Source organism: Podarcis melisellensis (genome assembly GCF_964234715.1).
Source record: "Podarcis melisellensis genome assembly, chromosome: 4".
NCBI classification, from domain to species: Eukaryota; Metazoa; Chordata; class Lepidosauria; order Squamata; family Lacertidae; genus Podarcis; species Podarcis melisellensis.
Genome location: NC_138531.1, coordinates 66,363,509 through 66,940,224, shown reverse-complemented (window position 1 = coordinate 66,940,224; position 576,716 = coordinate 66,363,509). Strand labels below are relative to the sequence as shown.

Here is a 576,716-nt window from a genome sequence, read left to right as displayed (position 1 = left end):
CATTCAAAGAGCAGCTGGAATTTCCCTCATTCTGATTGCCATGCAGATATTACCATTTTAAAACTGGACAGTGACCTCCAAGCAAAGCCATCACGTTTAGTCAGAAGTACTGATACTAATATGACAGAACAGTAGTATAAAAGAAAAGAAACGATTCACATACAAATAAATTTAAACATATTAATCCACAGTAGATTAATATGGCACTGAGATTTGTTGGATCCCTTAAGAAAAATATAAAATTAGGACATCAGAAGACAAAAATGAAAGAAGAGGCATATTGGACTTCTGGAGTGTCAAAATTACAAGGCAGGAGGCCTGGGAAGGCAATTTGGGAAAACAATCTTGCACAAATAATCTTTAAACATAAAAGAACCAAATCTGTCTTCTAGGGAACAGAATGGGCTGATTCAGATGCCATGTTAAACCATAGTTTATCATTACAAGAACAAGTCTTCTCCTTCGCTTTGTGTCCTCTCCGTCCCTCCCCATCCCAATATGTTATAAGTAGAAGCTTGGGATCGTCCACTTCCATTCTGAATCAACCACAGTTTTCCATGTAATTATAAATGTGACAAATTGTGGCTAATCTTAATTACGTTTTTTAGAAACAAGCCAAGTTCAAACCATAGTTTATGAAGCTGCCTTGTCGTAATCTATGAAAAATGAACTTACACTTTCTCCATCACCTGGAACTCAGAGTTCTGCTTGCTAGGAGACACATGAAGTCCCTCCTGTCATTACAACTTGTGTCATAAGGCTAGTGCTCCTGTCCACTCCAGCTTCCAGCTGGCCTGGATACTGAAACATGTGGCATAACTTCCTCACCACTCCATCTGAGGCAATGTCTAGATAGCAATAACATCTGAGGAAATAGTTTCCTTGATGAGTGCCTCATAATTATGGAGTTCACTGCACTTGGAACCTTGTCAAAGTACGGTCATGAACATCCAGAAGCACCATAAAAACTCTCTTTTTTTTTAAAGCTATCTTTCATCTGTGGAGTTCAGCTATAGAGGGAATGCTTTTTGTGACTTTTACCAGGAGCGATTTGCTGAGGTTTTTTATGCTGATCTTTTACAAGTCTTAATTTACAGTTTATCTGTGGATGTCTGCTAGGTTAAGCTGTCCTGATACTTCAGGATTGGGTGGGCCAGCAAATGCAAGTAACTTGTAAACCTAGGTTGGAAAAATGATCCCTGATTTGTGTATCTTTACTATTGTGGGGAATGCATCTATGAGACCGGGGTACAAATTACATATATAGTCAGAGGAAGAGGAACCAAACATCAATATTATTGCTTGGTTGTAAAGTTCAAGAAAAATGTTGGAAAATGCATGGAATGAAACTTGGGGTGTACTCTGTCAGGGAGAGAGGCTTTGGAACTCATCACACCACCTGTGATGGCCAATGGGAGGAGTTTTCTTCATTTTGGGGGTGGCAGTTCCACTTACTGTGTGTTGTGTGTGTGTGTAAGAGAGAGAGAGAGAGAGAGAGAGAGAGAGAGAGAGAGAGAGAGAGAGAGAGAGAGAGAGAGAGAGAGATATGGATGTTTGGTCTCTGACTGAATGTGTGTGTTCTCTTAGAGACCAAAAGAGAGGGAAAGGAGAGATGTTTGTATGGGGAATTAAATATATGAATCCCTGTGGACTCACATGTGTTGGTGAACAACAACAGAATTGGCTGGGTGCCTGGATTCAGAACTCAGGGCCTAGCACACAGAGCGCCCCAGCAGCAGAGTATTAAACACACAAAAGTTACGCAGCAGTATAGCATTAGGAATATAGATTGCTAAACCATTTTTATCCCGTTCAGCTGCACACAACAGCCAACCTCTTTCTACCCTTCTTGCAATGAGCAGACTACATACCATTAAGTTTAGAATTGTTTACTTACACCAGACTTCCGGAGGCGGCGCAAAACGGCAATGGCGGTCCTCTTTACTCAGTGAAGAGGGGCTCCGCGAAAAAGGGTCCTCCGCTACGGCGAAGCGGAGACCCATCCAGATAAACCGCAGGCAGAGCGAGCCTGTGGCCGTGGGACTCGGCGGGTGCCAGAAGCCCCCCCAGAAGCGAGGAAGGGACCTCGTAAGAGGCTCCGGATCGTGAACGGGGGAGCGGCGCTGTGAGTTCATCGCTCTTTTCGCGGAAGTGAAGCCGCGCTGCTGTTGCTGATGAGCGCCGACCTTTCTTCTTGAAAAACATCGAGATTGGCTGCAATCTACCCGTGAGTAAGGGGTACCAAAGAACTGATTAAGGATTAGCTTAAATTTGTCTATTTCGGCTGAAAACGGGAGGCGAGTAACAGGAAGTCCGCCTTCCGGTCCTGCTAATCGGAGCAAAGCAAAGAACCCGATGCGGGCTGAAGCGTTAAAAAGAGATCTTGAAAGAAGTAAGAAGGGGCATTAATAGACTGTGTGTTTCTAGAAATCGAAAAAGAGTGAAGAAATAAATGTTTTGGTTCAGTGTGCTAGAGAATCTTCCTCCTATTGTGAAGAGATGTGGAATTGAAGGGGATAACCGAGTTATTGGACTGCCAGTGTTGCAAATGAGTACTGTCAGGCTGCTGAAACTTTTCTCTTAACATAAACTGTTGCATTGATGGATACACTATCGCTTTAATACTGTCATCGAAACCTCTCTGTTACCTTGTGGCACTAATTTGAAACAGAACTTTCTGAAATCCTCCTTTCTGAACTTGGGGATTTCAGTTGAAGTAGGAGCTTTGATGGTGGAAAAGAAACTTTCTTTCCTTTGAAAACCCCCCCTAGTGGATTTGCGGAGGCATAGTGGCCTGGGAACTGTATCTTATTGGGATTTTTTGTGGTTTAATTGTTTATACTCTGGACTTGCCTTTCTCATGGATTGAAAGACTATTTGACCTTGAACAGCAGCTGGGGAATGAGTGGCCCAGCGAAAACAAGAGCAGCTAAAGCTAAGGAAGCTTTAGCTGAGGAAGCTAAAGAAAAGAAAAAAGACAAGAGAGCTGGACAGCTTGTCCAAACAACCTTGATTCATCATCGTAGATCCTCGGTGCCAACTGTGTTGACGGCGCAGGAGGAGGAAGTTGAAACGCCTGCTACAGAAGAAATGGCAGCTGGAGGAACTGATCCAGTCTTGAAACAAATTTTGGAACAATTGGCACTTTTGAATAAGAAGGTGGACGATCAGTCATCTAAAATTGATAGAGCTACATCTACTATCAGCAAGTTAACAGATCAGGTTTCGCAGCACACTCAGGCTATTGAGAAACTGCAAGGAGCTACGGCGGAGAACTACAAATTAGCTGCGGAAGCCAATCAAAAAGCTGAGCAAGCGTGCAAGAAGGTGGAAGAGATCAAAGGGGAAGTAAGACCTCTGAAAAGACAGGTAGGAGAACAGCAAGCCTACCTGTCAATGGTGGAACTGAAAAGTAAGGAATGTAATCTTAGGCTGAGGGCTGTCCCAGAGTTGGAACAGGGCAACCTAGAGAAATTCTTGACAGAGCTGTTTTCTAAATTCTGGGGGGTTGAAGAAGATAAAGATTTCAAGATTGTGACGGCCTTCAGACTGGGAAGATCGGTTAAAAAAGATAAGTCCAGAGATTGTTTGGTTTGTTTGAGAACAAGAGAGGAAAGAGACAAGATATTAGGCCAACACTTTAAAAAATCCCTGGAAGTCGAAGGTAAAAGGGCAGAAATTTATAGAGACATTCCTAAATATTTGCTGGATCTTAGAGCCACATACACAGACTTGGCCAAATTGTTAAGATACAACGCAATCCCTTATAGGTGGGAATTTCCTCAAGGTCTGTCATTCACCTATAAAGGAAAGAAGGTAAGAATTAAAACACCAGAAGACCACCAGAAGTTCCTACACGACAACGAGGAGGACCTCCAAAAGAGAGCCGTAGATTCTTGGCCTCCACCACCGGGATTACCACCAGGATCCATACCATCTGGAGGCGGCCCGGCACCACAGCCTCCGGAAAAGGAAGACAAATTAGATACCCAACTGTGATACCCAAGAAGTAGACCGGGATGTCTCTACAGCTTCTTAGCTGGAATATAAATGGCGGGAATTCTCCAGAAAAACGCAGAAAAGTATTTCATATTTTGAAAAAAGAACAATTGGACATTATTTGCCTGCAAGAAACACATGTGACAAGACTCCATAGAAAAGTGCTAATTAATAAAAGGTTAGGCCAAGAATTTATTTCATCGGATAAAGTTAAGAAAAGAGGAGTGGTGATCTATGCAAAGGAGAACTTGTCCCCAAAATTTGTATTTAAAGATGAACAGGGCAGAATTTTGGCAATTGAAATCCAGACACAAGGAGAAAAGTTTTTAATTCTAGGAATCTACGCCCCAAATGATGGAAAATCGGAATTTTTTAAGAAGCTGCATGAGATTATGCTGGACTATTTGGACTATAACAACATTATCATGTTGGGAGATATGAACGGTGTCGCCTCAGTGAATATGGATAAGTCACAAAGTGCTAATATAACGAAAGATGGCAGACTTCCAAAAACCTTTTTTGAAATGACTGACAATTTGGATTTGATCGACATATGGAGGATCAAGAACCCTCTAGGGAAAGAAGGAACTTTCTTTTCTGAGGCCCATATGACATGGACGCGAATCGACCAAATATGGATAACTAGAGGGCTGGCACCTAAGACCAGAAAAGTGGAAATCTGCCCAAAAACCTGCTCCGACCACAACGCCTTGAGAATGGAATTGAGACTAAATACAACCGGATCGTTCAGATGGAGAATGAATGACGCCTTGTTAAGAGATCAGGAGATTGTTAAGAAGGCCCAAAAAGTTTTAAAGGACTATTTTGAAATAAACTTAAAGACAAATGTGGAAAAAAGAATAATCTGGGACGCAAGCAAAGCAGTGATAAGAGGGTTTCTAATACAACAGAACACGATTAAAAAAAGACTCTGGAATGAAAAGAAGGAGAAGATCTTGGAGAAAATAAGAGAAGGAGAGAGAAAACTGAGATCCAGGCCTAAATCAAAGGAAGTATTGAGAGAAGTGAAGTTTTTCCAGGCACAATATTCGAAACTGATAAATCAAGAGGTGGAATGGAAAATTAAACAAATGAAACAAAGATCCTTTGAATCTGCAAACAAATGTGGAAAATTGTTAGCCTGGCAGCTGAAAAAGAGACAAAAACTTAACACAGTTACAAATCTAGAGATTGAAGGGAGAATGGTTCAGAAACCCGATGAAATTAGAAGGTCCTTCCAGAGATATTTCAAAGAACTCTATTCTCAAAGGCCACAAAAAAGCTCAGAGGTGGACCAATTTGTTATAACTAATGGATTACAAAAAATACCCCAGGAAATGAGAGCAACCCTGAACTGTAATATTACAACCCAAGAAATTGAATGCGCCATTCAGAACCTCCAACTGGGCAAATCTCCGGGACCTGATGGGCTTACTTCCAAATATTATAAGGTACTGAAGGACTCATTGACACAACCATTGCTGGAAGTTTGCAACCAGATTATGGAGGGGAGGAAGGCACCGGAAACGTGGAAAGAAGCCTTCATCACGTTGATCCCAAAACTAGAATCTGAAAAAACTCAACTTAAAAACTACCGTCCTATCTCACTCCTAAATGTGGATTATAAAATTTTTGCAGACATTTTGGCAAGTAGGTTTAAGAAAGTCTTAAATGAAGTGATTCATAAGGACCAAGCAGGCTTTCTCCCTGGTAGGCATTTATTTGACAACACAAGAAACATCATTGACATTTTGGAGTTTTTACAGATTAATTCAAACACAAGAGCGGTGTTGATTTTTATTGATGCGGAGAAGGCCTTTGACAACATTTCTTGGCTGTTTATGAAGAAAAATTTGGAAAGGATGGGAGTAGGGCGGGGGTTTGAAAATGGAATAGAAGCAATTTATTCAGAACAAAAGGCCAAATTGATAGTAAACAACGTGGTGACAGAGGAGTTTAAAATTGAAAAAGGGACATGACAGGGGTGCCCTCTATCTCCTCTGTTGTTTATTTCAGTCCTGGAGGTGCTACTGAACATGATTAGAAATGACCGGTTGACACAGGGAATTGTGGTCGGAGAGAAACAATATAAACTGAAAGCCTTCGCAGACGACTTGGTATTAACATTACAGGAGCCAGCCTCTAGTACTAAAAGAGCGTTAGAATTAATTTCTGATTTTGGTCGGGTGGCGGGATTCAAGCTGAATAAACAAAAAACTAAAGCTTTAGCAAAAAATTTGACAACTACTGAAATAGAGGAGTTCAGAAAAGAAACAGAACTAAATGTGGTTAAAAAAGTAAAGTACCTAGGGGTGCACTTGACCTCCAAAAATTTGAATTTATTTAAGGACAACTATGAGAAATGTTGGTCAGAGATAAAAAGAGATCTGGAAACATGGTCAAGATTAAAACTTTCCTTGTTGGGCAGAATAGCTGCTATAAAGATGAATGTATTGCCGAAAATGCTATTTTTGTTTCAGTCCCTCCAGATCGTGGATAAGGTGGAATGTTTTGGAAAATGGCAGAGGGATTTATCTAAATTTGTCTGGCAGGGCAAAAAGCCCCGAATAAAGTTTAAAATACTAACAGATGCGAAAGAAAGAGGGGGGTTTGCCCTGCCGGACTTGAGGTTATATTATGAAGCTGCAGCCCTCTGCTGGTTGAAGGATTGGATCCTATTGGAGAACACCGACGTCCTTGACCTGGAGGGATTTGATAATGCTTTTGGGTGGCATGCATATTTGTGGTATGACAAGGTTAAAGTTCATAAATTGTTCAAAAACCATATTGTCAGAAGGGCAATTTTCATGGTCTGGTCAAAATACAAAGACTTATTGGAGAGTAAAACTCCGAGGTGGCTCTCACCGATGGAGGCCAAAGCACGTAAAAGACTCAATATGGAGGCCCACTGGCCTAAATATTGGGAAATAATTGAAAAAATTGGAGATAAATGGAGGTTACAGAGTATGGAAAAGTTAAAAAACAAGGTGCGAGATTGGTTGCATTATGCTCAAATCCAGGAAGTTTTTAAAGCAGACAAAAAAGTGGGTTTTCAGGAGGAAAAATCGAAATTAGAAACAGAGTTGCTTGAGCCAAAATCCAAGCTAATTTCGAGAATGTATAACTTGCTGCTTAAATGGAACACACAGGATGAGATTGTCAAATCCTCTATGATAAAGTGGGCACAGGACTTGGGGCATAACATTATGTTTGAAGACTGGGAAAGGTTATGGAACACCGGAATGAAATTCACGGCATGTACTGCCTTGAAGGAAAACATTATGAAAATGATATACCGGTGGTACATGACCCCAGTCAAGCTTGCAAAGATATATCACCTGTCCGATAATAAATGTTGGAAATGTAAGGAAGAGGAAGGGACATTTTTACACCTCTGGTGGACCTGCCCGAAAGTGAAGGCCTTCTGGGAAATGATACATAATGAACTAAAAAAGGTGCTGAGATTCACCTTACCTAAGAAACCGGAGGCCTTCCTTCTGGGCATGGTAGACCAGAGGATGGCCAAGAAAGATAGAACTTTCTTTATGTACGCTACTACAGCAGCGAGGATTCTGTTGGCAAAGCACTGGAAGACACAAAATCTACCCACATTAGAAGAATGGCAGACGCAGCTGATGGACTATATGGAGTTGGCTGAAATGACTGGCAGAATTCGAGACTCGGGAGAAGAAGAAACGGAGGAAGTTTGGAAAAATTTTAAGGACTATTTGAAAAAGCATTATAAGTTGTATGAATGTTAAAAAATGCTCCTTTCTAGGAGGTATACCTTCAGTATCGGCAAATTTCTGAATTGATAAATAAGACACTATAAGACAGAAGTGAGGTAACGAAATATTTTTATTGTGTGGAAATTAAAAATTAATGCAATTGTATCGAAATGTTTACAACAGATAACACGATAAAATGGAAGATATATTGTTATGTATAAAACAAGTTAACAAATTGCTGAGGTTTTGGTTACACAGGGAATGCAGTGCTCGGGAGATGGGGGAAGTCCATTGGATTTATGGAAGTATGTATTTGAAAGTGGAAATTTGTTTATCAAAAACCTAATAAAATATTTATTAAAAAAAAAATAGAATTGTTTACTTACAGAGTCAAGGTCTCAGTCATGCATTGTTCCATGCAGCGGCAAAGATAATACATATACTTGGGTAGAAAATACAGCAAGATGGCTTCAGACACATGCTCTATGCTCAGGAGTATTTTAAGTTTACCTGATGTAGAGAGAGAGGAAATAGGAAGGCTTCACTTCCTCTCTGAAGGAGAGGAGGCATGACCTGAGTCTACCAATACAACTCTGTGGTCCTTAAGCTCTTCGTCTTCGAACTAGCAGTTGTGCATAGTTATGTTTGACTGCAATTTCCCATAGTTTCTGTGCTCTATGAGAGAGGGGCAGTTGGATGGTTGTGTTGTGTGTGTGTGTGTGTGTGTGAGAGAGAGAGAGAGAGAGTGGGTGGAGAAAGATGAAGGATGGAAAGTAAAATGGATGTGGGGCTGTGATATGTTGAGATGCATTTGTTGGTTTCTGCTCTCTTTCACTGTGCAGCGAAAGGGCTTGTCACAAGACAGGTGTTTACATTCCACAGTCAATTGCTGTTGGAGTTTCTCACGGGAAAGGGAGACTGGATGTGACGTACACTGGTTTCCTGTTTTTCACTGTTCTTTGCAGTTTCAGTTTGTGATTCTCTCTGTGCTTTAGAGGAGAGAGGATGCATTCTCTGCTCCGGCAGAGGCAAGATGTTTTTCTGTAACATACCAGCTTTGAACTGTAAATAAAGCAATATAGAGTATGTAGCACGTACTCCTCATCCTTCCACTGTGCACGGGACTCTGCTTTTCACCAACACATGGTTATGGGCTCCAGAAGTCGAATCGGAGTGCCGGCAAAGGATCGGAATGCAGAGGGACAGATCGGATCGGAATCTGCTCTGCGCGTAAAGATGATTGATGAGGTATGTGCTACTGCTCCGGGCAGCCTGCCAGCTTCTAATTAATGGCTTTATGGCTGGACTTTGAACTCTTAAAGCAGTTTGCCGGGCTCAGGCAAAGGATCAAGTTACTTTGCTGGGGAAATCGAAAGTAACTTTTAAAAGCGCTTTTGGAATAAAGCAGCTGCAGCAATGACGCAGCAAGATTTAAGGCAGCAGAGAGAAAGCCCTTTTGAACAAGGTTTGAAGCAGCTGCAGATAAGCAGAGCAGCACAGACACAGCTTGTATAAAGCAGCCTGATTTAAAGCAGCAGAGATGACGCAGAAGGCTAATGCCAGAGTCATGATGGCTAGCTGCAGAAGGCTGGATGAGGCAATTGGGGAATTTGATACCACTGATCAGCCAAATGCTCAACTCACAGTAGCCTGTGATACTGCCATGATTCAGAATGAAGCAGACCGCCAGGGTGCTAGCTGCATGGGCAACAGGGAGACTTCACAGACGTCATCCCATAGTGCAGTGGAACCACCAGATGGCGCCAAAGCTTTGAAGGCAGTGAAATGCTACTCGTGTGGACGTCTAGGCCATATGAAGAGGGAATGCAGAAATCCCAAGGCCAAGACAGAGCAGCGCAGCGAAAGCTCATCGCGTGGAAAAGGCCAGAGCAAAGGCAAAGGTCCGGTGTCCAGGACAACGCAGCACAAGGCAATGGTCTCACGCTTCACTCCAAAGGTTGCAGAGGTCCAGAAGACGTCTAGATCTTTCTTCGTTGTTGATTCAGCGGCAACCCACCACATGTGCAACGATAAGCGACTGTTCGTGTCTTTTACACCGCAGGAAGGTGCGATTCACCAGGCGGATGACCACACAATTCCCAGTAAAGGCTATGGAACTGTTGTTCTTCACAGTTTGGACTTATCGATACAGAATGTGCTTTATGTGCCAGATGCCAAACATAATCTGCTCAGCGTTGGACAGTTGAATGAGCGGAACATTGACGTTTCCTTCAAGAACAAGAAGTGCACCATCACAAAGAAAAACGATTATGTATTGCATGCTGAATATGTTGATCGTTTGTATGTTTTGTATTATGATGATGTTGTGCAGGATGACACTTGTTGCATTGCAGGATCTAACAAAAGTTTGCATGCAGAATGTATTCACGATTTTCATAGAAAGTTTGGTCATTTGCATTTTGAGGCAGTATCTAAAATGCCTGCCTTGGTTGAAGGTATGACTATTAAACCCTGCAGGTACCACATGAAGTGCAAGGCATGCGCAGCAAACAAGGTGAAAATGGCTGCGAAAGGTAAGGTGTCTAGTAGACAAGCTACAGAACCATACCAGGTTGTTCATGCTGATTTGGTTGGACCACTAGCGCCCTCTTTGGGTGGAAATAGGTACTTCATGGTTCTCATTGATGCATTTTCCAGGTATATTTATGTGTACAATCTCAAGCAGAAATCAGAGGCTTTTCCAAGGTTCAAGGAATTCTGTGCTTGGTTGGAAAATGTGCATGGTAAGAAGATAAAGACTCTTTTCTCTGATCGCGGGGGGGAATTCACTTCTCAGCAGTTTGAAGCTTTTCTGACTGAGAAAGGAATTCAACACGATTTGTCTAGTCCTCGCTCGCCATGGCAGAATGGACTTGCGGAACGGGCAAATCAGACATTGCTTCAAGGGTTAAAAACCTTGCTGCATGATGCAAATCTTCCAGAGAGTTATTGGGCTGAATCTCTCTCGTGTTTTGTTTACAGTTACAATCGCAGGTTATCTTCAGCGATTGGTTGTACCCCCTATGAGAAGATGTTTGGCAAGAAGCCATACATCAAACACATGAAAATTTTTGGTTCTGACATGTGGGTTCACTCGCCACAAAACTCCAAGTTAGACAAGCGTGGATTGCATGGTATCTTTCTAGGTTATCAGAAAGGTTCTTACAGAATAATGATGACTGACTCTAAGACAATTAAGCTCACAAGAAGTGTTGAGTACAATGCCAAGTGGGGGGAGAATGTGGGAATTTTCCAATGTTATCCTGATGACAGTGATGAGACTGAGGATAGTCAAAAGCCACCGCAACAACCCACACCCACTGATGAAGGTTCTGATTCTGAGTCTGAAACTGAATCGGGTGATTCAGAGGATTTCAAGAGTGTGAAAGCCTCTATGCGACCCTCTGAAAGCTCTGATCAAGAATTGGAGGAACCATTGTTCACAATAGGTCGTTTTTCTCCTAAGAAGGAAGAGGAGAGTGCTGAAGACTTAAGGCTAATTCGCAGGTCACAGAGAGCCACAAAAGGCAGACCTCCAAAGAGATTTGCTGATGAGTTTGCTAAGATAGCACTAACAGCTGTTAAAAGCTCCAAGAAGGTATTTGAACCTTCAAGTTTCCAAGAAATCCAGGGTTTGGATTCAAAGGAAGCTGAGCCATGGTTAAATGCCATGAAGGCTGAGCTTGATTCCTTAGAAAGGAACAAAACTTGGGAGCTTGTTCCAGTAGTTCCAGGAATGAAACTGCTGGGAAGCAAATGGGTCTTCAAAGCGAAGACTGATCAAAATGGCAAGATAGTCAGACACAAAGCCAGATTGGTAGCCAGAGGTTTTGCACAGGTACCAGGTGAAGACTATCACGAGACCTACTCACCCACAGTGAGGTATGAGAGCATCAGGCTTATGCTCAAGCTAGCTGCAGAGGAGAATCTACACATTAGTCACCATGGTGTGAATACAGCTTTTCTGTACGGATCTCTAGATGAATCACTTTATATGCTTCCACCTGATGGCGTACAGGTAAAACAGGGATTTGTTTGTGCTCTGAAAAAGTCCCTTTATGGTCTCAAACAAAGTGCACGGTGTTGGCACACAAAACTCACTGAAGTATTGTTTTCTCTAGGTTTTAAGCAAGGGAAAGCTGATCCATGTATATTTGTCAAAGAGGAGGGGCAAAAGAAACTGTATTGTTTGTTTTATGTTGATGATTTATTATTCTTTTGGAAGGATGTCACAATGTACAATAACGCCCTAGCTCAACTGAAAGAGCACTTTGACATGAAAGATCTTGGTGAGGTAAACAACTACCTATCTCTGGAAATAGAGAGAGATCAAGATGGTAACATTCTAGTACACCAGTCACGAAAAATTGCTGATGTGTTAAGCAAACTAAACCTGATGGATGCTAACCCTGTAGACACACCGATGACAACGGGTTATCAGGTAGATGACACTGAAGAAGCATTTTCTGACACTACACTGTACAGAAGTGTGCTAGGCAAGCTGAACTTCATTGCCAGATGTTCAAGACCAGACATTGCTGTTAGCTGTAACTTGCTAAGCAGACAAGTCAACAATCCTACTGTTAAGGATTGGAAAGCTCTGAAACGCATAGCGCGGTATTTGAAAGGCACTATGCATTACAGACTGAGATTTAACAATCAGAAGTCTGGTGGTCTTGAGATATTTGCAGATGCCAGTTTTGGAAGTGACTCTACAGACAGGAAAAGTACGTCTGGAGTTTGCTACATGTACAATCAGGGTCTATTTGATTGGTCATGCAAGAAGCAAACAACAGTTAGCTTAAGTACTTGTGAAGCTGAACTGAATGCACTGTCTTATTCACTTAAGGATTGTGAATGGTTGTTACAATTGTGCAAAGACATGAAAATTCCTGTCAAATGTCCAATCCAGGTTTACCAGGACAACAAAGCATGTTGGTCTGAAGGTTGTAAGCAAAGAACGAAGCACTTGCAATTGAAGTTGCAACATGCTAGGGAACGTATTCAGAAGGGACTAGTAACGGTGTCCTATATGCCAGGTAATGAAATTCCTGCTGATGTATTGTCCAAGATTGTATCAAGGGATCAACACTGTACCTATGTTCAGAAGTTGGGTTTGTACTGATATTGTAGGAACACGCTGCCCAGTGATGTTCACAGAAAGGGGGAGGATGTTGGTTTCTGCTCTCTTTCACTGTGCAGCGAAAGGGCTTGTCACAAGACAGGTGTTTACATTCCACAGTCAATTGCTGTTGGAGTTTCTCACGGGAAAGGGAGACTGGATGTGACGTACACTGGTTTCCTGTTTTTCACTGTTCTTTGCAGTTTCAGTTTGTGATTCTCTCCGTGCTTTAGAGGAGAGAGGATGCATTCTCTGCTCCAGCAGAGGCAAGATGTTTTTCTGTAACATACCAGCTTTGAACTGTAAATAAAGCAATATAGAGTGTGTAGCACGTACTCCTCATCCTTCTGCTGTGCACGGGACTCTGCTTTTCACCAACAGCATTATGTCTCTAGTCTGTTTGTGTACAGTGAGTATGGATGTGTTTGTGTAAGAGAAAAAGTGGAGCAGACGCGTTGTATACTGTTCCTGAAACTGAGAAATGCTCGTCGTTGTTATTAGCCAACAATAGAATCATTGTGGATGTGGGGAAAAACCAATAGTGTGTTCTTCGTCATCAGGATCAGCATGACACAACCAACTTCTAACCACAAATATGAAGCCATCAGGAGGCAGAAGAGAAGAAATAGTGAGTGTACTCTTTCTAAGTTTGTTTAAGCCATGTGTACCCATAGTGGGTGGCGTTGTGGGTTAAACCACAGACCCTAGGATTTGCCGATCAGAAGGGTGGCGGTTCGAATCCCCATGACAGGGTGAGCTCCCCTTGCTCGGTCCCAGCTCCTGCCAACTTAGCAGTTCAAAAGCACATCAAAATGCAAGTAGATAAATAGGTACCGCTCTGTCAGGAAGGTAAACAGCATTTCCGTGTGCTGCTCTGGTTTGCCAGAAGCAGCTTAGTCATGCTGGCCACATGACCCGGAAGCTGTACGCCGTCTCCCTCAGCCAATAAAGCGAGATGAGCGCCGCAACCCCAGAGTCGGTCACGACTGGACCTAATGGTCAGGGGTCCCTTTACCTTTACCTTTACCCATAGCAGACATTTTGTGCTGTCACCCACAAATCCTTTACCAAGAGATGAGTAGCAGCACTTCATTTTTATTTTACAGAAAAAGCACTGTTACAGTAATGAAATGAGGGCTTATTTTTTATTGTTTAAAAAACCCTTCTATCTCAGAGTGTGCAGCCTCCCAATTTGGAGATTATCTGGGGGCAGGGCTGCAAAAGAAGATGTAAATACATTTTCCCTCCCAGAGTGAAGAATGGAAACATTGTCCTCTCTCTGAATTGACTTCATAACATCATCATGTAGCCAAAGCCAATGACTGCCTAGTGTAATCAGGAATTCTATACAGTGAGAGAGCAATGCATGATGTTCTATCAGTAACTGGACTTTGGAATTTCAATTCACCAGATTTTAGACATGTGAGATCATGACATTATTATGTTAACTATTAAGCAAGGGAACACTTGGGAATTGCTCCTCCCTGGAATCATCCTTTCACTTTGGACAAAATGCAATAGATGCTTTCGTCTCTTCCCCTCTCCCAGTGCATAGGATAACATTGAGCAGAGTTAGTGCATCAATGTGCCCAGCAGCTAGCACTACATAAATATATTTCTGTTCTGTTCCTGTATTCCTCATCTGCAAAAGGGACAAGTTGTATTTGCCTCCAAGGAGATTTTGTACATTGATCACATCTAAAATGTATGGAGTGACATACAGTAATATGATTAGATGTAATATACTGGCATTAAGACAAGAAGTACATTAGGGGATTTTGTTCCAATCTATTTGAGAAGCTGCCATATATTTTCATTTTTATGCCATTCCACTGCAAAGAGAAAGTACAGGAGCAATCAGGTCTCTTTATTTCTGTGTTGATGACTCCCATGCACAGAGATCTTGGTACCAGCATGTCCAGCTGTGTTGTTATTGTGTGTGTGTGTGTGTTTTTATAAGCAGATACTAATTTCCAATGTTCAGATCAACAGAACCTGATTTTTATAATTAAGCCACAAAGAGTTGTTGTGCCATATTATTCAGAACTAATTAGAACAGATGGCAGAGTGTGGCACCACAGACCTTTTGCAGAGAAGTTATTAATATTCCACATTGATTGAATTTTTACAACTCAAAAATAACCACTTGGAGCTGCTAATTCAATGTGATATGTTTTAATATAGTTTATTGATGGCTTTATTTTTACTCACAAGCAGAAATAGCGTTTAAGACGATTAATAGAAAAAACGAATGTTGCCATTTGAAAAATGTCGCAAGGTAGGGAAATAATAAAATCCATCCATTCTATATTTCATTTCATTTAGTTATTGTTTGGAAGACGGGGAGGGAAGTAATGCTCCACTCTTTAGTTTTGCGTGTATTTCATACAAGCAAGCCTTTTGTGATGGAGACAGTTTTCTCAGAGTTCTAATTTAAAGGAGAATTAAAGGGAGAGTTCCTTGGCAAGAGGGATTGGCTATTAAACTACTCTGAGAATTGTAGCTCTGTGAAGGGAATAGGGGTCTCCAAACAACTCTCTGCACCCTTAACAAACTACAACTCCCAGGATTCTTTGGAGGAAGCCAAGACTGATTAATACTACTTTAAATATATAACGCAGGTTGGGAGCATGTGGGGCTTGGGTGCATTTTGTCCAAGTCCCCAACTCTCTTTCTCTTATGATTTATGGCACAGAGGAACGCTCCTCAGCCTCCATCCATTCTTCAAGCAGCCACTCTGCTGCTGAAGTAGCTGCAGCAGGAGATTGAATGGGCTTTTCTCAAGCACTATTACCCCTCCTGCATGAACACTCCAGGGAGAGAAGTGGGCTGAGTGTAGTGCCAATCTCTTTCCCTTCCCATCTTTGTGAATGCTTCAAGGACAGACCTTTCACCAGAGAGAGAGAGAGATTGTGCTCAGCCAATATAAGCTTGCTCTATCTATCTATATCTATATCTATCTATATCTATCTCTATCTATCTATATCATCTATCTATCAATCTATCTATCATCTATCTATCTATCATCTATCTATCTATCATCTATCTATCTATCTATCTATCTATCTATCTATCTATCTATCATCATCATCTATCTATCTATCTCTATCTATCTATCTATCTATCTATCTATCTATCTATCATCTATCTATCTATCTACCATCTATCTATCTATCATCTATCTATCTATCTATCTATCTATCTATCTATCTATCTATCTATCTATCTATCATCTATCTATCTATCTATCTATCTATCATCTATCTATCTATCATCTATCTATCTATCATCTATCTATCTATCATCTATCTATCTATCTATCATCTATCTATCTACCATCTATCATCTATCATCATCTATCATCTATCATCTATCATCTATCATCTATCATCTATCTTTCATCTATCTATCTATCTATCATCTATCTATCTATCTATCTATCATCTATCTATCTATCTATCTATCTATCTATCTATCTATCTATCTATCATCTATCTATCATCTATCTATATCTATCTATCTATCTATCTATCTATCTATCTATCATCTATATCTATCTATTTTTCTATCTATATCTATCTATCTATCTATCATCTATCTATCTATCATCTATCTATCTATCATCTATCTATCTATCTATCATCTATCTATCTATCTATCATCTATCTATCTATCATCATCTATCTAATCTATCTATCATCTATCTATCTATCTATCTATCTATCATCTATCTATCTATCTATCTATCTATCTATCTATCTATCTATCATCTATCTATCTATCATCATCTATCTAATCTATCTATCATCTATCTATTTATCTATCTATCATCTATCTATCTATCTATCTATCTATCTATCTATCATCTATCTATCTATCATCTATCTATCTATCTATCTATCTATCTATCTATCTATCATCTATCTATCATCTATCTCTCTATCTATCTATCATCTATCATCTATCTATCTATCATCTATCTATCTTTCTGTACCCAATTCTTCTTCCCATCTTCTCCACCTCAAGCAAATGGCTGGGTGGATGCTGCACAGGACCATCAGCTTCCCCTTCCACCAACATTTTTCTATGTGTTTCTGTGAGTGAAAATTTAATCTGAATGTCAATATTTTAACAGAAAGCTTTGCATTCACGGTTTTGATATGTTTATATATAGGCAAAACATCATAACATTCACCTTGCTTTGAAAAGCATCTTTTTTTGTTTGCCTTTGGGCAGAGACCACATCTTATAAATATTCTCAATAAATACAGAAAGAGCGGCCTTACAAAAAAATCACAAAAAATAATAATGGATTGTGTGTTTTGCTCCTTATTTCTTGGTTATAGTACTAAGCTCCCTTCAACTAATATTTGAAATCAAAGGAAAGCTGTGTTTAATAAATGTGGAGGAAAGAATGTAACAAAGAGGGGTGGAGGAAATTTCCACATTTTGCCTTCTCTCTCAGCTTTGCTTTATCATCCCATCAAGCCAAGAAGATTTCATACAGAAGCAGCCGTTCTACCTGAACCAATTCCTGGATCAGGAACGAGAGCCTGAATTATCCAGGTGTACATCAGAGTGCCAGCGCAGTCTACCTGCACTGCATAACTTTCCATGGGATGCATATAGGAACACACAAACAGAATATGAAAACGGATTTGTATACAAATCTGCATCTCATTGAAAGCAACGTGGTGCAGATAAACAGCAAACAAAGCAGGCCTGCATTTCAGTTTCTGAAAGAGTAAATTACATAAGTTCACCTTAAAATGTGAGTTGAACTGAAGAGCTTCCCCATCCCTCTCTCGAAGATTAAGAGGTCCTTTAGGGAAATCCAGGTTGGTTTAACAGAAGCCTACACATGGTAGGCAGTACAGCATGTCATTGCAAAGGTGGGCTTTTTCATCAACTGTACCAAACTGACTCTATGGATGCATGGTCTGATCAATCTATGGTCAGTTCATTGGATGCAGAACACTCTTACACAGTCTTTTTGTAAATCAAGGCCATCGAAAGGATTGGCTCCGAATAAGGAGGGTCCACTTAACCAAGTCCAAATGCTCAACTGGATACTACACTGGTTCTGTGTTTCATTATATCCCTCCCCATCACAAAGCAAAGATTTGTATTTAGGCTTTGGTTTTGAAATTGATCTAACTGGCTGATCCAGCTCTTATTCCAAGTCTAGTGATATCAGTGCTTATTAAGTGGACAAGATAATGGCCCATAATATTGAAGAGTTGAATGATGCTTCAAGGATCACTTTATAAAGAACTCTCTTTACGAACGAAGGATTAATTCTAAATGGTACCTGACTTTTATCACATAAATACTTCCTGGTGAAAGAGAGTCTACAGTTTCCAAATGGAAACACCTTTATTATTTGTTATATTTGTTCATCACTTTTCAGTCACAGAAGAATGTCACAAAGTCACAGCATAAATGACATCAAAACATCATATAAAACAGATTAACTAAAAGCTCATTCAAGAATATTTATAAAAGTACTCCTATCCAGGCCACTAAAAAGTAAGCACTAAAAGGTTTGAAGACATAACTTGCTAGCATACCATTTAACAATCAAATACCTGTATCAACAGAGATTTTATATCCTGGCACCTAAAAGCAAGCAATGATTTCATCAGGTGTGCTTCCCCAGAGAGAGCATTCTTCAAACAGGGAGCCCCTACTGAGAAGTCCTGTTCTTTTGTTACCATTATCTGTGTCTCCTTTGTTGCATAGTCGTTTAGTCGTGTCCGACTCTTCGTGACCCCATAGACCAGAGCACGCCAGGCACTCCTGTCTTCCACTGCCTCCCACAGTTTGGTCAGACTCATGTTTGTAGCTTCGAGAACACTGCCCAACCATCTTGTCCTTTGTCATCCCCTTCTTCTTGTGCCCTCCATCTTTCCCAACATCAGGGTCTTTTCCAGGGAGTCTTCTCTTCTCATGAGGTGGCCAAAGTATTGGAGCCTCAGCTTCACGATCTGTCCTTCCAGTGAGCACTCAGGGTTGATTTCCTTAAGAATGGATATCAACCCTGAGTGCTCACTGGAAGGGCAGATTGTGTCTCCTTTAGATGACATATACAAAGAAGAGCCTCTGGTGATAAATGCAGTGCCTGGGTAGGCCAGTGTTTCCCAGTTGTCAGTGTTTGCGTGCTGAGGTCCCCAAAACATCCCTTCCCCAAATAACTCACACATCACACAGAATCTTTGTTTAAGGTTTTTGGCATAATTTTGGCCACAACTTTATTATCATACAAGATTGTGAATGGTTGCTTAGGCATTGGTTATGACTAGCTATCCCCCCGCCTTGGGGATAGCACTGACTCCCGGATTCCAGCGTAAGTCAGTGTGGAGGAACAGGCAGGGCAACTGGGGCTGCGATACAGACCCTTCAGTTCCTCCCTGCATGCGCCTTGGGGTCTTACACGGCCCGCACCCGATTCCAGGGGTTTGGACAAGGGGATGGTAAGCCCCAGAATTCCTTTAACGGAATTCCCATTCCGCAGCAGCATTGGAGGGGTAGGCACAGCCAATCCATACCCCTCCACCAACCAATTTAACCAATGCCTAACCGCCACCAGAGCCCTTACGCTCGCCGCCACCATTCACAACGCAAACCACACTCTCAACTTGGATACCACTGCATCCAACCATAAATCATTCCCAAACATGGAAAGATGAACCCCATCAGCCCTGTATAAAACCTCCTCCTTAAAGGAAATACGAGGGTGAGGAATCACCAATCCACCCAAACTCACCACCAACTTGCCCACCACGGAATTAATCCGCTTCCTGACTTTCTCGGTGGAAGCCGGGCAAGGACTGCCCCGCCAAATGCGGCGCTGAAGCAACTGTGACCAAATCAGTGTAACATTAGGCACCAAGGCCGCTAGCTCCCTTAGGTCCTGCAAAATTACAGTACGCAGCGTGAAGCACGGAAAAGAAACCATATCATTTTCCCCCAGCTGCACCACAATCGCCGAGGGTGGACCAAGCAGGAGGACACGCCTTTTCATAAGTGGCAAGAATTCCCTCCAACGCATCCCCCTTCTGGAGATCCAGGACACTTGCACGTGCTGTGGAAGGCCCAGGCCATCTCCTAATCCAGCCTGACGAGCTCTGTCAGCGGCCCAGTGCACAATACTGTGGCCCACTATCCAGATGCGGACAGTGCCCGGACCTAGGGTTAAACAGAAACGTAAGTACACAGCAATTATTACCACACATAAGACTTGAAGGCATCCGACCTCCACCGACCCAAATCCTTTATTCTCTTCACAGATAAACCCCAATGGGCAGCTGTCGTTGCAGCACCAATCCGGAAGGAGTGAGGAGCGAATTCTGATGCCTTAAGCCCACACGCTGCGATAACTTTACGCAGCACCTTTGAAAATTGATGCCTTACCAAAGGGTGCCCATCTTCATGAATCAACAAGGGCCCTTCACCAACAGGACGCAATGACATGTACCTGTTAAGATCCCTTACCGGACACGGGCCAGCTTCCCCAGTGCCAGGAGCCTGATAACCGCTCCCCTACCCAGCTGGTCCGTCTTAGAACTTCTGATACGAATATGTAAATCAGACGGAGATATACTCACGTCCTGCAACAACAAACCCCTGGATCCTCCATCCCGCATAGGCTCAAGGACCACCTCTCCTACCCTTAGGGCCCCAAAGAAAGCCAATGAGAAGGCTGCAGAGAATAAGCGAGTCTCGAATTTAGACCAACAGATGCTACGCAGTTTAGACTGCATCTGTGCCAACAACTCGAATGTGATAGGCCGTCTAAGGATAGGCTTGGAGGGGTTGAGACGCCCCCACCCCTCCAAAGCTCTGCGCACAACAAACTTCCCACACGGATCCTTGTTAAAAAATGCCTTATTAAAAAAGGAAATCGCTGCCGAATGCAATCGCAGCGTCCGGGGCGCCCGGCGCATCTGGAATAGATGTGCCAAATACCTGAGCACCTGGGAGGTAGAATGTGGGGCAGTAACCTCCCCAACCACCGTCTGTCCATTAAATAATAAAAAATCCGCCCAGGCCTTTTTATAAGACCTTAAAGTGGAAGGGGCAACAGATGCAGCTACTCCCTGTAAAACTAAGTGCTGCCAAGGTTCCAGAGATGATCCGGGAAAATTTCCGGACAGTCTCGAGCCTCTGGCGCCAGGGATCTGAATCGCTCCATCTGAAAACGGGACAGAGCATCAGCAATCTCGTTAGAAATACCCGGAACAAAACGAGCAGAAAATACAATATTAGAACGCAAACAATGCAAAACGAAAACCCGCAGCAAGGCCGCTACTCTAGGAGAGCGTGAAGCCTGCTTGGCCAATATCTTCACCACCGCCTGGTTATCTGACCAGAAACACACGCGATGGTCCTTTAAATACTCAACCCACAGATGCACAGCCACTACAATGGGAAAAAATTCAAGAAAAGTTAAATCCCGAGTTATAGCTTTCCCACGCCAAGCAGAGGGCCACCGCTCGGCACACCATCTGCCGTCCCAGAACAAACCAAAACCTAGGGACCCCGCTGCATCCGAATGCACTTGAAAGTCATTATGGAGGTTCAAAGTGTCCTGCCACAACGACACACCGTTGAATTCCTCTAGGAATTCCATCCAGATACTCAGGTCAGCACACACCTGGCTAGACAGGCGCACCCTATGATGCGGAGCCTGCAAACCCGAAGTGAGTTTAGCCAAGCGGGAGCAGAATGGTCGCCCAGGGGCGACCACCCTGCAAGCAAAATTCAAATGACCCAACAGCGACTGCAGCTGACACAGGGTGACCTTCCTCAAAGGAATTAATTCTTCAATAACACATCTCAAAGTGATTATCTTATCTGCAGGCAAGCTGGAGGTTTGGGCCACGGTATCCAACAAGATACCCAAATAAGTAAGCTGCGTAGAGGGACCCTCCATTTTTTCCGCTGCCAACGGAACGCCCAGCTCTTCCGTTAAGGAAGCAAATGCCTGCAACAAAAGAACACAGTCCCCAGTATCACTAGCTGAGGCGACCAAAAAATCATCGAGATAATGCGTGACACCATCCAAACCAGTTTTTTCACGCAAGGCCCACTCCAGAAAAGAGCTAAAGCACTCAAAGGCTGCACAGGCTACAGAGCAGCCCATAGGCATGGCCTTATCAAAGTAAAATCCTCCCTCAAACTGAAAGCCCAACAACCAGAAATCATCTGGATGGATCGGAAGCAGCCGAAATGCTGATTCAATGTCGCATTTAGCTAAAAGGGCACCCGGCCCAAACTTCCGAATCATCTTGATCGCATGATCAAGAGTAGCATAGCGCACCGAACAAAGTTCCGGGGGAATCACGTCATTCACTGATGTGCCTCTCGGGTGAGAAAGATTGTGAATGAGGCGAAATTCTCCCGGGGCCTTCTTGGGAACTATACCCAAGGGCGACACATGCAGATTAGGAAAGGGGGAGACCGAAAAAGGACCGGCCATACGACGTAGCGCCAATTCCTTTCTAATCTTTTTACGCGCCACCTCTGGCATGTCTTTAACAGACTTCTGGTTAACTAAATTTCCAGCTACGGGTGGCGATGCCACCGGAATCCTAAAACCCAAAGAAAAACCCTCACGCAAATAGGAGGCCGCTGCCTTGTCAGGATAAGATTCCAACAAGGCCAACAGCGGCTGCAGCCTCACCGGAGTGTAGGCTAAGGAGAATAAGGTACTATTTTCCGGCTCCGGCGGCTGGCACCTGGGGGGCAGCTTTTGGGGGCTGCTGAGAGCCCCCGCCCTTGCGAAAGGGACGCCGCACCCCTGTACAAACAGATGCTGAGTGGTTCCCTGAGCACTTCTCACAAAGTGCAGGGCCGCCGCTGGCAGGCGCCCTTGTTGAAATCCCAACAATACAACCGGCGACCCCCCTTTTGGGGTAGCGCCTTAAACTTCAGCTGATCAGGGGCCTTCTTGTCAATGCGAGGGGCAACATAAGTAGTCCAAACGTCCAAATCTTTACGATCCCAGCGGGCAGTAGGGATCTTGGCTGCTCTACGCCTGAAATTTTGATCATAAGCCAAAGCAGCGGCCTCTCCAGCCATCGTAAAGGCCGAACGGACTATGGACAGGTAAACCCATAAATGCAAGGACCTCCAAGGATAAGCTGCAGAGACTATGCCAGCGAACACTTGAAAACTGTCCAGCCAACGCTCGAAGGTCCTATCCGCTTTAGCTATAATTGCCCGACTTTTTGTAGCAGAATAGTCCTTCTCCACAGGCTCTTGGCCATCTGGCGGAGGGGCCAAACTAAAAATATCAACGTAACGACCATTCAAAACCCTGGACCGCAATTTGGTCGACAAATGGGCACCAGGAATAAGGTCCCTAGCCGAATTGGTGGAGACCTTAACATCAGGCACCAATACCCCATCCTGGCAATCTTGCACCGCACCATACCTAGCGCGGTGTGAATTCGCCCTACGCTCCCAAACCCACTTAGGGAGCCCTGAGGTCTCACCAAAACCCCAATAAAGCTTCAAGGAAGCTTCCTCATCACTGCTGGAGCTTTGCGAAGAAGTACCTGCCGAAGAGGACGAAGTGTCCTTCCGTCTACGCTTGGAACGCCTCTTGGATCTCTTTTTAAGGTGACGGCGCCCACCAGAGGAAGCCCTCGGGGGAAGAGGAAGGCTGTCCTCAACTGAGGATTCCGAAGCATCACCCTGCTGCACAGGACCTGAAACTGACTGAGAAGAAACAACCTGTGACTGACCCGGAATCACAATCCCCACAGCCGAGGGCTGCGCAGATGAACTCTGCACAACCCGGTCCCGAGTTGATACCCTCCTCCTAGCCCCCAGTCTGGTACGACCCCGACCCCTGGGGACGGAAACCTGCGACACAGGTAAGACCGGGGAATTAGCCGATAGCGAGTCAGGCAAGAAAATACCAGCCGACAATGGATCTTCCTCCACCTCACTAGATGATGACACTGGGGACGATGCTCCCACAGGAGGAACCAGGATCACGGTCGAGGTTGATGGGGTAGCGCGGTGATGCATCAGGCCATCCAAATCCTCTTCCACCCTTGCCAGTAACGCAGGGTCACTAGACAAACTGGAGACCATGGACTGAATGCGCTTCAAGGACTAGCTAGGTGCTGGAGAGCGTAAGGCCTGAGACGGGCCCTTTATAGGCCGCTTCGAAGAACGGACTAGATCAGGCCTCTTCGCAGCCTTCTTGGGCGCCATCCTACTATTGGTGGAAAATAAAATAAAATAAATTAATTAGCAGGATGAGAAAAGAAAATTAAAACTAAAATTAAATACCAGTAGTAATAAGGCGACCAAGCTCAAAAGCATTCCCAGCTGAGCAATACCTATAAACAACAGTACAGGATCACCCACACTGCAATGAAGAGAATAAACTGGAGGCCAGTACCTGCTGAAAACCAAGGTCCTGTGGTTACATGGTTTGACCACTAGATGTCGCCACGCAGTTGGGAAAAGAGGCAAAATGGCGCTCCCGCCAAAATTGGCCTCAAAAAGGCGGACCTCAAACAGCAGCCCTCACCCAAGGCCTGCAGAGAACCGCCTGTGGCCTACAGGCCCCAACGGACCCTCCGACCAAAAGGCCGGGCAAGGGGACGAGGCACGGGATCTACTCCCGGCAGGTGAAATCGCTGACGCAGGCCCCGAGGCCAGCGAAGGCCGGGGCGAAGGCGAAAGGAAAAACACGGGGGGGTGGAGAAGAGGCCCCCCCCCGGCGAAACCAGGCCGCCGCGCGCTCTGGCGCACGAAGGCCTCGTGCGGCAAGGCCCTGCTTTCGCCGCGTCGCGCGCCTCCAAGAGGCCCCGCCCACGCCGCGCTCGCCCGGTGTCGCTTCTACACCCCGGGGATGGGTCCCGACCTCCCCTGACGTCCCCCGCCCGACCCAAAAGGAGGGAAATTGGGTGGGGGTGTTGAAAATTGGGGCCTGGCAGGCGGGCAGGCCGCGGCGCTATTCAAGCGCCCGCAGGCCCTTGAAGACGGAGCGGCCCTCTGGCAGCCCCGCGAAAGCGACGAGCTGGTCCGGTGCCCGAGGAACCAGAGCCTTACAACAGCCTCCGGACGAGCCCACACGGTGAACAACGCCAGATATCTTATGCGCGGGGGGGGGGGCTAGCCGGGCCGAAAGGGCCACGAAGCTAAGACACAGGGGAGGGGGGGCAGGCAGGAAAAAGCTCGCCCCAGGCCGGGCTCCCCGGGGCCGGGAGCTGCTTCCCACCCAATCAGGAGCTCAGTAAAATTACAGAATTAACTGGGAAAGAGAATTAGGGGGAAAGAAAATAAAACCCAAAAGAAAAGGCTACAGCAAGAATTGCGGAATAAAGAAAAAAGTGGGGAAAAGAGAGGGGGAAACTAAGAAAATCAATACGACCCAAGCTCTCGCTGATTTCACTCCGGTGCTGATCCGGTGTCCACAGCGAAAGAGAAAGGAACATTCTGTGGACCCAGTATAAATAACCTCTGATCCCACCCCTTAATTGGCAACATCACTTTTTCCCTGGGAACCACAACCACCAATCCATTCAATTCCCTTTCCACAGCCTGGCTGGCAACTAGGAATGCTTTTGCTGGCCCCAACCGCAACACGTGCTCTCTTTTAATGAGAACACGCTTTATACTACATTTTTTTAGATTTGCCTTGAGACAGTCTTTAAACCTCTTTTGTTGACCACCAGCATTATGCTTTCCATTTTTAAGTTCGGTATAGAGTTGCTTTGGAAGATGATCATCAGGCATCTGCACAACATGACCAGTCCAATGAAGGTGATGTTGAAGAATCATTACTTCAACACTGGTGATCTTTGCTTCTTCCAGTACACTGATATTAGTTTGCCTGTCTTCCCAAGTGGTGTGTAAAATTTTTCAGACAACAGATATTAGGCTATTCCTGTCAAGATAGAGTGGTCCACCAGCCAAAGCTTTCCCAGGCAAGATAATTCAATGGTCTAGTGAGAGTGGTGAAATACAGAACACCAGCTGTTGGGTGAAAATCAGGCCAACTAACGGGGTTGGCATAGCAATTGCATACCCCACAAGTGTCCCTGAAAAAAGGGACACCCCATTTTCTTGTGCAAGACCATGGCAGCCATTTTGGGTGCAATGATTTTGCACCAAGATCTCACCCCCAAGGGGGCTGTGATCTCCTGTGGTGCACCAAAAAAGGTGTTTCTGGCACAAACATTGCAAAGGTGGTGTCAAAGTAACTCAAAAACTCTAAGGCATAGGAAAATTTTATTCACAACAGGGACTTCAACATGTGACATAATACAGTGCAGTCATACCTCTGGTTAAATACGCTTTGAGTTGAGCACATTCGAATTGCGCTCCATGGAGCGTGTTACTTCTGGGTTTCGCCGCTTGCACATGTGCAGACGCTCAAAATGACGTCATGCGCATGCGCAGAAGTGGCAAAAAACGGTGTGCGCAGACGTGCCATCGCTAGTTATGTTTACCTCTAGATATGAACGGGGCTCCGGAACGGATCCCGTTCGTATCTAGAGGTACCACTGTACGGCAATTTTAATCAATATCTGAGCTGGAGTAGTTTTTATTTTAATGTGAACTGTCTTAGAACCCCATTGAAGAAGATAACAGTGATTACCCAGATCTTGTTGCTAGCTGCTCCATAACAGTTCAAGCTTTAGGGCCCCCAAAATGCAGGTCTGCCACTGGTCATTGGCTATATTTTGTGTTTATCTTGGGGGCAAGCAGACCGGTTTCATTTCATTTGCATTGTGGCAGCCCTCCTCATCTTTTGTTTCCAGAGAACAAAGTTCCTCCAGCTTCCTATTCCAAGCAGCTGCATTTGACACCCTTCTCTTGCTTCCCTCTCACTTTTATTCAATGTGCTTTTATCTTTAAACCTAGCACAGCAGTTGAGAAGAAATATAGCCAGTGCCTGCCTGAGTGGCTCCCTTACTTCCCATGTGAATGAATGAGTGATTTATTTCAAAGCTGATAGCTGCAGCAATATCCAATATAAAACAAGCTTCGCATAAATGCAGAATAGGCACAACCTCAAACCTAATAAAATATGTTAAGCAGCGGCAAATGAAGTTGTAAAAACCCCCAAAGATGAACGATGATGCACAAAATAAAGCAGACATTATTCTGTCTCTGCAATGATTTTAGCCACTTGACAAAAGTGCCTATTAGTCACCAGGCCCAACTGAAAGTTTCCTTACAAATGTACAAAGCTCCGAACAGCATGGGACCCTGGTATTGTTATTTATGATGTTGATTTAGAACATTTATAAACCACTAGGTCAACATAATTCTCCAAGTGGTGTATAAGTCTGATTTCATATAAATCATGCCTAAAATACAAATGGACATAAAACCATTATTAAAGCAGGATGAAATAAATAAAACATTAACGAAATCATGTGTCTGCATAGGCTTCTTGAAACAGATTTTTTTCCCCAGTAGGTGTCTAAAACACTGCCATGTCATCCTGCAATGCCAGGTTAGGTCCGTGTTCTGTGACATTGTTATAAGCTGATACTATTCACCATGGCAGCATGCCTTCACTTGTGTGTGATCTGCCATGTTCCTCACTCATGCAGAAAGCTTCAAAATAAAGGAATAATTGTTAGAGGATCCTGGAGGCTCAAAATCACACTTGTTTTGACTCTGATCCAGCAAAACACTTAAGCAAGACCAGGAGTATATGTTCTTGAGCACTCCCATTGATTTCATTGATGCTATTCATGTACCTAAAGCGAAACATGTGCCTTTAAATGCATTGCTGGCTCACAGACAGCAGACAAAGGGGGCAGTCTAACTAGTGCTGCCCTAGTGCAAATTCTATTTAGGCCTTGTACAGGAGCAGCCGTAAGTGAATTGAACTCAAATTAGATTAGACAGCATGATAGCTCTTATAGTTTTGCTAGATCAGTTCATCTTTGCAATAAGGAGAGACTTAGAACTGATCCTTCTGACCTTCTGCATGCACCTAAATGTGGGTCACGTGCTTTCTTGTGCATGACAATCATATATCAGGTTGGGGGTCTTTTGGACAGCTTCCCTGTCAGTGTCCGGTAAGATCTCTCAATGTTCTCCTTGGTCTCTTTGCACTCTAATGCCTGAACTGAGCAAGTCACCAAGCAATCAAATGGCTGCTGATTCAAATACGCAGCCTGTCATGAGTCCCATGGAGATGCCATGGGGGGGATGGTAAGATCCTGAGGAGGAATGGGAGGAGCTTTGGGAACTGGAGTTGGAGAAACCTGGGGAGGTTCTTAGTGGGATGGGGAAGGTGAAATCAGGACCTCAAGAAGTATCTGACTGTGGAAAGAGGGACAGTTGTCTAGGGAGTGGAGAGCTGACCTAGCAGACTGACACCCAATGTCACTTGTTGGATCAATGTCTTAGCTTGCCCTTAGCTATGTCTATATACATCTTATGCACCTGATGAAATCATTGAACAGAAAGAGAGCTGGAAGTTCAAGTTCTTCATCTGGCAGTGGCTAAGCATCATCAGCCTTCATATGGATCTTGGATGCATCCTGGGCCTCTTTGCATTAGACTCTGAAAGTGTGTTAAAATATGAGGGAATGTAAGCTGAGCCTGGGCATGTGAGAAAGTCCCCATGTTGCTGCTTTACCACATAGTCAAGTCTGTTTTTCTCACTGAAAGTGGAAATTTTACGATGCCAGCTTCTGAGAGCTGATCAATGAGACTGTGGTTACAGATGGTTGAGGCATGAGATATTTGCAAATTCCGATAGGAACTGACCTGATCCTCAACTCCCAGACTACTCTGTATTGGAATTTAGTTATCTACCACAGACTTTCACATTCCCAAACATTTTGACAGAGTTCGACTTCTCCCCTCACAAGTATCACAACACATTAAAAAACAACAACACTCAATACCTGTATGTTAGAAAAAATAATTTCAGAGCTGCACATTTGTGTGTGTAAATTTCTGTTAGGTTAAAATATATATATTATGTTATATCACTTAACAGATATCCCCCGGCCCCCAGTGCAAGATTCCTGGGAGCTGAGCTTGTTAAGAATGCTGAGAACTGTTAAGGGACTCTTATTCTCCTCACAAAGCTACAGGCAATACCTCTTCCCAGACAACTCTGGGAATTGTAGTTCTGTGAGCAAATATGGGTCTCCAAGCAACTCTCAGCACCCTTAACAAACTACAACTGCAAGTTTTTGCAGTTACAGGTTGGGAAGTTTCCAAACCTGATCTCTGAATATTTGTACATGAGATAGGACTCTGGACAGTCATCTCCTTCAGCTCTCTCTCCTCTTTATTTCTGGAACTACAGTTCCAAGAGTTCCCTGGGAAGAAGGATTGATTATTAAACTACTACAGCAATTGTAGTACTGTGGTGAAACCAGGGATCAGCTCTCAGCACCCTTAACAAACTACAGTTCCCAAGATTCTTGAGGGGAAGCTGTAGCTGTTAAAGTGGTATAATAGTGCTTTAAATGTATGGTACAGATGTAGACTCTGTATCTCTTCCTCCCCCCCCCCAAATTAAGATGCCTCAATCCATCCAAAATATGCTACTAAATTCTTCTTTTATGCTTGTTTGTTTCTCTGTGTTACACTGACATTGAAACAAAAGCTTTTTACAAGGCAAGAAGATTTCCATAGTTCTTTCATTTCAGGCTCACAGTCGCCATATACATTGTAAATCCCTTCTATTTTAAAACAATACTGACTTGGGTATTATTACAATAGCCCTTAGAACACGGTGACAAATCCTAAGTAAAAATTTGGGGGAGCTAATGGAACACACAACACAATGAGATTAAAGCGGATTTTATTATTGTTAAAGCAGTCACCTTTACTGACACAAATATGACTGAGACATATGGTTCCAGCCTTTGACCAGGCATTTCATTTGAATTATTCTTTAGAATGCTGTTCTCCAAACGTGAATCCAATTACCAGCTGAAGTCAGGCAACTGAATGGCTATAGGAGAAATAGTCTAATGGATGAGAGGGAGTAAATGGAGGGGGGGATGACTATGATTTGTGTGGTAATCAGGAAAAGAAGGTCAGTTGTAATAGAGCAAGCTGGTTTAAAAACATAGCTAATGTAAGTTGCCTTTCTACATTTTTTATTGGGAAAAAAATAATCCACTTTCTGACAGGGTGAATAGGCAAAGAGAAAACGCCTTTTGATGATTCAGTTGATTAAAGCTCCTCCACAGACAGGCAATTAACACATGCAAAACCGATGAGCTGTGTGAATGCTCAAATGTAGAACAAGAGGGAGCCAAGAGCAGGTTCAATAATATCCACGTGGATGCCATAGACTGACGTGGAAGAGGCTTTTAAAAATTTATCTCTCAGTCTGAATAGACAGAGTGTGTTTTTGTTAATTGGTTTACTGCAATTTAAACAAGCAGTGTTCTGCTAATCAAGAAGCAAGGAAAAATGCAACAGACTCTCTCAATGAGACACATTTTATGAGTGTACTCAGTGGTTGAAATAAATGCTTATGCCAAAATTCATTATGAAACTGAGTCGTTCATCACCCAGATCTATTTAGATTTGCTATATCAGATCAAATCAAATAAAGTTGCTCCAAATTTGGTTCAGAAATACAGAGTTGTGACATTAATGAAAAGTACCCAGAATGGTCTACTTACCTTCTTAAATTTCACGTCTCTTTTCAATGAATGTTGGCTTCATATTGGTGCTGCACAAGACATCAACCTGTAGCCTGCCAGTCTACTTCCAGTGTTATATTTCTGTATTTGCATAGTAAAATGTTTTTCTTGGAGATCAGCCAAAGAGACATTGTGGTAATTTCAGAAATATCCAATGAAATCCATGTCTTGCATAGGTCTGGAACCTTGAGTTCATGCTTCTCATATTTGTGTCTTTCCAATATTATAAACCACTTGGCGATTGTAAGCTTCTAATAATAATAATAATAATAATAATAATAATAATAATAATATGCATGCGGTAGTAATAACTGAAAAAAGAAAACACATCTGAAGTGACCTTGAGAGCATTTTTGTATGATACTAGTAATTTTGTCCATTTGGTATATTCACAGCAGAATATGTTGGGGTCTGTATGTTGTGAACAGACTTTTCCTCTGCTCCAGGCCAATCAAAGTTATAACCTGTTGTACAGTGCTGTAAATAGAGGTGCCATTTGATGGCATTAGGTTGTAATGTTGTCAGGGACTGTGCTGAGGAGGGCTGCACTGAGGAGGAATGGTGGGAGCCACCCCCTCCCCCTGCTCCTGCTCCTGAATCTTCCCAGGAGCAGGAGGACAGTATAGATTTGGAACAGTGGTTTGCAGACGGACATAGTTCATAAGGCAGAAGCTGGGAAATAATGGATGAAGAACAGCTATGTGAAGAAACACTGGAAGAGAGAGGGTTAACAGATTCACAGTCACTGGAGAGCTTTCCTCCAATCTCCCCAAGGTCACGAAGAAGTTTCAGAAAAGAAAGCACAGAGGCTACAAACTCAGATTAGAAGATGGAGTGATATAGATTAATAGGGATGGAGGGGTATACGCTTAATATAGGTGGACGCTTTCTTTTGTCCTCCACTGTGTTTATTAAAGAAAGTAACTGGTAAGAATTCCTTTCATTTGCTCATTTACAGCCATGGAGGAGGAAGCCGATTCCCCAAAGCCTGACAAATATTGTTTTTGGTCAATCTGACTGATGGTATATGAGTGGCATTATGACATATATATTACATAGACATGCAAATGCCTGAACATGCAGTATTTAAAAGTGGGGTGGGGGCAGGGGGTGCACACAAATGCTGTGCCCCCAACATCCCCATACCTGTCTGCCCTGTCCACTGATTCCCTCCCACCTTCCCATACTGAGTGGGGAAGATCTGCCAAGGACTTTTAATAGGCTCCTCCACATGATCAGGGACTGCTTTGTCAGGGCCTCTGAACATATGGAAACTTCTAAACATGGTCAAATGAATGTGACTAGAAACCCCCTACAGATCTTCAACATGCAACGCGGAGAAGGTCAAGAACATAAGAGTCTGTTGGATCAGACCAATAGCCCATCCAGTCCAGCATTCTGTTTGCTCAGTGACCACCCAGATGCCTGTGTGAGACTCACAAGCAAAAGAAAGTCTAGAGGGGTTTTGCATACACGCTCTGCCCGATCTGTATTTTCAGCGTTCATCAGTTCGCTATGTCTCCCTTCCCACAATGGCTTTGGAAAGGAATAGGAACTAGCCCTCCAAAGTGATCATCGAGAGGGGGGCATTGGGCTCACTGAACATGTGCCTACCAAAGCTCAAGTTTGTCCTGCTTTTTCTGAGCCCAGTTTGCCTCTTAAACCATCAATTAATTGCAGCGCAGGGGGAAAGGGAACAAAGGGATTTTACAAAGTCTGTTTTCCCTGCTTACTTTCTCCCGCCATTCCTTATTTGTTCCCACATGTAAAACCTTCCTGTATTATAGCACTGTTCTTCAGTTCAGGGTGTTCAGTACAGAAGCAAAATGATTTTGCAGGGCAAAGCTGATATTTACTTAGCCAGAGCTGGTGCTTTTCAGTAAGATGAAACCAGTCAAGACAGGTGTGGCTACATTGATTAGGTTACAAGATTCTTGTGGCAAACACCTTCCAGAAACAACTGAGTGAACAGAAAGTGTGTGTGTGTGTGTAACACACACACACACACACACACTGCACAGTCAGGTGTTCCTGCAATTCCAACCGTATCTGAATCTCACGTAATTAAATGAAGATAAGAGACCTGTTAAAGGGAACACAGCAACACTCCTGCTAACAGCATATTCAGGTGCTGACAGAAGCCGAGCCAAAATGGGACCACTGTAGGGCTGGGGGAGCAGAATGTATCAGCATGCTCTGGGGAAAACCTAAGGCAAACCTAAGGAGGTAATTGGCCAGAAAAAATAATGTTGTTGTTATTCTTTATTACATTTACATCTCAACTTTTTCCAAGTTGCTCAAGGTGGATCTTCTCTTACTCTCTTCTGAGATACGTTAGACTGAGAGGCAGTGTCTGGCCCAAGTTCACCCTGTGAGCTTCATGGCTGAGTGGGGATTTGAACCCTGGTCTCCCATGTCCTAGTGCAACACTCTAACCACTACGCTACACTGGCTCTCTAAATAACAAAACCCAGTGAGGATCAAGCATGCTCAGCCATGGAATGTTGAGTGTCCCGTCCATTAGGGGAAAAGATGGGAACCGGGAGAGTGGGGAGACAGAAGTAGAAATGTCCTGCTTCCACCCATTACAGCAGACAGAAGGAATGGGGAGCCTGTGCTCCTGAAAATGTTGTGGACTCCAGCTCTCATCAGCCCCAGCCCCAGTCAGAGATGATTGGATTTGGAGTCCAATATTTGGAAGGCCACAGATTCTCCTCCCCTGACTATCTTGAAGAACTACATGTCTCAGCAGGTAAAACCTTGAGCAGGAGTGTTCCAGTAGTATTGTAACATTATGCTGGAAATCCTCCTTGTTCATAATACTGTATTAGTAACAACAGAGTTTGGCTTGGGAAGCAAAGCCGACAGAGGATGGAGAGACACTGAATGTATGTAATATATATTATCTGGTCGACGACTTATTATGCCTTCTTAGAAGTAGGCCTTCATGCTCAAAACTATGTTGGACTTCAGCAACCTGCCTCTCTTCAGTTCTTGCCATACAATCCTTTACCCAGTAAAAATCAGTGTCAATATAGCCACCCATGGCCATAAATCCATCACTCCATAACATGCTTTGCAAAGTGCTCTAACACAAAACACGAGGCAGCCATCTGCTTCCCGTGTATGATTGCCGTTCTTTGCACACACAAAATATGGCTCTGCTTCCAGCACTTAAGAGTGATTAGCTGTAACTTATGGTGCTTGCCGTAGCTCACTCCGCTGCTGGGTAATTACTGGAGAAAGGAAGCTTGGGAATGTCTGGGGAGACTGAGAGCAACATGTTGGCAACGCCAGGCAGTTGTGACAAGCTTAGCGTCCAGCAAATCTCTTTACACAGAGAAGAAGGGGATGGCGGCAGGGCCACAGCGCAGAGTTCTCAGGGAATGTTGATCTTTAACGAGACTGCTCCAAGGTCTGTTCTGCAGAGCTTGAAGGGCTGGTTTCCTTTCTCCTTGGCAAAACACTCTTTGATTAAAAGAGGAAAGGTTTTAATTGCTCCTTCTGTCACAAGCCCAACTCAGCGATTTATTTTTCCAGTAGTCGCATCTGTCTTTTATTGACTGTTTGGCGGGCACCTCTGCTGGCTCCACAATACTATTTTCTGTTCTACGTCTCACAGGCTGCTATGGGGATGGGTGTTGGCTGGATCTGGAATGCATTGCTGCCTTGTTGCTATTTTATGCCCGGTTATAAATTTTGATGGTAAGCTCTCATTCAGCGCTTTGAATAAAGTAATATTCAATACCTTTTTATGTCTAAAGAGTCTGCACCGGGAGCTCTCTGCAGAATGGCTAGTTTATAGAGTCCAGTGGTTTATAGAGCATGATTTATTCAAATTTGAGCCCCCGTGGTCCCCTGTTGTGCAGACCTCACTATTCAAGTGAATCTCATTTATGCTTTTTATGTGCATATTGGCTTGCAGTGAAGCAATACAGGCAACACCTCCATTTATGCAGGGTTATGTTCTGAGGCACCGCATGCATACATGAAATCACATATAACTGGAACACCCACTGGAAAAGCCTGCAAATATCCTCCAAATCTCTGGAAACCCTAGAAAAACCCGTGTATAAACCAGCAACTCTACCAGATGGACAGGAATAGTGGCAATGCTGCCACTCAGTCTTCCTCATTGCTGGAGGGTGATTTGCAAACAACAATTGGGGCAGACCAGTACCGTCAAGTGCTCGGCTGTGAGTCAACTTCACTTGGTGGAGCTGGTAGTGTCTTGCAGACGGTGATGAGCAGCTAGCACTTTTGTCTCTTCAGCTGGCCATGATACTCTTAGGCAGCCTCCTGGTTCATGGATGCAGCTTCACCACTGGTGCCAATGTTCTTCAAATTGAAGCAACGTTTGAAGTGGGCCAGTCACCCAGAACTCCTTTGCAGGCTGAGAGCCTTCTCGCAAAAGATTGATGGGGATACACTGGTGGTTCATGTCCTCCAGTCACAGGTTCATTTTATGAAACAACATGTGAACTAAAAAACCCCAAACACAATTCTTTGAAATTTGCAATGGGTTATCCAGCCAAATAATGTATACAAAACTGCGTATACTTGAGTGAAATGTGCATATAAATGCACATATTAGTGAAAATACCTTAGAAAAATGCATTATATTAGGGAAAATTTGTACATTTGGCAAAAAATGCATACAAAAATGTGTATATTGTGAGAAATTCACACTAAAATACTGATCATTTTTCATGGGAACTTTTATATTGAAAAATGCAAACTGATATGGAAATGTGGAGAACTATTCTCTCTTCATCAGTGGATGCTGGTCCATTAGGGCAAATGGATCACTGCCAGTCCCTGCTTTCATATCTCCTCACAATGCGTCTAGCAGGTGGCAGTGGCTGTCAGCCTCCTCCAGTCTCCTTCTTTTTAGAACTCAACAGTGGGGACAGAAGCAGAACTAGTTGGCTCTGCCTGGCATTGCCTGTAGCTCCATCTACTGTTGGCTTCCCTACCTTCACCCGACCAGTCTACATGGTTTCTCCATTGAGATGTTACTGGAGCCGTGCAGAACTGTGGTAACAAATGAACTGTCTGTTGCACAAACATCAACAGAATGCTACACGTTTTTGAGTGAGCTTCATAGTATCTGTTTAAATAGGTTTTCAAAAACTGACAACGTCTCTGTATTACCTCTCTTTCAGGTCTGATTTAAACATGCTATAAGTCACCGTGAAATCACTTACCTAGGTGCATATTCTATGCCACTCTCATTTAAATGCTTTTATTATGTGTGCTGGTTCCACATGAGCACTCCAGTGATGCATGGGCCTGGATGTAGATGCATGGCTTGCTAATGTGCATGCATTTGGGCGGGGGGGGGGCGGAATAGCATAAACAAGATGTGGGTGGCTTTTACTCCTTACCTGGGTAAATGTTTTAACCCTAGCTTGCATCACAAAGTAGACTCCAGTGACATGGCATTCACCCCTAAATAAACTTCACAAATTCAGATTCATGGAATCATTCCTGACATTTCCGATTCTGGCCACATTCAGCCAGCCAGTAAGTTACTCTGTGTAACAACTTCCCCGATAAACTAATTCAACATTTGTTCGTGATATAGTGTTGAACAAATGTCTCTTTCATACTTATTTATGGTAATGACTACCCTCATTACACTGCTAGGTCAGCATATATTACCCTCGTGCCATTTTCTGCTGACAACCAATATATGTAGTCCCTCTCCTTGTGTTGGAGGTCATTTGCTATATGATTCTAACAATTCTGAGGCATATTCTGGATAAATTGGTTCATCCAGCTAATTCCTATTCTCAGCAGGCTGGAAGAACTGAGGGGGCCCTGCAGAGTGTAAGACCCATTAACAGATTCTGGACTCATGCCTAGGGATTCTTTCCTACCAGGGGAAATTTCAGATATGTATTGTTTGTGCCCCTTACCCACCTTGGTTGTGCAAACACCAATGCCTGACCAAGTCTATCTAAAGTTGGCCCAGGGCTTGATTTCTGCATTGCTCCCCCTCTCCCCAGCTTTACAGGCACATGGAGGAGTTGAGATTTCAACTCCTGTGGCAGCTTCTGCCTGGCTCACCTGCATCTAAATGCACTCTCACAACATGTTCCTAAGCATGCTTCATCTGAAGTCTCAGTGGGATTTACTTGCTAATGTGTTCTTAGGAAAGCAGTCTCAGGGAATGCATTGTGGTGAAAGTGAAAGCTGTGGGATATATCCAGCCTCAAGTAACCAACATGCTTAATTATTGCATGAATGGGTTAAGACCATAGAGAAAGCTCTCCTGCCAGGCTTAGCTAGGTGACACACCTTCACCTTGGGAGGGTTATCAAATTCTTTGCTCTCTCCTCTTCTACCATGTGAATCCTACCAGTAAGGAGGTCTAAACTGAATGCCCCAAGCTTAAACTGTGTGGCTTTAGCAAGCCATCTTTGTGTTTCTATACAAATAATTGAGAAATTCTTACCATTTTGAAACTAAGTTGCACCGCCTGTCTGTTCTTGCTGCTGTATGGAAAAGCATATGAAATTGACCCTTGAAGAGTTTGTAAGTTAACCATTTTTAATGTACCAAACATATCATCTCTGTCTATGCTAAGAGAAGTAGGATACCTTGGAAGGAACTTAGAAGTGGATATTTTATAGGTCTAACAGCCTATATTTCCATGCTTTACTTTGCTGCATGTTTTGTGATTTTAAATCTTTGCTGGGGCTCTCTCACCAAAAGTAGTTGTCCCAAACCTGGCTCTAGGCATCCAGGAATACCCTTTCTATTCTTTGTATTCTGTCCTTGCACACTCTACCCCCCACCTGCCCACACTGAATGAAAAGATGTGAAGTTGGTTCAGAAGCATGTTCTGGTGAAGAGAAAGAGAGGAGTTTAAACAGGGGGTTAACAGAAAATGAATTTAAAAATCAAATACTAAGTGAAATGTGTAACAAAAATGCAGTTCTGCACTTACCACAGTAGTGTTGGGACTCCTGAGTTAATAAAAAATGTTTAAGCGGCCTTCAGAGTGATTTCAGTTGTGCAGTCCTGAAGTAGAATATATTTTAATGCAGATTACAGGAAGCAGGAGGCTAGCATCAAGAGGAGTTTAGAGCTGTGTAAAATTGAGCTGTGTGTCTTTTTCATTCAGACATTGCTGACTGTAGCATCACTCTCCAGTGACAAGCTGAGTATTTATCTTCTAGAGGGGAATTCCACCTGCCAACTAGTGAAGTAATTTATCAATAATGAGGTCAGTCTGGGGGCAATGAAATTGATGGTGATTCCATCTTGCTACACTTCTCTTTTGGAAGACTGAGAAGTGAGAAAACAAGAGATGTTATCAAACAGGAATTGAAACCGTTCAAGGACTTGACAAAGGGAGGAGGATAGATGATCATATCTAAGAAAGTCTACATGTATAAAATGATAGCACTGGAAAGGTGTAGTAAGATGCCATTTCCTGACAGTCTTAGTGTCTGATTGGCATCCACTTGTCAAAGTTTTAATTTCCAATGAATTGATTATATCCTTCAAAATATTAATTCTTTAGAAGGATTTGCTTTCACTTACTTTTGGAGAGACTGGGGCCTGTCCAAGACGTTTCGCTGAGTTGCTGAGCAGTGTTCTGGCCATGGGATTCTCCACTGGAGGAATAGCAGAACAGCTTTCTGGGGAGCACAGGAACCTGACTGGGGAATTGGCAAAAGTTACTCCCCATTCTTCTGCTGGACCAGAAGTTAGCCTACATACTTCTGAAGCAGCCCTTTTGTTCATGGAAGTACATATCTGGATCCAGCCCAGAATAATGTTTTTATTATTCTTAGTAAATCCCAGTTTTAAAAAGTATTTGCATCATTTCATTTCAGGGGAAAAAATGCTATTTCACTATTGAATAATTACTGCTATGTATGTACAGCTCTCGTAATAAAAACATTTTTTAAATTAAAAATTAAAAATTGAGCAGCCTTTTGGGGGGGGGAATGGCATTGCTTAATTTAGTGCAAAGAGACAGAAGTGTAGCAGAAATCCCTCTTCTTAGCTTGTGGAGTTCTATAAATATATCCAGATCAATATCAGATTCCAATAAGTTATGACCTGAAAAACTTATCTGGTACTTCAGAAGCTCAAATATTCAGTAAACACCCCTAGATTGGGTGGTTTTGTTTGTTTTTGCATTAACAGGGCTTTTCTTAAGTTGTGAATATTTCCGTTGCCAATATTTCAGTATCTTGATGTGAAGAAAAGGCATTGTAAATTTGAATGATAGCATTACGTATCTAGCTAAATATAATTCAGCCTAGCATTTAGTTTCTCCACCTGGTCCACATGTGTTTCTTGGGTCTTTGGAGACATGCCACAATAACAGATCAGAGAGGTGTTGAACTGGCCTGAATTTCCATATGTGACCCTGATGTATAGAATATCAGAATATTTCCTAAAAAAACTATTCCCCATTTTGTAGAATTATCCGGCCAATTGTTCTTCTGATGTTCATAAAGTAAAACGGCCAGATTACACTGCAGATCCAGAACTAGAAATCATGGCTTTCTTATTTTTACTTTGATACTGCTGCAGGACACTCCAGTTTTGACCAGAGCAGTGATGCGTGGGTGGCCATTAAAACCTATGCATTTGCCATTTCCCTTATCTAAATTATCCCTTACAAGCTGCCAACAGCCCCGCAGAAGCTTTTTCTCCCTCATTGGATTAACATGAGCATCAAATAAACTTTACATTAGGAAGATGGTATGGGGAAAACGGTTAAATACTGCCTTACCTCTGCAGCACTGCTCCAGTAAAATGTGAGCTCCCCCTCCCCACTGACTTCATTCAAAGTAAAAATACAAATTTGAGACTACTAATCACATATTTCTCATGTATTTTGCCCCTAAACCTTTTCATGATGTCTGAGTAAAAGGTTGCTCATTACAGAGTTAAAGGGTTGGCTAAGATTAAAGAGACCTGGGTTCAAATCCCTGCTCACTTCTCTCAGCCTACCCTTTCTAGGTAGGTCGTTGTAAGAATAAAAATCATGTACACAACCTGGCCTTCTTGGAGGATTAAACAAATTATATTGTGGTTTTTTAACTCACTCTGAACCTTATTTATCCTGTAATCTTTTGCTTGCAAATTCAATTAATAATAATAATAATAATAATAATAATAATAATAATAATAATAATAATATCACACCCATCTGGCTGGGTTTCCCCAGCCACTCTGGGCAACTTGCAGCACATAAAAAAATACAAGACACTAGACATTCACAATTTCTCAATACAGGGTTGCCTTCAGATGTTTTCTAAAAGTCAGATAGTTGTTTATTTCCTTGACATCCGATAGGAGGGCGTTCCACAGGGTGGGCACCACTACCAAGAAGGCCCTCTGCCTGGTTCCCTGTAACCTCACTTCTTGCAGTGAGGGAACCACCAGAAGGCTTTTGGAACTGGACCTCAGCTGGACCTCTCAGAGCTGGACCTCACTGAACAATGGGGGTGGAGACACTCCTTCAGGTACACTGAGCTGAGGCTATTTAGGATTTACATGTTCCATGTTCCCAGTGACAGGGAACTGGTTGTAATTGTTTGCTCATTACCTTGCTCATCATGTTAGACTGTCTTGATCCTGCCTACAGCATGATATTATGGTGTGTAACACATTTTACAATATCTTCAATATCCTGTCCAGACTATCAGTGTAACCTTATTTAGTAGAATTCAATAGCTTAGCAATTCAACTCTGAAGTGTGTAAAACTACTGGTTGTTTTCCTGGATTCTTATTTCCATAGTTTAAATGCCTCAAGGGGCACAGTCTGAGTCTTTGGTATTGATTCCTTGACCCCCAGTTCCTTTTCACTAAGTGGATTAAAGTAGTGATTTGGAATGTTAGTCTGTCCAGTGGGAACTACCAATGAAAGCAGTCTCCAGGGGGAACAGAAGGTAAACCATTGCATGGAGAGGTGAAGCAGGTGCCTTTCAAGCAAAGTTGACTGTGAAACCATCAACTACCAAAGCTGGCAGTCTCATGAAATCCATGGCCATGATTTAATCTGAAGGAAAACGAGCGATACATGGGTATTCTTTTTTAAGAAGTATGGATCTTCAATATATGCAGATATAGGAGTTCAACTCCCATGCCAAAAAGCCATTAGCAACTATGAATGCATGTAATGTGACATCTTATAGGGTGACACATGCAGATCAGGGATTGCTACAGTAAATAACTGTAGCTTTATGGTAACAAGGTAGTACAACTAGTATTATCTAAGATCTTTAGTAGACCACAAGCTAAGCATGAGTCAGTAGTGTGATGTGCCCATGGAAAGGTCTGGTGCAATTTTAGGCTGCATCAACAGAAATACAGTGTCTTGATCAGACCTCAGTTCAGGACTCCACAGTTTAAGAAGGATAACAAACTGAAATGTGTTCAGGGGAGGTTGACAAAGATGGCAAAGAGCCTAGGAACCAGGTCCCATGAGGAAAGGTTAGAGGATTTGTATATGCATAGCCTTGGGGAAAGGCAATATGGCAGCCATCTTGGAGTGCTGTCACACAGATGATGGAGCACAATTGTTTTCTTTGCTCCAGAGGATATGATGCAAACCAACAGGTTCAAATTTCAAGAAAGAAATGAATTTCAGCTGAACATTAGAAAGAACTACCTAATTGTACAAGTTGTTCAACACTGGAATAGACAGCTTCAGATGGTCGTAAATTTTATTTTGTTGGAAGTTCTTAAGCAGATGCTTGATGGCCATCTTGGGGGTTGGACTAAATAACCTTGGAAGCATCTTCCGGGTCATTGTTGTGTGTGAAAGGGGAGTGGGAATGCTGTGCTGAGACTGAAAAAATGGCATGTTACCAAATCTGAAACCAATAGCTTGTCCCTTCTTCTGTCCTCTTTGGTCACTTTTTACAGTAGGAACTTCCTACCCATACATAGAAATGCATTATGTGCATTCATTGTCCTGAAACAATGCAGGCTGCATTCAGACAGCACTTTATTCCATCTTCCTGATGTTTCCTTACCTGTTACTTTCTGCATTTTATGCAATCTTTCACATGATGTAAAAGCCACTTCTGGAAGTGTAGTGGAGTCTAGTGGAAGTTCAGTGCGTATTTCCATGTAAACTGTTTCCCAAAAGATCCATTTGCAACCCTGTTAACTCAGAAAATTGTGGGAGTTTTATGTTGTAATTTCACATGACAAAATTTGGGGTGGTATCCTGGCTTACAGCTCTTTCCCACCATTTCAAATTTACCATGACATGGCAGTGTAATGATCCATAACCCACGGTCCCATAATGCGACAGGCACTGTAGTGTAAAACGTACATTGCAAATTGGGGGCAGAAGTGCTAGTGTTGTTACCAGTAAAATTAACACAATAAACCCCACATCGAAATATAGCCTTAGCAGATATTTCTTAGTTTTTCAGTGATGTTTGGGCAAGTGTGTGTGTGTGTGTTAGAATGTGAATTTCAGTGCTTCCCACCTTTGATTTGGGGCCTGATGGATGATTTCTTTCATCGAAGGTCATGTGTGCTGCTAAATATGAAGCCTGTGTGGTCACTGTTTGTTCAGTTGTTGCATATTAGCTCCTCAGTGGTTAAGACGATCTGAACAAATAAGAGGGCTTACGCGACATTATATTACCCTTTATTAGTAGGAAATTGAAGTCTAGAGATTATTATTAAGCCTTAGCCACTGAAGTTTGACAATGCTCTGGTAGAGACCTTTCAAGCTGACCTCTGATCAGCTGTATTAGAAGGATTTTACCCTTGTTACTAATTAAATAAACAGCCCTGTTAGTATTAGTCTTCCTTCCAGCCATTTTCATGACATCAGCTCTCTAATGGACCACAGGACAAAGGGAATCGGGTTCCTGTTTGAAAAGAAATGGTATATTTTGCATATTAAGACTCTGACATGAGGGTCATCCATTGCTCAGCTGCCTCGCTGTGATTAACTCGCTAGTATATCCAATATCAATGAGCTTTTCATTGAAGTTAAGGGAGAGTAAATGTAAGATTTCTAGTCAGTTGAAACTTTCTCAATGGAAGCAAAACAATGTAATGTATTATATAAAGGTCCCCTGAGCATTAGATCATTTCTTTCTTGGGGGTGCTGGGAAATATAGGTGGGAGAAGCTTGATACATCCAAGAGGGTTAAGAGTCAGAAGGGACTTGTTTGTGGAAATAGAGTGTACCTTTTTCCTGTATTTGTTCTGAGTATTACTGACCTACAGGGGGGTTATGCAAATATAGTATCCCTGCTAAATATGGAAATGTTGTTCACAGTGCAATCCTACATGTCTCCGTGCAGTCAAAAGTAAGCCCTATTGAATTCAACGGGACTGATTCCCAGAAAAGTGTGTGTTGGACAGTGGTCTCCATGAAGCCTTTAAAATGTTATTTAAGTAGGAAATTACATAGCTGAAAGGCATGTTGTTGTTTTTCTGCCAGAATATCAGGAGATGTGTGTGTGTGTTTGTGTGTATGTGTGCATGTACAGGAAATATATATATATAACCACTTGTAATTTTGCTTTACTTCTGAAGATCTATTGCTTTATCAGAAGGCATGGGAATTATTGTTTAGCTTTTAATAGCGATTATCTGTCATTGAATGAAATTGGACCTGCTGTCGATAACAAACTGGATATTCAAAGTGTGGGATATGAGTTACATGATTCTCATTCACCAACATTATTAAAGTTAGATAAAATAGGTAAGAAATCAAGAAAGTGAGTTATATTTATTCCTTTTGTTGGCATCCATCTGTTTCAGGAGAGAAAAGAGTGCATCTCCAGGGGTGAAGTTAAACTGGAATTCCAAGGCCTATGGTCATTCTCCATATGCTTTATCAGGAGTTGCAATATATTTTATATTTAAAATAATATGTACATTATGATGTAGTCTCCATTTGGATATATGAACTAAAGCTGTGTTCATTTTTCATGTTTTGGATCCAAAGTTGCCATTCTTCAAACTTAAAAGCTCCTTTAGTTAGTTATTGTTACTAACCATACAACTTTGAGAAGCTCAAAGGACAGGCACTGAAATCATCATCACCATCATCATCATCATCACACACCAGGTCCTGTCCATAACTAGATAACCAGACTATTTTACATGTTTGAGGACTTGGTCTTCACCTTGGAAACATGTTCCAGGCTGAGCCACGGCTGAAATCAATCTCTCATTAAGCCTTGATAATCTTAGTTTAGCAGAAGAGTGACAATGACTTGATCTCACGTAACCTAAAAATACACGAATAACACATTTTAATTAGCATTTCACTTTTTTCCTAGTTTATATGCAGAGAGAGAGAGGGAGGGAGGTGTGGCAACTTTGGTATACTTATGTGAGGGTGGGTGGGTGTGCTACTATAATACATACACAGTGTCAAAATCCATGTTATGCAGTTTATTTTTACATTGCTTAACTGTCAGATACAGTCACCAAGGGGAGAAATAGTGTTATCCAAAAGGAGGCAGTGCTTTCATATATATTTTTCCCTTTCAGCGAAAAAGAGAAAAATGAACCCAACTGACCTTGTTGCTTCAGCAAATTGTGTGTCCACGCTGGTTCTGGCAGCCTGAAGTGCTGAGTATTATATGTAAATTTTAGTATGAAATATAGCTGGGCTGTTAGTGAGTATGACTTCAGTGTTTTGAACCTGCAATAAATCACAACTAGGTAGTTGTGAGGAATGGAAAATGTAAATAAATCTGTGCATGGTTATTAAAGCCATCTTTTACCTCCAGAAATTTCTGGATAAAACCAAAAACCAAAGGTGATAAAGTGAAAGGGAAAATAATTCTCCCAATGCTCTTTCTAAGATAATGTGTGTCAATTTGTCTGCAGTCCTCTCAGGAATTCTTAGACTTCAGATAGGCTGCATGAATGAATTTTACACAACATTTTTGTGCCCAGCTTTAGGGATTCATCCTGCCTTCCAATATACAGGGTAAAGATAACAGCCGACAAGCACAAGTCTTAGCCATAGTTCCACCTGCAGTGTCATGAGCTGATTTAGCTGTGGATTTGTCAAACCACATTCAGAAGTTAGGAGCTCCCCCCCCATCACAACTGCAGCTTTATATATTTGGTTATTTTATACAGAAATATACACTGCCTGTACACAGCCTTGCCATAAGTTAAGGACACAGTTGTAGGGTTGTACATAATGGAACTCCCCTCTCTCCTCTCCCCAACAAACGCACACCCTCAAAATCTCAAAAGAGCTATGTGTGCCACATGGCCAGCCTTGCACCTGATATGCCTGATGCCCTGAGATGTGGAACAGCATGTTGTTCCTTCACTGGTACTGCAGTAAGATTCAAATGCCAGCCTCATCAGGTTGTTTACATAATATGGAGGCGGGGAGACCATCTTGTCCTATACCTCAGGCAGCAAAATGCTGCAGGGCAGCCCTGCCCACTCATCAGTGACCCATTGAGCTTTATTGTTGGCACTGAATGGTCTATTGTCTTTATACAGCTGCTCTGGGCTATCTATAGCTCTGACTCTGCATGCTTTGCCTGACTGTGTGGACCTTTATTATTATCTGCACCATAGGTAGAAAACAATAGTTGCTGTTGGCCCACCGCCAAGGAACCGAGAACAGCTTTTACGCGGACACCTCTTTTGGCCTGAAATGAAAGGGAATCTGCAATGGGCTAATGAAAGGCCTGTGTATGCAAAGCCCGTGGGATTTCATCAGTTACTGGGAAGGAAAATAAAAATGAAATAAATGAACAGCACCGCTGCAGATTGCAGTTCACAGCAGGAATCATAAAATGCCAGGTAAGAAATGCAGCTTTCCCAGGGAAGCGTTAACTGTGAGCCAGGACTGGGCTGGCCTATGCAAGGAAATGTGAAGCATCATCATTGGTAACTGGAGACTCCTTGGCAAAGGCAGCACATTTGGCAGTTGCATATGCAAAGGGGAGAGCAGGCTTTTGCCGTGTGGTACCAGATGTTGTTGGAAGAGTGGTCACAAATTTGTGGCTGGGAGTTTCGTGCCATGACTTTTATAACTTGGTGGCATGCGGGAAATGAAATTCAGAAGGCAGAGGAATGAGCAGCAAGCAGTCTCTAAAGTGATTAAAGTCTGGATAATGGTCGTAGAACGCGTGTTAGCAATGGTTTTTTTGGGGAAAACGGAATCTGCCAAACGTTAATAGAAATGACCTGGGCATGTTTATTAAGCCGAAAGACCCAATTCTCCATCCCCAGCTGTAGGCATGAGAAAAAAGCCAGGTTTTAATGAAGTAGCTATTTTCGAGACTGGCACGATTTCATCTCTCATTTCCTTAGTTATAGAGTCCGCCACCAACGAAGTTTGGTACATTTTTGTGTAAAAAAAAAAAAAAAAAAAGGTGGGAGGAATCCCTACTGTGGAATCCAAAGTATGACTGGAAGGGAAAATAAAACCAATGGAACAGAACAGATCTGTGAAGGGGGGGTCTCAATTTGTGCATTCTTGTGGATACATTTCTGTGCCTTGCGTTTGGCAAATTTGACCCAGTGTGTTAAATTAGACAGAAGGAAGTGCATAAGGGTATGAAAACAAAGTTGACTCTTTAAATCACATTTTTTCATTATTGATCTCTGAATCTTTATGTATACAGTGATGTGTGTTCACATGCTTCCTTAAAACCACCAGACTATATGTGTTTTACAGTACAGTGGTACCTCGGGTTAAGTACTTAATTCATTCCGGAGGTCCATTCTTAACCTGAAACTGTTCTTCACCTGAAGCTCCACTTTAGCTAATGGGGCCTCCCGCTGCTGCTGCACCGCCGGAGCACGATTTCTGTTCTCATCCTGAAGCAAAGTTCTTAACCTGAAGCACTATTTCTGGGTTAGCGGAGTATGTAACCTGAAGTGTATGTAACCTGAAGCGTATGTAACCCGAGGTACCACTGTACTTTAAATTTGGTGCAACTGGATGATAAAATCTATGGATAGTGATGGCGCTATAACTGCTAGCAATGTGCTCAATAAGTTGCTTCATTTAAAGGTTTCAGGTATAGTAAATTATTAGCTATTATTGTAGAATATAGGAAGGACAAAACATTTTCCTAGAAAATTTACTGAGAATAAACAAATTAACCATGCAGTCCTAGGGATGTCTACTCAGAAGAAATTGCCTCTGAGTTCAATATGTCTTACTCCTCAGGCTGATTTCTATATCCATTTATATGGGAGTAAGTTCTATTGAATTCAGTGGAAATTACTTCTGCGCTTACATTCATAGGATGTTATGCATAGTTAATCTAGTTTACTATCAATGAATGGTGGGGGGGGGTTATTGGGTTGTTACTTTTATTTTGATTATATTTTGATTTTATTCTGTGAACTACCCTAAGACCTCTGAGTATAAGGCAGTATTTAAATTCAATGTTGTTGTTTAGTCGTTTAGTCGTGTCCGACTCTTCGTGACCCCATGGACCAGAGAACGCCAGGCACCTCTGTCCTCCACTGCCTCCCGCAGTTTGGTCAAACTCATGCTGGTAACCTCGAAAACACTATCCAACCATCTCGTCCTCTGCCGTCCCCTTCTCCTTGTGCCCTCCATCTTTCCCAACATCAGGGTCTTCTCCAGGGAGTCTTCTCTTCTCATGAGGTGGCCAAAGTACTGGAGCCTCAGCTTCACAATCTGTCCTTCCAGTGAGCACTCAGGGTTGATTTCCTTCAGTATGGAGAGGTTTGATCTTCTTGCAGTCCATGGGACTCTCAAGAGTCTCCTCCAGCACCATAATTCAAAAGCATCAATTCTTCGGCGATCAGCCTTCTTTATGGTCCAGCTCTCACTTCCATACATCACTACTGGGAAAACCATAGCTTTAACTATATGAACCTTTGTTGGCAAGGTGATGTCTCTACTTCTCAAGATGCTGTCTAGGCCTGTCATTGCCCTTCTCCCAAGAAGCAGGCGTCTTTTAATTTCGTGGCTGCTGTCACCATCTGCAGTGATCATTGAGCCCAAGAAAGTAAAATCTCTCACTACCTCCATTTCTTCCCCTTCTATTTGCCAGGAGGTGATGGGACCAGTGGCCATGATCTTCGTTTTTTTGATGTTGAGCTTCAGACCATATTTTGCGCTCTCCTCTTTCACCCTCATTAAAAGGTTCTTTAATTCCTCCTCACTTTCTGACATCAAGGTTGTGTCATCTGCATATCTGAGGTTGTTGATATTTCTTCCGGCAATCTTAATTCCGGCTAGGGATTCATCCAGCCCAGCCTTTCGCATGATGAATTCTGCATATAAGTTAAATAAGCAGGGAGACAAAATACAGCCTTGTCATACTCCTTTCCCAATTTTGAACCAATCAGTTGTTCCATATCCAGTTCTAACTGTAGCTTCTTGTCCCACATAGAGATTTCTCAGGAGACAGATGAGGTGATCTGGCACTCCCATGTCTTTAAGAACTTGCCATAGTTTGCCGTGGTCGACACAGTCAAAGGCTTTTGCATAGTCAATGAAGCAGAAGTAGATGTCTTTCTGGAACTCTCTAGCTTTTTCCATAATCCAGCGCATGTTTGCAATTTGGTCTCTGGTTCCTCTGCCTCTTCTAAATCCAGCTTGCACTTCTGGGAGTTCTCGGTCCACATACTGCTTGAGCCTTCCTTGTAGAATTTTAAGCATAACGTTGCTAGCGTGTGAAATGAGTGCAATTGTGCAGTAGTTGGAGCATTCTTTGGCACTGCCCTACTTTGGGATTGGGATGTAGACTGATCTTCTCCAATCTTCTGGCCACTGCTGGGTTTTCCAAACTTGCTGGCATATTGAGTGTAGCACCTTAACAGCATCATCTTTTAAATTTTTAAATAGTTCAGCTGGAATACCATCACTTCCACTGGCCTTGTTATTTGCAGTGCTTTCTAAGGCCCATTTGACTTCACTTTCCAGGATGTCTGGCTCAAGGTCAGCAACCACACTACCTGGGGTATACGAGACATCCATTTCTTTCTGGTATAATTCCTCTGTGTATTCTTGCCACCTCTTCTTGATGTCTTCTGCTTCTGTTAGGTCCTTTCCACTTTTGTCCTTTATTATGGAAATCTTTGTACGAAATGTTCCTTTCATATCTCCAATTTTCTTGAACAGATCTCTGGTTCTTCCCATTCTATTGCTTTCCTCTATTTCTTTGCATTGCTCGTTTAAGAAGGTCTTCTTGTCTCTCCTTGCTATTCTTTGGAAATCTGCATTCAATTTCCTGTATCTTTCACCATCTCCCTCGCATTTTGCTTGCCTTCTCTCCCCCGCTATTTGTAAGGCCTCATTGGACAGCCACTTTGCTTTCTTGCATTTCCTTTTCATTGGGATGGTTTTCGTTGCTGCCTCCTGTATAATGTTACGAGCCTCCACCCATAGTTCTTCAGGCATTCTGTCCACCAAATCTAAATCCTTAAACCTGTTCCTCACTTCCACTGTGTATTCATAAGGGATTTGACTTAGATTGTATCTTACCGGCCCAGTGGTTTTTCCTACTTTCTTCAGTTTAAGCTTGAATTTTGCTATAAGAAGCTGATGATCTGAGCCACAGTCAGCTCCAGGTCTTGTTTTTGCTGACTGTATAGAGCTTCTCCATCTTTGGCTGCAGAGAATATAATCAATCTGATTTCGATGCTGCCCATCTGGTGATGTCCATGTGTAGAGTCGTCTCTTGTGTTGTTGGAAAAGCGTGTTTGTGATGACCAGCTTGTTCTCTTGACAGAACTCTATTAGCCTTTGCCCTGCTTCGTTTTGATCTCCAAGGCCAAACTTGCCAGTTGTTCCTTTTATCTCTTGACTCCCTACTTTAGCATTCCAATCCCCTATAATGAGAAGAACACCCTTCTTTGGTGTCACTTCTATAAGGTCTTGTAAGTCTTCATAGAATTGGTCAATTTCAGTTTCTTCAGTACAAGTAGTTGGTGCATAAACTTGGATTACTGTGATGTTAAAAGGTCTGCCTTGGATTCGTATCGAGATCATTCTATCATTTTTGAGATTGCATCCCAGTACAGCTTTCGCCACTTCCCCTTCATGGATCACTGCCTTGCCGTGGCGAAGGGGCTTGAAGAACTCAGAGAAGCTATGAACTATGCCGAGCAGGGCACCCAAGATGAACAGGTCATAGTGGAGAGTTTTGACCAAACGTGATCCACCTGGAGGAGGAACCGGCAAGCCACTCCAGTATCCCTGCCAAGAAAACTCCATGGACAATTTAAATTCAATAAATAATAATAATAATAATTTGCTGTCATTATACTATCCTCTACTATCAGGTTGAAGGCCTGATTGGTGTCAATCTGCTGTTTGAGATAGGGTGTGTGGTCATAGAAAACATGGCCTTTTTTGTTGTGGCACCTAAATTTCAGAACACCTTCCTTTGCACCCCTCTCAGTTGACCACTGAGCAGGTGGCTATTCCACAAAACTTAACTCTGGAAAGTGTGAACCCTTCTCCCTTTCTGATGCTGAACTATTGGTAATTTTATATATTTATCTGTTTGGGGGCTTTTTATATAATTATCATTTTCGATTATTGCTTTTATATTTATGGTTGTCTTGAGGAATTGCACTGACCTGAAATAGGAAAGATAATTGTTTTTATAAATGCATATACCTTCAGCTGACAGGGGCCATTTGTTGGTATCTTTCATATAGCAAATTCAAACACAGGAGTTACATAAAGATTTTTTCTCCCTGAACTGTGAATCTCTATATCCTCAAGAAATTGAAGCAAAGCCATCATATTCTAGAAATGATTAATTGAATTCTAAAAAGGATGAAGCAATTCATGGCCAGGAATAAGCAGGAGATTGCTTTTAAACCATTTTTATGGTGCTCTGATAACGGTCAGGTAGTTGAATTCAGGTGCCGCCATTTAAATTTCCCACAATGCCCAGGAACAATGCTATATTTGGGTATCGCGGGAAATCTAAATGATGGATCCCAGACCAAGCCACTCAATACTCATCAAAGCATTTCTGCTGGTGCTACCCAGTAAACCCATTGGAGCCCAATAAGAAGCGGCCCACTAGGAGGCATTTTGCAGAACCCCCTTCCAGTTTGGAGATGGCACTGACCATGTAGATAAAAGTAAACAAAATGTCCAGAAAGTGTGCAGTAAAATGTAGTGATAAAGGTATGACTAATTGGGCTTTCAGGCGTTGTATCTGCATAATGCTTTGGTCTGTGGTATAAGGGTGAACTGCAACACATGCTTTCCTGCCACTGTGTCAGCTCATCTCTCTGAGCCATCAACAGCCACATACCAAAAGTTTGATATTCACACAAGTCCTGGGACCTGAAAGGAACCTTGGGAAAATTCACTCACCAGGTCTTGTTTTCAGAAGGAAAAGCCATTAAGGTTTTATAGACTCACAGCTGTCCATTGTTTCTTTACACAGTGGATTAAGTAGTACAGCTCAATATAGCAACAATACTGTTGTTGACACGCAGATAGCGGTTATTGTGTGGCCACAGAAGCCAGTAGATTTAGAACTGTTGGGATTCTGGAAAATGTTACAAGGATTAAGCTCACACCCATGAGGGTCTCAATATCCTGCATAATTTGCAGAACCATTGCTTTATGTTTTACATGACCATTCTAGTCCCAGCTCTGGGGAACTATAGAGGGAGAAATATGTATGTAATGATATTTTTACTCCATACCAGTAAAACAGAAAGAGCAAGACCAACAAATGATAATTGCCATGACCCAAATCTCTACAGGGCTCTGAAGCATGCATGGAGGTCCAAATGAACAGTGCCTCCCCATTCATTTTGGCAAAGGGGGAAGCTTTGCACACACAATGGAGAGCAGCCTTGCCCTACTTTTCTGTTGCTACCTTACTCTCATTGGTTATAACCTAACTAACGGGTTGTCTCCACCCCCCCTCTCTATCTTTTTCTATTGGAGGAATTATAAAAAGGTAGGCTTGGTGCTAAATTAAAAAGGTAAAGGTAAAGGACCCCTGACAGTTAAGTCCAGTCGCAAATGACTCTGGGGTTGCAACGCTCATCTTGCTTTACTGGCCGAGGGAGCCAGTGTTTGTCCGCAGACAGTTTTTCCAGGTCATGTGGCCAGCATAACTAAGCCGCTTCTGGTGAAACCAGAGCAGCTCATGCAAACGCCATTCACCTTCCTCCCAGAGCGGTACCTATTTATCTACTTGCACTTTGACATGGTTTCGAACTGCTAGGTGGGCAGGAGCTGGGACCGAGCGACGGGAGCTCACCCCGTCATGGGGATTCAAATCGGCAAGTCCAAGGCGAAGTGGTTTACAGATGATAGCAATTAGAGATGCAGCACAAAAAAGTAAAGTGTGCAAAAATGAGGGTAAAAAAGAAATGCATCGTATCTGGGGAAATTGCTTGCAAAAATGTGCAGATGAGACAGTATGGTAGGCAAACCTACATGCAATATGTATAATTAGGAGAAATATGCACTGAAATGCAGATGAGATGTTCATGAAAACTTTTTACAAAAATCACAAACAGATATGTCTTTGTGAAGAACTGATTGGAACAATGAGAACAGAGAAACCAAAACTGTCATATTCATCCATCTCCAGTAGCAATGTGAAAAAGCAGAAGGAATAAATCTCAGTGTGGCTTTCTGTGGGTTATAGTGCATGTTGAAATAGTCATGGGATTGCCACTGAAAATAAACTCCCTGTGTCAACCGATCCCTATCTAGGCCACCGCATTGAGAAGCACTTGCCATGTGGAACTTGGTCATCGTGTTGTGAATGCTTTCACCCTTTCTCCAAATTCCTGTTGGTCACTGGAGGAGGCATGGCTGAATAAGACATCCTGTTTATTACTTGTGACAGGGAGACATCTCTAGTGGTTGATCTGTTTTCCAACTTTTTGTCTGCATGTTATGTTTAACTGTAGCCACCAGAATGTTTTTTAGATGTGTCAGAAATGCAATGCTATATCAAAATTCCATGTTTATTTTGGATGTTTGCTTGTTTATAGAGCTGTGTACAAAGGACCTTTTGAAATTCTCCATCCCAGCTGTGGGCAGAGAAAATGAGATAACCAATTCTCCAAATTTCTCCAAGAATTTATTGGATGCAGGGCTCATCATTGGCAGAGTCGGTAGCACAGCTTCTTTCTGAGAGCCAGTGTGGTGTAGTGGTTAAGAGCGGTAGTCTCGTAATCTAGGGAACCGGGTTCACATCTCCGCTCCTCCACATGCAGCTGCTGGGTGACCTTGGGCCAGTCACACTTCTTTGAAGTCTCTCAGCCCCACTTACCTCACAGAGTGTTTGTTGTGGGGGAGAAGGGAAAGGAGATTGTTAGCCGCTTTGAGACTCCTGAAGGGGAGTGAAAGGTGGGATATCAAATCCAAACTCTTTTTCCTCTTCTTTCTCCTGAACTCTAGGGCAGCAGCAGCAACAATTGTGTCAGAAGCCTGGCTGCCATTTTGCATCCTCTACAATGCAACAGACCTAAGAGCATTCACAGGGCATTCTGGAACAAAGATGGCAGCTGCCAAAAAATAAATATTAGGAAATAGCCAAGGAAAATTATGCAAGTGTCCTTCAGTTTCTGGGGAGGGGAGCATGAAAAAAAAATCAAACACTTTCTCAGAAGGGAAGGTGAGGTTAGTATTCAACTGAACAGTTATGCTATAGCTGTACAATGTAATGTCCTCATCCTCTCCTCTCTCTGTGCACCCCACATGACCTCTTAAACTGCTCCAGGGGTTCCACCACCCCTCCAGAACAAATTTACGGAGTGCATGGGAGTACACAGGTAAGATGAGATGACAGGGAAGTTACATTACACAGCTAAAAGCTGTTGTGCTAGTTGAATGCTGCCTTGTGTAAGTTTGGCTCAGCTCTGTTTTTGTGTGAGTACATATTTTTTTCACCAGCCTGTTAAACAGAAGAGATGGTTGTGACAGTAGCAACAGTAGAAGCATCGGCAGTAGTCAGAGAAAACCACACACTCCCTTCTTTCCATCTTTCTCTTCCTGTTCAGAGGTGAATGTGGTTTTCCAGCTTGGAACCTTCCCTACCATTAGTACTTCTTGTTCTTCAATGGATGTGAACAACTATATAAGGTTGGTGCTGTTATGGAAGAAGCAGGGAGATTTAAATTCCTTCTCACTTTTGCTTTAAATTTCTGTGAAGTTTCTGTACTTGAGGAGATCCAAGGAGAATGTCAATCATAGCCTGATTAGCATGAGCTCCTTAAACTGAAGCTTCATCTTTGACAACTGTGAAATAAACTTATTCTTCCAAGAGTAACCAGAGGACAAGTACCTAGAGGTGTCATCCATCACCTTCAGGTCTACTTGACTTCCTTGCTCTCTGACTTCCAAGTCACTGCTTATATGCCTTGACCCTGGCTTGATTTCTTTAATAGTTTGCCCTTTGCACTGGACAAATTCATTCCAACAAGAAATGTGAATATTTATCTCCCAATACGAAGGGTTAAAAAATATGTGTGTGGAATACTTGTTTTGAAAAACAACTCCTCCCAAAATAGCTCCTGTTTAATTATTTGCATGGATTTAATCACTCAGTGAAGCATCAATATTTCTTACAAGAAATGTGGATATTTTTAGTTGAAAACTCAAGAATAAGGGGCTTATTGACAAAATTAAGCCCCTCAAAGTCCCAATGAATTCAGTGGGAAAGAGACTGAACTTGGTATGTGATTAAAACCCCCTGAAAATAATGGAATGTAAAAGTGCTACATCTGTTTGGATCTTGTCTTCAATTACCCTGGTTATAGCAGAAATGAGGGCAGGGACATGTGGTTCCCCCTTCCAAGGCTGCTCATGGATAATATTGTTGATTTTATCTATATTTTGATAATTTTATTATTTTCAATGTCTATTTATTTTATGAGTGTTTTCTATGAATATCTTCTATTATTTCATGTAAACTACTTCGTGATTTGTTTTTTTCTGATTAAGATAAGTATTCTTACATAAAATAAACAATTTGATGTGAGGACATGAAAAACAACACCATGAATGATTATCCCTTAAAAAACTCCATATCCTTATTAATTTTTAAGGCATTTTAAGTGGGCTTTTTGTTTATTCTTGCTACTTTCAGAAGTCCCTTTTCTTTCCAATATATTTCTGTAATGGAAGATGAGGCTGACTCAAGTTTTTCTGGACATGTGCCTTTGCCTACATGTGATCCTCACCATAGTTTGTTATTCTTATGTGATATAACTTAATTCAGCAAAACTGCAGGCAACCTCTGACAACCTGTCTATTATGGTCACAACTTCCTATCAGACCAGTCCTTAAAAATTATGAACAGGTGGCCATCCTATACAGATCTTGAGCTTGCTGAGTGAACCTCTCTCTTCAATTTGGTAAAACAAGACACATCTCCCTTGATTCACGGGTCCCTAAGGAGCCTGAGCTTGACAGGCATTCTTGACACAGTCTTTGTGTTACTATGAACCCAGAAGGAAGAGGATGCCTGCAACTTCGGGCGTGAGCTTCAGAATTATAGAGAAATATTATCATAGGGTGAAAAGGCCAGATTTTCTTTTCTTTTTTAAATACATAGGTCAAAGCACATAGAGACAAAGGACATAGAGTAAACAAGAAGCAGAGGGGTGGGAGCATAGTCATTTATGAGAAGGCAAAAATGTCCCCAAGGGATGGAAGGAAGAAAATTATAGGGAAGGAAAGAGTCTTTGGCTACAGAGGGCAGAGCTGCCCTCCAGACATTGGTGATGCTGTACCTGGAGCTCTTCCCAGGGAACTCTGAGATTTGCAGCTCTGTGGCGGGAACAGGGGTCTCCTCACGACTCTCAGCACCCTTAACAAACCTCAGTTCCCATGATTCTTGGGGAGAGCCAGAGTCTGTTTAAAGTGGTATGATACTGCTTTAAATATATTGTTATGAGTTTGGCAGGTAGGGGAAGGTAGGCTTTGTGCCTGGGCCCCCTTCTAATTCCTGGAATAGCCAGGTTAGCTTCCTGGTGAAGTAATAGCCTAGCTAATGGGTCGTGCTCTGGTCCATGGAGTCACAAAGAGTTGGACATGACTAAACGACTAAACAACAACAAATGGGCCATTAAGAGAACAAAGGAAGTGCTCATCACCAGAGAGCAAATGGATGGGCCACACTCCATTAACAGGATGGTAGTTCATAGAATCATAGAACTGTAGAGCATGAAGGGTCCCCCAGGGTCATCTAGTCCAACCAATTCCTGCAAGGTAGGAATCTCAACAAAAGCTTCCAGGACAGATGGTCATCCAATCTCTGTTTAAACTATGAAGAAGACCTCAGAACCCACTGAGAGAGTCCATTCCTCTTTCAAACAGCTCTTACTAACAGAATATTTAGTTAGAATCCTCTTTAGTTAGAAAGACAAAAGCCAGTTGAGTGATGTGAGCTAGAAGCAGGAATTAGCAGGCTGGGAAACCAGAGAGACAGGGCAATGCTTGATTTCTGTTGGAATCCAGGGCTGAAGCTATGGGAGAAAGAAGACCCTTTTGGAGTGTGAATGCTGTGAACCCCTCCATCATAGGCTCAGGTTGTATTTATGTGTAAATAAACCACACATCCTAAAGACACCACAGTCTCTGCTGTGCCTCATTTCAAAAGAAACACAACCCCTAGGTAAGCACCTGGAACCCCTGGAACCTTGCACTACTCAGAGATTGGGGTGTCGTGCAACAGTATAGTGTAGCTTGGGCCTCACTAAATAACACCAATAGCAGCAGGAACACAGGAACCAAATACCCATCCCCAAACTGTGTCTTAACTAACTGCCTAAAACTATAGAGATATGGGACCAGCTAGGAGGGAGTTCCACAAAGGAAGAGCCACACAGTCCAACATTCAAGCCACTAAACCACACTGGGTCTCATAAACAGCTTCTGTAATAGTGCTTGCCAGTTATATTCCCTGCTTTCCCCTTAGCATTTCCTATTCTCAGTAATAAGAGTAGAGAAAATTACAAGCTAACCAAATGCTGAATTCACAATGGCCAGCATGCCAGGCCATGATGTGATGATTCACCAGTCTTTTTTCGGGGGGGGGGGTTGCTGGTTCTCCCCACCTAGTCTAATTGACTTCAAAGCCAGCTGCAGAAAGCACTGAGGATCTCAGAATAAGTGGGATTAGGTTGCTAGCAACTGTGATTACTTTTGGGGCTGCAAATTGGTTTCTTTCTGAACGTTTCACTCACAGCCATTTACCTAATACATCTCAAAAATCAGCACTTGAAGGCTCAATTTATTTTGCTTCCTTCCAAACTAGTGGGTCAATAAGAAAACGAGGATCTGGCTGGAAAACACGAACAAGCGCTTGCATGCTGGAACAGTCCTGTAAGCATCAAGAGAGGGTACTTGATCTTTGTGCATGAACTGTCAACGATGCGAACCCAAATGTGTTCCAGGTGTGCACAGCTGTTTGCGGGGGAGGGGGGAGAGACAGGATGGAGTGCAGGAGAAAGGCAGAAGTGCACATGGACAATTATTTTTAAAAGAGTTAATCCGTGTATAGTTTATTTGGTAGGGCTGAAGAATGACCTGCAGGCTATATCTATATCTGAAATGCATTTGTTTATTTATTTACCAATTTACTTAGGGCTGTGTTCCACTAAGTCCTATTCAGAGGAGATACACTGAAATAAATGAAGCTGAGTTTGTCGTTGTTGTTGTTGTCTGACTCTTTGTGACCCCATGGACCAGAGCACGCCAGGCACTCCTGTCTTCCACTGCCTCCCACAGTTTGGTCAAACTCATGTTAGTAGTTTCAAGAACACTGTCCAACCATCTTGTCCTCTGTCATCCCCTTCTCCTTGTTAGCCATGAGTTAGCCATGTCCAATACCTTCAATGGGTGGGAATTGCCTTATGCCACCAGATTATCGGTCCATCTAGCACAGGGATAGCCAGCATGGTGGCCTCAAAATGTTCTTGTATTACAGTTGGCCAAGCCTTCTAAACCAATTACCGGGAATTATGGGAGTTGCAGTCCAAGAACATTTGAAGAGTATCAAGTTGCAATGAATGGCAGCAGCTCTCTAAGGTTTCAGGCAGGAGTCCCCCCCAGACCTTGCCTGGACATGTCAGGAATTGGACCTGTGCATGCAAAGCAGATGTTCTACCACTGAGCCACAGCCATTTAAAAGGGTTTTGTTTCCTTGTGGGCTTTGGAACTAGGAAATGTCAATTGCTGTGAACACAGCAGGGCTGTGGACACATAATACATCTGACCATTGGCAAGACCATTGGGAAACAGTAAGTTTTTGTATGGGTGGGTGGGAGTCCCAGCAAGCCATCCTGGTGCTCTTGATTTTAAGTCAGGCTTATGTTTGGACCTGTTCCCAAAATTACACACTTTCCCAATTCAAACTCAGAGTGATAATCCAACCATTTCTTTGAAGCCAGTCTGCATGACTCTGAGTACAGTGGTACCTCGGGTTAAGAACTTAATTCATTCTGGAGGTCTGTTCTTAACCTGAAACTGTTCTTAATCTGAAGCACCACTTTAGCTAATGGGGCCTCCTGCTGCCGCTGCTCTGCCGCTGCACGATTTCTGTTCTCATACTGAAGCAAAGTTCTTAACCCAAGGTAATATTTCTGGGTTAGTGGAGTCTGTAACCTGAAGTGTATATAACCTGAAGTGTATGTAACCCGAGGTACCACTGTACAGAATTAATGATAAGCTGAGCCTGATGTGCAGAGGATCTGAAATAGATTTTTTTAAATTTAGAAAAGGATCAAGAAGATTGTCTTTTTCTGTCGCACTCCCCACCCCCTTAAAAGCCAGAAAGCCCACACGTGCAAAAGGCAGCTGTAATGAAAACCCGGCACTTTCATTTGTAGGCTCTCCGGTAGGTCCGTCACTCATCCAAAAGAGTGTCGCAAATGTCACCTCCTTCAGCCTTGAGGAGGTAATTGGTGCAGCTGCTTCTGAAGTCTGCCTTTCTGCTGGCAATGTTAACATGGCATGCTGGGGGAATATAACAAGCAAAAGAAGATGCAGGTGTTTCAAAAAGAGGTACTATGCAGCAGGAGACTGGGTCTGATTAGTGAGGACAAAAGACATTTCTCCGTAAATACAAAGACACATTTCTTTGTGTGCATGTCACTGTCAGCACACAGTGGAAGAGTGTTACATTGCTTCACACGTTTACAAGGTTACCAGCAGATAGATGATAATGGTCTCAGGTCTGGGGTGGCCACTGTCATGTTCTGTGGCACATTTTTCAAAAACGGTTTAAGGTCCTCATTGCAAGTTACGGTTGAGAACAAGACTGATGCCTCAGTGCAAATTTACCATGCTCCATAGTGGCACATAGGATGCCTGTACATGTGACAAGCCTGTGCTGTCTCCTTGCTAGATGCAGCAGGGTGAAAAAATATTCATTGCATACCTGTGCAAAATTGAAGTGTGTTTAGTCCCATCCTTGGACAGTTAGGCCAGAGATGGGGAAACTGTGGCCCTCCAGAAGTTGTGGGACTCCAAATTCCACCCACTGCAGCCAGCATGGACAATGGCCAGGGCTTTGTTTATTTTTATTTTATTTAACATTTATATACCACTTGATTGTAATAAAACCTCTAAGTGGCTTGCAAAAACCTTAAAATTATTAATAAACAACGGGTAAAAGTAGGTATTTAAAAACATTTCAAAAAAAAAATTGACAATGAGCTAAAAGATGACAACACATGTCAGCATTTTACATTTTTGCCCTGCATTTGTACTAGTGGTCACAGGGTGGCCACCTGCTCTATTTTTCAGAGGGTTTTAATATTTTAAAGGATCATCAAAGGACAGTCCTCTGTTTTTTATTTATATTTTATTGAGAGTATTACGGTGAGTTAAAGTCGATAAGAAAAAAGAAAGAAAGAAATACATTTAAAAAACATTTATAAAAGCTGAGGAAAGTAACAGTTACCAAATGACAATAAAATAGAACTAGGGTTACATAGCTATGTAGTACATGAGTAAATAGATAAACTTATTGTTTCCCTCAAGTGTACGTTGGTTCATGGGTCCCTCTGGCTTTGATCAATACATTCTAAGTTTGCCCATACATAATTTTTGTCTGAAAGTGATCCATTCACGGGTTGCATGAGTTGTCATGCAGTCTATCCACAGACAGTCCTCTGTCTGAAGGGACTGCCGAGTTGAGAGCTGTCCACCCTAAGTCTTTGTTAAAGACAGAGAACAGCAGAACGAAAGAGCTGGAGCCTTGAGGTTCCCCACCAATAATGAGCAGTACCTGGTCAGCAGACCTAGCAGGCATACCAGTCACCCTGGGTCTTCCCCACTATGGTCTTGTGTACACTGCATTTTTATTTGAATTAGATCAGTTATTTCTTGTGTTAACCTTTGCAAATTTGTGCAAACTGTTCTCCCCTTTTTTGGTTATGCAAATGCTCTTGCTTTTGGGCAATGTGTAACTGGCCACCTTAGGTGTTCATGCATAGTTGAAACAACTTTGAACCGTCATTCTCTGGCCCCATGATACACCAGCCTTAAATGAAGGCCATGTTCAGTCAGGGTTGGAAATTTAGTTATGCCAAGGGGAACCCATCCATAATTTATATGGGGGGAGGGAGTATGTTTTGTTTGGGAAGAAAGGAAGAAACAGTTGCAACAACAGTGCCCATCACCAATTCCTATGCAACTATCAAAAACCTACTGTGAGGTCTGTCCATTAGCTGCTACGCAAACAGACCCATGTGGCTTTGCCATGGGGCTTGCTAGGAGGGAAGATAGCTTGCTTGCTTCTCAGTCATGGGATCAGAGCCTGATTCTTAAATCAATTGTATCTCTGGTTTGCTTGTTAAAGCTTTGCCCTAGGGTGGTAGTGAGAAAGAAAAGAGGCAATATTTTTTTTTCTATTTTCTAAGTTTGTATTGTTCTATTGCTAACAGTTAAATCCTTTGTATGTCCACAGACAGCTTTCCAGGTTATGTGGCCAGCATGACTAAACCACTTCTGGCACAACGGAACACCGTGACGGAAACCAGAGCACATGGAAACACTGTTTACCTTACCGCCACAGCAGTACCTATTTATCTACTTGCACTGGCATGCTTTTGAACTGCTAGGTTGGCAGAAGCTGGGACAGAGCAACGGGAGCTCACCCCATCGGGCGGATTCAAACTTCCAACCTTCTGATCGGCAAGCCCAAGAGGCTCAGTGGTTTAGACCACAGTGCCACCCGCATCCCCCTCAGCCTGAAAGCGAGATGAGCACCACACCCATAGTTGCCTTTGACTGGACTTAACCATCCAGGGGTCTTTTATCTTCTTCTTTTTTACCTATGTATGTCTACTTAAAACTAAGCCCTATTAAGTTCCATGTGCACCCCTAAATTTGTTCTAGGGGTCCCCCAACCCTCCCAAGCAAGTCTGGAGGGAGTGCAGGTCACATGCAGGGGAAGGATAGGGGTACATGAAGTTCTGTTGTGCAAGCATATGTATTTGCACTGAAAAGACACATTAGTTGGATGCCACCCCATGATACTTATTCCCAGGGAAGTGTGTACAAGTTTGTGACCTTTGAAAAGCTTTCATCATGTTAAGTCGGGAAGCCAAATGTTTGAAATAGTAACATAATGCATTCTCACCACACATGAATTGTAAATGCACAGAAAGCATGTGCAGAATCCTGTTTCCTATGGTTCAGGAACATTTTTTTCAAGTTTAAGTGTTGAGCATGTATAAATAAGAGAGAATCAGCAATATGCAGCATTTATGCTGCTTTCTGACTTTAGCTTTTTTGGGGGGAGGGGGATAGAATGGCTTACTGTCAACATTTTCTGCTCCCCCCCCCCTTGCTGCTCTTGACAGAGAGATTGCTAATAGCAGCAGAACCTCAAAATCAGGCTGCGACTCAGGAGGCATACTATTTAAGCAATAACACACAACAGGCAGAGCTTTTCTGGGGGATTATTGTGAACTGCAGGTGTGTTGTGAAATGTGAGGCTAAAGGACAAGTGATTCCAGCTACCTGCAATCTCTGGTAATTCCTTCAGGGGTCCTCTATGAGAAATATCTTTTGCCTATTATTAGAACTGGTTTCCTTTTCGTTGGCTGCGATATACCCATGTATTTTCCATGAGGTGTTGCCAGGAGAACTCCATGATGTAGGAAGCAGGTGGAGGGGAAGAGCTTAACCCATTTCTCTCAAGCTAGCTAATAGGCACTTCAAAATAGATAACTTCTGATCCTGAACAACAATATCACAAACCTGTCTGACATTGTGTATGGTGTAGAGAACCAAATTATGACCTGATTCCTTGGAGTGCAACATCCCTTCCTTTCCCAGCTGGCCCAATGCACCACTGGACAATATAAAACATCCCCAGTGCTTCCTTTTGCAACAATTGACCTGTTAGCAAGTGCAATGCAAAGAATGTTTAGTTGATGGCTGCCAAACACCCTTTGACCAGAACAGGAAGCCAGGGCTTAGGATTTGGGGGTGATTGCAGCATTGAATCTCAAGGGTGGGATTTAGACTAAAAAGATGAGGTCAGGGAAAGCAGTAGAAGGGAGCAGAACAAAGTGATGATTCTCTCTTAGCAGGGTTCAGACCACAAGCCATTCCAGATGGCCTATCAGATATTCCTATCCATGGACTCTGAACAGAGAGGCAGTGGGAATTCATTTTAAATTCTATGTTTACTCACTTTGTTCTTTCACTGGGTTGGATCCAGACTTGGTTATGCTTAAAGGAGACCCAATGGTACTTAGGTTGGCTTTCAGATATGGTAAGCATGGCTAAGGCTGCACTCCTAACCCCAATTAACCAGGACTAAGCCTCGGTGAAACAACTAGGACTTACTTCTGAATAGGTATGGTTAGGCTTGCAGTCCAAGTCTGGCTCGCTCTAGTTCACTGTTTCCATGGCTGCCCCAACACAACAGGTCCTCCAGATTTGTTACACTCTCTTATAAAAACAGAAACACATAAACAGAAGTTATTACATACAGCAGGATCATACCAGAGGTATAGCAACCTGTGGCCAACCAGATTCCTTTGGAAAGCTTACAAGGAGGAATGAATGAAGGGCCAGTGAAGGACATGAATGCAGTGTTTTTTCCTGGTGCTGAGCCCCAACATCTGGTGTCAAGCTATACTGCCTCTGAACTTGAATATTCTACTAATAGGTGTCGACAGAGCTATCCTTCTTCTATGAATTGGTCTAACCCTAAAAAAAAAAAATCATTAACTTTTAGTGCTCATCACTACATCTTGTGCAAGTAAATATCACATTGAGTGGTTTGAAATCATAGTTCCTTTTATTGGTAATTTGTACTTATTTGTAATTTGTACTTTCTTAATGCTTCCAATTAAGAGGGACGTGGGTGGTGCTGTGGTCTAAACCACAGAGCCTGGGCTTGCCAATCAGAAGGTCACCGGTTCAAATCCCCACGATGGGGTGAGGTCCCGTTGTTTGGTTCCAGCTGCTGCTCACTTAGCAGTTCGAAAGCACCTCAAAGTGCAAGTAGATAAATAGGTACTGCTCCAGCAGGAAGGTAAATGGTGTTTCCGTGTGCTGCTCTGGTTTGCCAGAAGTGGCTTAGTCATGCTGGCCACATGATCCGGAAGCTGTCTGTGGACAAACGCCGGCTCCCTCGGCCTATACAGCAAAATGAGCGCGCAACCCCAGAGTTGTCCGTGACTGGACCTAACAGTACCTTTACCTTTAATGCTTCCAATTATCCTTCAACCTGATTCTACTGTCAGGTGCACTGTACTATATCTGATAAACCAAGATACCATTTAGACACTCCAGAAATGTGGGTGGCCACTTATCCAAGGACAACTGCGGTGTGGTTAGGAGAATGCTTAAAGAAACCCAACCACATGGCCATGAACAAATCCCATAGGCTTTCCCCATGCAATTTCTTCCACGTGCTGCTATTGCTCATGGAGAATGTCTAAAGGGAACCTCAGTGCCACTGACTTGCAGGGGCGGGGGAGAAGGGTTGATTCAACTGTGTGTGGAAGGAGGCTGGAACATTCTCCACTAAATTGACCTCTTGTCAACAAAACATTGTTTCATAAACCTGTAGCTAATAAATTTGCCTGGCACCAGCATTGTATGTGAAAGTGAGCCAGGATTGTCCAGACTGACAAAGTTTGAAGTAGAACATTCCAGCTAAAATAGAGACATACAGAATTGTTGTGTCATGGGATTGGCGGCAGACAAAAACAGGCTAAGGGAACAGAACTATTTAGACAAATAGAGAAATGTATGGTTTAGTATACTGGTTAATATTTGGAATAGTCTGCTGGATTGAACTATTCTGTTGTCCGCCAGATAAACTGAGGCCAAGATCTCATTCGTCTCCTCAAATCATTTTATTTGTTTATTTCAGTAATCAAAATCACACTTTCTTCCTCCAGGCAGAACAATAAAGGAACTTTTATTGGAAATGGGTGTGACAAGGCAGAACAGGATATTTTATTTTGTTGCTTGGCTATTGGAAAGACATGGGCTCCCATTTTCACTTAATCAGGTGAGGTCTAGGGACTTAATAATATGTCAGCCATGTAAATCTGTCAGGATCAAAAGGGCTGTGGCCATTAGAGGAGGCAGCTTTCCAGCAGAACATTTTGAGAAGCCACCCAGAATTGCCTGTTTAGTAGGACTTAAGAGCCACAAATATCTTGGCCTATTTGCTACCCTTTTAAGCCAACGGAAACCACATAAACCGAAGGCTCCATTAAGATCTTTAGACAGTGCAGACCAGGCCAAATACAGCTCAGATTCACTGAGATTCATTGAGACAAGATTTGACAAGAAAGAGAGACTGGCCTCTCTTTGCTGATTCAAGTGGAATTTGGGATTAATATGGAGCCGACAGTAGTCTACTCTCAAACATAGTAGCGGAACCATAGAAAAGCCTACAGATCAAGCTGAGCACCACCCAGAGATGTTATAGTGAAGCCAAATCAGGAGCTGTGAGCCAATGAAAGATCTCAGAAAGAAAAGAACTTTTATGGATCCTAATGAAATTACTAGCCCCAGAGAAAACATTTATTCTTAATAAATGCCTCTGAATCCATGATAGATGTCTGGTGGGGAATGTCATCCTCCATATATTGTTAGACTCCAAATGCTATCAGTCTCAGCCAGTATGGTCACTGTTCAGGATGATGGTAGTGGTAGCCCAGCCACATCTGCCTGCTCTACAAGAAATAAAATATTAGCAATTTAAGTCTTTGTATAAGTAACACTTGATAACAAAAAACCTTATTAATTTTGCTTAACCCATATAAATGTAGTACCAATGTAATTCATGAGTGTTTCCTCAAGAAATAATCAATGTAAGGCCTGGTTCAGATGTTAGGACAAGCCATGAGTTGTCATTATGGGCATGAAACTTCAGCTTCCATTCATAGTTCCTCCACCGTCATACCTAAAAGTGTCAGAACTGTGGGATGGAAAGCCAGCTGGCTTGGCCCCAACTGGAGCGTCTCCCTTCTCAGCCTTGCCACTGTGGAGATCCATCAGTCATCCTCCTCTGACGTGCGTCCACGACTCACGCTGCTGTGCATGCATAAGCACACATTACTCAGCAGAGTAAACATACAACAGATCTGGCTCAAGGCATGGATAATAGACTACATTTATTGAACATAAATCAGGACAAAGAAAACATGGCTTCTCTCCTTGTCATTCTTCTCCAAAAGAGAGAAAAACAAAAGCAATACAGAGTGGATGTTCTGCTCATGGGACTCTAGCAATCTGTGCTGGAATGTAAACAGACATGTGACATGTAACAATCCCACATATCTGTAGCAAGGGTGGAATGGAATTCCCAACAAAAAGGAGGACATTAGGAGTTTGCTGTTCATAATGAACTACAATTTCCTGTTTGATCCAAATACAGGAAGCTGAAGTGTATGCAACGTTCTGGTTAAACAAATTCGAATATCAAATCAGGATCTGCTTTTGGTAAAATTTGTTTACTAACTATGGTTGTTACTAACAATAAATAAACTTTTTCTCATCTATGAACCTCACCGAAGGATGGGGTGGCCTCTGAGTCTAAGGCTTGCTGTGGATCATGTGCATAACCAGACATAGTTCATTATGGTTCCAGAATGTGATATGTTGTGCATGCGTCTATAACATGTGGGGAAAGAATACATAAAGTTATGTTTGAAATGAACTTTTGACATTTGCTCGCAACAATTTGAGGAAATCAACTGTAAAACTGCAGCAGCCAAAGACTGTTTGAAACTGTCAGTCATTATTAAAGCCGAAGGAAAACAGAATAGCCATGCCAGATGCCATGTGCCAGTGTTGCACAGACACTCATACTGCTGAAAGCTGTTTAGCCAATAGGTAGGAATGGATATAATACAATGTTAAGCAATTCAATTTTTTTAGAAAAATGCCCACTGCCCCGCTGCCAAAATCCATTCTTCCACAAGAACAGAGGTGCTTATAGGAAAAGCCAACTCTTTGCCATCTCCTTCTGACATTCCCAGCAGTTTGCAGAATACTTCATCCTCTCCATTTAATTCCACCTCTCCTGCTTCCCACACAAACCCAATAGATTTCAGCCTTCCAGTTTGTTTCCTACTGAACTTTAAAGTTTAAGGGCTGGAGATTCCAGTCTGGCTGAGACAAAAGCTTTTCTCTGAGAAGAGCAACAGAAACAACATGACCTGAAGCCTAGTTGAGGTTTCACTGTACGAGGCTTTCTGACTAATTACTAACAAAAGCAAGCTTTTGTGTTTCATAATTTATTGTTAACGTTCAGACAGAGCAAATGTATTACCTTATCTTAGGTAGTGAAAAACTTCTCAGTTGTTTCTTCTTCTCGTTGTTAAAAATAATAATTATTGTACTCTGTCGAGGCTATACACAGAGGGATCCTAGACACACACACAACTTACAAATGGATAGGATCCAATAACATTTTATATCAGGGGCAGCAAAATGTGGTGCCCACCAAACTCCCATCAGACCAGCCAGCAAGGTCAGGGATAATGGGAGTTATCTGGTGAACACCACATTGGGTCCCCCCTGAATGAGACAACCATGTGAAGACAGGGGTGTCAACTTGAATAAAATATTGGGGGGATCAGGTAAACCCTGCCCAGCATAATCAATCACATGATTCAGTGCACGAACACCATTTGAATGACAATGCCCATCAACTCAGGGGGGGCAGCCCCCTCAAATATTTTAGGGGCGGTGAAGCCACCTCGGGCCCAGGAGTTGGCTTCTATGTGTGAAGAAGGACAGTGGAGACTTTGGTTGTGACCCGGCTTTCTCCTCTCCCTCTTCAGTGAATGTCTCAAAAGGGCCCATGAGGCTAGAGCTTCAAGTAATTTTGAGTGTGACCCAGAAGCTATTCCTGGAAGTTGGGTTACTGTTGCTTACTGGGAGGGAGAGGGAAGGGGCAAGGGGCAAGGGGCAGGGAGGTCTGCAGGGGAAAAATGCACCAGCAGTAGCTCTGGATTGCCTCCACCAACATGTATGCACAATGCTGACGTCCCCGCTGCCTCAGCCCTTCCCCTGCTAGTAAACAACTTGCACAACTTGGTTCCCTTCAGCCAAGCCTACCTTCTGGGAAGCAGGCATAGTGTCTCCATCCCACCTGGCTGGCTGCTCCTGTCAGAGATTCAATAGCTCTCACCGCAATGAGACTGTTTGTACATTAAGTTATGTATTTTTTATGCTTTGCTATTGTCTCTGGTCAAGAAAAAAAAGATAATGAGATCAGTGGTAACCCACACAAGAACACTAGTACCCAACATGCCCACTTATAAACATATAACTACAAAAGGTAATGTGGTGTGAAGCATGAATGTTAAATGATACCTTTTAAACATCTTGGGGTAGATTTGTAGTGCATTAATGTACTCATAAGGGTTGCCTTCAATCTTCTCACCCTTCTCTTGTCTGCAATATCCCACTGTTTTCATGAGCAGCACTTGCCTATGCTACATGAAACTTCCATGTTTTGTTTATTTCTTAAATGCTTCTTATTCCAGTGCAAGTATTATGCATAGTCAGGAATGGCACAGGGAAATGTTCTTTAGGGCATTATGTTGTATTCCCTAGAGTTGCCTCTGTGTACTGGATATTTTTCAGATTAGCAAGGCATTAGTTGTTCATTAAAACGGTATCAATGATTTAATTTAGAATTGTAATGAGTGGTGTAGTTGAATTAAGTGCATTTGTGCATTTTGTGTTAAGAATGAAAGGGATTGTTTCCCTAATATAGAAATATTCCCTTATGCCAGACCTGTTTCAGAGAATATGTCCACTTCACTGATGGCAATTTTGTGCAATCTCACATTTGTTAAATGTGTTAAGAATGTGGACCAACCGGATATGACTGATTAGGATTTTTATAGACCACAAGATTCAGTTGGGTCCAGAATCTCACATAGTGAAACTCAGTGAAGTGGATACTTGCACAGGTGAAAGGGGAATGTAGTGTCCGGTGTGGTTTGGGAAGGGTATTCACTATGTGAGCAAATCCTGCAATGGGTCAGCCTTTATACCAGGAAGCAGCAGGAATCAGGAGAACTTTGATAGCTGTATTTGTGAGCAACAGATCAATATCCCAGCGTAGGAGCTAGGACTCACCGAGCTATGAAGGGAACCACACCCACCTAAGGAGGGGGGTGGGTGGGTTCAATTACAGACTGGGCATGCCTCTTAAAGAGACAGGCCGCACAAACCACAGTGAGAAGGCCATGCTTACTGATTCCACCTCGCTCTACAGCCCTCTACATCACCTTCCACACTGTTCTGGATAAATCTCCAACTCTTTCGAGCGGATTTTCTTGCTGGGTTGCATGGCATTTGTAGGGACCATTTTGTGGTTCACCTCAGGTGCCAAAATATCTTGGTCTGGCACTGAGAAGGAGCCTTTCTGTTTGTGAAACATGGTTAATGCCCTCTCTCCCTATACCAAGGTCCTGATCTGGCCTTCCCTCCCTTCCCACTCCAGGCTTCTACTTCAGCGATCAATCGTAGCCAAGTAAGATTGTCTTCCATAAACACAGTTTTAACAGTGGGTCTATAAGTGACTATGGAGGCCAATTCTGGATCCACACGTCCTTCCACAGTGGGGACATAGGTTTCCAGATGGGAGTTGATCATGGTGAAGGTTTGCCAAGCATTCCTTCCTCTTCTTTCTCCTTTCATCCTGAGTTGAGTGTCATCAAATCCCATGACACCTTTGGTAAAGGCTGTTCTCCAATTGGAGCATTCACAGGCCAGTGTTTCCCAGTTATTGGTGCTTATACTACATTTTTTTAAGATTTGCCTTGAGAGAGTCTTTAAACCTCTTTTGTTGACCACCAGCATTACGCTTTCCATTTTTAAGTTCAGAATAGAATTTGGAAGACGATAATCTGGCATCTGCACAACATGACCAGTCCAACAAAGTTGGTGTTGAAGACTCATCGCTTTGACACTGGTGATCTTTGCTCTTCCATACACTGGCATTAGATCGCCTGTCTTCCGAAGAGATGTGTAAAAAATTTCAGAGACAGTGTTGATGAAATCTTTTGAGCAGTTGGAGATGGTGGTTATAAGTGGTCCATGTTTCACAAGCATACAGTAATTTAAAAAAAAAAATTAGGCACACATGGGCTTAAGACATGAATAATGGCATGTCTAGTTGGGCCACCAGACAGCACTTGAAAAGGAAAAGGGGTGGACAGCTTGAGCAAGCCTTATCCTCTCCTACAGCGATATTTTTCTGTTTCAGAATACTTTCTTCCTTATGAAAAAAGGCTGCATACTTCTTGAATGTGATCACACAATGCTTTTTTTGTTTGAAGGGTGACCAGGCAGTTCCAAGGGCCCCTTTTGGCAAGAGCTGTCCTACCCTCTCTGTTACCTGTTGTCACAGTGTTGCTGGAGCATTGAGACTACTGTGATAGTTGTGGCAGGAGGGAAGCCCTCCAAAGCAATGAACAAACAACGTGGAGGTGCCTACTATCTGTGAAAGCTTGGTGACACTGACAGTCCTTCGCTTTCATGCCATTTTCATTTCCTCTAGCACAGTCAGCGTTGATGTCCTTGCGGGCCTGTAAAAAAGAAATCTGATTGAGAAAAGCTGATCCCAGGGCACATCTGCGCCGGGATTTTCAGTCTCCTCATAGCACTTGAAAGATCAGTCAGCTGTTGCAGATGAGGCAGGGACAGCAAAGCAATTTGAGTGATGCCTTAAGGATATCGTTTGTTATGGTAGTACATGTTTACCAAATAACTCAGCTGACCAAGGTATTTATTTATAAAATCTTAATTCTGTCCTTTAGCTTCTGTCTGTCCGTCTATCTAGCTACATAATAGATAGTTTTTAGGTGTTTTTAATGTTTTCAAATGTTCTAAACATGTTTTTATTTCATTATATTGTTTTATGACTCTGCCATCCTGGGCTCCTCTGGGAGGAAGGGCAGGATCAAAATTTAATAGAACAACAACAGCAGCAACAACATATAGCCAGTATGTACACTTTCTCATTTTTCTTGCAATCAAGAAAATTGCCTTAGAGCAATCCAGTAAGAGTCAAAAGATTAAAACAGCAAAGGTAGAATAATACACAAAGGCAAGAACACCAAGCTAAAGAGAATGCAACCAGTATTTTAAAAGGCTTTAGACAGACAGTAAACAGATAGATGATAGATATAGATAGATGATAGATAGATAGATAGATAGATAGATAGATGATAGATAGATGATAGATAGATAGATATAGATAGATAAATAGATAAATAGATAAATAGATAGATAGATGATAGATGATAGATGATAGATGATAGATAGATGATAGATAGATGATAGATAGATAGATAGATAGATAGATAGATAGATGATAGATAGATGATAGATATAGATGATAGATGTAGATGATAGATAGATAGATAGATGATAGATAGATAGATAGATAGATAGATAGATAGATGATAGATAGATAGATAGATGATAGATAGATAGATAGATAGATAGATAGATGATAGATAGATGATAGATGATGATAGATAGATAGATAGATAGAGATAGATAGATAGACGATAGATGATAGACGATAGAAGATAGATAGATAGATAGATAGATGATAGATAGATAGATAGATGATAGCTAGATGATAGATAGATAGATAGATAGATAGATAGATAGATAGATAGATGATAGATATTTGGGACAGAGAGAAGCAGTCACTGCACCTCTCCCCCCCCTCCTCCTCCCAAGAACAAGAAGTTTCAATCCTGCTGGGGTCTGCTTTGCAAGCACCTTGTCTGCAGAGAACACAACCTTCCCACCCAACACCCTACCTTTTGACATCCCCAGATCACCATAAAGCTGGCGGGCATGCAGCTTCCCTCCCAAGCCTCCTTGGGAGGAGAGTGATCCGCACAAAGTCTTAGGAGGGAAGCTGCGCCCCACCAACCATATGGCTGGTGGGAGCACAGGTTCCCTTCCAAGCCTCTGAGGGGATCACTCTCCTCCCAAGGAGGCTTAGGAGGGAAGCTGCACTCTACTCCCAAGGAGGCTTGGGAGGGGCACAACTTCACTTCCAAGCCTCTGCGGGGATTGCTTTTCCGCAGCAGCATGGGGGAGAGTTGCCCCCTCCAATGGCTGGCAGTGTGCAGCTATGGCCACCCCAACACTATCCATGATAATTTGGGGGCGCTGGTCAGATATTTCCACCCCGGCGCCACATCTGCTAAAGACGGCCCTGATTCCAAGGGTTGCAGGTGCTTACCCAGGGCTTGTGCTTCCTTTTGGAAAATGAGGCACAGCAGAGACAGTGGTGTCTTTAGGATGCATGGTTTATTTACGCATATATACAACCTGTCTACAATGGAGGGGTCCACAGCAGCCACACCCCAAGAAGTTCTGCTTTCTCCTATAGCCATAGCGGACTTGGATTTCAGAAGGCCATAGCTATTGCTCTCAAACATTGCTCCCCGACTCCCTTTCCAGTCTGCTGTTTACTCACTCAGTTGCATAACTGCTAACTACTAACTCTGGCATTGTCATTTAAACTAACTCTCAGTTAAGGGAAGGAGGGGCCCACTCATTTGCAAATGAGATAAGCCTTTGATCTTTTTTTCACCCTAATTGCTCATCAGCCCCCACCCCCAGCTATCAGCTCATGCACGAAGCTGCTTCTGACTTAATTAGCTCTTGACACATCACAGGAAGCACCATCTTGGCTTAATCATGTTGATTCCAGAGGGTTAGAAGTGTCTAGCACACATCTCAAATACCACACATCGGTCTAGCACAGCTTTTACACTCTAAGCCTTAATTAAATTCTAACACTAGTTTGATCCAAAATTTAGGGTGCTTTGCACCCACCAATTCATAACAATATGTATATGATAACACCTGCATGTTACTGATATCTTTCCAATGGCTTGGAATGGGCTTCAGTTTGCATGTACTTATGGTAGAAATGGGCCATTTGAAGCAGGAGAAGTAGTAAATTGCTTTAGGAAATAGAGAATAAAAAACTTTGAGACCACTAAGGCTGCTAAATCAGTAGGAATTTTTAATATTAGATCTTGATGTGTTTCATCCATAAAGTATCTGGCTTCAGAAATGTTGATATCGAGTTATATTTTGTTGGAACATAAATGCTTCTCTCATCAAATACTTTCCATAAACTTATTTTTAATAGGAAAAACATAAAGCTAAATGCAAGCTAAGTGTGGCATTCCCTATCCCCTGCATTCATATCTCAGATTCAGCTCCAACATTTTTTATGTTGTTTCCCCACTGAATCACCTCAGATTGCATCTATGCCCTGATAAAACTGCATGCTTACTTTGCATTACTCAAAATACCAAGCCACACAGGAATCATTGCGGTTTTCCCTTTCAAAGGCTACACAGACTACAAAGACTACACATTTGAGAACATAATGACAACTATTTTTTTTTTTTTAGGGGGGAAAACATTTTACAGCAAATGCGCAATTATTTGTAATACATTTCTCCCCTCTCAAATGTGTTTGGGGGTAACATTTGTTAGACCCTAAAATGGAAGGTGCATACTTCAAGCACCAGTTTTTACTGGATGCTTTACCAGTACATACCAGTAATGGGCATGGTCAAAAAGTGAGTATAGCCCACACCTTTGCACACACATGTGCACACACCATACATCACACTCTCAAACAAATCTGCACAGCCCCAATGCAGGTGGAGGAGAGTTCATGAAAGGATCAAACCTTTAGGATCTCATCCCACACATACAGGTAAAATAGCGAAGAGGGGAGGCTGTTTCGCTGTATCTGGCTTATGGTGAGAAGCCATATTTTGGTGGAAGTCATCTCTCCTCCTCTCCTCTACTCAGGAGCAGGTACATGCGCCAATTTGCTCCATTGTTTCCTGAGCACGGGCAATTGTCATTGAGCAACTGTTTGGAGCCAATTGAATTGGCAGCAATCTCTTTTCCTATCTTCCATGGAAGAGGCAAACACTCTGATTTTTCATTTTGGGGTGTTCTGATTGTGTTTCAAATGTAGCAATTTACTTTGTGGTGAATGTAACCTTTGTACTTCAAGGTATATATTCTAGATAACCATTTTGTTGAGAGATAAACTTACCTCCTGACCCAAGTGGCCAATGCCCAGCAGTGTTATTGATGATTATTGCAGCCTGTTTTCTATCTCCCATAGAAATAAACATAAGGTTTGGTGAGACACTTACAGCCAAGCTGTTTCTACCTGTATAGCCTAACACCTTCATCTACATCAAGGATAGGAAAGCTGTGGGCCTTCAGACATCTCTTCCTCTCTGATCACTGGCCATGCTGCCTGGGACTGATGGAGTTCAACATCTTATGGAAAGCCAAAAGCTTCCTATTCCTGATCAACAGGTTTCCATACTGCTAGACATTGTTAGTGATGCCCAACAAAGAGGAAGGGGGAAAAGCTGGGATGGTGTTCATCCAGTTGGTCTGCTTAATTCTTCTGCAGATCAGTCCCTATTTGACCTTGACCTTGGTGCTATTTATATGATCTTTAGCCATTCTCAGCCCTGAAAAGACCACCTACCCCCCAGAGCCTTGACTTGGGTGGCTTTGAGATTCGATAATAAAAGTGACCCACCCAATATTGGAAATAGTGTAGGTACGTGAGTGATTACAAATATTTTACAGCAAGGAAAATTATTTCTTTTTGTAACGTAAAGTGCATTCATTTCCAGTGAATGGGTTATTTATTACACAAACATCCAACAGAGTGTGTTGCTAACCACAATGTATTTATAATGTGAAAATTCCCATTAAAAAAGCTTGCCAAGCAAAGGTTTATTTCATATACTTAATCACCCACTGTGGTGGCATGCATTAACTTTGAATTACTTTGTGATATATTACAGGATACCTTAACATGTTCAACCAAAATTCTGTGGAGTTCAGAGGGAAGGAGGGTGTGAACCAGCATCACAAAGTAATTGGAAGGTTTACCTCTTGTCACCACTGTAATATATCTTGATTGGTAGAGACCCCTGTTATTTACCATGTGGCTTGCAAGCAACTTTAAAATATCCCGTAGGCTACATTAGTCAGTGTCTCTGATGTATTACGCTATGCAATTCTAAGCACCCAGCCACCCAGAAGGATTGCATTAAATTAGTAGGGTTTCTCATGACTAAAAACATGCAATATCTTAAAATTCATGTGGAATTCTATAACAAAGAAATATAGACTGCATTTAAAACTTGTGCTTCACTTTTCCCTACAGGGAGCTCTGGATAGTATGTGTGGGATTGCACTCATTTATAAAGAGCCGGTTGGAATCAGGCCAATGGCCCATCTTGTCCCACATCATTCTGTTCTCACAGTGGCCAGCCAGATGCCGGTGGGAAACCTGCAAGGAGAATTCAAGCAGAAGAGCTCTCTCCCCTCATGTGATTTCCATCAGCTGGTATTCAGAACAATTAGTGCCTCCAAGTGGGGAAGCAGAGAATCGCCATTATGGCTGGGTGCCACTGATAGCCCCCTCCTCCATGAATTGGTCTAATTCTCTTTTAAAGTCATCTCTGCTGATGGCCATCACTGCTTCTTGTGGGAGCAAACACCATAATTTAAATATGCGTTGCATGAAGAAGTACTTCTTTTATCTGTTCCGAATCTTCCAATAGCTCTGCCTTGAAACAAGGCCATAATTCTGTCAAACAGTCTTGACATAGTCATCTTTTAAGCATTTCAGTTGATTATATGTGATAGGAAAGTTAAGTAAACTTTGCTATTGCATTTATCGTATGGAATTACAATTATTATTATTATTTACAGAAACAGAACAAAAGAAGTGAATTTCTCAAGGTTATTAAGCGAGTCAATAGATTATCATGATTTCTCTGTTAATGTTTAAATCCTTATCTACGGAAATTCAATGTTAAATTATCAACTTTCCTCAGTCCTTCAGCTTCTGTAAACAAACCTTTATTTTGTTTGGAGTGGATCATTGTTAACACTCTTACACCACAGAATTATGAAGTGTGGCGAGAGTTGTATAGCATGTTCTCCGATGCTTAAATTATTTCATCAAATGATCACTACTTTGTATATGAGAATAAGTTTCCAGGTATCTGCTTTTAAAACTTAAAACTTTTTTTGAGCTTATCACTTAGCCAGCAGTATAAATTAAATAAGAGGAGCAAGTAGGAAGGGTAAACTTCAATTCAAAATATAAAGCAATTAAAGAACCAATTAGTGTATATAAATTAATAGACTCAATCCACAAATGGTTAAGTAGTGAGGTTTCAATCTGACCCTACAATTAAATTACTTGATTCACATAAAGCAGAGACAGGGCATTTGGCAGGCTCAGTTAACTTCAGGACTTCCAATATGTTTTATGGACTACAAACCCAGCAGTGATATAAAGGAAACTTCTAGCCAACACAAGAAGGTGAACAACTTCTGGAGCCCACCAACCCTGTTCTTGTTACTCTTGAGATCTTCATGAAAAGGAATTCGCTATCGTAAACTTAAAAGGATGCCAATTGTCCTCTTTGGTTTTAGCAGATTTTCTTTTTAACCATAATGGAAGTATTGCTTTTACTAAAGGAAATGACATTTTGCTGGAAAGAAGTCATACTAGTTTTACATATAGGGACAGCTGTTTTGTAAGAATAGGAAACAGAACAAACTGGCTAACATGCTATGCTATGGATCTTCTTTTCAAGGATTTTAAGGAAGGGCAGGAATGATATCTGCTGGGGAGAGTAAATCAAGCCCATGATATCCTCCAAATATCAGCGGACAGCAACTCCAATCATCCCTGATCATTGATGATGCCAGCTAGAACTGATGGAAGTTGACATCTAACAACACCTGGAGGATTCTCCATCCCTGTCTTTTCACACCAGCATTGTGGAGATGATACCCAGCTCTACCTCTCTTTTAAATCAGAACCAGTGAAGGCGGTGAAGGTCCTGTGTGAGTGTCTGGAGGCAGTTGGAGGATGGATGGCGGCTAACAGATTGAGGTTGAATCCTGACAAGACAGAAGTACTGTTTTTGGGGGACAGGAGGCGGGCAGGTGTGGAGGATTCCCTGGTCCTGAATGGGGTAACTGTGCCCCTGAAGGACCAAGTGTGCAGCCTGGGAGTCATTTTGGACTCACAGCTGTCCATGGAGGCACAGGTCAAATCTGTATCCAGGGCAGCTGTTTACTCCATCTGGTGCGTAGGCTGAGACCCTATCTGCCTGCAGACTGTCTCGCCAGAATGGTACATGCTCTGGTTATCTCCCGCTTGGACTACTGCAATGTGCTCTACGTGGGGCTACCTTTGAAGGTGACCCGGAAACTACAACTAAGCCAGAATGCGGCAGCTAGACTGGTGACTGGGGGTGGCCGCCAAGACCATATAACACCGGTCTTGAAAGACCTACATTGGCTCCCAGTACGTTTCCGAGCACAATTCAAAGTGTTGGTGCTGACCTTTAAAGCCCTAAACAGCGTCGGTCCAGTATACCTGAAGGAGCGTCTCCTCCCCCATTGTTCTGCCCGGACACTGAGGTCCAGCTCCGAGGGCCTTCTGGCGGTTCCCTCACAGCGAGAGGCCAAGTTACAGGGAACCAGGCAGAGGGCCTTCTCGGTAGTGGCGCCCGCCCTGTGGAACGCCCTCCCATCAGATGTCAAAGCGATAAACATCTACCTGACATTCAGAAGACATCTGAAGGCAGCCCTTTTCAGGGAAGTTTTTAATATGTGACATTTTAGTGTATCTTTCATCTTTGTTGGAAACCACCCAGAGTGGCTGGGGAAACCCAGCCAGATGGGCGGGGTACAAATAATAATAAATTATGATGATGATGATGATGATGATGATGGAAGCATAGACCATGCTGAGGGGCAGAGGAGCTGCAGCATCAGTTCCTGTCATTTTTCTCTTCATGGTAAAGGAAGAACCTGAAGACTCCCTTTTAACAAGCATTGGGTTATACCACTTGCAGGTAAACTTCTTAGGTGAAGCAAAACTTTTCAGACTGTTTATCTCGCATGTATGTTGTTCAACCTTTCCCCTTGCTTTCGTCTGACCTTCACTTCCGTTAGCTTATTAAAGATGAATTGATCTCTTCTGTATCTGACATTTTCTGAGTTTTAGGTTACTTATTGAAAAACTTCAAGTTGACTACAAGTTCTTGAAACACAACACACCTTTGACACACCAGTTTAAGGTTACTCAGTGATGACACAGAGGGTATCTATCTATCACACTAGTGACAATACACAAGACACTTGACAATTAAGAAACAGAAGGGGAAGGGCCATAGTTCAGGGGTAAAATAACAGAGTCTCCAGCTCACATGGAATGAGTTATGAAGCAAAATGTGCAGGTACCATTCTAAGTAATTGCATTGTGAGAAATTTGCCTGCTCCTGCTTTTCAGTGATTTTACCCAGTGGGTGAAATAAAAAGCTGTTATTGACCTGTGCTAAAGAGAAATTTGGAGTCATAGAAGGCCCCCCAAATGGGTCCAAAATGAACCAAGAAGCCGTGTCAGACAATGGAGAAGATCCTCCTTGATCATTTTGAGGTCATTTTGAGGTTAATCTTAGTACATGTGTCACTTCAGATTATCTCTCTAAATTCTGACAATGGAGCACAATTGCCTGAATCATTTTGAAGTTGATTCCTCCTTCCCCAATCTTCCCTGCCAAATATGTCCTATATTTGTGGAATGCTCTCCCCAGGGAGGCTCACCTGATACCAATACTGACATATTTTTGTCAATAGGCAACAATGTTCTTGTTCTTCCAAGCATATGGGCACAGATACTGTGTTGGTTTCATTCTTGTTCTTCCAAGTATATGGGCACAGATACTGTGTTGGTTTCATTCTTTTTCTGATAGCAATTGGCGTTCACCCTGTTGATAGGTAGGGAAGGGTTTTCCTATGTTGTCTTTGACTTCTGCAGGTGAACTTTTCAGCGTACTGGATTATCCCCCCTTTTTTTAATTGAGTCACTTTGGGACTTCTCTGTTTTATAAAAAGTGATGCTTAAAAGAAATAGCTAGTTTCATGGAACTTATTCCTAGGAAAATGGATGGAGGATTGCAGTCAAATTTACTAAAAAAGAGGGAGGGCTAAAATTGAATGAGCTACCAACTGAAATTGAATCAGCAGTCAAAACTCTCAGATTAAAAATAAATACTCTGTCCTCATCCTAACTGAAATTCAAGATCTTTGCTTGCTTTTTCCACTGCTGGCCACTGCTGATGTAATCTGAACAAATAGTCATCTGGCACCTTGATGTAAGTATGGGTCAGATTGCTCTATGTCATCTGCCTCTGACTCCCAACATAGAATAGTATTATGTATGGAAAACAATGAGTCAACAACACACAATAGACTATATACTATTGGCGGGTCTGCTGCCTTCTCCAAAACATGGGGCAGATAGAAATAAACTTTACAAAAATGCTGTGGCATGCCATAATGTTACTGCCACTTACAGCTTAACATATGATTTCAGACTGCAACAGTCTGAAAATGATAGGCATTCGTTTTATTTGTTTGACCACAGGCCATAACAATGTTTGTAAATGGACTCGTTGCGGGATTAGCAATGTGCTAATGGATTTATCATGGAGTTCTTATATCAAAAACGTTGGAGGATAACTTCTTCTAAAGCTGTTTTTAAATACAGCAAGGCAAACCCTATGAAACCAGAAGAATTACAGTAATCCTTTTAGAATTAAGTTCTTGGCCATCAAAGAATAAATATTTCAGGAAGAGGTACTGCAGTCGTCCTTGTTAAGTGTAGCATGAGTACATTGCTGGCAAACAGCCACTGCAGCGTTGGTCTAATTACAATATGCACTGCCTCCCTGGCACTGTAAAAGATGACCGACACTAAAGAGATCACGGATCACCTAAACCAATTTAGCTCGTATGTAATCTGAGAGTGAAAGTCTTTTAGGAGGATAGAGGTGTCACCTGGGGAGATGAAGAATTAGCATGGGCTTTACGATGGCTGGGAGAACCAGAGTAGAGGTGCTCGCTATGGAGGGCTAAAGTTATTCATACTTACAGTCTCCTGATAATATCTGGCATATGTAAGAAGTAGGGTCATTGTCTTCCTGGAACAGTGGAAGAAGGTGGGCATGAAATTGTAAAATACCTCAACTTTTATTTAATTGTGGGACAGAACAGCATTTACTGTTCAATCTATAAACCTGAGCACAGAAGCAGAAAAGCACAGCATGGGAGAAGAGCCTTTGCTCACGGATATAGTGCACATTGTGCATGCATAAATTTCCACATTCAGCCCTCAGTTAAAAGCTCTAAAATCCCTCATGGAGTTTGAAGAAACTGAACAGTACTTGAACAATGATGCAGAGCTTGGGTGTATGTGAGGTTAATAACTGAGCATCCCACCCCCAGCAAAATAGGCAATATACAGTAGAGAAGAATGGGTGCAGCTTTAGAAATTAAAGCAATATGCTGCAATGGATTGAAATTGGAATTTTGTGCTGGGTCATCTCTTTTAAGTGAGAACTCATATCTCACAGCTCATGCTTTGCATGCGGAGGGTCTCAGGTTCAATCACTGCTGTCTCTAGTAAAAGTATCTCTGGTCATAGTCATCTGCCTGAGACCCTTGATGGCCACCGTCTAGTGCATGGGTAGGCAAACTAAGGCCCGGGGGCAGGATCTGGCCCAACTGCCTTCTAAATACAGCCTGTGGACAGTCTGGGAATCAGTGTGTTTTTACATGAGTAGAATGTGTCCTTTTATTTAAAATGCATCTCTGGGTTATTTGTGGGGCGTAGAAATTCATTCATTTTTTTCTTTCAAAATATAGTCTGGCCCCCCACAAGGTCTGAGGGACAATGGACCGGCCCCCTGCTGAAAAAGTTTGCTCACCCCTGGTAGTCAGAGCAAACCATACTGAACTCAGTGGTTCCATGAGCTTATTAAATATAAGCCAGCCTCACATGTTTATATACTTAAGCTGAGTTAAGTTGGCTGTATTTTTCTTTCTGACCTTCTTCAAAATGTCCAAACTCGCACATTGCTACTGATCTTCTATTTCCACAGAAAACGGATTGTAGTACTGATCTATACTGTTTCAAAAGGTGGCAGATCAAAATATTTCTGATCATAATGTCATGGTCACAAGCTCATTTCCTATTTCACAGAGCTATTTGCCCATACTGAGTGTTACGGATCAATGTTCATGAAGGCTGATTACTTCATTCCACCAACAAGCCTTGTGCTGAATATTGGCATCCCAGCAGATCAATAAGTCAAACACTGCATGGAAATAGATTATGTAGCAAGTCTGTGCAACACAGTGCATATGGTCTACACAATGAATGAAGCCTCTTTCAGGGTCACATGCAGCCTTGAGTAAAGTCGACCTAAACTGCAGTAGGGTCACAATTATCTTTGTTTACCAGTAGCATATATCTTCTGTATTCTAAGTTAGTCCATTCTGGGTATTGTCTCAGGTTGCAGTTTTTGTGTATTTCAGCTGTACTACAGATAAGGCATGAGAATTCTCCCTCACATTTGAAAAATGTGTGCTGATACAATACTTTATAAAATGGCTGGAGACATGAGACTTTGAATGGTAGAATGACAAAATGTGATGGATATGAATTTTGATGAATGAGCAAGGAGCTTTTATATTCGTCCAAGCTCCCTCATCAAATAAAGAATATAAGAAACATTTCCAATTTCTCAGGTCATTTATGTGGACCTATTTATGTAGTGTTCTCGAATAGTGTTCTCTTTGGACAGTGTTCTCCAAGCTACCAGCATGAGTTTGAGCAGACTGCGGGAGGCAGTGGAAGACAGAAGTGCCTAGCATGCTCTGGTCCATGGGGTCACGAAGAGTCAGACACGACTAAACGACTAAACAACAGCATTTATGTAGTCTCTTGGCTCATTCATGTTGATTTCCTGTTCTTCATTTCTCCTGTTGATATTTTCCAGTCCATGTTGTTGCATGGCAAGTTGCTGCTATATTTCTTGTACATTTCATGGTTAACTTGTTTCCCTCCAATAAAGTTGCGTGTTGAGTCCCACAATGCCACCCCCCCCAAAAAAAATTCACACTTCACACATCAATTTTTGTTTAAGGTTTTTGGCAAAATTTTGGCCACAACTTTATTCAAAATACAAAAAATGTGAGTGGTTTCTTAGGCATTGGTTATGACTATCTGTCCTTGCCCTCAGGGACAGAGCTGCCTTCCTGACACCAACGGAAGCCAGCGTGGGAAACAAGTATTGGGTGAGAAAATGAAGCTGGGCATCAGTCCCTCACTTCTCACCCTCATGTTCCTGTGGGGCTTGCCAGGGACAAGGACGAAAAGAATGGCAAGCCCCTGGATTCCTTTAACGGAATTCCCTTTCCACATCATTTGGAGGGGTAGGCACTTACCCCTCCAAGCACCAATTTAACCAATGCCTAACCGCCAACCTTACAAGTTGTGACGATTTGCTACGCAGTAGGCAAAAACCAAATGGCACCAGCCAATCAGCCAGATGGCAAAATTCCTACCAGGCCCCCGCTCAAGGCGGACGACCCCATGACAGGCATAGCAAGGTCAAGCGATCAAGAAAAAACCACCCTATTAAAGGGAGGGAGGGCGGGTGATCCGGTGCAAAACAGCCAAGAGGACGTCCAACGTCTGGCCCCTGTATTTAAAGACTCTGACCCCTCCTCCAAATTGGCAACAATCAAAACTCCCCAGCAATCCAATTTTAACCACTTAAAGGCTTGGGTTCCTCACCAAATCTGCCCAGTAACGGCAGGGTGGCTTGTTCCCCCAACCGCAACACGTGCTCTCTGTTAGGGAGAACACGCTATGCAGACAGCTGAATGTTAAATACAAACATAGTAAAATATAGTAGGACATAGTAGGACATAGTAGGACTCAACAACTGCAAACAGAGGTTGGTGAGTAGCAAGAAGGAATTGGTATCCTCACCATGAACCTTCAAAAGGCACATTGGTTTATGCCAAGTGAATGCAACCTAGATGTTCCAATGTTTTGCACAAATAAGAACATATACAAGTCCTAAGACCCATTGCATTCGAAACACCTATTGCTAGTTGTATAAGTCCTTTTCCATTTATAGAAGCTAAGTCAAGATGAGGGACAAATCCTAAAAGTGAAAGCTCTCCCTCTCTGGGTGGGCTATCTTTTTCATTTCCTCCCACAATCAGTCAGTTACCATTTGACAAGGGCGTCTACCTGCTGGCTTTAGCAGTGTTGTACTTTTAGCTATACCACTTCCGTTGGAAAATCCTGTTTCCCATATATGTTCAAAAGATCACACAGGTTTTGTTCCAACAAGCCTTGATGAGTTCAGTGGAAACTGCATGGCCAGGTTTTCTCAGACAATCCCACAACGGCGCTAAGCATCTTTAACTCACATCTGTTTTAATCAAAGCTTCAGGTTTAAGCTTCACTTATGGATTATCTCTATGGAACAAGAAGCAAGGCCAAGGCATTAAAGTGAGATATTGTGTGACTGTCTTGACTATCACATATTTATGCCAGCTATGAATGAATCAATTCCAAGGTGTTTACTTTGCCAATTCTCTCTCTATAGTTAGTTTAGAATGAGTCAGAGAAACAGCCAGATTGTAAATAGCCTAGCTCGAATGTGTTCAGTACTGTATTAATATGCTGTATATTGCAGATTTCACTTCATCAAAGTGTCAGTTCTATATCTCCTGTTTGACATCAGTGTTACAGCAGCTATCTTCATATATAAAATGCATGATGATCAAGGGCTTATCTAGAGACATAGAACAATTCCACAACTGTATTGTACAATATTGTACTGTACAACTATTGTATTGTACAACTGTATTATACAATAATACAACTGTATTGTTGGAATGGAGACAACGGAGTGTACCTCTGGAAGTCAAACTGCTGTAGAATCACAGCACTTGCTTTGGCTGGAGAGATCGGTAACTCAGCTGTTGCCACCTGTGTTGCTTTTGCTGCATTAGCAGCAGCAAACTGACCTCTCTGGGGTGCAAGCCTGGGCAGTATGCATGGAGGTCCTGGACTGCCCAGACAACAAGACCCCCCTCTTGGTCTCACTGATGTGGTCCAAAAGAAAGCAAAGCAATACATTTGGCACCAGCTTGGCTGCAGGTTTCAGAGGGAGGCATGCAAACTGTTACCGAAGGCAGCTAATGATGCATTTCCCACTGTTACATCTTCCTGGGCATCAAGTCCAGTCGCTGTCTCAAGGCAAAGACTGAAGAGTTCATGGCAAGTGTCTTTTCAATAAAGGGAATATTCTCCCATCCAAGTACTAACCAGGCCTGATCCTGCTTAGCTTCCAAGATCAGACGAGATCGGGCGTGTTCAGGGTAGTATGGCCGTAGACTCGATAAAGGGAATATTCACTTCATGTGGAGTACTCGGTTTCATCTCCCATGTCAGTCTGCTAAGGATCATTAGGAAGAATTCAAAAGCTGTGTTGCTTAATATAAGTGATGTTAATATGTGTTAATGCAATGCATACAGCCACATTTTTCGCAATACTTAAGAAAGAAAGAAATATAGTGGCTCTGCTCAGTGGAAGAAACAATAGGATTGTCACAACAAGTCCTATTACAGCTAGGCAGATATCCAAGGGAAGAGCTTCCATAAGAGAAAACTGAATCCCACGTAACTACTGCACATTTGTTGCACTAAAAATCCCCTCCCTGCTGCAAAATCACTTGCAATTAATCTTTCTTCACTGTCCTGGTCTCTTTCTCTCTGTTACACACATTCTCATAGTCACTTGGAAATCTTAGAAATGTAGGTGTGACCCTTACTAATACATTCCCATATGTGTCTAACACCTTTGCTTAACAGCCACAGACTTCCTCATGCACAGCCCTCCATGGAAGTGTGGATTTATTCTCTTATGAGCTCGTACAAAAAGCTGCAAACCGAAGTGTAAATAACATTCATCACACCAAGTCAATTGGAATGCGGTTGCTGCTGTTGTTAAGGTAGATTGGAGCTTGGGGAAAGTGAAGGATTTCTAGAAAATAATTACCCGACTGGGTTTTTTTAAATGGTGAAGTCTGATATGAGCTCCAAGCTGGCAAAAAAATGCTCAACTTATACTGTGGTAGTGTTGTTGTTTTTAAGATAAATAACTAGGAGACCCTGATATATCCCATGAGCTTCTGGTTCTGTTTTTCATCAGAAGTAGTATGCCATGTGTACCCTGCTTCCTATGCACAGAAATACAAAGCAAACACTACATTTGTTCAATCGTATAATCCAGTTGTGCAATACAGTTGGGGGGAACATTCTTATCACATAGAATGTCAGAGGCACACAAAAGATAATGCAGTCAGGAAAGGAAGAAAGAAAGGAGGCTTTCAGCAGCTGTTCTTTGAGTCTTTCCTAATTTTCTGCATGGGAAACTGTCAAAGTAATATGCAAGTTGGTATAATATTTGACATTTCCTGGTGTCGTCCCATTGTCTGGAATGTAGTTTATGTGGTTTTACCTTTTGAAAGCCCTAATGTAATAGAGGCCAGTTTTTCAGACCTGGGCATCAATATGCATTTAGTATGTCAAAGGCTTTGTGTGCTGTCCATTTTGTCATGTTGGCCAAGTATGATCAATATGTAATTGTAAGGAAAGAGAATGGTGATTTTGGAGAAAGCTTAGAAAACTCTGAGTGGTGAAGCTGCAGTCTGCAAAGCAGATCAGGCTGAACCAAGCCATTCTCAGTGGCCCACCAGCCTCTCTCTTTCTGTTACAGGGCTGGGAGGAAGGGTTATTTTCTTCCTAACCCAGTTACGTGATGGTAGGAAAAACTCTCTCCCTGCAGAGATAGCAACTGTCCTTCCCATTGCAGCACTGGGCTGGGTGCAGAATGACCGCTCCCCACATCAAATGGGGGGGCGTATTTTGCATGGTCTCACGCAGCACCCTGATCCTACACGGCTCCCAGCAGTATTGCCTGGCATTGCCCCCCGCCGGGCTGGATACCTGGAGGTTCCCACCCAACCTTGGACAGTCAACCAATCCCGGTGGGGGAGGCGTTGCCAGGGGAATTGGACAGGTAAGGGGTGGGACTTCCCTACCAACACAATACAGAGTGGAACTTACCTGGGACATCATGGTCGGCTCCAGAGCTCCTCCCACCTCACCCTCCCTCAGTTAAGCTTTCTTTTGCAGGTTAACTTCTTCACAAGTATGCTGGCACTGCTACATATTGGTCGCTGTTAAAGGGCCGGAAAGGAAATTTCCTGCATTGGCAGGTTTTGCCTTCTCTGTAGCAAAACATCACAACTTTGGCAGTTTCAGGCCTTGGGTGGAATCCTTTAGTCTCTCTTCCCTAAAATGGGGGGGCATTAAAGGGGTTGTTCTAAAATGGGGGGGCATTCCCCATTAAAGGGGTTGTTCTGAGGGGAGTCATTGGACATAGGCTGAGACTTTGTCAATGGTCTCCCCTGTGTTGTGGCGAATTGGGGGGTGGGCTCTCTGCTTGAACAGACGTTCTCCAGAGCCAGTTCAATCCCCACTCAATCTGGATAACCCTAATGTTCCCCAGATCCCCGGCTAAACGCCCAAGGCCTAAGCCAAGGTCTCCCTACATAAAGTTGTGGCCAATTTTAATCCCATAACACAGTGTCATGTGTCTCTTTTCCACACGGGAGCCAGCCTAGGGTTGGGGGGGGTCTCCGCCTGTCCGCACAATAAACTTCTCCTCCCAACCCAGCAATGCAATAGGGATCCATGTGTTGTGTGCCTGCATGTGTGTGTGTGCACACATACACAAGACAGTGAGATCACTGGGCTTGAATGCTGTGGGTGGAAACAGAGGTATCTATGGGCAAGATCTGAAACTTCTCCCCCAGTGCTGCAGCCCCAATACTATTTGTGGATCCTATAGCTATGGACTTAAGAAAAACAACTGCAGAAATCTCTTATCACAGATCTCCTGCACTTCATCACATCTATTAATGCTCCAGACAAAACACCTTAACCATCTGGAGACAAAAGATCCAGGTTCAGCCAAATAATTTTCTTTGGGTTTGATGACATGAGATTTGGATCATCACCTTTCCAGGATGAAACTCAATAAAAACCCGAGTATTTTGTAGCCTGAGATGGGGATAATCTTTTCTCACTTATTTATAAGTGCTTCAGAGTAGTGATTGCCAGCTATGAGGTTAACTGTGAGAGGTATAGTTTATTACAGGATGGGAAAATGTCACAACATTTGGTTCTAATTGAAGCTCAGCTTGGCCCACCCAAAGCTTGTTGGATTTTTCCCTCTCATCATTTGCTCATATAGTATTTAGTTTCTTCCTATAACTTGTCATTGTGTGATGATGTACTGTTGCATGAACATGGCCCCGGTGCAAATGCCAATTTCCGAAAGGAAGTCCAAAACATCTGTGCCCTTGTGGGAAGAGCTTCTGTGCTGTGTGCTTGTAGAAGGGGAAAACATTGTCAATATTTCACCAAGTGTCATGATTTAGACAAAGTACATATCTGGCTATTATGGTGTCCTCATACCATTGTGCTTTGAAAAGCTCTATTATTCAGAGGTCATTTGTTTTATGTATTTAAAAATCTATATCCCAATCCCACTTCCCTGAGATACTAATGGCCAAGGAAACTTAAATAAAATTATTGGGTTTTGGTTTTTGGTTTTTTAATGCAGGGAATATGCACCAATCTAATACAAGCTAGACCACCAGCAGCAATAGATATACAAAGACCAGCAAGAATTAAACGCCACCAAAAGCTTTCCCTGTTCAGCTGGCATCAAAAGTGTGTTGAAGAAGGCACCAGAAAGTGCCATGGTATAAAGGTATATAATATACAACTATATAACACAATCACTTTTATTGTAACTCTGAAATTCCATATAGTCATTGCACCGATCCACAATTTTAATGTATTTTTTTAAAGGCACCACATATATACAGGTAGGAATGACATACCCAGAGGGCCACAACAGAAAATACTTACCCCCGGTAGCCATCCACTCAGAATACTTAGGGCCTCAGCTGTCAAGGTCAATGTTATCAAGTACCTGCAGAGGCTCATAGACCAGTGAGACATCTGAAGGCAGCCCTGTTTAGGGAAGCTTTTAATATCTGAAGGACTATTGTATTTTAATATTTTGTTGGAAGCCACCCAGAGCGGCTGGGAAAACCCAGCCAGATGGGCGGGGTATAAATAATAAATTATTATTATTGACATCCTTGAAGCTCCCTTACCCTGCTTCTCAATCTTTGTCACAATGATGGCGACATCTCCATATCAAGTAAAGTGACCTGTGCTTTGGCACATCTACCCTGTACATCCTAACCATTATCATGACATCCCTCAAAAACTCTAGATATAGTCCCAGGGTTCCTTGGTGGTTTTCTGAGAAGAGGATGATCACCATCATTGGTTGCTCCACTGGTCCTCTTATTTGTTCACTAATCTTTTGCATTCATGCCTCAGAGATGGGGAGAGTATCTTACATATGTATGCTTAACCATAATCCTTTGTACGTTGGTAATATTGCTGCGTGTAAGTGGTTTATTTCTGAGCGTTTAGCTAATAGAATGTCTGAGATAGTGAATGATTGTTGTGGTAGCATGGAATGGATAGTGACTGAGATTGGGTGCTCATGTGAATAATGTGTGTCATGTTGGTTGAATTTTACATTATGCTGCCTTCTAATTCTCTGATTTTATTTATTTTTATATTGTTTATAATATGGATATTGTTTATGCATTTGTTCTATTATTATGAAAATAATTTCATGTGTTTTATTGTACTTATTTCATATATATATATTTCATATATATATAATGTATTTTTACCTATTGTAAACTGCTTCGAGTTCTTCCAACAGTAAATGATCTATAAATGCAAATAAAAAACAAACCAACAAACCAATAAAGCTGATTTTGAAATACCGGTAGGTGGGCAAATAAGCATGTAGACGGATGTGGAAAATAAATGAAAGCTCACACCTGCCAAAACATCTGTCTCAGCATCTTTAAGAGAGACTCTCTTTAAACCTGGATAATTGTGGTTCTGGTGAACAGGATCATTGCACAGAATTCAGGAATAAGTGAGACTGCTTTGCACAGAACTAGATTTAAGGGGAGGCAGGAGTTAAAAATAATCCAACATCCCCATTACTTTTTTAAAAGCAGAGGATGTGCTTGACGTCTAAATTTTCCTTTACTAAGCAGGAAGAAGGCAATAGTACAAAAGTTTAAAGATTAGGGACCATCAGCCACTTTAGCATTTCCTGTCCCTGGGATCTGTAATCTCCCATTAATTACTAATGTGCCAGTGTGATGGCTTGGCTAGTGGAACAGCAAACAGAGGCTGATGAGTGTGCCAAGCGAAAACTGGATTCCTTGAGGAGTTTGAGCCAAGGTTGCTGGCTGATGCTATTATTTTATAGCAACCGCATAAGAAAGTGGGGGGAGGGAGGCGTAAACAAAACAACACTGTTTTGCTCATTTTAAAATTTCTCTAGGTTTGGTCCTCTAGGAAGCAGTGCAGCAGTGGCAGATAACTGGTTCACAGGAGTGAGAAACAAATCTTCAGGACCTAGGAGAGCTCCTATAAAGCTCAGGCTTTGCCCTGGCAATAGCCAGAGCTACTGAATATTAAAGTTAGCCAGATCACTATAGCCAGGGAGAGGGAACTTGTGGTCCTCCAGTTGCTGATGGACTCCATGTCCCATAAATCCAGCTGATTGTTGGAGATGATGATATGATGTGGTCCAACAGTGCCTGTAGGGCCATAGCTTCTCCATCCTGAACTAAGTCTTGTCATTTAACTACAAGCTATTATTTAAATGAAGGCTATTAGTTCAGAGTCTTACGTTGCAATGTCACTATATGACTTCTGGAAATACTCCCATCTCAGGCCAGGGCTTACAGGGTAATGTGGTATCTGCTGATAGGGAAAGGGGTGAAGGCTCCATACTGAAGAGGTCTGAGTAGTGAGCTTCAGTACAGTGATGTGAGGAGTCGCCCCAGTCTGAATAATTTGTGGCCTGTTGTTACCAGCACATTATTGCATTGCTTATTGGAATTTGCAGCTCACTTGTTGAGGTACATTCATTGAAGATATGTTTCATAGCGATATACAGAGAGCATCACAAAGTAGCATAATCCCACTATTAGTTGCACATTAATGGGAGTAAACTGAAAAATGCTAGATTTTGCTATCAGGATACAGCAATGCCAAGCTTGAAGGGGGCTGAAAAACAACTGAAACAAACGGCAATTCTACTGAATTGTGTGAATACAGAGTTCTCTCACACAGAGATGAATTATATAGCAATAAGATATACTGAGGCAGACCAATGTCCTATCTGCCTCAGTACTGTCTTCACTGACTGGCAGTGGCTCTATGGGGTTTTAGAAAGGGAATATTTTGTAGCTTGAGAATCTGGGGTATTTGAAGCAGCACTTGATGGAAGTTTATTAAATGATTAACTGTACAGACAGAGGGAATAGGAAGAGGGACTAGAGAATAAAGAAATGTAATACTTCATGCAAGACAGAAATAGTTTGTGGAAGTAATTGTCACAGCATATGGCAATGTCTACAAAGAAAGGTGGTTTTAAAATAGATTAGAATCTAATCATTAGATAAACTGATTAGAAGATCCTCAAGGAATCCAGTTTCAGCTTGGCACACTCATCAGCCATTATATGCACACACACATAAAAGACGTTTGAACACAATATACTTCTAATTAAATAATGCAGGGGATCAAAAAAATGGATTGACCATCACCATATTGACTTTCTTTTGAGTTTCTTGGGGTAATCTCCTTTTCCAGACAGACCACTGGCCTAGAAGGAAGTTTGGTTTGTGGCAATTATGATGCATGATTAGAATGATCTCGTCACAATGGTGCTTTAAAATGAAGAAGTATACAAATGGAAAATATTAACACAGTCTATTTAGTTTCTGTGAAAATTTACCCAACACACTGCAGACAATTTCAAAGATTATTTTAACAGTGCAATTCTATACAAGTCTAATCAGAAGAAAACCTCTTAGGGTTCAATGGGATTTACTCTGAGATATATGTAGAAAGAACTGCAGTGCTTCATGCTTAAAACTAGTGATTTGTTACTCAAGTATCTGCCTAAGTTTAATATTAAGCACCAATATGAGCATGATCATTTCAAGAACGATAACCATGTAATAGTTTTCACTCAGTCCCCTGATTATTATTCTTATTTTATTCTTTGAGTAGTAAGAATTGTGGACAAATTTATTGGGTTTGCATTTGAACCGACCTGGTTTGCACTTCCATAACCAATACACGAACTAAACACAGGTGTCCTTCAAAATTTGCGAATTTTGCTATACACTTCTCTGACCAAAACAATAAGTACAAAAATTCATATATCATGGAAAAGTCTGCACGTATACTAGTTTGAGTAATGTACAAAAATCAATTAAAGGGACAATTGCTTGAAAATGTGTGCATATTCAGCAAAACCATGTACAAAATAGGCACAAAAATGAATATGAATTTTTCTACATCCTTTTTTTTTTTAATCACAATTTGTAGTGGAAAGTGTCTTAACTTAAGACTGGACAAATGACAGATTGAGAGAAAGTGGAACTGGCAGATGTAGTGCCATGATTAATATGTATTTTTTTAAAAAGAAAGAAAGAAAGGGCAACTTTTAGATAGTTATGTTTAAAATGTCCACCAGACAAAAATAATGAAGTCCCCGGACTGCTTCTCTTTTGTTGCAGGCTGGCATCTCCCCTCCCTCTTCCTTATCTGAAGATATTCACTTCTTGTGTAATCTGTGTAAACAGGAATTAATCTCACAGAACATGCCTGGAACAAAGAGAGAGACAGACACAGACAACACGCAGGCAGAGCTGCCCTTCTTTGGAGAGACTCTAATTAATAGTCTAATTACTTTCTAGCGAAAATGGTGCTCCTTTGGGGGAGGGAGGTGGCAATGAAAAGTAGAAGGTCTTGGATAATATAACAAAAGTAGGGGCAAAAGAGAGAGATTTGGCTTCTGAGGATGTTTGTAATGCATCAGTGTGCCTGGAAATTGCTGCTGATGTAACCAGGAGCTGAACCAAAGACCAGTGCCAGAGGTGGCACATTTATAATGAGACCAAATGAAGAGCCTCATTAGTCTCTCAAACGGGAACAAGCTGCCCATTCCTCCTCTCATTATCTCCCTCCCATCATTACTTGAGTGTGGGGTGGGGAGAAGCGGGAAAGCCAGTGCTATCCTGCTCAGGATGCAAGCTGATCTGCATAGACCTACTGGGAAGACCCATCCTTCCCAAACCCGAAATGTTGCAATTTGCAAGAAGACATCTATGGAACGCTTTATCAGGGCAAGGGAGAGGCTCTTTTTCTCCACTGTGAAGCATTGACCAATTCTGCTTAGCCATCACTTTTGCTCCACGTTGTTACCAGTACTGCTCAGAAGCCTTTATTCCTTCCATTTTAATACAAAACAGGAACTCGCCACAGGCTTTTGAGCTGTACTGTGGAAATATAATACACAGCAAAAAAACATTCTTTAAACATTTGAGGTGTTTGCTCTTTAATTTAGATGGCTGACAAAGCGGAGAGGTGTGGGACAGGCTGCAACGTGCAGCAAAGTCACACTCGGTATGTTTTACCAAAACAGAAATGAGACTTGACCCAGAGTGATTGGAAGGCTGCGTGCATGACCCTTGGATGTGTCAAAGCAAAATAGCACTCAATAAGCAATTGCAAGGATTTTTCCTTCTATGACTATAGACCTTTCCACAGACACACACACACATACACACCTCCACCTAGGCAAAAGCCAAACAGACACTCTGAACAGCAATGAACAAACTCCAAAAGAAGCCTTTTCTACAGGACACTTCCAAATTCAACCAATGAATGACTTCCTAATGAAAGATCAACAAGAAAATAATCACACAGAGACACCTTGGTTAACCATAGCTTAGTGTTGCATTGTGAGCCATTGGTCCATCTATTTTAGTATTATGTTCTCAGGCTGTCAGTTACTTTCAAGCATCTCAGGCTTTCCCGTCAGCTGATATTCTGAAGGGTAGAAGATCACTGAGGTTGAATCTAAACGCTTCTTCATGAAAACGTTATGGTTCACATGGCAAACCATAGTACATTATCAAATATGTGACCTACCGCTAGGCTATGTCTGTTCCCCAGACATACTTTATTTTTTTATCTATAATTGTATATGATGTGTGTGACTACTCTATGGAGTTCAGAAACATCTTATTATTATTTTAAGGCAAGGATAATTGCAACATATCCCATCCCACTTCCTTCAGGCCATCTGAATATGGCATGTGGGTTGGATAGCCCTTTAGCAGATTCTGCTACTACAGAGAAGAGGTAACCTAACCTGAGAATTCTTATTTTGCCATTAGGGTTTGACCACAGGCTGTCAGCCAATAGGCTTTAGAATTCAATTAACTGGTAAAGGCAGCTACAATGCATAAAAAGGCAAAAAGAAAACCTGGGTAATGGAAAGCGGAGCTTTCTCCTGTACTCTTGGCAGATGTAATTAAACTAAAAATACCACTTCCTTTGCAGAAACACGGGTGAGGAAATTGAAATTTAATTGGCAGAAGCTTTGTGACTTCTAGCAATATCTTGATGATAGCTGAGAGGGCAATTCGCATGTTACGCGTAAGACTGCCATGTTACGCAGAGTTAGGAGTATGGCTCATTGAAATCAAAGGGCCTCACTTCTGAGTTAGTGTGTTGAGAATTACCCTGCAATTTTGTATTTAGCAGCTGAGAACTCATGTAAGCAGAATAACACGGGAAGACATTCGTATATTTTAGCAGCAGCATCATGCCACCCAACCCATTTTGTTAGTGTTGGCCCCAGTACACATACCAGAAAACCAGAGGTTGAGAACCTTTTTCAGTACAAGAAAGTGCTGAAGTCACAAAGCAGGGCTAGCTGGTGAAGGGTGTGTCCTGGGCAGAGGTGTGTGGCTTACAGAGCCCCAAGGACTGTTTACAGAGGCCTGGAGGGCCACAGTTTATTCCCTAGGCCTAAGGTTCTCTACACCTTTGGTAAACTATAGTTAGTGGTTTACTGTGAACATACTGATCTGAACCTCTTTATTCCATATCACTAGTGCAAAGAAGAAATAAACCATGATTCCTGGTTTAGCATTGTGTCTGGACCAGGGATTACAGTTTGTTTCTTTCAAACAACTCATGAACTGGAAGAAATCTTGGCTACACATCATGGTTTGTTTGGAATGAGACAAACCACAATTCCCATTGTGGATGTAGCAGTAAACCAGAGAACATGGTTTATTTCTTCAGTTCACTAGTAGGAAGGAGCAAAATTACCTATACTGGCACAGATGTATTCTTTTGTGAACTGCCCAGGGACCTTCAGATGAAGGGCGGTATACAGATTAAATTAATAACAACAACAACAATAATAACAATAACATCTACAGTAAAAATATTAACTATGGTTTACTATGACCTTTGAATGAAGTCACTGAGTTTAAAAAGTCATTATAAAGCATCCGTAGATTACAAAATTTCTTAAGAAGTCAAAAATTGATGGAAAGCACTTTCATAGACACCAGTTAGATATTGGATGTTTATAGTATTCATGAGGATATATAAATTCGCTAGGTTTACAATAATAAAGAAATCAGGAAATACTGTATTTCTTGGCATAACTGTAAGGCTTTTATAAAAGTTCCAAACGATTTTTGCTCACTAACCACAGATATATGATATGAGCTAGAATCTTGTGAATCATAGGACTAAGTAAGTATTCTCGTCTGTGTCTTGAGGTTTGCTACTTCCCCTTATGTATACAAGTTGATTTAATATGGGTCTTGAACTATTCCTTTGTGATGTGTTTATAGCAATTAGCCCACTGGAAATCCTGGTCCAAGACTCAAGATGGCCGAATGTTGGCCTGCTGAGCTGAATTTAATGCATAACACACTTATTTGGTTTGCTCTTTCTAGAGCAGGGGTGGTTCTCAAAAAGTTGCTACAACTCCTATCCCTAACTATTGGCAATGCTGTGAATCCTCAATTTGTCATCCTACATGTAGCCCAAATTCTCCTCACTTCTACTATTATACATGCAAATGTAGATTTTTCCCCCCAGTCCATTTCTTCCCTGCACTGTGAACTATACGTTGTTTTTGTGCTGTTCTTCATGCTCACATTTAGACATCTTCATTATGCTTTCATTATATGAGTAATCACCATTCTATTTCTTCTGTTAAGTAGATATCCCTTTGTTAAGTAAATAGGCAGATATCCTGGCTATTGAAGGTACATAGGCATGAATTGAAGCGGCCTGTGAAGACACAATGTCAGAAGATGCAAAGGTGCCTGCATATCATGTTAAACAAGCATGTGGCCCAGTGGTGGTTTTTTTTTACTTGTAGCTTAAAAAAAATATCCTCATGCATAACTACATTGTGGCACAGGCCTCTTCTACCAATGGTTTACACATCAACAGCACTTCCTTCCTTGATAATGTGGCCACATACCACTCAGCCAGCCACCCCATTTGTTTCATAGGGTAATCTGACACCCCCTCAGCCACCAGGCCCAAATGGCTGACAAACATCTGCTTCTCTCTGCAAAACATGCAGAAAAAAGCAATGCCTTTTCCACTGAGAGTTGAAAACTTACATGAAAGTCACCCCTCCCCCCCCATGACTTAATTTCTTAGTTAGCTGGTTCCTCTTCCTCTGAGCAGAGAACAAACCTTGTAAAGAAGCCCATTTCCAAAGGACATGCTTCTGCATCGCTTCAGCAGCAGAATATATGAGAAAGGAAGAAGACTGGATGTTGTTTGCTGCCCCTATAACTTGCCCCCTGGGGCAGTTCTGCCCCCCCCCATCACCTCCCTTAAACTGGGCTTGGAGTGGATAGACATTTATTCATCAATATTTGCTTATCTTTTGGAGTCTTTTAAGGCAGGCTTCTCAGCTCTACTGGCACCAGTGTACTGACAGAGCATTGATCAAGTCAGCATCCTTTCAAATGTGTCATCAAGAAAGACAAGAGCATCTGAATGCTATTGGGGGGGGGGGGAAACAAACCTATTCCTGGAGGAGGGGAAAATACTGCACTGGGTATTTGTACCAATAGGATAAATGGAAGGAACAACAATAGGCATGTTGAGTTTGACACCCTGACTGTCAGTCGTAGTTGCATAGTTTTTGTGCTGTTGTTTTTGAAAAAGAATCCACAAAACTTTCTGGTTCAGTTTCACTGCACAGAGCCGAGCAGTTCCCATTAAAATGAACAAAAGAGCAATGCCTAGTTGCTGCTGAAAGGACACTAAGAAAGAAGATTTTTAAAAATCCAGGAGTCTGCTTATTTTATTGAATCTTAGAGTCTTAAGAGATGGAACGGACCCCAAGGGTCATCTAGTCCAACCTCCTGCAATGCAGGAATCTCAAATAAGCATCCATGGCAGATGACCATCCAACCTCTGTTTAAAAACCTCCAAGGAAGGAAAGTCTGCCCCCTCTCATGGAAACCTGTTCCACTGCTGAATAGCTCTTACTGTCAGAAAGTTTTTCTGAATGTTTAGTTGGAATCTCCTTTCTTGAAGCCGTTGGTTCGAGTCCTACCCTCCAGAGCAGGAGAAAACAAGCCTGCTCCTTCCTCCAAGTGACAGCCCTTAAGATATTTGAACATGGCTATCATAACTCCTTTCAGTCTCCTCTTTTCCAGGCATACTCAGCTCCTTCAAGCAGTTAGTTTCCAGACCCTTGATCATCTTGGTTACCCTCCTCTGCACATGCTCCAGCTTGTCAACATCCTTCTTAAATGGTGGTGCCCAGAATTGGACACAGTATTCCAAGTGTGGTCTGACTAAGGCAGAATAGAGTAGTACTATTACTTCCCTTGAACTAGACACTATACTTCTGTTGATACAGCCTAGAGAAGCATTAGCTTTTTTTGCTGCTGCATCACAGTGTTGATTCCTGTTAAGCTTGTGATCCATCAAGACCCCTAAATCATTTTCACATGTACTACTAGTAAGAAAGGTGTTCCTCATCCTGTATTTGTGCATCTGGGTTTTTTTTGCCTAAGTGCAGAACCTTACATTTGTTCCTATTGAAATTCATTTTGTTAGCTTCTGCCCAGTTCTCCAATCTGTTAAGTCATTTTGAATTCTGATTCTGGCTTCTGCTACCCCTCCCAGTTTGGGGTCATCTGCTAATTTAATGAGCATCCCCTCTATTCCTTCTTCCAAGTCATTTATTAAGACGTTGAACAACAACGGGCCCTGGACAGAACCCTATGGCACCCCACTTGTCACTTTTTTCCAGGATGACAAGGAACCATTAATGAGTACCCTTTGGGTTTGTTTGGTCAGTCAACCAGCTACAAATCCACCTAACAGTTTTCTCATTAAACCTACATTTTACCAGATTCCTCTTGAGAATATCATGGGAGACTTTGTCAATACACTATGTCCACAGCATTTCCCTGATCCCTCAAGTTTGTAATTCCATCAAAAAAGGAAATCAGATTGGTCTGGCATGACTTTTTTTTTTAAGGAACCCATGCTGGGTCTTAGTAATCACAGCATCCTTTTCTAAATGTTCACAGACCAATTGTTGAATTATCTGTTCTAGGACCTTCTCGGGAATCAATGACAAGCTCACCAGTTGGTAGTTACCTGGGTCTTCCTTTTCCTCCTATTTGAAGATGGGAGCAATATTTGCCCACCTCTAGTCTGTAGGAACCTCACCTGTTCTCCAAGAATTCTTAAAAATAATAGACAAAGGATCTGAAATTACATCTGCAAGCTTCTTTAGTACCCTTGGATGCAGCTCATCAGGCCCTGGAGATTTGAATTCATTTAAAGTAGTTAGTTGTTCCCCTACCACCTCTTTTCCTATCTTGGCTGCATCTCCCTCCTTACATCATTTATTCTGTTATCACCAGGTTGGGCATCACTTTCCTTTTGGGTGAAGACAGAGGCAAAGTAGGTGCTGAGTAGCTCCTCCTTTTCTCTGTCAACCAACAGCATCTCTTCATGTTCCCCATGCAGAGGACCTACCGCTTGTTTGTTCTTCCTCTTACTTCAGACATAGCTGAATAAACATTTTTATTATTTTTAACCTCTCTTACAAGCCTGAGATCATTCTGAGCTTTAGCCAGCCTGACTTCCCCCCTGCAACTGTTGCCTACTCATGTATACTCCTCTTTTGTGATTTCCCCTTTCTTCCATTTCTTATACATGTGCTTCTTAGCTCTCACCTCATCTGTAAGCTCCTTATGCAGCCACACTGGTTTCCTTAGATGCTTCCCACTCTTCTTTCTTGTTGGTATTGTCTGCATTTGGGCCTTCAATATTTCTCCTTTTAGAAACTCCCATCCTTCTTGGACCCCCTTCTCATTGAGTATTTCTGACCATGGGATCACAAACAGTAGCTCCTTCAGCTTTTCAAAATTAGCCTTCTTAAGTTCAGAGTGTGTGTCTGACTACACTCAGCTTTCCCGTGCTTCTGTATCCTGAAACCCAGGAGAACATGACCATTTCCTCCCAAGTTTCTGAGCACTTCCACTTCATCAATCAGTTCCTCCCTTCTGGTGAGGACCAGGTCCAAGATAGAAGATCCCCTTGTTGGTTCTTCCACCTTCTGGAAATTGGCAGTGAGGCAATGGAGGAATTTGGCAGACTTCCCAACAGATACTGGGGAAGTTGAAGTCCCCCATGATTACTATTTCTCTCCTTTTTGAATGTTTGGTAATCTGCTCTAGTAAGGCATCATTCAAGACTTCAGTCTGGCTTGGCAGTCTATAGCAGACACCCACTGTAAGGTCAACCTTTTTCCAAAGCAATCTGTTGTATTACATATGAAGAAATAGAGCAATTCTGAAGCCTTCACAAACAGCTGAAAGCAGCAGGTAGAGCATTGTTAGAGCAAAGGTTTGTGGAGTTCATTAGAGAGAATTCTCTTTGTACATAAAAGGCCCCTTGGTCCGCTTTCTTGGCTGAAAAACTGATTACCCATTTTTGCACAAAGTATATTTCTCTCAATGGCATCAATCTCTGTCAACCCTTTTATACATCTGAAAAGTATTCCGTAAGCCACCAAGCAACAGCATGGGTTAAAGGGCTGAACTATACAGAGGTATTGGAATGGAAAGATTGTGTAAACACTGCACTGAGCAGTGTATTCTTAAAGGGATGCCCAAGAACCCCTCACTTCAAAAGAGTTCAGTCTCATAACCAGGCTCATTATGCTGCAGAGCTCTAAACCTATATTCTGATAAGTGGAAAGTCGCCCTACTAAGTGATCAGCAGTCCAAATTTAGCAAGTTCAAAACACACAACCAAAGGGATATGATTACAAGGTGATCTTGGAAGGCTTTTTAAAGGGCTGCTTGTCTGGTTTTATCATTAGAAGTCACTGCTATAAAATAATAATTCCTAATTTGTATGTATATGCTATCCAAACTAGTACACCAGTGATTTATACTGTATCTGTTAACTCACCTGGTGACAATGATCTCGTATGCCAAAGAGGTTTCAATAAGCACAGTTGTACACAAGTGTGGGGTGTGAGTGATCATGTCTATTAGGGTTGATATAAGTCAATTCCCAAAGCATTTTATGGTGATAGATTCAACAGACCTCCATTGAAGCTTCTTCTTCTTATTATTTTTTACAAGATGGTCTTCAATGATGTTTCCAGGGTAACTGACAAGGAAACTGTACACAGAAAGGCAAAAATGTCTCATCATTAAAACAGCAGCAGCAACAACAACCTAATGTCAAAGTAGTGTCAGGTGATACTGTGCTCTGAAGCCCCTGTCAGAACTTCAAATCCTCTGTTGTGATGCTTCAAAGTGCAGCATAGTCCTTTGTAAACATTGCTCTTTAAATTTGAAGGCCCTGTGGTGCTCCTTAAAACTAAAAAAAAAGAGGCACCTGGGTTATTTGAGAAAGAGCTTTCAGACAGCCCAGGGCTGCTCTTTGAACCTGTATCCCCTCTCTTCCTTTCTGAGCTACTTTTGCCTGATGCCCAACTCTCCTGCTGCCTGCTACCCCATCCCCAGTCAGTTCAGATCATTCTGGACCATCCAACCTGACCCATAGCAATCTGTGGCTGTCTGAACGCAACTCAACTGATGCCCCACTCTCTTCAGATAGGCCTGATTTGTGGGTTGGCTGAATGCAGTGCATAGCCCTGCTGAAATAGCATCATACATAGAGCTGTCCTACTTTTTTGTTCTGGAAATTCCCAGACTGTTTGGATGAATAAGGTTCCAGCATTTCAACTTGTTATTGAGCACATACTCCCCACTTCATCGCTAACCTCTCCAGCCTCTCCCTCTTTTGCCAGCATTCCTTTTTGGGCAGAGTTCATGCAGCACATAACCTAGCGAAAGCCTTTTAATGCTAGTCAACTCCAATCTAGAAATGAAATCCAGGCATCTCATTTTTCAGCAATACATAACATTAACCCCGTGGCTATGTGTAATTTATTTAGCAGCAACCCTGAAAGCAACCCAGTCTTAGGCCAATATATATATATATATATATTAAAAAACCCCAAATAGCCAAGTTCAGAAAAGGCAGAGGGGCATGTGACCCTTTCAAAGGCACACAACACCCCCCGCCAAAAAAACCTGCTGCCTATTTTTATCATGTAATTTATTTATCCAGTTAAGCTTATCACAGATGAAGTATTTGATAAGGGTAAAGAGGTTGTTGTTGAACACTTGACTGAGGCACAAAGAGGGCAAACGATTTGCTCAAGGTCATTCAGTGAGTCATAAGCTCCACCAGGATTATGATCAGTGGTAGATCTCTTAAACAATCAATAGGACAGAGGCAGCTGCCTTATGTTTATATCAGACTCTGTCTCTATATAGCTCACCATTGTCTACTTCAAGGCAGTCAACATGGTGCCTTCTGAATGGTGTCGGACCTCACCCCTTGGCAGTGTGGCCAGAGGTCAGGGATGATGGGAGTTGTAGTCTGTCAACATCTGGAAAACCTCATGATGACTGCCCTGGTCCACTCTGTCAGCAGTTCTCCAAACTCTCAGGCAGATGGTTTTCACAACAGCAGCTACTTGATCCTTTAAATAAAAAACGTGGAGATAACAGGGATTTGGATACATATTCCAGAAATGAGTCCAGTGAGGTTCAGTGGTTTAAAGCAGTGGTTCCTAATTAGCTAAGTACTGAAAAACCCCTGTTTTTCAAAAGCCAAGATAGTGGACCCCCTACTTTTGAAAACTTTGATATCTCTATGGTAGTTTTTGTTTTGTGAATGGTGCCACAGGTCCCCTGGGTGGGTTATGTGGACCCCCTGGGGTCCATGGACCACCAATTGGGAATCACTAGATTAAAGAATAAGAAAAATCCATGGAAGATGGTATCTGAAGAAGTGTGCATGCACACGAAAACTCATACCAATAACAAACTTAGTTGGTCCCTAAGGTTCTACTGGAAGGATTTTTTTTTTAATTTTCGACCATGAAAGATGGGTTTGTCTTATCCTACTAGCCACAATGGTTACATTTTACCTCCACTGTCAGAGGTTGGGTGCCTCTGAATACCAGTTGCTCAGAATCATTAATAGGTAGAGTGCTATTGTGTTTATGTCCTGCTTGGCTTCCCACAGGCATCTGGTTGGCCACTGTGGGAACAAGATGCTGGACTAGATGGGCCATTGGCCCCATTCAGCAGGCTCTTCTTATGTACTTACGTTATGGCAAAGACTGAAAGAAGACCATAGCCCCCATCCAATCATATATAGCAACCACATCAGACAGTATGTAGTACTTAGCTATGCTTCTTCTTTCAAGCCCTGCCTTAACCTGACAAGCCAACCCAAAAGGCACCTTTCTACAACATGGACTAAATGATGGCTGGACTATAGCACCTTTAAATTTTTAACATGAAATTGTTGAAGCCAAACGTTTTCACCTAAAGTGACAAATGTCATTTCTTTCCATAAGTCTAGCTACTTAGTCTGCTGCAGCAAAAACAGCAAATAATTTTTGTGGCGCCTTAAAAGACTAACAAATTTGTTTTGGCACATAAACTTTTGTGGACCAGAGGCAACTTAATTGGATGCACAATGTATTATCCTCAGTTGGCAGGTGGGTGTAGGAAGAGAAAAAGCAACGTTAGCAGTGAGGTCAGAAGGAAAAGAATGGTGAGAATAATATAGATGGTGATAATTGCGTTAAAGCTTAAATGTATGCAAAATAGTTCCAGTGACCATTCACAAAGCAGTGTCGATAATAACACAAACAACCTAACATTGGCAAACTAATTAACACCATTGGTTTGGTTTTCACATATACTTCATGGAAGCACCTGAACAGAACAGAACGAAAGTCTTCTGTTGAGTTTGTATCAGGAAGATTGGGTATGAATGGAGGGGATGAAAATCAGTGTTGTGTGTCTTTCACACTTAAGACCTCAGGTTCAGTCACTAGCCTTGTCAGGTAGCGATAGACAAATCTGTCAATTTTAGTTCTCCAAGTTTCTAATTTTTCACATCTTCAATTCACTTCACATTTCTGCAGCAATTTTTGATTTAAAAAATATTGTGAAAATTATTCAGCATTTTAGTGAAATATTATTTTAATAAACATATTTTTGTATGCGGTTTTGACTAATGTACAGCTTTTGGGAATTTTTTGGGAATTTTCCTTAATATAATGCCTTTTGGTATGTTTTTTCACTAATATGTATTTATATTACTATTCTTTATTTATACTAATATTTATGCACACTATAACCTAGTATATGCAAAAGGAATATTGCACATGTGATATATTATTTGACAAACCTTTAACCCAACCTTCACCAGCCTGCTGCCCACCAACTGGCTGGGGCCTAGTGGGAGAAGTAGTCCAGATGTAGCTTGGAGGGCACCAGGTTAGCAAACACTGCTTTATCCAATACAAGCAAACTGGAAGCTGGAACATTCATTCTGTCAGTCTGCTACTCATTTCCACTTGTGGTGTAGGACTTCACTGGACACAGACTCCCAAATGAAATGCCAAGATTCCTAAACTCTGTCAATGATTGGCTTCCCTCTGAATATTCATGATAATAATGTTATGGTACAATTTTGAAGCATGAACACAGTCTGTCTCTCAGATAACCACAACCAAGGATCTTTCCAAGAAGGCGTATTGAGAACCACGAAGGCCCAGAAGGCCTTGATTCCATTTGCACTGATGTTGCATGCAGTTATTATTTTGCACAGAAATGTCTAATGTCTTCTATAATTATGATGTTACCACTTAGCTCTTCTTTTCCCTTAGGCAGAAACACTCTTTATGACAATTTGTCATAAAGTATTGTGGTTCAGTTGTCCCTTCTCTCCTATCTTTCCTATGATGAATAGGAGTACGAGAGCACATGTCCACTTGCAACCAGAGAACACTGATAATCTGCTAACTTGGAAATCATGCACTCGGCACTCATAAGGACACAAGAAAAGCCCTTCAGGAGAAGGCCAAATGCTTATCTAGTCCAGCATCCTGTTCTCACAGCGGTGGAGTCAGATGCCTACACGAAGGCCACAGCCAGGTTATGAGTATGAGGCAGGTAATATCTACATTGTAAGCCCCTCTCATATGTTACAGCCACTGATCATTTATCACTCGCTGCCTTCTGAGTACCCTATAAGAGGTCCCTGTTTATTCCATAGCTTTGTTTAAATAGTATAGCACATTGACAATAGTTGGACAACACAAAGGTATGATGTAAAGGCCCATGAAACTGGTTTCACTTCCCCAGTGTTTAATGCACCACTCACACAGAGGACATATTTCTGGGTAGGAAGTAGTCAGAGCTTCCAACAACCATTAAAATTTAATTTGTTTGGAGGGGAGGGGCATATGAAACACAGGAGATTAAGTTCCATTTTAAGTCCTGACCTTTCATATTTAGTCATTCTTCCCGTTTAATTTAGGTTCATGAAGTACATATTTCATATGGCTCTGGTTATTATTACATACTCCTTATTTTATTAATGCTAGTTATGCACGTATAACAGAGGATATCACTTTCTTTACTGCTGTGTGAAATAGCATCCTGTATCAGTCAGGAAGTACATAAGCAGTGAAGTATTCTATATGGGGACTAAAAAGCAGGATATCAAAAAGATGCTGTTTAAAAATTTTCCTGGCAGAGGAAGGCAAACCATTTGGCAAAGGACGACTTTCTTCTTAAAAGAAGCATCATGCTCACTGCAAAGGACCTCAGATTCGATCACCATCCTGCTCATTTGGATGTCTTCTGTAGACTCACCTCCGAGCAGAGGACGGTGCCTTTAAAAACTTTTATTTTGTGCCAGCGCTTTTGTTAGTGCTTATGATCCTCCTTTCCAAGTGCTTTTGCTTCTAACAAGTTCCCAAATCAATGTTTTCATTACTTGGTTTATTTTTCCCTTGGACTTCTAGCATTACTTATTAAGACTGCAATCCATAAACTGCTTCCTATGGAGCAGCTGCTTAGGTTTAGATGGAACTATTAGGGAAGAAATAGATTCAGGATCCCAACTAGGAAAGAACAATGCCAAAATAGCATCTGGGCAAAAAAATTTTTTTTTTTAAGTATATGAAAGTGTAGGGAAATAGATGCCCAAGTGAGTTTATTTCTTATTTCCCATTCTTACACATACTATTAGAATGAGCAATGATAAAACCATGGATGTAAAGCTTTTTCATTTATACATGTGTAGGTATTTATTTGTTTTTCCACCTCCCAACATTCTTCAATAATTAGGCATAATTGACACATGCACAGTCTGGCTTTTATCCAGCCAAACTCCTACTGAAATCGATAGGACTTAAGTTAGTATGATTGCCTTGCCCCATTGATTTTAATGGGACTTAACACAATGATTGTGCGGGCAGCAATCTTTTCTTCCAGGGTAGGGGGTGGGGAAGAGGGAAAAGGAGCCACAGTTTGGATTCCCACCATGGAGCTGCTGGCGACTGACCTCAGGAAGGGCAGTTGCGGCAGCAGGGGCTCAGAGGCGCCTCGGGAGTGATGCCCGATGGTGTCTGTGGCGGCGGTGCTCCCTGCCAAAGGAAGCGGGGAGTGCCTGGGCAGCTGCACTCTGAAGCAGTTCTGCACTCTGCTGGGGAGGCCACTCATTAACTACCTGGTGTGAGTCATGGAAGGATAAATAGCCACCACCACCTCGTCTTCCCTCACACGGGGAAAATAACCTTTTTTGCTTGAGCAGCACTGGCCTGACTTAGCATGGCCAATGGCTTTTCCCTTCACCCACACATGCACACACGCTCTCCAGGGCTGACAGGAATGGTGCACTTACCTCAGCCCGCTTAAGAGAGAAATAATAACTGTCAATGTGTAAAACGCAAATGAAGCGGTGTGGGTTTATGAGGGAACCCCCCCCAAAAAAACACACATTTGGGCAATGTTAGGGTTGGTCCCAATAAGGATTATTGCCACAAATGTGAGTCATAATCATGGCAACATATAGTTCAGCCCCCCACAAGGTCTGAGGGACAGTGGACCGGCCCCTTGCTGAAGAAGTTTGCTGACCCCTGATTTAAAGCATACAGAAATCACACACAGAATCTTTGGAACTATAGTTTACAGAGCTAACATTTCCATCACCCTTAACAAAACTACAGTTCCCAGCATTATTTGGAGTATGTGCTTCAAATGTATGGCCATGGTGAACTGCCAGGGGCTTACTCAAATCTAGGGTGGTTTCTGTCTCACTTTTCTAACATGCTTGAAGCAAAGGCTCAAATTGCCCATGGAGTGTGATGATGTCATTGCTCTACAGTGATGCCAAGACTCTACTCATTAAGGAAATATCTGTCTAGGGGGTCAGAAATCCAATGGAAATTTAGACTTAACTTCTAGCTTGTACATTTATATGTGCATTTAGGCTAGATCACACAGGTGATTCTTGGTATTTGCTGGTGCAAAACCAAGCTGTTGGAAATATATCCTCATGGAATTCTAAGATAAGAATCTCATCTGCTGTTTATAGCCTCCAGGTGTTAGCTATGAAAGCTCAATCATTGTTAATAACAATAACTAATACCTTCCCACTATAATCAAGCTTGTAACAGAGTGATAGAGAAGCAGTTTTCGGATTCCTCAGTATCATTATCTGAATAAGCACATACATAGTTTCTATTTAGCAAAATCAGTGATGAAGGGTTATGCGACATCTAAGATGATGGCCCTGTTACTGGATTAGTTCAGAGACAAACAAAAACAAGGTGAAACCATTTTAAAACATCCCATTGAAGCTTTGATCTCCTTTTAAAGAGATAATTTCTTAGAGCTATTTTGGCAGAGAGAGAATATATGGTGAGAATTGCCTTACTGCAATCTGTTCACACCTGAGGTCTTAACACATTCTAGAGCCCTAAAAACTGTTTTCTCATTTTCAACTCTTAGAGCACTTTGCAGTCCCAGTGATGAGTCAATTAAGGGTCAGACTCTATATCTTCTGGAGATAAATTTTAATCCACCAAAGACTACCCGACATTATCACTACCCCAAAAAGTTTTCTTTTTTTAAAAAAATAGTAGCAAGTAAATCACTAACTGCAATAACCAATTATGGCAGGACTCAAAGTGATCCATTTTAAATCTGCATCTGAATCTTGGGGGAGGGAGCAAAATGTTCACAAGGATTGTTCAAATACAGTAGTCTCCTGGAGGCATGGAAACATAAAAAGTAAGAAAGAAAAACTCCTAGTTTTTGTTTTGGAGGAAATCAATTCTAAGGGCATGCTTGATCAATTCACCTCCATCCCTCTAGTACTTCCCTTTCTCTGTTCTGTTTTAATCAATTCCCTCTCTTTTCTGAATGGTTTCATGAGGTACTGGCAGCTCCAGCTTCACTTGTCACAATAATTTGGCACTCCAAAAGGGACAATTTCTCTTGTAAGGAATACCTGAACTCTTGGATTTCCAAATCCAGTGATCTCCCATGCTTGACCACCCAGAGCAGCAACATTGTTATGCAGCAGTCTCTGTTCTTGTCCCAGAATTACAATATTTGGTCCAGCCTCAAGCTTGGCAACGGAAGACTGCCAACCCACAGAATAATAAAAAAAGTAAAGTTGGAAGTGGTCCTGATGGTAATCTAGTCCAACCCCTCTGAAATGCAAGAATTACAACTATAGGCTGCTTGACAGATGACTACCCAGCCTCTGCTTAAAAATCTCCAATGAGGGAGAGTCCAAAGTTTAATACAAGTAATTCCAGCTCAGTGTGTTTCACTGCTGCATGTTAGAGCTTCATTCTGTGCTGACTATGTTGTCCCAGCCTAGCAAGGACTAACCTTTGTAAAGTGAGCTCAGTCACAGACATGTTTAAGTTGGTCCCATTAGGGTTGTATCTTTATACAAGCTGTAGGATTGTATCCTACTGCAAATCTTGGTGGGTATGCCATAAATTTATTGAAGGCAGAATAGTCCCACAGCTATTAGTCTGGCTTCCTCAAAAATAAGTGGTTTGAAAATTATATCCCGGCAAAATATAATCTGAAAAAATTAATGTATTATCAATACAGATATATTCTCTGAAAAGACAAAGAAAAAAGTCCTGAGACACAAAGTAATGAGACACAGGCTTAGCTGTCTTGCTGAAACATATTGGCTACTAATAAGCAACAATCTGTTCTTTCCTTGCAATATTATCTGCCTTCAATAATGACAAACATGAAGGTATGCCCAATGACACTGCTGTTGAATGCTGAATTTTTCCATTCATCATCTAACACCTCTGGAAAAGATTGGTTTTAATGCCTTACAAAATGACTGTTATGGTAATTTCCTCAGTTTTCCCATGTGTAGAAAAAGTTATTATAATATTGCTGTCCTAGAGGACTAAGGATTTGCTAATAATAATAGCCCAATAAAACTTGTATTTGCTCAGAGGCAACACATGGTATCATTACAGAGGATGTATGGATTAACATTTAGTTGCTAAAGTGTGAGCATCACACACAGAGGGATATATTGTTGCTTTTTGTTAAGGGGGGGTAAAAGGAGATTCATAATAAAATTAACAGCAAAAGGTTAATGAATGGTTTTTATAGCTCATTCGTGTGCAGTTCTTTGTCTTCTAAAATGAGTGTTACTGGGATTCAACACATTTCTAAAAGCTGCAAGAGCTGAGCTGAAATTATCTCCACTCCAATTTGGCATCCCATTCATGGGAGGTGAAATTGGAGGCTATTTTGGCAACTTTGGGAAAGAGTTTCAGGTGCGGGGCTGACTTAACACTGTCTCATAGCTACAGCTGCTCATCTTGTTGCCTGGATTTCTGCCATTTTCCTTACCTAATGCCCAAGCAAGTGCCACTACTGTCCCCTATTTTGCAGGAAGGATTGCAGTGCATATTGGAAGTTTAAGTTTCTACAAGGAATGTGGATTAAAATGCTTGGCCCCCCTGGCACAACAAATCCACTTTTTAACCAAAATTGCCCTTTTGCAGTAAGGCAAGTGATGGGGAGATGCACTATAAAGTGTGAGATGAATGAATAATTAATGGAAAGGCAAATAACCATCAATCACAGAAGCAAATCAGGGTGAATGCAGGATGACTGCTCATTGTCCTCTAGAATGTATACTCAATAAAGTATAGCTTAACCTCCATATATGCTTTGTGCAAGCAAATCAGGATAAATAATAAACAGGTCATGTAGGGCAGCCCTACATCTTCAAAAGCTTTGCGCGTGGAGAGAAAACTAGTTATGATCACTCCAGAATGACTTAATTTGTGTTTGTGTACCAGAAAAGTGAATGTTTCTATGGGATCTTTTTTCTATTTTTATTCATTTAGCATTTAATTTATATGCTTAAAAGAGTTTCCCTTCTATATTATTTACTTGTTATAATTTCTGGCCATATTATTACAAGATGGGAACTATTCTGGTAAAGTGTCCCATCTTGGGTGGCACATTTTGAAGTACCACTGAAGCAGCACATTGCCAATCGTTTTACTTATTATTGTAATATTTGTACCACCATGGGTATTGTTATTTGGATTTTTGGCACCCTGAACCCTTGGGTTTGCCCTGTTCTGTTCGCTCATGTCTTGCACTTAAGGAGTGGTTGTCATGTTCTGAGCTGAGGAGATTTAAAAAAAACGAATGCCAACATTGAAACCAGAAGCACACTTAGCTAGTTGTGCTGCATCAGGGGAGCTCCTCTCAATTCAGCAGCCAGAGTGCTCTTTCTAGCATTGCTGCTTCCCTTTGCGACACACAGCAGATCTGAGGGTGGTTGTAATATAACGGTAATATTTACCTCATTCTGTGGCGGCAAGTTCGGCTGTGGGATGTGTAAAGATGTCTTTCTTCCATGCCACTTATGTCATACCTGTGAATGTTCCTAATCAGTTGCTCTATTCACACTGTCTTTAGGTCAGCTCTTGAAAAATTGAGATATCTGGCAGCTGTCTCACTTGAAAGTGGGAGCCGCAGCTTACCTTTGGCCTCTCCTTATAGTGTCTGGACAAACAGAGGCTCTGGCAGACGTAAAACACACAGAGAGAGCAGCAACATCTGAATGCTGTTTCCTGTCCATTGTTCCCCATTTTACTCTTGGCATGAGTTGCTTTAACCTTCACCTGGTTCTTTAAAGGCATTACTTTATGAGGATTATTGAGAGTTAGTCTTAGTGGTTTCAAACAGCTACTGAACTACACCTTTTGTATGCACACAGGTTCATATGAGCTCAGCATTTCCTCAAGGCCACAATAATTGCTGGTTTGACTGATTGACATTCTGGTATATAGCCGACGGCACTTAAGACTTCATTTCTTGTTGCAAGCCCCCCTTCTAAAAAACAATGACAACTCCCCAAATTGCATACAAAATAGGACATAGAACCATAAAACCTGATTGGCAGATGCATTACATACACAACTGTCCATGGCACTTTTAACAAAAGGTCAGCCATTGGGGTTGGTAGAAGCCTACTACAACTCTGAGCTGTAGGAGCTTCCTCTGGTCCCCTTTACTTACTTTACTGTCAAAAGCAGCTGAATGATCTTATTTCCCCCACACACCCCTCCATTTGATCATCTACCACAGTGGTGGCCCACCAGCTGTTTTGGGACTACAGTTCCCATCATCCCTGACCACTGGTCCTGTTAGATAGGTATGATGGGAGTTGTAGTCCCAAAACAGCTGGATGGCCAAGTTTGGCCACCACTGATCTATCAAGTACCAGTGTATTCATTTGTTCCTATGCTAAATATGCAATGCAGTAAAACACTTCAGAATTAGTTGTGATGAGAACTTCACAATGCATGATGCTGCCACCCATCCCACAAACAATACACGTATGGAATTTAAAAACAGAAATCTCACAGGGATCTATCTATCCGTTCAGACAACTATATTTTGGAAACAGACAAACAGTGTGCTATATGGAAGAAGAAAAAGCCTAATGTTCTGTTTACTGCAGTTCTTGTACAGGTTAATGTGAATCATCTGATGTCCTTTAACAGAACTGAATTATAGTGAGCATTATGACATCAAGGGGTGGGAGACATCTGTTAAACTGCAAGGTTTTAAAATCCACCTGCTTAGCAGAAGTACAAGTCATTTTGTTTTACAGTGTATTTCCCAAGTGTTTGTCAGATCCATTATGAAAACCAGACCTCAACCATGCTGCCTATATAAAGAGAATTAGCCAAGGACCTGTTGCCTTGGTTCTGCCATTCAAGTGACTCGGCTTTCTAAAACTGATTTGCTTGACTCCAATGTGCTTTGATCTAGCACTGATGTCTAAAGTAGGATCTCCATCATTCATTGCTGTATACACATTATTTCACATTGTATGAGGCTTAATTCCACACTGGTAGAATAATTTTATTTTTAGTTAGACAATTTATAAACCGCTAGCTCAAAAAAAAACAAAAAACAAAAAACCCTCTCCTAGTGATGTCAAAGTTAAGTTATATAGAAAGCATGGCTAAAACCCATGAATCGATTAAAAACAAATACATGTAAAACCTTCATTAAAACAAAGACAAGCTCAATAAAATGTTTAAAACAAATATAACGAAACCATGTGTCTGGCTAGGCCTGCCAAAACACAGAATTTTTTATCTGGTGTTTAAAACAGACTAGTAAAAGTGCCTGCTTAATGCGAATGGGCAGGGCATTCCAATGCACAGGTGCTGCCATACTAAAGGAATGACTCCTTGCAAATGTGGAATGGACTTGTTAAAGTTCAAGTACAAAGTGAAAGGGGCTAAGGCAATCTGTTAAGCAAACTGGTTCCAAACTCTGAAGGCTTTAGATTTCAGCAGTAATGCCTTGAACAAATAAGCAGGCAGTGCAGTTCTCTGAGCATAGGTGTGATATGTTTGACAGATCCTGCAGGGGTGAATTGCTGCCACCCATTCAAATTTTACCATATGGTGATCAGAGCATTACACAGTAGTGCACTGCATGCACACAAACACACCTTTCATTCATGCCTCACATTACTCAGGGCAAAGATGACATCAAAGATATGCATTTGTTTGATGTGTTGGCCCAAGAAACATTTGCAACACTGTTCCATGATTGCCACGAAGGTCTTGAAGTCCTGAACTAGCTCAATAGCAGTCTTTGGTGAAAATCACCCAGTAAGTGCTATACAACCCAAGCAACGGAAAAATTGCCTTAGAAGACAGGGTGCCCCAAAAGTAGGTAGGTATACAGTTGGATCAAAGTGGCGGTTAAATTTCAGGCTGGCAGTTGGAAAGAATAGTGGAGTCAGATAAAAGGATTGTTTTTCTTTTCTGATATTGTGAATGATGACAGCGAACCTGAGTCAAGAACAAAGAAAGTGGATTTTAAAGCAGCCATCCTGTATATACAGAAACTTTACAGTTTCCTTTGACGTAAAATTGAGATCAGTCCTGCAACAATTGTTTCAGGTATATTGGACTCCTCGGCATCTTTGGTGGAAGGTACTGTCTTGCCAAAAGCAAGGTGGCACTTTTAAAATGAGGTTCAGAAGCAATACAAAATACACAAGTGAGTGAGAAGTTTAAAGATTTATTCTAAAACAGCAAACAATGTATACATACCAAGCAAGCACTTCAATCTGCCACTTGGAAGCCCTCAAGAAGTGGCGATGTGACTCTCCCAGGTACAGTGGCGTAGCGTGGGTTGTCAGCACCTGGGGCGAGGCAAGTAATTTGCGCCCCCTAACCCGTGGATTTGCGCCCCCTAACCCTAACCCCCAGATGTTGCGCCCGGTGTGGCCGGCCCCCCCTGCACCCCTCACGCTACGCCACTGCCCAGGTGGCCTCAGTTTGCATGGCCCTGCGGCCAATGAGTCTGTGCACAAACTTCAAAGAAACTGCGCAAACCATCCAATTTTATAGATAGCCTGTGTGGCTTGCCAGACTGGCTACATGCAGATCATCCATTAGCCACCCGCTCCCAATGCCTCACTTTCCCAAAACAATGTCCAACTTCAAAAAAGGTACCCAGCAATATCCTCCACAACTGATTAAGGCAGCTGTGGGAGGGCCTTCACCTCCTCCCGACATTCTCAGGACGTTAAAGACTGTTCTCACACTATCAAAAAACAAGAGTGAGGGAGGGGGAAGAAACAGAGGCAGGAAGGGCTCCATGTCATATTACTAACGCCTCGATACATTTCGTCTTCCGGGGGCATTTCCCATACAGGTACTGTCCAATACAGATTGTTGCTTGTTTCCTGCTCACATGAAAAAAGTGGTGCTAGTATTAGGATAAGGGTAGCAGTCATACCAGCAGGAGAGAAAAGGATCCTTTGGATAGGCTGGGCATCAGGTTGAGCTGAGTTACTGGGGTTGTGAGGCATGGTTGCCTGAAGAGCAGGGATGTAGAGATAATAAATAATAATAATTCAATATTTATACCCTGCCCCTATGACCGGGTTACCCCAGCCACTCTGGTGACTTTTACCTCCTATAGCCTTGCAGTATTCGGTGTACAGAACACAATGGACTTCTCAGCATGACGCAAGACTAAAGTCACCAGCCTGGAAATACATTATTCATTTAAATTACAAGTCAGGTCAAAATTTTGAACCAAATATGCATCGAGGGCAAATGCTGCACCTGGCTGGCAGCCCTCCCTGTCCAAATCTGAAAGCATTCAGTTTACAATGCCTTTGGCTGTCTCTTTTTCAACTCCAGGTTTAGCTGGTGTGCCAGTCAGGTGTGAGAAGAAGCTCATTATCCTTAGGGATGGCAGGGAAAAAATGGCTCAGTTCACCGTTTAATGCATGTCTACCCAATTTGCATTTTCCAAAATGAATAGCTTTAGAGCAGTGTCACACCATTTTAAACATTAAAGATGACGAGAGTTGTTAGGAGACCCCCGATTTCCCCCAAAGAGCTACAATTTCCTCAGCTCCCAGAATTCCTTGGAGGAAGCCACGACTGTTTAAAGTGGTACCACAGCACTTTAAATGTATGGTGTGTACGTGGCCTAGGCCCCACCGCCTCTGCTTTTCTTGTCAACCTTTCTACCCTTTACCTTTTCTACCCACTCCCTGCTGTTTTGCTTCTCAATAGCACACAAATAATTTCACAAAGGACATCTTTATTAGAAGAATGAAGGTAGGTCTTCTCGGGAGTCCTGCTGTCTGGATATTATCCGCGACTGCTAGCAACCAGAGTAGAAAGTAAAAACTAAGCAAAAGCAACTGCCTTGCCCCTTTGTGACCACATCAAAAGAACTATGCAGTTTAGTAAATCCCCAATTGCCAACAACAGATACTCCCCATGATATCATCGGCTGCCTCCTCTCCCCAGGAGAAGTGACAGAACTATAAGTTTATACCTGCCTATGTGCTTTGCACACCAACTGCTTTGAGGGTCACATCTCACAAATCATCAGTGTGAGCTCACTTTAGCTTTTGTTCTAATGGCTTGATATCTTGAAACTCTTTAATGCACACATCAGACATGTGAGAATTAATGACTCTTACGGGCAAGGTATGACACATATGGATGTCACTCCAAGGCAATGGCTTTCTTTCTTTTGGACGTTTTCCAGCGCCTTCTTAAGAATTTGTATACTCTTGAGGGTTGCCGCCTTTCCTTTCCTTTCCTTTTTAACTGACCCCTGTGTGTTTTAGCAGTTTGATCAGGGGATATTAAAAAGCAATAAATGCTTCTTCCCATGATGTAAAAAGAAACATGCCAATTTCTGCCAGTCAAATTGCTGCTGGAAGCACAGGAGAAGGCAAGGCCAGCTGTCATTTTGTTTCAGGTCAGTTGGCAACCCTACCACTCCAATATGTAATAAGACCCAGCCTGACCCAAACTTGCTGATCTGTAGAAGTGGGTTTCTTGGGCAAGCATAAAGCTTTCCCAAATGTTTATTTCAATGGCTCTGGCCTTGGTATGCATTAGGAATGCAGCCTATCTAAAACTTTACACAATGGGGACAAAGTACATTGGTTTACTCTTCCATTAGGATTTGTTCAAGTATAATTCTGTATGCTTTCATATCCTTGTTTCTGAGAACTTAGTGGAAACATAAGAGACACATTTTCAAGAAGAGAAATGAGGATGGGAAAAATGGGAGGTAGAGGGCCCATCCATGTGAGGTATACCTGGCTTCTTCCATGGCCTTACAGGCCTCACATATTTTCAGTTTTATATATGAGCTTTCACATGAAGCAAAAGGCACTTCCAGAAACATAGTGGAATACAGCAGAAGTTTAGCACTCATTTCTATGTTATTGGTTCCAGAAACAATCTGTTTACGAGTAACATGTAAATGAGCACTAAAGTTGTGCTAGATATAAATGTCGAGAAAATGGAATAAACTGCCATGTGAATGCAGCTTCCCTCTACTTTTAATTGATGGTTGGAGGAGGAGCTTTGGGAGTGCTTTCAAACTGCTAGGTTGGTAGGAGCTGGGACAGAGCAACGGGAGCTCACAGCGTCGTGGAGATTTGAACCACCGACCTTCCGATCGGCAAGCCCAAGAGGCTCAGTGGTTTAGACCACAGTGCCACCCATGTCCCTATGGCATGGGAGCTATTGCAGATCTCCTTTTTCCACTGTTACTATAGGGTAGAAGTACCAGGTCACTCAAGAGAGGAATCCATGACCTCGACCAAATTCCTTCCTGCACCAGCACTACACTAGTTTCCAGGAGGGCTTTATACTTTTATCAAAAGTAGCCGCACTCCTCCCATGTCACCTTAAAGCAGCACAAGCTTAAGACCCTTTGCAGAGGCTCACACAGCACTGAGGTAAGATCAGAAAACAGTCGTGATCTCATAAAAATCAAAAATGACATTTTACAGTATTAAAGGCTATGAGATTCCCAGTGCCAGCTCTGTGCCTATGTTATTTACATAAGTGTTCTTCTGACATCCAGAAATTCACGCGGGTGAAATCTTTCCTACATGATGCTGCTATTATCAGAAGCCTGCACCTGTTGAATTTCTGACCTTCTTGTGACTTTTTAAAGGCTCAGATTTTTCAAAGGTTTTCAGGGAGGGGAAAGGTGGCAACTTAATTTCAGGATAATGCTTTTGTGCCCGTAATCTTCACTTATAATAATGAAAAGGGGAGCTGTTTTATGATGGCAGAAATGGGGTTAATCGGCATCTTGTAATTTCCCTCTCTTACAGTACATATGGTCTCTCAAAATCAAAGTGCAGGGACGTCATGAAGTTTGGAAAACGATAAAACCACAAGTCATTTTTAACTAATTCCTTCATGCCCATGTTACTGATTTTTACAAGGTATAGTTTAAAACACATGTGGTTTCATTTAAGCATGTGTTGGAGCTTCTAGGTAATTTTTTAAAAACAGTACCAAGAGGTCAAGGTTCAAAGTATATTGGTACTAAAGTATTTTAGCTCCTTTTTGTTGCTCAGTATTCAGGTCCATTGCATGGCATTTTGCGGAGAGTAACACCTAAATGCTAAATGGAAGTCGGATGTTAATACGGTTAAATGCCTAATTTGCTGAACATGAAAAATTGGCAGAGGGATGGGGAAGACCTGAATTGTGCTTGACAGACACTCTTGGGGTATGTCCCAAAGCCATGTGCATACCAGCACTTCTAGTTCTATGAAATGTTATTTCACGCTGCTGGGTTTTTAAATGATATCTGCCATCATGTTGCTTTTATCTTTATTGTAGAATTCGTTTCACCACTTACATCCATATACAGGGCCATCTTTACCCGGGGGTGCAAGGGGTGGCGCCACCTGGGCGCTGATTTCTGGGTGGGGGGGACGCCAAATGTACAGTGGTACCTCGGGTTACATACATTTCAGGTTACGTACGCTTCAGGTTACAGACTCCGCTAACCCAGAAATAGTACCTCGGGTTAAGAACTTGGCTTCAGGATGAGAACAGAAATCATGCAGGAGGCCCCATAAGCTAAAGTGGTGCTTCAGGTTAAGAACAGTTTAAGGTTAAGAACAGACCTCCAGAACAAATTAAGTACTTAACCCAAGGTACCACTGTATACCTCCTGTATACCGGTCCCTCTTGATCAGCGGCAGTGAAAATTCGTGGAGCAAAAGTCCCCGTCCCCCTCCTCCATCACTCTGTTACTCCATTGCATTAAATATTCCTGATGAGTCAGGAAACAAAAGCAGTTTTTCCACTGTGTCGTTGTTACAGGTAAACAATTCCCGCACCCCAAAAGTCAACAACTTTGGCTTCCCCCCTCCCAAAAAAAGCTCAATAAAAGTTAATTTGGGGGCGCTGGGCAGATCTTTTCTCCCCGGCTGCACATATGCTAATGACCGCCCTGTCCATATTCATAACTTGTTGGCCACAGTATAACCACACAGTCCACAAAGTGGCTTGTAAAGAGTCTAAATAAATAAATATACCAAGGTGAGTATGCTAAAGAAATGTAAGGGCTTATAGGTAGGAGCATACCTGGTCCCCAGTGCCTCACATTCAGTCGTATGGGATGAATCAACAAGATGGTTTTTGAGGAGTAAAACATGCCTCATCGGAATACTTTGTCACAGTAGGCCTGCTGGTCACCACCTGAGTACAGTCGCACCTTGGTTCTCAAACAGAATGCCTTTGACTCCTGGAACTGTTTGAAAACTAAGGCGTGGCTTCCAATTGGCTGCAGGAGCGCCCTACAGCCAATTGGAAGCTGTACCAGACGTTCGGCTTCTGAAAATCATTTGAAAACTGGAACACTCACTTCCAGGTTTTGATTGTTTGGGAGTTGATTTGTTTGGGAGCCAAAGCATTTGAGATCCAATGTATGATTGTACACACTTTTTATTTATGATGACTTCAAAGCAGTCCTATATGGCTTTACATTTAAAAAACAACAACCCAAAGGGGTTTGCAAAAATAAAACACAATGCAACAATAATATCCTAAATTATTCATCCATAATTTGCACTACATCCATAATTTGCACTACATTAGGGTAAAGATCCCAAACTGTATAAAGGCCCCCAATCCCATTTCCTATTGGACACCTTAAATTGTCTGCTTTTCTATCACTCGATCCAGCTCATGGAAATATCAGACAAAAGAGCCCTGCTGGATCAAAGCAAAGGTCCATTTAGTCCAGGATCCTGTTCTCATAGTGGCCAATAAGATACATGTGGGAAGCCCACCAACAGAACCTGAGTGAAACAGCACTAACCCCACTTGTGTTCCCCAACAACTGCTATTCAGAAGCATACTGGATGTAGAACATAGGCATGATGACTAGCAGATACTGATAGCCTTATTGTCCATTAATTTGTCTTATCTTCGATTAAAGTCCTCCAAATTGATGGCTATTGATATATCTTGTGGTACCAATAGCTTTAACTATGCAGTGTGAATAACCACTTTGGAGGGGTTATATTATGGTAATAGAACATCTCATGAAGTGTACCTATTTTAGTAGCCAGGGAAGTTCAAGTAGGGCATTATTGTAGAATTATTACAAGGGCATTTACATTTATTTACAGAAATTACTTTCGGAATATACACCTGAACACTTTTGCAGAGACGAAAGGCACAGGGTAGAAATTGCTACCCGTATGGAATATGGCAACTTGCCTCTTTCCATTACCTGAAATTTGCAAGAAGAGGAAAATATAGCAGGATGGTTTAAGAATCAGTTGTGTGAAATTGTGCAATTATATTATATTCCCTCCTGGCTATGATGTTTCTCATTGCCTTACAGCTCATGCAGTAGTTCACCCAAATGAGCCTTTACATTATGCTTATTCTCATCTCTGTTGTTACAAATCAGGAATAATTGCAATGAATTCAAAAGTGCGGGTGTATTTAACGAAATGTTCAAATATTGGAATAAGAATGACTTGCACACAGCTCTTCGTCATATTTATTCCCGTGCTCTGCGTACCTGATGCATCCCAAGAAGATGGAATTAAACCGACAGTGAAGTAGACTATTAGCAGGGCTGGGGGCAGGGAGAGAAGTGGAATGTCCCTGATAAACACATGCCCTTGTTCATTTCTAATAATTCCAGCCGCTGATGAATTCTATTGCCTGGGGATTTGGCTATGTAAATCTGTCTGCCTAAAGCTGCACAGATTTTTTTTTTTATGAGAGCAGACCATGTCTTTTGTGTCGCCAGACGCAATAGTCACTAGGTCTTGTGACCTTACTCTATAGAGATTGGGGTTTTTAAAAAATGAAATGGGAGACACACACACACAATGCACAGTGGGATATAAATGAGACCCTGGACACTGTTAAAGCAATCGGGAAGCCTATAAGAATAACAATACTTTTTAATATATATTATTAAAAAACCTGCCAATGGGGACGAAATGGGGGTGGGGGGATGAAGATGAATAGATTAAGCGTGGGTACCGATAGTAAAGGAATGAGTGTTCCGAATGATGTTTGCATTTGTTCAACAAAGAGCCAGGGGTGCAGGCCTACCAGAAGGTTGCCGGGAATCAAAGCAGAAAGTCGAGGAAGGTCAAAGCAGTTTACTGGCGGATTGCTCAAAGGATTACAGCAATAGGAGTCCCCGAGAAGTTCTCTGGTGCAATCCCCACTGAGACATAAGGAAGTTACACAAGCTTTCATTCATTAAATGGGGCTTGCTCTGGAGACGCATGCATCCATCTCATCATAACCCATAACAACTGAGCGGCTATTCATAAGCATGTGCTTTTCTTCATTTGGAATGCAATATATAGAATCAATAGCTCACGGCTTTTTTAAATTGTTTTCTCAGTTCTACCTCTCTAAAATATTTTTTTTTAAAAGAAGGCTAGATTCAGGCTCTCAAACTTATCATGTTAATTAAAGGTTGAAGATTTCTACCCCATCTTTGAACAAAAATGTGTCCCAGGTAGCTTACAAGGATTTATAAAGATAATACAGTATACAAAAGAAAAAAAGAATCACAACAGTAAAATACAGCTGGTAGCGGATATTTATTACCATTACCTAAATGTGCCTAATATTAGTTTGGTATTATTTATTTATCTATCTGTTTATGATATTTATAGTAAAGCAAAGAGGTCAGATAGATAAACATGGTACTCTCACAGTGATGAAGATAACTTATTTGCTCATTATTATTTTTTTAAAAAAACATTTAAAGCCCCCTCTTCATCAATACTGATATGAGGGTGGGGCAGAACATAAAAAAGAATAGAGCAACAAAATCGATAAAACAAATAGCAGTCATCAAAATACAATAAGGAGCAGCTAAAAACAGCAAAGATGGGTAAAACAGTAACCCAATAAAAAACTCTTGGCTGAGCGATGGTGAATGCCACATGATTATTGAATGAGCAAAAAAGCTGGCTATTTACATATGGAAAATAATTGCACTGTACTTCTTTAATGTACAACATTGAAGAAAAACCACAACAACTAGACTGCTAGCATAGACCTGCCTCCAGTCAGCTTAATGCGAGACGACATCAAGCAGCTCAGAGGGCCAGGCTATAAATGAGCCATTGACATAATATATTATTTTGGATAAGCTGTATTTTCAGTACCATGGTTTTGATATTTTAAAGATTTGTGTGGTGTGTATGTTTACTCTTTATATGATTTTATGCCGCATTGTATACTGCCCCATGAGCATCAAGTTGAGAGAGGTCTAGAAATAAATAATAAAGGGACAGTATCTTTTCAAATGTGCTATTATATTAATTTACTCATAATTCCCTAAATATTTATTACATGAAAGGTACTCTTGGGATGCAGATGGCACTGTGGTCTAAACCACTGAGCCTCTTGGGCTTGCTGATTAGAAGGTTGGCGGTTCGAATCCCCGCAATGGGGTGAGCTCCCGTTGTTCGGTCCCAGCTCCTGCCAAGCTAGCAGTTCGAAAGCATGCCCTCAAAAAGTGCAAGTAGATAAATAGGTACTGCTCCGGTGGGAAGGTAAACGGTGTTTCCGTGCACTGCTCTGGTTCAGTGTTCCATTGCGCCAGAAGCGGCTTAGTCATGCTGGCCACATGACCCAGAAAAACTCTGCGGACAAACGTCGGCTCTCTTGGCCTGTAAAGCGAGATGAGCGCCACAACTCCAGAGTCGTCTAAGACTGGACTTAACTGTCAGGAGTCTTTTACCTTTTACCTTTTTTATGTTTTCAAAGAGAGATCATGCATGAAAATGATCACAGGTTTGGGTGTATTTTCACTGGAAACCAACAATTGGATGAAAAGAAATGATCACCATGGGATCTACTTCCTGGTAATGGTCTTTAGATTGGAAGCAGATGAAAGAAGTACTGTTTTTGATTTCCAACAGTACTGGTGTTTTTCTGCTACATTTTTATTAGAGGATTGACCATTCAAGATAACACTTGTTTTTGCACAAAATACTGGTTTATAAAGAAATAGTTTTCTCTACTTTTAATGTCAGGAAACTTAGAGAAATGCCCCATTCAAACCACCAGTGCACTGAGATACGTTTAGAAATCCTCTTTAAACAATGTGACCAGCTTTCCTTTAAAAAACCAAAACCAAAAATCCTATTTATAGCAACGTTTGCTGAAGTGATGCTGATATTTACCTTGTCACGCTCAGTCATCAGTGTAAATATCTGTACGGTGCCTCATTCCTATTTTGTCTTGCATGATTTATGATGTTAGTGCAACAGCAATATTAGAGCTTTAAATACCACAACAATATTTAGGATGAAAATAGACACTAATCATGGTTTGAAAAGGTTGAACACTGTGATTCATGTGATTCACTGAAAATAGCAATTTGTATTCTCAAACATTCACATTTGGAATCCTTGTCTCATTAATTGCCAACATTAAGCTTGGTAACATTAGTAAAAGTCAATCGGAGTGACTGGCATTATACAGAAACAGAACACATTGCAAATTGGAACGCATTTCAGTGCTCGGATCGAACATATAGTAGAGATCATTGAAATAATTTTTCTTTTAGCATGCAGTTCATTATTTATCTAATAAGGTGACAAAGAATCCAGTGTCCACAGTCCAAAACAGTTATGTGTGTTTAAGCCCATTAATATCTAGCATAATTAATTCTGTCTTGAATTATGGCCCAATACATTTTTCATCTTAATTGTTTTCCTGGTGAATATGAAAAAATAAGCCTAAAAAGAGAAACTCAGTTATTAATTTACCTGTTTTATTAAAACTCTCGAGCCCTATTAAATCTCTTGGCTTCCACACAGGAAGAATCCTGTTTTCTTAGTGTCAAGAGGCTCTGACCTGCTGCCATCTTTGTGGTGGGCTTTCCTCCATGCTGTTCACATGGCGAACAGGGAAGGAGAAAATCAGGCTCTGTGACTGGCACTGTAGCCATGTTGTAGCAGGGGTCAGCAAACTTTTTCAACAGGGGGCTGGTCCACTGTCCCTCATAGTCTGTGGGGGGCCAGACTATATTTTTTCGGGGGGGTGGGGAATGAATGTATTCCTATGCCCCACAAATAACCCAGAGATGCATTTTAAATAAAAGCACACATTCATGTAAAAGCATGCTGATTCCCATACTATCCATGGGCCGGATTTAGAAGGCGATTGGGCTGGATCCAGCCCCCGGGCCTTAGTTTGCCTACCCATGCAATGTAGCCCTTTGCCAACCCCTGAGCCTGGCTGGTCACAGCCAGTCATGGGTTCTGTCTGCCTGTCAGGAGTGGGGCTTGGGTGTGGACCAGAAGGAAACCTTCCATCCTACCACTCACTTGCACTCTATAATTCAGGGCCTGGGGCCACAGACTTCAGCAGTGTTGTTACTAACATCTCCATATACCTTTCATACGGCAAGAATATTCTTACTATGGACTGTGGTTCAGAAGGGTTTTCTCTCACCACCACAGTTGGCTGAAGACCATATAAGGTTTCTTCCTTATATGACAATTGTGTGACAATTTTATATGGAAGTCGTATTGGTATTGGCAGGATCCACAATCCAATAGATGACCTGGATGGACTGCCGATGCCATCCAAAACCCCTTGTTCTGTTTAATCTTTCTTGATTAGCCAGTAATTTTAATGATTATTTTATATTGGTTTTATGATGTTTTCTGTTTTTATATATGGTTGTATACCACCATGATATTTTATATGAGTGTGCGGTATATAAATATTTTTATAAATAATATAAATAAATTTGTTTGTCAGCAGGTGGTGCTACAGTTGCTGACTGGTTAATTACTGCAACAGTTTCCTTGAACAAATATGAAGCCTCCCTCTGAAAATCAGCCAACCCATCATTCATTTCCTATAGCCGAGGGGCAGAAACCAGTGGCACTGTCAGGCTAGGAATTTTGAGCCCCATAAGCAGGGCTGGCAGTAGGGCAGACTTTCCACATTTTGAAGAAAATGAAGTATAATACATATTGTGAACTATGGTGTGTGTGTTCTGTAAGAACGTTCCATCCAGAATGTAATATTTCATAACCACACCACTGGCAGAAACCATTCATTTCTGGGTAGGGGACATGCAAGAAAATAGCCACAGAGGAAGCCTCAGGAGATCAACAGTGAGAAAACCTTCAGGAAAGATAATTACTTCAGAAACATTCTGAAAAGTATTTTTAATACGTTCAAAGGCTCAAAGAACTATGTGAGATAGAGATAAGGGAATCGTGTGCCTGCAGATCTTTGTTTGGGCTCACTTTAAGTCCAGAGTTATTTATAGTTATATTTTAACTACTTTACCTACATAGCTATTGCTGAAGGTGCTGCCCAACTAGCTAAAAAGTATTTTGAAAACTACAGTGGTACCTCGGGTTACAGACCCCATTAGCTAAAGTGGTACCTTAGGTTAAGAACAGTTTCAGGTTAAGAATGGACCTCCAGAACGAATTAAGTTCTGAACCCAAGGTACCACTGTATACTTTAAATGAACTTACCTGCTAGATGACGTTATAGGTATTTCTTGCCCATGCTTGTTGACAGAAGTAGCTTGCTGGGTAGGGTGGAACTACTCTGCTAGCTTCCCAGAAGATGGGTTGCTGTTGCAGTGTGTATTGCAGTGTGAAATTATGGTTAGAAATCAGTGTTGCAGTGTGAAATTATGGTTAGAAATCAGGACAGAGGCACTACCATTATAATCATCCCCTCTGCTCAACAGTTGTGGAGGGGAGAAGGCAGTCCTGTTGAGGGGGGTGAGGCTCCAAAACCAGAGGATTGAGAGTGAGGCTCTACACTGTGCAAGATCAGAGGGGGATAAGGCTTTGCAGTTTGATTTCCTACATGAAAGTAACTTGCTGAGCATGGCCAGCAGCATTGGAGAAAGGAGGTGAAGGGAGGCAGAGTCAGGGTGCTTGCTCCCTGTGAGCTAGCTGCCTATTCTATGGACATTTCTAGTTTTACAGCAATAGTGAGCTGGTGAGAAAGTCATAACTCATGCAACTTTCTGTGTTAAGGAAGCTGCGAAGAGATTATTTCTGGAATCATAAAACACAGAAACAAGAGCTCAACATGCACTATATTCCATTTGTTTACCGCAAGTGGCTTTTACATCACGGGAAAGCTCAAACACAATACACAAAATAACAGGGAATCATCGGACAAATGGAATAAACTGTTGTGTGAATGCAGGCTTGGTCAGTTTATAGAATGTTTGCAAGCAAACTGGTTCTTCCCAATAAATAAAAACAATTAAACACCAACAGGTTCATACCTTTATGGACTGATATACAAAATAGGAACCTTTGTAAGTCTTGTTACACTATGTTAAATGAACATGGCAAAAAGGCAGAGGCAAGGAAATGTGGTCCATGAATTAATTTCGAAAGTGTAGAAAATGCCATTTAAGGATTATAACAGAAACCTTTCTTTCATGGCTTATGAGCCTGTCAGTATGGAATAGGACCATGGTATGTTTGTCAAAATATCATGCTTTGGTCCCTGGTTAGGGCCAACATGCCCTTGAGAACAGTCAAATTCCACACGCACGCACACACACAGCTGATTAAATTTTTTTATACCTGCTCTTTATCGCAGCCAATTTCTCCCATTTCAGGCATTTCAAAAATAGTTTCCATGCTGTCAGAAAGATAACAAATCCTTTCATTTTTAGTAATTTCCCCCTTCAAAGTTAAATATAACAGAGTAGGCTTTTCTGCCCACATCCCTGCTGGTTGTAAACAGTTTCGCAGCACTGTTGCTTAGCAGCTCAACAATGCTTAACTCGTATGTCCCATTCTAGGAACTACTTAGGATTAAATAATGAGTCATTTACACCACCAGCTTGGTTAATGAAATCCCTGATCACGTGGGGTCCCTGTGGTGTACAGTAGAGTCTTTCAGAGAATCCTTATGCCCACCCAGCAGTGGGCAGCAGGGCAGCATTGCACACCAGTTGCTGTCACTTACCAAGTGGAAAGGTGCAAGGGAGTTCAGTGTGGCACTGGCAAGAGCATCAGTCACCATGCTGAGCTCCTCACCCCTCCTTCTATTGGTCCACAGCAGCAAAGATGGAAAGATGGGTAGCTATATTCATTTTCATTACGGATTACAATCACAGAATTTAAATGCTCTGCTTTACTAAGTTTTGCCTTTTAAAAAGCTCTGCTCCTCTACCGGCTTTGCTGGTTAATTGCTGCTAGGCTCCATTCTAGGTACTGGTTCTGACTTCTAAATCTCAAATGGTTTGTAATGAGACTATCTCAGGAATGATGTTCCACCAGATAAGTCTGCCTCAGAACTTCAGGCTCATTTGAGAGACTTTCCTTTGAGTTCCTATTCTGTAACACAGGGGATTATATGGGAGAGAATCCTTTTAACAAGGGGTGCCCAGGATCTGAAACACCTTCCCTAGGTAAATATGCCTATTTCTTATGCAGGCATTGAAAACAATTTATGCCTCCCATTTAAAGATGCTATAGGTATATTCTGCTTCCCATGCCCTGCTTAAGGCTGGATTTTCTCTTGTTTCTATCACATTGATATTTATGTAATGACAACTGCAAAAGAGAACCTAAAGACCCTCATAGTTGTTTGGGGACCATTTTAGTGGTTCTTGGTAGTTCCACTGCCCTCAGAAAATCAGGGAGGGGGCAGCCTGCAGTGGCGTAGCGTGGGGGGTGCAGGGGGGCCCGGCCGCACCGGGCGCAACATCTGGGGGTTAGGGTTAGGGGGCGCAAATCCACGGGTTAGGGGGCGCAAATCCACAGGTTAGAGGGTGCAAATTACTTGCCTTGCCCCGGGTGCTGACAACCCACGCTACGCCACTGGCAGCCTGTGAGCATTTTCTCTGACACCCCACATTTGTCACCTTTCTTATATAGCATTCATCATGTGCTAAAGACACACCTCTTTATCCTGGCCTTTAACAGCACACACACACACACACACACACACAGCATAGAAATGTAACACCTTCCTTGTGTTACTTTGGGCAGGGAGTAACATGGTATCAATCTATTAATAATAACCTATAGTAATTCAAATAAGTATACTCGAAGAACTCGAGTATTGTAGAATTTGAACTGATAAATGAATCATTAGGCATGGCAGATTCAAGCATCTTAGAAAATGTTGTCCTTGGCCCTGAGTGGGTCCCCCATGCACCCCCGTGTTTCAACCTTGGCCAGTTCACATCTGGTCATCCCACTCACTTCATTGTTTTAACACTCTACACAGTATTTCATCTCGTTAGTTCAGTCATACAGATGCTGACAGGTGGAATAATTTTAGCATAGATAATCTGCTCAAGGTTTTGTAGTAAAAGGCATCTGGTTTTCCAGAATAGGCTGTGCTCTCAGTTTTTAGAACTGATTTGCCCTTGAAGGTGTATTTGACTTTCACTTGCTTTTTTCAGATTTATCAGGGTGAAAACATCCTGCTTTAACAGCAACAACAGATCAAGTTAACACTATACAATGGATGGGGAACTTATGGCCAGTGTGGTGTAGTGGTTAAGAGCAGTAGTCTCATAATCTGGGGGACCGGGTTCACGTCTCCGCTCCTCCACATGCAGCTGCTGGGAGACCTTGGGCCAGTCACACTTCTTTGAAGTCTCTCAGCCCCACTCACCTCACAGAGTGTTTGTTGTGGGGGAGGAAGGGAAAGGAGTTTGTTAGCCGCTTTGAGACTCCTCCGGGTAGTGATAAAGCGGGATATCAAATCCAAACTCTTCCTCTTCTTCTTCTTCCATGTATTGCTGCACTGCAACTCTTATCATCTATTGACTATTCTGGCTGGGGCTGAGTTGGAATCTAGCAACACCTGGAGGGCTTTCCCTGCACTAGACTGCAAACAACAAGTATTGGTGGCCGCAGGTGCACTTGGGTGACCATGAGCAAATCACTTATATTTCCATTCAGCCCAGTAAAGCAGTTGAGAATGGCTATTCAAAAGACTTTTGTAGGTCATACTCTCACCAAGTAAATGGGCATAGGATTACAGCATAAGGCCCACTTATTTGGAAGCAAGCCACACTTGAACTCAATGGTGCTTATTTCTTCTGAATAGCCTAAAACCATAGGGTGATAAGGAATTTCAGTGCTTATGCTGCAGGAAATCAAATAGGTTTAGAAAATGCCCTTTGTGAGTAAGTTTAGAAATTGTTAACTCCTGGTCCTAAAATTTGAAAGTAATGCAGTGTCAGGAACGTGCCCCCCCCCCAAAATGCAGTGGAAGAGTCAGCCTCAGAAATTGAGCTGTACGAGCAAGGGGCCAACTATGCAGAGGAGAGCTGTTTGTCAAGGTTTAGAGAGGACAGTCCGACCCTCCTCTTTTTTTTAAAAAAATATTTTTTATTAATTTACAACAAAAACAAAAACACACAATAATTTCACATCCAATTTTTCACAAAGTATTTCTTTTCTGGACTTCCTTCAGCTTTTCCGTAAATTGTTCATAGTCATTATTTAAGTTACGCATTCCTCAGGTTTGTATTGTCATTATTTGAACCTTTCTTTTTCTATTCCCTTTTAACAATACTTCTCACATTTCACAGTGCTTCTTTAAATCCCTCTAGCATTATCTGTCCCTCACTTATACTTTCCAGATATTCCACAAATTTTCCCCAGTCCTCGATGAACTTTTGGTCTCCTAGATATCTAATCTTCCCAGTCAATTTATCCAACTCAGCATAGTCTAACAGCTTCATTCTCCATTCTTCCATCGTCGGTATTTCCTGTTGTTTCCATTTCTGAGCCAGTAACACTCTTGCAGCTGTCACTGCATACTGAAAAAATTTACTGTCTTTTCTCTTTATCTCATTTCCTAAAATTCCTAGCAGAAAGGCCTCTGGTTTCTTTATAAATGTATATTTTAGTATCTTCTTCAATTCATTATATATCATTTCCCAGAAGCCTTTCACTTTCTTACATTCCCACCACATATGGTAAAAAAAAGCCTGATTTATCTTTACATTTCCAACACTTATTACATGTCTTATACATTTTCGCTAATTTTACTGGTGTTATGTACCATCTATAAAACATTTTCATAACATTTTCTTTTAACGTCATACATGCTGTAAATTTTAAATTCTCCTTCCACAATCTTTCCCAGTCTTCAAATTGTATGTTATAACCAAAATCTCTGGTCCATTGTATCATTACCGATTTAACTTCCTCATCCTTCAATTTCCATTCTAGCAACAACTTATACATTTTGGATAAAATTTTAAAATCATTATTTATTATTTCTGTCTGAAATTTTGAATCCTTGTCTGCGTAACCGCATTCTTTAATGTCTTTCCTAAACATTTCATTTATTTGAAAGTAATGCAACCAGTCTTTAACCTGTTCATATGGTTTAATTTTCCATTTTCCTCCTTCTTTGAATAACAATTGGCCATATGTGATCCAATGACCTCTCATATTGATTTTCCTTACACTCATAACTTCTAATGGAGATAACCAGTGTGGTACTCTAGGTTCTAATAGGTTTTTATATCTATCCCAAACTTCAATTAAAGGATCTCAGAAGATGTGGTTCTCAAAACCTTTATGGATTTTCTTCTTCTCACACATGCCATCCAAATCTGTTATCGAACCCCTCTATGTCTAACAATTCCTTATTTTCTAATTTTATCCATTCTTTCAACCAGCAAAGGCATGATGTCTCATAGTATAATTTCAAGACAGGCAGGGCGAAGCCTCCTCTTTCTCTCACATCTGTTAGTAACTTAAATTGAATTTTTGGCTTTTTGCCCTGCCAAATATATCTTGAAATTGCTCTTTGCCATTCTTTGAAAATCCTGTTCCCCTTAAGTATGGGGATAGCCTGAAATAAGAATAACATCCTTGGAAGCACATTCATCTTAATTGTAGATATTCTGCCCCAAAAGGACAGTTTCATTCTTCCCCACACCTCCAGGTCCTTTCTTATTCCATTCCATACCGGTTCATAGTTGTTCTTAAATAAGTCTATATTTTTAGAGGTTAACCATATTCCTAAATATTTCACCTTTTTAACCACCTCTATCTCTGTTTGCTGTTGCATTATTTCTATTACACTTTGGTCCATGTTCTTTGTGATCATTTTCGTTTTCTTCTTGTTTAGTCTAAAACCCGCCACTCCTCCAAACTGTTCAATTTCCTCCAATACTTCTTCTCCTCATTCCCAGGAAAGAAGCTGTTAGTTGTCAAAGAGAGGAAGAGTTGGAAGTCGGCCTGAGCATTGCCAGGCAACTAGCAGATAAGCCAGAGTCTGTGTTTTTGGGGAGTGGGGAGGGGACGGGCTAGCCATTCAGTCCCCGTACTAGGGGGCTGGAGAAGCTCAGAGAACAACATAAGGGAAGGAGAAGAAAGGTGGGATTTTGGAGTTCTTCCTGTTGAGAGAGGGATGATGAGTCAGACTGAGCAACTACTGTTAATGAGAGCACACAGGAGGCTGTGCTCTGGATGTGTTTTTTCTTGTAAATAAACTTGCATAAAACCGACGGAGAGAATGTTATATGCAGTTTCCGTTTACTGCATTTGAATTTTGGAATAATAATGTAAAAAGTTGCTTCTTTCACGTGACAAACAGGTGGCACCACCTACTAGATGGACAGAGGTGGGTTAGGGAGTAGCCAGGAGGCCTGGGCCTTTGGGGAGATACAGAGCGTGGCACCAAAAGACGCATGGCACCACAGCAAGTGCCAGCCCTGGCCAATCCCTGAGACATTCTGGAATCAAATCAGAAGTCAGGGTAGCTTTTGTAATTCCAGGATTGTACCATTAAAATACGGTTGATTGGAGAATATTCTATTGATTTGCATTATGTGACTGTCTGGAGGGAGTCTGTTAGTCTCTCTGCTTCCAGCATTCGCTGGAAGTAAAAGCAGGCTGCATATGAGAGAAGGGGCGGGGGGAGAGAGAGAGAGAGCTATGGGTCCCTTAAGAATAGTAACATGTCATTGACACAATACAGTGGTACCTCGGATTACATACACTTCAGGTTACATACGCTTCAGGTCACGGACTCCGCTAACCCAGAAATATTACCTCGGGTTAAGAACTTTGTTTCAGGATGAGAACAGAAATCATACTCTGGCGGCGTAGCAGCAGCAGGAGGCCCCATTAGCTAAAGTGGTGCTTCAGGTTAAGAACAGTTTCAGGTCAAGAACGGACCTCCGGAACGAATTAAGTACTTAACCCGAGGTACCACTGTAATAGCACAATCACAAAGATGATTAGTTTGGACCAGTACCAAATAACCAGTCTACTTCCTTTAGACAAAACTATTTTAATACCTCGGCCTGGCATAAATGTTGCTACTCCCATATGAGCACCACCTTCCTAAGGGGTGGTGAATCCTGAGCCCACAGGTCAACGTTGACCCATCAGGGGTTCCAATTTGGCCTGTGTGGCTTTTTTTAAATGAAACCAGGCCCACCTGTCAATCAGGTTGTCCCACTTTGATGGGCAGGTGATGCTGGATGATGGGCAGGTCTGATGGGTACAGTCAATCTCTACAAAAGGCAAGATTGAAACCCATTGCCCACCAGCTGGCCACTGGGGTTCAATCCTGCACACAGCAGCTTCAGGTGGGAGTTGCTCTTCCTGCTCAGGTTTGTTTATACTGGTTCAGCCTCTCTTGCTTTTAGCACAACAACATCTCACAGGATTCCAGGACTGAAAACCCACCCTCCCATTCGCTCTGCAAGCAGCTTCAGCATTGATTGATCTAGAAATTCTAGATGCCTTTTCCCCATTCATGGGGAGGCAGACTAAAATCAGGCATCCCCATACCATTTTGTGGTCCTGTCCCTTTTCTGCTCTGATGCAGCAGCCATTTTGTGTCAAGCCATAATCTCACAGCAACCATTTTGTGACTAGCACCCATGGTACTTTTTCAAAATTCCAGATGTGCCCACTATACCAAAGGGCTGGCAACCCCTGTGGAGCCACTCACAAGGACTAAGGGAACAAGGCATCACTGTCTGCTCTTCCCAGCAGTCACCTCTAAAGAAAGGCAGTGGGTTTTTATTTAATGTATATAGCTAGTGTGCATTTTAAGATTCCACCGACTTCCTCTTTAAAGCACAGGTTACTGCTGACCTTGTCAGTTTATGCCATACTGCATTTCAACTACCCTTTGTGTATGAAAATGTCTTCCTGAATTGCGTATTGGCTAATCCTTACTTCTACAGCTTCCGCACTAGCATCTTGCTTCTGAATTAGTTACTATCATTTAGGCTGACCTTTTCAATCTCTGTGTCCTTCCTTCCTGCAACACAGAAAACCGGAATTGCATGCTATAGCTGTGGTTTTCATCCTACAAGCATCTTAAGTCCTAATGATAGCAGCTCTGCTTATTTATTTACCATACTCCAATGCTCCATGGCATGTTGGCTGCTGGGCTATTGTTCTTTCCCAAACGCTCGGGATGCTAATTGGTTTGGCACCAGCACTGTGAGGCCGAGACGGAAGTTGGCTAGGTGTTAAATATATCTTTATTGTAGAGTTAAAAGCTACCTATTACATTATTATGGATGATCATTTCCAGCTAACTGTGGCTGCTTCTAAGCAGTAAAGTGCTCCCTCTGGATTATGTACTTTAACCCATGTTCAGCATAATGTTTCCTACACCTTCAGCAGCTCTCTGAGAAAAAGAGATTCAACAGGTACAGTACTTCCCAGCATTGAGACAAGTGGCATCTGTCTTTTTTTTCTGCCTATCCTGCAGCTACAAGAACCTTTCAGGGGGTAGTAAGTAACCTGTAGTTTAACCTTTTTCTTTAAAGGCAGCATAAGCCCATTGCCTTTCTTTTGCAATATTTCCCATGGATTTCCCGAGAGAAAGATTATAATCATAGGCTCCAAATATATGAAGAAACAATTTCTTTCATTTTGCATAGTCACACTTTCTTTAAAGCAATACATTTGTGGATGCACATTGCCAGAGTAAAAATGTTGGGCATGAATGAGCACGAGGAATTGGTGAAATTTAATCCAAGACAAGAGATTTCAGAGAGCATAAAGCAAGTCTGGTTTGTTTAAGCCAGCTGTGTGACAACATGTATTCGCTTACTGAAACCTTTGTCTGGCATCGCAAAATTGGCTTTCTTAACAAAATGTAAAACCCGAACTTCTCAGGATGTCAAAGACTGCAGAGAATGTCACATCATACACTGTCTGATTTCCTGTAGAACGCAATAGCAATTCTATTTGTGAATTGCCACACAGGATCCCACATACAGGATCTAAGTTATTTCCTATACTGTGGCTTACTAGGGAGGGAGGGAGGGAGGTGAGAGATGATGGTAAGGTCACTGTGGCGCAAATGTCTTGCCAGTAATGCCAGATTGGCTCCACTGGTGCATTTTCACTGTGCTGATCACAACACTGCCTCTCTCTCACACCCCTTTCCTCCCAGTAATCTGCATTAACTCCCAATAGGTAAAGGTAAAGGGACCCCTGACCATTAGGTCCAGTCGTGACGGACTCTGGGGTTGCGGCGCTCATCTCGCTTTATTGGCCGAGGGAGCCAGCATACAGCTTCCGGGCCATGTGGCCAGCGTGACTAAGCCGCTTCTGGCGAACCAGAGCAGTGCACGGAAACGCTGTTTACCTTCCCGCCAGTACCTATTTATCTACTTGCACTATGACGTGCTTTCGAACTGCCAAGTTGGCAGGAGCTGGGACCGAGCAATGGGAGCTCACCCCGTCGTAGGGATTCAAACCACCAACCTTTTGATCGGCAAGTCCTAGGCTCTGTGGTTTAACCCACAGCGCCACCCGTGTCCCTCAACTCCCAATAAGGGCTGCATAAAACTATTACCGGGTAGCTGTTCCATATAGGAAACAGTCATCTCTGCTTAGAAATATCAGTGCCCAAGTATGAAAAGTATACAAGTGTATCAGGTTCATACCTTAAAAAAACCATTGGTGACCAATCTTAATAGCTGCACATCTATATATTTACTGACAGCCCCACCTAAACTAGATCCATGAAGCATGTGTGTCTTTTGAAATTGTTGGACGGGCTAAGTAAGGTGGCTGGAAGTAGTCGTTTTCAATAAAATTCAATGACATGCAAGAAAGAGAATCTGTTGAAGAAATGAATGCACACCATAAGACATTGCACATATGTTAACTTTTGGAATGGCACACTAAAATTTAAAAGACTGGTGCAGATAGGTGGTTAGGAGGTGTAAAGTTCTGCTAGGGAATAATGCACAAAAAGACATTCAAGCATGTAATGAGAAAATAGCATATGCCTTACCTTTAAAAACACTGGAAATATAAAACAAACACAGATCCTAATAGCATAGCAACATTTCTATATGTCAAGGTGCAAAACGAAACAGCTTGTCAACCATTTGCATTTATCTCTCAACATAACCGAGCAAAAGGATTCACAATGCAGCAGAAGCCAAGACAGCTCTCTGTGCAACTTGAAGTGCATCTCATTTCTTACACAGTGTAAATCAGGAATGGGATTATTATTACTAAAAATTTCTATATTGCCCTTCACCCTGGATCACAGGGTGGTTTACAATATAAAAATATATACCATAGTAACAAAAACAATGCATCCAAACACACAGCTTAAAAGGCCATAATTAGCCAAATACCTGGGAGAAGAGGAATGTTTTTGTCTGGAACCTAAAGATATAAAGATGGCGCCTGGGAGAACATTCCACAAATGGGGAGCCACCACAGAAGAAGATTCCTCAATCGGCCTCAACCACTTTGGCAAGTGGTCAGGGATGATGGACGTTGCAGTCCAACAACATCTGGAGTTCTGCAGGTTCCCCATCCTGTATGTAAGCTTTTTTGATAGATAGGGATGTGCACTTTAAGGGTTTTTTCTTTCTTCTTTCTTTTTTTCTTTGTTCCTGGCAGCCCTGCATCTGTTTAGTTTTCCACTCATTAGTGCATCATTTGTTTTTATTGTTCATTCCTGAGTAACATGCTTGCTTCACTCGTCGTTTTGCATACATTCTCTGTGAAGTCCCTTTCCAAGTTCCCATTGAACACACAATGTTATATTTTCTTTCAGTGCTGGCACACCACAGACACTGCTACGTACTTCATTGCACAACCTATATCCATACACACCTTGAAGCATAGGGACCCCTGACCTTTAGGTCCAGTCGTGACTGACTCTGGGGTTGCGGTGCTCATCTCGCTTTACTGGCTGAGGGAGCCAGCGTACAGCTTTCGGGTCATGTGGCCAGCATGACTAAGCTGCTTCTGGTAAACCAGAGCAGCACACGGAAACACCATTTACCTTCCCGCCAGAGCGGTACCTATTTATCTACTTGCACTTTGACGTGCTTTCAAACTGCTAGGTTGGCAGGAGCAGGGACCAAGCAACGGGAGCTGACCCTGTCATGGGGATTCGAACCGCCGACCTTCTGATCGGCAAGTCCTAGGCTCTGTGGTTTAACCCACAGCGCCACCTACGTCCCACACCTTGAAGCATACTCAACTAGAAACAAGGTTCTGTTTCTAGTTTGCTTAGAATATAAAGTGTCTCCCTTGTGACGAAGTTTTGTTGATAGATGTTTGGCTACTTAAGCAAAGAATTTGGCAGTCTGACTGTCTGTTGGACCTGAGCCCCCTCCCATTGTGTATCCATATTCTCATCAAGGACTTTTTCACCTTTGAACACGGTTGCTTCTGGGTAATGAAAGAATATCATAAACACAATTTTCCTGGCTGCCAAGATAAGGATGCTGGAGAAGTGTTAACATGATGGATACACAGTACATGAGATTATGCCAATGATTAGGTTTTGCTTTGGAGGATAAACACCACTCTGTATTCAGACATGATCTGAACTCTGACCTTAGTGCCTGGTATTCAGTAACTGGCAGGACTGAATAAAATGAATTGCATTTTTTTTAAAAAAAAATACTCATATTTATGTATATCATCGATCAATATTAAAGTTGAATATACTATGAAAAATGCTTAAATGTCCAGTCTTAAGTGTTAACATTTAAGTATTTAAGTTTTATACAATAACATTATTTAACCTCTTGTATAAATAATATTGACATTTAAAAATACAGTGTTTGAATAAAATCTTCCATGATATTGTGGAGAAACTGGTAAAATGTGTGCTGGACAAAGTAATTATTGGGTAAATTTGTATCTGGTTGCCTGACTAAACCCAAAGAGTGATCACTAATGGCTCCTTATCAACTTCGAGAAAATTGACAAGTTGATTGCCACAGGGTTCTTTCCTGGGCCTGTTGTTGTTTACTGTTTTTATAAATAATTTGGATGAAGTTCACTGGGCCTTTTCCTACATGTGCGTGCATCCTAACCATGCTGCAATCCTAATAATGTCTACTCAGAAATAAACTCTGTTAAATTCAGTTGGGTTTACTACCAGGCGAGTGGGATTAGAGTTGCAGCCAATGTTGTTAAGACTATAATTTAGAAGTTCTGTTCCTGATTTAAAGAGTGGAGAACATTCAGCATTTAGAAAAGTTTAGATAAAATAAAAGGATAAGAATATAATAAAAAGATACGGAATAAAAAGATAAGAAATAAAATAAAAAGATAAGAAATAAATTTGTTTTGCTGAAACTTGGTTTCATAACTGCTTACCACTAACTGACAATCATAGAAATATATCTGCCCGTAACAATGCTACAATGCACAATTCTTTCTGTAGAATTATAGGTTTTTGCCAATAATCATGATCTAAGAAAAATAATATATGTAAGCATAAAGATAGAATAGAGCCAATAAATAACAAAGAGATTTCCTGCAACCCTTAATTTTAATAGGTTTTTTTTTTAAAAAAAATAATAATAATATAGTAAAACACATCCTAAGCAAGATACAGTCATACGTTGGTTGTTGAACAGAATCCGTTCTAGAAATCTGTTTGACTTCCGAAACGTTCGCAAACAAAGTCATGGCTTCTGATTGGCTGATTGGCTCCGGAAACAATGCCAACAGCCGAAACAGATGTTCGGCTTCCAAAAAATGTTTGCAAACTGGAACACTTACTTCCATGTTTGTGGAGTTCAGGAGCCAAAACGTCCGAGTACCAAGGCGTTTGACAACTAAGGTACAATTGTATTTGAAAAATACATAGGTGACAATCTAGCAGGAAGCAATGATTACAAGTAATAAGCATCACCTTGATTTTTTTTTTAAGATCCCAGTGTATTTAATTTGAGCAACCCAGCATAAGATAAGAATTTGATATTATATAGGTAACAAAATATTTACGATGTAAAAAGTAAAAATATTTACTATCTTGCTTTCTATTAAAACTTTTTCCAGCAGTTTATTCTGAATCCCACTCTGCACTATAAATTAATTCTCAGTGCATGACTATTTTGTAACATTGGTTTATCTAAATGTTCCCTAGAATTTTGCATAGCAAAATGTATTAAGAGGATTATCTCTTTTCCTTGGAATAAGCTCAGTGTCTTTAGGGGGGAATCAATAATTACTTTACAGGCTGTATAAACTATAGCACGTCCTAACTGTTTTAAAAAGTTAACTTTTTCAAAGACTCACTAAGAAGAGGCATGCTGGAAGAGACTCTTGAGAGTCCCATGGACTGCAAGAAGATCAAACCTATCCATTCTTAAGGAAAGCAGCCCTGAGTGCTCACTGGAAGGACAGATCCTGAAGCTGAGGCTGTAATACTTTGGCCACCTCATGAGAAGAAAAGACTCCCTGGAAAAGACCCTGATGCTGGGAAAGATGGAGGGCACACAAAGAAGGGGATGACAGAGAATGAGATGGTTGGACAGTGTTCTTGAAGTTACTAACATGAGTTTGACCAAACTGCGGGAGGCAGTGGAAGACAGGAGTGCCTGGCATGCTCTGGTCCATGGGGTCACGAAGAGTCAGACATGACTAAACAACTAAACAACAACAAGAAGAGGCAATAAGGAGTTGTCATGGGATAGCCAGATGTAAAAGAACCTAGGGATCCTGAGCCTTTAATATGTGTACAGAAGAGCGAATCTGAGCTGATACAGCAGGCCTGGGGAACCTTTGGTCTGCCAGATGTGTTGGGACTCCACAGTTCCATCACCCCTGAGCTTTGACCATGCTAGCTGGGACTGATGGGGAGTTGGAATCCAACAATATATGTGGGGCAAAATGTCCCCCAGCCCTGACTTATAGTTTGTATGACAAACTTATGACTGCAAAAATTTCCTCATGTACGGAAGTATTAAAGGAGCAGGAGCCCTGTCCTAGTTTCACCTGGCCATCCCAATTTGACTATCTATTATGGTAAATGATACTTTATCTCATGCAGCTGATGAATCCATAGGCTTCTACAGCCTATGATACTTCCTTTATTCAAAAGCCAATTCACCATGCAAGTATTCAAAGATAACGCAAGCGGAAGACAGATCAACAGAAAGTTAGTTCACATCTAACACCAAACCATGATTGGTGCTACAGGAACAAGGCCCATGCATCCTTCCCTTACGTTTTCCCATAATATGCCCTGCTTGGTTACATCTTGCTTTATTGGAAACAATGGTTTGCTGTTACTTTTAGCAAACTATGGTTTGCACTTGACTTCCATGCAAACATAGTTTGAACCTGTTTTGCAATCGCATTTTGGAGAGTAAATTGTATTGTATGCCATGGTAAACTATGGTTTTCTACAAACCAGGAAGTAGCTATTCAAGTAGAGCACTGGTGATGTGGAAAACCTGAACCCCAAGATTAGTATTATATTTGAGCCAGCCCAGTCATACTAAACTAGGAAGGAAGTTGATGAACATGCATTCAAGTACAAAAACATGCATCAAACTAGTTCCACCACGGAATTAACAGCCTGACAGGGAGGGTGTAGATGGGAAGCCCCTTCTACACACATGCCTATTTGTGTACTTCTACCATGTTTCATCAGGTATGCAGAATTAATCAACCTTCACCAGATTTTGCCTTCAACATTCATGCCCACCCCACCCCCCGAGGTTATTCTTGATTCATATGTGCATATGATTCTGCCCTAAAGTAGTGGTGGGATGGGGAGAGAAAAGCTTGAAATAGGTGGCTTTGTTTGACTACTGATTTCCAGTCCTTCCATCAAGGTCTGTTCACACAGGCTTTCCCTGAAGGAATGAGCTAGCAGTGTTGATGTCTTAATCTGACCTACTGATTTGTGATGTATTTTGTATTACTGTGATTTTATTGTTTACTCTATACTGTGTTCAATGCCATGATATATTTTTTTCTTAATGATGGCAATGTAGACTCTCTCTTTCCCCCCCGCCCCCCATTAATTTGTATTTTCTCAATGTAATGAAAAGTAACTTCTGATGTGTGGTATCAATCAGTTATTTCTTTTACCAAGCATTCTAGATATATCATGACATTGTACTAAACCACAAAGATCCTGCAACTCCAACGAGCTTAGCTAGGGAATTGTTATACATTGGAGGACCTTAGCCTTCCTTAATTGGAAAGAAATGCTTCTAAAATACAGATTTGTGGAAATCTCTCTCTTTCCAGGCAGGAAGGAGTGAGGCAAATTGTTTTGTGAGCTAACCTAGTGATACTGGATCTCTATCCTGAGAATAACTTGGTAAAACTATATGTATTGACTTAACACCTTTAGACCTCTTTAAAATAATCCTCCTATATTAATTTTTAAGAGCTACTCAGGCAGAAAATCACGTTTCTGCTCAAATCCTAATTAAAGACCCAGACTTGCATGTAACTGCTGGGAAGCCAGAAAAGTCAAATGGAGAGTTTGACAAGACTGTGCATGCTTTAAGCGATGAATGTTCCCCTAAATAAATCTTCTTGTCCCACAAAAAAAAGGTAGAGGAATCTACTTTAGAAATGAAGGATACTGCAAGGAGTAATATTTCAAGCTTGTGCAAGTCAACCTACAATTAAATCCAGTGGTTTTAATATGGCTTGCTACCAGTTTGTACCAGTATATGTGTAGGATTGCAGTGGCAAAACCTGTGCCCTGCTTTCTCAAAAAAATTCTCCCTAAAAGAGACTTCCAATATTTTCCCTTATTTGCAGGGTGATTTAGAATTTCTTTAGAATGGTGGTGGGTGTGGGGTTGAGCTTCTTTTGTTGGAAGATGATCAAGGATGGCTTGTGGTTTTCTTCCTGTTAAACTTTCTCTGAAGTTCTACAGTCTCCCCAGATGCCTCTGCTTCTTGGTTTGAAATGTCCCATGGGAGGAGTTTTCTCATGACATCTTCCCTTCGTGCAAGAAGCCAGGAAGCCTGACTACCAAGTGCGTGGGATTGGCTGGTTTTTAAGGGAAATCCCTTTGACTTTTTTATTTTATTTTAAAGACTTCATTTTTAAAAAAGCAATGAGCAGCTGTCAGGTGCACAATAGACAGCCTCCTTGCCTTCCCACACTTACAGGAAATCTCAGCCAAGGCTGTCATGGGTATTTCAGGAAGTGTGGGCACCTGAGAAGGCTTTGGAAAGTAAACCACAAGAGAGATTACTTGTGTTCTTACTTTACTTCTGCTAAAGTTGTTTTATTTTCTCTGGTGCTGACAGTTTTCACTGCCAGTTCATGTATCCACCACAAATAGATTTAGTGGTGTTCATGTTTGTATATTTAAACATCTGAAAATTAAGTCCACCATCCTGAAGCCAAGAAATCATGCTGAATCCTGCCTTAGGAGGCCAATCTGCCTATTTGTACATAGACACAACTGTTTCCTGTTTTTCTCGTTCTTGAAGATTGACAGATAATGACATATCGTTGGCTTTCAGGGGCTTGGACTGTTTTGCTTTAGAAAAAAGAATTTTCTAGAATTCTTAGAATGATTCCTGGTAGGCTTCCGCAGCTGCCTTTGCCTCATGAAGCTGCTTCTCCAAGCACAGCAGTTCCTCTCAGGAATGTGTTGCACAGCACGTCAAGACCTGGAAATATGTTGCCTGTGTAATGTCAAGACCTGACTCAATCAGCACTTTCCGTTTTAGTAGAAAGCAGTGGGATCAAAGGCGCCAGGGTGCTGAGCCCTGATGCCTTCTGCTCTCAAACAACCTGCCATCTACATAAATTAGACTGGTTTCATCTTTCTTCCTGCATTAGCCGATGCAAATCCTAAACTGCTGGGCCTACATTTCTTGGTGAAAAGTGCAGAAGGAGATGATGTGTGAATTTCCACTATTTGCCTGTACCTTGTGTATTAAGCTGTCAGTGAGCATCTAAATCACTTCCTTTTCTGTCACTCCACCCTCAGACCACATCCTTGGAGACACAACACTATTCAGAAACAACCTTCAGAAAAGACACCCTTTAAAATGATATGTAAATCCCACGATTCATCATGCGCTGTGTAGTACAGGTTTAATTCTTCCTGCTAGGCCTCAATCTGCTGAAACATTACTCTGATATACAGTACAAAGGAGGTAACAAAGATGTCCATATCAAGCCATTGTGAGCTAGTGGCAGGGAGAGAAATCGGTGAAGCCACGAGGACAATAGCTGCAGTTTAAACAGGCTGCAGAAATTTGCTAAGATGCAGACAAAAGGCCTATGCTGAAAAGCGGCTGCTGTGGCATTCCTTGGGCTCCATTATATTACCTCAACAATCCTCACTCAGAGAGTGGATTTGCATCTCTAATAGAGTTCAGGGTCTGTTTGTGAAAGGCTTTCGCTGGACCTGACCCCATCTCTCAAGATCACATTGATACCCAGCGCCTTGTCTATGCCCTGCCCTGCACCACAGAGAGCAGTATCATGGGAAAATGCACGAACTTAAAAGGAAGCAAAGTAAGGCAAGAGGAAGGAGAGGGAGGGAGGGAGGGGAATTAAAGGCTTGAGGCAGTTTTGGTGGTACTTAGCAGTGAAAATTACTTTGGCAAATAATAGAACCTACTGCTGGTAATTACTGCTAACAAGCTTCTCCCAACCCAAATGTGACACTTGGACTGATATGAGAAAAAGCTGGTATAGGCCAAGCTTATTAAGACTTAAAGAAAAGAGTCTTCTCTCCTCTAAAAATACAACCTTGCCATTTGTTATCACTGTTCGTAACACCCAGTGATAGTCACTTCTCCAAAATTCAAATGCAGGCAATCTTTTCTAATTGATATATCAACACAGATTCCACACACCCTTTCAGCTATCTTGTTATTTTAGTTTATTTTCACAATGACAAGTGCCGTTCAGAGGCATTTCAACCTCAGTATTGTTGTATAAAAGATTAGGTCTGCTTTGGTCACATTTTGGAAACCCCAAATATATGTCAATATAATCAAGCTCAGCAAACGCAAAACTGCTTGGCCAGTTCAGAATTGCTGAACATCTATGGATGCTGTGCCGGTATGACAGTTTTCTGAAAATAGTGCCTATACAACCGTACCTTGGTTCTCGAACAGAATGTGTTCCGGGAGGCCATTCAACTCCTGAAACTGTTTGAAAACCAAGGCGCAGCTTCCGGCTGCAGGAGTGTCCGGCAGCCAATCGGAAACCGCAGAAGCCGTGCCGGACATTCGGCTTCCGAAAATCTTCGAAAACTGGAACACTTGGTGAGCAATGGGAAGGAAATGAGAATGGGAAGGAGGAAGAAAATAGAGGAATGGAGAGAGAAGTCTCGTTGATGGGAATAGTCTGAAAGAGAAAGAATGCCTACCAGTGTGTTGCTGTGTTAAGTCATACTTCTCATCTGATAGCATGCATCGGCTGGAAAACTCATCTGGAGGTACTTGACTATGATTTGTACTTTGGGTTTCTAAATTGAAAGAGATTGTAATTCTGCTGTTCAGTCTGTGGCCATTAGAGCTGGAAAGGTTAAATGAATAGTGATAGTATGGGGATTTCATCCAAGTAAGAGACTCCCATCTAGAGTTCATGAGCCATATGCAACTAAATTGTTGCTTGAGTGGAAGCTGGCTGAAGGATTTCCATAAGCGCAAAGGGACTTTCCCCACATGCGCCCTGAGGCACCCCCACTTCTGCTCTGGAGGGTTGAGGGGGAATTGCCAGAACAGATTTAGAGGGCACTCTTGGGGAGGAGAGGGGGAGAAGGAAAATTCTTGCACTGATGGGACTTTAGCCTTAGCTCTATACTGCATACAACCCCATATTCCTTCTTCTGCAATACATTTGTGGCCATTAAGGCAGCAAGTTCCTGGGATTTAACTTTAGAAACTGCAAACTTCATAGCATAAGAAGAGGTGGGCTGGATCAGACCAAATAGCCATCCATTCCAACTCTGTTCCCACAGTGGCCAACCAGATGCCTATGGGAAGCACCGCTTGAGAGTCCCAGCAAATATGGCATGGTTCATTAACAACTTTTGTTTTGTTGCCTGCATCTCCTCTTGCCTCTTCCAAACTTTGTGGGACAGAGGAGATGGTAGCAGCTGCTTAATCCAGCCTGAAAATAAAAAGGTAAACCTGGGGGTGGCAACAACATTGACAGGATAGTATGCCGGAGCACCTGTTTGGTTATCCATCAGCTGACATTGCAGGAAGGGCAACTGCATGAACTTGAGTGGGTTTGTGGAGCAGGAACACATGCTAGATTAGCTTTGCAAATGGGTATATAGCTTTTCAGTGGTTTGGGATCCAAAATGTTAGACAATACACCTGTTCTTGTGAGGCTGTATTCCTCTCCAATCTATTTTTAACTTGATTTTTCTCTGCATTGGCAGAGAAATTGACTGCTTAGCTAGCCCAAAGGTTTTCACTGATCTGAGAAACATCCTGCATTGGGAGGCAGACTGATATAGAAAATATTCAAAATATAGAAAATATTCAAAATGCATTCTATCTCTTGAATGTCAGAAATCAGGGGAGTTCATTGTTGTGTTAGCACAAGCAATCAGTCAGCACAAGCATTTACAGCTGCCTGACAGAACAATCTCTCCTACTACCCTCTCCCTGTGTGGTGTTTTGAGAGTTCTCTTGATCCCCCAGAGCTAACTTGGGAGGCTATGGTGGTGCATAGGGGTGAGGAAGAAGAGAAGAAGAAGAGTTTGGATTTGATATCCCACCTTTCACTCCCTTTAAGGAGTCTCAAAGTGGCTAACAGTCTCCTTTCCCTTCCTCCCCCACAACAAACACTCTGTGAGGTGAGTGGGGCTGAGAGACTTCAAAGAAGTGTGACTGGCCCAAGGTCACCCAGCAGCTGCATGTGGAGGAGCGGAGACGCGAACCCGGTTCCCCAGATTACGAGACTACCGCTCTTAACCACTGCACCACACTGAGGAGGGGAAGAAAGTCCTGTTGTGCTAGCAGTAGCCCTTGGCTCTTGTTAGCTCAACTACTTAATTGAATCTAGTCCATAGTCATTATTTCCAGGAGATCTACATAAACCATTTCCATGGTGCCTCCACTAGCAACCTTGACCAACAACAACAGACACTGTAATCACCATCATTGTTGTACAGTAGGGAGCATGTTTGATTCAGATATACGATATCTAATTTCAAACACCATTTTCCAAAAAGCTCTCCCTTTGCAATGCCCCTCATGAAGTTTAGGACTTCCTGAGGCTGCAGAAATGTTATAATGTCAGTCACAGTCAGTGCTATTTTCCTAGAGAAAGAGTTGCCAGAGCTCACCGAACTTCTCCCTTGTTCTCTTAGAATGGCAATGGCACCCACCTAAGAGGTGTTGGAGCTGAGCTCCAGTGAACTCCAGCTTGGTTGGGGGGAAGCCCTGGTCACAGTGGAGACTTGTTCCTTAGGCAAAATGGGACATCCCAGCAACCTCAGTCTACCCCTAGCCAATTTCCATCTTCCTAACTTCTTATTTACAACTAGGAAGTGGATCTGCCTATTAGCTTCCTCCTTAGTCTTAGTGTTGTCCTTCTAGAACTCAACAGAGAGGAGGAGAAAACTAGAACTGATTGGCTCTAGCTTCACCTGCTATTGGTCTCTGTGCCTTGTGGGCTTCCTATAGGCATCTGGTTGGTCACTGTGAGAACAGAATGTTGGACTAGATGGACCACTGGCAGATCAAGCAAGTTTTTCTTAGCTCTTGCACCCTACCAATCCCAATGGGCACCAGCCATCACTAGTCAGTCTTTCTTTACAAAGCTGAATGAGATTTGTAAGCTTTGAGAATCTGGAAATCACAAACCAACAAGTGTAATTCTTTAGGTCAAACACTAATGAAAACGCAACACTTTTTAATGAGATCTTTTAAAAAAAATCAGCTAAATAGAAATCATGGCTATAACACTTTAATTGTACTTTTAACCTCAAAACATTCTATATATTTTTTAAAAAAACTAAGTTCGAATCTGGGTCTATAGTCACAGAAGAAGCAGAAGAAAGGATGGGGAAATGGAAATGCCATCTCCAGTAAAAAAACAAAAGACCCTAAAAACAGTCTGGGTTCTATGTTCCATCTATTTATATATTGTTTATTATATATTGTTTACTATATTGTTTGTAGTTTTGCTGTTCACCACTTAGAAACTTCAGTCATTAAACAGTATATAAATAAATGACATAATAAATGATAATACTTTTTAAATAGTAATTTGTATTATACTTTTCAAAGGAAAAAACCTCAATGCAACTTACAACATATAAATCAAAACAATCCTAAAAATCGCCAATAATTTTTTTTTTTAAATCTAACCAACAGATAATAACATACAAGCAACCCAAATCCTTAGTGGAGAGAGCCAAACTCAACCTTTCTTGCAATAAAGTAAAAGTCAGTCCCCACCCCCTCTGCTTCAATTACTTTCTTATCTGTAAATCCCAAGGCTATAGACAGAGTTAGGCAAGGAAGTGTGATTTAGACTTCACAATGTCACAAGCAACTCTAAATTAGTGTTCCGTGCTTGAGAAGTCAAAAAAAAAAAATTTGAAGAGAGAGAGAATTTACTGTTGTAGTACACACCACCCCAAACTCCGAGGGGTGCAAGATTCCAGGGGTTTACCCAAGGTTCATGTCTCCTTTGGAATAAGGGACAGTCAAGATTGTGGTGTCTTTAGGATATGGTTTATTTACACATATATACAACTTGAGCTTGCAATGGAGGGGTTCACAGCATTAACACCCCAAAGGGTGTTTATAGCCACAGCCTTAGATTCAAACAGAAATATCTCTCTCTCCCCCCCCCCTCCAGTCTTTCACTTTTCTTCTAGATTCTAGCTCATATCACCCAACCCTCTCAAGTCTCGCCTTTTGCTTTCTTACTATCAGCCAGTTGAGGGAGGGTGGAGGGAGCCCACCCACTTGGCACCTGACACAGATCCACTTTTGTTTTCCCTTAATGGCTTTTGAAATGTGTTTGTGGGATGGCGTTACCGGTTTGCTTTTGCTTTTGCTTTATTATGTATTTCGTATTCTCATTTTGTATTTTTATGCCGTGATCTTTGGGTGAAGAGCAGTTTACATTACAAATTTAATAAATTCCAGTTCATGGGTAGTTGAGTGGGTTAGAGCATGGTGCTGACAATACCAAGGTTGCAGGTTTGATCCTTGTAAGGGACAACCACATATTCTTGCATTGCAGGGTTTGGACTAGATCAGGTAGATCACAGGACATCTGTGGTAGATCACTGGTAGATCACTGGCTCCCCCCAAAGAAGCTCAACAACTTTGCCTCCCCCCAAAAAGTTCAACAACTTTAACCTGAACCCCCCCAAAGGGGGTAGATCACTGCCAGTTTTTAACTGTGAGTAGATTGCAGTCTCTTGGGAGTTGGCCACCCCTGGACTAGATCTGCAGGATCCCTTCCAACTCTACAATTCTATGATTATAATAATAACTGATATATAAAGAAAATTCATATTTAAGAAGATATACAACACGGGTGGTGCTGTGGGTTAAACCACAGAGCCTAGGACTTGCTGATCAGAAGGTCAGCAGTTCGAATCCCGACGGGGTGAGCTCCCGTTGCTCGGTCCCTGCTCCTGCCAACCTAGCAGTTCAAAAGCATGTCAAAGTGCAAGTAGATAAATAGATACCGTTCTGGCGGGAAGGTAAACGGCGTTTCCATGCGCTGCTCTGGTTTTCCAGAAGCGGTTTAGTCATGCTGGCCACATGACCCGGAAGCTGTACGCCGGCTCTTTCGGCCAATAACGCGAGATGAGCGCCGCAACCCCAGAGTCGGCCACGACTGGACCTAATGATCAGGGGTCCCTTTACCCTTTACAACACATGAGAACACATCAACATGTAGTCTGTTTTCTACCTAAAGGGTAGTGTGCCTGTCAGTTTCCATTGCTTATAAAGCATGAAGCGGTTGGTTCAAAGCATTTTTGCTACCCAGCTCAGTTACTTTTGCAGATTAATACTCAATGGACTGCCAGTGGGTTGACTAAGGACTGCAGAAATGGTTGCAATCCTTTTTAAAAAACGGAGACTAGATAAGATGAGCATATTGCTTTGTATTTAATTAATTTTCATTGATTCTACAATCAAGTTCTCTCTCTCTCTCTGTCTGTCTGTCTCTCTAGCCTTCCCAATTATGTTTAGTGTGTTATATCAATTGTCTACTGGCCTTTCACAATGGAAGAGGTTGGAACTGCCCACCATACTTGATGAGCTAAAATCAATAGAGAACTGTCTGGCAACAAAAATGGGTATTAAATCCTTCAGTAGATGAAGTTACTGCTCCTACTTTTTATCTGTTATATTTTGCTTTAGTTATCTGCAGCTACATTTAACAGACTGCAATCCTATGCACACTTAATGCTGAAGAAAGCCCCATTGAAATCAGTGGGACTTATTACTGAGTAGGCATGCATGGGATTGTGCTGTTAAACTGCTTCAGTCAGATGTCTTGAATCAACAAAATGTAGTAAAATCCTAAATTCACGTTGCGGTTCAAGGACCCGATCTCTGCATAGTGGAATGAAAACACAAGGACACGTGATATAAGGTTAATGGGCAAGAAAAGGCCACAACTTTATTGATTACATGCAAGTAAAAAGGTATTGGCTTAGGCATTGGATTACATCAGCTGACTCCACCCCCTCAGAGAGGGGTGAGTCTAAAACAGGGGGGGTTATTCACCAGTAGGTGGAGCCTGTTGATGCTAATCCAACTATAAGCTCTCCCCTGATGTCCCCGAGGGTCATGCCATGGCCTTCCGCCACGCAGGCATCGGACAGAATACACGACCGCTGGATTCCTTTAACAGAATACCCAAAAATTGAAGGCGTAGGTGATGGCCACACCTAGCCCTTCGACACACCACAACACATTATTCCAATGCCTAACCTACCCACCAATACCACGAAAGTTGTGACGATTGCTACGAGGTAGGCGAAAAAACCCAAAAGCCTAATGTCATATGGAAAAATTCCTACCAGGCCCCCTGGACAACCAGGGCGACCAACTTAAGGTCCATAGCAAGGCCAGAAGAAACTGAGACCCTGAGCTATAAGGGAGTGGAGGGTGGGTGACTCGCAACAGGACGACGAAGAGTGAGGCCGGGAAGATGGCGCCGCAGCAATTTAGGCTGTTAAACATGCCCTCTCGCAGGCACCTGGTTGGGTGCCTGTCCGTGGGCGTGGGCGCCAGCCAGATGAGTGGGAGGCAGGGGGCTAATGCCCCCTGCTTGAGGCGTAGTCCGGATCCCGACCGCAACCACTCCCCTCTCTTGCAGGAGGAGAGTCTTTACTTAAGGAAAGTCCCATTGTCTCAAAGGACAAAACTAATATGACAATTTACTTTAACATCTAGGCCTATGTCAAATGAACAGTCTTGAGGATCAGATGAAGGTCTCTCTAGTCCAGCATTAACAAATCAGTGGAGCTTACACCCAGGTATTTGGGTATAGCATTGCAGCCAGTAGTGGGTGAGAGAGTGGGGTGATGGCACACACCTTTCTTTCCGTTGCCTGTGTTACTGCTGCTTTCCAGGAGGTAGAGAGAGTGGAGTGAGCAGTGGCAAGTTCACCATGGTATAAATGCACTGGCATGATCACAGGTTTGGGTCCGCCAGTGCATTTGCACTGCACTGACTTCACTTATGCCTCATCTCTTCTCCTCTACAAGCAGAAGCAACAAAGGTGAAAGGGGGGCAGCTGAAAGCCACTGCCATGCTCCTCTGATTTCAACTGACTGCAGCTCAGCTTCTACAGCAAGATGTTATTCAGGAACTCACAATAAGACCACTCTGTTTCTGTCCTCAGCATCTGGTACAAAAGGTGCTGTGTTTCTGAACATGAAAACACCATTGAGTTCTTCTTCTTCTTCTTCTTGTTTAGTCATTTAGTCGTGTCTGACTCTTCGTGACCCCATGGACCAGAGCATGCCAGGCACTCCTGTCTTCCATTGCCTCCCACAGTTTGGTCAAACTCATGCTGGTAGCTTCGAGAACACTATCCAACCATCTCGTCCTCTGTCGTCCCCTTCTCCTTGTGCCCTCCATCTTTCCCAACATCAGGGTCTTTCCCAGTGAGTCTTATCTTCTCATGAGGTGGCCAAAGTATTGGAGCCTCAGCTTCAGGATCTGTCCTTCCAGTGAGCACTCAGGGCTGATTTCCTTAAGAATGGAGAGGTTTGATCTTCTTGCAGTCCATGGGACTCTCAAGAGTCTCCTCCAACACCATAATTCAAAAGCATCAATTCTTCAGCGATCAGCCTTCCTTATGGTCCAGCTCTCACTTCCATACATCACTACTGGGAAAACCATAGCTTTAACTAAGTGTACCTTTGTTGGCAAGGTGATGTCTCTGCTTTTTAAGATGCGTTAGTCTACCTATGAGTAAATAAAAAGTTTCTCTAATCGTTTGAAAAAAAAGGATTGGTCAACTTGCTATATGAAATGCATCTGCTTAGGACCAAAGACAAGACCTTTTTAATAGCTGTGCTCAAACTTCAGAACTCTGTCTCAAGGAAAGCCAGCTTTGCTACCCCATTAACGGCCTTTTGCCATATTCTTTTATCAGGCATCTTTTGATTGTCCTTACAACCGCTGTTGTTCTTAATTTCTGTCATACTTTATGGAATTTTATCTTCTTATTATTACTGTTAATTGACTACGGTCAACAACTATGAAGTTTATTTGGGAGCAAAAATATCGTTTTGTTTTAATTAAAGTAAATGAAAGTGATCTAAGCTAGTGAAAATTATCAGAACCTGTGGGAAGGAATGTTGTATGGATATAAATATTTTAGCCTCAAATGGCATGATTCCCCCCCCCCCCGGCTTATTTCAGAGATGGTGGGTTATTTTTTAGAGTTTTGAATTGGACACATTCACCCACTGTGTAATTGAGCACTCATAGGTGAGTGTATAAGGCAAGTGGTTCCATTGCAGTGGGGTATTCAAGAGCCTGCTTATGCAGTGAACTCATAGCATCTCCCACCGGCTGCAATATAAAGAATCAAACTTTCTTCCTAACAGAAATTGTCCACCACCTTTGAAAAAGATGCCGCCTTGGTAGTCATGCGGTGACCTATAAATAGGTAGACCAAATACTTAAATGTATGCATAAATAAGTCTAAAAGATTTGTTTTGTTTAAAATCTAAAACAGAAAATGCACATTCCCTTTTTCTCCCATGCTTTTGCTTACTACAGTTTTTGCCATATAAGCAAAAGGATTTCAGAAACTGATCCCAGGCTTCAACCTTTGGGGGTGCCTAAAATGCTTGAGTTACTAAAAGAAAGATAATTTTGCAAAGTTTGATTTTCTTTTGTAAAGGTAAAGGTAGGCCAGGGTTAATTTTCATTCAGTCTTGTGTATTCAAAGAGAATCAAATATAATTTATTTACAGTCCACCGACCACAAATAAAATGAAAAGTTACATAATATAAATACACAGGTTCATGAAAAGGTAAGGAGAGGATTAAAAATGCAACTGTAGATTGTGAAACTGCTACATTATTTGATTTTCCAGTCGTTCCTATTAATAGCATGAATGAATGAATGAATACACATACATATGTATACATATACATATACATATACACATATACACATTGTGCCAACAAATTTGCTATAGTCTATTGTGGATTTAACTTTATGTATGTTTTAAATTATGGTTATAATTTTTTTAGTGATCATTCTATTTTTTAAATCTTTTTTTGTAAACTGCTTTGAAGGTTTTTCTACAATCAAGCGGCATACAAATTTTATGAAACAAACAAACAAACAAACAAACAAACAAATAGGGAAGTCAGCAAGTAGTAGCTTGATACCAGGCCTGATATCAGGTCTGGCACCATCATACAGCATGATGGGCTGACTGACACTATATCCCTTTGGTTTCTTGGAGATACACACACACAAATACACACACACACTTTGTTTTTAGGGCTTGGATCAGAAAAACACTTGGCAAAGTGGTTACCGCCACAACCATCTTAATTTCTGTAAAATGCCTCTGGGCCCTGAGTGCTTTTCTTATCAATTTCAAGCGAGGATGGGGAAGAAATGCAAACCAGTTTGCATATCAGAGGAGAACCTACCTAATTTACACATTCCAAAACAGTACACGAATGGAAATGCGGCCATCCTTCCAAATTTGCACTTCAGTGAATGTTGCAATGCCAGTTTACAGTCAAGTAATGTTTACAAAAATGCATACTTTTAGATAAAATGTACATAAAATTCATATATTAGTAAAAACGACAACATAAAAATGCATTATATTGTTGAATTTTGCTTTGCAGAATTGCCTATGTTAGGGGAAATGGCATATAAAAATGTGAGCATTGGGACAGATTTGCACTAAAATGCTGATGCATTTTCATGATTTTTTTTTTTTAAAAAATAACACTAAAACAAACAAGCAAAAGAGCGCCGCCAAATGTATTTCCATGAAGAGAGTGCCACCACAGAGAAGGCGCTTTTCCACATAATGTACAAGTCCCAGCAATACTTAGAACGTCAATAAGGTCTTAGGACATGCAGGCTAGTATAGGGAAAGGCACTCTGTCAGGTATTTGGATCCCAATTCATTTAGTCTTATGCCCTCAACAACCCTTTAAAAAAGCTACTAAATTTGGTGGCATTTCACTTACAGTAGGGCAGTACACAAAGATACACCTGTCCCTGAGCTTGACTTTTAATGCTATTTTAACAGTTCTCTTTTGTGGTTTTATTGATGGATTATATGATTTAGTATTTTATATAGTTGTAAACTGCTTTGAGAGGCATTTTTGCCTAAGAAGTGGTCTAGAAAGAAAGACAGTAAGCAAGAAAGCAAGAAAGCAAGAAAGCAAGAAAGCAAGAAAGCAAGAAAGCAAGAAAGCAAGAAAGAAAGAAAGAAAGAAAGAAAGAAAGAAAGAAAGAAAAAGTCCCATGCTATTATTGCTCTTCTCTTTGCACTGGTAATTATTTGGCAGATTCCATTGTGACGTGAACACCTTTGCTGAAGGAGACAATGAGGACCAAGCTTTTCAGGCAGTGCCAAGCTCTCTCCAAAAGGCAACAGTGTACAGGCCACTATAAAATTAGTTTTCATGCAGGGTTCTGTCAGTGTCACTCAGGGCTGTCCAAATAGACAACCCTCCAATGATTTATCTCCTGCTCATCAGTCAATGTCCATTATTTCTTGAACAGTGATGGATCAGCTCCCCTGTTGAATTGACTACGGCCTGCTGGGCATTGTTGAGCCTGAGAGGAAACAGGAACAAAAATCAAAGCATACCCCACTCTGAGGTTGAGTTGGTTTGTTCATTAATTAAGTGGAAGTAGCATAAAGTACACACATGAAGTACAAAGCGAGGGAAATCAAGGAGCCCCTTTTTTAATCAATGGTCTGACAAGTGGAGCACATTGCAGTTAACTTTTTAAATCAAGTATTATCCAGTCTTAAGTCATAATACATTTGAGTATGAAGAAGAGTGATTGCACTACAAGGGGAAAAAAACCTATTATGGCTTTTGGGTATTTAAAATATTTAAAATGAAATATTACAGAGCTTGGATTTTTTGTGTGTGTCCCATAATCTTGAGGCACATTTTTTGCTTTTCCATACTGCTCTCTATGCAGTGCTCTGGTATTCTTAATTTGGCTAAGTAAATTGGCTTTCAGTTGCCACAAACGTTTAGGCATGTAGTGTGGGCTGAGAAGTAAGTAACATGGAGCTTGGGTGAATTCTCAGAGGCCTCCTTTGGGTGAGGGGTGTTCTGTCAGCCCTGTGTCACAATGTCATCCTTATTGACAGCACCCCTCAACATGCCTTCATGATGCCTTCTTGGTGAACCAGGGCGATTTCACTGACCAATTTCCTCATTAGGATAAAGCAGATCCTCAGAGAATATTAGCTAATAAAATTGTGGCCTTTATTTGCACTATAACTTTGCCTCACAGGTGTAGGGTCATTTTCTATTTCAAAAATATTAGAAAGTTTCTCTCATTCCAGATTTGTCAGTAGGTTCTGACTAGGCCAAAGTCAACAAGGAACTCTGGGAAATGTTGTTTTCCAGAGAACCAGAGTCATCAGGAGGGACATCTTGTCAGGCATTCTAAACCGAGAAGTCTCTGATGCTTGAGAACACTTATATGACAGCAGACCATGACTAAGGCCAAGCAGAGGCATCACCATGAGGCCTGCCAGTCACTACCGCCTCCACCACTATCGTATGAGTTTGGGTAAAGAGGATTTACAGGAGAGGACTCGAGAGCCTGAAGGTGGACAAGGCTTGAGGGATAACTGGAGGGCTCATGGAGGGCTAATCCAGGCACACTCACAATGTTCACAATGATGTCATTGGAAGTGCAATGGGATTTCCAGATTACAGAGCTTAGGGAAAGCATGAGCTTTCCACTATTTATTTATTTATTTATTTATTGGGGGAAGGACTTGTATTAGTCAACCACAACCCCAAATCAGACTAGGTAGAGTTTTCCAATCTCTAGAAACAGGTATAGACCAACCAAGCCAACAAAAATGAATCTGCTCTTTCAGCACCACAGTTACGTCTGTAAAATTAATCACCTTGGCCATCTATTTGCTGTGATACAGAATATTTGCTAATTATCTTCCCCGCAGTTAATGATCTATGAATTAGCACTGGTCACAACAATCAGTCTTTTGTGGAAAGGATCACAGTACCTACCACCACATTTTACATCAGTCCATGAATAAAAATTTCTTCATCACCATTTTTCAGTGATCCATATAGCCACCTAATAATTAACTTTCTTGGAGAATATCCAGAGAAGTCTAAACCTAGGCAGTGGATGCATTAGTTCAATATTTCCAATTCTGGCAGTCCAGACAATCTGGGAGTTAGACCAAGCCAAAACGATAAACACATCTCTGAAGGCTCAATAAATGTGACAGCAAGCTACCTTGTTCTGAGTCAGATCATTGGTTCTCCTACACTGTTCCAGTGACTGGCAGGGTTTCAGACAGGCTGGCAATGCAAGGGATTGAACCAGAGGCCTTATGCATGCAAGGTAATTAGTCTACCACTGAACTATGGCCTTCCTCTGTCTCTGCCGCCTGCCTGGGATCACAAAATCACAATGGTTGTGAAGTACCTGACATGAAATTAATATATAAGAGACAGGTGGCATTTGGCTCGGTGGATCACAAACTCTGCAAGCCTGCTCTTAACTAATTGTTCTCCTTCTCATGTTATGTGAATTTGTATCATAAATGGTTTTTTAAAAATGTTTATTATTTCCCCTATACAGTTATCATACAGTATTGACTTGTATCCATTGTCTAGTTTTATAAAATATGCCCTCACCTCTGTAATTAATTATTTTGCATTGCATCTCCAGAGTTCTCTCTCTCTTTCCTGTCACTGAAGATTTAGTCTTTTTTTTGGACTTCAGTGATGCATTTTATATGGTGCCACATAGGAAATTAGTATTCAGACTAGGAAGAGAGGGTGTCAGGCTATTTACCAGGTAATGGATAATGAACAAGTTGAAGAGAAAAAGTCTTCTGACAGTGACTGCTAGATCCCTCTGAAATTTGCCTCCATGGAGGCAGTTCACAAAGGGACCCAGAAGCCTTTCTGCCTCCCACACACCAGTTTATCCCTGGTATCCTTTGGATCTCTTAATTAGAACCTGTCCTTCTATTTATTTTTTATTCTTAGCTCAAACTAATCATACAACAAACCAATCCTGGATCTTTATTGCCTTCTGCTTATCATTTTGTGTTCTTCGTTATTGTTACTAAATTCTGGAACTATTCAGCTTAATGACTTCCAAATATTCCCTCCAATTGTCACAGTTATCTCTTCAGCACTGATAAGCTATCAGAATTATCAGAGTTTTAAAAGTGCTTATTGCGTCACAGTTTGAAAATCAAAGTCTGCTTCTGGACTGACATTATTTTGAAGTTATGATTGCGTCATACATATGAGCAAATTTCGTTTGCACAATTAAGCTTGATTTGGCTCTTCTGTGCAACAACAAACAAAAAACCTATGTGGTGAGGAAAGATATTGGAAAGTGTTGTGGTAATAGTGATTAAAAAATATATCATAGCCAATGAGGATTCAGCTGTCTTGCATAAATGTCATTAGGAAGCAAAACTAGGCTTGTCTTGTGTAAGGCATTAGGATTCTTAAATTACTGGAAAGGGTGGAAATATCAGTCCTTGACTTCTTTTGTTTGCCAGCAGTTTGTTGGGAAACTCCTAAGTTGGGGAGAAGACTAGCATTCTTCTGCATCACTTACAAGCTTTGGAAGCTGCCTTATACCACATCAAACTATTTGTCCATCAAGCTCTGTATTATCTCCTTTGATTGCCAGCGGCTCATCTCAGCCAGAAGTGTGAAAACTGCATCTCTTTCCCCTACAAGACCTTCTGAAGGTGTTCTGCAAGAAGGTCAAAACAGAAGATGAAGTGTCTCGGCAGACGTGTGTTCATTGCATAAATACCTACATGGGATGCTGTTCTGCCACTTCTTGTTTCTGGTAATGTAGATTGTAATCTCCTTGTGGGTCTGCCTTTTCCTTCTGTTAATCTGCTAAATGCTATGTACATCAATAGCTTTTTATGCACTATAGATAAGTAATATTAACAAGAATCCCACTTCAATGAAATGGTAAAAAGTGTTTCTCCTTACATTCTCTTTTGGAGCCAGATGAGCTATCCTTTTAGCCATCTGCTTGCTTACTAGTCACCTAAGAAAGAGATAATACTCTGGCAAGTGCTTGTGAATGGTGTTAACAAATCTTATGATTTATTATCAACACCAAAATTCAAAAGCAGCTCAGATAAGTCTCTCTTTTTTTCAAATATTAGAACTGCACTTGGAGATTTGCTTCAGATTTCTTCATTTTTTTACATGGCATCCAGTTTGTAATATAATATTGTGAACATGACAAAATTAAAGCGGCGTGCCATTTAACAAGAGAAAATGGATCCTCAAGAACAGTGCTTTTTTCCTAGTGAAATAGGTGCCAATACTCACCATGAAGTTGTTACAGTCAGTGCCACACTTTTTAACAACAGAAAGAGGTGCCATTACTGCGTGCCCTTGAGTACGCCCTGGAAAAAAGCACTGCTCAACATACACCACAACCTTTTCCATAACAAAAATATGTAACAATTCAGAAATATAACTCATATATAAATTTCATTCTTTAACAGCAGAGGAGGCGCCTCTCTGATATGTAGTAGAGAAAGTTTCAAAGAGTAGGTGCTGCCACACTGAAGGTCTGATCCTGAAATCATGCAGAATGAGCCTCCTGATAGGATGGGACCTGCAGGAGGCCCTCTCTTACAGAATGTACTGGTCTGTTGTGAATGTAGCCGATGAGAATTTTTTTTAAGCTGTCCTGGTTCCAAGCTGTATAGGGTTTATATACCAAAACGAGCATCTTGAACCTAACTGGGCAGCTAATTGGTAGCCAGTGCAATTCTTGCAGCAGCAACATAATGCGAAGGCAAAATTCCACCCCAGTCAAGATGAACTTTTTTCTGCAACTTTTTTCTGCAACTATTGACTTCTTGGTTTGATAGATGCTTTGACTCAAACATTCACCTGAAAACTTTGTACGGTACTTTACATATGGCAGATAAAAAAGGAACATTTTTTTTGGAAAGGAAAATTATGTATTGACTGAAATGACTTTCAGATAGTTAAATATAGTGGTTCCAGTAGGTGCTGCTTGAATATGGAAAAGTATGCAATTGTTCCAGAAGGCTTTGGCTTTTTGTTTTTGAAAGCACAAGAGTACATTGTTATCATTAACTCAAATGGGTACTTTAGGAAGCAGCTGTTATAAGATTAAACAGTTGCACAAAAATCTTCTCTGCTTTTTCAGTTTGTTTCCAGGTAGTATTATTTTATGAGTTTGCTTCACTTGATTGCTCCTGAAGTTTCTACCTTATAAAAACAGACTACTGCATGAACATAAATTGAAAATGGGGGAGGATCCCATCGGATAGCCTAATATCATTCTGCGCTTATCAAACATGCAAGATAATCCTAGACATGACTTCTCAAAAGTTATTCCTGGTACTTTTGACTAATGTGGCTTTCTTCTTGACAAGTCTGCATATGGTGATTGTTTTTGAACCATCCTTTTGAAAGTACACAGTCCAAATCCAGTTTGCTTCATTACTTGCTCTTGTTGCTGATGTCATCAAAGCTCTGTAGGGCCTCTGGAGATGATACCTTGTCTGTGTGGTGATCTAAGGCCACTCCTTCCACCCACCCTGTACATCTATCTAAAAGGTATCTATCTAAGGGAGTGAGTGGTGGGTGGTGCTGTAGTCCAAACCACTGAGCCTCTTGAGCTTGCCAATCAGAGGGTCAGCAGTTCAAATCTGCATGACGGGGCGTGCTCCCATTGCTCTGTCCCAGCTTTTGCCAACCTAGCAATTTTAAAGCATACCAGTGCAAGTAGATAAATAGGTACCGTTGTAGCGAGAAGGTAAATGGCGTTTCCATGCACTCTGGCACTCATCAGAGTGTTCTGTTGCACCAGAAGCGGTTTAGCCATGCTGACCACATGACCCAGAAAGCTGTCTGTGGACCTTATGCATGAACTGACTAGAGAATGAACTGATCCACTGAGTCTTCAGCTTTTTTCATTGAACTTTATGAGACTTCTGTTGAAATCTACAATGAATGGTATACCTTATTTATTCAAAAGTACAGCTGGTTACGTCTTGTGTGTTTATTGTGGACAAGCATCGGCTCCCTCAGCCTGAAAAGCGAGATGAGCGCCACACCCTATAGTCTCTTTGACTGGACTTAACCATCCAGGGGTCCTTTACCTTTTTTTTTTTAGCTTTTTACATCTCTGTCTCTATTCCAAATGAACATCTGCACAGGAATGTGACTAGACTAATATCAAAAGGTCTGTTTCCATAAATGTGGGAGTGGGGTTGGAGTCAAATCGCAGCAGAAGAAGATGGTCCCTTTTAGGGTTTTGCAGCACCTTGCCTCATTTTCCTTGACTTCTTAAAGCTATTGCATAAAGCTATTATTATATATACTTTCTATTTTAAGACATTGCATAAAAGCATATTATTTTATGTGCTTCCAACTTAGCTTTGTAGGCAAAACAAAGGAATCTCTCAAAAGTGTTTGTAAAAATATATAAAGATGGGCTGATGTAAACTACATCATGTGTTTACACTGATGTAAACACACATCAATAGGTGCTGGTGAATGTGGTGAGGTTTCTGATCTGCACGAATGGTTGCAAGTACAGAACCATCTCAAGGTGGTGGCAGCTACTCCAGATGTGATTAATGTTGGTTATAGGAGTGTAACGTGCAGGGCTTTTTTTCAGCTGGAACTCAGTTCCAGCATTTCTCAGGTGGGTGCCATTGCCATTATGAGAACAAGGGATGCATTCATGGTGAGTTCCGGCACTTCTTTTTCTAGAAAAATAACACTGGCATTGTAACTTAAAAACATAGGTGATGCTGGCTTCTTTTTTGGTGGGACAGATTGTCAATTCAGAATCAGTTCTAACTGACAAGTCAGTGTTCTAGCAAGTCCTTTGGTTTTATCAAACTAGAATGTGCTTGACCATCACCAAAGGTAGCTTTAGGTACAGAATAGGTTATATTTTCAGATACTGCAGTCTCAGATACTGTTTTTACAATGATTTGTTTGCTATTTGCGTTTTAATGTTTCATTGATTTTTAACCGCACAAACTTTTTTTTTTTTACCATGGACGGAAATGCATGGTTGTTAAATCAAATTGCTTAGCTGGAAGTAAGTACCCTTGAACAGTGTCAGATGTCGTTTGAAGTAAGCATATACCAAGATATTTGGAAGAACTGGATATAAATATAGATTCATGTTCTAGTTTCACTTTTTACCAGTTGCTCAATCATTTGCCCTCTCTATGGGACAAACTGCTAATGGGAGGCTGGAGTATGGTTATATCAGGAATGTGGTGTCCTATTGTTCAGCAAAAATAGGGTTGAGTAAATCATAGTGTTCTTGTTTCCTTTGGACCACATCAGCAAGGCCAAGAGGGGGACCTTGTATTCTGGGCAGCCCAAGACTTCCATACACACTGCCTAAGCCTGCACCACGGGGAAGTCACTTCTGTGTTGCTAATGCAGCAATTTGACTTCAACCCGAGAGGCTCACTCCATTGTCTCTTAAGACAGCCAACAACAAATTTGCTGCTGTATTAATTAACACTAGAGTCAGAAAATGGATTTGGGGTGCTGTGGAGTACACACTATATCTGTGGTTCATCCTCCTGAGACAGAAAATTTCAGCTTTCAGATATAAAGGTTTATGAGTTCTCCTTCATCTGAAAGACAGTGATAGGCGGAGTAGACATAGCCTAATAATAACTCCACATTGCAGGAGGAAATATGGGAGAAGGGAGTATCAATTCTTTCCATTCTCGATACTGTAAATTGCTATAATGTCTTTCTCCCACCTCCTTACTCTTCATTTACCCTAAAACAGAAAGAAATAAGAAAGAAAGAAAGAAAGAAAGAAAGAAAGAAAGAAAGAAAGAAAGAAAGAAAGAAAGAAAGAAAGAAAGAAAGAAAGAAAGGGTCTACAGCTTCTTAAGGAAGATATACCATCTCCCTGGTCATTTAGGTAATTCTTGGGTCAATTCCACCAGTTAAGAAGCAGGAATGTTGCGCTTGTGTTCCAATATGCATCAATTTGTGCTTGCTTGACACTGAAGCCCATTGCCCTGTTTGATAGTCACTCATTTTGAAGAGATTCTCTTGCAGCTCTCATTTGCATTGGATTTTGCATTTACAGTGCTACCTCGGGTTAAGTACTTAATTCGTTCCAGAGGTCTGTACTTAACCTGAAACTGTTCTTAACCTGAAGCACCACTTTAGCTAATGGGGCCTCCTGCTGCCACCACGCCGCTGAAGCACGATTTCTGTTCTCATCCAGAAGCAAAGTTCTTAACCAAGGTACTATTTCTTTTTTTTTTTTTATAAATATTTTATTAGGTTTTTAATAAACAAATTTCCACTTTCAAATACATACTTCCATAAATCCAATGGACTCCCCCCATCTCCCGGGCACTGCATTCCCTGTGTAACCAAAACCTCAGCAATTTGTTAACTTGTTTTATACATAACAATATATCTTCCATTTTATCGTGTTATCTGATGTGAACATTTCAATACAATTGCATTAATTTTTAATTTCCACACAATAAAAATATTTCGTTACCTCACTTCTGTCTTATAGTGTCTTATTTATCAATTCAGAAATTTGCCGATACTGAAGCTATACCTTCCTATAGAGGAGCATTTTTTAACATTCATACAACTTATAATGCTTTTTCAAATAGTCCTTAAATTTTTCCCAAACTTCCTCCGTTTCTTCTTCTCCCGAGTCTCGAATTCTGCCAGTCATTTCAGCCAGTTCCATATAGTCCATCAGCTGCGTCTGCCATTCTTCCAATGTGGGTAGATTTTGTGTCTTCCAGTGCTTTGCCAACAGAATCCTCGCTGCTGTAGTAGCGTACATAAAGAAAGTTCTATCTTTCTTGACCATCCTCTGGTCTACCATGCCCAGAAGGAAGGCCTCCGGTTTCTTAGGTAAGGTGAATCTCAGCACCTTTTTTAATTCATTATGTATCATTTCCCAGAAGGCCTTCACTTTCGGGCAGGTCCACCAGAGGTGTAAAAATGTCCCTTCCTCTTCCTTACATTTCCAACATTTATTATCGGACAGGTGATATATCTTTGCAAGCTTGACTGGGGTCATGTACCACCGGTATATCATTTTCATAATGTTTTCCTTCAAGGCAGTACATGCCGTGAATTTCATTCCGGTGTTCCATAACCTTTCCCAGTCTTCAAACATAATGTTATGCCCCAAATCCTGTGCCCACTTTATCATAGAGGATTTGACAATCTCATCCTGTGTGTTCCATTTAAGCAGCAAGTTATACATTCTCGAAATTAGCTTAGATTTTGGCTCAAGCAACTCTGTTTCTAGTTTCGATTTTTCCTCCTGGAAACCCACTTTTTTGTCTGCTTTAAAAACTTCCTGGATTTGAGCATAATGCAACCAATCTCGCACCTTGTTTTTTAACTTTTCCATACTCTGTAACCTCCATTTATCTCCAATTTTTTCAATTATTTCCCAATATTTAGGCCAGTGGGCCTCCATATTGAGTCTTTTACGTGCTTTGGCCTCCATCGGTGAGAGCCACCTCGGAGTTTTACTCTCCAATAAGTCTTTATATTTTGACCAGACCATGAAAATTGCCCTTCTGACAATATGGTTTTTGAACAATTTATGAACTTTAACCTTGTCATACCACAAATATGCATGCCACCCAAAAGCATTATCAAATCCCTCCAGGTCAAGGACGTCGGTGTTCTCCAATAGAATCCAATCCTTCAACCAGCAGAGGGCTGCAGCTTCATAATATAACCTCAAGTCCGGCAGGGCAAACCCCCCTCTTTCTTTCGCATCTGTTAGTATTTTAAACTTTATTCGGGGCTTTTTGCCCTGCCAGACAAATTTAGATAAATCCCTCTGCCATTTTCCAAAACATTCCACCTTATCCACGATCTGGAGGGACTGAAACAAAAATAGCATTTTCGGCAATACATTCATCTTTATAGCAGCTATTCTGCCCAGCAAGGAAAGTTTTAATCTTGACCATGTTTCCAGATCTCTTTTTATCTCTGACCAACATTTCTCATAGTTATCCTTAAATAAATTCAAATTTTTGGAGGTCAAGTGCACCCCTAGGTACTTTACTTTTTTAACCACATTTAGTTCTGTTTCTTTTCTGAACTCCTCTATTTCAGTAGTTGTCAAGTTTTTTGCTAGAACTTTAGTTTTTTGTTTATTCAGCTTGAATCCCGCCACCCGACCAAAATCAGAAATTAATTCTAACGCTCTTTTAGTACTAGAGGCTGGCTCCTGTAATGTTAATACCAAGTCGTCTGCAAAAGCTTTCAGTTTATATTGTTTCTCTCCGACCACAATTCCCTGTGTCAACCGGTCATTTCTAATCATGTTCAGTAGCACCTCCAGGACTGAAATAAACAACAGAGGAGATAGAGGGCACCCCTGTCGTGTCCCTTTTTCAATTTTAAACTCCTCTGTCACCACGTTGTTTACTATCAATTTAGCTTTTTGTTCTGAATAAATTGCTTCTATTCCATTTTCAAACCCCCGCCCTACTCCCATCCTTTCCAAATTTTTCTTCATAAACAGCCAAGAAATGTTGTCAAAGGCCTTCTCCGCATCAATAAAAATCAACACCGCTCTTGTGTTTGAATTAATCTGTAAAAACTCCAAAATGTCAATGATGTTTCTTGTGTTGTCAAATAAATGCCTACCAGGGAGAAAGCCTGCTTGGTCCTTATGAATCACTTCATTTAAGACTTTCTTAAACCTACTTGCCAAAATGTCTGCAAAAATTTTGTAATCCACATTTAGGAGTGAGATAGGACGGTAGTTTTTAAGTTGAGTTTTTTCAGATTCTAGTTTTGGAATCAACGTGATGAAAGCTTCTTTCCACGTTTCCGGTGCCTTCCTCCCCTCCATAATCTGGTTACAAACTTCCAGCAATGGTTGTGTCAATGAGTCCTTCAGTACCTTATAATATTTGGAAGTGAGCCCATCAGGTCCCGGAGATTTGCCCAGTTGGAGGTTCTGAATGGCGCATTCAATTTCTTGGGTTGTAATATTACAGTTCAGGGTTGCTCTCATTTCCTGGGGTATTTTTTGTAATCCATTAGTTATAACAAATTGGTCCACCTCTAAGCTTTTTTGTGGCCTTTGAGAGTAGAGTTCTTTGAAATATCTCTGAAAGGACCTTCTAATTTCATCGGGTTTCTGAACCATTCTCCCTTCAATCTCTAGATTTGTAACTGTGTTAAGTTTTTGTCTCTTTTTCAACTGCCAGGCTAACAATTTTCCACATTTGTTTGCAGATTCGAAGGATCTTTGTTTCGTTTGTTTAATTTTCCATTCCACCTCTTGATTTATCAGTTTCGAGTATTGTGCCTGGAAAAACTTCACTTCTCTCAATACTTCCTTTGATTTAGGCCTGGATCTCAGTTTTCTCTCTCCTTCTCTTATTTTCTCCAAGATCTTCTCCTTCTTTTCATTCCAGAGTCTTTTTTTAATCGTGTTCTGTTGTATTAGAAACCCTCTTATCACTGCTTTGCTTGCGTCCCAAATTATTCTTTTTTCCACATTTGTCTTTAAGTTTATTTCGAAATAGTCCTTTAAAACTTTTTGGGCCTTCTTAACAATCTCCTGATCTCTTAACAGGGCGTCATTCATTCTCCATCTGAACGATCCGGTTGTATTTAGTCTCAATTCCATTCTCAAGGCGTTGTGGTCGGAGCAGGTTTTTGGGCAGATTTCCACTTTTCTGGTCTTAGGCGCCAGCCCTCTAGTTATCCATATTTGGTCGATTCGCGTCCATGTCATATGGGCCTCAGAAAAGAAAGTTCCTTCTTTCCCTAGAGGGTTCTTGATCCTCCATATGTCGATCAAATCCAAATTGTCAGTCATTTCAAAAAAGGTTTTTGGAAGCCTGCCATCTTTCGTTATATTAGCACTTTGTGACTTATCCATATTCACTGAGGCGACACCGTTCATATCTCCCAACATGATAATGTTGTTATAGTCCAAATAGTCCAGCATAATCTCGTGCAGCTTCTTAAAAAATTCCGATTTTCCATCATTTGGGGCGTAGATTCCTAGAATTAAAAACTTTTCACCTTGTGTCTGGATTTCAATTGCCAAAATTCTGCCCTGTTCGTCTTTAAATACAAATTTTGGGGACAAGTTCTCCTTTGCATAAATCACCACTCCTCTTTTCTTAACTTTATCCGATGAAATAAATTCTTGGCCTAACCTTTTGTTGATTAGCACTTTTCTATGGAGTCTTGTCACATGTGTTTCTTGCAGGCAAATAATGTCCAATTGTTCTTTTTTCAAAATATGAAATACTTTTCTGCGTTTTTCTGGAGAATTCCCGCCATTTATATTCCAACTAAGAAGCTGTAGAGACATCCCGGTTTACTTCTTGGGTATCACAGTTGGGTATCTAGTTTGTCGTCCTTTTCCGGAAGCTGTGGTGCCGGGCCGCCTCCAGATGGTATGGATCCTGGTGGTAATCCCGGTGGTGGAGGCCAAGAATCTACGGCTCTCTTTTGGAGGTCCTCCTCGTTGTCGTGTAGGAACTTCTGGTGGTCTTCTGGTGTTTTAATTCTTACCTTCTTTCCTTTATAGGTGAATGACAGACCTTGAGGAAATTCCCACCTATAAGGAATTGCGTTGTATCTTAACAATTTGGCCAAGTCTGTGTATGTGGCTCTAAGGTCCAACAAATATTTAGGAATATCTCTATAAATTTCTGCCCTTTTGCCTTCGACTTCCAGGGATTTTTTAAAGTGTTGGCCTAATATCTTGTCTCTTTCCTCTCTTGTTCTCAAACAAACCAAACAGTCTCTGGACTTATCTTTCTTAACCGATCTTCCCAGTCTGAAGGCCGTCACAATCTTGAAATCTTTATCTTCTTCAACCCCCCAAAATTTAGAAAACAGCTCCGTCAAGAATTTCTCTAGGTTGCCCTGTTCCAACTCTGGGACAGCCCTCAGCCTAAGATTACATTCCTTACTTTTCAGTTCCACCATTGACAGGTAGGCTTGCTGTTCTCCTACCTGTCTTTTCAGAGGTCTTACTTCCCCTTTGATCTCTTCCACCTTCTTGCACGCTTGCTCAGCTTTTTGATTGGCTTCCGCCGCTAATTTGTAGTTCTCCGCCGTAGCTCCTTGCAGTTTCTCAATAGCCTGAGTGTGCTGCGAAACCTGATCTGTTAGCTTGCTGATAGTAGATGTAGCTCTATCAATTTTAGATGACTGATCGTCCACCTTCTTATTCAAAAGTGCCAATTGTTCCAAAATTTGTTTCAAGACTGGATCAGTTCCTCCAGCTGCCATTTCTTCTGTAGCAGGCGTTTCAACTTCCTCCTCCTGCGCCGTCAACACAGTTGGCACCGAGGATCTACGATGATGAATCAAGGTTGTTTGGACAAGCTGCCCAGCTCTCTTGTCTTTTTTCTTTTCTTTAGCTTCCTCAGCTAAAGCTTCCTTAGCTTTAGCTGCTCTTGTTTTCGCTGGGCCACTCATTCCACAGCTGCTGTTCAAGGTCAAATAGTCTTTCAATCCATGAGAAAGGCAAGTCCAGAGTATAAACAATTAAACCACAAAAAATCCCAATAAGATACAGTTCCCAGACCACTATGCCTCCGCAAATCCACTAGGGGGGGTTTTCAAAGGAAAGAAAGTTTCTTTTCCACCATCAAAGCTCCTATTTCAACTGAAATCCCCAAGTTCAGAAAGGAGGATTTCAGAAAGTTCTGTTTCAAATTAGTGCCACAAGGTAACGGAGAGGTTTCGATGACAGTATTAAAGCGATAGTGTATCCATCAATGCAACAGTTTATGTTAAAAGAAAAGTTTCAGCAGCCTGACAGTACTCATTTGCAACACTGGCAGTCCAATAACTCGGTTATCCCCTTCAATTCCACATCTCTTCACAATAGGAGGAAGATTCTCTAGCACACTGAACCAAAACATTTATTTCTTCACTCTTTTTCAATTTCTAGAAACACACAGTCTATTAATGCCCCTTCTTACTTCTTTCAAAATCTCTTTAACGCTTCAGCCCGCATCGGGTTCTTTGCTTTGCTCCGATTAGCAGGACCGGAAGGCGGACTTCCTGTTACTCGCCTCCCGTTTTCAGCCGAAATAGACAAATTTAAGTTAATCCTTAATCAGTACTTTGGTACCCCTTACTCACGGGTAGATTGCAGCCAATCTCGATGTTTTTCAAGAAGAAAGGTCGGCGCTCATCAGCAACAGCAGCGCGGCTTCACTTCCGCGAAAAGAGCGATGAACTCACAGCGCCGCTCCCCCGTTCACGATCCGGAGCCTCTTACGAGGTCCCTTCCTCGCTTCTGGGGGGGCTTCTGGCACCCGCCGAGTCCCACGGCCACAGGCTCGCTCTGCCTGCGGTTTATCTGGATGGGTCTCCGCTTCGCCGTAGCGGAGGACCCTTTTTCGCGGAGCCCCTCTTCACTGAGTAAAGAGGACCGCCATTGCCGTTTTGCGCCGCCTCCGGAAGTCCCTTAACCAAGGTACTATTTCTGGGTTAGCGGAGTCTGTAACCTGAAGCGTTTGTAACCTGAAGCGTATGTAACCCGAGGTACCACTGTACTATCTTGAATAGTTGTGTCTCACCAGCAAGTATAGCTGCATCCCTGTTCATTTGAAATATTACAGAAACACAAAGCAAATTATTCTGTACAGCTTGATTCCATTCCTACTGAAATATTGGCAGTTTGAACTTATGCAGGAGATCCCTAATGTCTCTGGAATTGTACGCTTCAAAGTGCATACCTAAAATGCAAACAGCCTGGATTGATCATTTTCCAAATGTTCAGCAATCTTGTCCCAGTAGCTTTTGTAGTTCTCTGTTTCCTCAGAAATACTGTTATAAAGCTGCATATAGGCATGGGCCATTCTAGGTTATAAATGTACTATAATTTCAGCCTCCAGATGAAAAGTGAGTAAAGATGATAGCTTGGCAGCCAAAAATCTCCCAAGCCCATTCTCCTTCAGAGCACTTTCTATTTGAAAATGTAATTTTGATTGTCTAGGCTTGTGTGAGCAAGTAATTGACATAACATTATGCAAAGGTATGCATGAAAAATTCTGCTTATGCATCTATCTTTCTGTCTCTTTTAAAATATACTTATATGTAATTATCACTCATTTAAATTTGCTGCTCTTTAAGTAAGTGATCAGTGAAATAATCAACCATCCCTTCTGTTGGATAGGCAAAAGAATCACTCCTGAAATTGAGACAGTCTGAATATATTCTACAAATACAAATTGATACAATTGAATACAAATTGATGCGTTTTATCTTTTTGATACTGTGGTCAAATGTATAGTGTGCTCATTATGTTTACAGTGACTTTGTTACCTGGTTGCCAATGTTCAGCCACAAATCCCCTTAGGGATAAAAGGTAAAGGTACCCCTGACCGTTAGGTCCAGTTGCGGACGACTCTGGGGTTGCGGTGCGCATCTTGCTCTATAGGCCGAGGGAGCTGGCGTTTGTCCACAGACAGCTTCCGGATCATATGGCCAGCATGACTAAGCTGCTTCTGGTGAACCAGAGCAGTGCACGGAAACGCTGTTTACCTTCCCACTGGAGTAGTACCTATTTATCTACTTCCACTGGTGTGCTTTCGAACTGGTAGGTGGGCAGGAGCTGGGACCAAGCAACGGGAGCTCATCCCATCGCGGGGATTTGATCTGCCTTCCTTCTGATCGGCAGGCCCTAGGCGCTGTGGTTTAGACCACAGCTCCATAGCTGACATCTAAAATGCTTCTTTTATATATTTTATTTTAGTTCATTCATATCACACCTTTCCATGCAAAGTTGCCCAAAGTAGAGTCCAGTGTCCAATTGTATGAGATTCTGTGCTCATACTATGGGGGAAACACTCTCCCATGTGAAATCCTCACGCTCAGCTATTGCAACCAACCATATTCATAACACAGTTAATGTGGCCAGAGTACCAATGAGTGAATTGTAAACAAAAACAACCGTTGCTTGCTCAGACATTGCTTTTCGCCCAAGTTAGAGTGCACAAGACAGCAAAGGATGGAATAAATGGTGTTCCAACTTCAATATATTTGAGATCTAGATCCTAATTATTCATCCCAAGCTCATCTGTATTCACACAGCACATATCACCATAAAGTACATTAACGGAGACTGATTTATCAGGAATATGTTTGCACATACCTTTATAGATCTTTCTATCTGGGCTCTTGCAAATATTGCTCCTTCTTTTAATCATACTCTCCGGCATTATTAATATCTATAACTTAGTGCTAGGCAATCATCATTTTGTTGCAAGCACATTTATTTTCATTCCATTATCAGATATTATGATCTTTGAAATGGCATTTTCCATCACATTGTAAATGAATAGAAAACAAAAAAGGAACTATAGTTGCTGCATATTCCACTGTAGTATCACAGCGATTGTCAATTACACAGTATCTTTTTGGACAAGATGGCTGCTCCCATGTTCTTCATCAGGCTCTGTAATAAAAGCTTATTTCTTGTAGATGATTTGCCAAGGTTGGTTGGGTAAAACCCTATCCATACATTCAGCTAAGTGGATAATGCTGGTGCTCAGTGGGGAATGTAATTTCATTGGCCCCTTATCCCAGTTTCACCTTAGCACCATATAGTTATGTATCTAAAGGCAATATATGTGTATTAATTCCAATAAGGATACACCAGCAATGATCTCTTATGCCCCAAAGGATTATTCCAGATAAGGACCATTTAACAGCACTCAGATATTGCTGTTTTGCTTTAAGCTACAAGTGTAACAGCAGCTCTGCCTCAAAGCCCCTAGACTGTAGCCCCTAGACTGTAGCTCAGTGGGTTTCCCCTTTCCACATCCTGAAATGTGTGTGTGTGTGTTGGGTTGGGTGTGTGGTTTTCATTGGGACTATGGTACTTAAGGGACGCGGGTAGCGCTGTGGGTAAAACCTCAGCGCCTAGGATTTGCCGATCGCATGGTTGGCAGTTTGAATCCCCGCGGCGGGGTGCGCTCCCGTCGTTCGGTCCCAGCGCCTGCCAACCTAGCAGTTCGAAAGCACCTCTGGGTGCAAGTAGATAAATAGGGACCGCTTACCAGCGGGAAGGTAAATGGTGTTTCGTGTGCTGCGCTGGCTCGCCAGATGCAGCTTCATCACGCTGGCCACGTGACCCGGAAGTGTCTGCGGACAGCGCTGGCTCCCGGCCTCTAGAGTGAGATGAGCGCACAAACCTAGAGTCTGGCAAGATTGGCCCGAACGGGCAGGGGTACCTTTACCTTTTATGGTACTTAAGCATCAGGGCTAAATACACTCTCCTCCCTTGCTATGCTCCTGATCACTTCCCCACTACAGTTGGGATACAGGAGAGGAAAGAAAAGGATTTGATTTCAATTATTATGCATTTGTTAATTGAATTTATATAGCTGCCCAATCAGATAGGTTATCTGGCTCACAAAGCAAATGCAGTAATTAAAATGCATAGAGATGATTCCTAGAGAAGAGTGAGACAGAGCAGCCATAGTGAAGGGAAGAGTTAGAGCAACCTCCTTGTGCCTTCCAGATGTTTTGGAATGCAGCTAACTATCACGGTCTACATGATAGAAGTTGTAGCCCAACAGTATCTGGATGGCACCAGGTTCAGGAAGCCTGGGCTAGAGCAATCTATACAGGTCATAACTTGCCCAACAACCTATTGAACAATTGTGTGATGAATTATCTACATTTGGGATATCGCCCAGCTTCTTTCATTGGGCTATATCCCTTGCTGTGGCTCTGTTCACATAACCTCCTTCTGTGTGTGCAATGGAACTTCCTCTTCAGTTCCGCATACACCCTCGAAATAAGCTCTGGGGAAATAGGGGACCCTCCAGAGCAAGTTGGGGGGTGGGAGGAGGGGAAATGGAAGACCTGTTGTATAAGTGGAGCTCTGCTTACATACTGTTGAATATAAGCCATTACGTGTGGGGGGTTTTTTAAAAAAAGTTAAGGTTTTCTGAGCTCTGTGGGAGGAGGGCAAAGGCTGAGCAAGGAAAACATGAAGGGAGAATGTTGTGCTCACAACACCATCCATCTAATTCACAATGAAAAGTGAGTGGACAAAGTGTCACTATTCCACAGTAATTGTCCAGTTCCAAAGCAGCCAAAAGCAGAAGCAGGCAAAATCAGGAGATGGCTAAAGGCCATTTGAATTCAGCGTATGTGCATTGGAATGAATGCACTATGTTGCCTAAAGATGCTCATCAATGTGTAGAAGGTGAGGCCAGAAATGATGCGCATGAACATGATTCTACCATCTCACTACACTTCATAACTTACTAAGTCAATGATTTTCTTTTAATTCCTCCCTGCATCATGGAATCTATGCCATCCCCTCACCAAACAAGGAACTGGTACATGCCAATGATGTCTGAAAGCATTTTCTACCAAATATAATAAAATTCCTGTTTGAATAGCCTAGGGCAGCTGTGTCTCCACATTTTCCCAGACTGAGACTTCCCAGGGGCTGGCGAGTATTTGCTTTGTGTTGACTGGGGAATAGCATCTTCAAATGGCACATCTTCGGTGCATAGCAGTAAGTGTTTAGTGAAAAGCAATTAGCATGAGTTGATCTTGTATAACACTTACGTGGCTGTAAAGTTTCGCAAAACCAAATAATGCTTTCTCAGCTTATTCCTCTTTTCCTTAAATGGGGAACTGGACTCCTTGGTAGGAGTGTGTCCTGGTTATTCTGCCCTCTTTGTATTTCAAGGAAATTTTCTTCCATTCCACAGATAATAAAGCATGTCTAAAGGGGAGGTCTCTACTGGAAAAAGCCTTCATTAATCATGAATCATTCCAATTTGTCATTTGGCAAAAGAAGACTTTCTCATTTATCCTCTGAATGAAATTAGCTCTGGTCCAGGCTGCAGATAAGAATCTAAATTGCCTTGGCAACTCTCTGTAGCTGTGTATATATGCTCCTGAAAATGGCATATAGGGTTTATTAATGGCAAAGATTGGTTTCTTTGCAATATATATTTCTTCCAAAACAAAAAAAGTTTTTTGTCAGGAGTTATTTTACATCTAGTCTTCAGTAGGGCTATTTTTAAAATATATTTGTGTGTGTTTATCTGTGTAATATCAAATATATCCATTGGACTATACCAACACTAAAATTGCTTTCCAAATTGTGAGCAGCAATAGCACATCTTTGGGATTGTTTCATAAGTGGTACAGTAATGGAAACTTATTGGTATTAACCTTGAGCCTGAAGTAAGGGTGTCTAGCTAATGCTGAAGTGGCCGACACTACTTGTTCCTTGTGTTCCTATTTAATAAGATGAGCACTGTTGAAGAGATGACCTGTGCAATGAGAAACTAGGAAGCAGTGATGTATTATACACATTTTACACTAGCAGTGGTATACATGAGGATGTAGAGGCACTGCTTAAGTGGTCTGTGCTTTTATTAGTACTTCAGCATAAGTATGAGCTTAAGCACTCCAGATCTTCCTCTACAATCACTCTCTCTTTCTCAAAGATTGGAAGGAGAGATTATAGAACCATAGCGTTGAAATTCTCCTAGCCTAACCTTCTGCTCAGTGTAGAATCTGTGATGCTGGATGCAACTACAGCATCCCTCAGAGATGGCCACCTAGACATTAAATTGTTGATTTCAAAAGGCAAAGTTGCAAACTGCATCAACTTGGTATGACAGCTATGACAGGGAATTCCTAGACTGGGAATACTTGGTCACAGTAGTTCATGGGTTCTTTACTTTAAGACTGCAGTGCTGCATTTGGTCCAGAAAATGCAGTTAGTGCAGGGCTGTCTTTACCTCGGGGTGCAAGGGGTACGAGGTACCCGAATTCTATTGGGCACCAGGCGCCCACCGCTGAAGCCGCCTAAGCTCTTAACTATCTACCTGTTATGAAATAATAAATAATTTTGATCAAGCTAGAAAAACAAAATACATATATACCTAGGTATTAGGAAAATGTATATCTACTGTTTCACTAAAGGAATTTCGGTTTTGTTCGCTCATTTACCAAGGAAGTGCCGCCCTTGTCATTCACAACAAGAGATATGGCATAAGCGTGGTGTCTGACATAGCATAATAAAAGTTAATTTGGGGGCTAAACTAAATTTGGGGGATCTGAGCGGATCTTTGTACCCCGGCGGCGCATATGCTAAAGACAGGACTGAGTGCAGAATACTGTGGCACAATTACTGAAAGGAATGAAACCCCAGCAGCGTTAGAACACTGGTGCTTGGAGATCTACATGGGTTGCCAATTTGCTACCACACCAAGTTCAAGGTGTTCCTAGTAGTATTTAAAGCCCTTGGCAGCTTGGGACAAGTTTAGTTGCAAGATTGCCCTTCCCTGTATGCTCACTTGACTGTTTCGACCTGCTAAACTGGTACTATAATAAGTGCCACATTACACTCATTTTGATTTTGTAGGAAATGGATCATCCACACTTTGAAACTCCCTGGCTATTGACATCCAGCAGACACCTGCACTGCACTCTTAATGCTGCCTACTAAAAACACTTCTGTTTGGGCAAGCTTAGCAAGGCATGTAAGATGCTGACCTGTGTTTTGATCTGGTTTTCATCTTTTGCTTCTTGCTGATATTAATTATTGTTTAAATTGTTGCTTTTAACTACTTTTACTGATTATTTTATTGTTTCTTTTTGTAAACTGGTTTGAGGTCCCATCAAAGCTAAGTGTTATACCAATCCTGCAAAATACAATAATAATAAGCATTGCACCTGGAACCAGAAAATAAAAATCAAGAGACAGAGAATGAACCCATTCTAGGGCCACGTTTATTAACATTAATTTCTGCAGGAAGAAGTCAGCAGTGCAGGCAGTACTGTACACCTAAATCAATGCCTTGGGCTAGCCAGAAGAAACTGGAGAGGCACTATCAAAGGCTTAAATAGCCCCAAGGTCTCCCTTAGTGCTGGCATGCCAATGTGTACAATCACCATGCCAGCCCAGTGTCTTTCCCCACTAAATGGCTGGAGCCCTGCAAGGCCTGGAGAAGCAACAAAGCTTGTAATAACTGCACTGGGGGGGATGCTATTAATGGATTCTGAAGACAGGCCAAAGCAGAGCAGTTATTACACGCAGTATAAATTCAATAGTGTAACTGCCCTGGGATAAGGACATGTTTAGATCCACAATTAAGCATATTTTTTATCTTTAATCAAACTCATTAAACTTACTTTTTTTTAGTTTAGGATTTGTTACATCGCTTCCCCATAAACATTTTGGTTACACTTGTGGAGACACTTGACCTGAGTGGAGCTTTCTTCAGAGTAGACATGCACATAATGGTCCTGCTCATATACAAACGGGGTTTGATTTGCAAAGAAGGCATAATATGCATGTGAAGCATCTCTTGCAAAGACATATTTTAAAACTTTCACAGCCTTTTAGCACCAGCTAGACACCACGGGCAGCATATGTAATAACCAAATGAATATAATGTTCATTTCTTTAAAAGAATCCCATAGAACAAGTAGCAATATTCATTAATATCGGGTCTCACCTTTGATGTTGTTCTGCTTATGAAAAAGATGATTGTATCTGCCAGCAATAAGGAGGGGGAGAGGATTATGCTTTGAAAATTCATATTAAGATTTTGCTGATTCTTTCCAAGTTAATCAGATTTGTGCAATGAAGAGTAGTGTGGATTTACTAGGCATTGTTATAAATTGCATTTGACAAGGATGCTGGATATTAAAATGTCACTTGCCTGCTTCTAGGTCATCAAAGTATTTTTACAAGTGCAACATTAATATGGGGGATAGAACATAAAGCCATTTTAATGTCTCTAATGTAATCACTGCAGCCACTTTATGACAAATCTATCTAGTTTATTTCCGCTGCGGATGTTCCACATGAATTTCCAACAATGCAATGGCAGAACACCATAAAAATGTAATTGCAGCAGCCTGCTATCCTTGGCGCACTTTCCTATGAGTTAGCCCTATTGATTTCTGTGTGGCTTACTCAAGAGTAAATAAGTATAGCCATATAATACCAAAGCTTGAAGGAAGAACTTACATGCATTTAAAACAAATATATATTATAATAATAAACATAAGCATTGGGGGGGGGGAACCTATCAATTTAGCTCTAAAAAAAAACCCCTATCAATTTAGCTCTACACAGCAGCAGACCAAAGAACATCTTGTGTAGAAGAGTCTTTCATGAGGCTCCAGGGAAACAATCTTCCACAAATGGGGAAGCAACTAAGAATCTCTCTCTATAAATCAGTGAGATTAATATGCATATAATGGATTCAAAGGGGTATTTTCTAAGACATTTTTAGCTGTTAACATAGTCATATGTCAATGAATTGTTGACTTTTAAAAATAATATTTAAGTAATTTATATTGGAATTATTTGTAATGGATTTGTGGTGGTGAATGTTTGTGGTGAACATCTGAGGTGGATATTTAAACTCATAAATGTGGTTAAATAATCTGAATCAAACTATTAATTATGTGACTTAATCCCAAGTGATTCAGCCTTCCCTTTGTAGAGGGATCATGATGACATCTAGATCGGCCTTTTGAAATCCACCTTGCAGCCACCTGGAGGAGAAGCCCTCACAATAGTAGGACCCACTATTCGAAAAGGCCTCTCCTCAGAAATAAGGCATGCACTCATGCTATTCTGTTTCTGACCAATAATGTATGTTTGTGCATATATTTACTCAGAAACAACCTGAGCCCATGTGCACACTCTACCTTCAAAGCTGAATGATGGATCAACACCCTAAGGTGGCTCCAGTAACAGGACTCTGCCAGGCAAGGGAAAAGGAAGTAGAGTTCCAAAAGTGTGACAGACTAAACGTAGGAATAATAAAAGCAAAAGAGTAAGGTAATCATACAGGGAAGATGAGAATCAGGATGCAATCAGATGCCTTGTCAGATTGTAATGACAATCTGAAATATCTCAGATGATTAGAGGTGGTCAAGCCATTTGTTACCAACAGCATTCATTGCCAATTTTGGCAGCTCTCCATTGAATAATTATTACAAATGCAAGTGCCCATTATTTGATCAGCACTATAGATGGCTGAATAATTAAATAAATTAGCAAGAATCTTCCTGACAGTTGCTCAGGAATATGTTTGAATGTCCTCCTTCTGCCAGCTTTAGAAAATCATTGTGGGGTAATATCAACTATTTCCTATCTGCATCTATTGTGATTCAAGATCATTTCATGCACAGCATTTGCATCCTGACTGAAAGAAGGAAGACGTCAAAACATGAAAAGCAGACTTTAAAAGTGCACAAGAACTTTCATTAGAGCCCAATGTCTTGAGTCAGGAGACTCTTCATTAGAGGTAACCAGAAAACAATACAGAATATCTATGAAAAATACACTCCTATCCTGAAAATGCTAAAATGTCATTAAAAACAGCATCAAAACAGTCATTTATAATGTTCTGCACCACCTCCATTGAAGACACCAGGTGTAAATATGTGTGCAATAAACCATGTTTCTTAAAGTCACTGGTTTTCATTGTGCCTCGATTTTCCACAGCAGAAACAGAACGTAATTCAAACTGTGTGTCACTACGTGTTAGTGGGTCAGCTGCAGTGTGTAGATGTGCCATGTGAACACTCTTATAAGGGGTTAGTTTAACCTCCAGTTTGCTAGTAAAACTGAATCACTGTGTCATGAAATGCTGCATGTTTACAAAATTTGTCACCAACATGAAAAGTTTGGAAAACTCTGACCCAGCCATTTAGGGATATATGGCCAACACTAGCACTTTGAATTGTGCTTAGAAATGAATCAGCACCCAATGCTGTTTTTCAAAAGGATGGGCAAGGTGAGCCCTATATGCCACCCCCCAAAAAGCTTGCAGTTTGGTTCACTGTTGCCTGGATTTTACTCTGTAGTTGAATATTCAGGGAACCTTCAGGCCTGGAGCATCCTAAAGGGAAAGAACCCTCCCATGCCCAGGCTTTCTTGAGTCATTATCTCCAATAATAGAGTATGTGTAAGAATGCAGCCCCATTTGCTCCCTATTTCAAGGCATTAGTGAAGAAAGAGTGAAGCTATGACTCTGAGACTTAATCTGTTCTACTCTCCAGCTCTGCCCCATCTCATCTGTTGCACTGCTTATTTTCATTCCATCAAGCTGAAGGGACTCAGTGCAATGTTTTAAATATTTCTCCTTTAGCATTCCATGAAAGTCCTTCCACTGGTGTTGCAGGAGAATGCCTGAGGTCAGATGGAGCTGAATTAATTATATCGGCAAACAGTTTGTTTTAATACATTTATGCAGCACATGTGCCTTGTGCTGAGCTCGCATGAACTTTCCAAAGAGGGTTTTTTTGTATTCAAATCAGGTGAACGTCAGCCTATATACATTCTCGAATACAACAGTAATTACCATGCTCTGAGGACATGTTGAAATGGCATTATCATTTGTCAGCAGGATACCACCAGCTGCTGTCATAGACAATTTACACTTAGCATCATCGTTACATAGAGTGCTTACTAGTTTCTTAATGATGTGTAACAAACAATGATTTAATAGACTTTGGGATACAGAATATTGTCATGATGGAATGTCACAGTCCTCTTTATCAGTCACTAAAAGTGGCTGAAATATGTTTAGATCAAAAGAAAAGAAAGCTTGGATTTTAAAACATCTCACTGTACATTTCAAGCCTATTCTTATTCTTATTAAAATTTGTATACCACCCTTCATCCAAAGATAAGGAGGAAGAGAGGGCAGGTCTCTTGTATATATAGGGGGTGGGTTAGAATGAAGGATAAAAAAAAAAAGTTTATGGAATGCTATAACTTTTTTATTGTCTCCTATTTCAAGAGGCCAAATTAGCATATCTTAAAAGAGGACTCAACTCTGCTCAGGAAATAATTTAAGGCTCTCCAAAAAAATAAACACATTTACATCTCCCTAATGATTACATATTACTTCTTTCGCAGAGTAGCTTGTTCAACAGTATTTTTATTGGGGCATGTCAGTGTGTTATTGTCAAGGCCCAAATTCCAGCTACCTGGGGATGTGTCTTGCAACACAGTAATCCAGACATTCTAACAACCAGGGCAATGTGAGAGTTGGCTTTAAGGGTGAAGCCCATTTTATTAAAACCCAATCTGTGCATAATGACTGTGGGAAAGGAAACCTGTGCTGCTGTCCAGCCTTTTAAAAAATGGGTTAGATGTGTGCTCCAGCTGTGTGCATAATTTGGAATCTAGGAATCTGCATCAGACCATTGGATCACCTGGCTCAGTATTGCCTGCTCACTGGCTAGCAACAACTTTCCAAGGTTTTGGGTTTGTAGTCTTTTCCAGTTTTAACTGAAGATGTCAGGGATTGAATCGAGGAAACTGTGCATTAACAGGATTCTCCCTGCCACCGAACTAGAAAATTTAAAAAGTAAAGAACTCATAAGATTGACAAAGTACACAGAGAGCACAAAAGTCTGTGTACAGACAGAGAACTGCATCATTCTTCACTGCCTTTCTGTAAGGCTGCTCTCCCTCGTCTGATGACTTTTGGACTACCATTCCCATCAGCCCTGAGCATCTTAGCTAATGGTCATGGAAGCTGTAGACCAAAATGTCTGGAGACCACCAGTTTCGGGTAGGCTTATGTAATAAATGTGGAGTGAGATCCACTCCATGCAAAGGACTTTGGCCCCCCAGAAGTTGCTGAACTGCAACTCTCATCATCCCTGATCACCGGCCATGTTTGCTAGGGATGGTGGGAGTTGTTCGTCAACCTCTGAAGAGCCAGTTTCTCTACACTTTCTTTTTCTTTTCTCCTCCTGTGATGAGGCTGCATTTTAATATTTTAATGTTTCAATATTTTAATGTTGTATTTTAATCTTGTTTTTAAGTTGTATTCATTCAACTTATTTTTATTATTGCTTGTTAGCCACCCTGACCCCGGCCTTGGCTGGGGAGGGTGGGGTATAAATAAAAATTATTATTATTATTATTATTATTATTATTATTATTATTATTATTACACTTGCCTTAAAGGAAAACCACTTAGAGATGTTCTGTGGAGTTTCGTTGTTCTGCCTGGAAACAGTTCTATCCCAAATCCTAAATCATCACCCATCATGTTCTACAAATATTTCCACTGGACTGTGCTCGTGATTCAGTCAAGACTGATTTTTTTTTAATTAAATTTTGTCATTGTTTGCCATCTGCTATTGCATTTGTCACAAAAGAATTTCCACTTGGATGTGCTCCAAATGCAGTTTCGCCGCACTTTAAGATTGGAATAGTTTGATCTCTCAATATGTTTTAGGACACATAAAGATGTTGGCTTTCTCCAGCAGTTGCACAGCTTTTGTGTGTCTGGCAAGCCAGTATGACAGTCCGTATGTTGATCACTTCAAGTCCAAATGGCCTATCAAGATCAGCATTGAAGAAGGGAGAGGAAGGAACCATATAATAAAGAGCAGCGGTGGAGGTAGCTGATCCAGAGAAAAGGAGAATATGGAATGTGGCTTTTTGATTGATATGCCTCCAAGTTGTACTAAATTTTAAACGGGGGGGGGGGGCTGTGCCAGGATACCACCCAAAATTTCATCACGTGACATCACAACACAAACTCACATGATTTTCCAAATTAACGGGATGGCAAATGGATTTTCCCCCAGGAACGATTAGCAAAAAAATTGGCGCTAAACTTCCACTAGATTTCGAAAAGTGGCTTTTACGTCGTGTGAAAGTTCACATAAAACATAGACATCATCAGAGATGTCAAGAAAACAGAATATAGTGCTGTCTGAATGAAGTTTTAGTAACTAACCCATGATATGGTAGAGAGTAACATGATGTACAGGTAAGTGTATCATCAGAAATGAATGTTTTTGAAAGCCAATTATATTTTGCTCTCACTGGACCAGAAAGTATTTCAGCAACTCCAAGAGATCCTGAAAAGTAACCATTTTTAATAACTTGAAACCATGTCTTGTTTCCTTAAAGTGTAGAGTGGGTAGGAAACTTAGGCAAAGGCAGTTCCCGCCCCTAACCCCCCCCCCCAGAGATCCTGCCTTACTGTGCCACAGAGAAGAGCTTTTGGGTTAAGTTCAGGGCAATTTCAGTTGCTAAATTAAAATATCATGCTGCAGGGTCAATTTTGACTTACAAATTACAAGATGTGTCACACAAGAAATTCTGGTTGAACCCCCAGCCAAAGTTATTTGAATACTGTAGTTGGTTTCTCACTCTGGATTCTAGCACTTTCTAAATGTATCATATTCAAAGGTTTGATAACATAAACCAGCAGCCCCAGAGGCTTTCACAAACATCATTATCACTGCTGACTTGTGTTGGTGGATAAAACATTTCTCCCCCTTTGATAACTTATCCTTCATGCTGCTTTGTGGAACTGAATTGGAAGTCAATGGATGTGTTGACACTTGTTTTCCTGACTTTTCAGGAAACAACAAAAGGAGCCCCAGGAAAGCCATCATTTTGCTCTGAAGTGCATTTAGAGAGAGAGGCAACAGGAGAGCCTTCATAGAAGAACACATTTGATCTGTATCACAAACATGATTGAATGAAAAAGGCTGTACTTTGTATACTGTTGAAAGAGAGCTCCCCGTGGTATGTTCCATTCCCTGACGTGCACATCAAATTGAATTAGCACATAGTGATCTGGCAAAAAATGTTGCCTGAATCAATCATTTTGGGATGGTTATAGAAAAACTGCTGTGCATTCAGTCCAGCCACCAAATAAAAATCAATGAGATCTCACTGACTTTCTACAGGAGATACCATCTGAATAGCTCAGGTTCTGACCTGTGTTTAGCAGCAATGAGAAACCGGCACTTACAAGACAATGACAGCTATTTTTAGCTTGGACGAGGCACATGCATAACTACTTTAACTGCATGTAGACCTTTTGCAAGAAGCAAGTGATGCTAGAGTATATAGTTGTGGATAAGTTGTGAAAAAGCCAAATATAGAGCTTTTCTCCAGGATGTAAATTTCAGGAGATGAGCACCTGTTTTTTGGAGGGTGGGGGACACAGATGTGAACTGTAAGGTAAAAGTAAAGGACCCCTGACAGTTAAGTCCAGTCACAGATGACTCTGGGGTTGCGGCACTCATCTCGCTTTACAGGCCGAGGGAGCCCGTGTTTGTCCGCAGACAGTTTTTCCGGGTCATGTGGCCAGCATGACTAAGCCACTTCTTGGGCAACGGAACACCAAAACCAGAGAAGCACACAGAAACACCATTTACCTTCCCACTGGAGTGGTACCTATTTATCTACTTGCACTTTTTGGCATGCTTTTGAACTGCTAGGTTGGCAGGAGCTGGGACAGAGCAACGGGAGCTCACCCTGTTGCGGGGATTCGAACCGCTGACCTTCTGATCGGCAAGTCCAAGAGGCTCAGTGGTTTAGACCACAGCGCCACCAGATGTGAACTGTACAGAATGCTTTTTTGGGGAGCGTACATTTTACCTCATACCTCTGGTTCTACAGATGCTAACCATCCCCTTTTGAACAAAAGCTGGGATACCTGTGAAGTGCAGCAGGAAATAATGAGCTTATTCATACACTTATTCCTTTAAAGGCATGCTTGCAATCTGCACAGCTAAAGTTAATGTCTACTTTGGTCTTTAAACTCAAATGATAGTGAAATTGTTGTTACCTCCATTTAGCCCAACTTCCAATGCTTTATAAATGAAAAGTTTCCAAACTTATTTCTAGCAAAACATAACAGTCCCCACAACACCACCTCCGGCATGACTCTTATGAAAAATTAAGATGTCCAGAATGTTGTCAGTTTTTGCCAAACACACAGTTTTGTGGTAAAATAGCCATTTTTCACTGCTGACCTGCTCTAGTCGGATCCATCTCTGCCATTAATGAATTATTGTGACTTCTGGAAGAAATCAGCTATGACTGATGTGGATCTGATTCCTCCTTGGCCTAATATAGCTTTATAAATGAGAAAAGTGGATAGAAATGATACAATTACTCTCTCACATGCATCTGCAAGAGAGACGTTAATTTCCTTTACCTTTTTTTTTTTTTAAAGATTACTGCAAATCTGTTATAGAGTTCTTATTTCATAGAATCATAGAACCGAAGGGTTGGAAGGGACCTTGAAGTCCAACCCTTTGCCATGCAGGAACCACAGCTGAAGAATCTCCAACACAGATGGCCAACCGACCTCTGTTTAAAAACCTCCAATAATTGAAACCCCACCTCCCTCCAGGGGAACATGGTCAGACAAGATCAGAAATAGCCACGCTCCCTTACTCCCAAGGATTAGCAATTTCCCTGAGCTTTGTCCTGTGTCAATACCTCAAGAAGAGTGCAGTTCTTTGGAGCCTTAAATATCATTCCTGGTAGTAGAATATTTCCCACCCTCCTCTACTAACATCGCTTTAGAAGGCAGGGCAAATTACATGGTTTCTTCCTATGCCACCACCGTCCTTTCTGGAGGATTGGGACAGATCTACACTCAGTGATGTTAACATTAAGAAAGGGTTAAGGAAGTGTTTTGATAACTATATGGACACATGACGTCCTACTTGTAATGGTCTTAATGTGTTATTAAAATATGATACCAAGAGGGCGCTGCAGAGCAACCAGCAACAGGGAAACATCATTTTGACGAAAGAAACAAAGGTTTTTTAAAAAAACAAAACAAAACACGACTTAGTTTACAAGTATGCCTTGTGATGTTTTAGAACGATATATCCAGTGCCTTTTCATGGGGAGTACTCAACAGTATGCAGTACTGTATGCAGCATCTTTTTTTCTAGAAGAAAAGCACTGGATATAATATTATTCTAATAACATTAAATAGGTCAGTGTAGATCCAGCCTAGGGCTATACTTATTTAGAAAGGAACCGTGCCTTCTATCCTATGTGCATAGGAAGCTGCCTCACCTTGAGTCAGACCATTGGTCCATCCAGCTCAATATTTGCTACATTGACTGGCTGTGGCTCTCCAGGGTTTTAAACAGGGGACATTTGAAGTCCTACCCGGAGATGCTGTGTATTGAGGCAGCAAAACAGATGCGCTGTCTACTTTGTTGCTTCATACAGATGATATAAGAACACCATGAGAAGACTGAAGGGAAATGGCTCCCATACCACATATGGAAAATCCATTGTATTTTGCTTATTTGCCAGTCTGGCTGACCTTTCACTGTGGTTCCAACACTCCCAAGGGAGAGATACTACACCTATTGCTAACCTACAGACTTCACAGCTCCAATGCAAGGTCTCTCCCACACTTGAAACAGATTGGATGGCCGTCTCTCATGGATGTTGGATTGGATTAGATAACTTCTGGGGTGCCTTCCAAATCAGTGATTCTAACTTGAATGAAGTTCCTAGTTATAGTCCCTGCAAGCCCTTTGCTGCAATAAATTCTGAGAGTAGGCGAGGACATTGCTCTTACCAGTCACATTATTTGGGAGGATGACTTACAGAGAGTGAAGCTATAAATGGGGCCTGCCTAACCTTCAACTCTTTTGAGCTTGGTCACAAGATGCATTTTGAGAAAACCGTGATGATCCCTAAATGTATGTTTATGTAACTATATAGGACAATATTTTTGGCTGACCTTTCTCTGTGGTTCCAACATTCTCAAAGGAGAGGGACCTATTGCTGACCTACAGACTTCACAGCACCAATGCAAGGTCTTTGCTTCTCTTTTAAGCAAGCTTTTAGGAGGATGCGGTATAAAGTTCTGTAATTTTATTGACCGGCTGCAGATATGACTTGCTGACTTTTTTGTTTTTAATGGTTGATACCTTATACTGTACATGCTGTTTTGTTTTTTATGGAAACCCTCTTCAAACAAATTATTGGAAAAAGAGGTACATAAGTGGGGATAGGTGAAGGCTCATACATTAAAGCTGCATCCAAAGAAGAGAGATGCTGTTGAAGGATGGAACTGAGCTTGAAGATGGATCACAACAAGTTACTTGATAGGCTTCCACAATTAAAAAAGGTGCAGGTGCATAAATCTGGACTGTTCCTACATTCAGCATTGAGGAGCAGCCATAGCTCAATAGTAGAGCAAGTGAAAGGCGCCAGATTCAATATTGGGCAACTGGATTTAGGACTAGGAAAGACCCCTATCTGATATATAGACAGCCATTGCTAGCCAGCGCCCATGTACTTTTCCAGGTCAGAAAAGCATTATGTGTGAAACCTGGGGAAAGGGGGAAATTGTTTGCTGTCATCTTCAGGATCTCAGCATTCATAACTCAGCTTCTTTTGCTGCGTTTTTTCTTTTTTTCTTTTACTAGTATTTCTTTTTCTTTTTGTTATTTCACTTGTTTGTGCATATTGCAGCAGTTTGGGGGAAAGCCAAACCCTTTCTAGGAATTTAGGACAAGTGAGAGGATTTCATTATCTTAGAATCTGATTATCGACTTTACAGATTTTATTCAAACTGCTGCTGTTTTTGCTGTTATGTTGCTTACATATTTGAAAAGAAAAAAAGAAAAGCATCAATAGCTCAAATGCTGTCAGATGACTTCAATGACAGCTTCTCATCTCATGCTTATTTCATGAAACAAGCAGGATATCAAAAGTTACGCCCATTACAAAATAAAAGCTGCACTTATGGCCATATACCACAGAGTTTCTGGGGATATTTATGGGAGTTTCAGTCGGTAGAACATGAGGCTCTTAATCTCAGGGTTGTGGATTTGAGCGCCACATTGCGTGAAAGATTCCTGCATTGCAAGGGCTTGGACTAGATGACTCTCATGGTACCTTCTGAGTCTATGATTCAGAATGCTTCTTTTAACCTATAATTCAATATCTCATGGAACATGGAGCATGAATCTACACAGATCCCAAGATTATCCTGGTCCAGGTACCTGCCTCTAAGAAAGTCTCTCCACCTGTGGAATGGTTTCTCCAGCTAGTCCCACCTGGTGCCATCACTGACATCTATTTGGTATCAGGTTAAGATTTCCCTATTCTCCCAGACATTTGAAAGAATATGACTCAGTGGTGTTAAGGCTGTGTGATACTGTTGCATCTTATGCCAGCTGGGGCTAGTGGGAATTGCAATCCAGAACATGTAGATTGCACCATTATGGATGCTAGCTACAATGCCTATGTTCTACCTCCATAGTTGGAGGCAGTAATAAGAAGACGACAGGATGGGTGAGTTCTCTTCTACGCAGATCCCGCTTACAGGTTTCCCACAGGCATCTACATAGCCACTGTGAGAGCACTGTGAGAGCAAGATCCAGCAGGCTCTTCTTATGATCCACTGTTCACCAAGTTGGCAAAGGCTGCTTGATCTGATATGTGAACAAGGAGCATCCAGCAGTTCCCTTTTTCACAAAGACATAGATTAGTGGTGTCAATATTTAACTCTGGGATTGGGTAAACAAATCCATAACATGCATTTATAGTCATTGTCCAAACTCGCAGCCTGCAACCCATCAAACTACAGGCAACTGTGCAACATAGAAACTGGCAGCAATCAGTTTGCTTTCCTGCATGCTGAGCACCCAGAGACAAATGTCATTCAGTTTAACAGCAGTCGAGCCTTAAATCCTTCTCTGAATCCCTCCTGCGCTGCTGCACTGTTAAAGACTAGCAGGTTGCTCAGCACAATTAGGCATGAGTGTCTCAACGGCCCAGATTGACTGGCATTAATTAGCCTTGTTGAACGATTAGTCATTGCCCATAAATTTGCTCTTGCCATTCAGACCATGCTTGAATTTACCGGCAGAGAAACAGGTGGGAAATGCTTGAACCTATATTTTCTTCTTTTTCCTTAAGCACAATTTCAAATATCTTGTCAAGATAAATGCTTTCAATGAAACCACACCCCCTTCAAATTAAAATAAAACCAGAAAACAACATTCTAGGTTGTTTGCAGATCTGTAACTCTCAGGAAAACTCCTTTTTGTTTGAAAGGAGACAGACTGTCTACGGAGAGAAGTCTCTTTTGTTATACATTTCTTTTTACCCATGATGCGAGGCTTGATATGCTAGGAGTGCCTGGTTAATTTTGCTTGTTTTTAAAGCTATTTTCTTAAGAGCAGTGGTGGGGAATCCTTGGCCTTCAAGGTGTTTGATGGACTATATCTTCCCGTGTACAGACAATGGTCAGGTATGATGGTTAGCCACATTGGAGAATTCCAGGTTCCTCATTCCTATCTTCTGACTATAGGGGTGTCCATATGTTACTTTCAGTGAGTGTACAATTTGTGTGCATAAACAGCTGTCCAGTACCCCCACAGTTATTCACATGTAACGTTAACCAGCATATAATCTGTGCACAAAATAGCTGAGCTGCACAACCCAGCATGTGTGCTTTCACACAAACACTTGCTCATATGCAGAACCGGTTTACACCTGTACCCCTTTGTAACATGTGAATGTACTTGTTCAGTCTGAAAATGCAGAGCTCACCTAACCTGTAATCTCATCCTTATGCAGTAGCCAGGCAATATATTTCATCTTTAGGATAGCTCAGTCAGTAGAGCATTAGACGCTTAATGTCATTGCTGTGGGTTCAAGCCCCACATTGGACAAAAGATTCCTGCATTGCAGGGGGGTTGAACAAGATGATCCTTATGGTACCTTCCAACTCTACAGTTCTATGATTCTGTGAGGCATTTGAATTAGGGTTCCAAAAAGGACAGGGTGCCTATCTCTTTAAGAACTCTGTAAAAGTCCAGCATTCAGCAGGGTTTCTCTCCCATCACTGCAACTGAAGAAGCTACACCTGCATAATTTCTGTCTTCCACAGACCTTCAAACCAAAATGTATGTTACATTAAATGTATAGTGTGCAGCAACATCTGTGGAAGGTTTTTTGTATTAGTAACAATGCTAAGTCTATATTTAGGTACATCCACATGTAATAACTTAACCCACTAAATTTTAAACACACCATCAGTTATTTGCTTGTATGGTGTGAGAACTTAACTTAAGGGTTATAATAAATTAATATACGCTGTGATAACCTGGAAGAGGAACCTTTTTCACTGTGGAGTCCAGTTCATGAAACTGGCTCCCCCCCCAAAAAAAAAAAAAACAAAAAACAAAGCAAGCACCAGCTCTGATGTGCTTCCACTGCTTGCTAAAGATCCACCTGTTCTGTTCACCCTGGTGTTTGCAGGTTGCTGAATTCTGAGCCTGGATAGATTCTGATGTATTTTATTAGGGTTTCCCCCCCCCCTTTCACTATCCCATAGTTAATGCTGATGGGGAAATCTTAGTATTATAGTGGCTGAAAGCATAGTTAAATGATCCACATTTAGTTTAACCCACAAAGGTGCAGAAAACAGTTCCAAGCTGGAATACAGTCATAAAAAAAGATGTCCTGTGTGTCCTGTGTCTCATGTCCACCTTCCCCTAAATTTAGTTGAAACAATAGTTACATCCGTTAGATAAATGAATGACCATATAAGGTGAGCTTCACCTAATGAAAGTCTCCTCCATGCATCAAAAGGAGGAAATCTCTAAAGTGTGAGTCATTCTGCCACTGTTCTCTGGTCCTGAATGGCAATTGCTTGCAAACTGTAAACTATTGAATTAATGAAGGAAGAAATTGGTTTAAGAGTTGGCACAGAGCTTCTGTGATTACTTCACTACAAAGATGGTACCAGTCAGGAATGTCAATGGGATTTATATTAATTTATGGGGTCTAGTCACAGGCTCGTCAAAGGGTGAGGCATAATCAGTGGCTTGGGAAGACACCCAAGCTGCTCCTTGACTCTCTGCTCATTCATATATGCATCCATTTTAATTAGGGTCACCAAATGTAAAGTGGGGTAGAGCACCTATGCTTTCAATAGTTACATGCAAGAGGAAACGCTGGCAGCTGCAGCTTGTCACATTGAAGCAAAAAGACCTGTGTGTGCCTGCTGAAATGTGTAAGATAAAACATGGTTACAACTGAGGCTGGATTTGCATATGCAGCCTATTGAGATGATAACACACTAAGGTGGAAGAACAGACCATATTATTGCAGTCTAACAGTTCTCTGCAACAGAAGAATCAAGATCTTTCTCTGAAGCTGGAGAACTTGAAAAACAATGGCCTATAAGTAAAGGTAAAGGACCCCTGACAGTTAAGTCCAGTTGTGAACAACTCTGGGGTTGCAGCGCTCATCTGGCTTTACTGGCCAAGGGAGGCGACATTTGTCTGCAGACAGTTTTCCCGCTTCTGGCGAAACCAGAGCAGCACACGGAAATGCCATTTACCTTCCTGCCGGAGCAGTACCTATTTACCTACTTGCACTTTGACATCCTTTCGAACTGCTAGGTTGGCAGGAGCAGGTACCGAGCAATGGGAGTTCACTCCGTCGCGGGGATTTGAACCGCCGACCTTCCGATTGGCAAGCCCTAGGCTCAGTGGTTTAGACCACAGCACTACCCACGTCCCTATAAATATCTACCTGCAATTTAATCCTAGCATGTATGGAGCCACTGAACATTGTAGATAATTCACAGGTATGATCTAGGGCATGCATTCAGTTCATGTGGTTCATTTTTATAGGGAAGGTCCCTGGTTCAATCCTTGTGTCTCCAGCTAGAACTGGAATGCCTCCCATCTGAAAACCCAACGAGCAACTGCCAGACCATACTGATCTAGATGAATCAATGGTCTGATTTGGTACAAGACAGCTTCCTACATTACTAAATTTTTAGCCATTTCCCCCAAATCCAGATATACAACATTTTCCTCTTAGAGTAGCAGATGGTTTTGAGGTCAGCTGTCTCTTTAGTATGGAAGAATGTCAATAAAACTGAGATCTTCTTGTGTCAAAATCTCAACATTATGAGAGAGAGAAAATTCTGCAGCGCCCATTACACCAGTATAAATTGTATGGCTGCGACTTCATCCCTATAGACTACTGTCAAGAAAGCAAGTGACCTTTCAGATTCTTTTCTGACAAACGTTCTTATTTTATCAAACCAAGAATTTGCTTCTCCCAGTTACATTCATCCTTAGGGTCGATTCAGCATTGCAAATCCACTAAAATGTGAAGGCATCCTTCTAATGTGCTAATTTATAAGATATAGCTGTCAAGCAAGTCACTACCTTATCCCAGCTGGCTTTGGTCTAGTGAAACAATATGGCAGCTTGAGAATTGATGCCTTGGGGAGCTGGTCTCCATCTCCTACAGCTTGTCTGCTTTCCTTGTCATCCTGCTACGTGTTGCTTCTGCTCCCAAGAGTTATTTGTGAACTAAAAAACAAGCAAAAATCCATTTCACATTGTTGGTGCTCAGGATAGGGCAATTGTTCCGCTTCCCTTTGGGACTTGAGGAATTGTTGCAGTTCACTTCCTAGGTAAAACCGATTAGCTTTTGTTTTGCTTTTAATTGTGAGCTCTAAATGGTTGCCCACCCTCCACTTGTTATGAACCATATAAACTTGATTTACAAAAGAAACCCAACTTGTTGCTAGGCGGAGGTGCCTTTGGCATCAAAAGACTTATTCATAAAAAGCTAGCTTCAGGCAAGTATTGGCTGCACTTGCTATCTTACACTAAGTTTTATTGGCTGTTTTCTTGCTCTATGCTTCCAGCAAAGTGTTTAAAAAATTGGGGAGTCATCTGGCAGCCCTAAGATAGGTATTTATTTAATTACAAATGGGTTCCTGCAGTGAAGAAACAGCTAACATCTGCATTGAACTGGGCAGGGACTAATTTCAGAATTTTGGCCTTAATCCACCTCTCTGAAGTGGAAGCTGAGTGGGTGTCCTGAACTGACAAACAGGGAGAAGGAAGAGGATCCACGTAAAGGGTGTAGCCAGGGATGGGACATACTGCAGCAAGCAGGGGATGGGGAAGGAAATACTCAAAGGGTGATGGAAGATGTTGAGGGGATGGGGGTCAATGCATAGGAACCAGAGCAGCAGGACCCATCACCAGAGCCAAAGGGTCCTGTCCCCATGAACATGCTGGGCTCAGAGGCATAGGGAATGGGAAGAAGAGCATTCTAGGAGGCTGAGGCAGGCAAGGGCCCACAGCCCAGCTCCCTCGCAGGCCAGGTGGGTCCTGCTAGCTCAGGGAGATGGTGTATGATTCCTCAGCTGGAGTAGGCTCATAACAGGTGAGGGTCACATGCCTCTTCAAGCCCAGATGCTGCAATCAGCATACAAAGTACAACTGAGAAGCAGAGCTGAGGCGCTGTGTCTGCTCAACTACCCACATTGGTGGACCTTGAATTGGATGTTTTTGAACCTCTGTGGGACTGTGCATTAAGTTTGACTCTGGACTGTATCCTGACTGCTGGACCTCATACTTGGATTACTCATGGACTGTGTTTCCTGGACCTTTCTTGTGTGGATTGATCCCTGGTCTTTGAACTTTGGACTTGACATACTGACTTGCTGCCAGGTAGGCCAGGGGTCCAGGTATCGTGGTTTGGAGATGTATAAGGCTTTGGACATCATTTAAAGTTCATTTTGAACTTGAAATTCATATATTGAGAATCCTGGTCCTGATTTTCATACCAATCACACTCCATTGACTTCATCTTATTTTAAATTAGAGAGCAGTGTCTGCAAAGTTCTATTCAGGAGGTTAACATTGCTTCTTAGTCACTGTCTGTGGGTTGGAAAAACAACAACGCATCACTACCGGTATTTCTTAAAAATTATTTAAGATCATTGTGTTAGATTTCTGTCATCATTTGAGATGTGTATAACTAGCTTCCAAACCAAAAAGCAATTCCCCGTTAAAAAAAAATAGCCCCCATCTCAACTCCCCATCTGTTTCTTGTACTGCCACTTTGGTCTTCAGATTTCTTCTCTACTTATTGTGCATTCGGCCTCTACTAGAAGCTGATGCACTGTTTGCTCTCAGTGCATATGCTTAGTATAGCTGAATTTGAGTTTAAGGCTTAAGCGTTATGGTAGCTGCTTGTTGGGTATTCAGGCTTTTTTGTTGGATTCTTTTAATTTTGCGAAGATTTGATGTGCTACTATATTACTGTCTGAAAACTGTTGCCAGATTCCAAGTGGCTTGTGTACTGGACTGTAGCACAGTTATTAAGAAGCAACAGATTGACTCAAGAGCCAGTGTGGTGTAGTGGTTAAGAGCGGTAGACTCGTAATCTGGGGAACCGGGTTCGCGTCTCCGCTCCTCCACATGCAGCTGCTGGGTGACCTTGGGCCAGTCACACTTCTTTGAAGTCTCTCAGCCCCACTCACCTCACAGAGTGTTTGTTGTGGGGGAGGAAGGGAAAGGAGATTGTTAGCCGCTTTGAGACTCCTTCGGGTAGTGATAAAGTGGGATAGCAAATCCAAACTCCTCCTCCTCCTCCTCTTCTTCGTCTTCTTCTTCCTCAAAGAAGCAAGTAGGAAGTTGCATTGTGCAGATGCACATTGTAGCAACAAAGACAGATTGTGCAGAGGTGCAGGAGAAGTGCAAAGAAGAAACTTTTCCATTTCTAAGGGTCCCCCCACGTTTTCAATACTGGCAAGAGAAACATAACAAAGATTCTCTCGCCAGTATTTCCACTGGCGATAATGCTGTGTAAATGTGTATACACACTACAGCAGCTACTTGTGGCTAGTGGTTGTTTACAGCAGGATGTGCAATGAACCATATTCAAGTCATTCTGGAGTGTTTCCCCCCTTGTGGTAATGTTGGTTGTCTGGGTAGGTGGGCGTCTGCTTTAAGCATAGCATAAAGATTTTAATGCTGTATGCCACGGGGAACGAGCGGAATATTTGCCTTTTTCCTGTCTGCAGTTAAATATATGTGCTGCTTGAGAATCTCTGCAGGACTTCTCCTTTGGGTTGGTTTCTGCATAGATAAAAGCAAAAAATGAAGGTGCCAAGAGTAGTAATAAGATGGCTGTAGCTCTAGATGGAAAAATAATAATAAATACTGGGAGCCTTAATTATACCCACTAGTACTCTGTGTGTGTGTGTGTACTCTCCTTGTTTTGCAGCAGTTCAAACGCTATACATTAAAATTCCACAAATATACAGTGCTGGATATAGTCCCAGGAGTCTTCAGATAGAACAAGCTCTCTGATATTTGAAATGCTATGCGTCCTTAAGATTTTTTGAAAAATACAGATTGACAAACACACAAGAGATGGAGAAATCATATTTGCAATGAGCAGTTGGTCGAGTAACTAACAAAAACTAGCACACTTCTGCAAGGCTCTGTTGTAAGCAAACTGTGCAGTCTTTTTGATTTGGACAGTTCCAGTCTCAAAAGATCTCAACCCAAACTTCATTATGAAGGCTGATGGATACAGCCATTTGTTCACCGACTTGGTATTGCACTGTTCATATACGGTACATGTTGAGATGTTCTTTCTGAATCCACTTTTCAGAAGTTTACTGGTATACGGGTGAACTAAAATCTCAATTCACCTTTCTTCTCCTCCATTCTCTATCCTGACTTCTCAATGTAACCACGGTCATGTTCATACATCATAGCTACCTGTCCTTTAGCTGCTTTGATGATAACGTTAAAATCATCAGAAGAAACATGTTACCAGGCTACCTGAAAGAAGCATAATTACCAAGTGCAAATTGGGTGTTCAGAAAATGGCTGTAGGCTTAGCAAACCATTTTGCTTCTCTAAGGCTCATGAGAGGACATTAAGTAGTTTCGGACCCCCTCCCCCCATTGAGCTCAAAGCAGGTTTTTAGCAAACATGTTTGTTCTTTTGAATGCATATTGTCATGTGACAAAACTGCCATAATATTCGTATACATCCTTTACCATTAGTTATTTTAAAACATGAAATATTTGGAGTGTTTCCTGAAAGCTATATGTGGGTTTTTAAAAATGTGTTCACCTGGGTTCAATTTCCTTCACTATCCTGCCCCCCCCCCCGTTAAATGCCTGAGTGGCAAAATAGGAAGTGAACCATAGTATGTAATTAAGCTCTCTGTATGCTTAATGCAAGTCATTAGTGCTACCAAGAAATTTGCTTTTGGGTGGAATCGTAGGAGGGAAGCTGCCTGTTCAACAGCATTTGAGGAGAGTTCAAGATGTGGCTTAATTTTAAGCTGGGGGTGGGGGGAATCTGAGGAAAGGCACTGATTCTTCTTTTTCAAATTAATTTTAAATTCAAGGCATGTGACAAATCACACTTGTGCCAAACATTTTCACGGAATGCAATGTGTTAGATTATTTTATGACAAGTAATGCAAAGCAATGTAGTTGGGCACACTGAGAATAGCTTGATCAGTATTCAGCACTAGGAAACCAAAATAGATGGTGTTCTATGAAGCTAGCAGTGCTATGAAGAAGAAGAAAACGAGGAGAATGGCACGAAATGCTTTGCTTTTCACAGAGGAATGATTCCTGCTTGCTGTGAATAAAAATAGCCATCACAAATAGCACAATTCAGCGGTGCTAATTTGATAGTTGAGTGTGCTTATGGGTGTTTAATGGAGTGGAGTGAATAATCCGTAGGGAACAATTTACTGAAATGTTTTAGGACCCACCCCCACCCCACACTTTGCCCCTACACATGAAATAACACCACTATGATTACTTGAATTTATTTGCTTTTAGAATATTTGTTTTAATCTGGTCTCAGATGATCAACCGAGTCAGCTGCAAGCCCAACTGAACCAGAAAATGTGGCTTTAAGCTGATTTAGCCCAAAGGAAAGTGGGGGAAAAGAGAGGAGCATATTGTACAGAATCCCGAGCAAAGGCACATGCTGGGAAAGCAAAGAAAGAAAAAGATTTTTCTCACAATACATGCATACTTCTTGTAACCTAGAATTGGATGTAACCCAGCTGGCATCCTTGTGTTTAGAGAAAGGCTTTTGATCCAGTAGAGGCATCTGCTAATGCAAGATGGGAGGAGCACATCCCTGGGTACCAAATCTAGGCCTGGGTAACCCTAGGAACACTCCCCAGACTTCAACCCTCCCCAGCCACACCTCTTGCCAACCATGTTGTCCTTCCATGCTTCTTGACTGTCTGGAACTCTAATAATGACTTTTGCTTGGCTGGATGGAGGTGAACGAGAGAGAGACATGCCGAGAGAGTAAAAATGACCCTAGTTTCTAATTGCTGCTCACACTTTTGCCTCTGGCCCTGCCCACTGCTGACATGTGACCCCTGGAAGGTTTTCCAGAAGAGGTTGTGGCCTGGCAGCTGAAAAAAGTTGCCTATCCCTCTACTCATCAAAGGGGAGGGAAGGTGTTATTGCCAGTTCAGATTTCCCTCTGCAGCCCCCCAACACCATCCCACCTCTGAAAATCAGCTCCAGAAAACCTCCCTCAAAAATAGGGTGGAAGGTGAATCGCGGAGCTGCAGGGGATTCCACCCAGTTTCCATCTAGATTAATTTTGTTCAGTTTGGGCATCATTCCGAAGGAGGTTCTCCCATGCAGCACTTATTCATCTCAATGAGGTATGTGTGGGAGGCCTACCAAGTGATTTGTGTCCTTGGCCACCAATTACAATCCTTTACCAAAATGCTGTTGCTGTCCTCTGAGTAGTAGCTGTCCACTGAGCCAGTGTGGTGTAGTGTTTAAGAGCGGTGGTCTCGTAATCTGGTGAACTGGGTTCGCGTCTCTGCTCCTCCACATGTAGCTGCTGGGTGACCTTGGGCCAGTCACATTTCAGCCCCACTCACCTCACAGCGTGTTTGTTGTGGGGGAGGAAGGAAAAGGAGAATGTTAGCCGCTTTGAGACTTCTTCGGGTAGTGATAAAGCGGGATATCAAATCCGAACTCCTCCTCCTCCTTCTCTTTTTCCTTTACCTTATTCATGACCACAGTTCTCCTCCTCCTCCTCCTATGCTCTTTGTGTGTAGATCACACCAGTCCTTACTGAATTTCATTTCACTCTTCAGCAATGCAGCTGGTGGAGTTCTTGCTGATTTGTAGCCACCACATCAAAATGTAGTGGAAGCATCTAAGTCGGCAGCCTGGAGGGGCTTAGTGGGGACAAACATGGTTCATTTGTTCACCACTGAATACCTTAAATGAAACTGATCCTGAACAGTGTGACTGGATGGTGCTTTAGATACCATCACCTGACATGCACTAAGCATGGCTTAAAGTTTGGTCCAGATGCAAATGGCTTTGCCTCCAGTGTCTTGCAGGTTTGTCACAGAAGGTTCCCCAAGGCTCTGTGCTATGTCCTTCCACATGTTACTTCACTACCAAGAAAAGCTCTGCTGGGTCTTGAGGATCCAATGGCGGCAGAGATATAAACTTCCATCACCACCACACGAAAGACTTATGCAACTATTCTCTGCATTCAGCTGTATTCAGTGCCCCCTGCTGCCAGCTGGAATATGTAATTGAACTCTAATAATGACCTGCTTTCCTGGATGGAGGTTAGAGATAGAGACCTCCTATCCGCACTCTCGCCCTTACCTGGCCTCCTTTACCCTCTGACTGCCCTATGTGGCCAAGTGCATGGAAACATGGCCCCATGTGAAAGCTCTCCAAACTGTGGGATTGTCTCTATGCTTGCTTTCAAGACACTTCCAATCCCTTTAAATGAGGTATGTTGGACCAGATGTCTTGATCTAGTAGCAGTCATTTCCAAATAGCCCATTAGTGTAGTTTATACAGCACCATTCAAACTACTAGACATTCCTGTTCAGTTTTCCTGAACTAATTGAGAGAGCTCCAAGGTGAAATTCTAAAACTGCACTTCATTATATTTTCTAATTACCTCGGCAGATGCTATTAACTTGAGCAAAAGTGAATTACAGGATGTGTGTGCAAACAGCTCTGAAGGCAGGAAAATGAGCTGTCCTTTGTTTCAGAGAGTCAAACCTATTAGTTTGCTGTTTTTAGAACTTTTGAGCTAAAATTAAAAAAATTAAAGAATGAGGAAAATAGTTATAGAGACTAAAGGTTTAACTAGTCTTTGTTGAATTGTAACTGTCTCTTCATCATGCTTCATAAAGCTTATGTAATTTGACCTTGAATTAAAGGGCTTCCACTCCAAAACAGAAAGTAATTGTATGTCTGGTGTTCGAATCATAGTGTTAAAATGAAATTAGCCGCGCACAGGAGGAGATATTACAAGGGAAAACATCCCATTAATGGTTTGTAAACCTTTGTAGAACACCATTATTTCTCAAACTGGTGAGATGATTTCAATGTTATCTTAACTGTGTATGACAGAAATACGTTCTCTGCATGTTCAATAACATTTTATGTACAAAAGGCAGAAGAGATTCAAACAGTGGATTCTTAATATCCTTTGATAATATGTGTGGGAGGGAGATGGAATCATAATCTTTTCAAGAACTTTGGAAAATATTGCATTGCTGTGAGGATTGCACTATTTATGACACAATGCTTTTGGTATACAACTTGCTGACGCTCACTTACTCGTAGTAGATTGATGCTCTGAAGAACTGGGCAATTTGCATCTTTCAATAACATTACAATAAAGCCTTTGAGAGTCCATGACAGTTAGGATTACAGCCAAGACAAATTAAGTGTCTGAGAGATTTTTAGAAACGAGGGATTGATGTGTGTGGGGGGGGGGGGAACTTTTTTTAATATGCACTTTGAAAGATTATCAGATGTTAGTATATTAAATACCAAAGTTTTTAGAGAATGTGTTTTAGGAGTTCATGTGTAAAATGTAATTGATGTGCTTTTCATCCTTGAACAGTGAATAGTTTCTGCTTTCTAATACAAGTGGCCCAGATCCCATTAAATTGTGCACAACTCAAAATTGGGATCTACACACCATTGCTGAGCAATTTGGGGGATTTCTAAACAAGGTCACTTTGATGTTGAATGATTTGGATGCATCAACTACATGTGTGGAAACTTATTTGCATATGTCTGGTGGATCAGAAAGAGTGCAAATTTTACAACTGAGGGTTTGAACACCCGGTCTGATTATGTCTATGGTGGCTTCTTGGGTTTCTAGAGACACTTCTCACACAAATTGAAGGCATTGTGAAACAAATTATTTTCTTTTGATTCCTGAAGTGCAGAGCTGAGGAATGTTTCAGCTCATCTAGGTCTTTTCTAGCCAAAATTGTGCCAAATCTAGTATTTTCTAGTTAACAAGCCCTAGCTATCCACTGGTGCACACAATATAGCCATCATAGATGAGTTCTGAGAATATCTGCCTTTCCTCAGACACGCTAGCCCGGGTCATTCCCTATAGGGGTGGTGGGAAATGCATTTGGTCGTCATTTTCTGAGCAGAATGATCCAGTTCAGTAATCTTGAACTTGCTTGTGCACAACAACACAACTGCTGATTGGATTATGTGCCTACCTGGATTTTGCAATGCAGTTTTGGTGCAAAAAAAAAGTTAGGGAAACAAACTGAAAAGAATGGGAAAATGCATATTTTGGGGGAATGCAAACAACGTGTGCAAGAATGCATACCATTTCGATGTGAACTTCTCATGCATTCTTTCAGTAATAAAGAAATCTGCACAAAACAGGAAGGGAATGGACTTGTGCTTGAGTACCAGAAAAAAGTGAAAAGAGATTAACTTGGGCTGCTCTGTCCACCCCTAGCCTGTGAATGTTTTCCATATCCAACCTGGAACATAAGAATCTGGCCTCTATTAAGTCATACAAATCAGTGACTCTTGCTTTGTATACACCAATGGAAAAGTGTTGTGTTGTGTTGGGTTTTTAAAAAAATCTTTAGTCAAGAAAATTTGAAACAAGGAGATGAATCCCAAAGAAAGAGAAAAGCACCATATTTTCTGGATGTACTTATTCAAAGGTTTTGGAATCACTGTCACAGATCATAATCAACAGCCAACCAGACTCTCATTCTTGAATACGGGATCAACCTATTTAAAAGTAATGTACTATACTACACCAGAACCAGTATAGGCTTGTGGGGCTGTGATGTGAAAGTAAAGTCATTATTTACATCCACTATAAACATTTTCCCAGTTGGTAATGGCTGTGGTGATAATGAACTGGGTTCAGTGGCTCTTGGCACCAAATTCTACAATATATCCAACCATTGAAATACCAAAGGGTTTATTGTGTTCATCTGTAACAAATGCATGCTGAAGACTGACTGATGCTTCACACAGACACACACATGCCTCCTTAATCCTATGCCTGTAATTCTTTTTCTTACAGACATGGACCTCAAAATATAAATGAGTTGCTAAGGAGGCTTGTCAATGAAGAGATAATTTTGTCACTAACAGTGAATTTAATTAGACAAGCTCTTTTAAATTAAAACACACTTTCAAAGGAAGGCGGAAAGAGCAGGTGGCAGTCCCACTTTCCTGAGCAAACAGAGTTTTATGCTCCATCAATCAATTGTTTAAGAATATGTCACTGGAGACAATAATGGCTTGAAACAAATTCATCAATGTTAGATTTCCAAAGTTGTCTAGGATAGTTTGGTCTGCGACTCGCATTGGCATGTGAGAAACACAGAGCACCTAGTCTCTTTGGATGTCTGTTTAAACAAACAAGCAAACTTGAGCTGCAGTTCATAAATTTGGCCTATTTACAAATAGCCCTATCAACTTAGCAGAGCAGCTGTACTTAGAGAACCAGCAAATGTACAAGACTATAAATCATTGCCAGCATGAAACAAACTGAATTTTAAATCAAGGCAGCAAAACATGAAAGTGCATGCCAGGGTGTAATTGCCTTGGATCAGAAACATTTGCCATCCGCACCAAAATAAACATGCTGTGTAGCAGCAGCACCTACACTGAAAATAGAATCAGTGTCACATCACATTGCATGGAGAAGATGTTGTTGAGCTGCTAATGTCCCCAAACTAAATTACTCTGTGTCAAAAACACATAAAACTATTGTTCCTAGTTTAGAGTTGGTGCTAAATAAATGTCCAACAAACACACTCCGGGTGCCTGCTCCTGATAAATCACCATCCCACTTTTTGCCTCTTTCTCTCCAAATGTTGTTAGCAGGTTACTAGAGTTATCATTCTTTGTTGTTCAGGTTCCAAAATTTAGATTTCTGCTGCTTCTGTTGACCAGGATGGAATGTGGTGGCCTTTAGCATGCCACTCCCACCCAAATGACCCATTTTAGGGTTTTCTGCTCCCTGCCGCTTGTTGTAGTTTCCTCCAACCAACCAAGGTGAAGTTCAAGGTTCCCACCACAGCAGAGCCCTTACCATCAGCAGCAGCTCTCTTCTTCACCTGCAGAGGTCAACAGAGAGGCAACTATATGCCATCCTTGCCTCTAGCTGCAACATTGGGGAATTCTTGGCTCTGAGATCCTATACTCTCCCTTCTGGAAGTGAACTCCATTGAACTTGGCTGAGCAAACGTGTATAATAATGTCAAAATAAAAATGTGGACTTGTACTTCATGGTCTCTTTCCACAATCTAACTGAATTTTAAAACTAAACTTGCAGTTGTGTTGTTGTTGGTATCTGTCCATTTCGAGAATTAAGACGTTAACAGGGTTCATGTAAACCCTCTCAGCCCTCCCATGAAAGAGATCAGCTAGAGGCCTGAGGAAGAACAGCTGAAGGCCTCCAGGGCTTTTAGAAGAACAGTATCTGCTGCCTAAGGCAACTGCCTCATTGTGCCTTGTGGTAGGGCTACTCATATAGCCAAGCACTCTTGCTTCGATTTCTCACTCATTTCATAGACTCATAGAATTGGAAGAGACCTTCAGGATCATCTAGTCGACCCCCCTGCAATGCTGGAATATGCAGGTACACTTTGTGGGGATCGAACTTGCAACCTTGGCTTTATCAGCACCACACACAAACCAGTTGAGTTATCCTGTCATGGCAATAAGTTGAAGAACAACCCTAGGAAAAATGACACACCCATTAGAGGTGCAGCTATTCCTTGAGCTTCAGTTATTCATGAGTGCATCCTCAATTTTTCTTCCCAGCAGGAAATATATATATCTATATATATAGTTCTCTATTGGGGAATCTTTCAGACACTTATCTCAAGCTCCTGAGACATGTTCCACTAGTCTACACAAGGTTTGGGCTTGTGTTTCACAAACCACTCTCTTCTCTGCCACATTAATTCAGGAGTGTTTTCTTCAAGCATGTGTAGCAAAGAGCTCTCTTGATCAAAAGCGGCTGGGTGGTGGGTGGGAGGCAAAAATCCCAATAGGGATGTTGTGCAACTTCTTGAGTGCACAGCGAGATAATTAGCTGCATTGCAGCCCACATGCCCCATCTGAACAGGAGATTCCACAACATGACCCTTTGGATTCCTTCCCACACTGATCTGAAGCTTAATGATTTCATCTAAAAGTTGAGAGAAGCGGCCCGTAATGTGCTCCATCTCACGAGTGCATTCAACCAGCATAGGTATGCTGTGCTCACATAAGCTGCCTGCTGAGCTAATGGATTCTCCTTTCCTTCCTTTATCCAGTCCAAACTATGGGAAATATGTCCAAACAACATTTTCGGCTCCCACAGTTGTGCTGCAGGGCAGGCAAGATGAAATGCTGCTGTTGCTAAACAAGCAAGCGGCTGAAACTGATACGGACCTGTTTGTCTTCCAGGACTCTGTATGCAAACAGGAAGCTGCTTTATGCCAGGTAGAGATGCTTGATTTGGCTTCTCCTGTAGTGGCAACTGAGTGGCATAATGGTTTCTTTCCCATCAGCTACTACCACTTCCTTTCAGCTGGAAATGTCGGGTGCTGAGCATTTTGCCTGCAAAGCATGCGTTCTACCCTTGTGCTTTGCTAAAAGTGCAGAAAAATGGAGAAGAGTACAATATGATCCAATCAGCTTCCTAGCAATAGCTGCTCTTTCTTTTTAGAATAAATAAAGTTTTCAGACCACCTGGCAAGATAGCATGTGAGCAAACCTCATTTTTCCATAGAAGAGGTGAGATCCCGCTGCTCAGGAGCTGAGAGCAGTGCCCTGTGCTGTTTACTTTCATTGGATTGTACCCATGAAATCTTGTTAGCACAAAGACTTCTGCTGGAGCAACAGAACTTCCCCTTCATCTGCTTACTGCACCCTCCAATCTGTTCCAGAGGGATTTTTTTTTTGGGGGGGGGGGGGGAATCCAAAACAGGTTTGGTAATGCACAGGGGAGAAGAGGGAGGACAAGTTCCACCGTGGAAGTGGAAGTCCTTGAGCTAGCAGGATGACCTTGTTGGAAAACACCATTTATTTAGAAAAGGTATAAACTGCTTACTGAAAAGAATTCTCTAAGCGATGTACAAGTCCAATTTTATATAAAACATTATTAAAGCACACAAAGTGATAACAAGCATGCATAAAACCAGTGGTATTTTTCTAGAAAAAGAAGTGCCGGAACTCCCCACGGATGCCTCCCTTGCTCTCTTAGAATGGCAATGGCACCCACCTGAGTTCCGGTGAATTTCAGGTGAAGAAGAGGAGGAGTTTGGATTTGATATCCTGCTTTATCACTAGCTGAAGGAGTCTCAAAATGGCTAACATTCTCCTTTCCCTTCCTTCCCCACAACAAACACTCTGTGAAGTGAGTGAGGCTGAGAGACTTCAGAGAAGTGTGACTGGCCCAAGGTCACCCGGCAGCTGCATGTGGAGGAGCGGGGAAGCGAACCCGGTTCACCAGGTTACAAGTCCACCGCTCTTAACCACTACACCACACTGGCTTTCAAAAAAAGCCCTGCATAAAACTATCATTAGCAGCAAATGTAAAACCAAGAAGACATTTTAAACAAATGTAATTTAACCAGACTGGTTGAAATGTACAAGTTTTCTAGAGGTTTCTAAGGCAGTGTAGTGACTAATGTCGATCGGCAGAGAGTTCCACAGCTCGGGTACTAAAGGAATGACTCCTGGCACTTGCGAAAGTGGAAGTTCCACAGATTGAAGTGATCAGAATAATTTCTTCCCCTTCTTCATCACTAACAGAACTAGAATTCATTATGCCAAGGGATGAAAAATGTTATTTTCTTTGCTTCTACAGTTGCTTGAGAAGTACTGTGTCAGATATGAAAATTTTCTATTAGATCTAACACTATTCACCCTGGCCCTTCATCTCTGGATGTTGCAATCAACAAGTAATGTCTGTGCACTTCAGAATGCCTTAGAAATCATGGTGGGGCATTGCTAACTACTTGAGCCATTGACTTCTGTGTAATTCAGCATTTCCTTCACTTTACAGGTACTTCTGGTGTGCCTTGATTTTTCTGCTTTCTCCAAGTAGTTAGGGATATGGGAGAAATTCAGTTCCATTTCTGTCTGAATGTGTATCTACCTAATTTGCATGTCTTGAAACTCTAAGTAAAGTGAAACACAGCTATCCTTCAAGATTCACACATCTCTGAATCTTGTGATGTAGTGAACACTGAAAAATATGTCCCTGGGGAGAGTGTGTATGCATTTGCATCCATCAGGGACAAAGACATACATTGTTATTAGGGAAATGGCTTGCAAAAAAATGTGTATATTAGGCAAAATTGTGTACAAAAGTGTGTGCACTGGAGAAATGCACACTAACATGCTGATAGTTTTTCATGAGGACTTGAACAAAAGAAAATCACAAGCTGATATGGAAATGTGGAGAAGTGAACTTAAGATTAAAAAGTGAGAAACTGAAAGAAACTGAAATTGACAGATTTTTATCATTATCTAGTATACAGACTACTGACGTTCTGAATGAAAGGGATCTGAAGGACAGCTAATATCTCTACACTGACGCATAAGGCATAAGCCATCAATGTAAGCGGTTAATCATTCCCACCTATAACCCTGTGATTATTTTAGAGACGAGACTACTGTGGTTAACAAACAAACAAAAAAATCAGCAACACCAAACTCTTTTATTTTTTTTAACAAAGGAAGAGTATTACAGATGTCAGTTTTATTTTTGTTATTTTTAAAAAATGCCTGCAGTTAGGTCATCTGTTCAGTCAAGGTGAGAAAACAGATAATGACTTGACAAGCATTGCAACTGAAAATGCAAACAATGCCAATAATTACCCAAATTAACAGTACAGTTTTGATGCTTTGGCACAGGAAGACCTTCTAGCTGTGGCAATGCATTTTTCAGAATTAATTTCTTCCCAAATAATGACTCTGAGCAAAGAAAGCAATGCCTCTCCTCTCTCTCTCTCTCTCTCCTCTCCTTCCCCCCACCGTTTTAATAATGCAAGTCTGACATGTTAACAATCGGGCACATGCTCATTCATTGTAGCCTGATCTCAGCTGTCTGATAATGGCTTAAGAAGGATGATGAGTGGAATCACACATCAAGGGACTCCTTTGTTGATGGAGGGGACCAGGAGTGCATTTCCAATTTGCAGCTTGCAGATGAGGCTTCAGAAGCGCTGCTTATGTTTGATACCCACTCAGTCCTTACCACCAAACTGCCAACCTCAGAGGTCAAGGATCCTTTTATATTGGATATGGGCAAGTGCCTAAGTAGATTTTCTGGAAATGTTGGCAATTTCCATATAAAACAGAAAAGGTGTGCCTGTGTGAGAGGGTGATTTGGACGTGGATGTGTGTTATGGTTCTGTTTATGTACATCCTTGCTTTCAGAACGCAGGCTCTCAATAGTTTCTCATAGTGGTTCTTCTGAAATCAGGGGAAGACACATTGATGTGCCAAACCTGGGCAGTGTGGAAGGAGGTCCTGGACTGCCCAGATAACACACTTTTTCAATAAAAAGACAAACTGTGTGTGTAGGGAAACAGCTCCTCTCAAGAAATATTCATTGCCTGAATTTATTTGCTTATTTATTATACTTATATCCTACGTCTGCTCCAAGATGTTAAAGATGGTGTACCTCAGAGATGGGGAAATGGAGCCAGCCAGCAGGGCAGGGGGTTTTTTTTAATCATGTTTACCTCTAGAAAAAAATGGTGCTGGAACTTGTTGCTCCCTTGTTCTCTTATGTTGGCAATGACACCCACCTAGAGGTGCCAGAACTGAGTTCCGGCGAGTTCTGGCTGGAGGAAAAGCCCTGGCCCCAACTCACAAGGCCAATAGTCAGGGATGGTGGGTGTTTCAGCCCAACAGAATCTGTCTTTCTGTTCTACTAGTTCATAGTGGTTGGCATTTGCTTAGAAACTCACTTAGAACCAAAAATTGGGGCAGAGAGCTAGGAATGTGTTTGCCGCTTCTCTGTCTGTTTTGACTGCTTCTTCAGAAACAGAATCAGCCTCTGATGATTCCAGTATATATATTAAGGACATGAAAAGAGTCTGCTGGATCAAGCCAGTGGCCCATTTAGTCCAACATACTGTTCTCACAGTGGCCAGCCAGATGCCTGTGGGATCTTACTGTCTCGGAGGTCAGTCTACATATTTTCCCTAGAGGTTCCAGCAAAACCCACTGGGCTGAGGCTTAGATGTTTTATTTATGTATAAGATTTCTTACCCACCCTTCCCCATAAGGTCCAAAATACTGAGGGTTTATACAGCTCAATTCAAAGGAGCAGTGAGCTTTCATGAGTTCCAAAATTCTTCTCCGGTACAGTGTCAGATCCAGGCTTCAGAAGAAGCCCCGCCTTCCCTTCTATTGTCCACAGCAGCCCTTCCCAATTCACAAAACATCCTCCCTGTGGGAACCCCTGATCTACAATCCCCTGCCCCATCTTTTTAAAAGATTGACTGTCTGGCAGGTGGATCAGTGGGCAGGTATGTGGCCAGGGAACACCTGTATCTTTACCCCATCCTCTCCATGGCACACTGACTGCATTAGCAGCACAGGAAGTCCCTGCAAACATTAGCAAGAATGATGTTGATGTAGGGTATCTTGATTTCAGTAAAGCTTTTGACAAAATCCCCCCTCCCAAAATTTTCCTCATGCTGCACAATGTTCTGAGACCAGAGCATAGCTGTCAACTTTTCCCTTTTCTTGTGAGGAACTCTTCCCTTTTCTTGTGAGGAATCCTGTTCAGAATAAGTGAATTTCCCTTTAAAAAAGGGAAACATTGACAGCTATGGACCAGAGCTGACATGGGTTGCAATTGATTGGGACAGAGCTTATGTATAGGGCTCAACTCCTCCCTAAACATAGTTTCAGTTGAACCCCAGAAAAATGGTGAAATTTGGGGGGTTGTGGGATCATTTCAAATCGGTTTGTCTGCAGTCACCTGGTTCTGGTGCTTTTCCTCTCTGCTTACTTCACTCTGTGGGGTTTGGATTTTTGGATGTTATCTGGGAGGAGTTGATTCCCCTGCCTTCAGGCTGTGGATGAAAATATTGGATTTGTTAGCCTTTTCTTCTTGCTCGATTTTACAGTTAGCATTAACTCTAAAGTATGATTGATTTCTCTGACATTCTAAATTACAGGATGGTTATGAATTTCCCATCTTTAGTGTCGGAAACCGTAACTGCTAATGTGGTGGTAAATGATATTTTTCTGCATATGACCACAACCTCTATCAGAGTAGTTTCTATTTGCAAGCCAAACTTCAAATTATGTTAAGGCTCTTTCTGAAGGCATGCAGCACATGCTCTCAATAGCACTCTGCAAAGTGCAATGGGTAGCAGGGTGAATTGACAATTAGAAAAGGCTACTAACTTTGGCTGGATATCACAGAACAAGTGCTGAGTGCTTTTCTTTTATGAAGGCCAAACCCCTTCACAGTTTTGGGTGTGTTCTGGAATCTGATGTCCTGAACCCTTCATTTCACCCAGTTTACTGTTATTTATTTAACATAACTGATTGTGAGAGAACCCCCTAAGTCAGTGATGACCAAACATGGCCCTCCAGCTGTTTGGGGACTACAACTCCCATCATCCCTAGCTAACAGGACCAGAGGTCATGGATAATGGGAACTGTAGTCCCAAAACAGCTGGAGGGCCAAGTTTGCCCATCACTGCCCTAAGTGGTGTGCAAAAATATGAAACAAAACATTAAAATTCTCAAAACAAAAACCCCAGGTGTTTTGAAGCATTCAAAGGATGATTAAAAATTAACAGCAGGTAAAAAGAGAGAACACACATGTAACTTCTACATGCCTGGATAGGCTTGCCTGAACAAAAATGTTTTTAAGCAGGCATGGAAAGGAATACAGCAAGAGATGTCTGTCTGGTGCTATTATTAATTTAGTGAACGAAACTGATACACAGTGTACTTGATAAAAGACCTCTAAACAGTTTACAAAGAAAAAGTCCAAAATATTCATTTTAAAAAAGCAATAAAGGCAATCACGAAAAACTAGTTAGCATAAACATTTTAAATATCAATAAAATCTTCAATTGTAAAACAATTATATATAATAGAATTACATGCTAAAATTACATTCCTGGGTTGGCTTACGGGGGTGGTGGGATTGAGATGCTGAAAATAATACAGCAAAGACACTTGCCTAATACTAATGGGCAGCAAGTCCCAAAGATTAATGCACACAATACCTGTGTGTATTTCTTAATGGGTATACCTGGAGTCTTTGCTGCAGGATGCCATGTTCATTAATAGGAAGGGCAATATCACTGCTGCTTATCACCAAAGGGAAGGGAGGGGCATGGCGGCACTGAGGTCAGACCTATATCAGTATACCAGCTGGAGCAGTTATTTGGTTCCAGTAGTGCACTGACACCATCCCTACCATCCTGGTAAGTAGCAGATACACCACTGACTGGAGGGTTACTCTGTCTCGAGCTGCCAGTCACTCCTGTTTGTAGCACTAGCTCTTCACTTTAAGACATTGAATTTGGATCCCCCAAAATTCGTGAAGCTCTGTGGCACTCACCCCACATACCCAAAGCCTCTCTCCCAACAACTGCAGTCATTTCCCAATTTACTTGGGAGTTATGTTCCAAGGCACTGTGCATTTATGTGAAATCACATTTACTTGAAACACCATTGGAAAAGTCTGCAAACACATCCTAAACCTCTGGAAACACTTGAAAAAACCAGCTGAAGTTTCCAGATGCCAAAATCTGTCACAATCTTTCCCTCCAAACCTCCTTGCTCAAACTCCAACTCTCTACAGGCCTCAACAGTTGGTGAAAGAGCTCCTAATATATACCTGCAAAGGCTCGTGGGATCACTAAGTGCTGTTTTCATGGCTTTTTTGCCCTTTTTATCAATTTTGAAGTCACTTCAAGGTTCGGCACCGTACTTGGTTGCATGTCAATTGGACACAAATAAATTGGTCATTGCTTGTCTCTTGTTTCTCCTGATTGCCAGAGGAAACTTCTGCCACCAGCTTAACACTGTGCGGTCATTCCAACTGCTTAAATGCCTCAGACACACAAACAGGTTACAAGCTTTGCACAAGCCAAATTGTGTAGGTCAGAATAGCTCATATCCCATCCCACCCCCCACCCCCCATTGAGGTCATCCTTTATAGAATATACTAATAAAAAACTTATTCTCCAATTCCATCATCTACACAATGAGACAGAGGTATCAGCAGGCTTGGAGAAAACCCAGGTTTTGCAGAAGTACAAAAATGGGGTCAGACTCAAGTGATGTCATGTGGCTCCATATGGCAGACGGGCAGGGTTTAGAGAAAGTCACACTGCAGACCAAAGGCAGAGGCCTTGTGGGTCTAATTAGGCTTGCAGGATGCCGGACAAGATAAGCCTTTGGTCTGATCCAGTAGGACTGTTCATAATTATGACCCAGCAGGACTGCTCTTAATTATGTTCCGATATTGTCTTACTGAGAAATAAGTCCCATCGCTAGCTATGAGCATTCCAAAGGAAGAGCAGGACACAAGAATAAAATATAGTAAGATGTTACTTATCTATTCAAATGTTGGGAGATTTCAGGATATGGTTTCCAATGGTCTATTTCATTCCTTCAATGCTGGACTCGGGCTTCTGCTTTTGCCAAGGAAGCTGCTTGAAGCAGAACCCATCATTGGAAAGACTTCTGCTTGCACAATGGGGTTTTCCTCCTCTCCTTCCTCTGTGCCACCCATGCCCCAAGAATTGGTTTGGGGGACTCAAGAGTACCTGCAGAACAGCACTTGGGGGAGGGCAGTCTGTCTGGCAAGCTGAAATGCTTGCATGGGCAGAACATTCATCATAGTGCAATGTTGAATGTCTGTGTTATTGTCATCTCTGCAACTCTCCATTCAACTTTCAGTCAGTGTGGCATGGCATCTAGAGAGGCAGATGCTGAGAGACTGCAGAGAAGTGCAGACCAACAGAGTTATGTGTGTCACATAATCTCTGCTGAGACTTCTAAACTAGTCTGCTGCCTTCAGGTGTGGTGGAGCCTTCAAGGTGTGATTCAACTACCAGTCCAGTCAGCTTTTGTACAAATAATTTTGTGTTTGTGCGAGTGTGTGAGATGGGTGGATGCATCTTGTCCTTTATCTCAGTCAGTAAAATGATTTGGCCTGACACATTGTCCTTTTTCTGCCAACTAGTCACTGATAAGAATCAGGGGTGGGGAAACACATAGGAATAATGATCATACATTCACTTTCCCTCCCGGTATAGAACTCAAGGTGGTATATTTAGGGTTGATCCAGCCTTCAGAGCATGTCCTAGGAAGCAGTGCAATGTAGATGATGTTATAAGGAAGGAGGTCTAAAAAGTCATGGGTTCAGCTCCATCCCTCTAAAACCATCTAATTTGACCCTGGCTCTTCATAATAAAGGGAAGGAAAAGACCTCAGTCTTGGAAGGGAATCTGTGTAGGAGATCCCTTGGGAGCCTTTTTGGGTAGCAACTTCAGTTTAACGAATTGGGGGCCAATGTTACATAGGACAGGCCAAGCAGTGTCAGGCTCTTGTGAGTCATGCTGAATGTCACGCCAGTTGCAAAAGACTCCCCACGTTTTATGCAATTAGGCCTTTCTGTTAACACAGACAAGGAAACGGCACAGAAAGAAACTGCCCTTGTTTTCTGATAGCAGGAAACAATCAGGGCACAGGGCCCGATAGTTTGGCTCATCGGGCTGAATAAGGGAGCAGTGTTAACTCTTGCTTGCAGACCTACAGAACAGACAAAGGTTGCCAGATCGGCATTTCCAATAATAAAGGATGCTGCAAAGCTGTGGTGTTTGTTCTATGGGCTTCTATAGAGCCACAGTGTTTTGAAATAAGGGAGGTCCATTATGCGTTGCGGAGATGTGATATTCCGGAATTGAGGACGATCGTTTAAAATAATGGGCGTCCCTTAGAACAAGGGCCATCTGGCAGCATTAGCACTAAAATACTTTACCACAAAAACAAAAGGGGAAGAAGACAGACAGCAATCTTTTTTGTTTTTCTTGTGGAGCCTGAAGTACGCGAACAATGCACAAAAACATCATTGACAAGCGGAGGAAAGTATATGGTTCAAAGTGAATGTGTTATTATTATTATTATTTATTAATTTCATTACTATTACTACTTTCAGAAAAGTGAGAATTGGGACTTGAGGTACTGCACAGCCCTTTTCTTGCAATTGCTTCACCAAGACAATAGGAAAAATGAAGGATGTTACCATTTGCTGGCTCTTTCAGTGGCCTCCCAGTGGCCAGTTTAGGGATTTGTGTAGATTAACATCCACAGAGAAAAAGCACGAAAGAATGCCAGTACTTGGATGTCTGACGTACAAATTCACTAAGGTTTGTGTTTCTCAAGAATATTATTTTTCACTTCAGATGGCGAGTGCAAAACTGTTAGGTTAGCATTTCCTTAGAATCCTCACACGGGGGGGGGGGGGGCTTCTATTCTGAACTTCTCTTCCTTTGACATTTCTTTCCCAGCACTGAGAAGACTTGTCATTGAAGGGGACCAGAGCCTTCCTAGGGAAAGTGGAGTGGGCATCAAAATTGGTGGTTTTGGCTCCTGACCAACTTGCAGGGAGAGAATCCACTCCGCTCACTGGGCAGGGAGATATAAATAAAGAAATTGCCCATTCCTTCTCTAATCTGTATACCTCTACATCTGCTTTACACAGAGACTGGGAACTTGTGCCTTTTCAGGACATTACAGGAGTATAACTCTCAACTTCCTTTCAGTTTTTCCCCCCTAGTTGGTCATTTCCTCCCAATACAGTGGTACCTGAGGTTACATACGCTTCGGGCTACATACGCTTCAGGTTACAGACTCTGCTAACTCAGAAATATTACCTCGGGTTAAGAACTTTGCTTCAGGATGAGAACAGAACTCGTGCTCCAGCGGCGCGGTGGCAGCGGGAGACCCCATTAGCTAAAGTGGTGCTTCAGGTTAAGAACAGTTTCAGGTTAAGAACAGACCTCCGGAATGAATTAAATACTTAACCCGAGGTACCACTGTATTAAATTCAGTTCTCTGCATTTCTACATCAGCTTGCATTTTTTAAAATCCCTCATCAAAATTCATCAGCATATTAATGGAAACTCTACTGATGCACACATCTTTGTAAGCAATTCTGCCTAATATAATGCATTTTTACATATTATTTTTGTAGTACATGATTTATTTATTTTTAAAGAATTACTGAGCCAGGTTACCATGGGCGTAGCCAGCATTTTTGTTGGGGGGCAGGACTTTTGCTGGGGAAGGGGCAGAACCGAGCTATCTGGGATGAAACTGATCAGTTAAGTATTTTTATTTATTTATTTGATGGGGGGGCAGCTGCCCCCCTCAACCCCCCCCCCCGGCTATGCCCATGCAGGCTACTGCATTGCAGAATGAGAAGTGCAGGGCTTGAAGGATGACTGTGTTTCATTTTGTACATTTAATCTTCACCTATAAATGCAAACTGAATCAAATTTCTCTGCCATCCATATTCATGGCATTAGCTGTTCTGGCTGGGGCTAGACGAGTTGAGGTCTAACAGCTTCTGGAGGACCAGAGGTTCCCAGTCCCTGGCCAGGTTGAAAATGGCAGAATCACAAGACAACATCTAGACAAACCTCTTGCCAGGTTCGGCTCTTGTGCACACCTTTTCCTGAAAATAAAAAGTCTTGAGAGCTCTCCATTTCCTTCTTCCCGGTGCATATCAATTGGCCTTTAAAAAGTGTGCTGCATTGGAATGCCCTCCCTTTAGAGAGATGTTTGTCCTCACTTTACATGTTCAGATGTCAGTTGGAAATGTTTTATTTCGTTCAGGCTTTTACAAACTGTGGTTAGTTTCTTTTAATACCTAACAGCTGTGGATGTTTTTTGGTGTGCTTAATGGTTCTGAGTTTTATAGATATTTTAAAGTTCTATTGGTTACTGTGCTTTATTTATGATATCTCTTTTGTGTTTGGATACCAGATTGTACATTACCTGGGGCTCTCTTGGGAAGAGCAATCTACAAAAGTAACAAGTAAATAAATTAATGAAATATTCTGCAGCTCCAGAGTAAGGGGGGAAGATAGTTCATACAGCACATGCAGTGTTTTTCCCCCTTTTATTGTACTTGAAGTAGGGATTGCATGGTAGGAACATCAGGGTGCAACCGAGGTGGGGGGAGGCTTTTCATCATATGGAAAAGGCTTTAGAAGTCCTTCTATCTGGATGTAAACTTGAGATTTGCCATGGTTACAGCGGATGCTACTTGCTAAGAATTCTGAGTGCCTCTCTGCAATTGGAAGATGGTTCACAACTGTGGTGTGTGTTTGAAGCAGCAATACTGAAAATATGCTCTCATGAAAGGGAGAGATAGAAACACAGGTAGTGGGTGCAAGAGGCAAGCTCAAAAATTGTAAAGTGAACCTGACAAGGAAGCAGACTCTAAGTAGCTCCCAAAATATGTGCAAAAAGGAAGAAAGGAAGAAATATTTCCCAAAGGAAATGGGAAAAGTTTATATATACTTTTCCAAAACCAATTATTGTTATGGTCTAAGCCTGTAGAGAGAAAGGACCACAGGATATAGAATGACAACCCTTGAGAAGTAGAAAAAGAAAAAGACCTATTCTGTGGCAAAAAATAAATAAATCCAAATGTGCACATCTCTGCAATTATTAGGATGTTTCACACATTATATAGACAAAACTGTGTTTGCCACAATGTGAACACATCTGAGAGCTAAAGACACACATATTAAAAAATAATAATTTGTGAAATACATTAAAATTTGTGTTTTGAAATGTCAGCATTAAAACAAAACACACAAAACAAAGGGGTGGGGAGAGATAATCAATAATCATATATAAAGACTCAGTGCAGGGAGTATCAATGTTTGTGTCCATGTTGCTGGGAAGGGATTAAGCTACTCAGGAGCTCAAAGGAGTTCAGTGAGAGAAGCCAGCCAAGAAACATAGAATTGCCGAATTGGAAGGGACCCTGAGGGTCAAGCAGTCCAACTAGGAGGATAACTCAAAAAGGTATCTGGTTTAAAGAAGTGGTACTTAACACATCACACCCAAAAAACTGTTATACCCAATATGTTCCATGGCTTGCACATTCCTTCAATTGATATCAGAAGCCACTTTTCAAGTGGCAGTTCCATAGTGTTAACCAAGAAGCTCAATTGGAACTCTGCACACGTACTTAGATAATGTATTATTTTGGCTTTCCCTTGACCAACCAGAGCACAGAATCGGAGGCAGCTCAAGCTAAGCATCAGGGAAAGCCCTAGTGGTTCCCACCAAATATCCTCCCCGTAGTAGCTGCTCTAGAGGATTTCGCTGTCCTAATCAATACACATCAGGCATATGATGGATCATGTAAGTGCAAGCCTAATTAGACCCTAGAACCTCTACCATATCTAATGCAAGTAGACACCCTTATTTAGCATTCATTAACATTGGACAGTAACAGAGGAAGCCTCCAACAAGCACCTTCCCCTGGGATTGGGATTAAGCCTAAATTTGCATTTCTTAGGAAACATCTCCATTTTCCCATATGAGGCATGTCTAGGTCATACCTAGCTGTGAGTTTTGATTGGTGAGAGACTCCCTACTAAGCAGAGGGTTACTTGCAATGATTTCTCTGTAACATCTCAGAACCTGACTTAACCAGCACTGAATGTCCCTTCCATCCAGCCCTGTCTTAAATGATGCCACAGACCTAAGATTCATCAGAATGTCTCCTTCCTATAACTGAGCACCTCTCAGTCTCATTTTGTTCAATCTTCCCCACTCACACAGTTTGGTGGCCCATGCTTCTCTCCAGTTCTGTGCCTTGATTATGCACGTACCCCATGCTGCTGTTATTCAAGCATGCACCAAACTTGTGGGTCACTGCTGGTATCAAGACTGAGGCAGACTGACCCAGTTTCATAGTCCTGAAGGTCCTGAACTTGCTGGTGAATTGGAACGCTATTCCCAACTGGATGGCACACTCTTCTGTATTTTCCAATGCAATTTCAGTCTGTGAAAAGTGCACAGAGAAGTACGTTCTCTACAGATAAATGTGTATAGGATTAGTCTTTTGGGCGGGAAGTGCACTGAAAAGCATTGAAAAAAATATATTTTGACGAACAAAATTTCATACAATAATGTGTAGAAGAATGCATATAATTTAAATGTCAAGCTTTTTATACATTATTTTTTAAAATATGCACAAAACAGGATGGAACAAACCAATGATTGAGTTCCAGCAAAGAGGAAATGGGACCGATTTCGAAAGATCTGTTCATGCTTATTTGACACAAGACTTATTTAGCTTTAGCTAATTCCTTTCCCTTGTCTCCTATTGCATCCCAATGCCTCTCAGCTATTTTTGATGTTTTTCTCCTTTAGAATGGTTAGAACTCTTTTGGGAAACACAAGCCAGTATCACCCCAAAAGTAAACTTTTTGAACGTTGGAAGGATTCCTTGGAATCCAGGGCTGAATCGCTCAGGATAAGCCTTAGCATCATCCAGCAATGGAAGCCTAAAGGCTGGTTGGATCACCTGAGCGGTAAACTGAGACTGAGACAAATTGATCTGTCTCATCTTAAATGTCAGGAGTCCCACTACTTTTGAATTAATTGCCTACCCTAGGGCAGAGGTTCTGGACTCAGCCACAACTGTGGCATCCTCAAGTCACAGTGAGGACCCAATAAATCGCTTCTCTTCACTCCTCCTTCCTTGAGGCAGGTACCTACACTGGACATCACCCCTCTCACTTCTTTCTAACTTTTTGTATTTTGTAGATTGCACTTGCCAACAGTTGCCACAAGATCATAGAATTGTAGAGTTGGAAGAGACCCTGAGGATCATCTAGGCCAGCGGTTCTCAACCTGTGGGTCCCCAGATGTTGTTGGACTACAACTGCCATCATCCTTGAGCTCTGGCCTTGCTAGCTAGGGGTGATGGGAGTTGTAGTTCAACAACATCTGGGGACCCACAGGTTGAGAAAGGCTGATCTAGGCCAATGTGGGAGCCGAAAAGTTTTCCAACCCCCTGGCCCTAGGGGGTTAGTGGTGGCAGCAGCAAGGAGTAGGTCATAGGTGGATTTGGTGAGCAATAGTTGTCAGAGACCAGGCTAAGGAGTACTACTCTGATGAGTAATGGTTGGAGCCTCCCCCTTCCCCTGCTCCTGACCAGGACCCTGAAACTGCCCAGGGACAATGGAACAGTATAGATTTGGAAGAGTGGTTTGCAGAGGGGCATAGTTCTGAAGACAAAAGTCGGGAAGAACTGGGGGGTGAACAGCAAAGTGAAGAAGAACTGCAAGAGAGAGAGCTAACAGACTCTCTTGCTGGAAAGTGTCCAGACTACCAGCCCAAGGTCACATAGAGCAGATAAGGTGGCTACACAAAAAGCAGGGTGGCTGAGAGATCAGATTGCAAGACGGAAGTGACTAGAGGGGAAGTGGGTGGAATCCTTAATTGGGAACACCTTTATTCCAAGAATGGATGCTTTGTTCTTTTGCTGTGATCATTTAAGACTCTTTAAATAGACTCTTTTCGCTTTGTCCTGCTTATCTACGACGAAAGGGAAAGACGAAGCCAAGAGCCCGGAGCCTGACAATAGTTGTGCAGCCCCTAGTACAGCAGAAGTATGCATAAGGTGGAGAAAATAGAGACAAAGAAACCCCACCATGTCATAAAACTAGATCAGCGAAGAATAAAATTGTCTGCCAATACATTTAGGTTAGCTAAAACAAAGACCTTCATGAAATGAATAATTAACTTATGGAATTCAGACCAATACAGATGTAATGAAAACCAGAGGCTTAGGTGGCTTTTAAAATGGTCTTAAATACATTGGTGAGGAATAGATTAACCAACAGATATTAGCTCAGTCATGATAGCTAAATTGAATCTCTATGTTTAAGGACATGGTGCCTCCAAATATCAGTTGCTGGGGTGGGGTGGGGGGTCATCAATATGGGAGGTTCTCTCCATGTCTTGCTTGTAAGCATTCAGAGCATCTGGTTGGTCGCTGCTGGAAATAAAGTCCTAGACTAGAAGGACACACACAGCCCAGTCTGATATTAGAGGGCTCTCCATATGGCATATGAAGAGACCCATAAGAAAAAGCAATTAAAATAGCGCACTAAGACCTGGTAGTGGGAAACAAGATTGCATTGTGGGGAAGGGGGCAGGGTTGGAACCCAAGTGCAAACAAGTTGCACAAGTTGACAGCCGTTGCAACAAAATTCCTATAGCTTTTGAAAATATCAGCCCTTTAGAAAGTTATATGAAAGGCAGACTTCTCTTGACACTTTTTTAAGATAAAAGAAAACAAACAGCCTTTGTATGTGACCAGAGCAAGGAGATCAGCGATCGGGCTCAGCAGGACTGAATTAGCGAGTGACTCATATTTCTCCTGGGATGGCAACTGTGCTTTTGAAAGGAAATTCTGTATAATATTTTCTGCAGCAAACTCTCCAAAATCAGGGCAGGGGGGGGGACACACAAGCTTTATGTAACAGTGTACAACTTTTACAACAGAACCCCAAATGGCTGCTGCCAAATGTTTTGTTCTGTTTGGGTGTCTCCTAGAATTTCTTTCACCCCAAGCTCACTCACGGAATACTTTAATTCCCAGGATCTTTACTGTAGCCTTACTCAGGTTTTCAGTATTCTTGTGTGTAAGCAAATCTACAAGAAAAGGTGGAGCCATGCTGGCAAGCCCTCCCCTCCATTATGTCTTCTCTTCACAGTTTAGGGCCTTCCATGGGTTTAAAGGCTGAGGATCTGAAGCAGGGAGCCGCCTCTACTCATGAAGGCCTCGCACAGTTTGGAACCCCACGATCATGAGCCTCAATGAGTAAAAGAGGCTCCCAGCTTCAGACACCCCCCCCCCTCAAATTTGTGGAGGGCTCCACATCACGAACATGTGATGGCCTGGAGAGGAGGAGCTTAGCACCACCTGCCTTCTGCTTATGTGTTTAATTAATTCATTTTGCTTACACACAAGGAAACAGAATGTCCCAAGGGGGCAAGTAGCAGCAGAGAAGTGGAAAATAAAAAGATCGAAGCAAAGAATAGTACAGAACCCAGAAAAGGTGGAAAGAAGAGTTTGAAGAACATGTGTTGGGCTTAGTGGTTAAGTGATCCAGATAAAAAGATGGGAGACTTGGTTCTGCACAATTTCTTCATCAGTCTGTGTAAGAAACACGGAGAACAGTACATATTATTGATCAATGAAATCAAAGCACCCAGAAGCAATATGAAATGCACCAGTTCTTCACTAGAACATGAATCTGCATATTGTGCTAAATCCTAAACTGGAATGAGCCTGAGAAAGCATTGGTTTCTACACTTCCCCCTCCTCTCCTTCCACATGTCTGAGAGCAGCAGCAGATGTAGGGCAGTTCAGGAAGTTTCCTCACACAGGGTGCCATACCAAGGGGGCACAAAGTAGTAGCAGTAATAGTAATAAAGTTGGTAGCTTATACAGGTATCTACTGAGAAGAGCTTGAAAAAAGCAACTGTGCCAAAAGGAATTATTGTGAAAATAAAAAATATTTAGTAGGGGCCACCAAATTTGGTCCCTGTTCACCATATTACCCAAGTTCTCAACTGATGACTTTGGCAACATTTAGACACTTGCCTTGAATGTGAGCTTGCTGTGTTATCTAAACATGGGATCGTGGTGTATAACAAATTCTGCTCCTTTTCAAAACATGTCCACTGCAAACTATGGTTTCTGAAACTTGTTAAACTAGCCAGCATTTCTTATATATCAGTATTCCTGGATACAGAGTTTGCAATTGTTGGGGCTCCATGCAGGGCATATATGGAATAAGAAGAAGGAGAAAGTTCCAAGAAAACTCATGTTTTGATATCTTATACAGCAATCTTAGAACTAAGAGTAAAGGGATGCCAAAGAGATATTATGAATGACAGAATTTTACAAATTCCTTAAAAATACTTTTTTCCAAGAATGGCTAATAGAATATTGGAAGGTCCAAAATAAATCCATGCTTGTTGAAGCTCCAGAGAAGAGTTAAATATGCATGATGGACTCATTATTGAAGAATGACCAGACCTATGGAAAGAAATACGGAACATCATCCATGTGAGTCTTCTGGGAATTGAGCTATGTTAAGAGAATGCTTGAGAAGCTATTTATTGGCCAGGCATAAGTGCTCAAATTGAAGTCTAGGTACAGTTACATACCAGATGTCAAACTTTCAGAAACAAGGTCTTTTTAGTTTTTCTGTTGCCTCATTAATTTTTTGCAGAACCAAGTGGCATTATGTTTTGTACCACAAACTATTATTACTGTACATCAAAGGGCAGAGTGACAGGGATGCTCGTTAGATAAGGACTAATATTTTATTCAGAAAAGAAAGATGCAGTTATTGCATGGAGAGCAGTTCTGGGAAATACCAGCAGAGAACTGAAAATTAGAGAAGCAGACATTTTGAGTATGGGTCACACCATGCTGAAGTTGTTTACTTATGCGCCTCCTGCTCCATATGGAATAATAAGGGACAAAAATGTGGAAATTCGGCTCCTCTTTGCAGAACACATGCATTGTACGAAGGTTCTAGCTTCTAAACCTACAATGTCTTGTTTTAGAAATGGCTATCAGGCAACAGGACTGAGATAGACCTCAATTAGAACCTCCAGATACTTTTTCCACTAGTGAAACCAGCATCATTTCTCTTATGTGCATATGAAGTTACCCTATACCGAAGCAAACCATTCGTCCATCTGATCCAATGCTATTAAGACTGGAGGAAACTCTCCAAATCTCAAGAAGCAACAAGCAAAGCTATTTGTTGTTATTAGTAATCTGCAGCCAATTGTATACATTCTTTTTAAAAAAAAATTCTTGACATTTTGGTAGCATAATACTATAATAATAATAATAATAGTGTGTGTGTATTTCTTGTTTCAAGAAAAAAATATGTTAATTTTCCCCCCAAAAGTTCTCCGCTTCCCTTTATGTTTTGATCCAACCTTTGCTAAGCCACCAGCTATTTTAGACTACAGCTCTCATCACCTCCTGCCAGGCATTTTTGCAAACACAAATAAAAACAATACATGGCATAAAAATACCCATGGAAGTGAAAATAATATATAAAAAATGTTTGCAAAAATGTGTGTATTTAATCAACATTGCAAACAGAGATGTGCTTATTAGCAGAAATTTGCACTAAAATGCTGATGAATTTTCATGAGGATTTAAAAATAATCACAGTAATCACAAACTGCTGCAGAAATGTGGCAGACTGGATCAAAGACTGGAAAGATGAGAAACAAAGATGACAGGCTTGTCCTTCATACTTCTAACCTGCCCAGAAACCTTGTGGTGAAGGCAGGTAACAAATGTTACTAAGAAATACAAATACGTAATTAATATGTGGTTGTTTCATTGCGTTCTGGATCTGGTGGAAATAAATCCTCTCACTCACACTCTGAGCATGTCAGTCTGCCCCAAGGTGACAATAAGGTAATAATGATTGCAGCCCTATCAACATGCATGGTGCTCTACAGAGAGCAAAAGGACAGGTCCCTGCCTTAAGGAGATTTCAGTCTGGAATTTGACTCCAGTTACCGTAAGTTACTGTAGAGCATGGGACCCAGGTCATTGTACTAAGATGTCATAGAGAAAGGTGCTGTTGAACTTCTTAAAGAGAGAATTACATCAGTTACATTTCCCTGCAAGCACCCTTTCTGAATTAAAAATGAATCCTGAGCTTTTTAATTAGAAAAAGAAAAAAGTGCCATTTACAGAGATTTTAAATCTTGACTATTGGAGTCTTACTATATGTGGTGCAATTAATTAAAAGTGCAAATCAAGCTCTGTAGACATTAAAAAGCCTTTTTGGAATCAGACTGCAACTTTGAGCCCCCAGGGACAGAATGATTGATCACTTCTGTAGTTACTTTTAATAATCCCGTAATATTTTTCATCACATAGAAAGTTGCTTTCCTATTTTGTATTCAAGCATGTTGTCGCAGCACTCCGACCGTGTGTTCAGAATTTTCGATCTTGCACTCCCAGAAAGGTGGTGTCACTTTCTGTTTTAAGGGAAGAAAAATGTGCAATATAAAGTTTGCGTTTAGTAAGGATTTTAATCTCAGATATATTAAAAAATATATAAAAGTGCAGCATTGGCAGGATACCATAAATCATAGTTACATGTTTCTCCGGAACGGTTTTATGGAAGTTGGAGTGGATAGATTGCATTATCCTGTAATGCAGAATGCCAATAATGCCTGTTCCTATTCTTCAGAGGCACCTTTACAGTAGAAGCAAATTATTCTTATTGAAGTAAATAATGCACACAAAACTGCCTTTATACAGGCTACAGTATGATGGAGAGAAAGCACACACAAACACAAATTCTTTTTGATTTCTGGCTATCTGAAAAAAAATGAATTTTCCTTAAGTTGCCTATTTCCTGCGCTTGTCCACAAAATTACCAACTCTTCTTTCAATACGGCATATCTCACGCTTTGGGAAACATTGCATTTATATTTCTTTCTGGCGATATTCTTTCAGACCATTTAAGAGAATCTTTACAGTAGGCAAATGTACAGTTAGTGTCATGTTGGTTGAACTATTGCTGTTGAAATAAGTTGACATGACGGCAGAAAAAAAGGATGTGTATTTAAAGTGGCAAACCGCACAGCAAAAAGTTTTTCCAACAATAAATGGAAAACAAAACAACACACAACTTCCATTTTGGTTCTATAAGAAACAAACTAGTTTTGTGTTGTTTTCAGAATCCTTGAGTCCATGATGAGCTATGTATGCTACCTATACACGCCAGCTTCCATAAGAAACATGTAATCATGCATGACATCCTGCTCATGTTGCACAAGTATGTGTGAGTGTAAAACATCTGAGGTTAAAATCACATATGATGAAGCTGAATGCTTGTGAATGTAGTGAATTGTTTGAAATTTAGAATTACTTTGCATTCAATCTGAGTTGAGGCACTATTGCTTAAGCAGCTTATATTGGATCCAATTATGAAGTCCCATGAGCTTAGGATGCATCTCATGTCAAACTCAAGGAGAGAATGAGGAAAAAATAATATTCTGCAAATACATTCCTCCCACATGCAGCTGTTTTATTTTTTGCTAAGTTTACTACGACCTTGATAGGAAGAACTTTAAGCAGGTGTAACGGGGGGAAAGTATTCACAACCTGAATCCATTATGACTTGAGTCAGTGATTTTAGGCAGCTATCCTATTAGGGGGATAGGAGAGCTGGGGGAAAAATCACATCTGGCAACCAATGCGTCCTTTTGGTTTCAGATAGTACATGAGTAGACAAATCTAAAAAGCCCGGGACACAAATTTTCACGGCTCTCTAGCAGCTATGGTGGCTCATTTGCCAGAAATAATGTATTTAGTGTTAACTCTGGAAGTGTATACTTGATTCTGACCAAACTAAGCCTCCTGATGTATCTTGTGCTCTAGGAGGCTTAGTACTCATGTACTATCTGAAATCAAAGGGGCGCATTAGTTGCCAGATGTGAAATATATTGACATTATTTTCGGCTCTCTTACCCCGTTACGTAGAGTAGCAAAAGGTGGGCAGATACTAATGGGAATAGTTTCTGTTAATATCACTGCATATGTGTGGTGAAATATATTTTTAGTGGGAGGTATATCTGGTAGCTATAAAATGGATCCCTTTCCACCTCACCAGTTGCCTCATAAAACTGAAAATTGCTTCACCCCCACCCTGCCACCAATTCTGTCTCTGTAGGTAAGCTCTATGGCTATTTGTAAGTTTCTCTCCCCCCCCCCCCACACACATGTACACAGTGCTTGCCAATGAAGAGTATAAAGCTAATAATAATAATAATAATAAAGCGATAAAACATCAAATATTAAAACTTCCCTAAGCAGGGCTGCCTTCAGATGTCTTCTAAAAGTTAGAGAGTTGTTTATTTCCTTGACATCTGAGGGGAGGGTGTTCCACAGGGCAAGTGCCACTACCGAGAAGGCCTCTGCCTGGTCACTCATAACTTCAGTGAGGTTGTGTTCAGTGGCATTCATATTTTGATTCACACCAGGGATGGCAGAGGCTGTGACCTGCCAGGTGTGCTTGGATTCCAGCTCCCATCAGTCTAAGCCAGTGCGCCCAAAGGACAGGGATGTTGAGAGTAGTAGATCATCATCATTTGGAGGGTCACCAATTGCCCTGCCTTTATTCAGGCCTGTGAAGATTTAAGCGTACAGTCAGTGACAGGTGCCCACATTCTTGGCTGCTCCAAATCTACAGCCGGCCCTGATAGGCTAAGAGGTTGGCAATGTGCCTGCACAGTGCTGCCCAACGAACGAAGTTTGATCCCTTATTATTTCCCTTTCTCACTTCCCTCAAGCTGGCAGACGTGTAGAAGAGCCCTAATGGATCCCAGCAGGCCTGGCATTTATCTTCCCTGCAGCAGCCCTCAGAATGACTTCATTTGAGGCCTATACGACTAGATAAATGGAGCAGAGGATTTAAGCCATAGCCCTTTAATGAATTCTATTAAAAACATGCTTTCCGAGTGGAAAGTATGAGAGGGCGATCAGCTCTACATAACAAGCGCCTGGTGCCAACGGAATCACGGCCAAGCGAGCAAGGAAGATGAGGGCTGAATATGTGAGCCTCGTTTGCATATAGGGCATCTCAGAGGGACCATAAGAACTTCCCGGGATGTGAATTATTATCTTAAGCTTCCAAATTGACAAATTCCCGAAGCATAAAGGGCTACAATTGCCTCTCTGTGGCAAAGGGAACGTGACTGACAAACTCTGCAATACCTCTGCCAAGGAGTTACTGGAGTTTTGATAGCATTGCTTCTGGTCGCAATTGTGTGAGCGCGAGCTGGGAAAAGAGCAGTAACCCAGTATTATCAGATTGTGAATGGCCTGCAATGTTAAAGGGAGAGGCCCGGGTTTTTCCGTGAATTATGTCATCTTTTATAGCAAGGCTCCCTCGGGAACTGCTAAAGCCACATGTGTGTATGGGGCAGCGGGGGGGGGGGGATGGAGAGACAGAAAGAGATGGTTCTTTTGTGATTTATTGGCAGGTACTTGGCGGGAGGCTGTTTTATCATCCTTATTTTTATACCCAGCGTCACAGAATGAATCCCCACAGTGAGGCAACGAGAGGCTGAATGCTGTGTTGCTGAAGGGACTTCTTGTGTGATTTGCTGGCTCTGAATGGGTATTATTGTCTATGTAAGGGCCAGTCAAATTCACACAACCTTGAATGTGGGCTCCAGTGCCAGCTGCACAGGAGGATAGCACGGGCTCCGATATTTTTAATAGTTGTTTATTTTCATTTATTTGCATTGCATTTTTAATATATGTATTTAAAATACCACTTAATACCACAGTTTTAAAGTGCTTAGGATTGAATCATGAAAGCAAGAGGAAAGTCTCACTTAGGGCACTTTTCAACAGTCGTTATTTTCAGGTGGGATTCAGTCACATACTAGCAAATGCAGTTTGCACAATTAAAAGCGATTAGGGTGCTCTTGCCCAACAAACCCGCATTCCCAAAAGACTGGGCTTTTTGCAATAAGGAAAGTGATAAGGAGAGCCCCAAACCAATAAGAGCAAATGGTTATTAAAATAGCCAGCGTTGTTTGAACTGCCTGCAAGCAGATCAGGATGAATGCTCAATTCAAAGGTCATCTGGAAGCTCCTTAAAATGCTGGCTGAAATAATAAAGCATCAGGTGCTCAACAGGAAGTTTAACTAGCAGGAGCAGTGGTCAGGGATGATGGGAACTGTAGTCCAGAAACAGCTGGAGACCCAAGTTTGGTAAACCCTGTCCTAGCCTAAACCTCCAGTCATAACACCATATTGGTTCTTACATGGGAAGCTGGAGTCTAGCAACATCTAGAGGCCACAATTTACCCAACCCTGGTGTGCAGTCATGTGGGATGTGTACAAGACTAAAATCTATGGCTGGATCTCTTGATGTCTTGTTCTTCTGGAAAGAGCAGCTGTCTTGGTTTGAGTCAGTTTCCTCTGCTTGAGTCTGGCACAGGCCCACAGTTGGGGGATTAATGCTCCCCACCGCTGCTGATTCCCCCAAGGCAAATGGCTCTAGCTTCACTGCCATTGGCCATGGGGTGAGGAAGAACATACAAGCACATCACAAGTTTCAGGGGTGGTGGTCTAGTGAATGCTTCAATGCATGCTAAACTCTGGATTTTTCCCACTGCAGCTGATCACTCCACTGGAGTTTTTATAAGCTTTGTGGATGGCACAGTAGAATATAAGCTTGCATATTTGGTATGGAATGAAGAAGTCAGTATGACCACCAGCGGCCCCATCCTATGCCCCACGTTTCCTCCAGAGTAAATCCCACTTAATTCAACATAACTTCCTAATCACTGAACACAAGGCTGCGGTCTTAACTCCACTGATAAACCCCCCTCCCCCCATGAGCTTAATCTACATTACAGCCTACAGTCAGGATTAGGAGAGGGGGGGACTCTAATGACATGACAAACCACTGCTTCTTTGCCTCCACCTAAATTGTGCCATCATGGTGCTTTGGGTAGTTTGATAGTAAAACAAAGTGTTTGATGCTATGAACCGTCCTGAGATACTCAGATGAAGGGTGGTATACAAATTCAATAAATAAATAAAACAATTAAACCGTGACACATCCCCCCCCCAAAAAAAACCCTACACCACGACTCCATAATTTCCCTCTATAGTGAAGTAATTTTGACGATTATTTTTCTTTATTTAGCATGACACAATCCATGTGGGGTTTTCTTGGGGGGGGGGCGCAGCAGCTAAAAAAACCAAATCCACACCCTTATTGAGGGTCCAAAGAGGGATCTGTACTCTCCCTATGCTCAGAGGCACTCTCTTCCACGGTCGTCTGGTGAGTCAAGCGTTGCACATAAGCCTCGAGCCTGAAGTTTGCCTCTTCCCGGAGCTTGAGCTGACGCCCAGCCTACCGCACGTAGACACCCGATTTCCAGAAGAGATCCTACAAACCTAGAGTGCAGCCTCCGTAACTAAAAGCCCCGCGAATAGTTTTTTTTACTGCGTCCGATTCGGAAACCAGCATCCTTCCTACAACATCACAAGGGGGAGGTGGGGCGAAGCAGCTGTGTGGGCTAACGTCTAGTCACGCAGAATGGGAAACGGCGGGGAGTGTCTGATGCCACGAGCGCTAAGAAAGAAGCAGGGGGAGAGGGGAGGATCCCCGCAGGAGGGTGGCTGACTGGCATGGGGGGGGGGGGCGAACGACTGCTTGTGAGTAAATAAGCCATGCCTGATCGATTTTCGACTTTCACTGATGCTTTGATGCTGCCCCTTCCCCAAGCGGGTGAAACGCCTGGATTTTGCACAGCGACAGCTTTTGCTACCACGTGCAGCTGGAGCGAAAACAACGCACCTGCGCAACCAAAAAATAAAATAATAAATTAATAAAATCTAGGCTTGTTGCGAACAGTTTGCTGGGGCCTGGGACTGTGCCAAACGACACCTTCGGCTAGGCGCTTTTGATTTCTTCAACACGCCTTTGTCCAAACAGGAATAAACATAGCAAGATCCTCGCCCCCCCCGCCCCGCCCCTACACAGCCTCCTCGCCCTCGCTGCTCCCTAGGATTTCCCTCTATGGTGGGAGTGGATCCAAGCAGCCCACCACACCCGGGCTGGCAGTGCGTAACGGTATTGCTGGCGCTTGATCCCTTCAGCGGCTTAGCATCTCTGAGTCTCTACCTGTTCCTTCGCCTCTCCCACTTTCTCTTGGGAAGGGGAAGCGGTGCCACAGAGGAAGGAAACAGACCTTCCAAGGGAGCAGCCCTGGTGGGAGCGGGGTTGCTGCAGGCGCCTCCCATCCCGGGCTTCCCACCTGTCCTCCGCTTGGCTGAGCGCAGGTGAGCGAGGACGCGGGCCAGGTTGCTTCTCTTGCCGGGGGCCACACCCCATATAGAGAGCCGGAGGGGGTGCGGGGGTCCCGCGTCCTTTTCACATCTAGGGGACTTGGAGGAGCCTCTGCCTTCTGTTCTTTGCACATCCCCACCCCCGAATAAGAGAAGGAGGCTCCATTGCCTCGGAGGTGGGAGGGGGTCCTGGCTTATGAGGGGTTGCTCTCTCCTCCCGCTTCTTTTAAGCTTCTGCCGCGGGATCGGAGGGAAGGCGGGGGGGGGGGGCTCTCGTTTTTGATGGCTTGATCAAAAGAGCCGCTCGCTTTCCCCTGCTAAGGAAAGAGAGCGCCTTAAGCGCGCTTAAAATGGAAAATAAATAAATGCGAGCAAGCAAGGCTGGGCAGACTCCAGACTTTTTGGATCTACTTCTTCCTTTTTTGCAAAAAAACAAAACCCAAAACACCAAAAAACAAGAGAACCAAAATAGGAACCAGGCGCAAAAAGGCACACGGTTAGCATGAAAGAACAAGGGTGCCTCTGAGCATATCCCGAGCCCAGGGATTCCTGGTTTTCCAATATACCAGAACCAAGCCGGTGCGTTTGGCGCCCTTCTCTTTCATTCCCGCAGCCCCACTGAACTGAGGAAAGACGTTGCGCCGTTGCTCTTGCTAACTTGAAAATCTACCGGCAGATCCGGCGTGCCTCTGAGCCGAGCTGCCTTGGGCTCCTGCACGCCACCTACTTTCTTCTGGAGATTGCTCCTCCTCCTCTCCATCTCCACCTCCACCTCCTCCTCCTCCTCGGTCCCTTCCTCGATCCGCGCAGAAAAGACCCTTTCCGTGACTCCCTCCCTCGTGCTCTTTTTTCCTTCTTTGTGCGTGCGCGCGCGCAAGGCGTGCGCTAGGACCCGCGAGCCTCCCGGCGAGGCTCCGTCCGCCCGGGCCAGCTCGGCAGACTCCTCCTTATCTCCAGTGTCAAACTTGACATCAGCCTGCGAGCGGAGCATGGTAACTTCTCCTGCGATCGGAGCGCTCACATCAGTGGCATGCTTCAGGGAGATATGCAGCTCGCGCTGCCCTCTGCACCAGCAACATGGATTGTCACGGCGCCCTCCTCCTCCACCTCCTGCTGCTCCTCGGATCTGCTCTCTGCTGCTGGGCGGATCTGAGCCTCCATCCCACCAACGAAGGTAAGCCGGGCAGGGCGCATCCTCGAGGGGAGTGCCTGAACTTCCCTGGATCCCGCGGCTGGAAACCTGGTCCATGGCTCTCCTGGTCGTTTCCCCCAGGGCAGCAGGTTCACCTTCGGCACTTATTTATTTATTTATTTATTTACCACAGCCTTTTGGGGGGATAGGACCACCCCAATATATTGGAAGCCTCTCTCTGGATAAGGACGCCAGGGCGCATTGCTGGCCACGACGGACGCGCATTGGCGAGGCAAAGTTAGAAGGGGCTGTCGCTGGCGGACGGTGGTTGGGGGGTGTGAGATGGTGACACCCACCTCCCCGGGAGTGACAGTGACCTGGCTCTAGACTGCAGGTGGAGGCAGGATCCTTGCATCTAGCGGCAGCTGTCAGGAGACTGGCGGCTTGATTGTCTGTCACAAAGTGGCGAAGGTCCTACTTGGGTCCGGCTTATGATGAGCAGGGCGTGTGAGCCGGATTATTAGCATAAAAGGGATGCCAGGAAAAGTCGGACGGGGAAGCCCCATGCGCTTGCCTGCCTTCACACCTTGTGGGGAGGGGATGCTTTTTTGCATTGTTCTAACTGTTTTGTGGCTAAGGAGAAATAAATAAAGTGCATCTCGAAATGTACAGTATATCTATAAAGGACAACGCTTGTGAAGCCGTGTTGAATTTGCCTTGGCTTCTTATTTGATTCAGTAGCTGCCTTGATGGTTCCATGTGTATCAACTGATGGAAGCAAGTTAAACAGTGCAATCTTGTGTTGTGTCTACTTGGAAGTAAGCTCCTTTGAGTTTAATGGGACTTACTCCTAGGCAAAAGTGTCCCTAGGATTTGCAGTTTTAGGGGCTCATTAACATACCTTATTGTGACACACAATTGTGGGGGCGGAAATTGATGGTGGCCCACTTCCTTAAAATAAATGTATATTATTAAAACATACCTCCATTTTAAAGCCATGGGTTAATTGCATTTGTTTGCATCGCAAACTTTAGGTATAATAGATTTCTAGCACTCCTGAAAGTCACCTGTGTTTCATAAATAGCACCATGTACAAATATTTCTGGATAAACTTAAATCTATTTCATGATAAAACATTTGTTGAGTCAGAAACCAAGACAATCAAATACTTCACATATGGGAGGGGGGGGAATAGTGCTGATTGAGTTGTCACCCCTCTTGGAACAATTGAAGGTGTTTCTTTAAAAGGCACACCCAGTAAAGTCAGACCACTGTGAACAGTCCACCTTTGCTTCAAAAGTCTTCAAGCATATTTACTTCTATTTAAAATTAAAAAGTCCAAAGGAGGGGAATAACTTCTAGTATGAAATAATTGCGTCAAATCTTGCACCTGCCTGGTTAATTCTATTTACTGAGCAATTTTCAATCACTTTGTTTAGCAAGCAAGAATATTTAATTCACTGAACAAATAATGCTGCTGGTATTTTTGGATTTGGAAAGGGGGAAGCAGTCATACTGAGTTTTGTTTTTTTTACTGGCTATGGGAAATAGATTTAGAAGATGTAGCTGATTTTTACATTTAAAAAAATATGAAATGGTTCAATATATCCTGTTCTAAATAAAAAATACATCACCTCCTTCACAAATGCATAGTCATTACTGGGTTGGGTTTTTGTTTTTTTTAATAGTTGGTACATGATAGAATAGCAGAATAATTAGTAGAACATGTGTTACTGATAAGAAAGCGGTGGTATTAATCTTGTTGTTATACTCCTTTTTTGGCTAATAAAGCATGAGTATCAATGGAGGCCAGTTTGGAGTGGCGTGCAGCTCTCAGCAGTTGAACTCATTGATAATGTGCACAGTCCTGTTGTTATGCAGTCAATAGAGCAGTGAAGCTGCTAGCACATTGGCTGGCAAAGTACACTGTGTATTAAGACAGTCCAGCTGAGGCACCAAGAGCTGTTATTTGAACGCTCATGTCTTACAATGTTGTGTGCTATCTTCTATACATTTATTTGGAAGCCTATTCTGTCTGTAGAAGATGCTGTTTAAACACTTCAACACCCAATGTGGTGCTTATTTTGTTTATTTTATTTTTTTTAAAAAAAAATCCTACAAACTTATTGCTGTATTATAATCCGGCTCACACGCCCTGCTCATCACAAGCCGGACCCAAGTAGTTGCTTATATTTTTAATTTTTATTGTAAATCGCTTACTGGCTTCAGCTATCCAACTTTGAAGTAGCACCGTTTTAGATTGATCAACAATTTTATTGTAATTGTAACTTTGTAACAGAAACTTAGGAACTGGAAAGGAAAAACTGGAAGAAGAAATAATAATGAATTGTGTTGCTGTTTGAACGTACAAAGTTTCCCTGAGCATTTCTAAAAACAAAATTACTTTTAAAGGCTACTTCTGTAAGTCTGAAATACTGTTTCATTTAAGAATTCAGTGTTTCAGAAAGTGTTCATTTCAGAGTGTATACATCTGTCATACTTGAAAGGGAAGGGATGGTTTAAAAACTACACTGAAGTTGCATTCCTGTGCCCACTTACTTGGGAGTAAACGCCTTTGAACACAGTGGAGCTTACTTTTGAGCAATGTACAGGATTGCCCTGTTAATGACCAAGTTAACCCATCATATCCCTTCACCCACTGAAACCACATTGCAGAATCTTAGGGAAAAATGAAATGTATTTGATGAAGTTGTCTAAATTGTCAGAAGCAGTCCAAAGAGCTCTGTTTGGAGTCTCTGATACATTTTACTCCCAGCTTATATAGCACAAACAGAGCAAAGTTTTTTTGTTTTCTTTTAATGTGCTGGATAAAACATACTATGAATTGAGAAGCTTATTTCACCTCATAGAAAATAACAAAGGCATTTCTATATCAGCAGGGATTTGGGTATGTTTTTTGGCTTGCGTTTAAACTTTTAAAGTAATACTTTCAATTATTTTATTTTTTTGGCCCATTTTAAATGCTTCAATATTATACACAGAAATAAGTTATTTGCCATTTTATATCCAGCATAAAAGGGCCAGTGTAGGTTGCATCTATAGCCTTGTGCTCACTTGGACTTACTGTATGTAGCGGGTCCTAGGCACTTGATATGTCCTCACTGAAATGCCAATTAAGTAGAAAGGTGATGAAACAGGTAATTTTTTTCTAAGCAATTTCTTCGAAAAAATAAACCATTATAGAGTTGGATGTGTGTGTTTCTGGAGTGATGCACACCTTTAAGAAATCTCAGTTGGATATAAAAATATTTTATATATATATAGATATATAATAGAAGAGTTGTAAAGCGTGAGCCATCTATTCAGTAACAGGAAAATGTCAGGAGGAATTAGCATCTGAATAATGAATGGATTTTGCTCCATGCTGAGATTTAAATAGATTTTTTTTAATATGCCCTGAAATCTCAGCCTGAAAGTGTGCTCTTAGAATTTTCATAAGGCACCACTTTATCTGTTTGAGGTGGAGATTTTAATTTTAATTTTTAACAAAGACTCCACTTTCTTCTCGAACTTCTTCTGGAACTATTCTTGTAGAATCGAGAACCTACGGAGTGATATAATTCTGCAATTTAATAGTTTTTTTTCTAATCCATTTCTGTAATGATACTATTTGCCCTAGGGTACCAGCAGCCTTAATTTAACTATTTTATAACCCACAACAGTTAACACTTGACCTAGGTCATTAACAGGATTATCAGCAAATTTGTTTAAGCTTTTACTGACAACCTGAATTGCTTCAATAATATTTTGACTGTGCAGACAGGAAACTTCTTTTAACCTCTCAAATCTCACATAAAGAATTTCTTATGAACACAACTACCCCAAAGACACCAAGATTGTACATCTGTTCATGGTTACCAATAGGCTCCATTTTGGTAAACAGCTAGAACTATTTCAGACTCTCTGTTTACAGTGTGTTGAGTTTTTCCTTAAATGCCTTCGTCATTTCTTCTTGCCGTATCAGAACATTTGTTCAGTGGTTAAACTACAACTTTTCCCCATAAACATTATCTTGGTGTTTATAAATAAGAATGTAGTTTTTAGTGATGTCAGCAGCTGCGGCATTTTCAAGTAGATTGCTCATAGAAATACTGGTCTGCCTATCTAACTTCCCCACATCTAAACCCAGAGGGTGATGGAGGACATCATTCTCTGGTTTAAAGGGAGCCTTAATAAGTTCAGTTCAGAATTCATGTTTTAAGTTCTGTTTTTTATATGTTCCAATAATATATATTTTTAAAAAACAAACCAGATTGTCATGGCAAAGCGATTTTAACAGAACACTAACTTTATTTTAGAACGAAACAGTTTTCAATAAATGCAATATATTTATTTAAGGTACAGTCCTCTTGGAAGTTTTTCTGCACAAGCCTCATGAAAGTGAATGGGACCAACACGAGTGTGCATTAATGATCTTACATGCTTGTTAGTGTTCAGATCAGTGTCCATTCATTTCAAGGGGACATTTCACAAGGGATTTTTCCAGTACATTGCTTCCCCTTGCACTTCTGTCTCACAAGATGCTTCAGGCTTGGAGCTGGGTGAAATATAATTTTTTAAAAAAATGAAGATAAAGCTAAAAGAGAAAAAAAAGAATCACATAAATAACAGGCCAAATATCCATGAGGGCTCAGCATGATTAAAATTCCAACTGGAGCACCATCTACTCACTCACCCACCAAAACCCGCTGACGCCAGTTTAACCCCAGCCATTAAATTCTCCAGAATAAAATGGGCTGACGATGACTCAAGGAGAAGTTAGGTGTGGTGACATGACAAAACCTGACTTACACAATCCTTGGTGTGTTTAGAGTTTAGCTCCCTCACTTTTAAGAACAGGGATCCCAAGTATGTCTCTCTCTCTCTCTCTCTCTCTGTGTGTGTGTGTGTGTGTGTGAGAGAGAGAGAGAGAGAGAGAGAGAGAGAGAGAGAGAGAGAGAGAGCAGCAATTGCTTTAAAATAAAAACAAATTATCAGAATTTTAAGGTGGAATTGAAAGGGGAAATAAAGATGAGGTTTAAAGGGCTGGTTTTCATGCAGCTGCCTTTCATTCAGAGCTGCTCCGAAGGTTTTAACCCTGCTTATGTAGTCAAAACAAGTAAACCAGAATGCTCTATAACGTGCATCGTGGCATTTGTAAAACTCCATGATCGTAGAACTAAAATGCTGTATAGAGTCTTTATTCTGATTGCAAGACCTCACTGATACATTTTAATGATCTACATTAATTTATTTTTTTGGTCATTTGGTGTTTAATATTTTCCAACCTAAGACTGATTCATTGACTTAATTTTACAATCCTGCAGAATGACATTTTTTAAAAGTTTGGAACATATGTTAAATATTAAAGAAACCAAAACGTAAGATTCTGACGATAACTTTGTTTCAGGTCGATTGCAGTGTGTTTCTATTCAGGGAGAAAAGATAATGAGAGAATCGCGGGTGCATGTTTCAACTTTTCAAGTATGCAACTTCAGAAACTGATCAGTTTTTAATGATAGGAAGCTTCCTCTTCCACACACGCAAAAAGGGAAATTAAAAACACATGCAAAAAGTTGGCTGCCATTTGAACAAACAAACCAAAAAAAACCCTACGACTGGCAAAACTGAATGCACTTGTATTAGACATAAATGTTGGGATTTTTAAATTTTTTTCAAATGCTCTCCCAGGATAATACAGTGTGGGAAGAGTATTGCTTCTGTCCTGCATACTTGCTTCCAACCCTGAAACTTTTCTTCATGGAAAATTGCATAACCATTCTTGTTTGGTGTAATCGGCCTTGGATGAAAGGTTTAGCAGTTCAGATACAGGTGTTTCTCCTTCATTTTTCTGTCAGCAGTCTGGACTCGATCACCAGCGAGGGTCACTGCAGAGCTGTTAGCAAATGTAAGAGGCAAGGCAGGCAAAGTTTCAAAAAAGTTCAGACTCCTGTTCGCCAGCTAGGCACTCCTTAGGTTCCGCAGCCTGACGGTGTATTTATATAACAGCCTGTCCTTTGATTTTGTTTAGCTTTTTCTGTTTATAATGAAGATCTGAGATGAGCCGAAAGTGTATCAGAGTGGGGGGAGAGAGGGGGGGGGAGAGAGAAAGAGAGTTGAACAAGTAGGTAACAAAATCATTTTAATAGAAAGTTCTAAAATTCCCAAGTACTTGGTCCGTTCAATTAAAAAACTCTAAAACATGGTACAATGCTGTATATATTTAGTCCACAGTATGTCCTGGTGTAATTAATGGGGCTTACTCCCAGGAAAACTATAATAATAATATATTAATAATAAATTGTATTTGCAGTCTTGCTTCCCCTTTTCTGTCATTTGAGAATTTAGACCACACTATTTCACTAAAACTTTATACTCTAATGTAGTTGCATTCACAGTAATGCTGATCTAGAGTTGATTTACCACTGAAGTAACGGGACTGACATTTTAAAGCACAGTCCTAGCCATGTCTACTTGGAAGTAAGTGCTATTGAATTCAGGGGAGTTTATTTCTGGGTAAAGTAGGGTTAGGATTGTAGATTTTGTAAATGTGTTAAAATTAGGGTGTTAGTGGACAGGAGGCATTATTATTATTATTATTATTATTATTATTATTATTATTATTAATTTCTGAGGCACATGCCCTGATCCTAAGCTCCAAGTATCATTGTTATATCATACCTTTTATAAGTGCAAACTTATTTTCATGGGATGTTTTCATAGATTGCTTATAGCTGAAATTTATAATTGCCAGCTTCTGTGATCAAAATGTGCTTGAAACAGATACCAGGACATTGCAGGGTAGAAAATGCTCCACTGAAAAGGAGACCTAAACTATTTCCTTTGTTATACTCAAGTAGAAATTTTATAAGGGTAGTGCACAAGAGGGGTGGGATGAATAATAATTCTGTTACATGAATTTGCTAGAATCTGTACATTATTCAATGGAGAGTACATTTATTTATTTGCATTACGTAGTAAGTTTTAAACTGGAAACAATTCAGTTAGCATTAATTTATTTCTGTTGATTTAGAATTGGAGAGATTTTAGCACATGCTTAACTGTCCCACTTAAGAAGTATCTGAAGAAGTGTGCATGCACACGAAAGCTCATACCAAGAACTAACTTAGTTGGTCTTTAAGGTGCTACTAGAAGGATTTTTTTTTGTTTTGTCCCACTTAAATCAGGCTTGCTTTAAAACTGCCTTACTTTGGCTGGATGAACTCCCCATTATGTTTCCCAAATATTATCTTGTAAAGATGTGAATAGAGTAAAATGAAAAAGACCATAAATATGAATTTATGAGTAGATTTTAATGTGGCCCTGGTTTAATTAAAGACTGATAGCCCTGAAATCCTATTGACTGAAATCCGCAAGCATTTAGGAGTTCTTGTATTTCAGCTTGCTTGTGAAATTGGCCAGTTGTGGATTGGGTGGTTAAAAGAAATTAAGATATAGAAATAAAGATAATCGTGCTTGAAAGGAATCGTTGAGAGAGTGACAAAAGAAGAAAGGCCTAGCCTGCCAGGGCCTTGCTTAGGATTAATGAAAGCACACCAAATTAATTGTTTAACATGGGGAGACATTATTCAGGCTGCTGCACTATAAGGGGAAACTTTTAGGCAACTTTTCTCTCTTTTTTTGTAAACTACTGTATATCCTGCTGTTATGGGCAGAGTGAGGAAGAAAATCCCATTAATCTGGTGGAAAAAAAATATTGGGGAAAAGAATAAAAGCACACCACACGAACAGCGATGGAGATATACAAGCAGCTCAACTGTGAAATAAAGGGGTTTTACAGAATAAGGTTCTATTCGGTTAGATCATGTGATATTCTAAGTAACTTATTGGTTTAGATTTTAAAAATCAAGTTTCTTATAACGGTAATTTTTTTGGGAGGGAGTTGGGTTCTGTTTTAAGATAGGAACGTGTATAATTAAAAAAAAATGTTATTCAATTAGCTTTAGTGAAAGTGAGGTAATCTCCCCCTGTAGTTGGTTAAAGGTGTGTGTGTATGTTTGCACTTCCCATAATATTCTAAGGAACCAAAAATGTAAAGAGTCCAACAATTATTATTTTTTTGAAAGTCTTAATGGCCTTTGTACTTTTCAGTCTTTGCAATCGTAGGCTTTGCAGCTGTGAGCCGTGACACACAGAGGTAAAAAGTTTTGCCACCCCATCAAAGTAATAATATTTATTTAATATTGCAGCTTTGACATCTCTGCAATTTAAATAGTTTCATAGAAACATTTTTGGTGATTGAAGTCAGGATCTTACCCTGTGCTCGTAGTTCCCCAATAAAATAGTTAAAGGGAATTTTGGGTAACTGAACTGAAGTGTTAGATGAAATAATATTTTTGGGACATTGTGGAAAAGATAAATATGTGGAGTTGCGATCTCCACAGCAGCTTTTAATTTTTTTGTCTTTCTTTCATACTATCTTCAAGTTGACAACTCCATGTACATCTCCACTTCCTCTCTCTTGAGTTTTTCTTTCAGCTTAGTTTTCTCAGGCCTTACTCCTCAGTATATTTTTGGTTTGAGCTGAGCCGCAACAGGGTTTTGTATAAATGTTTTCTATTGTTAAAAAACCCCAAAACATTCAACCATGATTTGGTTTTGTGCTTCCTCATTTTATACTAAATTCACTGCAATCTTCTTCATACGCTGTCTTGCCACTTTTATTTCACAAGCATTTTGTTTTTAAAAAATATTTTGCATTTATAGATCGTTGTAATCCTCCTCTGTTCCAAGCATATTAAAAAGTAAAATCTTCCTTTTTAATTTGAGACCCTCCCCCCCCCACATAGTGAAACTTTAAAAACTTTCTGCCCTTTAGTTTATTAGTATTTTAAAGATTTAGCTACCATTGCAGCTTTTGCCTCTATCCTTTTTTAAAAAAGAACAACAAACAAACCATCCCATCTACATATTAATGTATGGAATCTGTGGTGGAATTATTGTTTTCGAGAGCATTGTTTAGGCGACATTTGTTTTTATTTTTGTTTGTTCTTACGATGTATCTATACTTGGTTATGAAATGAACAGTCCCACTGGAACCAATGGCTAGTTTGTGTCCCATTGATTTCCATGGGTCTACTCTAAACAGGAGTAAGGCCTGAGCCAACTGCCTGCGTACGTGCTTTACCCTTTAGTCTTTGTGTGGCTTGCTCTGGCGGGCTATTGTATATTCACCCAAATGATAATGTTTCCCACTCTCGTTTGCATGGAAATCAGCAGTGTGGATTGCGCCGTCCTCCTTGGTCCCACACCAGCCCCTGTCCACTGGGCGCCTACGCTGAAACATTCCACAGGTGATAGGATTGGATGTGCTGAACAACGTGTCCAGCCACAACCACCTGCAAGTGTTTCATGAGCTGCATGGGTGAAGGACTCAGTCAGGAAACAACCACCTTGGGACACCAGAGTTTCCTTTAGGGTGTGATTGACTTAGGGAGGAAATGAAATAGGGCAGAGAACACCTGCTCACCATTGGAGGGAAATCAACAAATTTGCTGTGGGATCTATTGCTCACATACTGTTTTTGGATTCTCAGGGAGTGGAGGAGGCATGTTCAGAAGTATGATGAATCCGTCTTGGGACAACAAGGGGCTGGAGGCGATGGATGACTTGCAGAGCCGTGGCGAACTGGGCGGGGAAGTCTGCGATAGCCAACATTAATGTTTATCTTATCGTACTTGGCCTGTTTCACATGAGGAGACTGACAGAGAATGTGTATAAAAGTTTGCTTGGAAAGGCAGAAAATTAAACTGGGGCAAATCAGTTTCTTTTCTTTCTTTCTTTTTTAAAATGCAAACAGCAAAGCACACATGTTCTGAATTAATTACCTCCATAAATTCAGTCCAACAATAAAATAGCTTCTTGGTGACATCAGCAAGTTGGAAAATAAAACCGGATCTAGGATTAGCATCCTGTTTTTCTCAATATGACATTTAATGGAGATTTCTGATTCTATCAACATATTGCTTCGTCTCTCTGTGTTCACACTGAAATATTTAGCCACTTGTCCTTTTAATTAGTTATGCATGAATTAATGCTTGGGGCCAAGCAGAAATGTTCTTTTCATTTGTTCATCTTTTAATCTAGTTTTGAGTTAAATGTTGGACCAGGCCTAAAATTGGTAGCTTGTGGTCTTGAGCTAGGATAACTTTTCACAGTTATATGTGATTGGCATAAAATAATATTAAAAGCTTGATATTATGCACCATCTGTATTGTCTCCAGAGTAGAATCCTCTGGGTACTATGGGTCTACTCCCAAGTAAGTGGTTTGCAAAGACCAGTGCAAGGCTTTGTGCAGTCTTTAACGTGTCAGGCAAGTTACGGTAAACTTGCGTTAAAAACTTTCAGTCTGCTGCAATACGTCATCTGTTGTTACTGGATATTATGAGTCACTTCTGTGTCATTTGATTGTTAGACCATAAGCAGTTTCTAAAGTGATTGGATTTTTTTTTTTTAAAAAAAAGAGGGTGTTTGGAACTGATGTCATTGAAACAATTTCTAGAGGAGTATTCGCGTTTGTCTGTTGTAGCAACACAGTCTTGTGGCACCTTAAAAGAAGTAACAGATTTATTATGGGTTAAGCTTTTCTGGACCAGAGTCCACTCCATTGGATGAAGAAAGCTTCCTATGGACATTTGGATATTTAAGACTGCCATGTTCAGCAATGGAGCTTTAAGAAGACTTGCCGTCCCCCAACTTCCTAGGCTTCCGTTCTCTCCTTCCATTGCTTTGGCATTATTAAGTTTCCATTTCTGGGATAGGGAACCCCTAGGCCTCCAGATGTTTTTAGACTCCTGCTTCTATGAGCCCAGCTAGTACAGCCAGTGATCAGGAATGATGGGAGTTTTAGTCCAACAACATCCAGAAGGCCATGGATTCCATATCCGTGATCTATTCCATCAGCCTGTGGAAGCCCTAAATCAGAGGTTTTCAACCTTTTCGGGTCCACGGCTCCCTTGACCAACTACATTCTTTCCACAGCACCCCAGTGGGGCTTAGGAGCCCAGTTATGTCAACTCTTACCTACAGAGGCAGCAGCCCCTCACTGATTTTTGAACACTCTCCCTTGCAGAGTGTTCTCTCAGCCTCCTCTCCTCTCCCCTCTCCTTGGGAGTCTTCCGGGCAGCCACTGAGACTGGTCTCTGAGCTGGCCCCCCACCCCAAAGAGAGATGCCTCCTCACACTGCCCCACTGGGGCCTAGAAAGCATCCCCTGGCCAACTCCAGAGCCACCATTCACCTGGGGAGCTTGTAGCCAGGGCTGCTGCAACAAACAGCCACACAAGCATTGGAGAGCCAGAGACACGAGAGGACATCAGAGGAGGGAGGGAAGGAAAGAGGCCAGTGTTTCACATGGCACCCCGACCAACATATAAGGCACCCCAGGGTGCCATAGCACACTGGTTGGAAACCACTGCTGTAAGCTATGACCACTTGGCCCCCAAATGGTTACTTTATAAGTGGTCCACATTGGATATGCTCAGTGTTCAGAACTTGAGATCAATATCTTGCAGAAAGAATGCTTGAATGTGTAACAGTGATCAGAGAACTCCTCGTGGATGAAGTCCCATTCCAAGAATTCTGGGGTTCACTTCTTATATACTGAAAAAGGATTTGCATGGAGGAGGACTCTGCCCTGTGAACTTTAGGATCGGATGCAAATTGCAGTTATGTTTCCGGTGCAGTTGCCTTCCTCAGGATGGTAATGCTGGTATTTAAATGCCCCTAGAGAGAAGGGAATCTGAACTGGCAGAAAACAGGAGAGCATCTTGTTCTGCTATTTGAATTGCTAGCCTATACTCAGCAGGACAGTGTAGTTCTGCAATGAAGTCAGAGGCAATCAAGTGCAAAAGTAAAAAGTTAGAAACTATTAATTTTTTTTCAGAAGCCATTGAGTGTCCCAGACTGCAACCCTATACTCGGTTTCCTAGAAGTAAGTCCCAAGGAATTCAATGGGGCTTACTTCTGAGTAATTATGTAGAATGCCTCTGTTAACTACTTTTGAAGTCAGGGTAGCTAAAATCATTCATTTGGAAGGTTTGTTACTTCAGATACACGTCTATGATGTTAATTGGGTATTGAAAGAAGAATAATCAATTTGTGATGTCTGACTGAATAGCCTTTAAATTTACATATACCGTATATGTATACATGATACACATTTTATAAATCACAAAGTTGTTAAATTTTAAGCCACATTGTACCCTACAAGTGTTTTCCAACCTTACACCAGATCGGTAAATAAATAACTTCAAACACTAACTCATGCAAACATTTAAACTGAGTCTTTTCTTACAAGGAAAAAAAAAATTGATGTGTTTATTTTGAAAGTAAGTAGTTAACATTGACATGTTTCTTTTCACAGCAGATAAGCTGTGATTACATCTGAATTTGGAAATCCTGCCATTTTGCTGCTCATGTGTGTAAACCATTTGTGGGAGCAGTTATTTTATTATTTTTCTTTAGCTGCTGATGTATCTGATCATGAGAGACACAAGAAGGGAGCGCAGGCCCTTTGTGATGTATCTATTACTGGGCTGTACCATTATAGTTGAAATGCTTTTCAGTGCTCCTCTAAATAAAACTCTGCAAGCTATGTACAAAATGGGGGGGGGAGTGTATGATTTTGACTGTTTTTTTAAAAAAAATATGCCTAATTTCTACCTAGAGTGGATAGACCCTTTGAAATTAATTTACCATGTACATTGGTTTTGCTGGGTTTACACTGCATATGCCTATCACTGGACACACCTCTTGAGTGTTTTATAAAGAATTTAATCCCCCACCTGAAATCATACAGTACATGTGAGGTAACATGAAGTGGGGCTTTTAAAAAACAATTGCAGTCATCAATGAAATCCATCTTAATTCAGAAGCTTCATAAGTCATATATTTTGTGATGAGAATTCATGTTGGCACTGGTAGAGGATTTGACAAAGTATTTTTTTTTAAAAAAAATATTCATTTAGCTTTGGCAATTTGGCATGACTGTTATTGTTATTAAAACGTATTGTTACCAACACAGAACCTTTGAGATTGGATATGTCTGTATAGATACAAAAATACATTTCCCCAAAAGAAAGCAGTAACATTGGGTTCTGGTGTGTAAAGTTGCCTTTAGATGCCTCACTTCTGCTATGTAGGCTGGTTGAAAAAATGCACCTATCTCCTTTACTGAAGTCTCTGGCATGAAATACATTCCCGCTTTACTTTCTTTGGGGTTGAGGTTGGCCTTGGGATTGAACCGTGGCTAGGCAAATGTTCACCTCCCCCCTCCGTTAATTAAAGTCTTTGAAAGCAGTGCCGGATTTCTGGATTTCAGGTTTGCCAAGAAATTATCCTGACTTTGATGAAGCAGAGCCATGAAAATATTTTCTCATAAATGGGAGAAGAGGGGGAAAGAGTTGTGGGAGAGCAGGTGAAGTGTTGAAACAAAGGCAACAGGTGTGGTGGGGAAATTTCACTGAAACTCTTCATTCTTTCTGCAGTTAGTGTTCCAGCGGATTCTGCTGTTCCAGCAGCTGGTGCCTTATATCTTAGCGAGGAAGGAGATTGCTCCTATCTAGCTGTTTGGAAATAAGATTGTGCAGTTTGGTGGAGAAGGAGTCCGTTCTTTGCTGAACTGAGAGCAGCCAGATCCAGCCATGTGGTGTCAAGGCCTAATACACTCATGTAAATTTTAGCAGCAGGGATTTCTTTTTCCTTCACATCTCAATGTAGGCATTCTATGTTCTGTTACTAGCAAATGTGGCTACTTCTCCCCCCCACCCCACCCCTTTACTTTGCCATGATCACATTTAAAAATAAAATAAAAAATAAGGAGCAGCTCGCCCTTGGAGTGCCTGAATTAAGGAACATCTGTTAACGCTATAGAGACTTAGAAGGAAAAGACACTCATGTTTAATGGGACCGGGGTGTTCCTGAGTAAGAGGTGGCTCTTAGGGAAAAGGGACCATCTGGCAACGCTACTGCGAGGCAATGCAACATTGGTAGTGAAAATGATGACTTGCTTACATTTCTGACATGCTTATCTCATTTTGTGTGAACCACCACTGCAGCAGGACTTTCTGCTTTGTTGTTGTGCACTCACATTCTCAATGATGTCCGCCCAGTTTTGCAAGGCTATATTAGTGTATGGAGATTTCACTATCCAGGTTCTATTCACCAGTTGCGTCTCCTGAGGAGAAAGGCAATGGGTTCATTGAGTTAAAGCTGTTCCTCCTGCGCAAGGGGACTAGGGAGGGAGGCCTTGGAACTATATCAGCCTCTAAGAGATGCGGGTCAGCTATTTTCATAGGCAATGGCGCACTAATGCACTGCAGTAAGTTTGTTTGAACTGTTCTCCTTGTGGATTTGATGTTAGCCTGCAGGAACAATAGCTGATATATGAGGCTGGTAGGCATGTGCTTTCTGGATCAGGGAATGAGGCATGACAAGTGAGTTTCAAAGATGCCCAAAAGGAAGACAAGAAGTGCATGGGTTAACCCTTTTGCAAGTATGTGTAACTTGTTATACTAATTGACTGTCGTCTTTTCCTCTGCTCAATAGGCAGTTAATAATTAATAGATATTAGGGCTTTTGAATAAAATAGAATAGAATCATATAAGTTGAAGGGACCATGAGGGTCATCTAGTCTAACCCCCGCCATGCAGGAATCTTTTCCCAACGTGGGTCTCCAAGCTGTAACCCTGAGATTAAGAGTCTCATGCTCTACCAACTGATATTAACAACAAAAATCAACAACAGGGACAATTAAAATTGTCACCAAAGTAAAAGATCAGAGGGGCATGTGTGAAGCAAAGTCAGTTTTGCACAACATGTTGACATTGCATGCAGTGAAAGGCATTTCTGTAAAGCAAAATGTCTCAATTTAATCAGGTCATTTCAATTCCCTGATGGCAGCTTTGGATTTGAACACAAATTATAGCTGAGTTCATAAGTACTTCTTAACTTTGTTGTATAATGAACTTAGACTGTGTTCACACTACATTTACTGTGTACTCGGTGCATTTACTGTACTGGGCTTTGAATCCATGTTCACATGACCTTATCCAAAATCCATAGGTATCCCGTACTTAAAATTAAATATCATTGTTTGATGTGTTGTTTTTCAAACTAGCTTCACACTGATTGGAAGTCCTTAAACCATTCCTAATTCATCTCCAGCCAAAGTGTGAATACCTTTGTGCAGGGCTAAAGACATCCCTGCCCATCAATGTCCCCTGGCAGAAATGAACCTGACTCTAATGAAGCCATGCTGACGTGAACAACTAGAATGGGGCTGAGAGCTGTGAAATGCACTGAAAAAGCAGCATCTTCACTGTGCTCTAATGGGGTAATGTGAACACTACCTTATCAGATTACTTGGTTTCTTTTGGGTATGTGTGTGCCCCATCACATTATTTTATGTCCTCTGCAAGAGGCCATTTAAAAGTGGGTGGGTACGATTGGTCAGCCACAACACCTGATTGGTAGGTCCCTCGAAGCTGGGTACAATCTGGCCAATGGGATGCAGTCCAAATGGTTCGAGCTTCCTCTTTTGGTGCGTCCATTTGGAACACCCGCTCATCTCTTCCTACTTTTAGGGTTTTGCACTTGACCTTGCTATGCTGTTGCGTGTTGTCTGTCATTGGGACAGGGGCACGGCAGGAATTTTCCCCACTTGGCTGATTGGCTATTGCCATTTGGGTTTTGCCTGCCCTGTAGCAAATCGTCACAACTTGTAAGGTTGCAGTTAGGCTCTGGTTTAGGTGACAGGGATGGGAGAATGCTCTTGCCATCCTTATGTGAAGGGTATTCTGTTAAAGGAATCCAGGGAATCAATGGTTTGGTCAACCCCAGGGGGACATTTGGGTGGCAAAGTTAGCCCGCTTCCGGCTTTCCGCTTATCCAGCTGTTCACCCTTGGCTGACCTATGCTGGAACCCTTGGTCAGCACTACCTGCATGGCAGGGAGCTAGTCGAACCAGAGCCTATGCAACCAGTCACTTTCTGTAATCAATAAAGTTGTGTCTCAATGCCTGGGTTTCCGTAGGGTTGCTTCCTTATATTCAGAGAGGCTCCGTAGCGCTCATTGCAAATTAGTTTCATTCCAGGCTATGAAGGAAGTAAACAGTTTTATTGTGGCATTGTTGTCTGAATTATGCATTTTCAGTGAAATCAAACAGGATTCATCCCTCCCTCCACCCCGCTCATTCAAGGCAAGTAGGCGAGAAGCATCTCAGTGCCATCAAAGTACTTCATGTTCCCAGAATCTGTTTAATATAGTCTGGGGCCCATGACAACAGGCCGTTTCACATTCTGCTGTCAGTGAATTAAGAGCCATCAAAATTTTACACGGTGAGGAACATGTCATTTTCTGCACCCTCTGACATTTGAATTACCGGTTCTAATTTCAATAGCAAGGCAGTGGATCTGTGGTCTTCTTAAAATATGGGATGTCCGTATTAATCCAGGATGTTGGGAAGGCAGCCTGAACTGAAATATGCCCTGCAATGTGGTTAGTTGGGAAGGAAACAAAGCTGGGGACATGGAGCAGGATGGTTGAACTCAGCAGAAATCCTTTGGCCATGTGCTGATGGATTATGGTCCATGCTGCGTTGCTCATAATGAATAAATTACATGAAAATCTGTTTTGTTCTGTGCTAAACGGTGGAGCCCAGAGACTGCAGTCTACTGTCGGCTTGCAAAAGGTGGCAGTTCAGTGCTGCAGAAAACTAGCTGTACCTGCATGATGAAATGTGTGGTGTGGAACCGTTTGTGAGAATTTCTGTGGCACCATCATTCAGGATAATGGCTTATGTCTATTTTATATATATATATATGGCTAGTGCAGCTGGTTCTTGGTGGGTGGCTAGGAATGATGGAGGAGAGACATGTCTTCAGAATCCAAATCTGTCTCTTTGTGGGTGTATTTTTTCTTTTTTTAAAAAACACGCAGTGTCGGTGCAGCTGTGACTAGCAGAATCTCCCGCTCTCTTATATGTATTTTAGTAGCGAGTCACCTTTAATGGACCAATCCTCAGCTTGGGTTGCATACATTCAGCAACTGCATGAGAGAAACTGGGTGCAAGCTGGGCCATGCGGTCTACAAATGTATATCAGCTTGTGAGTAGTCTCCACGTTGTCCCACCCCAAAACCAAAGCTTGGCTGGGTTTCTGCTTCAAAGTGCCTTCTGGGCTTCCCAGATTTGCATGACATGTTTCAATTATGGGTGTCTTCGTTTTATTTTATATTTTTTGCCTTGGATTGCAAAACTCACTTTTTCCCTTTTGTTAGCATTTCTTCATAAACTATTTTGCTTCCAAATTAGCAGCTAGCTGCTTAACGAAAGAAACCCAACAAGCGTTGCACCTCCCTCTGCATTTCTCTCTCCTCCTATTCTGCTCCAGTTAGAGTGTCTTTTTAAAAAGAATCCTGTTTGAAAAGGAAATCCTATTTTATTAAAAAAGTGAGCTGTTGAAATCTACATCTTGAAATACATTTTAACTGCAGTATGACCATTTATTAAAAAAAAATGAGTTAAAAAGTTTTCTTCATTTAAATCATAAAGGAAGAGAATGGGAGAAAATACTTGTTTTCAGAGATTAAATATTTCAGAATTACACAATAAGGCTGCAATACTGTACCCATTTACTTAGAGTAAACCGTGGCTTCCAAATTGACAAACATAGGATTGCACTGAAGATCATGTAATTATTTTATTCATGTTTTACTTCTTCCTGAACCTAGGGTCTACAAAGTCATACTCACAAAGTCCCACAAAAGACAATCATGTATATCACCAGAATCATCTGTATAACCTATATATGCTCTGGCAATGAAGCAGCGAGGGGCAGAAACATCAGCTTCAGAGAGGGGGTGATTGTCAATGTGAAATCAACACAAGGAAGGGCTAAACACCCTATTCCTATGCCCTGTTTGTGTGTGTTGTGTTGTGGTTTTTGTTTTGTGCAAAATCCATAAAGCATTTTCACATGTTGCCTTGTGTTCTCTTGCTTGCTTGTTGGAAGTGCACTGCGGAAACATTTTAGTGGGTTATTTTTGTTTTTATATGCACTGAATATGCATTTTTGTACACATTACTCAGCTGGAGAACTATAAAATTTGGAGAAGTCTGAACTCCGAAGGATGGCTTTGTTTTGGTTTTCTTGCTGTTTTTCAAAAGTGTGGATTAGATAGGTTCATCTTTAAATACAAACTGAATCAAATTCCTCTCCCATCCCTAAATCCAATTCCCATCGTCCTTGACCACTGGTTATGCTAAGTGGAGTTGGTGGTACTCCGCATTGACTAGCTCTGGGCTAGCCTCTTTTTACATTCTGTTACTGCAGTTCTACAAAGCTCTCTGAAGTTATTCCCAGTTCACTCAAGGTAACATCCAGTGTAGTGGGAAAAGAGATTGGCTCATGCAATGGAACACCCCTTTCTTTTCCTTTTCCCTATAGCCTCTGTGCACCCTGTAATTTACTCTGGAGGGTTGGGGAACAGATGTTGGATGCACCCCGAGGCTATAGGGAGAGGAAAGGAAGTGGAAGTCAGGTATTCAAGTAGAAATCTTTTGTGCCATTGGGTGCGAATCATTGGATGTCAGCCTTAGTAAGTACCACTCAGAAATGGCTGTAGATTTCCAGTCAGCTATCAGTGGCAAAACTCCTTTGCTTACTGGTTAGCAATCCCCAACAGTAGAGCTCTTGTTTATACTGTGTGTTAGATGTAAATGCCATAAATAGCTTAAACAGGTTTTCAGCCATGTGTGCTGTGCTACTATTTCCAGTTCCAAAATGAGACTCATCCTTATAAACATGGAATCAACCTGGACGGAGGCAGCTCATTATGGGTTCTCCTAAATTGTGAAGTTGGCTACTGCAGAGGCCGCAGCAGCCATGCTGGAAGCAGAGCTCTTAGGAAAGAACACGTTAATAATAGGCGACGTTGTTGCTGGTATGGTGCAATGGGCCATAAATAGTGATGGCGTGCTGTGCTGTGGGCAAACTGATTATTTTGTAAAATGGGAAGAAAGCCACGTTATTTTCATTCCTGGGATTTGTAAATCATGCAGCCCAATCCCACGCATGTTTTTATTTAGAATTAAGCCCCACTGATTTCCCAGGGACTTGCTCTCATGTAAGTACGTGGAACTGCAGTTTTATTCCTTTGTGTGGGGCTCTCTTGTGAACCTCTTGAGTCCTGTGCTTGAACTTTGGCCGTTACATTCTGCTGCATTATTCCTGCATCAAGTGAGCCTACCCGTTTTAATTTTTTATCCATTGTTTTCACCCAACAGACAAGTTAAAAAGCACTAACATGGGTTCTCAGTAGAAATGCCACTCGTTAGAAGATTCAACAAAACCTGAATCTAGCAATCCTGCCAACTTCTTGGAAAGTTTTTTAATCACCGTGTTTTATATCTATGCCAGTAGATACAGCCTGCATTTTGCAAGTGTATAGCTGTTGCTGGAGATCTATTTTCAAACTTCTTCATTATTCATTCTTTTCTTGAAGTTTGCACATCTGATGTTTTAGCCTTCTGTCTGGTGTGGAAATACCTTAACTGTTTGAGGGTGCATTTTGAGCAAGAGATCTAAAACTTTTGCTGTTTCAGATGTTTCTGTTAATTGAGCAATCCTATACCCAATTTCCTAGGAATAAGCACCTTTGAACTCAGTGGAACTTCTGAATCATTATGTATAAAGTTACATCGTCAGTGTTCTACAGGTTTTCAAATTTCTATTCTAAAAATTGATGTATGTAATGATATTTTTTTTAAAGTTGGCTGGACAAATTTTGAAGGGGAATTTGTTCTATCATTATACCCAGTATTGTGAAAACTAATGAAAACATTTATTATTATCAGTTATTTATACCACACCTCCTTCCCTGACAGGGATTCAAGGCAGCTTACAGATAAAATAAGAATAGCTAAAAATGTTTGGGAGGGGGAGGGACAATAATTAAAAGAACAATTAAACAATAATAGAATCAAAACTATTTTATATATGTGTACATACATAGCATATCCATTAAAAACATACAGATAATTACTGTAATCCAAATAACCAAATTATAATTATGAATTTTATATAATAATTTCCTTGTTAGAGATGCATGAAGATGTTGAATTTTTGCAGATTCCCATCATGACTTTCTCCATGTAATGAAAACAATCAAAGTTATCAAAATATTTAATTACATGGGTCAATAGCCTTTCTGTAATATGTCATTTGTAATTTCTCCCAACCGAGTATTAATTGCTTATAAAAATGTTTGTTTAGCCAACAAATACTTAAGCTACATCATTTTCTAGTTAATCCATTGTTGTCGTTAAACTTTGTGAGAAGGCGAATAGCCTTTTCCTCGGATCCCTAATGCGATGGATCATGTTGTGACACTGTGTCCATTTATATCCATCATTTGCTCTTACGTGCCTTTGAAGACTCCACTGAGGTTGGGGCAGGGGAAAGGTAATCTAATTGTACTGCTGAGATGCTTGTGTGTTAAGTTTTATGGAAGGTGATAGGAATGGAATGCTCAGATTCCTTGACACAAACGCAAGGCGTTTGTGGGGGAGATTAATTGACTGACCTGCTATTTAATGAATAGGAGAGAGAGAGAGAGAATTTGGTCCTTTTGCTCAAGTCATCTTTTTAGTGTATTTTTTTCCCCAGTAGTGGAAAACCTTTTCCACCTCCTAAGAATATCAAAGCTAACTACAGAATAATTTAAATACACAGACCCTCTTTAAAAAGGCACTCGACTCCGATCAGGTCAATGCAGCTTCCTCCTTAACATAGCAGGTATAGGTGGGCAGTAAAAATTCTGTTCCTTTCGTTTTGAGAAAACAAACACTTGACATTTTATTTATTTAAAGGGTTTCTAACCCTTGAAACCTACCTTGAGAGTCTTTGAAAGAATTCCCCCCCCCCATACATCAGAAGGTCTCAACTGAAAACTGACCGTCGTACAAATCAGAATATATTTAACATTTTCACCTTCTTTTAGTTTAGGGCTTTAGCATCTTCCAGTTATGTTGCATTTGTTCGTTGTGTTTTTAAAAACTGAAAGAAAGATAAAGAAATAAAATATGAATTTTCAAAACTATTTGGCATTAAAGGAAATCCCATTTTTAATTTGACATTCTGGTAGCTTAGAACTTTTTTTTCCTAACTAACAATTCAACTGCTGTAGAAGGAGATATGTCTTTCAGATTATACTCACTGTGCCAAAAGAAAAATATATATACCCAGGAAACTCCCAAATCTTGGCACCAAGTCTTGAATATTAGATGAGAACCTTAAAGCCTTGTGTTACAAGATGCAGCATTCTTATTTATATATTAAGAATTCTTTTTTATTTGTGCCAATCTGGAAACTATCATAATAATCTGCCCCCTGCTACTGTAATATTGATGCAGTTAACGCTAATTTCTGTTGAAAAATGAACAGGCACTTTATGGAATCATGTGATCATTCAACAGCAATCAGATCAATATGTTTATTGTGAGAAAGAGCAGACACATTGCAGGGGGGCAGGTTTGGGGGGCACTGTCAAAAGGTAGATTTTACTGGATCTGTTTTCAACATCAATTTCAGAGTTTCAAAATGTACTTAATTGAATTTGCAATTTACATTTCAAACATGCATCAAAATGCCAGATCTGGTCTTTGCTGCCGGTAGATTAGAAGCCTGTTTAAAAAGCTCGAGGTTATCTGGGAAGAGAAAAGTCATGTTTAAAAATGATGCTTGAAGTTTTAGTTTTAAAACAATTCATATATCGCCTAGCAGTTCAAGGAAAGTGTGATGAATTGGCTAGAAGAGGCAAAGCCCAGAATCAGATCTAATTACTGTACAAATCACTTTACATTTGCAAAATGTAAGCTTCCTTTTAAACTACAATCTGAATAATAATAATAATAATAATAATAATAATAATAATAATAATAATAATTTTTTATTTATACCCCACCCTCCCCAGCCAAGGCCGGGCACAGAGCGGCTTACAAGCAATAAGTAAAAACAAGATGAATGATTACAACTTAAAAACAAAAATAAAATACAACATTAAAATAATGGAACATTAAAATATTAAAATGTAGCCTCATCAATATTGTTGCACCTTTCACTTCTGTATTTTTAATTTTGTGCTCGCTGAGTCAAGTTTCAGACATTTTACGTGGAGAGGAAAAAAAGAAATCTAGAGGGTATAAAGGTGTTAATAACTGTTTTATTTTAGACTCCTGCTATCATTAATGTGGAGATGGACTCATTGCTTTGTTTTGTTTATGGCATTACCTTTTGCTTCAAAAGCTCTGCTTTTCCTGTATCTCTGAAAGTTTCAACCCAAACAAACCGGTTCCTTTGTGGGAGGGAGCTACTTGGGGACAAGGAGGAACGTATTTCGCTTCAAGATATGCTTTGCTTCCAGCTCCCATAAGTGTTTGCCAGCATAGACAAATGATTGGAATGATGGAAGTTATAGTCCAGCAACATCTGGAGGACCATAGATTCTCCAGCCCTGTTGCAGATGGACCAGTTTGCTTGAAGTTTGCTTATGCCATCCAGTGCTATTTTTCTAGAAAAAGAGGTGCTGGAACTCACCATGAACGCCTCCTTTGTTCTCTTATAATGGCCATGGTGCCCACCTGAGAGGTGCCAGAACTGAGTTCAGGAGAGTTCTGACTGAAAAAAGCCCTGCATATGCCCACTCAATTACCTCACTTTGTGGAACAGACACTTTTACAATTGCCTCATATTGTTCTGCACTTTCAAGGAACTGATCCTTCAATGTCGCAGCACCTAGACTTTGGAACTGCTTTCCAACCGATGGCAGGCAGGAACCTTCACCGTTCTGATTCTGGTACCAGCTAAAATTTGACATGAATGTTAATATATGCTTTTATTTTATAAATTCCGCTGGTTTTATTTTGGGGGGAAACAGGCTAACTTGTAACATTTGATTTTATTGGCCATTTTAATGTGTATTTTACATCAACTTTTCAGAGGTTTGAATGATTAATTCTGATTTTTTTTAAATCGAGCAGAGGTAAACAAACTCATTCTTCCTCATTTTGTCTTCCTTTTGCAGTTAATCTGCTGGATTCGAAAGCAATTCAAGGAGAGCTGGGCTGGATCTCGTATCCATCACATGGGGTGAGTTGATGAGTGCAATGGAGCTGCTTAACCCTTTTATTTGTCATCAGAGAACACCAGACCAGAGAGAAGACTCACAAGCTGTAGTTTGTGCTATTTTTGCTTCTGCTTAAAAATGCAATCCACTTCTTAAGACAGAGGGGGGGGGGCTGTTCAGGTCCAGGGTTACATTTCCTCATGGGGGACCTTCTGGGGGTTGTACACCACAGGCAAAAATGGGTGACTCAATGGATGTGACTGTTACCTATGTACAAAAGGCCACATTCTAGCCAGACAAAACTCAGAGGTTTCTACTCACACATCTTTCAATCCTGGCAAGTAAGAGACCTCACAGTTCAAGGACACAATCCAGTCAGGCAAAAGCCCATGAGGAGCAGAGACTATGAAGAGTCTGACTTGGGGTCTGGTTATTGTCTAGGGCAGGGGTAGTCAACCTTTTTATACCTACTGCCCACTAATGCATCTTTCTTGATGGTAACATTTCCTTACCGCCCACCAGTGCTCGATGGAAGGAGGATTCAGCTTGTGCCGTAGAACCCCCTACTGCCCACCTAGAATCCTGAAATGCCCACTAGTGGGCGCTAGGGACCAGGTTCATAACCCCTGGTCTAGGGAGAGCCTGGAAAGCCAGTTTGCAAGATCTGGATAGACAAATTTGGCACCTGGGCTTGAGATTCCCCAGCCTGTCTTAAAGCATGAACATTTAGGTATATATACATGTGTACACGCACACACACACACACACACACACACAGAGAGAGAGAGAGAGAGAGAGAGACTGCGCATTTAAAATATGCACACTGCACCTTTCTGCACTATCAACACTTTACATAAATGGTTACTGTAGCTTTTGTTTGGCAATTGTCTACAGGATATGTATTTAAAAACCAATCAACCACTGTATACTTCCACATTTGATACTGAAATTACTGTGTGGAAGTTTATAGGGTTTTCATGGGGTGGGGGACATTGGAGGCAGGCTATGATCCATGAGTTGGAAAAGTGGAGATCACAGGACCCATCATGGACCATGGTCATCCTCTGATGTTCACATGTTCAAAGTATGTGGAAAGCTATTCTATAGGTCTGGATAGCTCAGTTGGTTAGAACATGGTTAGAGTGTGCCATAGTTGCATATTCAATCCCAGTATGGGACAGCTGCATATTCCTGCATTGCAGGGGGTTGGACTAGATGATTCTCAGGGTCCCATCCAACTCTACAATTCTTTCATTCTTCGATGCTATGTGTACTGTTGCTCTATGAACATACCATTCTTCCACCTGTTGAGGGTCACTGAATGGGCAAGTGGCCTTCCTTGCATGGAAAGACTCTGTCCATAGAAAGGCTGCATGGGATTTAGCTCAGTGGTAGAGCTATGCATACAGGGAGTCTCTGATTCAATGCCTGATGTCTCCAGGTGGGGCTGGGAGACAACCTTGTCGGACCACCTGTAGAGTGGCTGCCCGTCAGTGTAAGCAGTACTGAGCTATATAGGACGATGAGCTGATTTGGTAGAAGGCAGATTCCTGTGTGCATTCATTTATGCAATCTGATACATTTATATGCTGCTGAATCATTAGCATTTCTAAGCGGTGTACGTAAAAACAAGCCATGCAGAAAATGAAACGATAAAGCAATGAGCCATAAAACTAAATGCTGCCTTAAAGTGTTTGCTGGAACAAGAGCACCTTAGTCAAGTGCCTGAAGTTCAGCAAAGAGGGTGTGTGTCTAATCTTAGCTGGGATGGGATTCCACAGGCTTGGGCCAGCTACAGGGAATGCACGGCTTTGAGCTATACGTTGGCATGTATGCAGAACGCCTTCCCACTTGCTTAGAATTCCTGATAAAGTTGCTGGCAGGGCAACATGGGGGCCTACAACTTCCTCTGTGTCTTGCCTGAGTCCCCTTCCACCAACTGTACACCTCGAAGCAGCAAGAATAACTTTAAACGCCAATCAAATTGCTGTAGTCTGGAAGGTGTACTATGATGCCCTTACCTGTAAGAAATAGCCACAGATCTATTCCTAGAAATTGCCTTGTGAATGGTTGCTGATAACCATAATCCCATGTAGTAGAGTAGGAGAGCTGGGGGGGGGGATCACATCTGGCAACCAATGTTCCCCTTTGGTTTCATGGGTAGATGAATCTAAAAAGCCCGGGACACAGTTTTTACGGCCCTCAAGCAGCTATGGTGGCTCATTTACCAGAAGGAATGTATTTAGCGTGAACTGAAAGTGTATGCTCAATTCTGACCAAACTAAGCCTCCTGATGTATGTTTTGCTCTAGGAGGCTTAGTTTGGTCAGGATTTGGTCAGAGAGATTTCGTCACTTCCAGAGTTAATGCTAAATACATTCCTTCTGGTAAATGAGCCACCATAGCCACTAGAGGGCTGTGAAAAATTGTGTCATGGACTTTTTAGACCAGGGGTCAGCAAACTTTTCCAGCAGGGGGCCGGTCCACTGTCCCTCAGACCTTGTGGGGGGCCGGACTATATTTTTTGGGGGGAAATCAACAAATTCCTTTGCCCCACAAATAACTCAGAGATGCATTTTAAATAAAAGGACACATTCTATTCATGTAAAAACACACTGATTCCTGGACCGTCTGCAGGCCGGATTTAGTAGGCGATTGGGTCAGATCTGGCCCCCGGGCCATACTTTGCCTACCCATGTTTTAGACTCCTCTACCCATGTACTATCTGAAACAAAAGGGGCGCATTTGTTTGCAACGGTGAAATATATTGGCATTATTTTCAGCTCTCCTACCCCACTAATGGTCTGTCAGTTGTGTTGCAGGGGGCAACAGCCCAAAAACTGAGAAGAAGGTAGGAGAGCCAGGAATCAACTTGATCAGTTCAGTTTCTGGTATCTCCAGTTAAAGGGACAAGCTAGCAAGTAACTAGACAAACCTCTGCTTGAGGCACTGAAAAGCTCTTTGTGGAGGGTAAGCCAGTCAATGAGTGCTAGCCATGATGGCTATATATTGCCTCCAGGTTCAGAGATGACATGGATCTGAAAACCAGTTGCTGTGGAGCACAGGGGTATCCTGCTTATGGGCTTCTCATAGCGATCTGGGTGGCACCCTGAGAAACAGGATGCTGACTTTATATTCTGATTTAGCAGGACTTTTATTATGTCCCCCCCCCCTTTTCTAGGTGGGCCATCGGGTACCAATTCAAATCATAGCACAGGCTGCACATGACGTTTGCCTATTTTTGCTGCTGCTGCTGCTGCTTTTTTACTTTGTTCAATAGCTGCACAAACGCAGCAGTTCAGCTCCAGTGAAAATTAATAGGTAATAGATTCGGAACATACCAAAGGCAGTTCCCCTCTTTGCAACTCACGATGAATGTAAGGAATGAGCTTGTGACCACAAGTTATGGTGAAGGCCACTGGCTTAGAGATGATCTTAGAAGAGGATATACAGATTCAGGGACAAGGCATCTGTCAGTGGAACGTCCCTGTTGAAAGTAGCGTATCCGATGTCGGGGACAGATGATGTGGGGACGGGCAGTTGTTTATAAGCATCCAAGAGACATTTGTCTGGCCGCTTGATGGTCTGCTGCAAAGAGGGAAGTTCTTAACGCTAACTAGATTGTAGAACATGCTATTTCCAGAAGGTTAGTTGTCTCTGGTGTGATTAAGCTTTACAGTGTTCCTATGTGGTAATTGGCAGCAAGCATCTCTCTTTGGGGAACTGAAAGCTGATTGAAACATTCAGCAGGGTTTGTAATGCAATTCCTCACAAGACTGTGCCACTTCAGAGTGCACTTGGGGGAGATCACTTCTTTTAAAGTACCACAGAGCAAAATTTCCCTGCATGTGCTTTTCTAGTATGTCACGTAAATTATCTAGGTGTTCATTGGCATGAGAATGCATTCAAGCATGTGATCCTGTGCAGGTTTTCTGAGGTGCAACAATAGTCCGGTAACACTTTTCACCCAGATCATTGTGATTTAGGGAGCAATCCTAAACACTGAAAGCTGGCATAAATTATGCTAGTTTAAATGAAGCCTGCATAAAGAATGCCAGTTCTAGAGCTTAGTCGTTAGGCTCCGGGAAGGGGAAATGCCACCTGAGTCAACAGTGGTTCGGAGTGGAAAGAAGCCACTGAAACCCAGAGAGCCAGCTCAGCTGGCAACTCCCTAGGAACCGTGGCCACCTATTGACATGCATGGGAAATATCCTAGGTGCCTTTATCAGGTGTGTACAAACACATGTCATGTGGCACACAATTTACAGCATGGGAATGCAAAGCAGTGGGATGGAGTGCACATGGTGCCCACAGTAATGCTCGCCATGGCAGCCAATCAGCATGCCGAGCACAGCACATGCCCCAGGCATGCCCACTACGTCCCTTGCCAATCATGCAGCCAATTGCAGTGAGGGCTAGTGGTTACAGGAGCACCCCCAACCAGTGACCTACATCTCCTGGTGTCCAGTTTCCCTACAAAACAATTCCACCTCACATAGCACTACAGGCTATGGCAAGAGTTAATTGTGGCAGTCAGCTGGCATATCTGCATTACAGGTTGGGTTCAGCAGTCACTTATTCTTCCCAAAGAACACTTGTTCTATATGGGGAAAGGAGGATACAGGGTACCCGGTACAAGATTCTTTTGGGGAAGCCATGACAGTGCAGAATGATTACATGTTTGAGTGTAGATATGTGATATGAGAGGAAGGGTCAGTTTGGATAGGGGACAGGTGCCTGTGAGACAGAGGCCACAACTCTCATCCCCTACCCCTATTCTTTATTAATTTCAAAAGTGAACGGGGCAAGAGATCAGTTTATGGTCCTTGTCAGAACTGTCTCATGAAACTCACCTCCTACATTTTTCCAGCTCATCTCTTTTCTTGGGTAGCCTCCGACTGAGTATTGGTGTTATTTTGCAGGAGTCTAAGCTTTGCTGTTTGGACTCCCCTCTTGTTCCACTCTCCTGCTCTGTTGGACTCCCTTGTTGAGCTTCTCTTGCCTCAAAACGCCTAAAGCGGCAAGAGGCAAAGCAGCTGGCACAGGCTCGAAGCAGAGTATCGTGAGTGTTGTAAGAAACAGACGTGTCACATTAACCCATTAAAAAGACTCCTGTTGTCTCACGCAGCAGTTTGGTTAGACTCTGGAAGCCTGGGATGGTTTGGGTAAGTTTGATCTGTGCATGCTGTTCCTATCGACAGATTCTAATTTCTTTGGGGAACGGAGCTAAGAATAAATGTCTGGACCATACTGATTCTGTTATGGGATAATGAACTGTGTGTTTATACTGAGTTTGTTGCATCGAGGGAGGGAAAGAGGGAACAAATAGTCTGCTCTTATTGAATTTAATAGCAAAACACCCATGTTTTCATGAAGCAAAGCTGATCTGAGGGGGTGTCGTCTGGGTCTGAGTGAGCAATCTGACATTTTCAGGCACAATCATAGACTAGTGCTTGTTCTTCCACACTTGCATTCTTAAATAATTATTCAGCAGAGCGGAGAACCAAAAAAGAGGGAGTCAGGAAAGGCAATATTTTCACAGTGGCTTTACATCTACTATATTAATTAAAACTCTGAGGGGATCTACATCTGTCTGAAACCCAGCTTAAAATATGAACTTAAACTTCAGAGGGAAAGCATTATAATAAAGATGTCACATCATATTGAAACATTGCTAACGGTGCTAAGGTGATTTACAAGCTAAAGTTAATAGAGCTACACTCAAAGCTGCATCTCGCAAATGAGGGTGTTGGTATGAAGCCAGCCAAGTTCCAAGACACAGCAATATATTCCCATCACAACCCATAAGTGCCAATATTGCTGAGGTTGGTTACTTTAGTAAATATAAAAGGGCTGCTTTTTCTCCTCTCCCTTGGTAGGCACCCCATGAAAATTTGATGTGCTGATTTTATTTTAGATGCATACAAGGGGTTAATTCTAAAGTGGGGGAGACAGGTTTTGTTTGGCCTCTGCAGTGTTTTTTCGATGTTTTCCTTATGATTATCTGATCTGATTTGCAGCTATACAGAAATCCTGAATATTCATTTTGTGATTTACCTTCATTTGTGCGCTATTTGATAGCTGTCTGATGTCAGCGTTTTTTAACCCTGGATTTATCATCACCTTCAAAGAATGCCATAGTCTCATTCTCTCTCTCCCCCCCCCCCAACCATCCCACACATTCATAACATTAGCGTTTGTAACACAATGATCATCTGGCCAAGCTCATTCAAGTCTGCTGGGAGTTCAGGCTCCTCCAGAAAGCAGAGCAACAGAACTATTAAAGAGTGCAATAGCTACATTTACTTCTACTTGATTGCAAAGTCCACAGAGATAATATTCTGCACCAACACCTGCATTTGTGCAATTTTCATGCTGTCAATCAATCAAAATTTGTGAAAGGGTCTGGGAAATGAGAGCCACTTAGTCTTTGCTGAGCATATTATTGATATGCTGATTAAGCATAACGCAACTGATTATTAACCGCAATTCACATAAATTGCAGCAGTACAGATGTGGAATGGTGGGGGAATCAAGTCTCTTCAGTCAATAATACAGATCTGAGCACACCCATACAGGATAGGGGGAAAAACCCACTAGAGTGGAAACTACAACCTATGTGAAAAGTTGCCTTTTTTCCAGGATGCACCAGGGCTCCATATGCATTTCAAGGGAGACCAGCTAACCTCCTCTATTGAAGTGAATGGGGAAGCCAGATGCACATCAGTTCCACAAGAGCTCTGTGTCTATAGTAGAGCATATAGAGTTTTAGTTTGGGTACATGGCATTTTAATTTTGTTTTCACAAGGGTCATCACCCTTAGGCCAGGCCTGAACTTCCCATAGCTTCCATTTAATAACAGAAGCAGGTTGGAATAGGGACCATAAGACCCTTTTTAATGATGCATCTGAATGATATGTACAAATGACTGGTGGCTTTAACACTGAGGATGCTTTACAAAATGAGGCCAGTAATTGACTAGGCTAGCTTTGAATTGCCGGCACTAGATCCTGTGAGTATGCCAACTGAAACACAGATGTGATTGCGGTTCTGAAAGACTGTATATCCATGTGCATATGAACTGTCTAGTGGGATTCTGAGTTTTGCTCTTGACAAGCCAAGTCAATCGTCATTGCACCAAAGAAAGCACCAAATAAGCCTTTTGAACTTCTGCCTCCAGTCCATCTTCCATATGACACATCCCCTTTTGGAGATCTGGAGTCTCTTGAAGGCCATATTTTTGGTTTGAGAACAGGCACTTCTCCTGTGCTTCATTGTCTCTCACCTGGTACACTACCTGTGCTATTGAACTGGCAAGGTAGTATGGGAGGACACTCAGCTCCTTGGGTGCAGAGGAAAGGCATCTGTGATGGTCCTCCCTGCCAGGTTCAGGTCAGGGGTCCCATGATGGCCAGTATCAGGTTCAGAGCTAGAAACTCAGTCCACCTCCTCAACTGATATCCTCTGATAATAACCCACTTACTTCTTGACTCCAGGGTTGTAACAATGCCATTGGTCCCACACAATACAACCCCCCCCCCCGTCTCTCAGTATAAGTGGGAATGTATCTATTCTTGTAGTTGCATGGCCTGTCTTGTATTTTGTGATAGTTCAGTTGGTAGAGCATGAGACTCTTAATCTCAGGCTGTGAGTTTGAGCTCCACATTGGTCGAAAGATTCCTGCAGAAGATTTATACGATCTGAAAAGAAAACAGCTTATACATCTTTTGAGATGCTTTTGTAAAAATAATGTGATGTATATCTCATTATGAGAAGCCCAGAATTCCTCTGAAACAGCCTCCTTTGGCTTCTGATTTGTCTGAAGCTGTTTCACACCCCTAGTGTGTCTACACAGCTGCACACAAGCACAAACAAACTAATGTATTGTAGTCAAGCGTAGCAAAAATGAAATGCAAGTTGCCACATATATGTCCTTAAGCCTGTGATCCTTTACTCCCAGGTAAGTAGGGTAAGGATCATTTCCTTAGTCTTTAAATGTTAAGAAGTTTTCCCCTCTATCTACATCTTTTCTTGCACCTAGTTGTGTAATTTTGCACTCTGTGTATCACTAATAGACCCTGAAATATGTAGTCAGAATATTCCTTATGCATACTAAATACTGAGATTTCTTTGGGGTGGGTTTTTTTTTTAGCATTAAAATAAATAAATAAATGGAGTGAATAGATGTGTCTATCTGCTTTCCTATTAAATTGTCTTAAATCCAAGCACTTGAGCTTAACCAAGTTGTGGCTGAAACGAATTACAGTATCTAAAATCTCTTTGATCCCGCTTGGCAATCATAATTCCTTTTCTTGCCAAGAGCTTGTATGGAGTAAAAATGGGGGAACATGTTTATATAAAAGTGAAGTGTTACACATAAGAAAGAAGTACCAAGCCCGCAAGTATAAAATGGGGAATAGCTGGCTGGCTAAAGAAGATGGGGAGGAGTAGCAGTTTTGGAAAACAAACACGCATATGAGGCAGTAACATATTGTGCTAACCAAAATGACATAACCCAAGCATTGATATGATCTCATTTTGAGTTCTGTGCTCCAGGCTGAAGGCCACATGTAAGGAACTGTTTCATAAATGGTAAAAGCTTTCAAGAGAACTGGGGATGAGAAGAGGTACAGAAGGCAAGAGCATTGGAGGGGAAGCTGAAGGATGTGGTCATGTTTAGGCTACAGACTGAAAGCATTTCCACAGCTCCCCCTTTTTATTGATGGTATCCAAATGAGGAAACATCCCTCCCTCTCTCTCTCTTTCTCACACCCACAGCCACCCAAACACCACCCTTTATGCGTGTGGTGACGTTTGTATTTCTGGAACCACTAAGAACATAATAATTCCCTTGCTGGATCAGAACCAAGATAAATTCAGTCCAGTATTTAATTTCTGACAGCAGACACATGGGTGTCTGGAAAACTCAAAAGGAGGGTCTTGGGCTTATGTTAGTGCAGCAGAAACAGTAGCATGTTTCTACCCTGTTCACTGCTTCTTTCATTCCTAGTCTTCTGTTTTCTCCTCTATGTTGAGTAATTATATTGTATGCCCCTCTGGGCAGAAACCTATATTCTTGGAACACGGCTAAGTGCTATTTAACAATCACAGTGGTGGTCGTTCCTTCTTTTGAAAAAAGCATCTAAGCTCACATGACAAGGCCTTTGTGCTTTGAGTGAAGGTGGCAAGAGTGGATATGGTTTGTAGGTATAGACAGGATTGCCATTTTGTGGATATTTTTTTTAAAAAAGAATACATGTTGGTGTTTTGCAGTGCTTACACTTTCAGTTTATTTTAGCATAATTTTTATATATTTTGTTAGGCATTATGAAACCACAGGATGTGGTCACATCTCTGAGCACTTCAGAATAGTGCAAGAAGCAAAGAATTTAAATTGCTGGTAGGTGGTAAATAGATGTCATCTGTATGGGAAGTTGGTTGAGTGGTGAAGTATGTAAGCTCTCCTGGTCGTGAGATATTATCCTTCCTTGGATGAATATGTAAATGGGCACCCATGAAAAATCACCTTAGGAATTAGGCATGCTCTTAAAGCAAGGCCCTTCCCCATTTTTTAAAAAACAATATTTTTATTTTATTTTTAAAAATAAAATGGCAAGCAATCAGGAAAGGACAACAGATTTCCAGATGAGAAGAACTTGTGCATAGGAGGCAGTACTATGAGACTATAAATTGGAATAGGTAAAGGTTTGGCAACGGCAACAGTAATTCTCTCGCACCCCAAACATAAAACACTGCAAGGATGAATGAAACAGTTTTGCAGCCGCTACTGATATTGCTGTGCACCCATTCCAAGGAAGTGCTCCAGTGTTTTGTTTCATTGTGGGGAGTGGCGTAGTGTGGGTTGTCAGCACCCGGGGCAAGGCAAGTAATTTGCGCCCCCTAACCCGTGGATTTGCGCCCCCTAACCCTAACCCCCAGATGTTGCGCCCGGTGCGGCCAGCCCCCCCCTGCACCCCCCACGCTACACCACTGATTGTGGGCCACTGTAGCCAAACTGGTCCTCAATGAAAGATTCTCCCCATGCATTTTTTCATGAGCTGCATCAAGTGGAACACAACCCACTGAAATTTCTGATGTAAGGGACTGCACACATGCCAATGGAGTCTGCAAAACACAACTCAACCCCTCCTCCTGTGAGCCTGCTTTTTGAAAATGGCAACTCTGTAAATTCAACCAGATTGTGATATTTGTACCTAGGTTGGTTTTTAAATTGATAATAACTCAAAGTAACGTAGTATAAAATATCAGTTTTGTTCCAATGTAAACCACTCTTCCTCTAGTAATCATTGCCCTCTTTTCATATTTTGAATATTTGCCCCCTGCCTGCCCCCCGCCCGTCCCAGTTTATGGCAGCACTCTTTCAGACATTTGCAGCTCTACTGTTTAAAATAATTAAAGCCACCACCGACCTAAGAAGTGCAGTTAAGAACATAGCAAGTACGCTGCCATTTCAGATTTGAGGGGAGGGGGTAGCACTGAAAGACCATCTTATTTAATTACATATATAATCAATCATTCTGCCATTTGCAAAATAACTTGTTGCAGATTGCGTATCATTTTTCTGTGGTTTTCAGCAATGTACTTTTCAGCTCCCATTCTGAGGCCTAAATAAAGATTTTATTTAGAACTTGTACTACGTATGTTTCAGCTTCCCATTTTCCCTTTTAACTTCGATGGTTAGAAAACAGTATCATTTCCCTTGTGGGTAGGCATTTTATTTCTGTCAGTCTCTCAGTATAAATGCAGACCATTTGTGGAAAGTTATCAGAGATGAGATCACATTGGAAGTTCCCTCCCTCCCATCCACCCCTCCACCGAATTCTCTAAAGAAAAGCTTGACTGTCATTTCTGAGTTTCCCACTGTTCTCTTATGCTGAATTTATTTACATAAAATAACATGGAACAAAATGGTGATGCTTGCCTGAAAATCGTGGTTGAATACCATCTTGAATGCAAATATCACCCACTTTTATTATATAGTATTTATGAGTCCGGAGGCCTTCACAGAAAGTGCATAATATAACACATATGAACAACTGGCTGTAAATTTCTACTTTTCTAAACTTTGCACCATCTGACACTCCTCTGACTCTACTTTTTAGAGCAAATGGAGCTCCAAAAATAACTGAAGAGATTAGTTTTGAGGTTGCCCTGATAGGTTTAATCCGAAAGGGTGTTCATACATTATTTTAAATGAGTGTACAGTTTGTATACAGCAAGTCCATATGTTCACTTGTAGAGACAGCCTGTGCCTGTGTTTGGTGTAACCCGTGAAATGTTTTTTACATCTTTGAGATGCTAAAGAAAGCTTTTATTGTGAAAGGTTCTCATTTATTAAGGACTGGTGTTGCTTACCTTCTTAGAGTAGGAAATGCTTCCAAACTAGCTTTTGGAAGAAGAACTCCAATGCTTTAGTGTGTGAGACCAGGAGGATGTTTAGTTTTGCAAAAGGGAGGTGGACCACTCAGCTCCTGTACTTCCAGCACAGTAAATGGACACCCCATTTGCCCTGTGAAGGTTCAGAGGTCTTATGTTGTCTGTGAACTTGGCAGAACAAACAGCACCTCTTTCGCAGAGAGCAACGACTTTAGTTCAGAACAGTGTTCTGAACTGTGCTCCTTTTCAGGAATCACGTTAAGGCGAGTCAAAAGTATACTAATTAAGGTCATAGGTGCCACCATAACTGTTGATGCCAGGGTAGAGAAGACTGTCCACGAAAACATGCTAATCATTCAGTTTCCCCAGGCACTCATGCTTTCAGAAGCCAAGAGATGGCTTGTTCTTTCTGGTTTTGTGTGCTCATCTCTATGGTTGCTGCTGTGAGTAGATGCACTGATGTGCAGAAAATTTCAACTGCTGTTGCCTAAGGGAACACTTCACAAGGTTTGATGGGGCCATGAAGGGCTGGAGCAGACATCTAGCTACTCTGAGTGCTGCAGCTTTTGAAATGGAAAACCCAGTTGGGAGTTACAGCTGTTCAAATATTTTTAGCAGCAACATATTCCAAAGGGTATGCTGTCTGTCACTGCTGTCCCTTACCTTTGTGGAGATGTGATGGACAGCAACCTTGTGCTGATTCTGAGACCGCTTGCCAACAGAAAAGTGTCTAGGCCTTTCACAGATCCCAGAATGCAACATTCCCGATTGCTTCGCAAGTATTTGCTTCTGCCATAGTCTATCAATGCAGGGTATCAACTGTGCCATGACCAGTGCTGTTGTTAAGTGGAATGACAGGCACTTAGTTTGACGTGTCATGGAAAGGTAGTAAAATACTATTGCTGCATTTTTACTTCCCAGAATGGGGAGAGGTGCTTGTGGGATTTTTCTGCCTTCGATGCCAAAATAATTTGGCTTGCTTGAGGGTATTTGATGGGCAAGGGGATATTTGATATTCTGCATCCAGCAGCAAAAAGTCTTATTTCTTGGGCTGTCTTTGGGTCCTGCTTACATAGTAGTCCATTATTATTATTATTATTATTATTATTATTATTATTATTATTTAGCTCAATCCATTTATGAATTGCTTCCTACAAAAGATCTCAAAGAGATTTTACAATGAAAGCTCCAATAATAAATCATTTTCAGATACCCTATTTTTCGCTCTATAAGACGCATCAGACCACAAGACGAGCCTAGTTTTTGGAGGAGGAAAACAAGAAAAAAAATATTCTGAATCTCAGAAGCCAGAACAGCAAGAGGGATTGCTGCGCAGTGAAAGCAGCAATCCCTCTTGCTGTTCTAGCTTCTGGGATAGCTGTGCAGCCTGCATTCACTTCATAAGACGAGCACACATTTCCCCTTACTTTTTAGGAGGGAAATGTGTGCGGTATTTAAATATGGTATTTAAAACAATTTCAGATTCAGTACAGATACAGGTTCAGATACAAAGACTTGTAGGAAAAGGAAGGTGTTCAATAGGCGCTGCAAAGGCAATAGAAATGGCACTAGTCTGATATGCAGTGGGAGCCTAAAAGGTAGGGTCTTTCATAAGTCAAAGCCCATTTTGTATATCACATGGAATGGGCCTCCTGATGAGATGTTACCCCTCTCCCACAGAGCGCCATCAAGCATCCCTGTACTAAGCATGTCTTCAGAAATCTGTCAAAATGAATTCAGTGGATTTAGTTTCCAGTAAGCGCACACTTAGAAGTGAAGACTGCAATGAGAAAACAGTGCCAAAGAGAAAGGCAGTTGGGCTGGGCACTCCATAGAGTAAAAATTGCCCCAAATGACTCCGGCGTACTTTTTCAGTTTGCACATCCCACCAGATTTGATCCACCCCTTGCTGGTTTAGGTGCCCTGTGATGATTTCTTTTTATAATTCTGTTTTGTTGTAAAAATTCAAGGAAACCCATAATTAAAGCTGCCCTGCTACAGGGAGCACAAGCTGCCAGATTAGGGGTCAGTTCTTGCTAATCTCTCCCCCCCCCACCTGAACTGAACAGAACCTTCTAGGAGGAAGCTGCTACCTGGTGTTTCAGGGGGGCTTTGCTGAACGGGGATTATCTGTGATTAAATATTAGGAAAGGTTTGGTCCAAGGCAAAGGATATTGCTGAATAGATGTATTTTATTCTGTGAACTGCCCTGCGATCTTGTGATGAAGGGCAGTATATAAATTAAATAAATAAAATGCAGCACTACTAGTGCCCTCTAAGAAACCAGTGCAGTTTTGAAAGTGGTTAAAATAAGTCCAGTGGTACCTCAGGTTAAGAACTTAATTCATTCTGGAGGTCTGTTCTTAACCTGAAACTGTTCTTAACCTGAGGTACCACTTTAGCTAATGGGGCCTCCCGCTGCCACCACACAGTTTCTGTTCTCATCCTGAAGCAAAGTTCTTAACCCAAAGTACTATTTCTGGGTTAGTGGAGTCTGTAACCTGAAGCGTCTGTAACCCAAGGTATCATTGTACAGCTTTGAAAGGTTGAGTCTGCCGTCTTGATCCAGAATGGTGTTCCACGGTATCCAAACTTTGACAGAAATCTGCTCGTCCATCTCTGGTGCCATCATGCAAAGTTTACTTATGGCATCTTAAGACTGCTGAAATGAACAAGTCTTTGTCATGCACTGAAATTAAGCAAGGAGGGTATGAGTCCCATCTAAGTCAGGGGGGAATTCCACAGGCATCTGAGCCATGGGAGAGCACCAACCTAGACTTCTCCAAAGATATCAGTGATAAGGCAGGACTATAAGGTAAGGTTACCAGACGTTCCCGTTTCCTTGATTTACAAATCAGTCCCCTGACAAAATCCATTGAAGTTGAAAAGTGTCCCCGGATTCATTGAAAAGAAACCTGGTAACCTTACTATAAGGGATCTAGCAATTCTTAAGATATCCTGGACCCAAGTTGCTCATGACCTTGTACATTAATACAACAATCTTGAACCTGGCCCAGCAACATGCAGGCAGCCAGAAGTGCTGTTGGGAACCAACTTTTTAATTTTGCTTGCAGCTAATTGACAAGAAACAGGGCCTGAGTGGCACTGAAGAGCTCGTGTGTGGAAGCACCCCTTTCTCTCAGTTACTTTCACAACATGCTGAGAATCTGTCTGGGAAGAGCACTATTTTCAAGGTCCCCATGGGTGATGTGACATAGAGCAAAAGGGTATCAGAGTGGAACTCCAAAATAAACCAAGGTAAGCTTTCTCTACAGAAAGCTTACTCCTTTATCATATTGCTTCTTACGGCTGTGGGAGCCAAAGGAGCAATTTATTATGCCAACCTCCACTTTAGCTACAAAGAATAATATTCAACAGCAAGTTGAAATGTGCCCTTGAAGGGCCATGGCCAATTATATACATGTAAGAAAACATTTGACAGGTTGCTACACTCTGCATTTATATACACACACACACAGCACACACACACTCCAGAATGAGATGAATGCACTAAAAGATTGCTTGCTGTTTTTAATTATACAAGGCCCTTTGATTGAACAGCACCTTTTCTGAATATGGGAAAAAAGTTATATTTTTATAGGGCTGGTCAAATCTGAAGTTCAGTAATGTAATAGTGAAGTGGATCCTTGGTCCTTCTGAATGGTCAGATGGAATTTGATGCCACTGGGGAAAGGCTGCCTTTTTTTTTCAGTGTATGCAAAATTTCTGCATAATTGTGCCTGACATGTTTGGAAGTAGCTTTTTTAAAACCACATGTATTGGAACTGGTAAGGGAAGGTATTTACAAACATTGGTAAAACGTGATTCGGGTGTTTGTTTAGCCTGGTTTAGTAGTTGAGTTAAAGGCATCTCTTTTAATTAATGTAAACAAGTTTGGTATGTCCTCGTAGTGCATTGTGCGTAGGAAACTAGTTCATTTGGTCAGTTTGGGCCTGGTTCTCATCTGTCTGCCTATTCGTCATTTATCAAAAGTGATGGCTCCACACAATCTGATTTCCTTGGGCATTTTTTGGTAAACCTGAGGCAGGATTTTCTGTAATTAAACATTCACGTGGTTCCTTTTATGCTCAAGGACAAGATATTTAACCAGCTAACAATCAAAACATATCCTGCCCCTCATTTTCTTTGTGCTAGGAAACCCTCAAACAGCTGCACTCATTCTCTTAAATTTTAGCTAATTCTTTTCTCCTGGTGTTTCGTTATTTCAAAGGAGTGAAGAAGGGCTAGTATTTAGGACGCAACTGTAGAAAAAGTTTGCTCCAAGGCATATGTGATTGTCTGTGAATGGATGTAGGTTTAGTTCCAAGTTCATATGAATCTGCTTAGCTTGGAGCACAGCCTGACACTTCTTCCTGTTTCTGAAAATTATCTGTGTATTCTTTGTTGTATATGGGTACACTTAGCTTCCTGTTCACTGATGATTCTACCTTTATACTGAGTGAGTGTCCATGCAGCTCAGTATTGTCTACACCAGGCATGGGGAACCTGTGACCCACCAGCTGTTGCTGGACCGCAAATGCCATCATCCCTGACCATTGGCCATGTTGGCTAGGATTGATGGGAACTCGAAACATCTTGAAGGACCACAGGTTTCTTCTTCCTCCTCTACAATAATTGAATCCACACTCCAGAATTTCAAATAAGAGTCATTACTAGCTCTGCTTGGAGATACAAGGGGTTGAATTGAGGTGAAGCCTTCTACATTCAAACCACATCCAAACTAAATTCTCATTCGTGACTACTCTGACATCTTTCTCTAATCAACTTCTCCATTAATGCAATCAATGCAAATCTTACTGTACACCCAGTATTTGAGACTGTCTCTACAACCAATGCTAGTAAGTGTCAGAGTTCAATGTACCCATCTAAGAATTTTGGATCAGGACTCTTTTAAGTGTATTTACCGTATTTTTTGCTCTATAAGATGCACTTTTCCCCTCTTAAAAAGTAAGGGGAAATATCTGTGCATCTTATGGAGCGAATGCAGGCAGGAGGCTCTACTCAGTGCTCCCTTTAAAGAGTCGTGCTGCCCTTCTCCCTCCTCGAGGAAAAGCCCCCAAGAGCCGCACACACGCTCCACACACTCTTTAAAGGGAGCACAGCTCTTGGGGGAACCTTAGCCATGCGCAGCCTCTTCCGGACAGGGGATCCCTCTTGCTGTCCTGGCTTCTGGGATTCAGAATCTTTTTTTCTTGTTTTCCTCTTCCAAAAACTATGTGCGTCTTATGGTCTGGTGCGTCTTATAGAGCAAAAATATGGTAACTATTAAGAATCAGTCTCAACAAAAAGAAAAAGCAAGAAAACAAAAATGGGGAAGAGGCTTAGAGAATCTGTAAATAGTAAATTATACAGTATTTCTTTAGTGCATTCATCAGCATTATTTCAGTGGCAGTTATCTAATGATAAAAAACTTAGATATTCAAGTAAGTTTGGAGCAGGGATGATTATTAATGAACTAAATGTTTCCTTTATTAGGTAATGAAAGTGATATGATGTTTATATCATATTTGTATTCAGTCCTTTCTCCAGTGAATTTTTTTTTTGGGGGGGGGGGTGACATACAATTTTTTATTTATTTAACAAAACTTTTATACCACTTAATCAAAATAGAAACATCTTAAATTACTTTACATAAAATAATGTAAAATATTTATCAAAAGATATAGATATGAACAACAAAAAATTAAGAGATGGCTTTTGGCAGTGGCAAATACTAGAATAAAGGACTGCCTCCTTGCAGAATGAACATTATGTGGCACTTGCAAAATTTCAGATTCCACTAATCAAAGAGGTCGAGGGGGCACGTGTAGGGTAAGGCTTCATGTAAGCTGGCCTCAAGCTGTTGAGAGCTCTATATGTCACCAGGAGCACCTTGAACAAATGCTTCGCCAGTTAGAACTATGAGCAGAAGTGGAATGTGCTGACAGGATCTCACTTCTTCAGTTTCTGGAGCAGCTGCAAGAGAAGCGCAACATAGAACACATTGTAGTAATTCATTCTTGAAGGTACCAGATCCAGGGCTACTGTGACAAAACTGGACCCAGAAGCCACCATAGACTTTTTTCAGGTTCTGTCAGAAGGGAGTCCCTATCCAGTGAAAGTAATTGGCCAATTTCTTGGAGAGGGGAGCCATTCACCCACAGTACCACCATCTTACCAGAATTCAAGCTTATATTATTTTCCTTCACACAACCACCACTGCATGTAGACATGCATGCAGGGCCTATAGAGGGGTTGCATTGTCACAGCATGAAAGAAAACATACTAGGTCATGTTGGGATTTCATTCCTCCCGTTGCAGGATGTGAGATTGTTTTCATCACATGTCTGTGTTGACATTCCATACTGTTGGAGTCATGAGAATGGAAGTTTCAGGCCAAATGGCTGAAATATTGGGAGATCTTGGAACAAGAAGGAGATAAATTGAAATTGCAGAGCTTTGAAAAACTAAAAGATAAAGTGCGAGATTGGCTTCATTATTATCAAATAAGGGAGGCTTACAATTTGGACAAGAAAAAGTGGTTTCTGGGTGGAAAAATCAAAATTGGAAACAGAACTGTTAGATCCCAAAACTAAGATACTATCAAGAATGCATAACTTGCTGTTGAAATGGAACACTCAGGATGAAACGGTGAAATCTGCTATGATAAAATGGGCACAAGATGTTGGACATAGCATTATGTTTGCTGACTGGGAACAGTTATGGACCACAGGTATGAAATTTACGGCATGTAATGCCTTAAGAGAGAATATTATGAAAATAATATACAGGTGGTACATGACACCAGTCAAGCTTGCAAAAATCTATCATTTGCCCAATAATAAATGTTGGAAATGTAAAGAAAATGAAGGTACATTCTTTCACCTCTGGTGGACGTGCCCAAAGATTAAGGCTTTCTGGGAGATGACCTATAATGAAATGAAAAAAGTATTTAAATATACCTTCCTGAAGAAATCAGAGGCCTTTCTCCTGGGCATGGTCGGCCAATTGGTGTTAAAGAAGGATAGAATTTTTTTTATGTATGCTACAACAGCAGCAAGAATACTTATTGCAAAGTATTGGAAGACACAAGATTTACCCACCCTGGAAGAATGGCAGATGAAGGTCATGGACTATATGGAACTGGCGGAAATGACTGGCAGAATCCGAGACCAGGGAGAAGAGTTGGTGGAAGAAGATTGGAAGAAATTTAAAGACTACTTATATAAATACTACAAAATTAATGAATGTTAGAATGATGTCGGAATGAAGTAAGTGGTTTTAGCAGCAATGTCATAAAGGAGTATGTAAAAACGGATTGTTATTAGGTGAGAATGCAAAGTTACAATACATTAAGGTAAGGGATTAAGATAAAAACAAGGAGGGAAAGGATTTGCTGAATTAACTAACTGAACTGGAATACAAAAAAGGGAGGTGTGAGGAGGTCAGGGAAACAAGCAAATGAAAGACAAGACCTGAAAAGATTGATATGTTTTTAACTGTTTCTTTTTATTTTTCTGTACTTTGTATTTTATCTTTTTATTTTTTGTTCTTTTTCTTATTTTGTAACCCTTTTTGAAACCTTAATAAATATCTTTTTTAAAAAAGAGAGAATGGAAGTTTCAGTTACAGTGTTCCATTGTGTTGTACTATCACTTTTCTGCTCTCTCGGAGATGAAGAAGGAGAGAGGAGCCATGATTTCTTTTGTTCTGTTTTGTACATAATAAAGTAGCTTAGAAATCCATACCTCCAATGCCTAGCTTCTGCTTGGACTCTGCTATTGTAATGTGTGCACATATCTTCGACTATGTGTCACAAAAGTGGATCGGGAAAGAAGTGTGATGAATCATCCCAAGGGTCGCTTGTGGGGGAGAACGTAGCTGCCTGGCGTTCTCTAGTTGGTGCAAGAAGCCCAGTGCGGTCTCTCTTCATGTACCCAGGCACCAACAGGTCAAACCAGAGGTCCATATACTTCGGCCCTTTCTTTTCAGCAGTGGCTAACAGGATGTCATTGGGGAATTACCGTACTAGCTGAGCAAACAGACAACATCCCACCACCTGAGCTGATGTTCACCTGCAATTCATAGGCATACTCCCTTTAAACATGGCCATTCCATTTAGCTCATCATGGATAGCAGGCACTGGTAGACTTATCCTTCATGAAGTCTATCCCTTTTTCAAAGCCAACTAAACTAGTTTTGTTTTAATCTTGCAGCAAGGATAAGAGTTGGCAGAATGCCTAAGACTAGAAATCCATAGCCAACCCCATTGTTTTCTCCAGACCCACAATACTTGTTCTCCATACTGTTCATGGGTCTGAGTACAATTCCGATTAAGACAAAACAAGGACTACATTTTTAAATAGAAAATTGATATAGGACCAAAATGGCAGTTAAAAGAAAAGGCAAAGAGGGAATTAAGTGGCCTGAGATAATTTATTTGGCTTGGTTTGCTGTAATGGCAATTTCTGTAAAAGTAAGGATGAACATGGAAGTACAAAAAGCCATTTATGATTAATAGAATAAGCAACATAAAAGACAATGGGTGATTGCAAAGGTTACAAGATGGTTAATAAGATTATTAAAGTTGTTAATAAAGGAAGTGTGGAAAAGGTCATAATAAAGAGTGAGAGTATTAAATTACTAGAGGAAGCCCTGGTCAGTGAAGGAAATGATGTAGCTCTGGAAGTGGCAAGAATTATTTAAAGCCTATAAAATATTGCTTCAAAAAAAAATCGAATTATTTGACTCTGAGCTTTTCTAGTGCTTTGGGGACGAAGGTGACTATGGAAATAGTTTCTTGGGAGAAGAGGCAATATAAAGAAAGCAAGATGCTTCTATATTATAGGCTAGCTTAATGTGAATCAATTTGCATTTACAAGTTGGTATTTACCTTGTGCAGGGACGTGGGTGGTGCTGTGGTCTAAACCATGGAACCTCTTGGGCTTGCCGATCAGAAGGTTGGCGGTTCGAATCCCTGTAATGGGGTGAGCTCCGGTTGCTTGGTCCCAGCACCTGCCAACCTAGCAGTTCGAAAACACGCCAAAAGTGCAAGTAGATAAATAGGTACCGCTCTGGTGGGAAGGTAAACAGTGTTTCTGTGTGCTGCTCTGGTTCGGTGTTCCATTGCGCCAGAAGCGGCTTAGTCATGCTGGCCACATGACCCAGAAAAACTGTCTGTGGACAAACACCGGCTCCCTCGGCCTGTAAAGTGAGATGAGTCCTGCAACTCCAGAGTTGTCCACGACTGGACTTAACTGTCAGGGGTCCTTTACCTTTTTATTTACCTTGTGCAAGAAAAGGGAGCAAGCAAATGTTGCAACAGCTGTGGCACTGGATCACAAAATACAGGTCTGGCTGCACAAGTTTTTTCAAAGCACTGGTTTAAGAAGCCAGAAGTGAATTTGGAGGCCAAGGGAACTCTGGATTCATACCAGCCTCGCCTTCCATTACATGTTATTTTCATCATGAAGCCAGCACTCCCTTTTACATCTGAACACATTAACGTCACTTAGAAAACTGGGAAATTAGGCCAGGCTCATATTTTGAACCAGACCAATGTTAATACAACAAAAGAAAGTATCAAACTCTGGCAAAACTGAGGGTAATTTACATTAAGCTTACAAGACGGATCGTTTTTATCGATATTAAGTTTGTAGTGATTAATGATGCTCCCATGAATAACAAATTAATTTAATAACTATTGATTCTGTACTGTTAATACATTGAACTGTTGTGTGCACTCACCCCTCCCCCAGGTTGGATTTATTAGTCATCTTTTCCAAAGCCAGGGTAAAGTTTATATAGCTTTCAATCCAAAGTATACAGTTGGAGACAAAGAACTGTGAATGATGGCAATAGGCACACGTGCTGGTGCAAGAAAGCTTAAGAGTTAACAGAGTGCTGTATGTCACAGGCTTCTCTTCTTAGGCAAAAAGCTTTTGACAATTTGTCTCATTAGTTTTTATTCTACCTTACAATTTTTTAAAATCAATTTTCAGAAAATAAAACCTAAAATCATATTTCCATCTGTACCTGCTTAATCCCTGACTGGCCCGTATTGAGTGGGAAAGTCTGAATGGAGCATGTAGGCACATTTGGCTCAGGGTTCCTAACTGTAGGGAGCGTTCTAAGTATGTTCATCTGAACATGCTTACAAACCCTTTCCCAACATTCCTCCTCCATGTGAGACAGTTGGTGGTGGAGGAAGCTGTGGCAGGGACAAGGAAGAAAGGACTGGTGCATCCCTGCACACTTTATGCTCTCACACATGGGATGGCCCCCGACAGGACTGCTGTTTATTGCAGGTAATTTGTATTGGGCTACAAAGCTATGCATACCTCTTCTTGGTGTGATTTCTAGAGATATTACTATTGCACCCTGAAAATCAGAAACACAGTCTGCTTCACTGCCTCACTTTCAGTGTCTGAAATGACTGTGTAACTGTTTTGTAATGTTCGTAGTTGTATGCATCATAGCGTATAGAGCTGTGATTAGCTGTGTGCTTGCAGACATTTAGAAGATCAGAAAAGTCACCTGTACAGTATAGCATTGGGTTCCCATGAACATGAGGTGTGCTATAAGCAACAGACGGCCTTGTACTGAGAGCTGACTTTCAGTTGATCGCAGGAAGGCGGCTCTGCTGCTCCATATAAAGCCCTGACCCAGAAGCCCATTTGTGGGGAATCCAGTGCTAAATCGTTTGTAAATTACCAGCTTCTGGGTGAGAGATTTCTACATAGCAGAGCAGCTGTGATCTATTGAAAGTCAGCCCTGGACAATATAGTGTGTGAACATTACAAGCACATTCGATATTACATAGTACCTGACATCCCTCTTGCCACGAAGAGCAGTGCAGCATACAAACAATGTTTTAATATTTCTGTTACAGTATTTGCTTTCTAGTGGTCTGATTAATGTACACAGTGAGGAAAAAGCGGGGTCGTGAATAAGCTCTTCATCTGTAAAAAAGTTTTGGTTGTAGAGGAGAGCATCCATCATGATAAGAGTCAGTTTGCACTGAATGAAAAGTGAAACCTTTGAGAAAGGTTGGTATCAAAGGAACTGCTGCTGTTGATGCTGGACTCCTTGAAGAAATAAAGTGTGCTTGGCAATCTGAAGACAAGTGGGGCATAATGAGGTGGCTGCTGCCATTTTAAATTCCCGATAAAAATACTTTGTGGTAATTAAAGAAACTGGTGATGGATACAGCCTCCTCACCCTTCCCTTCTTCTTTTTAGCACCTGGTTTCATGGCAATGTCTACCCATAGTATACTTGCAGGGTGACGGGGGGGGGTCTGGGAGCCCTGGAACTGGGGAATGACAGCCAGAGGACACCCTATCCAGGGCCCATTCAAATGGAATGTATCTGCCTTATTATGGTTCTTAAAGCTCCCATGCAAATACATGTAATTTATTTATTACATTTTTATCTCACTTTTTCCTCCAAGAAGAGTAATTATGAAATACTTATAAAAAGCTAAAGGTAAAGGGCCCCTGGACCAGTCAAAGGCAACTATGTGGTTGCGGTGCTCATCTCTCTTTCAGGCCAAGGGAGCTGGCATTTGTCCACAGACAGCTTTCCAGGTCGTGGGCAGCATAACTAAACCGCTTCTGGCACAACGGAACACCGTGACAGAAACCAGAGCACACGGAAATGCCGTTTACTTTCCCACCACAGTGGTACCTATTTATCTACTTGCACTGGCATGCTTTCAAACTGCTAGGTTTGCAGGAGCTGGGACAGAGCTACGGGAGCTGATCCCGTTGCACTGATTCGAACCACCAACCTTCTGATCAGCAAACCCAAGAGGCTCAGTGGTTTAGAACACAGCTATGAAATACTTGTAAACCATCCTGAGAACTGTATCACCAAGTGAAAGGTAAAGTATCAATTTCAATAAATAATTAAATAAAACCTCCATATAAAAATACTTAACATTAAAACAACATAAAAACTAATTAAACACTGATTGCAGTTCATTAAATTAAATTGTAATAGCCAACAAAGACAACAAATAAAAAAATAGCTTATTCCAGGAAATGTTCATCTGAAGGCATCCTCACACAGAGGGCAAATAGGCTGGAACTGGCTGAAGCTCCCTCATAAGAAGTTCCAGAACTGAGCCCTGATAGCCGAAATAGGTTTGAAAGGTGCCCACCCATTCTGTTCAGCTAAGTAGTTTTACAGGAGGAGCTGTATGAATGTGCCTGTGAATTAATTGGTTGTCTTCATTCTTGAATTTTGCGTCTGAAACAGGCACAACCGCTTTAACCACATACCTGGTCTACTTTTTTTTAGACCTTGAAGTGAGTTAGGAAGCTATCGGGAGATAAGTGTTGAGGAAGAGAAAGACATGGGTGTGAGGCCACTCAATCTCCACTTGTATTATTTTGCATACACATACCTCTTTTCCCCCCTAATGTGTGGTTCCACTTGTGACTTGAAGATTGCCTAGGATTTTTACATGTAAATTTGTGCATGAGTGTGTAGATGGACTGGAGACCTCACCAGAAGATATCCTGTTACAAGGCTACTTTAAGCACGCTCCTTTGGGACAAAGAATATACCTAATTAAGCGTATATAATTTATTCTGCCATTAACATTGTCATAGCTTTGATAAACCACGTCTTCACTGACTGCTTAATACCTTCTTCACACCAATAACTCTGGAATTGAGAACCTTGTTTTAATGAGTTGAGAGCATGATTTGGCTTCCACACGTAATATTTCTCTCTGTTTGGGGTTATTTAATCCAGATGTTTTGCAATAAATAATTTACAAGATGTTACATTACACAGGCATGAAAGGAATCTCTGGGGTAAAATACTGTCAGGAGCATAAACCTGCATGATCAGACAATGGAGGAGGAAAAACATTAGTGACTAAATGTGTTTTCAGTGGATTTTATTGACTGCAAACATAGAAGCTGCTCTTAGATACTTTTGAAGACTTGGGAGTTATAATTCAACTTGCATGCAGCATGTCTTCTATAGCAACATTCGTTTCAATGGATTTCTGCATTGTAGTATAGATTGTAGCTGGGTGTAGAAGGGCCAAGACAAGCAAAAGTTCTGGTTTGTTATTTGGAATACAAAAAGAGAATTGGATGGTACTGAAAGAAACACAGAGGAACAACACTGTGTTTGTTTATTTAGTGGCACTGAACAAGTAAAGGCTTTAAGAATATTTTTTTTATTTTGCAAAATCTAAACCTAAATCCAGGACTAATTTGAGGAAAGCAGGCATTCATAAAGACTAATGAATAAGCATTTGAAATAAGCATTTTGAAGAAATCTGAATACTAGATCTAAAAACCTACTTGAGATTCTTTTTTTATGAGTGTTGCCATTTTCCTTGCTCAGTACATGTGTGATCAATAAGTGCAAATAAACTCCATATTTTAGGCTGCAGTCCTAACTCCGCTTACTTGAGAGTATGTCCTATTGAATTCAATAGGACTTACTTCTGAGTAGACATGGTTAAGATTGTTCTGTTAGCCTAGATATTTTTTTCTAGATGTCTATGAAGGTAGAGGATCATCTTTGATGATAGAGGCTAAATATTTGGGGTGGAGGAGGTTTGTGTCTAAGAACAAATGATGTTATTTACCCTTTCTAGTAGGGAGAAATTTGCATCAATCCATTGGCTTGGGTCATATCCTGTGAAGCAGCAGAAAGGAAGCTTGCTCCATTCTCCATGTGACAGCCCTTCAGTTATTTGAAGATGGCTATCATATCACCAGCTCCTTCAACCATTCCTCATACGGCTTGGTTTCCAGGCTCTTTATCATCTTGGCCACCCTTCTCTGCACACTGTTCCATGTGCAGTATACTTCTTAAACTGTGGTGCCCAGAACTGGGCACAGAACTCCAAGTGAGGTCTGACCAAGGCAGAAGTACTTCAGATAAGACTCCTCTCCCCTCTTCACCATCCCAACCTACCCCACTTTATAAATCCATGGAAGGGAGTAAGTATGCAATAGATCATTTTTATCCCACCAGTACATCATTCCTGCCTCTGCCAGCGCTGTCTGAAGACACAGCGACGGATTGAGCTGTTGCTGGATAAAGGCATAAAAACTTTGTCAATCACCCAGTTTGTATGTTTGTATGTGGCAATTTGTCTGACAATTTGTCTCTGTGTGTATAGTGGGGAGTGGCATGCATCTCTCTTTCTCATGATGAAGGCCTAGTTGAAAGGCATTTTCAAAAACACCCCCGTCCTTTAAAAAAATACTACTGTACAAGTTTCAGGGAAAAGATTAGAAGAGATGGCAAGGATTAAAAAAACCTAAGTGAGAGAGGGGAAAGGAGTTTTTTTTAAAAAAAAAAAAAAATAAAAGACTTGAATGAAAATGTTTCCCATGCTTCAAATTAAGACTTTCCATATGCATATCCAAGATCAAGACCTTGATTGGTTTTGATAAAATGGAAAACTGCAATTACTTGCAGCTGTCTTCTCACATAAAATTCAAAACTAACAGAGCCAGTAAATAAAACAGGATTATGAAGCAATGGCCAGGATATGTTTATGCCCTATCAGAAATGGATGTTTACTATATGATTGAAGGAAATAGCTGACGTTCATGTTTTTTTAATCATGTATGAGCTTGGGGAGCTAATGTAACAAGAGGGCAAGATTCCTGTTCCTTCAGGAGTTGGATAGAAGAAGGACTTTTGGTAGGTGCAACAATTCATCACAGCCCAGTGTGGCAAGGATGAGAACAACTGATCCTATGCTTAGATTTGGGTGCATATTGTCACAATACCATTGCTATCAAGAATTCTTCGTGGTCTTCCACATGAAGAGCCAAGCTCTTGATTGTGTTGCAGATAGCTTTCTTCCTTTTCCTAAAGTTTGCGTGTGTCACTACCCAGAAGCATGTATTTAAAATGTTTTGAAATCTCAGCATGGATCCAGAACCACAGATTTCATTGGCACTTTTCCATATCAAAGTGAAAGGGGAAAGTGGCCCTTGCATCAGGAGCATGGCATGGAAGAAGGTGACTGCTGGAAGATTCAGAACAAAAGTACAAAAGAAAGTGCTTCACATAGCATGTAGTTCAACGTGGAATTCGCTCTCCAAAGCAGTATGGATGGCCATCAACTTAGATGGTTTAAAAGAGGATTAGACAAAATTCAGAGGAGATAAGACTATCAGTAACTACTAGCCATTATGTCTGTGTTCTCCCTCCACTGTTGGAGGCAGTATTCTTTTGAATACCAGTTTCTGGCAACTGCAGGAGGGGAGAGAGCAGTTATGATCGGATTTTGCTTGCGGGCTTCCCACAGGCACTTGGTTATCCACTGTGAGAACCAATTGCTGGGCTAGATGGGCCTTTGGACTGGGCCATCCAGCTTTTTGTTATGTTCTTAGAAAGTTGTGAAAGAACCAGAAATGGGAAGCCCTCTGTTCTCCTGGCAGCTCCAAATGTCTGTAGTTGGTTTCACTTTTGGCAGGACCTTTTATGTAGGCCCCCACCCCCACACAAAGGGGGGTCTCTGTGTGTGTCTGCATGAATTATTTTTAAAACTTAACTGCTCAAATACTTAACAATGAAGCTGCATTCTCAGGTCCTTTGCAACATTGCAGAGGAAGCAGCAGCACAAATATTGGACTGCACATGGCTGCCAGAACTTCTGGTCTGCTTCTTATTTCTTATTTGATTACAGAGCTAGGAAAAATCTAAAATGGGCAACCAAAGTGGAGTTGAAGCAATGCCCCTATAAGGAGATGTTGGTTTTTAGTTCAGAAGAAAGGCAAGTAAGGGAGGGACATGATAGAGGTGTATAATATTATGCATGGAGTGGACAGGGAGAAGTTTTATCCCTCTCTCAAAGTATCAGAACTTGGGGGCATCCAGCCAAGCTGAATGTAGGAAGATTTAGGATGGACAAAAGTTATTTGCACTGCACATAGCTGAACCGTGAAATTTGCTCTCAGAAGAGACAGCGATGGCCACCATTCTGGATGGCTTTAAAAAAGTCTTATCCACCATTACTTTGTGTAATCCCATCAGTAGTTACTACACACAATGGCTATGTTTGACCTTCAATAGTGGACATGCTGTGCCCCTGAATACCGGTTGCTGGGAGTCACAAAGTGTTGTACTTAGGTTCTGCTTAGGCATCTGGTTGTCCACAGTGAGAACAGGATGCTGTTCTAGATAGGTCTTTAATCTGATCCAGTACAGCTCTCTTTGTATTCTTTGGAGCTTTGAAGTGAAAGGTACCTTTCTGTTAAAGAGGTGGGTGGCTATGTGATTTTTTTATATATGTATTTTGGCCATTTCCCACTTTTCTAAGGAGATGGATTTATAATTCCTTTGGAATATATAGTCATGTCACTTGCCGATATCTCCCAGGGCTATTTTCTTGTCTCTCTGTGTCTGAATGATAACTATTTCTAACTCGTCATCTGCCTGTCCTTTGGATCCTGCATGTTCTGCCAGATGGTTTCTGTACAGTAACTCCTGTCTTGGAGAGAACTGAGCCTTCTGCATCCACTGAATATCTGTTCCAAAGCTCTTCAGAACCCTTTGGAACAACATGCAAGGTGGTGTGTATGGGTGAAGGGGGAATCGGTGAAAATAAACTTGCCCCCCTTCTGTTTGTAGGACCTTCTGCTGGACTGAAGATCTGTACATTCATGGAAGGTCTCCTTCTGTGAACAGAGATGCACCTTTGGATCGGTCCACCATAGATGCTTACATACTGTATATGAGAGAGAGGGAAATACATTGCACAGTTGTCTGGATTTGGGGTGTAAATAAATATTGTGCAATGAACTTATGAAATTCACTGCCAACCAACGAATTGATGGTGACTGGCTTAGATGGTCTTGAAAGAGGCTTAGACTAATTCATGGAGGATAAGGCCATCAGTGGCTATTAGTCATGGCAGCAGTATGCCCCTGAAAGCCAGTCAGTGAGGGTGGGTGTGGGAGAAGCAAACCTATTTGCTTTCATGCCCTGCTGGTGGGCTTTTCGGAGGTATTTGGCTGGCCACCAATGGACCTAGAATGCTGGACTAGATGGCTCCTTGGTCTGATCAGCAGAGCTCTTGTAGCAACTGCATAACAGCTCAGAACATTTGTCATTTGTGTTGTCATTCCTACAAGCTCAGTTTATATCAGAGCCCCTGATCTCATTGCAGTTGAGACATTAGCCTCCATTTGTCATCCTTGAAAGTTTAAATGTGGGTGTAATCAGATTCTTTGGTACTGAAACACACAGTCTCTCTTATCGCAATAGCTTCGTGACAAGATTAATCTTAGGTGGTGGATAAGATGCAGCTGGTATGGGGACAGCCTATCATAAGGGAAGTCTACAGTGGACCCCTCCATAGTATTTGCGTCAGGTGCTGTGAGCCTCAAAGGCACTGGTTTCTTACTCCCTGTGGTAGGGGCACAGCTGCTCAGAAGAGGAAATTGTAAGCCAAAAGCTGTGTCCTGAAAAGAGGGAGCTGAGTATTCAGAGTGAGGAACATCTCCCCTCTCAGGCATGCCTTTCTCTGGCATATGTTAAGAGTGCTGTGCTGAAACTGGTCCTCCAGTTTCTCAAAAGGTTTTTTCCCCTGTGAAAGAAACTTCCATTTTTATTCTTGAGGGCACTTTAGAAATTATGTAGAATTTCATTGAGTACAGGGCTTTAAGTTTTCTTTATCGTTGCAAGGTGACTGGAGTTGATATTACAGATAGGTAGCCGTGTTGGTCTGCCATAGTCAAAATAAAAAAAATTCCTTCCAGTAGCACCTTAAAGACCAACTAAGTTAGTTCTTGGTATGAGCTTTCATGTGCATGCACACGAAAGCTCATACCAAGAACTAACTTAGTTGGTCTTTAAGGTGCTACTGGAAGGAATTTTTTTTGTTTGGAGTTGATATGTTGATATGTGTCCCATCTCCCCTTCCCAGTAAGCATTTCTCTAGGGCTCTGCAGCCTCCCTGGCTGCCTGTACCTTCTAAACGTAAAAGGGTCCATGGGAGAAATTACCTTATTATGGTCTTCCGCTGGGCTTTAATTGTAGCACAGGCCCCTGGGAAGGCGGCAGAGCATAGGCCACTGATATAATAACTTGAAGAAAGAAAGAAAGAAAGAAAGAAAGAAAGAAAGAAAGAAAGAAAGAAAGAAAGGAAGGAAGGGAGGGAAATAAAACTTTCTATTGCAAAAAGATATTTCCCCATTGATGCAATTTCTTTTTCTCATGAATTGATAGAGAATGGTTGAAAAAAATAGTGGGCAAAATTTCCAGGCTGGCACTTCCTCCTACTGTCTATAGCCTGAGCTACATGCTACCTGGTCTGGAGCTATTGTGTTGCAGTGTCTATTCCTCTTGTAGCTTTTCTGATCCCTCATAGACATGTTGCTGCTTGCTTGCATCTCCTAAGCCCTTCTCTTTCTTCCTCAGTCTCAACAATACCTGATTCTAACCCATTGCCTGCCTGTCCCTTCAGTGGCGTAGCGTGGGGGGTACAGGGGGGCCGGTCGCACCGGTCGCAACATCTGGGGGTTAGGGTTAGGGGGCGCAAATCCACGGGTTAGGGGGCGCAAATTACTTGCCTTGCCCCGGGTGCTGACAACCCACGCTACACCACTGTGTCCCTTAGATCCTGTGTTGTTTTCCAGATGGCGTTCAACACAGTGACTCCTGGCTTAGAGAGAACCAAGTCCCAGGGCACCCACACAGGTTCATTGTCTATTTTAATGTTTTTTTCTGGCCCCTGTTTTGAACACTAAACAATTTCCAAGTAAGATAACAGTAGGGCGAATGCTAGAAGCAAATGCATTACAGAACAGCATTCCTCTTTCGCCTACATTTTGCAAATGTTTTTCTTTCAACTGCTGCTGTTTTTTACTCTGTACATCTTTCAATGGTACAGGAAATGCAACTCCCAGGCAGTGTAAAACTATTGTCCTGAAATTGTCATTGAAATCAATAGCAAAACACTGTGTGCTGAAGAAATGAAACACCCAGGCTGCTGCTTGCAATCTTTTATTCTGCTCTGTCTAAATGGTGCGCCTTTGTTGAACATGATTAAATATACATCAAATAGATATGGAAAACATGATATTCTGGGTCTTGTCCCATCTCCCCTACAATACATCTATAGGCCTTTGTGCCTTTTTACCTCACCTTAACACAAGTCGTAGCACGGGTAGGAATAAAGCTGAAGTGCTGAAATAATGCAGGTTATTTTCAGTGAAAGGGATCAGCATTCACTTTGAAGACGCTGAGAGCTTCTTACCACTTGCTGGAGAAACTTGCTTTTCAGTCTAAGAGGGAGAGGAATTATCACCGCAAGGTCACCCATGCACTGACCTTGTCTCCACAGGATTTATCCTATTAGTCGGCCTGCAAAATAGAAAAGCACTTAAAGAAAGAAAGAAACTGTAGGAGCATTTAAAGCACCAGAAAAACTCTTCAGAGAAAACTTCTAGAGTAGCTTGGTTTTGTTTGTTTGTTTGTTTGTTTGTTTGTTGTGTGAAATCTTGAAATAATTTGAAGCCTGGAGTTAGCTGTGTGGGCCACAGGTGGCAAGTGAAAGTTTTAATGATAGGCTGGTCCAGGCCTTGAGGTAAATTATGCATAATTATTCATAACTGCTATTTTTGGCTTGCCTGCATTTGTCCTAGACCTCTGCCGGAGGAAACAATTTGAAATAATTAGTGGGCTAGTGCGTTGACAATGATGAATGAATCAAACATGTTTGGTGCCAAACATGGAGCTCGATAAGAAGCAGATAACTTGGGTAACTGCAGACTTCTTGGTTTAGACTCTCCAAGACTGGAAGCATTTAGCACATTGTAGTGGGTGGGCGAAGCTCAACCTACAGACCTAAATTAAAAAATCCAGTGTGCAACATCTGTTATCAGAATATCAATAATTTGTAATACATTGCATTGTAAGCAGGCATTTTTATATTGTGTTTTCAAATATTGTGTCAGAAATGTATTTTCTCCTTACTTCAGTCCAGTATTATTAAGCGCTGCTAAGACACTTCAGGAAACTCCATATGCATGACGTTTGATGTGGGTAAATTATTGGTACACCAAATATGTAAAATAGGAATGGCACATATGAGTTCTTAAACAAGGCTGCTTAGGTTTGATAAGGACATGTGGCTGTTCTACACATGTTCCTTGTTTGCTGTGCAGAGCACCATGCCGATGTTAGTACTGGGCCAAACGTACAAAAAGCCAAAAATTCAGCCTGCATGTGGGTGGGCATTTCACTGTGTCCAGGCTTCTAGTTGTTGAAGAGCAAGAACTCAAAGATTCTTTCCAAAGACTTTAATGGTTAGATTGGTGTGATACATATGCAAATCACTGATCTAAGACACAGCAGGCAATATACATAGTCAATCCAAGGCTCAGATACACAAAGGTAGATGACCTTACAACTCAAAACTTAGACATTGATCTGAGACTGATATGCCCCTTGCTATCCTTTGTAAAAGAATAGAGTGAGCTCAACTTAGTGCATCAAGCAGTTTTGCTCCTTAGCAAGCAAACCTAGCACTCTGCGTTGAAGGTGGGATCTTCTCCATCTGTTCACACCTCTTATTTCTCTGGGATCTACGTGATGGAGGGTGGGTGTGTCTTCCCTCTCTGGAGAGGCACAGCTAGACCCAGCATCTGAAGGCTCCATGATGGGCTGCATGAAAGAAGGTGTCAAAGATAGGCTCTGGCAACTGTGAAGAGGAAAGTATAGTGAAGAATTAGTTTTTAACATTTGATTCTGCTACATTTTGTAAACTGGGCTCAAGAGCATAGAATTCAGAAAGTGATTCTGTTGAAGCATGTTGAGATACAATATATCCAGCTTGAAGTAACAAAAATTCACGATTTCTTTATGGTCAAGTTCAGGATATAATAGTTGTGGTCAGAGGAGTGATAGGGAACATGTGGCACTTCAGATGTTGTTGGATTCCAACTCCCATCAACCCCAACCAGCTTGGCCATATGAAGGGCCACAGGTTCTCCATCCCTGGTCAAGGAAGTGAGGCATATGCTCATTCCAGTTCATATCAGATGATTGGCTGAAGAGTAACCGAAAGCTTCCCCTGCCTCAGTAAAGAACTGGCTTGATTCTTAGGCTAGTTTGGATGTAGTGTACTATAACCTACAGATTTATCTAGTTTCCATCATGTCCGACCCATCCACCAATTTCCAAAAGTCCATCTGTCTTCCTTCTCTCCCCACTTAGTGGGTTGGAATGATAAATAGATAGAATGCTGTTAGTTCAGGGACAGCCTGAGATGGAGCTGAATTCTTCTTCAGATTTGATTAAAATACAAGTCAGAGAAGAATGGGAATTCATGCTTCCAAGTTGAAGTAAACATTATCAGCCCCAAGCCAGCTTAGCCCAGTGGTTCCATCGACCAATGCATTGCCTGGATCCTCCAATCACCTCCAGTGGTTTGAGACCCACGGGCGCTGCCTGGAGCTGCCTTTTTAAAAAGGAAAAGGGGAAAAAACATTATGTGCCCCTGTGAGTGTCACTGATATCACTAACCACAACCATGAGTGAGCTGGAAGACAATGGTCTGGAGAGAGGCAGTGCTGCCATTTGTGAGTGCCATTTGTGTGTGCCAGAACCTTTGACACATTTATTGATGGTCTGTAGTGATGAGATTCTCAAATATTTACTTAATTGCACACAGTAAGATAACTTACTGTGTTTCTTCAAAATAATTCAAAATAATTACTTCAAAATAAATGCATCCGATTTAATGGTGAGATATATCTATCTGTATATGCAATCACACATACATGCTTAAATAGGTTGGTGGGGTTTTTTAGTACAAGGCTTGACGGAGTTGAACTCTTTGTTCTGTTCTCAGCAGAACCCTCTCCTGTAAAATTAGGGGAACCTACAGACTTCTGCCCTCCTCAACTCTGGAAACAGCCTTGGGTCACTCAGGTCATTACTTCTGGTGTGGAGTAAACCCCCACCAGTTAACACATTGGCAGGTGTTTTATCCCAGCTGCCTTTGATGTTACAATTATGGCATTTTCCACACAAATTCTTTCTAGATGTCCATTGTAGGTCCATGCAAGACAAAACACATTATTTTGTGTTGATTGTTTTTAAGGTCACTTCCTGGTGGTTGAGATTAAAGCCCGTTGGCAATGTCAAATGCCTGTTGTCTTGACCAATCTATTTTTGCAGGTAGATCCCCAGCAGCTTTGATTTCATGGTGTCACTATATAAATGCAGACATCAGTGGAAACAGAAGCAACTGTCAAAAATGATCAAGTACCGCTAATCAGAATTAATGATGGGTTTTGAGTGTCAAAAGTAATGAGCACTGCTGTGCAGGCTGGAGTGCAGGGTGTTTTCTTTTTCAACTGTTGTAATAAGGCTGCACTAATTGGCACTTAGTTCTTAAGGAATTTTACTAAATTTTTGATATCCAAAGAGGTTGGCTATGATGCATTTTGAGCTGTCTCGTTTCTGTCAAGATTGTTGTTGCTTTTTAAGTTGGGAAAACAGAGAAGAAGGAGGAGGGAACACACAATTTCGTGAAGGAAAAACACTAACACATATCAAATGTTGGATTAAGTCACATAGTAAAGTCAGCAGACCATCATGGATGTAAACAGTGTAGTAATGAAGAGATAATCAATTGAAAGTTGAATTTAAAACTAACCAGCTCTTCTATTGGACTGGAAAGTAGCATAAATATTCCAGTCTATGCACAACCTATTCTTCCTATGTGATCACAAAAAAATTGCATATACAATCCTGCCATTTGGATCTACCCATTTTCTCTTGTATGGAGGGACATTTACCTGTGATTCTGGAAACACGCAGTTTCTAGGGCTGCTATGCCACATGTCCACATAATAATAATAATAATAATAATAATAATAATAATAATAATAATTTATTATTTATACCCCGCCCATCTGGCTGGGCCTCCCCAGCCACTCTGGGCGGCTTCCATAAAAACAAAAAATACAGTAAAATATCACATGTTAAAAACTTCCCTGAACAGGGCTGCCTTAAGATGTCTTCTGAATGTCAGGTAGTTGTTTATCGCTTTGACATCTGCTGGAAGGGCGTTCCACAGGGTGGGCGCCACTACCGAGAAGGCCCTCTGCCTGGTTCCCTGTAGCTTTGCTTCTCGCAATGAGGGAACCGCCAGAAGGCCCTCGGCGCTGGACCTCAGCGTCCGGGCAGAATGATGGGGGTGGAGACGCTCCTTCAGGTATACTGGACCGAGGCCGTTTAGGGCTTTAAAGGTCAGCACCAACACTTTGAATTGTGCTCGGAAACATACTGGGAGCCACTGTAGGTCTTTCAAGACTGGTGTTATATGGTCTCGGCGGCCGCTCCCAGTCACCAGTCTAGCTGCCGCATTCTGGATTAGTTGTAGTTTCCGAGTCACCTTCAAAGGTAGCCCCACGTAGAGTGCATTGCAGTAGTCCAAGCAGGAGATAACCAGAGCATGCACCACTCTGGCAAGACAGTCCGCAGCCAGATAGGGTCTCAGCCTACGTACCAGATGGAGCTGGTAAACAGCTGCCCTGGACACAGATTTGACCTGTGCCTCCATGGACAGCTGTGAGTCCAAAATGACTCCCAGGCTGCGCACCTGGTCCTTCAGGGGCACAGTTACCCCAGTTACCTCTTACTGTGATCTGCTACAAGCCTCATGATTATGGTTGAAATTTTCAGTGTTGGAATTCAAGCCAGAACTTCCCAACTCCCTCCATTCACAGAAAAGCTCCTTCCAATCCAGAGGAGGCTTCTGCTGTATTTCAGGACAACATTTTCCATTGATCTCCTGTTCTGCCTACGGCTTTTCATGTTGCTCTGGAGATATATAATTGTTGTTCCTCTATGCTAGTGGAAGCATCCTGTGAACAGGACTATGCTTACAAAACATTCTTGCTAGCAGAACCTTAACTAAGATCTCGGCCTTTGTTTTTATTCATTGCGTCAAAATACATATGATACCTTTAATTCCTACAAGGCTTCAATATTGTATCTTTTAACCCATCATCTTTTATTTCATTTCTTCAAAGCTAACAATTTCCAGCTCGCAGTACAAACAAAAACAAACAAGCAAACATGAATTGAATAGCTCTCTGTCAGGACAACACAGTCATTTTGCAGTGAAAGCTCCACTTTTGCAGCTCCCCCCAAACTGAGTAATTGATACATCAAACACAAAGTTCCTAGTTAACACCTCAAAATCCAGCAGTATCCAAATCAGTTCAAACCAGTGGGGGGGGCGCTGCAAAACGTGTGGTTTTGCACTGCAAAAATTTGGCACAAGTTTGAAGGGGGACCTCAAATTTGGGGGTTCATAGTTCATAAGCCTGTTTTCTAGACAGTTTGTGGTCTCTCAACATGTAGCGTAGTTGCTAAGAATGGCAAGCCAATCTAGAGACTTCACTTATATACAATAAAGCCAGTGGGACATTATTGGCTCTGCTGATCACCCAGAAAACTGGACTCCACTGGCCAGATCCCAGATTCAGGTTGCTAACAGATTCCATGGAGCACAATTCTGTTATTTACTATGGACAGAAGCTCTTCCCTTTACTGATGAGTGACTACCTACTCCGACTGCCCTACCACTCACATTTCCTTCCATTTAAAACAATGTGAAGCCTCTAGATTCTTGACCCAGCGGGAACCATCTAGTACAATAGAACCAGAGAGCAACCAAGTTCCTAGGCTGATTGGAAGAAAGGAGGGTACTTGTTAAAATAGGACTAAAGAATGTGTTGTGTATGTGTGTGTGCCAATCAGTGTTTGAGGCTTTACATCCAGTGCTATCCTTCCCATGGATTGCACTATTGTTATTTCCTTGTCGGAGGAAAAGGGTGGAATACGAAACCCTAATGAATGAATAAATTTTTAGTTTGTGATCTAATACACACAGACCTCTATAATAAGCATGCATAGCATTGTGGCAGTGCACAGAGCAAAAGCAAACAATGGGATGGGTTCTGTCCATCATTTATTCCTCAGATAGAAAGCGGGTAGGGAGAAGCAAAGCCTCGCCTGCTCTGTGATTGATACAATTTCACATAACCCCGCCATCCCCTGTTTAAACTCCCCAAGTCCATTTGCAATCAGTGATGTGGCTTAATAGCTAGCTTGAAGGTCATTAGCATCTTGTTATAAATGTTAATGGCCACAGTGATGTGGGGGAAGGCTCTTTGTTGCTGCTAACATCATGACTAAATGGGAAAAATCTCCCTATTCATCCCGTAGCCCCTCTTCTTTTATTCGGTTGTCAGGGGCCTATTGTGGAACCAAACACTATCAGACGTTACTCCTTGCTTAATGGCAGCAGCTTGTCATTGACGGCTGGGAAGTGGGAGGGGAACGGTACTGGCACCAGTCACCAGGTGGTGGCCAACTGGCCAGCAACTCTCACAGATCTGAACCTAGCACAAGTTGCATCAGGGCTGGCTACAAAAGGCACACATGTGTCTTCTGCAGGCTTCATTAACTCCTTTGAAAGAGCCGAGTACCTTTCTGACATATTAATTAGTTGCTGCGCCTTCTTTACTCCCCAAGTTTAACCTTTTTTGCAGTGGTCACTTGATTCAAATTACTAATAATTGCAAGGCTGTTAGAGCCCTATTTATGCAAAGTGCCTCAAAAGCCTTCCCAGGCGGAATGAGGAGGTAGATGTTTCATATCCTTGTAAAATTGGGGGGGGTATGGGACAAGAAGAAACAAAGGGAGGGGGGACAGATTAAGCATACCGTTTTAAAAGCCAATACAGTTTAGATGTAGCAAGGCATCTAGAAGCCAGTCCTTTGTATTAAATCCGTGCAAATATTTTTTTTTAAGTATTTTGACTTGAAAGTGACTTTTTTAAAAAAATAAAAAATAAAAAGACATGTTCACCATGCTGACACCCCCATATATCAGCTCTGTTTACATGCATACAGCTCTTCTTAATGTAGGAAGAATCCATGCAGCCATCCTATAAGTTGCATGAATCAATAATCATTACACCCATCTTGCATGGAGCATATGTATTATTTATCATATATACAGCTGAGAAGAAGCTGAGGCTGAAGAGAGAGAGCTCATGGCAGTGGCAAGATTTGTACTGATAACCCCTTGGCTTCACAATTCATTTTCTAAGCCACTACTCTGCACTAAACTTGCTTCCTGCTGTCTTGTTCATCTATGAGCATATTCTAATATTCTAAGATCTGGTGGTGGTGGGGACCTCCTGCAACTTGGAAATGGGCCTTTCTGTATGGGTAACCAAGATATGAAATGCTAGTCATCTCTTATGCAATTCTTACTACCACTATGGGCATGTCTTTTACAGATTTGTATTGGCATTTGCCTTTGGCACTGCACTGCACTGCACTGCACTGCATGGCATGTGTTATTTTAAATTCCATCTCAGTTATGAAATTTTGGGGGGGGGGATGGGACCCGCAACAAAATGTTGCAGTGTCAAGTGCTCTTGTTCAACATTTGAGCCAGTTAGCAAAGCCCTTTTTCAGCCGTGCTGATTCCTTTCCTCCAATCCCATGCTTTGTACAGAGGATATTTTAGTTTTACAAGATCCTAATAAGAATGATAGTCACTTTTTGTTTTCATTTTGGTCTTCTGCTGAAAAGGTAGTGTTCAACAATCTAGGTTTAAGTTCATAAATATACAGAGAAACCAGATTGGTTCTGAAACCCATTGTCAGTTTATGCCAGCAAAATGGTAAGTCATTGATGCCATAGACAATTTTTTCCATTCCTAACCTTGTATGCTTTAAATAGGCACAACTGCATTGTGAATACTTATTGCAGTACTGGATGTCTTGAAAATGGGTCAGTTTGAAAGCTTATTCATATATTCTGCCCCCAATTATAGATAGATAGATAGATAGATAGATAGATAGATAGATAGATAGATAGATGATAGATAGATAGATGATAGATAGATAGATAGATAGATAGATAGATGATAGATAGATAGATAGATAGATGATAGAATAAAATCATTAAAGCATTTTCATGCATGGACCAACACCCAATATAAGAATATTACATTTGAAATGAATAACTCTATGAACTATTTGATGTCAAAGACAAAAAGAGATAATACTCCTAATTCTACCATCTTGGATGGTGGGAACCCCATGATAACACATTTAGTATTTTCTATTAAGACACCCGATACTCACCTTTTTTGGGTGGGGAAGGGGGAGTTTAGAAATTCAAGATGACCACTGCCATCCAAAGATACTGTCTTACTCACTAATGCAATTTGTAAAATACATGGATTGTTCTAAAAGTAAATCTTGTGAAGCATATGAGTTAGAGAATGTGGCACAAGCTTTAGTAGAGATTACCGATACCTCTTAAGTTTGGACTTATTTTCACTTGACATTCTGTAATTGGGCAGGATTGTGTCTATATTTTTTATTTTTTAAAACTCAAAGTCAGCTGTCAGAAACAGATTGGAGTCTTGCTTCCAAGTCTTTAAAGAGATCACATGCTTAATTCTATGCAGGCATGTCCTTCACGCTTGATGGAGCAGGCATGTGTATTGTACTTGGGTATGCATCCTGAGTACAGCTAGAATCAGCCCTTAATAGTTTGTGTGCTGGGGGCTTGCATGGGACCATGTGATAGAAAATGAATGAAACTGGTTAACTGGCTTTTTGAGAGTGCACAGGGATGGAATTACAAGGTCATCTAGAAAGTAAAAAGAAACAACTCCCACCCCCAAACTATGCATCCCAATCACGCTACCTAACAGACTTGGACAGTCCCCTTGGTAGATGATGCTTCTGGGAATTTAGGGCAAGAATAGAGTGGAGGTGCTTGGAACTTTACAGGCACTAAAGCTGGTAATGAGATGCATTTCATTTGGTCCTTTTGTCTTGGCGAGCCCAGTATGAAAATCTTGCAGACCATTTTGCAAAAAGCAGTGAATCCAACCTTTGGTGTGAATTGCACTGTATTGTCTCACTCTGAGAGGGGAATGTAGGAATGGTTCTTTGAATCAGACTCTTGAAACCTACCCCAAATCTGTCACGTGACCTTCCAGCAGGCTATTTTCTACCTTTTATTTGAATGTTCATGGTGATGACCAACCAGAGCAGTTGGAAAGCCAAACAATGCTTAATTAACGTGACAGCTGGAGCTACTTCTTGTGATTTCCCCCTGTATACTGACAAACAGGCTGTGCGACTGTGTGCTGTCACCTTGCATCCCCCACCCAGAAATCACTAAGGCATCACACACTTGTTACATGACAAAGAAGGAGGTGATGGATGACCCCCAGACTGAAACCCAGTAAATGAGAAATCCCAGCGGAGTGGTTTTTGTGAAGCTTTTGCAAAAGGGCAGCATCTTAAAAACACATGCTGCAATGATATTTGCAATTTTCCTGTTATGAGAACCTGGTGGTATCTAGTGATCTGGTTTATGTCCTTACAAATATCATTTCACTAGTTCCTCTCACGGCCATAGGAGAGTATAGTTCTAGTAGGGTTGGGTCTGGAATTGGGCTGCTGGGACAGAACCCCAAGGAACATAAAAGCAGATCTTAAAGCTGATAGCAGAACCAATCACAGGGCTACCATCTTTGTTGAACAGTCACATACTGATGTGTGATCTAGTTGAGCATCTGTAATTTGCAAGCATATTCTCAGGAAAGTGTGCATGTTGCCACTTCAGGCATTTCCCAGAAGTAAGAAAAGAGGATGATCAAGGTAACTTAAGGGCCAATTTGGCTCAACTTTCTGCAATCCAGTTTTGATGCTTCATTACTAAGCAACAAGTCCATATAAGCAGAGGTCCCACATAGACTGAACACAGGAGTCACATAGCTCTCAGGGATAAGAGAAACTATATCTGATTCCCACAAGAACATCTTTTGTGCCAAGACCAAAGATGTATGCAAAGGTTTTCTTGAACCATGAGTGGAAAAGTTCTTTGAGGGCTTGGTAAAGAACACCTCAAAGGAAATATTAGCTTTGCAAGCCTCCACATCCTTCTCTGGTTCTGATTAAAATCTGAGCCAAAGAAGAACTGCCAGCTCCCCTTGACACGGGGACATTCCCAGGGGAACTGAAGGAAGCAGTGGTGTGTCCACTCTTAAAGAAAACTTCATTAGATCCCTTAGACCTATCCAATTACTGCCCAGTTTCAAATCTTCCATACCTGGGTAAGGTAATTGAGAGAGCAGTTGCTGAACAGCTTGGTAGGTTTCTGGAGGATCATGATCTTCTGGACCACCGCCTCGCAGACATGGGGATACAGGGCATAGCCCGTAACTGGTTGTGCTCTTTTATCTCTGGTCGGGGACAGAGGGTGGCACTAGGGAGTGAAATGTCGTTGCGCCACTCCTTGGTGTGTGGAGTGCCGCAGGGCGCAATTCTCTCCCCGATGCTTTTAAACATCTTTATGTGCCCCCTTGCTCAGATTATCCGGAGCTTTGGGCTGGGCTGTCACCAATATGCTGATGACACTCAGCTCTATCTGCTGATGGATGGCCACACCGACTCGGCCCCGAACACACTGACCAGATGCTTGGAAGCTGTGGCTGGATGGTTTCGTGGGAGCCGATTGAAACTAAATCCTTCGAAGACAGAGGTCCTATGGCTAGGTCGGGATGGCATGGGGATGAGGGACCAACTCCCTTCTCTTGCGGGGGCCCAATTAGTGTCATTGCCTTCCGTTAAGAGTTTGGGTGTAATCCTTGACGCCTCCCTTTCCATGGAGGCGCAAGTTACAGCAACAGCCAAGGCGACATTTTTCCACCTTCGCAGCATCAAGCAGTTGGTCCCTTACGTTTCCCACCCCGACCTGGCCACAATGATCCATGCGACGGTCATCTCCAGGCTTGACTACTGTAATTCGCTCTACGCGGGGCTGCCCTTGAAGCTGTCCCAGAAACTCCAGCGGGTACAGAATGCTGCAGCAAGGCTCCTCACTGGGTCTCTGCCATGGGAGCATATTCACCCAGTGCTTTTCAAGCTGCACTGGCTCCCGGTGGAGTACAGGGTCAGATTTAAGGTGCTGCTTTTGACCTTTAAAGCCCTTCACGGCCTAGGACCCTTGTACCTACAGGACCGCCTCTCCTGGTATGCCCCACGGAGAGCCTCAAGGTCCATAAATAACAACACCCTAGTGGTCCCAGGCCCTAAGGAAATTAGATTGGCTTCAACCAGAGCCAGAGCCAGGGCCTTTTCAACTCTGGCTCCGGCCTGGTGGAACGCTCTGCCTCATGAGACCAGGGCCCTGCAGGATCTGATTTCTTTCCGCAGGGCCTGTAAGACAGAGTTGTTCCACCTGGCCTTTGGCTTGGAGCCAATTTGATTATCTCCCTCTCTTTCTTTTTTTCTTTTCCTTCTCCTCCTGCGATGAGGCTACATTTTAATATTTTAATGTTCCATTATTTTAATGTTGTATTTTATTTTTGTTTTTAAGTTGTAATCATTCATCTTGTTTTTATTATTGCTTGTAAGCCACTCTGAGCCCGCCCTTGGCTGGGGAGGGCGGGGTATAAATAAAAAAATATTATTATTATGATTAGCTCACCGGCCTTTCAGTTTCCTCCTTGTGGTGTTGCTCCATTCCATTCCATAGGAGGCAATTAAGATGTTGTAGGGACAAAAACCTTGAAATGGACCCATATTCAGTAGGGGGAAAGTTAGCTGACTTTCCCCCTACTCGGTAATTTTCCTGTGCCATGGATTGGCTTGGGGGTATTTATCCAAGATCTTCCCAATTTTTAGGAAAGTCACAGATTTATTTCTGTGTTAATCTGAGCCTTGGTGAGCTCAGGCATCTCACCTCAAGACAGAGATACATTCAAAGTGCCCTTTCCCTTACCCACACTTGAAATTTGCCAAGAATGTGATTGCTTTGCCATGGTAGATCATTCTACTACTCAGAATGCCGTTCAGTATTTTAAATGTCCCAGTAATAGCATTGTGTGATAAAAAGCTACAGGGTGAACATAGATTGGTTAAATCTAGAATTCAGTAGCCAGAGGGCTCTCTTGAGCCAAAGGAAGCAATTAAGGCCTTATTATCTATCATCTGCTTGAATTATTTCTAACCACACACACCTCTTTACACTTTTTTTTAACCCTATATTTAGAATGGCTTTTATGTTACAGTGGCCAGGGAAGCCCCAATAATGTCTTTTTCTAGATGCCAGCTTCATTCTTTGCAGATCAGGCCCTATATTTAATTAATCTCTATTAGTTTATTTTATATTTATATTTTTTAAAAAAATCTTAAAACACACCAGGAGCTTTGCTGGTAAGGCAAGCAATAAGATTAACAGAAATTGGGAATGAGGTTTATATTCTAAGGAGCAGAGAATCCTGTTATAACCTAATAGGCAAACCACATAAGTTACATTGCAGCCAATGCAGATTTGTAGTATTGTAATGACATGCAAGTTTGTAGCAGTAACTCAGCAGCCATTTCACCACTGCAAAACATCATCAAGGGCTGCTTTGCAACAAGCAGAAAAGGGGATACATTATATTTCCTTAGCCAGGTGCTTTTCCCTTTTGAAACATCGCCTCTGCTCCACTGTTACTTTTTTTAGCCCTACCTACCAGTTTTCTACACCAATACAGTGGTACCTCGGGATAAGTACTTAATTCGTTCCGGAGGTCCGTTCTTAACCTGAAACTGTTCTTAACCTGAAGCACCACTTTAGCTAATGGGGCCTCCTGCTGCCGCTGCGCCACCGGAGCCCGATTTCTATTCTCATCCTGAAGCAAAGTTCTTAACCCGAGGTACTATTTCTGGATTAGCGGAGTCTGTAACCTGAAGCATATGTAACCTGAAGCGTATGTAACCCAGGTACCACTGTATTTGCTTTCATAAATATAGGTCTAAAATCCCCTGGGGGGAAAAACAGCTGGAAGGGGGTCAAGTTTCAGGGGAAAGGTTGACATCAAGGGGAAGAGTCAAACACACTAGGATTGGAGGAGAATTTTGTTGGGTCATATCTTTAGTCTGGTCACCAGTGGATTAAGAGGGATCTGATGGACTGGCTGTAAGTGATACCCTTGTAAGGCTGGGGTACCCATTTAGATGCTGTGGCCTGACTGAGGGAATTGGAGGGAGTCCTGAATGCTCTGGGAATCTTCCAGGTGACCTGTTTACAAATAAACATGTTGAGGAAGTTCAGGATAAAAATCAAGGATGAAATTCAACATAGTGCTAAGCTGGGTATGCATGCAGGAAGCAAGGTCTGTTTGCATAACTAGACTTCCCTTTTCTCTCCCCCCCCCCCACCAAGCACCCCATAAACTTGTTCTAGGAGTTGTATCCTGCTCCACATAATAATAACATACCCTGTGGCATTTCCCCCTTCTCTTGTCCTTAGTGTCCTTCTCAAGGGATTGTGATACAATCCAAGTTAGGTGCTATAGAGAAAGATCTGGGATTTTATACAAGCTTTTTGAGAAAGGGTTCTTACTGTCTGATCAGCGACAGACTGTAGCTCAGGGTTTTTTTTATCAACAAATAAATGCAATAAGAATTTTTGACAATTTGAAATGCAGACTCTTGGCATGTGTCCTCAAGCTATAGGTATTGTTTAAGGAGAGCAAGTGATTTATGCTGCCATTTCAAACAGGCAGAGAAAGAAAGGGAAAATATATCCAATAGCCACTATGCATTAAAAAAGCATTCCTTATCTTACAGTATATGGGGCTAGCTTCTGACATCTGAGACTTTAATTCAAGTCAAATGAGTTTGGTGGTCTTGTCTCAAGCCCCTGAGATTGAGTCGTCTTTATCAGAAACACAAATAATTTGACATGTAGTAACTCAGAGGCTAACCTTTGGCTGGGGTGATCCCAAGGGACTGAACTAGTCTGAAGGTTAAACCACCTCCTATCCTAGGAGGAGGATTCTTGGTCTGCCGCTGAGGTCATAAGCAGGGCACGAGGGAAGATTGTATGGTTACCTACAAGAGGTCTGACCGGTGTGCAAATAGAGACTTTCATTATCGTCTCATGATGTCTGTAGTTTTGCCACGGAGGCACGATTCATCAAAAAGGCAAACAATGAAATCGTTGTGTGAGTCCCCCCACCTTCTGCAGGCTCAAACACAGGGGGAAGAAGTTAAACACACTTGTAGAAACATGCTCCCAGCAGGGCTACATTTTTTGTTTAGAGCTATACTGTGTGTGTGTGGGGGGGGGAGGGAATCTCTGGTGCTTAGCTAATTTGTTTTTGACCTTGATGCAATCTGTAACCAGCTTCTTAGTGAGAGTTGATTAGATTTTTTTTTTATCCTGTGAAATCCAGTATATAGATAACTTGAAAAAAAGATACCAAAACAAACAACCCACTAGCTTGTATTTTGAACTCATTGTACATTAAGTTTTGTGATCATGGAGCAGCAACAATAGCATTGATCAGGATTCTGTTGCTTTGCTTCACAATGTGCAGCTGAACAGGGAAGTGCTTTCAGAAGTGCTTGCTTCATTGATATTATTATTATTCAAAAATACAGCAACAACAACAACAACAATAATAATAATATATTATTTATATTTATACCCCGCCCATCTGGCTGGGCTTCCCCGGCCACTCTGGGCAGCTTCCAGCAAACCATTAAAATACAGTAATGCATCAAACATTAAAAGCTTCCCTAAACAGGGCTGCCCTCATATGTTTGTCCTCCATCTCAAAAGCTTTTGAAAACCTCTAGTTTTCCACTAATTTTTCTTCCCCAAAGTTCCAATGTCTGCCCATTTTCAACCTATTCTTGCTTCTACCTCCTGTTTTCCTCACCACTTAGTAATAAGAACTTTCCATCTTCTTTCTGTCCTTACTTAGTATAGATTTTCTAATTAGTCATCCCAAACAATTTAAAACTCTCTTCCCAACCTGAAATCAGTATAGCTAGCAATTTCCCCCTAACTGCAACTGTCCCTTTTGAGGCTGCTCCTTTATAAACAGATGGACACAACTGGGAGCTTTCAGCTGCCCCAGCTGCCACAAGACATGTCTCTCCTGTATGGTCTCTGCAGGCACAGCTGGCATTGCAACTTTACATCAGCCTAACCTCACCTCCATAGGCACATCTCTCCAATGTCTCCCAAGGCAGATGGATGACAACATTTATAAACAAACCAACCAATAATGGCTTAATCTTAAAGACAGGGGTAGCTATCCTTTGGTCCTCCAGATTTTGTCGAACTACACAATTCCAAACATTCTTGGCCACTGATTAGCTAGGGCTAATGGGAATCCAACAACCAGGGTTTTATTTCAGCCAGAACTTGACAGAATTCAGTTCTGGCACCTCTCCGGTGGGCACCATTGCCATTACTAGAGAACAAGGGAGGTGTTCATTGTGAGTTCTAGCACCTCTTTTTCTAGAAAAATAGCACTGCCAACAACTAATGGAGGACCATAGGTTAGCCCCCCCCCTGCTATAAAGCATATATTAGACCAGAGCATATCATCCTCCTTTTCCTATTCCAATTCAGTTGAGAATATGAAAATGTTTATGTTCAAATGAGTGTGGAAGTCATTTGGTAATGTCTTGTGAGCCATGTCATGCAGACAGTAATGGAAGTTTTCAGGCTGCTTTGGGAGCCGGTGGGGGTGTTGTTTTAATGAGCAAGTGCTTGGTTTTATAACTGGAAGCACCCCTTGATAGTTTGCTGAAACTGATGGGTAACCTTCTTTGTTTCTTATTGGCAGTACAATAAATGAATCCACTTCATTCTTTGCATTATAGTTATATAGGAGGCTTAGTTTTGCAACTGAAAATATCAAATGCCTAGATTTGTATGTCTTACTCATGTTTATCAACTGTGTGTGTGTGTATACACACACACACACACACACAAACACACCCCTTCAGACATTGTGAAATTTGTAGTTAGGATGGATTTTCAAGCATATTTGTGTTTGTGGTTTTTTAGTCATAGGAGTGCTGTGCTGATTATATTTATTAGCTCTAAATATTAAACAGCCGGCAGAATTCCATTGTATATAAATAAGACATTTGAGACTTGGAGGCAAGCCATTACTGATATAGCCAGCTGGTGCTTTTTAACAGTTTTATTTTAGTGTAGCATTAAGGAATCTCACTGTACATTTGATGGTATTTAAAATGACAATAGGATAATATGTATTCATTTGAGAGTTCCATTGTGTATATTCAGATTGAAAAGCAGGGTAGACTAAAGAAATGATATATTGTGCACCTGTTTGATGAAACCACACTCTTTGTTTCAGGCAGTAAGAATGTAAAAATCTAAGGTTCCCCCCCCCCATGTTAAGTTTACAATGACCCTGAATTTCAAGTATTTTTTGATGATGTCCTTCAGTCCTTTCATACTTGCATGTGTTTCTCACTTTTGTTTCCCATTGATCAATGTGTTTCCTTAGAAAGATTTGAATTTTTCTTAAGTGCAGGATGTATTAAAACTGAAATTGTAGTCATTCCCACCCTTTTTTTTTACATTTCACCATTCCAAAAGAAGGATTGTAACCTACTTCAGAAAACTGACGCATGAGGAAATACTTGGTCAGGATCTAGCCAGCCCCGCAGCCCCGTACCCTCCTGTTCCATATGTGTGTGGGGGCAGAATTCCTTCTGTGCAGGACTTTACAAATAGCTGGGTGTCGCTTTGATGGTCTGTTTGGAAGGCTGTGTCTCCAAAAGGCTTCTGAAAAGTCCCAATACACAAACAAAAACACTGCACATGGTGTTTTGAATTGGGGAGGAATTTTTTTCTGGCAGAAAAAAGGCCATGTGGGTTAGAATCTCTTAGGTTTGTGCCTCTTGTGAAAGCCACAAAGACCTCCATTTCCCCACTAAGCCAAACGTAACCAGTCCATCTGTTCTTGATCTTGGTTTGAGGTGCCCACCTGTTGTCTTCACCTCTGACCCTGACATCATGCATTCATTAGATCCTAGAGCTGCATTGTCTCTGGTATTCATTGCAGGCTGCCTGGCAGCTCATCCACAAGGTTTTTGCACCCCGCTGGTGGGTCCTGACACAACATTTGGGAGTCACGGCATTAAAGGGTTCTGTCCTTTTTGTTTACCATTTGTTAGGGCAATTGCTTGGCAACCACAAAGTGATATGAACAATCCCCTTGTATTCACCCAGAAAATGCATACTGTTCTCATGCAGGGCATCTGTAACGTGAGAGTTCCCCAGCCATTGTGAGTTTATAAGGTGATGTAAAGTAATTACACTGACAACAAGAATGCCATGCAATTTTTCTTCTTCACATTGCCTATTTGGATGATATGTCTGTTTTCAACAGCATATCTGGAGCTTGTTAGGACATGTAGCAATCTTCATATTATATCAATATCTTCCCATCCAATTGTCATTTTTCTTCTGATTCCCTCCCCCGCCCCCCGAGCTGCATGTTCGCAGTATGTTTTCTGTGAACGTGTCAGGTTCAGTTTAGTTCAGTCTATATTTTGTCACCAACTGCTATCCGAACATAAGTCTGACATGAGTATGGAAATAATTGGAGGTACTCATGCTGTCAACTCATGGCAAATGTACAATCATGTACAAAGGATTATATGTTTCAAATGTGAAAACAGTTAAATCTTTCAGTGTGGAAAAAGACATCTCCAAACTAACTGTTTTTATTAAGTCTCAATGGGAGTTGTGCCTTCCTCCTATCAAAATCCCGAGAGTATTTTAAATAGTTGTGATAGCTGCTAATGTTAAACATTTCTGTTGATCTGTCTACAACAGAGATTGTCCTCCAAATATTGTTGGACCGCAACTCCAGTCTTCTTTTACCATTGGCCAGCCCAATGGGCTGATGAAAATGTATATTTTGATGGGGGAGATATGCTTTGTCCAGAGCTTGGTGCTGGGTTTGATCCCTGTGTGGGCCACCTGCTTATTCCTGAATTGCAGGGAGTTGGACTAGATGTTCCTCAGGGTCACTTCCAACACTACAACTCTACAAGTCTGTGAAAAGGCCTGGACAGATTAATGGAGGAAAAGGCTATTGATGACATAGACTACTAATCATGATGACTATGCTCTATCTTCACAGTTGGAAGCAGCAATGCTCCTGACTACCAGTTGCTGAAAACCAGTGCTTTTTTGTCATATTCTGCTCCCTAGTTTCCCATAGGCATCTGGTTGGCCAAAATGAGAATAGGGTGCTGGACTAGATGGGTCTTTGGTTTGTTCCAGTGGACTCTTCTTATTTTCTTATGAACAGATCCAAGAATTCCTGACAGGAATTCTGTAGTTTTGAATGGCTTTCATATAATAATATACAAGCAACATTTGCTGATTCTTAAATGGTTCCTGACTTATCGTGTCTCAAGTTGAGAGGTCATACATGATTGCTGTGATGGTGGGGCAGTTAAACACTCTGGTCTCTCAAGTGCATGAGCCCAATTGATCAAACGGTCTCCATTGTGTACCAGGAGGGAACATGATTGAAAGTGCTGCTAGGGCATGGAGTCTCATAAAAAATCCCTATCAATAATGAATGAATGTCTCCACATAATAAGATAGGAATACACAAGGCTATAAGTCAATTTCAGCATTAAGAACAGCAGGGTCATTAACAGTTTTTAAAATGCTTAAAAGCTCTTTTAGGGATTGCAAAATTATTTGTGTTGCACCATCAGGAAACGAGTGCAAATAATATCTATCTATTACAGATAAGATTGGAACCTGATGTTGTGTTGAGCAATGCTTCAGTGTTAACTGCTAGTTTGGGTGTTTTGCTATCTGTTCAAATGGCCTGAAATCTCATTCTTCTATAATTTTACAGGCAATTTGGTCTTCATTACAAATTAATGCAGTGATAATAGCTCAATGCAACCCTTTGTGCAGAAGGTATATACTGGTGATACTTGGTTTGTCATGCAATTTAGACCTCAGTATTCACCCCTTGGTGTCAGCGTGGCAAAATGAAAAATGTTGAACATGTTGAAGGTCTAAGAAATGCACTCAAAGGTGTATATTGTATTTCACTACATGCCACTCATGATGTAATGATAAAATAATTCTAAATCAAACTTAGTTATTATTAGAAAGCTAAATTTAGATGGCTGTTTTGATTTCTGTTAATACATAATTGCTCTCTGAAAACAGATTGTCTTCAAGATGCAGACAAATGATGCACAGATGTGTTGATATAAAGATATACTGACAAACTGCAGAATCGTTAACAACACCAAAAATTACTCAGAGGGGGAAAAGGCTGTTTAGGAATGAATGAATGGCTGCTTTAGAATAGGAGGGTGGAATCTGTGCCCTCAATATGTTGCTGGGCTCCAGCTTGCAATCAGAACTGGAAGTGGATCCATTTGCATGTACGTGCATCTTATATGAGAATTCACTAAAAGGGTGATTTGGGGAAAATTAGCAATACTGCTGTTGGGGAGCATGATGGCATAAAGCACAAGGAGATGGCATTAAAGCAAGCTGGTGTAAATTAAGCGAGTGCAAAGTTATACCAGATCCAAACTTCATTCAGCTGGGGCTACTGCTGCTGTGCTGTGTAATAGGCATAAAAGGTAAAGGGACCCCTGACCATTAAGTCCAGTCATGGATGGCTCTGGGGTTGTGGCGCTCATCTCGCTTTACTGGCCGAGGGAGCCAGCGTTTGTCCACAGACAGCTTCCAGGTCATGTGGCCAGCATGACTAAGCTGCTTCAGGCGAACCAGAGCAGCGCATGGAAACGTCATTTGCCTTCCTGCCGGAGCTGTACCTATTTATCTACTTGCACTTTGATGTGCTTTCAAAATGCTATGTTGGCAGGAGCTGGGACTGAACAATAGCAGCTCACCCCATCGTGGGGATTCAAACCACCGACCTTCTGATCGGCAAGCCCTAGGCTCTGCGGTTTAGGCCACCCATGTCCCTCTGTGTAATAGGCATAGCAAGCCTTTAAAAATACTGTTCTGTGCTGGGTTGCCAAGTAATTGAATAGGCCTAGGATCCAGCCAAAGTCCCTACTCTCTTGTCCTGTTCCCATTCCATCCCCATCAGCTGAGCTGGGCTGAGAAAGTTATGCTAATGTATCTTTGGCTGAGACAGGGTTGGGTATCTTGTCCATAGCTAATAATATACCAAATTCCAATCTATAGCTTTGTTATATAACCACGTCACCCAAAAAAGTATTCCAGATCTACAAAGATAGGTGAGATACAGCTGGGCCAAATTACCCTTTAAATTGAACTCCTGAAAACATAAACGTGGCAGTTATCAAGAATTATGTACCTTCACGAAAAGCAGAAGGAATTTAAACTTCCACCAGGTTAGTGCCTCCATAAATCTACCATCAACATGAGGAGCCCAGTAAACATTAATTTCACACTGCATCTTTCAACCAGTGGCCTCAGAATTTAGACATGCCTAATCTTGACTCCAAATCACAATTCTCCATTAATCCCAAGGATTTCACTCATGAATGAATTGCATGGTTTTTGCTCCTGCTTGCATGTTAGTAAGTAGGGACAAAAGTGCATTCCCATTCATTTAATGTAATGATTTGTTCTCTGCAGTTAGAGAAGTAAATGATTAGCTTTTCAAATAAAACACATATGCAAAGTATGTCACAAAATAGACTTTCTATATCTAAAACAGGTGCAATTAGTCCAGAGCCAAGTGTCCTGAATTACCTATTGTCACGCAGGCAATGCATATGGATATATTTTTACAGAAAGAAGCAGATGGCACAAATGCTTGTGCTGCTCTAAATTAGAAAGCCAAAAGTCCGACAACGAATTAAGTGCATTTACATCCATAAATCTCAGAGGTTTCAAGTTTGCTTAATGCAGTGTTGGGCTATGGCCTTAGAAGTGTATTCACTTACACAAAACATTGAAGGGCCACCAGGATCATGTACCAGCAACACATGAACAGTCTTCAGGCGTCTTCCTTTTATTGAAATGCAGCAGAAGGAAGATGCTAATTTCAAGTTGGCGGGTGCTTAGCTCTTCATCTGCAGGCTATTTTCCAGCTGAAAATAACTTCACTTGTTGTTTTACCATTACAATCCTCATGCCCTTTATCATTAACTTTTTCTTTTCGGTATTTTCTTTTAAGTAGGTAATGGTAAATCTAATTGTACAGCTGTGTCTGTTGCTTCCAAATTGTTTTATGGTGGCATGTTATCTTCTTTAAAACTTTGCTGTGTTATAAATAAAAATATTATTTATATTATTATATTATATTATATTATATTATATTATATTATATTATATTATATTATAAAATATTAATATTTTGCAGCTGTGGTGTGCTTGATTTTTGGGTCTCCAGAGCCAGGTTGCTAAGATTGGTCTGCACCCAATTCCCCCAAATGTTTCAAAATGTTCAGAAAAAAGTAATGCTGTGCTCTTGAGACTTCAGATTGTTGGTAGAAAACAATGTGATAGACATCTCCTCTACACAAACATTACCCAGCCTGTCATGGGGAATTATTTTATCCCTGCCTTCTTCTGGGTATGCTTAAGTGCCCAAATTTTGGTACAGTCACGTTATTTTTGTGTGTGCATTACAAACTTGTAAGCTCCTACCCACATTTCACAGTATTGTGAGACATTTTGAAGAGAGTTGTGTCGTGTGCTTTTTCTAAAAATATACCTTGACTAAGATTTTTCTCTAACTTTTAATTGAAAGGGGGATATCAGATCATTGCTTGGTAAATTATCTGTGAGCTTGCTGTTATAACTATTTTTCTCCAGTAACTATCCTTTTATTTATGTTTTCAGTGGGAAGAAATAAGTGGTGTTGATGAGAACTATACGCCGATCAGGACGTATCAGGTTTGCAACGTTATGGACCACAGTCAGAACAACTGGTTGAGGACAAACTGGATAGCACGTAACTCAGCTCAGAAGATCTATGTGGAACTCAAATTTACCCTGAGGGACTGTAACAGCATCCCACTAGTTCTGGGCACTTGCAAGGAAACTTTTAACCTGTATTATATGGAGTCTGATGATGACCATTCCGTCAAGTTTAGAGAACATCAGTTTACAAAGATTGATACCATTGCTGCCGACGAGAGCTTCACTCAGATGGATCTTGGGGATCGGATTCTTAAACTCAACACAGAGGTCCGTGAAGTGGGACCTGTTAGCAGGAAAGGGTTTTACTTGGCTTTTCAAGATGTGGGTGCGTGCGTTGCCTTAGTGTCGGTGCGAGTGTACTTCAAGAAGTGCCCTTTCACTGTAAAGAACCTGGCCATGTTTCCAGATACAGTCCCTATGGATTCCCAGTCACTGGTGGAAGTGCGAGGTTCTTGTGTTAATCATTCCAAAGAGGAAGACCCACCCAAGATGTACTGCAGTACAGAAGGAGAATGGCTAGTTCCCATTGGAAAGTGCTTGTGTAACGCTGGCTATGAAGAAAGGGGATACGCCTGCCAAGGTAATCTGTTTGATAGTTTCTACTTTTGCTGTTGGTGAATTGCTTTCCTTTCCTTTATAAAGTGTTCCAGCAAGTAAGTAAGGTTAAAGAGAAAAGTAATCTTTTAGCATGGCTTTTTCATTTAGTATACAAAATGCATTCACTTTTTCATTTCCTGCAGTTGTACTTGCTGTTTTTAGTTCTATTGGCTACGCTGAACACTTGATATTTAATCTCATTGGCTTGCAGACAAAGCTTTGTATAATAGGGCTTCCACTACCACTATCTACTACAGCCTCTTGCACCGCCAAAAAGGTCTCTTTTGGAATGGTTTACAAACCAGCTCAAGTGGCTGCTGGTGGAGGGAAATTGCAGAAATTGGAGACACCATGAGACCCATAGCTGGGTCTCATAGGATCCCAGCTATGGTATTATAACCTGCAGTTGCCTTCATTTTGTAAAGTGCATCCTAGATATCAAAAAGATGTTGGGTGTTCTCCTTTTCAAGCTGCATGATACAATGCTCTTGTGCACTTAAAAAACAACAACCAGCTGCTTCCTGAACCACCAAATCCCTGGATCCTTGTAAGAGAGGCAAATAACCTTGAGTTATGCCTACCTGTGGACTATGCATGGAAGGACAAGTCTGCAGCCCCTTTCTTTTGGAACAGAGCAGTGTGATCCCTAATGTGATATACCTGCAATCAATTTCATTTTAAATTCACATATTCCAAAGTTTTAGGCAGGATTATTTCTTCGTTCTGTCTGGAGGTTCCATAGATTGAACCTATGACGTTCATGTATGATCTGGTGCCAGGCTATGGCCCTTGCCCTTTTTCATCTCTTGCCATGTCTTTTACTCCTGCTCTTTGTAGCTACTCCGACAGCCAATGGAGATCAAGGTTCTTGATTCTGTCCGCTGATAAGTTGCTCACTGAACTCTGTGTATGTCTCTTTCAAAGTGCAGACAGAGGCGCGCTCTCCTCAGGCATGTTCATTGTTGCTATGTTGTGAGTACTGACCTTAGCAGAGGCAGAGATACCTTGGACAGTTCCATGCAGGTATCAAGCTGGAGACTTCATGAGAGCAGAACTCAGATGTTGATTCAGCAACAGTTCTTCCTTCACATGGAAGAGTCTTTTCATTTAAAGAGGCCCAGCCAGCTTTATTAGTCATAGCCTCTGATGGAGCAAGGCTGGTGTCCTCTGAATCAAAGGAGGACAAAACAATGTCCTTAGGCCAGAAAACTGGCACCACAAGTACTTCTAGTTGGTTATATGCCTCAGAGGTTGTCCCTGAAGGAAATTATCTCTCCTGCTATAGATTCCTGGCCTCTGCCCCTGAAGAGGAAAAGTCTGACCCCCTGAATCACAGCAATTGCTGAGTCAGTCACATGTGGAACTTTGCCACACCAAGCAGTTGCCTAGTTTGTTTCTCTGGTTAGATTGGTGCTATCCTCTCCTCACAAGACAGAGCAAGGTTCGCCTGGCTATTAGTCCAAACTCCTTTAAAGAAGCTAGTGTTCTAAGATGGTGAGTGTGAGAAGGAACTAGGAGGACAGAAGGTGATTCAGGTTTACCCTTTCAAAAAAGAATGCAAATAAATGTATGCTATTTTTGCTTATTCACAGATATATACTAAAAGGATTGCAATATAGGAATGTGATTTAAGAAAGTAGTTATTGAATTTTACATGTGTTTTTAAGGTTTTCTGTTTCCACTATCAGGAGTTAGGTAAAGGCACATAACTTTTCCCCTCCTGAAATCAGAAATTATTTGTTTTTCAGAGGTTTTAAGTTCACACCTTCTTTAGCTCTGAGTTTCTGAACGTTTGTATGAAAAGAATAATAGATTAATTCCATTTTAGGGGGTAGTGTAGATCCAACCAGGCAAGGCTAAATTTATTGCTCAAGCTTTAATCTGTTAAAAGTGTCAGCATGGCACCTGGGGACAAGCACATGTATCGCTAAATGTTTATACCACTGGATGAAGCCTGTTTTCAGACACTGCGTAAATGAGAAAAGCCTGCTGACTTCAGTCAGCAAGAGATTACTTGTGCCCATGAATGCAAAATATAAGAAGCAGACTCTGATCCTGCAATCAAGTCCTGGCATCCAGTGGAGTTGGCCTGCTTTTTTGATTTCCATTCCATTTGTTCATCAAGAGAGCTTTGTATGAGCAGGCCATTAACAAAAGTGACAGGGCGTTCTGGCCTGCTCTGGTTTTACATACTACGTCCTGCTGTCCTGACAGCTTTTATCAAGGCCCAAATTTGTCAAATATTTTCACCAGGGTGTGATTTAAGTGGCACTTTAAAAGCAGTTGGTAACCCAATCCCCTCCTGCTGTTGACGTCAGTAACGCAGCAGGAATCGGAAGGCTTAGAACCAAGTTAATATTTTCGCATACTTCTTAATGGACTAGTTGTGGCTCAGCAGTGTTCTTCCCATGCTGTCCCCCACCCCAAGTTAAGATGATTAAAATAGTACTTTTCTAGACAGAGCAGGCAAGAAACAGGCATGCAATTAGTGCATTTAATGATGGAGGGGGATTCATGTGAAAGTAATACTACCTAGCCCAGGTAGTGAATGAGAATTGTTGGCAGAAGAAACTATCGAAACAGGTGTGTTTGTTTATTTGCATCTTCACATCTCACTTCTTTGAGAAGGAAGGGAACTCTAGCTGGTTTCTGTGAATATCATTCCTTTGCACCACAGCAGCATGTGGCATGTGTTCCCTGCTTAACACAACTTGAATGCACTTAACATTTTCACAAACATATTATAAAATTATAAATCATGGAAAATAATATTAATACATTCAACTCCTGCTATGTTTAGTACGCTATAAAGCATATCAGTTTGTTTGGCCATTTATTCTCTTCTCTAAAGTCTGTTTATCAGATTGTTTTCAAAGGTCAGAATGAATAAGTAGCATTTGTCTATGAAGCTGAATAAACCAAGATACTGTTATGGTTTTCTATGTAACAAGAAAGACAGACAGACAGACAGACAGAGTAGCAGACTTGGGTTCAAGATTAAAACCATCATGTTTCCAAGCAAGGCACATTTTCCCCCTTCATTAATTCTTTTAATGTTTTCTTACTTCAAATAATGTTTTTCCTGAACACTATGAAGACCACTAGTATTTGGTTAAAATAATCTGCACAGTTGTACACCAGAGGTAGGGGTCATGTGGTTGTTCAGATATTGCTGGACTACAACTCCCATTACCCTTGGCCATTGGCCATGTTGGCTGGGGCCATGTTTGCCTGGTGCCTAAAAAACAGATAAAGATGATGTCAGGCATTTTTCCCTGGAGAGAATATTCCACAAGCAAGGAGCCACTATTGAGAAGATCTGCTGTTGTGCTGCCAGCTTCCAAACCTCCCATGATGATGTTTGCAGGCTCTGGGGCAGTTCATGTGGGTTATAATTCCTATCTGCCTCATCCCTGAAGGGCTTAACAATATTAAAGTATTTTAAAAATAAAACAGAGAATATTATGCCCAGTTATTTTGATCTTTTTTAAACCTGTTGATTTCATTAGAATCATAGTGGTTCATAATCTATACAAAAGTAATTTTAGGAATGGAGTTAAATCAGATCATTATTTGGTAATGATTTTTCAGTCATAGTTTTTAAATACTATTTTAAAGGAAGCTTGACTAGGATTTTAAATAATTCTATATATGGTTTCTATTAGCATTTGGTTATATATAAAGAAGCAACCCAAAACCAGTTAGGAATAAAAAGCTGATGTTTCTGTTTTTACTCATTTCTAATTTTAATAACTTCAGTTTTTATCATGCTGATATCTTCCAAATATACATGAATGAGCCGTGATTATGAACTGTTATATACTTTTTCTCAGAAGATACATTTACACAACCTAAATTGATGACTGGCTAGGATATGTGGTTTGCTCTTGCTGTGAAATACTAGAATGCATTATCCAAAAACCTGGTGCATGACCAGTAAGTTTTGTCATAGTTTATCCAGTAGATAAATGGATAAAGACATGCTAATTTTTTCTTGGAAGAGGCAACAAAAGTGGGTTATATCAGCTTCTACTTGCTCATTCCCATCCTATTTGGAATTAAACATTTTAGAACTGAACATATTGCCATAGTGGCTATTTTGTGCAGAATTCTATTCAAGAACATTTGACCCATTTGCATAATAAATACACTTTAGAGGACTTGCTGGCATATCTTTCCCTCTTTTGCTTAAAAAAGATTTTGTCTTTTAACAGCACAATGCTGTGCATATCTACTCAAACATAAGCACAGTTGAGTACCATGAGATTTGCTCTCAGGCAAATGAGTATTGGATTGCAGAAAATTAAACTCTTTTAATTTTGGAAAATACCTTGACCACATTGGCTAAAAAACAATGAGACTGAAGATGAAGACATGAGATTAAATTCACAGCTACATTAAGGTTGTATTGAGTCATATATCAGTGCACACTTCCCCTTCTGAGTAGGCTCTTCCTCAATTGTGCCTATGTTTAGAGTTGTCAGATGGTCCCTCATTAGTTCCAGAGGGGAATGTGTAAGAACTAACAAGGGTTTGCATTACAACACTGACAGCTGTTACAAGACTTTGATAGAGAGCAATTGTTGTGAGCACTGTACATTTTGATAATTGATTAAAATGCTCACACAGATTGAGCTGTCTTGAATGATCAGCAAAAGCAGGCAGGGTACCTAACTTCTGTTTCTCTCTTGAAGTAACATTGATGCTCAGATATGTTACCAGACCTCTAAATAACCACTAATGAAGTGGTTATTATAGCAAAGCAAAATGTCCATATATGATTCAGGGAAATTCATATAGTTGACTTACTTCATGAGAAATCAGGCTTAGAACCATAGTGATTACATGTTCCCTTCCATTAAGTCATAATCTTCTTTTGATAGTCTGTCTACTTTAACAAAATAAGCTGGTCACATAATAACTGATCAAAATATCCAATTTTTTAATAGTATGGAAGGATTAGGAGGAGATGTCCAAGAATTTACTTGTAGTTCCACCATTAAACACTGATAAGAACCACCTGATTACAAAACAGTTGGTCTGCAGCAGAATGAAGAAGAAAACTTCTCTCAAGCAAAAATATATTACAGATCCTTTAAAAAACAACAGAGCAAAGTATCTTATTGACAAAAATCTATGGGTTCGGTGGTTGACTACTCTAAGGTTAAAGTCCGATGTGATTACTTAGAGCAGCTGCTCTTTGACAGGAAGTTTTGCTTTCCGCAAAGGAAGGGAAAGCCATATGGTGAAGCTGAGCATGACCAAGAGAGGCGAATCCCATCAGCGATGTGGATGTGGAGATTCACCCTTTAATTGTCACTTTGTTTTTCAGATTTTTGTGTTACTAATCCTGGTGGGATGTCTAGAGTGCTTTGATTGTTTGTTAAGGGCACAGGAAGGTAGATAACCTCCTGGTTCTCTCAAAATAAATTCCAAAATGGGTAAGGCATAGAGGAGTTCACACCTTCCCTAGGTATTGCATTGTTTGTACCTTAGTAGATGAGCCTGTCATTTCACATATTTGGAACCCTTGGGGGGGCTGAGGACTTTACAAGTAAAAATTAAGATAATACACTTAAAATAAACACAGCTTAGCTGGAAACATAAATTAAAGTTTCTAGAAAATATGATATATTATCATAATCTCCAATTCAAAATAAAATACAAATCTTTCCAATTAGGCACTCTTTTTTATAACTTTTGTTTTGTTTTTCCAGGCTTTTCATTCTTAAATGTTTTAATCTGGAGTTGAATTGTTCTACCTGTTTCTTTCATTCTTTAGTTTATTTATTATGTTGTTTTTAGTGTATACATTCATAAAATAGTTTGATCAAGCCATCTTTTATATCTCCCATGGGGATTTTCAAAGGCATTATGCATAATAATAATAATCTCCATCAGCTCGTATCAGAGAAAGTAGCCCTTTTTTATAAGAGGATTTATCCATCTTAACTCAGAAGCAAAGTACACTGATTTTTGGATTGGAACCAGATGTCCTGTCATAGACCGACTGAAATCAATGAGACTTAAGTTAGCCTTACTGGAGAGAATTGTAGCCTTGGAGATCATTAAATGCATCTAAGCAGAACCTTTGGCTGATATTTTTATTTTAGTTATATAATTAGGATTTATATACCTACCTGAGATGAAATTTGAAGTTTATCAGCATGGGGGAGGTTGGCTTATATGTTGCCACATTAAAAATAAGACATAAAAATGGATGTCCATTCACATAGGGAATTGTAATGATTCTTGCCAACTACATTCACCAATTCCTTGTAATCAGATATATTGTATGTCTGGACAATAATCATTTCTGAAGGGTCAGTGTGACACTGCTTCGGTTGCCTCCTTAATGCTAGGCATGTCAGCCTTCCAAATTCTTTTATAATTAGGGATTACTGCATAGCACATCAGTTACCCATCTGTCAGGAAACCTGCCATCTTATTTAAGAAATTGTTACAAACTCTTGACAGTAAAGATTTAATGAAGTTAAAGCAGGAGGGGGGGAAATCCTCCAGGCTGAAATCAGCTCCATATTGTATACCCCAAATTAAAATCATGCATACTTTCTTTACATGTGTTTTGTCTGTCACTTGATAAAGAAGCAAACTGTGACTATATTGCCTATTATGCCAAATCCATTCTGCCTCCCATTTCTTATTCTTCCTGATTATATTTATTGCAAATAGAAGAGTATTAGGCTGAGATCTGATATAATGCAAGAGGGTGTCTGCTTGTCCAATGGGACTTCATTTCCCTCTCCTCCTCCTGCAGGCCATTGTGTCTCCCCCAAAAAAATATATTCCAGAGGGTTGGGGGCCAAAGGGTGAAAATTTCAGGTGAACACAATGGGACTGAGGGGGCAGGGAGAGAAACTGAAAACCCCATTGCACATGCAGATTTCTTAACATCATAGGCTGTTGCCCTTACACTGGCAGCACCGGGGGGGGGGGGAATGGAGGTTGGAGTGCTGGAGGGGCAAAGTATATATATCATGGTCAGCCTAAATTTCTCCTTTATGTTAGCTTTCCTAGTTCAGAGGTTGAGAGAGTACAAGATAGTGCCTTTAGTGGGACTTTCTACCTGTAATCAGCATCTGAATTCTCTCTGACAGGCAATAGGAATACCTAACAATACTAGAAACTCTTTTGTCTCCCTGTTATAGATTACCTCAGAACTCATTCCAGGTGAGGAATGAGCTTTACCCTGGCCCTGTCATTCAGATACATATCTATGTCTTGAATTCTAGAAACCATTCATAAAAGACAAGGAGCAATCCTTCTTTTTTTGTAAATAATTTTTTATTAGTTTTTCACAGTTACATTTTCCCAAATAAAAACAGTAATTAAGTCACATTTCTGCCAGATCTGAATTTATACAAATACCTTTTCACAAACCTTCTCTTTGAGATTCTTTAAATCTCTGGACTTCCCTCCATACCCTCTTCTGGTTCCTTATATTAACCAAGTTCTTCTGCATATCAATTCTAAAACTTTTTCAATTATTATTACCCTTAATTTTATCTATTTTTCTGTTGGTTGCAAGCATTTACTTCAAACCCTGCCAATGTATCAACCTGTTTACAGTATTTTTGCACATAAACAATAAATGATTCCCACTCTTTTTTAAACTTCTCGTTGTCATAGTCTCTGAGCTTTGCCATTAATTTTGCCATTTCTGCAAAGTCCATTAGCTTGATTTGCCATTCTTCTTTCTTCAGTATCTTTTCTTCCTTCCATCTTTGGGCTAACAATATTCGGGCAGCTGTTGTAGCATACATAAATATTTTATTTTGTTCTTTGGGGAGTTCAGTTCCTATCAATCCTAGTAAAAAAAGCTTCTGCTTTTTTTAACAAAAGTTATTTTAAATATTTTCTTCAGTTCATTATAGATCATTTCTGGGGAAGGAGTAATCCCTCCTGAGTTTGACATGATGTGTGGGTTATTTGTTTAGATGTAAATCCTACACTTTGCTTTCTCTTAGGTTGGTAGCTGAAAGTTTTCATTATTGTTTTTAGTACTGGCCTCAGAATAACAGGTGGATGTAGGTTACAGTCATTCCTGTTTTATATATAGGTAGATGAAACAATCAAAAGTTGGGTTTAGCTGACACAGGATTTAGTAAAGATTAGATGACTGCAGCGAAGCTTGCATAGGACTTGGGGGAATTTACAGTTGCTGTCAAGGTCAAAAGCCTTGTGTAGTGTGGTGTGTGTGTGTTTTAAAGCAATTCCCACATGCAGAAAAATGCTGTATAGACAAGAGATTGTGATGTGACACAAACTGTGCAGCGTTCATATTTATTAATTTTTTTATTTTGTTTTGGAAAAGAGAAAGATGATTGACAATAGAAGGTAGCGATTCTGTGGTGTTTGCTTTTAATTTAGCTACCGTCCAGAGGTTCATTTTAAAGATTCATGGATGAGAGGGCTTTCCCCCACTCCTGGCATCTTAGCAAGTGAGGTATGTTTACTCAATCTGTTTGTAAGAAACTATTTGCCAGACAGCCGAAACATAACCCTGACATTGATGTGAGACACCGTGAAGGCCGTTGCTTAGTGAGCTGCTTCCCCTTGAATGATTTAAAGCTGGTTTTTCAACTGAGTCAAGTGAAATAAGGGACTTTAAAAGGGTTTAGAAAAGAACCCAGGATGTTTCCTCTTTCATACTATTTCATATGGCTTTCTTCTTTGCTTTAGAGACAAACTGAATGAATGTTAACTGCTTAGATGTTATAGTTGAATAAGTGGTATAGAAATTCTGTTAAATAAATACATAAACACTATAGGCAAACATTGCATACATTAGTATGTACTGATTAATGTGCAGCCCTAAGTTTGTTGCTGAGATATGCAGAACAGCTGAAGTAATTCCAATTGAGGTTAATGGGACTTACTCCCAAGGGTGCATATTCATTTATGTGTTTTTAAAACCTCTCTGGTGCTCTTCATTTGGAAGGTTCTCAGGGTGGTATACAATAATCACAAAGTACAATAAATGCTATTTTATACATCTATATCTATAAAATGGGAAGCAGCTCACTAAGCAACGGCCTTCACGGTGTCTCACATCAACGTCAGGGTTATGTTTCGGCTGTCTGGCAAATAGTTTCTTAGAAACAGATAGAGTAAACATACCTCACTTGCTAAAAGCTAAAACCAAGGAACAGACCACAGACAAATGAACCTCCCTTAACACTCCCGGGTAAATGGAAAGGCTTACTCTGGCAATGAACATACTGTAATGTAGATCATCATGGAGGCTCTCTAGAATGGAAGTACCCAAGTCAGGGTGCCATCTCTGCAGAGAGTTTCAGCCTTCAAGCACGAGCTAAGTTGGAATAGGGAGGCTGAGGGCCACATTCCTTTGTTGGGAATCCTCAGGGGACTGCATGCCAGTGATGAGTGAGGCCAGAGGCAAAAGTGTGCAAAACAGTAGGTATGGTTCTCACCTTTGTGCATTCTAGTCCCACAAAAGTCAGATGTTTCTAGAAGCACCTCCTTATCTCAGTTTAAGGAAACATTCCAGTGAGGAAAATGAACTCAGGTAGGATGTGAAGTAGGGCCAGTGAGGGATGTGGGTTTGAGTAGTGGGTAGCCTGGGAAAATAACTGAGGAAAGTGCTACTCCAGGGGTTGGCAAAGTTTTTGTGTTTTGGGCCAGTTCATGGTCCCACAGATGCTGTGGTGGGCTGGAGTGTGTGTGTGCGTGTACACTATTTATGGCACTCCTTCCAGCACGGAGAAGGCGTGCGCAGCTTCCCATCGGCTGCAGGAGCTTCCTGCAGCCAATGGGAAGCCGGCCAGTGTTGCAGAAGGCAGTCCCCTCTCTGCTCCATGCCAGTTTACCGCGTACGGGAGCCGACCAAGCAGGCAGCAGGGGTCCCTGAACGGGCAGCGGTGGTCCATGGGCCTTAGGTAACTGACCCCTGTGCTACTCTTTTGAATGCCCTGTAAGAAAGACAGGACACAACTGCAACAAGATTTTTTTTAAAAAAAATAACTTTTAATCCAATCTTTTGCTGCTGCTACTGCTGCTCTGCAACCTTATTATTAAACACAATCTGAAACCTCCTTCAAGAACAAGCTAAATGAAAATGATGAATAAAAAATAGTGGTAAAAAGTGACATATAATATAAGAAACAGATTAAAAGTGATGGAAATTAATTGTGATTAGAAGTGTGGGTGCGTATGATGGGCATCTCTTGGCATCTAAAGGATAGTAAAAAAGGAACCTAATAAATGTATTTTGGGAGGCGGTTACACCACAGCTGTGTTAGCATTAGGCAGAGTGAGGCAGCCGTCTCAGGTAGCAGGTGCTGGTGTGCAGACAGCGAGTGTCATTATGGTATTCGAGGGCAGAATCCTCAGCAGGCTCAGCTTAAGATGTGGTGTGGCCTGACCCCAGTGCTGAAGTAAGATGCAATGGGTGGGGAGCAATCGTCTGCTTCATCTCAGGCAGCAAAATGTCTTTGGCCAGCCATGTACAGAAGCCAGCCAGTCTGGCTCTCTTTCAGCAATGGCAAAGGGACAGCATCTGTCACCATACAGGAGGGCGGCATTCTGGTAAAGGGGTCAGAGAGCAGACTCCATCACACAAAACATATCCCTACTCCACTCTGTGGCCTGGGGGAGGCTGCTTCACATTGCCTGATGATACCTGCTGTGTTAGGATGCTGATCAGGACTTAGGTGCCACTGTTCTCAGTACTTACTTATCTTATAGCTAAAGGGAAGGGGGCACAGAGCAGGGCATCTAAAGAAGTCAAGCAGGTTCATGTGGTCTGGAGGTATAGTTGCTGACAATTACACTTGAGGCAGCTTCAAATCCACACAGGCAATGATACTTCTTTTACCACCATGGATTGCAGCTGCTGAAGTACATACCTGTGTGATACAGTGGTACCTCGGGTTACATTCACTTCAGGTTACATACGCTTCAGGTTACAGACTCCACTAACCCAGAAATAGTACCTTGGGTTAAGAACTTTGCTTCAGGATGAGAACAGAAATAGTGCTGCGGCGGTGGGGCAGCAGTGGGAGTCCCCATTAGCTAAAGTGGTGCTTCAGGTTAAGAACAGTTTCGGGTTAAGAACAGACCTCCGGAATGAATTAAGTACGTAACCAGAGGTACTACTGTATTGTACTTTATTAACAGTAATAATGATGTTGCAATTCACACAGAAAGTGATAGACTTCTTCTACATAATGTCTACGGCTATAGGCATGTTGGCATAAAGGATTTTGTACCAGCTAAGCTGGGCACTGTGAGCGGGGGGGGGGGGACAACAGGATCTGGACCTCTTTAAAATTTGGGGAGGTGTTTTAAAAGGGGTAAGGAAAAGATGGCAAAACTGCTGAAATGGTGCACTCACTCCAATTCCGTTCATTGGATGAGGTCTTGTTTCATTCAGCTGAAATCCTATTTTTGTTTTGTCTTTGTTTCTGTTTTAAATGGGGAGGATGTTCTGCTGTGGTCAGTGTGTCTCTTCACGAGATCAAAGCATTTTTTCTGCGCTTTGTTGCTGGTGACATGACTTCTTACTTCACCTTCCCCTGCTGTTATGGACCTTTGGACCTTGTAGAAGCTGCTATTTTTTCTCAGTCACCGTGATGCTGTGTGGTATGACACGAGGAAAGGACATGGTGGGAGGCAGTGAGAAGCCGAAGTTTTTCTTTCCTGATAGCTGTTTCTGGCAAGGAATTTTACTTAGGATTGATGTTCAGTGTTTGGGGGGGGGTGGAGTTGGAGGGCCACAGCATGAACAAGATAAATGACTGCAGGTTAAAGTCTGTCAGCAGGCAAGGACTATGAACTAAGGTATAGTGTTTTCCTCATGGCCTGACTTCCATTCACATTCTCCAAAATGGGGGTGGGTGGGGGGAAAGATGCACAATTTCATTTCCAAAAATTGCTTTTCAAAGGCTACACTGAGGATCGTCAACCATTCTGATTAAAGACTGAGCTGCTTAAAAAAAATTGTAATGGCAAACACTTGTAGCAGATTTAATGAATGGTTTCCCAACAGCCACAAACATTTACAAAATAAGTTACTAAATAAGAACTTTGTTTTAGATAGTGTTCAAGTGTTGTGGGCCTTCATGCAAGATGCAGTGAATTTTGTATGGATAATGATCCAGGTAATGGAGGTTCTAATGTATTAACCTTTTGAAATAGGATAGCAGCTGTATGCAACTAACACTGAGGAAAAATCCATTTGCATAGGATAATTCCTGCTTCTTGGCTTTTTAAAATAAAGATTTACTGATCAGTCTTCAGTACAATAATGTTTCATCTGCTTATCCTGGAAGCATAGTATCACACTATATTTCATTTATAATTTGAGAACGAAATTAATTGAAAATTGGAACAAGTTCTATTCCAGGATAATAAAACTAGCCCTTTAGTCTGAAGTAATAGAGGAAAGTCCAATTTAAATATAAAACATGTAGCTATTAAGGGGCACATAGGGCAGAAAGATGGGAAATCAATATTATTCTTATTTTTTAAAATCTGTTTTATGAAGCACAGAAAAATCTTCTCGTTTCCTGCAAATAATGTTTGTGTTTACCTTGACCCTGATTTAAACTAGGACTCAATTGTGTTTTCTCCAGAGCAGTCATTTTCCAGCCCATTTTATCCTGATGATGGTTTGAAATGTTGCATAGAACTCTCTTTGCCAATAACCATTCCTACGGTATATTAAATTATCACCATTTAAAGCTTTTGTTAAGGTTTGAGTCTGTATGGTGTTCCTCTTCTTTCACAAGTTGAATGTTTTTTGTTTGCATCGTTTTTTAAAAATGTGTCAACATCTTTCTTTGGTCTAGTGGGAAGTATTCCATTCATTTGATGGTTTCTGAGAAGACTGTTTGGCTTTCAAAATACCTGGGAAGTATCAGGACGATTCTAAGATGGCAGCACACCATTGTGTAATGGCATATCATTGCCCACACTCCACAAGATGGAGGGACGGACACCATTTATCCAGTCTTTAACTCTGTCTAGTTGTATGCACAATAAGTGGCTAAAGGAGTAGTATTAAAGACATCCACACAATCTTGAGTACACACTCAAGTAGGGGTGGCTGAGAATTTCAAACCAGGCCACACCTCTTTTATCCCACAGAACCATTTTTGAGTGGAACACAAACCTGGGGCTTGATCTGCAGATCTACAAACCTTTCTGAGGGCTGTTTTGACTATTGTACTTGCAAGGTGTGCTGTGGGTTGTTTTGTGTTTTTCCTTGCTTTTAACAACATGAGCACTTCCACTGCACAGGGTAAAAATGGAGGAAGCAGCCACACATCACTTCCTGTGCAATCAGATGCACAAATGACCACTGAATGTACAACAAAACAATTGTCCCATCTGTACAACTTATACAAAAGAACTGCCCTTGGTGCTCTTCCTACATAATCCTCAGTTTGGTGGGCGTTGTGGTTTATGTTTGGTTTTTGTTGACTGTTTTTAATCTGCAGATTTATTTCTTTATTTGATTCTCTGGAATTATCCTAAAAATCTCTGGAATTTCCCTGGAAGGGATGGACATACTTTAAGATGTCCACAGACTGAAACAGTCATTCCTAGTGTCCAGTAAGCTAAGTGGAAGTAATTATTCCATACCCCAAATACTGCAGGGCAAACTCTGTTCTTTATAATACTGTATTACTACTTTAATTAGTGCCATTTGAGTACCTGAGGGAAACAATTTCACGCAAATTTCTCTGTAGCTGAAACGTTGTTTCTGAGCCACAAATTACATGCTAAACAAATTACATGAAGGGGTGTCTTGTGCAACTTTGATACAGCTAAAAAAACTTTGCAACCTTCCAGTCACATCTGGCCCAATGATGTCATTTCTGGGCTTAGAGAGATAGCCATTAACTATGATATACTTTACTTATAAACATAGGGCTTCCTTTCTTGGAATCATGTGAATGCTTTACGTATAATTGTGCAATTAACTTTATATAAGACAGACATCTTCCAGGCCCCCCACATTGATGCATAGCATAGACTATAGCATAACCAATGCTTTAACATCACAGATTGAATGATTACAAGTAGGGAATTCACTTTCACTAAAAACACAACAAAACTATGGCTAATGAATCTATATTACCAGGTGCCTAAAGTTATATTTTTCAGAACCAAAGACCTTCAGTAAGACACTAGGAATGCACTATTCTCAACATTCTAACCACCTCCCCCCCCCCCCAAGAATTTAGGCACTTTCTGAATGTCTTGAATGACAATACTCTCAAATCTGGGGGCTCTGGAATTTCTTGAGAGTGTAATACAAAATCATACACTTAGGGTTTCAAAAACCAATTAAGGCTCATTTCTATTGTTTTGAGTGCCCCCTCCAAGACCACAATAAATACCAATAAGATACTAAAGAGCTGACATTTTCTTTGAAGTTTCTACCTCACAATGAAGAGAACCCCCCCCCCCCATTGTCAGCCATGAAAATGAATAGGACAAGCTAACAGCAACCTTGTTCTTATTGAAAACAATGGGCCTTAAGTTCAACTACTTTTGCCAGGATTCAACCCTATGTTTAAATGTAGCACAGGGCTCCACAGAGCCATCAGGCTGGTTTGATTGCAGTGATAGTTCACAAAGAATAAACAAAGCCCAATAGTGGTCAATGCAACAAAGTTTGAGAACCAGAGATCTATAAATTGTTGGGATATGTAGAAATTATATTGCAGTGAAAGTGCTTTTTGGCAAAATTTTAAAACAAATATAAGATCAAAGATTTGTCTTCCTTGTGCTTTCTCCAGTTTCTTGCTGTTCTCGATCCCAGCAGTTTTGCCTCAGATGAATATGTTTTATTGATGTGGTGCTCTTGCAGAATGCCAAATTGGTGTGTTGCATTAATCTACAGCTTACAAACTCTATATATCTTAGGTTTTATATCATCTTTAAAACTAGCCAAATATGTGTAAAAACTGAACATCTGGATCTGTAAACCTCAGGGCCGAATTCCAGTTTGATATCAACATGAAACTCCAGTGACCTGGGTTGATTTATGAGTATTTAAACCAGGTGTCATTTTGGAACTCATAGTTTAGCCACCCACTACTAGTAAATCTTCAACCCCAAAATGCTATCCATTTGGTATTTGCAAGGTCCATAAATAAGGCTCTACCATCAAATGTTACTAACTTAATAACTGGGAATAGTATTCCAATATGGATTTCATTCTTTGAGTAATTCAATTATAAGCAATGGTTAAAAAAAAAGAATCTATCAAGTGCTTAAGAAGAAGTAAACTAAGTTAGGCAATTGCCTATCCTAAATTTAAGACTTTTTCTTGCATAAGTTAGTATATAGGGTAGGCCAGAAAACCTCATAGTATGGCATTTTTGCAGACACGTTATACCAAAAGTATAGGCCAGTATTCTCAAGGCAACTGTCTTGGATCATAGTGCTTCCCCTCCCCTACTACGTGCTGTCCAGAAGATCAGAGGTATGAAAGCCCTTGGTGCCACAGTGCTGGAAAGGGAAGGGAGCAGTTATGTTGTTCCATAAGCAAAATCATCCAACCTCTTGCCTTCCCGAGAAAGCACTGCTGACGTTGATTGAAATCAAAATTTCAAATAATTTCTTTGGGAGGTTCTCATCCTCAATTGACTGTGGAATGAGAATATAAGCAATTATGCAAAATCAGGAACTTATGCAAATTTGCAATTATTTATTTTTTGAAAAACACTTTTATCAGTGCATACTTTGTTTTACATTAGCACAGGATTCTGAGTTGGTGTGCATTCCCGCAGAGAACCCAGAGTCTAATATTGAAGACATGATGGTTTGGCACAAGTAGGCTCCAAAAGACTACATCATAACAGACAACAGACAGAGAGACTAGCAAGATGAAAACAAACATGTTTCCAAACATAGGCCACACTGGTGGGTGCTGATGGGAGTCTACCCTTGATACACAACCTTCTGCATCTATTTTATATTTTATTATATGAAAATATGTTATTATTATTATTAGCTTATTTGACAAAGAAAATTAGTCTGCTATCATACAGTGATCTTCAGTGCTGGATAAGTGGGCTCATGACTGTTGTAATATTATTTCCTGCTTGGTGACCTTTCAGGCGCAACAATAATTAATTAAGACGGTGTTTTCCAATCACAATATCTATACAGAGTAATTTCCCTTTTGTGTTTTCAATGGCACGACAGATTGCTGAACCTGAGCCTCAGATCAGGTGCCTCATAGCCAGACAGTTTTCATATTTCCTGCAAGCCTTTCTCTGGCCAGCCTGACTTGATTTATAATAGCTGAGATAGGGCAAAATTAAAAATTAATTAATTTGTAAGAATGTGTAATCAGGTGGACTGGACCGAGCTATAGAGATGCTAATTAGTCTATTCCCCAGATCTCTCTGACCAGCTGATCCTCTGGAATATGCGACAGCTACAGCATCCATAGCTGACAAGTGAACATATTCAGGGCGAAGGGTCAACAGTTTTTCTTCTAACCCCAGTGGGGCCAAGGAAAAGAGCTGCTTAGCTTGGCATTTAAGTTCAGGGAAGGAAGACCTTTCAGATTGCTAAAACAATATGTTAGTGTGACATTCATTGCAGTGTAGGTGGGGGATAAACCCTACACAGAGTCAGTTGTGGTAATTTTTCTCGGGTTTTTGGCTATGTTGAAATATTTCCTCCTTGAACACTTACATTATTGTTAATGTTTTGAGGTATTGTGCTCTGGGGTGCACAGTCTTCTATGATTTTTTTTAAAAAATAGAACATTTTAGCATATTGAGATAAAGCATGCAAGTGACACAGAACATTTTAGAGGTTCTTTTTTTGAAGGGGAGGGGTACATGTTCTGCACAAATCTACTGCCAGCAAGGAATTGAGCTCATATTGTGTGAACCATAACCTCTCCCCTGCCGAACAGGCTCAAGCCAAAGTTACAATGACATGTGCCAAAAATGTTCTGCACTAAATACTGCATTAGCTCTCTCTGTGTCTCTTTAAATGGCTTAGTAATGGAAAATGATTCTGTTAGTAAGAGAACAAAGTAAGTCCTTTTAAACATATACAGTGGTACCTCGGGTTAAGAACTTAATTTGTTCCGGAGGTCCGTTCTTAACCTGAAACTGTTCTTAACCTGAAGCACCACTTTAGCTAATGGGGCCTCCCGCTGCTGCCGTGCCGCTGCTGCACGATTTCTGTTCTTATCCTGAAGCAAAGTTCTTAACCCGAGGTACTATTTCTGGGTTAATGGAGTCTGTAACCTGAAGCATCTGTAACCTGAGGTACCATTGTAGGTCAATAGTCAGACAAATAATACAGGCTTCCCCTTAGCATGCAACTGTTTTGTCCAACCTGATTATCTGCTTTGTAGGTAAGGAGTGCCGGGTAGAATGCCAACATATGCAAATTCAAAAATAAGTTTTTAAAAGAATTTAATTCTGTTGCAGGAGCTGCAGCCTTCTCACTCTTTTAAAAAGTAATAGGTATTGTGGGGAAGAGGAAGGAGGCCTCTCATAACAAAAGTGTAACAATTTGTTAAAGACAAACCATAAAATAATCAGAGATAACGACTCTGCCAAACAATGTTGCAAGTGCTTACTCTTAGTCCAAATCAAGCAAATATCTGCTAAAAGGAAAGCTATAGCTTTGATAGCAGGTATTTTGCTAGAATTTCACATAAGTTCTCATTCTTGCCCAGAGTCAAATGCAGTGATCTGGCCTGGTGTCAGTACCCAGAATAGTAGGACAAATGCTTAGATCTGTGAGCTTGGGCAGGACCACTGGACCCAAAGCTGGTTGCTGCTACCAGTCTTCCTTTTTTCACTTATCTCTAACTAGGGCAATGGTGTTCAGAAGAAGAGCACTGGCTGTGTTTGCAGCCACTGTCTTCATTTTCTCAGAATGCCTCATTATTACACCAATCAGCATAATAAAGTATGGAAGAACCCCAATATGTTTTTAATAGATCATCATTGGTTGGGAATCAAGTAAGTTTCATTCATTGTCGACCCACTGAAATCGATGAACATGACAAAGTTAGTTGCATTAATTCTCTACTCTACTCTGAGTAGTTTAGTTGACTACCACCTATAATATTCATTCTAGTCAATTGTGTCTATATTTTTAAAGTTTTTATTAATCACCCAAAATTCTGAGCTAAATGCAATATAAAATAATTAAAAACAACAATACAGGTTTTAAAAAGTTTTTACAACAGAATAAAAGTCATTGCAACAGAATAAAACCATTATGAAAACAAAACCAAACAGTGGAATTTAAACCCATCAAAAGCCTAACAAAAGTGAAACAGAAGCAAAATGAAGAAAATTGGGAGAAAACACAGGGAACACATTTACCTTAATCTAGAAATTGTCTGTGTGCATATGCAAATGGGCCCTGATTCAGTCCAACTGCAAGAGCAATGCATGCATAATTTTGTCTGGAAGTTGATGTGGCATGTCTGTGTGTGTGCTGGATTTTGTTCTGTGCATTCTCCCCTCTTCCCTGAAAAAGTGCTGTGGAGTCATTCACATATAGCCCACACTACCTCACACACATTTACTTGTACCGAAGCAAAAAAGTTTATCCTAGATTGTTAACTTGGTTCCAAAAGATGTAATGGAAAAACTAAGGTATCTGAAGAAGTGTGCATGCACACGAAAGCTTATACCAGAACAAACTTAGTTGGTCTATAAGGTGCTACTGGACTATTTTTTATTTACGTTTATTTCGACTGTGTCAGACCAACAGGGCTACTTACCTGAATATGGAAAAACTAAAATACTGATTGATTGATTGATTGATTTGTTTGTTTTAAAAAGACAACAATCCTAATTTGCAAGTTTCTTGGTGGCTAAGATGTAATTTATACGTAACCCTGTAAGGTGCTGCATACATATACGATTGGTAATCTTGTTCCCTCACAGATTCTCTGTACCGATCATTATATTATATTTCCTTTTGATCTGTTAGAATGACCTATCTCAGAGGATGAGCACTGGGAAGTAGCAGCACCTTGAACTACCATGGATATTTATTCATTGAATTTGTACCCTGCCTATGCCGGGACGCGGGTGGCGCTGTGGGTAAAACCTCAGTGCCTAGGACTTGCCGATCGTATGGTCAGTGGTTCGAATCCCCGCGGCGGGGTGAGCTCCCATCGTTCAGTCCCAGCTCCTGCCCACCTAGCAGTTTGAAAGCACTCTTAAGTGCAAGTAGATAAATAGGGACAGCTTTATAGCGGGAAGGTAAACGGCATTTCCGTGTGCTGCGCTGGTGCTGGCTCGCCAGCTGCAGCTTCGTCATGCTGGCCACGTGACCCGGAAGTGTCTTCAGACAGTTCTGGCCCCCGGCCTCTTAAGCGAGATGGGCGCGCAACCCCAGAGTCGGACACGACTGGCCCGTATGGGCAGGGGTACCTTTACCCTGCCTATCCTCCCAAAGGAGTGAGTCCAGGGAGGCTGACACATCCAAAATTTGGGTTGTATCATTCTAACCAGTAACAGACAGCAACTGTTTGTAAGCGCATTCATTGTTTAAAAAGAAAAGAAAAGCTTTTGTTATAAAGGAAGTTTACAGCAATAGCTAAAGAGACAGGCTGAACACTACAGAACTGGGAGAAACAAATAATGATATGCTGCCTTTTCCCTGTTTCTATCATGCTAGTACTCTTCACAGTCTTTCGACAAAATTTGAGATTATAATGAAGTATGACATCAACAAATCAAATTATTTCACTCCCATTTTGTTTCAGTCCCCATAAATCCAACCAAATCTATTAACTGAGAATTCTAAATATTGAGAGAGGCCTACACTCTGTGTGATGCAGAAGTAGAGGTCACCCCACAGTGGACCGATGAGCCTTTTGTTTTTGCAGGTCTGTCTTAGAGTTCAGTTCACTAAGAGGCCTTCACTTTGATGGGAGACAGGCCTGAATTAGACTATAAATGTGAATTTTGCAAGTATAGTTGTGGAAAGAGGTTCTTATAGCCCCACACACCCAGAAAGAAGGCAGGTCCACCCCTCCCATTGGTCACACCTCCTCATGTGACTCTGACCCCTCTCCCTGGGAGACACCAACTTGAGACTCTTCCCAGTTGGAGTGGGGAGGCAAATTGGCTCTTGCTAAGAGCAAGAATGTCATTCACATGGTACTTAAAACTTCAGACAGTGCAAGTGATAAATTCTTCCTTAACTTTGCCCTTCACATACAATTATTTGCATTGGCAGATACACATTAATGAAAAAACGTATGATAAAAATGGCTCCTTGTGGTGCGCTGAGAGCCAACAGCAATTTCTCATGTTGCATTTAGGAGATTAAAATGCATGAAAGACAGTGGAAAGAGCACCTCGCTCGTGTTTTTAAATACAGCTCTTTTTCAGTATTAAAGTTATGCTGATGTCCAAGAACAACTTGTTTGCCTGGCTAGGAGTAATACTGCTTTAATCATTAACATTTGAGTGCATATATTCTCTCTTAGAGTTATGTGAAAACCTGAAACACCCTTAAAGCAATGTGTCCTATTTGTTTCACTCACTAGGGCCCATTAGAAATATCACAAGCCAAAGGTATCCTGGCTTGTCTTATGTGAAGGCTTTTTGTTGGACTCCATGCAGTCCTCTGTGACTATTGCTGTTGTTGTTGTTTTTATTCCCATGGGACTGGATTGCTCAGCCACTCTGGACAGCTTCCAACAAATTATAAAGCCACAGTAAAGCATTAAACAGTAAAAACTTCCCCATACAAGGCTGCATTCAGATGTCTTCTAACAGCCAGATAGTTGTTTATTTCCTTGACATCTGATGGGAGGACGTTCCACAGGGTGGGCATGACTACTGAGAAGGCCTTCTGCCTGGTTCCCTGTAGCCTCACTTCTTGCAGTGAGGGAACCACCATAAGGCCCTCGGAGCTGGATCTCAGTGTCCGGGCCGAACAATGGAAGTGGAGAGGCTCCTTCAGGTATATAAAAATCCTTATGTTTACAAATGTTCTCTTTTCATTGTTTCCAAGGAGTTTCAGCATAGGGTGAGGTTTCTCCATGTGATGAAAACAGTTTTCTAAAACTTAAGTACATTGTCTTCACCGGTACAAATTTCAGTGGGCTATCTTGCTTTAGGAATGCTCACAGCCTAATGTAAAACACTGCCTGAACTGAGTACATCAACTCACTTTTCAAGCGGCGTTTCCTCTTGGGCTCCCTCCCCTCTACCTCTAGTCTTGCTTTCCCCAGGTGCCATTGGGGTATTTCTAGTGATAGCGTAAGATTTATGTGTTGACAAGTGGCGAGGTGAAGCAGTGGTTAAAGTAGAGCTGCAAGTGATACTCCTGATCTCAGCAGGAGTTGCTGGCAATCTTCCTTCTCCCCACCTCCCTCTGCTAAGTTTTCCCTTGTGAGTAACTATAAATTACTTTCTTGAGAATCTTTAATGGGAGCTAATATCACCTCCATTTAGACCTGTAGATTCCTGAGGTGCGCAGTAAAGTCTAATCCCAGAACATGTATTCTTAATGAACCCTGTGGTGTTTTAGCATTATACAATTCCCAAGCCTGAACAGTGCCACTATTTATACTAGAAATCCATAATCACTGGCAACATTTTCCTTATTTTTTTGTCCTTTTTCTCACAGGTTGTTTTTCTTTTCTGTTACAAATGAATAACCAGCAAAAGTTAGGCATTAGTTGTCGATACTTAGCTACAGTTAAATTAAACAATTATGTGAACACATACAGGAGGCTAGCTATTAATGGCATTTTAATGTATTATGGGAAGAGATAAGGACCTGGTTTCACAGGTTATTAAAAATATAGGCTCTTGCATGTCAAGAAAGGAGAGAGGGATTTCAGGGAGATTACAGAGCAACTTCTCTGTAAACATTCACCTTGATTAGTGAAGGCCACTATGCGTCTCCAAAGAATTGTGGTTTTGAACTAGTTCCAGTGATTTAATGATAACAAGAAGATAGGGAGATTCTTAGATGGAAGAGCCAAGTACAGTCTTGGAGCAGGGAGGAGAGAATGTTGGAGCTTATACAGTAAGTAAACTTTATGTGAATTTCCTTTTATAATCAATAACACTGACTTTTGAACAAGAATAATGGAATGTTCTAATCAGTTAGTAGCTACTAAATTTCATTTAGCACATTAGCATGGAGACTGGAGTTCGGACAGAGAAGAGGCCAGTCCAATTAATCCGTGACTGAACAAAGGTTCGCCTATATTGCCTCATGTCCAAAGGAACATACTCAAATACAGGTAAAAGTCAGTTAGGGGATCCTAAATAATTGAATTTATTTTGAATTGAATATATAACCAAATGCAATTAACCTTCAAAATTTGCACTGCTCTGAATTCTGTGGTACAGTTGTCCAGCAAAAAATAAATAAAGATATTTAATAAAAACATACAAAATATGTAAATTAGGGAAAAGTGCATACAAAAGGCATATCAGTTAGGGAAAATAACATAAAAATCAGTTGATCCATATCTATTGTATCACATTGGGCAATTTGGACCACAGTTCCTGTAGGTGTGCACAATTTCTGATCTATTCTCTTCTCATTGAGGAACTCAGAATGAGCAATTCTGTTCTCTAATTGTGTTAAGATTCTGGCACCAGATTCGTTATCACCCCAGTTTCATTCCAGTCAGAATTCCTATTCTGGAAGGCAACTGGTGGAATTCTGCATATGTTACATTTATGTAAAAGTGGGAAAAGTGACTTTTTAAATTGTAGTATGTTGTAATTAGAAAAGAACCACAATTTCACAAGGATGAAATTTTAAATAAACAAAACTTTAAAACAATATTTTGTTTTCCCACACCTTTTACTTGCAAAATTGTGCAGCAGTACAGCAGTACAGTGATGAAATAGTCAAATCCCACCATTTCACCACCGCACAATTATGCATTAAGAAAGAAACAAAGAAAGAATTTATTTCCAAATGAACCCAGTTCAATTTTTCCTCTGTAACTATTCTTAAATATTCATCTGGAAACCAAATGGATTCTAAAATACTGAGTTCCAATCCGGAAATCATTCTATAAGAACAAAATTGCAAACCTGAGGCAGAATCCAGTTGAGGCAAAAACCATTGCTCGCTATTCTTACCATAGTTGATTTGCATTGCAGCTTACTTACACTGCTAAATGTAGAACCATAGAATTGTAGAGATGGGACTTTATATTCTATGAACAGAAATATCCCGCAGGTAAACTAGTAACATACTTCACTTTTAATTACCCTCACTGCTCTGTCAGCAGCAGTTGAATTTGTGTTCTATAGTTTTTTTATGAATTATATTACATAGGGAAGTAAATGCTATTTTCCCCCTACAACATGGCCAACCATCTTGCTGTTTCTTTCCAAAACAATCTCATAGCTCCATTAGTTTGGACCAGTAATTACCCTGACACTGCAGACAAGCTTATACTTTGAACTGAAAATTAAATAAACAACGTTGACAGATGTTGGCAAAATATAAGTAAGGTCACAGGAGTAGAAGCTCAAAAGTAATTTAACTGAAACTCATCAGAAATGTGTGTTCGGTTTATGGAATACTATTTTGCACACATTTATCTGAAGAAGTCTTCCTTTCATTTTCCAATTAGGTGTCAGCATGCATTTTCAAATAAATGTTGCATTCTCACACTACAGTTTGAAGTCGTCCTTTATTTCCTGCTAGGACCAGAAGCCTCAACACAACTACGTGGCAATAACAGCAGGACCCCACATATGCCATACTTATTCCCAGAAAACTGAGTATAGTGTTACAGCCAATGGACTTACTTCTGAGCAGAAATGCATGGGAGGTTCAGTGGTGAATGTCATAGATTCAAGGCTTTTATTCAGCTGGAACTCATTCTGGCACCTCTCAGGTGGGTGCCATTGCATTCCAAGAGAATGAGGGGGTGTTCATGGTGAGTTCTAGCACTTCTTTTTTTAAAGGAAAATAGCACTGAATAGATTTGTGTTGGAATCGGTCAGATCTTGAGTGCTGTTTCTAAAGAGCTACCCACTTGCGTGTTCATTAAATTCAATGAGAGGCAAAATTCAGTTCCCATTTTATAGGAAGGTAAGCTTGTGACTTGTTTGCTTTACTCTCTCATAATGACCCTCAAATCTTAGCACATGATTTACACTATGAAACTAAAAGTCTAGGGGGGGACAGGACTTGAGGGTTTTTAAAGTTTTTTTTGTTTTTTGTTTTTAAATACATATATATGGCAGTACTATATGCCAAGCAATAAAACAGTGGATTAGATAAATAAAATAACTGAGTTTGTAAATTGTCAGATAAAACATGCATAAGTTCTTGGCAACTTTTCTTGTGATACATTCTGTTTCATGCGGACATTTATTCAAGTTTTCAAGTCCTTTATGGGTAGCTGACCCTTTACACAATTATTTTAAATATGCATACCTTATCAGATTTTTAGAATGAAATTCATCTCCCTTTACAGTTCTTAATCTTTGCCTACCACTTTGAAATATCCATGTCCTTTTGCCATAACAGATAAAACATCTAATACTACCCCCCTGTCGCCAATTCGGCAACAGGTTTGAAATGAAACCAAATCAAACATGTAGCAGAAAATTAGTGAGAACCAAACTGGACGGGGTTGGGGCGCTGGGGGAATGTAACCCAATATCTTGAAAGCTAAAATGTGAATGTTACAGCAAATATTACAAGTAACTTAACCAACTGGTAACTAGTGTTCTTGTTTGTTTTATAAATGGATTTGGAAAGAAACTGGCTCAGTCTTGTGATATAGCATCTCACAGGTTTAACAGACATTATTCCATGCATTTCTAAAAGCATATAATTTAATTATCTTTGGCTAAATTGCACTGCAACTTATTTTGATGCTGTGAGCCAGGCAGACTGAAAAGCACCATATAATGTTATACTGTACAGTTCTGTAATACTGGGGAGGATGGACTAGAGGGCTCCAATAGGTCTTTTCTGCTTTCTCTTATTATATGAAACTATTGTATGAACTTTGATTGATCACAGAACATTGAAGAGCAAAGGATATTGTCTCTTGGTAAACAAACTCACAAGAGGGGTAAATGAGAGTTGGAAATACTGATGTGAGTTGCCATTATGCATTTGAGCTATCTTTGCAGGAAGCAAAACACATGAAGACATTGTCAGGAAATTATTACTTTCCTTCTAGTATCATTTTAGAAGTCAACTTTTTGAGCACTCTGGCCTTCACCTTTCGATTAAGTCACACCTTCTCAAAGAGTATCCAATGTGGGGTACCTTACATTATTACAGAAGCCTACTTTAGCTAGGTAAAGGTACGTAAATAAGATTGAAGTACCTAAAAATAAGGTACCCCTATGTCCCATCTCCCAGGGTTGTTACTGTTGAATAGTGGGTAGACATGGCAGACGACACAGCGATTTCTCCAAAGCAGCTCTTTATTTTGTAAGCTGGGATAGAAACTGAACAGCAAACAGCTCAGCCGGCCTGCTTTTATAGGCAGCCGGCTGTCAACATTGTAGCAACAACAACCCAGGGTTTCCCGCCTAAAATAACTGACGTGGACCTGAGTGAAAACTACCTATAGTATCCCCCTGCTGGCCCAGGGTGAGAACATCAGTACATAACAGTTACATCTCTTGAAAAAGCTGGAAACTAAGTAACCATTGCAAAAGTGGTAGGCTTTCCCCATGATACACTTCCTTGAGTCACCTGTATTTGGCTAAACTTGTGAGTGTACTATCTGGAGAAATTGTATAGTGAGTGGTCTTGTGCTACAATTTTGAACTTACAATAAAATATATGATAGAGATCTGGAAAGTTTCATTTACAATGCAGATGTTGTAGTTTTGCCAAAGTTACCTTCTGTCTGATTATTTGCAAAAGTTTTAACTTTGCAAAAGTTACCTTCTGTCTGATTATAATTTACTTCCCCCCCCCCCTTTGGGGAAAATAAATTGTTAGTGCTTGGATACATAAACCACTTGATGGTGGTGGTTAGAAACAGAGCTAAGCTTTCAGATGTGCATCCCATAGAAAGCAGTGTCCAACACGTGGAAGTGCATTCAGAAGCCTACTAGACAGCCAGAGTTCCAAAAGGAAAGAATATCTGAATGCAGTCCACAGAATTATTTTGCATATCCAGGATCATAGAACAGAAAAGTTAAACACTTCATAGAAAGAAAGAAATGTTTTCAAATGAGTTCAACATATACATGTTGTTCTACACTGAGATAATCACCACACAGGAAAAACATAACACACAAGTTGACCTTAGAAGAAAAACAGATGGCTTTGAGGATAGAGACATAAGGTCCAACACACCTTTCATGGTGTGAGGTTTCATTTCAGACCACTGTCATGTTGGTGGGCTTGAATTTCAAGCCCTCCCTTTTTTGGCTGCATATAGTTTCTAGCCTCCCAGATTGTCAATCTGTTAAATTTCACCCTTGCCTTTTAATTATAAGTAATAGCTCTGCATGTTTGCATTTGAAGACCTTGCATGATTTTACTGCCATAATAACATTTCACTTGGAGTAACCATTTTCACAGAACCAATAAGTTTTGCACGTCTTCTATCTAAACTCTTTTGCTGCCTCCTTTCAGCATTTTTCACCCAATAAAACGCTTTCAAATTCAGGGGTGTGGGGAGCCCTCACAAGAAATTTTGCAAGTCCCTAATTTGAAGAAAGGCTTTGATAAACACCACTACCTAATATGTCCCTGATTTATCTATGAAGCAGAAGCCTACCACACTATATAAAAATCAAAAGCTTTACCTTTTGCTAATTTAGACTGGTAAGCCATTTTTTCCTGTCATGCCTATTTGCTATATAGCTCACTATACCAAAAATGTAATGTCAACAGTTAAATTGCTTTCCATTTTTTAAACTATTACCCTGTGAGCAGCCATCAACATAAATATTATTGGTTCCATAGGTGCCATTTCTCAATTTGTTCCTTTCAAATTGTTAATGGGATAATTCTGGTTCCTTTACACTAGATGGAGGTTACCAAGTAGAAAGAGCTGTCAAAGCAATACTGTTCTAGGATTTTTGTTTGAGTAGAGCAACTCACACATAGCTTTCTTAGTAAATGTAACCATTCCAAACCTCTGGTAGCATTATATGGACACATGTAATAGTCAAGACATGGAAGGCATGGAAGCTATTCCTATATATAAGGGCTGAAGAAACTATGGCCCTCCAGTTGTTGCTGGTCTCCAACTTCACCAACCCCAGTCAATATGGCCAGTGGTCAGGGACAATGAGGGTTGTAGTCCAGCAGTATCTGGTTCCCCCCACCTGCAATATATGATTGTTTATGTTGATGCATACCATTGATCCATCTGTCTAACTACTGGGTACTGTCTAATAGGTGTTCTTCTTCAAGGTCTCAGGCAGATGTCTTTTCTAGCTACTGGAGATGTAAATGATTTGAATGTGGGAATTTTTGCCCTTCCAGTAGTGCTCTGCTACAGAGTTATGGCTCCTCTCTCAACTGTCAGAATCATCAGAACCACTGCTGGTCATATCTGTGGGGACCCAGCCCACATGTTATGTTTGTTCATGTGGCCACCTTCTTAAAGTCTGCCGAAACATGGTACAAAACATAGTATTGTATGAATCAGCCCAAGGACAAATTGAAGCTGGTGCACTAATGCATGCTATTCTCATTCTTTCTCCCATGTTTAATCTAGCAGTGTTCAGTGTGCGTATAAATTAAAGCACACAGGAGCCAAAAGCAGCAGAAGAATTAATATAGCACCACTTCTCGTTCTTGGATGTTGTTTGAAAAAGGCATCATGAAAACGTTTGATTAAGTGAGAGAGTCTACGTTTTACGAAGCTTTCTATGTTGCGGATGAAGATTTATGACACTATGCAGAATGGCTCTCTCAGGAAGCCAAGGTTCCCACCGAATCCAGGAAATGATGTATTTTTCTTTTGCACTAAAGAGCACATTATGTATTAAAGGAGGATATCGGAAAGTCAGTGTTCTTTTGAGTTAATGCAGCTGCAGTGTTAGCTAAAATAGATCGCAGCAATTCTGTGAATCTTAAGTTGAACAGAGGCTGAAAAAAATAATTTTTTTCTTGCAAAATATATTCATTTTAATTAAGCTACCAATTTGATGGTCACTACCTATGATTTCTTTCTGAAAGGAGTTTTTTTAAAAAACACCACTGAGCAGGAGGCCTAGGTTTCTAGAGAGGCCTGGTGTTGGAAACTTCAAAGGCCACTATAGTGCTCTTAGCACCACACAACAAGCTTTTATGCTCCATGAATACCTGAAGAATGTGAAATTACATGCTCGTTTTCAGAAATGCCTTGTGCTTTTGCTTAATACATTAATCTTTCCATCTTGTGGGTTTAGTATGGAATTGTAATAGATTACTCCAGAGCCAAGGTTTAAGTAGGCCCCAGTTCTTAAGAGAAGGTTTCAGCTTTGACATTTGTAAGATTTACTAGTTCCAAAGCTTGCTTTTGTAATAAAACCTCCTGCTTCTTTCCTTTTTTTTTTTACTCCATTCAAAAGTTGAATGTAACATACAAAATGTAATATTTTGGATGCATACCTATGTATTTTACCTAGATTTCAAGGGATTAAAATTGCTTAGATTTAAGGCTATTCATTAGTGAAATTAGGAGATTCTATCCACCCATTCATCTATCAGTCTATTAAGTAACTGATGGCAAACAAAATCTGCAGGTTTGTGGCACATAACAAGGTATTGTGTAGTATCAGGTTTTTATTTCATGTGAAATCGAGTGCTGAAAAGAAAGAAGGACTCAGCTAAACTATGGTAGGAGGTGTCTAAAAAGGTAAAGGTACCCCCTGATCATTAGGTCCAGTCGCGGATGACTCTGGGGTTGCGGCATTCATCTCGCTCTATAGGCCAAGGGAGCTGGCATTTGTCCACAGACAGCTTCTGAGTCATGTGGCCATCATGACTAAGCCGCTTCTGATGAACCAGAGCAGCGCATGGAAACGCTGTTTACCTCCCGCCGGAGTGGTACCTATTTATCTACTTACACTTTGACATGCTTTCAAACTGCTAGGTTGGCAGGAGATGGGACCGAGCAACGGGAGCTCACCCCCTCGCAGGGATTTGAACCGCCGACCTTCTGATCGGCAAGCCCTAGGCTCAGTGGTTTAGACCACAGTGCCACCCTCGTCCCTAAAAGGTGTCTTACTGCTGATCAAAATCTACCCAGCCATGACCCAGAAGCTATAGGCCGGCTCCCTCAGCCAATAAAGCGAGATGAGCACCACAACCCCAGAGTCGGTCACAACTGGACCTAACGGTCAGGGGTCCCTTTACCTTTACTTTATATCACTTAGTTCTAGCAGATGGGAGAACCAAAATAAGGCATATTATAGCCCATGCCTCCTCCATGTCCATACGTTGGCAATGTGTTTAGAAATTGCAACCTAAAGATGCATTCTTTACTGGGACTAAGCTCATTATACATCTGTGTGAACATACTTAGGATTTCATTGTAAGGCCCAAAGTAAACTGCACATGTGAGTAATGACAGCAGAGAGAAGAGACTTAGATGTTCTCCTCCATCTGTTTTTATTTCCAAACCATCCCCCCTATTATTTATCAACATACAGAGGAGAAGATACAGATTCTATTGCGGGATTGTAGGAACAGTCCTAATATATCAATTGAATGCAACAACCATGTGTATCCTGCCTTAGTTCAAAAACCAGGACCAACCACATTAACTTTAGTCAGATTGAGAAGCAGCAAATACTAAACCCCCTAAGCTAGCTTGCTGCCTGCAGTTTTGGTGGAGATTGATGTCCAGTCACCAGTGTTGATGGAAGTTTTTACTACCAGTCCAGTAAATTTCTATATGTGGAATGGGGCTGCCATCTTTCTTTCCACTTCAGGCAGCAGAGCATCTTGGGCCAGCCAAAAATGCAAAGTAAACATTGCTTCTTCACAAAGTGTCTACTGTCATAGGCTACTATTGACAGACTATTCTCTTTTGGTGATTTACAAAGGATAATCTTTGTGTCAGAATGAGTGTCTTCAGTTTAGCTCAGTTCAGTTTTATTATTACTTGTCTCAGGTTTGGTTAATTCAAATTACTAAAAATCTATTTGAATCAGAAGTGCCAACCCTCTGATTAGTCCAGTTTCTGATCTCAGCCAGTGATACCTGACAGTGCAAGCCTGTGCTTGTTTACTCATAAGTAAGTCCCACTGTATTCAGTGGGGCTCACTCTAGGTAAGTGTGCATAGGATTGTACTTTTTTTATCCCATTGAATTGTAGAATTGTATCATTGGAAAGAACCATGAGGGTCATCTAGTCCACCCCTCTGCAATGCAGGATCCAGCCAAATGTTAGTGAAACTTTTTCTAGGTCAAAATATACAAAAGGCTATAGAACTGTAAATCAGTTTAGCCTCTTTCTGTTGTTTCTTTACCGTTAACACTACTAATACTTTCATTGTTTTATAGTTTTCTTAGAAAAGACAAAAACCTTAATGCAGAAAAGACTTTGAGCCTTTGGTTAAGTCCTGCCAACGTTAATCACATATTTTAAAAGTATGAGTCACAAAATCCATAGCTAGGCTTTGCAAATTGCCATCATTTTTTCCCCCCTTTTTTCGTTGCGGTTGAAAGGAATGTATAAGCAAAGATTCCTTAATGTTACAGGATGACATCAAATACAGAGACAATAAGGGAGGAAAAATCAACTCAGGGAAAGAAAAAAGGTGCAGCCTGCACTTTCAAAATGTATTTATAGTCTCTTTTTTCAAGGCTTTAAAAACATATGCTTATCTTGAAAATCAGATTATTTTAATAGGAGGAAGAGAAAGAAAACTCACACACCTGAGAATCGCTTTTGGCTCGGTCTATAAAACAACTTGTCACACTCTGACACCAAGAAACAGAGCAAACTCTCTCTTTTTGTTCTTCTAACTCTGTTTCAGACCTATATTTTTTAATATCCAAGGAGTAAATCAAAGCTTTGATTCCTGAAGGTTTCCACGACATTGCGGTTATGGCTCATTTTACTACAGGGTTAATCACATGCCATCTTGTAGCCAAAAGTTTGACTGCAGCTGCTTTTTCAGAGAAAGTTCATGAGTTTCCCCTTGATCGTATTTCAGTTTTTCTCTGACAATGATCTTTGCTTTTGCAGGCTGCATGATGACTTCATACAATTTTATATACTTTATACAAATTGCTTATCAAAAGACATGGTTTATAATATCCCTGAGAAGCCCTTTAAAAATGGATTTGAAATGTTTTTTTCTGTTAGATGAGAATTATTTGGAAAGCTTGAGGTGCAAGGGGGAGGGTTTGTAATTGTTCGTGTTCACTATTTGCTTTTGAAAGCCTTAAGCATACTAAACTATTGGCCAGATTAGCAGGACTAATTCGTTTTCTTCCATGTAGGCATTATATTGGTAGGTTATAGGGAGGTGCTTCCTTTGAAGGAAGGCATCACCAAACATGTGTTTGTACTGCAGGTAGTTATAGGCTTAGGAAGCCCAGTTCTTCCTGGTAGGAAAACCACTTGCCAGGCTGAGGAATGAATACACAGTTGGAACAGTAAATTCATAAAGTGAAACTCTATGTAGATACATTCCTCCTGGTTAATATGCTACTATGGTGACATTCCAGGTGGTTGCAGTGTGTGCGAATGGTGCAATGACATGAATTTGGGGCTGTAAATTAGGGAGGATGTGCTGATCATGTGTGGGAGATGCACACAAGTGGTCCTGTCCATATGATTATAGCTTGCACATGCCATAGCTGCCTGTGGAGTCTTGGCCCTGCTGTGAAATGGAACAGGATGATCCTTAGGGATTTTGCATGCCCCAGAGCAGTTTCAAAGGGAAATGGCAGCGCTGTTGCAACACCTGGAAAGAGTATCTGTTTACGTGCCTGAAGTTTTAGGACGTGGTCTTACTGAGGAAGAACACAATGAGAGATTGAACGAAGTCTGAGCAACTGTTTAAGCTGCACTGAATGGTAGTATCTCCTACACCAGAATCTCATGCATGACATATACAAATGTGATGTGAGCACTGATCCTAAGAAAGTGGAAGCTATTTCAGAGATTAGCTCATAGAATCCATTATTCTATGAGCTATGAAAAGGTTCTTGGGCATGGTACAGTATTTGGAAAGATTTATGCCAAAGTTGGCAATGGCACTTTACTCCTGAAATAAGGTGGTGAAGGCAAATAAGGTGTTGGTTTGGGGGTCCAAAACAATATGAAACCTCCATGAGGGTAAAACAGCTTGACTTGCATTATATGATATCAACCATTGTACCACTGCAAGGACTGACACAAACAGCTATGGGTTATTCCGCTGCACAGAGAGTTATTCTTGCTTTCCCTGGAATGAAAGAGACTTACAGAGTCGAAGCAGTTAGTCATTATGGGGATAGAATTGTCATTCCAGCTGAGATGAGACAAGGTATCCCAGTGAAACAAAACGCCCTGGTGAAGTTCACCAGGGTACAGTCAAATGCAAATTGTGATTTCTGCCAGAAGAATATACTCTCTATGTGAAAGGACCATAACTTGCATCAGACAGACCTTTGCAGGTATCTAGAAATAGCTCACACAACAGATCTTAGGAGTTCTACCACTTGTTTAAAGGATATATTAGCAAAGTTGAAGTGTCGCAACAAACATGTAATAGTTAAGTCACCACAATTTGCAAAATAAATTTTGCACCCAGCTTGCTAAATGAATGAATGAATGCCCATATTACAACCAGACTCTGCTACCCACCAGCCAATAGGTAGGAAGAGAAAACAGTCTAATTAATAAAACAGTCTGATTAATACAACAAAGCCCAGCCCAACCAAAACAAAAGAGAAGTTCCCAAGAGTATCAAAACCACAGATAAGGTCACAGGAACCCCAACACACAATGAAATTGGTATAGGAGGTGATGAATGAATGGACAAAACAAGACTGCATGTACAGTGGTATCTCGGGTTAAGTACTTAATTTGTTCTGGAGGTCCGTACTTAACCTGAAACTGTTCTTAACCTGAAGCACCACTTTAGCTAATGGGGCCTCCTGCTGCTGCGCTGCCGGAGCACGATTTCTGTTCTCATCCTGAAGCAAAGTTCTTAACCTGAAGCACCATTTCTGGGTTAGCAGAATCTGTAACCTGAAGTGTATGTAACCTGAAGCGTATGTAACCTGAGGTACCACTGTAAAATGAACTATATGTGCATAAATGAACATGAGCAATAGTCACTGTTATGCAGCAATTACAACAATTTCTCCAGATACCTAAAATGGTTAGACAAGATCTCCTGGATTGCACCCCATTTGATACTGCATTAGAACAGAAAAGGAGAATTCCTCACAGATGGCAGCTGCTATAAGCTCGTCTTATAGCCTCTTCTTTGATTTTTCAAATTTATGTTGTTCTGCTTCCTCTAAAATATATGTGTGTACAATATACTAGATAACGACATTCATCTGAATGGAATTCAAAATTTAATAAATAGTAAAGTACCATTATTTATTGAATACCCAGTGTAGTCTTCCAAAAGAGCTTAATCAGCTGAGCTATTCCACAAGGTGCCTGTTGCTCCTGAAGACTGTAATTTAAAAGGATGGGCCGAAATAATCCCCAGATGCTACTAGAGGTGACTCATCATCTCAAGGGGAGGAAGTTGTTTAGGGGTATCCTTAGGATTTGCTGGTCAGCTCAGATTTGGGTTTCAGGATTGCTTAGAACTCAAAAGAGGGGAAATGGGATGAAACATGGTCCTGAATAGGGGTTTCAGAGAGAGACAGAGTTAACTGTGGTTAAGAAAGTTAAATACCTAGGGGTAAACATAACAGCAAAGAATCTGAGTCTGTTCAAAGATAATTATGAAAAATGTTGGTCTGAAATTAAGAGAGACTTGGATAGCTGGTCAAAATTGAAACTCTCATTGTTAGGTCGAATAGCTGCTATTAAGATGAATGTATTGCCAAAAATGTTGTTTTTGTTTCAGACATTGCAGATTGTAGATAAAACGGAGTGCTTCCGGAAGTGGCAGAAAGATATCTCCAAATTTGTCTGGCAGGGCAAAAAGCCCAGAATTAAGTTTAAGATATTAACGGACGCAAAAGAAAGAGGGGGCTTTGCCCTGCCAGACTTAAAGTTGTACTATGAAGCCGCAGCTTTCTGCTGGCTAAAAGACTGGCTACTTCTGGAAGACACGGACGTGCTGGATTTGGAAGGTTTTAACAATGCATTTGGATGGCATGCATATTTATGGTACGATAAGGTTAAGATTAACAAGGTCTTTAAGAACCATATTGTCAGAAAAGCAATATTTAATGTCTGGACAAGATACAAAGACTTATTAGAGAACAAAACACCGAGGTGGCTGTCACCTTTGGAGGCTAAGGCCCGAAAAGGACCCAATATGGAGGCCAATTGGCCAAAATATTGGGAAATACTAGAAAGGGATGGAGACAATTGGAAACTGCAGAGTTTAGAGAAAATGAAAGATAAAGTGCGAGACTGGTTACACTATGCTCAGATTAAAGAAGTGTTTAAGATTGATAAAAAGTTAGGATTCCAGGTGGAGAAATCGAAACTGGAAACAGAACTGTTAGAACCTAAGACCAAGGTACTTTCAAAAATGTATAACTTGCTGCTGAAATGGAACACACAAGACGAATTGGTTAAATCGGCTATGATAAAGTGGGCCCAGGATATTGGGCACAACATTATGTTTGAGGACTGGGAAAGGTTATGGACCACCGGGCTGAACTTCACAGCATGTAATGCTCTGAAGGAAAATGTAATGAAAATGATATATAGATGGTACATGACCCCAGTGAAATTGGCTAAAATACACCATTCGTCTGATAACAAATGTTGGAAATGTAAGGAAAATGAAGGAACATTCTTTCACCTCTGGTGGACCTGCCCTAAAGTGAAGGCCTTCTGGGAAATGATATATAATGAGTTAAAAAAGGTATTTAAGTATACCTTCACCAAGAAACCAGAGGCCTTCCTTCTGGGCATGGTCGGCCAGAACGTGTTAAAGAAGGACAGAACATTTTTTATGTATGCTACAACGGCGGCAAGGATACTTATTGCTAAGAGCTGGAAAACTCAAGATCTACCCACACTGGAAGAATGGCAGATGCAGCTGATGGACTATATGCAACTAGCTGAGATGACTGGCAGAATCCGCGACCTGGGAGAGGAGAGGGTTGAAGAAGACTGGAAGAAATTTAAGATTTATTTACAAAAGTACTGTAATTTGGTTGAATCCTAACAAGGAAGCCAGAGCAGAAATAACTGTCTACCATTAAATTATAATTTTTTATTTGAGTTTAATCTAAATACTGCACTTAAGATCATAAACAAGATGATAATTTGCTTGGAAAAATTCGTTTTTAATGATGAAGTGGAAGCGGGAGACGTGAGGGAGTCCACAATAGAATGAAAGGATGTTATGAAACCTATTCTGTTTGTTAAATATGTATCTGTAAAAAATCTTAATAAAATTTTTTATAAAAAAAAAAAAGAAACATGGTCCTGAATAGAAAGGCGGTTCTTTATATACTATGGCATGAAATGTGGAACTAAAACAGAAGGCTGGGAGCACAGGAAAGTCTGTGTTAGTGAGTTTGCTGTTTAGACAATAAAAGGGTTACCACTAGTCTTCTGTAGTCTCTGACATTCACTGTGGAGGTCAGATGCATGTTATATAGCTTCTCCATATCCATCCAAGAATTCATATAACATCTGAAAGTGTGTGTGTGTGTGTGTACCTGAAGACAGAGAATGAGAAAAAGAACACCTTTTTGCTGCATGGGCTATCAATTCAACATTTTTAAAGAAATGTGTTTGAATGTGCAGCCCTGGAAAATATTCCTGTGTTCAGCATCTCTGCCTCTCCCACCCTCTCTCCCTGTGCTATCATATTTACAGTTAAAATTCTGGATAAGAGCTCATTTATAAAAGAGGCTTTCTGAGCTATCTGCGATTAATTAATGTCATTCTTGCCTTTTATTTAGCTGTCTGGAGATAATTGGTTAAGGTCTTAAAGATTTGTTTAATAAATGCCTAAGGTAAATGGAGCTGAAAATTCAGAGAAATGGCTCAATTTGCTTAGTATTCAGCGAAGTAGGCTGGACTGTCACCCATTCATACATGGAAGCTTTTTGGTTAATTGATTACAAGTGACATCCCACTGTTTCTTAAATGGGGCAATTCATCTTGAAGAGACTTTTCTTAATATGTATACTTGGTACAACATACGGGTGCAAGTAAGTAGAGTAATTGTGCATTGTCTCCTCTACTTTTAATACCTAATAAGGAGCCAGCTTGTCAGTGATAACTAATGACGGTAAAAAGAATACATTTAAGAAATCCCTGATATAATTACAAAACCAAATTGCAAAACAAATGCATTTGAATCCATTTTGTAAAGTGTTGTACAGGAAAACTATACTTGCTGGCATATGCTACAAATTGCTTAATCATAGATAAATCAATAATATTACTGTTCTTTCAACGTTAACTGTGTTCCAAGATGTGAATTGCAAGTAGCCTGTTCCATTTCTAGTGGCTGTATTGGAAATGTAAAATCAATGAAAATGGTGTTTCTTAACCCTGTGAAGGCTTGCTTTTCAAACACATTGCAAGGAGTTAATAAAAGGCAAAGGAGAAATAGAATTGGATATTCAGAATCCAGGCAGGAAAACAGAGAGGGGTGCAAATGTTGAGTGTGACATTAAGAAGAGTGAGTTTCAGTCCCGATGAATTCAAAAGCATGCCATTTTCCATAAGGAGCTCTGACTAGTGTGCTACAAAGATGCTAAAAACAATGGGTCAAAGGGGAAGGTATCCATCTATTTTCACAGACTGAGGGCAAGTGCTGGGATAGACAGTCTGTCTGGATCTCAGTGACAGTGGCAAAGAGAGAAAGCTTCTCACATTTAACACTGGATCGATAGGAAGACTGCCAAGGAATGGCAAAGACAGCCAGGGGGCATATTGTCATCTTGTCTCTACTGCCTATTGTACTGATCATACAAATCAAAGTGCCTCAGCAGTGACAAGTGATGCTTTTATTCCCATTGGTCAGGGACAGAAGAGCCACCCCAGAGGGTATAGCTGCTTTTCAAGTGGGTGAAAATCTGATTTCAGATGTGTTAAAAGATCTCTTAGTAATTACCAATGATATGGGCCATAGTTCTTGCAGATACATACTCAGAAACACACATTAAGTGGGTGAGACACAGGTTAACAAAATCAGAACCCAGTCCTTAGTGAGTCATTATTATTATTATTACTACTACTACTACTATTGTTATTATTATTGTTGTTGTTATTATTATTATTATTATTATTATTTACTGCTTGCATGTCAAAATGGCTTCTAAGCCATTTACAAATATAAAATCAGAATAATAATAATAATAATAATAATAATAATAATAATAATAATAATAATTTATTTGTACTCCGCCCATCTGGCTGGGTCTCTCCACCCACTGTGGGCAGCTTCCAACAAAGAATAAAAATACATTAAAATGTTACACATTAAAAACTTCCCTAAACATGTCTGCCTTCAGATGACTTCTAAATGTCAGGTTGTTGTTTATCTCTTTGACATCTGAAGGGAGGATGTTCCACAGGGTGGGTGCCACTACCGAGAAGGCCCTCTGCCTGGTTCCCTGTAGCTTTGCTTCTCACAGTGAGGGAACCGCCAGAAGGCCCTCGGAGCTGAACCTCAGTGTCCGGGCAGAATGATGAGGGTGGAGACACTCCTTCAGGTATACTGGGCTGAGGCCCACAATAAATACACAATAAGAGATTCCATCAAAACATTTTAAAACCCCGCAATGAAAATAGATACAGTAAAGCAAACCCTTTATAAAGCATAACAGTTAAATAGCAGTTAAAACAATTAGAGCAAGAACGTCAAGTTCAGGGGGATGCTGGTCTAAACAGGTGGCCTGTGAATTAAATGGCCTCCTAACTTTTTCATGTCCCCTGTGTAGGATTTCTGTGTCCCAAATTGTCAGTGGATTCCCGCCTCCCACCCCTTCCTGTAGACATTGAGGTGACTGATCTTTGGCCCTCCAGAAGATAGTTAACTACAGCTCCCATAATCCCTGACTATCATGTGCTGGCTAGAAGTTAGAGTTCAACAGCATTGATAAGGTTTCCCATTCCTGCTACAAACCTAAACAACTTCTATTTTTGATTTTTTTGTAATTGATACGTCTCTATACATTGACTCAGTATCAGCCCTAGGATAATTTCATTGCTAGATTTTTAACAAATTTCATGCTGGATGAAAAAGGCAATTCTCTCTGTCCTGAACTTTTCCAAGGCCAGATGGCCTGAACTCAGATAAGCACAAGGAACTCACTTCAAAATAGGAAGACTGCTGGAGCAATTGACAGGGGGAAAGGCAAATACAGATTGCTTATTGGTAGATAAAGCCACAATTTTATTACCAGGGACTGCAGCAGGCAAGAGGGGCTAGGGTGGGGAAGCATACAATATTACAAAATAAAATGTAAACTCAGAAGCTGGATAGCAGAATATCATAACAATGGAGCAGTTGTCTTCATAAAATTAAGCTTAACAATTTATTACCCAATGGACACATCTTGAAATTTACACAGGACCAACAGATTCATACAGGGAGGTATATATATCACTAAATTTAATCCACAATATGAAAATTTACCTGCGAATCTGTGAATACCTTTCAGCTGGTAGATCCAGGAAGCTGTCAGCATCATCATCCATTTTCACCCCACCCCCGGATGTAATGAAACTCAGACCACAGAGCTACATCAACACAAAGACCTACATCGACATACATTCACATGGAACTCTTAGGATTGCTTTTCAGGATCAGAAAGTACAAAGATGGCAAAGCGTGGAAGGAAAAACAAAAACTTTATTGTCAGTAGGCATCCAAGGGAGGGAGAGATTCACTCACATCTAACAGGTATTCACCGTGAAGGAACTCCACTTTGTGGGGGACAAATGAAAGCAATAATTGGTAATCTAAATGTCTCAGTGTTGGTTTTCATGTGTGTGGCAAAATGTCTAACGCTCAAACCAAGTCTAATATCTCATGGCATTGGACCAAGTCTCATGGCAGAACTATGTTGATGGCACTTTTCACCCCAGATAGGTGTGTGTTTGCAATGTCACCGAAGGAAAACAGTGGGTTTCAATGGGAAAGGATACAGAGGAAGGGATAAGCACCCCCATTCTTTCTATGATATGCAGAAGGATGAGATGCTTAATGCCACCCTGTTCTGCCAGATTGTTAGACTCATGCGTCCTGAAGGAGGTCCTATCTGTTCCCATAAGCTGTTGCTCTTATATATACTTCTGTGGTCTCAGGGGCTTCTGAATGACAGCCCAGTACACACCTGTAAACCAATCAGAGGCAAACAATATTTTAATCAATCCTATTTATTCTTAATGGCACTCTTGTGCCCGCCCCCTATAATTTCCCATTTCCATGTGTGTGTTTCAAACGGGAGCTTTTTTTTTTTTATTTTAAGGAATGAAATATCATGCCGAGAATGTTGGATACACTTGTCAGAAATGATCGCATTATGCAGGGGGGTAGGTTGGTAGTGAAAAATAAAATAAACTGACAGATTAATATACTAAGAACTTTCATGGAAACAGAAGTTGTGTTTTTGATTGACACTTTTCTTTCTCAGCCTTCTGGAATGGAAATACATTAGAGGCTGCTGAAGTCTGAGGCATGTAATGACATCTGTCACAGTACATTTATTTTTGAGCAAACAATCTGTGCACCAAAATATGCAGAATCCCATCAAAATATATTTTCCATAAACTGCACTACGTCCAAAGTATTCTCAGTGTACTTTGGGGGTGGGAGATGTAGACTGAACTGTTCACATGAGAATTATTTCACAATTGTGATTTCGATTTCCCAAAGTTAATATCACAATTATTACCCCAAAAACAGAGTAAGGGAGGGGTGTCCAAAAATGGTGCAATAAGAGAGTACATCTTTTAAATCTATGTTTACTTTTTCCCAAGATCAATTTATGACAATTCAAAGAAGTTCAAGGGTGTTTATGTGTATTGTAAAATTTACCTTATTGTTGTAACTATTGTAATGGGGTGTTAGGGAAATAGGATACTTTGTGATTCCATGATTCCCACTAGGTCAGTTTGACCTTCCTTTTGCAATATGTGACATGACTCACTTGCCCAGCCTTTCCCAACCTGGTGCTCTCCAGTTGTTTTGGAATTAAAATCCCATCATTGACTGAATGGGGCTGATGGGAGTTGTAGTCCATAACATGTAGAGGGCAAAAGAATATTATTATTATTATTATTATTATTATTATTATTATTATTATTATTATTATTATTAAGTTTTATTTATATCCCGCCCTCCCTGGCCAAGACCAGGCTCAGGGCGGCTAACATCAGCTATTAAAACAATTGATTAAAATACAACTTAAAAACAGGTTTAAATTACAACTTAAAATGCAGCCTCATTTCAGTGGAAGCCCAGATCAAAAACTGTTTGGGGGGAGAAAACATCAAATCTTCACCAAGGCCAACTATCCAGACTGGTCCTATGTGGGCCAGAAAAAACCCAGGGAAGTCCCCAAATAGGGGTTCCCTCACAGAATTAATAGGAAAGAGGAGGAGGGGATCAGGCTGATTCCAAGCCAAAGCGCTGTCTTACAAATCCTGCAGAAAGAAATCAGAAAGGTGGGAGAACGATGCACTTGTGTAAGCCACCAAGCTGCATTTTGCTTATTTGTACATTATCGATGAGTCTGGTGAGCTCTCTACTTTCTCTCTACTGCATGGTTTTCTCTCCACTGCAGTCTGGGGGCATAGAACAAGGAGAAATTAACAGGTCATAGGATGGTTTTCAAACAAGTTTTACTCAGAGAAAACCCATTAAAATTAATGAACATGACTGTGGGCTCATCCACACTTCCACTTGTACCATGCCTAGAAAGCGTGTCAAGCAGAAAACCATATTTCTGAGCAGTTTGCCTCTTGCCCCATTCCTTTCCAAAGGAAAACTCATTCTTTAGTGAAAGATCGGAACAAATGCCAATGGGAGGGGGGAACTGAATTGTTGTTTGTTCCAACTGAGTACTAAAGAGCAGTTTCCCCTGTTGGATAGCAGCAGGACAAGAGGAAATGTAAATATGCTCTCAGTTAGGTCCATTAATTTCAATGGGTCTGTTCTGAGTACAGCCTCGTTGCACTCTACCCATTTAGTCTACAGTGGTACCTCGGGTTACAGACGCTTCAGGTTACAGACACTTCAGGTTACAGTCTCTGCTAACCCAGAAATAGTACCTCGGGTTAAGAACTTTGCTTCAGGATGAGAACAGAAATCGTGCTCCGGTAGCGCAGCAGCAGTGGGAGGCCCCATTAGCTAAAGTGGTGCTTCAGGTTAAGAACAGTTTCAGGTTAAGAACGGACCTCCAGAACAAATTAAGTTCTTAACCCAAGGTACCACTGTACCTCCTTCCCAAAGACCTTGTAATCAATAGCTTCTTCCAGGAAGGTAGATTCAGTAGCTCTCAAAATGCATTTGGCTCATTGTTCAATTGTTCATACAGCTTGAACGTTATGTTGATTGTTTAACCTAAAACTTCAACGTAATTATTTAAACCTGTTGCATTTGCCTTAGTGTTATTAAGAAAATTGATGGAAGTGGTGTTCGTGTGCAGCAGCTATGTGTACACTGCAGTCTGTAATTGTAGCAACATTATTATTAGTCCCAATACACTGTATCCTTTCCTTTAATATATACTTGGAGAACACTTCATCTATGTTAGCTGGTCTCTGCATTTTATGCAGGTTCCATTTCTGCAGAGATTTTGTAGTTTCCTGAATTTCTCCCAATGCATAAAGTACAGAGATATACTTCTGACTAGCTTCCTCTTAATTGCTCCCAAGCAAAAAACAAAACAAAAAACCAACACAAATTTTGCCACTCCCCGCCCCAATGAAAAAAAGAGAACGAGACTACGTAGCCAATACTGCTTTTATTCATTCAGCTCACCCATCACAAGCCAAGCATTCTCTTTATATCACAGCTGGACTTCAGGCCAGTCAGACGGGCTAAAGCTTTCTTTTTAGACCTTTTCTTCAGCTTCTTCAAGACACAGGCAATGCTACTTCCTTGATGCTGTTTTCTCAAATACAGATCAGAAAATACATCAGTGGTGCAGTAGCCTGGACTGTTTTCAATAGCCTTGCTACAGACCAGGAATGTCGAGTGTCCTCCATGGTCTAAGTCCAGGCACCTCCCACCAGAACCAGTTCTGTGCTCTGGCTGGCTGCTCCTGGTGGCCTTTCTGAACCACAGTGATAGAACCTTCAATGCTATTTCCTGGTGACCACCGTACCTATGGCACAAACAGGGCTTGCCAAAACAAAATAAGAAAATTCCTTCCAGTAGCACCTTAGAGACCAGCTAAGTTTGTTATTGGTATGAGCTTTTGTCTGCATGCACACTTCATCTGAAGGGCTTGCCAGATATTATTGGACATTTGTTCTGATTGGTTTCTGGAGAGATTAAATGAGTATGAGCGTTCTGTAGGAATCTCTGCTCGACCAAGCCAATAAAGCTCATCCTCCTCCGGCTGAGTCCTCCGGAATCGCCTCCGACGTGATTGACGACCTGAGCTTCTGATAAGGCTCCAGGCACATCCCCCATTCAGCAGAGTTTCCAGCAGCATTTGGAAGGATGAGATAGTATGAGCTACATGCTAGGAGTTTTATTACTAACTACGCAGACAGCAAAGAAAAATACATCCTCTCTCTGTGAAAGACAGAGGGCAACCGGACAACAAAGGAACAGGAAACCAGTAAACATCACATCCGTCTCCTGTCTTCCGTGACACTTCCAACAGCCTGTAATGTCTCTGGAATGTAAACAGAGTCCTGTGGCTCCAAGAGCACTGCACAGTGGCAACACACAGAAACTAACACATTCATCCTGATATGTCTCCACTGAAGTTATATGGCTTCTCATCAGTCAATTGTTATTTTGCACATTTTAGTGCATTTCCCCCATACTTCCCTAACCCCAATAAGTCCATTTAAAAAAAGAAAGAAAATAAAATAAAAGTAGATCTGTCAAACCAGAGCTCTTTAATCTACTTTAATAATACAGACCTAAACTTCTGTTATACAGTTGAATTGTTCCTACAAAAGATTGACAGTCTGGAGGTGACCCTTGTCCAAAATCTAATCACCAGCTAGCTATCTACCCATAAAGCCCCTCTGAAAGCAATGGGATTTAATTGTAGATACTTCTGTACATTGTTAATTGGTTTGCTGAAAAATTATAATCACCCATCGATCTGTTTTGATGGTATGGATCTCGATTTAACTGATTGGAAACTAATCTCACGAAAATGAATGTTGGTCTCTGAGCAACTATACTGTATAATTATATGTGCTCTTGTATTCTCTGCCAAATCTTGTTCACTGCTGGTGGGTTGATACCGACAGCCATATACCAAAGATTTGCCATGGACTGCTAAATGCATGTTCAGATGGTTGCTCGTTTCATTCTGTCATTTGTTAAGAAAAGCCTTTGCTCAGATTTGATGCTAATATATATTGTGCGATAGCATGATCAACTGTCTGTACCCTGACTGCTTTATAAGATTTCAAAGTTTTGCTGGAATAAGATACTGGTAATAAAACCATTTATGTCATAGCTGAGTACAACAAAGAAGTTCTTCCAAAAGACTGAATTGATTATAATTAAATATTCTTTCTGGGTGACAGTATTATTTCATCTTCTCCTGGGACGAAAGCAAGCTCTTTATGCATATATTGATTAGTTTTTCTCAAAGCTACCACCCTCATCCAAAAATGGGGTTCTTTTTCACTAGTTTTGAGATTTGCGTTGTCAAAAATAAAACAATATTCAGGAACTTAAGCATGATTATCCAATCTGGTGCTATATGGTTTCTGCTTAAGTCTCTAAGGATATCCCACTAAAACTCCTAACTGTAATCAGGAATGGGGCTGCAACTTAGTGAGCAGTCAGTGGAAAGTGCCTTATCTAATAAGTCCAGAGTGATTAACAGTGAGCATTTGGAATACTAGCTATTTCTTTAGGGTGTCATTAGTAATATGTGCACAAGGCTCAGACGGACAGTGATGAATGAATAATTTTGCAGGATTGTATTTCTGTGGGTTAAATATGATTTGCAATTTTGTTCCCATATTAAATCATACAGTTGAGGTTTTGAATGCATAGATTTGGAGTGTCAAGATTGCTTGATTTTTCTCTGCCTCAACTCCCCATCTGTTAAAAATTACTGTTGTTGATGTGTGCTCTGATGTAACATAATTAAAATTCTGTATTAGGAGAAGCAGCATTTAGTCTTGTTTTATTTTTGTGATGTTCAGTATGGTGGATGTGTTAGGCAAGCAATGTACAGAAGCTGCTGTCATTATGAGCATTTGCCATACAAATATTTGTAGCATTTTTCTTATGATAGCTAATTATATGAGATAAAAAAATGTATTGCTGATTACTCTACCCCAGATAAAATGTACTGCATTCATTATTAGCAGTTAGTGTCAACTCTATAACTGGTGCAACTGATGCCTTCCAGCCAAATTGCTGTACCATCTGGGGTGTTGGGGACAAAACATTTCTCTTTGATTGGAACTGAAATACGTTATGGATTTTCAAACTGTTCTTGCATGGTTTCCCATGAAGCACCATTATGTGTTTCTTCAAGTCAGTCTTAATAGTGATCATATACAATGCAGGTTATATGTGTGCTCTTATGATACCCAAAAGCTTTATTTTGTGACCAAGTTTCCTCATTCCTCAGTTTATACTTTCAGTGCTATAGCAGAGACAGGAAAAATCTCTCTTTTCTATGTCTTCTCTCTCTCTCTCTCTCTCTCTCTCTCTCTCTCTCTCTCTCTCTATCTCTATCTCTCTCTCTCTCTCACACACACACACACACACGGAGAGCGAGAGAGAGAGGGAGGGAGGGAGGGAAGGGAGGAGATTACAGCCATAATCAATACAAGAAGATAGCTTTTCCAGAGGAAAGATTCAGGTATGAAAGTTACAGAACTGGTAATTGTTCAAAAGATTTCCACAATCTCAATGCTTAGGTGAACGGTCTGTTGTGAACAGTTATTCTGAACCTGTTATAGATAGTAGTGAAATATTATTTACTATCAATAAGAGGGTTGATGTATTACACTCTTTAGCTCACAGAACATGCCAAGTGTCATATATCAATAAGAGATGCATTGTAACAATTACATAAGGCTCGGGTGGAGAGGTATACTTTATGGATCACCTCTCCCTACATGAACCTACCCAGATCTTGGTGTTCATCATCTGAGGCCCTTCGTCATGTGCCCCCTCCAAGGCTAGCACAAAGGCTGGCAACATGAGGTCTTTTTAGTGGTTCCTCCTTGGCTGTGGAATGCTTTCTTTCAGGAGGTGCTGGCACCTCATTATCAACATCTAGGTTTTTAGAAGTGTAAGTCGCTGCAGGACAGTTTATGTAGTAATAAATAATATTGATGAAGCACGCCTTCAGGTGCCCAGATCTCAACTCATTCAGGCTTTACACAGTAAATATGGCAACCTGAATCAGGTCCAGTGGCTTTTGGCAGTCGGTACAGCACTTTCAACATTGGAATGATATGATCCTGTCAAGCTGCACTCCGTGGCAACGAGGCTGCAGCATTCTGTGCCAGTTGCATCTTCCTGACTAACTTTAAGAGAAGCCCACACTCAGAGCTGACTTGAGCTGACACTGTGTCAATGACAAAACAGTTACTTTAATCCTGTTTCTAAACTTCCTGCACGCGTGAATTTCCACAGGGCCAGGCACTTAAAATTTGATGCTGCCATCTAGGAATCCAACATGTTTTTCCACACCTACATTGCTGCGAACTTTATATATCTGTATTAACAGTCTGGAGAAACAGAAGTATTTGAAACCAATCTGATTTACTTCCAATGTTGATTGGCTAATTAGAAGAGTAATGAATCATCTGGAGGCAGCACCTTGGAACCAAATTGTTGTTCTGGGATGTCAACATTGGCATGAGAAGATTGATGTTGGGTGGGACCAAAGTTACTGAAATGTGTTGGAGGAGACGAAAGTTTACCACTTTCCCTGTCCCTGTTGGCTGAGGGTTATCTGATGTCAAGGCTAGCAGGGGTGATGTGTGTTTGTTCAATTCTCGTCCTATGTTACTCTGTACTGGGAAGATGCAGTGTTAATTATGTTCACCTGAAAAATTGTCAGGAGAAAAAGAGAAGGCAGCATGAGGAAGCCTATACATGCCCACCAAAGAGACAGGATTCTTGTCAAGTAATAGATTTTCTCCCTCTCACCAATTTTTGAGAATACAGTCTCCCCCCAATCCTAGGCAAACCCTTGGTGTGTTTATTTTGACTCTGAATGCTATCCCTCCTTTCAAAGCAGAGAGAAGGGGCTGCAAAATGACAAGGATATTATCAATGGAGGGTCAATGGCAATAGGTGACATTCAATCAAATCATAGTGTATTCCTTTATTTTAGTTAACATAATTTATGCACTACTTCATCACCAAAAGTGGTTTACATAAAATCTAAAACACACATTCAAATTATGAATAAAATCAAATGTGATAAACAATTTAGCTTAACATTTTTCAATGTAAAATAAACAGTTTACTATTAATAATAATCATGTACATATTAAAATATATGTCAGATTTACATGTTACATTACGTTTGCTTAAACAAAAAAGTTTTTCGCAGGTGCCGAAAATAGTACAGTGAAAAATATCTTCCTGATGTCAGTGGCCAGGGAATTCCAAAGTTTAGGTGCTGACACGTTGGGGAACTGGTTCCTTGCAATTGCAGAATGAACATTATCTAGCATTTGTAAAAGCCATTTGATTTCGAAAGGTCTATTCTGACTAAATCTTGGATATTACCCAGTATATACAAGCAATAGAAAGCAGTCAAGCTTAACAGCAATTTAAATAACTTGGGGAGGGTGGTTGAAAACCTGATTAAGAAGAAAAGTATTATGAGATTGCAGATAATTTGTTCTAGCTGTCTACTCTCAACTACCCTCAGATGGCTCTTCAAGGTCTCAGGAAGATGTGTTTAGCCTTGTAACTCAGGTCAAAATATTCTCTCTCTCTCTCTCTCTCTCTCTCTCTCTCTCTATATATATATATATGTCTGTATGTGTGTGTATGTGAAATTTGAACCAGGGGTCTTCTGTATGCAAAGCATGAGCTCAGCCAAAGAGCTGCTTCCTCAAGTGCTTAGCTCCCAGGAAGAGCCTAGGACCTTCCAGTTTTCATCATTCCCATTGTGCTGCTTTTTATGCCAAGAGAGACTGAAGTTCCCTTAACTGTCACTTCCATTTCCTTGGCGATTTGTCAGGGCTTTGGAAGTAAATATTCAGCTAAGTGAGCAACCAAATGAGACACTCAATTCCCATTACACACTAGAGGACACAACCATTATGTCTGTAATGTTCATTTACTGGGCATGTCTCATTTAAGTTAAAATAAGCTTTTCTTTCTTTATAGCGTGGCATTTAACTTCTACCAGTGTCCTTGATGAACAAAGTTATGAGAACCATTCTGCTAAGCTTTCACAAAGTATGCTTAAGCTAGAAGAAAAATGGCAGCATTTGAGAACTGCAGAACCTAATTACGTAAAGCAGTTCAAAGCAGTTTGATGTATATGCCAAGATGCTTAAAGACAGTAATGAATGCAGTTCTACTTAATTTACTCTTGAGGAAAGGCAAACTGGCTGGGGATGGGACTTGGGGGGGGGGGAGTAAGCGAGAGTTATTTACAGAGTATTTGAATAATAAGATCAATAAGAGATTGCACATCTAAGATGCCTTATAGGCAATTTAGGTACTTAAGTTTGAAGAATTATCATTAAGTCCCTAACTGAGGACCTTGAAGTGCACTGTTGCATGAGATTATGTGCAGGGATCATTTACTCCACTTTATAACTCTGTCACTTACTGACAGGAAGAGGAGCAAAACTTTCCGTTTTGCATGGTGAAAAGTTTTGGCTGATTTATGCGGCGCAAATGCCAGTCTGGCGTGATGTATGAAAATGTCTCTTCTCTTGATGAACCAGTTCGTGTTCCAGATGAGGTTCGATGTGTTTTGGGCAGGTTTACACTGTGCCTTATGACAGCTTCGGTACCCAGTCAGTAGAGATAAATGGGAGGTGGCTGGCAGTCAAATTCTAACAAATGTGCTGACATCCAAGCTGAGCCACAGGCATCTCGTGTGATTGATTTTGTCGTCCTTTGTGAACAGGAAAACTTGCTGTCACTGGAGGTTCCACTGTCCTGTAAATCTCCTGAGACAAATTCTGTTGTTTTGATTTATGACCAAGAAAATGGCATTGTATTCAAAAGCAGCTATCTTTCTGTAGAGAATACATGATGACTGTTCTTTCTTCTCCCTTAAGCATATAACTTCTGCACATAGTTCAGCATAACCTGATTGTCTTTGCATCGAACAGGAGATGTTATTGTAGGATCACTCAGCTCCTAAATGATGGCTCATGGGACTCTGGTGTGTTGTTATATTGGCTGCTTGGAATGTACAAAGTCCTCTTTCATTTATTTCTATTGACATTTCTATCTTTCTGTATACTGGCATCACAGATTTAGGCTACTTATTTGCAAAATTAGTATGTCCCTTTCCCGTAAGAAATGATTGTTGCACCTTAAATGCACCTCACATTTGGTTTTATTGTATCATGCTCCCTTCTCTAAAACACAGAATCTCTCCAAATGGTAACATCTGGAACAGAGCATTGTTGATTATCACAACTGCAACTGGCTTAATTATTTGACAGCTTGTGAATCCCCCCACACTTCTAACAGTAATATTCTCAAACCTGCTCTCTCTTCAAGATACTCAACTGCGACAGCAGTGGTTTCAGATTGACAAAGGAAAGTCACACTTATCCTGGATGTCTATTGGGAACATTTTGTATTGGGAAATATGTCATGGTTGGCCTGTTTGCAGTGACTTCTAGGCCTGGTGATAAAACCAAAATTTGGCTGATGAAATAAGGCCAATGCTTTGTTGCTGTTAAACTCACAGTCAGGGCAATGCACAATACTCTAATGTCACAATGATCCAAATGTTATGGGAGAATAGGGGAAGAACTCAAGGAATGATGCAGTTTCCAATGATAGCCTCCTATGTAACTTCTTTCCTTAAATAAACATTTTCAATGCATATGATAGTGTTTGAAAAAGAAAGACCATAATGCTAGAGTTTCCTGTTTATCCCCATGTTGCTGACAATGCTTTCTTTGGAGATTACATATTTCAGCAGGAAAAGGTCTAGGTTAGATTAAGTGTCCAGGTAATTACAGGATGATAATCATCTAAAGCTCAGGATGTCATGTGCCTTTTTCCTGGCACCAGGTGGGGATATGAGTTCTTAATCAGCTTCTCTGGCAGGAGTTTGGCTCTCCAGTGCCAGATCTGCAGAAAGCTGCCTTGATCTAACTGTGAGATGTCAGTAGAATAGATCATAGCAGCAGCGACATCCTATCAGTAGAACATCATTTCACATTAGGTATGATTTAATATGATACTTCACTAATGCATTATGACAGTGTCTAATAGCAAAGGTAGCTTTCGCTTCTCTATTGTAATTGCTTATTCTGCACTGATGAAGACATGTTCTTTTCTCCTGCTCAGACTGTCACTATTTCAGAGTGTAACATTTTATTTAAAGGAATCAAGTCTTAAGTTTTCATTGTTAACCTGTTTATGAAATGCTTACATTATCAGGAATATATCTACATGCAAGGAACATTAGTAGTAGTTGGAAGGAACATTCGCTAAATGGGTGTATGGTTGTTGTTGCTGAAGCTCCATTGGAGCAGCAACATCTTTTGCCCAGCAAGATTATGCCATTAAAAAAAGAATAGCATTTTAAAAATGACAGTAACAATCTGTGTGCATATGTCTTCAGTTTCAAGCCAAAATAAAACCGGGTGATTCATTGTTTTTTAATCTAGGCCTCATGTCAGCATAAACAAAGGTTTTCAATATGGCAATATAAAAGTTGTGGTACTTGTAACTTTAATAAATGGCGTGTACTCGAAATGTCTAGGAGCGATTCTAGCATAGGAACATAGAAGTTGCCTTATATCGAGTCATATCATTGGGTCTTCTAGCTCAGTATTGTCTATACTGGCTTATAGTGGCTCTCCAAGGTTTCAGTCAGTGTTTCCCAGCCCTACCTGGAGTGGCCAGGAATTGAACCGGCAACCTTTTGCATGCAGGGCATGTGTTTTACTATTGAGCTATAGCTGCTGGGCTGGCAGGAGTTGTAGGCAGATTTATGTCCAAAGCATGCATAAGATTACAGTGTTTAGGCTGCATCCTATAAATGCTTACCTGGGGGTAGGGATGCCAGAGAATTCCAAGAAAATGGAAGCGGTAATTGCAGATGTTCGCTTATTCATTCCATGTCCATAACTGAAATCAATCCAGCAAAAACAATCGGTATTTGCTGCTGTTGCTGCTTTCAGTCCTCAAACAATACATCATTGATCCTATCAAAATGCCTTACACTGTGTTTCCTTTGCCTTGAAATGAATGGGGCAGATAACATAATGAAAATGTAGTCATGCAATTTATATAATTTATGTAAGTTATATCATTTTGCCACAGTGGTCAGTGAGACAAATAATGTAGTATTTGGCATAAGGCGAACTGCAGTTGAGCAGAAACAGTGCTGCAGGTGACAGACACAGGGCAGAATGAAAACAATGTTTTCTTGCATCCCTATCTGGGAGTCAGTGGCATTGAACTAAGTGTAACTTCTGAATAGATTTGACTAGAATTGCACTGTCAACCCATTACTAACTTACCTCATTAATTGCAATGAGACCTAAGTCCAACTAACTTAAAAAAAAAAAAGGACTCCTGACAGTTAAGTCCAGTCATGAACGACTCAGGGGTTGCAGTGCTCATCTCGCTTTACTGGCCAAGGGAGCCAACGTTTGTCCGCAGACAGTTTTTCCGGGCCATGTGGCCAGCATGACTAAGCCGCTTCAGGTGCAACGAAACACCAAGACCAGAGCAGTGCACAGAAACGCTGTTTACCTTCCCGCCCGAGTGGTACCTGTTTATCTACTTGCACTTTGACGTGCTTTTGAACTGCTAGGTTGGCAGAAGCTGGGACTGAGCAACGGGAGCTCACCCCGTAGCAGGGATTCGAACTGCTGACCTTCCAGTCAGCAAGCCCTAGGTTCAGTGGTTTAGATCACAGCGCCACCCAAGTCCCTCCAACTAACTTAGCCTGGAACTAATATTTGTAACTGTTCCACTCTAGCAAACAACACTACAGAGAACAGACCTGTTCTTCTGAAATTTTAAATACTTTTAGTGGCAGCCTTTCATTTAAGAACACATGGCAAAAAATATTTAAAGATCACATTAAATTAAGAATATTACTTCTTTTATAGTCAAATAAAAATGTTCCTGTACTCAAACGACATGCTATATTTTGCTGAGGGTTAACTGTACTGGCAAGGCAGTAATTTCTCGTAATTTCCTGCATTTGACATACTTCAATATTACTCTATATCATATACAACCCCTATGCCTCAGAGTGTCCTGACCCCATCAGATTCAATCTGAGCAATATCCACTTATATAACTTATTTTAATATTGCATTTTGGCATTAGATTTTATGAGGTGACCTAGTCGCAAAGAACACAATAATTATAGCTGGTAAAACAGAAGCTGTACTTCTCAGGAATGAACGTTATGCCAATTTGAGGTAGTCCTCTAATAATAAGTGTGAACAATTGGTAGAACAGGCACTTGCAAGTCCTTTCCATGGAAAAAAAACTTTTGGGACATAAAGTTTTTATGTCTGGTGCCTCCAGACAACTCAGTAAACTGCATTAAACTACACATGACCACAAACTCACCTAGACTTGTAATTGAATCAAGTTTGGGTAAACTTTGGGTTCATGAGCTCCATCCTTCCCTGTCTTACTGTGGCAAAGATGTGAGGAAGAATTTGGAAGCTGTGAATGAACTCAGTTTGGGGGGCAAATCACCCCAGAAAAAGTGGAGTGGAATGGAAGCATGAAACTCTGGTTCATGACTGAAAGAGGGTCAAATGCCTACTTTGAGGACAGAAATATTTTTCAGTCTGGAGGAGTGTATGAGAAGTAGAAATGCTGATGAAACTATTGTTGAGCTAAAGACCAATGCCCCAGTCAGAAGAAGGTACAAGATCTTTTAATCTGTGCAGTTAGGAGTGTTGGGTGGAATTTGTGAGTTTGTCTATAGCCCAATAAGACTTAGGCTCATGTTGATACCTAAAACAATGAAAAACAGAATCTGAAGGTGTTTACGCTATGACCTATCATTTACCAATACAAAACAAAGTTTATTTGTGAGCAAGGGTGAAATAAAAATAAATCCATCAATGTGCAGGAAAAGGTTTCTGGGATGTTAGAGAGAACTGACTCCTTCTTCACTGGACTTCTTTTTAGTTTCATGTCTTTTCTACACAAGCTGGTTTTCTTTTCCTGAATGGCTTTTTTTGCGATGTACCTCTAGAATCCTGTTTGGTTACCACCCTCAGACCAGTAGGGGCAATTTAAAAAGCTTTTTTAAGATTAACCATAGCTTGTTGTGTCACCCAAACCACCAACAATGTGATTAACCATGGTTTGTTTGAAACAATTATACTTTAAACCATAGTTTATAAAGCTGATTAATTTTCATTAACCATAATTAAGATTAATCACAGTTTATGGGTTGGGAGGAGAATCAGAAGTGAAAGCTTCCAATATGACTTTCGCCATCCCCACGTCCCTCTCCCTCCCTCTCCCCCCCTCTCTCAGAGTGTGTGTGTGTGTGTGTGGCTAGCTATGCCAATGTGAGGATCACCTAGGCTTGTTTCTGTCATGGTCAAACATAATTTAGTGTGACATCCAAAGCCATGCTCAAAACTCTGAGAGTCAGTCAGTGAAACTAATTTCCCAATAGTTTAGTGTCTAATGAAAGGAATTCATTTTACATGCAAATAGACTTGGATTTCTACAGTTTAACCCATTGCATCACTAGCTCTCTGTGATGATAGGCATTATTTTTTCCTTGCTGATGTACTGATGTATCGCCTTTTAAAACTGTATTATTATCCATTGTTACTGTGGTAATCCACTTTATAAAAAGAGATAGAAAAACCCGGATAACTATAATGGGAAGCTATTATGGAATACAGCTGAAAAGGTACACTGTTGTTCCCCTGGGATGAAACTATCTCTTATATATAATTAATATGTCTGCCAGAAACAGTTATTAAACAATGGGGAAGGATTGTTTCTGTTGAATAATTTGACCTGGGACTCCAGCCAATGTAAAAGGTATCTGATTAAAATGTTAAGGTCACAGATCAGTGAAATATAAAATGTGGGAAGTAAATGGGTAAGATTACTCATGGGTAAGATTAAGAACATCCATTCGCTAACATCAATTTTCAAATGTATCATATGCAGTGCTATGTGACTGTGTAAAAGTGTTAATCTTTTTTATCATAGAATGCTGAAATCCCACACTATGCATAGACTGTGCTGAATATTTATACTATACAGAGCAGATCATATGATCATTACAGGACCAACCCTATCATTGTACAGGGTGGGGCAGCCCATCTCTGGTGATGGCTTAAAGGATGCCATGTTGTGAATTATTTAATTGTTGTCTTTTTCTACTCTGGAGCATCCTGTCTGGAACTAGCTCTGCCATAGGGTGATAGCTGACTAGGTTCCATTCAGTGCAGACCCACTGAAATAATTTTATTTCAGTGGCTCTGCTCAGAACAGGACTTGGATGACTATCACTCATAATCTTTAATTATGTACTTTCAGTAGTGGTGATGTCCTTGGCCAGGAGTGGGGAACCAAAGGCCTGGGGGCCAAATGCAGTTCTTTGGTCCCCTCTGGTCTTCGGGACACTTCTTAGACCACACCTCCCCCGCAGCCAGACCCCCACCCCCACCACTCCTATTTCACATGTCCCTAGTGTTTTGACTGACTGAAAAGTATCCCAGAACTCAGATGATGCCTCTTGCTTTCCTGAATGGAGGAGAAAAGGTTGGTCGGAAGGGAATGTTGCCCTTGGTCTGAAATATTCCTTGCCCTTTCTAGGCACTGTACAGAGCGTCATCTTTTCTAGAAAAAGAAGTGCCAGAAGTCACCATGAATGCTTCCCTTGTTCTCTTAGAATGACAATGGTGCCCACTGAGTTCTGGTGAGTTCTGGCTGAAAAAAAAGCCCCGAGTGTACAGAAAACAGATCTTGAGCACTGGTTAAACCCAATGCAACAAAGAACCACGAATATCTTATTCCTTATATTGACTGTGAAGCCAAGAATTTTCAGAATCCTTTACTCCTTTGCATAGAAAATCGATTAAATCTAGACTGAACTTGTTTAATGCTGTGGAAAATGAAACTGAACAGTCTCTGCTTCGTTTTGTTAGAAAATTTCTCTGAAAAGGGAACATGCTGCAGCAGCCCTTGTGCTGTGTCCTTGGCCTTCCTGGTTGCCAAAGCCAAGTCGGAAATGTTAAGTCCACTATTTATTGAGGTGTGAAATGTTTCCTTACCAGGCAACAGGTCGGGGGGGGGAGGGGGATGTTGGCAGCTTAGAAAGAAAAGACTTCACGTCAGTGTGCATCTGCTGTTCAGTAGGTTGTGACTTTTATATAGCAAGCACAATGAGGGCTGTTGGAACGTGTATTGCAGCAAGGAAACAGTGGGCTGAAAATCTGCTTTATAAGATATTCCTGCTGGGAAAGATGCCTTAGTTGGAAAGAAAGAACTTTGCAGTGCAGTGATGCTAATGCAGTTCTAATGCATGAAAGGCTTCCTGTGGTCAGTACCTTTAAGTTTGTTTTTGTATCTGCTGACCTTGCCCATGTCATGTGGATCTGCACATTCTTATCATCCCTTTGGGAGGTTTCATTGCAGGTATAGCAAATAGGAACTTGCCGTCAGTTTGTGGTTTTTGTTGTTGATCCATTCTTGCCTTTCAAAAAACAAACCCTTTATTAGTACCTCGGGTTAAGAACTTAATTCGTTCCGGAGGTCCGTTCTTAATCTGAAACTGTTCTTAACCTGAGGTACCACTTTAGCTAATGGGGCCTCCCGCTGCCGCTGCGCTGCCGCCGCACAATTTCTGTTCTCATCCTGAAGCAAAGTTTTTAACCCGAGGTAACATTTCTGGGTTAGAGGAGTCTGTAACGTAAAGCGTCTGTAACCTGAAGCATATGTAACCTGAGGTACCACTGTACCATCAGTTAGGATTAGTTATCTCTCACTTTAATATTGGTCATCAAAAACTGAATTCAGATTAGCACAAACACACAGTATTTCAATATGAGTAGGAAAATGAGAGTACCTCCGAACATTTTTTTTAAAAGAAAAAAAGCACTGGAAATACATTTAAAAGTCAGATTGTGTGCAGGGGACTGTTATGCATCTCCTTTAAATGCATTATTTCATTGCAGAAGGAAGCACATTTTTGGAAGTCAGCATTTTATTAGCTGTAGAATATTTCACAAATTATTTGAACAAGTTGAATTACGAATTCTTTCTACTTGCTATCCTGCAACACACAATCCATAACATTGTTGATCTTTGTGTGATACAGTCGTACCTCAGGTTAAGAACTTAATTCATTCTGGAAGTCCGTTCTTAACATGAAACTGTTCTTAACCTGAGGTACCACTTTAGCTAATGGGTCTCCTTCTGCCACCGCGCCACCACTGCACGATTTCTGTTCTCATCCTGAAGCAAAGGTTTGTAACCTGAAGCGTCTGTAACCCAAGGTACCACTGTATAGTATAGGAGTCCTTGCTACTGGAGAGATGAGCACATTGTCACATAAGCACTAATGCTAGATGTGTGTGAACCTTTCACCAGCAGCAGAGTATATGCCCACGCTGCCCAGGGTGGGCGCACTCCTGAAGGGTGAGGAGGGTGCCCTCCCACATGCCACAGTTCACAGTAGGAGAGGGGCAGGGAAGCTGCTGCTCACTCTCATCATCATCATCATTTTTTTATTTGTATGCCGCCTTTCCACAGTTAAAAAAACAATGCTCAAGGCAGCTTACAGCATAACAAGATTTACATAATTACAAAAGTCATAAACAATAAATAAACCACATCAAAAAAATACACAACCAAATGGAAAACAATTTCCATATAAATCAAAATCTAAAACTAAGAATACACCATTCATATCAGGGCTTAAAATGACATAGGTAAAAAACAAAAACAAAACAAAACAGAGCCCTCTCTGCCCAGCAGCGGCGGCGGCGGCAGGAGTCCTTTATAGAGCCCATCAGGCCCCGCCCTGGGCAGGACTCTCCTCCTGCTCTCTGCTGCTGGGTAAGAAGAGCTGCTGCTGCCAGGCGCAAGATGTGCCGCCCACTCGCCTGCCATTTTGTCACCCCCTCAGTCATGACAGTCGGGGCGGACCGCACCCACCGCATCCCCCTTCCTACGCCTCTGCCTTTCACACCCTCACCACCCTCTCATGGCAAGCTGCTGTTAAATCAAGGTGTATATATTTAGCCATAGTTTTTCATTTCATCAGAACTGGGGAACCATGGTTAGAGATTTTCTGTTTTAATTGTGGCTCACATCAGAACAGGAAGTTGTTCAAGCAAAAGGCTTGTGCATATATTGGTTTAAGAAGCTCAGATATAATTGAACTGGGCCAGAAGAAGATGGAACAGTTTTATCCTTAGCATAATTGGTGCACTTTGATATTCTATGTATAGAACAAGGATTTGTGTGAAGTATATTCTTGGGTTGTTGACACCTTGTCTTGTTAAAGCATGCAGGAGCTGATACCTGTATGAGTCATGCTGGTTTATTTCCGCTTATTTTCTAAACACGGAGCTTTATATTAGCAGAAGGGTGTTTCCACCCGAAACCTCTCTCTACTTTTAATTGAACAGTAGGGAACAACAGAAGGACATGTAGGGTCACTGCTGCCCATTGCCTGCTCAGCTGAATGACTGCACATATTCAGTTCCAGTGTATTGAAATGCTGCAGACTTTGACTCAAAGTATTGTGCTTCTGTCCAGAACTTAAAGAATGGCATTCCTGTTGGATCATACAGTATGGCTCTCTTCACAAATAAACTGTTGTTTTGACCTTGCACAGACAAGTGGGGCTAGAAAAGCCAATCCAGGAGACAAGCTTCTTTAACATATGCTTCATGGCATTATACTTTGTATTTCCAGTTGATATTGCTCTTTGTATAAAGGGCCAACATCTAAAAAGGACCTCCCTGCACCAACTGATGGAATCCAGAGAAAATAGAAACAAAGGAGACTTCGATGCTTACTGTCAACCTTACGAATGCTGCTGAATCAGACAAAGGGGTTATCTAGTCAAGCATCCTGTTTGCCTCAGTGGCCAAATAGATGCTTATAGTCAGTCCAAAAGCAGGACACGAGGCCAATAACTCTTGTTGTTGTTCCCCAGGGACTGGTATTCAGAAGTGTGCTATCTCTAATCTCAGAGTAACCATAGCATAGCATCACGATGATGGGTAGCCACTGATAGTTGCAGCCTCCACGAATTTGTCTGATTCCTTTGTAGAGTCATATAATTTATTGGCTAACGCAGCCCTTAAAAAAATGCATATAAATGAATAATCTTTTAATTGAGCAGATCATTTCTACCTAACCCATGTCCTTTCCCCCTCCCCTCTGCATTAAAAGCAAAACCTGCCTGTAGAAAACGAAAGGGAAATCCAAGATTTTGGTGTAGCTTTTGGCAGCAAGATGACCTTCTTCGAAACAAAAAATAGCAGCAAAGATGAGAGTTCTGTAGTTAGCATTCATTACTGTATTTTTTGCCCTATAGGACACACTTTTCCCCCTCCAAAAATGAAGGGGAAATGTGTGTGCGTCCTATGGGGCGAATGCAGGCTTTCGCTGAAGCCTGGAGAGCGAGCACTGCGCCTCCCCGCTGACCGACCGCTCTCACTCTCCAGGCTTCAGGAGAGCTCCACCGCCAGCCCCACAAGCTCGGGGGACAGCGGGGAGGCGCAGTGTGCCATCCCGCTGTCTCCCGATGTGGTTTGGAGGCTGACGGCGGGGAGACGCGTGGTTCTCCCCGCTGCTGGCCCCACAAGCTCTGGGGACAGCGGGGAGGTGCAGCACACCTTTCCGCTGTCCCTGAACCTGGTCTGAAGGCTGGCGGCGAGAAGAAGAGCGCTTCTCCCCACTGCCTGCCCCACAAGCGCCTGGGGGGGGGAATAATTTTTTTTCTTTATTCCCCCCCCCCAAAAAAAACCAGGTGCGTCCTATGGGCCGGTGCATCCTATGGGGCGAAAAATATGGTATGTACCTCTGGAGGTTATCTTTCTAGGCAATGGAGCCTGTTACTCTGATATGTCCTTCCTTTATAGACTCAACTGCCACCAACATTTCCTAAGTCCTGGAAGTTCAGAGGTTCTTGCCAAGTCTCTCTCTCTCTCTCTCTCTCTCTCTCTCTCTCTCTCTCTCTCTGTTTCTGTGTATTTATTAGCGTTCTTTGTTTCTTTTTAAAGAATTTAGAAGCCACTCTTCTGTTTTTGGATCCTTTCATCCCAAGTCATTTCCAAACTGATAAGCAATCAATCACCCCAAATTGTTATTTGAGGGTATGATATGTTATGGAGGTGAGTCCTAAGGCAGCATAGAATCATCCAGAAATCAGTGCCAGAAATTAGTGTCTTTTTGCCTCCTGTTTACTTATCCATGTGTTCATTAAAACGCCAGTGTTTGTACTTGTAAATCCTCCCAGTGTGTTTGCACTGATTGGCCATAACATTTAAATATAGGAGCTCCAATAAAAATGAAGCTTAGAGGTGCTCTGTGCTTGTGGCAGAAAGCCTGCCTGTATTTATGACATGTTTGCGTCACTCATCACAACAGCACAAGTTTGTAGCCAAAAGTGTGCGGGCTTCCTTGCCAATAAATCCCACCCACATCGTGCTACCTAATTGTATCATATATTACACTGGCAGAGTTACTGGCTGGGATACTATGAGTGATAGAGTTTGGGCTGTGAGTTTATCAGATATCTAACCCCTTGCTGCTTGTGTGTCACTTTGTAGGTTAGGCAGGAAGGATGTTTCCAACACTGCTGTTGCATTAGTTGCATTTATAAACTTATGAATAAAAATGTTTCTCATATCTCACATTTAGGTTTGTCTTTTTCAAAGTGCCTATCATCTGACAAAATCAAATGTGGCTCTTCCAGCCCTATATATGTGCCTGCCCCTGAAAAATAAATATCAGTTGAAATGAAGGCTGCAATTCTTTCTCCCATCTTCTTATGTCAAAGATAATAAAATTGGTGTGACCACCTTTTCGTGCCGTACTGTTTCCAAGTTTTTAATTTACACTGTAATTGCCTACTTAAATTTTTTTCCTGAGGGCTGTAGCACTGAATAATCTTAGCTTCGGTTGACACACAAAGATAGAAGAAGTGCAAGAGAGCCTGAGGTGAAGATACAAATCAGAATCCTCCCACTAGGGCATGCTGGGCTGTAACTAGCTCATTTCCCTCGTAACTGCTATCTTCACAGCACTGTAGCGGAGCCATGAGAAAAATGCCAGTTTCTGGTGACGTTTCTGCCTCTAGAGACAATAAACAGATTCAGCTGGCTTTGTTGTGATATTTTCCTGTGGTGTTCTGCTTCAGTTTTTCCTGCCTTTTATTAAGTGAGGTCTCTGGGCAGGTCTGTCATTTTTTTCCTTCTGTGGACCCCTACATAAACACTTTGATACCATATTTATCAAAAAGCATTTTATACCATTTATTTGTTTTAGTGTTCTAACATGTTTTGGTTCACTCACACCCACACCCACCCCTCTCAAGGCATTTTAGAATACTAAAATAAACACATGGTATAGGTTGTGCAGTAGGCCCAATGTTGTCTTTGTCCACATTCACACCATAAAGTTAAAGCACTAAACAGTTCTGGCTTCCTCCAAAGAATTATGGGAACTGTAGTTTATTGAGGGTGCTGAGAGTTGTGAGGATACCCCATTCCCCTCCCAGAGATTCCATGTCTAGAGCAGTTTCACAGTTAATCCCACTTCCCAAGTAACTCTGATAATTGTAGCTTGGTGGGGGAATTACTCCTTTCCTTGTGATTCATCACACAGGTGGTCCATTCTTCCTTCAAACCTGCCACTTAATATGGCAGTCTGAGGTGTGTACTGTACTCATAAATATGTTCACAGGTAAGTACACCGGCCTGCTGCAGGTTTTTATATACAGTTGCGGAGATCTTGGAAGCAACCTACCAAGACTGCAATCCTAAATACACTATGCTAGGCAATAAACACATTGAACACTGTGGGGCTTACTTAGTGGTGTAGTAGAGGTAGAGGAATGCATCTCTGGGACCTTTTCAGAGCAGAAGCAATGTTCTCATCGGCTAGACCTCCAGGGGAATTGAAGGACACTCCTTGTTCACATGCATCAAAAGGCAGTATAACTGTATCTAATAAAGTATATTTAATAAAGTGAAGTTTACAGAATAAGATGAAACCATGGCAGAGTTTCATTCACAGTGTCCTTTTGTCCACTCTCTTGTCTAATCAGTTAGACTGAATTTAGATGCAGTTGCTATAAAGTCATGCATATTTTTTTGCTATGTATGAACTTAATGTGTGCGGTACTGGCTGAGTCTGGGCAATGAGAAAGACTATAGAATGTACCAATATTAATGAAATGCCACCACCTGGAGTTTGTCCCAAGCAGATTATACACCCAGAAGCATCTTCCCTAACAGTCATGTTTAACAAAAGAAACAGTCTTATAGCTTATATCAATAAAGAGTTTCTTTTTATCCGAAGAAGCTCTGCGTTGTTTTTTTGCTTCTGCAAATTTTCAGGTGGGATGAGCATTGCATTGTTTACATTTTCTTTAGTAATTTTGTGTGGCTTTGTTGTGCTGAAGAGATCAAAAAAACATAAAGTTTGATCATCCTCAAACCCAAACCTTTTGCAAAGAAAGCACAAAGTCAAATTCATGATTGGGTGTGGCACGGAATAGAATTGGGGACTTATCTGAAAATGCATAATTGGCAGCTTTCTGTTAATGTGAATTCAGTTGTCAGGTTTTAGAGATTATTCAGAGCTTGCAAGTCCCATGATCTCTTTCTGCACGTGATATCCTTGTTCTCCACACTTACTGCACTCTTCTGCTTCCTTCCATATGTTAATCTCCCTTTCCCCAAAGTAGAAATTGGCAGTAAGGGATGCTAGAATTTCCAAGCTGAAGATTTCAAAAACCAATTGAGGCTTTTCAAGTGCTTGGCTTGAGCACTTCAACATCCCAATTTGATTAGTCTATTGACCTACTCAAGATAATCACCCACAGCTATTAGGTTCCATGGACTTTAAACTTGGAAATTTGGATCAGACATCGGATCTGTGCTCTTTTTGCTATTGCAGTTGGTTGCCATTCACACAGCAGTGGCTAGGACTTCACACAGCAATCCATTTTCTTTGGGAAGTTAAGCAACACTGGAGGTCCAGTACTGCCCATCTGGATTTTCCCAAACACTACCTACCTGCCTGTTGCTCAAGGTACTTGTACCTGAGTGCCTGACATTACTTAAGAAAAAAGGAGAAATATTAAAATTTAGACAATCAATTTCAAATCATACTTAATTTTTGCTTAATTTTGGTAGAGGAACTAGTAGTCATCCTTCCCTTGCTTATTACTCATCTTCAGCAAAGAATGATAGAACAATGTTATTTGAGAGATTTTAACCAACTACTGTTCTTTTACAGCTTGCCGACCAGGATTTTACAAAGCCTTTGCTGGTAATGTTAAGTGTGCCAAATGCCCGCCTCACAGTTCTACAAATGTGGAAGGTTCTATGAACTGCAAGTGTGAAAAGAATTACTTTCGCTCTGAGAGAGACCCTCCATCTATGGCTTGCACAAGTGAGTAACCTCAGTATAATAAAAAAGGCTGCTTGTGTTTCAGTCTCTCCTGTAAGTATAGGAGTAGGAGTAGGAGTAGGAGTATTTATTACAATTTGTATACTGCCCTATATCCATAGATCCCAGGGCAGTTCACAACATAAAATTACAATATAAAAAACACAAGATGCATAATAAAAATAAGAACAAAGACAACCCAATAATCCCCTGTTCTGCAACACATTTTAAAGGGCATCAGATGTCAATCAGCGAAAGGCCTAGTTAAAGAGGAATGTTTGTGTCTAGCACCTAAAGGTGCATAATGAATGAAAGAAAGAAAAATCCATCTTGAAAATAAAACTTTTTATACTGTTGCACTGTAATTGCTGATAAGATTCTGTCATTATGTTTGTGCATTTTGATTATTGAACCAAACAGGTCATCTTTATTAATAGCTGCAGAAATGGTATTTTACAACTTTACATCCTAATCTACTTTAAGCTTAGTTTCTGTCCTTTTTTGGTTATCTAACATTGCAGTGTGCCATCTACATAAAATTTTAACAATGAGGAGGAGGAGCAACAAAGCTTGATACCTGTAATTTGTGTCGGAAAACTGATGATACTGCAGGCCATAATAATCCTTAAGTCATTGTTGTACCTCTTCAGACATACACCTTGGGGATAAGTAACTCAAGGGTGGCTTTCCTTGTGCCCCTGTAATAGAAACCCATACTTGAATATTTGTACAACCAATACTAGACTTCTCAGGCAGATGTTTCACAAAAATGATTGTGATCAGTAGCAAATGGTTTTAAATGTCTTTATAAAAGCAGTCCTAGTTTGTTAGTGCAAGAGAGCATTAAAAGAAAAATATGTCTATGAAACATCTTTGGAGAAATGAGGCAGATCATTAAAAAACATGACACCTACCATTATCAAATGCATATTTGAGTGGCTTTATTGTCTTTGAATTCAAACAGATGAAACAATCATCATTTTCTTCCCATTACATCTGTAGGACCACCTTCTGCTCCCAGAAATGTTATCTCCAACATCAATGAAACATCAGTCATCCTAGACTGGAGCTGGCCTTTGGACACTGGGGGCAGGAAAGATGTCACTTTCAACGTTGTCTGCAAGAAATGTGGAGGAACAGCAAAGCTGTGTGATCCGTGTAGTACTAATGTGAGATTCCTTCCACGTCAGATCGGCCTCACCAACACCACTGTGACTGTGGTGGACCTCCTGGCTCACACAAATTACACCTTTGAGATAGATGCAGTTAATGGCGTGTCAGATTTGAGCACCTTTGCAAGACAATTTGCTGCAGTCATCATTACGACCAATCAAGCTGGTGAGTACCATGTTTTCATTGTTCTTCTGCTTTCTGAACTTGATAAGTTTCCAGGCCTCATTCTCCACATCCTCATCATCTTTCCTCCCTCAGAGCATCCCTCATCTTACTTACCAGCAGGTAGAACTAGTGGCTGTAGTGATGGCAGGGAGAAGGAAGGGATTTCTTCTTCTTCTCATTGTCCCTGCTACCTCTCCATTGGTATGGTATGCCATGTATCTGCAGAGTATCTGCAGTGCATCAGGGGTATGTGGGTGGGAGGAGCTAATATTCTTTCCATTCTGCTTTCTGCTGCTCCTGCTCCCACCCTCATTTCTACTTGGGAGTAAATAAGTTTATTGGATGAGGGCCAATAGAATGAGAAATGAATCCTAGCAAGTGGAGGCCTTGTACATTTCTCTATTCTGGAAGTTGGCTTTTGTCTGTTCTGTGTGGGGCTGCACATCCTCTGAAGGAACAGGTTTATGTTGTGGGGTTACTTATTGATTCATCTTTTGTCAAGTGTTGAGTGATTCAGTGGCTAGTAAGAGGTTCTACCAGCTTCAACAGAATGCCAACTTCATCTGTTCATGAACAAGGGTAATCTGACCACAGTGGCCATGCACTGGTAACCTCAAGGCTTGGTTACCACTGTTTGTTTAGTCATTTAGTCGTGTCTGACTCTTCATGACCCCATGAACCAGAGCACAGCAGGCACTCCTGTCTTCCACTGCCTCCCGCAGTTTGGTCTACCACAGTAGATCCCATATAGTTGTTCATGAGGTTAGTCCAGAAGCTATGTGCCTTGGATCTGCCAATAGTAGGTATTTCAGTGTTGTGTCCACCTTAATGCAGAATTCATAACTGTTTGAAATAGGCCATTGGCCAGCAATCTATTCTTTTAGATGCATTTTCAAAACTTTATTATTTACCAACAACTTTTCTCAATACAATTCTTAGTTATTGTCTGCTGATTGTCTACTAATGTAGTGCTGTTACTTTAACTGTATCACTTTTGGTTTCCTGTACACCATGCCACTATAATGTGCATTGTTTATAAATCTTTTAAAAATCTTTCAAATCTTCTTTAAAATTAATTTTAAATTATAAACCTTTTGAAATTAATAAATAAAGGGAAGCCTAGGGAGGATGTTTTGGGCAGTGTTCACCTGCCAAGGAAGAAGGGGCTCCTTTTGTTTTTGTTGAGTTTATGTCATAGGCTCTGAAAATGAGTTGAAATTGTTTCCAATTTTTGAGTAAAGAATTAAATTTGTTTCCAAGTCGGTCCAATGAGTTCTGCAGATGTCTGCCCTTCCCTAGTTACAACTGCTGTTCTTACCTTTTAGCTTTCATATTTGTTTGGAGTGTGTTTGTGTGTGTCTTTTCTGCCTGTCTTTATAAGAAGTAGGTCCACATGTCCATAATGTTTGGGTGTTTTTATGGTCAAACAACAATTTGTTTTCACCAGGATATAATCCTGCCCCAGGGAGTGGGATCTTATAGAAATCCAGCATGAGGTCAGGGACAAGCAGAACCGCCCTTGTTGTTAGTTGATGAGGGGTGGTGGAGACATGTACCCTTTTTCTGTCTCTGCTGAGCTGTTGAAATTCCAATCACCTGGCAGGCATAGAGGCAAATTTCAGCCCCTCCATCATCACTGTATCCATCTGAGAGCCAACAAGAGGTGACAAAGCCATGTGGGCTTTCTTTGCCAAGCAGCTAGAGCCAACTATCTGGTGTGAGGTAGTGTTTTCTCTTTTCCTGCATCATAAGTACTAGGGACACTGTCTTCATTAGTTTAGCTTCTGTAGCATAAGGGGAGATGCTATGAATATACTCTAGTAAAAGCAAACAGCAACAATTTCCAATTGTTGGGTGGTTTTATTATCAAGGGATTTGGCAGAATTACTATTAGGATTAACTCCCAATCTCCAGTCAGCAGTATCAAATAACACTTTAGTCTGTTGTCACAGAAAGAATGTGTTTTATTAATAAAATCAGATTTTAATGAAAGACTCAAAGCAGTAATCTCCAATATAAATTACAGTGGTCATGTAAGTGATTAATTTTGATATAATAGAAGTGGAGGAAATTAAGTGCTTTGATGTTAGACATATAAAATACCAACACTGGCACTACAAAGATTTAATAATATTATGGATTATATTTTCTGTTCCTCCATGTTTCCTGCTCTCCCCAAATCCTGATTACCAGCAGCTTTACATGAATATTGCTTTAAAGTGCTGGTGCTGTGATTTATGGCATTCAGCTGGCCTTAGAGAGGCCCATTCATGCCTATGGGATCTTCTGTACATGAACAATGAATGAATGAGAGTATAATTTTCACTGTGGAAAGTTTTGCTTGCAATAGATAGGTCTCTAGTAAGTATTGTTTGTTCAAGTACAGAAGACTGAACTTGAAATTTCTTTGGTTGTTTTTAAATTTCACAATTATCTTGGTGGGAAGTGGAGGAATCTCAACTTTCTGTACAGCCACCATGTAGTTCTTCAGAATCAGCCTTAGATGCTTTCTTTATGGAGATATTGAGTTACAATGTGTTGGTTAATTAATATTTCTCATTGCCTTTTTGACAAGTTTTGTGGTGGAGTAATACCAATAAAGAAAAGCCAGAAAAATACCTAATTATTTATTGTGACCACCCATGTGCATACTCCTCTGTGCAGTATGCTGCTTCTGTGGATAGTTTGTGTATGAGCAGTTTTGCCTAGTGGCAATAGATGAAGGAGGGAAGGAAGGAGGAGTTGAGAGGTGACTTTTGCCAAAGCAATGCACATGAGTCAGTGAAGGGAGACATGAGCGTCCTTCATGTCCCTATCCTACAGTTAACATGGAAAGTTGTATATCCTAGTGGAACACATGCTACCATGTTTCCATTTTTCAATTTGCACTGGCACATATGCAATTATAAAAGTACAGTGTTTTGTAAATGAGCTCCATCTTCCGACTGTAATGAAAGCTAAACAAGCTATAGCTTAGGGCTCCACTCTCTTAAAGGTAAAGGTACGGGTCAGTCTTGCCAGACTCTAGGGTTGTGCACTCATCCCACTCTATAGGCCAGGAGCCAGCGCTATCCGCAGACACTTCCGGGTCACGTGGCCAGCGTGACAAGCTGCATCTGGCGAGCCAGTGCAGCACACGGAATGCCGTTTACCTTCCAGCTGGTAAGCGGTCCCTATTTATCTACTTGCACCCGGAGGTGCTTTCGAACTGCTAGGTTGGGAGGCGCTGGGACCAAACGACGGGAGCACACCCCACCGCAGGGATTCAAACCGCCGACCATGCGATCAGCAAGTCCTAGGCGCTGAGGTTTTACCCACAGCACCACCCACTCTCTTGGGGGCCCCCCAAAAAAATTGAAAGGGAAAAAAACTGGATTTACATTTCCAAAATATAAGATAAAAAACCTAATAAAGTAAAACCTACATACAGCCACAGTGTTTTGTGCTGTGTATGGACCTATTAGGTACATAAATTACCATATAGCATATATTCAATAATAATAATAATAAAACCACAGCGACAATTTGTTGTTGACAAAGGACAGCTGGACATATAAAGGGCCCATTACCTTCAGTAGCTAAGGGCCTCATCAAACCTAAATCCAGCCTTGGTATTGGACTGGTGTGGGGAGTAACCATGCCATTCTCTGACATGGCTCCACATTTCAAACATTGTCTGAGCAAAACAGGACACAAAGAAGCAGAAGAAGTTCAGAAAGCCACGTTCTAAATCCATCATTTTATTCCTTGGATCACATGTGCTCGTTGACATAGAGTCTAGGACAGTTTGCCTTGGACAACTGCAGTATTGCAATACTTTTAGGTGGGTTTTGTTGTCAACTGCCTCATGGAAAGAGTAACACGTTCTGCTTCTATTAGCTCATATGATCTGGCTTCTGCCACTGTATTATAATGCTAAGGCCCAGACTTATAACTGTAGTTATCAGCCATGCTAAAGGGAACAAGACTTCATCTCAACTCACAATAATATGTTTTCACACAGATGTTATCTAATAACACCAATCAACCCTGCTTAGGACGGGTCACTGACTGCCACAGGAGAATTATATGAAATCCACAATCCCCTGAGGCAAGGTGCTAATTATGAATGTGTCATGGAGAGAGATGGACAGCTGTGCCACTCTGACAAGCTGATATGCAGATTTATCTAGTCTGCTTGGTCAATGTTTAGTTCGCAGATAGGTTTTCAGATCAGATTTTGGGTTCTTTATTATTTTAAGAACCTTAACTTATTTAATTGGCTGTATTTTAGTTATAGTTATCTGGATCTTTTGGTAAATGACTGGAACTGTATAAATCTCTTAAATCAAGACTAGGATAGCAATGGACCACAACCCTCTCTCTTTCAAGATTGTAATAGGGGAGCAATATTCTGACATAAAATAAAAAGTGTAAATTTACCTTCCTACAGTATATTCAGAATCGACCGTATTCTTCAATACCAGACAGCAAAGAATAGGAAAAAAAACTAAAAATAATTTCTGCCATGCAAGGCTAGTAGTTCTCAAACAAAAAGTTGAGACAAATAAGATATAAGGGGTGTGCAGTGACCACAAGATTTGTCTTGCATCTGTAGCATTTGGAAGCAGTCCAATCTGTTTCAGATATGCTCTATGTCATTCCAATTTCATTCATTATTTGGGTCTGAATTTGATCTGTTAAAAATCCAAAATTTTGTTTCAACTCTGTTTACTGTAATGGGGAATATGAAAACAGCTCTTGCATTTTTTCACTTTCTACAAAAATGGGTTAAGATCTTTAGGCGAAGAAGGCCCTCAAGAATGGCTTAAGCCTGCCAAATTTCAGGCAGATGTTTTTTTAATGTTTTATTTATTAAAAAAGAAAAAGACTATATAGTTCCAGGGGATTTCGTGCTGGGTGATTTTTACCTTCGTTAGAGAAAACTGCGAGTCCCTATTTTTTCTTTCTTTTAACCTGTTTTTTAGGGGAAAGAATTATGCCACCCAATAGTTTAATTCCACTTCTTTACACCCTGCTCTCACAGCCAAAACTCAAAGAAGACCGATAACCCATGAGAAGAACAACTTTATTTAGATCAACATCTCTGCTCCAAATCACTGCGATTGGAGTAGCCTCAGAAAATAATTCAGTGTGATTAAAAGCTAGCCTTGTCCATCAAAACCCAAAGTTTCCCATTCATCTCTTCACTTCCTCTCCTCTCTTCTTCACCTGCTCTCCTCTTGAACTCTAAATGTTTCCTTAGACTGCTTGGTTTCATTTTTCAGAAAAGAAAAGGGGGGCATTTAACTCTGTGCTGGTGAAGGTTGGAAGGGTGAGACACAGAGCAGTGGAAAGAATAGTGTGTGCTTGGAAAGGAATTTGAGACAGAAACGGGTAGTTTGTTGCTTGAATCAAAGTCCAAATTGTGCCTCTCATGCTCCCCCCTAGGGTCAACCCTTTAAAAAGCCTTACTGTAGTATTCAGACATCAATTCCTTCCCTAAATGATCACCCATGTGAAGCAGCCTGACCCTGGGAGCTTTAATAAGACTGTCCCAGTTGTGGAGAACTGAAGTGGTTTGGGAATGGGGAGGCGAGAGATGAGAATGAGTGAAGGAGAGTGTGTGGCAGGTCCTTAAACACAATTATCTTAATTTTTTTAATATGCCTGCTTACTGTTCATTTTGTGATGGGGGGTTATATTGTATATTTGATTTTAGTTAACTCTAAATTTCTGAGATTTGATGAGCTACAAAGGAAGGAAGGAGAAAATTTGTAAATACTTTTCAACAGCCAGTTCATCTGTGATTGTCCCCTTGTAATCTGGATTTTGTAGGCTGATTTAAGAGTGGGAATTGACCAAGGCCTCTTCCAACTCAGGGGTTGGGAATCTGTACCCTTCCAGATATGGTTGGGCTGCAGTTCCCTTCATCCCTATCCATTAGCTAGGATGGCTGGGGCTGATCTGAGATTGAGCCCCTCAACATCTGGAGGGCCACAAGTTCCCCACTCTTGATTTATGAACTCAGCTCTGATTAAATTTGTAATTTCTCATCACTTGATGACAAGCAGCTTATTTGTGAGCTGTAATCATCAAAAGGCAATGGTGTTTGAGGGAATATGAAAGTCCTGCCTGTGACCTATTCACACATGCAAGCCATTAGCTGATATTCCTTCCCTCATGCATACTTGAAACAGCACGTCTATTATTTAAATTGCAGCCAAATTTCAAATAAATTATAATTAGTTGGTCTTAAGCTCACTTAAATTTATCTGGATTGTACCCATTGCCTAAAATAAGACCCCATTCAACCTAACTGAATCAATTGGAATCAATAATGTATGCACAAATGGAGCTGTTTTCTTTGGTTTTGTCTTCAACAGCTCCCCTGCCTTTTAGCCATAAACTGATCTTAAAATGTTGACAAGTCACCATCCCATACTGGCATTATAGCTGCATAAAATCAAAAGCACAGCGGCATTGTTCTGTGTAGTGAACTAGATGCATTGCCTTCAGATTCCCACATAGCTGAGAGCTTTCAACTACCAGGAAGTTCCTTATTCTGAAAGATATCCAGCAGCTGGATGTATAATAAGCTTCACAAGAGCAGTGCTGTGAACCACCGTAGATAAGATTTAGGCACCTGCTGAAGCAAAGATCTCAGTGCATAATCCTTACACTCCAAACAAGGGTGATCACACTGTCTTTCACCATTGATCTTTAAGATGTCAGAAGCTGACTCTGGATTTTAGAGGAGGTGAAGTTAAGAAGGCTGGCAGGGGAGGAGAATAATTTAACTGTACAGTATTCATACAGCTGGCATCAGGATCTCTCCATCAACTACCGTGAGTCTTTCTCAACAGGAATGACAAAGCAGCATAAAAGCTTCTATTTTGTGCATGAAACTGAAAAACTGAACATATTTACTCCAGGAAAACCATTACAAAAGCATGCATGATTTTTACCTCTCCACCTGGGAAAGCCACAGCCCCGTAATTTGTGGTTCCTGAAGTGAATATCTTGTGCAGCCTGTTACTTTTCAAGGGGACTTGGCATATCCTTGATTTATCACACACATGTTAAACATATGAGGAACGCGTTAGTTTCGCTCACTTTGTGTCTCTATTAAAAGGAGACGGACAGACAACAGCACATGAAAGAGTGAAACAAGCCAAAGTTTAATATGCATTTTAACAGTACCAGTGAAAAATAACTGCCACTGATTGTTCTTACAGAGAAAGTTGTTAGATAGGAATAGTTTGTCTCTGACGTGAAAGTTAGGGGCATTTTGTGTTCCTTGCTGTCTTTTCTGCCTTGCTTTCTTTTATCCCCTTTTATGTTTGCAGACCCTGTAGACAGGGTCTTCAACCCAATAAATTTTAGGGCATATGTTCCATGCACCTAATGTACACATTAAGGACCAGGGCTGGCCCCGTCTTAAGTATTAAGTTTTAAAATGCTTGAAATCGTGCTTCGTAAAACTGTTGTCTAAACAAAGCTCTTTAATAGGATAGGTACTAAAGTTAGTTTTATTTTGGCAAATTTCACTTGCTGTCCATTTTATATTTCCACCAAATGAGGTTTTTTCTTTTCTTGGTATACATATCTATATATCTATATCTTGGTGTACATATCTATATATGATTTTCTTGTTCAAATTCTGCCGTTTCCCTAGAACATTTGCCTATATCAGTGAATACGATTTGAGCTTGATCAAAAAGCCATTTGAATCACTACAGTCTTGGAATTTGACCTTGAGGGAAACTTAGAGGCTCTGCTAAAAAGATGATTTCTGTGGAGTTCAACAGTCATGCTCATTGCTGTAGAATCATAATGCATTTCATAATTCTTCAGCTCATTCACACAGTTTTCTGTTTCTGAGAAAATGCAATGAATAATAATAATAATAATAATAATAATAATTTTATTTATATCCCACCCATCTGGCTGTGATTCCCCAGCCAGCTTACTGCATATATAAAAATATAAAACTTATATAAATATATAAAACTTACAGCATCTATAAAAATACAACAAAACATCAAACATTAAAAAACACAATATCCTATACAGTGGTACCTTGGGTAACAGACACTTCGGGTTACGCGTTTTCAGGTTACAGACGTGCCGAAACCTGGAAGTACTGGAACGGGCTACTTATGGGTTTCGGCACTCGTGCATGCACCAAAGCACCGAATCGCATCACACGTGTGTGCAGACACAGCGCTGCGGGTTGCGAATGCTATGGGTTGCGAATGTGCCTCCCGCACGGATCACGTTCGCAACCCAAGGTTCCACTGTACAGGCAAAAACAAACCAATAAATCAATAGAAACCAATAATAACAACAATAATAAACAGTTTAAAGTTATACCCAACATTATTCTTTCTATAACAAAGCCTGACCCTCATCTTCCCTTCTTCCACTATAGCATGGATTCGGGGGGGGGAGTAGTCAAGGGGAAAAAATGCACCAGTTCTTAATGAGAGGATGTTTATAGAAATCGTTGGGCCAGATGTTCCACCTGTGCCATTTCACTTGTCAGATAAACAAATAGGAAACTGGTGGATAGTGGCCAAAATTGTATGAGCTCAATTGCAAAATGTCTCCTTGTTATAAAAGGAAAGGTTTGTCTTTTGAGAAAAGTCATTGTTTCTGAAAGGTGTTTGACTGAGATAAAGAGAATATAATCATCTATTTGTTCACAAAGAAATAGCAGCAAGACAAGTTTCATCCAAAATCCCCATTCTTCAGGCATGTCTTATGTAATCTACAGGGACCACCACATAAAGGTGAGAATGTAGACCGTTCTTCATGACTTGCCCTCTTCAGTGATGTTCCCAATAGGGAACCTATCAGAGTTAGTTAACATTGTAATTATTTTGCTTGTGCTATCAGTCATCTGCGAACCGAGCTGTGAGACATCTCTTCCCAAGATGTTTCATTCTGGTCACTGAAGACTTGCCAAAAAGCAGTAGTTTTTGACAGTGTTTTTCCAACCAAACAAAAGCAGGCATACTGAAGTAGAATAGTCAAATTTTCACAGATTTCCCTCAGCAAAAGAACTTTAAGATTGTAAGAATACTGTAATTAAAATGTACATTTGCATGATAAACTGCAGTGTTGTTTGTTCAAAGGTTACATACAATAGTTCTAGAAAATGTGGAGGCCCAGTGGAATAGGGCATAAGTCTGTGTAAAGGGCATTTAGAGTATCCATACAAGGCCATTCTGTGCGCTCTGGCACTCGTCAGGGTGTCCTGTTGCGCCAGAAGCGATTTAGTCATGCTGTCTGTCTGTGGACAAACAGGAAAGCTGTCTGTGGACAAATACCAGCTCCCTCAGCCTGAAGCGGGATGAACACCACACCCCATAGTCACCTTTGACTGGGCTTGACAGTCCATGGGTCCTTTACCTACAAGGAAATACATAATTAGTGAGGTCACCAGTTTAGAAGTCATTTGAAAACTAAAAGTTCTTTTGCTTTAAATCCTTGTGAAAGAGTTGTGATAGTTTTTATTTTAAACACTGTTGTATTTTATTCATTCATATGGAATTTAACAGCAGTTTATGCATTCAGAAACAGAGAATTGGATCCAGACAAAGTTTGCATTCAGACATGAGGATCATTGCTACAGTTTTCCGGGTTCTGTCCCAGTTTCTAACATTCCTTTTACACCACAGCACCTGTTGCATTATGGAGCTATGGGTTTTTAATCAAAAAAACCACCCCTGTTGCATTAAATTTTAGTTGCACCAGTTGGTGTGATGTGACACAACAAGGAATGTCGTTGGAAGTGTCACCCCCCACACCCTTTCTGTGCATTCACTCTATTGTTCCCCCATGATTCACTGTGCTAGAATACCACCTAAAATTTCATTACATGAGCCGTGGGGGCCTGATCCATGAAAACTGCAGCAAATTTCAATGGTTACAACAGATTATTTTCTGATAACAACACATAAATTAGCTTTGAACTGCCACCAGATTCTGCTTGATTTCCAGAGGTGCATTTTATGTGAAAATTAACAGGTAAGGAAACATCTGGAAGATGGAATAATCTCACGTCTGAATGCAGCCTAAGTTGGTTGCATTGAACTCATTGTGAAGTGAAATCATGACTAACGTTCATTTCAGTGGGACCTAATCTCAAATAGCTTAGTCTGGATCCAAGACAGAATCCACCTAATTACCCAATAAAAATTATCCCATGTAGTAATGTAAACCAGCACATAAAAGTAAAGGTAAAGGGACCCCTGACCATTAGGTCCAGTCGTGACCGACTCTGGGGTTGCGGCGCTCATCTCATTTTATTGGCCGAGGGAGCCGGCATACAGCTTCCGGGTCATGTGGCCAACATGACTAAGCTGCTTCTGGCAAACCACAGCAGCGCACAGAAACACCGTTTACCTTTTGATCTACTTGCACTTTGACGTGCTTTTGAACTGCTAGGTTGGCAGGAGCAGGGACCGAGCAACGGGAGCTCACCCCATTGTGGGGATTCGAACCGCCGACCTTCTGATCGGCAAGTCCTAGCCGATCCACCCGTGTCCCTTAAACCAGCACATACTGACAGTACGTAAGACATAAGAATGAAACGTAGCAGCCTGTAATCAACAGTTCCCAAAGGCTTTCTGAATGGGATTTTTTTTTTAAAAAAAAACCAAGCTCTGAAAGGACTTAAGGGAGAAGGTGAAACTGACCTTTCTTGGAAACAAGTCCTAGAGCATCAGGGTTGCAGGTTTTCTGTTAGCTAAGGCTAAACTAGGCCACCTCCCTGCAAGTGGGATCATCTGAAAAGGCCCTCAATCCAGTTTCCTTCACCCTGGCATGGGCGGAGTAATACCCTCACACCAGGGTGGCACCACAATCACCCTAGGCCTATTGGCCAATCATTTTGAGTGGGGTGATCATGGAGGAGGGGCATAAAAGCAGCATGCAAAGCACACAAATGCTGAGCGGAGACAAGAGCACAAACCAGTCAACTGCAACCCTCTGGGCCCAGAATGAAGCTTCAACACATCTTCCTCAATTCTTCTAACTCTTCTACCTCATTTCTTTGGGCTTCAGTTATGGAGATCTGAATTCAGAAATCAGTTTCCCACTATTGCATGTCTTTTACATTTCATGGCACCACTAGGGAGCAAACTTTCTCCCTAGATATGTGATGCGTTCTGCTATGCTTTAGATCAAACTGCAGTGGTAAGATGGTCATGGAGTCCACCTAGTCCTCCAAGAAAGCTAAACAGGTTCGTTGATACTACACTCCAGCCTATCTAAATATTTGAAGCCCATACTGGATGTTAACCACCATAGTACACTGCAGGGTTGAAAATGTTGGGTTCTACCATGGTGGTGAGAAAGAAACCAAACAGGTTTTTCATGTGCCACTTTGTACCTGGTTTTAGATACTCCCCTCATATCTGATTTAATGGTCCAGAATCATTCTGAGAGCACTGGGCAGCTGCATTCATATGGATCTTTGTGATCCCTATAGAGACTCTACAGTCTCGACAGAACAGTTAGTAACCGTTAGGAAGCGGTAACTACTGAGTGCAGTGTATGCACATTGCAGGCTTGGCTTTTGCCATGCGTTCATCTGGAGCCCAGTTATTCATGTAACAAATACTAACACAGCACATGGAGTTTAAATCAATAACGAAATTTATGTCTAGCTGCTACTAAGCTAAAGGAAGATGCATGATATGCTTAGGGATTATTTTCTCTAGCAAATCAATTTTAGCAAGGTAAATCTAAAATTATTGTCAGGAGTTTAAGAAGCTTCATGCTCTTTATGTTTTGCATCTTAAACACTTACAAGAATGAGCTTTTTCACTCCCAGACTTGCTTTCATTGCCTCCAAAATCTATGTAACAGATAAGGAATATTTATTTATTTATCCTTTAACAGTTTACTGCCACTTAGAGTTTCCCATGTTGGAACAATCAAGCTTTTGGCTTTTATATTCAGTGAAGGTTTTGCTGTTATTTCTTCGATACTGCTGGTGTATATGTTTTAATGTTTGACTGTTTATGGTTTTGGATTTAGTTATTATATACGGAATGATGTGATTGACTGACTGAGTAAATTTTGTACCAATATCCATGTCTGCTTAAGACTTTCAGGCATCTCTTAAATATATATTTTTAAGCTGATAGCCCTATGCAGTTGTTTAAAATGTTTCTTGAGTAAGGTTGTGAGAGAAATTCCATTCATGTATCATTTGAAGCCCAAACTATCAATTTATACTTTTGCAAAAAAATAAAAATAAATCGTGAACCACAACACAGGTGACCTTTGAAATTGGCACTTGTCCGAATTCTGCTATGTAGTTCATGAACCAGTCTCTACGAAATTGCATCTGTTCAGGAAAAGTGTCCATAAAAATGAATATACTGATGGAAATAATGAAAAAATGCATTACTTTAAGGAAAGCTGCTTTCAAAAATGTGCACATTAATCAAAACTACATATAAAAATGTGTTTATTGTGGGAAATTTGCACTAAAATGCCGATAGATTTTTAAGAGAATAATAATAATAAAATCACACAGTGCAGCAAAATATGGAGAACTGAATTGAAGACTGGAAAAATGAGAAAACGAGAGAACAAAATCCCTATCCTTGAGTAGCCAACCATTTTAATGACTGCTTCAAATTTTGTTTTTGTTTATATTTTGCTAGAGGGCAGTATATAAATTCTTATATGTATAAACAACAAGTGAATCTCCTATACTTCAGTACCCATAACAGATATGCAGAGTTATCAGATCTTGAAATTAAAATTTCTGATGCTTGGATAGTGTGGGAGGCAACTCAGTATCAGAATCTAGTGGTTTCTGGTGGGTCCTGGGAAAGATCTGAGTGTATACAGTTTCAGGTTACACAAATAGTTCTGTTATTGCAGAGGTGGAGTCTGATTAATAAAAGTTTACTCTAATCAAGATTTCACTTTTCCATTCACATGGTGTGGTATATATCAACTATGTGCAACGTTGTTGTGGCTTCAGTAACTGGAGGAGCTGTTGGGGGGGGTCAAAAACAGCTATATTTCTGAAAAATTCACAATCAGCTCACTAACATTATTTGTGACTCCTAGAGAGAAGTATATAAGTAAACTGTAAAAAGTGATTACAACAATTTGGGAGCAATCACTGTCATCAGGATTGTTAGCCTTGTCTCATCAACACTATATTGATTGACTTTATAGTATTATTAGTGGTGGTGGGAAATCATAACTTTTAACGATTTGTTAATTACTCATAAATATGGATGACACTTATCTTAGCATAAGCTTGTTATGCTTGGAAAATGCAAACTAAAATGTTAAAGGGTACAAATTAGAAGAATGTAAAGATGATCTAGTAGGAAGTTATGTATGACATAGGTCTCTGCATTTCAAAACAGCCTGACTATTATTATATCTATCTTTTAACAGCAGCCTGTACTTCTGATTGTGCAATTACTAGTGAGTAGATGTTATAATCCAGATCCATTTGTGTTGCTTAATGCTTGTCAGTTATTATAATCCTTGTATTCCGAGCTATGCATGAAATTCTTGGACCAGTCCTTGCTGGTCTTGCCACAGTTGAGCTTTAAACGTGGTGCTTTTTCAGTCATAGGGACTGTTACTGAAAGATCAGCAAGGAAGGCTTCTACTGGTGTGTGTGTGTGTGTGTGCATGTGTGCGTGCATGTTCTGTTGTGTTTGTAAGAAGTGCCCAGATTAAGAGCAGGTTTATCCATTCAGGCAACAACAGAGCTGCTGTCAAAATCCATTTCAAGCAATAGAAGCTGCTGCATCACTCCAGCAATGCCAGAGCACCTGAACCATGTAGGAGGAGCACATACTGTGAGTGATGTTTGCTGGCAAAGTCCCTTTAAAAACACTGATAGAGTCCAGCGAGAAAATAAAACCTAATAACACTTTCCTGAGGAAAACAGAGCAGAACACAGAATATAATTTTGAGGAGAAAGGAACAGAGGTTCAGGAATGCATAGCAAGGAGATATTCAACCAAGTATTCAGGGGAGAACTCCCTCAGAAGTATGTAGCCAATCACAGCACAAGTTGCGTCAGCAAGCTTTCTACAACTTTGCCTGGTTGCTAAGCAACATCTGCACCACTTCTACCTTCTGGGTTAGCTGACTTACTGATGACATAATTCACCCTCAAGTTACAAACTAAATTATTTCTACTGTTGCACATCCAACAATGCTGTCATAGAAATGAGCTATAGTAGGGGCTCCTCCTATAGATATTCATTACCTTAGTGTGCACAAACAAGAACCTTCAGGCCCCTGTGTTTTGTGACAGACATTCCAACTGCATGAAAACAGTTTTGGGCAGCAACTATGCCACTACTTATATGCATGAAGCTCAACTTAGTCTGGATGCGCCCTCACAATTCTCTGGTTTAAATGAATCTAGAATCAGCTTTTAATATTTATTTTAATTCCAATCACCTAACCCTAATTAAGGGTTGACCATGTTTATGACTAAAACCTGTATTTGAAAATGATGGTGGTGATTTTATGATTATGAATTCCCAGAAAGCTGTAATTTGAAAAAAATTCTACGGTTTTTGGGGGTCAATAAAATTATATGAGCCAAGCTAAGTTGGGGGGGGGGGAGTCTCAATGAAATCAATGGAGTAACTTTGTCTTCTAATAAATGTGAATATTCACCTTATCTGCTATTTTCAAATGAAAGCTGGCATGCATTTACTTCTTACATGTCATTTTCATCGGGTAATTTGTTTTCCATTTTTCAAGTGTCCTGCCATATTACCAGGATACCCAGCATGAACCATGGGCTCACTGAATGAGCTGTTTAAACATCTAGTAGAACATTTAATTTTATAGTTAAAGGTCACCAAGCTTTTGGGGCCAGTGGGCTTATTTACTATTTAAAGAAAGTGCCATGGTTGCCAGTCACAAAATGGCTGCCATGAGGGCATGGCATACAAAAAAAAATGATGCTGATGGTCAGGGGTGGGAATAGCACAAAGTGGCTGTTATGGGGTGTGGCATGACACAAAATGGCTACTATTGGGACATAGCATAATGACTTCAATGTAGAAGAGATTGACCCAGTGCTAACAGAATTTTAGAGGAATTGCAAAAAGTATGTTACGTATTCTTGATTTGTGAAGGGATATTTATTGGGACCCTTCTCTGGCATAAGTGTCTCTGGATGTCACATTTGTGATCCCTGTCCTCATGGGACCATATGAAGGAGAGAACTTGAATATGAACATTAAAATGTTTCACCACGTTGCATTTTGGTACTTGTGTTTCTTCATTATGTCAGCAAAATTACCTGTGCCTTGATAAATGAATTGTGCTTTAGTGGTGTCTTTAAAAAAAAGAAAGCTAATGTTTGCTTAAGCTCTGTAGAAAATTGTTAAGGATGTGGGAGAAATTTGAAGTGGACTGGGATAGGGGAACCACAGAGAATGTCACAGAAAAGTGTATGTTCAACAGTACACCGAAGATTATTATTATTAGCATTGGACCTCTTGGGACTCCTTGCCCATAATGTAGTCCAGTCCTGTCATATGCCTGGAATATGAAAAAATTATCAATGAGCTGCAGAATCTGGTACTAATAACACCGCAACATCATAATAAATAGGCTGAGCACTTTTTTTTTGCTGCACTTTTTAATATATCAAATGTATTTCATTGCTTACATTATAGTAGCAGATTAGAAACATCTGCTCATTTGCCACCAGTCTTCTAGCAATACAAAGCCTAACTCGTTTTCCTTCAGGCTATCCTGCTTCAAGGCTTGGGTAAGAAGTCTATAATCCAGCTGTTGAGTGTTGATACGGATCCAGGTTTATACTCAGGAGCCCTTCAAATGGAAACACGACCTCCTTGCCAAGGATTAGAACAGTGATAAACTCCATTTGCTTTCTTTTTCTTCTTCTCCACTCTAGCTCCATCCCCTATTACAATAATTAGAAAAGACCGGACATCCAGGAACAGTGTCTCTCTCTCTTGGCAAGAGCCTGAACATCCTAATGGGATCATCTTGGACTATGAAGTCAAGTACTACGAAAAGGTGGGAAAGCACAGCAAAGATGGCAGGGGGTGGGCTTGGCCCGTTCAGCTGGGTTATGGGAAGAGTAAGATAAGAAACTGAAAAGAAGTTGAAAGCTGTGTAAAAATGCTCTTTCACATTCATATCCAAATTCTTCAGAATATGCTTCGCTGTCTGAACCATGAGCAAATATACAGAACAACATTTACATTCTGTTCATGTATCATATTAATGTTAATGCTTTCAGTGGCTGCATTTAATATTAGACTGGATTATTATTATTTATTTAGGCTTTTTTGTATAAATGCGTAGACTACATCAGTTTAAGAAGGTTACATAAGAATCTCAACTGTCCTTTAAAATCCCACTTACACAGTACATTTAAGAAATGGAATTCTTGTTTGTTTTATACACTTGTGATATCAATGTAAAATAATTGAATTGAAATAAGTTTCAATGTTTTTCTTAAAAGATATTATATTACTCAACTTAGCAATTAACTTTCCAGGTAAAGTCATGTAAGCAGTAATTTCTAAGGCCTGTTTAGATACTGTAATTGCCCATGTTCCAGGATACAGAAAAAGACAAGTTTCTTAGAAGGTGTTTTAACTTTTTCTATTGGGGAAGGGAGGGAATGTTGCTTAATTTCCCATATATCAGATCTTCCTCATCATTTTTTTTTAAAAAAACAAAAACCTGCAAGTTAGAAATGAAAACCAGGAATAAAACCAAAACCACAGGATTTAGTACAAAAAAATTAAAATCAGGGAATTATTGTCCCAACTATGTTTGGTTGACATACTTTATAATCTATTCTACTTTCCCCTCATTTACCCACTGAAACTTATTAATTAATTTACTACTTTTGTTAGGATGCCCCATGACAAATAAATAGAAAACAGCAATAATATATAACACACCATAAAGCTGGCAACAGAGGATAATATCAATAAAGCAAACTTACAACAGCACCAAGAATTTCACAGATCTTCAAGTCCAATAAATATCTATAATCATTAAAAGAATATTTAAAAAAATAAAAACCAGTGAAAATAAAAAGACCACCATGTGGTCTCCAAGTGAGCTTCTCAGAGAAGCACATTCCATAACTCAGATGTGACCACCGAAAAGGGTCCCACCATAGTAGATACCCATCACATTTTAATTAGCAGGGCACCAGGAGAAAGGCCTTAGGTGTATTTAGGAGTATAATTGTGTGCCAGGGGGTGCAGCATGACATAAAGGTAAAGGTAAAGGTTAATGTTGTCTCCAAACGTTTTTGGATTCTGGCTCCTATCAGTCCCTTCCAGCAAGGTCAATGATGATGGTAGTTGTAGTCTAACAACATATGAAAAGTGTCAGATTGGAACGGTGCCTCTTAGACTTTTACAGAGTGCCACTGAGGAATATCTGTATATTAACAGTAATTCCCCATAATTTAAAATTTAGCTATTTTATTTGGCTCTTGCCTTAAGTTGGGCATTGGATCTAACAACATTTGAAAAGCCACAAGTTCCCCATCCTGAATTAACTAGAACATTTTTGTTGCATGAGATGCATTAATGGCAGAATTTCTCGCTATGAAATATAGAATTGACTATCCTCTGAGAAATATTCTCTGGTAGATTATTTTATTGGTAATGTGTTGGTTTTGTGATCCATCCAGTTCTGCTTTGTGGGGGAAATGGGCAGTAATGCTTAGAAGGGGGGAAAACCAGGCCTTTTTCAAATAAATCACTGACATGTTGGGTGTTTAATCAGAGGGATTTGTTCTTTTCTTAAATTAAAAAAGGATGTCAATGATAAAGTACAGCATTTTCTGAATTTCTGTTTCTCTTCTGTGAAAAAAATAAACCTAGAGGCTGTTGTACAGTTAAAATCTGATGATCATTAACACAAAACAGAAATTACCATATTATTAAAGATACATTGCCATTCATCTCATCATATATATATTTTAAAAAACTTTGCCAAGCAGCTTAACAATTCAATCCTATATTGTCCACTCAGAAATAATTCTCACTGATTTCAGTGGCGCTTACTCTCAGTTGAATGGGTATAGGATGCAGATTTATGTTTATAATAAGAAATGTGACCTTTCCATAACCACAAAATCTCCTCTTTTGCATATTTATTAAAAAGAAGTAACTACCCTGACTATGCAAACATAGCCTCAGAAATTCCACTTAAGCAGCCATTCAGATTCAAAAAATGATGACATTTATACTGGCAAACCTATTCCTTTTGGGCTATTAAAATAGTTACCTAGGCGGCAATCTTGGACACACTTGCTAGGAAGGAAGTTCCATTCAATTCAGTGGGGCTTATTTCTAAGTAAACATGTTTGGATTTGGCTGTCTGCAACATAGCGATGAATGTAAATTAAGGGGCACTATCCAATGCATGGCAAGCCCTGTTTCCTTTCCCCCAGCCACTATCTATATGCAGGCGCTTCTCACTTTCTTGCAGGTTATTCATACTCTGAAGCTTGAGTAACTTCCACTGAGCAGAGTGGTGCTTGGATGTGGATATGGGAGCTAAGCAGATAATTTTTTCTGCTCCCGAATGACGTTTTGCACTTACATAGGAGGGGAAAGAAAGACTCTGTTAAGCTACCCTATGGGAATTCCCCACTTTAGATTGTGCCCTCTGTTTTATCTTGCGACCTCTTTAAATCACAAAAAGTAGTCTATAAATATGCTTATTCATGTATTTTATATTTATACATTTGCAAAATATATTCTATTAATCCAATGTTTCTTGAATCCATTATTTTTATTAGTCTGAAAGGGGAGGGTTTGCATAAGGGCATCTTCTGGATGTCTTGCTATGTTAAAGGGCCTTGATTTCAATCAGATGCCTGTGTCAAGCTGGTAAAAAAAAAAAAAAAGGCTTGAAAGGGGAAAAAAGAAAGGCAAAACACTTTCACACATGGTTAATCAGCCTAAAATCATAATGCACTGTGACTCTATTTTTGATCTGCAATAATAGACCGTCAGTAATTATAAGTCCACTAAAATATTGGCTAGGGGTAGTGCAATTTCACCCATTTTTCCAAATTACACCAAGAAGGACAAAGGGCTGTGGAGGGTCAAGACATTTCTGCACCCTCATGTTCTCAATAATAATAGAGTCTATGGTTCCTTTCGAGGCAAGGAGGTGGTAGGATTGGATCGTTCTTCCCCCTCTGTCCCCTGGTTTTGGGATCTGTTTTCATTGTCTCCAAAGGCATCAATCAGAAAAATAAATTTATTGTACCTTATTTCAAAATATTAATACTCTTAATACAATTCCAAGCGTGGCTATCTGTGATTATATCAGGAACCGATCTGTTTCATCATTCTGGTGCAGGAAGATAACACACATGTGAATACAATTAACACTCAGTCTAAATTCTGTTTACACAGCCAGCATGAGGTGGGAGAAAACGTCAATATACCACCCTATCTTGGGTTTTAATGTGGCCATTTCTTTTTTTCTGAAGCAGGAGCAAGAGACAAGTTACACCATTCTAAGAGCAAGAAGCACCAATGTTACCATCAGTGGCCTCAAACCAGACACCACTTATGTTTTCCAAATCAGAGCACGGACGGCTGCAGGATATGGAACCAACAGCCGCAAGTTTGAGTTTGAAACCAGCCCGGATTGTATGTATTTGTAAAAAATTGATTTTGTCTGTTTTCCTGCACAAAATTATATGGCTGGCTAGCTTTATTCCCTCTCTAGTTCAGCAAATGTGATTCTATATTTATGATCTGCCTTTCCGGCTAACATGCCTATAAATTTTTACATTTTGTCATTATTTTAAAACATGCTATGAGAAATATACTATAAAATAATGCAGGTGGTATTCCTACTTTCTCCTGCCATATCTTATTTATGTTGCCAGAATTAAATGAATCCTGTGCTAGGCAGCAGCTCCTGCCGGGAAAGAAATTTAAAAGTTCCACAGTGTCATAATATTCTGACATTGTTGTTTAAACTTATGGACTCCTAAACTTCTGAACTCCAAAAGAACTGCAGTCACTTCAAACCACCACTACCCCACCGACTTCCAAGTACACAGAGTTGTGCTTTCATTAACTTAACTTCAGGCAAGCTTCCCTGTTTTCCCTTGTAGGTGGGTGTTGGTTGGTTAGGAAGGGAATCGTAACTTTTCATGCAAATTACAGTCAAAGCAAAGGTTGATGCCAGTGAATTGCCATTTTGTATTATATTGCTTGGCTTTCTTCTACACTAAGCCCCAATGCAATGCTTTTCTCAAAGTGGCATTAAAATCAGGGGCAGAACTCACCAGAACGCTGTTCCGGCACCTCTCAGTTGGGGGCCATTGCTATTGTAAGAGAATGAAAGAGACATTCACAGGGTGAATTCTGGTGCCTCTTTTTCTAGAAAAATAGCACTGATTCAAATAAATGTTTCACATGGGACTTAATAAAGTGCTATATTATCTGCTAATACATGTCCCTGTGGACTCTGGAAAAGAATAGAGAGTGACACAAGGGACTACAGATTGGAACATGTCCTCTACTCTTCCATTAGCAAAGGCCTTCAGCTAGAATAGATCATAGACTCCAAATGGAAAGACTCCATCTGTACATGGAAGGGCACAATTTGATACAACCTACAATAAACTAACGGGGGACGTGGGTGGCACTGTGGTCTAAATCACTGAGCCTGGGGCTTGCCGATTGAAAGGTCAGCAGTTTGAATCCCCGCAACTGGGTGAGTTCCCGTTGCTCGGTCCCAGATCCTGTCAACCTAGCAGGTCAAAAGCACGTCAAAGTGCAAGTAGATAAATAGATACCACTCTGGCGGGAGGTAAACGGTGTTTCCGTGTGCTGCTCTGGTTTTGCTAGAAGTGGCTTAATCATGTTGGCCACATGACCCGGAAAACCTGGCTGTGGACAAATGTTGGTTCCTTCGGCCAGTAAAGCGAGATGAGCGCCACAACCCCAGAGTCATTCACGACTGGACATAACTGTCAGGGGTCCTTTACCTTTTCACAATAAACTAAACTTTTCAATAGTTCATGAAACTCATTACAGTGGTACCTTGGGTTACAAACACCTTGGGTTACAAACACTTCAGGTTACAAACTCCGCTAACCCGGAAGTAGTACCACAGGATGAGAACAGAAATTGTGTGGCGGCTGCGTGGCAGCAGCAGGAAGCCCCATTAGCTATAGTGGTGCTTCAGGTTAAGAACAGTTTGGGGTTAAGAACAGACCTCCGGAACAAATTAAGTTCGTAACCTGAGGTACCACTGTACAACATTACATGCTCATTATTAGTCCTTGGTACCTTTGAGATAGGTTCTCAAATTATCACATTGTTATCCTACATTCACTACTGCAGTTGATGAAGTGACAAATACATGCAAGAACCCCCACAAAACAGCCATTTTCTGGGAAAGTCCTGCGTACCAAAACTTTTGGCAGAGACATTACTTAACCAGAATATGTACAGTACCCTTGCTTACACTGAACATTAACAATGTCATGCTGTTGGCTTCCCATGGGCATCTTGTTGACCATTCTGAGGACAAAATGCTGTACTAGTTAGGCGTTTGGTCTGATCTTGCAGATCTCTTTATAAAAAAGCAACAACAACCAAAGCCAACTCAAGTCATCAGACCATTTAAAATGTACACAATGTAATTCTATATTTTAAAACACAAATGCTTATCTTTTGACTACCCTAATTAACCATGGGTCTGAGAATCACCTCCCTTGATAGCATTTATGAAAATATTTGAGTGAGTTAATATTCAACATGTCCATCTCAATTACAGTGTGCACTACCAGTCAGCAATAATATCACCATCTAGTAGTTGGTCCTGATTAATTTGTCAGACATCGGAGATTGGAGGAAGGTGGGAGGAATTCCAAAGTTATAGCATAACGCAGATTATACCACAGATACAGTGGCAGCAACTTTTCTGACAGACTTCTCATAAGACCTGAGTGTCTGGAGTGTTTGGAGAGTATAAGGTCTCAAAAATAAACAGAGAAAATTTAGCAGCAAGCCAAGCAATCTTGTTTGAATTTTTGAGATTTGTGAGCTTTTGAAATTCCAGCTCTTTCTGGAAAGTAGCTGAGCTCCTGATTTTAGCAAACTAATGACTTATTATGGTGACCTTCAGTCTATGGAATAAATTGTATGATGCATAGAGAATGTAAAACCATTTAGGGTATGATATATGGGAATAGATGGCAAAGAAATATGTTTTGTGTTGTCTTAACTCGAACCAAGATGCATGTGGATGCCTCTGGCAAATGCACAGAATGTAGGTGATAAAAAGCTTTGCAGAACAGATGGAAGACTTGTTGTTCCTTATTATCATGATACTATTTTGGTGGCTATTCTAATTGGTTACTTAAAAATCATGACTTGGATTTCTATAGTCTTATTATGTTTTAAGTACTTTTTTGCATAGCATTTGAAACTTTGGACTTGATCCATTGACTTTAAAACAAACATTTTTAAAGACCAAGTTCATTGATACATTAGCTCTCTATCTATGCTCTTAAGTGCAGTGCGCTATTTTACAAAACTTTCCAGTTTTGTTTATTTATTTATTAAATTCGTGTAAAAAGCAAACGGCAAAAACCCATATTTAAGGACACAGATACAAAGCTGATGTATGGTCTAGTTTGGCCCTTTAGAGGTTATTGTGATGGAGAGCTGGAATGAGACCTGAAGGAGTAGCTGGTGTCAATTTTTCATTTTCCATTCATATTAGGAGCTCATTTTAAACAGAGCTGATTTAAACCTCTTTTGTAAAAAATACATTTCAAGCTACATACTTTACTAAGGAAAATTGCACATAAAATGTTCAGCGGTTCGATCTATCATGCTTGACTTGTATACTCAAAAAAGATCCTACTTTAATTATATAATTTTATAAATCATCCTTAAAATCATCATTATCAGTGGCATGGATCCAAAAGTGTCTTGAGCAAGCAGAAATGTGCTTCTGTTTGTAGAAAGATGACTTCTTCAATTCTGCTGATTCTCCCGTCTCAATCCCACACAGTTCCAGAGAGTTCTTCACTCCTCAAAATAAGGGGGTTTTTTAGGGTGAAGGAGACTACCATAGGGAGGAAGGGCTGAAAAAGCCATGTTGTGTGTGTGGAGTCGTGCTACCACTTCTCTGGCTCCAACCTGATATATTTTTACTTTGCTTAGCCTTTGCAACTTGTTCATAGACCCATAAGGGGTTTTCTTGTCTTTTCAAACTGGTAAAGAGTAAATAGATATTTAGCTTAGAAATTGGGCTGCAAGTCATTTCTAAGCAATGCTGTAATGATTTCACTTATCTGCTACCTGCATTTGTCGGTGGTGATATATTTAATGTTCCGAGGGTTTTTAAACTAAAAGAAAACCTCACATTTATTTCCTTGTAACTTCCAGCTTTCTCAATCTCCAGCGAGAACAGCCAGGTTGTAATGATTGCTGTTTCGGCTGCAGTAGCAATTATTCTCCTCACCATTGTGGTTTACATCTTGATCGGGAGGTTAGTTCATCATTTCTTTTACACATTTATTTCCATCCCTTCAGTGCTGCATTTGAATGATAAGCGCTGTCAAGGAGACACCCTCCTGAACAAGAATCACCAGGATTCATCCGGAAAGCCACCCCCCCCACCCCCCACCCCCCGGTTTGTTGACCAGGAAGTCATAGCAGAGTTATAAGCCTTAATGAGGCTGCAAACAATAGCAGGCTCAGGCACTACAGAACTTGTTAAAAATAGCTATAAACACATTCTCAAGCAATTGTAAAACTAAACTGGAGGGGTCAAAAATCAACAGATTGTCTCATTAGTCAATTTCCTCAAATTCCCTCAGAACATATCTATGCTCTGTAGGATACAGAGAATGTAAACAGCACTAAAGTTCTTAATAGGAACTTAACTGTTGTGTTCTGTTTTTTATATCCAAGCAGCATATAAAAAGTTGGTTTTCTTATGTTTTTGCCTTTTATTGCTTGTAGATTCTGCGGGCATAGTAAATCGAAACATGGAATTGATGAGAAGAGGCTGTATTTTGGGAATGGACATTGTAAGTTTTTTTGTCGTCTCTCCTCCCCCCCCCCCAGTACATTATGCCATTTATTGCACTCAGCAAAATTCTATGTGCTCATATGATACATATGCAACTTTGTCTCCTTTATTTCTCTTTCCCTCACAACGCAAATACAAGGGTTTTTTTTTAGTGCAATTCTATATGTGCTTCCTCAGAAGAAAGTTTCACTGTGTCTTCTCTTCCTAGATGAGAAATCCCAGAAAAGAAATGTGTCTGTGATATGTGGTTTCTTTCCATATATGCAAGCAGAGCATATTAGAAACAAATCAATGTTCCTGCAGGATAGAGCAAAATCCTGAACTCTAAGAGGCTTCAAAGGTAGCCTAGTCTACCTGTCTTATTCTCTCTAAATTGAAATGGCAAGCTGGCCTGCAAATGTGCTTTTCCCTGCTCCATTCCATGATGGGTGTAAAATTCATTATGTTGGAATAATCAAGGAACATTGAGGTGCTTTCTCAAATCCATTATCCTGGTGTAGGATGCTGTAGTTTTGTATCTCTCCAGTTAGTGTTAGACTACAACTCCCATCAGCCTCAGCCAGTATGGCCAGTGGTCAGGGATAATAGGAGTAGTTGAGCAGCATCTAGAGGGACACAGGCTCCCGACCCTTGGATTGATGAAGCCATAGTGATCGGCATATTCATGCTGAACAATGGGACCAAATTCATAATAGCAGTGTAGTATAAATCTGTGCCCCCTTATTGTGCAACTAGAAATGCCTCCCTCTGTGTAATGTGCTTAAGATACACATTTTTGCATTCAGTTTTGCCTATTTATCAAGGTATTTTTATACCACTCTTCTCTACAGCAGCCACATGGTGGTGTGCAACAAAATAAAAGACAACAAAACAGAATACATAATAAAATCACTAAATCCATTCGACCTAAAATACCTACATAAGCATCTATATATATATAAGCATCAGCGTCACACTTAAAACTGACTTCACCTACCACACCTGTCCACCTCTGAAAGGTACAGCTTCAACAAATGCATAGCACAAGTAAGACACATCTCAGAGTGGAGACTGTAGCCACAGAGCCATCACTAAAAAGGCTTCCTACAGGGCCCCACACTTTTCATCTCATTCAGAGCAGGAACTACCAAAAGAGCCTTACCTGCTGATCGTAATGAATGATCAAGTTGATATGGAGAAAGCACCTCCTCAGGTGATTCACACAGTTTTGCAAGCAATTTCCCCCAATTTAATGCCTTTGTTCATGTTCTTTTCATTAATAGATGCCTTTTTGTGTACACTTTCCCTGCAAATTTTGTGTGCTTTTGGGGTTGCAGAACTGCTTTGCAAAATTTGTGCAAATTTCAAATGATAGCTGTGTTTCAGTTCCTGTATTGTTTCAAGAAGTGCAAATTAGGTAGGATTGCATGAAAATGTGAACAGAAGCAAAGTTCTGCCTCATCCCAGCTTGGGATCACATGGAATTTGGGTGAAATGCTTGGAAGGGCCCAATTCATTTTTGGATCAAGGAATGGGAGACTTCTTGTTTTCTTTTTTCGTCACATAGTCGAATCCCTATTTATTAGATGCAGATATTTTATTTACAATTTAAGTCAGATTCAGTATTGCCAGTTTCTTTTATGTGGTTTGCATATGGTTGCAGAAATTAAAACCTCTGGCTAATTACAACTGTGTTGGAGCAATTGAATGTCAAATTGTTTTTCTCTAGAGCCTTTCCCCTCAGGAGCAAGTTGGTACTTTATTGCCAACATGCAAGCTGTGATATCCAGCTACTTAAGGCTGCACAATAACAGTTAACACACTGGGCTTCAGCTCCCCATTTAGTAATATGTGGCCCACAGCATTTTAATTAGATTATAAAACAGAAACAACCATTAAAAAAGTGTCATGGACAAGTAACAGGTCAAAAGTTGCTCTCTCAATTCTCGTTCAGTGGAATGTCACAACCACTTTTTCTAAATGAATCACAGTAGTTAAAATTCCTGTGGATTCAACCACTTCGATTATTGTGCTTTGGCGTTCCAAGCCATGTTCATGCTGCAATATGAAGGGAAAGTCTAAATATTGTTGGTTCTCTGACAAGCCATCCCAGAGAGAGAGAGAGAGAGAGAGAGAGAGAGAGAGACAGCTGTAGATTGTTGGGGGAGGGTTGTTATCACTATATTTATCAAACTGGGTCTGGAAAACTATATTGCCCTGATGTCAGATGTGCTGTGTCTAGATTGGACTATTAAATGATGATATGAAAATATTCAGAGGCAGTCCTCTTTATTATTTCTGAACATTTTCCTGGGCAAACTTCGGTCATTCAAAACAGGTCTCACAATCAAACACTGGTGACTCCTACTTCAAATTAAATCTTCGGCTTCCTTACAGGGGGAGGCATATTTTGAAAATGTTTATGAGAAGGTGACTGTACCCAGATATATTAATTCTGGCAAGCTTCAGTGCTTCAGTTGTATACCCCATATTTACAATGTTCTATTAGTGGCATTTTGTTGAATATACAGAACTACTACTGGGCGCTCCCCCTTCCCAAAAGCTAAGCATTCATCTGAACCCCCAGTTGCTACTGGGGAAATATAAACCCAGTCACTCTTCTGGAGTCTGTTGGAGGCAAATACCGGAATGAAAATTCTCCTGGGTTCGTTTCAATAGGATAAAACAACTTCTGTGGCTATAATATACTTTCTGCACTTCAGCCCATAGCAGATGGTTTATTTCAGCCACTTGCTTGTGAATTGCGTACGAAAAAGCCTCACCCATGAAGTGTTCCCTGCGGCCTTATTTCCAATCCTGTAATACCACTTCAAAGGAGCAGAAATGCATTTGACCTTCTCAGATCATCCCGGTTTGCCCATGTCTGGCCAAGCACTTTCTGCTCCTTTGCTACCTGTAAGACAACTCATGCTGGTAAAAAAAAAAAAAAAATGGAAATGATGCCACTGGCACAGAAGGAGCTGTAAAGTCCTGCAGCTTAACACGAGTACATGTGTTTATTATCTACAGCTCATGACAGAATCAACATTATATGGACTGCTCTTTAGTAATTGGTGCGAAGGAATTATTCTCCCTGCAATCTCCAGTCACCTGATAACACAAACCCTCAGGGGTCAGCATTTAAAAAAAAAAAATCAGGAACAGAAGTCCCCACTGCTCAGAGGTTTTTAAATTGCTGGATTTCTTTTTATTAGGGACAGGAGGGAGTCTGTAATATGCAGGCAGTATGGATGGCAGGGAACATTTACGAGACCTTTAACCTGTGGCAATATGCTGTCAGTAGGGGGGTGAGTGTGTGTTTTAATTGCTGCTGTTGTTCAGGAAGTTTTATTGTGAGCGATAGTTTTACCAACCACCGTCTTGTACGAAACAATTTCAGCATGTCGTATTGGGCAAAACACAGCTTCACTGTGATGTGATGCTTAAATTGTGTTGGAGGCAGTTAACGCTAGAGCTTAAAGAGGGAAGCTTTCAAGATTTGATTACGCTCTTGCAGCAATTGTGTTGGTAGGTAAAATGAAAGCAGGAGAAAAGAACTCTGCTGAACCAGACCAAAGATCAGTCCAGTCCAGCAACTTCTTTCCAACAGTGGCCAACTAGGTGCTACTAGTCACAATGGCTATATAACTACCTCTGGGGTCAGAAGTGCCATGCCTCTGAATACTCATCATTAGGAAACACCAGGGATGTTATTTCGCTCATGTTCTGCTTGTGGACATCCCAGAGGTATCTAGTTGGCCTGAAGGAAAGAGGATGCTGGACTAGATTGAGATTTGCTCTGATACAGCAGGACTCTTTTTATGTACCTATATGCTTTCAGGAAGTGTACAAGAATCGTATGAATGCCTTATCCTGTTCTTCATCCCTTAGCAATTTATACTCAGTGGTACATTGCTTCTGAACCTGGATGTTCCATTCATTTACCATGCTTAATACCTTCTGTTAAATCATTCCTCTACAAATTTATCTGATATCCCTTAAAAGTCACCTTTTATAAAATGTTATTACCACATCTTATGATAATGAATTGCATAGATTTTATGCATTGCATGGAAGAAGTGCTATTTGGTCCGTCATGAATCTACTGACAATCAATGGTTGATACTGATTTCTAGTACAGTGGTACCTCAGTTTAAGAACAGCCCTCTTTACTAACTATTCAGTTTACAAACTCTGCAAAACCGGAAGTAGTGTCCCGGTTTGCGAACTTCACCTTAGTCTAAGAACGGAAGCTGAACGGTGGAAGGGGACCAGTGGTGGGAGGCCTCATTAGGGAAAGCGTGCCTCAGTTTAAGAACGGTTTCAGTTTAAGAACAGACTTCCAGAACAGATTAAGTTTGTAAACCAAGGTACCACTGTATAAGGAGAAGAAAAAACCGTACTGATTTCCTTTACTTCTGTTATGTAGCTTCTTAGGGCCAAAGATCCATGATCAGATTTGCTGACATTTCTATTTTCAGTTAACAGCAGCTGTACAGTGGGGTGGGATGATTTGGAACACTGGGAGATCGGGAGGAAAATTAGCATGATTATTATTATTACCCCTGCAATTTGGCTGATACTTACATGGGGTGAGATGTAATACAATTGGCTCCCAAAATGTCAGTGGCCTAGGAATCTTGCACTTTTTGCTTTCATGATTACAGTGGATGCTTTGCAATACAAACGCATTAGGGTTTTTGTGTGTTGATTATTATTACTGAACATATACTTCTCTCTCTGAATTTCTTTTTAAACAGTAAAGCTCCCAGGCCTTAGAACTTATGTGGACCCACATACATATGAAGATCCTACTCAAGCTGTTCATGAATTTGCCAAGGAGCTAGATTCTGCTAGCATAGCCATCGACAAAGTTGTTGGGGCAGGTAAGTGTTCTCTCTCGTGAGAATAACTGTGCCATTTTAGTCTGCCTAATACAGCTGGACCATTCAGATGCAGGCAGGTTGGTAGATAAAACTTTCTGTGCAGATGCAAAGGAAATAATTGTTTGAAGGTTTCTGCATTTGTATTCTGAATTTTTCACAACCGTCATGACTGACAGATCCAGCTGCTTCTTCTGCACGGAAAATGTTTACCAGCCTTTCTTTTGCCCTTTGTTCTTAATATTGCTGCCCGTAAAAGGTTTGATGTTGAAGATTTGTTGGTCTACCAGAATCTGAGCTAAAACCTCAGACTTTTATTTCATATAGGTTATCAAACAGCCATCAGACTGCAGTGACCTTTGTTCAGTGGATTGATTTTTGAACATCACCATTTGGAGTTACTCATTTAAGAGCAAACTGCTTCTTGACATATTATTAATCACCAGAGCTATAAAGATACCCCTGAATGCAAGCTTGTTGCAAGCGCACCGGTTTCCACAAAACCAGTGTATGCAGGATCTTTGCACAGCAGGAGAGGTTTGTGAATTGTATCCAAATGCCTCAGTGCTTCAAACATTACTGAAGAATAAGTACAGAATGAAAACATTCCAGAAGACTAGGAGTTGTTGCAAAAACAGCAGTTATTTGCCTCTTAAAGGCTTCCAAACTTATTTTGGCAGAAAAGAGCTTTTGTACTTACTTACTTACTTACTTACTTACTTACTTACTTAATTCATTCATTCATTCATTCATTCATTCATTTATTTTACCCATAGCCCACACCTCTGTCCAAAGAGCTTAGAGTGGCTTACATGTGGTTCCCAGACAGTATAATAGTAGCATACCTGCTTAGCTTCAGCTGAAGAACTGAATCACACACCTCCAGGCGCATAGACTCACATGTATTTGTGTGCATGTAGTTGCAGAAGGAGACAATTTGTCTTACCACATATAAGGTAGAGGAAGGCCTTACCACACATTACTCTGTGAGTTAAAGTGAACAATTGCCCTGACTGCAATGGGTTCAGATAATCATTTTCCACCAAGAATACCTAAAGCTGAGCTGCCACCAGCTCCTTGCCCCAAATGAGGCCGGAAACCAAAACTCTCAGGACACTGAAAAGCCAAAGCAGTCAAAGGGATGGGAAGGCATTGCTTCCCTGGTTTCCCAACAAAGAGCTTGCAGCAGTGGGAATGTTGGTAGTGGTGCAGGTACAGGTGCAGCAGAAGAGCTAACCCAAAATTTCCACTGTTGTGCTTGTAGTAGTGACCACACCCCCCCCCCGTCTCCCTCTTGGTTCCTAGCAGTAACTCTGTGTTGGGAAGTCAGTAAGCAATGCCGCCCTACCAGTCACTACTACTGAAATGTTGAGCTGCTTCTGCTCTTGTGCTGCCATTTAAGCATACAGTTCATGACCTTTTGCCATAAACTGGCCTGAAACTGTAGGAGAGCTTTGCTGTCAGATTCAAGAACTTGCAAGTGCATGAGCTCTTTATGTTTTGTAGTCCTCAATTGACTGGCAGTCTTTCCCGAGTCAATATGAAAACTTAAGTTGATGCTGGTGAATTTAGGGATGGAGGAGAAATTTGATTCAGTTTGCATTTAAATGCAAATCTGTCAAATTCACATTCTCTGAAGCATTATGAAAACTCAAACACATGCATCCTTTGAAATTCACACATATGCTTGTTTTGTGATGCAGTTCTCCAACCAACTAGTTGTTAACAAAAATATGTATATTAGGAGAAAATGCACATTAAAATGAATATATTAGTGAGAATAACATTTGAAAATTACTTGCAAAAATGTGTACATTAGTGTACACAAATGTCTTTATCAGGAAAGTTTCACAATAAAATGCTGAGGGTTTATTTTTTAAACTGTAAATTGCTGCAGAAATGTGGAGAATGAGGAGTTTAAGATTGGAAAAATGAGAACCCAAGAGAACAAAACTTAGCAGATCCTTCCATCTCTCCTGGTGATGCTTTATTTGCTCAAGCCTGAGATCATAGGCATTCCCACAGTTAGAGGCAAACTCTAAACTCAAATAACTACACCAAATCAACAGTGAGCCACCAAAGCAGCACACAGACCTAGGAAGGAATAACAAACAAACAGTCCAGAAAAATGGAGTTAACTCTTTAGTTTACATTTCTTTAATATCCCAAAAGAATAAATAATTGTAAAAAAAATGCTTACCATGGAAGATGTGTACTTTTTTTGTATTTTAAAACAGCTAACAGGAAATCAATGTACTTTGTTAAATATTATGGGAGGGGGAGAGAGTAAAGTCAAATCATGTTACAGAATTATGGTGATTTATTTATTTTTCATTTTGCCCCACAAGAGTGCAGTGTTCTCCATCCTGTTAAATCCAGGCTAGCAGTGGCATATGTGTTACGGCCATGGTTGTTTTTAACTAGAAAAGAGATTGATAACATATTTGTAAGACTGCTGGTAGTTTCCCCGGAATGTCTTGTTCCTTGCTGATAAAGTTCACAGGTATAGTGTAGACTCCTTTGTTCAGACTATTTTCTGCAAGAGATTCTTGTCCGATACTCAAAGAATCTCTTCTAACGATCCTCGTCAATTCCATCTGCCTCTGCTAACTAGTACCACTTCTCAGGGTCCTGATAAGGGTTACAACAGCTGTTTGTAATTCTTAGCAGTTAATTATACAGCAGTAAATGCTAAAACCATTTCATCCTAAAAGCTTTAAAATGTTTTTAAAGCATTTAAAATGAATTAAAATGATACTTTAATGAGTGCTTAACAATGGGTGTTATGGGTCATTTTTACAACTGACAATCAAATCAGCAAAGTAAACTGCTGTGCAATCTCTAATTAAAATGAGGGCAGACATACCTTGTAATCTGTGTTTATACGGCTTGGATTTACAACAGGGATTCCATTTCCCCCACTCCAAGGCATTCCACTCCCTAGTGCTCAAGACATGAAAAGGTGCTTTTAAAGTGTTTTATGGTTCAGGTGCTTTTCAAAGTAACCCCATGAACACAAACCATGGAAACGTGAGAGGGCATACGAAGCATTTCCATCACTGTTTTAAAGGACACCATAGCACTGGAAAATACATTTTATTTCAAGTGCCTAATTTCCATCCATTATTTCTGATTTTTAATCTGGAGTGTTGTACACGGAGTTCGCTGCATCATGCACTTTTAGAACCTAGGAGGCAGAGCTTTTGTTTTTGTAAATCAAATTCTTAATGTGTGTCTGCCCTTGTTGTCAAAGGGAGAGTTGGGAGTTGCCAAGCAAGGCATGTGTATCTCGCTCTGCTCCTCCTCCGATTCCAGTTTCCTTTCTATACATGTTTATTGGGACAGGAAGTTGCATGATTTAATTTATCCACAGGATACTCAACACACACTGTTTATCACTTGCCTTTTTGCTTTCACCTGCTCCTTTATTTTGAATCTTGGTCTGCATTGTAAGGTGAATGTGGCTCCTCTGACTTTTTCTTAAAGAGCCTGTACTCAGAGCCTGACTTTGTGTGTTTGCACTTCTTTGTGCACCTAATAGTGAACGTGTGGGCAGAAGTGGCAACGGGGTCTGCCTCCCGCCATCTGTCCGCTGAAATGCATGTCTGCAATGTGCACCTGAGTCAGAAGAGCAAAGCAATGCCTTAAAGTTATTGTAAAAACCTGGACTGATCTGTGTAAACGTGCTCCTTACTATTACAGTCATGCCTTGGAAGTCGAACACAATCCGTTCCGAAAGTCCGTTCAACTTCCAAAACATTTGGAAAGCAAGGTGTGGCTTCTGATTGGCTGCAGGAAGGTCCTGCAGCCAATTGGAAGCAGCGGAAACCCCATCGGATGTTCAGCTTCCAAAAGTAGTTCACAAACTTCTGAGTTTGCGATGTTTGGGAGCCAAAACTTTTGGGAACTAAGCTGTTCAACTTCCAAGGTACGACCGTACTGTCTTTTCATTCATCATCAAGCCTTATCAGTTCCATTAAAGTGAACATCAGGCTTCCTGTGGCTTATGAATGCCATGGGACTAACTCTATTGTGAAGATAAAAGGACGAGAAGAAAGAAATGCATTATGTTGCCCTGAGCTTATTGGAGGATATACAGAACGAAATACGCCTCAGCTGTCCCAATTTAAGTGGGACATCCTGTTTTTAGAGGCTGTGCTCTCACACAAGACACCTGGCTCGAATGTTTCGTCGAATGTTTCGGCTCCCAAATGATTGAAAACCGGAAGTGCGTGTTTCAGTTTTCAAACATTCTTTTGGAAACCGAATGTCCAGCAGGACTTCTGCGGATTCTGATTGGCTGCAAAAGCTTCCTGCAGCCAATCAGAAGCCATGCTTTGGAAGTTGAACATTTCAGAAGTCGAACGGAATTCCGGAGCAGATTATGTTCAACTTCCGAGGTACGACTGTATAGTCCTTTAAATAGCTAGTCCTAACCAATGTTTCCTTGAATACTGTTCTGAATTAAGGCTTAACAGTCTGAGCTCCAGAGCTATCGAGCCTAGCAGGGATGAATTACCTGGCTCTCATTAATGAGGGCTTCAGCACAAAATGTTTAAGCTTACATGAGACATTTGTCTTATCTGAATAGGAAATGGAATGTCACGGAGGGCCCTGTGCAGAGCAGAGTTATGATTTAGAGCATACCTAACTAAGAGGAGGAAACAATTGCATCTACAACTCATCTGTTTGCAAATTCTCAACAAAATGCAATTGATTGAGGCAGCAAGTGCCTAAATTAATAGAAATGTCCAGTGTCCCCTGAGTAGATTTAAATCAGGTAAAGCTGTTCCAGTAATATCTATCTGTATCCTTCTATTTCCAGACAGTCCAAATTGAAAACAAAGTTCAACCCCTGCTGTGCACGTGATTTAAAATGAAATTAAAGCCTCGTGGGTTTTTTTTCCAAGGAAATCCATTGTAAGCTATCAGAAGTGAACAACGTGCCTGTTTGAATGGTTGAGGAGTACCGTATTTTTCGCCCTATAGTACGCACCGTCCCATAAGGCGCACCTAGTTTTTTGGGGGGGAAATAAAGGGGGGGAAGGAAGCATTCAAGCACCTGGCAGAGAGGTGCGTGAAGTCTGGGCATGCTGAGCTCAGCGCGCTCAGCCTTCGGCATGCAGGCAACTCTCCGCAAGTCGCAGGAGCCCAGCGCAGGGCTCCCACGGCTTCTGGAGATCTGCGCGAAGCCTGGAGAGCGAGAGGGGTCGGTGCACACCGACGCCTCTCGCTCTCCAGGCTTCAGCGAAAGCCTGCATTCGCCCTATAGGACGCACAGACATTTCCCCTTCATTTTTGGAGGGGAAAAAGTGCGTCCTATGGGGCGAAAAATACGGTAATAATAATAATAATAATAGTAATAATAATAATAGTTACAATTATTACATCTTGTTATAGAACGTACTATGCCCAAAGCAGCAATAAAATACAGATGATTTTCTTTTGTCACCTAACTTCACAACAGCTTGGTGGTACCATAATTCTCATTCACAAATGAAGACCTGAGCTTGACAGAGAGCAGGCTGCATCAGATTATACACTTACCTGATCACAAACCTTTCCTGCCATTCATCTGGTGCATTTTCCCACCTCTGATGCCCCTGACAGCCACGTGTGAGCATGCCATCCCAGTTGTGTGTACATGTATAAAATCCAATGCACTATGCCCAGGTCACGTCAATCTCCAGATTTTGTATGGCATGTCAGTTACTAAGTTCAAGCTTAAGTGGCTTGTGTTTTAAACATGTATGTCATATTCAAATGAGATGTCTTAGACAACTGGAAGTGTAAAAGGCATGCCAGATACGCAGAAATGTAAGGCTCTCACTCACGCACAGCACAACTGACTAAATGTATTATTATTAATAATAATAATAATAATAATAATAATAATAATAATAATAATATATGGTTCTATCCAAATCAGCAATTTCCCCAGCTCTTGGCTGAGATCTCCCAACATTCAATCAACTGAACAACGCTGGGTTTATTTCTGCTCTTCTTCCTCCATATCTTAATCTTGCTAGGTTTTCTCAACGCACATGTTTTACTATGAACACGGCATACTGGCTTATTTTAGGACTCCATTAATCCCTCTTCACCTAATTATAGCTTGAATTGCTTACACAAATGCAGTATGTAGGGTTTGACTTCATCAACCATTTGGTAAGAGGACCTGAACATCAAGGCATCGAGGTACCACTGTATAGCTTGGAACATGTTGTTATTATTCAGGGCAATCTATATTCTACATAAGCTGCAAAACAGCATAGGGGGAATGTAACAAAAACACAACATTTCTCCCTGAAAATCAGACTATATGTACATACACCCACCCACCTGCCAGTGGACACTTCTGACTGTGTTCTCAGGCAAAGAATTCATAGATAGGTTTAATAGCCGCATTTGCTCAAATGATAAATAAAAATTCCTCTGGCTGTCACACAATGTAGGTGTAAGAGATCAGCAGCTTATAGCTGTTACGACCATTAAGATACATAGGGAGAGAAAGAAAGGAGAGAGAAAGCTAAAGAAAATACAGCATCAAGCCTCCACAAGATTTATTGCAAAGTGGGTTTTTTGCCCCTCTGGTGTCATGCTTTGATTTTCTGCTCTCATGGTGTCCTAACAGTATCGACCTAATGCTAATATTTGAATAGAACTGCTGTTTGCCTTGAGTAAAGCATGCTGGCAGATGTGGATTCTTGTAGAGGTCAGATTTTTATTCATCAGAATCCTTGTTACAGCCTGTATAGCGTCTTGAATGCATGTTTGGATCTCTAAATAGTCAGTTAAAAAAAATTCCCCAAAAGCTCATTTTCAAGCTGAATGGCCCTTTTTGACCTACAACGAATCAAAAAGAAAATATAATGCATTGCAGTGTATGCTAGGCTCTTCTATTCTTTAATGCCAGCCCATGTTATCGCTTCTTAGCAATGTCAGCAGTAGGCTATAGCGGAGATGCTGGCTTTTGAAGACAATTGTTAAAATTCTATGTGAATTTGTCAAGATGAAAAATTGTCACACTGTCACATGGCCCGTGTTCTTCTTGACCTATGTGCCTAAATTAGTCACATATAGATATTTACAGCATATAGTACAACAGAAATCTCATCTGTTGCTGACACTTCCTGTCCAGGGATGTGGCGATGGGTGAAGAATTACTGGTCTTTGGCTGTAGATTTCGTTCCTATATAGAAAGCACAGCACTGACTGAATTGTAACTAAACTATGGAAGCACTGGCTGCTTTTTATTTGGGGGATGGAATGGTTTCACTTCCTTGAGTTGTTGGCCAAGATTGTGAGGTCTTTATCAAATATTCCTAACCTGGAATTAAGACAAGTTGTGCCATAGGACAAAGTGTCTATTGCTTAATCTATTGCATAATGTCATTTGTCACTTGGCATAATCATTGTGAAATGAAACTGTCACAAAACTTTTGCAAAATGACCGTACTATGAGAACTGTGTGAAAATTCTGTTTTTGCTGAAGAACATTACTGTAAGGCAGTTTAGTTGTCAGTGCCATAGTTTTGAAGAATCGGAACTGAACAATGTGAAACGGTCAAGCTCATTCCGGAAAAGGCTTGCTAAAGTTGCCTTGTTGTTGAAACAGTCTCAGGGTGATTATCTGAAGGCGAATGAGGCCAACACACTACTGAAGTAAAGACGGTTTCACTCTTGTTAGTGCTTGGAGGAGTGACTGTTTGGGAACCACATGTTATGGGATCCATGACGGTAAAAATTTCAATTTTTCAGTGCCAATTAAAGTGCGGTTTTCTAAGTTAGTTTTGTCGTGAGCTATGAAATGAAAAAAAGTGTTTCCCTTATATTTTGCTTTTATTGACAGGCGAGTTTGGAGAAGTATGCAGCGGTCGTCTAAAACTTCCTTCTAAAAAAGAAATCTCAGTGGCAATCAAAACTCTGAAGGTTGGTTACACGGATAAGCAGAGAAGAGATTTTCTTGGAGAGGCAAGCATCATGGGACAGTTTGATCACCCCAACATCATCCGATTAGAAGGAGTTGTCACTAAAAGTAAGAACTGTTGTCTACTATAGGAATTGGGAATCTCAGGCACCGGTGCAAAGTGTTGCCATTCAGCCCTCTCTTTCTATCTGACTCATGGGACTCTCCCGAGGTCATGACACACACACACCCACCCACACCCAACCTAATCTTGCTTCCACCAGACTACCCCTCTCACCAGCTCTGCTGTGCCTGCTCCTGGCATAAATGTGTCCTCGAATTGTTTTAATGCTTCTTGCTTGCCTGGACAAAGGATAGAAAGACATGTATAACTTTTGTGCGCTAGAATATGCAAAGGAAATAACCATACCCATTACTTTGCCAATATTTGCCTCTGGCCATGCCTATCCCAAAGGCTCTGCACAAGGCAATGTGGCCCACATGCTGAAAAGGGCAACCTACTCCTAGTCTAAACAGATGTAATTGAGAATGAATCAATTGAGTTTCTGTATTTGAAGAAAATGCTTTGGGTGATATGAAGTAGGAAGAAACTTGTAGAAATACTTAAAGTCGGCTTGTGTATGTTGTAGCATATTGCAGATAGTGTATAGAAAACTGTATGGAAGACTCTTAAAGCCCTCCTCCCGTGACTGTCATGGAAAGGGTTTGCCTTAATATGCCTCAAAAGAAGTTGATCTTTGAATCAAGTGGTGGAAAATCACATTCATAAGCTGCAAATGTCATCTGTCTGTGGCCAATGACTTTTCATTAAAAGTCTCAGAAACTGCTCATCTGATTTGCACCCACAGGGAGTAATTCGAAAATCCATGGTCTGTAGGCAAGGTATGAAAGGTTTATGAGAAATGTAGTTCCTAAGATATCCAGAATTCTCTTAGCTGCCTAGTCCTAGGTAGGGGTGGGCGATAAATTGATATTTTGACTCTTACCAGGATGAACTCCAGACCACGATAAAGGTTTCATATTTTTTCACCCTGTAATATATCGAGAATGCACTGCCCAGCTGGCCTTACAGACCTTTGCACTTACAGTAATACCTCTGGTTACAAACCGTCCTCCTTGCAAATGCTTTGGGTTGCGAGCTTTGCTAACCTGGAAGTAGGTCTCCTGGTTGCGAACTTTGCCCTGGGTTATGAGCAAAAATTTTGCACTGGAGGCACGCAGCAGGAGGCCCCATTAGTGAAAGCACGCCTCAGGATAAGAACGGTTTCCAGTTATAAACAAACCTCCGGAATGAATTAAGTTCATAACCAGAGGTACCACTGTACTGCAAAGTAAATGGTCATTTCCTGCCTGTCCTATTTGCAAGGCATAAGCCCCTGCTACCTCTCAGCTGAAGTTGCAGACTAAAGGACTTTACTTTGCATTAAAAGCTGCTTTCTGCCTGCACAATCTGCAAGGCCCTCATGGAGGCAGCATGTTTTCTCCTGCTCTGGTGGGGGCAAGACCCGAATGAATGGCTTCAAGCGACAAGCAAGGACTAAACAACAGGAAGAACTTTCTGACAGTAAGAGCTGTTTTGACAGTGGAAAGGACACCCTTGGTAGGTGTACACTCTCCTTCCTTGGAGGAGAAGCAGAGGTTGGATGACTGTCTTTAACCTAGTTTTCAGGAACCATGTGGCACCTAGATTGTCTACCTGACTTTCTAACAAGGTGTTACCATGGGTATATAAAGCCCTTAACAGAACAGTAATATATTGTCCAGAAATTTTTAATAGTTTAGTTAAGCATGAGTAAATTTTCATTTAATTAAACACATCAAATTTATATTTTTCTTTAAAAAAAACATTTCCCAAGATTATTATAAGCTCCAGCCTTATTTCAGTCATATATCGAGATACTGCAATGTTTAGCTGGTGATATATCATGATAATACCAGATATCACCCAGTCCTAGACAGTCTAGTCCCTATGTGACCTCCCTTCTTTTGGCCACTGCCAGCCAAAGAGAACTTAACACTATGCTGCTAGACAGTATTGATAATCCTTGAGCTGTGAATGTTTTAGTCTTACTTATAGGATGCTTATAAGTCATAATAATTCCTAAATACCAAGGCAGTTACTTAATGTAGAAGCAGTATTTTACATCTTAAGGGGCTATGCAACCGTCTTTAAACTTCTGGAATAGTTAAATATATACTACAGGAACCCATAGTCTTGCATTCTCTTATAGTTTTGGAGAATTCTGTGCGCTATACACCCTCCTGTGGTGATAATGATGATAATGCTTTACAGTTGTCATTCAAGATTAGAAAATACCGGGATCTGTGCTGAGAGTGATTGCTCTTAAACAGCTGCAGGCATTCTGGCTGCGCTTACAAAACCATACTGCACATTACCTCATGGTGTCAGCATCTGGCAGATATTTGGATAGCCACAATTAGGCAGCAAAAAACCATGTGGCAATAATTGGTTCATGTAAAAGCTTAATTTCATTATTTATTGCATGGTATTTCATATGTATTTTAGGAGTCATAAGAACAGTACAAAGTGGGCAAATATTAGTTCCTGCCTTGCAAATGGCCAAGAATAGCATTGATAAATTGATTAGCATAAAATCGAATCCCGTATAGATATTGCTATCACAATGTAGATGACCATTTCATTTTTAAAAAAAGAAATAAAAGGGGAAATTCAAAAGTTTTAAAAACTTTTTATGCTTACCCTATCCAAATTGGATGTTTACACTAGATATGCTAAGAACATCTTTGCTTAGTCTGGAATGCATTAAACATCAGGAAGAACTTTCTGGCAATAAGAGTTGTTCGACAGTGGAACAGACTTCCTCGGGAAGTTGTGAACACTCATTCCTTGGAGGTTTTTAAGCAGAGGTTGGAGGGCCATCTGTCATGGATGCTTAAGCTGAGATTCCTGAATTGCAGGGGATGGGACCAGATGACCTTCAGATTCTCTTCCAACTTGACGTTTCTATAATTCTATGATTTCTGATGAATGCAAGAAGTGGGACCTTGACCTTTTCAATCTTTACCTGTTCATTGTCATGCTCTATCAACACTGTGCTAGGGAGTTGAGGAAAGAAGGGGTCAATTAAAAGGAAACAAAATGTAGAAAAGGTCACACAAGGCTCAATAACAGAATAAACTATGTATTCTTGGGGTAAAGGGGCTGAGCGGAAGGGCAAAAATGTTCTGTAGGGAGGACCAACCGAAGCATGCGAAGGTAATAGTGGTTTGGAGGTCATAGAAAAGATGGGTGGTGAAGAACAATGGAAGAAGCTGCGCCTAGTGCAACCACTTAGTAAGAAAATAAATAAGACATTCATCAGAAATCATAGAGCTTATATATATAGCTTAGTGTTGTAGAGCCCTTCAGGATCTTGTGTCAGGGACCGTGCTGAGGAGGGCTGGTGAGGAATGGTGGGAGCCACCTCCTCCCCCTTCTCCTGCTGCTGAATCTTCCCAGGATTTGGAACAGTGGTTTGCAGAGGGGCATAGTTCAGAAGGCAGAAGCTGGGAAATACTCGATGGGGAACAGCTAGGAGAAGAAACACTGGAAGAGAGAGGTTAGCAGCTGGTCTTTGGACAGCATTCCTCCAGCGCTTTCCCCAAGGTCGAGAAGAATTCCTTTTGTTTGATCTGCTCATTTACGGCCACAGGAGAGGAAACTGATTCCCCAAAGCCTGACATCTTGTAGGGCATCTAGTCCAACCTACTGTATAATGCATGTCAGATGCAGGAGGCAGCTGCAGCATCCCTGACAAATGGCCACCCAATCTACTTAAATACCTCGACTGAAGGAGTGCCCACTACCTCCCAAGGCAGACTGTTCCACTGACACTTCAATCCTTTTGTTCTAGTCCTGCCTTCTGGAGAAGCAGAGAAGAGATCTGCTCCATCTTCTACATGGCAGTCCTTCAGATATTGGAAGAATGTATTGATTTTGAAGCATGACTTTTGCTTTTATGAGAGGCATTGGAAAGGAGCTTGGGGTAGAAAAGCCACTCCCAAAATTATAAGTAGGAAGAGATCCCAGGGGTTAAGAAACCAAAACAGCAGTTCACAGCCATGATGAAATAAAATCAATAGATTTCTTGTTTGGGTGTTGTCCCAGGAACTTATTAAAAAAAACAACTCTCTGGGCACTTTAATCTATAATGCCACATCAGTTTTTCCTGGTACCCCAACACATTACATTGAGTGGAACAACAAGACAAGAGCAATCCACAGTAAAATCAAGTTGATTTTCTTGGGATATTTCTTGTCCCAGGAGCTTTTTGTTGACAGAAAGAACTGTAAATGGTAAGTGACTCAAATTTGTGGTCATTGTTTACTACCTTGTGGGTAACAATGCTTAACAGAGGAATAATAATAATAATAATAATTCTGTGCAAATTTTGCAATGAAAAATGCTGTGGTTGTGTAATTTGCCCCCAAAGGTCTGAGTTAGGACTAGATTTCCCCCTCAATCAAAGTGATTTTTCACTTGGACTTTTTGCAAACATTCTATTATTCATAGTGTCATTTCTTCAGCAGTTAGAACGTTTATGAGCACTCCATGACATCATGGCAGGCCAGCTAATCACTACCCGATGCTTCACTACCACAAAAGGCCTTAGCACATTACAATTCAGAGTTGTTTAGAATATAGATCAGCTAAGACATATAACACAAGACATTATTGAGGGAAAATGTTTTTGGCCATTGCTGACATTATTACTATAAATGTTCTTGCTGCTTTCAAGAAGGTAATTCAGATACATGTTTTGCATTATCACTAAGATGGCAAATACTTAATAGATTATTTCTTCCTGCATCGATATGGTACAATGATAAATTCTCCAGTGCTTTTGAATTTTACTGGCAATTATGTAGAGCTTAAAGGTAAGCTGGACATAGTTCAAGAAAATAGTTCAAGTTTGTATATTATCCATGGGTGTTCTTTTTGAAAGGAGTCTGCCAAGCATACTTTCCAAAATATATAAAGCACATGATAAATAGGCATTGGGACCGTTACATGGCAAACCCAATTTTGATGAATGGCCCTTAGAAAGGAACTGACTGTTCATGCTGATAGGTTCATATGGACTAATTCTTGACCTCTTGCATGGCAAATGTCTGTAAGGAACCCTACTTGAACCCAGAGGCACACATTCACTGTTTAGGGACAGTGTCTCTTATTACTCACTAGAGATGCGATAAGGTGTATGGGTGAAATAAGACCTCCGACCATTCTTCCAGCACTGAATTATTCCCCTGTAACATATTTGTTTCTGTGCTGAACTTTCCTTCCACACTGGTCTCTAGGGTGTCCTATAGGCAGCAGCCCTAATAGCCAACACACATGTTCTCCTTAGTTTACTAATAATTTACAGCAATTTGTAGCAGTTTAGTATAATAAATTTTAGAAACACTGTTGACACAAGTTGTTATCGTGTAAATGGCTGCATTTTGATAAATTAACACATAATGTTTCTTTTAAAAAAATACGTAGGTTTTCTTTGGAGCATATGTTTCGGATTGCACATACATTTCCAGCTCAGTGATAGTGAGAATTTCTCTTCAGAACAGGATAAATAAGGCAGGAAATGTACGTCTAATGATTTGAAAGGCTTTTGCTTCTTTCCTAATTTTAAACTACTGGCACATTATCAATATGGAAACATTCAGATTGTAACCAGGCAACTTTGGCTTTTACTTGTTGCGTAAATTCATCTCATAAGCATTGCTTGCTACCAAATGTACAATGTTCCACTCAGTTTCTTTTTATTTAGAGTTTTGAAACATACTAAGGCATGTGGGACCTATAACAAAGTCTTGCTGTCTATAGCCATTCCCCTAGAGGAATATTCCAGACAGGAACATGGAATAGGAGCCTTGTTGTACTGTTTAAGCCTCTCAGTATGGGGGTAGATGAATGGGGTTTATGGGTGGAGAATGGATAAAGGACACTTTTTTCCTCCTTCCCCTATATGTCTACTTGAAGTAAGCCCCATTGATTCTGTGTGGTTTATGCCCTTGGTGAGTACAGCATTAAACCCTTAGCCTCCCCTCTCCTCACCCACTCCCTCTCAACTGCCATCAAGACTTTGTATGTTCATGGCTTCATGTCAGTCAATACGGTTGAGTTTTCTTTCTTTCGTTTGATTCACAGTGATATGTACTTCTGCCTAGCAAGGGTGTCACCTCTGTATGTAGGTGGCCCTGTTTCATGTGCAAACTGATAGGCCATACAGTCCAAGGAATTGGCTATTAGAGGAAACAAGTATGGCACTGCAGCAAATGGTAGTGGTGTATCCTCACATCCTTTAAGGCATGGTCCTGTTCATTGGGGCTGCCAGCTAGCTATGCCTTCCATCTATCAGTGTCACTATCCTACTTCTTCCCCCTTTGCGCCTATCAAACCACCTGTTCTTCCTTCCTCCCTCCCTTGATTTTTTTGCCACTGCATTAGTGGTGGAAGCTTTTCTGCTGCCGCTTCATCTCATCTTCACTGCTTCCGTACCTCACTCTGAGGAAGGACCAATGGCGTCTTCCTCTAGAGTAAGACATAGGCATGATCCCTATTTGGGCCAGCTCTGCTTTTAGAACTTTTACCTCATTTAACAGTGGTGTACACAGAGTAACATTTGTCCTTTATTTATCTTGCATCTCTTGAACAGATTGCTGTTGAGCCTAAAGATAATTTTGTAAATATGCAATGAAATCTATTCAAAGGTCTGAATCCACATTTTATTGTCATTGGAACGAAACAGTTTGTTGAGTTTTGAGACTGGGGAGCAATATTATGAAATAACATCCACGTTTTTACCTGAATAAAAGAAGATGACATGGAGGTTAACTGTGGCTGGATCTAGACACATAAAAAAACCCACTTCAGTTTAAAGCATTGTAAATTTAAACAGGGAAAACAGGTAGAGAAAAACGGGACTCCACATTGCCAGCTGATGGCACAATGTTATATCGCACATACAATGCATATCAATCGCTTTTTCTTTACCAGTCTAGCTGAGACCTGAGAGCAGGAAGCAACTAATGAGTCCTGTCAGCAGAAGCCACATGCAAGAACTTCTGCTTGTGAAATGGGACTTTCCCCCCTCCCATGCCCCCTGAAATTGGCTTTAGGAGGTTGGGAACACCCTCAGAACAGCACATGGTGACGGGAGGGAGATTGAATGCTTTAAGGCAGACTTGATATTCCTGGTGTTTCTCCCTTTTCTCCCCCTTAAATCAATAATCGCACAGACAATCTTGTAAAATGTATAAATAACATTTGTTCCCACAGAATACTTGTTGAAGAGTAACAGATAACAGCAGCTTTCTTCAGGCAGGTTTAAAATGGTAATTTGGTGACAAGTACATACTTAAGTCTAGCTTAAATGTAGTTGAGCTTTGGAGCTCAGATTTAGCAGATGTTCTCACATTTCTGGTTTGGTGGTGAAGAGCTGAGGAAAAGGCAAAAAAGGAGAGGATGTGCCCGGGCAGGTAAGAGAAGATATATATAGCTATGCCTTCTCCCTGTCAGGGCACAGTGGGAGTGTCTCTAATGGAGTTCTCTCTAGCAAACGTAGAGGAAAACTCTGTGCGCTTCAGCTCCTAGCATGTGCCCGTCTAACAAAACATGAATTGTTGGTTTGACTGCTTTTTAAATACCACACAAAATTTCCTGAGAATGACATTGAAATCCTCTCTCTGATATTAATTATTTTATTAAAACATGAGATCCCATAAAAATGATATGAAGTATGGCAATCTGTGGCTTCAATCCCTTTGCAACACCTCTGAAAGGTGGTAAACATTGTTTTGTTCATATAGCATAGAATGTGCATGGCAATTTACAAGACAGTAGTTTAACTTTCAACTATAGGTCTGTATTAGTAGGGATACCTCAGACTAAATAGGTCCGTAGCCATTTATAAAATGGAAATTGTGCACCGCCAGCGTAGTCCTGTAATGCCGTACGAGCACATAATTCTGGTAGCTTGTGAATTATTTGCAGCTGTAATATGGTTATTAATAATTAACTGAATGAACATTATGCTGTATTATGCCATGTATTTATTGATTATGAATGGAAAGCCATGGAGGGGGGCGGCATTATCCCTAAGGAGTTAAAGCAGTTGCTAAGTGGATTATCTAGTGGGGTTTTTTCTGGTTCCCAAGCCATAACTCATGTCAGACCTGACCAGAAAGATCTGAAAGACTGAGCTTTGTAAAGATTCATTGGAGCATAAGCACGGCAGTGTTTCTTCACAAAGGACACATGAAAGAACTGTGTCCAATTGCCATTAGGCAGTGGAAAGGCTGTTAGGGTCCTGAGTAAGACCTGCTACTCCTGAACTACTTAATGCTTGTGATAATTAAATGTAGTATATTTGCTATTAGCTAATTGTCCAGGCAAGCACATTATGTGACCCATGAGAGCAGCAAAATAACCAGAATGTAGAATGGTGATGGGATAAAATCAGACCAAATATTTATTGACAGCAGCAGGCAAGAGCAAGGGTTGGCATGGCATTGGGTCCCAGGATCAGTTCATCATTCCACAAGCCCCAGGTTGATGGAATGGGTCTGCTGGGTTTGGGTCGCTCCAAACCTGTATGACGGGAATCAGCCAGTGTTGAACCTTGCTGTGGTGCAAGCCAAGCAAGCAGGGTCTCACTGGAGACCAGGGTGCAGATTCCAACCAGTCAGATACTGAACCCATGCTTGGGTTTGCTGTGGTCAATTTTCCCCTCAGCTCCCTTATGCCGCCCCATACTATGTTGATCATGACCAATGCCATTTCTGCCCTCATACAAACAATGTTCTTCCGCCTAACAAAAGAATGCCATAATTTCACTGAGGGAAAGGTGGAAAAAAACCCAACCAAGTGCCAATCAGGTTGAGAGAGGAGGAAAAAATCCTGTCCAGCCCTGTCAACCAACGACCCAGAATTGCCCAGTGAAGGCTCTAACCTGAGATTGGGAGGGCGGGAAGCTTTCAAAGCAAAATGGCTGTGAGCTTCAGGGGGAGCAGCCTTATATAGGCTTTCTCCTCCCCTCTTCAGCAAGGACTCATGGGGCAGATTTTCCCCATGAGCCCATCACACAGAGAGAATACTGGACAAAACCTTGACCAGTATTTTGCTGTAATCTATGGGCCACAGTGCCACCGGGCCAAAGTGCCCCATGCTTATTGGGCATGGAATGAGGCTTAGTCACAGGGAAGCAGGATGGTATGTCGGCCATGTCCTTTTCTGCCCAAAGAGTGAAGTAGGGTTATATGCAGTGGGCTACTGATGGAAATATTTCCTGTGTGCTAATATTTCAGCAGTGAAGTGGCAATTTCAGACGAAAACAAGCATGGAGAAATCTATAATTATGAGCAATGGTTGTGATTCATCCCCACCCATCTGTGTATTTCTGGTGTATGTTAGTATATTGTCAAATATTCCCCTATTGCTTGCTCTCCTGCTGGCGTTGTCTGGCCTCTTGTCCCCCTGGCTCATTTTATGATCCTAAGCATTCTTAATTGGAAGTAAATTGTCTTGAAATCAATAGGATTCACTCCCAAGTAAATGTGTTTAGGATTAAGATATTGGCCTTTGAGCCCTGTGGTGACAAGTTTGCTTTATCCCTGAATAATTGTGATGATTTGCACCGATCTCCTAGGACAGAAGATAAAATAGATTCATATAAATAAATAGTCCTTTGTTGTGATTAAAGAATTATCTTCTGAAATGCTAATATTATAGCTGCCTTCATGAAACCTAAAATGAAATGCAGTTGCATATAGCCTTGCTATAATAGGTCAGAGTTGCCATATTGCTTCAGACCAATAGCTCACGTTAACCTAGCATTCTGTCACTGACAGAAGCAGCAGCTTCATAAAAAGTATAGGAGAACCTTCAAGTTGAAAATGTTTGCAGCAAACCAGGCATGGGAACCTCCCCCCCCCCCCGACGAGAACATCTTTCCCATATGATTGATCTGCTGGGTGAGGTGTGTGTGGGGGGGGTCATATGTCAACCGTTTTACCATAATACAGCTCTCTGCATTTTGTAGAACTTAACTTTTCTCTTGTTAACCCTTTACTTTATGATGATGATGAATTGTTTTTTATTAAAGATGTTTTTGTTTTCCCAAATGGTGCAAGTTCCTAATTATTTCTATAGGAACACAAGAGTGGCTTCGCATGGTAGGCTGAGGGGAACCATAGGCTTGACTTCCTTCCATTCAAGTTGAAAGGGAATAACCTAGATAAGCCTGGCAGGACAGCTTGCTCTATGGGATTAACCCCTTCATGCATGCATTAATTAGACTTAAGCATTTTGGTTATAAGGTTGCTTATCCTACAGAGTGATTGTGCTTAATATTTCCCCCCCAGGTAAACCTGTCATGATTGTTACTGAGTATATGGAAAATGGCTCTTTGGATAGCTTCCTGAGGGTAAGTACCCTGTTTATTCTGTGGTGATGCCTCTGGCTTTATAAATCAGTGTAACTGTACCATTATTGGTAGAATTTCAGACTAGTGGCTACCATAGTAAAGGCTATGTTGCAGATATGTAAAAATATCATAAGTATATGAGTCTACTGCTTGCCTCATAAGGAGTTATAGGAACATAGGAACACCTTGTACTCAGTCAGGGTATTGTCTACACTGACTGGTAACAGCTGTCCAGGATTTCATGCAGGGGCCCTCATCCCGCAAGCCTGATGTATGATACCTGGGCAACAAGGAAATATATGCACCTACTGCATTTTGCCAGAAGAAAAGAATGAAATTGTATTACACTGTGAAAAATAATATTGAGTCACAGATAGAATGTGCCCATTTGAATCCATTATATATGTTTATAATCATATTTTGTCTGCCTTCCTGTGTATCTGCTTAACTCGGAGTAGAGAATTAAGGTTTTCGGTGAAATTAGGCCCCCACAGTCAACTGGAGTGGGGGGAAATCAGCCCAAAGGGAGCTATATAGTCTGAACTCATATAAAAACTGTGCAATAATAAAAGGACAGATGAAATTACCCATGTCTCATCCGACAATGCCTGGGACAGGTTTATTTTCATTATAAGCACTGAGTTTTGGCAGAGCGTTTTCACAAGGCAGATTCCCAGTGACTTTGATAGAATGTGTGCGGATACAGGTCCTGGGTGCGTTGAAGATCTGAAAGGCTGTTGTAAATGTCTTACAGAAACATGATGCTCAGTTCACAGTCATCCAGCTAGTGGGAATGCTTCGAGGAATTGCATCTGGCATGAAGTACTTGTCAGATATGGGTTATGTCCATCGTGACCTGGCTGCCCGCAACATCCTCATCAACAGTAACCTGGTATGCAAGGTCTCAGATTTTGGCCTCTCCCGTGTTCTGGAGGATGATCCAGAAGCTGCCTACACAACAAGGGTGAGTCCGGTGATCTGTGAATGATTACTATGAATCCTTAGGTGTTTGAGAGCCAAATATCACATAGTGGCTCTTCAACAAGATCATTTATGTTAAAAGAGGGAGGGAGCGAGGGTGGGCACACATACATGACCACAACAATTCTATTCTGTCTAAGACTGTCCAGTATGCCTATACACTTCCTCCAATATTCTTACATTTCTGGCTTGGTAATGAAAAGTTGATGAAGAGATTTAAAAAGGCAAGGAAAATATATATGATTTAATATCGTTTAACCACCCTGCCAGTTTCACAAAAGCCAGCGCTGAAGGTTTTAGAAACACATAATTCTGCTCCTTTGGGGCTTTACAATCTTCTTTCTTTCTTTCTTTCTTTCTTTCTTTCTTTCTTTCTTTCTTTCTTTCTTTTCTCCAAGAAGCTCAAGGCTGCATACACTCTTTCAGGGATGGCTCACCTAGTGGGACAGTACTGCGAAATAGCCTCCCAGCAGCAGTGCTGGGATGCATACAGTGCTTCCCCCATGCAACTGCATGGCACCAACCTTGCTGCCACCTTGCCTCTTCCAGGAAGCAACAGGGATGCTGCTGACGGGAGGCTATTGCTACAGCTCTACCCTGCAGGGTGAGCCACGCTTGCATAGTTCTGTCCTCATGCTAAATGCCATCTGGTGAGATTTGGTTCAAAAATATGTATTCTGGAATCTAATCATATTTAAGATTGGAATCCTATGCATATCTATTCAGCAGTAAATCCTAGGTAAGTGTGTGTACAATGGCAACCCGTGTCTATCAAAATGGAGAGAAAACGTCAGATCCAGAAAGATGCCCAAAGTAATAACAACAGTTTCTGTGGTTCTGTATATCATATTAGTGGCTGTTTTGTGACAGTCCTACATAGATTTATTTATTTGGTTATTTAAAGCAAAATGTGTATGCAGCCCCAGAATGCATAGTTTCTGGGTTGCTTTACAATAAAAAGAAAAACAAATTAAATGCAAAATGCAACATAAAAGCATAAAATAGCTAAAAGTCAGCAACAGAGATTAAAATAAACTTAAAAGAGACCATCTAGGCCTGGCAAGTGAAATTGGGGTTTATGTGTTTTCCAATGGAATAAAGAACAATCAGACGTTGGTTTCCATACCATGTTCTTTTTCTGGCAGGAATTCCTGTGACATAAACAAGTAAACAGCATCAGGCAATGACATCAATTACATGAGGTTACTACAATAATTTAGTATTTGCCAGTGGGGTCCTGCTCCAAGTTATGGCCTCTAGGGAAATAAGGGCACCATTGCCTTTTCTAAGGTGGTCCTAGAGTTATGAAATGTGTTCCCCCAAGAAATCTTGATGGTTCTGATTTCTTTTCAGAAGCTGGAAGACTTTTTAGTTCTCGCAGGCATTTGGAAATTAGATAGATAGACTCCCAGTTGGTTTTATGTATTCTTTCATTGTTGCTACATGCATTTTCAATTGCATTTATTTAAAAACAAAAACAAAAAAATTGTGCAAACATTTGAAAATGTATTTGTTGTAAAACTGTCAAGAGATAGTGTAAATACGGTAAATAAAAAGTTACTTACACCACTGTCAATTCTTCTTACAAGCTACACTCAAACTTGGGTCCATTTCAGTTTTCAGGATGTTGAAACCATTCATAGAATGAGTTTTGCTCATAGTCATATCCTCCAACGATTTGTCTAATTTCCTTTTGAAGTCTTCAGAGTTGGTGGCTATCGCTACGTCTTATGGCACCAAATTCCATAGCATAAATGTGCATCCCACTGCCCATTGTTACTTTACACAATGCTTTGTGTTTGTAGGGAGGCAAGATTCCAATCCGATGGACATCTCCAGAAGCCATTGCTTACCGTAAATTCACATCAGCCAGTGACGCGTGGAGCTATGGGATTGTTCTTTGGGAGGTGATGTCCTATGGAGAGAGACCATACTGGGAGATGTCCAATCAGGATGTGAGTATACTGTGAGAGGAGGAAAAGCATAAGACAAGCTGGTGCCTATTTTTAATTTTGGAAAACCAAATGTTTGAAAATCTTACTTTCTCTTGAAAAAATATGTGGCATTTCTATGTAAAAAAGAATTTTTGAACTTACAGGATAAAGGAAGGAGGATGATTCAAGTTACTCCGAGAATAATCGACAAGTGCTTTTACATTAGTTAGAATGTTATACATCTTTTATAGAACTTTATGAAATGTCTCGTGATCCCTTTTGGCTGTATCTCCGCTGAGCTTTTCTAGGAGTATACTGGGCCAATTAAACTGCCTAAGAAAGAGAGGAGGAAATTGTGTTTAAGATTTTAATGAGCAAATGCCTTCGGATGCAGTGAGCAGATAACATGAAGTGATGGTTTGATTTGTTTAGAAGTCTTTTACATAGAGGTTCATTTAGATAGCTTTGAATTTATTGCTGTCCAACTTCAGAAAGTTAAACAGATCTGCCATCCTTTTATGCTTCTTTGGAATATAGTATTTCCCAAAGCCGTTTTAAAAAACATACCATATTGTTCCCTTAATTTGGTCTAGATATGTTCCACATGACTCAGTTAAAAGCTACCAATTCTGACCAGCTCTATACATGTTTTACAAATGGGAATAAATTTTGTGCATAATATCTTACCCTAATGCTAAGCAAACATACAGTAAAAGCAAATGAAATCAGGCACTTTTTAGCTAACAAATGGGGATATAATCATGGAATACACACACACACACACAAACACACACACAGGCTGTATCACAGTTTAGTGAACCCATGCTATTCATTGCTTTAAAATGACTCTTTATTGAACAGGTTTTCCAGTCTATTAATATAAATATATAACATTTTCCAGTCTATTGATTATTGTTAATAAATTAGTAGCCTGTGTCCCTTCTAACATGTTAATGCCAGCCTATCTTCGCTTGCCAGCATTAGCCATGCAATAATATTTGCACCAATGTTGCCCTTGGTTAGCTTTAAAATAAGAGTCTGAAATAGCTATGTAAACAATGATTAAAGGCAACTACGGTTATTATTAACATTAATGTAAATGTAACACCTCACTGTGGCAGTTGTTAACTCTGAAAGGGGAGGGGAAAGGAATTTCTTGTAGGTCAGGGAATGCTTTTAATTTCCTAGCTACAGTTTATAAAAAGACCAAGAAATGTTATGTTTACACTAGCCCCTAGTTATTCATATATCTATTGGCTGTTAGTTGTTCATATTGCCTGGATTAGTTAACTATATTAACTTATGGTTAATATGCTGGTTTAGAAATAACTTGCTGGTTTAGAAACTTGCTGGTTTAGAAATAAAGAATTGCTGCCCTGACAATGGAAATTAGAAAATGGAAGCTAATTTCATAATTTTTTCCTCCTGAAATGTCAAGTAGGAAGCAGTTGTTTATGATCTGCCACAGGGCGTTTGTTAAGCTGCCTGCTGCTTTTCAGTCATTTTCCTAAAATGATTATAGAAAGTCAAAATCTGGTTGATTTCTCACATGCAAACCACACAGCCACAACCTCTCAAGCCAAACCCCAACGTGGCTGGAAATATGCTTGTTAGGACAATCATGGGTAATCTAGCTTTATTGCTACTCCACATCCTTGTTAGCCCCTTAACCCATCTGTCAACAGTAATCTAACTCTATCTGCCATGCGATGCAGAAATATGGAAATGTCAGTAAAGCTGGATATTTCTGCAATTATGTGGCGTTAGCAACTGCCTGTGCAACTTTAAGTGTGTATTTGAATATCGCTTGCTTGTAGAGGCAAGGAGCACTCCCATTAAAAGGAGAAGGGATAACTTGTTGTGCTAAGCTACTAGCTTCCGATGTAGCCTTGATAGATGAATACTGCCCTCTTTCTGTGAAACAATTAATATATAGATATATTTATATATACTGATGTTCTCTCCCTATATAGAATTCTGTACCTATGAAATAGTCCCAGAGTTTGCATGCTTGTGTCTTTGTGTTAGTGAATATTATGTAAAACATCCTAGTTGATAATTAGATCTTAAAATGTAAGGCCTCTTTATTGGAGGGAGGGCTGTAGCTCAGAAAGAGAGTGCGTGATTTGGATGCAGAATGTCCCAAATTCAGTCACTGGCATCTCCAGATAGGGCTGGATAGACTCTTGCCTGAAACCCACTGGAATTTCTGCCAGGGCTTGAAGGCAACACTGAGTTATACAGACCAATAATCAGGCGCACTCTGAGGCAGCTTCCCATGTTCCTATGATCTCAAACAGCAATTCCTAAAAGACTGTTGAGGAGGAGGGGGGGATGAGTGGGTAGTGATCCTCCAGATGTTTTCTCTTTGGACCAATTAAGCTTGTATTGTAGGAAATGTATTAAGTTGACTTGCATTTGGTCTAATCAAAGCTGAGCACTGGACAAGACCAAATAGCACCTTCTTCAAAGAGCTACACATTATCCTCTGCTTCCTCTGTCACTTTTCCCTATCTCCCTCTTGTCAAGTGGCTTATTTTGCAAATAAAGAGGAAGAAGGACACGTCGGAACAATTGGAGAATGAATAGATTGGTTTTAAATACCGTGCGTCTGTGACAATGTAATGGAGATCCCTTGCAGAACCAAAGGGGGAAGCATCTCCTGATAATGTCTGCAATCTTTTTCTCCTTGTGCAGGTAATTAAAGCCGTGGAAGAAGGGTACCGCTTGCCACCACCCATGGACTGCCCAGCTGCCTTGTATCAGTTGATGCTGGACTGTTGGCAAAAAGACAGAAACAACAGACCGAAGTTTGAGCAGATTGTCAGCATCCTGGACAAGCTGATCCGTAATCCCAGCAGTCTAAAAATAATCACCAATGCAGCTGCAAGGTGACACAATACCTTCTACATCTTGCACACTGAGCATGAATGTGTTTGCTTTCTCTACCTCCAGTAATTACAATATATTTGCTTGGTCCACTACCTACTTCCATGTTTACAGCTATTTCTTATTAGTAATGTAGTTTAAGTTGGGGGCTGGGGTGGGAGGAAGCTATCTATTTATCTTCTATTAGGCAAACAGCATCCCTGACTGTTTGTTGTTGTCCAAAACCCAGTTTGCAAAGCAGGCAAAGGAACATCTAGTTTCAAAGTTCCTGCTGGTTGTGAATTCACAAGACCAGTTCAACAGAAAGCTGTAGGTGTGCAGCACCACAGGAATACTGTGATGAAAGCACACAGACATTATCAGGACAGAGCATTTTTTGCAACTGCATGGTCAGGTTGAACAGGTGCAGAAACTGTGAGAGATTTCATCCTTGCAATCTCAACTTGTGCTCTTTTTCAAAAATGCAGTTTTAGGCCTGAAGAAAATATGTCAGCAATGTCTAGTGAAATTTCAGAAACTATGTCGTGCAGATGATGGTAGTGAAGGCAACCATCATTCCCACTGATTTAGAGACAACTGCATAGCTCTTTGCCCCTATCTAGGTGCAGAATAAATTACATCAAACTTTTTAAAATAACTCATATGAAAGCAAACCAAAGGGATTCCAGAGGAGGGCAGCAAAAATCACAGTGGTCAGGTTATAGACTTACAAACAAACAAACAAACAAACAAACAAACAAAAAGGTGTCAAGCAGCAGAAGAAAACTTGTAATTGGAAGGGAGGGAAGGGAAGAGAGAGCTGAGAGTTGATTCCCCCTGGTCAGGAAGTTCCATATCTTGGCTCAACATTAAATAATACTTTCTCCTGCTAGTTCAATGTTCATCAATTATGAAATCATTTTATGCTCTTCTTTCTTACTAGGCTGATTGGCACTTTTGTAATCAGTGTTTTTCAGGTACATGCAGACTCTGTGTTTTGGAATACAGTGTGAAAAGGCACAATATCTGAAGTTTAGTTATAGTTTAGTTTGTGATTGTGCCAGAGCACTTGCACAATCTAATCATAACTTCTTTGATTTGTCTCTGCGGTTCTGTCTGGGTGTCTGAACATTGTTAACTTTTTCTCCACTCTGATTTAATCTGTATAACATATAGGGGTGTGTGTGTGTTTTAGGGCAAGTTGAGTTTTGATCACTTCCATTCTTTTTCCTGGTTCAGATTATTATTTCTTACCTTTGTGTGCACTGCTTTACAGTTTTGAATAGCCACAGTAGCAGCTGATAGGATGGCATGGGTGGAGCTGTGTTGCTCTCCTGGCTTCCCAACACAATGGGTCTCTGTTGTGTTAAACTCCATGTTCAACCAAGCACCAAAATGCCAGGAAATTGCAGCTCCTCGGGACTACCATATTTAGGCAATACAGATACTGTGTGGTATCCTATGTTGCAGTTAATTCAAGCTTTATTGCTACTTTGGAGCTGGATGACTATGGATATGAATCCCAGATTTGTCTGTTCACTGCAATAGCCACATGGAGTGTGTGTAATTGAAGTTACTGTATAATGCAAATAACTGGATTAAAACCCAAGTTTTTAATGTAAGCTTCTCAAAAACTAGACGCTATAGAACTCTATAGAACTTGAGTTAGAAAAGCAAAAATACCCTGCCCACAGGTTTCCAATATTATAATCATAGCAAATGAAAAGCATTCAGTATTGTTGACATTTACAACAATTTGGGGGGCATTCATTATCTGAAGGGGCGCTTTGGGCATCTATTGGTGAGCAGTCCATAAATGGTTGTCCTTAGGCGAAGGTGATGCCTTTGATGTCTGATTCGCAAGTCTAGGTCTTTTTAGCTCAAGGACCAAATGCAGTAGCTATCTGATTATTACTGAACTGAGCAAACATGATATAAAGAAATATCAGGGGAAGCAAATGTGCCATAGAGGTAGGTCAATTTTATTTAAAGAACATAGTAATTTTTTTTACCTGAATGACACTTTAAAGCAGCATAAATGACTGTAAAGGCAAAGTTGTACTCCTTGTGGTACTGAGATAATTAAAGTCAACAACATGTCTCCATGCCTCCTCAGTGTGGCATTTATATATATAAATGAATGAAAAAATCACACACACTTGTGCTTTTGTTGATCTTAAAATTAGTCTAGGATTCTGGTCGTTGGGGTCATTTATAAGCCATCAAAGTCATATTTCAGCTCACATAAATCTTCAGCAGCCTTTTACATAAGCAAAAATGCAAGATATTAAGAACTGCTCATTTGAAATAGATGCTCTCCCAGTCATGAGACACTCGAGTGCAGCAGAGGAGAGCTAGCTAAGAAGACAAGTAAAAATAGATGTGGAAACTTAGAGGGTAGAGTATGCAACATTTCTCTTAGTAACACACTGCTGCCTCTCAAATAGGAGTGCTTGATGGTAGTGGTTACAAATTGAGTTATATCTTTCCCCACTGGACAGCTGGCACGCTCAGAGCAGCAATTTGTATCAGTGGGAGGTAGAGCTCCATTGCTATTTATATGTTTATTTCGAGACATGATGCGGTGCGACAGAAAATTCTTTGCAATGTGGCAACATCCATCTCAATGACAGCAAACCATGGCTTTCCAGGCTTGCATGCAAAAGAACAAGGTTAATTCCAGCTGTTAACATAATAGGTCAGTCCATAAAAGCCGACTGCAAGAGGCCATTGGTGGAATATATACTCTGGAATCTCACTGCTGAGTGGGTTGCTGTCCTTTTATTTATGACAGCCATATGCCAGCACATGCAGCCTTCCAACCATGCTCAGTGCCAGAATGAATAGCACCGAAGGTTTCCCTCCCGCTTTGCCAGTACACAGAGAACAGTTTTGAAATGTTGCTAGTGGGAGTGGGAAGCGGCAGAAATGAAAGAGGCGGGGGGGAGTTGTGTTTCAATTCCCCTGAGCAGACATGTAATTTCCATGATTTCTTTTTAATGATTGCAGTCTGACGCTAGTAGGACCTGATTTATGAAAAGCTGTGAAAGATCAGGTGGAACCCTGCAGGACGTCATTTACAGCTGCACGGATTGTAGCCCATCTAATTTGTCTAGTAAAAGTGTGAGCTTATGGTGCACATCACCCAGCCCATAAATTTCATGTTTAGACCTGCTGTCTAGGGGGCTGGGTCAAAGGGAGGGGGGTGGAAGCCCATGGATGCAGATGCTCCGAAAGCCCGGCACTCCCTCGATGCGCATGAGGAGACATCACAGACTCTTCACAGCGAGAGACAAATTCCTGCTCATTGATAAACTGTCCAGATGTCCTCTCCAAGGAGGAAAGGAGCTTTTTTTGTGGGGAGGGGGGAGAAATGCCCTCCCCACTTCGAATCCTGCGAGAAAAATGATACTTTACAATGCTAGTTATTCTGTGGTTACTTGAAATTAGTTCATATTTTTGTCTTCATTACACCTTGGTCCCGACAACAGACATAAAAGCTGCACTGGGATTGTCCAATTTGTAATCCTGCTGCTCTGCTTTTTCTCATGTTGTTTAACATTCCACATGCACACAAAAAGGGAGCAGTGACGCCAGTCCCCCCTTTTACTAGAATGAAGCGGCATGTTAGATTGACCAGAGAGAAAAAGCAACTTCTCCATACTTCGTATATACTTTAATAAATGCCCTGGGATCCTAGTAGCTATACAGAGAAAGCTATAAATAAAAAACGTGGACATCATGAGACAAACAGAAGTTAGCTAGCTGTATCCAGTATAGTTAATTGCATTTCCTTTGGATTTGTTTCTGAAATGGACATTTAGGGGAAATGGCTGAGCATCAAAGAAATCATACATACATATTAACAAGAACTGTATGCGTAGCGGGGGAAGGCAACTGATGCATCAGATAGCCTCTTTTTAATAGTCACGTTAAGCAACTCAGCTCCTTTATACAAATGAGCAATATCAGACCTTTGCCACAAGGGGTGTTGCGTTGCTGATAATAATCTGTCCAGCTGAAATGTGTTGACTAGTTTTGGAGATGGAGGGAAAGAGAGAAGGTTAATATACTAAGAAGCTACAACAACTCTTTTGCGTATTGTTGAGTTTTGTTTTAGTGTTCTTTAATGAAAATTCATTTGGAGCAGAGACTAGGACTTTGGCCAACAATTAAGAGCATTGTCCTCATTCTGCGATAGACAGGGAGATAATAGGACAGCTGGTGGAGAAAAAAATCACGCTGTTGTGCCTGCTGGGCTGGTGAGAGAGTGTTTTTGGTCAGTGGGCACCCAGATTTTTGTTCTTTTATCTCTTATAACCGTATTGGGCAGGTGGGGGTGATGTTCATCTCCCAGGTTTCTTCATAGCTGATAAATCAGACATTATCTTATCAGATAACATGAGATGGTAGAAAAGGTAATTTTAAGTGCCTTTGTTTGTTTGTTTGTTTGTTTGTTTGTTTCTCTCTCGAAAAATAAATCATTTGTCTCTGGTGTATCAAATTACATGGACAAAGTGACACAGAGAATTCCAACTTCCCATGCACCAAAAAAGGATATTGTTTTTACTGCACGTACTCTAATTGTAGAAAGATTATTGAGAAGATCACATTTAAGCATGGCACATGTTGACTGACTGGCAGGGAAAATAGTAGCTTATTCCTCAAAGAAAAAAATCCACTGAGTTATATTTTTATATTTAATATTTGTTTTATTTGTTTTGCTGAGTCTCCACTATGTATTCCAAAGCCACAGGAAAATTTAGCATATAGTTTGCTCATCACCTTAGGGATGCAATAGCATGGAAGCTTAAGTTTTTAAACTTTGTTTTTATGAAGCAAATAAGCTTTCTATGTCTGTCTCTGCAGGCTCTAAAATGCAAAGACCTCTCAGGTTTCTTTTGATACTCCAGAACTGAAAACTATTGTAGAAAATTTTAGGGAAGCATTTGGTGATTTCATTGCATTTGCTGTCTGTAATATTTTGTGCTGCCAATTCTGAACAAAGCCATCTAGAGATTTTCAGTCATGCTGCAAGCTCCAGATGGTCACATCCTCCTATTTAAGCCACCAGTTCATAACGTGCTTAAAATCACACTGCATCAGTTGATTTAATCTGAGATTAAGAGAGTTTATCACTGGATTGGCTTGACTCTTATTTGAGGTATGTTTGTCAAGTTACACATACCTGAGCTAAATCAAGATGAGCTTCATGAAAGCTTCAATTCAAAAGAGGTGTCCTGACAATGCAATCATGAGCTTAAGACACAAGCTGAACAGCTGGTTCACTTAGGCACTGTGATTTCTCTGTTTTTCCCTAAAGCAATAGATTTCTGCAGGCATTAAATTCTGCACGCAACTTGCACCTCATCTGAAAGATTCTGCTGGGACTTGTTTTAAGTCCAGATACATAGGGAATCACAGTGTATTTATGTTCTCTCACCACCATCACATTCATTTTATTCCAGGCCATCAAATCTCCTTCTGGACCAAAGCAATGTTGAAATCTCAGCCTTCCGCTCAACAGGTGACTGGCTCAATGGCATTCGGATAGGACAATGCAAGGACATATTCACAGGAGTAGAATACAGCTCGTGCGATACGATAGCCAAGATTTCCTCAGAGTAAGAGTCCATCTTAAAACTGTTTCTTTGGTTGCTTTTGCATTTTTCATGCCATTTCTCAAATTATGAGATTTCAATCTTGTTTGCAGTTCAACATCTAGGTTTCAGTGAAATTAATGCAACATATGAGCCCAGCACGCAGCCCAGAACACATGCTCCTTTAAAGTCAACTCAGGCTGCAGCCTTAACTGGGTGCAAGTCCCATTGAATTCAGTGATACTTACCTCTGAGTAGACATGGATATGATTGCACTTCAAGAACACCTTGCTGAAATATACCACCCATGTGTTCAGTTACATATATGTCAATTTGAACAATAGAGTGTTCTTCATAGAATCATAGAGTTGGAAGGAAACATGAGGGTCATCTTTGCAATGCAGGGATCTTTCACCCAATGTGGAGCTCAAACCCATGACCCTGAGATTAAGAGTCCCATGCTCTACCAACCGAGCTGCCCCACATTTGTTCTACTTCTTTGAAAGGCTGTTGTAAAATCATAAATGGGAGATCTTCTTTTGAAAGCAACATGTGACTTTTTTGCTCCATCTGACTCGTGGCTGGGATTAGTTTAGAATTAGATGTGTCAATTTTTGATATAGGTCAACAGTTCAGCATAATGAAATTTTTAGCTTCCATGTTTTTGAAATGGAGCAGACGTTCTGATTTCTCAGGAAAATAGGGTGTTCTTTGTCCAGTGTCAGTTATGCTGATGTGGTGGGGCTGGAAAAAAGAAGGAGAGGGAGATCATTTTTGGCGTTCTGAAGATTTAACAGAGCCCAAAGATCTCAAGGAGATATACACAACTTTTCCTCTCTGTTTTATCTTACATCCTACGACGCAATATCATTCAACCTATATGGTGAATGTGGATTCGAACTGAGGTCTTTCTGGTCATAATAAATTCTCTCACCGTGGCACAGTACTGCCCATCAGGATGGATAAAATACTCAACCATCTGTCATTCCCAGTTGTGAGCCAGGATCATTGGGATTTATTTATTTTTAAAGCACTCTGCCACTTGCAATTCTGTTCACAGAAATCCTTCCAGCCTTAAAACTCAGACTCTTTGAATGAACCTTTCCCAACTTACCTAGGACCCTGGATGCCATTGGTTACCATATGTGAAAATTCTAAGAAGAAGCTATGTATGGCAGTAGCCACTGGCATCCAAAAGAGTGGTCCTCCATCAGTGGCATAGAATGGGTTGCTGGTGCTCGGGGCAAGGCAAGTGTTGCGCTCCCCTGGTGGACTGGGCAGTTGCTGCTGCTAGTTGCGGTGGCCGTGCACCTTCTCAACTTAGCAGCTCAGCCATCCCTGGTGTGGGATTCATGGGCATTGTGCCTGGTTGTGCCCCTCTCATAATTTTGTGCCCAAGGCCATCGCCCCTCTGCCCTCCCCCATTACACCACTGCTCCCTGTCCCCCACATACTTTTGTTTAAAGCATCCAAACTCTGCAAGCTGCTGTACAGGTGCAACAATTTTTCTCAGCCCCTGAGAATGTGTTTGTGTTGCTTCCTTAGGAGAGCTATTTTCTTAGATATCAGAAACATACTCCGCTGCCTTTGGCCCATCTGGAAACATTCAGGCCAGCTACCACTGTTTAGCAACATGCAAAGGAAGTTTCCTCATCGGCCTAACATTGTGGATTCTTTTGATGTGCGAAACACTTTCCAACTTCTCTGGAACTCATCAGGTGTGTTTTGTCTTTTCCAGCGACATGAAGAAGGTCGGTGTGACGATTGTGGGGCCACAGAAAAAGCTCATTAGCAGTATTAAATCTCTAGAGATGCATACAAAGAATGGCCCCGTTCCAGTGTAGGCTACCAAAACGTTGGCACTCGAGACACAACAAGAGGAAGCAAGACATTGCTGCAAAGGTCATGGTGATGAGTGAAAAAGTGCAAGACTGAAAAGGCACTCTTGTAGCATTGTTGGAAGCATGACATTTTGGGCCCGTTTCAAGCCCACTAAGAGACTCATACGTTGAGTTAAATTGCCTTAAAATAGGAATGAAAAACTTTTTTCTCTCTCTTATTCTTGAAGGGAGGGAGCGCCTTTCCCACCTTGTAATAATGGACTGCTCAAACATATACTGCATTTGAAAGAAAATGTTGGTTTCTTTGTTTTATTAAATCCTTCCATGTAACTTAGAGCCATTTCAATGCTGATGGACTGAATACCAAGAAAGGCAAACAACTAAACGGTGGATGTTATGCTAGGTCTTGACCAATTGTCAGCAGAAAGCAAGAGGGGGAAATACCCTTGCAGTATTTTTTTTATATGCAGAAAGGATAGGTGACTAGTATTTTATTTCTTTAAAATAATTGTAATGCTCTTTTGGGGATAATACCTCAGCTCTGTCTGGCCATATCTGCAAGGATATTCCTGCAACATTCTGTTTCGACGGTGGAAGGAAAACATGAATAATGTTGGGTATAAAATGAGGCAATAGTTCATGAATAATATTTGCTGTTGGGGCTGGTTTTGATGCATGTGTTCTTTTAAAAAAAGTCTTAATTTTTCTTTTAAAAGGCATATTTATTTCCCTTTAAATGTTTTCTTATTGTTTATATTTATATATGTTTTCACTGGGTTTAATTACTACCAAGTGCCAAATCCTCCCAGACTTTGGCTGCAGCCCCAGACATTGGGAAGAAATTTCAGTACAAGCAGTGAGACATTACTTTTAAGAAAATAGGTCCCAATCTAGAGGATCTGACGTAAGTGAAGAAAGAGGGCTACATGCCCACAAGTGAATAAATTTTCATGCACCATGTTCTGGGTAGTATAATCCAATGAACCACACAATCATTTTTCTCCAAGGAAAACAGCCATAGTGAGCTGTTTGTTATTTTCTTGACAACTTAACTCAGAGTTGCATAATTGCATGTACTTAAATGTTTGCAGTGTGCACAAAGTGTTGAATTGTGCCAGATATTTTTTTAAAAAAACCAACAACACCCACGCTATACGATGCATTACTTGGTGATAAAATTATTTGCTTATAATACTCTGGGGTCCAAATAGGAAAAGATGAAATCCCTTTTCTTAGTTCTTATATTAGAGAAGTAAGCTAGCATTGTTGGCATCCACTTAAGAGTAAACGATTACAGTATGTTTCTAAGGCTGCAGTCTTAAACACACTTACAAAGATGTGCTTGTAAGTTGTTCTATGTGAACAACGTGTATGGGACGATATCCAAATCAACACGTATCCTGTTTGTATTTTCTTTTGGCTACATTTGCCCTCACCGCAGTACACAGCAGCTTTTAAGATGGATTCGAGTCATACAGTGGCCTGTTTGCAAGACATGTGAAGTCAAAACATGGCTTGGCATGAATGCACAGGTCCTCAGAGTGGAGATTGCAGCTACTGCCCTCCTCCTCTAGTGCTGTTGTGCTGCTATGAGCTAAGCCATGGTTTGGCTTAGCTCGCCATCCGAATCTAGCCTCATGGTTTGTCACACTCCAGGCAAACAGTGAGCTGCAACCATGGTTTGCTCTTGGGTTTTACAGCTCATGGTTATCTAGAGGAGACATACCATGAGACCAGGTTTGGACAGTGTGCTAAGCCAAACCATGGTTTAGCTCACAGCATGCAGCAGCAGGATGACCAGGAAAGGAACACAGCAGCCACAGTCTTTTCTCAAGAACCCTTGTATTTGGGTTAAGCATTGGTTTGGTTTTGCATTATGTGCAAACATGCCCAGTAGGTGATCCGTTTTGTAAAAAGCATAAAATGACACTTCAAAATGCTGACACTCTGACTATACACAGAGCACTGGTATACTTTCCTTGCACACCTTTGTAACTTGCATGCCCTTCCAATATGATGTCATGTTTTTTAAAGTTCTCTGATCATAGCAGGATCTGGAAGTATACAATGCACCATCCCAAGCCCGTGTTCTGCAAGGATTCAGATCTGATTAATAGTGTCAAATAATCACCTCCCTTCTCTTTAGATTTGATCTCCAGCCATAAATGCACCATTCCTGCTAGCAGGAAGTTTTTGTATTGTTTTTAAAACAATTCTATTGATGTTCTTGGAAGTACTATCTAGAGCAAATTGTCCCCGAGGCAATTTTAAATGGCTGTGAAAGAAAGAAAAAATGTGTATTAGCAGGTTTTCAAACTACATTTTAGTCTTACCTATCCTTAATTATCTTTCAATGTCTAGTAATACCACGGGACATAATTATGTGTGTGCTCAGTACTAAAGACTGATTTCATTGTTTGTTCAGGAGGAAATTCCTTTTTTGCAGAGGGTTTTAAAAGAACTTTTTGTCTTCTCTTTCTTACAATTTTTTGTACTGTTCGGTGGCCTCCGATAGCCCCCATTCCCCTTCTGCCCCTGTACATATGTAAACATAGCAGTGTACAATTCTTAACTGTGGAGTAGAGGAAATAGAAATTTTGTGGCCATCTTCCTGTACAGGACCTGCCTTTGATTATTATTTACATCAAACAAGCATTGCAAAGTCTTCACTAAGAATATGTACCATATTATTGTTTTTGTATCTTAAAAATATTGTTTTTACATATATTATTTATTTCTGTTAACATATAACATAGGGTTTTTTTGTTTTTTTGTTTTGCTGTACTTTAGACTCCAATAAGCAATGTATAGATGTGATTTGAACTGGCAAATCCACGTTTGCTTTTTAACCTTTATTTCAAAGCATTACTTACTCATTTAGTTAATTACGTTGTGCAATTGTAGATGGCCTGTTACTAATGTAAAATGATTTGTAGTGGAAACATTTATATTTTTATAATAAACATAATGAAAGTATTTTTTACATATTGGAATACACAGGTGATTGTTTTGAAGCCAAGGAAACTGATTGTTGGGCAATCATTTTGTATTAAATCTCCTAACAGTATCTGGAGCAAACTTCTCAAGTTTAGGATACAGCTTCATCAGGCTAGCTGGTCATGTTAAAAAACAGCCCTACCACAATCCAGCAAGGAGAAGTGTCTATGCAGAAGTAGACTTCCATTCCACATGCCAAGTAGTGATGGCAGCAGTATTTGTGCAGTGTCTCATAACACCTATTCTGTATGTTCTTCACCTGCTGCCTACATCCCACTGGGCCCAATAATTCAAGGTGTTAGTGTTGATATAAAAAGGTAAAGGTAAAGGACCCCTGACAGTTAAGTCCAGTCGCGAATGACTCTGGGGTTGCGGCACTCATCTTGCTTTACTGGCCGAGGGAGCAGGCATTTGTCTGCAGACAGCTTCCAGGTCATGTGGCCAGCATGACTAAGCTGCTTCTGGCAAACCAGAGCAGTGAACGGAAACACCGTTTACCTTCCTGCTGGAGAGATACCTATTTATCTACTTGCACTTTGACATGCTTTCGAACCGCTAGGTTGGCAGGAGCTGGGACCGAGCAACGGGAGCTCACCCTGCCGCGGGGATTCGAACCACCGACCTTCTGATCGGCAAGCCCTAGGCTCAGTGGTTTAGACCACAGCGCCACCCGCGTCCCACTAGTGCTGATATACAAAACCCTAAATGGCTTGAGCACCAAATACATGAAGTAGCACCACTCCCCATACTAGCCAACATAGGCCCTAACATCAGCATACGACATCCTTCCAATTGTTCCACTGGTGGGGGTGGTTGCGTGTCAAAGCCCCCAAGCCAGGCCCCCAGAAGAAATAAATTCACACAGACACAGATTATGGTTTAAGGTTAATGGGCAAAATTTAGGCCACAACTTTATTGATTACAGCAAATGTGAGCGGTATTGGCTTAGGCATTGGCAATAAACTCTAAGTGACTCCTGCCCACCTTGCAGGGAGACAGGAAGGGTAAACAACCAATGAGGAAGCCACATCGGGGGAACCCGCTTGCAGCTCTCCTTGGTGTTCCCAGAGGCCTGGCATGACCCTAGCCCCTCAAGCGGACTTAGGACAGGATCCAGGCCCCGGATTCCTTTAACTGAATACCCTTGAATGTGGAGGGGCAGGCAATGGCCGACCCCTCCCCTCCTCCACAAATCAATGAGCCAATGCCTAACCGCCCAACCTTACAAACTTGTGCCGATTGCTAAGAAGTAGGCGAAAACCAAGTGGCCCGTGCCAATCTGCCAAATGGAAAAATTCCTACTGGCCCCCGCCCAAGACAGGCGCCCAACCAAAGTCCAAAGCAAGGCCAGAGGGCACCTAAAACAAAAGGGAGGGTGGGCAGGTGTTCGGCAGGGCGAAGCAGGTGCTCAGCACATGTCACGCTGCCACTTTTATACCCCCCCCCACGATCACCCCACTCAATTGTGATTGGCCAAAAGAGGCCTGGGATGGTTGTGGTGCCACCCTGGCGTAAAGGTCATCACTCCCCCCATGTCAGGGAGGGGGAAACTGTGTTGTGGGCCCGCCCACAACCAGGACTATCCTTTAAGATGATCCAATTGCACGATCAGGGTGGCCCAGGTGGGATAGAGCCATCTCTGTAATGGTACCCCAACTATGTAGTTATACCTCCTGGTGCGACAAATGGCTACTACATTACTGGGCTTTGAGTGCCAGGTTGAGGCACATTTGTTTAGCTAGGCCTTTGGTAAAATGCAATTCGATTGTCCAAGATTATTATTGACTGCTGCTGCTTTGTTGTTCAGGACAGTTTTGTGGGGTTGTTGTTAGGAAAGTTAGTTGTTTTGTTGCAGGCTCAATCTGTGTATGATTTTGCAATTGGGAGCTGCAACACAGGCCTAATAGGTTTAATTATACCGATTAGCAATTAAATCTGATTAACTGAAATGAATGAAAGGGGCGCCGCCACAGAAGCATATGTTAGAATGAATCCCTTCCCCTCTCCCGACTGTATAAATTCCACTTTCAGCTACCACTTGGTTCTTCACATGGTGGGTGTTGCAAAAAAAGATAACCAAAAAGAAAAAGCGGGACAGTCACCTTCCAGTCAAGAGTTTGTGTTTGCCTTTGTTCTATGAGCATTCTAGGAATAAAAGACTAGGAAGAATTGGATCTGAAACTCATGAGAGAACGAGGAAATGAAATAATGGGCAAGAAAATGAAAGTCTTTGTTGAGTTCAAAGGCGCTGGAGCTCCTCTCATAATGCTAAGGCATCCAAACGCTGTAAAAATGCACTCTTCTTCAACCATATAAGCCAAGGTTTATTTATTGTGCTCTCCCCCCCCCCCCCCCCGCCAATCATTCCCCCACAATGTAAAAGCATCCTGCAATGCTCAGTTTCCCTTTGGATGTTCATAGCAGGAGGGATAATTTATCATCTTCCCTCTGCCTTAAAGTTTTATGTGCCTTTCTAAAGCAAGGATCATTTTAAAACCAGTGTGTGGAATTGCTTTTGCATATTAAGTACTGTCTTGCAAGAAGAATTGGAGGACAGGGAAATGTTCTAATCCTATATTTAAAATTAACTGAGAATGATGAAAGACATCTTGCGGTATTATCATGCAGGGAACTGATGTGGTACATATATTTCCATTCACCTTCGATGACACTGTGCTAAGCAAGCTGTTTGGAAAGGGGAAAGGTAGTCAGGGAAAGGATTTCAAAATGGTACACATAAGGAACACTTTGCTCTGAATACTGGCAGGCCCAATGTCAGCACATGGCATCCTCAGGCAGTTGCCAGGATCTCGGCGCCCCAAAAGGCTTGGAAAAATATATATATTCCAGCACTACTTTTCCATACCTAGGGCCAGGGAATAAGCTCTTTTGGAACAGGGATGGTATGGGGGATTTTGCTCTGGTGCTAAAGGAACCCCTTTTCTTTTTCTTTTTTTCCGATATAAATTTTTATTAGTTATTCCATAAAAAAACAAAGGTTAACACACAGGTAAAGGAAAAGGTACACAAAAAGGGATAAAAGAAAAACAATATACAATCAAAATAAATAAGAAATACAAAAATACACAAAATTATTATTTTCTTAACTCTCCTAATTCGTGGCTATATCTTTCAGGACTTCCTTCAGCTTGGCCGCAAATCATTCGAAGCAGTAGATAAGGTTACACGTTTCATCGTTGATATTGCCATTATACCTACTTTTGTTCTCTATTTTCCTTACACAATATCCCATAATCTATCACAGTACATCTTTAAATCCCTTTAGCGTTATTTGCCCTTCACTTATACATTCCAGATAATCTACGTACTTTCCCCAGTCCTTAGTGAACACTTGGTCTTTTATATATCTAATTTTCCCCGTTAATTTATCGAGCTCTGCATATTCCGATAGTTTAGCTCTCCACTCCTCCACTGTTGGGGTTTCCTGCTGTTTCCACCTCTGAGCTATTACAACCCTTGCTGCCGCGAGCGCATAGTATACCAATCTGTGATCTTCCTTTTTTATCTCTTGTCGTAGTATCCCTAATAGGAAGATTTCCGGTTTTTTTATAAACGTGTACTTTAGTATCTTTTTTAATTCCGTATATACCTTCTCCCAAAACTGTTTTATTTTTCGGCATTCCCACCACATGTGGTAGAAGGAGCCCTCCACCTCTTTGCACCTCCAACACTTGTTATCCACCTTGTACATTTTTGAGAGTTTCATAGGTGTCAGGTGCCACCTATAAAACATCTTCATAACGTTTTCTTTTATCACAGTACACGCCGTAAAGTTCAGCCCGTCCTTCCATAACCTTTCCCAATCCTCAAATTGTATACTATGGCCTATATCTTTCGCCCAGCGGATCATCACTGATTTGACTTCCTCATCGGCTAGATTCCAGTCTAACAGCATTCTGTACACCTTAGATATATTTTTCACTTTGTTGTTTATTATCTCCGTCTGAAATTTAGAGTCTTTATCCGCATAGCCTCTTTCTTTAATATCCTTGCTAAGCATCTGGTTTACCTGTTGGTGGTGGAGCCAATCGTAAACATATTCTTTTATTTGATCATAAGGTTTGGTTCTCCACTTTCCATCTACCTTTGTTACTAGTTGGTTGTATGTTGCCCAGTTGCTTCTCATATTAGTGACTTTTATACTTGTTATTTCAAGGGGTGACAGCCAGTGTGGTGTTTTCGGTTCCAGCAGGTTTTTATATCTTTCCCACACTTCAATTAGCGACCCTCTAAAGATATGGTTACTGAAACCTTTATGTACTTTCATTTTGTTCTTCCACAAATAGGCGTGCCAACCGAAGCAGTTATCGAAGCCCTCCAAATCGAGTAGCTCCGTATTTTCCAGTTTGACCCAATCCTTTAGCCAGCTCAGGCACGATGCCTCATAGTACAATTTCAGATCTGGCAGGGCAAATCCCCCCCTTTCCCTTACGTCTGTTAGTAATTTGAATTGAATTCTGGGTTTTCTGCCCTGCCAAATAAATCTCGAAACTGACCTCTGCCATTCTCTAAAAATCCTACTCCCTTTTATTATAGGGATAGTCTGGAATAGGAACATTAATCTTGATAGGACGTTCATCTTAATTATATTAATCCTTCCCCACATTGACAGTTTTAACCGTCCCCATTTTTCTAAATCTCTCTTTATTTCCCTCCACACTGGCTCATAATTATTTTTATATAGGTCTATATTTTTAGATGTTAGCCAGATGCCGAGATATTTGACTTTTTTGACCGTCTCTATCTGCGTTTGCTGTTGGATTGATTCTATTGTCCTTGGGTCTACATTTTTACATATCATTTTTGTTTTTGTCTTGTTTAGTTTGAACCCAGCCACTTCTCCGAATAGTTCTATCTCCTTCAGTAACTCTTTTGTTGAGGTTACTGGGTCTTCTGTCATCACTACTAGGTCGTCCGCAAAGGCCTTGATTTTGTATACGTTATGTCCTAAAGTCACTCCTTTTATATTTCCATTTTGTCTTATAGAATTTAGGAGGACTTCTAATACTGTTATAAATAGTAACGGAGAGAGCGGGCATCCTTGTCTTGTTCCCTTTCGTATCTTTATCTCTTCCGTTACCGTATTGTTACGGAACCCCTTTTCAAATGGTGAGAGGCAAAGGTAAGAGGTGGCAGCCAAACCAGGGCTTCCAGGATGAGGTCTGACAGTGGTGTGCTGCCTGTTGTACCATTCTCAGGAACTGGCTATCAGAATCCAGCACTGCAGAACACTATGAGCAATGAAGACGCCAGCAAGGACTCTCTCAGACTTTTCTGCATTGAGGGATACTTTATGCTGGATGGCTGCAAGATGGAAGGTCATGTAAGACTCAAGGCTCCCACGTTAGCCCTGATTGATTGATTGATTGATTGATTGAGTCTATTTCTCTTTTTATTCAAATAAATCCCAAAGTGGCTTACAAACAAAATATAAAAATAACATAATGGAACATCACGAATACAGCATAAATCATATAGAAAACAAATCATCAGTAAAACAATCACAAATCACAAACAAAACAATTACCATTTATGTAACACTATAAGCAAAACAACTAAAAATAAGCTGAACATCACAGTTACACCAAAAATCATATTATAGGATTCACAAAATACAACAGCATTCACATCTATAAAACAATATTAACAGCATAAACAAAATAGCAACAAAACAAACAAAGCCCTGCTGAATTTGTACACATACTCTCCCCTCTGCCACGACTCATAAACTTTCATTCTATTCAATGCATCAAAAATGCATCTGCAACATAATGCTCCTGGCCACAATTCCCTTCTGAAGGATTCTTGCGGTGGAGGTGGTCAGCACCAAGACTCTCTCCCTCACATCCTTTCTGCCACTATGACACTTTCATTTTCATAACAGAAAAAATGGAATACCAGAATAAGACTAGGCTGCAATTTGGAGATTAGGGGATACTCTGGCGTGTTTTAAACTATGATTAAAAATACAGTGGTACCTCGGGTTACAGACGCTTCAGGTTACAGATGCTGCAGGTTATAGACTCCACTAACCCAGAAATAGTACCTCGGGTTAAGAACTTTGCTTCAGGTTGAGAACAGAAATCGTGCGGCGGTGGCGCAGCAGCAGCAGGAGGCCCCATTAGCTAAAGTGGTGCCTCAGGTTAAGAACAGTTTCAGGTTAAGAGCGAACCTCCAGAACAAATTAAGTTCTTAACCTGAGATACCACTGTATCATGATAGTGTGGTAGGTGGTACAAAATAAAAGGATTTGGGACTTTTGCATGTCCAAGAGCTCCTTAATGAGAAGTAGAAGGCTAGAATGCTTTCTTGTCCATATCAACAGAGAGCAATGATTTCACCAGAAAGCACACATCCCCTGTCAGGACTTGCCCTTGCTAATGTCTATAAACAAAATACAGCTTGAGAAACAAGATGACAGGTAGGGTGGTGGAGATAGGGGTAAGATACTGTTAACAGAAGAGAGACAGGTTTAAAAGCTCAAATTTCTTAACATCTGGGCTATGTTTCGTTCCTGCTGGGACTGATGCAAACCATCCTGGCACAGCATAGACACACACCTTGTAATACGTTAAATATGGGGTTGTCTGGTGTGGGTCCTCAGCTGTTGAAGGTGTTGGCATAGCTAATTTTTCCTTGTCCATTGGCTGTGCTGCCTGCAGTCAATGGGAAGAAAATCTGGAGGGTCACGGGTTTTACATCTTTCCACAAGGCCTGTAAGACAAGTTGTTCTGCCAGGCCTTTGGTCAGGGCTCAGCCTGACTCCCCTTCCTTTTTTGTATAAGAACTAGTACGAAAGAGGCCTCCCAGCATTCTCACAGCCTCAATAAGATCAACGTACACAGTTGGGCCTGATGAGCATTTACTGTTCCCAACCCAAATTCTGCAGAAAGCCATCTAATTCAGACTTGTTTTTAAGAGGTGATTTAATTATTGTTTGATTTTATATCAATGTTTATATTTGATGTTAGCCGCCCTGAGCCCGGTCTCCGCCCTGATCCGAGTCAATGGCACCATCCAATGATGGTAGGGTTGCCATATTTTGAAGAGCAAAAATTGGACACATTTGCCAACTTCTACTTTTAACTATGGATTGCGATGTCAGCTCCCATTTTACATACCCGATGTCAGGGATCGGACTCAAGAGGATGAGATGGAGGAGAAAGAGGAATGGTGGAGATCATCTCTCCCCGCCCCGCCCCCCCCCGCCCCGTTCTCCTGACGCTACAGGAGAAGAGGGAGACAGCCTTGATTTACAGCAGGGCTTTGAGTGGTTTGAGGAAAGTCACAGCTCAGAGAGAGAAGAACAGAAAAGTTGGAACAAGAGAAGAGGAACAAGAGAGAAGAACAGAAAAGTTAGAACAAGGGGAGCAGGGACTGCGGCAGGGCAGCCAGATGACACGTCGTCACTGGAAAGTATTTCTGATCCCCCTTCTCCCAGAACGTGGCGTTCATTAAGAGTACAGGAACAAAGGACTCAAAGACATTTGACCATGAGTGGCCACTGTAAGGGAAGATGCTATTGCTAAGGAGGAGGGAGAAGAAGCCCAGTTTGTTGAGGCTGGTTGTGTTCTTTTGTCTTTCACTATGAGGATTGAATAAACCTAATTTAAAATTGACTCTACCTTGTTTTCGCTGCTCTTGCTGCAACTGGGGTAGGAATAGCTTTCCCGAAGCCTTTACAGAGCCTTGACACCCATGAATATGGCAAACCTAAACAGAAGCAAGAAAAGCTTTCACACTATGAGAGACAGTTTTACCTCACATGTTGATCTACCTGTGAGGAGCCAAAGACTCCATCTCTCCCCCCCCCTAAAAAAACCCAGTGGTCAACTACAGGAAGGCATTTAACACACTCTTGTACCTTTTCAAACAGCTGAGATGCACAATGGCATTTGGGGCAAGGGGAAAATTTTCTATACATGCAACCAGAGCTGTTGGATACACAGCCTTTTTCTGTTGCTGGTGCTTGTGTCATGGAGGGCACTCCCTGCTGAAATACAAGAGGCCGTCATCAGTACAGCCATTCTACCAGCTTTTGAAGATGCACGTGGTAACACAAGAATTCCTTTAATCTCTTGACCTGAGTCTCCCATTTCAATGGCTGTGTTGTTTTAATTGGATTGTTTTATTGCATGTTTTAATTATGGGTGTTTGTATTTTAAAGGCTGCATCATTGATTTTTATACTTGTAAACTGCTTAGCAGCCTATTTTGGCACTAAGCGGTATATAAATAATGACCGCTTCCCGCTTAAAACGGGGGGTGCCCTTTGCGTGGACGCGCGCAGCCCCTGGATCTGGAGCAGCTCCAACAGCATAGGCTTGGCTTTGCCTTCCCTCAGGTGGGATACCTGGAGGTCTCCGCCTACCTCAGTCAGTTGTCCAATCCCACCTGGGGGAAGCGTTGCCAAGGAGACCAGGCCAGGTAGGGGAGGGATTACCTGCCCACACAATAGAGGGAGGATCTTACCTGGGAATCCTCACTTGGCTCCAGAGCTTCTCCCACCCTACCCACCCTCAGTTAATGTCTTATTTTGCAGGTTAACTTTTCTTCACAGGTATGTGGGCGCTGCTACGTTAAGGTCGCTGTTAAAGGGCTGGAAAGGAATTTCCCTGCATTGGCAGGTTTCGCCTTTCCCGTAGCAAAACGTCACAACTTTGGCGGTATCAGGCCTTGGGCGGAATCCTTTAGTCCATCTTCCTCTTTGTGGCGGCGATACCAGGGTTCCCCATTAAAGGGGTTTCAGAAGGGAGGCTTTGACCATATGCCGAAAGGTCATCATTGCTCTCCCCTGCGACGGCGGCGTAAGGGGTGCGGCTATCTCTGCTTGAACATATGTTCTCCAGAGCCGGCCCATCCCCCCCCCACACACTGGATAACCCTGATACTCCCTAGGTCCCTGGCTGGGGACTGGGGAGAGAGAACGCCCAATGCCTGAGCCAAGGTCTACCCACATTTGAAATTTAATAAAGTTGTGGCCAATTTAATCCCATAGGACGTTGTCTTGAGTCGTTATTCCACATGACGGGGGGACAGCTTGGGATCTGGGGACTCCGCCTGTCCACGCAAAATTTACAGCATACACCATACCCCCTGGCATGCACAGATCCTTATCCTATTAGGGATTTGTTCACAACTGTGTGCATATAATTCTTAGATGAACTGGAGCAAAGGATCACTCCATATTTTTTATGTATTTATCCCTGAGAATTATACCGTTATTGAGATTCAAACACAGTATCAGATAAGCTTGCTATAAAATATCAAAAGCACAACAAAACATGTTCCATTAATACATGGAAATCAGCTTTAAAGGTACAATTCTATAGGAACAGCATGAAACATAATGCACGAGCCAGAATTGAACAGCAAAACATTGCAGTCTGTAGGTTTATATAGCAGATACAAGCAAACAGGAAAAGTAAGAAAAGTGAATAAAACTATATATCCATTTCAACATAGTGTCAAAAATCAAGTGAGGGTTAAAACTGAATTACCAAAATAGCAATTCCTACCCATACAAGCTGAGCATCCTTTGAATTTAAAAGAGGAAAAGAGATGAAGAGAACACTAGGATTCATATGGTAGGAATAGCAGTCCACAAGCATATTACCGGCATCTTAAAACAGCTGCACTGAGCATATTTCCAGCATTTTAAACAGCTGCACAGCTTGCCATTTCAAGCCCAATTCTATGTGCTTGCTTTGATGTTTAAATTCCTAAACAAGCTGAGGCCCAACTATCCGCAAAACACCTTCTTTCACGTTTACCTGCACTTGCTTTAAAATCAGCTGATGGTGCTTTTTTTGTGACCCTTCCATAGTATTAGGTATGTGGTGAAGGGACCAGGAAAGGGCCTTTTTAGTGATGGCTCCTTATATGTGGAACTCCCTCCTTACTGCAGTGCACCTGGCACCACTCTCTATAGTTTGAGGCACTTTGTTAAGAAGTATTGTTTGGAGGAGAGACCTGGTTGCTGCTGCTATTAGTATTCTTATTTAGTGATTGGTATTGTGTCTTTTTAAAGAACTAGTTTTAAAGGGTTTTTTTTTAAAAAAAATCAATGTTATGTGTTTTCATCTGTTTGTTTTGTTTGAAACTGCCCTATGCCTTGTGCAAATGGTGATACGTAAATCATCTAAACAAAAAAAGGAATCAGTCTGGACTGAAACAGGCAGAGAGGAAAGATGTAGTAATGAAGTAATGAGTTACAGATAGGTAGCCGTGTTGGTCTGCCATAGTCAAAACAAAAAAAATTCCTTCCAGTAGCACCTTAAAGACCAACTAAGTTAGTTCTTGGTATGAGCTTTCGTGTGCATGCACACTTCTTCAGATATCTGTGTATCTGAAGAAGTGTTGTTGATTTCATTTCTATACCACTTTATATTGAGAAAAATATCTCAAAGAGGTTGACAAACTATGGAAGACTGCACAGGCTGGTTGGACTAGTCTAATCATTGCCCATTTTACAGATGAGAGGGTTTTTGGTTTTTTTACTATTATTATTTTATCCCCTGTGACTATTTCAAGGTTTGGCAAAGTAACACAGCCTGATGTTCTGTTTAACTTTTTTTTTTTAATGCCTCATTAACCGAGTTAATACATACCTCACTCTAATAGCAAAGCAATAAAACTCAATCCTTACAACAACCTGGTTTTGTAACTCCCCTTCCTCTAGCTTACGATGCTATGGGACTTGTGCCAGGGAATTACAATGAAACATAGGAAATAACATGTACAAATGATAGCCTCTAACAAAAATAGTGTTCACAACTTGCTTGCAGTTCCAGCTGATATTGTAAGTTGTCTCTGCTTCTCTTTATTCTCCTCGATGCTGCGTTCCTGCGGTCGGCCTTCCACTCTTCTGTCTCGTTGAAATCCTTGGGACACATAACTCGACACAAGCTGCAACTTTAAACTCTCATCCTCCATAGTAGCTTGTGTGGAAAACCGCATTCACAATAGAGGTTTTTCCTGACTTCCTTGCTCAGCTTGATACTATGTGTATTTACTTGGAAATATGCCATTGTATTTTGTGTGGATTACCCAGTTTAATAGGCATAGGATTACAGGCTTAGAGTGAGATGCACCTAATGAACTCAGTCAATGGAAGACTGGCACAACGATTTATTCTTATTCTTATTATTACTACTACTACTACTATTTTATTTGTTTGTTTGTTTGTTCGTTTACCTGACCTTCACCGTAAGGTCATGGTTAAAACTGTTAAAACAGTTTTAAGCAACCACAGTCACAAAAATAAGGTGGGTCCTAAAAATACACACCTCTATAAAATCCAGCCTATATAGCTATTTTTAAAAAATCATAGCTCTATAGGTCAGGGCACTGAATTCTGGGTACATGACGGGTGGACACTGCTTGGCTTCATTCTAATGTGGCACTAAAATGCTGATAAGGTTTGCAGAGGGGCAATGAGTTGTGGTGGCGGTGCAAAAACTGCAAAATAAAACCTGTCCTATCAGCTAATCACCCATTCCTACCACCCTTCTGAGTAATACCCCTCCCCACCTTCTCACTATATATAAGGCTCTGGTGACTTCTATTTTAGTGTATCTGTGATGCACACGAAAGCTCATACTGATAACTAACTTAGCTAGTCTCTAAGGTGCTACTGGAAGGAATTTTTTTATTTTGCAAAATAAAAGATCTCAGGGCAGTTCACATTTTTGCAAAGCAATTTCCCCTCATACAATACAGAATTGAAGATGCGGTGGAGACTATTGTAGCTTTAAGAAATATGATTTATTCACATATTTACACCTGGATTTAGATGGGGGAAAGAGTCCAGATCTTACAGCGGTATAGGGACTCAGCTACATTTGTCACAATAATGTGATTTGATTGCATTTTAAACATGCAACACTAGATGGCGCAAGAGAGCAAGAATGGTTTAAAACAGGCTTTCACATAGGAATTTTTTCGATCTAATTTCTGACTCATTTATAGCGTTGTATTCCTGTGTTTAGATTCACCCCAGGTCACCTCTCCCAGGTGGACTTCAGCCAGCCTGTGTGAGATGGCTCTGTCTTTCTTCTCCCACTTCTTCCCATAACATAATGTTTGCTGACTGGGAACAGTTATGGCTCACAGGTATGAAATTTACGGCATGTAATGCCCTAAGAGAGAATTTAATGAAAATGATTTACAGGTGGTACATGACACCAGTCAAGCTTGCAAAAATTTATAATTTACCTGACAATAAATGTTGGAAATGTAATGAGACTGAAGGTACATTCTTTCACCTTTGGTGGACATGCCCAAGGATTAAGACATTCTGAGAGATGATATTTAATGAAATGAAAAAGGTATTTAAATATACCTTCCTGAAGAAACCAGAGGCCTTTCTCCTGGGCATGGTCGGCCAATTGGTGCCAAAGAAGGACAGAACTTTTTTTATGTATGCAACAACAGCAGCAAGAATACTCATCGCAAAGTATTGGAAGACACAAGATTTACCCACCCAGGAAGAATGGCAGATGAAGTTGATGGACTATATGGAACTGGCGGAAATGACTGGCAGAATCCGAGACCAGGGAGGAGAGTCAGTGGAAGAAGACTGGAAAAAGTTTAAAGACTATTTACAGAAATACTGTAAAATCAATGAATGTTAGAAAAATGTTGGAATGAAGATATATGGCTTTAGTAGAAATGTTATAAGGAACTAAGTACAAATAGATTATTAATGTATTAAAGGGAAAAAATAAGGTTAGAATATGTTAAGATAAATTACAGGACAGAAAACAGAGGAAGATGGAAAGGAATTGCTGAAACAGTTAACTGAAGTGGAATACAAAAAGGGAGGTGTGAGGAGGTCGTTGAAACAAATGAATGAAAGATAAGATATTGAAATTATTGGATGTGTCTTAAATTGTTTTTGTTTTGTTACTTTAATGTCTTAGTGTTAGTGTTACGTAGTGTCTTTGTTTTTGTATTGTACTGTATTGTTTTGTTTAATTTTTTTTCTTTTGTAGTGTTTAAACTGTTAATAAATATTATAAAAAAGGAAGCTTAGTCTGTACTTTTTCCACTAAATCTTCCTTTCAGTACTCCAAATAATCAAAATCCAACCATTTATTAATTTCTAGGGTTTAGGGGGTTCCCCCACAACTACCTCAGTCTACAACACCATGTATTTTAATACACACTTAACCTGAGTATACACATTACTTGGTGGAGATTTTGCATTCCAAAATCTGGAGAAGTGTGAAAGTCTAAGGAGGACTGTGTTTCAGTTTGTGTATTGTTTTGGGAAGTGTGAATTAGCTAAATGCAAACTGAATCAAATTTCTTTCTCATCCCTTCTCATGACTGTTTAAAGTGGCATGATACTGCTTTAAATGTGTAAAGCAGATGGGGCCTATGTGAGAAACTAAAAAGGTAAAGGACCCTTGGACGGTTACGTCCAGTCAAAGGTGACTATGGGGTTGCAGCACTCATCTCGCTTTCAGGCCAAGAGAGCCAGTGTTTGTCCACAGACAGCTTTCTGGGTCACGTGGCCAGCAGGACTAAACTGCTTCTGGCACAACAGGAAACCGTGACAGAAACCAGAGCGCACAGAAATGTTGTTTATCTTCCCACCACAGCGGTACCTATTTATCTACTTGCACTGGTCTGCTTTTGAACTGCTAGGTTGGCAAGAGCAATGGAGCAACGGGAGCTCACTCCATCGAGGGGATTTGAACCGCTGACCAGCAAGTACAAGAGGCTCACTGGTTTAGACCACAGCACCACCCGCAGCCTCATGTGAGAAACTACAGCATGATAAGAACCTGTGTGGTACAGTGATGATAATGTTGCATTGGATTAGAACCAGAGAGACTTGGGGTGCTTTTCAACTAAATTTAACTCAGAGTAGACCCACTAAAATTAATGAACATGACTAAGTTTGGTCCAGTTCATTGAATACCACCCCTGGATCCAAGTCCCATTTAACCATGAAACTCACAGTCTCTCAAAAATACCTTTCAGGGTTGTTGGAAGGATCTAGTGGAGAGAACAATATAATTAATAATGACAGATTTTTCATTTAATCTTGTAAAAAGAAGCTATCTATTCAGTCTTCACTGTTATTTTATGAGATCACCCACATTATTATACACAGATAGGGATGAACTTCAAAGCAAGTCTTCTCTGAAACATCCAAAAATTAAATAAGGTGAAATCTGGGTATTGGGGTTGGGGGACATCTCTGCCCAAACTATGACCTTTTTTTGAACAGATAGGGATCGAGTTTAATGAATGATCACAGATCTTTCAGAAGACACTTTTAGAGTAAACTGTTACAGCTATGAGACATCCTACAGTTTACTCTCTGCTATCGGTAAATCTGAAACCTTTCCGCATTAAAATGGAAACGAGAGTTTCCCAGGCAAAATGATCTGTGTTTGCATATCAGGCCACCATGGCATTGAAATTTCCCTTTTTAACACCCCATAAAAATGACATGGACTTTGGAAACAGATATAAAAAATATATAGTTAAACCTAGTATGTGGACTGAAACACTCCTTTGATAGTATACGCTTAAGGACTTTGGGGAAGAGCCTGCCACTTTTCAGCAAAAAGAGCATTTATATCCTCTAAAATATATATATATGCTAGAAGTCACTGGAGACACATTTGAAATTTCATGTATACATTGTAAAGGGATGCTGACTTCTCCACTGGCAGAGGAAAGGAGGAGGAGCGGGGGGTGTACCTGAAATATCAAGTCTTGAAATATCAGAGGGAGGTTAAAGGCTCTCAGGGTGTGTTCTTGTTTCCTTCACTTATCCTCAACAAATCGCAGTTCGGCTGCGAAGCTTGCGTCTTACTCCAGAGACTTCAGGTGAGAGACTGTATGCAAAATGGTTGTGATATATCATACATCTTTCTCCACAACAAAATGGTCAGGGAGAGGGCAAAAGAACTACAGAGAGTTCAATGCTCCTAGAATTCTAGGAGTTCAATGCTCCTAGAATTGCAAAACCTTTTTTAAAAAAATATATATTAATAATACAGTGAATACTACAGGCTACAGTGGTTAAGCATGTTTCCCTGATATAAATGGACTTTTGTCCACCAAGTAAATAGCCTTTTGCAGGCATTGAAAATGGGCTTTAAAACTGTGTCCATTTAAAAACGCTTGTAGCATTAAGATAAATTCAACAGTGAAAACAAGTTGTAATGGATGTAACAATGGTATAGTTCATGTAAAATATGCAGGGATGTATGGAATGCAAAGTGAACCATGGAAAGAGAAGAAGGGGAGTCATTGGTTTAAGGTTATTTAAATGAATATTTTGAAATGTAAATCAGAAAATTTAATTTTAAAAATATATTTAAAAAAAGAAAAGGGCTTTAAGAAAAAGCATACTGGGAGTGTCACGAGGGTGTTAGCTCTGCTCTGCTCCCTCCATAAGTTCAGCAGGTGAGTTTCTCTGGTTGGTAAGGTCATCTCCTGTTCTCATGGAGGGTCCCATGCCTTTTGGAAACCTGATTTTCCAGGGATCCCAAAAGTACAAGTACCAATGGTTTTTCCACCCCTTTGCTTACAACCCGGGACATTTTCAGTAATGGGCAGACAACCTGTACAACTTCTTCTTACAGATATCCCCAGTGCTTTTTCTCTGAAGAAAGATGTGTAGGGGTACTCTCATTTTCCTACTCATATTGAAATACTGCCCCTCAATGAAGCCAAACTTAGATTCACAAAATGTTTAGGGGTATGCGTACCTCTGCGTACCCCCAGAAAAAAAGCACTGGCTATCCCATCTTCCCCCTGCCACCCAGTTTTCTGCAGGAAGCACCGATTTACGAATTGGTAAAAAATAATAACTGGCAAGTCTGTCATCGGTGAGACTAACAGAGATTGACGAAGGAAGTGTAATTGACTTGTTATGGCTTGACAGGGCCTGTTTTGTGAAGCATGTGGGAGTTTTATGACGAGTCAATTGGCACTTGGAAAACTTTTGATTGCACTCCGTCCACTTGTCTGCGTTGTTTATTATAGGTATTTAATCAAAGCGCTCAGAATCGTTTTTAGGGAGAGGCCCAAAACTGGGGTCCGGATTACATAATTTAATCAAACCTTTGCACCTTTTGCCGTTGCTATCTTTTAAGGGCTATAAGTGGATGCGAAAGTGCAGCTGTAACAGTTTTACAGCCCGTTCTGCAGGGACTGAGGGAACGCTGCATTTTAATGGTGCATCAGTTCTCGCTGATTTAGTGTGTAATGAAACCCCTGCCAGAGTCGAGATTACTATGCCTTCAAGTCAGTAGGACTTACACCATTACAGTGCATACTAATTACACCTGGAAGCATGGAAATTAAATCATCAGTTCTGTAGTGAGGAAAGGAAAAAATCTTTTCCTTTTTCTCCCCTTTCATTGATCTTGGAGTTGGCTGTGGTGATGATTCCAGCACAGAGAGGTTTCAAGTGTCTTATTTATAGTGTATATCTAGGGTGCTCATTGAGGCCAATGTTTCCCTTGGCATTGAATTCAAAGTGATTAGGATTGTATGCTAAATCACCTTTCTCTTCTTCATCATTATTGAACAAAATCCCAGCGCAACCATCAATGTTTTTATCTTTTGTAATATTCCCTGGAGGTTATAGAAAGCCACTTTTATTCTCATCTTATGGATGAAAAGAGCGAGGGGGGAGAGAGAGAGAAAGCACTGTGGGAACATCTTTCAAAATCTTGCAAATGGAACTTCTTCAAGATGAAAGGAAAGGGAGCGTTTGGTATCACTTTTAATGATATGTGGCTCGTTGTCTTCCTTAGCTCAACATGTGCTGTCTCTCACAATACTCCACAGGCCCTCGTTTTGAGCTCAGGCACTGAAAGGTGTCTATGGAGATAAATTAGGATGACACAGGAAGAGAGCAACTTGCATCAGAGCAAGTCGGACCATTTGTCCATCTTGGTCAGGATCATCTACAGTGACTGGCAGTGGCTCTGCAGGGTTTCAGCCCGATCTGGAGAAGAGGACTTTCCACGTGCAAAGCATGGGTTTTGTCACTGACTTACAGCTCTTCCCAAGGGTGATCTCTGGCTGGTAAGGACTCATTTGAATGCTTGGTTTACACAGTATCATTTTGATTGTCTATTTCTGCACCCTTTCCAGCTCTATAATATCCTTTTTCTGAGGTGTAGCAACCAAAACTATAAGCAACTGTTGGTTGCACCATAGATTGCTATACCTGAAGAAGCGTCTCCACCCCCATCGTTCACCCCAGACACAGAGGTCCAGCGCCGAGGGCCTTCTGGCGGTTCCCTCACTGTGAGAAGTGAAGCTACAGGGAACCAGGCAGAGGGTCTTCTTGGTAGTGGTGCCTGCCCTGTCCCTCTCATCAAATTCTTCTGACTTTTAGAAGACATCTAAAGGCAACCCTGTTTAGGGAAGTTTTTAATGTTTGATGTTTTATTGTGTTTTTAATATTCTTTTGGGAGCTACCCAGAGATTATTATTATTATTATTATTATTACTAAGACAGCTTTATGATAGTGGCTGTTTCACTTCCAGTCCCTTTCCTAATGATCCCTCATGTGGATTTCACCTTTTCAGCAACTGCTGCCTAATGGGGGCTGATTCACACCAGTGGCCTGTTTTTTTAATCAGTGTTATTGCTTCTTATCTCCTGACAAGGCACATGACGCTCACCCCAGTCGGTGTTGATACCACTACTTCTGACAGTTTTCCAGGATTTTTCAGACTAGCTTTATGCTGTCTCTTAAGAGTTATTGCATTTTGCTCTCGCTCTTCATCTCATTTGCACTGTGATGCGAAGTTTCTGTTACCTATTTGATTGTTTGTTTGTTTGTTTGTTTGATTGATTCAATTTATATACTGCCCTATACCCAGATGTCTCAGAGTGGTTCACATAAAATAATACAATATTTTAAATCAAAGTAAAAATAACACTAGGCAAAGAGCCACATTTTAAAAAGGGTACAGGATGTCGATCAGGTCAACCAAAGGCTTGGTTAAAAAGGAACATCTTTGCCTGGCACCTAAAGGTGTATAATGAATATTTGCATCTCAATATAGACTGCACAGCTCCAAATATAAGTTTCCAATTAAACAAAATCTGACTATCTTGAATGCAGGGTAGAGGATGAACTGATCACTCTGCCAGAAATGGGGGCATGAGGCATAAACACTTTGGCTGGGGCGGGTTGGGTGCTGCTCTTTGACTAAGGACAAATAGTTGCCATATTAGGCAAATGCTGCACTGTTAGCCATTATTATAGAGCTGCCATGCAAGTCAAGATTCAGCTAAAAGAACCCCCTCCACAATATTTTCTCCCACTGACGTACCAAAAGCATCCTTCCACCACTTTTTAGCCCTTGCTATCTGCCTGACCGGGATGTGGGTGGCGCTGTGGGTTAAACCACAGAGCCTAGGACTTGCCGATCAGAAGGTCGGCGGTTCGAATCCCCGCAACGGGGTAAGCTCCCGTTGCTCTGTCCCTGCTCCTGCCAACCTAGCAGTTCGAAAGCACATCAAAGTACAAGTAGATGAATAGGTACCGCTCCGGTGGGAAGGTAAACGGCGTTTCCGTGCGGTGCTCTGGTTTGCCAGAAGCGGCTTAGTCATGCTGGCCACATGACCCGGAAGCTCTACGCTGGCTCCCTTGGCCAATAAAGCAAGATGAGCGCTGCAACCCCAGAGTCAGCCACGACTGGACCTAGTGGTCAGGGGTCCCTTTACCTTTATCTGCCTGACCAAAGATGGCTTTTGGCAAGCTCTCTGTGCATGTACAGTACTATGAGAAAATTCTTCAAACCCAAAAGCTTTGGAATTTGTGGCTATAAGGGTCAGTTGCGGTCAACCTGCCCACAAACCATGATAGTCTTTGTGGGAGAAAGCACTGGTTTTCTGACTGTCCAGCAGTGCATTGTTTGTGGGGCCATCTGTGTTACACAACATTGATCAGTGTATTTTCTGCCTGGCTGATGTGGGAAGCAGTCTTGTAAGTGGTGAAGGAGTTACTAAAATGCTGTGGCAGCTTCTTTCAGAGTTTCCATATTTACCTTTAGCTATTCTGCTTATGATAGTTAGGGTGGTGTTAGCCCTGCCTTACCAGGGCACAGAAGGGCCATAAGATCTCCCAGCAAGTCACTCAAGAAGGTTTTCTTCTTTTTTAAGCCAACCAAATAGGTTTGTGTGTGTGTGTGCAAACTAGAGGTAGCTATTCCAAGATAACTTTCATAAGCTTCCATTGAATAGTGATCAGTTTCTAGGTAAAAGAAAGAGATGAGGAAGATTTACTGTAGACAGAATAAAAGCCTTCATTGCTCTCCTTTAAAAAGAAGAGGGAGAGAAGCCTCTCTCTCCCCAAAATTCACTTTGAACACTTTCAGAATGAGGAGAATTCCATATCATGGCAGTCAGGCACTTCACAAAATTACATCTGCTATAGCTATTTCAACAGTAGAAAGCACTGCCAACTCTCCAAAATAAGGAAAGTTGGCAGTATTTTCCCTTGTTGAAATGGCTACAGCAGATGTAGTTTTTAAAAAACTGCCAATGTCAGATAATTGTAGGGATGGGGAGGTGCTGTGAAAGTAGGCCAGGCTCAAGCCCTGAACTAGTATGTTTTCAGGGTTGTGTGAAAAGAATATTGTTATAGAATTGTGAGGTCACTCTGGATAATATCTGTGAATCCCTTTGACATCTGTGGTTCTGTAGCTGTGAGGTTTAGAATCTAGTAGCTGAACCAGGCAAGCCAGTCTCTTTGTCGGATAATGGTTTTAGTTGGCCAGTTGCCATAGCAACAACTAAGTGAAGATGCTTCCGGGAGGAGGGGGTTCAAATACACACTTTGAACATACAAGGAGCATCTCAGGAACAAGTAAGCTAGCCCTACTTCTTAGAAGCTGATGACCACACTCCCCAGCTCACATGCAATTCACATCAAGCTGAAGGGGGTCAAGGTGGTGGGTACAGATGTGCATGCATAGGTCCCTATTCAGAATGACATTGATTGTATGACATCCATCAGGCTGTGACTAATATGTGCATTGGAATCGAGGCTAGCACACTCGTGCATGAAAACCCCTTCAGAGTTAGTACTGAACGCCTAAACTGGCCTATAAAATCATTCATAGAGTATTGCACAGACTCTGTACAAACAACCAAATTACACCAGATAAACTAACCGGTTGCAATCTCTCCCACAAGGAGAATATTGACTTTTTGTTTTATCCTGCCAAGTGGTGAGGAAGAAATATACCAGATCTGTGCAGATGAGTGGTAAAATGTGCATTAATATTAGTAATCGGGTCCAGTCTGCTTATGAGGAATGTAACAGCTACTTGATGGGTCACAAGTTGCAGAAAAGTAGACTGCAAGGTGCTAAGTTGAGTTTGAAGGAGAGACACAATTGAAATGCATTGCATCTGCCCTTACTTATTCTAAGCCCTACTGAATTCCAAAAGATTTTAAAGTAAACTTGCATAGTGACTGCATGTATTATTATTATTATTATTATTATTATTATTATTATTATTATTATTATTATTATTATATTTTACCAGTGAGCAAGTGGAAGTAGTTTTTGAAAGGCTGTGTAGCTAGAGAATTTTTTGTTCGTTTAAAATCAACTCCAGGATACAGTGTTTTCCTGGAAAAGATACAATGCGGAATGACAGACTTTTTCATTTCCTAGGAGGATGTTGGGCAAAGCAAGCCTAGCAGGGGAATCATGGATACCTACCAAAAACAGGACTGACTTTTGTCGAGAACTGCAGATGTATCCCAGATGAAAGTTGCTAAATTAAACCATCAGGTCTCCACCTTCTTGTCAGATAGCAAGTTAATTTTCACAGCTAAAACCAGTAGAGCGTGTCACTTGTTTTTTACAAGATAGTCCATTATAATGAGTTGGATGTAGCTGCACACTGACAGGAATCGGGAAAACAGAGGTTTCTATTTAATAACATATGTAGAGTCTTTGGCTGTTTACAAAACTGTGTGGGTGGGTTCATCACATACATCAGGTCTTCCCTTAAGTCTAATTCCTGTTTACAGATTCGGTGGGGGGAGAGACACATTGGTCTCGAGCCATAAAGCATGAATGTTAAAAGCAAGACCATCTTGGAATGGTTCTGCGATTTTTTTTCAAAGATTTCCCCAGTTACAAATCAGTCTGCCTTCTTTCTTGATTATCAAAGGTTGGAATGGTCTTTGCCTTCCACTTTGGCACCATTTTGAATTTCATGTCCTTGGGAAATGGCTAATGTTTTGCAGATTTATTCCAAGGTGGTTAAGGGATTTAGAGCTCTGGTGAGAGATGATTCTGTAGTGGGGGGAAGACAATGCAGGAGTCCATTTTGTGAGGCTCTGAAAGTCTGAAGTGAAAGTAGTGATCCTTAGTAAACTGATCTGTGCTCCCACAACATCACTATGAATTTTTTTTAAGCATTTTTGTGGAATTACAGCATAGACATTGCCCTGGTTCTGGTTTCCCCAATTACTTAATATTTTAAAACATTGCATTGTATTGCATGACAAGTCCTGAATCCCCATGATTCTGCAAGAAGGCTTACATCTAACTGTAAAGCATCTGATGGAGTCACAATTGAATTACCAAACATTTCCTGGAATATCTCAGGAAATATTCTCATTCCAGTTAGGAAGAACTTGACTTTGGGAGTCATTTCACCTAAATACTTATCTATCTATCATCTATCTATCTATCTATCTATCTATCTATCTATCTATCTATCTATCTATCATCTATCTATCATCTATCTATCTATCTATCTATCTATCTATCTATCTATCTATCTATCTATCTATCATCTATCTATCTATCATCTATCTATCTATCATCTATCTATCTATCTATCTATCTATCTATCTATCTATCTATCTATCTATCTATCATCTATCTATCTATCATCTATCTATCATCTATCTATCTATCTATCTATCTATCTATCTATCTATCTATCATCTATCTATCATCTATCTATCCTATCTATCCATTCTTAAGGAAATCAGCCCTGAGTGCTCACTGGAAGGACAGATTGTGAAGCTGAGGCTCCAATACTTTGGCCACCTCATGGGAAGAGAAGACTCCCTGGAAAAGACCCAGATGTTGGGAAAGATGGAGGGCACAAGGAGAAGGGGACAACAGAGGACGAGATGGTTGGATAGTGTTCGCGAAGCTACCAGCATGAGTTTGACCAAACTGCGGGAGGCAGTGGAAGACAGGAGTGCTTGGCATGCTCTGGTCCATGGGGTCACGAAGAGTCGGACACGACTAAACGACTAAACAACAGCATCTATCATCTATCTACCTATCTATCTATCTATCCATCCACCCACCTTTCTTCAAGAATCTCAGAATGGCAAACGTACTCCCTCTTCATTTTTATCCTCACAACAGCTACTTACATAGGGTACACCATGAAATAGCGAGTGTCTCAAGGCCACCTAGTGAGTTTCATGGCTAAGCAGAGATTTGAACTCAGGTCTTCCTGCTGTTGTTCAATACTGCACTAAATTGCCATGCCATACTGGCTCTCATATTTTATTGTCCCATTCTGCCTCTGTTGCTGTTTTATATTAGCATGTCTTCTAACCTAATGAAACATTTTTCATCTACATGCTGATGCCAATGTATTACCAAAATTAAAGGTGCTGAAAGAAGTTTTAAGAGATCTCAGTATCTAAGAAAGGAAAATTGTTGGCACTCTATATTTTGTCTTATCCTTCATTTGTAGCAGGTATCTCGTCTCCATAACTTTGAAATCACATATTACAGATACGTAAAAGAATGTTATATTTTCCCAATGACACTTCTTTCTGCCATTGCTTTCTCCCACCAGTTCAGCAGGCAAAACTCCGGCAATGAAATGATGCATGGCAAGTATAGATATTGGTATGCCTGGTGGAAATGGATATAAATAAAAAAATAAATATCTGATTACAAATGGTTGACATACAGAAATAAATGTACAGTCCCAAACTGCAGACCGTTCTGTATAGATATCAGGAATGGTCAAAGCTGTCAATTTTTGTTGTTTTCATTTCTTCCCAATATTTTCAGTTGTCCATATTTCCTATCAGTTTGCAATTTTATTAGGGAAAATCCTCATGAAAATCAATTGTGATTTTAGTGCAAATTTATCCTAATATGTCTGTATGCAATTTTGTCTAACATAATACATGGTTGTATGCCATTTTCACTACTATATGCTTTTTAATGTATATGCTACTCAGTAATATACATTTTTGCACACATTACTTGGCTGCAGAACTGCACTGCAAGTTCAGAGCAGTGTAAATTTTGAAGGGCGTCTGTGACAGCTTGTGCATTGTTTCGGAAAGTGTGTCTTTGATTGGTCCTTTTAAATGTAAACTTAACTGACATTCTCCCCCATCCCTCATACAACACTCTTCTCTGTGTCTTAATCTAATGTACAATCTAATGCAGGCAATTCAACATCACAGATTAAATGAAAAAGCTGCACAATTTAACACACTATATGGTAGTTCACAACATAAGAACAAAATGGTTTCAGTTCTGTTAGTGACAAACTTTGCATCTCTATTAAAAGAATGAGCTGGAGTCAGACAATATTTCAACATTGCACGATCATTCCAGTTCAGAGAAGAAAGAAGAAAAGAAAAGCAACTTTGTGGTTTATGACTACATTAAGAAAGATACAAGCTGGACAAAAATCACCCTCTATTTTCAGCCCATCAGCCCTTTGCTTCTCCCTTTTCCTGAAGAAAACTAGCAAGACTAGACAACTCTGTGATTAGATTCCTACTTAATTTATTTCCACCCATCTCAAAATACATGCATGAAAATAATCTTGTACATTTTCATTTCAACATCTCAAATGAGGCATAAAATCAGAAAATCTCTTTTGTGGTGGAATAACCCTTTTGAGAAACCGGAGGGCGGGTTTCAGCACAGCCCTATGTGAGTGGGACCAATTGTCTTCTCCGCCTGACTGCTATTCCACTGGAAAGGGAAAGTAGCAATTGTGATTAAAAGACCACGCTATGTCCACACACAGCTCTGATAGTTGTGAGGCACATATAGTCCTGCACTGATGGGTGGCAAAGGGTACCTGGATATGGAATGTCTTCAGAGCAGGTTGTGGCATGAGATGCAAATTCCGTAAACTGACCAGATACAGATCATATCCACAAAAAGGCCCCTTTTGTGGTGTTCAGCAGCAGCTATTTGCTAAATGAGTGAAGATTAATAGAGTCATCCGATGGGCTGAGCCAGCAATTCAAGAGAAAGTGTTCCATTCTATGGAAGGGGTGGGGCGGCTCGTAGTGCACCAGCAACTGTCAGTGCAGCTGGAATAGAAGGCTGCTTGTGGAATGAAATTATTGAAGTGTCGGGTTACTGTTCCTTTGTATTTTACGTAGGCAATAAAAGACTGACTCTAGGAGATTTATGTTCTAATGGATTGACTTGACAGTGAAGGAGACAGCAAGCAATTTGCCCCAAACAAAAGAAGAATAATCCTTAAAGAATTGATTATAGTGGAAAGGTATGCTTGTCTAGTTCTTTCCAAGAATGAATAAAGTTTTTAACCTTCTCAGTGGATTCTAATGGCTTTTCAGCTCTGCCCATTTATATTTATGAAGCCTCCTTTCCGGATAACACCGTAATGCCTAGATACTGTTGATTATTGACCCTTATAAGACTTTGGTTTGTCGTACGAAATATCTTCTTTCCTTTATGTGCCCTAGCATGGTATGGATCGGGGCTCTCTGCTGCTCTACTTTTGACACATTAATTAAGTTCCAGTTTGGTGCATTGGTTGAAGAGCTGTAAATGGCAGTTTTCTTTTGCTTAACACTTGTGTTTTTCAGCGTGTTCTTCACCGCTCACTTCTTTGCGAAGCAAAAATGTATATGTGAGGTCCTGGTGTGAAAGTTGTTTTAAACATTGCAATAGCAGCACTCTGTCTCTGAGCATCCTGAATTCTGTCTTGCCAGCTTTAAAAAGTTGCTTCCAAGTTAATTGCATGCCACCTAGTGATATAAGGTACTTGGATCTACTACTTTAAATTGTGGTACAAGGGAAATTTTACAAGGCAGTGCTATGCCAAAACCTCACCTCTAATGCTCATGCCCTGTGAAAGAGGCTTTTATTTTCTTGACTCATTCACAGAGGGCATTAGAATTTCTTGATAGTTTTGGTGTGAATTTGCCTAATCCTCTTTTAAAACCATCGAGGGATATGATCAGGAAGGGCCAATCTACATCTCCCATCAACCCCAGCCAGCAAGGTCACTGATCACCGATTATGGGAGTTGCAGCCAGCCCAGGGACATTTGGTGGGCACCAAGGTAAGGTCTTATTCACTTCCCTGATTCTTCCTTTTTGGGGAACTGGGTATGAACACTTTGGTACATGAAAGCAGTGTATGCCACTGACTTCTTCTTTGGGAAAGTCTGCTCCTTCATGCAGTTGACCAAAAGACTTGCTGAAATGAAAGGTTTGGATCCTATGTTTTACCTCCGTTGATGGAAGCACCCTCTCCCCTCCTTTGAATGCAAACCTCCTTCTCTGAATGGAAGCTCTCGAAACTAGGATCCAAACCAAGATACACTACAAGGTACTTTATATATTTTTTAAAAAACCCAACACATCAGAATGAGCATTTATTTTCATTCAGGAGATTCTGGGAGCTGCAGAAATTTTGATATTAATCACCGTGTGGCCCTCTAATGAAGGGGAGCATGCAAAACTTCAAATAAACAAATCAGTCCCTCTAACGTGTCCTGCCAGTGCATCTGTCTTGTCCATCATAAGGATATTTCCAAGCACAATTCAAAGTGTTGGTTCTGACCTTTAAAGCCCTAAATGGCCTTGGCCCAGTATACCTGAAGGAGCGTCCCCATCCCCATCGTTCTGCCTAGACACTGAGGTCCAGCACTGAGGGCCTTTTGTGAGAAGTGAGGTTACAGGGAACCAGGCAGAGGGCCTTCTTTGTCGTGGAACCCCCTCTGTGGAAAGCCCTCCCCTTGGATGTCAAGGAAATAAACAACTATCTGACTTTTAGAAGACATCTGAAGGCAGCCCTGTTTAGGGAAGTTTTTAATGTTTGATGTTTTATCATGTTTAATATTCTGTTGGGAGCTGCACAGAGTGGCTGGGGAAACCCAAGCCAGATGGGTGTAGTATAAATATATTATCATCACCATCATCATCATCATCATCATCGTCAACTGCAGCTTTGAATGTCACAATCAAATAAAACAGGTTTGTTCAACTTCCAAGAGACTGCGATCTACTCCTACTATTAAAAAAACTGGCAGTGATCTACCAACTGGATTGACCAAGGTTGGTGAGCTTTTTTTAATGTCAAAATTGTTGAGCTTTTGGGGGGAGCTCAAAGTTGTTGGGGGGGTGGGAGAGGTTCCAAGATCTACCGCAATCTACCACAGGCACCCCGTGATCTACCAGTAGATCACGAACTACCTATTGGCCATCCCTGAAATAAAGCATCTCCATGACAGTGACATGTAAAACTGGAATCTCCTATTAATGGAGAATGAGTCATGAGCTGGAAGCTTCCGTGGGAAAGACAGTGGAGGTAGGTAGCCTAGGAACAAACAAAGCTGCCTTATACCCAAGCCAGACCACTGAATTATCTAAGACAGCATGGTCTACACTTGCTGATAGGATTCCTCCAGAGCTTCCGGCAGAGTTCTCTTCCTACCCTACCTCAGCTGGGATTGAACCCAGGACATTCAACATGCAAAGCGAATGCTTTATCACTGAGCTATGGCCCTTCCCCAGCACACACTCTGTAAGACCATTAAATCCCTTAAGCTACCATAAGCACAGCAGACTCACCAAGCAGCATCTTTGTCTTTCTCTGTTGGTCCTACTTCTGCCACTCATTGTCTCAATTGCTATAACTGGCTCAAAGAAGGCGCACCCCCCCCCCCGCATCCCGGCCAGGATGGTGCACAAGTGATTGGCAACCAGCATTAGGCAAAGGTCAGTGCTAATTATGGTGTCTTATTTGCATGAGGAATCTTGAAAGATGGGGACTAAACCGTCGATGGCATTTGCTGCCAACAAATTACTTGGCTGACAGGGCGATGTCACTGCTCATCAATGCTGATCTAGTGTAAGCTGGTACTTGAGCAATTAAGGAAGATAGAAATGGTGCCTCAGAGAGTTACCTTCCAGTGAATAATTACTCTAGGTGTCAACAAGCATGGGGAAAAGAGATATATTTACTATATACGTGAATCAAGGTTATAAATAATTAGATAGTTGCTTAGGATAATCACCTATGTCGCCAGCACACTAATCTTCCTGCCTTTGCCTCTTGTTTCTTAAATCTTCGCAGTGATTATTCCTATTCAAGAAGGGATAGATAATTATGTATATGGTGATTAGCCACTGCTGAATAGACAAAACACAAACATTTTCCTTATTAATTGAGCCATATGAATTGATGGACAGGGGGAAGAAAATTAAATTATTTGCATACAGTACAGGACTATCCGATGATGATGAAGTCTTTTCAAGTAAGACATGGCACTTCACTTTGTATTGTGCATTGTGTCTGTCTGAAAACTAAAGGTGAAGTTTTTATGGCCCCCTGGATGGCACTGGTGGAGAGATGGACAGCTGCACAGACCAGGTGGGTAGCGGATAATGTGAAAAACATGACAAAGTTCTGAGACACCGGAGAGATGCTTGCAGTCTGATGATACTATGCTAAATAAAGGTCCACATACTTTGAATACAACAAAAGTATATGTAGAAAGAGTGAGGGTGCCCACTGGTCTCACCCCTACGGCCCATATATTGACTGACTTTGTGCACCCGGAGCTTAAACATCTGCAAGCTGCACATTTTGTACATATGGTTTCTAGATCATGCACAGAGAACACAATGTAACACATGACAGAGGAGACTGCTTCATTTGGACAAATGTTGCATTACCCAATCAACCTTCACCAACTCCCAACTGGCTGGCTGGCTGGCTGGCTGGCTGTAGAACTGTCTGCTAGCTTCCTTCTTCTTGGGTCAGTGTTGACCCCTGTAGATGTCAACAGGAAGGATCATTGGGACTAGAATTTGTTGATGCTGCCTATCATTGGTTTGGTCCACCTAATATTGGTCTCTCTTCCTTCTGCCCCACCAGTGTCAATGGGCCCCAGCCACCTCCAAATGTACAGCTTCTAAATGCATAGGCTCTGTGCATTTGGAGAAGATCAGTTCATGGAAGGAAGGAAGGGACAGTACCAACCCCCTCCACATGTTGATTATTCACATGCATGAGGAGGTACAGGATGTTGAATGGGGCAAGCCCACAATTCACTCACACATTGGCATGGACATCTGAGGCATGTAAGCCTTCATTCATTGATCTCTGTTCATGGAAGCTTTCCCAGATCATGGAGCCATGATTGCAGATTGTTCTAAGATCTAGGGTAACCAAAAGGAGGGGAAAATCACAGGAATGAAAATCACAGGAAAGTGTGACAAAAGTGTTCCGCATGGTAAAAGCATGTGTCGTTTTAGTGAAAACAAAAACCAGAGTGTAACACGGAGCAGATTCGGGCTTCCTTCACCTTTTCCCTTCCCTTTTTCATTGACACTTCTTTTCTCTGTGTGTATATAGCCTGGACTGTTGAAATATTATTTCATGTCACACTCAGTCCCAGAGTTCATTACGTATTTGATTATTGGTTTACAGAATTTATACTCTAACCAAACACTCATGGCATATAGAAACATAGGAATCTGTCTTATACAGCTGTAAATTAAATGTTTTACCGGTAAATGTGTTGTAAAGTGCAATATACAAATGTGACACTCAATGGCGAAATTCCATGTATTTTTCAAAACTTAAAAAAAAATCATTTTCACAGTGTTTTTTAATATGTGTATAGATTCCACCTTATACTGTGTCAGGTCATTTGTTCATCTAGCACAGTACTGTCTACACTGACTGGCAGCAGCTATCCAGTGTTTCAGGTGTTGGTCCTTCTCATACCTACCTGGAGATGCCAGGGAGTGAACTTAGGACATTATGAATGCAAAGCAGGTGCTGTACTGCTCATCCATGCTCTTCCATGACTCACCCTGTATTAAAAGCAATATTAAAACTATGGAAGCTAAAGTTAATGCAATTAAAATACCATTAGAACTTAGTTATGGCACAAAAGGAAGTGTGTTGGGAAAGTGGGGTGGAATGCTTTTATATTGCTATTGTAACTATGCTGAAAATTCAATAAAATTTAGATAACGAAAACAGGGGCAAATGGCTGCTAGATCTTGGGTTCGTTCTTTTCACCTCATGAACTGATGTGCTCAAATGGCAGTTGATCCAAATCACATCATTTAGACTTTGTTTCACACTGATAGCATGGAGGTCACAGGTATGTAATCAAAATGTTTCAATGCTTCCAGGTGAACATCAACAGCATTTTTTTAAAAAGGGGGGTTTCACACCTTTAATATTGATAAAATACTTTCACATTGATACAAAAATGTATCTCAGCTTTTAAATCAGTGGGTGCTGGGCTATTGCAGAATAAACCAAGACAGCATATAGCAAGTGGTGAACAACCTTTCATATATAAAGCAGGGAAGGGGATCTCCAGTCATCCCTGACCATTAGCCAGTAGTTGGGGCTGATGGGAGCTGGAGAGCAACAGCATAATGGAAGCCAACAGGCCGATATAACTCTGATATAAAGGTAGGACCTTGGACAATGATCACTGGAGTATTGCAAGCATGCCGGATTTTCATGTGTGAAATATTGGAGTGTAGAACTAAAGTTGGCTGTGGTGCTGCCAAACAAAGCCAAACGTTTCTCAAGAGCTTTGTAGATATAACTCACCTCAAATCCACAAATCATCCAGCAAGTGAATCTTGATATTTTCAATACATGAAAATAATTCACTCTTAGGAGAGTGTATTAATAGGTGGGGGAAAGACCAACCCTCCAATCTCTCATTCACTTGTTATCATGTGAAAAATCATTTTGAAACTTGCTTGGAACAAATCAATATACCCAATTTCATGGTCAGCCATAGCCAAGCCATGCGGACCTCCCTCTCAGGAATGGTGCATGGGGTTGTGCCTTAACTATTCAGGCCTACTATGCCTGAATAATAAGCACCGTAAACCCCGACTTCTAAACATTTCACTTTTGAAAGATACCAGAGGTACATATGTAAGTGCCTTCCCTGAAGACTATTTTCCCCGTGATTAATGTGTTGGCGTTTGCTTTAATCTCTTGCCATGTGCAGCAAAAAAAGACAAATAATGTTTATGTTAGATTGGCCCCTCCCACCAATTCCCAAACAACGGCTTTTATGCGCTACAGGCAGCTTGAATCGTGCCTAATTAGAGAACTGGACATCTGCTTTCAATCTCAGAGTCAGCACACAAGGCTCTTCTTGTCCTGGTGCTTGCACAGTTGTCCCCTTTGTTTATTTATGGTTTGGTTTTTAAATTACATGTAAACATGCACAGAGACAACAATGTTGTAATGTTTGAAGTCTGCCGTACTGTAGTGAGCAGATACCAAGATATGCTCATGCTCCCTATTCATATGGACATTCAGACTTGCCAGTAGAGACTTGCGGTCGTAACCTAACCAAACAAACTCCCCACTGTTGGTGAAAATTAATCTTATTTATTATATTTGTAATTGCTTCACCTTCTCCTAGGGGAATGCTCTACCATTTTCTCCCATCTGTATTAATCATTTCTAGCTAATGAGTTCAAGCCTCGACTGCTCCGTCAGCTGACTGAATAAAGATTTTCTTTCCAGATAGTTTTGCTTCTATTCGTTGGCTCCCCTTGCTCTGTTCATTGTGCGGCTCGCCAAGGAGGTTTTCTCAAATTTATAGATACATTTTATTTGGACAAGTGTTTGAATTAAAGATACTGTTACGAAGTTGCAAGCACGGGTCCTGTTCCCCGTGCATTGGAATGAGCAGAGAGGCCTGTGATTGGTTGGCCGTCCATGCGCACAACTGAGCACTCGTAAACCTCTGCAACCGGTATCTAGCAGGCTTCATTCTAACTGAGCTGTGAATCAAGCTGCTAAGCTGAATTAGTGACTTTATTGGAGGGGCTGGCTGATGGATGGTTCTACCTGAGGGCAGGGGATAAGTTTAGAGCCCTTCCAAATATATGATTCAATGATTTCCTGAGCACTGCTAAATGCACTCACGGCACAGCTTGGGACCAAAGTTCTTTGTGCTGAAGCTCTAAAGCCGATTCTGAAAAGGTCCAACACAGGCACAACACAGCCAGCTCTGCAACATGCAGGATTCACATCATGTTACTATTAATATACCCCACCTACTTTCCTTACCTACAGGAGAGGTAAGTATGCACTGAGGCATTTTCTAAGGAAGGTGTGGTGGCTGAGCTAGAAGGACAGGTAAACATACCCACTGTTGCTTGCCCAGGGTTAGCTTTACAATTCAGCAGGGTAAGGTAACCATGAGGAGAGGCAGGTAGACGGTCCAGAGGCAGAATGCAGCAGCCTCAGTGGCAAGTGATGCTCTTTATCAGGCACATATTGTACCGGTGTTGAGGGATGTGAAGTAGTCGCCTATTATTATTATTATTATTATTATTATTATTATTATTATTTACCCTGCCCATCTGGCTGAGTTTCCCCAGCCACTCTGGGCGGCTCCCAATCAAGTGTTAAAAACAATACAGCATTAGCCATCAAGCTAGTTTTAAGGTTCTGTTAATTACATTCAAAACCCTAAATAACTCTGTACCAGTTTTCCTGAAAAACTATATTCAGCTCTGTTACTTAGTAAAGGCATTATGATTGGCAAATGGAACCCAGTGTGCCACAGCCTGATGATTTTCAGCTTGTGGTTCACTGGTGGCACCAGTGTTATGGAATGTCCCCGTCCCCCAACTGAAATACAAGAGGCACCATCAGCATTGGCATTCTACCGGCTCCTAAAGACACATCTGTTCAGGCAAGCATCCCCCTGAACTTCTGCTCTTATTGTTTTCATGTTGTTGTTTTTTTTAAAAAAACTGCTTCAATTGTCATGCATTTTAACGGGCTTGTTTTATTGTATATTTTAACTAAGAATGTTTTAAGGCACTAATGGAATTGTTATTGTGTATTTGGATTATGTATGGGTTTTATAACAGATTTTATAATTGCAAACTGCTTAGAAGCCATTTTGGCATATACGCAGTATATAAATGAAAAAAATAATAACAAATAATAATAGCAGACGAAAGCAGGAAATGCTTCTAAATGATACAGCAATACTTTGTAAATGCCCTAGTAGAATGTGCCATTTGGGCTCCACCATTGGTCCATCTGGTTCAGTATCATCTAGCTCAGTTTTGTCTGCACCAGGGATAGCCAATATGGTGATCTCCAGATGACGCATAACCATTGGCCATGTTGGAAAGGGGCTTGTGAGAGTCTGAGTCCTACAACATCTGGAGAGGACCACTTTGACCATCTCTGGTCTATACCAACAGCAACTCTTCGGAGTCTCAGATGGAGGCATTTTTAGCTCCACCTGGAGATTCTGGGGGTTGAACCAGGGATCTCCTACATGCAGTGCAGCTTCTTGGCCATTGAGCCTCAGCCCTTTTCTTTTGGGATGCCTTCAAGGCAGCATAGTAATTATGGAACCAACAGGCTCCAGAAGTCTGGGTAGAATAAGGCTGTAGCGCAGATTCCTGTTTGAGGCAGGGTTCAGACAGAAATTACTTTTACACATAACAACATCATAATAAAGAGAAATTCAGTGAATTGTAACCATTTCATAGTTGAGGAAAGTATGATATCTTATTAAGTGATTTTATTTTGTTTGTCCAAGGCAAAAGCATCTGAGAAATTTAGTAGTTAACCGGCTGCTGCCTTTTTAATCTACCCCATGGTGAACAGGTACTCTATGAAGGAAGTCCCAGAGCAGTAGGTAAACTTTTATGTTACCTTTCTGCAATATATGCGCCATATGTGCTAAACAGTTCATTGCATGTGCTATGTTAGATCACCTACAGTTCTCAAACCCCTGCTGTACCAAGCAACTGCCAGGTGAGATAAGGTTGGCTTGGCTGTCTAATTAAGATGTATTTATGTAGTTGGGCCATATTTTCTTAACAACCTGGAATTTTAAAGCCACATTCAGTGTTGTTAACTGGTATACACCCCCCACCCCACCCACCCCCACACATATTGTCTTTTCCTTTGCTCCTTTCTCTTGAAAGTGAATCCAGGCTCCCGAATTGTTATAATTGTAGCAATCTATCTCATCACCCTAGGCCCCTAACTATTATATCATGTTTAATATTAGCATCTTTTACCAAGTTTCAAGAATGTTATTCACTTAGGTTGCTGTCCCATTGACTATAAACACATTCCTTTCCACATGCTCATTTGTAGACATGTGTTGCTGACAAAGGCCCAGGCCTGCAGTGTAGAGGAGAAAAAAACACTTTGGGTAATGTTTTTACAAGAAATGCCAGAGGAATATAAGCAAGGATTTCTCTTTCAATCCGTTTTGACACCAAACATGGATTCCCAATACTCTCTTTCTCTGGCCAGCATGAATCCATTAATCACAAAAGTAGATGGATATGGAATGCAGAGCTTTCATAAATAACCTGTAAGGTTTAGCACATTAATTCTCTATTCAGCCATTAGTTAGAGGCAATACTTCTAAGTCTCATAAGGGTCCAGGGCTGTGGGGCAGAGGCAACATGTGTTTTTGCAGGGTCGTGTCTGAAGCCCAGTCTTAGGGTTTATCACTGGACATTGTGAAAAGCAAGTCGCATGTTAACACCATGCTTTATTGTACCACCAGGTGCGTAGGCATCAATTCTTTCTTTGACAGCCTATACAAAACTTCACCTTCTATATACTCCCTTACTTTCCTTGAGGGAAGAACTTGTCCTGGTGACCCAGCATGGCCAACCTTAGAGACAAATGACAAAAGATATTACACAGAAAATATGTTTCATGGAGGAAGGTTGGTGCAGTGCAAACCATCCATGGGAGCCAATCCAGTACTCCTGCCATTATGTTTGTACTGTGACAACTTCTGCATTCTGCCTTGCCCCTTCTTGGCTCCTTTATGGTAAGCTGTACCAACTCAGCTTTTGGGAAGTAAGGTGTTAAATAATGTCTAACTTGATTTCAGTGTTTTCTAAATAGATAAGGTCAGGGATTATTATTATTATTATTAACACATTTCCTTCTCCTGGATATAAATATAGAGCTCCATCACTAATTTCTGTGAGTGGGATCCAATTGCCAAGTGCAGTACCATTGCAGCCATTGAGAGTACTCCAACATATGTGAATAGCTATCTCTTTCAGTCAGTTTTCTAAGATACCAGCAAATCAATGGGGAACTAGTGGAAAGATCCATGACTGAATAATTTCTCTGAATGTGTACATTTGGGATTGACTGTGAAATGTATGTGGACATATTGTAAACTGCAGTTAACCTCGTTTTGAAAACCCATTGATCAAAGGTGCTCTGTCAGTAGCTGATTAAGCGCCATGTAAGCGCACTGAAGACATTTCCTTCTGGTTAACAGCTCTGATTACTGGGATTCCTGGAGTGGATTTTCCTGTAGGCACCAGGGCTCGTCTCCTGGCTCCATGTGAAGAGATCAGGTTTCTCAATGACCAAGCTTCCTGTTGTTGAAGGCTACTATTCATTCACAGCTTGTAAATCAGTAGCTTGTAAATCAGTGGGTGAAGCAACGAGGGTGATAGAGGAACGTTCTTCAGCATACTCCCTCCTGGAATTTGCTTTCCCAAGGTACACATTCCATGGTCATGGAAAAAGTGGCTAAAAGGTTAGACTATATAACTAACAGTGGGAGGTGGAGATGAAGGGTCATGTCTTCATCCACACCTGAAAAAAAAAAGTTTTTCAAATTTGGGTCTGTTGGGTAGCTTTGTGAGAAAGCCCCTGCCCAAATAATGCTGCAGCTCCAGTTGACAGTAAGTCAACAGATACAGACCTAAGTGTGCTTGAGGGTTTCAGCATGAAAATGAGCAGCGAAAGCAGAAAGATGGGATCATAAGCACTTGGCTCAGCATTTTTGGAACCTGACTGGAACTTCTGCCAAAACCAGGGGCTGTCAGCAGCCCTCACTGCTATATATATTGTTACATTAGCAAGGGAACACATATAGGCTATGGAATCTTGATGATTTGTTTGACCTGTGAAAAGAGAGGTAGGGCATTGCTTGCAGGTGATGCAATTCAGATCCTAACTGTGTTGGGTAAGCAGATAATAGTTCAGAAGTGATTGCAAGGTTTGGTTCTTTGGTATGGGTTTGGAATTCTGGTCCTGCAGGTGAATAGTCTTGAAGTCACTTCAGACTGAGTGGTACAAGGGTAGGACAACCACTAAAGAACCCATCATTTCCCCCCACCCCCAGTAGATCCTTCTGGATGCATTGGATAAGTTTGCAATGTGTATTGTGGGTAGCAACCATAGGTATCCAATAAAATCTTCCTCTCTGCTGCCATTTACTAATGTTATTATATTTCCATACCACTCAATTTCCCAAGTGGCTTCCAAGCAGGTTACAGGTGTAAACAAAGATGATTAAAATGCTTAATAAAATAGTTCCATCAAACTTTAGAATAAACATCCACAATAAAAATGTGCAATAAAAAGTCAATTAAAATGGTACTATTAAAGCAGTTAAAATAGCCATTAAAACAGGAGGTCCAGGTCAGGAGATCAGGGGAAAGCTGGTCTAAACAAGAGCTAGTGAAATCCCAGTACCAATGAGACCTCTTATAGTCCAACAGAGAGCATTCCACAACACTGGTGCCACCCATGAAAAAGCCTGTCTGTGTTACCACACACTTATTGTCACCAGCCCGTGGCAAAACTAACTGAGTTCCAGGCTGAAGAGAAATGGTTTTGGCTGACACAGAAAGATGGATGATGTAATGGTAATCTGTATGCCACACCCTCCCCAAATCTGCTTCCTGGGGTTGGAGGAAATCCTAGGACAGATTGAGGGGTGCACACGGGGAGGAGAAAAGGAAAACATCCCACTGCAGAAATCATTGCGCTGAAAGAATGTTCACATCACACTGCTTTGGATACAACCCACAATGAATGCACTAGCTGTGGCATACACTGCATTATCCTAGGAGCAAAATAATGTTCTGCTGGCATGATGGGGAAGAAGGAAACATCCTTAGAGCAGACACACTGCTTTGAGGAGAGACATCTGGATTTCCTATGACAAATCAGTAAGAACTGCCCATCTAGAAAGGTTGTTGAGATTCAGTACACAACGCTTTTAAGTTGAACATGAGGATTTACATTAATTTAGCCTGTTTGGTTATTTATGGATGGCTATGGTTAAAGTAGGGTGGGGCTGTGGGTAAAACCTCAGCGCCTAGGGCTTGCCGATCGCATGGACGGCGGTTCGAATCCCCGTGGCGGGGTGAGCTCCCGTCTTTCAGTCCCAGCTCCTGCCCACCTAGCAGTTTGAAAGAACCCTAAGTGCAAGTAGATAAATAGGTACCACTCCGGCAGGAAGGTAAACGGTGTTTCCGTGTGCTGCACTGGTGCTGGCTCACCAGAGCAGCTTCGTCACGCTGGCCACGTGACCCGGAAGTGTCTCCGGACAGCATTGGTCCCCGGCCTCTTAAGTGAGATGAGCACACAACCCTAGAGTCGGACACGACTGGCCCGTATGGGCAGGGGTACCTTTACCTTTACCTTTATGGCTAAAGTACATGTAAAGCTGCTCAGTTGTTAACCAAATCTATTACAATTTCAGTGGTACCTCGGGTTACATACACTTCAGGTTACATACGCTTCAGGTTACACACTCTGCTAACCCAGAAATAGTGCTTCAGGTTAAGAACTTTGCTTCAGGATGAGAACAGAAATCGGGCTCAGGTGGTGTGGCAGCAGCAGGAGGCCCCATTAGCTAAAGTGGTGTATCAGGTTAAGAACAGTTTCAAGTTAAGAACAGACCTCCGGAAAGAATTAAGTACTTAACCCGAGGTACCACTGTTCATCTGAATACGGCTTTCCCATTATTTCTGTGCAGGTGGTGGGAGATGGCTTAAAACTTCTTACTTGCTATTTTTCGTTTGCAGAAATGTATTAGCCAACATAAATGAGTTTGGGTTTCTTCTACACAAATACTGGGATGTTGCTTGGGATCTAGAATCATAAAATGCAATATCGTGAAGACACAGGGTGGGATGTGGCTGATTTGTCCTCTTGGTTATTTGTGCTCCACAGAGTCCCAGGTCTTTTAGAGAGAGGGAAGTGCTTTTTGAAAAGGAACAGTTCGTATGCCAATGGAACCTAAAGTCAGGTGAAACATTGCATATAGGGTTTTGTAAAAAAAAAAAAGGTATAGGACCCCTTACAGTTGCAAATGACTCTGGGGTTGCGGCACTCATCTTGCTTTATTGGCCGAGGGAGCCAGCGTTTGTCCGCAGACAGTTTTTCCGGGTCATGCGGCCAGCATGACTAATCCACCTCTGGCGAACCAGAGGAGCGCACGGAAACACCGTTTACCTTCCCGCCAGAGCGGTACCTATTTATCTACTTGCACTTTGATGTGATTTTAAACTGCTAGGTGGGCAGGAGCTGGGACTGAACAACGGGAGCTCACTCTGTCATGGGGATTTGAACCACCGACCTTCTTGATCAGCAAGCCCTAGTCTCTCAGTGGTTTAGACCACAGCGCTACCCGCGTCCCTATAGGGTTTTGTATCCTAGCCTTAATGTTATGCTCTGGACTAGGCTGCCTTCCTTTTCCTTTTTCAGTGCCAGCAAATATTAAGCCCTTTGGACGTGTAAGGCTTCTTTCATGTACCATTCCAGACTGAAAATGCAGTCTAAGACTTTATAATTCTATAAGCACATGACATCATAAGTAATGTGAGGCTTCTGCTGTACAGAGAAGAGACCACCTGCACGCACACCAGTGTAGACCCATAGACCCTTGGAAAATAATTATCTCTTCCCCTCTTTGGGAACAACTAAGCTCTGCCTTTTAATGTGTAGAAATTGTTGATCCAACATTGGCCAACCAAAGTTGTATGCGTGCATTGTGTTTATGCTGAAGATGATGTTGTAAGACCACCAGGAGCAATGTTGCCTTGATTTATGTTAATATGTGTGCTGTTTTGTTACAGCTATGACTTTTAGTGCACATTAATGCAATGGCTTGTTCGGTGTGCAGTAAAATATATGTATTCAAGTCAGAGCCATGAATGCTGTTAACAAATGGAAAATTAGCAGACGTTCAGGTTGGCCTTTCAAAACAGATACAGAACTCAATTGAGGGAATGCTCTCATATCTAAGCAGAAAATTACCATCGTGATTGATTTTGCCATCATTGATTTACACCTCTTGAAAGGTGTAAACAGATATTAATACAAATATCCAGCACCGTTTGATTCATCATGGCTCTTGCCAACAAAATATGGAGTGTAGAGTGCGGCTGTAGTAGAAGCATGAAAATATATTCAGAGCACTATATTTTCTTAGCTTTCAGAGATTAATCCTCTTACCATGTCATAAGTTTACAATGCATGTTTCTCTGCAGAAGATAGTAGTGTCACTGAGTTGTACTGTATATCAAGTGGCCAAACTGTTGTATCAATGGCTGTTCCTCTATCTAGTTTACTTAGTTTTGGAACACAATGGGGTTCAGCATAGACACAGCCTGGTACATTCCTCATTCAGTTTGTGGCTTTGGGAGAAGGAAATGTGTGGGTTGATATAGTAGGTCATGCTTAGCAAGGAAAAACATGAGTTGTGATCCTGGGTTCAGATGACACACAAACCAAACCTTGGTTCAATGTGGCACACAACTAAGAAAGACCAGGAAGGAGCAAACTGGCTGAAAGCATGAAATCCATAGCTGGACTTAACCATGTTGTGGAAAGCAGGCCATTATGGGGAAAGTGGAGTTCCTCCCCAAAATCAGCAACATACCTCTACTGCCCTCTTCTCTTTCTATCACATCTAGCAGGTGATGTTTGCGACATGCTCTTGCCATATATACCACTCAATTGTCCAATTTAAGTAAGACACCCTAGAATTACAGAAGCCATTCCCAGATTCTGATTTGATCCTGGAATGTCCCTTTTTTTTGGTTCCATGCTCTGGTACAAGTCAGCTGGTTCGCAACAGACCAAAAAGCACTTGCTTTTAGTCTTGTGCTCTGGCATGAGTTAGCTGGCTATCACAAGACCTTGGGACCATAAAAACGAGCGTCCTGATTTAGATCACCTGGATGTTGAATGTGCCATGCAAACCATTTCCCCACTCTGTTTCTCATGTTTGGCTGCTGCTAGGGTGGTGGCAGGAGGGGGTGTACAATGTATATTGCATGAAGGGCTTCTTAAGGAGTCGTGCGCAAGTGCACGTCTTCTATAACATCTATTTTGAGCGTCTAAAGTAGGTCAGCAGACACAGTCAGCAACAAATAGTGTGATCTCACATTTTCATGTAATTCCACACCTGATCTTAAGCCCTGTTTTATCAGCAAAAAGGTACTGACAACGAGTCTTGCTGCAGCCTCTCCAAGGCAACTTCATAAACCCCGGCATTGCACTAGTGTTGCTGACAGATTTATCAGCCAAAATGTTTAAGACTGAAGTGCCATCTAATTAGTTACTTATATCTGTTGCCTTCCTCACTTCCTGTGTTCTGAAATGCCTAATTATATTCATGGAACTAACTCTTCATTATGATGATGCACTCTAATTAATTAGATTAGAACAATATTGCTTCCCCTTGCCCCACTAATAACTCTTCTGCACCCAGTCATTCCACAAAGAAGATAACTCTATTTGAAAAGGTTAAGGTATGTAACATTCAGTTTTCACTGTTTTCAATTTGTATTTTAAAACTGCTGCAGCCTACTCTAAAATATGATAAATATAGCCCCACAGGGCAGGGGTAGCTACATGCAGATGCTTGCATTATAGCTGTGGTGTTAGGTTTTTCTTTGGATGTGTGTGTGTGCATGGTTTTTAAAAGAAAGACATCATTGGAAGTAGGCAATTGAGAGCACAGCAGTAGGGAGTGGCTTAACCTTTTCCCTGCCTATCATTTTGCCACTCTAAATTGTCCCCAAGAGTCTTTTCAACTCCATTCTCAATCACACTCCTTTCCTAAAGCTACTTTTCTTGAACAAAACAAGGAAAGTCAAACCACCCAGCGTTAGGGCTCTAATAGGCACATTTGCACATAATGTGTATTTAGTCCCTTCCATAATTCATCGTATGTTATGTTTTCAGGGTCTTACACATAACAATGCTTCTGACACATCCTCACAAGGGAGGAAGTGCTCTTTGGTGGATGAGGCGGTAGCTTCCGGCCAATCATTTAACTTGGTGATGGAGGATGCAGCTTTCACCTTCCTCCACTTGGGGAATGTACCTAAAATTGGAAGCGAACTACCATCATTAATCATATTGCCTTAACATCTTTTCTACATACTGTCAAGAGAGGTGCTGTTTGCCATAAGATGTAGAGATGGTGTCTAAATGCTTGTGTGATGTAACCTAACAGACTACAGATGCCTCTGTAAATGGTACAGATGTCTTCACAGCTGAATAGACTTTTAAACTAATTTTAAACCCAGAAGCTGGACCACAGGCACTGAATAACCATGAGCAGAGTAGCATGCCCTTCTAACTCTCCTCTCATGGCTGAAAGGGTGTTATGTTCACAAGATCAATTACTGAGTTTTGATGAACTTCAAAATGGCCTCACAGAAGCCTGTGAAATGAAGGCTCCTTCTCTCTGGCCTCTACAAGTGGGGATGCATGAAGAATTTGCAGATCACAATGATTTCCTTTGGAATGGACTCAGCTTATTTTTCAGACATTAATATTAGCATTTATCCCAGAATACTATTCAGACCTGATCCAGAAAATAAATTGTTCATATGGGGTATACTCAACCCAGTCTGGGCCTATACATTGCAATGGTAATATAGCAGACCAGTCTGTGATGTTCTAGATGAAAGACTAGTGGATCTGTTAGATCTCTGAAAACATATTATGTGAATACTTACAATTTTATAACACTATTGAGAGGAATGCCTAGTTTCCCAGAAAATGCTGAGTTTAGTGGGGTGTGTAAGTTGTCCTGACCATTAAATATGCTCACAATGGGATGTAAAAAGCAATACTCTGAGGATGAGATCATATTTCAAGTTTTTTTTTTACAGTGGTCAGTGGTTTGAACAAGTTAGTCCCTTCAGTCTTACAAAATCTAAATCTCCACAGAAGAAAGGGAAAATATCTCTGACTCAGAAGAGGAATTTTAAATTTATTATTTTTTCAGCACCTTACAGTTAAATTTATCATTAATCAATGACAAAAACACCCACATTCATCTTAAAAAGGATGTATAGTTGTTCTTTAATTCTGTTTTATTTGATCAACTTCTCTTTTAGGCCTTTTTTTTTTTTTTTGAGTGGAGGGGATCTTATTCATATACTTTTCCCTGAAGTTCTATCACTTTTATTTAACAAAACAGAATGCTTGCTCTTTGTTGAAGAAAAGAAATAAATATAAAAGAACCAGCAATTTTTATTAGCACATGCAGTTAAGTTTCCATTCAGTCACCAGTCTTACTAAGCATCAGGAAAGTATTCATTTAGTTCAGTTTCTGCGGTGCATGAACCTAACTCAATGCTCCCCAACTTGCTTGTGAAATGGAAAAGCTCCCAGGCAGTTTACATACTCCACTGGATTTTGTGATGCAATTTTGCTATGCAAGCGGCATCCCACTAACTTGTTTTAGTCAAAGCAAGGATTTCCATTTGTGCAATAAATCTCCCTCACTTCTCACCCCATATAGAATAACAGAGTTGGACAAGACCTTGAAGGTAATCTGATCCAGCTTCCCTTTCATTTTAGCCAATCAAGGAAGGGCATAGACAGCGGAAGAACAAGGTGGCACTCCTACTCAACAAAGAGAAGGCAACCAGACCACAGCTTGAAACATACTTCAACACTGGCAAAAGGACAGCATCCTTCATCACACCTGAAGGTAGATAACTGGGTACTGGACAGGTTGTAAGGAGTGCCATGAGTATTTGCAGTGGCCAGGCCCTGAGCACAGTGAAGAATTGCAGAACCAAGCCCTTGCTGTGTTTGTCTTGGGGGAGTCAGGTGTGGCCAGATCAGGAGATGTGCAGCACCTGAAGGCAAACCCCAGATATAAGGCCAGCATTGTGCCCCTGGTTCTAGCCAACAACATGGTTTATACCCTGCTGTTGCCAGTTCCTGTTTTAGCTCCTGATGTTGATCCAATACCTGGTCCTGATCCAGTTCCTGATCCTGCTTCCACACTCCTGTCTTTGCTCCAGTTCCTTCTCCTGTTCCAGTTTCTGTTCCTGTGTTCCACTGAGTTTCCGTCCTCCATTGAACTGCTACCATTATTACCATCCATACCCTGGTCCTGGCATGTCAGGTCTGGACTGCTGTTGCCTATGAAACAGACCATTACTCAGGTCAAATGGCAATCACAGCTCAGTCCTCTTGCTCACTGCTCTGCCTTAGGAGGATGAGAATGGTCAGTGTGGTGGGTCATGGGAAGGGCTCCTGGTGTTTCCCCAACCAGTCGACATTGGGTACCTGAAGTAGTTGGTTCATTCTACCTCATGATAGAGCTGGTCCATTCTACTGTTTCTACTGTTGAAATGTGTATAAAAGGGCAACATTTGCATGGGGGACAAATGATTTAACTGCTACTCCATGCACAGTTTTGACATCTCACATTCTGAAGAAGACTCTTCCCTTCAATCCATTGAGGAAAGGATTGGATCTGGGCTTAGAGGAGAATCATAATGTGGCCTCTCATGGGTCATTATGCTCAACTGGTGGTTAAAAAAAACCAACCCCCACAAGCACAGGAAACTGGCAGGTCATATAAATAGAAAAGTTGTCTACATAAATTTGCTCAGGACAGCTAATTATTTTACAGTGAAAATAATGAACAAGGTGCCAATGTTCACGAACTCCCCCAGGAATACTTAACGCTGACAGTTTCTCAGTCTCAGAGATGAAAATGCATTCAGAAATGTTAAAGACTGCACGTCCCAGATTTTCAGAGATGTGTGAAGAAGATTCTGCCGAGAAGCACAGGAATTGCTAGTGCCTTTGAAAGTTTTCTGAATGCCATCTCCACCAGCTGAAAATCCCACAGGCCCAGGAACACACAGTGTTTGCTAGAGAGGGTAGATAGCATCAGCTTTCCATATCTTGCCTCTCAGTACCTCACAAAGCAAATCCTTTTAGAAGTCCTTGCTATGCAGCCCGGCTTGGTGAAAGGCCAATCAAAACACATAATATGGCTTAATTTCTCTTTTGCAGAAGTGCAATCAGCTTCCTATAACAACCTCTAGTGCTTGCAAAATGTACTTAAGATCAGAGGCGGCATATTCAATTTAGAACGTGCTTTGGCACTTCCAAATTCTTTCCCCCATTTGATAGAACTGGCACACGTACAAGACTTTTCAACAGCATTTGCCTGATGCTAAAGAATCTTAAGTGCCACCCTGTTCAAGGCCTGCATAAACAGTGTCAGATTTACATCTATTCATTCATTTTCAATGCACTGGAATTGCTCTCAGGACTTTAGGGTCATCTTTTTAGATGTTTTATAGGAGTGAATATGAATTTCGCTACATCTGCCTGCCACCCCACCCCAGTAAACATACCGTGTTTTTATGATGGTTGAAGAAACTCAGAGCTCGAAGCTCTGTTTTTATATTAAATATCTGTCTCTAGTATACCAGTGAACTGAATAATTCATTGTATTAATCTTGCTCTCCCTCCCACTCAGCTGCCTGTCTGCTGCTACTTCCTCTTCCTCCTTCATGTATTATTATTTTTTTTAAGCCTCAGCACCAGATGCTCAAAATGTAGAACATCCTCCCATTCCTTAGGTGGAAGTGATATAACTTTATTCTGTCTGAGAGCCAAACTATGTTCTGCAGCTTTGTGTCTGTGATCACAATGACACCTTTGAGATATTTCCTGGTGCCCATGAAGATCCACTCGCTGTTCCTTTGATAATGGGGTAGTGAGGGTGGTTAAGTGTTTAAGCCTTGAAAAGAGCTAAAGAGGAAATTTGAAGAGTTACACTCTTTCCCACTTCCTCTTTCAGGTCTACATGCTTTTCAAGATCTGACTTATTCCCAGATTCCTTGGGACAATCGTATGTATGGGAGTCCTCACATAAGATATCTCTCTTGCTCAGTGTCTCCCCCTGCCAAAGTTGTCACAATGATACTTACAAGGGCTGTGCATGGACTTCCTGGAGCTTCAGTTTGCGACCTTCAGATCATGTTGATTTGCACCATGCTGTTCTAGAGGCCACCCACCCCACCCTGGATCCATCCCTGAATTTAATGGTGTCAAAACAAGGGTTAAGTTGTTATGCCTGATAGGGCTGCCATATTTTTAAGAGCAAAAAATGAGAACACATTTGCTGACTTCTACTTTTAACTATGGATCGTGATGACGACTGTACCCATGAAAAAGAAGAAAAAGAAGTCCTGGAAAAAGAGGACATAAGCAAGTTTAGTGGCATCTCTTTAATGTCAAAGTTTGATGAACTGATGTGATTTGCTGTGTTCCAACAGTAAGGCCATTTGGGCAGTGGACTCTTCTTTATCACATTCCGTTATCTGGTTTTATTTATTTTATTTTCTACATCCATGCAACTCTGTGTCAGAACAAATCTGTGTAACTACTATGATTATTAAAATAGGGCAGACCTCTTATCTAAATGTTTCAGATGTCACTTGGGTGCATCAAATCAATGTCACCCAGGTCTTATGATGAAACAGTACTCTCGTTATTCAGCAATTTTAGTTTCTTCTGCCCCTCCAGAGGGTTGGGTTTTTGCTTTGTTTTTTTGTTTTCTTTTTTATTCTTCACTGCAAACCATATGGGCTCCTTCATCTATGGAGATTAAAACTGAATCTTTGGGGGCACGTTCATCATTGTTTGCAGGAGTTAAAATTGTCACTGTTTTATATCATATCTGAAAAGCCTCTGTGACATAAATATCAGACATTCTGCACCTGAAAGTTTCCAGATTAAGTTCACCCAAGTTAATCTTTCTATGAAAGCTGACCCATTCCCAGGTAATGATAACCACATGTTCATCATGCAATTAAAAACGGGCTGCCCTGAGGCTAGGAGGACAAAATGCATTTGAGTTAAATGCCTGTGAACTCCCAAATCCTGGGAATAGCCTGCAAATTATGACAGTTTAACACAGTATATGTCGAATTGTTTAATTCCCAACTATAACCATCATTAAGCCATACACAGGGCTTATTTTCAAGCTTTTCACATTAACTATGAGGTCAAAAACTGAAACTTATATAAATACATGACTTGGTGTGCTATGGGTTAAAACAGGCAATGCATGGCCCAGATTCACCATTAAACTAAGTACAATACCAGGTCCTATTGGGTCTTAGCTAAATGGGATCTGTGTGATCAGGTGGGTAATCATCTACAAGTTTTCCAGTGAAGACTGTGGAATGCAGTTCAGAGATGCTGAAGAGCAGAAGAAGGCTGTTCAAAGATCCTTCCCTGCTGAGTGGATGAATGGAGGAAGCATCCTAGCAGTGCTGTTCAAGGCAGTAATTGTGCTGATCATTAGTTCAGTAATGCACAGCTTGCACACCCCCGGATATGCCCTCCTTCACACTCCTTTATATGCTTAATAGTAGAAAGCCATGAGTAGAAACTTATTTCACATCATGTATTCTCCTGCTCCCAGCATTGGACAATGGGGCCTGTTTCCTTCAACAGAAGACAAGAAGCAGCAATTGCCTTTGCTGTCAAGGGAGAATCCAGAAGGCTAGTGGCTGTCTAACATGTGAAGCAGAACACCTTGGGCACCCAAAGCTAAGTACTTGTAAGCCCTACTAATTTCAAATGGAAAGAGTTAGGCTCAAGGTTTTTTTGATGAAATCAGTGGGACTTGGATCTGTTTCACAATATAGATCATCAGCTTGCACTTGTGCAAGGCAAGTGTTCCTGAGAAGATCTTCCTTGCACTTGAAAAAAGTCACCCACTGCAGCCAATAGAAGGATATTTTCAAGGCTAATTGTGATGCATCGAGTGGTTTTAAGGTTGGTCCCATCTGGACAGGGTTAACTCTCCCTTCCCAATCACTGATCCTGCCACTGGAAACATTTTCCATTCCACAGTTAGCATTGGAAGAAGCCTTGTACAATAGAATACTTTTCCAAGGCTCTGGAGGGGAGGCAGTTTAGGGGAGTCATTGCTGGGGAAGGAACCCATTCCTTCTCACCTATGACCCCACTGTTGAAAATCAGTGTCATGACACCTCTGAATACCACTTGCTGAAGAGCACATTGGGAAGAGCACTGTTGCAGTCATGTCCTGCTTACAGGCTTCCCATAGTCATCTGGTTGGCCACTGTGAGAACAGGATGCTGCATTAGATTGGTCCAATCCAGCGGGGTTCTGATATTCTGGTGGGTCCAGACTCCAGACGTATCACAATGCTTGTTAAAAAAGAAAAAAGAAAACCCTTCATATAGTTGTTCCCCTTTTCATTAGCTCTTGGTAGCATCTAGGTATCAGTATAATCCATTCCGTATCCAGCAACTTCAGATAACACATATTTGCTGCAGCCTAAGCATGTAAACATTTAACTGGGCATTGAGAATTTAAATATTACTGCTGATCTACATTTTTGGTTTACAATGGCCCACCTTGTTTGATAATTGCTATTTTCTAATTATGATTTAGATAACAAAGCAGAAACCAATGTACTGTGAAATTGCAAAGATTTTTCATGTACACAATGAGAAAGAGTTGGACTGCCAATATTTTCTTTTCTTTTTTAAAAAATGAACATGCCAAAGGATATTGAGAGGAAATAAATTTATCATGTATATCAATTCTTTATATTATAGGTAGTAAAATGTGTAAATATTTAGGCTGCAGTACTATATCTTACGATTATCCAGGAGTAAGCCCATTGAATTCAATATTCAGTAGACATATAAAGAATTGTGCTAAAAATTTGTTCATCTCAGTTTAAAGCACATACCAGAAATTAAGGGTTGTGCAATTAAAATAGATTAAAGTTCCCTTTTGCTCTAGCACAGAGATTGAAAACCTGTGGCTCTCCAGATGTTGATTAGCAAATCTAATGCTATTCTAGGCTGCATCAACAGAAGTATACTGTTGCACTCAAGGGAAGTAAAGTACAATTGTATTATGCCTTGGTCAGTCCACATCTGGAATACTGTGTCCCATTCTGGACACCACAATTCAAGAAGGATAGTGATGAGCTGGAACATGTGCAGAGGAGGGCGAGCAAGATAATCAACTCTCTGGAAACAAAGCATTATAAAGAATGATTGAAGGAGTTAGGTGTGTTTACCCTGGATAAGAGGAGAATGAGAGGAGATATGATAAAAAGGTAAAGGTACCCCTGCCCGTATGGGCCAGTCGTGTCCGACTCTGGGGTTACGTGCTCATCTTGCTTAATAGGCCGGGAGCCAGCGCTGTCCGAAGACACTTCCGGGTCATGTGGCCAGCGTGACGAAGCTGCTCTGGCGAGCCAGCACCACCGCAGCACATGGAAACGCCGTTACCTTCCCGCTATAAAGCGATACCTATTTATCTACTTGCACTTGGGGGTGCTTTTGAACTGCTAGGTGGGCAGGAGCTGGGACCGAACGAGGGGAGCTCACCCCGCCGCGGGGTTTCGAACCGCCGACCATGCGATCGGCAAGTCCTAGGCACTGAGGTTTTACCCTTGGAGATATGATAGCCATCTTCAAATATCTAAAAGGCTGTCCCATGGAAGATGGAGCAAGCATGTTTTTTCCTGCTGTGGAAGGTAGGACCAGAAACCAATGGCTTTCAACCTACAAGGAAGGAGATTCCGACTAAAAATTCTGATATTGAACTGTTTGACAGTGGAACAGACTCCCTCGGGAGGTGGCGGACTCTCCTTCATTGGATGTTTTTAAGCAGAGGTTGGATGCCCATCTGTCATGGATGTTTTAGTTAAGATTCCTGGCCTCTACAGTTCTATGATTCTGTGTTGTTGGGAGTTGTAGTCTAGCAACATCTGGAGGGCTACAGGAAGGTGACAGGGAAATGCCCTGGAAAGTGTAGGGTGAATGAATGATTAAAAGGAAGAAGTATAAACACCCTGTAAGCAAATCGCAATTGATGCTCGTTGTCCAACTTCCAAACAAATCAGAACAAATGCTCAATAAAGCCTGGACATAGTTTAAACTAAATGGGATTACAATAAATAGTCCACACTGAGAAGAACATGAAAATTGTACTTCCACAACACACACAAAAACTGAAACTTGATATATTCATAGTCCAACATACATGGATAATAAGAACATTCTGTTCAGGGATTAATTTTACAACTGTGTCTTGAAACATGAAAGATTAATTCTGCATCAAAATTTCATACAAGCCCCTTACACACAAAACCACAAAAGGTTTCCTGAACATGTGAGAGAGAAGCAACCTCCTGCTCCCCTCCTCCATAACAGATTATGAAGGGAAATGAATCCCTTTTACTGTCCCCAACAAAAAGGCCCTGGACCTATTCATCTGCAATTTGGCAGGCACAACCTACTCTGGAGAGGCTCCTGTGCCTGTAAATGTCATCTATGTGGGCCAAAAGCAGGGAAAGTTATAGCCATATTTAGATTCCCCATTATGGCAAATGGGGAACACGGGGCTTTGTTTTCAACAGACTGGTTCAGAACCTGAACTGCAGAGAACACAGAGTGACTCAGAAAGAGATCTGCATATTTTAATGCAGACACAGAAACAAGTGGACCTTGTACCCCATATGTACATACCCCTAGTATTTACTGTTACCTTGTATAAATATTTGAGCTGACATCATCTTGACAATGTTACAAGCCATATTTAGTCAATCAATAACTTCTCTGCCCATCTCTAGTGTTTCCCTTGTCAATAATGTGCTGGATTCCAAGATAAGTTAACTTAAGGAAGTTTACAGAAGGAAAATTTCTAGTCCTGTCTCTGCTTCCTGCAGGCACACACCCTTGATTTTGGGTAATTATCCATTCTCGCACCCCAAGTCCCATCTTTTTATATATAGGAAAAAGTGTGTCAGTACTCACCATGAAGTTTTTACAGTAAGTGCCACACTTTTAACATCTGGCAGGGAAATGGTGCCGGTACTACATACCCCTGAGTACCCCCAGAAAAAGCACTGTATGCATCTCCCATTGTTAAGAAGGACTGCTTACATTCACAGACAATTTTTAGAGGTGCAGATAGCTGTGAACTTCCTTAACTTATTTTTGGATCGAGGCCAATGACTCTTACAGTAACCTCCATCACAAGCTTTTTCATGCACCTTGCAACTTTTAACCATTATTCTTCCACTATTAAAAAGACTGTAAAATTTAAGGTTACATTTTTAGTTTTATTCTCTGGATATAGGCATAAGTACTGGCAATATAAAATATATCTCATAGATTTTTATTATTATTATATATACATCTATAAGAATATAACAGTTTGGGTGTGATTCACAGTTTCAATATATAATTATTAATATAATATCTTCACCCTTCAGTTTTCTTTACACCTTGTTCCATTATTCAATCACGGAGAATGTAAGTTAATTGAATTAGATATTGAATTTGTTCAGTATAGTGAATTCCTTATATTTCAGCTGTGTAGGAACCTGTAAGCAAGGAATCAGCACTAACACAATTTTGACTTTGCAATTGGGTTGAGGACATTTCTTCCATTATCGTTAGAGCTCCTGGAATTATTTAGATGAAACAATCATCAAGCTGTCCAACCCCTTTGCATGGTAATAACAATTTATGTTTTAGCTCCTTTTAGATCAACAGCATGCATAGATCATCCTTCTTATACTCAGCTAAGAGGTGGGGAAAAATTGGTCACCGCTGTTATTCTCTTACTTTTGATAAGCCTTCCATAACTTAGTGTCCTCTAGAGGTTTTTCGCTACAACTCCAATCAACCCCTGCCAGCACATGCATCTGGAGGGCACCAGGTTGAGGAAGGTTATTGTAGATTACCATTAATTTCTAAGCAAAGTAATGTTGTCAGAGGTACTCCCAGAGGTGTAGCACTACTATAAAACAGAAAAGTAGTTTGAGCACAAACCTTGTGGGGGGGGGACCTTTATCAGCCCAAGGGGAACATTCCCTTCAGGGAAACCTTCGGGGAGGGTCACATGTAGCATTCCCATATTTAAAAAAGTGAAAATCCAGACAGAAAAGTTATTGAGCTTTTTGGGGGAGGGGCAAAGTTGTTAAGCTTTATGGGGGGGCAAGATTGTTGAAAAACATTGGAGTTTTTGAGCTATTTATAAGGGAAATCACCAAATGCAACACTGCCAGCATGGGTTGCCATATGTCCAGATTTTCCCAATTTCTGTCCAGACACTGTTTCCGATGGCCAGTTGTCGGCTATGTCCAGGAAATTTTGGGTGTATGGCAACTGTAGTCACATGCCAATGGTGGGTGGGGAAAGAGGCCAGACTGGGTGGAGCAATGAGTATGTATTTTACCATTGTACAGTAGTCCAATTTCTACACACACACACACACACACACACACACACACACACACACACATCCTCTATCCAGGCAAGCAATAGCCATTCACATGCAAAGGAATATGTGTTTTATGTCTGAAATCTTCTCCAAAAACCTGGTTGATCACTTTTCCCTTGGGATATTGTAATGATATATAAAACATGACCATCTTAGCACCAGTTAACTTCTTATGAGAAGGAGGTCCATGGAGTTAGGCCCACAATACAGAAGGCACAACTCCTCACTGACCTGACTCATGCTTCTAACCCATGCTTCTGGAAGCACTATGTGCTCCCACATTTACTGCCCATGTAGAGCATATGCCTGAAATGTTCTATGGTGATACTGAGAACAGATGTAGCTAAGAACATGATCTAGAAGCTGTGGGAAGCCTTCTGTCAAGTTAGCCTCAATGTAAATCTCAACAGTCTCAATCAAGGTGTCAGCTCCTAGCATTACCCCTTTGTCTACCAAAATATGGAGAGAATAATGCATGTCTTACAGGGCTTTTGTAGGTTTCAAACACTCCACAACTGCTACTGGGGTAGAGCAAAGAGCCCCTCTTCCATATGGTGCAGCAATAAAAGGACTGTCCATCATTTGTAGTGCTCCTTTAGACATGAGCCCAGGAAGACTGAATGGCAGAGTCAGATTTGTTCATTTTAATGACAGTGTGCTACTTAGGCCCACTTATGAACAAGTTCATATATAACAGTCCTGCAGTGGCTTGATCGTTCCGTTAGTTGTTTCAATAACTCAGTACATATTGTAGGCCAAGTGGCAGAACTGAAGGAACAATATGGTAAATTATTTTAAATTCTCCTTGCACCCCTTCCAATCTAACAGCAATCTGCAGTCTTTATAAGTTCATTCCCCATGCAGTAGAATTAATGAACTGTATTAAAATGCACTGTGTGGATCTGCTCTTTAATGGATAACTTAACTCTCATATATGGATTATAAAGAGTAGCAAAGAAACCAAAGCTTTCATGGGGAGCCCTAACAAGGGAAGCGAGCGACAGAAATGGGGCTGTAGAGAAGGCCTGTCTAGGAATCTCAATATTCTCTATGATTTGGTTAGTCCACCTACATATGCCTCCAGCTAGCTTTGATGAGATTTAGAATCATAGAATCATAGAATTGCAGAGTTGGAAGGGATCACAAGGATCATCTAATCCAATGCCGGAATCTTTTGCCCAATGTAGGGCTGGAACCCACAACCCTGAGATTAAGAGTCTCATGCTCTACCAACTGAGCAATCCCAGAGCTGACTGAGCTATTCCAATTAGTAATTTAGAATTCATATTTGCTTTGTTGTTAAAAAAATATTTATTCTTTCCCCACATTGTTCTGCTCTTTAGCCAATACGTGAACAGTTCATTAATTAGGTGTTCAGCTTGTGTCCATGAGACGCCTAATCGTATTTTAAATACTGGATGTGGAGTCTTCCTTCATATGACTTTTACTTGCATTATTGATGGTGTTAGTATTTGAATGGGAAAACAAAAGGACAACAGCCAATTTGGCTTCGAGCTTAATGAGAGCATGTACTCAGTTGGGAAAGGCGCCTGCCAAATGGCAGAGGTGCATAACAGTACTAAGAACCAAAGAACCGAGGCAGGACAACTTTTAAGCTCGGATCTCAAGGCCTTGCCAAGGATTTGCAGCTTGGAATTATAACTGAGAATGCTTCTGTACGAAAGCTAATTCCATTATCATTTCTCTTGTTCTCCTTGGATTGTTAGATCATACCACATATGCATTGGCGGTGTAGGCAATAATTTTCAAATGAAAGACCACAAACATGTACCAAAAAGGAAATCCTTCTGCTTTATCCCTTTTCATTTGTGCTTCCCTCTGGTCCTGATATCTTAATAGATATGACACTATTTGCTGTCTCTTCAAGAATAAATAGATTGCTCTAATTTGTCATTTAATTAGTTCCTCAGATGTTTGCTGGAGATTGCAACTGTTTAGGAAGCCAGGCATGTGTGAGTGAGTGTGAGCAGGTAAGTGTGTGAGGGGAGATATCGGGCCTTGCCTACAGCAATCAATATGTTTGGTTTGCTGCTGCGATAGCAAAATAGCATGTTATTTTTTTATGGGAGTTTCTTACTGGAATTCATACAGTTAATCAGCATTGATTTTTGCAGGAGCTGTCAGGATGATAATTCCTGGTGTGGAAAAGTACCTTTAAATAAAATAGGGGTGAAATAATTACTAATGTCAATAGGAAACAATGCCTGAACTGTGGAAGAGCTCATGAGCTGTAGATATTTTGATCTCTAGGCCAAGCTTCAGATCTAGTTTATTTTAGAGGTGACTCATTTGTAAATGCATTGTGAAGAGATTTTGCACAGACTATTTGCAGATAGATAGCTATAGCAATAGGGTGATGATTCAGTGATTCAGTGATGATTCTTGCTTCTTTATTGATGCCTACCTCCCAAAGTCTGCTCCTGAGTGTTGGGGCCCTCTCTCTCTCTCTATATATATATATATATAATTTATTAATTTATAAAATCCAATAACAGCCACATTTTATCAATGTCAAATTACAATTCATATCAATATATATATCAATTATAAAGCCAATTACAAAATTTGTGTGACTTTGTGTGCAAAGTTCTTATTTCTTCCTGCTTCAAAAATCTTGTTTAATCCAATTACATTCAGTCCTGATCTTAGTCCCTTATTAACAGCTACTGAGTTCTTAACTTCCAATTCTAACACATGTAATAAATTGGGGCCCTCTGGAACTATATGGGATATCACACAGAGGGCTGAAGTAGGTAAAGGGATTGGTGAAAATCAGGGGTCTCACTTTATACAGCAGAAGCAGTGTACACCGCTGCAAGAAAACCTTTGTGAATGTTTCTTCACAAATTCCCCTCCAAGACACAGGGCAGCCGAGGGTATGTATGAGTGAAGGAATACTTGTTTAGGTTCAGAACTTAGCTATAAAAGTTTGGAAGGTGACTAGCAGCGTTTCAGCAAGACATCACATTTCTTTGAGGTACAAAGGGCACGGTAGGGAGGGAGGGAGGGAATCACTGGAAATAGACTCGCTAGTTGGCATGATTTTATTATGAAGAACGGCTACAGACTTAGCAAGCAACATGGACTTGTGGAATCATAGAATTGTAGAGTTGGGGGAGACCCTGAAACAGCTACAGAAGGATCCAGGATATGTGTGTGTTTATGTGTGTGGGAGAAGGGGACGACAGAGGACGAGATGGTTGGATAGTCTTCTTGAAGCTACCAGCATGAGTTTGACTAAACTGCGGGAGGCAATGGAAGACAGAAGTGCCTGGTGTGCTCTGGTCCATGGGGTCACGAAGAGTCGGACACGACTAAATAACAACAACAAAATTATGTGTGTTAATAGCAGTGCTTTTTTTCTGGGGGGACGCATACCCCTAAATATTTTGTGAATTTTGTACTTTTGTCCATTTAGTGTATTTCTTTTTCCTGAATTGAACTATAAAATGGTGATTTTCTTGAGTCAAAATGAGAGTACCCCTAAACATTTTTCTAAAGGAAAAAATCACTGGTTACTAGTATTGTTATATATATATTAATTAATATTTTTTTCTGTTTTAAAATGTAAAGTACTCATTTTTACATTCTTAAGATACAAGGCTGGTTTATTTTCCATATCAAAAATTCCTGAATGTTTTACAAAAACTATCCCATTCAGTAATCCATTATTACATCCATCAAAACTTGTTTACACTGTTGAATTTAACTTAATGCTGCCAGCGTTTTCAGCTGTACAGTTATTTCACATATATTCAATAAATGTTTTCCAAACTTCTCTAAACATATGTTCTTTTTCTTCTCTTATTCTATATGTTAAATCTGCAAGCTGTGCGTATTCTGTCAATTTAAGTTGTCATTCTTCTTTGGTTGGGACCTCGCTTGTTTTCCATTTGGGGGCTAACAAAACATGGGCCACAATAGTGGCATACATAAATAACCTTTTTTGACACCTGGGAATTTCAGTCTGAATTATCCCCAACGTTACTAGTATTGTTAAGGTGTGCCAACATACCTAGTCGGATGGAAATACCTATTGAAGATATTTTCTGCCCAACTCCTCTACTGATAAGCATTCGAGATTGCTTTAAACAAATCAATAATGGCCAAGGCATAAAAATAAGTTATTAACAAACCAAACCACAAGATAAGTTATTAACAAACCAAACCACAAGATTTGGTACCAGAAAAGCATAGGTTCAAAGGGTGCGGAAGCCCTCCTAACCATCATATCTCTATCTCAGTTGCATGTTTAGAATCTGCATACACTGGCAGCTCCATCACTCACTGATCCATTGCTGAGCTTTGCCTACCCATACCTTTGATTGTAGCAAACACAGGACTTGAATGGGTCATGCAGCCCACATAGCTGGCACTTGTATTTTGAAGGTATCTGGTCTGCTTGGTTTCCATACAGGAACAAAGGAAGCTGCCTTAGACCAGTGGCTGATCAATGCTTAAAGGTAAAGGTAAAGGTACCCCTGCCCATACGGGCCAGTCTTGACAGACTCTGGGGTTGTGCGCCCATCTCACTTAAGAGGCCAGGGGCCAGCGCTGTCCGGAGACACTTCCGGGTCACGTGGCCAGGGTGACATCGCTGCTCTGGTGAGCCAGAGCCGCACACGGAAACGCCGTTTACCTTCCCGCTGGTAAGCGGTCCCTATTTATCTACTTGCACCCGGAGGTGCTTTCGAACTGCTAGGTTGGCAGGCGCTGGGACCGAGCAGCGGGAGCGCACCCCGCCGCAGGGATTCGAACCACCGACCTTTCGATCGGCAAGTCCTAGGCGCTGAGGCTTTAACCCACAGTGCCACCTGCGTCCCCGATCAATGCTTAGCACTATGTAAATTGGCCAGGAGTTGATCTCCAGGTATTTTGACAGAGGTCTCTCCCAGCCCAAGAGATGGAAGAGACCAAACCTTTGGATCATCTGCATTCAAAACACAGGAGTCTACCACTGAGCTATGACCTACTTCTGGCTTTTCTTGCCCATACTAAACTATGAGCCCTGGGATCTGCCAGCTTGATTGATTGATTGACTGATTATTTATTTATTTATTTAGCCGCACCAGTGATAGTCACACAAAACAAATTGGCAGGCAAAAAGCCACCAGCAGCTCTGAACTAGACTGGTGAGAAGCAACCTTCCTGCATAATAATGGCAATCTGCTGGAGTTTCCCAGCCATCAGTGAGGGTCCCTAAAGACCATTTGTACTTCAGAGCATTAATATTCATTAGGTGTAACACCATATGTTACACAGCAGGATACACTGCCAGCAGACTGTTTGTCATCAAGCCAGATTTAATAAAGCATTGTAAAGCAAACATTACGATGATAAATACAAAATGACAGATAATTAAGGGAATCCTAATTGCCACTTTCCCATAATAACATTTATTTGGTATGAATGCCTCTTGTGAAAGTACCTTCCTTGTTTACCTTTTTCCCTGCATCTTTTGTGGCTGGGTGGGATAAGGGAATCCAGAACTTATAGGATTTTAAACCACCAAGCCCCATTTCAATACAATCAAGGAATTTTGTGTAAGATGCCTAGAGTTACTCTTCCCCAGTGTTAGTAAGTAGTCAGAAAAGTGTGTTTGTTTGTGTGTGTGCAGAGGGTGCTAATTGGACATGTCTGGTTTTAGTATGCTTGAAGTGACATTGACCCCGGTGGGAGAAAAATATCTCATATATTAGAATGTGTTCTTCTGAAGCTTGATTTCAATTGTAAGGGTTTGTTATAGTTGAAAAAGTTTGCAGGATGCAAGAATATGCTATTCATAGGAAGAATGGAGAATAGACCTATGGAATGTGTCATCTTCTCCTCCAGGATCCATTTTGTCCTCTTCAGGCTGACTACATACAAGGAAACTTTCAGATACGAGCAGAAGCAATCCTTTTTCTGGCTATTGGAGTCTAGGCAGAGTCCTTTTCTTAGCCTTCTCTCAGCTCTTCTTCTCTTCTCTACCTTTAATCTTCTCCAGCCATAACTCGGCCTCCTTCATCCCTCCCCAATCTAGAATGTTCATGTTTACCTCAGAGAGAGACAAGAACCTCTATTTGCCATGCTCAGAAAGGAGCATGAAGAACGCCCAAAACAGAGTGTTTTTCTGAAGTGTTACAGAGCAGACCACAAGGTCAAGTGTTCCCTTCCTTCTCCACTTTTCTTCCCACAAAGAAGTTACGATACAACCAAATGTTCCTCCCTAGGATTATTTGGATATGTGATCCCTTCACTGGCGCCATAATTCAACTGGCCTATGCTGACACTTCTCCCCACACTTCTACATTCTGCGTTGGGTGGAAGAGGCTAATCTGGCCCCAGTCAAAGGTTGAAGTAGCACCATTGTCCACCTTGAAGAGAAAGAGGAGCTGAGGGCATGTAGAAAAGGAAGCTGTAGTATGTGCCAGAGAAGTGAAGATTGGCAGGACTCCCCACTTCAGCCAGCATTCAATTTACTGGTATGCTTCACAGTCCAGTTCTGAAAATGGGCTGATTGCTGTAAAAGTGCAGCTGATCATGTCTGGATCATCCTAGGCAATATGCCTCTTTAGCATTTCTCCCACTAAATTTTTGGCCTATATTGATACCTTAAAACCAGATGTTTCTGGACTATGACTCCCATTGGTTATGCTGGCTGGGGCTGATGGGATTTTGTGTCCATCAACATCTGGAGGGCCACAGGCCCCCTGGCCCTGCCCTAAGTGCCTTGTTCCAGTAATCTTTTGGGAATTAAACAAAGACAATCTCCATGGATGTTCTTTACGAAGGACAGACTAACACATCTGAAGGGGGGAAGTAAGCATTTAAAATATACGACACTGGGAAAGCAAACACTGTGAAACATATTGTATGACAAGAGCTATTGAGCACCTCCTGCCAAAAAATAAATAACCACAAAATTATTGCAGCTTCCCCATCTCCTGCTTGGATACATATCCTGGTGATGTATATCTGAATATTCCTTTAGCCTGTCTTATGTTTCAGAGCACTGTCTCTCCTTTTCTCTCTCTAATCACAAACCACATTTCTTAGATTTCAGTATTCTACTTCTAATACGTTCCATGTATGCAGCCCTTTGTATCAAATTCCCTTCTGTTCTTCTTTGCCTTTGTGATATTGCTAAGTCTGCTGCAGAAGGTGGTTCATAGCAGGGCAGAGGCTAAGGCAGAAGGAAGATTTATGCCCTCAGGTGAGGAACCAAAGAAGAGAACACAAAGACAATGCTAACCACAGCACCACTTACACATCCCTTAAGTGTAGGGCAAAGTTCCCAAAGAAGGAAATCCCAGCCTAGGTGCAGCCACTAAAATACACATACAAACTAAACTTAAGAAGAGCCTGATGGATCAGGCCAATGGCCTATCTAGTCCAGCATCCTAGTCTCACAGTGACCAATCAGATACCTGTAGGAAAACCCACAAGTACTCTCCACTCCTGTGGATTTCAGTGACTGGTATTCAGGAGCCTTCCTTTCTCCAAATGTGAAGGCAGAGCATAGCCATCAGGGCTGGTTGCTGTCGATAGCTCTCTCTTGCATGAACCCTCTTTTAAACTTATCTAGGTTGGTGGCCATCACTGCCAGTGAGGGTGAGTTCCAGAGTTTAACTATATGCTGCATGAATAAGTACTTTCTTTTATTCTGTCCTGGGTCATCCAATATTGCCTATAGTGTTATGAGAGCAGGAGAAAAGCTTTTCTCTATCCTCTTTCTCCATGCTATGCATACTTTTAGAAACTTCTACCACGTCACCCAAATACTCTGACTTTTTCTCAAAGGTGAGTTGCTCCATCCCCTTTGGTTGCCTTTAACAATACAATATCTCTTTTTGGGGTGACACAGCCAGAATTGTAGACAATACTCCAGCTGCATGCTTTTCATGAAATGTCATGGCTGTTGTCTAAAATCCAGGTTTAACTTGCTGTCTCGCCTCTTATATTGTCAGTCAGGCACATCCTGCATTTGATCTCACTGCATTATACTTTAATGATTTTTATCCAGAGAAAAAGCACCACTCCTTCTGTTCATATTCCTATATACATAGTCAGTACAAACCGTGGAAAATATACTAGGTTTGTCCACATAATGGGTGTTGTACTTACCTAGGACCAACATCGGGGTGGGGAAGCTTTTTTGGACTGGGGACCACAGTGCCATCTGGGAGCCACATACCATGGGCAAAAGTGGGCAAAGCAATTTTACCTGTGTACCTACATTTTACCTGTGTACAGTATGCTAACTTTTAGACTCAGTCACACCCCTCTGTAGCTTCCATTCAGGCAAGCAAAAGGGGTTACAGATGACACATTCCAGCTAGGCTAAAACACTCAAGGAGAACACTAAGCAAGGCTGGAGAGGGTGTGGCCTGGGGAAAGATGGTGCATGTCCTAAGGAGAATTTCAATGGCCAAACAGAGAGGCTTGGAGGGTTGCACTTGTTCCCTGAGCCTGGGGCACCTAACCCAGAGAATGCACATATGACACAGTGATTCCATTTTGTGGTGTACAAATCTGGCATCAGATTGGAATAATATTCTCACTCCACAAACACACACTGAAAATGTTGCAGCCTCCCAAAAGCAAAGCGACATCTTCCATGCCAACTTATGCTCTAAACTGTATGGAATTTTTGGAAAGACACCCCACACACCTGTTTCTTATGCCAGCACTAGAAGCAAGCAGTTTATGCAGACAGAATGCCATTCGAATGTTGATCTTGTCTGTGCAATAGCTTTTTTCTTCTGGGTACAAAGTTCCGGGAGGCCTGCCTTTGTTATGACACATTTTATCATTGCAACAGCTCGCAAATTAAGAATAAGAAATCAAACGTCATTGTCCCAATTATAAACACTGTCATGTGTTAAAGATTTCAGAGCCACTGAGGTGATTCAATTTGTACTTTTCTTACAAAGGAACTTTCTATCGTTTGTCTTTCCATGAAGTCTCAGAATCAGTAAAAAGAGCATAATCCTAAAAACAAGAATGGATAACCTATTGCTGCTGCTGCTGAGGGCCACATTTCCTCCAAAATAATATCTTGAGGGGCACACACCGGTGGTATTGGTGCTGATGCAGAGACTGAGGTGGTTGAGATGGTTGCAGCGGAGGCAGTCGGCAAAGGTGGGAGGGAGTAAATTCACAAAAATTGAGGTAGTATACAGTTCTTTTCTGCCATTGTCATGGGTAAATCATGGGGGAACAGACACACATATGTGCAGAAAGGTCATGGGGCATAGTGACATTCTCCAATGGCATTTGCTGTTGTGTCACACCATGTGTCAGGCTTCGGTGAATCAGATCCCTCTACCGGTGGCAGTAAATAAGCAGATCAAACGAAAAGAGCATTCTTACCAGATAAGTTCTTTAATCATCACAGCAAGAGACAAAGGAATGCATATCTCTTTAAAAAATGGTGTTGTTCCCAATAAATGTTCACCCACTCCATCCCCATTAATCTACATCACTCCTAAATTGGGTAATCTGATCTTGTTACCATTGTGCTTTCTGTTCTATCACTTTCCAAGCCCGTCTAGTCTTGGGTGAATGGGGGGGGGGGTTCAGGAATGCTATCCAAGGACACTGAACCTGCCAGCTGTCTCTCTCTTGGAGTTTCCTCTTCTAGCTGTTCGTCACCCAGTATTTCCCAGCTTTTCTCCTCTGGACTGTGCCCTTCTGCAAACCACTGTTCTAAATTAATACTGTCCTCCTGCCCTTGGGAAGGTTCAGAAAAAGGGGGGTGGCTCCCACCATTCCTCCTCAGTCCAGTCCCTGACACCATGTACACTGGTGACATGCTGGTGTATCAGTCAAAAAGCCATAACACAAAAGGTACTGCAGTGTTAAAGGAATATTAGAAAACAGGTTTCCCAACTGGACTGCCCACACATGTGCATAGTTTTTGGGGTGGATAGTCATTCTTGTTGTGAAATGTTGAGAGCTTTGCTGAATGGCGTGATACTTCAGCCGTGGATGTCTTGTTTGTCACTGGAAGAGTCCTTGGACTCTACCACACATGAATGTGGTTGTGCACTTCCAATGGATCAAGGTCGCTTCTATAGTTTTCCAAGGGCCAAGCTCCATGGCTTCCATTGTCTGGTGGCAGTCTGTGTGTACCCACAAGGCCACACACTCCCCCTCAAGTTGCTCCTCAGGTTGAGCTGCTATATGGTGGTGCACTTAGTACCTAGACATTTCTCTGCACTTTGGGCTCTGTGTCCTCAATAGAATAACCGGATGGTGCCCTAAGTAATGCAGTGAATGGAGTGGGAGGCTCCACAGGCTTTCACAACTTTTAATATCCTTAAGCTAAACAAATATCTATAAGCCAGGAAGAAAGAAGAAAAATAGGTTATTGTAGCTCCAGGAAACCTTTTGTAAAAATCCTGCCATTATTAAATGTGGTCATCTTGACAGTAAAGCCGAACAGCTTTCTAAAAGGATTAGCTGAACTGTAATATTGGAAAATGAAAACTGATGGGCTGATATTACAACAAGTGAGGATTATTGGATAGGTAGATATAATTTTAGTTTCTCCAGAACACACTGAGAAGTAGAGTGTTAAATGAAAGTGGTTTTTTATTTCTTATTTATTTCTTATTATTTTGAAGCTGTGTTCTGGATTGTATACAGATCCAGGTGTGATGGCTTCTGATTGGAAATTGACGTCACTTGGAATTTTTCCTAGTTGTCTTTCTTTATTAAGTCTCTTTCATCTCATTTGACTTTATGGATACATCTGCACCATACATTTGAAGCATAGTGGGCCAATTATTCATAAATGGCTGGTTCTTTTTCTTATATAATTCTCAGAATTTCCAGAGGGTGTTTTTGAGAAATGAGAGCTGGCTCGGAAAATGAGCATTGGTTTTATTACACATTAAATATTCAGGAATTGCATAGGATTAAGAAAACCAGCATCGCTGCCTAACTTTCCATTATTTTCTCCAACCCTAAACCACAGACTCATATAACAAGTCTAAAAGGGCAGTGAAGTGATGTGCACCATCTGGTCACCTGCCAGAACTTGTTACCCACCTTGTTATCATTAGAGAAGCATCTCTACAGGGTGGTTAGGTACAAGATGATGGGGAATTTATGCTGGGGCTATGCTGGCTCTTTACTGGCTGTTGAATGTGAAACATTTCAATAGATTCCAGTTAATCAATGGGAAAATATTGTCACCTCAAAGCAAAAATAAAAGCAGGAATGTTTTCTGGTCAATCTATATGTCTCCTCAAAAGTGAGTCTCATTGAGTTCAAGGTGCTTACTCCCAGGGAAGTGGGTATAGGAATCCAACCCATTTGTCTCCACAAAGCAACATTTTAATGTAGCTGTCACTTGCATTACATATTTGTGTCCATGTATGTGTGCACATATACCTTAGAACATGCATATATTGTTTATTGTGTGTGTTTCTAACAATATTGGGGAGCGGGTGGCACTGTGGTCTAAACCACTGAGTCTCTTAGGCCTGCCAATCAGAAGGGGTGAGCTCCCATTGCTCGGTCCCAGCTCCTGCCAACCTAGCAACCAGTGCAAGTAGATAAATGATGATTATGAGATAAATAGGTACTGCTTCTGTGGGAAGGTAAGCGGCGTTTCTGTGTGTTCTGGCACTTGTCACAGTGTCCCATTGCACCAGAAGCAATTTAGTTATGCTGGCTACATGACCCGGAAAGCTGTCTGTGGACAAGCACTGGCTCCCTCGGCCTGGAGCGAGATGAGCGCCACACCTCATAGTCAAGTTTGACTAGACTTAACCATCCAGGGGTCCTTTACCTTTACTTTTACCTTTTTGTCTAACAATATTGTTATAGGTTTGGGGGGTGGGTTGTATGCCTGAGCCCCTTTCTAATTCCTGGATCCAGCACAGATTCAATTCCTGGAATAGCCAAATTGGCTTCCTGGTGACGTAATGGCCTTCTAAGAATGGGACATTAAAGTCACAAAGGAAGTGGCTCTGTACCAGATAGCAAATGGGTGGACTCTCCTCCCTCAATTTGTTGATCAGTGGAAAAACAAAGGCCAGAGTTGAGATTTTGAGTCATATGAACTAGAAGCTAGAAAAAAGGCTACAGAGATTGGGGTGGCATGCACCAGTATTATACCTGGATAATAATAATAATAATAATAATAATAATAATAATAATAATAATAATAATAATTTATTATTTATACCCCGCCCATCTGGCTGGGCCTCCCCAGCCATTCTGGGCGGCTTCCATAAAAACCAAAAATACAGTAAAATCACACGTTAAAAACTTCCCTGAACAGGGCTGCCTTAAGATGTCTTCTGAATGTCAGGTAGTTGTTTATCGCTTTGACATCTGCTGGAAGGGCGTTCCACAGGGTGGGCGCCACTACCGAGAAGGCCCTCTGCCTGGTTCCCTGTAGCTTTGCTTCTCGCAATGAGGGAACCGCCAGAAGGCCCTCAGCGCTGGACCTCATGCATAATGATATTTTAAAATATGGTCTGTCATATGTAGAGGAAGCAACAGTTTTTTGTGTGAAATGTATCCAAGGGACAAATGAGTACAGTGGTACCTCGGGTTAAGTACTTAATTCGTTCCGGAGGTCCGTTCTTAACCTGAAACTGTTCTTAACCTGAAGCACCACTTTAGCTAATGGGGCCTCCTGCTGCTGCCGCACCGCCGGAGCACAATTTCTGTTCTCATCCTGAAGCAAAGTTCTTAACCTGAAGCACTATTTCTGGGTTAGCAGAGTCTGTAACCTGAAGCATATGTAACCTGAAGCGTATGTAACCCGAGGTACCACTGTAACCATTTCTTCTGTTTTTAGTCTTTGTGCATGTGTACATGTATTAGTTTTGCTGATGGAGGGATTGAGCATCCAGTGACTTAAAAGAAAAAAGACATAGTCTCAAAAACGTCTTGTTAGTAATTGTAAAACAGTCTGTACCTTCTGAATATTTTCAACGCATAATGTTCTACAGCGTGGTCTGTTGAAAGTCTGGATAGCATTCTTGCTTTTGCCAATAGACGTGGCAAGCTTCAAAGAATTGATAAAACTCTCCTCATCACTTGTCAGGATGTGGTAGATGAATGGCTTTCTGGGGTCACAGCACCATGAAAATGCCTACCCTCTAACGCTGCACAGACAAAAATAGAGACACTTTTGGAACGGCTCTATCTTCATGCCAGGGATCAATGCTTGAGTGCCACCCATTATACATTGCTAGAGGCTCTTTTCCATCTGCTATACTTTGCATCTATTAACTCTGTAATGTCTTTCTCTGAAGCAGTAAGTTGTCCATTCCCTTAAACTTCTAGCCATGTTGGAAACCACAGTAGAAACATTGGTACATATCACAGAATAGCTGTTAATTCAGACTCATTTAACAACACTTTCATTTGCATATGCTGTTAAAAGGGGAAGTAGTATGCTGATATAATGTGTGCATGCATGCATTTGGCATATACATTGCAACCAAGTTATATCCGCCCAACAGTCAAAGATTTAACTTGGAGAAATCCAGAAGAATGAATAAACTAGCAATGGTTCTGAATCTTGTAAGGGCAGGAGGGGATTCAGATTCAGAATACTGAATTTGGAATGGATTTACATCTCTGCACCTCTGTAGAAGTTCGGACAAGGCATTCAGCTTTCCTTTCCCAAATGTATGCTTGCAATGGGTCAAAGATGCCACTGAGAAAAATCCACGCTATTGGAAGCCTCAATCTTAAGGCATTCGTTGCTTCTTGGAATCCTGGGAAATGCCACTGACAATTGTTTCTGGCTCAGTTTCGACTCCAAAGAAACTTAAAGCTCTTGTTTGCAGGCTTTACTCTAGCAATGGACACTTATGGCATTGGTGATGGAAGGCCTGACAACTTGAGAAAAGAGAAGATGCAATCGTTTCCCCTTTCCCTTTCCAAACATTGCATGGGTGCAAAGGGGAATTTGATGGTGGCAGGAATCTGGTGGGAATAGGAAGCTTTTCTCCCAGGCTTGGGATAGTTCCTAGTTTCCTTAGGAAGAGATCTGAGCTCTTCAGAGAAAATTCAAACTACAGTATATGACACCTGAATAACTCTGGTGCACCGATGTGTACTCAACAGTAACATTTTAATAATGTATCCAACATTTCTCCCATATATAAAAAGGATGAGCAACAAAATAGGATCAGTCATTTACTACTAATGACAGGTATCGAAAAATCAGGACTGTTCCATACGCACTGTAAGAAAAAGTGCAACACAGAATATGCTTTTGCAGGGTTGTAGTCCTCTTTGGCTCTACAAGCAATCAACGAGAATGCAGGTATAATCATATTAACTTTAAGTATTTAAAGGTGGTGAGGATCCTCAAAAATCCCACTGGATGTGTCCAAGCCCTTAGACACCTAAAGTAGCTTCACTAATCCCAGCCCATATATTTACTCCATTTCCTGGTCCACTTTAATCATGCTTGTGAAGATAATGCATAAAATGTAATCAGAGAATGGTCATCAGAAAGCATTTCAATATGTTATGGGATGTCCAAAACACAATGATAAAAACCAGTCAAAAGCAGGATGCCAGTTGAGAAGAAGCGCATGTTTTCAGTCCCAGATGCCTGCAAGGGTTTTCCATGAGGGGGCCATGCAAAACACTGTTCAAAGAATCGCATCCCCCTTGCATACAAAGACTAGCTGAGGCACCGGCTAATCATGAAAGAAGTGTGATTCCTTTAAGGGGGGGCCTCCTCTCCATCTGTTATGCAGAGTCATTTCCCGTGAAGACCCTCAAAATACCCAGGCTCTGCATATCACCTTTCAAGGAGAAAATGAGAAGGGAAAATCCAGGGCCACCCAAATTCTTTGCATATGTAACGTTTGTTTAAAGTTAAGGCAAAGCCTTTTGGAGACAAGAGCTTCATCCACAGCAGCACTTTCCAATTACTCCTCCTCAGAGTTCCTTCCTTTCCCTCTCCCACCTACATCTCTCAAGTCTCCTGTGTTTTCTTGTGTCCGTCTCCCTCTCCCTCTCCCTTTTTAATCCCTTTCAGACTAGTTCAGCTGTGTATTGATTTAGCCCCTTGTTCTCTTCCCCTTGTTTGTCTTCTTTTCACGTTTGTGTTTTTCTCTTGGCATCAGTGATGCAAATAGTTTTAAGTGACTGGAATCCTGCCACTTCAGACATCCAAACAGCATAGGTTGTTTAGAGTAATTTATGGCCTTCCTTTAGTTCCTCTATTCCGCCCTCTGCCCCTCCACCACCACCCAAATTTAGGAAGATTTGTCTTTAAGCAAAGTGCTTTCTAGTATTGTGCATTGCTGGAGCATGCTGTTTTTTAATTTTATTTTTTTTAATTGATTTTGATCTTCAGCAGATCCAACAGATGTTTTAAAGCAAATAAACCACGCACAGTGGTTGTCAGACATTACTCACTGCCTAATCCCTTTATCCAAATGTAGAAGTTAAACATGTGTATTCATGTGCTCAAATAAAATGGAGAAGTTCAGCACACACTCAAAATGCCAGTGCCAATCCCATTCACTTTGGCTATTTGGTATAGGCTTTGTGTTGTGTTTTTTTAAATTTGTATAGATATTCTATGTTCAGTTAAGTCAGAGCAGACTGGAGAAAGTATGAGTTGGCTTTGTAGATATTCTCCCACTAAATGCAGAGAGTACATCCATGACATAGTAAAAGCCATAGATTTGTAGTGAAATTACACATTGTTGGGATTTAGGCTATGAGGCTATAATACTTTGGCCACCTCATGAGAAGAGAAGACTCCCTGGAAAAGACCCTGATGTTGGGAAAGATTGAGGGCATGAGGAGAAGGGGATTACAGAGAACAAGATGGTTGGACAGTGTTCTTGAAGCTACTAACATGAGTTTGACCAAACTGTGGGAGGCTGTGGAAGACAGTAGTGCCTGGTGTGCTCTGGTCCATGGGGTCACAAAGAGTCAGACACGACTAAACGACTAAACAACAAAAATGCCCTGCGGGCGCCTGCAAGCCCCCAAATCCTCCGGTACGTGCAGCTCTGGAAAAGGCATCTCCCTTCTCTTCCAGTGTGCTTCCTAGCGACATATACCAGCTGGTATATGCACACTAATCTTCTAGCAAAACACAGCAAGAAGAGTGAGACATCGTAGCACTAATATACTATTTATTTACACACTATGTACAGTCAAAAGCATAATGGCGTCTGGTCTCTCCAGCTCCGAGAGAACAAACAGAAAGAAATAAAAGCGAAAGTACAGTGTAATCGTACCCGCAGCGGATGAGATAAGACTTTCTTCCTCTCCCAGACTCATCCCAGACAGGCATGTGATTTACACAATCTCATCTGCAGGATTGGAGGAGTGAAACTGATAACAGCCATGTTTGCAAAACTAGTGGGCAACACATTAAATTTGGAACCAGAGCAAGTCCCTAACTGTTTGAGCAGTTGTAAAGCTCTTGAAAGGGAGAAATACAGCATAAAAGCCACAGGAATCACACATATCCTGCTTGTCATTTGGAGGTCAGGGGGAACAGCACTTCCTTCCACTGGGATGGGGATAAGATGAGGCAAAGCAATCTTAAGGTTGGGGGAACTCTGGGTTGCTGATGCCAGTTTTCTGCAAATGTGCAGAGCTGTGGGGTGCTCATGCTGCAAACCACTGCTTTGTCCCAATGCATCCCACCAAGTGGCAGCTCTGCTGCTCCAGCCTGGTGAACATCCATGTTGCCATTCCACAGCCACCCCTCATCTGCCCCTGCTGATGCTCAGGCCCTATGCAGGAACAGACTGCACATCTGACATTGTGGTGAGGTGGAGAAATCTGATAGTGGGTGTTCGGATAAGCATAGCAAGAGGCAGCAGAGTTGTGCTTCTTGTTTCCTTGAATATCAGGGCACAATCAAACCCAAATGTAAGTAGTTTCAGTTGTTGATTCTAACTAGACACTTAAGTGCACGTTTATGTCATTACTGCACACTTTGTATGGTAATGGTTTTGCTGAGGTGAGGATGATTTTTGAGTCTGCAACACTCACTAAAGCAACGTCGAAACCAATTGCTGCCACGTGTCTGTAAAATGGCAATGGGAATAAACTTGGTAGAAATGGTAGACACACCTCATAGTTGTGAGTAAGTCAGAACATAAAATATAAAAGTTGTGAAGGACTTTGCACTCTGAAAGTGCTAAGTATGTAGGGAATGACAATCTAATTAAGCTCAGCATTACTCCTCTAGGTCATAAACAGATTAGAGACATCAATTGCTCCCTTCTAAAACATCTGCTATAATGAACATCTAGCTGTAGCCTGCTTTCCACAGATTCTTCCATCAGGCTTGCATTACACTGACAATGCCAGAATAATAATTAAGCCCTTGTTTAAAATGGAAACCCACAAAGAACTGCTTTCAAGTGGAAGGAGTGGCGATTTGGAACTTTTCCTGGCAAAACTGTGTATTTTCCATCAATTGCATATAGAGGGAGGCAATCAATCAGCAAATAGCTTGCTAACTAATAAAATGGGGTTTAAGAATATATGATGCTCAGAGAAGCATTCACCTGTAAAAATAAAAAAGCAAGTACATTTGAATAAACCATTTAACCCACAATGCATCCAACAGACATAACCCCTCCAACAATTTTAATAAGATGCACACTAATGTCAATTTAAAAGAGGAACTACTGTAGAAAAATGTGCCCATAAGTTAAAGTATGGCTAGTTCACCTGAACTAAAGCTGCAAGATCTTTCCCAGCCACCCACTGTCGGAGAAGCTGTAGCTTATTTGTGCATCCAGAGCATTAGTTTTCAACTTTTTAAAATGGGAAATTCCAACCCCGTGACTTCTCTGTGCTGTTTTGGCCAACATAATGTTTTGGGGAATGAAAAAAGGATTCCCTCCGGAAATATGATTCCCAACCATCTCACATTACTCTGCAAAGCTTTTTCAAGATACAGTCTCTTCTCACCTGCATGTATTAGAGTCACCTTTAAATCTGCATGCAGGTCTCACCTACAAGCCGTTTCCCATATGTTTTTTCAGTAGTGTATGTGTGTGAGAGAGAGAGAGTGTGGGAGGGAGGGAGGGAGATGTTGCCTTACTCTTGATTAGATAGTCTGTTTGGTTCTTCATTTCCAAGTCTCAGGTATGCTGTAGTTGGTAATTGTGTTGCATAAATTCATGGGCAGTGTCAGCCATAGAATCATAGAGTTGAAAGGAGTTGGAAGTCTATAGAGTTGGATATGCAGCTGGCCAGTACACCCATCAGGTGTATTATTTAGCTGTACGTAGCCTCAGATGTTGCATTCCATCACCACTCATCAGGAAATGATGAATAAAGAGAACATCATTAAAAAGAAGGCCAAAGAAGTAGGTTGAGCTTGCAAGGAAATGTTACTTACAGGGTCCTAACTTTCCGTGCTTTAGTAAGGAATAATAGTTATGGAACTCTGGCTATGGAGGGCCATAATTTCCAGTCACTGCTAAGTTGCACACAAAACAAAGAAAGCTGGGCAGGTGATGTGCAGGAGAGACTCCAATGCTTTAGATGGGAGCAGGGATCCCCGGAGCCTGTGCAGGAGAAAAGGAGAGTGGAAGGGGGACAAGCTAGAAACAAAAAAATGAATGATGTGATGGAAGAAGGGGTGAGCCCTGCATAAGCAATCAGTTCAGACCTTTGGGAAGAGTGATCTGGACATCCACTGGGAGCCCACGGAGAGGCAGAGATAATGGCTGGTAGAAAGAGAAACAAGGGCTGGATCTAGACACATTTCAAGAAAACACATTGTAAACTTTGTATGAGAAATCGCGTTGGCAAAAATGGAACTCCACAGCGCCATCTGGTGTTGCAGTGTTTTAATGCATATATGATACATATAAGAAGCTTTTTCTTTACCAATCTGAGTCCAAGGAAACAGCAGAAAGGGAGGGGATGACCCCACTCATTGCTGTTTTTGCTCCCTAAGGATGTCTCATTCTCGCAGTCTTAAACTCATTTTTTTAACACTCCAACATCAGTTTGCATTTTTTAAAAGTACATGTGAATATTCGCTAGTATTTTAATATGAATTTATCCTAATGTATACACATTTGTGCAAAGCAATTCTGCATCATGTAATTTATTTTGGAATGTTATTTTCACTAATGAAGGCATTTTAAGCACTTTTTAATCCAGCATATGCATTTTTGTACACTTTACTTGGTTGGAGAACTGAACTGCAAAATTCAGAGGAGTGTGATTTCAAAATAATGGCTGCGTTTTGGTCCTCAGATTGATTTGGAAAGTGAGAATTACTGCTCATCTTCTGCCAGTCCTGCCCAGCACCATCACGGGTCTATCAACAGATTAAAAAGGGTCCCCTTTTTAAACCTGCAATATTGTACCCACAATATTCTGTTATCAAAGGTAGCATAGCTCCAAAAGATATTTGTATCCACAGTGTGTCCACCTAGATGACTAAGTTGTACTGAAGCTATTAGTATGTAAATCAACTAAATCCAATTAGTGTTAGCTTCACCAATTTATTTGTAAATGTATCTGTGTGTTGAAAAATGGATTTGAAAATTTAATAGTTTTCTTAATGACGAATGGAGATTGTGGATACCTCACGGCAGAAAGGGTGTGACTAAAAGGAGTCCATCAGTGTTGCATCAATATAGAGATCCTTCCTAAGCATCTTTCTCATGCTCATATCCCCCCACAGTCTTGTTACTATCAACCATTTCCTTGAGGTCTTTGCTTCCTGATTTGTAGTGTCCCTCAGTGGATTGTGCCAAATTATGTGCTCTGAGAATCCATGTCTGGAACGTTTGAAGAAGGTAAAGCCGTAAAATACGATACTCCTAACCAAATATAAAGGTACTTTAGAAGAGTCATATTTTAAACAAATTTACTGCAGGAAGTGAAGTACATGGCAACTGCCTTTCACTCCCCTCCTTTCAAAAAGATCATAGTGGAGCAGGAATTCAAAAGATTTACATTTCCTCAGAGGGATTTAAAAAAAAAAAATACAGAGCTTTTTATGAAACCAGCATAAAATATGATTGAACACAGAGGAATGGCTATGGAGGAAGCAAAAGTCAAGTATGATATTAAGAGGTTGTGAAGCAGAATTTGAATTGACAGTCTGCATAAGCTTACCCTAATATTCATCCAGGTCAAGCAGGGTGGGGAGAATAGGAGTATCAAGCCATGGCTCTCAGAAGCAGAGCATATGCAATGCCTGCAGAAGGCTGCATGTTGATCCCACCTACTGGTTTTTGTTTTGAAAAAAGACCATAGGGTAAGACAGTTGACAGGAAATGCCCCTTTGAGGCTGTGGAGAGCTATCACCACTCAAACAAACCAGGAGTGGTTCCAGGATTTGAGGAGCTCTCAGCTGAATGCCACCCAAGCGTCCCTCCTATGTGGACAGTAAACAGAATGAATGTCTATTCCTCTCATTGGCTGCTGTTGCAACCACCAATTCAATTTCCCCCAAATACATTGGTCTGGATGTTCTGGAGTATTGTGGGCAAAAACGAAACAAAACTAGCAGGCTATCACTACAAAAAAAGAAGTCAGTGTGTGTGTGTGTGTGTGTGTGTGTGTGTGTGTGGTGATTCCCCTCCCCCCTACAATTGCTGGAATGGGATTTTCTGGCACATAGCTTTTAAGGATAACAAATAATATTGGAGTAAATATTGATAATTTAGAACTTCCTGTATTGCTGTGTCTCAGAATAGTAGTAAAAATATCCCCAAAGTAGAGTGAGTAGTTTTCTCATGAGTTCCTCCAACTTCCGGCCAGCTCATCTAAAAGAATGTTAGAGACTGTGATCTACAGAAATGATGTGACATGACAGTTCTTATCAGGTTGAACCAGAGCCAGTAAATATGTTTCCTTTAACATTTTATGAAATACTCGCTACATGTTTACATAGATTATATATATTCCCTCCTTATAGGTATTGTAAATTTTCTGTTCAGGTGGACTTTCTCTGATATGTAACTCAGCCAGTTGTTGGTCAGCTTTACTGTTTTATTGTTCTGTGTAATTTCACTGTCATGTTTTTATGCATTTATATTTCTTGTTCACTGCTTTGATTTACTTTCCTATTATATGAACATAGTAGGAGAGCCCTGTTAGATCAGGTGAAAGGCTCATCTAGTTCAGCATCTGATTCTCTCAGTTGCCAACCATATGCCCTTATGGGAAGCCCACAAGCTCAACTTGCAAGTGATTGTGTTCATCCTAGTTTGGATTCCTAGCAACTACCATTCAGAGACATAATGCCTCTGACCCTAAAGGGACAATATAGCTATTGTGGCAAGTAGCCATTGATAGCATTGATATTTTTTTTTAATGCTTGCACATTTGTACAAATAAATAAATATTTGTTTTATTTTTCAGGAGCAGTAAAGTCACATTTCTTGGCTAATACCCCAAACCTTTTGGCTTCTCTCTTATGATAGAAAAGTTTCAGAAGTAGTTGTAGGTTTCCACAGTTAAGTATCTGCCTAATGACCATGGTATTTAAGCAGGAGTAGGAAAGTAATCAGAGTCTACAGGCCAATAATGTAAAACAATTGTTGTGCTGTGTTAGTGGATCTTTGCTGGCTTTAGTGAATGAAGCAGACAATGGCAGCATGAGAGAGAGAGAGAGAGAGAGAGAGAGAGAGAGAGAGAGAGAGAGAGAGAGAGAGAGAGAGAATATTAAGTGCTTTAATTAATAGTGCATCAATCCACGCAGTTCATATCCACAAAATACAAGTTTGGTTGTACGGATTGTCTTGAGAACATTTGTTCTTCGTTCATGTCATACAAGAATTTCTCATCACTGGAAGCAGCCAAAAATATATATCAAAAAACCCACAACTTCTTCATTTCTGGTTAGAGACCAACAGTTCTAAAGGATTTCAATCACAGTTTGAGGATTTAGTCTATACACCACAGCTGAACAGTCAGCCTACAGTAAGAAGACCTCAGATTAAAACAAGTATCTATGTACACAAACACCTATTCCCTGGAGAGTGTGATCTCTTTTTGATCCAGATTACAATCACTTCAGGGTCAATACAGAGCAACTTATAGAATGTCATCTTGGCGGGTTTCCAAACCAACGGAAGAGAGTCCATCAGTTTTCACTGCCATCACTTGCTTAACCTACACCAGCACGAAGCCAAAGAAAGAAAGGAAAGGAAAAACGATCCAGATGCTAAAAAGTAACCAGATGTTTCAGCTACACTGGGACAGTCCCTAGATATTAATGCTCTGTGCTGTTGTCATGAAACAAATAATAAAAAACCCTATCCTGTTATTGTGTTATTGAAATATACCAGTTTTCAACTCTGCAGTCCATACATTTTCTCTGTGCTTTGCCTCTCTCTATATCACAGGTGCAGGCGAGAAGGGGGAGTTCCCTTGGCTGACAAAAAGATCTGTGTTCCTGAGAATCAGTCCACAGAGAGCAATAAGAGTTTTCAAAGGAGTCGTGCGATGCCTTACAAGGAACTTGCTCTGTCAGTTGCATTCACCCTGTAAGTGGAAGCGAAAATCTTATTAACTTCTGGATGTTTTTTAAAGTATGCTGACCAACCTGCACACAAAAAACCACCATCCATAAGGACTTCCACATCCTCATTCAAACACAAATTAAATTCAAATTCATAAGCCTCTACATTCATTTCCTAATAATAGCCACATGAGGGACATTTGATTTATAACAATTGTGGTTCAAGGTCAAGCTCTCAAATACTCAGGCAAATGTGTCAATAGCCCCATGAAAGTTTCAAGGGAGGCCATGTCTTCCTCCTTGCCTTTTGGAAGAAGAGTTTTCCTTTTTTTGTGCTCTTTTTTTGTGCATATCAATTGTAAATGAAAAGAAAATTGGCAATACGTTGGTAAAGAACAACCAGGCAAGCATGTTTACATTTATTTGCAGAAGTGCTATGAAATGAAGGTGAAACCTGGCATGTGCTTACTGTACAGCAATAGCTAGAGAAAGTACTAAAACTCTTTATTCTTAGTATTTCCACCCACCCCTTAGACATCCCACTAATATGTGGATATTTGTTTGAACATTGTGGTTCTAGGAAAGAATGCTATTCATACCACAAAGACCTTGGCATAAGTTTATTCTTTATTGGCATAACAAACAAAAATATATAAACGCAGGGTACGCTGTCCCAGAAGCAATATAATTAAATACTGAAATAAAAGTATCAGTGTGACTTATTCAAGAAAAAGTGTTTAAATAGCATTTAGTATAATATTCTCTACAACATAATATTTATAGAGTCAACTCTTGTTTTTTCTGCTTACTTTTTATTCTTTTCTTTGGTAATGTAGTGTTGATAACTGATTGATAATGCATCTAATTTTAACTACTTACTTAATTAAAAGTGTACATTGTGGTCCTGATACTGGAATGTTGTTTGAATGCTCTAGCATCTGCCAGGCCTGCCTCAAGAAGTGGTCGTTGCTGTCAAATTTATATTTTCTATCCTCGCTGTATCAGCATTCTTGTGTTAGGGAACTGCCATCAGAGCAGGGGAGGGGGTTAAGTGAATACAGAGAGCTTCTGAGGCTGCTGAGGAGCAGCAACTCATCAAGCGGTGGAGAAAGCCACACCTCCAGTGGAACAAAGGAGGAAGGAGGTAGCCAAGCAAGGGGAGGTCTTGAAGATGCTACTGAGAGCCCAAGCACCTCACTTAGCCCAACTGGCCAGGAGACAGGCACGCCATGTCTGTCGCCCAGCCTGTGCAGAGAGATGAAACACAAGGAGGGTAGGTGAAGATTTGGTGTGTCTAAGTTCTTATGTTGGGGGAGAAACCGGAAGAGGCCACTCCCAGATTCTGAAGTGACTAGACGGACATGAACTTTGTGTTTCCTGCACTGTAAATAGTTTGCACTAATAAACCTGTAAAAGACAGGTCAGAGTCATGCCTGGTTACTCATGAGCAACCACCAGCCACATCTGACACTTGCATATTAAGATTTGCATGTTTCCCAAACTCACCTATTGTGTTAATAGGACAACTTTGCTGGATACCACCCCAAATATCTAGGAGAAGAGAATAGATGACATTGAAGACCCACATGAACAATAGCATATTCACTAGCTGGATGTCACCATAGGAGCCAACGCCTAGGGGCTGAGGGGTCTTTGTCCCCTCAATATAATATTTGATGGGACTGCCCCTCCAAAAAGCTGGCGGGTATTGACATTCAAATGGTGAGCATGCATGACAACATGTGATCGGTTATGCAGGGTGGGGCTTACCTGGCCTCCCCAATATTTTATTCATGTTGGCTCCCCTGGATGCCACCTTGTATGCTTCCTCCCGACAACTCCTGCAGCCAAGTTGGTGCCAAATGTATTACTCCGCTTTCCTTTGGACCACATCAGCAAGACCAAAAGGAGGGTCTTGTCATCTGCGCAGGCCTGAGTCACTTCTGTGCTGCTAATGCAGCAAAAACAACACAGGAGGCAACAGTTACAAGATACCTGTCTCTGTGTTCACTGAAGGAGCTGTGATTCTCAAGCGGCTTGGCTTCACCCCCAGAGGCACACACCATTGTCTCTCAAGGCAGATGGATGCCAGCAATTCACTAATTCCTGTTCACAAGAAGGAGAAACCTCCAAAATCTAAGCGCAACAACTAAGCAGACGCTGGGTGGTATTCCCAGTTTGGCAAAGGGCTATGGTTCAGTGGCAGAGCACATTCTTTGAATGCAGAAGGTTCCATGTTCAATTCCCAGCATCCTCCAGCTATGTTTGGGAAAGATCTCTGCTGGAAAGCCACTGCAAGTCAATGCTAAACTAGAACGGGCGATTTGTCTGACTGTAAGTCAGCTTCCTACATCAAACTGGATGTTACAATGGAGAGGGTGGACTCCAATATGGGGCTGCCATGTTAGGCAATAACCATGTCTTCCTTAATATAGTTCCTCGCTTAGAAGCTAACACACACACAAAAATCCATTTTGTATGAGAGCAAGATTTGTGATTGACTCAAATAAATGTAATTTGTTTCATACAGCTCTCAAAGACATAGTACCAAACATATTGCATTGAACAACTAATAACAACAACTTTTTAAGCCATGGAACTTGGAGTACACAATAGTCTTCAATTCTTCAGGCATTATTGCAGAATGTCATAATTCAGTCCGTAGGCAATTTATTTTATACATGTTGAAACAAGCAGTTTCCTAAACTATCTTTTCTCCTTTCTCCATCTACAGGAATTGGAGTACCACCAGCCATAGGAACAATGGACTTCCTTTGTTTCCAGAAATAACTGGATGCATTTATAGGAAAGGAGATTTTCTTATGATAAGTAAAACTAGCACTCTGTGTATGTGTGTGTATGGTATATGCACATTCACACACATACATAGGCTTTTGGCTTTAACTTGAAGGTTATTAAGAATATGTGTGGCTTCTTTTAATTTTAACGTATTTTTAATCTTTGTTGGAAGATGCTCAGAGTGGCTGGGGAGACCCAGCCAGATGAGTGGGGTACAAATAAATTATTATTATTATTATTATTATTATTATTATTATTATTATTATTATTATTTCTTCATCTTTTAGTGGGGTGTTAGACCCGCCTTCTCTCTCTCTCTCTCTCTCTCTCTCTCTCTCTCTCTCTCTCTCTCTCTCTCTCTCACACACACACACACACACACTTACTTATTAAATTTCTATACCAACTTTAATCCGAATATCACAGGGTTGTTTACAATAGAAAAACTCAAAAATACATACCATAGTATCAAATATTATGGGTGGTTTTTTTTTATCTTGTTCTGGGTAATAATAATAACAACAATAATAATTACACTGGCTTGTGTGCTACAAAATTGTCTAAAAGCAACTTACAATTATAAAATCATACATACAAAATTGAAAATACATTCTTAAAAATTAATTTTTAATAAGCTTATCTTGCAATCACAAAAAGGACAATACTTTTTATGCTTTGTTTTGATGGTTGTATTATTTTGTAAGTTACTGATCCACTTTTCATGAAAAGATAATTAAAATGCATGAAATAATAATAAAATGATGATGATTTTGATAAGCAGGCTTTGATTGGTGTGTGGTTTTCCCTCTTATTCTTTTAAAATCCTCTTTAGTCTTCAGCTTGACTGAGGTAAAACAGTCACAAATCAGAATGGGAGTGGTGCAGCAGGGTGGAGACAACATGAAAGAATGACACAGGACACACAATATGGCAACAATATGTCAAAGATATCATTCAGTGTTCCAAAAAGAAAACCTGGGCTAATGAAAAGGACAAGCATGGAAGCAACTTGGAAGTCAATGAGCATTCATATCAGTGGTGTAGCGTGGGTTGTCAGCACCCGGGGCAAGGCAAGTAATTTGTGCCCCCTAACCAGTGGATTTGCGCCCCCTAACCCTAACCCCCAGATGATTCATATTACGCCATAAATGATAGAGAATGCAAAGAATAGCCTGAAAAGACCTCTGTGTGAAATATATAATACATACATCTGATAGAAATTGCTAGATAGAATCAATTTGTGCCATTTAAGAGCTGATATTCCATAGTGGCAAAGCGTGAAAACACTGCACTGATTCAAATCTTGCTTTCGCAATGAATTCCCTTGCTGGCTTTTGGGCAAGCCCTTTTCTCTCACTCTCAACATGATGCTAATACAATTGGTCTACTTTTGTATGGATTAGTCTAGTTATGGACTGTGTCGATTAGAAATCCATCCCATCCTTTTCTCGAGTGAATCTACTTTTCTAAAAAATAAAAAAATGAACAGTAGGAAAAGAAGAGAAAATTGATTCTGTACATGAATCTACTTAGTTCATGCTTACTGAAACAATATGCTAACCAAAACATAGTCATCCTTTGAAATTCTCAATTTCTTGAATTTTGAAATGCAGTTTTGCAATAAAGTGGCACACAGGGGAATAGGAAGCAGGGCAATGGGGGCGGGCCGCCCCATCATCTGTGGTGGCACATACCCCAAAATGCAAAAACTAGGAAGAGTGTGCATTAAAATGCATACATTAGTTTTTAAAAAATAAATAAATAAAATGCTAGCAAATTCTCATGAGGAATTTAAAAGAAAAGAATTCGCAAACTGATATGAAAATCTGGAGAACTGAATTTAAGATTAGAAAAATGAGAACCAGAATTGACAGATTCTCACATCTCTAATTAAAATATGTATCTTATATCAAATATCCTATTTAGATATGTATTTATGTCAATGCATGCATTTCTAAATGATGTCATTCTAAAATATGCATTTTCAAATCTATTTTGGTAATTTTTTGAGCTGATAAATTATATCATAAAGTTCAGACAAGTGTAAAATCCAAAGCATTATTATATTTGATCTGCATATTAGTCCAGGAGATATGAATCGGGTCGCATTGTACTGAAATCCACAGAAATAACCTATGTTACACCTATGGTTTTTTGTTGTTGTTTTTTGCTGAAATAATACACCTGATGTATTTTGCAAGAGTTTTAAAGTAATATAAAATGCTATTATATTTTTGTTCTGTTTTTGTTTTTAATCTCCTTACAATTTGAAGTCAATACAAGACATCTATTGTTGCTTCTTTCATAATCTTATGGGACTATTATTACTTTCTTGTACCTCTGGAGTATTTCACTTTCTTCGTATTCTTCATTTCTGTTTTATTCATATACTTTTAGTGCAAAAATGTATTATTATTTTTCTAAAGGTATGCTATGGAGCCATGGAGAAAATCATTGTTTCTCAACCTGTAGGACCATTGAATTCAGTACTTTGCAAACTTTTCAAACTATGAATACTGGAGACATTGTAATTCAGTATAGAAATAAAGTGGATTTTTAAAGGAACTATTTGGGTCTTCATAGTGAAACGATTTCACTGAATTTTCACAAAATTGCAACTTTTGTCTTTTCAGGGTTGGCAGAGAAGGGAACATTTTTTTCATGAACATTTACATTTTCCCTTAACTTTCCACTGTGATAGCCAGGCCTCCAATTCTATGCACAGTCTCCTGGGAATAAGTCTCATTCAACTCAGTGGGACTTCTGAATAGACATACATATGATTGCTCTGTCTGCGGCATTAATTGTAAACCTAAATTAAAATCTCAGAGACATGACTTCAATCCAAGGCATTAGATGAGCTCTCTGAGAGATGACCTATTTTGTTTATTTAACAGAATTTGTATACTGCTTAATTGTAAAAATTCTCTAAACATTTTACATGAAATCTAAATCTAAATCTAAATTAAAATTATGGATATGAGTTAGCGTTTATTTCACCTACCAGTGAGATAATAAATAAAAATGAAATAGTAAAGTTCTGTCTTTACAATTGTCAGTGAGCAAAGGTAACTGCAATTCTTAATTTTCTGAAATGTATAAATAACTCCTAGTCAGGGTGGAGTGATTTGTGTCTGTATAACTACAACAGAATTTGACACACACACACACACACACACACACACACACACACCCCAGCTTCCTTGTTCCTCTTGTATTATGTACTCTTTGTACAGAATTATAAACTTCCCATCTCCTGACTGTTCTGGCATATGTCCCCAAAAGGGAGGAAAAACCTTATAAAGTTTCCTTTGGCCCAAGAAGCAGAAACATCTGTTGCAATCATGAGTGGCTTGTTGGCTAGATCCATCAGCCAGAATCTGGGTTTAATTAGCTCTTCTCTTTTTGCTGCTGTTACTTCAGTCGCTAGGAAATAATTGTAGCACATTATTTGGGGGGGGGGAGATAAATTAAAACTAGCTATTAATAAGAGGAAACAAAACAAACATGAATACACTGTTGCGTATATTGCAAGTTCAGATTCCTTAAGTTCTTCACCAGCTTTCTCCTCAAAGTTCTTCTAAACAAAACTAAAATTCATAACATGGGGTTTGGATTTTTTTTGGGGGGGTGGGTGGGGGTTTTTTTTGGTAAACACAGCTGCTTGGCAAATAAAAGTAATGAAAGTGGCAGGTTATGTTTCCTCCTCCCTTAGAAAGGAACTTTCGTTATTTTAAGTGACACTGGGGAGAAAGAGCCAGTGCTGACCTGTCTTCTGCCGGCCAAATAGCATGTTCCTTCAGAGCAGATTTGGCAAAAGACAGCATGCTTCTCTTCTTCCCGTCTTAACAGGTGCAAGCTAGCCCAGTTGTGAGACTTCACTAAAAATTGTTTACTTGACTCTGTGGTAAAATGATTCACTCTGTCTACTTGTGCAACAAGTCGACTGCAGCCATTTGCAAGGCCCTTGTAATTTCATCATTAAAATTCCTCTCCTGGTGTTCCGTATACTACAAACATTATTGGCATGTTCACCGTACTTCTCTTTATTTTTAGATTGGAGGCGGATTGGGAATAGAAGAGGAAAGTCTCACTGCATCAAGACCCAATGGAATGACAAAAAATAGTGATCAGATCAGATGTCTACTGCAGTCTACTTCAAGCATTGCAAATAAATTTAAGATCCCACAGGTATCTGTTTGGTCACTGTGAGAACAGCATGCTGGACTAGATGGGCCATTGGCCTGATCCAGCAGGTGGTTCTTATGAAGAACAGTGAAGTAAAGTTAAGGTAGTGGAGATACGTGCATTACATCCATCACACTGCTTATCTGTTTCCATCACCCTCCAAATTGTAAAGGTCAATCTTCAAGCAGGAAGCCTTCTATACTTACTCATGGGGGTTTCCTGCACATTCTAGAATCCTGATTTTCCAGCATTGTACAGTGGTACCTTGGTTTAAGCACAGCTTAGCTTATGAACAACTTGGATTAAGAACACTGCAAAACCGGAGGTAGGTGTTTTGGTTTGTAAACTTTGCCTTGGAATAAGAACATGTTTCACTTCCTATTGAGTGTGTTCCATTTGTAAATTGAGTCCCCTGCTGCTATGGGAAAGCACGCCTTGGTTTAAGAACACTTTGGTTTAAGAACAAACTTCCAGAACAGATTAAGTTCATAAACTTGTATTGTATTGTATTGTATTGTGTCGCATCACGTCATGTCACATCGCATTGCGACGCATCACATCACATTGCCTATTTGCAGTTATCTCCTATATAGGCTTTCCCTGGTGGTGGTCATCATGGGAGATCATGGGTGGTCATTACAGGGAGAGAGAAGAATATTGGCAATACCAGCATAGTGCAAGCACAGTATCAAAGCTTTGGATTGGCTCTGCTGCTGCAACTGCATCACAGGAAACCAGATGAGCCAGCCACTACTGAATATACCTGTCTTTTTACCTGGGCAGTGGGGGTATATGCTCAGCCATGAAGTTACCTCAGGTGAGAGACTGCCTCTTACCCTATCCTACCTATTTGTTCAGAGAACAAAATGGATTAATACTTTGGTTGTTACCTGAGCTCTTTAGAGGAAGGGCAGATTCCAAAATATAATCTCTCTCTCTCTCTCTCTCTCTCTCTCTCTCTCTCTCTCTCTCTCTCTCTCTCGTTTGTGTGTGTGTAAAACATAGTTTATAAATGAATACTGACAACCAATGATGCATCATATGACTGCTTTCTGGATTTTATAAGGTTGCACGCTACATGAAAACCTCATTAGAAGCAATTATTAAATGACTGGAAAGATAAATGTAGCTATTAATTCTGCACACCTGCAGCTCTCCTTATGGCCTTTGATCTAAGCCCTGAGAATTTGTAATGGCACAACCTTAGCCTCTTGCCCACCTGCAGTTTATTAGGACATCAGCCAAAGAGCCCTGTGATTCTGTAGCTGGCAGCTGAGAAGTGTGTTGGCAAAGCCAGTCCTTGTCATTTTGTGTGGCTGACACCTGCATCGCCAGTGCTTCCCTCATATTCCCACCACTTGGCCTCATTAAACATCCTCAGCGATATGTAGATTTACTCTTCTCTCTCCACATCCAACCATTTCATATTCTAAAAACATAAACACTAACCCTCCCCGTCCCCCGCCAAAATAAAACAGAGAGAAATGGCTGAAACAAAAATTTTGCAATGAGCAAGGATGCCTTCTGTTACTGAATTCTCTGGCACAGTGTGGCAGGCAGCTGATAGGGAAAGGTGCATTTTACCAGGCAGGAGAACAACTGACAGGAGGACATGATAGCCTTCTACTTAAGGTTCCTAATGACATCATCACCATCATCCCACCCTTCACTTTAAGGTCCCAGGGTGAGATATCAGAATTAAACACAAACTGAGGCTCCTCCAGTTCATTAACTGAAGTGCACACTTACCTGAGTAATGTCCATAGGACACTGTGGGTTTAATGGTGCAATCCAAACCCAAGATCTCCCGGGATGAGAGAGCTTTGATTTGGTGGGTCTTGGGATTTAGCTGGCTTGAGTCCTGCAACCATCATTCTGGCTTAGCTGGGGCTCTGCTGCCTCAGACACCAGAACTCAAACCAGTGGAAATTAAGTCTCCATAAAGGAGCATTCTCAGGGCATAGTGGGGCAAGGAGGGACTCAGATCTATTCCAAACCCTGGTCAGCTCACTTGGGCCCAATCATCAAATGTTGGGGCCAGCAGTAGCCCCTCCCAGGGGCTCATGAACAGAGTTTGTAATGGAGGGAACTTAGATGGGCATAAATTATACCAGCTTAAATTACACCACCCTAAAATATGTCTTCTATAGTTAAGATTGCTCTGGTAGTATGCATAAGAGATATTGTTGCATATGAAAGGAGAACAAGTGAGGGGAGAGGGGCGCAGCAAATATATATACTATGTAGCACCAACAATATGTCCTTTTCAGTATTTCCTAAAGATATGCTGGTTCAACCAGGCTTTTTCACAGGTAGCATGGCTGGATATTGTTTCTGTGTTCAAATTTCCAATATTAATTGGTCTCCCATGTTCATGGCTATGTAAATGCAAATCGACATGCGGATCTGACTCTTTGTGGGCCAGAGTTGAAAAACATTCCACATTCAGGAATGTATACATGATTATCCTGCACCTATACTGCAGAAGCCAGTTTAACATGAATATTGAAGGGGACATTGTGGGTTTGTGGCTAAATAAATATTTAAACAAATATTTAAACTATCCCAAGAAAGATTGTTGGTACTGGGAGTGTGTCATTATTTCAGTGGGTCTACCCTGAACATGGCTTAGTAGCTGAATTCTAGTCAGTGTGTGTGTGTGTGTGTGTAGATATAGATATATAATGGAGCATTTTTAATTAGTTTGAGATCCAACATAGTTGACTTAATTGTACAAGCCCATTAAGTTTCCAGTAAATGCAGAAATCACATGCTGTGATTTCTGTAAACAAGGTTTCATGGTACTAAGATAGATTTCAGCAGCAATCTTAAACAACATTTCCCATCCTGTGTGCTAATTTTTTTGAACTTGGTGGAATTGGGGCATTTGGTGTTATCATGCTGCATTTTCAGCAACTGTGGTATACATTAAATAAGTCATAGGTTTGGTGGCAAGTTTTCACTTTTCTGAGTATTCGACTCCTTCTCTTACAAACCACCCAGAAAAAACTAAGCTTAAGAAAGTGAGTAACAGCCAACCAAAACAGAACGTAATATTTCAAGGACACTTTCCCCCCTTCTCTGGACAGCGTATGTTAAATTAAGAACAAGGAAACGTCCTTCAGCAAGAATGGTGACTACTTTCCCTGGAGCAATAAGATGTATGACACCAGTAATGATGAATTCCTGCAGATCCACAAGAACACTGCGTCCTTGGATTTACTAGTGACCATATGTCCTGGTAAGAACAAGCTCTTCATATGTGTCACTACAGCCAGCAAGCTTGAGGACACCTGTAAAAAAATAAAATCAATAAAACATTCATATCCAGCTTTGAGAGATCAGTAATTCATCTGTGTAACAACAAATATGGAAAGAATTCTCTCCAGTTCTCTGGCAATACACTATAATAGTCCGGTTTCTTTTAATAAGAAAAAAAGAATATTGGACATGCTATCATATAATTTTACATTTAATAAAATAAAAAGCTGCATGATCAGTTTTGACAGCAAGCTGATGGTCTGGCCATGCCCTTGCCAAAAGTAACAAAATTTCAAATAGTTTGGTTGATATGCACATGTTAAAGCAGTAGAGCTTTTCAAGAATGTGATGGGTTCTTGGCAATGCCTGTAAAGCAACTCATATTTATATTGGTGATGATGCCATTTAGTTAACTGATCCATTATTAAAGCTGTGCCAACATGTCTTCCCAATTTCAAGAGCCACAAAAGCCTGTGTTTTGTGGACCCCTCCTCCAACACACATTTATGCTGTCAGATTAGATGTTAATTGCTAAAGAGTCTTTCACTGAAAATTGCCCATTGAGTGATTTTTTTAGGCTGGATGGGCAGATATTACAATAATATTGTCCATAGAAATTTAGACATCTGGGGTTTACTATAGAGCATTAGTGATGCAATGGATTTTTGTACACTTCTATTTTCAATGAAAAAGCAGGATTTTGGATGTGGAAGGATAAAGCAATCTCTTCCCCACCCCTAACCCTCCCCTCAACCTTGTCATCTCTCCTGCCTGCATTTGGGTCCCCCCTCCCACTTTTTTCTGAAATGAATTCTTTAGATTGCAATCCTATACATATTTACATGGAAGTAAGCTTCAATGAACTCAAAGGAACTTATTACCAAGAAGGCAAGTTTGCATGGTTATTACGAAATTCCAGTGCAACTAGAGATCACATAGTCACAGTGATTTTGATGTCACAGATAGATAGCCAATCAGATTTGCAACAGGAGGTCAAAGTAAAGGGGGAAGAAAGAGAGAACGTGTCCCTGTTGCTTAAGAAACCAAACTTCCTGCCACTGCATTGTGCCTGCACTTTCCCACTGTACCAGCAATACACTAAAAGACTTTACCACAGTCCAGTCCAGTACCTGCTGAGAATGCTGCTTTTCAGATCCTCGTGCACCTAACACCAAAAGAAGATTCTAAAGCATAGTCGATTGAATGTACAGTGGTACCTCGGGTTAAGTACTTAATTCATTCCGGAGGTCCGTTCTTAACCTGAAACTGTTCTTAACCTGAAGCACCACTTCTAATGGGGCCTCTTGCTGCTGCCGTGCTGCCAGAGCACAATTTCTGTTCTCATCCTGAAGCAAAGTTCTTAACCCAAGGTACTATTTCTGGGTTAGCGGAGTCTGTAACCTGAAGCATATGTAACCTGAAGCGTATGTAACCCGAGGTACCACTGTAGTTGGAAACTTCTCTGTACATGGGAACTTTGGCTTACCAGGTATTTTGATCTTAGAATGTTTCTAAGTATTCTAGTTGGACTAGGGATAGGTAGTGCAGATGTGTCAATTTCTGTTCCAGTGTCTAATTTTTCCAACCTTAAGTTCTCCACTTTTCTCTGCCAGTTTGTCATTAATTTATTTTGAAACATCCACATGAAACTTCATCAGCACTTTAGTGCAAATTTCTTCCAATATACATTTTTTGGTAAATATTTTCCTGATTAGTTTTGTAACACAATTTCCTTAATACAATGTACTATAATGTATTTTTTTGTAGTTTCCACTAATATAGTTTTTTCCCTGTACACTTTAGTATTTGCACTTTGTATGTATTAAATGGCAAGAGAAAACTGCATTGCAAAATTTCAAAGGTGTTTCGGTTTCAATGTTGTTTCAGAAAGTATATATTGGGTAAATTCTCCTTTAAATGTGAACTGGATCTAATTTCTCCCCCATGCCTAAACTGAACACACTTAAAAGCCCTCTTTGGATTGCGGAGCTAATTAACACTTGTGTGTATGCCCTGCCCTTTCCTTCAATTTTATTTATGGCATGTTCAAGCGAATTCCTGAACACAGCTTCTGTCTTCCTGAAATACCTGCCTCATTGCACTTTTTTTTCAAATTATTGTGCAAACAGCTGCAAAATATTGCAGGAGATGGGTGTGCATTTCATGGTGATGAAACTTGTCTGAAAATGGTAATGCTACCCTCTCTTGTGACTCAGCCCTACTGGACATTCATTTACTCTCTGGTTCCACTGGGGCTGATGTTCATCGCCTAGGCAGCCATTTTACCATTTCCAAAGAAGGAACAGCAATTGGATGTTGCTGCTGATAAGCATCTTCTCTCTGTTGTGAAAACCCAGTTTGCTCTTTAAAAAGGTAAAGGACCCCTGACAGTTAAGTCCAATCACGAACGACTCTGGGGTTGCGGCGCTCATCTCGCTTTACTGGCCGAGGGAGCCGACGTTTGTCTGCAGACAGTTTTTCTGGGTCACGTTGCCAGCATGACTAAGCCGCTTCTGGCAAAACCAGAGCAGCGCACAGAAGCACCATTTACCTTCCCGCCGGAGTGGTACCTATTTATCTACTTGCACTTTGACATGCTTTCGAACTGCTAGGTTGGCAGGAGCTGGGACCGAGCAATGGGAGCTCACCCCATCGTGGGGATTTGAACCGCCGACCTTCTGATCACCAACCCCTAGGCTCAGTGGTTTAGACCACAGCGCCACCTTTAAGATGTCTTAAATTCAGCACAGAGGCTACAGCTCAGTGTTAGAGCACATGCTTTGCATGCAAATATTCCCATCAGGTAGGACTGGTAGCAGTGGGAAAGACTCCCCCCTGAAACTCTGGAGCATGGGTAGGCAAACTAAGGCCTGGAGGCCAGATTCGGCCCAATCGCCTTCTAAATCCGGCCCACGCCACGGATGGCCCAGGAATCAGCATGTTTTTATATGAGTAGAATATGTCCTTTTATTTAAAATGCATCTCTGGGTTATTTGTGAGGCCTGCCTGGTGTTTTTACATGAATAGAATGTGTGCTTTTATTTAAAATGCATCTCTGGGTTATTTGTGGGGCATAGGAATTCTTTTCTTTTTTTCAAAATCTAGTCCGGCCCCCCACAAGGTCTGAGGGACAGTGGACCGGCCCCCTGCTAAAAAAGTTTGCTGACCCCTGCTAGTTTTGCTAGTCAGCAGGGCCGACCTGCTCATGAGGCGGGGTGAGGCAGTTGTCTCAAGCGCCAGAAATCCAAGAGTACTCCATTCACCCCAGTGGCAGCAGAGAAGCAGTGCTGCTAGTGGCACCAGTTTCTTCCAATACCTCATGAGATCTCACCAAAAACCTTTCAAGATCTCACAAAATTTCAGCAATACCGTTATGTCATGAGATTTGGGTGGAAGCTGGGCTGTGGCTGGTGCTTTGCAGGTGCTGCCATGGAGTTGCACAGCACATTCTTGTATATAAGATAATTTCCCATGTTTCCTATTTGCTACTCGGGGTGGAAAGTCTACCTCACTGCTATCAAGTAGCACCCCAGGAAAACTCATCTAAGAAATCTGCATGCCCATCATAACCTTTAAGGTGCTTTCTTCTCCCCATCCATGAAAACAGGTAGATGGAGAAATCCACATATAGGGAGGAATAAAAATAAGTTTAAGAATGAGCCTAAATCTGCCGACAATGATAGTTTCTAGTCTGTATTTTCACTGAGTTAGGCTCATCTAAAATGAATTCAAATTGTAACCCTTTAAATTACAACTTTCCATACTTGGATATGAATATGGTTTTTTGTCTCCATGGGTTTTTTTTTTGTAAAATTGGACAGAACTAAGTGCCTGATAAATATTAATCATAAGCTTCAGAACGGCCCATGTGTATATATTCAGCACATTTGAATGTAATTAGGAAATACCATAACCACATATTTTAATAAGCCATATGTGTTTCGTATGGGATGTCTATTCTAATTTGCATGGAAAAAAGAACACCTATGGTGGTAAAATCAGATTTTGCTTTGGGTGATTTTCAAATGAGCATGTCGAGACAGGCAATGTGTGGTGCAAAATAATTATTTCTAATGAACTTGTTAAGTAGCTCTGGTCTGTATATTTTGATTTTTATAAATGGAAAATGAAATGCTGGAAAGAACATGATGGATATAATCATAGCACAGAACAAATGTAATTATAGGAACAGAAAAGCAATATACTTACTCAGCTATATGACTTGGCCATACACACCAAATATCAGACATGGAGAAATACTATCAATAATACCATTTTCATTGCTTTTACACTAAGCCAATTCTAAGGGTCTTTTTTAACCCCAATATATTTCAAGTCTATACAGGCTGGCTGAAATGCTTCCACCATACTTTTATAAATGTAATATTCTATTGCTTACTTGGTAAAAGCAAAAACACACAAAATATTGAATGCAAATTGAAAATGAGTTTTTAATAATAGGATACCAACATATTTTAAAAAGAGTTATATCTTCTGTTTGTTTTCATCTCTTTAGATTTTATTTTTGTATGCATCCTGTTGTGTGTGGTTCAATGGGAAATACAAATAGTCTTTTCTTGCTGGGTTGTTTTCTGATTTCGTGTTATTGTTTGAAAATAGTATGAAGACATGGGTTGATATAGAGCAATTGTGAATATGTGCACTTGTCTCACTTGATATAAATATGAAGCTAAAAAAAGAAAGTATCTTGAACATTTATGGTTACTTTCTCCACTAATTTCTCTTATATGTGACTATAATACCTGCATAGGAGCAAAATGCTGCAACAATAGTTATCACTGCCTTCTCCAGCTCCATTAAATGGTATAGATCAGGCATAGGCAAACTCCAGCCCTCCAGATGTTTGGGACTACAATTCCCATCATCCCTAGCTAACAGGACCAGTGGTCAGGGATTATGGGGATTGTAGTCCCAAACATCTGGAGGGCCAGAGTTTGCCTATGCCTGGTATAGATAAATCTAGTTTGCTTCCAGGCTGTTGCTGTTATCAGGTGGGACTCAATCACATACTGAGAAATTCAACTGAAGCTGAACTGAAGCTTTCCCGCAACTATCCCTCCCTATCCCACATCAGACTTTTTGTGATAAGGAAAGTGATGGGGGAAATGCAGTGGGAAATGTGGGATATGTTTTACTTGATGCAACTTCACTTAATGCCCCCAACAAAACAAATCAGAATGGAGACTCAATGAACATCCAATGTCATCTAACTCCTGTGCAAATTCTGTGCAAACAAATCAGGCTGAATGCTCACTAAGCAGGTCATCTGGAAGCAAACTTAGGCTAAAGGGGATGTCTTCAATTGCAAGGTCATAATTTATTTTCTATAAAAGAAGTTAACTTTCTACTTATTTATTTTTTTAAAAAACTCTTTCAGGAATAATCATTCCTGAAAAAGCAGAAATCCAGAATCTTATAACATTAATGACAGTGCAATTTGCACATGCTTGAAAGTAAGCAATAAATCAGCATGCCTGGGATTGCAGCCTTAACGCAGTAAGTGCAACAGAGAGGCACACTCCCTATTGGGAGTGTATGAATGTGGTGCTAATTTCATGACTACAACTGATATGAATGTTTCTTGTTCTGCCTTGGGGAAACCTGAGCAGCCTCAGGCCTGTGGAGAGTGGTGGTGGTAAAGAAAGAAGTGTAACTCTCTCTTCTCCTGCAATGGTCCAGAGAAAAATCCCCTCACTACCCAAAGATGCTGGTTACATTTCAAAGGTTTCAAGCATTTCTCCCTGTGGTTCCTACAATCAGAGAAGAACACTGATGAAGGGTTTAAAACATGCCACAATTTGCAGGTGATACATTCTGGCTGGGTTCTCTTCTGGTTCTGGGATTTGTAGAACTGGGCTTAAGTAAAAAAATAAAGTAGTGAAACATTCTGAAGAGCAGAAGTAGGTGCGAAGAAATATAAAAGGATGCACAGTGAGTTGAGGAGGAGAAAGCTTGAGCTTCTGTCCATTCATGCATAAATGTTGATAACTGCTGAAAGACAGAATCTGGAGTGGCAGGTGCACAAAGGAAGGCTAATTAGTCTGCATCCTCCTCAGCAAAGAATCCAATCTCTCTTTTGTTTCCAATATTTTTATTGGCATGGCAAAGTAGGAAGTGTTGCCAACCCCAATTCTGATTCTGGGCCCTCTGGGAGTTGGCACCATGTGTCCATTCTGAATTGTCATTCATTTCATATGTGGAGGCAGGTTGCTGTATACCCTCCGGCAATTTCTGCATATATATTATTATTAACTTGATGAGCAACACTGCCCCTTTATTTGTTGGAATTACAATTTTGTTGCTGCTGCTGCAAGGGCCAAGAAAAGTTGGCAACGATATATTCCCACACACCCATTTGCGTGTTCAGACCCAGAGACCTCCCCCCTAAATAAAGATACATTTGACTCACATTTTAGTTTTGGTTTTTGGCAGAATTTAGGCCACAACTCTATTGATTACAGAAAAGTGAGTGGTTGCATAGGCTCTGGTTCGACTAACTCCCTGCACCCTTGCAGGCAGCGCTGACCCAGAGGTCCATCATAGGTCAGCCAAGGGTGAACACCTGAGGTAGGTGAAAAATCAAGGACAGGCTTTGTTCGCCCCCCCCCCCGATGCTCCCCTGGACTCAGGTATGGGCACAACCCCCTCTCGGGGGTTGACCAAACCAATTGAGTCCCTGGATTCCTTTAACGGAATACCCTTCACATAGGGATGGCGAGAGCGTTCTCCCATCCCTATCACCTGAACCAGTGCCTATCCGCAATCTTACAAGTTGTGATGATTTGCTACTCGGTAGACAAAAACCCAATGGCAACAGCCAATCAGCCAAGTGGGGAAAATTCCTTCCGTGCCCCTGTCCCAACGACAGACGACACTTGACGGCATAGCAAGGTCAGTCGCAAAATGCCCTAAATATAGGGAGAGGTGGGCGGGTGTTCCGATGCACGAGCCGAAAGAGGAAGCTCTAGGGGGACCTACCAATCTGGTGTTGTGGCTACCCAATTACCCACTCACAACCAGGAAGTCAGTCTCCATGTCTCACCGCAACACGTGCCCTCTTTTAGGGAGGCCACAATTTACAATACATGGCTGGCTATTTGGTTGGGTATTTATTTATTTGCCACATTTCTCTGCTGCTTTTTCTTTCCTTTTCCACAAAAATATGTTTTGCCTTATTTTATGAGTGCTTCTATTGGTCTTCCAGTTAACCGCATGGCATGGCTGCTAGGGATTTTTGTTTCATTTTTACTTCCGGAATGTGATCTGTGATGCATACTATTTTTAGCAAGCTTTTCTTTGATCTCTTGGTGGCATCGCTGTGTTTTTTATGAGAGTAGCTATAGCAGTTTTGCTTATCATATCCTTTTGCTAACAAAGGCCACAATCTGATGCTTCATACATGTGGAGATCGGTTTGCATAGGCTTCCCTTCCCCACCAAGTTCCTTCTGTGCCTGTTGTTTGATTCCTCTTCAGCAGCAGTGGGGAACCTGCAGCTCATGCACTTGACTAGGTCTGCTGCGCCCCCCCATTTGGACTGTGAGGCCATTTTGACCAAGCCACACCCACCTGCCCTACACCTATATTTGACATCGTATGAAGGGGGTAGAAATTTGATTATTTCAAAGCCAAATCTATCAGAGCCAAAACTGTCAATAGCAGTTTGCAATAGCAGAACCGAAACACAGCCATCCTTCAGAATTTGCACTGATCTGAATTTTGCAATATAGTTCTCTGAACAAACAATGTTTATACAAAGGGCAAGTGTGTATAAAATGAATATATTAGTGAAAATAAGATAAGAAACACATCAGGAAAAAATGCTTGCAGAATGTGTACATTAGTTTTAAAAAATGCATACAAAAATACATTTATTAAGAGAAATTCTCATTAAAACACTGAGGAATTTTCATGAGAATTTTTTTTAATTGCATATTCCTGCAGAAATGGGGTGGAGTGGAATTAAGGTTGGGAGAATGAGAAACTGGGAGAATAGAAGCTGACAGATCCTTCCATTAACAAATGTGGGACCAGAACAGATGTGGACGGACAAAAATGGAGTTTGCAGGTGTAACTGATCAGCTGATTCCTGTAAAAAGCTCTTGCACACTGCTTTCCAAATGCCAGAAATCACCTGATCAAGAAACCAGAGGCCTTTCTCCTGGGCATAGTTGGCCAATTGGTGTCAAAGAAGGATAGAACATTTTTTATGTATGCCACAACAGCAGCAAGAATACTCATCACAAAGTACTGGAAGATGCAAGATCTACCCACCGTGGAAGAAGGGCAGATGAAGGTGATAGACTATATGGGACTGGCAGAGATGACGAGCAGAATCCGAGAACAGGGAAGAGATACGGCGGAAGAGGATTGGAAAAAATTTAAAGAATATTTAAAGAAATACTGTAAAATTAATGAATGTTAGAATGACTCTGGATTATAAAATAAGGGGTTAATAGCGGCAAGGGATAATTTAAAGAAAATAAATAATATTAAAAATAAGTTAAAAGTAAGGGAAGGATTTGCTGACAAATTAATCAGAAATTAGAATACATAAAGGGGAGGTATGAGGAAGTCGGGAAAGTAAGTTATAAGAAAGAAAAATTTGAATTTATATGTGTTTTATGTTTGTATTTTTTATAATGTCTTTTTTCTTTTTTTCTTTTTTCATTTGTTGGTTATTGTGTTGTGTTGGAATGTTATAAATTTGTGGAAACTTTAATAAAAAATTTATTTTTAAAAAAAACAAACAGAAATCACCTGATCATTGGGTTTATAAATGACCGTGCATTGGAGCATTGCCAGCATTGCATCAGGGCATACAATATCATACTGCATGAGGGAAAATGAGTCATCTGACATCATTGTGAAATCAAGTGGCTCACAGTTGTGTGATTTCTCCCAATTTTCAAACTTGGTCAGGGTGGGTGGGCAGGCAAGAAAAAGATCTGACACAGCTGGATCCACTTCCCTACCTTGGCCCCTCAGAGTGTTGTGTGATGTCCTGATGCTGAGTTTCATCTTCTGCATAGACTGCCTTAAGAGTGCCTAGAACAGAAGCCGGTTCTTTCCTAGGCCACAAACATGGCTCAGTGCCTGTGTTATATAATCCAGGGCACAGGACTTGAACAAGAAGTGGGCTGCTGGCCGCAAAGATGGTCACTGAAGAGCAGCAGCATGGTGGGTACAGAAGCAGAAGATGCAAAAGAAACTGATGAAAGCCACTCTGGATCTTCTTTCTGTATTTGCAGGCTGTGGAAGGCTGTGGCTCAAGTCCTTCAGAAAGAATAAGGTAAAGGTAAAGGGACCCCTGACCATTAGGTCCAGTCGTGACCGACTCTGGGGTTACGGCGCTCATCTTGCTTTACTGGCTGAGGGAGTCGGCGTACAGCTTCCGGGTCATGTGGCCAGCATGACTAAGGCACTTCTGGCAAACCAGAGCAGCGCACGGAAATGCCATTTACCTTCCCGCCAGAGCGCTACCTATTTATCTACTTGCACTTTGACGTGCTTTCGAACTGCTAGGTTTACAGGAGCAGGGACCGAGCAACGGAAGCTCACCCCATCCCAGGGATTCGAACCGCCGACCTTCTAATTGGCAAATCCTAGGCTCTGTGGTTTAACCTACAGTGTCACCCGTGTCAGAAAGAATAATAAACACTAAATTCATCATGTGAGGTGGTGGATAGGCAAGGCTGCCATCCTAAGACCACTTATCAGGGAGTAAGCTATGTGGAATCCAAAAGGACTTAGTCCTGAGTAGACATTAAAAGTATTGCACTGTGAGAAAAGGGAATGTGAGCAGCACAAAAAAAAAAACAAAAAAAAGCTACTTCTAGTTTAACCCCCTCATTTTCTTTTCCTTTTTGGTTAAACAAGGAACCAGAGCAGGTGCTAAGTCTAAACTGGGTTTCTGAGGAAGGAATTGATTATTCCACAGCAGGATATTTGGATGTTTTCTGCCCAGTGATGAATTTGACAGCATAGCTTATATCCATGAGCACTTACATTTGTATATTTCCTTGCAACAATCATCACAGTCCTTCAAATCTGCATTTAGATTGACAGCTCCTCTGCTAGGCAGTTGTTGGAATGGAAAATGGAAGCATTTCTCAAATGGGCCAAAACTTGGGGGAAATTGTACAGCACTTTTAACTCACGGAACTGTATTATTATTAATATACTATAATTTATGTTGCCTCAGCAGTATTTAAAGCAGAAAAGACAGCTCCATGACTACAATGTACCTATATTCATAAACATGTCATTTGCACTAATGTACCAGATATATTTGGATTATATAAGATTGTGTGTGTGTGTGTGTGTGTGTGTATGTGTGAATTTAAAATAATAGATCTATATGAAGTTACAAGTTATGAGGCACCCAATAGATGTGATGCAATGAGATAGCCATATACAGGCAAATAGGACCTCCCTCATATTAGTTTCATAGTGGGGAAAACATCAGAGGCTTACCTGTCATGGCTGACTGAGGCCTCATTCAACCTATACATTTAAAGTGCTGTGATACCACATTAAACAAAGACTCTCCTCCCTGCAAGAGAGGGGAGTGGTTGTGGGCAGGAGCCCAAGCTCCGCCCCTAGCAGGGGGCGTTAGCCCCCTGCCTCCACCTCACCTGGCTGGTGCCCACGCCCCTCAGCAGGCATCCAACCAGGTGCCTGAGGGGGGGCGTGTTCAGCAGCCTTTTGCTGCGGCACCAGCCTTCGCCCGGCCTCATTCTTCGTCCTCTCGCCGCGAGTCACGCACCCTCCACTCCCCTTTTAGTTAGGGCTTAGGTCACTGGCCTTGCTATGGACCTTAGGTTGGTCGCCCTGGTTGTCTAGGGGGCCTGGTAGGAGTTTTTCCATTTGGCATTAGGCCTTTTTGGTTTTTTCGCCTACCTCGTAGCAATCGTCACAACTTTTTGTGGTATTGGTGGGTAGATTAGGCATTGGAATAATGTGTTGTGCTGTGTCGAAGAGCTAGGTGTGGCCATCGCCTATGCCTTCAATTTTTAGGGGTATTCCGTTAAAGGAATCTGGCGGTCGTGTATTCTGTCCAATGCCTGCTTGGCGGGAGGCCATGGCACGACCCTCGGTGACATCAGGGGTGAGCCTATAGTTGGATTGGCATCAACAGGCTCCACCTACTGGTGAATAAACCCACTTGTTCCAGAAATCCAATGCCTAAGCCAATACCTTTTCACTGCTGTAAGCAATAAAGTTGTGGCCTTTCCTTGCCCATTAACCTTATATCACGTGTCTTTGTGTATTCTTTCCACATTGCGGGGGTCGGGTCCTCGAACCACAACCATGACTTCCCCCAGAGAATTGTGGGAACTGTAGTTTGTTAAAGGTGCTGAGAATTGTTAGGAAACCCCTATTCCCCTCCAGAGCTACAATTCTGAGAATACCTAAAGACGTAATTGCAAAACAACTGTGTTATGTGTTGATAAATGAACTGCTTTATTTAGCTTCTGCTACAAGTTATGCACTATGAGCATGCTAGTGAAAAAAGTGAATGGGTATATGGATTCAATGGCACCAATTCATTATTCAGAAGGGCCCCCAATTTTGAAGGAGAATGGGAAAGAAGAGACGTATTGCAGGTCATGAATCTATATGAAACCATCTTATTCGGAGTTTGATCTTTAATCCATCTAGGCCAATTGAAATATACTCAGAGTCGCAAAGTGATTTCATGCTCTTTATTCAGCTCATAGTGGTGAGGAGGAATGAATGAATGTCCCCTCAAAGTATCTGCTTTATATACATTATTTACACAATGGGCTGCACATGATTGGCTAATTCTGGAATTCTACTGTAAGCCAATCAGGTTGTGGATTCACTTATATCTGGAGCATGATTGGGTGGTTCCTGCCAACCAATCATACTGCTGCATTGTTCTAGGACCAATCAGACTGCTGCATTCTGAATCCTATTGTTCTAGGACCAATCAGACTGCTGCAGTTTGGATCCTATTCAACTCAGTACATAACACCAATATTCCACAAACTTGGGTCCCCAGAGTTTGGACTACAGCTCCCATCATTCTTGACTCATCATGATGGGGACTGATGGCAGTTATAGTCCAAAAACCCCCCTGGAGACTCAAGGTTGAGAAATGCCACTGTAGGCCATTACCATATCAATCTATCCCCAAAGCCATTCTCATCGCAGCCTTCTGAGAAAATCGTCTCACATCTGTTCAGATTGTTTGTACCTTTCCACAAGATTTCTAAGAAAAGTGGAGCCCTGAATTGAAACAATGGGATCACATGAATCAATGCAGACCAAGACAACTTCTGTTGACATTTTCAGTAGCAGATTCCACCATCCGTTTATGGATTTACCCTGAATTTGTACAGTCCTAGTCCCATCCAAGGAACTCTAGGTGGATTTAGACCCCTCTTTTTCTTTCACAACCACTGTACAATGAAACTAACCCATTGTCTGAAGGAATCCACTGAGCCCTGACCCACCAAACAAAACAAAACCCTGACTGTATGAACAGTGGCTGTGCACAGTGGCGTAGCGTGGGGGTACGGGGGGGCCAGCTGCACCGGGCGCAACATCTGGGGGGGCGCGCTCGCACTCGCAGCTCTCTGCCCCTACCTGGCTCACTCACTCTCTCTCAGTTAGGGGGTCAAATTACTTGCCTTGCCCCGGGTGCTGACAACCCATGCTATGCCACTGGCTGTGCAGAGTATTATGTCTCTTCAAACAACACAATCCCTTTGGATTCAATGGCACAAAATGACTCCCAAAGCTAACATATGATAGAATCATAAAACAGATGTGTGAATCTACCAACTTTGGCTTTACAGAGTTATGACTTGGGCCATGAAACATTAGCATATTTCAAATACACAGACATTTTAAGAAATGTGCTCACAGAGTAATTAGTGTTCTTGAAAAGTGTTGCATTTTTGTTTGCTTTAAACCTTTTGTCAGCCCGTGTCACTCAGTATCTCCTAGACTTCATTAAGTAACTTGTGTCACTGGAAAATGGAGATTCATGTGCAACCTTGATTTAATTAGGCTGCACCCAGAGGCCATCAATGCCAAACATCTGACATCATTAAAAATTGTTCCACCAACAGTCATTAGGCCACATATGTTGTAATACTTTCATTGTTTTTATTATTAGTTTTAAAAAATCATATTCCTGTACTTCTTCGTCAATTGATATATAATGCTGCCATGCTGTAAACAGAGATTCATGGATTCAAGCTGGAAAAATAATAGCAAGAACAAGAACAAAACATTTCATACTTATGTAGATTTTTCCAGTAACACAAAAGATGGAGATTTTTTGCAGCTTTCTATGGCATATCAACAGCTTGTCACGTTTCAGACAGATACTCCTATGATTTCCTTTATGGTCTTTGGACAACTAACTTTTTATAGAATAAATGCTTTTGAAAAGCTTTTGTGAGATCCTGGACTACTTGACAGACTCAGCAGTCATTTCAGTGTTTTTTAACAATAGATCTCAGGAATTACTATATATATATTCTCGAGCAGACTGTTTATGTTTTCAACAAGCACAATTAATGTTCCTGAGAGAAAAATAAGCTATCATGCAAAATGCCTTCAGTTGCGGAATTACTGTTTATTATGCTGCATTAAAAGCCGTTAGAGAAAAACTGGAAGGGTAGGAAAGGTATTTATCAACACTTCCAAAATCAAGAGGACATTGGTTCCTGTTAGGCTTCAAGTAGACGTGAAGGAGATCTATGAACAGGATTTCCTGCGGGTTTTTTATAGATCTGGTGTGCGGTGTGGGAGTGGAGAACATAAGAATATAAGAAGAGCCTTCTGGATCAGGCTAATGAACCATCTAGTCTAGCATCCTGCTCTCACAGTGGCCGTCTAGATTCCTGTGGGGGGAAAGCAAGCAAGCCCTGAGCACAAGAGCATTCTGCCCTCCTGTGGTTTACAGCAAATGGTATTCAGGAGCATTTCCGACTGTGGAGGCAGAGCATAGCCATCATGGCTACTGCCTTTGATAACCTTATCCTTTGTGAATTTTGTCTAATCCTCTTTTAAAGCTATCCAAGGTGGTGGCTATCACTGCCTCCTAGTGGAGCATGTTCGAGAGTTTAACAATGTGCTGCACAAAGTACTTTCTTTTCTCTGTCCTGAAATGACCGACATTCAGCTTTATTATATGCCCATGATTTCTAGTGTTATGAGAGAGGGAGAAAAACTTTCCTCTATCCACTTCCTCCATGCCATGCATAATTTTACAAACTTCTATCAAGTCACCTCTAATTTCCTTTTTGCCACACAGGGGCACTTTGATTTTTGAGGGGGGGGGGTGAGAACAAGTTGTTAACAGTTAATGCCTTTTAGGCTTCCTCCACATGAATAGGAGTTCACTTTTTGAATAATAAGAATTATATGTCATGGGGGTGGCAGGGATCAGGATTTTAGAGATGCTTAGGTGGGGCACGGCCAAAAAAAAGCTTGGGAACCACTGCTCTAAACTAAGAAGTTCCAAATGCTGCAATCTTTCTTCACTGTGAAAACTTCATCCTTAAACTATTCTCCTGCAGAAAACCATCCGTTCCCCAAAACTGTTATTTGTCTCACAGGGCAAATAATAAATTTAGCTTTATGATTGGCCCCACAGAACAAAGAACTAGACTTTGATCACAGGAGTCTCTGAATAAGGACCTATCCTTTTCAAATACGGTGGGACTAAGGCTGCAATTATATATATATTTATTTATTTATATGATTTCTACCATGCTTTTCTGAGGATTATTGTCAGAGCCACCCGTCTGGTCCCAGCTCACAAGAGACCCAAATCTGATCCAGTTTATTTACAAAAAGTCTTTATTGAAGATCATTGCTCCATTTACATTCCATCTTTGTGACTCTACGTCTGTAACGTTAGACCGCTGAAGTACCCTCTGAATCCGTACCGCCTCTACACCAATTTAAGAGGCTTGTGCTGGACCACCTCTTCCTCTCCTTCCTTTTCCGCAGGGTCTTTCTGCCCCCCTGGGTTCCCCCTCGCCGGGACTCGCCCGAGGCTGAATCCTCTGACGCCTCTGCCCCCCTCCTTCTCGCTTTGGGGCCGGGCTCCTCCCCAGGGCTCTCCTCACTTCCGCGCGCCTCTACATTTGAACTTGGCGCGCGTACGTTGCTTCTGACCTTTCTCTCGACCGCTACACTGCTCCCGGTGCTGCTCTCCACCCCTTCCGGCTGAGCGTCCTGCTCCGATCTCCTTCCCCTGTCTCCTTCTTGCTCTGCTCCCTCTGACACACTGGTAACTCCACCCCCTTCACTCCGTTCCGGCTGAGAAGCCGGCTCCGGTGCCCAACTCCCACTTGGGCTTCTCCCTTCGCTCCCCTGCTCCTCACTGCTTCCTCCTTGGCCTCCCTTTGGTCTGACCAGGGGGGCCCCCTTTTGGGAGTCCTCTGACTCACTGGACAGACTCATGGACGACCTTTGGTCATCGTCATCCTCCTCCTCATCTCTCTGGGATTCTTCCCCCTCGCTCTCTGTCTCCTCCCCCATCTGCTCTTCTCTCCCTGAAACCCTGACATCCATCCCCCCCTTGAAGCCCCCCCTTCCCCCCTCCCGCTCGGCGGGTGCCGGTTGTGGAAACTACGGCTCTTCGGGGGTAGGCTCAGGATACAGGTCGTCTACGTCAATGTTCTCTGCTGGCAGTTCTGTGTATGTGTGTTCGAACTCGGGTTCTTCACCCAAAGCCTTCTCAGTCTCTTCTTCCATTGCTACTTCCTCTGGTGCTGCCCGCCAAGGCCCCATCATCCACCTCTTACGCCATTCCTCCTCTGGTTGCTCCTCCCACCAATCCGAAGGTAGTGTGTCCACTCCCAAACACCATCCCCTGGGCGGGCTCGATTCTGCTGTTCTTTCCTCGGAGGAAGAGAAACCCCTGAACGTGCTATCTGACAATGTGGGTGTGAAAAGCCAGTCATCAAAGTACTCAGCTGGCATGGGTCTATGTGGGAAAAGTGCATGGAACTCTTCTTTCAAAAGGGGTTCGTCTAACGCGTAGCCCGGCACCCAACTATTGGCAGTGGCTGGGGTGCCCTCTCTGGCGAGAAAGTATTCAACCCCCTCTGCCCCCCATCTCGAGTCCAGTATCTCTGTGACCTCGTTGAGGGGTTCGGCCCTAGGCGACCCCCCCCTCTTGGGTGACTCTTTGCGTGGGTCTGGTACTGTTTCTGACTCTTGAAACCTATGCGGGGCCTTGTAGGGAGTGAGCACCGACCTATGAAAGACCGGGTGTACTCTGGAGCCTTCTGGAAGGGCCAGGCGAAATGCTACAGGATTGATCCTAGCCTCAACTTGGTATGGTCCTAGCTGCCTGTGTCCTAGCTTCTTCTTGGCTAACGATTTGGCTGGCATCGCTTGGGCCGCTAACCATACCCAGTCCCCCACCTGGATGTCTTCTCCCGCCCTTCTGTGTTTGTCCGCCTGCACCTTATAAGCTTGTTTGGCCAGCTCCAAATGTCTCCTCAGCTCCTCGTGCACCTCTTGCAACTCTGCTGCAAACTGGTCGGCCTCTTGCGGCACTCCCTCTCCTGGTGCTATAAGCCTCGGAAAGGTTCTGGGATGACGGCCATTGTTCGCGAAGAACGGCGTCACCCCCGTCGATGCGTGCTTCGTGTTGTTGTAGGCAAACTCAGCCATCGGCAGGTAGTCCACCCACGCTGTGGGTCGCTGATTGGCGTAACACCTCAGGTACTGCTGCATGATCGCGTTGACCCTCTCTGCTTGGCCGTTGGTCTGTGGATGTCTCGCCGACGCTAGGTCGATCTTGACGTGCAGGATACCCAGAAGCTTCTGCCAGAAGTTGGAAACAAATTGGCGCCCCCTGTCGGACAGGACGGACTGCGGTAGTCCATGCACTCTGAACACGTGGTCGATGAAGAGTTTGGCGGTCTGTTCTGCCGTCGCCACCTTGGCACAAGGAATGAAGTGTGCCATCTTGGTGAACAAGTCCACAACCACCAGTACCGCCGTCTTGCCCCTGGAGCTGGGCAGGTCAGTAACAAAATCCAGGGCTACCCTCTCCCATGGCTGCTGCGGCGTCTCCAGCGGTTCCAGCAATCCCGCTGGCTTCTGGTGTACTGGTTTGGACCTCTGACAGGTGTCACATCTGGCGACGTAATCCGCCACCTCTCCCCGCATCTGGGGCCACCAAAAGTCCCTGGCCACTAATTCTATTGTCTTCTCCTTGCCGAAGTGGCCCGCACTGGGGGCGTCGTGCAATTGCTGCAGAACCTTTGCGCGAAGCTCGTCGTTTGGCACGTAGAGGGCACCCTTGCGAGTCAAGAGCCCGTCTCGCAACTGGAACTCATCGTCTCTCTGCGACCCGCTGCGCAGCTCCTCCATCTTGGATTGTGCAAATTGATCCGCTTGCAACGCGCGTCGCACCGCGTCCAGATCGACTGCGATGGCTGCGCACGCCCACGCCTGCGGTGCGAAAATGTGCTTCGCTGCTATTGGTGCCGTCTCCTCAAGGTATTGCGGTTTCCTGGAGAGTGCGTCGGCTATAACATTGGAGTCCCCCGGGATGTATTCTATTTTGAAGTCGAAATCCGCAAAGAATTCTGCCCAGCGCATGTGTCTTTGGGTCTGCAGCTTCGCCGTTCGCCAATACTCTAAGTTCTTGTGATCCGTGCGCACCTGCACTGTGTGCTTGGCTCCTATGAGGAAGTGTCGCCACACTTTGAAAGCTGCATGAATGGCCAACAGCTCCCTGTCCCATATGGTGTAGTTCTGCTCCGTCTTGCTGAGCTTCCGGGAGTAGAAGGCGCCCGGCCTCCAATTGCCTTGCGGATCCTCCTGCAGAAGGACGGCTCCAACCGCTCTGTCTGACGCGTCGGTTTCTACCCGCATGGGCCTGCCGGGATTCACGTGCAGTAGCTGTTCCTCGGAGGCGAAGAGGCTTTTAAGCTTCCGAAAAGAGCGCTCTGCCTGTTCCGTCCAAGCGAACTTCTTCTTCTTGGAACTGAGGGTGTCCGTGATTGCTGCCGTCTCCTTTGCAAAACCTTTGATGAATTTGCGATAAAAATTGGCAAATCCGATGAATCTCTGGACTTCCTTCCGATTGCGTGGGCTCTTCCAGTCCAACACCGCTTGGACCTTGACTCTGTCCATGGCCAGCCCCTCGTCGGACAGCTTGTAGCCAAGGAAATCCACCTCCGTCACATCAAACTGGCATTTCTCCAACTTGGCGTACAGCCTGTGCTCCCGCAACCTCTGTAGGACCTCCTTTACATCCTTCTCGTGAGCTTCCGGCGATTCCGAGAAAATCAGGATGTCGTCGAGAAAACATACACACTTCTTGTAGAGGAGTCCCGCCAGCACGTGATGCATAAATGCTTGGAAAACGTGGCTGCCATTTTGGAGACCAAACGGCATAACTCTGTATTCATACGTGCCCAGAGGCGTGAACATGGCAGTCTTCCACTCATCGCCCTTCCGAATGCGGATGAGGTTGTACGCTCCACGCAAATCCAACTTGGTGAAGATCTTACCCTTCCTAACGGTCGCTAGGAGGTCGTCAATCTTGGGCATGGGGAAGGCCTTGGGCTTAGTCAGTCTGTTTATGAACCGGTAGTCCACAATGAGTCTTTTTTGGGGCGTGTCTTTCTTCTTCACAAAGAAAACAGGACTGCCTCCCACTGCTTTGGATTCCCGGATGAACCCGCGCTTCAGATTATGCTCTATGAACTCTCTGAGCTCTTGCATCTCGTCCTCAGACATGGAATACAGCTTTGCAGTTGGCAGTTGCGCCCCCGGTACCAGGTCGATCGCACAGTCGTAAGGCCTGTGAGGCGGCAACTTGTCAGCTTCTTTCTCGCAGAAAACCTCCAAGAATCCTTCGTACTTGTGAGGCACTGCCTGCACCATGCCCAGTTGCAGCTGCTGCTCAGCCCCCTCCTCCTGATTGGTTTGGATGCAATGCTGAGCACAATACGATGAGCAGAAGGTGATTTGCCGCTGGTACCACGCTACAGCGGGACTATGCCTCTCCAGCCAACTCATGCCCAACACAATGGGCGTGTCTGACAGGTGGGTGACATTGAAGCTAATGACTTCTCAATGGTTTCCAATCTGCATCACCATGGGAGGCGTCTGCTGCACAACTTGCCCTCCCAGCAATTTCCTGCCGTCCACCGTGACCACGTTCAGAGGCGTTGTTGCAGGCAGGAGCGCTATGTTATGCTGCTTGACAAATTGTATTCCCACAAAATCCGCATTGCTCCCTGAATCAATCGTGATGGGAACTTCCAGGGAGTGTCCATTCGGCAGCTGAAGGGTTGCAGTGAGTTGCACTGCTGGCTTGGGTGGTAAAGGGTCTGTGCGTTGCAAGGGTGCTGGGGACTGTTCTACAGATCCGCCTGGCTGAGCCCCAGTAGCTCCGCTTCCAGCCAGGCACTGTCGTTTCCCTGAGGCTGCTCTCTTTGCACCACTTCCGCTGCCACCGTTGCTAGAGCTGCAGTGTGTTTTTGGAGCCTCTGGGGGCACTCTTTCGCCATATGGTGTGCACTGTCACAGATGTAACATTTCCTGGTCCCTCTAGGAGGCTTCGCCTTCACTGCACCGGAAACAGGGGCTCTGGATGGTGTCTGAGCCCTAGCACCACCAATTTCCATCGGCTCTTCTCCCTGCCTCCCCAAGGGCGAGGGGTGCGTCTGGCTGAAGTCCCTGGGGACAAAAGGGGGGGTTCTCGCTGGTGCACGCGCCTGGGGTCCCTCCCCCTCGTGCCACGGGCGTCCCTCATGTCGTATTCCGATTGCCAAAGCCCTCTGCACTACGTCTTCTAGGGTCTGGGGTCTATCTCCTCTGGCGATCTCATCCTTGACGGGGGGGCTAAGACCTTCCCAGAACAGATCTCTTACTGGTTTACTATCCTTCTCCCAGCCCAACGCAGTTAGTAACGCAAAGAATCTGGAGTGATATTGACGTACAGTGGCTTTGCCTTGCCGCAGTCCGTGCATCTGCCTACGAGCAATATCCACATCCACAGATGACTGGAAACAAGCATCCATCGCTTTAATAAATTCATCAGAATTGCGGCGGGCAGGGCCATCTTCGCGCCACAAATTGCGCAACCAAGCTCTGGCCTCCCCATGCAAAAACGAAATTATGAACCCCACTTTTTCCTCCTCATCCTTAAAATCATGACGAAGCAAATGCAGTGCATAAACGACGTCTGCTCTGAAGTTAGGGTAGTTTTGCAGGTTGCCATCAAAGTGCGTAACTAGGGCGCCCCCCCCGCCGTCCAAGTGCAACTCCCTCCGATCTGGAACCCGGGACCCCTGCCCCTCTTGCATGCTCCCACCTTGTTCGCAGGTCCTGGCAAGCCTTCTCCAGTTCGTCATTCTTCTTCTGAGATGCAATGACTGCAGCTGTGAGGTCGGTAACCTGCTTCCTCAGCGTAAGCAGCTGTTCCTCCGTGCTCATGGCTGCTCCCGTTGGTGAGCTTTGCAAAAAAAAAATTTGCGTTCTTGAGAGGGTACTTACTGTCAGAGCCACCCGTCTGGTCCCAGCTCACAAGAGACCCAAATCCGATCCAGTTTATTTACAAAAAGTCTTTATTGAAGATCATTGCTCCATTTACATTCCATCTTTGTGACTCTACGTCTGTAACGTTAGACCGCTGAAGTACCCTCTGAATCCGTACCGCCTCTACACCAATTTAAGAGGCTTGTGCTGGACCACCTCTTCCTCTTCTTCCTTTTCCGCAGGGTCTTTCTGCCCCCCTGGGTTCCCCCTCGCCGGGACTCGCCCGAGGCTGAATCCTCTGATGCCTCTGCCCCCCTCCTTCTCGCTTTGGGGCCGGGCTCCTCCCCAGGGCTCTCCTCACTTCCGCGCGCCTCTACATTTGAACTTGGCGCACGTACGTTGCTTCTGACCTTTCTCTCGACCGCTACACTGCTCCCGGTGCTGCTCTCCACCCCTTCCGGCTGAGCGTCCTGCTCCGATCTCCTTCCCCTGTCTCCTTCTTGCTCTGCTCCCTCTGACACACTGGTAACTCCACCCCCTTCACTCCGTTCCGGCTGAGAAGCCGGCTCCGGTGCCCAACTCCCACTTGGGCTTCTCCCTTCGCTCCCCTGCTCCTCACTGCTTCCCCCTTGGCCTCCCTTTGGTCTGACCAGGGGGGCCCCCTTTTGGGAGTCCTCTGACTCACTGGACAGACTCATGGACGACCTTTGGTCATCGTCATCCTCCTCCTCATCTCTCTGGGATTCTTCCCCCTCGCTCTCTGTCTCCTCCCCCATCTGCTCTTCTCTCCCTGAAACCCTGACAATTATATTCCATTCAAAACAGTTTATAAATATCATTCACATAAATACCTGAGCATCACAGGACTACATCAGATTATACATGTATCATCAGCAAAAGTTGTTGGTTTCTTATTGTCAAATCAAATATATTCTAAACCCAGCCCGGGATCAGTAGGACAGAGTGGCTGGGTGACCCCTGTATCCCAAGTGATGCTGGTCATGTCAGCCAGCACAGAAGGTGTTTTTTTTCTCTGGGTGGTATATCTGAAGGACCGAAGGATCAGGCCTTTTGCAGAATACATCAAACCAAATCCACCAGCGACTCATCCCAAGATGTTTCAGGACTTTCTCAAAGGCTAGTCTATGGGGGGTAACTGCTGGTAGTAGCCTCCTCACCATCACACAGTGCAATGATGGTCTCCACAGTGAGTCCTCCTTACGTTTGTCTCTCCCAAACCCCTTCCAGCAACACAAGTTCAGGTATTGGGAACTCTACAGGAAATAAATAAGAACTAAAACACCAGATCCTCCACCTTAGCCATGCACTTAAGAAAAGAGAATAGCATTACAATCCTCATTGGGGAAAAAGAAATCTGACAAAATATTGGCCTTGTTATTCTGGGGTGTGGGGTGGGGAGGAGATAAGACCAGGGAATGCTAGTAGGATTTAAAGAGGAAGCAGATGTCAGGAAGTAACTTGTCCTATTCTGGATTTTAAAGCATTGCTTAATTTCTCCTTAAAAACCCCAAAAGAGGTACTTGCAGCTCAAGACCCCTAGAGGCTACACCCTCTGCACTGACTGTCATTCTCTAATCTTCAGTGAGTTAGGGCAGTTGTGATCATTGCATGCTGAAAATCATTAACTTTGCACCTTCTGATCTTACTGCACACTGTTACAGGATGAAACTAAATATGTAAATTGTTCAACGTATAGATTAAATGAAAGCATATGGACAAGCAAGTTGTACCTCATTTTAAATCAACAGTCTTAAGCAGCAAAAATCCTTGTTTGGTCTTTGTTTGTTTTCTTACTTATTTTCTACATTTATATCGTGCCATATTGCTGAAGACTCAAGCTAGCTCAGATGTGTGATAGATCAATCTGCTAGGCATTACTTGGGAATACATTGTTTTTAGTTTTTATATCCAGAGATGCATCTGTTAATATAAATATTCATAGACTATACTCAAGTTCTTGTTTTACTGTGCTTTGCAAATTTATGGGTAATATATGTTAGTCATACTCAGAGCAGACGCATTAAAATAAATGGGTTTCAATGCACTCATTTCAATGAGACTACTCCGAGCATGACTTAGTTAGATATCACCCTATGCATTTGTCCTGACTGAAAGGGAAATTTCAGAATATGAAAGAAGATATATATATATATAAATCTAGTGGTCCTACAATAAAAAGGATAAAAATTATAATTCCTGTTGTAAAATTTTGTTATATGGCAGCATCTGTGGTAGTGAAGTTACCAACACCAAATGGTTATGCCTGCTGATAGTCATGTAAGGGTCACAAACATTTTTCTGAGGGAATGAAGAAGTCAGCAACATTGGTTTCTAGAATGGCTTCTGTGACAAAATAAAAAGTCACCTGGCAACAGTTGGTCAATCAGTCGAATAACAGCCACTGAAGTTGGTGGGAGCTCTGAGGAAATGAAGAACTAGAAAGATCAAGAAACGGGCTGTAGAAAAGTCACTAGGTAAACTGATATGAAAGGGGATGGCACAAATACTAAGCTTGCCTATTCTATATGACCTAAGATTTCTAGGAAGGAAATGCATAAAAATACTTTATTTCCCACAACCCAAGCTGCCAGTTTCCTCACTCTCTCCTTCCTGGTCCCTTTACACTACCTTCTTTCTCTGATAACAACTTCTCTGTTACCTACTAACTTTCTATTCTTTGTGTACCTTTTACCGGTGCCCAGCCATCACAAACGGGCCCTGGGGCAGAATGTTCGAGACCCCCTTCCTTAATCTTCCAACTGAAATTATAGGTTGTAGGCGGTGTTTTTATGCACGTACAAAGTTTTTGGAACAATTACATGCCCCACTCACTGTGCCACCCATAGGTTCCTTTTACAAATTGTTCTGTGAGGATATAGAGGGTATGGGAAGCCACCCTGACCACAAATCTGGCAAGATTTTATAGCCTCTAGGGTAAGCACCAGACCTAACCCTTACATGACAGAAATTTTAGTACCATAACCAGCCAGAGACATCCATTTCTTTTTACTGCCTCGTCAAGTCCACCGACTCTGAAGGGAATGTGAGTCTGTGGTAGACGAAAGGAATGCTGTTGGAAAGCATGGGAGCTTCTAGGCCCAGAGCCAGCCATTTCATTCTCCTAATTTTAGGGAATGGACTCCTGGGATGGTAATTCAAGATATCAGCAAATTCTAACAAGATGGTAGTGAGAGACGCAGTGTGTGATGTGGGCCTGCAAATGTCTTTTGAGTGTAACAGCTTTTAAGCAGCCTCTTGGGCAGCTGCAGGGTGAATTCCTGCCATTAATCAGGTAGCAGCAAAGAGACAGACTCAAATAGACAACTTTTTTCACTTTTTATATATTTGAGAATACTAGGAGCTCTTCTGTAATGGGAAAACCACTCTTCTCTTGCTGGTGCTAAATCCTTGTAGCAATATCAAAATTGTGGGAGAACTTCTCCGTCAGCTCCTCTCTCTGCCTCAGATTTTAAGGGGCTCTAGCCAGGGGGATGGGTGGCAAAGACAGCCCCCTAAAGCAAGGCCACCCAAAGGATTGATGTGAATCCCTGAGGATTTGTGATGATTTGTGCAATACCTCAGCTGGACATTTTTTTTGCAGGCACTGATGAAGGGAGCAGAGCTAAATGGCTCCCCCACCACCCAATGGGACAGTGCAGAATGGATGGGCCAGGATGAGCCCTTTGTAAGATAAAACTACCAAAAAAAAACCTGATGCAAAAAGCAGCAGGATGTGTTAGAGTCACTTGAAAGGGGTGCTTTAGTACTGAAACCCTTCTACAGCATACGTTTGTAAAGCCCATCATAACCAGAACCTATCTGTACTTCAATAGCATAGGCTGACATTTTACAAATATTGTGTGTGGCAGTAGAATGGGTCAAATGCACATGAGCACATCAACTGAGGTCCTACTTACCACCTCTGAAATGGATAGTTTCCCATCTATCACATTAAGCTACACAAGTGTCCTCCTAAGGTCTGTGCCGTTCTCTTTCCCTCACCCCCTTCTGCATTATGGCTTCTGTGCCTGATGCTTAAAAAAAATGTTGCTTTAAAAAGTCTGAAGAAGAGCCTGCTGGAATAAAAGGGACTTCAGTAAACCCGTGAAAAACAGTAAAGAAGGCAGCCAATTAGGCAATCTGGAAGTTATCACAGCAGTTACTAGTGGCCAAATCATCTCTGCCCAAAAGGGAAAATAATTGGGGGAGCAGCCAGAACTGAAAAGGGGCATTCCTAGGCCACCTGAGCACCCCAAGATTGGAAGCCAGGTTAGAACACGAGCAACAAGACTTGACCAACCTCATTGCAGCAATTCACACATCAATCCTGTTAGGCATGTCATTCACATTTGATTATTTTACTGCAGGGATCTACAGTGGTACCTCGGGTTACATACACTTCAGGTTACATACGCTTCAGGTTACAGACTCCGCTAACCCAGAAATATTACCTCGGGTTAAGAACTTTGCTTCAGGATGAGAACAGAAATCATGCTCTGGCGACACGGCGGCAGCAGGAGGCCCCATTAGCTAAGGTGGTGCTTCAGGTTAAGAACAGTTTCAGGTTAAGAACCCGAGGTACCACTGTATGAGAAAACTAGCAGCTGAATCTCATCTATAGTATGTGCACGTATGTGGGAGATTCACTGGGTTCATGGGTTTTGTCCCTCAGCAAGCATGCACAGCACTGCACCCAAAACATGTCACGCAATTGTACAAAACTGCAAATAAATTCTCACAGTATACTGATGGAAAAGTATGCATTTAATTATAATGGACTTAGAGATGGCAAGGCAGATTTCCCATGCTTATGGTTTTATCTCCAAGCTCCATGTGAGAAGCAAATTTTTAGCATCTGCATTCCAACACTGGAGCAGTTACGCTTCTCTCTTACTTTAGAGAGTAAAAGATGCAAACATCTTACTTTAGAGCAGTAGCAATGACTTTATTTCACCTGTTCAAATGAATAGTGATTAAATTAATTAATTAATTAATTACAGCCTGTGATGCTTTGCCTACAGTCCCTTGCTGTACCTTCTGAGAGTGGTAACTGAGGTATGAATGGGATAGTTGCCTGCAAGTTTCGTTTACTATTTATATTGATGTCTGGTTCAGGAGATACATTAACTAGTGAGAGGAACCTGTAGTTTTACCCAAGCATCCCCCAAAGAACAATAGCAGCGTGCAATCCCATGGAGCCCTATCCTTTTTAAGCAGAAAGCAGGCCGCTGACAATACGCACTAATTAACCCAGCGAATTCATTATGGAAAATGTCTGTTTGAAATCCTGGACCCATATTCTATGGTTTCATTATAGAGTGACATTCTTTATTATTCTCTCATGTCACTTTTCTTCTTCTGACTCCTCTCAGCTGTCTCCCTACAAATGATTGTGTATGGTTGCACCTGCCTGGTGTATACGACAAATCCACTGGTGGAATAACTGCCAAAAAGTGACTCGGAGTAACCACATTTCGGTGACAATTAGCACTGTTCTGTCTGTCTGTGGAACATCTGCTTTCAGCGATACAACAGCAGCTGGGATGATCTAATAGTAAACTAAGCACTTCAGATTTCAATTGTACAAAAGGGGCTTTGAGTGGGATGATAAATTAGCTAAATTAAGACACAATTTTAAATACCTAATTTCAACCTTGCTCATAATGAGCACATTCTCTTGCAGCCTCCTCGCACCTGTCTGAGCTGGAAAGCGACTGAACTTTGGCTTGTCTGTTTTGTCAAAGTTGTGTTCTCTTAACATGTTGTTTTATGAAGATGCATCCAAAACACACATTAGTCAGAGGCCGTTTCTGTGGCATGCATTTTGACAGAGATCAGATAAATTAATCTGGGATGCATATGAACAGCCCATGACATAGTCAAGGTAATCTTAAAAGGTTCTGTTCCCAAGGCTGTAAAACTATGCATTCTTGGGATCAACCTAGATATAGCTCTGGAGATGCTTTCTCTTTAATTTTTGGAAATAGCTGATATAGGTGGGGCCAATCAAGATATGCCTGCAGTTCGGCTCCTTTTAATAGGTTCTACTTCTTTAAAATTGTTTGTGAATGCTCATAGCTTAGTGATAGGGCATCTGTTTTGTATATAAATTCAATGCTTGGCATCTTGAGTGACTCCTGTCTGAAACCTTGGAAAGCTGCTGCTGTTGGTACAGATGTTACTGAGCAAGAAGAACCAGCGGTCTGACTTAGGAACCTAGGAAAGCTGCCTTATACTTTGTTCTATATTCCTGACAGGGATTGACTGGACGAAGAAGAGCGGTGCAAAGCACCAGAAGAGGAACCCCCAAGAGAATCCCCAGAGGAGGAAGTCTCAGAGCCAGGGGACTGGTTGTAGGACACTTAGGAAAGGGAGAAGATTGGGAGGAGGGACTGGATGCTGAAGGGGCAATAAGGTTTAGTGAGCAGGAAGAGCCAGTGACGGGGAGCAGTTCAGACTCTGAGTCTGAAGCAGAGGTGGTAGGGTGTCAAGAGGCTATAGAAGAATCCAGGGAGTCTCCCTCTCCTGCAGCAACAAGCCCCCCTCCGCTCCAGTCTCCAAGAACATACAGGATAATACTACTACTACTACTACTACTAATAATAATAATAATAATAATAATAATTTATTATTTGTACCCTGCCCAGCAGAATTTATTATTTGTACCCATCCAGCAGAACAGATGCCATTAGCAATGGATTCTGGGGCCTATCAGTTGCTGGGGAACAACAGACAGGCAGGGCTTGTCTGCTCATGTCCAGCTTGTGAGCTTCCCATATGTCTCAGATTGGAAGGTGTGGAAAATATTGTGCTGGACTAGATGAGCCTTTGGTCTGTTCCAGCAAGGCTCTTCTTATGTTCTTATGTAACAGGAATTCAAAAAGAAACCAAAGGGCCACAATCCTCAAGTGACAGCATGGAACATTTTGATGTATTGTAATTCAGCAGTTTCACTTTGGTTATTTGTTGATCAAACAGAGACAATTACCGTATTTTTTGCCCTATAGGACGCACCTAGATTTTAGGGGGGAAATAAAGGGGGGGAAATTATTTTTTTTCCCAGGCGCAGGGCTGGGGCGGGGGAAGCCCGAGCTTCCCCCGACCCCAGCTCCCAGAATGGGAAGCTCTCCGCAAGCCCGAGCTTCCCCCGACCCCAGCCCCCAGAACGGGACCCAGAGCGATGCCGAAGCTGTGTGCGCTGCGCCTCCCCGCTGTCCCCCGAGTTTGCGGGGCTGGTGACAGGGAGGAGCAGGCTTCTCCCCCTGCCAGCCTTCTAACCAAGTCGGGGGACAGCGGGATGACGTTCCGCCTCCCCGCTGTCCCCGGAGCTTGTGGGGCTGGCGGTGGGGCTCTCCAGGCTTCAGTGAAAGCCTGCATTCACCCCATAGGATGCACAAACATTTCCCCTTCATTTTTGGAGGGGAAAAAGAGCGTCCTATAGGGCGAAAAATACGGTATATGTGTTAATTGGCTCACCAATGCCAGATGTCTGCATTATCAACATCTATTTTTTGAATTCCCAGTATTAAATGCATAATTATATTTGTTTGTGCTTTTCTGCATTTCATTTCCCTCTGACACCCCCTTGCTTATAATTCCCCCAAATCTTCTCCACATGAGTGTGTGGGTGTGTGAGTTTATGTATGCTTACTTATACCTCAAGGTAACACTTTTGTACATCTGATGAAGTGGACTGTTTTCCCTGAAAGTATACGTCGTAATTAATTTTCTGGTATGTAAACTGCCAAAAGAATCTTTGTTCTCTTTGTTTAGCGAATTTTCAAATATTTGATGTTTTATTGTGTTTTTAATATTCTGTTGAGTAGCATACAAATAATAAAACTATTATTATAATTATTATTTGCTGCAAGGGACTTCTTTGTGCAAGAGGCTAACATGTCTCAGGGGAAGGAGTGCAAACATTACAAAGAGTCATAAGATTCCAGTGACTTTCTAAAGGAAACTGAACCCAGGCAAGTGCTTCACGCCTAGGACTTCTCACAACTTTAAGAAATGGGGAAAGCATAACTATATTTTAGCAACCCTTGCCAGACACACTGTATGGGTGTGAGCCCTGTTGCGTAGGCTTAAATCACCTTGAAGCCACCTTGTCCTAAGTAGTTCTGATTGGACTCTTAGCTGCATTTTTTGATCAACAACTTACTTTGCGGTACTCTCATTAATATCACTTTTCTGCTTTTGAAATTAATATCCACATTTATTCTATAAATGTGTCCAAGTATCAGCTTCTGTGCTACCCTGCAGTAGAGCAATTAGTTTGAGATCTGAAGCATAATTCAGGTAGAAATGAATGTGTCCGTTCTTTGCATTGCACAGCTCCATCACACCTGGCCTATTTTTAAATCAGCTCTTCTGAAGCTTAATCTTCTTGCTCCACTTTTCACCAGGTAGAGTTTCCACCCACATGATGAAAATAAAATGAAAGCTTTCATAACCTCCTACTAATTTCACACAAGAGTCTATCTTATATCACGCAATACAGTGGTACAGCAGCAAATTGTGAAATGAAGGAGCTCATTGCGATGGCTCCTAGAGCCATGTCCCCAAAAGGTGAATCCAGAAATGTGGCAATTGTCTGCATGTGCCTCTAAGTAGAATACGCAAAATACTTCTCCCTCGCCACTAAGCTATCACAGTCCACCTCCCAATACAAACTGATGACTACATAATTACACATACAGTGGTACCTCAGGTTAAGTACTTAATTCGTTCTGGAGGTCCGTTCTTAACCTAAAACTGTTCTTAACCTGAAGCACCACTTTAGCTAATGGGGCCTCCTGCTGCTGCCACGCCGCCGGAGCACGATTTCTGTTCTCATCCTGAAGCAAAGTTCTTAACCTGAGGTACTATTTCTGGGTTAGTGGAGTCTGTAACCTGAAGCATCTGTAACCCGAGGTACTACTGTACATGAATTACATTATACTTATGATATGCATTTGCTCAGTCCGATTTATCGCCCACCATTCACCCAAAGATTTCAGGGCAGGATACATTATATAAAGCTACAAGCTGAACCACAATGAAATCACAGTGACACATAATAACAGCAGAGGCAAATTAATAGAATACAATGGAGGGAGCAGACTGATTAAAAACCTCAGCTCACCTCAACTTTTCACAAGTCTGAGCAGAGGTGCACCTTGACTTGCCTGCAAAACTATGCAGTACCTGCTGAAAGCCTTCCACAAGTCTAGGGGCTACCACTGAAGAAGTCCTCCCATGTACCACCACACTCACCAGCAAATAGTTGAGGCCCAAAGTGTTTGTTTATTTGTCAACAGAAGCACCATAAACATGGCATAAACTGCCAACCAGTGCAGGTATTTCAAAGCAGGAGCAACAGTCATCCAGACAAAGGTATCAACCAGTACCCTGGCTGCTGTGTTCTGCACCAGTTGCAACTTCTGGGCTGTCTTCAAAGACAGTCCCACATACATAAAGTAAATTAATTGCCTGTCGCCAACCAGATGCCTCTAGGAAGCTCATAAACACAACAGCACTCGTGCTCCCCACCGAATGGTATTCAGAGGCATATTGCCTCTGATCCTGAAGGTAATGTGTAGCCATCATGAGTAACCTTATCCTCCATGAACTTGCCCAATTCCCTTCTGAAGCTGCCTCAATTTGTGGCCTTCGCCAGAAGGTAGCAACATCTCTCATTCAACTATACACTGTGTGAGGTACTTCCTTTTGTCTGCCATGATTGTGTTCTCTCTCTGCCTCTCGTTCTCTTGTCAACATACACACACACAGAGACACACAGACAGACAGACACATTACATACCTTATCGTAACACCATACAGTATATCTATTTTTGCATCAAGCTGAAGATAATAAAAGCATTAATTCTGTCAATATAAATGCTAAACAGAAATGGGAAATTGAATCCTTGCCTGTGTATTGTGCATTACCTGATAAGAAATTAGAGTAGAGAAATTGAATCTGACAGATCTCAACTTTCATAGCCTTGTATCAAAGGTGCGGCACGCGAGTCACAGTAAATGGCATGCATGACGCCTCTTAATGAAATAGTTCTTTTGTTTGCCCTAGAATGGATCCAAACTGAGAGGGTTCCCAAAGGGCTCCTAAGAACAAAGAATACAATAAAAGGCCATGCAGTTGTGGGTGAGGGGAGAATCAAACTGACACGCCTGTACTAATTATCTTTGGTATTACAAGATTGCTAATAGAGCTGCAGCTTCACAGTTAATAGAGGTGATCTCATTAGCAGAACATTGAATGCCTTGATGTTTGTAAGGGGAGCATTTATTGCCTGTAACTGAGTTACTCCGTGCATATCTCAGAGGTATACATTAGCATCTTGAATGTTTTAAGGTTGTTCTAGTTTTTGCAGGAAACAGCTTCATCATAGCCAGAAAGATCAACTTTGGAGAGAGATGGGTTGCTAATATGCACAAATAAAAGGATATGCAGAAAACATATTTGCACAATATATATCCCATCTATATGCAGACATACAGACATATATACAAACATATTATATGATGGGCTTGGGTTGCAGCCCTTAAGCAGGCTGTTGAAGTGAGTCACCTGTGGTCCTATGGGTTTTGGAGGCAAGAGCCCCTGGGAGGGTTACCTGCATGGCCTTGGGCCCATGAGGTGTTTGAGGGACATTAGGAGTAAGCAGAAAGAGTGCTTCCTGGCTGCCAACTTGAGTCAACTTGGCCCAGCTGATCCTGAAGAAGGTGTCCCCAGATAAAGACTTGGGACAGGACTTTGATTTGCAATTTGGGGCAGGGGCTGAAGTAATGTAGATAAATAAATCTCTGCCCTCCTAAGCAGTTCAAAGCAGCTTGCAACAAAAAATAATAAAACAATCATAGCAACCAGCTTAATAATATAAAATTCAGTTGAATGTTAGCAGTACAGTAGGAGATAAAAGAGCAAGGAAATAAAACAACATTGCACCACAGCAAATTGCAACCAGATAATAATCACTATCAATAACATTCAGCCATACTGGATTAAATTCACTGGGTAACCAAAAGCGTTTTCATATAGTGCAATAAAAGCCATTAATTTATATTGAAAGTGGGAGTGAATTCCACAAGCAAGTGTGTCATTTCAGAAAAGACCCCAACTGCCTCATCTGAACATGTGAGGAAACTCAGAGAGAAGGGTGTTGCCACCAGATCAACACATGCAGATTCATTTGGAAGCAAGTGGTCCTTGAGTTACTTAGGTCCCAAGCTGTATAAGGCTTTACAGCAGCCTTTCTCAACCTTGGATCCCAATATGATGTTGGAATACAACTCCCATCATCCCTGACTACTGGTCCTGTTGGCTAGAGATGATGGGAGTTGTAGTCCAACAACAACATCTGGGATCCAAGGTTGAGAAAGGCTGACACTTGTACATTGAATTACATTCACTAACTCACAGGAAGCCACTCAAGCTCTTTCAGCACTAGAAAAATAAGCTTTGCTGGTCTGAAGCCTAGCTGTTACATTCTGAACTATTTGAAATTTCCAGGAAGTATTTAAGAGCAAAACCACATAAAGCACACTGCAATAGTCAAGTCTGGATGTTACTAGGACATAAATAACTGTGATCAAGCAACTTATTCCCTGAGCTTTGCATTTGGCACCCTAGTCCTGAGTGGTGAAAGGTGCTTTGTGGCACTGACATCTCTTGAACATCCAAAGTAATGGCTGGATCTACTCCTCTAACAGGGTTTGCGACCCTACAATCATATGGACCACCCACCAACAGAAAAACCTCCATCATGTCTGGATTAAGCTCCATTTTATTAGCTGGAAATGAAATACAAGATTAATTTCCAAAAGCAGGTAAAGAAATCCAGATTCATACTTTGCAGACATGTGAACCTATTTGAATACAACATTCAGTGGAAAGATTTTGGCTCCAGGTTGTTGTTTCTGTGGGTTTTTAAGAAAATCTTGCTTAATGAACCTTAAGCAATGCTGCTCAAGTTATTTTGGTCACTGGGTGGAGAAAGGCACCATTAGAAACAACAGTGCCGTACAGGTAAACAACCACTCAGATTTTCACATTAACCCCAAGGTGGTTGAATGAATACAAACTATGGAGAAACTATGAAGCCCATTTGAAAATCAAGTAACTAGCTTCAGTACCCACAAGGAGGCAAAGATGTTGTAATGAACCAGCAGTAATTTCCCTGAAGAAATCATTAAAAAGCTGCTGAAAGTATCTCATTCCGCATGTAAGTATTACACAGTGGGTGAACATGCACATCAGTGCTTTTGACTCCTAAATGGCATCCCCATGCTCTCCATCACAACCTCCAGATCTGAAATGCAGGCATGAACCTAAATTACTTCCTTTTCATGGACTTTCCAAAATTCATGATGAAAATAATATTGGTATCTGTTTAAAGTGACATCATTTGCCCTTCCTTGTCCCTCCCCCTATTTTACTATGCTTTTAGTGGTCCTTATTTTTATCTCTAAGCTGCCTTGAATCTGTTCAGGGAAAAAGATGGGCTGTAAAGAAAGATATAATAATAAAAAACAGCAGAAAACATTTCATCAATAAACAGAACAATCAACATTATCTGTCAAATGCTTATGAGAGAAGGTGTTTTGTTTTAACATGGCACTGTAACTATATTAATAATGGCACCAGACAGAGCTCACTGGAGAGAACATATTGTAAGCAGGGAGCTACAGCTAAGAATCTCCGCTCACCTGGGGCTCCGGGGCCCATATTTCCCTTCCTATGCAGCTGGGAGTGGGACACTCAGCACCTCCTCTCCCAGTCATGCAAGTATTGGCCCATTCAACTGGGCCAGTTAGAAGTTCTGCAGGGAACAGGCTTGTGGTCCTTCAAATGAGAGCCACACACAGGGGTCCCCTTCTTGCATTGTGGCTAAATTTATCACCAATCCAGTCTGCATGTCCCCTGTCTGAAGGTGAGTGGGCAGGGCAGTGCGAGGACCTTGCTATGGTATATTTGGTTGCACGTTCTCCAACCTTCTGCCAGCACCAGAGCTTCAATTCCAAGTTTGCTTGTTTGTTTAAAAAATAGTGTTTTTGGACTTGATTGTTGAGAAAGTGGAAGAGAGGACACGTTGCCCACTTAAGTGCTTTTTGCTTATGTGCACGAGGGCCCGGAACATAACCCCCGCATAAGTGGGGAGTCACCTGGATACAAAACTAGGACTGAGCCACATAAAAAAATGAATTTCAAATGCATGTTTCAAGTCAAAATTTCAGCTTTTGAAATCATTGTGGCATATTTTAATATTTTCTGAAATCTGCTACATCATAAAATGTATTTTCCCACCAACATACACACTGTTGGTGATGTTTTAATGAACATGCAACAATTATCTCAAAACCTGAAAAAGCAGATCTGTTCATCAGAAGAAGTAAAATTGCAAAAAGCAAACAAAAATGCCAAACACCTTTGACTAAAATGTAAGAAACGAGAGTGGTGTATACCAGTCAGATTTCCTTTTACAGTCCGATTCACACTTTAACATCCATGCATGGCTTGCTGAGTATATTGCATACATAAAGTAGTTTGTTTGTTTTTGGACCAGATTGTGTGCGGGAGGGAGGGGGGACACAGAAACAGATGCAGCAACAAATTAGGACAGAAATTATGCATTATAATTAAATACTAAACAAAATGATAATTACATCTTATCCATGGCACTTCAGTCTTGTTGCTGAAGCAAAAAAAAAAGGACAGAGAATGTAAAAGTGAAATTGATCTTAGGCTCAGATGACATGGAAATGAATCTCTCCACTCCTCTCCCAGGTAATGTAGGTGAGGGCATGAGGAATGACATGACATCATGACATTAGAATTTCCCACTCCTACAAGTGGCATGCAATTAAATGGAGTAGAGGGCAGGAAACCACTAAAGCAATGGTTGTCATCATGCCATCTGTTTTTGAGCAGATCAGTATCAATATATGTGACAACTCAGATGGGCATCTTCTGAGAGCCCTTGATGTGGGGAACCAAGATCCTCCATGCTCACCAGTTTTTGAGAGTAATGGCTGCTGCTCTCCTGTTGCCTCATCTCCAGTGTCATCCATCCTTTGCTAACAATCAGCATACACAAAGGCTGAAGACTGTCTTCGTCACTTAGGTAATATCCCATTCAGCCTGGCTCAGCTGCAAGCCCCAGATCCACCTGCATTCACTATCCTCCTTTGTCTAACTGCTCTTTTCCAATGCAGAGATTTCCATGTAAGCTCTGCAAAGAATTTTGAATATCCATAAGCTCATGCAGGTGCTTCTTACAAATATATTACGTTATTTTTTTAAAAACCCTCAAAAAGCCTAATATGAATTCTTTCTGAAAAATAATAACAAAAGGAAAGCCTCTTGTTAACCAGCGTTATTCCCAACTTCCCATTAAATCCTCATCAACAATCATACCTTCTCCAGGTATCTTTTCTCTTATTCCTGTTTGATATGAGGGGCATTTAATGTTTTCACGGCATACACAACATACCTTCAAAACACCCCTCAAAGAATCCTTGGAACTATATTTTACCCCTCACAGAGGTACAATCCCCATTCACCCTTAACCAACTACAGGATGTGTACGCAGCCTTTGTCTTTGCTTATTACTGCTCTGCTGTTCCCATTCCTCATTCAACACATTACCCAACTTTCCAATTTAAATGGGAACCAAATGGTGTCAGGGTGCCAGATCTTCCGGTGAACATACTTCAGGGGGCCTGTGTTCTTCCTGCGGCAGCTGAAGATGCCTGCAGTAACACATCGAGCGGAGTTGGAGCTGGAGCCCTGCCTGCTTTGCAGGTGCTTTCAACGATACGAGCTGTTACAAAAGAAACAGATCACTTGCTTTCTTGCAGGTGTCTAGTGGAGGAAATGACTTCCCCAGACCTGTTTAACTTTGTGTTTATTAGTAGCCTTAAATTAGTAGACTTTCATTTTACACAGTGGAAGGCTGATCCAATTTTTCTCTCCCAGGGTCCTAAGCAGCAGGTGATAAAAACACATGGGAGGCAGGCAGATCATTTATGCAGTGACCCTTAAAGGATACCTTAACATAAATTCCATCAAAATCAATGGCACTCATCTCCAGTGCCCAGGACTACAGTAAAGCTTGTTGTGGGTATTCTTGAGGAACATGCATGAAAAGGAAACTGCTCAGAGCCTAGCGGTGCCCACTTTTCCTCACTAGGGAGCTGAGGAATTCACAGATTTCTGAAAGCACTTGTGCTGTAGGTTACTGAGCTTGTGTGGGATATAGCATGCTGCTATACAACAGCTTTGTTCTTGAAACAAGTATGGGATCCTCTCAGTTATGAGTGTCCACAATGCACTTAAAAGAATCTGGATCCTGCCATCGCACCGATGATGTATATTCCTTAAGTGTCCCTTTTATGTCTTCTTCTTGTTCTTTGAAGTATGAAAGGCTATCATTTGTTGTCATTTTATACAGCACTAACAAGATTGCCAGGGTCCCTTCCAACTCTACCTTTCAATTATTTGTTCCCTTGATTGAAATGTTGAGGTGGTATATTATTGATCTTTCTCATAATGCAACACTCACTGCAGTGGGTTTAACCCCGTCTTTGGGAAGAGTGTTTTAATATTAGTTCTTCCAAAAGCCCTCTTACATAAAGTATTTCTGCCACTAAAAATCCCCTTGCTTTATACAATCGTTTGCACCAGTCTATTATTATTACAAAAATAAATAACAACTCTCTGCATATCATTTTTGCAACCTAACCATACTTTTAACACCTTGGTTTTCAACTCTGGAATCGAGTTTTGGCCAAGTTTATAAATACTATGCATCTTGTATTTTATTTTGGTAAACTGGCAAACCACAAATAGTAAGTCTCAAAGTATTCTGAATTATTTGTAGAAACTGTCCAGGCCTTTCCTTCTCCTCCACCCTCAATTGATTGATTGATTTCAAAACTGTAGTTGTTTTCTTCTTAATATTATATGGGGAACTGGAAGGATATCTATTACAACTCCCAGGCAGCTAGTTAGATTTTAATCTCTGGTGTGTGCATGGATAGAATGCTGAAGACAAGGAAGATAAGTTTACTTTGGGGGGGGGGGGTGTGAAAATGATTAAGACCTGAGAAAGAAAATTGTGTTTTCCCTAAAAGAGGGCATGTGTTGCAGTGAGACCTGGAGACTGACCTCCTGGATGTGGGTGGGTATATTGGACAGCCACAACACCCGATTGGTAGATCCCTCATTGTTGGGTTTAATCTGGCCAATGAGGTGCAGTCTAAATGGACCGAGGGACCTATATATACCTACACACGTGACCCAGAGCTTCCTCATTTGGCTCATGCATTGGAACACCCGCCCACCTCTCCCTACTTTTAGGGCATTTTGCGATTGACCTTGCTATGCCGTTGTGTGTCGTCTGTCATCGGGACAGGGGCACGGCAGGAATTTTCCCCACTTGGCTGATTGGCTGCTGCCATTTGGGTTTCGCCTGCCACGTAGCAAATTGTCACAACTTGTAAGGTTGCGGATAGGCACTGGTTCAGGTGATAGGGATGGGGGAAAGGTCTCACCATCCCTATGTGAAGGATATTCCGTTAAAGGAATCCAGGGATTCAACTTGGTTTGGTCTACTCCCGAGAGGTGGTTGTGCCAGTGCCTGAGTCCAGGGGAGCATCTGGGGAGTGAACAGAGTCTGTTCCCGGGCTTTCCACCTACCTCAGGTGTTCACCCTTGGCTGATCTATGACGGACCTCTGGGTGAGCGCTGCCTGCAAGGTTGCAGGGAGCTAGTCAGAGCCTATGCAACCACTCACTTTTCTGTAATCAATAAAGTTGTTGCCTAAATTCTGCCAAAAAAACAAAACTAAAATGTGAGTCAATTGTGTGTTTATTTAGGGGGGAGGTCTCTGTGTCTGAAAACGCAAATGGATGAAATTATTTGTAGGCCTTTTAAAGAGGGGCATCAAGACTCATTTCACCCACCCAGGAGCATGGGTTGTAAACCTGCAATTAATATTCAGTGTTCATTTTGTATTCTTATGTTACAAACCACCCTGTGATCTTCAGATGAAGGGCAGTATATAAACTTAATAAATAGGGCCACTTTTGTAACTTGCCAAATTGAGAATTTAAATGGGGGTGTATCTTCCAAACTTTGCTGCTTGATAAATTCACTGTAACTTTCTATTCATAGGACATGTTTGTGTTTCTTGTGAAACTCAAGTCTGTAGGTACCAGTAACATTTAGAGCAAATAATAAGGAATCTTCAAATTTATGCACAAAAATCTTCATTTCTCATGAAGCTCACTGAATTATTTAAAACTCTGTGGTAGAAACACATAACAGCTGTGAAGAGGAGGTGGCAATCATTTGCAAAACATGAACTTCCTAGGATTCAAGCTCTCAAAATGGAACACTCAAATAACATTATTTCTTTTCAACAGCTTTTGATTTAGGTATAACTCCCTGCCTTCCCACCGTTACTATATCCATTTAAAAATAATTGTGTTTCTCTGAATAACTTTTCTTTGGAGACCATTTCATTCTTGACAAGCAGATCAACAATAAATTAAGCCAGTGCTCCTACGATTCTGCTATTTGTTAATGTGAGTGGTTGGGAAATGTTCACATGACAGATTAATATAATTAACATTAATAATAATACTGCAACAGTCAAAAATGTACGTGAGAAAACTACATCAATCAGAACTAATTAAAGTGGCCATAAATATAAATGGAACAGTGCCCAAGAAGGTGACTTAATGCTATGCAACCATGTGTTTCCTAACAGAGCATGTACAACTCTTTACACTTGTGATCCAAATGAAGGTCTCTGCCAAATCAGCTTCTTTTCACAATGTGCATGTCCAAAGTTGGCAGGTCAGGCCCTCCCATTAGGCAGAGTGAGGCAGTGGCGTAGTGTGGGGGTGCAGGGGGGCCGGCCGCACTGGGCGCAACATCTGGGGGGCGCGCGCTTGCACTCGCAGCTCTCTGCCCCTACCTGGCTCACTCACTCACTCTCTCTCACTGCAGTGCTGGCTGTGCTTTCTTTAACTAATCTAGTGGAAGAGACTCGGTGCTAAAATCCATGGGTTAGGGGGCGCAAATTACTTGCCTTGACCCAGGTGCTGACAACCCACGCTACGCCACTGGAGTGAGGCAGCTGCCTGAGGTTGTTTATCAGGTAGTTGTGAAAGGGTAGAAAATGGTTAGCTATGGCCACAGCAATCCAGTCCCGGCCCATGCTGGTGTTTTAAGGGGAGCCAGGATTAAGTGGGTGTCTCATTTTGCTCAGCAGGCTGACATGGCTCCCACTGGCCAACAAATTTGCAAGTGGATAGGTAGCCCACTGGCAGCATTCTTATACTCAGGAACCAGTTGGAAGCCCAGAAATGGGCCATTTCAAAGACAGGAATGGGGCAATGCTAATCCAGTGGATCCCTAGCTAGTCTTGCTGCAGTCACGTGATAGCACTGATCAAGACAAAATCTCTGTGTGAGCCTGGAGCTGGCACTGGGATTGTACCCAATCAACCTGCCCTGCCACAGTCTCACAGAAACCTCTTGCACAGCCCATACCATACTTCCCTATTTTCTTTTATAACCTACCTTTGCCCCAGTTGTTATCCCCAAGCTTAAGATTGGCTTCACAGGCTCTGCTCTCTGAAACACTTTTTAATAATCATTTTGGAAAGTATTTTGGAGAGTATCAGGGACAGAGCTTGCCTTGTCAGTGGTGGCTTCACATCCTTGGAAATCCCTTCTCTCAGGACTTCATTCAGCAATCTTGCTTTAGAGTGCTAAGCAGGCTCTAATCATCATCATCATCATCATCATCAATGGTTCCTCTTCATCCTGGAGAAGAGTGACTAGTGGGGTGCCACAGGGTTCTGTCTTGGGCCCGGTCTTATTCAACATCTTTATCAACGACTTGGATGATGGACTCAAGGGCATCCTGATCAAATTTGCAGATGACACCAAACTGGGAGGGGTGGCTAACACCCCAGAGGACAGGATCACACTTCAAAATGATCTTGACAGATTAGAGAACTGGGCCAAAACAAACAAGATGAATTTTAACAGGGAGAAATGTAAAGTATTGCACTTGGGCAAAAAAAATGAGAGGCACAATTACAAGATGGGTGACACCTGGCTTGAGCGCAGTACATGTGAAAAGGATCTAGGAGTCTTGGTTGACCACAAACTTGACATGAGCCAACAGTGTGACGCGGCAGCTAAAAAAGCCAATGCAATTCTGGGCTGCATCAATAGGAGTATAGCATCTAGATCAAGGGAAGTAATAGTGCCACTGTATTCTGCTCTGGTCAGACCTCACCTTGAGTACTGTGTCCAGTTATGGGCACCACAGTTCAAGAAGGACACTGAAAAACTGGAACGTGTCCAGAGGAGGGCAATCAAAATGGTCAAAGGCCTGGAAACGATGCCTTATGAGGAACGGCTAAGGGAGCTGGGCATGTTTAGCCTGGAGAAGAGGAGGTTAAGGGGTGATATGATAGCCATGTTCAAATATATAAAAGGATGTCACATAGAGGAGGGAGAAAGGTTGTTTTCTGCTGCTCCAGAGAAGCGGACACGGAGCAATGGATCCAAACTACAAGAAAGAAGATTCCACCTAAACATTAGGAAGAACTTCCTGACAGTAAGAGCTGTTCAACAGTGGAATTTGCTGCCAAGGAGTGTGGTGGATTCTCCTTCTTTGAAGGTCTTTAAGCAGAGGCTTGACAACCATATGTCAGGAGTGCTCTGATGGTGTTTCCTGCTTGACAGGGGGTTGGACTTGATGGCCCTTGTGGTCTCTTCCAACTCTATGATTGTATGATTCTAATCATAAATTAATAATTTATTACTTATACCCTGCCCATTTGGCTGGGTTTCGCCAACCACTCTTGGTGGCTTCCAACAAGAGATTAAAAATACATTAAAACATCAGTCATTAAAAACTTCCCTAAACAGGGCTGCCTTCAGGTGTCTTCTAAAAGTCAAATAGTTGTTTATTTCCTTGACATCTGATGGGAGGGCATTCCACCGGGTGGGTGCCACCGCTGAGAAGACCCTCTTCCTTCTCGCAATGAGGGAACTGCCAGAAGGCCCTCAGTGTTGGGGTTGGAGACGCTCCTTCAGGTATACTGGGCCAAGGCCATTTAGGGTTTTAAAGGTTAGCACCAACACTTTGAATTTACCCTGTCTTTTGTTTGATCTGTTGCTGACTTTTATTTGTTTTATTTTGCAGGGTTGGCTTTTTTTTTTTAGTAATTAATTGTCCAATTTTATTGTAATATTTTAATTGTTCACTGTCTCATGTTGGCAACAAACAAGCTGGACATAATACATACACAGTTGGAAGATATTCTAAACAGGAGTTTTGCTGCACTCATGAGATTTGGACTCCTTTTAAATTTGCTGTATACTTCTTTTTTAAGCACCACAGGCTAATTTGAAATATTAGTGATTGATTGGTTTTACTTAAGGATTTCGATACCACTTCCCAACTTGTTCTGTTCTTGTGGTATTTAACACTGGTTAAATTGGCAAAAAAATATAAAACAAGGGAAAATAAGTGTTGGAAATGTAAAGAAGTAGAAAGTACGTTTTATCATATGTGGTGGCAATGTAAGGCTATTTTAAAAGGGGGAAAATGATATATAATGAATTGAAAAAAATGTTAAAAATAACCTTTGTTTAAAAGCCAGAAGCTTTTTTTATTAGGTATTACAGGTATGGATTTACCTAAAGAATACAAGAATCTGTTCATGTGCACAACAACGGCCACTTGGATATTGCTAACCCAAAACTGGACAGAAGAAGAAGTCCCCACCAAGGAAGATTGGGAAACTAAGTTAATGGAGTATGCAGAAATGGCTAAACTAACTGGGAAACTTAGAAATCAAGACGATAACAAACATAAAAAAGAATGGGAAATGTTTACTGCATATCTAAATAAGCATTGTATGGAAGTTAATACATTAGCAGGATTTTAAAAGCACTTGTAATGTTATGGATAATATTTAAATTTGGAGGTAATTAGAGATAAAGACTTTATTGACATGCATAAATGAAGATAATACAAAGGAACCAGGGGAGGCAGTGGAGGGAATTCGGGGTATTCAAGTAATCCCATAATGTGGATTTAATATGAAGTGTGTATACAGTTGTTTTAAATGTTTTTTCCCTTTAATGTAATGATTATTGTTTATTGTGAAAATTAATTTTAAAAAATTCAAAAAATAGATACCACTTCCCAACAAATGTTTCTGAAGTAGTGTACCTCTCCAATATTAGTTGCCATAGAGATAAAATATTAGATCTAATCTATTGGTTCAATTTTTTTAAAAAAAATCATTACTGTCATTATTGTATAATTGTCATTGACATCCTCTGACAGGAACAAAAGATTACCTTGCTCAAACTGTGTGCTGAGCTTTGGGCCATATGTTACTGAATTCTGTTCAAGGTGTTGCACTTATTACAGTTAAGGAAAACCTGACAGTGTGAACAGCATGCTCTCCTGTCTGCAGAACTGTTGCCACCTACCACAAGCTATAAATAACCTAGTGTGTAATGTGATTTTTCCATTACCAAATATTGCACCTGAACTTTCCGAGCGATATGTCGGGAAAAGGGTTCACTGGGGCTTTGACCATTTCTGTTGGGAAGGTGGCTGGCTGTGTCTAGAATGGGCAGCAGCACCAGTTAAATGATGCTGCAGGGACAAAGAAGAGGGGAGCTTAATTTGGCCATTTCTATTCCATTCTGTGAAAATTTATAAATGCAGAAATCTAGCTTGATGATCCAATTGGCCTTAAACCCTTAGCTCTACAACGGCAGTCAAGGAAACAGAATACTATGAATAGGAAATGGGATATCCAGGTTTCCAAAATAGGCTATGAATTCACTGAATGGCCATGGGAAAGTTATATTGCAGACTAAGAGCCCAGTTAAGCATGATGCCCATCATCTGCAATGCTATCAAAACATTCTCACCAGTCTGAGTTAGTGCTCCATGCAGTTTCTGTAATGCTGAAAATGTTCTTATTCTCATGTTCTAGCCGATCCATATTTAGCACTTCCACACCAGTAGAACTAAAAGCTGATCCTTACGGTGCTGGATGTGTATAATGGATAAAATAAGAACCTTTTCAACATTACAGCAGCTACATGGAATGGAGTCTGGACTCTACTGAAGGACTTGAGAAGAGATCTTTAATATCTGCCAAATCCTACCCCAACCCCAAGCCATCAGATTTGATAGGCTCCTATGTGGTGCGCCATTGAATAGGGATGCAGGTGGCCCTGTGGTCTAAACCACTGAGCCTCTTGGGCTTGCCAATCAGAAGGTCAGCGGTTCAAATCCCCGCAACGGGGTGAGATCCCGTTGCTCTGGCCCAGCTCCTGCCAACCTAGCAGTTCGAAAGCGCACCAGTGCAAGTAGATAAATAAGTACCATGGCGGTGGGAAAGTAAACAGTGTTTCCGTGCGCTCTGGTTTCCGTCACAGTGTTCCATTGCACCAGAAGTGGTTTAGTCATGCTGGCCACATGACCTGGAAAGCTGTCTGTGGACAAATGCCAGCTCCCTTGGCCTGAAAGCAAGATGAGTGCCGCAACCCCATAGTCGCCTTTGACTGGACTTAACCGTCCAGGGGTCCTTTACCTTTATCTTTTACCTATGCCACTGAATACCAGCTGCTAGGGGAAGGGGTTTGGTCTTCATATTCTGATTTTGAATTTCCTAGAAGCTGGTCACTATGGGAAACAGAATACTGAACTGGATGGACCATTGGTCTGTCCCAGTAGGTTCTTCCTACGTGATTTCACTGGGGCCCATATTCAGGACTATCAAAACACAACAAATATAAATGATATGTGTTGAAGCAGTCATACAAACAGGAGGTGCATGTGTATATCTGACAAGAGATGGCTGTGTATATAGTTAGTTCCTGGGACAAGAGAAGTACTTGAAGAGCAAACTTCCTGTAGAGGTGAGTGGAAGAAGGCAGTGTTGCCCTGGCCCAAGGAGGAAGCAGAGCTCCATATCTATTGTACTGTACTTAAATAGAGTTGCATTAGTTTACATGAAATGCCTAGAGTCTGTTTCTAAGAAAGGCAATGACTGGCAATTAATTTGCACTAGAAACAATTAAAGAAAACCAATCACATCTATGTCTCCATATTTAGAGTGGCTATTGGATAACTCTTGTTCTTCTGAAACCAAAATATTATCTTAAAATGTAGCTTTCAAATAAAAAACTAAAGTTTTTGGCTGATAAGTACCAGGTATAATTTAACTTTTAAAAAAATAAATAATTATAATGATTGTACCCCAAACTATACTAAAATGGCAAAAGGCCATTTCCCTATATTCAGTTCATATTTAATCTGGATTGTTTATTCTTTGAGCACAAACAGTAAAACAGTTTAATAGAGAAGATAAATAGAAGAGTTGAAGATTTCATTTTTCAGCGACACTACTCATCACTTTGATGCACTCTTTTAAAAAATGCAAATGGGGGACATAAAACAGCCTTATTGAAAGCCAAGAGTGTGAGTCGTGAATGTTTATTTTCAGTGAATGGCTGGGCTGTGAGGAATTGGATTGCCTGTAATAGATTTTTCCCCCTCCACCTTCCTATTCTGTTGTCTGTGAGATGGAGATTTACGCAGACCTTTGGGCTTCTACATCTTGCAGTTTGCCAGGTCTTTGATAGAAAAGCGCATTCTCACTGGCCACTTAATTCCTTTCTGATCAGGGCAATGTGACACCACCAATCAGAAGGTCTTTGATTCATTGGGACAAAAGAAAGGATGAAAATGTGCTTTTTCTTCTGACAAAGCATTTGCCATCGTCCCTTGAGCTGTCCGTAATCCTGGCTCCATTTTTATTTCCTGTTCTTAGCCTTCTATAAACCCACATTTATAGCTAAAGCCTAACAAGATAAAGCAAGTATTTTTTGCCATTCAAATATCCAGGGAACTATCGTTTTTAACCTTCTGTTAACATCATGTGTACAGAGCAAAGCACCATCTCTACCTGAACATTGGTTAAGGCAGGCCTTTTCTAACTTGACTGAATGGAAGCCAATGAGAAAGCTCTTCCTTATATGAGATGTCTGGGCAACCATAAGATACCAATCTAGCACATGCCATGGTTCTCAGGATTTCATGGGTTGACACCTTGGCTTAGTGGTCAGGAAAGCCTAAATTCATATCCCTACTCAGTCATCAACCTCGTTGTGTGACTATATGACCCCCCCCCAGCTAACCTACCTCACAGGGGGGGTTGTGATGATGATATGTGGGAGGTTAGATTGTGCACATAACTCTGTGATCCCTGCCAGTTTTGCTTTGGATTTAGTGATTTTATACTGTTTTTAGTTTTGTGGTTAGGTTTGACTTTGGAGTTTATATATTTCTCTACCTGAGACCTTCTGTTAAAGTGAATCTGAAACATGGTGGACTGAAAAAGAGATTTATTTATTTTTTTAATATATAATATTTATTAAGAATTTTTTCAATAATTTGTACAAAACAAACCAAATAACATGTACTTTTACACAAACATATTTTCTTCGCTTCTTTGGACTTCCTTGCATCTCTCATTTCTGCGTTCCAAATTTCTCAAACTTTACTCAGCAAATTGTTAACTTGTATCAACTCTTATATTGAAGTTTCCCAATGTTATATCCCCAATTTCAGATAGTTTTACCCAAACCTTATAAACTTAAACTTTAACTTCATATTTATCCAAAATTTGTCTTGTCCAGTTTATCCCTTAATCTTCAAATTCCCTTTAACTAGTTTAATGGAACCATATTATTATTGATCTTACATCCTTCTTAACATTCATACAATTTACAATACTTTTGTAAATAGTCCTTAAATTTTTTCCAGTCCTCCTCCACAGCCTCTTCTCCCAGGTCTCGGATTCTGCTGGTCATCTCCGCCAGTTCCATATAGTCTATCAGTTGCATCTGCTATTCTTCCAGTGTGGGCAAATCTTGAGTTTTCCAATGCTTGGCGACGAGTATCCTTGCTGCTGTAGTTGCATACATAAAAAATGTCCGATCCTTCCTTAGCACCCTCTGGCCAACAATACCCAGAAGGAAGGCCTCTGGTTTCTTAAGGAAGGTATACTTAAATACCTTTTTCAACTCATTATATATAAAGAGATTTAAGAGCAATATGTTCTTTGAAAACGGCAACAAATAGACATGCATGTGCCATTAAACAGATTGCATGGGTCTTTTTAATTTTTAAAAAAATCATTATGACTTCTTACTTACCAATGTATCCTCAGGAAATTTAGCTGTTGGGGTCTAAGTCAACCTTTTGTGGCCTGGTAATGAGTGTTTTATCTGCTCCTATTACTTGTTGAGGTGTGTTATGGCTTTATTATTATTGTGTGTTACTTGTTTTCTTCATTTTATTGTTGTACCCTGCTCTGCTATCTAGTTAGATTAAGAGCAAGTTTACTTAAAAAAATAAATATCAGTAGCAAATAAATAATGCTCCTGATAGCTTGTGTTCCATATTTGTGCAGGTAGGTAAGTAGATAGACTCTACATAAAATATTAACTGCAAAATAGAACAAATTATTTTTATCAGTGGATCAGACTGTTAACTGCTCAGGGCAGTGGAATTTGCTAGGAATCATCGCCTCAAGAATGAGGGATCTACCCGCAATCAGCTGTTTATCTTTACACAGGAAGCATTACTGGTGTTACCATGTAAGTTTTGTGTGACATACCTTTTATCAGTCTTCTGGCAGTTAATTGCACAGCTTATAAGGAGCGACCCTGTGTAGTGTATTAGAAGACTGATCCTTCTGACAAGTAGTGGATCTGCAGGGTCTGGGAAAGGGTCTTTCTTAGCCCTTAGCCTTAGCAGAAGCCTTTAACTAGAAAAACTGGGAGACTAAACCTAGGAATTTCTACTTGCAAGGCATGTGCTACTGCTACTGTGCTATGCTCTCCTAAAGGAATTATTGATTAATCTCTTAATGGTACTTGACAGGGACAATCCCTATATATTTGTTTTGATGCCGTATAAATGAACCATCACCAGAGAACAGACAATGGTAATTCTGCAGATTCTTCATTTCTGAGTGTTTAAGCCCTATGTGCACAATTCTAGATAGCTTTTCCTTATCCCTCTTGAACCCAATCTTCCATCATCTTTATGGAGGAAGAGCTGTATTTTGTTTTCCTTGTGCTAACTCAGCAGGAAAATGTGAAGCTACTCTCCCTGTAACCCATTTTCAAGGGCTCATTGCTGCTTGTTTAGAAGCAAATATCTGGACACGCAAGCACTATCCATGGTGAAAATAGTGAATTATGCCCCAAATGATGCTGTGTATTGGTGTTTAAATAAAAACAGCTGTGCTGATTGCAGCTGCAGTCTAAATACAGACATAAAAGTGAGGCTTGCCAAAGAAACAAGAATAAAATAGAGAGGATGATATTATTTCTAACTATACACAGGAAATTACAAAAAAAAATATTTTTGATAAAACAGATTATGATTTGTTATTTCAATACAATACCTTTGACCAAGATTCCTGCTACACGGTTATTGGGTGTTAAAGAATGAAACAAACAAGCTAGCCAAATTAATTCTCAAGCATGCTAGGGCCCCACATACATGCCCAAATAACTCTGGTATAGTTGAGTGCCTCCTTGTTAGGTCATGTTCACTGTTTATTGTCATTTGCATACTGTAATGAGGAAACTGGACCATAAAGAAGGCTGATCGCCGAAGAATTGATGCTTTTGAATTATGGTGCTGGGGGAGACTCTTGAGAGTCCCATGGACTGCAAGAAGATCAAACATATCCATTCTTAAGGAAATCAGCCCTGAGTGCTCACTGGAAGGACAGATCCTGAAGCTGAGGCTCCACTACTTTGGCCACCTCATGAGAAGAGAAGACTCCCTGGAAAAGACCCTGATGTTGGGAAAGGTGGAGGGCACAAGGAGAAGGGAATGACAGAGGATGAGATGGTTGGATAGTATTCTCGAAGCTACCAGTATGAGTTTGACCAAACTACAGGAGGCAGTGGAAGACAGGAGTGCCTGATGTGCTCTGGTCCATGGGCTCACAAAGAGTCAGACACGACTAAACAACAACAACAATGAGGAAACAGGAAAGGACGTGAAAGTGCTTTTCTTTTTTGTTATGAACACATACACAGATTTACTATAACATTCACACACAAGAACCCCCCAAATTGTGATGAAGATACCATCAAGGATGGGGCCAGCCAGATCTACCAGGTACTGCAACAGAGCAAGTTATTCCATGCATTCCCTCCAGCTGCACATCGGAAGGAGGTGGAATGAACAGAAGTGCTTCATGCTTCTGGGTGGTCACCATCATTCAGAAATTCCTGGAGATGAATTGCCATTACTCACCTGAGAACCTTGCCCAGAATGGTATTGAAGACAGCAGCACTACAGGTGTGTATTAATAGGAAACTCAAGCCATAGGACCACAGAAAGAATTTACCATGCCTCCAAGACTGTGTTTCCTTTCTGTGGACAATAAATATACAATTAATATGCAGTTCCCCAACTCAATGAACACTGGTGCAGGGGAAGATAACAGGGAGTGGTAAGTACTGCAGTTTAACTTACACTATCACTTACTGATTCTCCAAATCTACCCAGCAGTGCAGACAGAAGCTATACAAGCCCCATTGGGATGTGACAATGTTGTAGTCACAGCTAAAGGCCATTTTACAGCCACTTTTGCAGACTACAGAATCAAACTCTGCTATCTAGAGTCAGAAAGCCCTGTCCCCTTCCCTCTTTTCTTTGTCTCTCTCCAATAGCCATTTATCCATAGTCTTAAGAAGTGTAATACATGGCCAAAACTATGAATGTGATTCTTTCCTCTTCTATACCTGCTAGAACCATTGTTTGAGGTGGATTGCTGCAGTCCATAGGTAGGTTTTCAAAGCAGATCGATTTTGAAAGCCCAGCGCTGGAGTCCCTAAGTAGGCTTTCAATTGCTTCTGCATTTTTTAAAGAAAACAACAGCCTTCTGCATCTTGAACATTTTATCTGGCTCTGAAAAGCTGCTTCATTGAATCAGACTTTCCAGTAACACGTTCTCAAGAAATGGACAGATTCAAGATGTTTTGCTTGCAAACATCCATCACAGCGATTGCAAAAACCAGCTATCTGAATATGGAACTATTTCAAAGTTGTCATTCAAGGAAGGTTTTCTTTCCAGCCCAAGATTAAATATTTTCTGTGCAGTGACCTGATCTTTCTTGAAATCTTCCAAAGTAGGCAGATGTGCCAAGAAATACAATGCACTGACATTTCCATCTGAAAACTGATGGTACTGGGGAAGCAAGGGCTCAGTATCTTATATGGTAGGTACAATACACATTTCAATGTGAACCTACTCCCCCACCCCCAATATCAAGCCAATAATGTCAAAAAGTGATGACCGTGCATAATGTCCAAATTTAAAGTTGTAACCACACATGGAATTAATTGACATTGGACCTCGTTTAATTGAAATTGTTACCTGCTACTCTCCATTAGATTTTCATATTATCCTTTGAATTTTCCCTGCAGAGTAAAAAGCCAGTGTGTATGATGAGTGTGTTCTGATAAAATCTGAGTTTCATTAATATTGAAAATCTTCATTCAAACAAAGGTGATTGATGCAAGGACAAATCGCACTGGCGTAACCTGCATTGAGATGAGAATGAGAAATGGCACAGTTGCATGTTGTGCATTGCAGAGAATAAGTTTGCCATCTTCTTATCACTGCTGGATACTGTATATAGAGGATAGGAAGAATGTGTAATCCAGCAGATCCTCAATGATTATCTTGCACAACAGAAAAACAATTTCGCCTGTATCTCAAAATGCTTACCACATCACTGCCCTTGCTGCAAGGATTGGTACACCTAGCTTTAATTGTTCAGAACTGAAATATGAAAGCCAAATACTTAATCCCATTCCTGTAGCCCATGGCAGGTTCCCATTGCCAAGGCTTAATTACACTACAACACTCTGGTGAGGATTATTAATTATGGAAATAATGGAAATGTTACACATAAAGTACCTTGGTTCAACAAATTACATTTTTTTAATTAATGCTGGAGAGTGGGCTCAGGATGGAAACTGCTGTTAAAGTCTAGGTGCATAGTTTTACTTCTCCCTCCCTAACCTCCATCCAGGCAACCAAGAAGCATTGTCAGAGTCAAATAACATACAGTGGTACCTCAGGTTAAGTAGTTAATTCGTTTTGGAGGTCCATTCTTAACCTGAAACTGTTCTTAACCTGAAGTACCACTTTAGCTAATGGGGCCTCCTGCTGTTGCCATGCCATCGGAGCACGATTTCTGTTCTCATCCTGAAGCAAAGTTCTTAACCTGAAGCACTATTTCTGGGTTAGCGAAGTCTGTAACCTGAAGCGTATGTAACCCGAGGTATCACTGTATTCTAGCCAGGCAACAACATGCAAGGAAGGTATGAAGCAGGGTTTTGAGGGGCGTGGCTTGAGAACAGGAGGTGTAGCCTGGGGAGAGTTCCAGGGATCATAGAGACATGCCTTCAGGGACATATTTGACCTCAGGGACTAAGGTTCCCGCCCCCCTTGAGCTATAATCTTACTGAGCAGTGGCTTGAGTTATATGTCCAAAATGGCCCCCTCATCTCTACTCTTCAATCACTCCTTGATCTTTTTCTGCTTCTCTGCCCAGAGAAAGGAAGCATACAATATCAGCCGTTGTCCCTTCCGCCTTCACTTTTTGCTTCTTGGCACACTTCCTCTGGCCCAGAAGGAAAACCAGGGATGGTGGTCAACACTGGTGTTGCAGATATCTGGTGATGCCAGCCCATGGCGCCAGCCCTGTTACCAGGGAATAAGTCTCACTGAATCAGTAGGACCTGCTTCCAAGTAAGAGTGAGTTGAACCAAACTACAAATGTGTGTTTCATTCTGGCTTAGAGTAAAACATCCTCCTTTCACATGACATTGTATATTCAGACTCTTAATACTGCTCTGTGATTCTTTAAACCCCCCCCCCCAATACACAAAGTAAAACAGTCCTTATTTTTGGCAATTACTAAGACAAAGGAGCACATTGTGACATTATTAAAGCATTATCGACCTACAAATTAGTTACCTTATCCATTCTCTATCTGCATAATCCTCATACTCCAGTCATTATGTTTACAAATCCAAATGAATTTTATGCAGCCCAGATCTAATTAATTTTGGATTAGCCTTCCAGACACATGCAGCTCTGATCAGAACAATCTGTATTCTCCCTTTTCTGATTAGGGTGAAGCAGGCCCCTGGTGTAGTCCTTTTTTTTTCCTTGGGATGTGCTGGAACATGAATAGCAAGAAGCTGGTTAATCCGTAGTCTTATTTACAACATCCTGGGGTTTGTTATTGGAACCCTCAGGGACCTAGGGAGTGTAAGGGAGGTAAAAATCAAACTCAGCCCATTCCTTGTAGAGATTGAGATCTAGCCAGAGAATTCAGATGTTGCATAATGAAAACTAGCCAATGAATTTGACAGTTCCTTCCCTTCCCTAACATAACTAACTAGTCAACAAAAATGGAAGTCAACATTCTCGTAACTATCTAATGCTAATATAATATGACATGACATATGATATGATATATACAACATAGCCTTCTGCTATCTCTTTAGTGTATCTCCTTGTAGATTTGTGGATACACACACAATCACAAATTATTTGGGGAAAAGGAACAAGTTTTAATAGTTGTTTATAATCTTGCATTAGTCCTCAAGTAGTTTACTGTTTCAATTTCAGTTATGCACTGTTGTCCCTGAAAAAGAGGCAAGGGTCAGAGATGGAGAATGCAATGACTGGGGATTTGAATTTGGAGTCCTAATATTCCAGCTAAATATTCCGCTACTGCACCAAAATAGTTCCCCCTACATTTGAATATTCATGAAGAAGATGAAAACCAGATGATATCCATTGAAAATAGCATGCTTCAAAGTAACAGAAAAGCAAACAGAAACCAAGATTTCCCACCCACCTATTAAGAACAGCCATGGGTGTGGATTCAGTCTGGGAGAGGCAGTTGCCCTCAGAGACAACTCCCAATGTACATACTAAACTGGAAGCAATTATAGAAGAAAAGCCAGTGTGCCCGTTCCTCTCTGACTCCAAGAATCCACTTTGCTCTTCTCTGACTCCAAGGACTTAGAAGTGGAACCACAGCCTCTCTCATCCTACCAGAGTTGGTGACTGTTAAAGTGGGCTGGGCCCCTTTAACTGATGCACAGTGGTACCTTGGGTTAAGAACTTAATTCGTCTAGAGGTCCGTTCTTAACCTGAAACTTTTCTTAACCTGAGCTACCACTTTAGCTAATGGGGCCTCCCGCTGCCGCTGCGCAATTTCTGCTCTCATCCTGAAACAAAGTTCTTAACCCGAGGTACTATTTCTGGGTTAGCGGAGTCTGTATCCTGAAACGTCTGTAACCCGAGGTACCATGGTATATCACAGAAGGTGGAGCTGGCTACTGAGAGAAACAGAGCTGCAGCTCCTTTTTAAGTTAGGATGACTGCTGATGAAACAACAATGGATCTCTGCTCTTGTGGAATCCCCTTCCCAAGTCCTGCATGGAACTGTCCAGAATACCACTGAAGCTAGGCCCTGCCACTTTCACTCAAAGCAGAACATAACCTTTCCAGGTTTTGTCATGTCATGTCCTGCTTCTTTTGTGTGTGTGCTAACTTAAAAGAGCTAAAGAACCTCCTTTCCCCATATGAAGCAACTTGGACTCTGCGTTCATCGCCTGAGGCACTTCTTCGTGTGCTGCCTCCATGAGAGGTCCACAGGATGACAAGAACCACCCTGAGACCTGCAGATATAGGGCGGTGTATAAATTCAATAAATAAAGAATAAAAAACAGGCCTTTTCTGCAGCGGCTCCCCATTTGCAGAATACTCTCCCCAGGGAGGCTCAACAGGTACCTTCATTATGCATCTTTAGGCATGAGGTGAAATCATTCCTCTTCAATCAGACTTTTGGCTGATTAACATTAAATGTCTTTTTGAATGTGTTTGTGGGAGAGGGGGTGTTATAGGTTTGTTTTGATTTTTATTATGTATTCTGTGTTTTGGGAAGATAAATATCCCACAGCGTTTTAAATACGTTGGTGGGGAGGGGGGTATTGTTGTTTCTGTTTTAATTATTTATTTGTGCTTTTGTCTTGTGAACTGCCCTGAGATCTTTGGATGAAGGGTGATATATAAATCTAATAAATAATAATTATTTTATTTTGTATTTTTCTGCTGTGAACCACCCTGAGATATTCAGATGAAGGAAGGTATACTTTTTATTATTATCTATTGGAAAATACATTTTACTAAGGGGTCAGCAGGACACAGTCAAGATGGAATATGCAACAATAATTTCTTTGTCCAGGAAAAGGATAATAGACTTAGAGGTTTTGAAGTAATGTTCTGCAAATACAAAATGCAGACATAATAGATTTTAAGCATAAAGTAGAATGATTTTGGATCCTTAGCAGGTAGTCTATATATATAAAACGATGTTAAAATATGTCTGAAGACTTTAACAAAGGAAATGTAACAATAAGCTGACTTCGTATATAAAAAAAGTCTTGTTAGAATGAAAATGCTGGTCAAGCAAGTGCCCCTACTCCAGAAACTAATAAGAAAAAGGACTGAAGTTGCAGGAAGGGCAGGTTTTCCAATAAAACAGGCACTGAATGCTTCATCTTATAGCTTTCTGCCTTTTCTCCCTAGCATTCACACAAAGACCCAGAGTCTTCAATGGCAAAATATTTATTAGGAGAAATTTGCTATAGGTTACCAATAAACTGTTACTTTCCTAGGGTTCCAGCTGCTGCCCAATAACAATCTCATCATTAGCAGCTCTTGCTGCAACATGTAAGGCAGATTGCATGAGGATAAAATGAATGGCTTGTCTCTGAAGGGAGATTAGATGTTGCCCACCTGCTCTTCCCCTCTAAAACCAAACTGGCTTCATTATCTTTATCACTGAAGCATATTCCATCAAGGTAGAGAGCTTCTGCCCAGAGACAGGGGGGGTCATTGGATGGGTCACTGATGCTACCAGGAGCTGCTTACCAGCCTCACGCAGAGAATCAGTGACCATGACTGAAAAGCTTATTCCCCTCTTTTATAAAGTCCAATGCAGCAGGAGTCTAGATCAATGTCTTTTCGATATATACCAGCTTTTACCTGCATAGAAAGGGATTTGATGTAATGCTAAACTATATTGAATTTCTTTCTTTTTGTCCCACTCTCTGATGAGATATTCTCCAAGACTGGAGATTTGCTGTGAAAAGCAGTGACACTAAGTGTGATGTACCCTTCAGTTAAGCCTTTGGAAGCTCTGCATTTTACTCCAATGCATTGCTTTATTTCCTATTTCTTAGTTCTTTTAGAATACAATATGCTGGAACAGATGGTTGCATTCGCTCCAGGTTGCCAGACTCAGCCTCACAAGTGGACCCACAAACATAATACCCCCATGTGTCAGTTGGTAATAACTCAGCAACCCAGTCAAGCGAGACACTGCAAATCTCTCATCTATACTCTTCAGTTACAATGTTTTCTCCTAAACACACAAAAGAACCAGCTTCATTTAATAAATTTGGAGATCTCATAGGCCTTCCATTGGATTTAACAAATCTTTGTAACCAATGGCCTGTTCTGGATTAGCCGTTTCATACTATCCTTAAGGATAAGGAAGTCCCAAGACAGTCCTCCAATGTCAGTCTCCTTGTGAGAGGAGAGCATCAACAAGCCGTGGTGTTTTTTTCTAATATCATTGTTTACAAATATACAGGTAAAGAAGTTAGGGTATAAATTGGGCATAGGCAAACTCAGCCCTCCAGATGCTTTGGGACTACAATTCCCATCACCCCTGACCACTGGCCCTGTTAGCTAGGGATGATGGGAGCTGTAGTCCAAAAACATCTGGGGGGCCGAGTTTGCTTATGCCTGGTATAAATATTCACATAGGAAAGGTAAAGAAGTTAGGGTATAAATAGTCACATAGGAAAGTAGTGGTAGTCCGGAAGCCCCATGAATTCTTCAAGATAGTAGCATCCCTGAATGGCAGCCATCTTAGCAGAACTGAGATCTGTTTCCAGGCTCATTTCAAAGTGCTGGTTTTAACATTTAAGTTTTTCAATGGTTTGGGGCCAGAAGGATCACTTCTTCCCTTGCCCAGAGTTTAGCATCATGCCCCTAAATTGGCCACAAAAGCCATATCTTTATTACTATACGCAGATGATGCGGTACTTCTATCTCAAACAAAAGTGGGCCTAAAAAGATTGATGAGGGCATTCTCAGAATACTACCAAAGAGAACAGCTGGTTATGAATTACAAGGAAACTATAGGGCCCATAGATGATATATGGATAATCAGTTGATCGAACAAGTTAAAGTCTTTAAATACCTCAGCCTTGTTTTTCAGTCAACAGGGTCATCAGAACTATACAAAGGGGGAAATGTTGCAAAGCGCAAAAATTCTGACACACCTTTTCCATACAAAAGGTGGCAATCACATACCACCAGCACTTGAAGTGTTTAAAGCTAAACCCCTAGCACAGTTATTACGTATATGGGGCTCAGATTTGGACAGGCGCTCACCTTGGATCTGCAGAAGCTGTTCAGTTTAAGTTCCTAAGGCATTTTTTTTCTGTTCCATTCTGTGTTCCAAATGCTGCATTGCGCTTGGAGGCTAATCTCCCTTCTGTTGAATTACCGATTTGGTGTAGGATGTTGCTTCTGTGCCCTTTCTTCTAGCAAATCAAGATAATCAGGTGACAGCAAAAACTGCAATATAGATAGATAGATAGATAGATAGATAGATAGATAGATAGATAGATAGATAGATAGCAGGGACAATTAGAATAAGTTTTTACCTCTAGCTTCAATACTTTGTATTTTATTTTATAACTAAGGCTAGTGGCTGATGCAAATAAAGATTCTTCTGATTCCGATTCCTCCCTTGTATGCCTACCCAAACGCTGCAGTCATGTTTGGAAAACTTTTGCCGAATATCACCACCAACTGAAATCCACTAGGTGGCTATGAGCGCGCCTTCTCAGTGATAGTACCTCAGTTGTGAAAGGCTCTCCCCAGAAAGGCTCAACTGGTGCCTGCTCTGGCCTGTTTTTAGTGCCTGGCAAGTACTATTTTATTTTCCCATGTTTTTATGGACCCTTGGATGCTTTTAAGGCTGTTTGAGGTTTTTGTTTGTGACATTTTAAGACCTGGCTATGCTTGTTTTTATTAGTTTATACCTTTTATATTATAATAAAAATTGTATTATATTTTCTGCCAACCTAGCAGTTCAAAAGCACATCAAAGTGCAAGTAGATAAATAGGTACCACTCCGGCGGGAAGGTAAACGGTGTTTCCGTGCACTGCTCTGGTTCGCCAGAAGTGGCTTAGTCATGCTGGCCACATTACCTGGAAGCTGTACGTCGGCTCCCTTGGCCAATTAAGTGAGATGAGCGCCGCAACCCCAGAGTCAGCCACGACGGGACCTAATGGTCAGGGGTCCCTTTACCTTTTTACCTTTTATATTATACATTTTATATTATACCTTTTATTTATTAACTATTTATTATAATAAACTATTTATTAGTTTATACCTTTTATATTATAATAACAATTGTATTTTAAATATATATATATATACAAATTCACCACCAACATCTTTGGTTATGTCATGTTCTAACAAGAGCTCAAGGTTGACAGTGGGAGCACAGCAATGTCCTGTCAAAAGGCCAAGACCAGAGTACCAGCAGGACCTTGGAGAGTTCCCAGGCTTCTGCTAAAATACTGTTGCCTTGCAAGTACCTAGCTGGGACAGAAGCCTTGTATGCTTTGCCTGGACTGTAGTGAACACCACCTCCTTTGAGGAGCTGGGAGGCTGATAAAGAGCTCTAACCTTATTCCTGAGTTTTTAATTCCTGTGGGACTGATTTGACAAGGGGTACAATGGGGAACTCCTCCTCAGAATTAGAGGACGGCAGCAAGGCTATGCCCTCCAGTTGGGAGAGTTTCAAGGATGACCTGAACAGTCCTTTACCCAAGGATGGAAACAGAGCCGAATCCTCCTCTGATTCCATTGCACTATGCATGGCGTCTGGGTTATAAACCACAACAGGTTATAGATGTTCTCTTAGTAAAGTGCTATTGCAAAAAAAGAGAATGGAAAAAGCCATTATGCAGAACAAGTTTCTTTCAAAGCCAGAGACAGTTATTCATACTTTATATTGAACATGGGTACAATGTGTTTGTTCGTGTGTTGAATGGCTCATAAGAAAGAGCCTACATGTGTTGCTTTTTAAATTTACAACATGAAGTGATTCCCTGTGTAATGTAAATTATTTTATGTTGCTTTAAAAGACAAAAAGAAAAACAGTATTACCATAAGCTGTTCAGAGCTGCCTCTTTGGGGATACTAAGCCTTTTAGAACAGTCCCATGAGGGGTAAAGCTTGTTCTTACTTCCTAATGAGAAAAAGGATGAAAACATATTAAGGCCAAAGCCACCAAACAATGCCTGGTAAACCTCTGAAGTTCTGAATGTGTCAGACTATTTTCCCTTTTACTGCAAGAGTATATACACTAATAATATTCCAGTAGTTTTGCAAATATTTTATGAGCAGGCCTTGCCCTTTAATCAATTAGTCTTTTTTGCTAATTGTCCATGTAAGTTACTATCACATCATGCCAATTATCTATTTCTGTTCTAAACAATAACTTTGTATCATTGAAGCATAGTCTCTATTTCCTGCCATCAAAAGCTATAATCTGTGGTATCAATGAGTTGCAGCTAAAATTAGATTGACAAGGGTGTCACCCCCACTTTTTGGCATACTATAATTTCCCTCTCTAAAATCCAAGCTTTTATGTTATGTCATCTTTGGTAATGGACCAATAGTCAAAGAGGTCCATCAAGTGGAAAATTAATAACCAAGATGCTGTTGCCTATAATCTCTCTTTAATCAGTGAAATGTACATCCATTCATTCTTGTATTCATTGGTTCCAACAAGCCCTTTCATCCGCTAGGATTCCCCCTCCCTTGCCAAACTGCTTAGACTGAGTCACCATCTGGTTTCTTCAAATGATTTTTCCATCCTATATAGAAAGTATTTTCCCATTATCAACTTTGTCAGGGCCGTGGACCCAAGGCTCAAACAGCAATGGATATTAGGAAAGAGAATATGGAAAATGTGCTTCAGATAATATGGGACAAGGGGGATAAAAGTGCAGCCCTGAGATCATACAAGATGACCATTGCTGTGCTCAACCAGTTGTCCCTTTCCTTCCCCACCCAGCTCACCCTAGACTACAGTTGTATAATGAAAATATATAAGGACTAGGTTGCTGGAAATAAGCTGAACACATTGGAAAAGTGCCTCTCTCTCTCTCTATGCCCAATTCCACTTTTTAACCTATTTTTAGGCCAGACAATCTTTCCAAAATCTCTTTTGACTGCTCATCCATTCTTTTTAACCAACATTTTAGTCTTTTCTACATTTATTTTAAAACCTGCACTTCTCCAAACTTTTTAATTTCCTAAAACCTTAGGAACGCTTACTTTAGGCTGTTCGACTGTTAAGATCACATCATCCACAAAAGCCTTTAATTTATAAGTTCTACACCCTACTTTTATACCTTTGATATCCTTGTTTCCCCTAATATTCTGCAGCAGTATTCCCAACGTCGTTCTATGCCCAATTCCAGGCAGATATGAGAAGAAGAACACTTTGAAAAATGTATGCCTTGGGATACCCTGGACATTAAGAGGAATGGTCAACGTGTTCTTGTGCCTTCAGAGTAAATAGACTTACATTACAGGTCTAGTGGAGGGAAATCAATTGAATTAACATATGAACATGGATTAAGGAATATTTGGCATATTATACCATGGAAGGTGGAGCAGCAAAGGCATAATTGTTTTTTTGCTTGTGTTTTGAATAGGGCTGGTTGGATGAAGGTAAGTGAGTGGAGCTCAGAATTGTCAAAATTAAAGTGTTACAAAAATGTGTTGGAGAATGGAAGATGTTAAAGGGATAATTGGGATATTCATCAACTGAGTATAGGACTTAGTAATCAAGGCTGAGGGAAATGAGTTGGATCTGGAAGGGTGAGTAAATGTGGTGTGTGTGTGTGTGTAAATAAATAAAATGGATTGTTTAAATGGATATATAACAAGATGGAGAAGGAGTGGGTGGACTATTGATAGCCCTGTTTAAATTGTGTCAATTTCATCTACAACAATGGACATTCTACTCATTGAAACAAATATAAAATCATAAGTAGATTATTATTCATGAGATGTACAGCCACACCATATGACAGATAAAAACCAAACACAATCAGAACATTTCAGTTGGTGTACCAATAATGAAATAATTTGAGCCTATAATTATGTAACCTATAGTAGGATTGGAAAATGGTTTGTTGTTTGTTGTTGTTTAGTCATGTCCGACTCTTCGTGACCCCATGGACCAGAGCACGCCAGGCACTCCTGTCTTCCACTGCCTCCCGCAGTTTGGTCAGACTCATGTTTGTAGCTTCGAGAACACTGTCCAACCATCTCGTCCTCTGTCGTCCCCTTCTCCTGGTGCCCTCCATCTTTCCCAGCATCAGGGTCTTTTCCAGTGAGTCTTCTCTTCTCATGAGGTGGCCAAAGTATTGGAGCCTCAGCTTCATAATCTGCACTCAGGGCTGATTTCCTTAAGAATGGATATGTTTGATCTTCTTGCAGTCCATGGGACTCTCAAGAGTCTCCTACAGCACCATAACTCAAAAGCATCAATTCTTCAGTGATCAGCCTTCTTTATGGTCCAGCTCTCACTTCCATACATCACTACTGGGAAAACCATGGCTTTAACTATACGGACCTTTGTTGGTAAGGTGATGTCTCTGCTTTTTGGAAAATGGTTAGTTTAAGTTAAATGGCTTCATTTATATATCAGAATACTGTACTGATGCATGGTCCATAGTAACCATGCCATTATGCCCACATTAGGACAGTAAATCAAATAAGAGGGAGAACTGTAATTCAGTGGCAGAGCTTGTTTCATATACTGTACCAAAGGCCTCAAGTTCACTCCCTAGAGTCACCAGGTAGGGCAGGGAAAGTTTCCTTCCTGAAATCTTGGAGAGCCACTGCCTGTGTCAACAATTCTGAGCAAGATGGACTAGTGGTCTAACTTTACGTATGGTAGAGTCCCATGTCCCCAATCACAGCATATAATTCTAGACCAAGCCAAAAGACCAAGCCATTTGAAAATAATTCTTAACTTTCTCAAATAACATTTGCCTCCACAACCTTTAAATATGATACAATGTGGTTTTTGGCCAGCTTCTTAAAATAAAGCAAATATATATTAAATATATTTAAAAAAACATTGTCTGATAGCATTCAGGCTGTGCAAGCTTGAGATCTGAAGCTGTTGGTTACATTGAAACCAGATTTTTGTTCAAATAAGTGCTGAAACTGCAATTTTGCAGTCTGTCAAAATTAGTTATTTATAGCATCTCTGAGTATATTTTCCCTGACTTTGACAATACTAGCAGATTCTGAGGAAGTAGAATTGGCTGCAGATAACTCAAGTGCTATAGATTCCAGGCGTATAAGATTTGCTAAGCACTCCAAAATTGGGAATCAAAGGTGGGGTTAATGCAGAAGGAACCTTTGGAAGAAAAATGTTATACAGCTGACATTGTTCGTACTTGTTAGAGAGGGATGATACCCTTCGGTTCATTTTATATGGATTTTGAGAAATGTACAAGTGATATCACAGCCCAGCATGAACAGTTCAGAAAGGTACCTGCTGTGCCACTAGCAATATGAAATTCCCTTAATTGATAGAGGCAGTTCATGTGTATCTGGGAGCTGGATTCCTCTGGAATTCAAATGCATGGCTAGAACATATGGTGGTATCTGATTGGTATCTTCACTTGGAGCACGATAAACCTAAGTAACATTTGTATTGCCTTGGGACAGGTGATGTCCATCGTGAAGGGGTGGGATTCTAAGCCCAGTTCACTTTTCATTTTGTTCTTTATAACTGGGTTAAAAATACAACAACCCAGCTTTTTGTTGTTGTTTAGTCGTTTAGTCATGTCCGACTCTTTGCGACCCCATGGACCAGAGCACGCCAGGCACTCCTGTCTTCCACTGCCTCCCGCAGTTTGGTCAAACTCATGCTGGTAGCTTCGAGAACACTGTCCAACCATCTCGTCCTCTGTTGTCCCCTTCTCCTTGTGCCCTTCATCTTTCCCAACATCAGGATCTTTTCTAGGGAGTCTTTTCTTCTTATGAGATGGCCAAAGTATTGGAGCCTCAGCTTCACAATCTGTCCAGCTTTAGCACTTGGCTTTTTTCACAAAGCCAGTCTGTCTAGCACCAATTCTCAGGCTGCCTTTGTTCCATGCTGCTAACACAGATCTTCTTTTCCACTCTGAGTCCACATTTGTGCGTCACCAGCCTCCTTCACAAATCTGCTTTGAATAAATCCATGATTATGTGTTTTCATTTTAATCCTGGAGAACAATAGCAATAGCAAAAATTGGTGTGCATACCTATAAGTGGCAAATAATTTAGGAATACATATCTCTAAAAATATAAACAAATCATATTCTGTGAATTTATTTGCTTTAATTAATAAAAAACCTGAGAAGGAAATGCACAGATGGACCAAAGTGAATCCAGTTACAGATAGGTAGCCGTATTGGTCTGCCATAGTCAAAACAAAAACAAAAAATTCTTCCAGTAGCACCTTAAAGACCAATTAAGTTAGTTCTTGTGTATGCCATCAAATGCCAACAGTGTCCTTCAGCTCTCTATATTGGACAAACAGGCCAGACCTTACGCCAAAGAATAAATGGACATAAATCGGACATCAGGAATCACAAGACAGAGAAACCAGTAGGAGAACACTTCAATCTCCCAGGACATTCTATACAAGATCTCAAAGTAGCTGTTTTACTACAAAGGAATTTCAGAAATAGACTGGAAAGAGAAGCTGCTGAATTGCAACTTATCACCAAACTTAAAACCATGGAGACACCTGGTCTGAACAAAGACCTTGGATTCTTATCTCATTATACATGACAAAGCCATTTTTCACCTTCTCACCCCTTGCTTTTTCCTGTAAGACCTATTGCAGTCGTTAAGAGTCGTCAACAGGCTCATCACAGCTATCTGCCAATCACCCATTCCCACCACCCTTCTGAGTAATACCCCTCCCCACCTTCTCACTATATAGAAGGGTCTGGAAGCTTCTGTTTCAGTGTATCTGAAGAAGTGTGCATGCACACGATAGCTCATACCAAGAACTAACTTAGTTGGTCTTTAAGGTGCAAAGTGAATCCCTCACTGTTAGGTAAAATATATATGCAGTGCAGATTATGGCAGTGCCAACATTTTTATATCTATTTCAGGTGCTCCCCATCCCATTCCGTCCAACTATATTTAAATCCTGGCAATAGAAACAAAAATTATTTTGTGTTTCACGGGGGAAAGTTAGCATAGAAAATGGATGGAGGCAGCTGGATTTGAACTTTCAGTTCAGAAAGTTTCTTTTCATTATTTCAAAAGTGCCTAAAATGTATTGAGTTAGAGCAAGAAATTACACATCAAACTCCATTGTGGGTTCTCTCTTTTTGTCATTTAAATAAGTCTATGTTACAAAAAAACCACAAACCTGATCATTTTATATTATGCATGGTACAAATTTGGAAGAAATTGCAGCTTTACATCTCTCTTATCTGTTCACCATTACTTGCAGTGGGATAAAATCCAGAAGTTAAGGATATGTCATTCAGTAAAGAAATAGGAACAGACAGGTATGTTTTAAATAAGGAATTTTTACAGTGATAATACAGCTATTACTCTGGAACAATTTAGGATTGCTGTAGGTAAAGCCAAGTTTTTTTTGCTAGCAAGTCAAAAACTGACCCAAGCCAATAGGGGTCTTACTAAATTTTTGCGTTTGCTGTTGAACCAGAGAGCCACTGGGAAGGGACTAGTTTCTTTTATATATAGGGAATTGTTGGAACTGTCAATTGGACCCCTTACAGGCCTTAAAAAATCTATGGAAAACAGAAATGGAGAGCACAGTTGCAGATGGTAAATGGTTTTCTAAATATGTGGTTTTCTAAGCCATGATAGTCTGTTTCTGCGCACATCTGGGAATGTTCATAAAAAAATTCATACAGGTGGCACCACACACACACACACACAATTGTTCTGTGTGACTTTCAGTATGACACTGTTTTGCTGGAGAGGATGTGGGTTACAAGGAATATTTTTTCATTTATGGTGGGAGGGACCATTGGGAATAAAGTTCTGGTCTAATGTGTAGTTTTGGTCTAATGAAGAAAATAATAATAAATAAACTAATAATAAATAAAAATAATAAACATAAAATGGGTATGTTTAACCTGGATAAAAGATTGTTAAGAGGTGATGTGATAGATATCTGCAAATATTTGAAAGGCTATGTATGATGGACCTTTATTTCTGTTGCTCTAGAAGATAGGACATGATCCAATTAATTTAAATTACAAGAAAAGGGATTTTGACAAAACATTAGAATAACTTCCTGACAGTACAAGCTCTTTCAAAGTTGAACAGGCTCCCTTGGAAGGCGATTGTAGACTATTTTTTGTTAGAGGTGTTCAGGCAGAGGCTGCTGATCAGGGATACTATAGCAGTGGGTTTTCTGCAGCGGCAGGGACTTGTACTATATGACCTTTACATATAACACCTTCAATGTCACTTAGTTACTTTAAATAAAAGCAAATAAGCAATAGAGTTAAAAAAAAGGTAAAGGGACTCCTGACCATTAGGTCCAGTCATGACTGACTGGGGTTGTGGCACTCATCTTGCTTTATTGGCCAAGGGAGCCGGCGTACAGCTTCCAGGTCATGTGACCAGCATGACTAAGCCGCTTTTGGCAAACCAGAGCAGCACACGGAAACGCCATTTACCTTTCTGCCAGAGCGGTACCTATTTATCTACTTGTACTTTAACGTGCTTTCGAACTGCTAGGTTGGCAGGAGAAATGGGAGCTCACCCCGTTGCGGGGATTCGAACCGCTGACCTTCCGATCAGCAAGTCCTAGGCTCTGTGGTTTAACCCACAGCGCCACCCGCATCCCTAAGCAATAGAGTTACTGTGTGTTTAATAAGGTGACCATTTGAGGCTTCAGTTCTATGCCCTGAAAAAGTATTTCCAATTACCCTTTCACTCTCCTTCCCAAGTTAACATACTGCACCCAGAGAACTTTACAAGCAGTCTTCAATTTGGTCCTTATTTCCCTCACTCTAGAGCCCTTTAGAGTGAAGGAAGTAAGGATTGCAGTCATTGTCTTCTACCTGATCCAGCAACAATTGTCACCTCAGGCTCATATGAATCAGTAATTATTTGGCGGAAGCTCTTGAAGACTATTCCAGGGTGTTGCTCTTCTGTTATGTTAGCCAACGTCCTTTAGCACCATGCCTCAGTGATATCAATTCCTGGGTTGCATCTTCAGCTTCCCTTCAGATGCCAACCTCTGCTTCTGTCCCAGGTTCTCTTCTGGCTTCCCATGAGAATATAAGAAATATAAGGCACGGTGCATATATACCAAGTTTAGCTAAAATTAGGGTCTGGTGATCTGTCATTAGATTACAATCCCACTTTCAGACAGTAAAAAAAAAAATCACTTGGTCATTCAGTGTTATGCGATACATAATATTGGCAGGAAAAATCAGCCTCCCTTTTGGAAAAGTAATGCCACTGCAATGATCTTCACTCATGTGTTGGGCCAGATAACTGGTTAACTAACAGTGGTCACCTTAGTTCATCTGAGCAACCTCTCCCAAATTTTCTTAAGATGCAAGAACTTTCAGGTTACACAGAATAATTCCAGAATGGCTCCATCTTTTGTTAGGGGAATCATTAGTTTGAACTGATTTTATGTTGTCTCCTCACAAGTGAGGAGAGTGCTGTTGCAGTCAAGTCTTGCTCTGGGGCTTCCTGTGGGCATCTGTTTGGCCACTGTGAAAACAAGTTACCAAACTAGGCAAGTTAGATGGTCTGACCCACCAGGGGTCTTCTTATATTTGAAAACACCTCAGGCTCCATTTTCTTCCATGCACCTTCTTCAAATCCAGTAGCATTTCACTGTTTAATCAACTGGGATGTATGTACTTCTTTTCTAGCTGTATGTAATCTCATATCCAGACCTTGATATGTCGCAGGGTTTTTCCTGGCCTGTGCCACTTAGGACATGTCAAATTGGAAGGAAAGAAAGACCTTAGCTTTGACAAAGTACTGGGTTGTCAAACAGATACTGAAGGTGTCTTTGAGGTCTTTATTAAAATACATATTGTAGGAAGAAATGTACCCCTGGAGCTAGAATGTAAATGACTTCCATTAACAGGGCCCTTTTAACTTATAGGCTAGGTATATTTTCTTCTTCTTCATAATGCTGAAGCTATCTGCTCTGCAGAACATCTTTCTTTTTCCCCCTGTTCAGAATGAACTTTAAACAGCTGTGATTAGTGGGAGGAACAGAACATTGCAATATAAAATTAATTGCTTCAACCTACATTGTTCTCTTCAAATCCACAGCTCATTTTCTGCTGGGCCAGGCACCACCTGCTCCCCCCGGCTCCCAACTTCCCTTCCCACGCAACCAGCAAGATCAACGTAGGAGAAAGGGAACCCAATCATTTTGGACCTGGTTTGAGAACTATTATTCTGGCAGTAACTGAGCTAAGAAGGATGGGAACATGTCATTGCTGAGCTCTTCACAAAGATAACCAGGGGGAAATGTGTCATAAAATGAATATGCTTCATTCCAGAGCTTCGCTTTAAATCAAACTATAAAAATCCTTTCTTTTAAATCACTTCAATTCATTCAGCTGGGGGGAAAGTGCAAAGAGGTAAATAAATTCCCAGCAATAAAAATGTCCCAAAAACTCTCTTTGTTTAATTAAAACCTTCCAGTGAGGCTTTAAAAAATAAAATAAAAAATCTATTTGGCCTTTTTTTGTCTGATTTCCCAATGTTATGTAGTTCAAGTTCAGAATCACATCTCAGTTTTCTGATTTTGTTCTACATCTTAAGCACAGTATTTGGTGAATAAGTTCCACTGAATAAATGAGAACTCAACTGGGTGCTTGCTTCCATGTGGTTGTCCTGATCCTAGACTGCAGGTGAGCAAAAGCCACCTGGTGGAAACATGGGGTTACCTTGACAGTTATAGATCTGGTGTACAGATCCAATGCACCTGTGTGGGTTGGGTCTCTTAACTGAAGTGGTTGGGCATCCTTCCTCTTTGATTTCTCTCTCCAAACTAAGGATGGGTCTATCTGTTCCCATTGCTTTATACAGCTGTAACTTTTCAAGCTATATGGCATGTTGTGTGGCATCATGTTGAGTGAGGGTTTATTATCCCAACGATTTATTTATTTCATTTATATCCTGCAAGAGCCCATGGACACAAACACATTACTAATAATAAATATTTTTAAAGGACCCAAAACAAATAATAAAAATAGTCACTTCAGGGTTGCTGGAAAGAGTGCCTTTCAGCCTTCAAATGCCTTAGTAAACAGGAATGCTTTTAAGTTCTTCCAGAAAATCAATGAGAAAAATGCATGCATCTTTAAAAGGTAAAGGTACCCCTGCCCGTACGGGCCAGTCATGTCCGACTCTAGGGTTGTGCGCTCATCTCACTTAAGAGGCTGGGAGCCAGCGCTGATGATGGGAAGCTCTTCTGGGTCACGTGGCCAGCGTGACGAAGCTGCTCTGGCGAGCCAGCACCAGTGCAGCACACGGAAACGCCGTTTACCTTTCCACTATAAAGCGGTACCTATTTATCTACTTGCACTTAGGGGTGCTTTCGAACTGCTAGGTGGGCAGGAGCTGGGACCGAAAGACAGGAGCTCACCCTGCCGCAGGGATTCAAACCGCCGACCATACGATCGGCAAGTCCTAGGCACTGAGGTTTTACCCACAGCGCCACCCGTGTCCCTTTGCATGCATCTTTAGGATTCCACAAATGCGGAGCTTCCTCTGAAAAAAGTCCTGTCTTAGGTCAACCCCAACTGGGCGGCAGCAGCACCCCCAAGGCATCACCTGCTGAAGCCGCCATAGGCTATTGCATCACATATGGGTAGGAGCAAGAAGCACTTAGCTATAGATTCTCTTCTACCCATTTTCACAATTTTGTTACTTCTTCCCACCAATTTGATATACATGTATGTATTTTGAGCATTCTGCGTGGTGTTGACAGTTGAGCCTCATTATTATTCCAAAGCATTTTGAATTGAATTTTTACAGAGTACCAGCCCAATAATCTCTGTTAGGATACTTCAGCTGCATACTTAGCTGCTCTTACTCAACATCTTTCCCTCTGCATTATTGTGCATTGTTTTTGGTTCCCCGTTCTTCCGGCTGCATCACTATCTAATCTGATGTTGTCGGACATCAACCTCTTAATGGTTCTCCTCCATTATATTGATACCCAGAAGGTAGTTTTGATTTTCAGCTTACATTGCATCACTGTAACCCAGCACACATTGCTTTGAATCAAAGGAGCCTTGACTTGAAAGGCTCTGCAAAGTGGAAACAGGTGCACTCAACTGCTTAAACACTTTGCAAATTGTTTGACACGTTGCCACAGTAGCTTGATTCACAGTTGAAATTTGAACATTTGCATAACCAAAGTGAGTTCATAAATCATTTCAGACAGCAGAATTGTTGTCTTAGCTCTTTTCAGACTGATGGAAATGAATAATGGCAAAGTATTAACTACGGACAAAGCACCGCAGAAAATATACTGAGTTCATAAGTATATGCGATCATGAGAGCAATGTTAAGAGTACAAATAGATTCTCTCATATTCATTCATAATCTAAAACGACTTCTTCCAGCTATGTTTGTGTCTTCTTCTTATGTTTGTCCCTGCGTGGGATGGGCAGTTTTACAAGTAATTGGTGGATGTGGAACCAGTAAGGAAGAGAAAA

General features: G+C 41.3%; 1 protein-coding gene and 2 long non-coding RNA genes across 7 annotated transcripts; 2 read left to right on the top strand and 1 right to left on the bottom strand.

The window, feature by feature from the left end:
• The first annotated feature begins 8,580 nt into the window (after positions 1–8,580).
• Positions 8,581–13,177, top strand: LOC309368488. The gene is made up of 2 exons (XR_014167779.1): positions 8,581–8,681; positions 13,059–13,177. It is a non-coding gene; the product is annotated as an uncharacterized lncRNA (long non-coding RNA).
• Positions 13,178–201,367: 188,190 nt separating this feature from the next.
• LOC309368501 lies at positions 201,368–222,535 on the bottom strand. Its single transcript, XR_014167794.1, has 3 exons — positions 222,411–222,535; positions 201,576–201,806; positions 201,368–201,454 (listed from the first exon to the last, which is right to left on the bottom strand). It is a non-coding gene; the product is annotated as an uncharacterized lncRNA (long non-coding RNA).
• Positions 222,536–222,657: 122 nt separating this feature from the next.
• Positions 222,658–425,689, top strand: EPHA3 (EPH receptor A3). 5 transcript variants are annotated; one of them, XM_081908397.1, is made up of 18 exons: positions 222,658–222,857; positions 245,919–245,983; positions 298,074–298,734; positions 360,665–360,820; positions 361,820–362,155; positions 375,575–375,604; positions 378,078–378,202; positions 381,669–381,828; positions 385,597–385,699; positions 386,176–386,243; positions 390,985–391,110; positions 398,960–399,145; positions 409,421–409,482; positions 410,237–410,446; positions 412,269–412,418; positions 415,095–415,288; positions 420,734–420,889; positions 422,604–425,689. In XM_081908397.1, exons 1-18 carry the CDS (start codon positions 222,761–222,763, stop codon positions 422,707–422,709), a joined length of 2,991 nt encoding a protein of 996 aa, XP_081764523.1. In that variant the 5' UTR covers positions 222,658–222,760; the 3' UTR covers positions 422,710–425,689. The 5 variants fall into 5 exon arrangements, with proteins under 5 accessions (XP_081764523.1, XP_081764522.1, XP_081764525.1 ...); XM_081908396.1 differs by having other exon boundaries at positions 222,659–222,857; positions 381,666–381,828; XM_081908399.1 differs by lacking the exon at positions 375,575–375,604 and having other exon boundaries at positions 222,659–222,857.
• The last annotated feature ends 151,027 nt before the right edge of the window (positions 425,690–576,716 follow it).

Coding starts and splice junctions, on each gene's coding strand:
- EPHA3 (XM_081908396.1), top strand. CDS start 222,761: ATGGATTGTCACGGCGCCCTCCTCCTCCACCTCCTGCTGCTCCTCGGA. Junction 391,111..398,959: donor CGACAAAGTTGTTGGGGCAG/GTAAGTGTTCTC, acceptor TTTTATTGACAG/GCGAGTTTGGAGAAGTATGC. Junction 409,483..410,236: donor CTTTGGATAGCTTCCTGAGG/GTAAGTACCCTG, acceptor AATGTCTTACAG/AAACATGATGCTCAGTTCAC.